This window comes from Manis pentadactyla, chromosome 8 (genome assembly GCF_030020395.1).
Source record: "Manis pentadactyla isolate mManPen7 chromosome 8, mManPen7.hap1, whole genome shotgun sequence".
Lineage (NCBI taxonomy): Eukaryota > Metazoa > Chordata > Mammalia > Pholidota > Manidae > Manis > Manis pentadactyla.
In genome coordinates this window covers 5593074-6148569 of record NC_080026.1, presented here as the reverse complement: position 1 = coordinate 6148569, position 555496 = coordinate 5593074, and the positions used below count along the sequence as shown (strand labels likewise).

The following is a 555496-nucleotide window of genomic DNA, read 5'->3' as shown; positions in this document are numbered from 1 at the left end:
AGCATGAACTCCAACCAAGAACAGGGAAGAGTGTGAGGGGTTCTGCCATGGGCCTGAGCCATTTAGCTTTTGCCTGGACTTTCCTAAAGATGCTGTTTAGGATCCAGATATTCGGCAGAGTCATGAATGAACTTAAAATCATAAAATTTATTTAAATAAGAGTAATTGCTAAGTGAGCATTCCTATTAGAGGCAGCATGTTAAATCAGTATTGGAGAAAACCATGTCAACAGGCAGAAACTCTAAAAACTATTCTTTGTCCCAACTCAGGATTTGCAGAATCCCTGAGAGACTACGTACGGCTTCTTTCCCCCGTACCTAACAGTTAGGCTTTCATCTAAAATCAGTAGGCCTTGAGATGTTTAAAATGGTTGGAATGAATTTATTGCCAGGACTGTACACTGGTAAGCTCCAGAAAGATGCCTAGAGTTCCTGGAAACTCAGTCATTATAAGCCGTCTCCACCCTCCGTCATTCACTATGGGATGTAGGATGCTGAGATGACTTGTTCGGGGAGTCTGAAGAAAATACTGTACTATTTAGTAGACATTCATTGCTGACGCTGTTACGGAAGCTTCCTTCTTTGAGTCAGGCTTGGTATGCTCTTTGGGTCAATGTTTCACGGTGTTATGTGAGCCCAATGTACCCCCTGCATCTCTTCTGTTTGCCAGGTCTCTGAAAGATCTCACACATTCTGTGAAATACCTTCGCATTATTTAGAAATATCCATCATGTCCATCCTGAATAGACCCAAACTAAAAGTAAAATGTGACAGGTATTGTTTTCTTAACTAACCTCCAATCAGTCAAATTTACTATAGTTTCGGAGATTAGGATTACAAAATATTGGCATAGTGGTCACTTTTTAATCAGGATTTTAGTGGGTGTAATTATTATTTTCAATCACCTCAACGCTACAATTATTTATGGCATCTCTTTTAATGAAAGGCAGTTTGTTTTACTTTTATACCGAGTTGTTTTGATCCGCAGTGTTTAACCAGTACATAAGGGAATTCTGTGTTTTCTGTTGTTTTCAATTTTCTGATTAACAAAAAAATGCAAGTAATATCTTTTGCCCTTTTCTTCTATGCATTCATGTGCTTAGGTCGCTTGCTATGCTTTCACTGCAGGACATTAGAGGGTTTCACGTGTGTGTTTATGAAAGTTATTGTATTTCACATTAAGAAGCCAGGTTCAATAAATAAAAATTGTGTTTCAGTGGATCAACATAGTATTTGAGTTGAAAAATAAATGAAGGGACAGCCTGTGAGAGATGAATAACTGAAGTTCAAAAGATTAGAAAAAATATGTTCTATGTTTAAATAGTTATGGAGATTATTCTATTATTCTAATTATCTTTATTGGTTTCTTTTGACCCCCAGAATCTTACAGATTTCAGGGACATAAACATCTCTTGCCAATGTGCAGTGCTATAGAGATGGAAAATACAGTTACATTTTTAGGTTTTTGTTGTTTCTCCACTTATTCATAAATAAGTTCCCAGTATCTTTTGCCTAAAGTGAACATTCTAAAAATCTGTGTCACAGTGACAAGGCTTGACACTGCTTGATTTTTTTCTTCCAATAAAATGATAGTATCAGTGTGTTTACTTGTTATTTAGCCCTTTTTCAAAAAAAAGAAAAGAAACAAGATACAGATAACTATCTGCTGTCTGAGTCTTTCGATTGCTTGAATTTTGGATGTGTAGAAGTTTAATTTGTGTTATATTAAAAAAAGCCTGCTATATTTCCCTTATTTCCTTTTTAAAGTATGCTTTTTATAGATTGAAGGTGTCCCTCAGGGACTCAAACATATTGAAAGCAAAGAAAAACACTCAGTGTCAATTGATTGCTGTAATATTTTGTGGATCATATGTCCTTACTCATCCTTAAGAAATATCAGTTATGTAGCTGGTACCTAGAATTATCATGTATATAAATGTTGAATCACTGTGTTGTACACCCGAAACTAATGTAATACTGTGTGTCAACTACCCTTCAATAAAAAATAATTATCTACAAAAAAAAAAAAAAGAAATATCAGTTATGTTCTCATTTCTTAAAGAAGTAATTATCATCTCTTCTAAAATGGCCTCCCCTTTGTTTTTCTGTTGGCATAACAAAGTACTTCAAATGTTGTGGTTTAAAACAAAAACCATTTTATTTAACCTCATGGTTTGGTGGGCGGGCAGGATTGGGTTGGGCGACTCTTCTGTCCGCACAGCGCCAGTGAAGGGCGCTCAGCGGTCTGGAGAGCCCGGGGCTGGGCTCTAACCTGGCTTCTCTAACCTGGCTGGGCAGCTGGAGGGCCGGGCTGCCCTGGGACTGTGCTCGAGCACCTGCAGCTGACCTCGCCAGTGTGACGGGCTCCGGGAAGGAGGGCTTTCTGAAAGCTAGTGTCCCACGGATCAGGAGGGAAGCTCGGGTATTCTCATGACCCAGCCTCGGAAGTCTCGCAGCCCCGCGCCTGCCTCGCCTATTGTTTCAAGCAGTAACAATTCACTCCAATTCAAGTAGAAGGAACATAGAACCCATCACCCTACATCATTCCACGGGAAGGGTGTGCAAGAATTTGATGTCAGGTTTTGAAGTTATCAGACCTTACCTTAGGAGGCTTTTCCCTATCCATTATTCTAACTTCTAAAATATTCTCACTCTTCCCTTAACCTAGAAATGGTGCAGTTCTGTGAAATATTTGGCTTTAAATTCACTGATGGTAGAGTTTACAACTTTGCGATTTGTACATTTCCCCTTAGTGTTTTTTGCCTAAAATAAGGAGGCTGATACCTCTGTTTACTATATGTAAAGCTGGTAATAACACTTAGAGCTTTCTTCAGTGGGAAGTGATTCATTTAATGACAGACTTTATATTTCCACGATAAAATGCAGATTATCTTTAGAAACCAAAAGTATAATTTCAGCTTATAAATGTAATATCCTTTATATTTCAGTGGAAATATAAAAGTGGAATATTCTCCAAGTTCTGGTTTTCAATTTTATTCCAAATATAAATATATTTTTCTACTTGTAAACCTTTCCTCTAGCATTTTTCTGCAAATAATCAAGTGAGCATTGAGGAACAGCTTAGGCTTACTAACATTACCTTCCCCTTTCCGAAAAGAGCTAGTCTACTTACATTTTTGACAGTTGAAATGACTGCTTGCCACCAATGTCAATGATTTGTTGAGTAAGAAATTATGTTCTACATTGTTTGCCAATAACCCATTTTTCCTACGTTTTCTTTTCCTTTTCTCTTCATAGTCATTCTTATTGAGGTGAAACAATTAAAAATGAGTAGGAATTACCTGTCTTCTGTCTATCAAGTGCATTCAGGCTTTGCTTGGTTTTGTAAGTTCAATTCTTACAAAACAGAGTGAAAGATGCTACTACTCTGCTTGCTAGTCCTCAAAACAATGACATTGTCTTATCACACTGGCTTTGCCGCCGGTACCCACTCGACAGGGCCTGAGTCCCGCCACCCTGACTCTGTTTGGAAGAAGGGCCATAGGAAGGACATCTTCATTACATTCTGGCAGCAGAGGACCACATGGCCCTCTGGGATACTGTGCATTGTCCCAAGGGCTCAAGTATAATATTGTGGCATAATGAATGCTGGACTAGAATCTGGGATGCTTGGCTTAGCAAACTGTAGTGGACGTGTGTGTCCTGAGAAAGTACGTGGGGGGACCACTACTCCTTTCTCTGTGTGGCCATGTGAAGCAGGAGTCATCTCCTAGATCTGGAAACAGACACTTGGCCATAGCCTGGTTAAGCAGCATAACTCATGTTCCTGGCCACAGTTCAGGAAGAACTGATAGATACAATAAGAATCTGACTTAGTACCTTTGTTACAATTACATAGAAAGAAAGAAGTATTCTCTTTTCACTGAGATTGTTAAATAGAATGTAGTACTTGAGCTTCTAATAGCCATGTTTGCCACCACTTAAAGAAAATTGGCTGTGAAAGAAGTCCATTATAGCCAAGAAAAATATTAATTCCTGTTTAAGTTATTTGAGCACTGCCTGAATTCAGAACTGCTCCCTTGACTTTTCAGTTATAAAGTCATATACTTTGATTCCTTTTGTAAGTAGAATTGGTCTTTGACCAGTTCAGGGATGGACTCCCTCAAAACGTAACTACTAATAGGCTACGGTTGACTGGAAGTCTTACTGATAACATAAACAGTTGCTGAACACATATTTTGTATGTTGTATGTGTTACACACTGTATTCATACAATAAAGTAAGCTAGAGAAAAGAAATTTTTTTCAAATTCTCTCAAATCTCCAAAGTACTTCCCAATATATTTACTGAAAAAAAATCCTCATGTAAGTGGACCCATGCAGTTCAAAGCTATGTTGTTCAAGGGTCAACTGTAGTTTTAAAACAGACAAATCTCATTCATAGTGATAGAAATCAGATCAGTGCTTGCCAGAGCAGTTAGAGGTCACTGATGGGGACGGTACACAATGCAAACTTGTCCAAAATCAATTAGTTGGCTGTATATGTGTGGGTCTTATTCTGGGTTCTCTGTTCTATCCAAATGATATATATATATGTCTGTTCTTACCCCAGTACCATGCTATCTTGATTACCATAGCTTTGTAAGTCTTGAAATCAGGTACTTTGAGTCCTTTGTCAGTTCTTCTTGAAAATTATGTTAGCTATTGTAGGTGCTTTGACTTTCGATATAAATTTTAGAATCAACTTGTTAATTTGGAAAGAATTGACATATTAACAACACTGAGTCTTCCAATCCATAAACACAATGAAAGTCTCTTTTGTTTAGTCTTCTTTAATTTGTCTTGCCAATATTTTAGTTTTCAGTGCACAGATACGGCACATATTTCTTTCAAGTGTACCCCAAGTATCTCAGGTTTTTTATCTTGTTTTTGTTTTAATTTCAGTTGCTTGTTGCTATTATATAGAAACATAGTTGATTTTTACATATTGATCTTTGTTCTGTACCAACGTTAAGCTCACTTATTATCTCTAGTAGTTCACTGGCAGAATATTTAGGATTTTCTGTATACACAATCATATTGTCTGTGGTAAAGACAGTCTCCTTTTTAATCTACATATCCTCTTCCTCTTGCCTCTAGTACACTGTTGAATAGAAATGGTGAGGGCAGTTATCTTTGCCTAGATCTTTATCCTAAGGGGAAAGTATTTTGTATTTCACCCTTAAATATGATGTTAACTATAGAGTGTTCATAGATAGATACTATTTATTATCAGATTGAAGAAGTTTCCTTTTATCCTGGTTTGCCAAGAATTTTGGGGTTTTGTTATTGTTTTATTGTGTTTTGATCACAGATGGATGCAGAATTTTATCGAGTACTTTTCCTGCATATATTGATATAAACAAGAATTTTTTTCCTTTATTCTGTTAATATGGTGACCTATATTAATTGGCTTTTTAAATCCTCTAAATACTGACATATGTACTTCTTTAAAAGAAGGACATTCCTTATATAACTATAGTACAGTTACCAAAATTAGGAAATTTATATTGATACAATGATACCTAATTTACAGACATTTTTCAAATTATCTAATTGTCCCACTAAAGCTCTTATTTGGGTCCAGGATTCCAGGTATGATCACATTTTCAGTAACTGTCATATCTCCTCTTTTCATTTTTAACAATTCTCTAGTCTTTGACACTTTTGAGGAGTATTGGTGAGTAATTTTATTTTATTTTTTAAATTTTATTTTGGTATCATTAATCTACAATTACATGAAGGACATTATGTTTACTAGGTTCCCCCCTTCACCAAGTAAGTACCTGTTCACAGTCACTGTCCATCTGCATAGTAAGATGCTGTAGAATCACTACTTGTCTTCTCTGTGTTGCACAGTCCTCCCCGTGCCCCCCACGCACTATACATGCTAATCGTAAGGCCCCCTTTTCCCCCACCTTATCCCTCCCTTCCCACCCATCCTCCCCAGTCCCTTTCCTCTTTGGTAACTGTTAGTCCATTCTTGAGTTCTGTGCTTCTGCTGCTGTTTTGCTCCTTCAGTTTTCTTTTGTTCTTATGCTCCACATATGAGTGAAATCATTTGGTACTTGTCTTTCTCTGTGGTGAGTTATTTTTTAATGTCCTTTTGAGTTTAGGATATAATCAGGTTATGCATTTTGGGCAGAATGCTAAAGAAGAAATATTACGCCACCTCGGTTAGCATTTCTGGAGGAACATGTTAATTTGTCCTATTACTGGTGGTGTTAACTAATGACTACTAGGTTTCTCCATTATAAAGTTACTGTGTTCTCCTTTGTAATTAATATATATCCTCTAGGGGACATACTTTGAGACTTTGTAAACAACCTGTTCCTCACCACAATAATGTGCTCACTAATTTTATCATCCATTGATGATTCTTGTCTAAAACAATTATTGCCATTATGGTTGCCAAAGAAGAGTTTTTTGATTCCATTATTCCATCTACATGTACAACATGTAGTTCTGGAACTCTGCCATAAGAAAGAGGGTTCCTTTGTTACCCATTTACTTATTTATTCATATACATAAATGTATATGTACATATATATATATATACACATATTTGTATATAAGTTTGCATTGTATATGATACAGGATATTAGTACATAGTCATATATTCTTATTTTAGTTTGTGGATTTTAGTCCATTACTTTCATTTATTTATTTTGCCCAAATTGATCAAGAGGAGTAGAGGGAGCAGCTTGTTCAAGATGGCTGGTCTGTCCATCCAACATGATTTTTCGGGTACTTCCTTACTCTTTGGCACGTGTTTTTGCTAGGCAGAGTTCTAAGAGAGTCCCTGAGATTTCTGCCCCCTGGTGTACAAACTTGGTATTTTCCTCTCTTCTTGGAAGGGAGAAGGACTTGCCTTGTGATGGGACAGTCACTCCCGTAATTGTGTTACATTATATGAAACTCTGCTGTAGCTCTATGCAGAGACTGTCTATGCTGGCTTTGAGGAAGAAAGCTACCAAGTGGTAAGAGGGCCATGAAGGGCCAGAGAGTGGCTTCTAGGAGCTGAGAGCAACCCCCCTGAGAGCCAGAAAGAAAATGGGAGTGTCAGTCCTCAGTCACGAGGAGCTGAGTTCTGCCAACAACCCGCATGAGCCTGAAGAGGACTCTGAACTCCAGACGAAAATGTAGCCCTGCCGGCCTCTTGATTTCAGCCTAGTGAGATGCTGAGCAGAGATTCATTTGAGTTGTGCCTGGACTTCTGACCTACAGAAATGTTGAGATAATAAACGGGTGTTATTTTAAGCTGCTAAATTTGTGATGATTTGTTATGAAGCAATAGCAAACGAATGCAATGTCTAGGCTACCCTTGTGTTTTTCCTGCCCAAGCCCTGGAAGCAGTAATTTTTTTCAAGGAGTCCTCCAACAATGAGAAACCTGGCTATGATTATATATAAATAATAATAAGCCTGGCTACATCCCCTCATCCACACACACACACATATACTTTCCATATATTAGAACAAAACTATCAACCCATCTTTTTCCTCTTTCTCTATTTATCGACATGACTTTAATCCTCCTTTTCTCATTTTAATTTGAATTCTTTTGTCAGTTTTTAATTGTATACTTTCATTCATTTCTATTGCTTCTACAATTGATAAGATTATTCAACTTTCCTCTTTCCCTTTTCAAGAACTATCTTTTAATTTAATTGATTTTCTCTATTGTTTGCCCTGTTTCTATTTAACAGATTCCTCCTTTGTTATTTATTTCCTCTATTTTTGGCTTAATTTGCTCTTATTTAATAACTTCTTGATTTAGAATCTTGGATATCAAATAAAAGACCTTTCTCTTTCTCTATATAAGTATTTAAAACTGTAACTTCCTTCTAGTCATTACTAATCCCACAAACTTTGATATGTTGTGTTTTCATTATCATTTAGTTCAAATATTTTCCAATTTCCATATGATTTTTTTCTGATGATTATTTATAATACTTTTTAAATTTCCAACTATTTGGGAAACTTTTGATATTTTTCATTAGTAATTAATTTCCAACTCTACTGTAACTGAACAACTGAAAACATTATAACTGAAATCACTGGGTATGGTTTTAATCCTTTTACATTTATTAAAATGAGTTCTATGTCCCAACATATGACTTATCTTGACACATTTCTTTAATATCTTCTGAAAATATTTTGTAGTTTTCAGAGTGCAAATCTTACACTTCCTCAGTTAAAAATCTTTGTAAGTATATTTATTCTATTTGATACTATTATAAATAGAATTGTTTTCTTAATATCATTTTTGGATTGTTTAGTGCTAGTGTATTAAAAAAACCCAATAGAAATAGACTAAGTATATTGATTTTGCACCCTCTAATGTTGCTGAATTTATTAGTTCTAATAGTGTTTTCATAGATTGCTTAGGTTTTCTATGTAGAAGACCATGTCTTCCATTTACAAATGTAGTTTTATTTCCTTCTTTTCAATTTGGATCTTTTATTTCCTTTCTTGACTAATTGTCCTGCCTTGAATTTTCAGAACAATGTTGAGTAGAATCTTTTACTTATAACTTATATTTAGACTTAAACTTAGAGTGTGTTTCATGTAAATAGCATCACAGTTAAGCATTATGTTATGTTGATATGCCATTTCTTGCCATTTAATTAGTGTTTATTCCTTTTACCTTTCATGCAATTTTTCAAATCATTGCAGTCAGTGGTGTGATGGTAAACAGGCTTTCCAAATTAAAAAGCTCTAACTTCAGGCATCTGCCGATTCCCATTATATAAATAGTCCGACCAATGCTGGTTTCAAACCACCAGTGTGTCATCACTAGATGGAGAGTTGGGGAAGGCATACCTCATTCACTTTATGAAATGGCATCAATTAGCACCAGGACACCACTGGTTTAATACTACCATCTTTCTGTTTGTTTTGTCTCTCTCCCATTTTCCTGTTTCTTTTTCACCCTTATTCTAGGCCTTACTATAGGTTGAGATGTCTCAGCATTCCGTTTACTCTTCTTTATTGGATTATTATCTATATACCTCCCCATTCTATTTTTTTTTTCAACAATTGCACCTAGGGTTTACAGTATACATATTTAACTTATCACAGCCTATCTTCACATAATATTATACCATTTCATGCCTAAGAACCCAATTTACAGCAGCATACTTCCCATTTCCCCTATCCTTTTTCTTCCAAAGTAATTCCCTTTAATCTTATTGCTAAAAAAGTGATTAATCTCACATAAATTGTTATCAATTATTTTTTATAAAATTTTAAAATGGTAAAACACATTTTATATTGCCCCACATATTTACCATTTATGGCATTCTTTTTTTATTTTGTGTATATTTGAGTTTTTATTTAGTATTATTTTCCTTTAGCCTGGAGAACTTTTTTAAACTACTTTTTGTAGTTTGGTGACAAGAAATTCTTTCAGGTTTGTTTGTCTGAAGATACCTTTTACTTTCATTTTGACTGTTTTTGTTGGGTACAGATTTCTAGCTTGACAGATTTAACTTTCTTTTGCCACTTAAAAAAAATGGCTTTCCATTGTCTTCTAGATCACAGTGTTTCTTATGGAAGTCTTTTATATTTTAACTTCATACCCCGGTATGTCTTTTTTTTTTCTAGCTAATTTTAAGAATTTTTCTTAATAATAACTTTTTATAACAATCTGTTCATGATGTGTCTTTCTCTTTGTTTTCCTGCTTGGAATATGTTGAGCTCTTTAGATCTGTGGGTCAACATTTTTAATTAAAATCTAGGAAATTTCAGTCATTAAAATTTTTTTTCTCTTGGAAATAATAGATATATTTGTGGCATAGATTATAGTGATGGTTTCATGGATGTAGATTATCTCTAAACTCATTCAGTTGTATACATTAGATACGTTCAGTGTTTTGTAAGCTAATCATACCTCAATAAGGTGTTAAATATTTTTTTCCGACTCCTCCCTTTTCTGAGACTCTAACACAGTATATACTGGATGACTTGACATAGTTCCTTAGGCAATATATGCTTGCTTTGTTGCTGATTTTTAAAAAATAGAGGGTGTTTAAGTTTTCATACCAAAAAGCCCACTCATTTTAAGTATATAATTTAATCACAGGATTTTGTAGATTTACAGAGATGAGTAGCATCATCACCAGTTTAGAACACCTCCAGAATTCCAAAAAGGAATCTTGAGCCTATTTACAGTCCCTCACCTTTCCTACCCTAGTCCTAAGTAGCCAATAATTTACTTTCTATCTTGATGATCCATCTCCTTTTCTTGACATTTCATATAAATGAGATGACACTGTATGTTTTCTTTTCTGTCTGACTTCTTTCACTGAATCTAATGTATTTGTGGTTTGTCTGTTTTTTAAAAAATTTTTTTTCCCTCTTTTTCATTTTACTGTCTTCAAGTTTACTTATTCTTTTTCTTGCAGTATCTAATATATTGAGTCCAGTGAATGTTTCATTTTAGTTATTTTAGTTTTCAGTTCTAGAAGTTTAACTTGGATATTTTTGATAATGTCCATTTCTTTCCTCACTGTATACCTGCTTTCCTTAATCATTAATTATATTCATAATAGCTGAATTACAGTCCTTCTTTGTTAATTTTATCATCTCTGCCATTTCTGGGTCTGCTTCTATTGACTGATTTTTCTCCTGGTTACAGATCACATTTTCTTGTTTTCTTACAGTCCTGGTAAATTTTTACTGTATGCTTTCTATTGTGAATGTTATCTTATTGAGTATATGAATTTTGTCTTTCTTTGAAGAAGGTTGGGTTTTATTCTTGTGAGCAATTAATCTATTGCAGTTCCCCTTAATCTTTCTGTGGTTTGTTTTAAAGCTTTGGTGGGGTTATATGCAGTGTAACCAATACTGTAGTGGTGATTCAGTCCTAGTCTTCAAGCAGAGCTTTTCTAGAGACTCCACTGAATGCCCGGTTGTTAAGGATGTCTTTCCACTTTGGCTCATGTACGGAACTTGAATATCTCTGGTTCTGTGGAAGCTCTAGTGGTTTTTCAATTTATAATTCCCCTGTAGTTGTCTTTGCCTGGCCTCGTTAAGAGTTACCCTATGCACGTACAGATTAATATTTAGCCAAAGACTCAAAGGAACCCCTATGAAGGTTTCTAGAGCTCTTACCCTGTACGGTTCCCATTCTCTTGTTTTCTGTGCCACAAAGTCTAGCTGCCTCAGCCTCTCTCATCTCTGACCTCTGTCTTAGCTCAGTGAGACGCCGGAGCTTTGCTCGGGCTTTCTCTGCTCCATGGCCTGGAAGATGCTTCTCTGCAGTCAGTCTGACTAACTGCAGGGTTTGCCTTGCTTGCTTTCCTTCACTCAGGGATAACAGTCCTGTGCAGCCTGTAGTCCAATATCTGAAGAAATTGGTTTCAAATATTTTACCCAGCTTTCTAGTGTTTTACCAATGGGGAGCTAGTCCAGTGTCAATATTCCATCATGGCAAAAACCTTATGTTCCAAGACTAAAAATTGTTAAACCAGAAAATTTTTTTTCAAGAGATATCTTAATCTTTAAAAGTATTTTTAAATGATTTTTAAATTATGAAGGGATAAAGTAAAATCTTTAAATGTGAGAAATACCCAAGGTATTTAACTCTGGCTACCTTTATGTAAGTCAATAAAAGATAAAACTTTAATACCCAAGCAGTAATTTTGAGCTTATGTCAAGAGTTTTCAGTGTACATCTTTCCTATTTTTATCTCTACCTTCATCCTCCTAAGATAAGCTGTTCACTTGGAAAATATTTTTCTTCTAAAAAGAAATTGTTTCCAGAAGGGGTATATATTTGACTTAAGATAGTTATTTGGAAAATGTACATAAAATATGTCTTACAATATTCTGTAAGTGGCAGTTGTATTAGCTAGACAATTACATGGGTTTAGAATAAATGTAAAGTCTTCCCAGCTTTCATTAATCTAATAATAATAATAATAATAGCTATTATAGTAAATTATAGCTAATAATAATAAAGTAATTATTATAATTATTATATAATTATTATAATAATTATTATAGCTAATAATTTAATAGATTTTATTATGTGCCTGATAATCTAAGTGCTTTATGCATGTTAACTTGTTTAATAAGCCTATAAGATAAATGTCAAAATTTACCCACTCTACTGATGAAGACACAGAACTAGCTCCACAGAGCTTCAGTAACTTTTCTAAGGTCACACAGCTAGAATGATTTAAATGTATTCTGCAGAAATTTTGCAGAAGTTGCCTCTGTCCTAGCCAAAAAGAAGACTTCATTAGATGATGTAATGATCTAAATTTATAACCCTTTCTTATTGCTGGCTCAAGGCCCAAACTCATACTCATACCTAAGAAAGATCTTGCCAGATTAAGTCAACTGAAGTGTTGGCTACATTCATTGAGTAAGACTCGAATCATCATAAATATCCTGTAACTGAGGCCAGAATCCAGGAGAAAAACAGTTGTTCACATCAACGGTGTTACTTGGATTAAAAAAGCTGGGGTTTTTTACTAGCATCACAATAGTTTTATTTGAGACACTGTTCATGTTTACTTAAAGGAAAAAACATTCTGGGCTGGTTCACTAAAAGAAACTATCTTTTCTTACTTGATTGGAGGTTGGGAGACCTGGGAAGCCGCTGAACTGTTGGTGGGAGACAAAGCTTTCTTTTAGTACTTAAGACCTCGGCGACTGTGTGTGGCAAAAGTCCCCAGGAGAAAACTGCTTATATTATTTGGCAGATAATCTACTGATAGGGGCACAAACTAGGGGCTAAAAGAAGGGAGAAAAGGTGCCCCTGGTAAAGGTAGGGATTCAGGTTGGGAAAGGAGTTGGCCTGGTGGTGTTCACACCTTCTTTGAGAAAGAAGGAAGCAGTTCCTGGGGGCCTGGCTCTCAGAGTACATGCTGGCTTTTGCTCACAACCAAACCAGAAAGAAGTAGCACTTTCATGAGTCAAATCCCCCAAGAGCCAAGTTTGGGTTGGTTATAAATATCTATGAATTCTTTTAGTGACAACAGAAGACCCTATAGACCTGGATTTGTCAGACATACCTGCACCATCTCTATGGGGGCCTGAAACCCCAGGGGCTATTTCTAGGGTGGTCAGCCCTCCTTCCTCAGGGGTTTCCTCCCATCTGCGTCCCAGGCCGGCACAGCTGAGGAATGTATTGCTTGTATTTGAAATCCACCCTTGCCTGACCAACACGGCCTGACTTGTCGGTGCGAACACATCTCCTCTGGATGCTGTGATGCCTACCAAAGTCGTCCCCTTTAGAGCCTCTAGGCAATGAAAACTAAACTAAACTAGACTAAGTTAAACTAAACTGGTGTCCCCTTTACAACATACACGGCAAAAAAAAATCAAAACAAAATTAAGCCAAAATATGCACAATTTACATTTAAGAGAAATTACAATGATTATTTTCCTGCATTTTCATATTGCATTATTCTGGATAAATCCATCGAGGCTGGACTTAAATCTTTTTTCTCTTTCTCACTTACTGTTTTGATGCCCAGGCATATGTAGTCTGCCTGCTCAGTAATTCAGCATAGCTCTCTGGCCAGCTTGAAGTGAAAGGTTTTCTTCTTTCATATCCTATCTGTATTTCAGTTTTTAACTTATTTGCCTGTCATTCTTAACATACAACGTTGAATTGTTGTGTGAATATATAGCTATAGCTAAGACAAAAATGCTTAATTTTGTAAACTTTTAGGAAAAAGTTCAAAGAGAATTACGACAGCTCTTTTGTCTCTTATCATCATAAAAACCTTCTAACTGAAACCTTCTGTTTCAGTTTAGAAGTGTGAGCATCACACTTTGGGGATAGGCTGGGGTTGAATGAAGCTTAGCAAACCCGATCTGAAGACAATTTGACAAGCATTTCTTCTGGGAAACAAGGGATTGAACAATGAAAAACTTTCATATGGTATGGGACAGGGAAATGTCTAATGGCTACAGGTAATAAATAGGCTAAAGAGACTGAGAAAACAGTGGAAACAAGTGAGAAAGCATTCAGCCATGGAGCATATTAACGTCAACCTGATGACTTTGTAAACTTGAGACATTAATAATCTAGGTAAGAAAAAGAATGAAATTTTATAATTGCAAAATAAAGTAGTTAAATTTCTAAGCATGCAAATTGAAATGAATCTAATTTTTCAGATAACTATCATTTAAAAAGCCATTTTATGACATGGCTTTTTCATGGAAATACTTTAAGTTAACAGAACTATCTTCCAAAATCTAAGTCAATTAAAAAAAATCCCCACTGCAATTTTGAAGATGGGTTAACTCATCTGAAAATAGGGCAATTTTGCCATGAATTTTAACACACATACAAAGTCTGTTACATATAGAACCATGTATAGAAACCAGTTATTTGCAATGCAGGTCAGACCTGCCTAAATGAACTGAAAAACTTCATTTATAACTGAGTACACAGAAGTCAGTATTTGTAAATATACTATTTGTTGAGATATTATGGTATTTTAAAATTGTTAATAAAAAGTATGACTTAACTAAAATTTGAATATAACTTCAAAATTTTTATTATTTACTCAAAAAGTATTTTATAATTAACTTGACTGTTTTAAACCTGAATTAAGTTTTCTCAGTAGGTAGGCATGCCCCATCTGCTAACCTACCACTTATTTGGCCCTCTGGCCAGCTGGAGTATTTCTAAACATCGGGTATTTGTACAAACCACCCAGAGGTGAGCTGTCAGCCTATAGCTGCCCATGTCTTCGTGAAATAAGTATCAGCTGCCCCACCACACTGAGGGCTTAAGCAACATCAAGTTCATGTCCTTTTTCTCATGCTAAATAAGAATTAAAAAGGAAATCCTGCAGGACACTCCTGGGGCTCCCCAAATCCCTTTGCTCATCCACCAATTGTGGTGGCTTTTCATTCCAAAAAAGAGGTCCATCCACTTTCAATTCTACCTAGAAAAGAACTTTGTGTTTTAAGATCTGCTTTTGCCTTGTGTCCTTTGTTCCTTGCTGTCACACACCGTCCTTTTGAGTGTCCACTTGACCGTCCAGAGCTGCAGGGAAGTCACCCTCGGCCGGCTAACTCTGCCACAGGTCATCGTAAACTTTCAAAGGAGGCCGCATCTGTGGGAGGCTCCAGTTGACCCAGGAGGCCTTCTCTGGGTTCCCTGGACGTCCCCTTAGGACCCACGCAGCTAAGTTCTTCTGCTCAGAGGTTGTATCTTGAGCTGACGAGAGGGTTAACCCATCGCAGAGCACGCAGATACTGTCCCTCTTTCCAGTCTCAGAAATTCAGGGAGCCGGGGGAGGGGCTGGCCAGCCTCCTCCTTCCCCGCTCCTGATACACAGAGCGCTCATTCCAGAGCCTTCATCAGAAAACAGAGTTCGCTCTCCTTTGAGAAGGGCCCAGATTATTTTTAATGGGAAATACTTTCTCAGCGGGAATATCTGTGGCATCTTTCTTGAAAAAGCAACAAACCAATAACCATCTCTATGGTGAACAACAACACAATTCAAACCAGGTGTTCAATCTTCAGTGGGTCATCCACCACTTTCATATCCACCACTTTCGTACCATTATGTTGCATGAGAATTTCCAGGCACCTCTCTATTTTTTAAGACCTCTACTGTTTCCAAGGAACTACCTGTATCTTCTCTAAGGTACTGAACTTAGGTAACAATTTTAGATGGGACCCACGTTGCTCTTCTCCCGGGAGGATAAAGAGCAAGGCTGTCCAGTAGACCCCTCTGTGATGATGGAGATGTTTAACATGATAGTCACCAGCCGCATGCAGCCACTGAACACCTGAAATGTGGCACATGCAACTGAGGAACTGAAATTTTAGTTTTATTGAATTTTAAATAATTTAAATTAAAACAGCACGTGGCTAAAACGAATGCATTGGACAGATAGACTATTTGCCTTAATTACTTGATTACTCTTTATGAAAAGAACTTAATCAAAATCCCACAGGGAATGTTTTTCTTAAACTCTGAGTTTAAACAGACTCCTCTTTAAACAAAACAGTCTGATATTTTTAAAAGACACCCACACTGAAAATATGTATTTTTGTTCTTTTATCAAAACAAAAGCTTATTATAAACTTAGGAACCAGATATTTTTGCTGGATAAGGCTTACCCAGACGACTTTTCCTCTTCCACAGCATGGCTTTTATAAGTTAAACATCTGCAGTGGTAACATAAATAATCTCTCTCCAAAATTAACACACACTGAATTTCCAGAGCTGAGAGACATTCCTTGCCCCCCTCAGCCCATCTTTCTGTCAACATGACCTGTCACACAGACCTGTTCTATGAACTGACTCATTTATGAAATGCACTTTTTTGACTCTTCAGAATAAGACCCTACTGTGTAGAGAAATTGAAAATTAAAAATAAATATGAGCTGATGTTATTTCTTTGGACCTACTATGTCTTTGACAACCTGCCTTCAACTAAAACAGGATCTGGAGTTCCGTTAATAGTCTCAGCCGAAAGACTCAGGTTTATGTCCCATCCAAAGAGCTAAATACATATGAAGCGTGATTGTCTTCAGTAGGAGGTATTTTAATTTACCACAAGTCCACAGTTTTGCCCATGGCTATTTTTAGAAGCATGTCCACATTGGACAACTGCACCCCTTGCCACAGGGGCTAAAGTTAGTTGCCAAAGATTCATTTATTTTCTCTCACACTCACTAGCTCTCCAAAGTCTAAAATTATTTTAAAAATGACTACTCAGGGATGATTCCAATGTTCAAACAGTATATCTTGGGGTAGCTGAAAAGTGAATCTGCAAACAAAAATGACCACTTTGGCTTCTGTGACAGAAAGCTAAGGAATTCTACTTGGAAAAGAGATCTATATTTAAGAAGTCTACCTTATGCAACTTACAGTCAACAGGTCTTTTAAGAAACTGTGCAAACCTGAGCCTTCAGTAAGCATGCTGAAAAGCTGGCTGTGGGAGAACCTGTTTGGACAGAACAACAATTCAAATTTAGTTCCTGGTTTGCACAACAAATTATTTCTACTGTACTAGAATGAAAAATTACAGCTGATGTAATGAATATATTTTCCCCTCAACTGTATACTATTGTGGGTGGAGAAATGCGCCATGCTTATAATAATTTATGAACAATTGGAAGCCACTGTACAGTCTATACAAGTTATCATGTAAAATCATGCTTAATTTAAAATGCCTGCTACTAAGGAAGGAGAGTCATACATCAGAATGTGCATCAGAAATGTACCAACGGGGATATGCAAGTAAACAAATGCCAGGAAATTCAGGCTGATGCCTTAGAGGTCTTCTCCTGTGGGCCTGAGCATTGCAAAGAATTACATCCTGGAGGAAGTATACTTGTAGCAAAAGGTAATAACACTGTATCACTGAGTTGGTCTCTGGGCCCAGATTGGGATTGATTAAATCTCTCATCCACACAATATGGATAGGGACAAGCACAAGGGAAACACATAAATATACATTATTTATTTCTTTGTACTTAGCACAGTGGGATCTGTGCCCTTAAAAATTGACTACTTAGATGCTGAGCGGGGTAATTTGGAGTCAGTGAAGGGTTTGTTTTACCAACTGTGTTCCCCGCTTTCACCAAAGAAATAACAGGAATAACAGGACTCAAATGATAGAACTTTGCCGAAGGGAGGAAATCAATTTCCTAAATGAAGTAAGGAAATGTGAAAACAGCTCTGAGAGAATTAGTACAAAATCTGTCCTAAAATATTTCAAAAAATAGGGTACTTCCCCTGTGTCTGGCAAGGGTGCCTTAAATGCAGCTTCTTTGGGAATAGGGACTGTTCTGCACCTACGGCTGGGAGTTGTCCGGGGGTGGCCGTCGGGCAGCGATGTGGCCATTTCCTTCTGTCCATGAATGGCTTGTACTGTGTGCCTGCCCCAGATTGCTTTGCAATGGAGCCAGCAGAGCTGGATGATCATTTCTTGGATCAAATGAATACACACAGGAAGAAGTCAGGAAGTTAGTTGTGTATGACTACATAACAAAAGTACCCTGTATTTAGCAGCTTAAAACATAAACGTTTATTATCTCACAGTTTGTGTGGATCAGGAATTCAGAAGTGGCTTAGCTGGGTGGTTCTAACTCAAGGCCTCTCAAGAGATCGGCCAGGCTGTGGATCAGAGACTAGGGTCTCTCTAAAGCAGGAGCTCAGGAGCCAGAGGGGCTCTTGGGACAGGAGCCCGTGCAGCAGAACGGTGCATGGAGATCCCAGATTAAGGCCAGAGGACACGGAACCAGGTAGAAGTGCAAGGAAGAGGCAGAAGGTAAAGTGGAAGGTGGAAGAGCAGGAGGGAAGCCAAGAAGCAAGCAGACAGTGTGTGACTCGGAACCGAGGGGGCAGGAGGGCAGATCAGGTGGTGAGAACAGAAACCAGGCTGGGAGGTGCCCCGGAGCATCCTGCTCTGGGCCCTCTGCTGCCCCAAGCCTGTGCTCGGGCCACCCAGGTAGCAGGTGGAGACGGAGCTTTAGGAGCTTTAGGAAGCCTCGCTCTGTAGGCAGCTCCCCACTTACCCTGGAGTCCTCTTCCCTGTTTCTCCCTTGCGTTTCCTCGGCCTTGCTTCTTACCTTGCCGGAGGCTTAATGTGACACGCTGCTACTCAGGCACCGTGGGGTTCTGAAAATACTGATTTGCAACCCCCAGGGATGGAACATCATATCAATAAATATTAGGTTCCAGCATTGTCTTTGAAAATATGCCACCCTAAAAAAATGTGTAGAGAGTTTCCCTTGTATTATTTTAAAAAGAGTTGGAAAAATTAGAAAACAGACTGGGTACTATATAATATCAAACCATCATCCTTCTTTTTAAATGTATGATAATGGTGGTGTGGTTGCCTAGCAAATGTCATTGGTATTTAGAGGGCAGAGCCCTACACTAGTATCTGGATGCAATCTCAATAGTTGACTCTTATTTTTAAATGATTTTCATCTGCAAATTCATTCCCAAGTTGCTGAGACCATGTGCTTGGCAACCTCACACTGGGCACAGCCTTCATTCCTGTCCGTTCTCCTTGCCCTGCCTCACCCTCCGAATCTGGAGCTGTGGCCAATCTCGTAACTTCTCACACAGGCACTGAATGACGGCCTTGCCTCACTTCTGAGCCCCGACACTGGGAACTCTAGTCTGGCTTCTATTATTTCACTTCCTTCCTCTATTATAATGCAAGCTCTCCTTTGGGGTATATGACATGAGTTTTTAAAAATATATATTTGGACTTAGTTCAGAGTGTGTGTCTGCTTGTGTTGTGTCCTTTGTCAGGAATGAGAGAAGAGATCTCTATACGAATAATCATGGCACGTCCTCTGAAGCTGGTCTGACACATAGTGGCTCTTCTCTCTATATTTCCAAGTCCATGTCTCTCTTTGGTTTCCTATCTGAAGGATGTTTTTTTTTTAATTAAAGTATGGTTGATATACAATCTTATGTTGGTTTCAAATATACAACACAGTGGTTCAACAGTACCCATATTACCAAATCCTCACCCCCTCTAGTGCAGTCACTGTCCATCAATGTAGGAAGATGCTACAGAATCAGTAACTGTATTTTCCATGCTGTACTACCGTCCCTGTGACTGACTTATATTGTGACTGTGAATTATTGTGCCCCTTTGTCCCCTTCGCCCTCCCTCACAACCCAACCAAACCCCTCTCCCTTGGCAACCTCTCGTCCCTATTTGATGTCTATGAGCTGCTATTTTGTTCCTTCTTTTTTGCTTTGTTTTTATACTCTACAAATATGTGAAATCATATGGTATTTGTTTTACTCCACCTAGCTTATTTCACTGAGCATAATACCCTCTAGATACATCCATGTTGTTTCTTTTATTTTTATGGCTGAATAGTATTCCATTGTGTATATGTACCACATCTTTATCCATTCATCTATTGGTGGGCACCTAAGTTGCTTCTTTATCTTGGCTATTGCAAATAGTGCAGCAATAAACATAGGGGTGCATATGTCTTTTCAAATCAGGGATCTTGTTTTCTTGGGGTAAAATCCTAGGAGTGGGATTACAGGGTCAAGTGGCATTTCTATTTTTAGTGTTTTGAGGAACCTCCATATTGCTTTGCACAATGGTTGAACTAATCTACATTCCCACCAACAGTGCAGGAGGGTTCCCCTTTCTCAGCATCCTCACCAGCATTTGTTACTTCTTGTCTTTTGGATAGTGGCCATCCTAGCTGGTGTGAGGTGATATCTCATTGTGGTTTTAATTTGCATTTTCCTGGTTAGTGATGTGGAGCATCTTTTCATGTGCCGGTTGGCTTTTTGCATTTTGAAGGATGCTTCTTACACTGAACTCCTGGGTTGAGTGAAAATGACTGACACACACTGAATACAATGGATGCCCAGACTTATTCTAGCCTTGATCAGCCCACTCATTTCTGTTCAACAACTTATCAGTCAACTTACTCGTCATGTTACTGCAGGCTCCCATTTTCTATTCTTTCCTTGTATATTATCAAATTATGCCATAACTTCTACTAAATGTTTGCCAGTAGTTTACTGACTTATAAAGAGTGCATCATAGAATACCTGGCTTGGGAAACTTTTGGTTCTCACAGATTCAAAGCTTCAACTTCCAAGTTGCACCATAAAAATTCATAGTTGATCTAAATCAGTGACACTGAGAGTAGCTGATTCTTCACCGAGCTATTAAATAGTAAATACTGGAACACTTGAGAGCATTTTAGAATAAGCAGTGACATCTTTAGGAACTGCTATAATCCATATTGCAAATTTCATTTGTTCCTCATTGGGCCTGAGAGAATTTGAAGCAGCCCCAGGGGTTTGCTCATTTCCAGGCTCACCCTTACACTGTATTCTGGGACCCCCAACTCTGGTGAATACTGCTGCTTGGGGCATTGACCACTGAGACCCAAGCAAAGAGGAAACATCTCATCCATTTTTAGGAACCCAGAAATGGTTTATATTTATTTGGCCATAATTGAATTCAATTACAAATGTTTACAAAGTTGATGTGGTCTATAATTCATCCTACTAGATGCTGAAATGTTGGAAGAATTTGTTTTAAAAAAAAGGTAGCCTCTATCTTAAGGTTCTTCCAACTAATAAAAATTTACACAGGTAATTATTGCATAACAGAGAAAAGTAAGAGCTCTGAGAGAGTCCGACTAGCTCTTAAGGAGGTTTGAAGAAAGGGAACATTTGGGCAGTTGGCAGAAAGGGGGTGGTGTAAGGCTGCATTTAGCAGAGGCCTGCTGGTGATAGATGTGATTTTAATGGCAGTGATAAGAGAGGGAAGGGTGTTCTCTAGGCCAGGGGTTGGCAAACTTTTTCTGTAAGGGGCCAGATAATAAATACTTGAAGGTTGGCAGGTCACATTCTGTCTCTGTTGCACGTTCTTTGCCTCTTCCTTTTCTTTCTATTAAACATGTAAAAACTATGCTTAGCTAATGGGTTGTACAAAAACAGGCTACAGACCAAATTCCCAGGGCATAGTTTGCCAACCCCTGTTGTAGGCAACATGAGCCAAGACGTGGGTATGGGAAGCTACAGTGTGTTTCCTTTGACTGGACGTGTTGGAAGTTTTGTGGGCAAGAGTGAGAGACAGGATTGGAAACGCTGGTTTTTAAAGTTCTGGAATACGGAAGCCTGGATGCCAATCTAAGTTCACCAGGCAACATGGAAAAGCCAAAGGTTTCCAAGCAAGGAAAATGATATGACGGAGCTTGAATTTGGGAAGATTAATTTGATGAGAGCGTGTAGGAGGGAATGGTGTGGGGAGGTGGGGGCAGTACAGAGGGGAAAACCGAAGAGCTCTGTGTTAGGCTGATTGTTATAGTGCTTGTAAGGTGGAGACAGACAAGGAAAGACCAGGTGCCTTTTTCTGAGGGAAAGAAATAAGCATGTTGCTATGGTATGCACATTTGCATAAATAAAGCATGGCATTATAAATGCAAGGGTTGGTGGGACCAAATGAGTCACAAATATAAGAATTCAAAACATCAGTTAAGTTTTACCCCACAGGCTGAAATTTTGACTCCAGGCTGCTAAATGCAGAGAAGTAATTTCGCACCAAACTGACAGCTGGCCTGGTGAGATTCTTGTGAAGATCTCCTATCTGATGGCTGCCCAAGGATTCATTAAAAGCTATTTGTCATTGGAGCTCACCACATCTCAAGAGAAAAGCGGACAACAGCCATGTATGAAAAAACGTTGGGGACAGAAAGAAATTCAAACCTATTCTTAAGAATGAAGAAGAAAACAACTTAAGTTACATTATTGGAATTAATTCACAAAGCTAACAAATATGAGTTCTCTTTCATAAAACTGGGCAGAAAGAATGAATAAAAATTCAAGTCTCACAAGATCTGGTAACTCCAAAGGACGATCTAGCAATCCCAAACTTCCTCAGAGTCATCAAAGAGTTTTCCCCTTTAAAAGAAATAGGAACTATGTGCCACCACTGTCTCTCATTGCCTACGATGAATGCCCATGGACATGCCTTTGCATAACTCCAAGTCATGCAACTCCTGGTCCCTTAAGTAGAATGCTTTCCATGAAGAGCAGAAAGAACTTCAAGGGAATACTGAAGGGGATGAAGGGAGAGCCCTACAGCTTTACATGTAATGGTGAAAGGAGTTATATTGAAAAAAAGATAAACAGAAACTAGTAAGTGCTCCAAACATTCTATCTTCATGTGTATTTGTATTTCTAGGACCTAGAAATTATTGAGTCTTTAGAGACATAAATTAGAGCAATTTCCCATAAGGTCCTAAATGGTTACTGGTTGTTGTGATCACAATCTATAAATATTAGGGAGGTTATTCCCTTCATGGGCATAGGATTTTAAAAAATGTTCTTAGACTACACAACTTCCTGCCCCCCATATGCACGGAGTAGTTTTTGGATTTCTTTTAGTGAAAACCGCTTCTTTTCATGTATCAAGGAACTGTTGCATAATTTTAAATAAGATTCTTTTTTCATGTAGCATATATAGCTAAAAATGGCCAACTTAAAAAAACAAATATGCTCTTCCTGTCACTATATGCAGCTTGTGAATTTAAAGCAACAGTACAACTTCATTCCAAATGCAGAACTCTCAAAGAATGATACCTTTTTAAAGAAATAACACCACTTACAATAATTAAAATATCGAAAATTACTGGTAATGACTGATGGGGGAGAATTTGTGCTAAAATTCTCCAGAATCTTCCCAATTCTAATTTTTCCTTTCAAAGAAGTCCGTCGCAAACTAGTACATTCATTATTCTCTTTGAGTACACTCAGCCGCAGATTACATGAAAATGTATTATAAAAATAATTGGTTTTCACCCTCATTAGCCAACTATTAGGAAGAAAAATGAGGGAAAAATCAACACTTTATTAATTCTACAATAGTCCTTCTATTATAAAATTCTACAATGAATCTACATGAATCCTTCTAATGAATCCTTTTATCAAGTTATGCGTGGAAAAGCATTTCCCTGCCCATTTTCTAGTGAATTAGGCAGCGCTTGAACGAAAAGATAGATGCTCCTGGTACGAACACATTACAGCGTTCCCCAGGGACGGGGAGGACGCGTCAGCATCTGGGGGAAATGAAATCTCGCCTTCCCACTGTTCCTTCTCACAGGCTTTGCCCAAGATTTGATTGAACCTGGCACACGCTCCTGGATTTTCGACCCCAAATTCCCTATTTGTTCCTTTGTAATTGCAGGGAGGCTAACTCGTCCTTCGGCGTCGGCGTGCAAAGCGTGAATGAAAGGCAAGCGCTCCCGCCGGCCCCGCGGCCCTGCGGGAACAAAGGCCGCACCTGCGCCGGCCTCCTGCCCGTCCCGCGGGCCGCCGCGCTGAGTCCCGGCCCCGCCCGCCCGCGGCTGCAGCTGAGCCCCGCTCCCTCCCCGAGAGGAACGGTCGTCGGCGCCGGCTGGTTGGCGCTGGGGCCGGTCACACTACCCACCCTCGGGTGGGGGCCGGGGAGCCACGGCTGCGCGTCTGCCGGGAGCGTCTGGTTATCCTCGTCAGTAACGTGGGGCCAACCCCAGGGGGCGCCGGAGGGGCCGGGGCTATAGTCCGAGAAGTTCCTCAGCTGCCTTTGAAATTCTCTAGAGGCGAAGCAAAAATACAATTCAGTCAGTACCTGCCACGTGCGAGACCCAGAGGACGCGGCCCGCACAGGCGGAGCTGCCCCGCGGCTCGGAGCAGAGGGCCCATCCCAGCGCAGAGACGCGGAGGCATTTCCCGCAGGGCAGTCCGGGAGGCTGCGTGGACAGGGCAGCAAAGGGCTGGGGGCCTGGAGGCCGCACAGGACTGGATCGGGCCCGAAGAGACAGTGACCTCAGGCGGGGCCGCAGGAAGCGCATGCACAGCCTGCACTGCGCGCACTTTGGGAAGACCGCGCTTGCCAGAGGGCAGGCTGCTGGGTCCCACCCCACCCTTCCCGAGGGGACGGGTCCGAAGCAGACCGGGGGGTGACACTGCTACCAGGCCCCTGGGCGGTGCTGGTGCTGGTGGTCCGGGCATCGTCCTCGGAGAAGCCCCAGACGAGAACTTCGCACTTCCAGGGGGTGAAGGCCTTGACGGATAAATGGTGCCCAGCTGTGAATGGCTCCAAAGCCAGGCTAGGGAGCTTGGATCTTGATTGTTCAGGTCTGGGAAACTGTTGCCAGCTTTTGGAAGAAGTTGGGATGGATTTGGGCAATGAGAGAGGTGCTTCAGGACCCACATGCTGAGAAGGACTTGGAAAAGAAAAGAACCCACGACAGGAGATTCTTGTAATAGGTGAAGCTTAAGGTTTTAGGACTTTAACATGGATGCAGAAGAGGGGAGAGTAAAACAAAAGAAATGGCACAAAAGCCCACTCAGTCATTCTCCTTTAAACTAAATTTCAAGACACATTTGTATCAGATTTGACAAAACAATCAGCTAGGAAAGCCTCTAAGCTAGTGGCTATCAAAACATACAGCAAGAGGCTCACCTGAGAAGTTCATTAAAAGTGCAAATACCTTCTCAGTACATCCTCAAAAGAGCTAAAAAGGACTTTAACAGATATGTGCACATCATGTTCACAGCAGCATTATCCAAACAGCCAGAAGATGCAAATAAGCTAAATGTCCGCTGACAGATGAATGGATAAACAAAATGCCGTCTATACATATAATGGAATATTATTCAGCCTTGTGGATAAAGTGAAGGTTCCTGTGGCCAGGATTCTCACCTGGCCCTGGTTGGCTCGCTCACTGCACATGTGTGGGCAATGCATCATTATTGACTATATTGCCCAGTGCTCTGGGTGACATGGTGGCAGGGCTGCAAGGCTACAGGAGAGCAGAGCAGAGGCTGGAGTGGTGGCAGCGCTGAGGACAGAGACTGGGATGGCTGTGCAGACAGAGAGGCCCAGAGGCAGAGACCGGCCTGCTGCCTGCAGACTTGCTCTGAGTGGACAGGATTCTAGTGATTGACCTGACACTGTGGAAATAAAGTTGGGTATAACCCTTACACCCCAAGAACGTTCTACTGTCATTTCTTTGGTCACATTGAATCCATAGTGAACTTGCCCAGGGCTGAAACCTATTGGCAAGAGACAACTTTCCTGCAATTCTTGCATTTGCATGTTTTCTGTAATAACTCCTAGAAGCAGAAATAGAACAACATCAACACAAATGATGCACTTTGTGGGCAGTACAATGACTGAATTTTATGGCTTGAACTTTGTGCAATTATTGACTGGCTGAGAGCTCTCTGCAGTGAGTATTAATTAATGTGAGACAGGAAACAGTCCAGCAGGAAGCAGAAAGTCATACAGAAGAGGATAATGGGGGTTAGAGACAAGGAAGCAGGATAAGAAATGTGAACTGGGATCTGCTTAGGACCAAAATGGAGGTAACGCCTCACCTGCTTTCTGGTGATTTAAACCTGGAGACCACAGAGGTTATTTCTCCCCAGCCTGAACTTGTGCAGTACACAATTCTAGTATGATGCAGACTAATGTCTGTGAATCTCTTTAGGAACTGAGAATGTTAGCGTCAAACACAGGTGACTCTCCAGTCATCCAAAGAGTAAATGAGGGAGAATGACTCTCAGCTCTGATGAAACCAGAAAGGCAGAAAACAGAAGAGAGACACTTAGGATGCAATTACCTGGCAATCAAACAAAAGGAATTTTGAAGTATTTTTAAAAATTGAGAATGTGGTATAGGGGTGAAGTGATGGTTGATTTTATGTGTCAACTTGGTTGAGCCACAGGGTGCCCAGATGTTTGGTCAGACATAATTCTGGGTGTTTCTGTGAATGTGTTTTAAAGAAGATTAGACCAGTGGACTTTGACTAGCCCTCTGTCATCATCCAATCAAGTGAAGGCCTGAATAGAACAAAGAAGACGGGCCTCCCTTGAGCCAGAGAGAATTCTTCTGCAGACTGCATTTGACCATCCTCTACATCAGCTCTTCCAGGAGTCTGCCAGCCTCTGGACTAGAACTGCAGTACTGACTCTCCTGAACCTCCAGCCTGCTGGCCTATCGTACAGAGTTTGGACTTGTCAGCCTCCATAATTGTGTGAGCCAATTTCTCTGGAGAACCCTAATACAGGTGGGAGAGAGATCCATGTTTCTAATGAGTTCGAAGAGGCAAAATGCATAATGGGGTGGTTTTTAGGCAGTCACAAATTCTTCTACATTCTTCCCACCAAGAGGTGAGGGATACATCCCCAGCCCTTGAAGGTAGGTGGGCTTGTGACCTTTTTGACCAGGAAATAGAGCAGAAGTGCGCCCTGCAACATCTGCGGCTGTATCATAAAAGCTATGCCGCTGTCTTCTTGGCCACTGCACACATGCTCCCGGAGCCTGGAGGGCCCACGTGAGACTCCTGAGCATCCTGAGGCTGCCGTGCAATGAGCAAGCCCCCGGCCATGACAAGGGGCCCTGGGCAGGTTCTCTTGCGACAGCCTCTGCGCCTGGTCTTCCAGTCACCCAGGCCCAGTGCCAGACATGAGACAGAAAAGCTTCCAGAAAGTCTTAGCTCCCACCTCTTAAAGTCTTCCCAGTTGAGGCCCGAGACACTGTGATGAAGATCAATGATCCCAGCTGAGCTGTCTCTGATTTCTGATCTGCAGAATCCATGAACGGTTTACGCCACTGAGTTTTGTGCGGGCTTGTTACGTAGCATGAGATCACTGGAACAATGACACCTGCTATTTTAAGATGTATAAATGTCACTGATTTCTCCTTAGCTGCAGAATCTGTTGTGAATATTAAATAGTGAATATTAAAAAGTTTATAAAGACCTCCTAACCTTGGTCCCCTAATAAAATTCTTTTTAAAATTCTTTTCACTGATATTTTCTACCTTAGGAATCTTTAAGGAAGTTGTGAAGAGAGAAACTTAATACATAGTTGTCAGTTGTTTGCAAACTGTAAATAATTAAATCCAAGGACTATTTTCTTTTTTTTTACTTTTCAAACTTCTCACGCACAAACTTCTTCTCGCTTTCAACTTCTTTTTGGTATTTATAAAACAGGGAATTCAAAAAATTCAAGCAATTTCTTCCAAGGATAACTAGTTGATCTGGTGTGGACCTTATTTGCATTTGAAAGTACCATCTTATGGCTTATTTATTTGATTGAGTGGAAGAGGTGAATGTAGATTTTTAATGGGGTTTATAAACTCCAATGATCTTAACACTTTCTGCTACAAAGATAGATCATTAATATTAATCAATGCAAGAAATATTAAGCCCTGTAATATGCGAATTTGGGGCTCAAACCAATTAAGAGAAAAATTACTCTTTAAAAGCACATATTAACTACTATGATAAGGTAAATATTTTATTATCTTAAAAGTGTAGTAATCACCAGTAGTTTGTAAGAGTTCCTTGAAATTAAGTTAATTCAACCATATTCATAAAATTTTTATATTGTGTGTCTCTACTGGGTCATGTGTCAAACATTAAAAAATTTAGTAGATAGAACCTGACTGGGAATCTTCAAGTCTAGTGAATGCAGCAAGCGGTGCTCACTTGAAGCAACTAGGCAGTAGAGCTCAGTGTTAAGAGGTGCATTCATGTGAGAATCTGGGACAACTACCTCTGAGTCTACAGAGCTTGTATGTTGGATGTAAAGGAAATAATTCCCTAAGTGATGGCAAATGCATGCTTTCGCTTTTCTAAGGCATTCTAACAGTTTAAATTTGGCAAGCTTCTTTGTGTATTTTCAGCTCAGTCAGTCAGTCACAAAACAAGGAAAAGCAATACAAAACAATCAACTCCCCACAGAACTGGCATAGAATGGATTGGGAATCTTCAGTTGGATAATTTTCTATTATTTTAAATGTTATTGAACTTGTCCCTTGATGTAATTAAAACATTTCTGTGAAAATGACTGCAGTAGATGGGTCAACAAAATAACACAAGCTACACAAAAACTTCTTTGGTTTCTTTTCCTTAATTCTGTTCAATACTGTGAACTAAACCAGCCTTACGTTAGTCCTGGGAATGCCACCTCCCTTGGGGTCTTAGTAGTCTGCAGTTCCCTGTTTCACGTCTCACTCCTAGGATTTCCAGAAGCACAGGGGCTCTCAAAGGAGGCAAAAAAGAAAGTTCGATTTTGATAACAAAATCACACTGACCCTGTAACATATGCACTCTACGTGGTGAAGGAAATTTTAAAAAGAAGTAAAAAGGTGACAGCAGAAACAGTCATTGCCATTGATAAACTTGTCATTTAAAAGAATAAGTAGTGGTAGTAATATATTAATACTCCAAGTCTTCTAAAGATGAATAATTTATTTTAATAAACTTATTGGAACTCATAAACCTACTGGAATTCACAACGCTTGCGTCATTTCACGGTGCCTTCACGCTGTACCATCCCCAGGCTCCCCCCTCTCCCTCTCCCGCCTCCTGGCATCCTGATGGGTCCTGCTGTCAGTTCAGTTTCTGGCAGTGTCTCAGCCAGTCCCCAGCGTGGCCAGGAAGTGTGGCGACTGGTCTAGTGCCCCCTTCCGGTGGGCTTCATTACTGGGTGGTGTCTTGGAACATGCTGGGTGCCAGAAAACCTTGAGCCATGTCCCTGGCCTTCTCCTCCTCATGACTCAGCCCATGAGTCACCTAACAGCCAAGTCTCCCGTCAGAACGGCAGCGCTTCCCAGAACCTCGCCTGCCCCGATGGGACTTGGAGACCCTGCCTGTCTCTTGCTGCAGGTGCCTTTTTAGTTACCATTGCTGCAGAGCCAACCTCCTCAAAATGTGGTGGTTTCAAATACCCATGGTTTGTTCATGGCCAGGCACCTCAGGGCCCCTTAATCTCTCTCTCCTGCCACCTTCAGGGCCGCTTGGCGCTTGGGCTTCTGGTGCACAAAGGTTTCAGAGTGGATGGGATTTTTACTTGGCCTCTGGCTTCTTCAGAGAGTATTCTAAGAGGCAGGATCTGGAAGCTGCTAGTCTCCTAAGGCCTGGGCCCAACACCACTTCTGGCAAATTCTGTGGGCCAGGCAGTCACAGAATCTGGCCAGATTCAAGGGGAGAAGACACAGACGCCACCTTTCAGTGGCAGGATTTGTCAAAGAGTTTGAGACCCTCTCTAACCGGATATGATTTCCTTTCCCCGAAGTCCCTGTGGCTTCGACTGCCTGTAAGAGCCCAGCTGTGGCTGACTGGGACATTAAGAGCAACTTGACAGAGCTGTGTTGAACTCCATTTGTGTCTTTGCTGCAGCCGACGGGTTGGGCACCGGTACTGATGACAGGCTAAACCCTGCCCACGAGCTTGCTGCACACTTGCTGGGGGCAGCCACACGGACAACTCAGCTTCCCCAGTTGTGCACAGTCTCAACCCCATGCCCTTGCTTCACCCTGTGCCACAAAGCCTGTCCCATCGTAACAAGCGACTCTGTGTCTAAGCTTTAAGAGAGCCATTTCCTTAAAATGTACCATTTCTTCTACTTAGGGGCCGTTGCTGTTTCGCCTGTGATCTGTTTATGAGGACAATTACTTAATAGCCAAGCCAGGTATGTGTCAGGATACAGAAGCATGGTTGTCTCTGTGTACATATGCATTTGATGGCTGTGCAGGGGGTTGTGAGCTGTTTGCAGGACAAAAGAACTAAGGGGCATCAATGATCCCAAATGCTCATCTTCATCGAGGGCTTTACAACTTACCTGCAACCTTTATATACCTCACGTCATGCAGTTCCTGTGATCCTGATAGTTGGTGTTATTACTACAAAAGCTGCTTCAGAGAAGGTAATATTATTATTAACAACAACTCAGTGGTAAGTGATGGGCATGCATGGTCTCCTTTATCTTCACAATTATTATTCATTCATTTATATTCATTCATTTATTCCACAAATATTTTTTGAGTGTGGGGAACTGGAGATAAAACAGCAAAAGAAAACAGACGTATCTGTTCTCAGAGAGCATACAGTTTATTATAGGAGACTGATGTTAATTACATTATCTCACAAGTCGATATAAATCTATGACTGTGATCAATGCCCTGAAGGTGAGGTACATGGTGGTATAAGAGGGACATCTGGCCTAGTCCCTGAGGACATGACCACTGAAGGCATTTACCAGGGTAAAGGTGAGGAGGGAAACCGTGTTCCAGAGGGAGAGAATAGCTTTTGCAAAAGCCCTGCGGTAGGAAGGGGCCAGAGTTCTTTGCAAGAACTGAAAGCAAGCCAGTGAGCCTGGAACACAAGCCCTTTTATGAGAGACCAGTGTATGAGTTCCTTTGTCTGGTGACCCAGCCAGGAAGCAGCGAAGCAGGACCTTGAACAGAGTTGTTCTCCTTCCTCAGTTTCTCCTCCTTCCTATATGGCTTGTTGTTCAGGACAGGTCAATTTTAGCAGTGTTTCCAAGGAGGAGAAAACCGTAGCATGGCCAGGGTGGGGAACCTACATCCCAGGCAGGGGGAGTGGCTGGTGAAGAAAGCCTGAACAAGTTGCAGAAAACATGAGCTGAGAATGTTAAGTAAGGGAGCTGAGCATCTGTGGGGAGCTTGGAGAAGAAGTAACCAAGATCAAAGCAGCTTAAAAAAAAAAACCGGTTGGGGGCTTGTTCTGTGATTAAGATTCTGGATGTGAAACAATTAGGTCGATCAATCAATCCAATCACAACAGAAGATAATTCTAGGGTTTGAGCAAGCTAATCTGTCACTCTTTTCCTCCCTCTGTCTTGAGAAATAAGATCAATGTTCCTCTGAATAAAGCAGTGTCACTTTTATCCTCTCTGAAAGGTCGGGCTGAAAGGACTCAAGACTTCTTGAATTCGAGTGATTCAAGGTCTTCTAAGGGTGTGGTGAAATACATAGTTGGGTAAAGAGAAACTTGTGAGATCTTCAGAGAGACTGACCTCTGTTTTCTAGGTAATGAGAAATTTAGGAAATGGGAAGAACTAACAAGAGAAATAAAGCTCATACAACAGTCTGGTTAAAAATGCAAATCTTGTTAGTCTCGTCCAGTCCTTTGAATCAGAATCCCTGGAAACAAGGCACGGGAAACTGAGTTCTTAACATTTTTCCTAGTGGCTAGTAAAGGGTCTGGGCAATGAATGAGTTCAGAGTTAAAAGCAAAATGCCCCACCCATCTGACTTCAACCCTCCAAGACCCTCCAAGTGAGAACCACCCAACTGAGCCCAATCCATCCACAAAACTGAGAGAGATTATAATAAAGTGTTGTTTTCACTAAATGTTGGAGTGGTTTGTCATGCAGCAATGGATACCTGAGACACAACCTCAAAGTCCAAAAAAAAGGTGCTTCTGATTGGCAAGCAGTTCTCTTACATCTCTGGGGACCCAGACGCCTTCCGTATGCGGCTCCACTATTTTCAACACATGGCTTCCAAGATCACTGTGCAGAAGTGAAGAGCAGGAAGGAAAATGCAGGGGGGCTGTTCAAGGACTGGGCCTGGAAACAGAGTCTGTCATTTCCACCCACGGTTTTTTGTTCAGAGCTCATTCACATGGCTACACCCAGCTGCAAGGAAGGCTAGAAAACATAGTCCATGAGGAAGGGAAATGGGTTTAGCTAGTCCGTCTCTGCTCATGATTTCTCCTCAGTCCCTTTCCCCCTGGCTAGAAATAACTATACCAGACGCCTTATATTAGTCTCTTCTGGATCAACAGCCCTTTCGCATTGTTTCTCCTCCCTTCTGCTCTTCACCCCAACATGGCACCTGTGTGGTGGGCCCCGGGGAGCAGACGACCTGCAGCCTGGGGACAGGGAGGCCTCAGGTCAGCACTTTCGGGGGCTCGTGGGGACTCCTGCGCTGCATCGGGAACCTGATCCCCTGCATAGAGACTGGTCCTGTTTGGCATCTGCACAGGTTATGCTGTCAAGCTCAGAACTGAAGTTGCTGGTTGAACCTGTCTCTGCCTTTGGCAGCCTTTTTGATAGAACCTGTGGGTGCCCTCAGGCAATGCAACATCGTCTTGGACTTCCATGCCCCTCAGCGGGGGCACAGTGCGACTTCTACCTGCCAGCCCCCCAGCACCCTCGTGCTTCTTACAGGGACTCGGGAATACGGAGTCCTTCGGCTTGGATTCATTAGCCTGGACACCATCAACACAGAAGCCCAGCACGGCCTAGGAGGAAACTGGAAAGAAACAGAAAGATACCCCACGGGACCTCAGTGTTTCTCCTTTCAGCTGCCTCCGTGGTTAAGTCACAGAGGACAATACCTCCTTCTCTACGGATCCTATCGTCCTATTGGCACTACAGGGTATATAATATTCACATAACCAGAATACATTTTTTGGGGGATAGGGCTTTCCATTTTTTGAAATCTCTAACAAAGCACAGAAGACATATGTATAGAAAATAACTTAAAAATACTACTATAGCTACTGATGAAAAGAGGGAGGCAAAGAGAGCAAAAGTATGTTAAACTTCTTGGCTGTCCTTGAGGCAAGACAACAGTATGTTCTAGACAGAAAAGCGGAGGCCTCCTAGTACTGGTATTTACTTTAATTATAGCCTTAAGTACCAGCAAAACCGGCAGGACCAAAACAGACCTCCGGGGAGTGGGCGCTGGAACGGAGGGCAAGAGAAAAAGAATTCCTCTGCATGGTTTAAATTTGAAAACTCACATGGGGATGATACTTCAACAAGAAATTGTTAATATTAAATTTTGAAATAAAACAGGCACCCTCATCAATAAGGAAATACTTAAATTAGATAAAAACACATTCATTGAACTGAATATACATATTAGAGCTAAAAATGAAGTACTTGTACACACTCTGACAAGGAAGGAGATCCGTGATACAATGTCTGGTGGCAGAGGTGAGGTCGAGACAGGATATCTGGAGGGCCTAGTTATGTAAAAATTATACATGTTCACAAACACAGTTATATGTCATGGGTGTAAACACACATTTGTGTAGAAACAAGGAAAAAAGTCTATAGGGATATACCCCAAACAATTTGGAATGTAGAGAAGGGAAAACTTTTACTTTTTATATTTCACACTATTTTTTTTCTTACCTTTTTAAAAAAGCAACACATATGTCTTAGTTATAATTGTAAAATGCGAGTTTGCATTATGGCGTAGTCTCTTCCAGACTGGAACACGGAGATGGCAAGCAGCCTCTGTGTATTAGGTTTTCCCAGCTTCATAAAACTCCACCTCTTCCCAGTGGCATGTGCAAATGAAAGGCAGGAGGGTATCCTTGCAGCTTGTAGGGATTCGGTACACATTGCTGCTTTCCTTTTTCTCCTTTACAAGTGAGAAATGGCAACCTGTGTGACTCAGGAAGAGGGGTGAGCTGGAGGGCGGGAAGTGGAGCGGGGAGGCATGATTCAGACAGACGGTGTTTAAAAACAGCTCTCAGATGTGCATGTATGCAGTCAACTCCAGCAATGAGATAACAACCCTCCCCTTTCCTACAATTTTCTTCCCACTCCCACCCCCAACCTTTCTCTCCCAGACTCCTCTTAATATTTATTTTAACCCAATATCATCTGCATAAAATATCTGGAGGTTACTTAAATGTTCCAAGATAGAAATAGCCTCTTTTTTTTTATGCTCCCTAAGTCAGCATTTTAGTTAAGGGTGGGTGCTTCACCCATTGTGCTTCCGAAGAGTACAGACCTTATTCTGTAATTTTTCCTGTAGTGCCTGACACCATGCCTGACACAGGGCAATTACTCAATCACGCACACTGAGTGACTCCCAGGAAAATCTTTCTTGGTCCTTCCCATACTCTTGCCATTGCTGTCTTGCCAGGATCACAGCCAATTAGGACAAAAAAAATTTTCAAGGAAGTAATACATCTTAAACACCTGAGCTGTATTTGCTTATTAACACAAATGCACCTCCAACAGGTCAAAGTTCAGACTTGGGTATCGGATTAGCCAAGTGCAGAAGGAGGAAGATGGAATATGTCCAAGTCATTGGACTTTTCTCTGTGTAAGTACTGGCTTCTTTAAGCCCAAACAGTCCCAGGAATCTAGGATTCTGGCTTTTGGTAATTGTTCTGAGTGATTCTTGTTAGAATGGGAGGATGGTATTTGCTTGGGACCCAGCACTCTCAACAGGCAAAATCCAGTCCACCTCAACCACACGTCACACTCTCTACCCCAGCTACCCAAGGAAGGTACCGCTCTGCACCAAGAGCAAAGCCAGACAGCCTCACACTTCCCATCCCTGGACCGCGTGATGATGCCCTGTGCCAACGGCAGACACGGACTGAGGAAGAGCAGCCCATGGGAAGCAGGCTATAGCTTCTTCCTAAGGCCGGCTTGAAAGACTCCGTTCTTGGGCTCCCACCACTACAATGCCGAGGAAGGAGAGAGTCCCAAGTCGAAGCAGCCCTTCCCACACAACCCGCAGGTCTCAGCATCTCCTCTTTGGAGATGCCGTGCAGGAAGAGGCAGGCAGGGAGAGGAGCGGGGTGCTCCTGGGGGCTCGCACGCCCGTCTGCAAGGACCTTGGACCTCCCAGAGTAGCCACGCTAGAGAAGTACGGGCAAGGCAAGACTTGACCTCCTGGTTTTTAAATCCAGGTTGTTCAGAGGGCCTGCAGAACAACTTCCTGCTGTCTCTAAACTGTCTTCCCTGCAGCTGACTCTGGAATCACTTGGTTTGGCTTTGTTGACATGACAATAATTACAGTCATTTTCATTAATTGCTCCCTGTTTGAGCCTAATTGCTATGGAGTACAATATAAATTATGTACAACATTCAATGTGCCATGTCAACTTCAGATTTTCATTATAACACTAGATTTCATTCACGTTCACATATTGTTCATATGACTTGGTTGTATGAATATGTTTTTAAATAGAGAAAAAGTCCTATTTCAATACGCCAAATCAATGACACCAGCAGGGGAGCCTCTGAGGGATTAGGACCGGGCACAGGAAAGGCGGCCTCTTTGCTCCTCTCTGTGCGGCCCTTCTATGCTTTTCCTTTTCTCCGATCATCTTTTTCTGCTTCTCAGGGCACATGGTGGAAGATGCTCTTCCACACCAGCTCCTGAGTTTGTATGACATGACCTCCATTTATTTAAGTAACCAGCCTGGACTGATGGCCGCTCTGAAGTCCGATTCCAAATTCCCAGGAGAAAGAATCTGGGTAACCCTGCTTGGTTGGCAATTTCTGGTCCCATCAACTGTGGTCAACTGATGGGGTGAAGAAGTTCAAGAAGAGCCCCAGGGGCTCCCAAACTGTGGCTGGGAGCTGGGGAGGCAGTATTGAGAGTGTGGGAGGGGCTCTCACTTCTGTAAGCCTTTCTGTAACCTGGGGATGTAGGGTGATAATACACAGAACCTGCCACTAGGGTGCTTGGAGGCGGTGTTCACGGGGTTCTCTGTGCATCCCTGGCCCAGAGAAAGCACTGACTGTAACATTTGCCATTGTTGGGACCTCTCTGGGTTCTTAACATCATTTTTCAGGTGTTTGGGCAGATGTGATTTGAAAATCCATAAACGTTACCAAAAGATTTATACAAGTAATCCAGGAAATTTAAGGAAATCATCTAAAAAACCTGCATTTGTTTTTTTCCCCCCAAAACTCATAACAGCAGTGTTATCTTCACAAATTAGATCCCATTTTGGAGAACTCTGAAAATGTGGCATGTAACATTTCATTCATCCAGAAGGGGGCAGGCTTCCCAAGCATAAATGCTCTGGGTTCCCAGGGTATGGCTCCACGAAAAACAAGGTGATTTCAGTAAGAGCTGACTGACGGCTCTCAGAAACGCAGTATTACTGTTACCTTCAAGAAATGTAAGAAAAAGAAAGCACCCAAATATTTTTAAGAGCCAGAAGAACTCGTGGGCTCAGAATTCACAGTGGCTCCTTGTCGCCTGCCAGACCTGTTGAGCTACAAATTTGGAAATGAAAGGCATTACCAGGGTCCCCAGCCACCCTTATCTTGGTTTTTGTTTCTGGTGCTCTGATCCCTTTCTCCCTGTGTTTTCCTGCTTCTTCCGTGTTACTCTCACCTATGAAAACATCTTCAGGAAAAGTAACTGATTACATTTTAAAGGAATGAAAATCCTAGGAATTTTAGTTCACTGCAAACGCAATCAAGAGTATGACAGTTACTAACTCATAACAGCAGTTTGGGGGCATAATGGCATTTGGGGTTTCAGAAGCCCTACGAGGGCTCGTATTAAGGGAGGTGGAGTATCAGTGGTTTAAAGAAAGGGCACTGAAGGCAGACGGGTCTGGGTTATATACTGGCTGTGGTTCTACAGTAGTGCCCTCCTACCCGTGATCTTCCTTTCCACTGTTTCACTTACTCCTAATCAGCCACGGCTGGGAAGCAGACGATCCTCCTTCTGACGTATGGTCAAAAGGTCAATAGTAGCCTAATGCTACGTCACAGTGCCTGCATCATTCCCCTCACTCCATCTCATCACACAGGCATTTTACCATCTCCTGTCTTCACGTGAAGGCTGAGTACAGTACAGTAAGATATTCAGTCACCTAACTTTTACTACAGTGTAGTGTTATAGTTGTTCTATTTTATTATTAGTTATTATTGTTAATCTCTTGCTGTGCCTAATTTATAAATTAAACTTTATCAGAGGTATGTATGTAGGAAAAAACATAGTAAACATAGGATTCGGTATGCTCTTTGGGTTCAGGCATCCACGGGGGTCTTGGACTGTGTCCACCACAGAGAAGGGGGAACTATTGTATACCCATTACTGTCTCTATGGCCAGTGAGGAGCTCTGTAACCCTGAGCAAGTTACTAAGCTTCTTTCTCCTCGTCTATAAAATGGGGATAATAATAGAACCTATGTAGAGACTTATGAGGATTAAAAAGAATAATGCATGTTTGGCACATAAAATACATTAAATAGTAGTTCTACTATAATAAAAATTTTATTACAGTGACATCACATTAGCAAATTATTATAGTGATATGCTGCTATATTGCTTTATTATTATATTTTTATAATGGGTCTCATTTTATCCCAAACATGTTAGATAACTTCTATAGTGTTGCCTTCTGGAGGAAGAGGGCACATTTTAAATGGAGCAGTGACGTATCAGGGAGAACACAGAAAAAATTGGATGGTGACAATCTGGAAATTATCTTACGAAAATTAAAGAATTGGAGCTATTGAGACTTGAGAGTAGAAGTCTTCTGGGGACATAGTAACTATCTTGAAATGCTTGCACGGCTGGAGGAACTCCTGCGAGGCCTGGGGGAGAGCCCAGTCTTCCAGAGCAGAGGGCGCTGCATTTGCTGCTGTCGGCTGCCCAGCAGGAAGCACGGCCCCTCCTCGCTTATGTTTACTTCTCAGCTTGGGCGTCCTTGCAACCGGTGTAATGATGACTCGTGGTTACAAATGCTCAAGGGAAGCTTTTTTCCCTGGAGCCCAGACCAAGTCAGAAAAGCATCCCTATTGTCTGCCTCAGCCCATGGGTGTGTTTTTCCTGATTTACCCTTTCCTGTCAATATAGTCTTTTCTTCAAACTCTGATTACAATGCTTATGATAGCCTTTCTTTCTAACCCAGTCATATTTGATAGTTTAAAGAATTTTGGTTCCACAGACATTTTCTTTGATCATCACAAGAACCCTGTGAAATAGACGGAGATTATTGTCTTCATATTAATTTGCCTAAGGACACACAGGGAGACAGGACAGGACCTGAATTAGTTTCTTAGACCAGATCATGGGATGATACTTCTTCCCTGTGAATTGCACTCATTCTCAAGGCTCTGACACACCACTTCCAATGTCAGCAAGCTGACCTGTCTGGCTGTCCCTTCTGGAGGCCGTCAGTCACTAATGCATCTTCGAGAAGAACGTTGGTGGGTAAGAGTCTGGTGACTCTTCATCCCACTTCACGGCTCAAACACTACGCCACTGGTCCTCTGATGAGAGATTATGGCCACAGTCGGTTCCATCTGAATCACTGGACTAACTCAGAACAAGCCAGCATATTGCCAAAATGGTAGTTAGGAGAGAGACAAATTGGGGCTTGGGCCCCTTCCTTCAGATCTTGCCTTCAAGGTAATTTTAATGGCTACCAATTAGATTAGAGGAGCAATAATCTCAGCAGGTTAAGAGTCTCAGGTCCTTTAAATGCAAATTTGTGAAGTAGTATTTAATGAGAGTACCAAATTCCTTTCTACCCTCTTTTCTATCTCCAATCTCAGGTAACTGCTAGCTCATCATAGAGGTGGAAATGCTATGTGAGGACATAATCCTCTGCCCCATTCACCTATCCCAGTCTGTTTGCCGAGGCTACCTCTCTCTACAGGATAAAAAGTGTTGGCCCAGCACCGCAATACGATGTCTTGGATTCATTTCTTCCCTGTTGACTTCACATAAAGACTGGGCCATGGGGTCACTAACCTTAAGCTCAGCCTGGCTGACGGAAACATTCATTGATGACGCTCTATCAGTCTGGTAAAGGTTACTTTACCAGCTAACCACATTTATTCTTGTCATAGACACCATTACCTATCCCCTGCTAGAATTCACAGGAAAACATAATACTAGCCAGAAATAGTTAGAGGCTGCACAGAATAAGCCCATTCTGGCTAACAGCAGCCAACAAATCACACCGAGAGCCATTTGTCTCCCTGGGCTTCACCATGTAGATCTGACGGTGTTACGAAGTTCTAATGATATTATCAAAGCCAATGCAAGACAGGATATACTCATTGCAGGAACAGAGAGGTTTGTTTAAAACATCATAACTTCCAAAACAGTCACATGATAATGTGAATTCCAAGATCTCAGTCGTTTACTTTCTGGGGAAAGGTAGCAGATACAAAAAGAATACTGAGGAAAGGTTTCGGTCTCGTGCAGTATAAATGTGTAAAGACTGCGGAAATGACTTCCACAAGGATGATAAGCAGAACCCGGTGACATTTAACTCAGTTGGAAAATCCAGCTAAAGCATTAAAACGCCAGTTACCCCCGCTGATGGCCAGATGTTTTATAGGGAGGGAGCATGACTTCAAAGAAAGTAGCTGGATTTACAGGGCGGCAGCTCAGGCAGCCCCTGAGCACATCCCCGCAACCTGGAGCTGGGGCCTCAGGCTCCCAGAAGCCTGGCTCCTCACGGCCCTGAGCTGGAGGGGAACGAGGACGTTTGCCTACAGGGCTCCCACCTTCCCAGTTTCATTTCATTGTCAATGAAACCCTGTGGGCCCACTCAGACCTTCCTCAGCTCTCAGCAAAATGAATTTCTCCTAAAGTGTGATATTAGCAATAGATTAAATATCACCTCTTTATGTCTCTTAGGGGAGTTGCAATTTAACAGAAATCAAAATTCTAAGCTAAACATGTGTGCATGAGCAGAACAGTGTGTCTTGTGTAAGGAAGTATATGATGGTATCTGCTTGCATTTTCAAAAATAAACACTGAAAGGATGAGACAAAATCTGATAAAAATGGTTACCCAACAGTAAGGGACGGAACTGGGTAGAAAGAGTAGGTGATCCTTTTCTGAATGCTTTGTTGTGCAGTTTTGACTTTGGAGCAAAGCTGTGGTAGAGCCAGCTCACACCAGATACCAAGAGCCCAATGTTAAATTCTCAAGAATTGTGTGAGCCAGATATTTAATAGACATTATTAAAAATTAAGTGGCATAAACCTATTAACACATTATATTAAAAATAAAGTTGATAAATGCTAAAAACTCACCAATTTCTATTTTTTTAACTACATTTTACTATTAGCTATGCTATAAAGATTATTATAACTGTATGGTACCAGTACTGTGTCATGATGTGTTACTGTGCATCTTGCAAACTCTGCAGTCAGGAATGTAATGTTGGTAGCTTGAAATCTGTCATGGTGGTAATATTTACACCATAGAAATTGGCAGAATCAGGACTTTTAGTCTCAGAGAGTCATTTGATAAATACTTGCCTGTGCACTGCTGTTTTGTGAAATGCCCTGATTACCTTTAGAGGATGCTAGGGAAGCAACTAATTATTCTGATAACTCAAAAACAGAGGAAGAGAGCATTTATTCTTTTTCCTTATGGACTGTACTATCTGGTAACAAACTAAATTATACAGGAAGGAGCTTTTTAAAAATAATTCCAGTCAATAAATGCATAAATGATGAGAATTACATTATCATCATTTTTTATAATCCCTAGTAGGATAATGACTCTAGGACTTGAACACCAATGATTGCTAAAATGATTAAGTGAAAGGCTGGTGGATTCAGACACTGCACCTCAGACAAGAAAGGACAGTGTTTCCTAAAACATGGCAAATGAACAAGGTGAGCACCACACTTGCCACAGCTTTTGGATGACCTTCAGAGAGTTTCCAGGCCACAGTGCAGGGAGGGCCAAGCCAAGTGAACCCTGGGAGAGGACAGAGAGTGCCCAAGGAGTATTATCTCAGTAGTAGAACATAATTAGCCCTAAACATGGCTCTTGTCCCACCTAACAAATCCCAAAAAAGATCAAACTGTTTCTCAAAAACATTACTGTGTTCCAGGACATATTTATGAGAATAAAAATGTACAGCACCCGAAAACGCAAAATTCACAATGTCTGGCACCTAATCAAGCAGGTACTCAAAGAAGCAGGAAACTGTAACCTACAACAAGGAGAAAAATCAATTAATGAAAGCGGACTCAGAACTGAAACAAGTTAGAACTGGCAGACAAGTGCATTAAAACAGTTTTTATAACTGTAGTCCATATAGTTGTAAACTACAGGCACAGAAGATAATGTTTTAGAAGACCCCAGTCACACTTTAACTCATGAAAACTACAATGTGTGAGATTAAAAAACAAGCAACACTGGAAGAGATTAAATACAGACGAGACATTGCAAAAGAAAAGATAACTGAACCTGAAGGGATAACAATAGAAACTATGTAAAATAAAACACAAAGAGAAAAAGGAATTTAAAAAAATGAACATCAGTGAGCTGTGGACAATTTCAGGTGCCCTAATATTGGTGTATTTGCAGTCTTCAGAGGAGAGAAGAGAGAGGGCTGGGAGAGAAGAAATATTGAAGAACTCATGGACAAAAATTTCCCAATTTGATGAAAACTATAAACTATAGTTCAAAAAAGTTCAATGAACCCCAAGCAAAAGAAAAAAACTAAGGCATATCATAATCAAATTGCTCAAAACCAATGATAAAAGATTTTAAAGCAGCCAGATGGGAGGAAAAAAGGCACGTTATATACTAAGGGGAAAAAATCCTTCATATACCCCATTCATCAATTTTCTCACTAGAAACAAAGCAAGCAAAACAATAGCAGAGTAACATATTTCAAGTACTGAAAGAAAAACCTATCAACCTAAAATTCTTTTTTGTAGCAAAAATATAGTGAATTTCAAGGAAATTTGGGAAGGCTGAGCCCATTAGCCGGCTCACATCAATTCATCATTCACGTTAGGATATGAAGGATATGAGAACTTCTGCAGTAACAAAATCCATTTGTGTTTGTTTAATCAAGAATTTTCCAACCATTTTTAAACATAGTTTTTCCACCCACAAGTTGGAATAACTAGCGCTTTAAGCTTTTAAAGGATGTTATAAACTTAATAACAAAAGAAATGTATGAGAGTTGGAATAAACAAAATTTAAGTTAGGACTTGCAAGTCCGTGTGACAATACAGTTTCTTTTTACTTGGCCCAACAGGTATGATGAAAGAAACAAGTCCTGAAGAAATAAAACTCTCGCCCTGAAGCATCAAAGTGGTTTCTGTAGAGACTGCCTAGATATTGAATAAAATAATTTTATTCTTATACTGAATCAAATCCATTGGGGCCTTTTAATTTCAAGCTGAGTTATCCTTTGACATTTTAAACTTCTCTAAGAGAAAGAAAATCTTTACCCTAAGCCACTTCAGAGTTGATGAACAAACTGGTCAAATCGTAAGGACATCTTCTCTTGGGTCCTGTAAATTATGAGGCCTCATGCAATTAAGTGGGAAGAGTTAAGAACAATTTTTGACCTCAACAGCCTTTGTCTGCGGCAGCCAAATTCTACTGAGACTGTGTTCCATACCGTATTTATGCTTTAGGAACAAGGCACCAAATTTGGAGTCAGACGTCTAGGTTGTCTCCTGAAATGGCCATTGTCCTTGTTCTGACTGTGGTGGTTCCTTCAATACAAAGTCCGCCCCAAATCAAAATGGAAAGCATTGCAAAGTCCAGGAAGAATTAGCGTATTTATCCATTCTTTCTGTACACCCACGCTGCCAATGGCTTTGCAGAGGGGCAAACGCTGGGCGGCAGGATGGCCGGAGGCTGTGTAGAAACTCTCTGTGCAGCGTTTCTCCATCTGCGCTGCCAGGGGCATCCTCTGCCTCCCCCATCCAGCTCTGGGCCAGGGGAGCTGACCTCCAGGGACTTCACCCCTCTTGCTCCCTTTCCTTCTGGCTCCTGATAGGGATTGGCCAATGGGAGTCACAAACAAGGTACTCATTCCTGGGCGCCTCCTGCCACCCCATGTGCCCGCCTCACCCGGCTGTGTGGGGGGCTGCCTCCTCCCCGCTCCCCTCAGCTGAGCTCCTGTCGGTGACCAGCCTTGCGCAGCTGCGGGGCTCCCCTCAGGGGCTGGTTCATCCCCCTCCTGGTCAGGGTTAGGATTAGTAGTGGCTTCCTAGTGTTGCTAATATTACAGTGCCTCCTCATCCCTTTTTTTCCCCTTGACCCTGATCCCACCTCTGTCGATATTCTCTTTATTAAACTTTCATCAATTACCCCTTTGTGCAGCTGTTTCCTACTGGTGTTCTGGCATGTACTCCTGTCCCCATGTTAAAACTCCTACCAAATTCTTAATATCACATTGTGGTTAAAGGTTGTGATATGGAAGTCTTTCAAATGAGATGTCCTGCTTGGAAAGGGAAATTTTTAAAAATGTGCTAGTTTAACGTGGGCGAAGATGTTAAAACAGTGACTCAGCTGTTTTCTCAGTGGGTTTTGGGAGAGCAGTCGATCCCCTTGGCCTGGCTGTCAGAAGCACGTCCTGTCTCCTGCCCTTCACAGGACACCCCCAAGACGTTCTGGGAAGAGGGGCCCTGAGCCGGTCAGCCTGGCCAAGGCCTTCCCAGGCGTGCGGCTCCTCTGGGCAGAGGGGGACGCCAAGGTGCTCCCTCGCTTCCGAGGCGCACCTGCCAAGTTGGGGCCAGTCAGAGGAGGCGGCGCTCCACCTCCCTACACCTCCTCCCAATTTCCTCTGTCCCGTTTCTCCCCCTGTTCTCCTTCCCACCCCTTCCCAATTCCTTTAAAAGTGGCCCGTTTCCCTTTTCCCTTCCCCTGCCCTCCCCATCGTCATTCAGTGACCTAAGTCCCAAGATGAGAAGTTTCAAGCATGGGTGAGGTGTGCCACGGTGAAGCATAACTGACCGGAGCTAAAATTCTCAAGTTTGCAAATATTTCACTTCAAAAAATATATTTTAGTGGATTCAGGTTTAATCCCCAAATAAAATCCATAACGCTTCCTTGGTGGGAGAAAAAGATGTAGAGTCACCATGAATGAATCGGGAGTTAAGAATGACTGGCAGCCTTGTCTACCCATTACTGACCTACGTGTATAGGTGATTATATATTATATATATATATTATATCACAGATGATTATATATTATAAATAATTGTGTAACTTCTGCACACACACATGTTTTTCCTTCACTAAAATCTGGGCATGCCTGTGGAAGCGTCACACAGCTCATGCCACCCATCAGGGAAGGTGCAGAACCAAATGGCTGAGCACAGCCAGGCCGCATCCCGGCACGGTGGGCACCCCCAGGGGAAGCCCTGGTATGATTTGAGAGAAACTCTCCTTTGTAATAATTACATATTATATCCGTGGGTTTTGAATAGGTCCTATCCTATCAACTGGAGATCATTTCCCCCTTGAACATCTGATTTTTAAAGCCATTTTTCCCTGTAGCATCTTAAAAAAAAAAAAATCCGAACTGGCTAAAGGCCATCAACCAGTCTGATTTTGCTTAATTTCTTCCTTTCTCTCGCAGGGAACGAAGTGTATTACCCTATCTTCGGTCATCTAAACTCATTAGTTAGGACTTTCTGATGTTTGCTACATTAGAAGTGCTTCAATATTGTGTGTATGTCTACATTCATTTTTTTCAAGCAAAAAGGAAAATGCCGCTTCACGGGACCCAGTAGTTGGGACGCCGTGCCGTGCCTGCCCCCGCCGTGCAAAGGGGAGCAGCGATGAGGGTGAGGGACCCCTGGGTGCCGGTGTGTGCAGCCTCGCTGGGGTTTCTGTCTCCGCCGCTGGTGTTCATGGCTTTGGCATCTCAGAAAAGCAGGCGGAGGTGAGGGGATGGGTGACGGAGAAAGAAGTTACAGAGAGGCCCCCGGGGAGCGTCTCTGGCTTTATTTCATAGATTCCCAACTCACTACCCAGAATTGATTTGTTTTTAATGACACACTTAGAGAATATTAAACCTTTCATAGCCACTGCCTGAGCTGTTCTCCTCCTCAGTATTAGGGGAAGAACCTTGACACTTAGGGGAAACCTTCAGGTCCTAAGTCGAAAAGCAATCATGCACATGGTTTCCCAACTGCAGGGTGTGGTTCTGTTTTTTTTTCCCACAAAATGACATCAGCACTGCAGGTCTGAGAAAAGACTTGCCAGGGCCTGTCTTGGGTGGCTGCTGCAGAGGCCTGGGGGGCGCCCCCTCCGTGAGCAAGGCCCTGGGGGCGCAGGACGGGAACAGCCAGCGAGCTGAGCTCCCTGAGCAGCAGGCTCTGGGAAGGGCGGCAGGGAGAACACTGGGCCCAGCGGGTCGCTGCACAGATGGGAGGTGGCTGTTGAGAGCAGCAGCTCCTATCAGGCAGAGCCAGGCAAACACTCCTACAAGAGCTGTGGGAAGTCAGGGAGGGGCAGGTCCCACGTGGCTGCGCAGCAGGCTGGCAGGTGGGGGCAGTGACCTCCCCAGCGAGGCCCTGGAGCATCTGGTAAGAAAAAGGCAGGGCCAGTTGTAAAGGTACGTCAACCAGGCACAAGAACCAGAAGAGACCTATTGGCAGAACTGGGTGAAAAATGGGAACCAGGGCTCAGAAACGGATCCTGTCATCAAGTGGGACATGAGGGCAGAGGCGAGGAGCAGCCCAGGCAGCCACTCAGGACCCACGTTTCAGAACAGAGCTCATTCACACCTTCTATGCAAAGTCTGAATGGTTCCTGAAAGTGAAGGCTGTGTCTTCAGACCTACAGAAACTTCTCTCTCAGGGCTTAAAAAATAAAAAATTCAGTTCCCTGAACTTGTCTAAGACATAGTATTAGTCAGGATTCTTGGAAGCAAGTGACAAACTAAAATTAGCCCAAAGCTCCCACAGTGGAAGGAATTACTGGTTCACGTGCCTGGGGGTAGACCTGGCATTTATAAAAACCCCCCAGGGTCCAGGGGCACCACCACTGCCCCTCCAGCCCTTTGCTCTCTTTCTCTCCTGGTCCCTGCCTAGTGGCAGGCTGGTTGGTTTTAACAACCAGGTCGATGGAGAAAAAAAAAGAAAGCTACTGTAAAGTTTACTAATATAAAGGATGGACAGCACAATTCACACATAAAAATATGTAATACTCTTTGCATAAAGTTGATAGAGATGATTTATTCTCATAGCATGTTTTTGTTGACTTTTGCCAAACTCCTGTATTTATAGCTACATGTGGCTCTTATTAAGAATGAGTACAGTTCTGACGTGAATGCTGGTTGATATTTTCATTTACAAGAAAGACAGTGCTGTGGACTGACATGTGTCCCCACCAGGTTCAAAAGTTGAAGTGAAGATATCCCCCGAATGGCTGAAGTCCTACTCCTCCATGTGACGACGGTGTGAGGAGATGGAACCTTTGAAAGGTGGTCAGGCTGAGATGAGGCCATAAAGGTGGGGTTCTCAGGATGGAATTAATGTGCTTTTAAGGAAAGCAAGAGACCAGAGTGGGCACGCTCTCTGCCTACCCTCTTCACTCCCGCTGCCAGCACGTCAGGGCGCAGTGAGAAGGCAGCCATCTGTAAGCCAGGAGGGGGGTCCTCATCAGGCCTGCACTCTGATTGCAGACTTCAGCTTCCAGAACTCTGAGAAAAACATGTCTGCTGTTTAAGCCACCAGTCTGTGGTATTTCGTTACTGCACCCTGAGCAGACAAAGACAAAGCCCTTTTCTTCCATGTGACTGTGTTTGGAGACAGGGACTACAAGGAGGTAAGTAATGTTAAATGAGGTCAAAAGGCTGGGGCCTGAACCTTATAGGACTGGTGGCCTTATAAGGAAAGTAGGAGAAAGATCTCTTTCTTTCTTTGTTCAACAGAGATCATGTGAGTGTATAGCAAGACAGAGGCTGCCTACAAACCAGGGAAAGAGGACTCAGAATGAAACCAGCTAGTTGATCTTGGACTTCCCGGCATCCAGACCTTGAGAAATAATTTTCTGTTGTTAAAACCACCCAGTCTATGACATTTTGTTTGGCAGCCTTAGATGACTAATACAGACAGGAAAGATCAAAGTCAAACAATTCATAGCTATATGGGAACTTCCCTCTTTCTGCAAAGACTGACTTTGCTGAATCAAAGTTGTTGAACACTAGAATGATTTTCCTCATTCCTGTGCTACTTATCATGTAACATCTTTAGACATGACACATTTTTATGTTTAATCTGCATAACATTTTCTCTGTGAATTTATTAAATCTAGAGACGGGATTAGCAAACTTTGCCCTGTGGCCCTAATCTAGCTTGTGATTTGTTTTTATAAATTAAGTTTTATTGAAGCACAGCCACATTCATTTGTTTACATGTTGCCTATAATTCTTTTTGCACTGCAATAATTTAGGTGAGTAATTCTGACAGTTGATATAGCTGGCAAAACCTGAAATATTTACTATTTGTTTCTTTACAAAAAAAAATGTGCTGATCTCTAGTCTAGAAAATCAACAAAATAATAAATTAAGCCTTGATGTAGTGTTTATCAATTTCTATAGTGTAAATACGTGCATCATGCTTGATTTCAACCTATGGATGTAAATGTCACTGAATACGGAATTGGGATGAGATGTGCGGTAACACACCATAGGTAGTACTTCCATCATTAGGACACAATTGCCAGAAATAATCCCAAGAGCATAGATAATAAAATGTAGTAAAATAATAGGAAATGATGAGTTTTGAGTACATATTAACTTTGTATATGATACTATATATTACCTTTACTTAATGGTAAGTTCATATAATTTACTTTTTAACAATGGCTGTCTTTAGTGACTGGCTTGCAAAATTTTATAAAAGTTTAACAGCTGGTTTTCACACAGCAGTCTGAGCTAGCTTCAGCAACATGATTATCTCTGCTTCTCTTGGCACAGTGGCCTCACTCTCTTCTGCTGGCAGCAGGACCCTTATGGCCAGAAAGTTGGTGGCTGGTTGCCCCAAGCCTACACCTTTTCACCTTTCATAAGAAAGATGTAAAACTCTTGACCCTCAAATACATAAATCACATCAGTCCCCAGACCAATCACTCTGGACAGAACACTAGGGAGGTACAGTGGCAGATACGCTCCCCAGGAACACATGGTATCAGGGAAGGATTATTGCTTTCTTGTAAAGATTGGTTCTGAGCATATAAAAATTAATGAAATGAATTCCTTGCAGTCTTAGTTGTGTTATTCCAAATACTTGTCAATGTTGAAATGAGGTACCAGCAATTAAATACAACACCAGAATGAGTTACGTTCAGGGCAAAGCACAATTGTGACATATCCTGCACTAGAACACTTTGTGTTCATCATCTTAGTGCACACCCTTTCCCAAATACAATTTATTAACCTGTTTAATCTGGTTCATGTTGACACTCTAGTCAATGTAAGCACCCAATGTTTCTCTTGAGACCTGCTCTGGATTTGACCATGTTCTGGATTTGAAAAAAAACTGGCTTTTTAAGCCCTAATATGGTGATTTACATTTCTTTTTTTCAGTTATTATTTATTTCAGCCCACTTTACCAGCCAACTGATACATTTTCATATTTTGATTCTGCTATCTGGTATATTATCTATCTGCACCAGTTTAATTTTTGCTTGTATGGTATAATTACTTTTGCTTTTCATATCTTTACCCTAATCATTGTTAAACAATTTTTTAATAGGAGATATCCCTTCGAGGTGCTACTACAAGCTTCTTTCCACATTTCCATCCATCCATTCAGTAATTCTCTCTGACAATGAATATTTTAACAAATCAACTTGATGTACTATGGTGCGTAAACTCTGTCTTGTGCATAAAGATATCAGGAGAGACCGACGGCATATGCCAATTATACTTAGTACTTTGAACAACAGTCTAGAAGATCTATTGGGCAATTGAAATGATCAAGATTTTGTTTCCTGTGAGATAAAAATAAGACTAGCAATTTATGGTGTTGACTATGGTTGTCAAGTTGGTCACGGTAAGAACTGTAACCCCTTTTTCTGGACAATAAAAATCTGCATGTTGCACAAATAGAAGAGACTACATAATAATTGACAAATTTTTATGAGACATTATTTTGCCTCTAATTAATAAATAGACTAATAAAATTAATCTAATTGAGTTTAATACAGCACAGTGAGGGACCTGCCCATTGCAACTGCCTAAGATGAGTTGACAGTAGGTAGTGATGTCTCCATCATTCATTATTTCTGCCTTAGGGCTCTTAATGAAAAGGGTCAGAAACCTCCCTTCCTGTGGCAGTCACCTGACCCTGCCTGTGGAGTCCCTGTGTATCTGTGTGTGGTTAGGGTTATTGTGGGAAAGGGTAGGGAGTGGTCTCCCGGACTACATGCACATTCTAATGAAAAATTTCACCTTTAGTAAAATGTCTTAAAATACTATCTGCTGTTGTTAACATTGTTTAGAGAAAAAAAAGAGGATAGAAGAAAAATTACTTATTTAAGGAAAAAAGGCAACCTTCACATTTCAGAAATTACCTCATTTATTTAAAAAGAATCAAAGTTGACATACCTCTGGGGCAGGGTAGGCTGGAGTGGGGTTTGGGGGCTCTCTCTCATTCTACCAATCTCTGCAACAGAGCAGGCCCCAGGGCTGGCATAGATGTTCCCCTGGCTGTGAGCTGTGACCATCCTCCTGTGAGGTAACAGGTGTCTGTGCCTATGATGAAGGAGGGTCGCAAGATAACACTGCCTCTCTCGGGAAAAGGCCACAGTTAAAGGTCAAAGAATGTCATGCCCCGTCAGGCTGTGGAGGCTGATTCTTGCAAGTCACTCAAGATTGTCACCTTCTCAGGTGCCCTTCACTTTGTGTCCCAGCTTGCATCTTTTTCATATAGCCTTTCAGTATCTGAATTCCTCAGAAGACCTGTGCACCTACATTGGTCTCTGGGGCTGTCTCCCCATTTTCTTTTTACTTGGGATCATTTCTGATGTCCGGGTCGGCCTTTGGCTTTTTATTTTTTTTTTTATTTTTATTTTTTTAGATAATTATTTTTTATTGAAGGGTAGTTGACACACAGTATTACATTACATTAGTTTCAGGTGTACAACACAGTGATTCAACATTTATATACATGATAATTCTAGGTACCAGCTATCACCATACCAAGTTGTTACAATATTTTGACTATATTCCTTATGCTATACATTACATCCCGGTTACTTATTTATTTTACAATTGGAAGTGTGTACTTTTTTTTGGTTGTTGTTGTTAGGGCATCTCTCATATTTATTGATCAAATGGTTGTTAACAACAATAAAATTCTGTATAGGGGAGTCAATGCTCAATGCACAATCATTAATCCACCCCAAGCCTAATTTTCGTCAGTCTCCAATCTTCTGAAGCATAACGAACAAGTTCTTACATGGAGAACAAATTCTTACATAGTGAATAAGTTACATGGTGAACAGTACAAGGGCAGTCATCACAGAAACTTTTGGTTTTGCTCATGCATTATGAACTATAAACAGTCAGTTCAAATATGAATACACATTTGATTTTTATACTTGATTTATATGTGGATAGCTTTGGCTTTTTAAAAGTGCCCATCTCTCTTTAGCTATATTCTTGGTGATGGATCTTGTGCACATTCCCTCTGAACACTCTACAAGCTGCTTTCTCAAAGTCCAAGGAAATGCTCAGCCACTCACAACTTCTCCCCATCCCTCAAGTCTCTCTTTACATCCATTCCCCCAACCAGTCTTCCAGGGTGGCTAGAAGTACAGTGTAGCTGCTTTCCTCATTGTTTTTTCTACCTTAACAGAGGAAAAACTGTCATCAAGCTAAGCCAAGCATCTGTTAGATGTTCCTATTTGGGCAGAATGGCATGTCTAGAAGTAGGATACTTTCCAGACTTCCATTATAAAACATAGGCTGGCCATGCATCCTTCTGGATTTCATACAGGGTTTTATACCTTCTAGACATATTTCCTTCATTAGATGCTTTTCTGAACTAGAAAAAAAAATCCCTTTCAGTGCCCTATTCCAGTTGACAGTTCTATTCCTTTGCAACTTTGAAACACCAGTGGTGTCATATTTACTTTTCTCTGTGAAAAGGTCATGTTCATTTTATCTATTACTTATGTTCTATGAAAATTAATTATCTTCATATTACCAGCATTAATCAGAGTGCTTGACACATGACAATCAATAAATACAAGTTGAATAGAAATAAGTAGGTACAGACATATAGGAAGCCTTAAGTAATTTAGGACTCTTGCCCCTAGTTGTAGTTTCTTGATAAAAATTGGGCCCTTTTTCTGCTATTATTCTTTTCTCTACATGTCATGGATTATATTTTATGAGTTTATAGATTTTGGAGCCTGAGTTTGCATCTCTAATATGTGCCTAGGGGCTAATGAGGATTCAGAATTACCTCCTTGCTTTCCCTCAAAGTACTTATGGCATTGAGATTCCCAGAGTGCTTAAAAGAAAGCCAGTGGTGAACTTTCATTATGCACAGCCAAAGAACTAGAGCCCCACTATTCCTTTAAGGTAAACGATTAGTTTTGAATGATTTGAGGCTTCACCTGAGAGATCTGCCTGCTTTCAGAAGGCTCATTTACAAGGTCTGAAGGGAACAGGAGGGAGGAGGGGTAAGAGAAGTGTGACGATGCCGAGGTTTTATTTTAAGGTATAAATAAGTCACTGGGACAGTGTTCCTAAGAGAAAGCTACAGCTTTTATAGAAAAATCAACAAAATTGAATTGAAGATTTAGGAAGAGTTGATTGCTCCCCCCTAGAGAGAGGAACGTGACATTGAAATGCAGAGGATAGAACAACTATTGTTTTAGGTTTAGAAAAAGAGTAGGTAAGTCAGAAAGGAAACATGCTATTATAAAATAAACTGAAGAAAGGTAGGGCTGAATGGAGTGGTGGAAATATGGCAGGTATCTGGTCAAAGGAAATTGTTAAGAATACTGTTTATGGCCGAGACACTCTTTTTGTTCATCACCAGCAAACAGTATCTTTTAGAGTGACATTTAAAAACACGAATTTTCCAGGAAAGTATTTGGTTGGTCTCAGAGCAAATAAATTACTGGAAGTGCTGCAAAGTATTTCTTACAGGATTCAGAGTGAACGTCCAAGTTCTTACGTGAAGAAAGGTCACCACTGTGCCTGTGAATAAATTTCCTCTGTTAATGATGCTGCTGTCATACTTCTGCCTCTTCAACAACGCCCCTTTCCTGCCACGACGTGGGCAGGCGTCGGCAGAGCCCAGTCCTTGGCTTGCTGTCTGTCCCCCTTGACGTGCTTTCTTTGAAGTCTCACTGCTGCCCACAGACGCGAGCACCCCCCTCTCCACAGGCAACACCCAAGTCTTTACCTATGGTGCAGACTTTCCCCACCCTTCAGTCCCCACAACTGTGATCATTATTCGAGAGCTCCGAATTTCACATCACACTGTGACCTCACACTTCCTCAGTGAAGCTCATATCACCTTTCATCCTGCCACGTGGGTGTTCTCTCTCGCATGTAGGGGAGACACCCAGAAGTTAAGTGGTACACAGGGACAGATAGCAGGTGCAGGTAAGGCCTTACACGACACATGCAAGAATGTTCCTTTCTGCTTGGGGACCGCCTGTTCTGGCCCGTGACCCTGAGTCTTGGTGCTGCTTCGCCCTCCTGACTCTGACCTGGTGGGTCTCCCTTTTTACTTTGAGGTTTTAAGTCTCCCCAGAACCAGCTCACTAGACTGACCCTGACTGCTAATTCCTCACTTTGCTCATAAGTTGGCACGCTGCCATTAAATGGAGAGAACGAGAGAATATGTTATATATATTTGTATATTCATAAAATACTTCTGAAAGGACACACAAGAAACTAGTAGAAGTTGTTGTATCTAAGTTGAGAAATTAGGTGTTGGGAGCAAGGGGAGAGAGACTTACTTGTCTATTCAACCTTATTATATATATTTTAAGTTTTTTCTTTTTTCACCATTTGCATGTATTATGCACTTTAAAAATTAAATAGAAGTATGTGCCCTCCGGTTAAATGGTCACTTTGTGTGTTCAAAAGATAATCAAGGGCCCACTTTATGCCAGATTGTTGCGTAAGTGAAAATAGAATTACCATACAATCCAGCAACTCCATTTTTGGGTATTGAAAAGAGGAGCTTGAAGGGATGGTTACACACTCATGTTCACAGCAGGATTATTCACAAGAGCCAAAAGGTAGAAGCCCCTCACGTGTCAATCATGGATGAATGGGCAAACAAAACATGGTCTGTATATACAATGGAATATTATTTGGCCTTAAAAAGGAAGGAAATTCATGCTACATACAACATGTATGACACTTTAAGACATTATGCTAAGTGACATACGCCAGTCACAAAAAGACTAACACTGCTATGATTCCTCTTACATGAGGTATCTAGAGTAGCCACATTTATGAAGACAGAAAGAAGAAATGCGGTTGCTAGTGGTTGGGGATGAGGAGAACTGGGAATTATTCTTTCATGGGTCGATAGTTGCAGTTTTTCAAGATGAAAAGACCTGTGGATCTGGACTATTGTACAATAGGACTGTACCCTTAAAAATGTTTAAGGCAGTAAATATCATGTGTGTATTTTACCACAATTTTTAAAAAGTAATAAGCTTATTTCAGAGAGTGTAAGTAGTATGAGGAAAATAAATAAGCTGACAGGACAGAGAGCATGGGGTGGGCTTTACAGAGTGGTCAGGAGAGGCCTCCCGGGGGAGATGGTGTCTGAATGAGATGGGAATGGTGGGAACGTTAGCCCGGAGAAGGTCTGCGGCTGGACACCAGCAGAGGGGAGCAGCGGTGTGAAGGCCCTCAGGTGAGAAAGCTCTGTGTGCACGAGGGGCGGAAGGAAGGCCAGAAGGAGGCAGGGCAGGCCTCACACAGGGGCAGAGTGGCAGCGTCACCACGATCCCAGCCAGCAGGTGGATGGTGCGAACTGTCAGGCTGTCTTCGTGTTTCTTAGACCACGGTTCTCATCACTCTCATGATTCCACCCCTTCCCCCAGGAAATTCAGATGAAAACAACTTTCTAATGAGTTTTCTCAAGAGTCTAAAAGCAAGAAAATGTGCAGGCCTGAAGCCAGGAATCATCCCAAATGTCCAGAAATGCAGGCAGACAGTGGGTACTAATTAGGCTCAGTTGCGGTCCCAGAAGACCAGCTTTTGGGCTTACGCTCAGGTACCCCCCGTGTGACCTCTCGTCACTTCACATCTCTGATGCTCATTATCTGTTAGAGGGGATTCATCACAACACTTGCCTTACAGCATCATTGTGAAAACCAAATAAATTATGAATGAATAGTTGTAAACTAGTGCCATTTATACAATTAGTTATTATTATGCTATTGATTTTCTGGCCCTTCCTGAGCTTACTTTAGACGGGTTCTAGCTGTCTTAGAGGTTATCAACATAAAGTTAAAAAACAGTTTTAAAAGGAAGAAAGTGACATGCAGCAGGCTGGAGGGCACATAGAGGAGGAATGACATGAGGTAAGACCCTGGCTCTGGTGACCTGAGAAAGCTTAGGCATCGGGCGGAGGGAGGAAGACCCCAGAAACCACAGGGCCTCCCCTGGCCCAACTTCCTGACATCACAGAGAATGGAAACCTGGGTTTCTGCTTTTCATTATTTGCTGGTGGCAGAGAGGAGAAAGGCATAAAAGAAATGAGCTATTGATATTTTGTGAGTTTGTTCAAAGACTGAATTTTAAATGTCTCGAAGAACTTCATAGGTGGAGGGACCTGAGAAACATTAAGATGGGTGAATGGGAAAAATCTCCTTCCCATCTCGCATATTTTGAGATATATGTCTGTAGAAAAATGTCTTCTGGGGTTGGGTAGTGGCTTGGAAATCTTTCAACATATCATAAATGATATTCTCAGTTGCTTTATTAGCCTCACCTAGATTATCTTTCAAATTTTATACAGCATGAACAGACTGGCACAAGACCTATCTAAGATTATTACCTATGGAAACATATGCTTTGAGCAAAGTGCAGTTAGATGCAAGGAAACCATCTTGGGCAAATGATTTGCTCAGAGAATGCATGTGGCAGCAAACCGCTGACTCTTAAATCAGAACGTAAGTTCCATGAGGCACAGACCATGTCTGCACTGGCCACTCCTGCCACAGGGTCCGGCACATACGAGGCTGCCAGTAATATTTGATGAGAAAAATGAATTAAGTGATGAAGTGGGGGTATCAGCAATTTCCTCAAGTTTACCAACTTTAAAGAATAGTGATTTTTCTTTCCCAAATGGTGGTTCCAATTATGAACCTACTGAATAAATGTCCCTAATCAAGGATGTTGATTATTCAAACAGCCTTTAATCAGAGGCTGCCTCAAGGATTGCTGAGGGGACAAAGGACGGGCCAGGCACTGAGGCAAGTGCAGTCCTCAGGTACCCCATCCCTCCTCAATCAGAAGAGTTCTTTTCATTTGGGTCACACCCTGGGAATCTGTATAACTTTATTCATAGACATGATTTTGGCCACTAAAATTAAAATATGAAAAACTGCTGCTTTTCATAACTGGCATCAAATGATTTAATTGGACCTTAAGCAACTAGACACTTAATAAGAACCATATTAAGTAATAATGAATAAATATATCTTTGTGAAAAACGGCTCAACATTCCCTAAAACTTTCCTACTTCTCCTTTCCTTTAGTGGACTTTGAACCACCAGACATTTGCTTTCACTGTGCCCTCCGGTCATTTTCTGGACTTTTCTCTACCACTTCTTCCAATTTGTCCTTTCAATCAAAAAATAACTTGCTCTGAGTTCGCAATCCTTAGTGTCTATTTTCTATTAGGTAACTATGGTGGTAGTGGGTCTCACTAGTCCCGATAGATGAGCTACTAATCCTAACAAAATCTTCACCCGAAGACCCTTAAGGAGTGGTTCGTCTGAACCTGGGTCAGAGAAATATTTGGGGCCAAGTAGCCTTTCAGAGCCCTGAAATCATTCCAGCTGGTCAGTCGGCCAGTGTGTCGGGATAGCCTAAACTATGAAGCAGAGATCTTAGTGAAATTATACTTCCATACATACCAGACCTTCAACCACTGCACCATTGGGAGAAAATTATGTTCTAATTAGAGAATTTTTGCACATTACATTCTTTCTGATGAATCACACTATTCCTTACATTTTTCCAACCATAACAGACCCACCTATTAACATTATGATTACTTCTGCCAAGATTATACAGTTCAAAAGAACACATCTTCATCAAGTTTCCTAAGAAACTAGAGTGTAGGTAAGATATCACTGGGACCGACATGAAAACGGTGGGCGGTGGGAGGAAGTGAAGAGAGATTTTCAGCGCAGTCAAAAACCATACGCACTCCGCAGCTGAGCGTCTGTGAAGGCTGGAGTATGAGTTATGCCAGAGAAATGGTCACAAACAGAAGGCGGAGGCAGATGCAGAACACTGCCAAGCGAAGGGGGCCACCCGAGCCGGAAAAAGCAGCAACACATAAAGACTGAGACATGAACTGGTGGAGCTAAACAGTAATTAGTGACTGGATATTGCACAGAGTCTTAATTAATATTCCCATGTTACAGAAGAGCACCTGCAAGGCTTTGTGCCCTCAGCCCACTAATGAGCATGGATTCATGTCAGGCTAGTCAAAGAATAAGAGAAATTGCTCCTGTCATTTGCTTTTATGGTGGGTTGAAAAACAGAAGCTATGTTGTCTCTTTTTTTCTGGCTGGTTATTTCCCAGGCCTGTTAATCACGCTCATCCATGGAAAGAGCATCGCTGACTGCATAGGTCATCGTCACTGGGTATTTTCCCATCATGTACTCTGTAAATCAGGAGATGGAGACCTGACACTATTTGATATAACAACAAAAAAAACTGAGGATCCTTTTACAATGGAAGAAATATTTCTTTCCTGACCATTCACATTCACAGGTAAACAAAAATATATTGATCATGAATTTCTGTTTCTAAGCACAGGGCACATTCAAACTATAAATTATTCTAATATTAGGTACCATTTGGACCAAGTCTTAAAGGCATCAAAAGCCATGTATCTTTAATTCAATATGAAAATTTGATGAATTATCATTTAAAAATTAACACCATTGTTATTTATTTCATTTTCAATGGTCTTTGTTGGTATATATTCATTGACACTTAGCTAAGTATCTGTCTTTAAAAAGTGAGAAAATGGATTCAATTTAACCATAACTGTATCGAATAATTCCTTCAAGATATTTTATCAAGTAAAAAATGTAACTATGATTTAAAAAAAGCTGGGGGGATTGAAAAGAAAGGAAATATGGGGAGTTGTAATTTCACTAATTCCTAGAATTACCTTCCATTTGAAATGAACATCATTTTTGTAAAAATGGTAATAGAAACAAAACCTAATCATATAATCTATTTGGCTTAAATATTGCATTCTAATTGAGGCTCTGTAAGAATTTTACAGTTATACTATAAGAAAAGTGTTAAATTATTGAGAATAAGTGCTTCTGGGAAACAATAAATTCTTAATAATATTAAATTGTTTTTAGAAAGTATGTTCATGTGCCAAAGATGTTCATGTCCTGGTCTCCGGAGCCTATGAATATGTTACCTTTCATGGCAAACCTGACTTTGAAGATATGATTAAGTTGAGGGTCATGAGACGGGGAGGCTGTCCTGCATTCTCCAGGGGCACTCAGTGTGATCACAAGGGTCCTTGACAGAGGGGGGCAAGAGGACCGAGGTCAGAAAAGAAGACGTCGTGAGGGAACGGGAGGCTAGAGAGATGCAGTCTGAAGATGGAGGAGAAGGCCATGACGCAAGAATGACAGGTGCTTACCCAGGAGATGGAAGAGGTGAGGACGCACTTTCCCCGACAGCTTCTGGAAGGAACACGGCCCTGTAGTTCTAGCCCAGTAAGACTTATTTCAGATTTCTGACCTCCAGGACTATAAAGTAATGAATTTCTGTTGCCACTAAATTTGTGGTGATCTGTTACGGCAGCAGTAGGACACTGATACATGAAGCTTCTCTCTTTAATCCTACCTCCCACTGAGAACCATCATAAAGGTCTGCTGTGTTTATATTTACATGTATATCACAAACACGCATCTTTCAAAAATGGGGCTATACTTGAGACTGCTGTTCTATCTAGCTTGACTTTTTTTTTCTTAAAATTTTGTCACAGACATTTTTCTAAAGCTTGCATATTAATTTAACTTCGGCAGAAGCCAGGGATGGCATGGGCAGTCAGGGAGGGCAGGTGCTATAGTACAGGTTGTCTTAATGTGGCCAATTCAGTGGGTGGATATTTAAAGTGACTTTTTTCCCCATTTTTTTTTATTATAGGCAACAATTAATGAACACTCTTATACATCAACAAAGCCTTGAACGAAAAAGTTCAAATGAAAGGCAGTGGAAAAACTTTACCTATAAAACCAAAGAAGAGCTCTATGAATATTCAAACGGCTACTGTGATATGTTTCTACCTGCTTTTTGTGTTGATCTTTGAGTATTGTTTGGTCTCCTCTATTTCTTCTTTAATACATCTATGTTTTAGGGGCCCTTTGAGATGCTTGGTTAAAGTTCTACATAAACTCCAGGTGTATCATTCAGGTTTCCTGATAGCAAAGATGAAACTTACTGATTATACAGAAAATAAATTAAAGGACATCAGGTAGCTCAAAAAATGGTCAGCAGAGCTAAAAAACCAGCCTGGACACTTCTCAGCCAACAGCCCAGCCACACCCATGGTAATGAAGTGGCCCCACAGTGGCCGCACTGCTGAGCGCCCACCAGGACACTTTGTGCCCTGACGCTGAACTCGGACCCCAACACCACAGCTGCTGTCTCTGCCCGTCCTCGCCCACTGATCCCTTCCCTCGCCACCCCCACCATGCACCGGGCTGCCGGGACCACGGCCTCACAGCAGGCCCTCTGTGTCTCTGCTTCTTTGGGTCACCCACTCCCCTTTCAAACTGCTGGGCAAATGTTTCTCCTGGCGAAGTCTCAAAACTATGTCCATGACCCTAGATACAAGGTTGCTGGGAAAGCAAATCTTCCACATTTTCATCTCTTATCCATGGGACATAGTCTCTGTCTTCCATGAAACTTCAAGGTGCAGAAGTCTCTAAAGACAGAAAAGGGTATCAGATGGTAGGCACACAAGAATAATTGTGCATGTCTGCCACATACGGCAATAGATTTTCAATTCAGCTCTTGACTTTTTCTCCAATAGACTGACTTATCTTTCTTGGGCTGAAGTTAGAAGCTCCAGTGAACCAAGGGACCTAGAAGCACATTGAAACATGGGAGAGGCTTCCACCACTTTTTTTTGATTTATTGCATGCTTCAGATTACAGCTCTTTAAATTTAAGAAGAAGTTGTATATTTACTGACGAAATGATATGCTCTTTTAAATATGCTGCTTCAATGTTGTATGGAAGGGTGTTAAAGAGAATGAAATACAGATGTAACGATATTGGCCACATGTTGGTAGTGGTTCGATCTGCTGGTGGGCACTGAGGGTTCATTAAGATATTCTAATTTTGTATCTACTTGAAATTTTCTATGAAAGAATTAAGAAGAAATTGTGTAAAGACATTTATTCAGGAACATTTTAATTTCAATAGTTTTAGGAAAGCAAGGAACCTTGAATGGCTTTCCAATGAAGAGTTCAGTCAGATCATTTCCTTAGGCATCATCTTACCTGTCATGACCTAAGAAGCATTTGGCTGCCACTTGGAATTTGATAAGATGTGCTCAGTTACTCTGTATGCCTAGTTTTCCCATATGATTAAAAAGGGAAAAGTACCATTAGGATTTTAAGGAAGCAATTACCACAGATTGACTTTCTGCCATTCAAAGTTATGCCATCAATTCCAAAAAATTCGGTCAACATTCTTAAGTCTTTCCATTATTTAAAAAACTAAAACTTTCTTTAAAAACAGTATTAATAAAACTCGACATCTCCTCTACCCATATGTATTTCAATGCCCATTCCAAGATATCAACATCTAGGTTTACTACTCTTTTCTCCATTTCAGTACTTGAATTAATGCAAAAAGATCAATTTCTTTCTTGTCATGACCGTTGTCTTTCAAGCTCAGAGATTTTGTAACCTAATCAGGAAATGAACATTCTGTCTTTCTGATTCTGGTGTGAAATCTGGCACACACTTTTCCCAGGAGAAAATATTTCTTATTGAAGAAGGGAAAGAAGTAGTTCAGTTCTCCTGCATTTTATTTGAAGAGAGAATGAAATGAGTTTTTGGACAGGGACTGAGGCTTGTAGGAATTCTGATGAAAAACAGAATGGACAGAGAAGTGAACAGACTTTTAAATTTCAGTACTATTTCCTGGCTTTATTATTAATATACTTTGCATCTGATTGAGAAGATGGGGGGTAGGCAGGGTTGAGAATTTAGGAACTCTTAAAGTTATATTGTCAAAGGCTGAAGGAAATATTCAAAACTGTATGCTAAAAAAAAAAAAAAGGAGGAAGGTAAAAGGACACACCAAAATGACAAAATAGTGTCATCACGTAGGAGTGTCCACAGTCCTATATTCACAAAGGAAAAAGTATTTCAAAGAGGCTCCACCACACATCAGTTGAGCTCTGGGGGAAGAGGGCCCAGAAGGATATGGTTGTCCTCTGGTAGCAGATTTCCCCTTGAGGCTGAATGCAAAGGCAGAACTCTACAATTATCGAAGATCAGAATGGGAAAGAAGAGGAGAGAATTCAGAAAAGTCATAAGGTGTCAAAGGGGCCAAAGACAACCCCTGTTAGCATTTTAAACTCTGGATTTGAGTTCAAATGCATCTAAGGGACAAATTAACCAGTAAAAGAGGTCACAACTAGACAACACAACGTTTTAGACAGGTGGAGAACACAGCAGATCTTGTCTGACCTTGACCTCCAAGACACAGACCTAGAGGCAAAGATATGCAGTGGCCAGGAGTGTGATCACTGGTGTCAGGTGTGTCTGACTGATGTCAAACAGAGGTGCTGGTTGTGGAATCTTGTGCAAGATATGCAATCTTTTAAAAATCTCAGTTTACTTACCTATCAAATAGAGAGAATAACTGCCTACATTGTATGATTGCTAAGGATGAGAGGTAATAATTCTTAGAAGAATGCTTGGAGAATAGTAAAGGCTCAGCAGAAGTTGGCTATTTTACTCCTATCATCATTATTTGTGGCCTCTCCACTGGCTGCATTATTTTTCCTTGCTCAAGCCAGACACACTTCTGCACGGGGACATTTGCACAGTGTGTTCCCTCTGCTTGTAAGTTTTCCTCCACACGTCCCTTGGTCCACTCTCCAGAGCCTTCACAGTTTTGTTCAAATATCATCTGACTCTCCTATTTAAAAATGCCAACCACATTCCATCTTCTCTCATTCTGATTCTTATTTCTTATCCTACTCTATTTTTTTCTTTATAGCAGTTATCCCCTTAGAATGCTGTAAAATCTACCACCTGTCTGTCCACCTATCCATCCATCTTATATATCTGCATGCGTATTTTCTCCCTCTAGAATGTAAGTCCACGACGCCAGGATTTTTTTCTGATTATTTTTATTGATGTATGGTCAGTATCTGAAAGAAAGCCTGGAATGTAGAAGGTGTTGGCAGATCACTACCATGGGAAGGAGTGGCCGATGGTGTCAAATAATGCTGCCATCAGAGGGAAACCCTACTCCACTCTCCTTCCCCATCCCATTGGCTTTTGAGGACTTGATTTTCCTTCAGTTTCACTCTTGAGGTTTATTTTAGCTTTGTTGTATCTATGTCGCAAAAACGGTTGCTGCTTTTTATAGCAAGACAAGTCAAGCCAGCAGGAACCCATCTGTCCATTGCCACCCTTCTTTCACTGCCCAGAGAACCCCAACTTTCTAACCCTAGAATCCAAAACATAAGGAGAACAGAGACAGCACATCCATTTAAGGGGTCTGGATCAGTTTGAGAAAGGGAGATGGAAGGGGATAAAATGCATAACAACTGTCAACCATTTTTAGGTTGTTTATGATGTCCCAGGAACTGCAGTCAACACTTAAAGCACATTATTTTATTTAAAAATCTTCACAACAGCCCTATGATGAAGTACAATGTTGTCCCAATTTTGTAAATGAAGAGGCGAAGCCTTGAGAACTTCAGTAATTCCTTTAAGGTTACGCGGCTTCAAGCTCTCTGCCCTGAACCTGTGCCCAACCCGTATCATGCCTACGGAGGATGGAAAGAGAGAGGCAGACACCTCAGGTGGACAGCCAGAAAAGGTGTTGCTCCACCTCAGGCAATTTCATTGTAATAACAATAAAAATGCTGGTAGTTTTATTATCTCTAATTAATTAATTCATTAACCATTAATTAGTCATTTTTACTGAGACTCTTACAAAGTACAGGGCTGTGAGAAGGGCTTTGAATGGGCATGAAACCGTATTAGACATGATTCCTGTCCTCAAGTTGTAGAAACAAAACATAGACTTAGTAAAGGTAATGATGCAAAGTAAATATTAACAGCTTAATTCACATGACGACCAGAGTTGGAGAAATTTTTATGTAAAGGGCCAGATAGTAAATATTGAAGGCTCTGTGGCTCCTATGGTCTGCATAGCCACTACTTGGCTCTGTCACTGGAGTCCAAAAGGAGCCACAGACAAAGCATACATGAACGACTGTGGCTGTGTTCCAATAAAACTTTATTTATAAAAACAGCTGATTTGGCTGGAGGCCATGGTTTACCAACATTTTTGTTAGTGAAAATCCTGGGATGGTGTACGGTACATTTCTGAATGAACTTCTGGGATATTAGGTGCTCTAGGAAGTTCAGAGATGGGAGAAAAAGGCAGGTCAAGGAAGACGTAAAGAGGAGGAGAAAGAGAAGGAAGAAGAGAATCCGGAGACAGCAGCGTCACGAGAGCCAAGGAAAGGGATGGTGTGATCTTTAAGGCTCCAAGCATTGCGAAGACTTCAGGGGGGCCTCAAAGGATGGGTAGGATTATTGGAAAATGGGAACGTAATAGGGAAGACATTAGATGGGTATAATTGCCCATTGAGCCATTTTTGGATGAATCAGGAAAATAAAGACTTAGGGGGAAGAATATGGGTTTGTATGAAAGCAAAGCTGGCCTGGAGAGCCTGGTGGAAGCCTTTCCTGTCTCCTGTCACGTGTGCCGAACCCTCTCTTTGCCACTGCACCTGACGTCCTATGGAGATTTCTTTTCCTTGCTGCCTTGGATTAAGTGACAAATATTCCTTTTTATTTATGTTTGTATCCCAGGGCAGCATATTTCATCCACCTAGGCTGTATCAGACTATCTATATTTCTTCCTATTCATCAGTGGGTTTTGTTGCCCCAACGGTTGTTTTTTTCCTGCATTTCCCAATTTCTGTAAAGTAAAACACGGCCAAAATAAAGAATACTCATAGGATTTTCTCTTTTTGTAATTATTTCACTCACAAGCAGTTATTTTGTACAAATACAGGATGTTAGCACCAAAAAGGCTTCCAAGATCATTTAGTCTAACTCTTTCATTCTATATTAAACATTTTCAAATGGGGCCAAAACAGGGAAAGGCACTTTCCAAGGCTTTGTCATTCTTACCACTGGGGGTAATTTTATGTTTGTTTTTACTTTTTCAATTAATCTTTTTGTTGGGGAATAGAACACAACTATATGCCAAAATGTAAAGCGAAGCTCAGTATAATAGTCACTGCACGGACATGTGGTCACTGGAGCAAAAACAGAGCAATGCCAGGCCCCTCCCAAATACACTCCCATGCCCCCTTCAGGTGACCACTGGTCTGACAAAAAAAAGAAAAATTGTGGTAAATTTACATAACATTGAATTTACCACTTAGACCATTTTTAAGTGTACAACTAAGTGGATGAAGTATATTCACATTGCTGTGCAACCGTCATCATTATCCATTGCCTTTATCCAGTGCTTTTTTATCATCCCAAACTGAAACTTTGTACCTATTAAACAATCACTCTTAGAATAAACTTGATTAAGAATTTCTCAGGTTTTCTGGAATTCTGGTCTTTCCAAGGATAAAAAGGTTTTTAAAGCCATGTAGCAATTGGTGCACAGATCAGCTGAAGAGATACAAGTGGGAGTAGAAAATCGGATGCTGTTTGAGGATGTTTTCCTATTTAGAGATTTTAATTATCTGTGGTGGACTTGAAAGGAAATTAAGGCTGAAACTGATGCTGCTTTTATGTTGGAAAAAAAAAAGGGAAAGAATCTGAATGTCTAGCACTGGGAGATACCAATAAAGGCCCTTTTCGGGGGTTCTCTAGAATCAGAGCATGTGCTGTACAACACACTGTGCTGGCAATTAGGCTTCCCCTTCGGGCCTTAAAGTTGGAGCCACAGTCCATAGTAACTGACTCCAAACAAATTGCAGAAGAAGATGCTTTACAATTTAAAAACATAGCTCTTAGCCCCAGATTCTCAAGCTTTTATTCCTCTGAGTGAAGTAATAGAATATACACAGCTCCCCCATCTGAGTAGCTTTTCATCATAGATAATAATTGCTATTTTTCTCTTACCAACTACATAAATAATGGGATCCTCTCTCCTACTTATGCAGCTGAGGAGGAGAGAAAGTTCCAGACAGGGAAGAGGTTAATGAGAATTCCAGGAGTGCAAGAGAAAAGATCCCACAAACTGGGGTGGGAGGCAGAAGAGGGGATGGACGGCGGTAGGTGGAGCCTGGCAGCAAATAGCATTCTCCTTTCACACCATTTCCTCCTGGACCATGTGCTGTTATTGGAAACCCAGTTACAGTGAATACCAAGGGCAGCCTGAACTCTGAATAGCAAGAATATCCAAGTGCATTATCATATTCTTATAATACTTTGTTTTAGATATGACTACATATATGTTCACACGAATGCAAAAAATCAAGATAGCAATCATATCATTATCATGACAACTCCATTCTGAAATATTTTCCCTTTGCACTAATTAAACCAAGACTACAAGGCTACATACTTAACAAAAAATGGAAGAGCAAAGGCAATTAAAAGCCACATCCATTCTGGCTTGAGAGGCCCAGTCCATATGCTGTGCTATTTTGAAAAATAAAGCATTGTTTTCTCAGGTGTCTGAGATTTGGATGGTGTCTAGGCTAAAGCACTTTGATTACATTTGAATGCCTGAAGAGGATAGAAATCCTATTTCTATATTGTACTATTATATTTTAAAGGGAGTTTCAATTCTTCTGTTTATCTATAGGAAAGGCCTGCAGTTCATTCTATTAGTATTGTTAACTTTCAATTTTTAAAAAATAAATAATATCTCTAGTCATCCTCTGGGACCCTCAATTTCAACCTTATTATCATTATGGAGTCACTGCCTCTCCAGCACTACTTGTGCTCTATCAGACTCCAACTTCTGTTGCCTTTAATTCTTAAAAGATTCTCACATCTGCTCTCTTTTATGTTCCCACTGGCATGCTTTCATTCATCAGACTCATTATAATAAACTCCTGTCTTTCATCTCCTTATTTTTCAGTATTTACCAGACTTTTTCATTATTAGAGTTTTCTTTCTTTAAGAAAAACAACCAATGCAAACCCATAAATATATTTTCTTTAAGTTTTTCCATTTTAAAAATTTGCTCTTAAGGCAGTCTTCTCTTACATCCCCCATATTCCATCATTATTATCACCATCAACATTATCATCTCCTCTGTTATTGCTTTTCTCTTTATGTAACTTCAATTTTGGTCATTTAAACTAGCAAAACATCAGTTTGAAAATATGCTCTTCAAATGTGATATGGATGAATTACATTCTAAAGCCCCCTTCCCGGAAAAAAATAAAAACATATAACAAAAACTGGGAGTGCAACAGAGGTGGTAGAAGGCATCTGCACTGTTAGAACAAGATGCTTTTGCAGGCAAAATTATCAACATGTAGCTAACTCAAGATCTAATGGAAAAAGGGGCATTACGACTAGCACACATAATGTAAGGGAGGGTACATGGGGAAGGCAGTATAGCACAGAGAAGACAAGTAGTGATTCTATAGCATCTTACTACGCTGATGGACAGTGACTGTAATGGGGTATGTGGGGGGGACTTGATAATGGAGGGAATCTAGTAACCACAATGTTGCTTATATAATTATATATGAATGACATAAAAAAAAAAGAATTTTTAACAGAAAAAAAAGATCTAATGGAGACAGTGATATTTAATAAGACCTCTGTGTCAGAATAAGGCCTGCACATTTTTAAACTCAGGATCAAATAATCATTTCTTTTTAACTCATTGCTGCAGTCATGATCTTGACATTGCAAAGTCTTCCTTACTTCAAAGTCTCGAAGACTTAGCTAACATGTGTGAAGGCAAAGGTATTTATGATTCAACAATACAATTCATCAAGAATAGCAATTAGGCTTCCCTCCATGTATTTTATGGTTAGGCTTTGAGTACACTGGAGCCAGCTCTTTATTTTCCTGCCTACTGAGTTTTTGACAGGTAATTTTTATTCAAGAGGCAGCTAAGTGCTTAATTTTTAATTCAATTATAGAAAATGCTTCATTCTCAACAATCAGCTGATCATTTTCAAATATATAATTGCTTCCTTTACATAGCAGCCAGAGTAATCTTTTAGAAATAGAAATCTGCTCCTGTTGTATCCCCTTTGAGTGAAGCTTCAAGATCTTGAGCTGGAAATCAGGGCCTTGATGGCCTGGCCCCTGCCTCCCTCTGTTCAAGCTACTCTGGTCTTTCAGTTCCTACAATGCTGCAGACCCCAGAGCTCTTGCACACAGCTATCCCTCTTGTCCAACTCACTGGTTCAGCAGTTCCCCATATTATTAAATCCTCACCCCCACTAGTGCAGTTACTGTCTGTCAGCACAGGAAGGGCTTACAGAATCACTGACTGTGTTCTCCACGTCGTACTTCTTGTTTAACTCTTGACCTGACTAATGTCTACTTGAACTCCAGGATTTTGCTAAACTATTACTTCTCCAAAGACAGCTTCCCTGACACCCTCTCCTCCCATCTAAATTAAGGCACTGTGTATATATATTGCTTCACTGTAGCTTGTACTCGGCCATCAAATCCCTTAACACAAATGGTGGTTGTAGAGTACACTGTTCGACTTTTGAGCAATGTCCATCTCCTTGCATCCATCAGATGTGATCAGAGAAATAGAACCACCTGAGTAATACACCAAATGAGACTTCTTATAGGGATTAGACCGTACGCTGTTGTGGGTGCTGGTGAAGAAGTCTACGGGAGACTGTGGGCTTGCTTCTGGTGGTGGGCCTCAAGTCTCCATGGCAGGGGCAGAATGAGGGTCAAGAAGAAATTCTAGGCATGAAATGGGGAGAGCAAAGGCAAAGGGAACCCCTGAAGACAACTGGACCTACGTTCGTCTCATGCCGCCTCTGTCTCAGTCTGTTCAAGCTTCTACAGCAAAATACCAAAGACTGGGTGGCTTGTAGGCAACAAAAATATATTTCTCACAGTTTGGGAAGGTGGGAAGTCCAGGATCCAGGTGCCAACACGTTCAGTGTCTGGTGAGAGCCCACTTCCAGGTTCAGAGAAAACCATCTTCTCCCTGTAACCACCCTGGGGGAAGGAATGCGGGAACTGTCTGGGGTCTCTTTTATGCCAATTATCTCTGAAAGGCTTTACCTCCAAAAGCCATCATATTGGGGGTTAGGTTTCAGCATAGGAATTTTGAGGGGACACATTCAGTCTCTAGCAACCTCCAACCTTGATGAGGTGGGAAATGCAGCTGCATGGTGGAAATGGGGCCCAGGACTCAGAGAAGCTGAAGGAGGGGATCAGGCAGGCCTGCAGGCCCGCGGCATTCAGCCAACAGGATGAGCCAAGGATCAGCGACAAGGCGGCTGAGTGCACAGGGCGGAGCCTTACACCACCCTTCAGAGCCACTACCTTCTCCCCTCCCAAAGGGCAAGAGGGTGTTTCTTGTGGGCAACACTAAGGCGCATCCATACACAAAAAGGGATCCTGAAAATGTGTCTGCTTAGCTTAGTGGACACAGTACTGAACTACCCTTTGCCTTTCTAGTCTCTAAGTTCTATGATAGCAAGAAACATATTCCCATCGTGCCCAGTGCCTGGGACAGTTTTCAACGCTAAATAAGTTGTAGATCAAAGGATGAATTTTTTAATGAAGAAATTATATTTTTGTCTATGAATAAAACTAAATTTGTTCATTATAAAAATCCTTTGTACTGCAACTTATTCAGATTTAATTGTAAAGTGTAAAATTGTAAAATTGGCAAACCCTAAATATACTATTTTAGCAGTGCATTTAATTTAATTTAACCACTTGGTAGCCTAATAATTGGTGCAAATTTGCAATGACCTCTAATTATTTTTGGCTATAAATATAGTAAAGTAAAATTAATTTTTTAAAACAGCCTAATTTCTTTTTCCCCTTCACCTACCTCACCCATCCCCCTGGCAATCACCGTTTGTTCTCTGGGTTTAAGAGTCCATTTCTGTTTTGTTTGTTCATTGTCTTGTTTTTAAGATTCCACATATAAGTGAAATCATATGGTACTTGTCTTTCTCTGACTTATTTCACTGAGCATAATATCCTCTAGGTCCATCCATGTTGTTACAAATGGTAGGATTTCACTCTTCTTATTGCTGAGTAATATTCCATTGTGTACATGTACCACATCTTCTTTATCCATTCTTCTGTCAATGGACACTTAAGTTGCTTCCATATTTTGGCTGTTGTAATAATACTGTGATAATAACAGTAGTGCATGTATTTTTTTCAAATTAGTGATTTTATTTTCTTCAGGTGAATTCCAGGAAGTGGAATTACTGGGTCATATTGTATTTCTATTTTCAGTTTTCTGAGAAAACTCTGTGCTGCTTCCCACAGTGGCTGCACCAGTTCAAATTCCCCCCAACACTGCGTAAGGGGCCACTTTCCTTCATGTCTTCACCAGCACTTGTTATTTCTCATCTTGTTGATGCTAGCCACTCTCACTGGTGTGAGGTGATTTTTTATTTGCATTTCCCTGATGATTAGTGACGTGGAGCATCTTTTCATGTGTCTGTTGGCCATCTGTATGTCTTCTCGGGAAAAATGTCTCTTCAGGTCCTCTGCCCATTTTTTAGTCAAATTATTTGCTTTTTGGTGTTGAACTGTATGAGGTTTTTTTTTTTTTTTTTTTCCCCATGGAGGGGTGCACCGTTCCCGGAAGTACTGCAATACCAGGTCGATGCGTAGAGTGGACAGAGCAAACTCCTATTTCATCTCCCTGCTCCAAAAATCCATTTAATATATTGTCCTCAGATAGAGGACATATCAGATATTAAACTGATAAGAACAGATACTACACTTGATCTTAGCCAAAAGGCCGAGAAGCGATGAACTGTATGACTTTTTAAAGTATATTTTGGATATTAGCCCTTAATCAGATATATCACTTGCAAATACATTCTCCCATTCAGTAGGTTGCATTTTCATTTTGTTGATAGTTTCCCTTTGCTCTGTAGCAGTTTTTAGTTTGATATAGTTCCACTTGTTTATTTTTACTTTTGTTTCCTTTTCATTAGGAGACATGTCCAGAAAAAACTACTAATGCTGATGCTCAAGAGTTTACTGCCTATGTTTTCTTCTAGGAGTTTTATGGTTTCAGGTCTTATATTTAGGTCTTTAATCCATTTTGAGTTTATTTTTTGCATATGGAGTAAAACAGTGATCTAGTTTCAGTCTTTTGCATGTAGCTGTCCAGTTTTCCCAATGTCATTTATTGAAGAAGCTATATATATTTTTTGGCTTAAAACAACACAAATTTATTATCTTATAGTCCTGGAAGTCAGGTGTTCAAAATGACTGAAGAGACTGTCTTTTCAGCATTGCATATTCTTGCTTCCTCTGTCATAGATTAATTAACCTTATAAGTGTGGGTTTATTTCTGGGCTCTCTAATCTGTTCCATTGATCTCTGTATCTATTTTTCTGCCAGTACCATACTATTTTGAAGTACTATGGCTTTGTAGTATAGTTTGAAATTAGGCAGCATGATAAACCCAGTTTTGTTCTTCTTTCCCAAAATTGCTTTAGCTATTTGGGGTCTTTTTTGCTTCCAAACAAATTTTAGGATTATTCACATTAGCTCTGTGAAAGATGCCACTGGTATTTTGATAGTGATTGCACTGGATCTGTAGATTGCTTTGGGTAATATGGACATTTAATAATATTAATTATTTCTAACCATAAGCAGGGAATATCTTTCCATTTATTTGTGTCAAGTTCAAGTTCTTTAATCACTGTTTCATAGTTTTCAGAGTGCAAGTCCTTCACCTCCTTGGTTAGATTTATTCCTAAGTATTTTTTTCTTTTTGATACAATTGTAAATAGGACTGTTTCCTTATTTTCTCTTTCTGCCAATTCATTATCTGTATATAGAAATGCAACAGATTTCTGTATATTAATTTTGTCAAAATTATTTAAAAATGTTACTACAAGCAAAAGGTGGTTATTCCTTTTCTCATTATGATGTGTATACTGTTAAGATATCAGGAAAAAAATGCTTTGACAATTCCCTAGAACCTTCTCAAGATGTAATTGGTGGCAGGTAATAAGGGTATCCTTAGTCAACATTTAAACACTGTTTGGAATTAGCCTAAACTTCAACAATTGTGTTAAAAGGGGGTCAGGAAAACAGAAACTCTGACTCCTGTTTTCAGAATTCCTAGGACCTTCCAAGGAGGTGGGATGTGAAAGTCTGACTTCCTCTCTCCATTTGACTATTGCTCCCTAAGAATCTGGAGGTCCCCACCCAGAACTGGCCTTTGGTACACCTTATTTTTGGTCTTGAAAAGTCAGTGTTTGACAACTCTCAGGTAACAGTCTTAGCTTAATTTTGTTTTGGTTTGTAGGACATGTTGAAGCCTGTGAATATACAACTTCCCATGGATGAAAACTGAGGAAAAGCCCTACTAGGTTGTGTGTTTATTTTAGCAACATTTAATTTCTAATTTTAAAAAACTCCCCTAATTTTTTATGATGTGTCAGTGTGCTGAATGAAGAGGAAGGGGAATCACATGGGATTTATCCAGTCAAACACTGCAAAGAGATACTGTGGCATGTAACTTCCAGCAGGTGAAGATATTTTAGTAAAAGCAGCCTATTAAACATTGAACATGAGTTGTTATACCCACATTAGGGAAGTTTTACTTTGGAGTATCATCAGATTTCAAACTGCTATTCATTTAATCATTCATTCATTCATTCCACAAATAATTTTTAAGTGATTAGTATAATCACAGATTAGACTCTAAAATCACAGCAGTGACTTAAACAGATAAAATCCCCTGCCCTTGTGAAACTTAAAGCATAGTCAATAAACAACTTCACAGATAACTACTGTGTCATTGTAATACAGGGAATGATCAGAGGGCCAATAAAGGGATCTAATTTAGACTAGAGTTCAGAGAACGTATCCTTGAAAAAACAATAGTTTATTTACTTTCTCAGATACTTAATAAACCAAAGGCAAAATTAAATAGAAATGTTTAGGTGGACAGTTTGGCCATACATATATATATTTATGTATATACACACACACACACACACAAAATAGATAAACAGATGCAAACATTCTAAATAAATTATAGGAAACTGAATGTACAGTTTGTTAATAATGTTAAAGTAGTACATATTCCAGAAATAAAATAGTGAATCAGTAGCAGAAATCTATGTGCTATCAATGTCATTCATCACATTAATGTTTTCTTAAATGATAACTTCAATGGCTACAGAAAAAGTATTCTATAAAAAGAAAAATGCTTTGTAAATTAGGAAAATAAGGAAATTCCTTAGCCTAACAAGAGAAGGATATTTTTAAAGATCTCCCAGCAAATACAGCCAATGACAAAACTTTAAAAATATTTCCATTAATGTCAGGAGATCACAACTATTTGACACTATCCTAGAAGGCCTGGGTAATGCAATACCAAAAGAAATACCCAGGATAAGGATAGAAAATGTATCAGCTGGGCTAAAGATGACTCAACCTGTTGCTGTTTGGAAATTTTTAAGTTAACCACACTGTCCACTTCTGAAAGGAAGAGACCAATTTGTCATTTGCAAATGATATGATAATCTTTTCAAATCCAAGGTGAGGAATGGACAAACTATTTGAATGAATAAAATAATTCAGCAGAATTTTTTCAGTAAAATAAAAAGCAAATATGAAAGAATTCAATAGTATTTCTTTATACCAATTTTTATACCAAGTCATTTGCAAGAGCAACAAAAGTTATACAGTGTTAAGAAATTAATTTTTCAAAGCAGATTTTTATAGAAAATTATAAAACTCTTGAAGGGCATAATAAGAAAACTTGAATAAATAAATAAAACTTTCAAGGATGAAAGGACACACTTTTATAAAATGTCTCCACAAATTAAGCTATAAATTTAATGTTCCAATAATTTACAAAATGAGTTTTTCAGCAAACTTGACAACTTGAATTCAAAATTCATATAAAGAAGTCAAAGTACATGAATAATTAAGGCAATTTTTCAATAGGAAATACAGCAGTTAGACATTTCTTAAAGCAAAAAGCAGAAGCCAAAAGGGAAAAAAAAAACGTGGTAAATTTGACTACATTAAAACTAAAATGCCTATATCATCAAAGACACAAAATTAAAAGAGAAGCAATTGACTGGGAAAAGTCTTGTCAGTAATAATATCTAGCAAAGGATTAATATTTAAGTGATATATAGAACTCCTACAAAATAATTTTAAAAGACAAATGATAGAAAAAAACAAAGGATGTGAACAAGCAATTCACAAGAGATAATCTGCATGTCCAATACATTCATGAAATAAGACTCAACATCAATATTAAAAAACAAAAGAACACTGCGATATGATTTGAACCTGTCATAGCAGCAAAATTTTGGAGTCTGAAAATGTCATTATTGTTCAGGATTTGGAGACAAAAGACACCACTTTGGGCTCTTTGGAAAATATGGCAGCATCTAGTAAAGTTGAAAATACACATAAGCTATAATCCACTAATTCTATGTCTCAGGTTACACTCTAGAAAAGCACACATGTGAACAAAAAGGAGAAACATCAAGGATGTTCATGAAAGCACCATTAATAATAGTAAATAAGAGGAAAAACTAAATGGCTATCAATAAGGGAATGGATAAATGAAATGTAGTATATCCATGCAATTCGATAATTAGTGGCAGTTAAAAGGATCTTTGAATCTATAAATATCAGCACAAATAGATAGCAAAAGACATGCTGAGGAAGAAAAGCAAGATGGAGACTGTATGATGCTATTTATGTATAATAGCCATATACAAAGAAAACAGTCCTCCATGGATTTTTATGCTTTTCTTTTATATATGCCCAGCATTTAATAGCACAGGCACATTATATGTGGACAAAAATATATGTACGCATGCTTCTATATGCAGACATATTTAAAATTAGGTGCAAATCTTTTTGAGAACAGACTAGAATAGACAGCACTTCAAACACATGGGAAGAGATGTGGGGGGCATGGAGAGGGAATAACTAAGGAGATGGGGTTTACAGGAGGCTGACTTATATCTATATTATTGCTTAACTAACAAACAAAAGACTGAGAGTCAAGGAGACAAAATATTAACACTAATTCAGAATGACTGAATATGATGCTTTTTTTTAGTAACATTTAGTTTCTAATTTTGGAAAACCTTTTAAATGCTACTTAGAACTTCCCTCTCACGCAATGTAAACACGCAGGTCAAATGCATCCAGTGTCTTCCATCTCCCGAGCTTTCTTTCCTAAAGGTATCCAATTAGACTAATTGGGTCATCTTTTTGCTAGGTATGGTCTAAAAGCCAAGTTCCTTGTGGGAATTCCCAGAGTTCTCTTAGGCCTGATTCCCACGGCGGGAGGCGTAGGACAGACATAGGAGAAAGAGTATTACACCCGGAGGCTTTTCCTTACCCTGCCGCTGACACTCCATCTGGCAGAACACAGGCATGATGACTTCGCCTAGAAAATAAATAAATGAAGCAGGAAGTGTCAGTTTCCTTGAGACTTAGGCAAGATGTCACTGATAAGGAATATTACAATCTTTTTGTGTAAGCTGCCAAAGAGGTAAACGGGTCTGCTAAGGCATAATACTAGAAGAGGGAAAGACAGAAGTCAGCCCTTCCAGAAAGTCTTCTTGGGCCACGCCAGTCTGTGTTAACTTCAAACTCTGAACAATAGTAGATTGCTCAACGCAGCATTTATCATATATCATTACAGGTTTATGGGGCCTCTCAGAGGCCAAGAGAAGTCTGGGCCGCTTCTCCTTCAGTGTATTAAAAAATGATGAGCTACCAAAATTGAGTTACAATAATCGTATTCTATATTGTTTACAATAAACAATAATGTTTTTAATACATATTATAAAACATAAGGATGCTAGTCATTACAACTATAAATCTTGAAAAAATATCAATTCACGATGCACTACGGAAGTCTGTTCCAATCATGGGACAAAAATGTACAGTTCTGTATCCAATGTCTTTGTCTTCTAATCCTGTTAGTATCTCTGTGGTTGTAGGTAACGCCTCAATAGATGATAATGCTCAACATCTCCGTTTGAGTCCTCTGTGAATTAGAGATCAGGCCCACGTGGCCTTCCTTTGGCATCCCTCACCTCTCCCCCTAAGTTCTGCTCACGGAGGCCCTCTTGAGAGGAATGGCAGTGTTTTATAAGTAGAGGGGATGAGAGGAACAGCACTGGGACTTTGGTTAGAGCAGTGGAAGGATATACATAGACCAGAAGTCAACTGGGTGGAAAGGTCAGATTCAGAAAAGATGACATAAAGCAGGGAGGCAAAGGATGCTGTTACTCCAGGCAGATAAGACGCTGAGAGCAGAGCTTGCGTGCCTGGTTTAAATGCCTCTGCACGGAGCCTGGCAGCTGGCAGAATGATGGGGTGCAAAGTGATGGGTGGGCCGAAATTTAAACCACATTTTTTATGCAACACACAATCTAGTCATCGTGTTCGAAATCATATTTCACTTCTTCAAGAGCTTTACTTCTAAGTCTTACGACAGTCACGTTCACATTTAATTTGAGAAATTATTGAAAATGTGCCACTTTGGGGGAATGTGCTCAAGACATTGGTGCTTTCTACCCCTGAAAACACGTACACTTCCATCAAATTAAGCTTCTGGCTCAAAGTCTGGAGAAGGCAGAGACAAGGATCAGGCATTTAGAGTAATAGAGAAGGGCTTCGAAAGAGGGAAGAGTGAAGGAACTGGGAGTTCTGGACAAATAGAGACAAAATCCGCACCCAGTCTGTGAACTATGCGCTCAGGATCCAGGCGTAGTGAAGTGTGCTGTAGCCGAGGATGGAGTGTGACTCTCAGCAAAAGCAAGGTTTCCCTGTTCCCCTCTAGGGCGAGTGCAGAGTGGCCTGAATGTGCGGGCCTCGTGTGCAGGTGGACAGGTCATACAATTCCCCGTAATGCACACGTCTCTTAGGAACGAACTCATCCAAAGGAGAAAATATATCATCAGGCCTATTAGAAGCACTCCATTACAAAAAGTGTTATTAAAAGTATAATAAAACTAAAATGTCAGAGCCTAGAGGGACTGTGTATGAGCAGACTGTTAGATGACCTGTTCGGGCCAAAGGGTCTTCATGGACCTTTGCCATGTGACAATATTTTCTCCATCTGGAAATGCAGAATGGTACAGTGTTACGAAGAAAAAATGGAAGAGAAAGGCCGATGGCATTCCATTCCCAAGAGATAATTTATCTAAGCTGTAACATAGAGAAAGAGAACGAAAGGATAAGATATACTTCAGTCCTGGTCTTTTGCACATGGAGAGAACTGTTGCATGCTTGCTACTTTGTTATTTGAAAGCAGGGAGCACTCTCCTCCCAGGGCCTCCAAAGGAGACGGAAGTTGCAACGGGTCGCCATCCCTGTGTCTGGAAGCCTTTAGCATCAAAGAGAGGAGACCGCCCAAGTTATGGTGCCATCTCTTCAATTCAATGAACCTTTTTGTTGGACCCCTCTAACTTGGGGAGATGGGACAGAGAGGTAAAAGTGGGAGAGCGAACAAGGGGAAGACCCCAGGGACCTACAAGAAAGTTCACCTGCAAGAGGGGAAGCCAATGTGAATTGAATTGGATTATGATTTAATACAATCTCCAAAAGAAAATAAGGTCTCTTTGATCAAAACAAAGCAAAGCAAAACATAAATGAAAACTACATTAATTAATTTGGACTCTGGTAAGAAGATGGTCTCTCTTTGGCTAAAAAGTTCTTTACAAAAAATGGACGCCACAAAGAAGAAGGGCTGTTTCTGCTGGGGAAGTCCAGTCCCAGAAGAGTTAGCTGCTGGTCAGAGTGTGACAGAAAAATCCCCTGAAAGACTTAAGTTTCTCCCTCTCTGTCATTTTTGGTTGCTGTTGTCTGTCCTCAATCCCATTCAGACTAATCAGTGTGACAAGATTTGGGGCTATTTCTGTACATTAATATACTCACTTTGAATTTTTAAAACTTCTCATAAACAAAAATTAAAGTAAAACCCAATGACAGTAAAAAGGTTTAAGATTTTTTTCTAAGATGATTTTTTTAATAGGAAAAATGTCTCAAAGATCTTTGTTTAAAACAATTCATGAGACCATCTTTTATCAAGTCACACATTTGTATTTATGAAGCCATTGAGACCATGCATTATTTTGAAATCAGTAAATTCCAAAAATTCTTGTGAAAGCTCTTTTCTACTCTCCCTCCAAAGCGACTGTGGGCAAAAAGGAAAAGAGTGTGATAAAATATAAATGCATTTCTGGAATTTAACTTCAAGGAGTCCAGCTAGAAGGGAATGAAGAAACCAGTGAGACTGTGGCTCCTGAATTTGGTTGCACAACAGACTGTTTCATCCAGTCTTCTATTTCAACTCACCTTTCTCCCAATACATCTTTGATTATTTCTTCTACTTCAAATCTCATCTATTCCTCCCATCCTACCACCATTACCAAATTCAGCCATGCCAATACCTATATTAGGATTATTTTTCATTTTGTGTTCTTTTTTGGATCAACATTCCTCTCATCTCTTTATCTTTTCATATGAACTGCTATACAATTTTTCAAGACTCTCCTCTACTTCATGGATTTTAATGCTATACTATTTATTAATACTAATGCAGAACATACTTAATAACAATCTGTATTTGTTTCATTATATTTGTTTTCTTTTTAAAGCAAATTATTTATTATAAAATAATTTAAACATTAAAACTTGATAAATATAAAAAGGCATGACAGATAATACACAGACGGGGACACCTATAAGAAACTGTTCAAAGTAATTCAGAATTATTTAAATACTATTTTCTTGTATATCAAAGTAGCAAAGACTCTTAAATGTGTAAATGTAATGCCTAATGAAATGAAATGGGACTTTTGTGTAGGGCTATAGGCTATTACCACACTTTGAAGTACAGTTTGACAATATATGTCGAAAGCCTTAAGTACATTTACTTACAAAACTTAGCATTCATTGCCAAAAAAAAAAAAAAAAGAGAAAGAAAAAGTTATCCATCTCAGTTTGCACCTCTGTCCTTCCTTTATGAATTTCTGCTCCTCTGTTGTAAGAGCCATTACTTTGGGCATCCTACTAGGATTCCAATGAATGTTTTGTTTTATTCAGTTCTATATTACATCACTTTGGGAGGTATACATATATTCCCAGTCTTCACCAAGGAGGAGTTCCTATTTTCATAGGCTGCAAAGTGAGGATCATAATAGTACCTACTTTACAATAGTATGTAAATTAAGTGAATTTTTATCTGGAAGACTGAGATTGACTAGCTAGTTGGTTGGATGATTTCTATCAGTTCCCTCCATAGTTGAAGCCCGGGCTCCCGACTGTCTGTAAGGCTGTATGATGCAGCACGGGGTCTGTCTCCCACATTTCCCCACAATGCAGTGCGAAGTTATCACGGCCGCGGTGTATTCTGGGCATGCTCTGTGCTGGGAGCATGGCGGCAACCTTTCGCAAAAGAGAAACCGGAGGAAGCTGAAGGCATAAAGGCTGTGGCTTTAAGGGGAGACATTTCCATCTTTGCGAGGGGACACTAGTACCAAAAGAGAGTGGCAGCCGGTGAGAGCAGAGCAGTTACCCTTCCAGCTGCGGGCTGGTGTTGCGTACATCATCCCAGACCAGAAGGAACTGAAGGTCTGTGAATTGACTCTCTTCCACAGACCCGCACCCTTGAGGCCTTCTTCGCCCTGCCCCACGGGCTCTGTGCAGCATTCTGCACGGGAGCAGATTGGTGCCATCACTAGGCGTCAATAAAGGTATGTTGTTTCTTTTCCTCTATCCCAAGCCATCCCCTTTTAACTTGGTTCAGTTAGCATAGAGTGGGAATTTTTCCAAAGAAACTTGAATTTGCAATTGGGAGGAGGAAAAGAAAAAAACCTAACAAAATAAAAGCACACAGAATGGGCTGGCTTATAGTTTCTTTTAAGATTTTTACTTCTCGTTCTACCTTCATTCCTCCTTTCCTTCCCTGTTTTTTCCTTTTTATTATTTTTTTCCTTTAATAAACTGGGTGAGTACTACTGGGCTGGTCAGTGGGAAACGCAGGGTAAATAAGAGGCCACCGCTTGACTGCTGCGGCTCATAGCACACCAGACTCCAGAGCTATTTACTCGCATGCTACGCATGCCAAGACTCCCTGCGGCGCATTTCAGCCTAAGTCCCGCTTTGAGGTGCTCAGCATCGGCTCCACCGAACCTGTTTGGGAAGCAGCTCGGCAAAGCACTTGCATTACTCCTAACTGCCACCAGGTGGTGTCTAATGCTGCATCCCATAGTTCACTATTCATTGTAAATAAGTTTACAGTGAAGTCAATTTGCTTTTGCTGTAAAAATGTACCCTTAAAATAAAATGTAAAGTGCTTAACCACTAACTAAGCTAAATCTTGCATAATCACAACAAACATTTGTATCCTGCTTTCTAACTCACAAAGTGTGTTGCCATTTTCTTTTGATGTTTCCCATAGTTCTTTGAGGTCAGTATGGCAGGTGTTTTTATTTGCCACATTTTACAGATGATAAAAAGATTAGGTTATATAGCCAAGTTCACACAGCTGCCAAGCAGTAGAACAGGGAAGTGAGGACTGGTTTTATATCCAAGTAACTTATTTAACACCATGCTATAACAACACTAATAAAGAAGAAACACCAGGTACAGGGCCTGTAAACACTGAACTAAAGCCCCAGTATTATACATCTCTAGGCAATTATCATCTCCTTATTGCTTTTGGGAAAGTGTTAAAGTTAGGTTCTGGGTGTAGCAACTCCATTTTCCGTGTATTTCATGGCGGAGACCCACACAGCACTCACCTGGGTACTTCTGTAGTTTTTGATGAAGTGTTAACTGCTATTGTAATCTCTGAGTTCAATACTCTTTCTTGTCTTATTTTGTATAAGGAGAGACTGCCCCCCTTACTTTATTTCCTTGAACAATAAGGATCCCTCGACATGACACAAATCTCAAATGATATGTTAACACATGATTGTTGTCCTCAGGAAGAAAAAAGAATTTCCCTAGTAACCAAGTTGCTATGTTCTCTTGGGAAGCTCGGCTATTGCCACTCAATAGCTAAATACTCAGATCTTTCTTTTCTTCTAAAAGCATTCAAACCAATATTTTTCCTTATGATGATTTTAAAGTAATTTTAAAAAGCACTTAAAATATGATTTCCTTAAGGCTCTTCACTCATAGACTAACTCATGGCAAGCCAGTGAGTTATAACTGTTAGGAAAGAATAATAGTCACAGCAATTTATATTTATTGAGCATGCCCTGGTTAACAGACACTCTGCTAATCACTCAACATTTCTTACAGTTCATTTCATCTTCCCAAGAACTTTACCCATAGACGCATTTATTATTATTATTATTATTTTGTGATGAAAAATTTTACATTTAGAATTAGCAATATGAACTCTGCTTAGACGATCCCAATTTTGTTGGCAACATCCAAAGCCTCCCAGTTAGGAGTCAGTCGGACACACGCCACGCCGCCTTCTCTCCATCAGGCCTGATGAGGCTGTTGACCTTGGCCCAGTCCATGTCATGGAGCTCTTCACAGCCGGTTTGACCTCATTGATTGTGACACCCACACTAAACACGACTGGGCTGTCTTCTGTCTTCCTCAGGGCTGACAAGGAGGACAGGGAAACTGATGGTGGCGCAGTGGTCGAGACTGTTTCTCCTGGGGCACTTCAGAGGGGGTCTGGGCTTCCTTCGGGAGCCACAGTGACTCAGGCTGCCGGGAGATGCGCGCTATGCAGGCCTTCTGTGGCTGTGGACAGCTTTCCGCTTGGGCTGTGGCTTTGGGAGGGGCCGGCGCATCCTTCCTTGCTTTCCGTGCCGTCCTCGGGGAACACAGTGCAGACCCTGTCATCTGCATTTTCCAGTGAAAGAAGCTGAGACTTAGAGACGTTAAGGAGCCTAGGGCAGAGTAAGCATGGAGCTGGAATTTAAACCTGGATTCCAGATCATGGATCTAAGACCTGACTTGACATGTGCTCATCTTCAGGCTTCCTGGGCTTGAGCCTAAGCCAACCAGATTCGTTCATCTTCTAAACAATCAATGAGCTTCCCGTCACACTCCTTTTGTTTTTACAACCATCACCATTCCGCCTCTGAATCTACCTTATTGCAAGGAATGTCTGTGCGAGGCGACTCAGGGAAAGTGGATTCTAATAGATCCACGCTAATGACTTTGCTCTATAATGCTAGACTGAGAGAATTTCAATGCTAGGAATTTACTGTCCGTATTCCAATGACCTTAGGAGGTGGGTGAGGAAAGATGCTTCATGAGAGAAAGAAACCCTGTGCCCATGAGCTGCCATTCCCTGTTGCCCCTCACCAATGTAAGAAAGACAAGGGGAGCTATCAGGACGCAGTCCAGCCCACGGAGTCTCCTGAACAGCTGCACTGCCAGGCTCAGGAAGGGCAGGAAATACAGGAGCCCTGGGAGTGCAAGCCAAAGAAACAATGGGCTTTTTCTTCACGGTGATGGCAACCGATGGCTCAACACTCACATCTTATTGCCTGTGTGTCTGCTCAGGTGTCCAACTCCAAAGGAAGAAATTTCAGTTGGTCCAGACTGGCATCTGTGTATTTCCCCTCTGACTGTGACCCCCAAGGGGCCTCTGATCAAGGATGCTATTTGGAAAAAACAAACAATGAGAAAACTTCAGATGTCTAACACTTTGTTGGTGAGGGGGAAGCAGTTTTAGGGAAGACACCGTATCACGCTGAGAGTGGAAGTCCAGAGAGGACACAAAGCCTTACCCTTCCACCAAGTCTGTGCAGAGGTAACAAGAAGCACCTGACAGTATGCGGACAGAGGCGGGCCGGTCGGCCTGTGGGTTTGTCTTTAAGATGTGGTGCCCTTAGACATGTTTGTGGGCTGAGAGATGTACCAAAAATAAAGGTGATTAATGGAGTGAGTTACAGAGAAGACAGGCAGAATTGGTGTTAGCACAGGACACTTAGCTTTGAGGAGGAGGAGGTCCACTTTTCTAAACAGAAGGAGGTTTGCAGGGTGAGGGGAGAAGAGTGATTTTCAAACTGATGACCTCTCTTTTTCTAGTAGTGAAATATGAGACAAAGTGATCTGTGGATTGAGTGGTGTAGGGAGTGAGGGCTTCATGCGGGTGCTGAGTGCCTGTGACATCTACGACAGGCCCAGTCACTAAGGACAGCATGGCAGGGTGGAAGTCTGGCCAAGCTTGGAACCACAGATTGCTTCGTTTTCCCTTTTTCTCCCATTGCCTGATTGTCTTTTCTTTGTTCTGTTCTGCTCAACATTTTAATGCTTGTTGATCTCTCCCAGAGGGTGAAGAAAGAAAGAAAACAGAAATGGGAACCAAATGTTGCCAGTCCCACTGGATGGCCACACCTTAACATTTCTGCACAAGCTTTGGTGGGGTGGAGGATGGGGTGGGGACAGAATAGGTTGTTAGGTTATCACTGCGTTTTCATCATCCACACTTTTCCACCACTCTCTAGCCCGTGGATGTTGGTTTGTCTTCCCACTCTCTAGGAATGGGAGCCCCGGGTTCAGAAGATGAGACAGGAGTGTGGTGCATTCCCCCACTTGTAACGTTATCACACAAAGGTGCACCAGGTTGGCAGTACTTAAGTGCTTGGCACAGCCACGGAAGTACAAAGGAAGGCAATTTATGTCACTTCAAAGCAGACTTGTCAGGGTAGCCAAACAAAAATGGCATAAAGACCATATTTATCTGTCCTACCTGCAAAGGGCATCCTCAGCAAGGCAAGAGGTCTGTTGATTTAAAGCGTGGTGATCTTGGATGAAGTGTCAAAAAAAATCTGCCCCCTTCGAGTCCTTTAAAACTGAGTCGCTATTCTTGGCTTTAGAATGTCTAGAACCAAAACATCATGGACCTTCTAGACAGCACAGCCGAAAGAAAAAGCATAATTTCAGGTCATACTCTGATGGCTGAAACCACTAGATGATGTAGGAATTAGATTAGACAGACCTGAATTAGAACCCCTGTCCCATCATGTCCCAGCTGGGTGCCATTGCGATAATTACTTATTCTCTTCAATTCTATTTCTTCATAAATAAAAGAGTAAATTAAACATTAAATTAAATATGTGGATAAAAGCATTAAATAAGTGTGCAACAAGTGTTGGAAAATGTATTATGATACCTAGTTTGATTAAATTTGTAGGTGGGGTCATTCTTAGAACCATCTAACAGATACTTGTGAAATTCCTCTTGGGATACAATGTACCACAGATGCAAAAAGTAACATGAAAGTAAAGAGCCTCTTTGTCAGAAATAAAGTACCAGCACCAATAACAAAACAAACAGAACACCTACAGGCTCCCAGAAATTTATGAAAACATGTGTGTTCTAGAGACTGAGATTCACATTGACAAGGACATTAGTTTTTGATAAAGCATTGTAAGTAAATAAAAAATATGTGAATTCCCCATCAAATACCACTTTGATGATATCAAACCATCGTTAAGAAAGCCCCAGAACTCCTCAGTGCCATTCCTGTGCTTCCACTGTGCTCTCACTTAGGACACTCAGCTCCAGTGGACGTGGATTCATTCCTCCCCCAGTATTTGTCTCATCACTTCTGCATTCCTGCTTATGATATTTCGTCTCTCTAGAATGCCTCCTTCCATCCCTATGCACAGCCCTATCAATCTCCTCATTGCTCAGGCCTTGATGGGATCTCACCCACAGCATCAAGCCTGTCCTGTCCAGGCCTCCTCGGCGCGATGGCTCTCTGACCCCAAGCCCTGTCCTGCTTCTCTCCTGCAGAACTGTCTGGCCAGACAGGGTGGGCATTTGGCTTTCTCAGGCTCCTTGGCCTCTGAGCCCTTTCCCTTTCTTTGGAGAAATCAGAGCCTGCCTCTTCTTATAGAAACTGAAGATGCTCAGACTCTTCAAGGCTCCCTTTCAGTTAAGGAAATGTGCCAGAGGCAGAGCTCATCAGACGCACACACTGCACGTGGAAGTGGAAGCCAGCGGCCTGCAGGAGCGGTTACCAGGCAGTCCCCACGCAGAGGAGGGCGCCGCCTCTGCAAATGGCTACATTCTGCTTCCCAGCCCAGGGATGGCAGCAAGCCCAGCATGGCTGGCAGCTGCACGGGGCGCTGGTTTTCTGGGCCTTGTGGTGACGGGGTCTTTACCTAATTCCATAGCATGAGTGAGGGCAGGGCTCACGGTCAATCACCTCCACACCTGATTCTCCAGCTTTGCTGGAAGTTTGGGCCAAAGAACAGGAGATTTCAGCAAAGAATAAAGTAGGAAACACTTTAAAATGGAATGCAAGGGCTCCCAGAATTGCTCGATGCTTTTCATTCTCCTTAGAATCTTGCCACCAGTCACGTTTATAGGCCTCCTTTCTTCTTAGGTCCCTGTCTGCAGGGAGATTTGTGGCAACATTTTTGGGTGTTGCAATGTTTAGGGGGTACTGCTGACATTTGGGAGGGAGGCAGACATGCTAACTAGCCTTATACAAGGAACTGTCTGGCATCTCAAGCTACTTTCAGATGTCCCCCGGACATTCATGCGTGTAATAGTAAATACTGTTTATGATTTTCTGAACCTAGAATCTGATTCCGTGTTATAGATAAGAACAAGACACTCGGGGCTTTTTGTGGGAAGGTTGATCTGGCTTAGCAGTTCCCCAGGAGTATTTAGGAGCACCACATCAGAGACGGCAATGCTCTCAAGGCCACATACGAAGATCCGGAGCGCAACTGTCCCCGCTGCCCTTTCTGGACGCTATGATGACAGTGAGCACCCGACTTCGTCATTAGGCATCCGCCTGTGTCCTCCTGGCCAAGCATTTGCACACTGAACACGTATTTCTATGTACTTAACAAGTTACTTATTTTTATTTCTTCTTTTTACTATATTAGGGAAGTATATCGGATTTTTAGAAATGACTATATGAATTTCATTTCAGGAGAGTGAAGATGACAGTCTAAATGACTTATAATAAAGATGAGCTGTATGATAGGGTCACAAACCATGGTTCGAAAGCCCTTTCTTATTCTCCCACAATCTTCTAGGCTACTTCCTCTCCCACCCTTCTGTGACTAAACACCCATTGGTGTAGAAGTCAGAATGTTATTCAATTTTTTTTAGATAACCTATTTTTCTTCCTGTTACATACATACAAACACTTTCAGAAAATCGCTCTATAGATCCTTGCTAAGCTACAACCATAACATCTTGGACTGATACTGACCGCAAGTCTGATGGCCCAGTCAAATAATGATACGGGGGTGGGATAGGCTTTAAAACTGGCAGACTGCGGGAAGCTCAATTCTGGGGGAACTTCACTGGGTGTAGAGGGCACTTGGAGACCCTCCCGGGCACTGCTCTTAAGGACCACACCAGGGAACAAACCTTTGCTTCAACCCTGGATGCCTAAAAGAAGCTGAGTATAAATTAGCGTTGCATTATATCCTAGTTGTTTGTTAACAACCATGAAATCCAGCTGCTGAATTTCTGAGCAGAACGAGACACTCGGCGGTTGCCAGCAGCGCCCAGAGGCTTTCTTACCTGTTTCAGACCTCCTCTGGGATAATAGCTATGAAGAATGACACTCCAGGGAAAACGTTTCTCAACGTTAAAATAACCCCAGACATCTGGGTCTCATCCGACTTTATCAGTGACCTTTCAGCTGGTCAGGATCTTAGTCCTACATGTTTTTGCTGGAAACTAAAGGTCATCAGCAAAATGCCTTTTCAAACCTTATCATCTTGGCATGAGGATTTTCTGCATTCAGTTGACCTGTAGGCCCCACAACACTGGTATGTACTTTAAAAGGGTGCTATAGTTTTAAAGAAGGGTGAGTTTTCATGACTTGGAAACTGTATGAATTAACATGGTTTCCAAAACAGCTTAGGACTCTGATTTTATCACTCAAGAAATTCTCGACAGAGAGTCTATGGGCATGACACAAAATATTCTGGAAATTTTAATCATGTAAAAAGTGAACTGTAGAGCCCTACATCAATGACATGCCACTGTCATAGTCAGGCAGGAAATATTTAGTACAGATTCATGAACAATGCAGTGAGTATACTGTGAAGCTATATTTTCATATTGTAACAGCTATCCCTCCAAAGAGAAAAAAATGGAAAAAAAACCTGGCAATTTCTTAGGATATTAATAACTGTTTTTCAAATGGATTCTACCTGTTTGGCCTTGAGGTAATCAGTTATAATCTGAGTAGCCAAAAGCAGTTATTTTTTATGCTACCTTATATGTAGGATTATTTGCTCACATGTGTTTCACGTGTGTGAGAGCCCCGCTGGTGCACTGAAAGGATCCTTTCACACTGTGTCAGTCACGCTGCTGTGTTTGGGTCTGACTCACTGGGCACCCTCTCCTCGTCATCTGGTTATCTCATTTTCTTTTGTCCAATGCTAACCAGAATGGGGGCTGGAGCCCTGATTCCGTCTTGTTTTCATAGTCCCCACAGCAATCTTTCTTTCTTCTTCTTCCTTGTCAGTTTTATAACTTTGACTTCAAACCTGTTTTTCAGCTTTCTGAGCACCTGTCAGCTCCTGAAGACCATGCTGTGCAAAGATGACCTTCCCCCTGTGGGGGTGACCTATGCCTTGATGTGGTGTGATACTTCTCTCCGCGGAACCCAAGAAGGCACGATGGCTTGTTTTCTTGACTCACACACCGACTCAGACATTTACTATGCACGATATTCTGGGGATGCTGGGAAATACAGTGATTAGTCTACCTCCTTTCCAACTTCAAGAAACTTATATTACACTCCACAGGAAGGAAATGAGTGCTAAGTGCCATAAAACTGCAGAGTCCAAAAGAACAGCCCTCGTTACGGATTATTGGGGGTTTCAAATGTGGCTAGTTTGAATTGAGATGCCCTGTGAGAATAAAATACCCAGTGGATTTTGAAGAGTCAGTACAAAAAAAATCCAAGCATCTCATTGATATTTTTTATGTTGATTACATGGTAACATGATAATATTTTGGTTCTATTGGGTTAAATAAGTATGTGATTAATTTCACCTATTTCTTTTTTACCTTTTTATGGGCCTACTAGAAAATGTTAAATGACCTATGTGGCTCCCATTATTTCTTACTGGCCAGCACTGTTGTAGCTTAGAGAAGAATGGGGGAGAACTGTGTGCGTGTGTGTCGGGTGGGGGCAGGTATGGCGGATGGGGGAGAGATGGTGAGCAGAAAGCAACCCAAGAGGCGGCAGCCCCTGAGCTGAGTCTTGAAGTACCTTTGCACATGCGGAGTGGAGAAGGGACCTCAGCCAACTGCAGGGGAAACACCACGTAATGGGCAGGGAAGGACCTTTGGATCACAGCTCCTTTTCTTAGAAGCTGGTTAACCTTTCTAACTCTCAATTCCATATGGAAAAATTGGGGTTATGCCTATCTCATAAGATTGATTGTAATGAGGATTATAATGAGGTAATGCATGCAAATGAGTACAGTGCTGAGAACAAGAAAAAGCACTCAATAAATGATATTTAAATTTACATCAGCAGGGCTAGGGGGTGAGTTAAGTTCTGTTAAAATGACATTTAGCCTAGAAGCCATTTCCTCAGCTACTATGCCATAGATACCACTATTAAAGTCCTGACTCTCTTCTTAAATTATTGCTTATAAAATAATTGCTTGTAATCTGAGTGAAACCCAAATTCCACACAACATATATTCAGAAACAGAAGGAAAAATACATACATTTTCCCAGTTGATTTTCACTGTTTTTATTCCATTACTGAATTTATACTTTATAACCTTTTTTTTTTTTCCCTAGGGAAACAAAAGGCTAGGAATATAAACAGGCCTTTCCTTTTCCAGTTGATATCATTGGTCACTGGAAATGCTGGGGAAATGTTCAATGGCCGACATCTATCTTCATCAAAATCATGGGTGGAAACTGAGCAAAATCTCAGGATGATGGAGTTGCAATTACCTTAGTAATACAAGAGACACTTGGCGTATCCCCAAGTTCCCAATAAAGTGGTACTTACAGAGGGCTTTATGAGAGTCTGATAAGTCCCTGAACTATTCCAACAAACTAGTATTAGACCAGTAGGTGATAGGTCCTTTGGAGAGTGGCTGGAGAAATCTTTATAGCTACATACAGAAGCTAGCTTAGACACTGGCGCTTACCATAGGATGGTGGGCCAACGATTGTGACAGCCCCGGATAGGACAGTGGTCCTGACAAATCGACTCACTCCCCATCCTGAGGTTCTGGCTTCATGAGTTTTAAAAGGACCTCTTTAAGAGGAATAAAAACACAAGTCTACACATGATTTGATTCAACTCAAACCCCACAGAACCTCTAAACTAGGTTCTTCATACATTTCAACTTCTTCTTCCCTGGCTGTCGATTAAGAGAGTAAGAAAAGGGTGTCTGTTGAGGGCTCTCAGTCACCTCAAAGTTTAAAAGCTTAGGAATTGCCTTTTTTGTTGTACTAAAATAGCTAACATTAGTGAGTGCTCACTGCCGCTAAGCATTGTATTATTTCTTTCACTCCTCACACCACCACCATGGATTACATACGATTACCACTTATTTTAGTCATCTACTGCTGCATAAAAAATTACCATAAAATTTAGGGGCTTACAGCAACAGTAATCATTCATTATCTCTTAAGGTCTTTGTGGGTGAGGTTTTCAGACAAAGCACGGTGAGTCTGATGTACGTCTGCCCCACAAGGCCTGGGTTCTCAGCTGTGGGGCTTGAAGACCCAGCCGTGGAATCGTCTGCAGGCTCCTTCACTCACATGCCCGGCAGTTAATGCTGGCTGCCAGCTGGGGGCCTAGGTGGGGATGCTGCCTGGGACACCCACGTGTGGCCTGGGCTTCCTCACACCATGGTGACTGGGTTGCAAAGGCAAGTGTCCCATGGGAGAGAGGGAGAGGGGGAGGGAGAGAGAGAGAGAGAGAGAGAGAGAGAGAGAGAGAGAGAGAGAGAGAGAGAGAGAGAGAGAGGGAGAATGTGAGCATGCCAGGTAGTAGCCTATTACCTATTATGGCTTAGTTGGAAGTCGCATCACTCTGCCACATTATTATTTGTTTGAGGCAATTTCAAAGTTCAGCCCAGATTCAAGACAAGGGAATAGACGTCCCATTTCTTGGTGAGGAAACATCAGTGTTACTTCATGAGAACAGCCTGTGGGGTGGACTGTACATGGGTGCAGCCATCTTTGGATGGCTTTTGGAAAATACAGTTTGCCACACACCTATATTTTAAAGATGAAAAGAACAGTCTTTAAGAGGGTAAATAAATTGCTTGTGGTCCCACAACAAAAAAGCCAAGACAGGAATCTGCTGGTTTCTGGAATCCATTCGCTTTAAAAATCACTATGCTATTCTATCTCCCACCCCCAATTATTTTCAGCTTTAATTCAATAAAAATCTATTTCAGATACATATATATCTATTTATTTAGATAGTGTGCCACGGGTTTGATAAACTTGGAGCAGCAGACTGTGTATGAGGCCACCATAATTTTAAAGTCCAAGTTACAAGCCCTCAAACATCTAATAATTCAAGTTCTTGCCCCCACTCTTTCCCCAGAAATGTTTCCCTTCCTTTCCCACTACTTTTACAGTTCCTGAAGATTCCCAGCAGGCCGCCTGTCCTCCAGGCCACTGCAGAGCAGCTACTGCATTTTCTGTTTCCTCTGCCCACAGTGGGACTTCTAAGAACATCAGTGACCAGGCAGCTGGGTCTTCTCGCTCTGGCAGCTGCTGGGGAAGCCACCGGGGGCTGGTTTTGCACCGAGGTGGGGGCAGTGACCCTGCCCTACTGTGGGTCATACTCTGTCTTATCACCTGGGAGGAGGGGCAGCACTGCCTTTCTCCACGGGTGGCGGGCTTCCATGAAAGCCATCCCTTCCACTCAGCCCCCATTTCATTCTCATTTTTTGTCACTGATGTTAATAAACAACTCCCCTCACCTCACTCCCAACCCCAAGATCATCTAGGACAAGCAATAATTCAGCTTGGATCTCCACACTCACTCCTAAAAAGAAATATTTATCTTTTTTCCTTTCCACGAAAAAACTGCCACAAAGTCTACCAGAAGAAGCTATATTCAATAATATAAGAACTTACATACCAAACATAAACTGACTTTGAGGCTAACTATGGGTCTTCTAACTATTGGTGACCTCGTGGTTTCTGGCAAAACAATGGGTCTACCACCACTTATTTTTCACTTGTATATTGAGATAGGTTTTCTAAAACAAAAGAAGACTTAACCCCAAGACAAATTTCCGGCTCCAAGCTGTGCAAAAAGTTGTCTCAAGCTTCTCTCTATTCCGTCAAGATATCAAGGCCATGTTTTGGTCACAGCTACAGTTCTCTTTGCAAGAAGAGAAATTCTTCCTAAGACATTGCCCAGAGATGGGACCCCAGTTTTGGGAGAGGTAACAGATGGCCTTACCTTCCATAGCTTGCTCCATTTTTTCAGATGAGGAATCTCAGGTTTAAAGATATAGTGAGGTGTCCACGGCCATACAACTTATAAGAGGTGAAGCTTGGGACTTAAACCCAAGCATTTTTACTCCTGAATTCTTACACTGTTCTTACCAACCGTCTCCCACCCCAGATAAGTTATTAGCTGCTGTTGTCCTAAGAAATCCAACTGGACCAAACCTGGTTAAACACTATGTGCACCAATCCGTGCTAGGCCCTGGAATGACAGAGGTGAAGTAGGAACTTAGTGCCAGAGCTGAGGGAACGAGTGGTTGCATTAACAAGGCAGCATGCTTGGCACGCTCACGATCCTACAGTAACACCAAGCAGACGGGGATTTATCGTAACTGACAGATGTAGGAAAAATTCTACAAGGTCATTTTTTGAGACAGGAAGTAGCTGATAAATACAATTCTGAGAGGTACAGAAGAAAGGGAAAGGTATTTCAAATAAGGGAAATACTAGGAAGAAGAAAATTAAAAAGAAATAGGCCTGTTGAGAAGAAGGTCGAGTCATCAGGGGGTGGGTGCAAACGTAGATGGTTTGGGTGAAGCCCAAAGATGGATCAGGAAAGAGATGGCAAGCCAGCTGGGTCAGGACCTGTCACCTGTGAAGCAGTCTGCATTTGTCCTACAGACGAGGAAAGTCAGGGAGAGCCCTTTGTACAGAGGAGGGGCAGAATGATGGGGTGTTTCAGAGACCAGGCAGCTCCGGCTGCTCCCGTGATGGGCGAGTCTTCTGGTCCACCTTGCTCACGGCCCAGCTGGCTGGGAGAGCCCAAACGGAAGGCCCGGTGCCTGGGGCAGAAGTCCGTGGAAACCTCGTCCTTTATCTCCAGGTCTCTTTCCTGTTTCCTTGGTTCGGATTATTGCAGCTTTGTCATTTGGAGGGCTTTCACGTTACTTAGGTATTTTCCAGTGGTGTGGGAAAAGAAAGTCTCACATTTATGCTTAAATTCTGAACCAGAGGCTGAAACGTGGACTGCTGGCAGTCCTTCCTGGAGGAGGCAAAGGGAGAAGAATGTGTGTGGGGGAGGAGAGCAAATCTGCCCTTTGCTTGAAAGTGACCTGGGGAAAGACGAAGGGTCACATCACCATTATGGCCTTTTCCTTGGGTCTTTTCAATAGCATTTGTTCATGTACTTATTTTCAGCCTTAAGGAATTGAAATGAATTACCATCATTTGAAGCCTAAGACACGACATTTTTCTAAATGATCTGTTATCCCATTCTGATACTAAGAAGAGGTCTTCTTTACTGAGATGTATGAAGAGTTGGGTCCAGGTTAACTAGCATTTCTGAGAATGGTCTGGGGTCCAGAAAAACGATGTCTGCGATGGCCATATTATCTCCTCACCTTGGCTAACCTTGGAAAGCCTGAGCAACAGTCTGTCTTTGCTTCATGCTGGGTTAGAACAGATGAAATCAGATATCTTACAAGGAGATAGAGCAGGCTTTTTGCCTCCATGAAAAATTTCTCTTTTAAAACTGACTACAATTTACAAATGGCCTAATTCCACATGAACTGCAATGTCTCCCTTGGAGTAATGCTGGGGTGTAGCCTGAAAGTTAGTCCATTAGTCAAAAGACTTTTGGTTGGACACTGATTTAGAGTGGTATAGAAGGCATAGAAAACTGTATCTGTATGTTTAAGTAAGACCAGATTAACTGAAGAACCAATATGTAAGCATACTCCTATGCAGACTGTTCACCAAGCCGGCAGGACAAACTCCTTGGTTCACTGGTCCAAGCAAAGTGAAGAGGAGAGAAGCAGAAGCACAGGAGTGCCTCAGGACACAGGCGGGCCGGGTGCACAGGCGTAGGGGCCGCTCGGGCATCAGCCCAAAGTACCTCGAAAGTAGACATTTAACCTTATCAAATATAGGTCAAAATGGGGTTAGATCTAGTCTTTCAGAGTTTTGCTGACAATTCTGGAGGGAGGAAAAATTCTCAGACTCTAGTGTATGTACCAGACTATATCACTCTTTGTGCTCTATGAATTCATGTTTATAAATGATTTTATAACTATTTTATGATGGCACAATTCTATTGCACAGTGTTTGTGTACATGAATAACGTTATGTGAAAAGTTTCTAAAATGCCAATTTTACTATTCTGCAGGGCTATCTTATCATTCTGATTTATTTTAATAAATAGGGAGCCTCAAAGAATTGGAGTGAGCAGAGCTTCCACTGACCTGCCTGAGTCCTGGGTATGGAGGAGTTAAAGAGGTTCCTCAGCTTGTTTCCTTGGTCCCAGCCATACAGGAATACATCTGCAGGGCTTGGCAGACTGGCACATGATAACAGGAGTTATGTATTAGGACTCACCCTGCCTATTTTAGGTCCTGTTGTCACCACTGAGCTGCCTGTCTTCCCTGAAGCACCTGTAGCATTTCCTTGTTCCCAAAGTATTTAAGGGTTGGTCTGGGAACATGGTTACATCTACCCAAATGAGAAACTAGGTAATAGAGACAGCACAGATGAAGGCTGATCTGAGAACATCCTAGACAGGAGAATGAGTAGCCCTTCAAGTCCTGTCAAGGGCTCATCTTGAACTAAGTTTTGTCTGGTTTTGCTCAAAGTCGCCCAAGAAGACAGCTTCAGTAAGAAGCTTTGTGTGAGCAGGTGACTGTGGGTCCATGTGCAATTATCCTGACTGAATACATGGATCTCAGGTTGCCTACACAGGATATCCAGCCCCCTTCCTAGCTCAGGCGCCAGAATAAATCTTTTTATTTTATTGTTAAAGAGAAGTCTGACATTAAAAAAAAAATAAGATATGCACACCACTCCTTCAACAGTGATTTACTTAACAGGCCTCATGTGCCAAGTGCTGCTCAGGACATGGGGTAGAAGAGTCACTGAGACGGCCAGGGCCCTCCTCTCGTGGAGCCCACATGCTCACGGCGGAAAGACCATAACAAACTAGTGGATGAGTAAACCACAGCATTTCAGAGGGCCCTGCATGATGTGAAGACAATAAAATTCGGGCGGGGAGTGGGGTGTGATAGAGTGCTAGGGCAGCAACTTTGTACTGCATGGTTATATGGTCAGAGTTGGCTCCAAAGGAGGTGATATTTGAGCTCAACATATGTACCTTCTACCTACATTTAGAGCTTTGTATTATGTCCATATTTACAAGGACCTACCTGATTCAAGAAGAATTCCAAGAAAACAGTAGTTACCTGGAGTCTATTGCTTAAGATAAAGAGTCTTATTTATCATTAGTTATCTCTCAGTTCAATCAATGTTCTCTGAGAACATCTGACTTAAACTTTCTGGAAAGCGCAGGCTGCTAATGGGGGAATGCGTCAGAGTTGGCTGACTGCTCCTGGTGGTCTGAGCTTAGTTATAATTACCTGGTGTTAATTATAACCCATTCCCTCCCTTCCTTTTTATTGCTATAATAATTTTTTTTCTGGAACATTCTTTTTTATGTGAGGGATGATGACATCAATGAAATTTATTTCACAAACCACCTGTGAAAATGTCTCCCTGTTTTATTGTGACATCTAAAATCTTCCTCTTTTTGCCCACTGCTGTAGCCTACAAGTAGAAATATCTTCAGAATGGATGTTGACTCAGTACAATGAGTGGTCCACTGCTATTTTAAAGATGCAGGGCAATTCTGAGCATTCCAGAAGGAAATAATTAAACCACTGCAGGTAACAAAGAATTAATTTTGAGGGATATTAAGCTCCCTTAATTAGCACATTTGAGTCTCATTTCTCCTCAGGGAAAATATTCTCCTGGCAACTTGCCATGTCAGAGCTTCTAAGACTTCTCCCTAAACTTAGAGCTGAAGTCTGTTTTACAGTTTAAATGAGGACTGGAAGAATCTTTGAGCCAAATAATTTATAAGCATACAGGACCCAGAGCCTTAGGATTTTGTTAATAATTCTGTGGCAATCACAGGGTAAGACTTGTGAAAGACCCATAGCTGGTAAATTCAGAGCCCCTAAATCTTCTAATAACCTATGTCTGTGCAGATTTGTGAAAGCTTGTTTTTTTCTAAATCTTGACTATGCTGTATTTTGATTGCATTTTAAAGTTTAAGTGAATTCAAAGATCATAAAGTGCAGGACAAACAGAAACACCTCAGCCCACACACATCCATCATAGGGAGTTGATTGCTTACAATTACAACATCACATGCATTTATGGCAGCAGAAGGTATTACAGTCCGTTGGTCTCAAATTCAATTAAATGAGATTAATTAATTCTTGGGGATATTTACTCAATGTTTCTCCTATCTAGGCACATATGTTGCCTGAATTTAATTTGACAATGAAAGGGCTGATCTGCTTGATTATTTATATATATTTTTAATTTTAGGGGAAAGGCTTTTAAAACTATGTGTACTTTCCAAATATAAGCATGTAGTTTAATTTAATATAAGCTAATGATTGCCAGATAATTATTATTTTAGACCTGGACGTGAACATTTGCCTTAGATGCACTTCTGAAGGCAAAAGTAAATGGTGAACAATTATTGCAAGGGAAGATTACCTTTGAAACTCTACCCTCCTTCTTCAATCCACACAGGAGAATGAACTTAAACTCTAACAACTAAACAAAGGAAAGGAAGAACACAATCATTTGAGGCAGTATTGGTACTCAAATACTATGTAAACAGTGACTTCTGATGTATAATTTCCTATTATTAAAAACAGCACAGAAAAATGTTCAAAGTGCTAGGGAGAAAAGCTAGAAACAGACCCTGTCCGTATAACCATGTGGCCTAACTCCTTTGATTTTGTTTTCTAATGGGATCCTGCAGACGGCTAGCAACATATTCCAACGTGGCCCTTTGAACATTTCAGGATTTGTTACAGGTGAAGCAAGAAGGGATTTATTTCTTTGGACTTCTGAATTTCCCTTTCTACCTTTCTAATGTGCTTCTGTCTGACAGTGCTTACCTTTGACGTTTTCCTTTCCTTCTCCATTTCTTCTCTTATTCATTCTGCCCACTAGCCTCTAAGAGAGTAGACGTTTAGGACTGAACAGGTCCTAACCTGTTAGCGCATTGCCTAGTGTCTTTTGCACTTGGAGAAGCTTCTCAGGGTGAGGCCGATTCTGTTCCTCTCTCCATAGTGCTTTATGTTAACCCCAAGATATTAACACAAACTTAAGGATGTGAATTTCTGTCAGCTTCAGATAGGAATATTCTTTCCAATATTTCTAACAGGTAGGCTTCTGCCTGAACACTTCCCACGACAGTAGGTTCACTGCGTGATGAGGCTGCTCATTCTTTTTGAGCCAGCTTTGCATAGTTCTTCTATGTAGATAAAATTAGCCTTACAAGTTTTTCGGCCAGTTGCCCCAAGTGCCCCTCTGGACCACAAAGATCAAGTTAGAATGCTCCCACCTGGTACCCCCTCCAATATTGGGACATGCATATCAGGCCTCCCAACGACCTTTTTTACCCTAGTGTCTGCGTGGTTCCCAGTGTGACTGGAATACAGCTGTCCTTATGGACTATACCTGCTCCTTACACTTGACTCAAATTTTGGTTTCTTAACCTCCTGAGATTTAAAACCCATCTCCACAATTTCTCAAATTCTCTGTTTCTCTTTGGTTATAAAAACCTTTGCATAGTGGGTAGTAGAACTCAGGCTTCCCAGCTAATAAATCAGATGCACTGACCCCAAATTTTATTCATCCATACGTACACACAGAAAACACCATCATGGCTGCTGTACTCGGTGGAACATCTCATGATGTTACGGATGCGTAACTGAGGTGAATGTAATCCCTAGCTGGACAGTCCACAGTCAGATAACCTGGTTGTTTCTCTCTCTTGTTGGTTTCACAGCACGTTTGTCATGCTTAAAATTTTAGTGGGATGCTGACATGCCCTTAGTAAGTTAAAGAAATTTGCAGGGGGGACATTAACATTTAAATAGATTTTGATTATTAGACAGAAGACAGGAAATCCAGCCAGTGATTTAGTTTAGCTAGGAATACAAGTGTAATTGATGGTTGTCAGAGTCAGAAAAGCTTTTCTAGAGATAGGAACTGTCAAGGTAAAAGGCAGGAGAAAGACCATCAGACCTCCAATCAGTAACATGGTGGTAAGAAAGACTGTGAACATGGGAGGGAGCAGTCCTGCTAGAGAACTGCTAACAACTACTGTATATTCAGTACATGTCCGGGTTGCACATCTTAACCTAACTCCAAGGCAGTGAGTTATACACTCTTATCATTTCTTTAAGATAGCAGGAGATGCTGAGTTTTCTTCACTGCTAGGGTTATTTGCACACTATGGGGATGAACCCTGCCTACTTCTTATCCAATTCTCTCCTCAAATGGTGTATAAAAGAAAACCCAAGAGACTGTTACCTGGATAGTGAAAAACAGGTGTATATGTAAGGTAGTTTTGCCAACCATGGCAAGAAGGTTATATATTCAAGAGAAATGATTGCAGAAATAAAATTTGGCAATATTTCCATATTATTCCCAGCAAAAACCAGATTTCTTTAAAATCAGTGAGTTGAGTGTTTGAATTGAATGCTTACTTTTAGCACTGTCCTGCTTTATAAGCAATAAATAATTGTATTGGTGTATTATTGAAAACCTACAGTAACTGAAATGTATTGTATACCAGGCTTCATAATATAGAATTACTATTATAGATGAAATACTATTCTCACTAAAATAAGTGTAACATTCCTTTGCCTCACACTGAAGGCCATTTACAATCTGGCTTCTTAGCTACATTTTGTTTATCGTCATTCAGCAAATCTTCCTTTTCCCCTTTGCTCATGCATGTTTGAGTCTACTCATTCCTCAAAGTCTGATGCCATTTCTGCCTCTTCCTTGAAGCTTTCCTTGGTTTCTTCAACACAGAATGTCTCCCTCCTTTGAGCAGGAAACCCTTTGTTATCTGCAATACTGGGGCGCTTATTATCTACTGTCCAGTGCCATCATGAGTGGGGCTGGGGTGCACTGCTATCTGGCTTTTCATGTGAGCACATCTTGCTCCCCAAAGAGATTTTGTGTTCTTTTTGTAGAACAAGAAGTATAGTTTTGCGCTATGCCACTCACGGTGGAAATTCAGCTACATTTCTGGTTGTTCTCCTGCATCTAAGAAGTGGACTCAAATGCATGTAGGGTTAGGTGTATGTCTAAGAAAGATTACAGTAATGCTTAACTTTATTGATATTTCTCAGCTGTGTGGAAAAAAAGGGAAAGTGAGTCCCTAGGTACCATGTGGATAGACGTCTCTTACCTTTACTTAATTCTACAGGTCTGACTCATTCTTTTCTCGTGCTGCAGACCGTATGAAGCATGGGACTAATAGCTTCTGAGTCTGAAATCCTAGAGTCCAAGCAAAGAAAGAAAGACTGACTTGATACCTGCCCCAATACTGAGCAAGGACTTTAATTGCTATCTTGGCCCAAGCATCCACCCATGAACCAGAGAAATGTAGTCAGACATGCAATAATATTTTACTCCATTGTATTTCTGGGGCAATCATTTGGATGGAGAGTGGTAGGAAGGGGTCTGTGGCTTGCAGGAGACATGCTGGCCCCCAAAATAAAGTAGAGGTTTGTTAAACTGTGCATGTGTACAAAGGTGAGGAATTTGCCAGCCCCCTTCCCGTGTTATCTCATGTGAGCTCCATGACAGTTGAGTAACATAGGCAAGATAACTTACACAGGAGGGCATTAACATGCTCTTCGAAACGAAGTGACTTGTGCAAGATGCACAGATAAGTAGTAAATTCTCCTTCCACTGTCCAACAAAACCTATCTTTCAAAATGTTCTTGAAATTCTGCTACATTCTCAAAGTTGATGAATAGGAGAGAAATAATATTTTAGTTTGCCTTCTCTGGAAAACCAGGGCAGTATATTTTCAAAGAAGCAGGAATAAGTGAAAAGGAGAGAGAGAGAGGAAAAAACATACGGGAGTAAGTTACTGAGCTGGCTGCAACTTTGAAATAACCTGATTGCTTTGTATCACAGGATATTTCCAGAGAGGTTGTATGAAGCTACTGTGTTTGTCCCATGGGTAGGGGAGGGAAAGGATTTAACATTTATCTACTGCCTTCCATTGCCCTTGATCAAACTTCAGGCCCCAGGCATTAACTCACCAATACTTCTTGTTGCACATGCTTGGGGACACAGCAGGACCTGCTGGACAGCAGATAAGTCCTGGAATAGAAGGCAAAATAATACCAGTCATGCATGGGAGTGACATGAGTGATCAGAGGCAGCCATGCAGGGAGTCTGGCTGGCGTGGAAGGTAGACTCCATAACGAACATGACCGTCTGCCATGAAGGCGGCAAGAGATAAACCTCCCATCTGCGGTCTCCAAGAACGCAAGTGATACCAAGGCATCTGGCTGGAAGGCCATCGGTGCCACCGAGCAGCTGGCTGCATGGTCTCAGGGCCCAATGCCTCAAAGGCTTCAGATGCAAAAGACAGAAGTAATGAATCTGTCAAATATCAGGGTGGAGGTTCTCTTCCGATCTCAGAAGCCAAAATGTGGTCTGGTGGCATTTTCTGAGAGGTTCGTTTAGAGGGCAGTCTTACGGAATGCTGTCGTCGTGATCGTCACCATTACTGTCATTATCAAATAGCAATTAAGTGCCTCAATTAAAATAGAGGGCCTTGTTCCCTGGGTGAGGGGGTGGTGGTGACCCGCGGTAAAATAACGGGGCAGGAAGGCTAGAGTTGGGGGAGAGAGGGGTGTGGGGTGGAGGCAGGCGGCTGTCGCCGGACCACCCTGCCCCGGTTCCCGCTCTTCACCCCGCCTGGCGAGGGGCCGGGGCGGATGACTCCTTCCCTAACATTTCTTTCTCCTTTGTGCTTTGCGCCCCTACTTCTCCTTTTGCTATGGTCTCTCAGGGCGGGGGTGGCTCTGAAGACGGGCCCCGGCCGCTGCCGGCCTCCCCACCGCCTGCGGGCACTCATGAAGCGGGCTGCGACCCCCCGACACTCCGGGGGGCAGGGGCCGGCGTTCTGAGCATGTGCGAGCAGGAAGGGGGCTGGGGCGGAATTGGGGCGCGGGGCGAGCGCGCGGCAGGCGCGGGTCCAGGCGGCGCTCGCGGGCGCGGGGCCCCGTGCCCTGCGCCCCGGGGCTGCCCTCCGGCCGTGGGCGAGCGGCCGCGTGTGCCGGCGGCCGCCGCGGGGCCGAGCCAATCAGGCGGGCGGGCCGGGCCGCCACGTGACGGGCGAGGCGGCCCCGGGCCCGGCGCGGGCGGAGGCGGGAGGAGCGCGGCTCGCCGCCAGCCTGCGCTCGGGCGGCCCGGGCGGAGGCACAGGCTCGGGCGGCCGCGCGCATACCGGGCGCCCTGCGCGGCTCAGAGCTCGGCGGGCCGCGGGGCCGGGACCGGAGCGCACGGCAAGATGGCAGGGATCCTCGCCTGGTTCTGGAACGAGCGGTTCTGGCTCCCGCACAATGTCACCTGGGCGGACCTGAAGAACACGGAGGAGGCCACCTTCCCGCAGGCGGAGGACCTCTACCTCGCCCTCCCCCTGGCCTTCTGCGTCCTGATGGTGCGGCTCGTCTTCGAGAGGTAAGAGGGCCGGCGCGCGCCTCCCCCGCCCCCGCGCACACGCGCGCACACGCACACTCGCGGGCCCCGAGGCGCACGCGGCCGCGCCCCCCGCGCTCCCGCCTCCCAGCCCTGCTGCTCGCCGAGGGGCAGCCAACCCCGCAGCCCTGCCGCCGCTCTGCGAGCCGGAGAGGGTCCGGCTGCCTACGGATTTCCCTCGGGGCTCCTGGGTCCCCCGTCCCCTCGCCTCCAGGCAGGCGAACAAAGGTGAGCGCCGGTCGGCCCCGGGCCGCGGCGCACTCCCCCCGCTCGCCCCTCTCCGGCCCGCGGACGCCCCGCGCCGCCCGCAGCGCTTCCCGGACGGAGCGCCCCGCCACCCACCTGACAGCCAGGGACGTTCCGGACGCGCGGCCTGAGGGCGGAGGAAGCGCGCACACCCCCAGTCCTTCCACCCCGGCGCACGGATCGTTGGCGCTGTGGTTCAGACGGCTGCGCCAGGAACCCCCGGGCTTGTGCCGCGGCTGGATTTCCACCAGTGACACTGAATGTCAGGGCCACAGTCCTGGGGGATAGCTGACAATAGTTTCCAGCCATTAGCAGTTTCCTTAAAACAGGATATGACAGGACGGGTGCACAGCCTTCCAGACGATGCTGTTGAATTGATAGATTTTTCCTATGAATAACCATAAACTTTTATTTTGATACCACAACCACTTAAAAATTCTTAAAGAATTGTCGTATTACAGGTTGGATAGAATTGTCGGATTTGGTGGGTGGCTCCATTGTGTCTTGAATAAACTTGTTTTCCTTTCATTGAATCGGTCTTAGTCCCTAAACTAGATTTTGCCTGCCGCGCACTCGCAAAGTGCTGTTGAAACCCAACCCGGACAGCAGAACACACTTCTTTTTTTTTTTTTTTTTCAACTAAAAATCTCACCTCCCATTCCTCTCCCTCCCAGACCCCCATTCATCAGTAAAGGCTGAATTTCTTAGATCATAAATGAGAATTCAAAATGCATTTCTCTCTTCGCCTGTGCCCAATTCACCTTGGTTTTTTGTAGGCTTTTGCCGTTCTTTTGTTTGCCGCTTCTGTTTGTCTGAAATCACTATTGAGGATGGCAGAATTTGTCTTTTGCGTCATTTGTTGCTGGAAATGGCAACATCTTGGGAACAAAAAGTATCTTTGGTTCAAGGAAAGTGTACTTTTCAAAAGGCAGTTTGATGCTCTTTAAGTAAGCGTTCACATGCAGAGATTGACCTGCACAAAGGAACGGATTTAAAGACCTATTTTAAAGTGATTGGAATTCAGCACAGATACCTGCATCATTGATCTTATCCAGTACGAACTTGGTGTGAAAAAGTGGGTGTGTTTGCAGGTTGACAGTTGCTTCTAGAGCAAATGTTTCCTTATGGAAAATGGGAACTCATTTCTAACTTTGCAGTCTCTCTAAAAACAAGCCTTTCAGGAACGCAGGTTGCTCTGTATTGGCACATAGTTGCTGAATGATAGCTGACCAGTTCTGGCTGGACTCACTTTTCTGGTTAGCTAACGCTTTTGAGAGCTGTGTAGTCATGTTTGGTATAACAAAAGCATGTCAGCTAATGACCTTAGGCAGAAAGCAGATTCCAGGCTGGGCATGAGATTGGAAAAAATAAAATAAAATTATTGGCGAATGGAGATAGCTTTGTACTTAGACTTTGTGTTAAAAAACTACGAACTGATACATGATAGTTGAAAACTGGAAGTTCATTTTTCCTCTTCCTGAACATTTCTTTTTTCTTCTTTGGCACAGTCCCGGTGACTTGACAGAGTTTACGCAGAGGGGTCAGCTGCTTTCAGCTGTCAGTCACAGCCAGGGTCCTCATTGCTGTGTAGACAGTTCATCAGTTTCTTTCAGGCCATTGATCCAAGTGGAAGTGATGTAATGGCCTGTATGGAAAGTGAAAGTTTATGAAGAATGTTCAGAATAATAAACCAGTATGGCCATATGCCCCAGGATGCTACTGACTTTTGGAAGGGTGTCTGTTTCTTCCTATAGTACTAACAGCTCTGTCTTTAACCACTGAGACTCTCAATTCTTTGAAAATACAGTTGCATAGTTGTATCCACAGTTATAAGTTCTGCACATTTCTCCTCATCTCAAACCGAGTGACACATTCTGGCTTCCAGCCTGTGGCCTTCACTGCAGCATCTGTCAAGGGTCTGAATCAATGGGACTGATCCAGCCAATACTGTTGTCACTGGCGCAAGTCACTTTCAGCACCCTGCTACCCTGTGCATAAACCTTTTTCTTTTTCAGTATTCTGTAATGTGTGCCATGATTTAAAGAAGCCCCTTGGGAATCCCTGTTTAAAATGAAATGCTTTTGTAATGGGAATAATTCCCTGATTCGGTTCCTTTTATGCTTCTGTTGTCATTTATTTCAAAGCTGAGACCATATCTATGAAATACCTGAGTATCCAAGATCTTTATTTCCCTTGAATGGGGTCTGTGATGCCCTTTTGAGGCTAAAACTGTGAATTTTGAGTATCTTCTCTTGAGCCTTCTGTATTACTCTCTATGAAGAGAAACACCGAAGAACTGGCTGACATGGGCTTTGCCCTATTGACCAGTGCTGTCTTTTGTTTATATCCCTAGCTCTTGGGATGTTCACAGTGGAAGCCTTCTTGGCCAGAACATGTCATGTTATAGTACCATATGGGCAACAATACGGATGCCCAGCATGGTTGGTTAAAAATGGAGCAGCCTAAATGCAGTCACTCTTGACTGAGTCTGAATAGCTCAAAGCTTGGTGGTTTTAACCTTTATACTACGTTTAGCTCTGGATAGGGACCTAAAGGGTCACTGTAGATACTACTTGACTGACAGGGTAAAATAATCTGGTAACAATAAAACAAAACAAAACTGGATGATTTCTCTAGATGAGAATTGTAGTGTATGCCATTATATTATGTGGCTGGCTTGAAGACAAGGAGTAAAATATTATTTAATAATGTGGCATTATCATCCATTTGATGAATTTTCTTGATTTAATGCTTGTTTAGGCTTAGTAAGCCATTCTCTGGAATTATAATAAATGCTTCTTCCAAATTCATTTTTTTAAAATGTGTGTTGCTATGGTGTTTATAAATTTGGGATCAAACTTCTGAATTTCTGTTTGGCAATACACATTCTTTGAGTTATTGTTATAAAAGGTAGAGTTAGTGCATTTTCTCCCTACTGGGTTTAGGGGAGAGATGCAGAAAGTATTGATTGAGAATCAGAGCATCAGGTTTTACTCAAAGTTACGTCAGACTGGGGCAGCCACCTAATTTCTCTCTGCCTTGTTTTCTCATCTCTGTGAAGCACACTGCCTTTGTATCTGAAGTTGCTTTATCCTTCCAATTATCTGGTTCATGTAGGTACCCTCTGTATTTGAAACTTACTAATTATTGTCCCATGAAACTTTGAAACAGGCTAAACATCTTTTTGCAGACAGAAATAGGTCATCTAAGAATAAAGATTTTTTTCATGCACATATTCTAGCCAATGGTTTTCTTGAATTTTTAAATTATGATTTGACTTAAAAGAATCATTTGGGCCACTACCATTTGTGCTCCAAAAAACTACAGTATTTCAGAATAACCAAAAAAGAAGATTCTGCAGAGAATGATGGTTTTCTTTCCTCAGACCTATTTTAGATGGTCCCCAGAGTAGACCTGGCACCTCTTGTGATGGCTGGATAAAAAAATGAGAAGCTCATTCCTGTCAGGCTGGCTTGCAGTGTGCCAAGCTTGGTGAGAACTGTCATTCTTCGGGAGGCTGACACCAGTCTTGCCAGACTCATCCAGCTAAATAATGCCCTGCTGCCCCCAACCTTTATGGAAGAGTCATGTCCCAATCGTATCACAGGGAATGTTTGGCCATTGGGCTTTTTCTTATGGGTTTACTTAATATCTTTGCCTTGCTAAAGCCTTGGGTGATGCCCTCTAAGAGAGCAGAGAGACAGAGAGAAAGAGGAAAGGGGAGAGACAGACAAGACAGAAAGAGGAAGAGAGAGAATGAATGAAAATGTATTCCTGATGCTTAAAGAGAAACATAAATGACTGCCAGAAAGAAGTGGAGTGTCAGGTGAGTTTCATTACCAAAGGGTGTTCCTATAATGCACTTGTAATGAAGAGACTGATAACATCAGGTGTATTTTAAGAGGGTGCGATGAACTGAATGTTTATGCTCTTTCCAAATTTACATGTTGCAACCCTAACTGCCAGAGGCACTGGTATTAGGAGGTGGGGACTTGGGGAGGTGATTAGGTCATGAGGGCAGAGCCCCAGGGAGCACCTTCACGCCTTTCACCCTGTGAGGACACAGTAAAAGGTGGTCATTTATGAACCAGGAAGATCTCACCAGATGCCACATCTGTCTTGATTTTGGACTTCCCAGTTTCCAGAACTGTGAGAAATAGATTTCTGTTACTTGTAAATCACCTGTGGAATTTCATTATAGAAGCCTGAATGGACTAAGACAGGGTGTTTAGGAATGACTGGGGTACGAACGTGGTTTTCCTCATGCAGCCAGTCCTGGACGTTTGACTCTGTACACACACCTGTTTGCATACGATGGCATGGTCCATATTAGGACTATGGATCCCTGCTTTGCCAGCCAGGTTTCAGAGGCAAGAAGTGGGGTGAGGCTGACTAGGTTGCCTCCTACGGTTTCTGACGGGATAGGAAAATTAGATTATGATGGATGTTTTGTTGCAAAACAACCTCAAGTCAAAGAGATGGCATTCTTTGCAGAACTTGAGTACAGCTTTTCCATCTTGCAAAATAAAAGGTTTGCATTTACGTGGTTTAGTCACGTAGCTATTGGTAATAGGTTGACTTATGGATAAAAGGCATAATGTTACTCTTAATAGCCAGTGCCTTAGAATGGAGGGGACATCAGGTGAAATGACTTTAAATGATCACAGATTATTTAAATAATGAAATTAACACCCTGAATTCACTTACGACTTTTCTGTTGAAAGTATCTGAATTCTCTAAGGATGGGGTTAGAATTTTTTTCTTCTGGATTCCCTTTTGTAAGGTTTCAGAAATTTGTTTCTTTTCTGTGTTGGGGAAGGGGAGGTGGCCGTGGAAAGAAAATGGGGTTCAGGTTCGCTTCTTCCAAAAGCAAACGAGTCCTGTGGCTTTATAAGAGAGCACTGCACCTTCCTCAGGCGTTCGGCACATGTATTACACACCTGTAACACTTTGTGGATGAACACTAGAATCTAGGTCCATGTTGTACATGGAAAATTCTAAATGTTTATTACATGCACTTATATTACATCTTTTATCATCAGGCAAAAAGCAGATTTCCTAAAGCCATGGGTCATCTGTTTCTTCCAAAGTCATGACTCATCATTTCATTGTTTTTTTTTTCCCCCGTCCAGTCTTCATTTGATCAGTTCCTTTCTTAAACACTTTGGGTCAGCATACTGGGTTCCAGATTCTTTGTGCTAGTAACTAGTTTTTTTACTTACTGTTTTTAGGAAGCCATTTTTTTCTTTTTTCTTTGTAAAAATAAGAGGCAAACCAGATCCTTCTGTATTAGTGTTACTCTGAGAATCTCTATTCCTAAGATTTTTATCCTTTGGTCTCTTCCCCTCACATTAAAAAATGATTTCATAAACTCTTTTGTGACTGTCACATTTTCCTGCCACCATGATCTTCATTGACTTCTGCGTACACCTGTGCTGTGGCATGATTGAACCCAAAATGGGGTTTCTCACAACATTGATTTGGGGTGGCTCCTCACTATTGCTATGGACAGTTGAGTGCCCAGGGCACATGGTCTGTAGCTGACTTGGTGCCTACCATTTGTTCTTTTTATGTTTGACTATTTGAGTGACTGCAGTTTTTAATGAGTAACTTTTAATTTTAACTTCGTAAGTAATAGTAACAACTAGTACTTATTTCCTAATATGAGTTTATTAGTTTACATGTCTACTTCATTTAATCCTCTTCCAAGCCCTGTGAGGTAGAATTAATTTTCCCACTATTTTTTACAGGTGACACTAAGGATTGGGAGTTTAGGAAATGTGCCTAATTATACACAGCTTAAAATAGCAAGATAGGCATTTGGAGCCATGTTTCTTGATCTTCTAATCATTTTGGTGATCCCTTACTTTAAAGCAAATATCATGAGATCATACTGTTTACCTATGGTTTTGTATGCAGGCTTTTGCTATTTAATTATATAAACTAAACATTTTCTGTGTACCTAAACTTAATTCAAAAAATATTTTCAATGACTGTATACTTTTTTCCACTATGGATATAACATTATTCCTGTAACTAGTCCCCATATCGTTGTTGGACATTTAGGCTGTTTCCAATTTGTGTATATAAATCTTTCAGTTCCTGATGACTTCCTTGGGAATGTTTCTTAGACGTAGCATTTTGAAGCCCCTCAAAATATTTTAGTGTTCGTGGTAGATAAACCTGTCCAGAAAGGGTATATCCATTTTTGCTTCCTTATTAGCATGCAGATTGTCATCCTTTGAGGAGATTTTTGCTTTGAAAAAAATGTTACTGTTGTAATGTGTGTTTTTATATTATGATGGACATATTTCAAATATTTATTAGCCATTTGTATTTCACTTCCTATGAATTTATTTCTATTTTCCTATCGGGATGAGCCTTCCAGTTTTTTTGGAAGGAAAGTGGTGGCCTTGGAATTTTTCTTCTCTTGTTTAATGCAGAATGGTCTTGTCTCAGTCTGTTTTTCTGGTGCGCTCTTCTTTCTGTCTGCTTCCTGTCTGTCCCCTACAACCTAAGCCGTCACCAGGGAGGGAGCTTCTCAGATTCTACCGGATAGAAGGGATCCGTTCAAGAGATTGAAGTAGGAGAATAGCCTGACTTTATTGTGGAGAATGAGGCAGGGAGAAAGGGCTGGGAGGAAGTTTGAGGGTTTAAGAATGAATGGGTTTTTATGAAGGAAAACTTAGAGATAAAGCCTAAATTTCTTTATATTGTCTCTCTGAGCATTTGGTTAGAAGTAACTTATTAGATTAATCACTAGGGAAATGAAAATCAAAACCACCACAGATAACCACCTCCCACCCATTTAGATGACTGCTATTTAATAAAAAAGAAGGAAAGAAAAGAACATGTGTTGGTGAGGATTTGGAGAATTGGAACCCACTGTTCATGGGAATGTAAAATGGTTCAACCACTGTGGAAATAGTATTGAGGTTCCTCAAAAAATAAAAAATAGAATTGCCATATGATCCAGCAATTCCACTTTAGTATATGCCCAAAAGAACTGAAAGCAAGGTCTCAAAGAGGTATTTGTATACTTAGGTTCACAGCAGCATTATCCGCAATAGCCAAACAGTGGAAGCAGTCAGTCCATCTATGCATTGACAGATGAATGGATAAGCAAAATGCGGTCTGTATACATTCAATGGAATATTACTCAGCTTTACAATGGAAGCAAGTATGACACATGTTACAACATGGATGAGCATTGAGGACATTAAGCTCAGTGAAACAAGCCAGTCATCAAAAGGCAAACACTGTAAGACTGCGCTTCTGGGAGGTCTCTGCAGTAGTCAAACGCCCAGAGACAGAAAGTAGAGTGCTGCCCAGGGCGGAAGAGAAGAGGAAACGGGGCAGAGGGTTTCAGTTTCGCAAGATGCTAAGAGTTCTGGAGATGGATGGTGGTGGCAGTTGCACAGTGGGAATGTACTGAATGCCACCGTACACTTAAAAATGTTTAAGGTGGTACATTTTATGTGTCTTTTATCACAAGTAAAAATAATTCAAAAAATGTTTCACTGACTGAAAAAAAAAAAGCCATCTACTAGAAATCACGGTTTCATTTTGTAGGCTGGACAATTTTCCAGTGAGGAACAAACATTTCAGTTCCATCAAGCACAGTTTTTTTTTTTTTTTTTAATGCATAATCCTCCTGGGATCTAGTGAGCCTCTCTTCTCCCCAGAATCATCTGGTGTGGGTGGGTGGGAGGTGAGGGGCGATGGAAGGAAGGTTGAAGTCCAAGGAGCACTTCAGGACCTGGGACCTTTGTGGGAGGCACTTCAGCCAAACACCTTCCTTCAGTCCATTTGTGAGTAGGACCATATAATAACCAGTAAATTGGCATGTACAGAAAAGGAGAGTTAAGTGTCTTTAGAGAAGCACGTTGCATGGTTTCAGAGCAGCCCTAGGATTAAAGTAAAGACATCCTAGTGAGTTCCAAATCCATTTAAAACCAGTCAGGATGATCGGATGAAACTCTAGTAAGGCAAACAGCTAGACCGCAGATAGATACTGCCTGTGGGAGCTTCTGTTGTGGTAGATAAGATCTGACCCTTCCCCCTGTTTTAATTGAATTTTACATCCGTTTTGCAAGCAAATGATTTAAATACTTGAAAATTTGAACATGATTTCACTCAAATGCTACATACAATAAGGTAATCAGTTGCAAGCATTGGCAGTACCTATTACTGAAAAACAATAGTTTCCCAAGTTCATGCTAATGTTTGGTCATTGTAAAAACACTGCTTTCCTGAGTTCATTCCTCTGTGGAATATTTTGGGCAGTTTTCTTTTTTAAGGAGATCTTTCTTTTCCTACTACTAGCCTCGACATATACTTCTCTTGGACAGCTCCTGCTTTCCGATTCCGATTTTTGCTTTTATTCCCTCAGAATTGGATGGTGGGGTTGTTTTTTGGCAGGGGTGGGCTTGGAGATACACAAACGGTTTCTCATTGCCGGGAGGATGCATTCCTTCACTAGGTAAGCTTTTTCACACAATGACCTAGGAATAACATTTGTTTGTGACCTGTCAGTGTCTACATAAATGTTATATCTTATCTGGGAGGTTTGCAGGTTACAGAGCTATTATTGCTGTCCTGAGACTGATTTGACTCTCTCTCTCTCTCTCCTTTTCTCTCCTTCTTTCTGTTTTTCTCTTTCTCTTCCTTCCTTCTTATTATCGATGGTACAGATCCTTTAAAAACACAAGAAGTCTTGAGAGCAGAGGAGGAGCACAGAGTTGAGTAGGGAGAGAAGACAGGGAGAATCTTCTAAAATCTGGTACAGGGACAGTCTGGCAGCTCTTGGAGTAAGAGCTGCCGGCTAGTCTGAGTGGCTCTGTAGCTCTGATCTTAGTAGATCACCATTTCAAAAGCAGAATAAAGTGTGTTGGTACTTTAAGCAGAGTGGCAGTATTGAGTCCAATAGCTTGAGTGAAGGAAAATTGAGAACCAAGCAATCAGTCGCTTGGGCACTGTAGAAATTAAGTTAATATAAGGGCTTCGTGCGTCAGTAGTGGGTGTATCTTTGAGTGTGTGGGTAGGCTTACAGGTGACGATACATCTAAATTAGGTTACTGGTTTGTACATTGATTGCAGTCAATTGGTAAAATGCATTCCTAACTAGAATTAAAAGGAAAGTAAATGGGTATTTAAAAGACTATGGAACTTGTCTTGCCAATGGGTTTCAGCTCCGGCCAAGTTCGCTATGGATTAAGTGTGCCCAAAGAAATGACAGCAAAACCTTCTTTGGGGTAAAAGGGTTTATTACTCGGCTTGTTCTCCGGCAGTAGGTGGAGCACTAGCGTCTCTGCCCCCGCCCAGAGCACTGGGCCGAGCTCTCCGTATAGCGCAGTAAGAGCTCATTGCCTACAGGCGTGGAAGCGGTAGCCCAGCAACAGGCCAGTTCCATCATCAGGTGGTTTAAGTTCAGTGAGGATCCTGGCCATAGGAACCCCAACTTCCCCACACTTGTGTTTGAAATTAAATACTGCCCTTTAGCAGCTGTGTAATGGTGGACAGCATGCTCTCTGGAATTTGGTGTCCTTACTTTTAAAATGGAGACTATGTATAAAGTATGTCTACTTTATAATACTGAGGGAGTATCTGCAAAAATATATTTAAAGGGAACTCAATAAAACCTGTCCTCAACAATACAAATTGTGTAAGAAAAGAATTGATTCCATAGCACCTATTTGAGAATAATGTTCTATAATGTGCTTTAAGGGATTGGGGGTGCCTGAGGTGGGATTGGAGGGGTGGGGAGAGGGTGCAGCTTGTGGAGACAGCAGGACCTGCTTATATATTTGATCCTGGAACTGTAGATTTACTTGTATTGTTGAAGAGTAAATATTTAGAATTTTAGACAGGCATTGCAGCCCCGACCCCTTCAGCACTGTGCCTGTTTAGGGAGGAGAATGCTTCATAGCCTTTTCTTCTCAACTGTTAATAGAGATTATAGGCCAGAGGCTTGCTTGCATTTGGTGGCAGAAAACTGTTTTTAATGGTGGAATATTGGAAAAGTGATGGGCAGCTGTGTACAGGTTAGCACCCGCGGCTTTCTCATTTGGATGTGGCTTCGGAGAAAGTCCGGGAAGGTGGTCTTCCACTGTGTGGATGTTTCTTAGAAAGCTGCCTTTTAGTGGAGGGATGCCTTCTGCAGGTACCCCGATCCGTCTCTCACTGCCCCCTCTGGCCCTGATGGTCCTTTCTTATTGAACACAGTCCCAAGGGAAGATCGATTGGGTATTCAACCACTAGTAATGGCAAGCATCAGATTCACCATTTATATTGATTTAAAACCTAGCCTGAATTCTGGCCATGCCACTTACTAGCTACACAGATCTAGGCACAAATTACTTAATCTGTGCACAATTTCCAGCGGAGACTCAGAGGATCGCTGTGAGGATTAAAGGACAATGCATGCGTTGTGCATAGGGCAGAGTCTAGTTTATGGGAGTAGTGCTTCCTCCCTCTTCAGATTTATTCGAGACACACATACACACTCACCCCTTCTTTGTTTAAACCCTCGTTTCTAGAAATGAGACTTTACCATTAGCTTTCTGAGAACCTTTACTGGCATTACCTTTATGTCATGAACGTGTATGTTAAGCCCCATTCCTACTCTTCACTGGTTAGCATGGCCTGTGTAGTTATTTGAGTGTTACTTTCCCTGTGATCTTTCTCCTCCTCTGTATGTCTTTCTGAGTCTGTCTTTCTGTCTCTTCTTTTCCTCCTCCAAGGAAACATTCGGATTCTTCCATTGTAGTCTGCAGAAAACAACCCTAGCAGCTTAGCAAAGAACTGGCCCTGTCCACCTCACTCGGGCAGTACACGTTGGTGAGATTTGTCTTCCAGTGTGTTTCAGCCCCCGGCAAGTTCGCTATGGATTCAGTGTGGCCAAAGAAATGACAGTAAAATGTTTCTCTGAGGTGGAAGGGTTCAGTGAGGATCCTGGCCGTAGGAGCCCCAACTTACCCACAGATTGTATGTTAATATTTAGACAGCTCAGAAAGTTTTTTTTCTGATAAGAGCTTCCCAGAAAAAGGAAGGCCCTTTGATATTTATTGATTTCTTTCAGATAATCCTAGTTAGTTATCTTAATTTGACCCTTAAGAAAAAAAAATTCAGTCTAGTGTCCTTGGGATCATATTTATGAAGTTGGAAACAATAAGAACTAGTTGAAGTGAACTTTTTTTTCCTTAAGAGAAACAAATCACCGCCAAATCTGAGTTTCAGTAGGTGTGACTATGGCTAACCTAACTTGACCAAATTAGTTCAGAAGGGATTTGCACCTGCTTTCTACTAGAGTCAATTTTCCAATTCTTCACAGCTTAAATATATAATTTTCAAGAGTTGGCCATGTAAATAATTTTAAAGCCTGTTTTTTTAGGCCTGGATAGAGGGTGTCTTAGGATGATCAAATATGATATTTGTGGTGGGTTATCTTTTCAGTGAGGAAGTAGGGCAGAGATGGACCCACAGTGCTGTCGAATGACCAATTACCGAAGACTGCTTCTATTTTAGTTCAGTTTAATAGACTCATAGCTTTCTCCTTAGAAGGAAAATTGAAAGCTCATTTATTCAAAATAGGAGTCTGTCATGTGTCAGACACCAGTAGCGTATGTGGGGCCTGGTATGGTGGGAGAATCTCCCAGGTATGGGCAATAAGGGGGTGTATCACCTCTAGATTAAAAACTGCTTTTTATTCACATCACGTGAAACTAATTCTAAACATATTATTGAGAGAGTGAGAAACGACCCTTCCTCACCAGGGCACATTGCTCCTACCACCCGCCCTCTTCCCCCACCTTCTGAAACACCACAGCCAGGTTCTGTTTTTAGGCACAGATGTTTGAAAACGACACATTGAGAAATACTGACAGAGCTAAAAGTCTCCATGTGGATAAAATGAGAGTTCCTGTGGCCAGTATTCTCACCTGGCCCTGGTTGACTAGCTCACTGCACACCTGTGGGCAATACACAGCTGTTGACTCTGTAAAAATAGTTCCGCCTGGTGCTCTGGGCATGACAGGGTGGCAGGGCTGCAGGGCTACAAGGCTGCAGGAGAGCAGAGCAGAGGCTGGAGTGGTGGCAGTGCCAAGGACAGAGGCCCAGAGGATGGCTGTGCAGGATGACTGTGCAGAGTTTACCTGGGACTGTCCCAGGAGACACTTCAGTGCTGGCAAACCAGTGCGGGATGACTGTGCAGAGAGGTCCGGAGGATGGCTGGGTGGGACGGCTGTGTGGACAGAGGGGCCCAGAGGATGGCTGTGCAGACAGAGGGGCCCAGAGGCCAAGACTGGCTTGCTCCATGCAGACTTGCTCTGAGTGGATGGGATTTTAGTGACTGACCTGCCACCTGGAAATAAAGTTGGGTATAACCCTTTCACCCGAAGAACATTTTGCTGTCCTTTTCTTTGGTCACACTGAATCCATAGCGAATTTGTCCGGGGCTGAAACCCATTGGCAAGATACTCCACCTCCCATTTTATGTTAGGGCTCTGAAGCCTGTAGAGAACTGCCTTGTCCTGTGTGACCTATCCAGGTCCTGGCGGAGCCCGGCTGCTCTGGGCCTCCTGCAGTGCCGCTGACTTGCTACCAACCAGCTGGGTTTACCTGGGACTGTCCCAGGAGACACTTCAGTGCAGGAAAACCAGAACAGTTGGTCACCTCCCTCTTTGTTTACCCCAGTTAAAGCCACAGTGGTCTGGTCCCCAGACAGGGGTGCTTTCACTATAAAAATGGCCACATGTCTCTCCCTAAGGGTGACTGATGGTAATTGTGGAAAGAGGCTTCTCTGGTAATTGAGATGTGTTGCCTGCCCCACGGTCAGTGTAGTGTTTCATGGCCTTCTTTAAAAGGTGAGAAGGTCCCCCCACGAAGTGTGGGCTGCTGCTCCTGAGGGCAGAGGCCATTCTGGAAGCACCCAGAGCCATCCTTCCGTGGTGACTTTCGTGTCCAGAGGGCATTTATCCTGTGTCGCTCAGACCACACACACAGTTTTGTTTTCCTCTAGCTTTCACCCCAGCGTGTGTTAAGCACCCACACTTAAGTGGCTGCCTGCAGAATCGTAAAGGGACTGGGAAAGATAACAAACATAGATATACAGGTGGTGCTTGTTAACCACCAGTTGTGTCTCAGGAGTGTTGAGCATTGCAGTGATTTTCTGTGTACTTACTTTATGTTCGTGGTTTTGTTTTCTTTTACAATCTGTAAAATTTATTTTGCTAGTAGTAGGTACCTGTGGTTTATGTGAAAGAATTGGGCCCCTGAATTAACACTGAACATTGCAGCGAACGCTCTCTCAGAGCTGAACAAGGGAAGTGCTAGGAAATTCCAGTGCTTGGATGTTGCTGCCCTTAGTAAGGGCAGGCTTTAGCCACAGGGCTCTAAGTGGGCAGACAGGCTTATGGTGCCGGGACCTGGCCGTACCCTCTTCCCCCTGCACCCAGTCTGTCCACACCTGGGTGCTGAGTCAAGCCATGTGAGATTGGGCAGAGGGCAACTGTCACCAACTAAAGACCAATGCTTATCACTCCTTTGAACTCCTGCTTCCTTTTTGCTTCGGGCTTCCATATCTTAAATTCACCTAGTCTTCCTCAGCCCTACTCTATCTTCAAATCAAAGGTAGTGGAGGTTTGGGATAAACTGAATCTCCTGAATGGTTGACCTCCTTACCTTTTTGGCTTTGAGCCCTGGTTACCAGCTGTTCCGTTACTCCTGTCATTTCCCAGGGCCAACTCCCAGTGAGTTTGGGCCAAATGCACTTAGAAGGTGGGTTACTAAGAGCTAACACCTAACTTCAATATTTTAATATCTGAAAAAATATGAAATAATTTGGAATAAATGTTTCTTTTGTTTTCAAAAATAACTTCATGGTTTTAGACTTTTTTCTGATTCAAAAATGGAATTGGTTATTAAGTTCCGCAATTGTAAAACAATGGTTTATTGTCTGGCACATAGTTTTCTTTTTCAGAGTCAAAGATGAGATAAAAATGTTGCATTAAAGCAGAGCCAAACCGGGTTACCCTTTCTCTCCATCAGTCTCCATTCCGTTTTCCGGCCAGTGTCTGAGTCTTCACTTGGGGGTCAAGGCTAAGGAATTTCAGTTCTTTCCAAGTGTTTAAAGCTTTTCTGAATTGGATTCACTTAGCCACTGGAAACTTCTTATTTTAAAAACCAACCTGAGAGGGTCAGGAAGCTGCTCTGAATAGGAACTGTGAAAGTGGAGAGTGTATGATAATACGTTTTGAGAGTCAACACAAAATATTTATCTTGGCAGGTGAAACCAATCCCAAGCTTTTTGGTCCTGAGGCTTAGGGTTTAGATTTGTGGAGAGAGCAGGCTTGAAAGAGAGAGACTCTGCCATTTGCCTGCAACAGGAGGAGGTATGGAATCCTGACTTTGGCTTAAATGCCATCTTGGTGGAACCCTAGTTCAGCTAATACCCTACTGGGTATTTGCTGTAAACCCAACACTGAAATGTGCGTTTATCACTTGCTTAACAAATATTCATATGGCATTGTTAGAAAAGTGCTTTATTTTTCCTGAAGTAAACTTTTTATTCTGTAACATGCCCAAAAGTACACCTAAATTTACAGATCTTTGGATTATCACAACAAAATGAATACACCCATGTATTCCCTAGTCAGAACCCAGATCAAGAAACAGAACATAACTAGCACCCCAGAAATCTCCTCCTTAGTAGTTTTTATCTATTTTTATGAATTAAGGAAACATTTGTAGTGAAAAAATAAAAGGCAACTGTAACTCCTAATTAGCCAAACCCATTATTCCACAAAGGTCATTGGTTCCTTATGGAGGAAAACAAGCTCTGGTACTTGCTGTCATGTATCAGACCATCTTTCTTCTCTTTCTGTTAAGATTGCACAGTGCTTGGATAAATGTATATGTGTTTATGTAAATTATGAATAAGATTTAGCTATTAAAAAAAAGAAATTACTTATGAAGGAATGAGAAGATGTGAGAAACTGAGAGGAAGAACTGTGGTCAAAACACCCATTTTCTTTTCCACCTTATATAATTAGTATGTTTTGTGATGATAGGCATTAATAAAGGTACAAAAATACAGTGTCTTTACATATTTTTCAAAAGATTAAGGATATAAAGTGGAGAAAAGGTCTATAAGTTTGTTGAAATGCTTCTTTATCCTGTTCTTTGAATGTAGTAGGTCTGAGAAGATATGTAGTTTGAGACAAGGGAGTCAAAGCTATCATATACTTTGGATTTGAAAAAGCCATGTATTTTGAATACTGAGTATTTGCTTGTGATATAGAAATATTGTATATTGTGAAAATAATTATCTTTAAGACTTGCTGTGCTTTTTATTTTAAAAATTATCATCACTTTAAAAACATTTTTTAATTTAAGTTTTCATAATTTAAGAAGTTTTCTTCTAATCCATCTTTGGGTATATTTTCTATTGCATTTGTTCTCGTCTTTGAGAATACCAATTATACATATGTTAGATTTCTTTACTCTGCTTTTCATATCTATCATATACTGTATAATAATTCACTATTTTTTTCCATGTAATTTTATTAATTTTCCTCAATCCTACCTATCAGGTGTCTCTTTCACTCATGTTTATTGTTTACTCTGTTGCTTTTAATGTTGCTTTAATCTTTTAAAAATCTTTCTCTTCTGCTATTTCTGTTTGCAATTTTTTCTTGCATTTCTGTAATCATTTTTCTGAACCTTGGTATCTCTTTGTTGACTTTTTTTTGAAAAGTGATCTGCAATTTCTTTAAAATTTTGTTTGAATACTTTCTGTGTTCCTGTAATTCTTTTTCATTTGCTTTCTGCTTACTGTTTTGTTATTTTTATGCAGAGGTAATTTTTATGCTAGTTCCTTCCTATACCTTTTAGTCTAAAACCAGAAAATATTGGATCTTTACTGTTTATTTCTGTAAAGAGGGTGTCTTAACACCAGCTTCTTAAAATGTCCTGTTTTGGGAGTAATAGCATAATAGAATGGTCTTCTTTAAAAATGATGTTTCATTGATAAATTGTCCAGTATATGAATACCATTTCATATGAGTCTTAAATGTTCAAATGGCTATGACTTTTTACAGAGCTTTCCTGAACTCTGTAGTATAACAATATTCTTCTAAATTATGCATGCTAGAATTAATGGGGTTTTCACACTAGTTTTAAATTGAACTTCTGAACTTTTTCCTCCAGTTTTCTTGGTAACATAATAACATAATAAACAATGAATCTCCTGGTGCAGTATTATCTCACCAAGAACCATTTATTTCTAACATATTAATTTTATTTTGTGGATTTTCAAAAGTTTTAGTATCTACCATGATTCATTATATTACAGAACAACCAGTATTTGAAGCATTTTGAACATTTAAAATTATTAAACCTCTTCTTTCATTTTTAAAATAATTAAAAAAGATTACCGAGTATCATATGTCTACAGTCTCACAGGAAAACTTCCACTGCAAAAAAAAGCAACAATTTTCCATTTCTACTGTTTCCTCAATCTCACTATCTTTCCTAGATGTGACCAGTATGAACAGTTGATATGTTTATTCTTGCAGAATTTTTCAATTCATTTACCTACACACACACACACACACACACACACACACTCACACACACACACACACACAGAAATATAAAGTTTGTTTAAAACATGAATGATGTACTTTTAAGTCCTTTTATGGAACTTTTTTTCCCACTTAACGTTATGTCTTAGACATTTCCCAATGTTGGTGAATATAGAGCCACTTTACTATTTTTAATATGATGGTATAATACTCCATTTGGATGTTTTATAGTTCATTTAACTGTTCTCTATGAATGTTGTTTGAAACAACAATGTAACATCATCCTTGTATGACTTCCTTGTACTCTGGTGTATTTTGCTAAATTAACATACAGAAGTAGAATTGCTGGGTCTGAGGATGTGCAAAGTTAAAATTTTAATAAACATTGCCAAAGCCTTTTGAGAAAATGTATACCATACTACACCCTTCCCTGCAACACTATGAGAAAACCACTCTGCCCTAACTTAACCTGCTACAAATTTGATGTGATTTTGAAAATTTGTCCTAATCAATAAAGAAAATCAATATGATGGAATGTCAAAGAATAACAGGTTGGAGAAATTTAACAATATCTGACATGGACAGACATCTGCATAAAAAAGTTATTATTTTTAACCTGAGAAATAGGAATAAACTCATAAAAGGAATGAGAAGTTCATTCAAGTTTATAATTTTGAACTTTGTGACATCTGCTGCATCATTTATTTAACAAACATGTATCTCATATATTTACAGCCTTCCCAACTCATTGCCTTAGGCTTACCTAGCTAACAGGAATGGTGAGCATTTTTTGTTACATTCTGTTGCAACAAATCAGAGTCAGTTACAGGTACATTAAATGTTATTGCTTTTAATAACATTTAAGAATTGTGAAGGAGGGAAATCTCACCTTGTATGAGGTTTCCTAATAAGTTATTATCTGAGTAGTTACCTTATGATTCAGCTATTCTGACAGTAGAAACATTTCCAATTAACAAGTAACAAGTGACCAGGATTCAACAAGTAATGAAGAATCTAGAACTCAAGAGAGGATTTTAAATGTTAGAGCCAGGTTGTATTCTCCAGCACTGCTGCCTGTCCACTCCATGCTGCCTCCCAGTCACCACATTAGTTCATTGTGCCATGTTGTTTAGACAAAGGTTATGTTATTATATGTGTTGAATGACAGCCTTTAAGTTTTTTTAAATTCATTTTATTATCATTAATCTACAATTACATGAAGAACATTATGGTTACTAGACTCCCCCCTTCACCAAGTCCCCCCCGACAAACCCCATTACAGTCACTGTCCATCAGCATAGTAAGATGCTGTAGAATCACTACTTGTCTTCTCTGTGTTGCACAGCCCTCCCTGTGCCCCCCCCACATTATACATGCTAATTGTAAGGCCCCCTTTCTTTTTCCATGCCTTTATCCCTCCCTTCCCACCCATCCTATCCAGTCCCTTTATCTTTGGTAAGTGTTGATCCATTCAAGGGTTCTGTGATTCTGCTTCTGTTTTGTTCCTTCAGTTTTTCTTTGTTCTTATACTCTACATATGAGTGAAATTATTTGGTACTTGTCTTTCTCTGCCTGGTTTATTTCAATGAGCATAATATCCTCTAGCTCCATCCATGTTGTTGCGAATGGTAGAATCTGTTTTTTTCTTATGGCTGAATAGTACTCCATTGTGTACATGTACCACATCTTTATCCATTCATCTACTGATGGACACTTAGGTTGCTTTCATTTCTTGGCTATTGTAAATAGTGCTGCAATAAACATAGGGGTGCACCTGTCGTTTTCAAACTGGAGTGCTGCATTCTTAGGGTAAGTTCCTAGAAATGGAATTCCTGGGTCAAATGGTATTTCTATTTTGAGCTTTTTGAGGAACCTCCATACTACTTTTCACAATGGTTGAACTAATTTGCATTCCCACCAGCAGTGTAGGAGGATTCCCCTTTCTCTGCAACCTCGCCAACATTTGTTGTTTGTCTTTTGGATGGTGGCGATCCTTACTGGTGTGAGGTGATATCTCATTGTGGTTTTAATTTGCATTTCTCTGATGACAAGTGATGTGGAGCATCTTTTCATGTGTCTGTTGGCCATCTGAATTTCTTCTTTGGAGAACTGTCTGTTCAGCTCCTCTGCCCATTTTTTAATTGGATTATTTGCTTTTTGTTTGTTGAGGCGTGTGAGCTCTTTATATATTTTGGATGTCAAGCCTTTATCGGATCTGTCATTTATGAATGTATTCAGCCATTAAGTTTTTTTTTGACTGTTATGAAAATGTCCAAATATACAGAAAAGCTAAAAAAATACCATGAGCATTCTTGTTCTCACCGCCTGATTCTTAATGATTGTTAATGTTTTATAATATTTATAATATTTCTTCCTTTTCTCTTCTGTTCCATGCAGATATTATGACACATCACCCTTAGTTACATGAACATGCATATATTATTGAAGAATAAAGACATTCTAGGGTGATCTTTTTAAAAGTAACTTTGAAAATGAATTTTACATAGTGCAATTTATGTATTTTTTGTTGAAATATATAGCTTCAAAGCTGTAGAACACATTGTTTATAGATTTGCTAAAATTATAAGTAAAGGAAGACAATCACTTTAGATTTAATTACTACATGTAATTCATGTATAAAAATAAGGCTGAAAGAAATGTGTTAATGAAAGATGTGCGGGCGATCATATGCAATATTTTTCTTGGTGTTTCATGGATGTCCAAGGGTTTGAACTGGGAAAAATAAGGTTACAAGAGGTAGCTGAGCAGTTGTTCGCTGATAATATTTCTTGGCTTTAGAAAATCAGGGTAAAGCACACTGGCTTATTAATCAAGTTGTTTCAGGCATTTCTGTTAGGCAAACATCTCAAGATTACTGGCTCCTGCCCCTGTGGGTCCTGTTCGGCTTTGTAGCATGGGGGCTTCATGCTCCAAGGCAGATGTTTGGAGCACAGTTACCCTGTCAGAATGCAAGTCCCGTCTACCATTCCTGTTGACCAAGTGAGTCTAAGGCAATGAGGTGGAAAGGATTTGAATTCACAAGTTTGTTAAATACATGGTCATATAAACAGTAGATGTTGTTAAAATTACAAACTAAAATAAACTTGTATTATTATTTTTCCTGTTTCTCAGGTACAGAAAGACTAGTGAAAGGAGTTAGCTTATCTCCCCCAAACCAATTTTTGGACAGAAAAAGAAATCTTAGCCTTCAGCCACTGCATTAACTGTCCTCCTGTCTATAATCTTCTTTTTTCTTATCTTATTATCATCACCTTGCTTGGAAAGGAAAATGATAAAGAAAAAAAATCAATATATACTTATTGTGGAAAAGTCAAACAGTAAAATACAGTATTCAATGAAAACTAAAACTGCCTCCTCAGTGATGACCATTTGCAATTTATTTTCTGGAGCTTTTCCCATGCATATTCAAACATATACATCTTTCTATAAATGTTTTTTAATACAGATTATGTGTGCTTTTTTGTACTTTCTCACTTACATGGTTGTGTAGAATTTTAACATATATAATATATATGACGTATATAATACAGTTATCATAATTTACTTAACCAGTCCCCTATCAGTGTATCTTTAGGTCATTTTCTATCATATGCTATTAAAACCAATACCACAGTGGCTATTTTTGTACATTATCTTTGTTTACACATGAATTACTTTAGCATAAACTCCTATTAGTGTGAAGTTGCTGGGTTATTTTGAATTTTGATAGATCGTGTTAAGTTCTCTGAGGCAATTACATCTGTTTAATATTCCCTCTAACTGAGGAAGGTTTCTAATGTGACATGTAACTGAACTTTCAAATGTTTGCCAATTGGCTGCATGAAAAATGATAGTATTTTAGTTTGCCTTTATTTTTAAGTGAAATTCAACACATTTTCCTATGTTTTGGAGCCATTTGTTTTTAATTTTCTGTGAATTAGTTGATGTTTTGTCTTTCTGGGGAGTGTTTGTTATTTATAAAGGCTCTCTTTGCAAAATTATGTTAGCTATTTTGTGTATACTTTAAATATTTCTTAGTTTTTAATTTTTCTTTAATATGATTTGGTGATTTTAATTATGACTTTAATTATTACTTTTTCTAGGCTGAAGATTTTACAGTTGATCCTTGAACATATCGGGGTTTAGGGCTACCAAACCCCCATTCAGTTGAAAATCTGCATATAGCTTTTGACTCCCCCAAAACTTAACTAAGAGGCTACTGTTGACTGGAAGCCTCACCGATAACATAAACAGTTGATTAACCCTTATTTTGTATTTTATATATATTATATACTGTATTCTTACACTAAAGATAGAGAAAAAATATTTTTTCAAATTGTTGCAAATTTCTAAAAAATATTTCAATATATTTATTGAAAAAAAATCCACATGTAAGTGGAGCTGTCTAGTTTCAACCCGTATTATTGAAGGATCCACTATGTTTTTTATGTCTCTGAGTAATTACTGTTTTCCCTTTAGGGTGTTTTTTTTCTTGAGCTGGTCAGTTTCCCAGGAGAACAACCCTTGTCCTCCCTGCCCAAAGGGGGTGAGTCTATGGCCCACATTCTGAGAGCTGAGCAATGAAGTGAAGCTAAAGACCCTTTTGGTCTGCAGATTTTCACTTAGTCCCCTATTTTGTTCATTATGCCTCGTGTCCCAAAGGTCAGATGCTCTGTGACTCAACCACTCCTAGAGTAAGCCACCCACCCTCTGCTGGGGAAAGCAGCCACCTTCTTTGAGATCCCGATTTGGAGGTCGACCTGTTCTTCCCTCCAGACTTTGGGCCAGTCCTGCTCCCTGACCTTCAGAGGTGTCCTGTGCCAACAGTTTCTGAACATTTCTGGCATTTTCTGTTCTAAAGCCTTGCTACTCAGAGTATGGACTCCAGATCAGCAGCCCCCATCCATGTCAACAGGGAGCTTGTTAGAGATGGTAACATGTCACGCCTCACCCCAGACCTACTGAATCAGAATCTGGGTGCTCAGGATGGCCAGGTGCATCTCGGGCACGTTCAAGAGCAGGTTGTCCTTTTCCTTCCACCACTGGCAGGCACTCAGGCTTCAGCTGTCTCCACTTGGCTGGATCAGGAGGCACTCAGTCTTTGCTTTGTTTCTCAAAATTTCAGGTGGTATCTCTTATGTATTATCCTCTTTTGTTCCTTTAGATGTTTTCCTTGTTCTTTATAGTGATTTTATTGGTGTTTCAAAAGGGCTTAGAGATAAGAAAACATTTACTTTATTTACTCTATTTACTGAAAATTCCTTCTCCTAGTCTGTTTTTTCTTTTTAAACATGTAAACCTTTGCTCCATCTTGAATTAATTTTGGAGTCACAAATGAGAACTCTGGATTTAGTTTTCCCCCCAGTTGGCTAGCCAACTGTCTGAACACGATTTATTAAATAACCCATATTTCCTCTCTGATTTGAAATGTAACCTCTGTAATATGCCAAATTTCCATTGCATTTTGGCCATTTTAATTATTGTAATTTGATGATCTCTCTTTGCTATCCAGTAGTACTAATTCCCCTCCAGTTTTAGAAAGCAGTTTTAAAATTGAGTTAAACAATTTTTATATTTTCCATTTATTTTAATCTTTATGTTTATTAATTCTGTTTTTATATTTACTTATTCAAAATGATAGGGTCATCAACATGTTTTTATTTCTAAGTAGGTTTTTAAATATACAAATAGTTATGCTTTTTCATATATGTGTGTGTGTGTGTATATATATATATAATTATTCTATGATAGGCTCTCCTTTTCTTTTCTCACATATGACAAATTTGACATCATTCCTTGGAGAATCTGTTTTTTCCTGACTTCTGAGAAGGGTACGGTGTGTAAACACTGTTAAATGCAGTCGGAGGTTTTACCGCATGAATATGACGTGACAGACTGCTAGTGTGTTGTGATCACCTCTGCCCAGTGCTCAGATGTTATATTGCTCACATTTTCACCAGTGGGCCAGCCCACAGCAGAGCTCTTGTGTTTGAGTTCTACCATCACCACTTACTGGAGCTGTGACCCTAGGTAACTATTAAAGAATCTCTCTGATCCTGTGAGATGGAGATCATATTAACCTTTCAGATAGAGAGCATTGGGGTTAATTCCAGTACGGTGCTTAACTAAAATCCCTGGCCTATAGTAGGTACTCAGCCGATGGGTTCTGTTCCCTTAAACTTGTGAGAGTTGATCTGGACGAGCCCTTCAGAGTCCTTTAATCAGTGGAGTCATTGAATTACTCAGACATGTTAGTAAGAATGAGAGTTTGCATGGGGATCTTTCCCACATGTCTTTGCTTTAAGAGTGCAGTTTTTCCTACTAATAGAAGAGAGAATGACATGAGTAAATAACAGTAAATAATATCTTAGGCTTTTAAACATGGCTGAGAATTCATTTGACAACAACTTTTGCAGAAACTGATAATAGAATTTCATTAACTGGAGAAGTTTGAGATGACAAAACCTTTTAATCTTACAGATGATAAAACATATTTAGGGGGATAATGACTCACCCAAGATCACACAGTGGTGAGACCAGAAAATAGATATGTTAATACACAGTTCTGTTTTTTGTTTACCTTTTAAGATTATATTTGCTTAGGTACATACCCAAAGGCACCGATGTGCCCGAGGTCTGATTTCTGGGACTTCAGCCAAGCATGAGATAAAGGATGTATGAGCTTGTGGAACAGAAACACATTTGAGCTCTTGCTTTTTCTCTGAGTTTTTACAGAGCCAGATAATCTCCTCTGACTCACAAGCACAGCTTCAACTGTGTGCTATTGGGGTGTGAGTCAGTAAATTTGGGGTGAGAGCTGGGATTGGGGAAAGTCATTTTTAGTAGGAGCACATCTAATCAGAATGAAAGGGAAAGTGGGAACCATCAGATCAGCCCGAGCTGTTTGGGGACATAGGTACCTGTATAGAAGTCTGGGTAGGGTGTGGATTCCATGGACAGGCAAGAATAAGGACCACACCCATGTTAGGGGCGAAAGCAAGTGATGAGAAGACCAGGCTCACCAGTGGTGTGTAGCAGAAAGCATATAGGAATGAACATCACTTCAACAGAAGCTGAGCACCAGCCTGAGCCCCCTTCTAAGAAGTGGTGACTGTTGTAGGGATCCCGTTCTGGTGAGCTTGTGGTTTGAAAGAGAAGCCAGACTCCATCAACAAGAAGCCCAAGGAACAACTATTCTGCCTTTGCTCAGAAGGTTTCTGATATGCTAGTCAGGTGGGATCACTGGTAGTTGGTTGGGGTTTTTAGGGGTCAACACTGAGTGGAGTGAATCAAGTCCATTAGCCCTAGGTCTGCGACTGGCCTGTAGACTATTACACAGCTCTCCAGCTCCCGTAGATTTGCTTCGTCATCCTACAAACGAGTTTTTCTTTTGACTTCAATGTTGAGAAATAAATGCTTAATCTGTTATGTAAGTTAAGTATGAGTAGCATTGAAATCATGGCCAAGCAGAGAGAATGGTTGTTTCTTCTGAATATGGATTTACTTACTGAGCTAACAAGCCATTCATATGTAAATACGAACATTTATTTTCCTTGGGGCTTGATGAATTTGAAATAGTACCAGCATGAATACATTTGATTTAGAAGTAGTATTAGTTTAGAAGTTATTTCCCTTTAGAAAACAACAATTTAAGCTTAGGTCAAATTTTTGAATCAGCTTAGAGGAATTATTAAAAATATCTTTCAGAGATGCTCAGAAATTCTGTCATGGAGGTCTTAGAAATCCAATAAATATGAACAATTTTGATTTGTAATTTCATAGCTGGAACATACAAGTGCTGAACTAAATTATAGTGTTCAAACTGGAATCATAGTGTTTTAGGGAAAATTTAATGAGGTGTTAAGTTTGGACTTCATCTTTTGTTAGGTGTATGTTGACTTAATTTAAATGAATTAAATGAATGTTAATTCCCCATTTGTTTGCTGGATTTGCATAAATCACAATTCATTAGATCAACGGACTTGGAAGTCCCTGGGACAAAGCACCAAACGACAAATGAGTGAGTCTGTGCAGTTGTTAGAGTTGTTAGCTCAGTGGGCCTTGCTGCTGTACCCCCTGACCCTGAGGTAACCCCCCCCATATGCCCCTCACCTAGCTGGGGAATGTGGGCTTCCCAGAAGATTCACAGTTCAAAGTCCGGCCTTTAGCTTCCCTTGTGTAATGAGCATATTCTGAGTGGTCTTCCTTCTCTGCCACTGTAGAGCACCATTCATGTAAAAATCCTGACTTCAGCAATGTCAGCCTCAAAGGGTTGCAATCAGGTGTCTAGCTGGAAGAATTGGCTCTCAGAAGAGTTTCTGTTTTTCATTTATACAACTGGAGACTCTATCTGTGATCAGTTTAGTGCCAAAGAGCCGAAGCCAGCTTTTCAATTTGCTGCCATGCTTATTTTAACCCTTTTGTTTTCCTTGAATCTCAAGAAACTCGCTGGGTTGAAGGCTGTGTACTTTTGACATAATTATCTGGTTATCTTTGTAAGAAGTAATCTTTAAATTGAAATAAAAGTAAAAATATCTGATGATTAGAATCGCTGCTAACACAATAGTCCTTTATTATAAAGTTTTTGATGGTTTGATCTATTATAAACTCCCCCATAGCCCAAAAGATGTTGGGGGTCATGTTTGTTGCATAAATGCATAAATACTGAACATGTGATGGTCTGGACTGTGTAAGAACTCTGAAGGCAGGAGTTTTTTCTTAAAGGAAAAGAGTAACAGGGTAAAAATGCCCAGGTCCCTGGAGCGGTAGGAGCGGCTGCAGGGTAATCGCTGGGGTGGTTGTGGTGTCAGGATCCCTAGCCACCACTGACGTTTGCTGCAGACGTGCTGTGTGCCAGGCCCTGTTCGTACAGCCTTCTATGGACTATTTTATATAATCTTCACATAAACTCAGGGACATAGGCGCTTCTGCTCTGTCACGGATGTGGAAATGAGGCGTAGGAAGGTTCAATAATTCATCCAAGTTCTCATAACTCATGTTCCCTTTATGAAGGCCACTTGGAGCATCATGCTTGGCCTGACAGTGGAGGCTCTGCATTTACTGATTGGCTGGTCCTGACCTGGTTGCTGGTCACTCAGAGTTCTCTGAGCTTCGGCTTGCTCCAGCTCAGAGTGTTACGGGGAATGGAGAGTCGGCCCCGCAGGTTTACTGCAGCCGCTGAACTGTGTAATGTACCTGGAAGTGCTTTGTAGACTGGAAATTGTCATCTGATGTAAGACAGAAGCATTGTGATTATCAAGAAGGGGCTCGTCCTTTAGAGAGAGAGACATTCATTTTTTTTTTTTTTTTCATTGAGAAAAGAGACTCTACATGCTGATTCAGAGTGGGTAATTGATGAGAGTCTTCCTCCTACCTTAGGGGAGCATGTGAAGGACTTACCCTTGAATGGCAGAGCGGTGAGGATCAAAAGATAAGATTTTTAACCAGCCATTCTAGTATTATGAGTGTGAAGAGTCAGGCTTCACTAAACAGTTGGTGCCAGCAGAGGAAGGAAGGTAAGACTTGCTTCTGTGTTTATGGCCTTCTGAGACCACGGCCTTCAAGCTTTGCTGGGCATCAGAGTCGCCTGGAGGGCCTGAGCCCAGAGCGCTGGGTCCTGCCCTGCCAGAGTGTCTGATTCACATGATCTGGATGAGAATTACATTTTTAACAAGTTCCCTGGCAGTGCTGAGGCTGCTGATCCAGAGCCCCACTTTGAGAACCGTGGGTCCAGAATATCTCTGTGCATTTAAGATGTTATCTTGTACCACTGTGTTCAGAGTTAAAGTCATGCCCTGCTTATTAAAAGCACAGTCAAGAGAAACTTGTACATGTCATTTTGCACAACAGAAGCTCTCTTGTTTTTGGTACTAGGCTTTTTATAAGTCTTAAGCAGAGCAGAAAATAACTCTCCACTTTAACCATGCCACTGAGGTGCTAGGTTTCTTTGCAGGCACGTAATTGTAAATCTTCTTGAACTGATCACTTCTCCTTAACAGCCAGAATGCTTAGCTGCTTATTGATAGTTTTGGAAGAGGATTTATACTGACCTGTTTTTCAAGGTAAGTTTGTGTGGAGTGATTTTTTTCTTCAGATAAGACCATGGGCTTTAGTGTTTTTTCACCCAAAATTTCTCTCTTTTGAGCCATTTATTATTTACGGTCTCATATGTTTTTATTTCTAGCTGTGTGGAGAGTCATCAGAAGCTGCCCTGCTCTGGCTTTAAGGGGATGAAAGAGAGGGCTGTTTGCCATCGATACATCCTTGGGGACTGAAATAATGCTTTGTGATTCATGATGGCTCACAGTAGAATAGAATGAATTTTCCTTATGAAAATACACAAATGAAAAAATAGGCATATTGGCAATTAGAAAAGAAGGCACAGAAAATGATAGGCAGGTTCTCATTAGGTGGTTTTCTATTTCTGCTGTTTGCCTCAAATACAGTTCTGGCTTAGGAAATTCAACTATTCTTTGGTATCATTTTAAAGTCTTAACCCATCAGCATGAAAAAAAGGAAACCATGAGGAACGAAATGCTGACTCACTTAAAAAAAATGAGTAGATTTTTGAATAGTTTTACATTGACAGAAAAATGAATGGCAAGTCCAGGGAGTTCTCTTATAGCCCCTCATCTCCGACTCCTACCCCTTGCGGTTTTCGTTATTATTGTTATTATTTATTATTATTTTTTTCTCTAATAACAACCTAGAGTAGTGTGGTACTTCAGTTACAATTGATAAGCCAATAGCAATACATTGTTGCTAACTCAATCCATCATCTTATAATAGCACTCATTCTGTTTAGTATATCCTATGTATTTTGACAAGTATATAATGATGTGTATTCATTAGTATAGTATTGTGTAGAATTGTTTCGCTGCCCTGAAGTTCCCCATGCTCCAGTATTCATCCCTTTCCCACCAAATCCCTGGAAACACTGGTCTTTCTTCTGTCTTCAGAATGTACCGTATCTGGAATCATACAGTGTGCAGCCATCTTTTACTTAGGATATTCATTTAAGGTTCATCCATGCCTTTTTTTAAAAAATAAACTTTAGAAAACTTCTTACTTGGAAATAGGACAAGGAAAGTTCTGAGAACAGCACAAAGAATATCCATATGTTCCTTATCCAGGTTCACCTATACTTTGTTCCATTTGCTTCATTTCTTGCTCTTTTTCTCCTCAAATACATATCATTCATAATTTTTAACCCAGTCACCTCCTACGCATAAGAACACTCTCCTACACAGAGTACAGTTATCAAATAAAAAAATCGCCTCATCTCTATCCAATCTATTCTCTGTCTCCCAATCTATGAATGGACTCCACAGCATCCTTAAAGTCCATAGCCCTCTTTTTCTCTCTGTCAGCATCCAGTGTAGGATGATGTACTGCTTTTATTTTTCAGCTTTCTTGAGATACAACTGATATATCAGTTATGTGAGTTTCAGGTGTACAAAGTGATTACTTTGTATACATGTAGATTGTGAGATGATTACCACAGTAATGCTAGTTACACTCATCTCCATGCTTGTGTGACTTGACAGTTCATTTCTTTTTATCTTTGAATGATATTCTGCTGTCTGGATATACCACAATTTGTTTATCTGTTCATCTATTGAAGGACGTCTTGGTTGCTTCCAAATTTCGGCAATTACAAATAAAGTTGCTATAAACTTTCATGTATAGATGTTTGTGTAGACGTTAAGTTTTTAACTCCTCAGGGTGAATGCCAAGGGGCACCATTGCTAGATTATATGCTAAAGGGTGTACTTATTTTTATAAGTAGCTGCCAGGCTGTCTTCCCTACTGGCTTACCATTTTGTGTTCCCACTAGCAATCAAGGGAAGTTTCTGTTCCACATCCTCACTAGAATTTTGTGGTGTTCATGTTTTAGAGTGTGGTCATATCTCATTGTTTCAATTTGCAATTCCTTAATGACATATGATATTGAGCATCTTCTAACATGCTTACTTGACATCTGCACATCTTTTCCTTTAAACAGTTTATCTGTTAAATCTTTCACCCATTCCTTAATTGTTTCTCATTGTTGACTTCTAAGAGATCATTCTGTATCTTGGATACCAGTCCTTTATCAGATATGTGTTTTGCCAAGATTTTTTTTTCTGTCTCTGTGGCTTGTCATCTCACTCTCTTAACTGTGTCTTTTGTAGAGCAGAGGGTTTGAATTTTAATGAAGCCCAGCTTAATCAGTTTTTTCTGTCATGCATTGTGCTTTTGATCCTGTATCTAAAAAATCACCGCTAAAACGAACTGTCACCTACATTTTCTCGCATGTCATCCCCTGTAAGTTCAGTGTTTGTGCTTTACATTTAAGCCTGTGACCCATTTGGAGTTCATTTTGGTTAAAATTGTTAAGTTCCTTATCTAGATTCACCTTTTTCCTTGCGTGTGGATGTGTGGCTGTCTCAGTACTGTTTGCTGAAGAAATGATCCTCCTTATATTATATTGCTTTTGCTCTGGTGTCAAATGTCAGTTGACTCTATTTGTCCAGGTTTATTTCTGGGCTCTTTACGGCCTTGCTTTTTACCCGCAAATTCGTCGTAGTTGTTTGGTCTCTCCTGCTGACCCTCCTCATGCACAGGGCAGTACTTACAGCCACGGCTGCGCTCAGTCCTCGCTCATTTGTGCGGTCGGCGCTTCACTCCTCCAGACCGCGAGAGGAACAGCCGCTGCCTCACTTCGCCTTGTCTTTATCCACTTATTTCTCACTAGCTCTCATGGCTAAAGTCAGACCTAGTCTTGTAAATGGATTTAATAAATCCTACGTGGTCTACATAGTGTTTTTTTTCAGTGCGGTTTCCAGGAATGAACTGCATAATAAAAGTGAGGGATACCTGTATTGATAAAATACTTTTCGTCTGTCTGTTGCCTCGTTTGTAAAATAGACATAGTGGCTTTAAAAAATAATAAAAAAATGAAATACATGTGAGAACACGTGAGGTGGGGGAGGACAATGATGGTCCATATGTACTATGAAATTTACTTCTTCACTTTTCTCTGTCTTCATTTTATACTTTCTCCTAACCAGTCTATTTCCGTAGTTTTAATTATAACTGAAAACTTTTCATTGAAGACCCTGATGAATTGGCATTGCACAAATTCCTGCTCCCTCCCTAATGATCTCCTGCTTCTTTTTCTTCTTCCTCTTTCCCTCGCTCCCTGCTCCCTTCTCTTCCTAAGACATTGGAAAAATGACGTGTGGAGAGTAGGTGGGGTGCCTGTAAGGCTGTACTTTCATAGTGAGAATGTTTGGGGACAGAATATTAACTGGAAGGACATCTGTCAGGTATAAGCCACAAAGCATTATTTTGTCATTATAATGTAAGACAATTATTGGCATGATCTGCTTAATACTCTTGTTGATCTTTGTAAATCTATAAAATTTTAAGAAGTTTATCTGTATACTGTTTAGCCTTATGCTTATTTTAGGCATGCTTACTCAAAATCTACATTTCTGCTTCTGAGAAAGCATACAGTTTTCTGACTTCTTTTATAAATTATCTCTCTGCAGCATTATTAGTCTCTAAACCTCCTAAACTGTGACTTCAGTGAGAATCTCATACCATTTCTAAAGCCTGTGAAATCATCTGTGTATTCAGGGACTCAACACCTTTTCCAAACATATACTTTAGATCTATTTGATATGTGTATCAAATATGTATTTAATAAACTGCTGCATTAATGCTGTCTGTCTTCTTAGGCTGTAAGTTCATAAGGGGCAGAGGTATGCTGACATGTTTTGTTAATCATTGACAAACACAGCTAATACTCTGGAAATGGTTTTATGAGTAATGAGGGAACAGCCTCTGTAAGTAAATATGTTAATATAGAGGGATTAGAGGTTAGGAGAGACGAGAATAGGGGATTTGCTGAAATTAATATAGCCATGCTGGCTTTGTTTATTGTATACGTGATATACCTTTTTTCATCTTTTAATCAATCTAGGCCCTTATATTTAAAATGGTTTTCCTGTAGACAGCATATAGTTCTTGTTATTTTGAAAAATTCTGCTAATCTGTCTTTACATGGGAGTTTTAGATCATTTACATTTAATATAATTATTGCCATGATTGGATTTATTAATTTTTATTAATAAAACCATTTTATTAATGTGTTTTCTGTGTGTCACCTCTGCTGATTGTTCCTCTTTCCTTCCTTTCCTGTTTCTCTTTGATAATTTGAACCTGTTTTTTTAGTATTCCATTTTTATTTATGTATTGGCCTCTTTGGCTCTATCTCATTAGAAAAGTATTTTTAAGTGGATACTTGAGTTTTACAATATACATTTTCTCGGTCTACTTAAAGTTAATATTATGTACTTATTAAAGCAAAATGCAGGAAACTTTCCGCCATATAGGCTCCTATATCCTCTCCCTTCACCTTTATGTTATAGTCATGTTACGTATTACATATACATATATTGAAAACCCTGTCAAACAGTGCTATAATGTGTGCTTCCAACAATCAACAGCTTTAAAGACGTTGGGGAAAATAGCCTTTTGTATTTATCCTGATATTCACTATTTCTGTTGTTCTTAATTGGTGAAAATCCAGGTTTCTTTCTGGTGTCATTTCCCTTCAGCCTGAAGCACTTCCCTTGGCAGTTCTACCAAAAATGAATTCTTAGTTTTGCTGTGTCTGAAAGTGTCATTACAGAGCTTTCTTTCCTGAAAGATATTATCAGTAGATATAGAATTCTAGTTTGGCAGGTTTTTTTTCTTTCATTACTTGAAAGATTTTGTTTCACATATCTTCATTCATATCAAATCATGGTTCCCTTGTATATAAGGTGTCATTTTTTTCTAGTTGTTGTGCCTACTTTATCTTTGCTTTCAAGCAGTTAATTATGATGTGGCTAAGGGTGGTTATCTTTGAGCTTATTCTGTTCAGAGTTTATGAGCTTCTTGCATTTGTGAATTCTTCATGTCTTTTATTAATTGGGAAGCTCATTATTTCTTCAGGTAGTTTCTCCACCAATCCTTTCCTCCTTTTTTTCCAGAACTCTGGTGAATTGAATACTAGAAGTTTGAATATTCTTATACAGGCCTCTGAGTGCTTATTTTTCTGAAATTTTTTTCTCTTTGTTCTTCAGATAGTGTAATTTCACTGACTATTCATAGTCACTTTTTTTCTGTCACTTCTGTTATGTTGAGCTATCCAATGAATTTTTTTATTTCTGATACACTTTTTGTTTCTATAATTTCTATTTGGTTCTTTTTCTAGTTTCTGTTTCTTAGCTGAGAATTTTTTATCTTCCCTTGATTCTATATCTGTCCTCTGGGTTATCTCAGGGTTAGAATCTCATTTTTTTCCCTTGAGAACTGGTCATATTTCCCTAGTTCTTTGTATGTGGAGTGATACATGGATTGTATCCTGGACATTGTATGTTAAGATGTATAGATTCTGGGTCCTATTATAATCTTCTGAGTGGTGTTCGTTTTTGTTTGTTTTTGTACGCATTGAATCCCATTACATACAGACTGCATTTCTGTCTCACCTTCTGTGGGTGGTGGTTCTACTCTTTCAAGTCAGTTTTCAAGCCTTTTCTGTGCTACCTGGGGCCTATCCCATGAGTACACAGCTCAAGGGAGGCCGGGAATTGTGCCAAGTTTGTGTAGATTCTCTTTCTATCATTTGTCTCTCCATGATTCCCTCTATATTCTGGCCTTCAAGGGTCCTTTTTCGAGGCTCCTCTGGCCAGAAAGATAGGGTTTCACTCAGAGTTTTAGCTGTTCATGCTTCTTTACTACAGCTCTGTTGCTTTGCTGTAGGGCTGTGACAGGGTCCTGCTCTGGGGCAAAGCTGTCAGAATAAGACAACTAAAAAGGACCTGGGAAATTAACCTCCTTTTAGGTCACTTCTCTAAGTTTTGACTCTTCTCCACAGTTCATCTTTTTTGTTCACTTTTCAGAGTCCTTCGGTGGATCCTTTTCGTGTTGTGTCCAGAGCTTTTAGTTGTCAAAAGCAAGAGAGAGAGGCTGCAGTATGTATATCCCACCATAGAGGAACTGGACTCTTGCTTTTTGCTTCACAAAGGACCTCTGCACCCAAAGAAGAGAATGTATGATGATGGTGCACATGATGCAAGAATATTTTCCAAGAAAGTCTGCAAAGCAGACCCATGTTTTGCTAATAAGTGATAGTTTGGCATCAGGGTTAAAGCGCTAGTTTCCTTCCTTTCACTGTTTTGTAAGATGTAGATTTTATTAATACTATGTAGAGGCAGGTAGTCTTTTCTGAGAGAAAAAAACCAAACCAGAGTCCAAGAGGAATCGACAGGTATAGAAGCAAACAGTGCTGGAGAGGTGAGGGTAGTTGCTAGTCACAGTGACACTGGAGCCTGTGACCTGACTCCAGGTAAGGCTACTATCAACTTCTTTTCTCAAATGACTGTTTTAAGTCATTTAAATAACTTTAAAGGAAGCAAGGTTAACACATGTAGCAAAGAAGATTATATGGAAGAAAAGAAAATTAGGTCAAAAGTATTTAAAATAAAGGTGTGATTCTACCTTCCTTGAAATAGGACACTAAGCCCACATTTGGCTATATTTCAGCAAGAAGATAGTCTTTTAGTGTTTACTTTGAACTTATTTATTTTAGAGTGACAATCTTGACTTCCTTCTATTTGACTTGAGAATGTGGCAAAAGCAAGTCCTATAAACATTTCACTTGTATTAGCTTATTTCTGATATCCTGCTATAGTCTGATATTATATTATTAGTATTTCCAATATTTGTTCCTATTTAACCAATGTTTTTTTTTAATCATGCAAGTGATAAATGCTTATCATAAATATTTCAAACAATAAGAAAAATGAAAACAGACCCCATTTGGGTAAATATTAATAGTGTTTCAGGAATTTTCTGGTTTCTCTTATTGGGAGGGGGATATAGTTGAAACTGTTTTATTAAAATAACTTCTTTTCCTGTCACTTAAGATAGCTTTATAAAAATATGACCACAACAAGCAGCTGTTTTACCTTTTAGTCAGAGACAATAAATGTGTGAAGAATGGATAAGACAAAACGGTTTGGGCTTGTAGTAAAATAGTGAAGAAGTGACAAGATTTGCTCATAGGCACTTCTTGGCCTGAAATTCTGTCTCTGGTGATAGGATGCCTCTCTTCCTCCTGGTACAAAGAGGGTACTTTTCTTATGGGAGATTTGTTTCCTGCTTTCTGGGGGACAAAGGAAGTCAGTGTCCTTCCTATACTGGCTATTTCTTAAATAACTTTAATTCAGAATATTCCATATGCCAAAGGGGCGTATTTTGAGGTAGCATATTCTGTTCTCCTTTTGATTCCCAGTACTTAGCTTTGTGCCATTTGTAGTTTTCAGGGGCTAAGAGCCTGAACTCTGGACCCAGACTGCCTCAGCTCCCAAATTTATAAGCTTTTTGACCCTCATCTGGTTACTTAATTTCTTCATGCTTCCATTTCCTCATCTGCAAAATGAAGACAAAAATGATATCTATTTATTTGGGTTATTATGAGTATCAAATACTTTAATATTTAAATTAAAACGTGTCTTGTCATGCTGTAAATGCACGCAAGCATGTGTTAAACAAAATAAATAAAAACAAATGCTCAGTATCTGTTAAGCAAGAGGATGGATGGGCCTTTATCAGCCATTCTGGTACGCTGGGCGGAAGATGCATTTGCAGTCTCTGTTCCCCTGGAATATTGTCACATGCAGTGTGGTGCACGGGGTGACTGACCTCTCATGAATAAAAAGTTCTCATTTGGAACACACCATTGGCCTTAAAAGTAAAACAGCCAGTGATTTTAAACCAGCAAAAAAGGTTTATTTGGCAATAGCAGAGGAGTTGCTATTTGGGACATGTAAGCTGTGGCAAGCTGTAGGCCAGTCTGCAGATCCGAGGAATGAATGTTACTTCACAGTGAAAAGGAGGAATTTGGGAGGGGCTGTACCAAACAAGTCCGCTGGAAGAAAGCCAGAGTGCAGGCTGGTGATGGTTTCTCACTGGCTGAGTTGTGGTGTTTTCTTACTTGCTGAGCTTGTTGCTGGGTGGGGAGGAATTCTTCCTTCCTCCTGCTGGGGTAGGATTCTTCCTGTTGGGGGGTCTGCAGTTGACAACGAGTGGTAGGGTGGGAGCATTCCCTCTTCTGGCCTCCGGACTCTATTTTATTTTATTTTATTTTATTTTTAAATAATTATTTTTTATTGAAGGGTAGTTGACACACAGTATTACATTACATGAGTTTCAAGTGTACAACACAGTGGTAGAACATTTATATACATAATTCTAGGTTCCAGCTATCACCCTACCAGGCTGTTACAATATCTTGACTATATTCCTTATGCTATACATTACATCCCGGTTACTAATTTATTTTACCATTGGAAGTCTGTCCTTTTTTTTTTTTTTTTTTTTTTTTTTTGTGAGGGCACCTCTCATATTTATTGATCAAATGGTTGTTAACGACAATAAAATTCTGTATAGGGGAGTCAGTGCTCAATGCACAACCATTAATCCACCCCAAGCCTAATTTTTGTCAGTCTCCAATCTTCTGAGGCATAAAAAACAAGTTTTTACATGTAGAACAAATTCTTACATAATGAATAAGTTACATAGTGAACAGTACAAGGGCAGTCATCACAGAAACTTTCGGTTTTGCTCATGCATTATGAACTATAAACAGTCAGTTCAAATATGAATACTCATTTGGTTTTTATACTTGATTTATATGTGGATACCACATTTCTCTCTTTATTATTATTATTTTTAATAAAATGCTGAAGTGGTAGGTAGATACAAGATAAAGGTAGAAAACATAGTTTAGTGTTGTAAGAGAGCAAATGTAGATGATCAGGTGTGTGCCTGTAGACTATGTGTTAATCCAAGCTAGACCAGGGCAATAAAACATCCACGTATGCAGAAGATTTCTCTCAGAACAGGGGGGGTGAGGTTCTAAGCCTCACCTCTGTTGATCCCCAATTTCTCACCTGATGACCCCCCTGCGACTGTGCCTGTCTTAGGTTGTTCCTCCCTTGAGGAATCTTACCCGTCTCTGGCTAACCAGTCATCTTCCGGGGCCATACAGGGAAATGTGAAGTTGGTAAGTGAGAGGGAAGCCTTATTGTTTGAAAAGGTTAGCTTTTTACTTCTTTGCATATTTATGCCCTGTGGCTTCTATGCCCAGCATTTGTCTTGAGGTATCTTTACCACTTGGAGGAGTTATGATACTCGGTAAATTTGATATGAGGCATGAATTCTATTTAAGGGTTGTAATTAGGAAGGAAGAAGAAAAGCTATAGAAGTAGCAGACAGAAGAAAACATGGGAAGATTGATTATTTCTTTGACATATCTTCTTGTAGAGTAACTTCAGCATATATAGGTTTTAAGCTACTACTTAAATTGCACACACACATTAACATAATAGGAGTATAGTTACATAACCAAAGCATATCTGTAATTACCAGCCATCTCCAGTGAAACCAAGAAAACCATTAAGGCACCTTAGGCATTTGTGAAAACTTATCTATGATATGGTGGATATTGTACAACTGAACTTGAACAGTCTTAGAGAAATCAGACAAATTAAAACAACCCATTCCTGGGGACTGTTCACATGCCATATGTTCTTTTAACAGTAAATAGTCTGTAGTTGTAAGAGTTTGGAGTGCTACAATTTGCACTTCTCCAAATTCTTGGTTGAGTTCCAACAGTATAGATCAAGTCAAATTTGTTGTTTTACTGTATGCACAGCCAGCTTAGATATCTCCTTCATTCCCATGGCAAGTCCAGGAACTGGTGGGATGAGTGCATCTACAGCTGTAGCAGTGCGTGGATCTTTGTTGGGGTTTTTTGATGATCATCTTCTGGCATGAGTCTTCCAGAGAGTGCAGATGTTGGAAGTTCTTTTTCATATCATATCTTAGTTCATTTTCGGGGTAGCCCAATTAGGCTTTGATCCTCTGTATAAACACAAACAGACCCTTTGCCTACACTTTTATATGCCCTTTATACCCTTGTGTAGAACTCGTTGGAGGTTACCACACAGGAACTGCCCTTTTTTTTTTTTTTTGCTTTGTTTTTGGTATCACTAATCTACACTTACATGATGAATATTATGTTTACTAGGCTCTCCCCTATACCAGGTCTCCCCTATAAACCCCTTTACAGTCACTGTCCATCAGCATAGCAAAATGTTGTAGAATCACTACTTGCCTTCTCTGTGTTGTACAGCCCTCCCTTTTCTCCTACCCCCCCATGTATGTTAATCTTAATACCCCCCTACTTCTCCCCCCCTTATCCCTCCCTACCCACCCATCCTCCCCAGTCCCTTTCCCCTTGGTACCTGTTAGTCCATTCTTGAGTTCTGTGATTCTGCTGCTGTTTTGTTCCTTCAGTTTTTCCTTTGTTCTTATATTCCACAGATAAGTGAAATCATTTGGTATTTCTCTTTCTCTGCTTGGCTTATTTCACTGAGCATAATACCCTCCAGCTCCATCCATGTTGCTGCAAATGGTAGGATTTGCCCTCTTCTTATGGCTGAGTAGTATTCCATTGTGTATATGTACCACATCTTCTTTATCCATTCATCTATTGATGGACATTTAGGTTGCTTCCAATTCTTGGCTATTGTAAATAGTGCTGCAATAAACATAGGGGTGCATCTGTCTTTCTCAAACTTGATTGCTGCATTCTTAGGGTAAATTCCTAGGAGTGCAATTCCTGGGTCAAATGGTAAGTCTGTTTTGAGCATTTTGATATACCTCCATACTGCTTTCCACAATGGTTGAACTAGTTTACATTCCCACCAGCAGTGTAGGAGGGTTCCCCTTTCTCCACAGCCTCGCCAACATTTGTTGTTGTTTGTCTTTTGGATGGCAGCCATCCTTACTGGTGTGAGGTGATACCTCATTGTAGTTTTAATTTGCATTTCTCTGATAATTAGCGATGTGGAGCATCTTTTCATGTGTCTGTTGGCCATCTGTATTTCTTTTTTGGAGAACTGTCTGTTCAGTTCCTCTGCCCATTTTTTAATTGGGTTATTTGTTTTTTGTTTGTTGAGGCGTGTGAGCTCCTTATATATTCTGGACATCAAGCCTTTATCGGATGTGTCATTTTCAAATATATTCTCCCATACTGTAGGGATCCTTCTTGTTCTATTGATGGTGTCTTTTGCTGTACAGAAGCTTTTCAGCTTAATATAGTCCCACTTACTCATTTTTGCTGTTGTTTTCCTTGCCCGGGGAGATATGTTCAAGAAGAGGTCACTCATGTTTATGTCTAAGAGGTTTTCGCCTATGTTTTCTTCCAAGAGTTTAATGGTTTCATGGCTTACATTCAGGTCTTTGATCCATTTTGAGTTTACTTTTGTATATGGGGTTAGACAATGGTCCAGTTTCATTCTCCTACATGTAGCTGTCCAGTTTTGCCAGCACCACCTGTTGAAGAGACTGTCATTTCGCCATTGTATGTCCATGGCTCCTTTATCAAATATTAATTGACCATATATGTCTGGGTTAATGTCTGGATTCTCTAGTCTGTTCCATTGGTCTGTGGCTCTGCTCTTGTGCCAGTACCAAATTGTCTTGATTACTATGGCTTTATAGTAGAGCTTGAAGTTGGGGAGTGAGATCCCCCCTACTTTATTCTTCTTTCTCAGGATTGCTTTGGCTATTCGGGGTCTTTGGTGTTTCCATATGAATTTTTGAATTATTTGTTCCAGTTCATTGAAGAATGTTGCTGGTAGTTTCATAGGGATTGCATCAGATCTGTATATTGCTTTGGGCAGGATGGCCATTTTAACGATATTAATTCTTCCTAGCCACGAGCATGGGATGAGTTTCCATCTGTTAGTGTCCCCTTTAATTTCTCTTAAGAGTGACTTGTAGTTTTCAGAGTATAAGTCTTTCACTTCTTTGGTTAGGTTTATTCCTAGGTATTTTATTTTTTTTGATGCAATTGTGAATGGAGTTGTTTTCCTGATTTCTCTCTCTGTTGGTTCATTGTTAGTATATAGGAAAGCCACAGATTTCTGTGTGTTGATTTTGTATCCTGCAACTTTGCTGTATTCCGATATCAGTTCTAGTAGTTTTGGGGTGGAGTCTTTAGGGTTTTTTATGTACAGTATCATGTCATCTGCAAATAGTGACAGTTTAACTTCTTCTTTACCAATCTGGATTCCTTGTATTTCTTTGTTTTGTCTGATTGCCGTGGCTAGGACCTCCAGTACTATGTTAAATAACAGTGGAGAGTGTGGGCATCCCTGTCTAGTTCCAGATCTCAGAGGAAATGCTCTTAGCTTCTCGCTGTTCAATATAATGTTGGCTGTGGGTTTATCATAGATGGCCTTTATTATGTTGAGGTACTTGCCCTCTATTCCCATTTTGCTGAGAGTTTTTATCATGAATGGATGTTGAACTTTGTCAAATGCTTTTTCAGCTTCTATGGAGATGATCATGTGGTTTTTGTCTTTCTTTTTGTTGATGTGGTGGATGATGTTGATGGACTTTCGAATGTTGTACCATCCTTGCATCCCTGGGATGAATCCCACTTGGCCATGGTGTATGATCCTTTTGAGGTATTTTTGAATTCGGTTTGCTAATATTTTGTTGAGTATTTTTGCATCTACGTTCATCAGGGATATTGGTCTGTAGTTTTCTTTTTTGGTGGGGTCTTTGCCTGGTTTTGGTATTAGGGTGATGTTAGCTTCATAGAATGAGTTTGGGAGTATCCCCTCCTCCTCTATTTTTTGGAAAACTTTAAGGAGAATCGGTATTATGTCTTCCCTGTATGTCTGATAAAATTCCGAGGTAAATCCATCTGGCCCGGGGGTTTTGTTCTTTGGTAGTTTTTTGATTACCACTTCAATTTCATTGCTGTTAATTGGTCTGTTTAGATTTTCTGTTTCTTCCTGGGTCAATCTTGGAAGGTTATATTTTTCTAGGAAGTTGTCCATTTCTCCTAGGTTTCCCAGCTTGTTAGCATATAGGTTTTCATAGTAGTCTCCAATAATTCTTTGCATTTCCGTGGGGTCCGTCGTGATTTTTCCTTTCTCGTTTCTGATACTGTTGATTTGTGTTGACTCTCTTTTCTTCTTAATAAGTCTGGCTAGAGGCTTATCTATTTTGTTTATTTTCTCGAAGAACCAGCTCTTGGTTTCATTGATTTTTGCTATTGTTTTATTCTTCTCAATTTTATTTATTTCTTCTCTGATCTTTATTATGTCCCTCCTTCTGCTGACCTTAGGCCTCATTTGTTCTTCTTTTTCCAATTTCGATAATTGTGACATTAGACCCTTCATTTGGGATTGCTCTTCCTTTTTTAAATATGCTTGGATTGCTATATACTTTCCTCTTAAGACTGCTTTTGCTGCATCCCACCGAAGTTGGGGCTCAGTGTTGTTGTTGTCATTTGTTTCCATATATTGCTGGATCTCCATTTTGATTTGGTCATTGATCCATTGATTATTTAGGAGCGTGTTGTTAAGCCTCCATGAGTTTGTGAGCCTCTTTGCTTTCTTTGTATAGTTTATTTCTAGTTTTATGCCTTTGTGGTCTGAAAAGTTGGTTGGTAGGATTTCAATCTTTTGGAATTTTCTGAGGCTCTTTTTGTGCCCTAGTATGTGGTCTATTCTGGAGAATGTTCCATGTGCACTTGAGAAGAATGTATATCCCGCTGCTTTTGGATGTAGAGTTCTGTAGATGTCTATTAGGTCCATCTGCTCTACTGTGTTGTTCAGTGCTTCCGTGTCCTTACTTATTTTCTGCCCAGTGGATCTATCCTTTGGGGTGAGTGGTGTGTTGAAGTCTCCTAGAATGAATGCATTGCAGTCTATGTCCCCCTTTAGTTCTGTTAGTATTTGTTTCACATATGCTGGTGCTCCTGTGTTGGGTGCATATATATTTAGAATGGTTATATCCTCTTGTTTGACTGAGCCCTTTATCATTATGTAGTGTCCTTCTTTATCTCTTGTTACTTTCTTTGTTTTGAAGTCTATTTTGTCTGATATTAGTACTGCAACCCCTGCTTTCTTCTCACTGTTGTTTGCCTGAAAGATGTTTTTCCATCCCTTGACTTTTAGTCTGTACATGTCTTTGGGTTTGAGGTGAGTTTCTTGTAAGCAGCATATAGATGGGTCTTGCTTTTTTATCCATTCTGTTACTCTGTGTCTTTTGATTGGTGCATTCAACCCATTAACATTTAGGGTGACTATTGAAAGATATGTACTTATTGCCATTGCAGGCTTTAAATTCGTGGTTACCAAAGGTTCAAGGTTAGCCTCTTTAGTATCTTACTGCCTAACTTAGCTCGCTTATTGAGCTGTTATATACACTGTCTGGAGATTCTTTTCTTCTCTCCCTTCTTGTTCCTCCTCCTCGATTCTTCATATGTTGGGTGTTTTGTGCTGTGCTCCTTCTAGGAGTGCTCCCATCTAGAGCAGTCCCTGTAAGATGTTCTGTAGAGGTGGTTTGTGGAAAGCAAATTCCCTCAGCTTTTGTTTGTCTGGGAATTGTTTAATCCCACCATCATATTTGAATGATAGTCGTGCTGGATACAGTATCCTTGGTTCAAGGCCCTTCTGTTTCATTGTATTAAATATATCATGCCATTCTCTTCTGGCCTGTAGGGTTTCTGTTGAGAAATCTGACGTTAGCCTGATGGGTTTCCCTTTATAGGTGACCTTTTTCTCTCTAGCTGCCTTTAACACTCTTTCCTTGTCCTTGATCTTTGCCATTTTAATTATTATGTGTCTTGGTGTTGCCCTTCTTGGATCCTTTCTGTTGGGGGTTCTGTGTATTTCCGTGGTCTGTTTGATTACTTCCTCCCCCAGTGTGGGGAAGTTTTCAGCAGTTATTTCTTCTAAGATACTTTCCATCTCTTTTCCTCTCTCTTCTTCTTCTGGGACCCCTATAATACGGATATTTTTCCTTTTGGATTGGTCACACAGTTCTCTTAATGTTGTTTCATTCCTGGAGATCCTTTTGTCTCTCTCTATGTCAGCTTCTATGCGTTGCTGTTCTCTGATTTCAATTCCATCAATGGCCTCTTGCATTCTATCCATTCTGCTTATAAACCCTTCCAGAGTTTGTTTCATTTCTGCGATCTCCTTTCTGGCATCTGTGATCTCCTTCTGGACTTCATCCCATCTCTCTTGCGTATTTCTCTGCATCTCTGTCAGCATGTTTATGATTCTTATTTTGAATTCTTTGTCAGGAAGACTGGTTAGGTCTGTCTCCTTCTCTGGTGTTGTCTCTGTGATCTTTGTCTGCCTGTAGCTTTGCCTTTTCATGGTGATAGGAATAGTTTGCAGAGCTGGGACGAGTGACGGCTGGAAGGACTTCCCTTCTTGTTGGTTTGTGGCCCTCCTCTCCTGGGAGAACAGCGACCTCTAGTGGCTTGTGCTGCGCAGCTGCGCGCAGACAGGGCTTCTGCTTCCTGCCCGGCTGCTATGGAGTTAATCTCCGCTGTTGCTGTGGGCGTGGCCTAGCTCGGGCAGCTACTCCAAAATGGTGGAGTCGCGTTGGAGCAGGAGCTGCTGGGAGGCTATTTATCTCCGTAAGGGGCCTCCCTGCTCCCTGCAGCCCAGGGGTTAGGGTGCCCAGAGATCCCCGGATTCCCTACCTCTGGATTAAGTGACCCATCCTGCCCCTTTAAGACTTCCAAAAAGCACCCGCCAAAACAAAAGAACGACCACAAAAAAAAACAAGAAAAAAAATTTTTTTAATTAAAAAAAAAAAAAAATTTTTAATAAAAAAAAAAAAATGGTGGTCGTTCGTTTTTCTTTATTCTCCGGTGCCAGCCTCAGGCCTCTGCTCACCGGTCTTTCTGCCCTGTTTCCCTAGTATTGGGGTCCCTGTCCCTTTAAGACTTCCAAAAATCGCTCGCCAAAACAAAGCAGCAAAAAAGCAAAAAAAAAAAAAATGGTCGCGCGCTTTTCTTTATCCTCTGTCGCCCAGCCTCCAGTGCCTGCTCAGTGTTCTTGCTGCCCTGTTTTCCCAGTATCGAGCGCCCTGCACTCTGGCCCGGATGGCTGGGGCTGGGTGCTCGGCAGTCCTGGGCTCCGTCTCCCTCCCGCTCTGCCTGCTCTTCTCCCGCCGGGAGCTGGGGGGAGGGGCGCTCGGCTCCCGCGGGGCCGAGGCTTGTATCTTACCCCCTTTGCGAGGCGCTGGGTTCTCTCAGGTGCGGATGTGGTCTGGATATTGTCCTGTGTCCTCTGGTCTTTATTCTAGGAAGGGTTGTCTTTGTTATATTTTCATAGATATATGTGGTTTTGGGAGGAGATTTCCGCTGCTCTTCTCACGCCGCCATCTTCCGCCCCTCTCCCGGACTCTATTTTAAATGAGATGTTTATCGAGTCTCACAAAACTAACCAAAAAATAAAGCTTTATATTTGTTACAGTTTGATGTTTAGACTCCTGAGTTATATTTAGTCAAAGCCAGTTCTAGTCTTTTATTGATAGAAGAGTAAAAAGTATCCCCTTCTACTCTAACCCTCTCTCCTTTTAGTTCAAGTATTTTACTTCAAGATAAAACAATAGCAAGTCACCTGGGTTTTCAATGTTCAAATTCTTAACACAAAAGAAGTCAGAAAAGCTAACCAGAGCCACAAAAACGCAGTCCCCTTTCAGACTGTGCCTCCCCCTTGCGTCCACAGTGTCCTCTTTGTTCGGGGTGTCTGTGAGGAAGCAAAAGCATAGCCATTAAAACTAACAGCAAAGACAGCAGAACAAACCAAACACACAGAAACTCCCAGAAGGGCCACAGGGCCAGTCCTTGTAGGTCTTGAATCTAGTTGCAGCATCTAAAGATATTTTTGTGTTTCGAGCATATCAGGAGTACTGAAATTTGAAGTTGAGAAAATTAGAAGTGGTTCTTTCCCTGAAGTAATCATGACCAATATGTCCTTGCTGCTTTGTCATTTCCAGTGTGTTTTCGCATATAGTATCTTAATCTGTCTTGCAGTCCTTTGAGGGAAACATTATTGTTCCCATTTTTGACTTTATAGTGGTTATTTGATTATATTCACCTTCTTCAAAATTCAATAGGTACAAAAGGGTATTTGGCAAAACATAAATCTCCATTTATGCCCCGTTTCCCAACCACGCAGTTTGTCTCCCATCTTTTATGTGCGTCCTTACACTGGAATTGTTCACATTTACTATTACTAGGCTTTGAGCAGTTGTGTTGAGCAGCATGAACCCGCTGGCCGGCTGCTGTAATGGCGCTGAGACGCAGGGAAAGCAGGACAGTCACGTCCTGTCCAGAGCAGAGGCGATGGCTTCGAGATACCAGAATCTCTCTTTGCTTGGCTGAGTGGAGGCGAGCAGTTAGGGAGGCCCTGAACAAAAATGGCAGAAAACTCCTAATGGATCTTCAGGGGGAGGCTCCCGGAGCCGCGGCTGCACGCTTCCTGCCCCGGGCCTGCCTGAGCACCTCCGACGGGCTCTTTGTTTAGCTAGTATCTTCATTTCCCCGATTCTTCCCTGGCAGAGGACACCCCAAAATAAAGACAAATTTCATTTGTGGGCTTTAGTTTTACAAACATCACAATTCTGAAAAATAGTCATATTGCTAGGAGGTCTGCCAGCATTTGAAGCCCTTTTCTACGGTCATCAGTGACCTCCTTGTCACACTAAGTGGCATTTCTCCCTTCCAGTCCCCATCCACCTCTCCTCCTCGGAACTCCTCGGGCTTCTGTGATTCTGCAGCTTTTCATGTCACCCTAATGCTGTTTCTTTTCTTTCTTTTTTCCCTGACCCTTGATGTGTGTCCAGCAAAGTCATGCCCCCCATGCTTTGCTGTTCTCTGTTCTAAGCCTTCTCTCGGTGACTTCATCCTTTCTTTGGTTCAGCCTCCTTTGGCAGGGGTCGCAGATCCCTACCTCCAGCTCTGACCCGTCAGCTCTGTGTTGGCCTGTAATGTATTACAACTGGCTTTCTGGCCCCATTTCTCTTTTACTGCTTCCATTCTGCTTGTCTCAAAATAAAGCCCATCCTGATACATTTCTCTGCTGCGTTTCTTTTCCAGTCTGTTTTCAAACCTTACAGATCCTGTTTTTGGAGTGTCTTTCAGATTCGTACTTTCTTCTCTCATGATAGACACTCCGCAGCCCCTGGCTGGCAGTCTTCCTCTCGGAGTCCAGCCGCAGCCCGTGAGCAGCTAACGGCTTCCAGCCCGCCTAGTTCTAGTCCTCCTGGCAAAATAGCGGAACTTCACACAAGTGCTTGCAGGCTGCTGAGCGTACGATGCCAGGCGCTGGGGATGTAAAACAGGCGATATTGGTAAGGAAGCGTAAGGAAGCTTACGTTCTAGCATGAGGAGCCGTGAGCTAACTATGTAGAGAAATATATGTATTTGATGGCGCTGGAGGCTGAGAAAGGCAGGGGAGAGGGGCTGGCATGGGGAGTGTCAGATGGGGAAGGGGTTGGAAGTTAAAAATGTGGTCAGAAAGGGCTCACAGAGAAGGTGACTTTTTCAAAAAATATGTAAGCCCTTCCCCCTCCATAACAGGATAAGCAGGGGTGGCTACTTAGCACTTGTATAATAAACGTTGTGGATAGATTGATTCTGTACTGGCTGGTGAGCACATTACAGTAGTTTATATAGGTGATAAATTGCTGAGGTGCCAATCACGCCTTTTTCACTAGAGTGTCTAAATTAGCATTTCAAAGCTGAAATCTCAAGGGCTGTTTTCCTATTTGCTGTACTATTTTTAAAAATTAGCCCTCCATCATGGAAACAGAAACATGCCAATTAAGCACTTACCCAATTATTAGAGCTTCAGAGAAAAGCAGTGGACTAGGAATTCTTCGTTTTAATTTCATGAGTTACTTAAAAAAATTAACAGCTTGCAAAGTTTTACAGCATTTAAGGCTACTACATTTATTTAACGTCTCTGATCAAACTGCAGGAACTGAATACTACTCGGTGTGAGTTTTCTGCCAGCTCATGTCAATTCCAGCCTTCTAACTGGACAGTCAGGACTCACTTTAGATCCCAGGTGCCATTATTTTGTGTTGCATTATATGGTTTGAAAATGATTCGGTGGGTTGTTTTCACGAGCAAGCCCTTCTGTGTCAGTGTAAATATGTAATGGGCCTCTTGCAGACACCACCAAGAATAAACAAATTTGCCACTTGAGGTCCTCTGTTTTCATAAAGGAAATAGAACATCACAGATAAAATTCCCTTGGTCCTTCATCTCCCTTCTCATTCCCTGCTCCCATCCTACAGTCAACTATTGTCTTGAATTTAGTGCCTCTCTTTGTCTGTTTCTAATACTTTTGCATATTTAGGTGTGTATTCATTGATTAAATAAGTATTATTGTATTAGTATTTTAGAAGTTTACCTAAATGTTCTATAAATCTATGTAAATGTATATATATATATATATACAAATGTATGTAAATGTATGTATATATAAAGAGATTTATTATAAAAAATTGGTTCATGTAATAATGGAGGCTGAGAAGGCAGCTTAAAGATGAAGAGGAGGAAAATTTACATACGTGATATAGTGATCATTGTGAAACCTGCCTTTCTGAGGCATCCTTTGATATGGATCTAAGTTGCTTTAACTGCTATATAATAATTCTGTTTTATAAATGTAGTGTTTTGTTTATCCATTTATTTATTGACGAATGAATGCTTTTATACATCTCTTTGAACATGTAGTAAGGACTCTCTATAAGGAATAGTCCCCCTTTGATAATTGGCTGTTATTTCCAGAGTACCACACAATTAAGTGATACACATCAGGATATAACAGATAGGGAGCAACTGTCCCACTCATTGAGAGAGGCGACAGGAACCCCCAAGTCGCTGAGAGGGGCGGTAGGAACCCAAGGTCCAGGTGCTGCCTTTGGAAAGCTCTGAATTCAGCGAATGAATCAGAACAGCCAGACTCACGGAATAGACTTCATCGCGTCTCCAGGACAGTTCGCTCCCACCTCTGCTGCTTCTGCTGCTAGTAACTCACTGACTCTTTTGTCTTAGTTCCAACTCCTTAAAAAAAGTCCGACTGGTAGGCCCAAAGTAACTTTCACAAGGAATACAGCACTTTTCCATTTAAAGCAGATTTGAGTCCATTGGAATGCTAACTTTCCCTATCGTAAAGTTTTAGTGGGTAAAAAATTAGGCTTATTTTCATTATTGACATGCTTCTCACCAATTAAATGCATTGCTAGGTTGTTCACATTGGATTAATTTTTAAGTAATTAATTTTGAAATGATTTCAAGCTTATAGAAGTTCCAAATGGACAAAGAACTCCTTTACTCTCAGATCCTACGATTGTTAATATTTTACTGTATTGCCTCCATGTGTGTGTTCTGTGTGTGTGCATATGAGTGTGTGTGTGTCTGTGTGATCATTAGTTTTTTTTTTTTTTTTTAGCCTTATGAGAATAGGCTGTTGACATGATGTTCCAGCCCCTTTAAACACTTCAGTCTGTATTTCCTCCAAAGAGGGGTGTTCTTCTCCATAGCCAGTAAACAACAGTCCAAATGGGGATGCAAGCTTTGATCCCCCACTACTGTTCAGTTCACAGTGTCAACATCATAAACTCAGCAATGGCCCTTTTTCCTTTCTGGTCCAAGATAATCTCCAGGAATATTGCATTTAATTTTTATGTCTCTTTAGACTCCCGTAGTCTGGAAAATCTCATCTTTCCCTATCATTTGTATCCTTGACAGTTTTAATGAGTGCAAGGCTTTAATAATGTAAGATATAGGGGCTTCCTGATATTTCCTCTTGACTCAGCTCAGTTCATGCATTCTGGGTGGAATGCCACAAAAAGGATGCTGTGCTCCAGGTCATCACATCAGAGGCACACGATGCTGCCCCGTCCTACCACTGGTGATGTTAACCGTAATCACCTGGTCACGTTGGTGTGTGCCAGGTTTATTCATATTAAATTTACCATTTTCCTCTTTGTAATTGATCGGTATTTTATTGGAGATTTTCCCAAAATTTTGCTAACATCTTGTTGGTTATCAAATCTCCACCTGCCAACAGCGAATGACAACTCCCGCCTGAATCAACCACTTCTATAACTGTTGTCAAATGCTGCCTCCTATTTCCATCATTCTTTCTACATTTATTAGCTGGCATTCTGCTCTAAGAAAGACCTTTATTTTCTCCTTCCCTCTCTTCTTTCTTTCTTCTCTCCCTTCTGTCCATCCTTCCTTCCTTCCTTAGGAGAGTCCTTTCAGATTCATAACCATTAACTATTTCAAACTTGATATTCTTGATATTGTGCATTAAGCACTCTAGAGAATATAGGAACTAAGGACATTTAACAAGTATGTAACAAATGACTGACAGAGAGGTAGACAGTTGTCTATTTAAAATTTATCACTAAGCCTGAAGGTGCTTAATTCTTGGTTTTCTTGTTCTCATCCATCTTCTATGACCCTGCTGTACTGTTCCAAGTGTACAGTAGAAAAGAAAGATGCTTCTATGCCTGGAAAAGCACAAGAGCTGATAAATCCTTTCTTAATAACTGATGGCCATCATTTGGAAAACATTGATTTACAATAGGAGTGCGACGTCAGTGTTATAATTAATTCATAACTTTGGGCCCCTAGTAAGACATCTATAGGAAAATCAGCAAAATCTGGGGAAAATAGCACACTCTCCTGAGTTGAAACAGTTGGGTTGTGCTAAGTTAAAATTGACAAATGATATATAAGAGGTCAACTTTCCTATATCCTTAGGCCAGCACATTCTCTCAAGTCAAATTCACTTTCTCCCTGAACTAGGATTCAATGGACACTTCCAGCTTTGCCTCCGAGCTACCTGCCATATTTTTAAGCTTCTGTCCTAATTTGAGCACCACCATTCATGAACCCTTTTTTAGATGCCTTAGTGTCTCAAATCAGGTTGCTGTGAAGTGGTTTTATATTTAGGGGCCATTTTGTTCCTTGAGGTGACTTTATATGTCTCTCATCTATGTTAGGTTGATTTTGGAAGTTATGCTTCAGATGGTAATTTAAATGGTAATACCACTTTATTTATAGCAATTATTTCTGTGCAGACATACTGGCTACAAAAGAGGTCAGACTAACTCACTCTTTGTAGAGTCTTTCTTCTTTAAGGACTGATTATAGACCCTCAGTTGGCTTCTGAAAGCCCCTGACTCAACCAGATGTTCTCTTTACTTGAGCACAAATTCAACCATTTTAAAAGTTTCACACGAATGATATTTCTTAAATTACTTTTTATAAACAACCATGGAGAGCAATAACCATTCTCTTTTGTTTATTGTAAAGTTACCTAAGCTAAAACTCACTTTTAATTCCATCCCATTAAGACAACTAGTTTTATTTTTTAACACATTGATATATTTACAGCACTTACATGTTCACACATTTATTCCAGTTCCTTATTGGAAAATAATGGGTCTCTGAACCAAGTTACATTTAGAGAACCTTCTGCTGGAAGAAGATACCATCCATGACTTTCATAGCTAGAGAGGAGAAATCAATAACTGGCTTTAAAGCTGCAAAGGACAGGCTGACTCTTGTCAGGGGCTAATGCAGCTGGTGACTTTAAGTTGAAGCCAGTGCTCATGGACCATTCTGAAAACCCTAGGGCCCTTAAGAATTATGTGAAATCTACTCTGCCTGTGTTCTATAAATGGAACACAAGCCCTGGATGACAGCACCTCTGCTTACAACACGGTCCCAACAGACAGTCCGGCAATTATGTCTTACATGCCATCCTGAGCTAAGGAGAAGCGGGTCACCATCTGGGACTTCAGAGGGGCGGAAGAGAGTTCATAGGAAGATAGGAAGGGCAAATATTGGGTAAACAATTGTTTGCCATGCCAGGCAGAGAAGTCTTTCTGATGTAAAAAGTTACCCCTGGCAATATCTGTCTTCCTGATATGGGCCCCCTGTCTAAATTCTTTGAGGAAGCTAAGGGGAAGGTGAAAAGCTCTTTATAATCTTTTGGGTCTTGATAGTCTTCAGCTTGAAATAATCCACATGCCAAAGTGGCTCATTCTGGCAGGGGCCTGCCCTGAACCTCATCAGCAGCAATGCAAATAGATTTACTCGAGGGCACTACACATCGATAAGTATCACAAAAACATAGTTTTCCTAGTTTTCTCATGGTGCCTTCAAGGCTCAGTAGGCAGTTTAAGACATGGTGCATCCTGTGGTTTCAGATGCCACAGCTGTTGAAGCCTAAAGAGTCAGCCCAGCAGTAGGGCTTCTGAAATGCCTAGCTGCCCTTTGTGGTGAGGGTGCCAATCTTTTGGCCAGACCACTATGCTCACGACTAGCCCAGAAAAAAAAAAGACCGGTCCATAGGGACCATGGCTGGGCCATCCAAGGGGTGAACACCAGCAACCTGTTTACCCAACTGCCGAGAGCCAGGGTTAGAGGTCTGTGGGTAAGTCCCAGGGATGGGGCAGAGCTGGACCAGGAGGGTGCTAGAGCCAACTGCTGGGGCCCATGTGTGTGTGAATGCCCAAGTCTGGCTGTGTTTACAGAAAGTAAATTCTGTTGCTAAAGGGATTCCCAAACTGCCAAAGAGTTAGCGGAGAGGGGCTGCCAGACGGGGAGGCCCTGGAATACCGAGTCAACATGGTGCATCCTGGCGGTGCCCGCTCTGGCTCACTGTCTGGACGGGTTTGGGTTCTGGCGGCTGCTCCTGCTCCTACTGTTGAGCAGAAGACTTCCCTGGAGGTACTTTCACGCCTGCTCTTTACACTTGAGATACACGCTCACCTTCTCTCTTTCCTGGGTGACTGAGTACTTGGTCTTCTCAAACCGTCCCTACAACATCTGTTGTTATTTCCCCCTGTAGATGGTGGTTTTCTGATCCTCTTCTTTCTTTTGGGAACAAGTGACTGCAGGACACCACTGGGGAGCAGTGGCACTTGAACACGTGTATGCGTCCTGGCTTTGTGTCTCCCTATTATAAACTTTTAAATGGATGATTTCTGAAATGTTGAGTAAAAACTGGAATCCATCCATCTTCTTTCTATAATCTCTAAGTGTAGGTTTCAGTTTTAGATGGTGCTTCACTGGAACTCAGTTAGTAGTTGGTCCTGAAACTTCTTTACGTTAGAACAGGTAGGAATTTGTTTGCAGCCTTGCTAGTGAGATGATGTATTCTTTCTTTCACATTTCTTTATGAATTTATTTTCTGGCTCAGTAATCAGGAGCACCCGTTGCTTGGAAATGTGTCAGGTGGAGACATTTTCTTGGAATGTGGGCCCCATGAGTCGCTGATCAGACCACCCTTATTTAAACGGCCTGTTGACCCACGGATTCTTATAACAGTGGAGTCCTGATAGGCCTCTGTGCAGAAATCACTTTGTGTGATTCTGTCTCTGAGTTGGGCCGGTGGCTCCTGGGGAAGCATGGCTGCTGCTGACAGGACCCCCCCCTCCCCCCCGCCCCCAGCAAGAGAAGGGTGGGGCAGAGGCGGCACTTCTGTGCCTGTCCTGTGTAGGCAGAAGCTTTCCACACTGTGATTTTGTGATCTTTCCCTGAAGAAACGCAGCATGAAACCCCCTTGGGAGCTGCAATGCTCTGGGCTTATTCAGCCCTGCCACCGTCGAGATGCTACCACCTGCAGCCAATGAGCCTCGCGGGGCCCACCTTTTCCTAGTGGGAAAACGAGGTCAGTTGTACTGTTTCTTGCCCCAGGGCAGCTGTGAAGGTGGTCTCTGCGAGGAGGCACACGTGCTGTCTGCCTCCCGGCAGCGGCCCCATGTGCGTGGCGCCTGCTTCCCCCGCCCTCCGCGGAGGCTGAGCTCGGCCTTCAGAGCCCCTGCCTGGGGGGGTGTCGGGGTGAGACGCCGCCTGAGCGCCCCCCGCTGCGCGCCTTGGACGGGGTCACGGCTTTAGCCCCGAGGCGCCGTCGTCCAGTCCGTGGAGCGGAGATGGACCCTCGCAGCCTGTTCAGCGCCGTCGGGAGGCCCCCGGGTGCCGGGGCCGAGGACGCCCCAGCCTCTTCCCCCCTCGTCTTGACCCACCTTTGCCCCGGGGCTCCCCGCCTCTCCCCCTTCCCTCCTCGCTCTCGGGGCCTCGGGTGTGAGGTGCGGCCTGGGCTCGGGAGGGACGGGAGCTCCCCCGCAGGTCATGCTGCCGCCAGCGCCCCGTTGGGCCCCTCTCCCCGCCGCCCCGCCGCCCCCACGAAGCGGAGACGGTCTGCGCGCGGCTCTGCGCCGTGATCCTCAGGGGCGATGTCCGAAAAACAAGGGGAAAGGGAAAGGATAGCAGGTGACCGTGTTGTCATTTGCCTTTCAGTTTGACCATGTCCTTGGAAGAGTCTGGAAAAAATGTAAATGTGTTTCTAAAAGTCTTTTGGCGTTTTCGTTACTACCAGTTATAGTCTATCATGCTAATCTTTAAACCAGCTTTTGCTCCCTTTAGCCTTAGAAGTTTCCCCAAGAAATAGAGCCATCCACAGACTCCTGGGAAGACAGACGTGTTCCCTCTTTCCGCCTGCCTTCCCAGAGTGCCTCCTGCCCTTCTCCTATTATTGTCAACTATTATGAGGCGCTCTTCATGTCTGATGTGGTTTGTTTTTCCTAGGTTTTACTGGATCAAAACACTTATAATAGCTCTCTCCTTTATTGAATATATGAGATTCAGGATTGGGCAAAGAAAAAAGGTGGAGGTGAGATGCATGCCCCTCATTCAGCCCTGGGGGACCCCCCCTCACGCACACACTTTATAGTCTTTTTTTTTTAAACATGAGAATGTGAGATACAATTAGAAATTGGAGTGGCTTTGGGGAGACTTTTTTATTTATTCGGCCGGAGTTGAGTGCTTCCTAATGTACTCGTCGAAGCCACTGAAACAAATTTAATAGAACAGAAGAGAACAATCTGTCTGTTGGGTTAGTCATACTTTATTCTTTTTAGGAAATAATTCCTCAGTTAAAGAGGAACAATAGGTAGTGGACAGTGAAAATAAGTCTATTTTTAGTAGAAATTAATGAGAAGAATGAGAACCTTCTAGAAGGGCTGTAGAACTAGAAAGGACCTGTGAGATAAGACAAATACCTTAGTATCACAGTTGAAGAAAGTGAGTCATAGGGAGATGGGTTGGCCAATATATCAATACTGACTTCATAGCACCATCACATCCAGGCCAAAGAGCACCTGAATTCCAGTTCTGACACCATCTACCACCATGACTCCAGTAATGAATGTGTGGTGAAAAAATAATTTAAACTTCTTTGTAATTGATTTTTTTCTAATTTTGGTATTATTAATGTACAATTACATGAGCAACATTGTGGTTACTAGACTCCCCCCATTATCAAGTCCCCACCACATACCCCATTACAGTCACTGTCCATCAGCGTAGTAAGATGCTATAGAGTCACTGTTTGTCTTCTCTGTGTTGTACTGCCTTCCCCATGCCCCACTCCGCATTATATGGGCTAATCATAATGCCCCTTTTCCCCCTTAACCCTCTCTTCCCACCCATCATCCCTAGTTCCTTTCCCTTTGGTAACTGTTAGTCCATTCTGGGTTCTGTGAGTCTGCTGCTGTTTTGTTCCTTCAGTTTTTTCTTTGTTCTTACACTCCGCAGATGAGTGAAATCATTTGGTACTTGTCTTTCTTGCCTGGCTTATTTCACCGATCATAAGACCGTCTAGCTCCATCCATGTTGTTGTGAATGGTAGGATTTGTTTTCTTCTTGTGGCTGAATAGTATTCCATTGTGTATATGTACCACATCTTCTTTATCCATTTATCTACTGATGGACACCTAGGTTGCTTCCATATCTCGGCTATTATAAATAGTGCTGTAATAGACATAGGGGTTGTAATTGATTTCTTACATTAGAAGTTAGACATAGGAACACAATGAAAATTTAGTATTTTAGACATTTTCCTTGAACAGCCTTTAAAATTACTATTGCCCAATGAACGTGAATGTCTATATTGAAGCATTGTAGGAAAGTCTGAGTCCACCATGTAATAACTGAGAAATGGCAATTGTATATTTTTGACATTTATGTTTTTAATACAGGAAAAACAATTTTATTGCTTAAATTAACAATCTTCAAGCCCAGGATATAAGTCAATAAAATAATTTTTTTATTTTCTCCTTAAGTGTAATTTTTGGTAGCTGAACCATGTCATCACTGTAGGGAAAACTTTATAATATGAATGTTCTTTTAAATTTAAAGATGGTCCTACGCCAACATCTTTCAAAGCATTAGAATTCTGGTCACCCAGGGGAAGGGAGCTGATGTGGAAAGTGGGGACCATGCTAAGTTCATTGTCAAACATGTCAGTAAAATAATGATTCTCTCATTCCCCAGGGCTTCAGGTTCTTACACTTCTGTGTCAGGAGGAAAGTAATTGGCCTTGTTAAAAGGACAGCTTGACAAGTAATTTTAAGAGACATACTTTGAGCATTACTAGCAACAGAAGGAATGCAGTATTTTAGAAGTCAGGATCAGTAGGTTCCAACTTACTTGTGAAATTGGGCTACTATTTTTAAGAGTACAAGTTGTGCCAAGAAGAGACTCTGTAAGGAGGCAGTTTTGTTGGAGACATTGTACCACAGCGGACGTTGCTCTCCAGCTCTCGGAGATCCCATCCCTGGTGACTTTTTTGGAGAAGCACCAGCTCCCAGAGATGTCTGCCTCTTGCAGTATATGTTAACCGAAAAGAAGTACACAATTTTTGCTGACCAGTCTCCAAACGGATCTGGAACTTCAGAATTTGGCAGATGTTTGTATTGACTACTCAAGGTGCCTCTTGAAATTTTAAACAGTGGTCCAGGTCTTCCATTTAAATAGCTTGGTCACCTTCTTGCAGGTGTAGTTTCCAGAATGTTCAAAGCCACCTACATTTACTTTGGCTATAGGTTTGCCAGGGTAATGGGGTGTGGGGACTGGCCCATGGGAAGAATGTAGATCTGAGATCATAACATTTTCCTCTGAACTTCAAAGAACCAGACTGACCCACCATGCAATAAAGTCATAGAATGGAAAAGAGTTCTAGAGGCACTAACCAGCTTCTGCTTGAACATGTCAACATCTGACAGCTTAATAATAAGAATATTATACATACTATATGATATAATATATAATAATATCACTTTATGTCAATAATAATAAACTGCAATAGCAGCTACCTTTTTTGAGTGATTATGTGTCAGTCTGTGTGTTATGTCCATCATGTCATTTAATCAACTAAGGGCCTCAGGAGATAGCAACTGTGTGGCAGTTAAAGGTACAGATTATGGACCACGAGCATTTGAATGAATCTCAGCTCCAAAGCATTTGCCATGGGACCATAGGCACGTTATTTAATCTCTCTGTGCCTCAGTTTCCTCATTGGTAAAATGAGGAATGTAATGGTACTTACCTTTTAGGGCTGTTTTGAGGATTAAATGAATTGGTTTGTATAAGGAGCTTAGAAGAGTGCCTGGCTCAGAGCTGTTACAACTGTTCCCATTTTAGAAATGAAGAAAGTGAGATTTATGTTATTTGATATGTGACTTTGGTCTGGAAGGAGCTGGGACTCTAAGACAAGTCGCCCACCTGTAAAGCCCACACGTGTTCTTCACCTTTAAACATGCTGATTCTCCCACATCATGACAGCCCATTTCATTTCTGGGAAATTCTTGTGTAAGTTCCATTTTCGGTTCAGTTGAATCTGGCTTGTATTAGCTTTGCTCAGTTGATCTCAGGGAAAGAAAAAGTGCCTTCTGGGGAGCTTAATGTCTCTGAAAGTCTTATGATTTGGAGAGAAGGGAGAAGTGGCCAGTTTGGAAGTTCCTCACATAAGGCCCAGTGAACCAGGACTGGGTCTCTGTTTAATCACTTTCTTTTCCTAGTAAAGGTCAAGTCAGGAGGCTGCTTGCCAAGGTTAGGAGCAGGCTTATAAATGCAGGGGATAGAAGTGGTGGTGATGGACCCACAGCTCTGGCTGCAGTTTTAAGGAGGCTGATGAAGCCTTTAATTACCTCCTGTTTTGGTTGTCCGGGGGAAAAAAAAATAAGTAACCTCAGCTTCAATGGAAAGGAAGGTTTTTTTTGTTTGATTTTGCTGTTGAAGGTACCCTGAAAAATTTTCCTTGGAATTGGGATTAATTTTAAAAAATCCATATTAATAAACCACAGAGATCATGGGAGTATGAGAAATTATTCCCTTCTTGGTTATTCGTTGGAACATAACCTGTAAAATTTGGGGGGGAAAGTCTTCTTTGCACTTTTCCACTTTTTATTTGGCAGGTGTATGCCAAATAATTAGCATCGCCATAAATTCCTTTCAGAGGACAGGAAAATTAAGATGCACGTCCTTAGTGCATTCAAGTGGCACATTAGGTATGACGGCAGTATAGCAGAGGGATTGTTCTTGGGAATAAATCTGCAGTGAGTGACATTTTTGTGCTTTGTGAACATATAACCACTGTAAAGGACATTAGAGGATGTGTTGTAATTCAGCCGCTGTTTTCATGTTGTCATCTTTCGTTTGTTCTCCACCTGGAATCTGGTTTCGGGCCCGGATTTGGAAATCCAGCTTTATTTTTCCTGCTGTGTGCTGTGAAGAAGAGCTGCCTTTACTGCATCATCTGGTTTCTCATCTTGGGTGGTGTGGCCCTGAGATACAGTGCCTTCCTGGAGGATGGGGGACACCTGTGTGGCTCCCCTTCCGAGCAGTAATAGAAGGCTTGGTCTCTTTGGAAATGGTGGTTGAATTAATTATGTAGTAAGGTCATAATTAAAACACTTCCTCCAAGAATATAAAAATAACTTTGCCTCCATGTGGGGAATGAGAGGATTTCTGAACATTCCACAGTGAATACTAACTGCCTTACTACATATTTTGTGGGAAACCTCTATGTTTGTGTCTCTTTTTCTTCCCACTGCTTCTCGCCTTCCTCTCCTCCCGCTCTCTCTACTTTCCTGCCCTTTGGCACCTCCCAGGGCTCCAGTCTGGATACCCCACAGCAAAGCTCTCCAAGCTGTGTGATGTAACCCCTAGGTTTCCGCCAGTACCCCTCAGGCTCATGTTCCCACAGTCCCAGCTGCCACTAAGCACTGACATGTTGAAAAGTGATCGATGTTCCTCCCTGCAGAACGGATGCCTTTTTAAGTCTTTCATTTTTTTTTGGTCAACAGAAGGGAACATCTTCTGAGACTGACCACTGGTGTCCTCTTCTGAGACTGACTTCTCTCCCACTTGCTCTTGTTCCCCTTCCCCCAGCCCACACACTATGTACATACAGCCCTTCCCAGTTCTGGCTGCACACGGGAATTCCCTGGGGAGCTCTTGAGAGGGCTGATGCCCGAGTCCCTCGGCAGCTGAGTCATCGGTGTGTTTCTAAACGCTCCAGAAGATTCTAGTGGGAGGCAGTGTTGGGACCAGTGCAGTAGATGTTCAATAAATATCTGTTGATTTGTTAACGGATTAAATAGTCACTTTATGTCTATCATAAATACAAGTTAATGGTTTGGTGCTGGCCTATATTCACTAGAATGCTGGTCTTGGAAGATTTTTCAAATAGTCTCAGTGACCATACATTCTAAATCAGGGTCTTGGCATATAGAGAAGAATATATTGGAAGGTGGGGAGAAGATTTCTTTTCTTTTTACAGAATTGTCTTAACATTTTAAAAAATAAGAAATAGACACTTATGATGTGCTTTCAATTATATACCATAGATACATTTTGGAAAGACTTACAAAATCTTCTCCCTGTGACATGAATACAGTGTGTTTGCCCATGTTTGTGGAAGCATTAAGATACTATTTTCTGTCTCCTATAATGTTTAGAAATTTTCTGTCGATTATTAAATGAAGCGTGACAGAATTAGTTCAAGCTTAAGTCCTCAGGGAAGTAAGTCTGATCTGGTGGACAAGAGTTGAGAATGGCAAGGCTGTACGGTCACAGCGCTGGGGAGCAGCAGAGGGGACCCAGAGTCCAAAGCTGGGGTCAGGGGCAGCCTAGATGCCAGCGCAGCAGGACAGAGGGCTCATTATGTGTGAAATGCTCCGGTCTAACAGTCAGTGTCAGGGAGTGGGAAACTGAAGCCCTTATTCTTTCCCCGTTGATTTGTTTCAAAACCGGGTCCTGTTTCTCGCTCCTCTAGCAGAGATAATATCTCCTCCATAGGCTCCATAGATGTGTCACAAGGACCCCACGAGGTGAGGAGGGGAATAGTGGCTTTGGAGAACCAGCAAGCACAGGGTGGTGGGGGGAGGAAGAAGAAGGGCAGGGGGACTGGCAGAGGGAGGGGAGGAGGGGGAGATGATGATAGTAACAGACCTTCAAGGGACGTTTCCAGAAAATTCCTAATGAGACTTCCCGGGTGCACTTGAAAGGAGGCACTCCCAGACAGCTTGCCTTGGGCTTTTCTGAGTCAGAGGTGAAAGATGAGATGGTGTCAAGTTAAACTAATCAACAGCATCAGGAAGGCCGGGAGTGGGAAAGCATCGTGCCTGCAGCTGGGGTGCCCCCCCACCCAAGGCTTCCAGGCTCTGGGGCTAAGAGATCACTCCTCTCTGACAGGAACAAAGGAAAGACCTCAATTAGAAATGGAATGGCCTTCAGAAACCTTCAGGCCCTAAGGGGCTTCACTGAGCATAATTTTCTTTGAACGGAAATAAAAATTTGTAACTTGTTAGGAGCAATTTTTCAGAAGTAAAAAGTGAGGCATAGGGAAGTTGTTCCTGCCTTCCCCGCCCCTTCCACAAAAGCCACTTCTAGTAAGCATGTTATCTCTCAGGGTTTTGTGCTGGGCAGTGATTAATTTAAGAACACGGAGAATTTATTGTGAGAATGATTTTTGGGGGGACTTTTCTGGCTTGGAGTCTTGTGGTCAAAGTCACAATTTTGCAACTGCATGGTCTGACACAGGTGCATAGCCCTGGACTCAAGTACTGAAAAGGTGCCACACTCCTATGGCAATTTTGACCCCGGATTTTGAGTTCTGTGTAATGGGTGCAGGTAGCAGAGTGCCGGATGCTTGAGCAGGTTTGCGTGGGGTTTCTAGTACAGCCTACCCACTTCAGTTATAGTAAAGTATTGGCTATTTTGAAATTTATAAAGCATCTCTTAAAGAAGGTGTCTTCTAGAACTGCACATTTAAAAAAATGTTGCCTCTTTGTTACTGTGAATCTTATCTGAGTTAACATTTCCATTATTTTTCCTTAATGAAAAAATATTCTATTCGTTAGCAATAGACATGCAGACACAGAGGAGGGACTAGTGGTTACCAAAGGGGAGGGACTAGGGAGGGTGGGTGGGAAGGGAGAAGGGGATTAAGGGGCACTATAATTCCCCATCACAATAGGTAGGTCACGGGGAAGGCAGTATAGCATGGAGAAGACAAGTAATGATTCTATAGCATCTTACTATGCTGATAGACAGTGACTGCAATAAATGGGGTGAGGACTTGATAATATGGGTGAATGTTGAAACCGCTGTGTTGTTTATGTGAATCATAAGATTGTGTACCAGTGATACTTTAATAAAAAATAATAATTCTGTTAGTGTGCTGAAAGTATTAGCATTCAGTGGCAATTAGGAAGTGGTTTTCCCTTTTAATGTAGGTAAAATTTTGAATAAATTGGGAGAAAATGGTAACAGTGAGATACTAAGAGCTTTTGTGTTTTTAACTTCTTGAATGAATGAATTAAACTCAGTTAAATACATTTCAATAAATATTCAAGTGTTTATTTTATTCCAAGAATAGTACTAGCTGTGTTAATAATGCTTTTGGCTGTAATAGTACGTGACTGACACTGGCTAAATGAAAAAGCCATTTGATTATCTTCCAAGAAGCACATAGGTCAATGGTTCTAGTTTGGATGCAGTAGTTTTGAAAAGCCAGGGGAGACCCAGTCTCTTTATGTAGAAACTGCCGTTTTCCTCTGCCATTTTCACTGTTTGTTTTTTGTGCTTAAGCTTGTCACCTCTTGACCCCATCATGGCTGCCACTGCTCCAAACACTACCATTTATAACAAAGAAGGAAGAGGAAGAAAGAAGCTGAGTGGAAAAATAAACAGTTCTTTCAGCAGAGAGGAAGATTTTTCTCCGTCCCTTCCATACCCCCTGTAGCTGCTAGGGAAACAAAAAGCATATATTTGGAGAACAAGGGTCTGATTTTTCTGGTTGTCTAAGATCAACCATAATTCACAATTAGCCTCTCTATATAAAAGAGGTGTTTTGTTTGCAAGAAAGGAAGGGTGGTCGTTGAGCAATAGACCAATCCTGAGTACTGTGGTATGTGTGCCAGTTTAGAGCCGAGGGTGAGCGAGCCCTGGCCATCGAGGGTCTCACTACCTGATGGTGGGGAGATGGCAAATGACCAAATGACCATAGTGATCTGGGGAACAGAACAGAGTCAGGGAGGTGCAAACACAATACTGTTTCAGGAAGATTTGGAGAGAGGTGGAGAGGTTCAATAAAATCTTAGGGAAGATAGCATTTTAGACGGACCCTGAAGTCTTCATTGGTGTAGAGGAGCAGCCCATGGCCTTTGGACACCTGCAAAGTCAAAAGCCTTTGCTCCGTGTAGCAGGTGCACCAGGAGAGTCATCAGTGATGATAATGGAAAGCGTGTGAAGCCCAAATGAGCCATGGTGGTCGTCGTATCACTGCCCCAGACAAGCTGCCGATAACTGAAAGAGTAACTCAGTGCTTTCTAAGTGCCTGCCTTTTCTGTGCCAGGAAGGTATTTATCCAAACAGACCACCTTCCTTGGTGGGTGTCCTTATGTCCCTCCCTCTGTTTTCCACTCACTCAAGGGCTGCCCCGGGCTGCATTTATAGTGAAGCTTTGAACTAGTGTGTATTTCTGTGGTCTGCTTGTGGTCTGTAGGTGCAGGTAGTAGTTTTTAAGTAAAAGAAAGTCCCAAGAACCTCAAGTCACAGCTCCAACTTTCTTAATGTGATGTGATAACATCATGCAGTCTAGTGAACTGTTGTAGGCTTATAATGCTGGTAATTTATATTAGGTTCATTTTGAATGATGTTTTATAAACCATACCAAGTTATTTTTGGTGCAGTGAGAGCTGTCAGTGAACTAATTTTTGCTGTTGGAAAAATGAATGAAAAGAAATGGTGACTGGAAAAGAAATGGACCTAAGTCTTTGTCTTCTCTAATGTCTCCATCCAAATTGCCCAACACTGCTCTATGCTGTGGTCCAGTTGAAGCATGGCTGGAGTCTCAGGTGGAGAAGGAATTGAGAGACCCAAGTGACCTTTCAAAAATGGTATTTACAGAAGGAAAAAAAAACTCACATAATAAGATAAAAAATACCATTATTATTGATACAGCTGTCAGGGGATTTGATTTACCCATAAGCCCAGTGAGTGAGGGGGTTGCCAAAAACCTTAGTGTTAACGTACTTCCTGATCATTGACGTTGGATTCTAGAATAAGAAAAATGATAGTTTGCTCTTCACTGAGTTAATGAGATTTTATGTGTGTAATATAAATATATAAATGTATATATATTTTATGCATTTCTCTGTAGAAAGGATTCAACATTATAATAGCATTATAACACCATAGAATTGTTTTTGTATAATATTAACATATTTTACTATATTATTTATAAGTATATATCTAAACTATACCTATGTCTAGGCCTCTACCTGTGTAGATGTTTTACCTTTAGAAAAGAAGATTCAGAACTTCAGAGTTATTTTTGAATGCTGTACAATTGTCATGTGGAAGAAAGTCTGAGATTTGTTGTTTTTCTTCCTCTTGGTTGGAAAGGGCCAGTCGGTGAAGTTGTGGGGCCACATTAAGCTCATTTCTAAGGAAGATTGTTCTGTGAGGGCTGCCCTAGGTGACACGGGATACTTGAGGGGCAAGAGAATTCCTTGACTCCCTGGGGAGTGAAGACCCGTCGGTGGGGTCTAGGCCGATGTGGTGGTTGTCCAGCTTCGGAGTGCTCCGAGCACCTGGAGGGCTTGCTAGGCCCCAGCCGCTGGGCTTCACCCCTAAGCTCTTGCTTCAACAAGGCTGGGGTGGGGCTCCAGAATAGGCATTTCTAGCAGCTTCTCGGCTGACAGTAATGCTGCTCATCTGGGGACCATAATTTGAGAAGCACCAGGCTGAATCATGCACAGGAATCATGTGGGGATTTTTGTTAAAACACAGCCTCTGATGTAGTTGGTCTGGGATTGGGCCTGAGAGTCTGCATTTTTAACATCTCCCAGGTGATGCTTTTGCTCCTGGTTGATGGTGTATGGGACCCCGTCAGGGATGAGGAGCCCTGGGAAATTTAAATATCCAGTGGGCAGTTAAACCATAGGATAAAACTCTCAACTTCTGTGAAATAATTTTATTTTGTAGCTCCCTTACGGGCACAAAGAGAAACTTGACTTCTGCTTAATTTTTTTTTTCATGGTCAAATACCCTTTTCTTACAATTTTCATGCCATAATTACTAACATTTTATGTCCCTTCTCTGCAGGTCTTTAAAGAAGAACTCATTTAACTCATTTTATAAGCTTTTGCGCCTCAGGAAAATGCCTCATTGATTGACTCCACTACTGAGCTTTAAGTGGAAATGACCTTCATGCTCTTTTATTTTATTGATTTAATTGAGCTCTGATGTTTACTTGCAGATTTGCTTATTTCTCATAAATGCTCCCATAGAAGAGTTTTGAGGGTTTAATACCATTATGTCCGTTTACTGTGCTTTCTAAAGATGTAATTGTGGTTCTGGCCATGGAAGGATTACAATAAATCAAGAGATTACTAATCCTTAAAAAAAAATCAGACAAACGTGGATCTGTATCCATTGCTTAGATAACACAAGGTTGCATTAAGAAAATGAAATGGCTGCATGGGGAAAATGCCTGTCTCCTCATCGAGAGCCCAGTGCACATTTCATTTTTTTTCCCATTTACTCCTTATGAGTAAGCTGTATTTCGCCTTTGCGGCCTTCAAAATTGTCTCTCCGCCTCCTGTCTGAGCTGTCTCTGCTGCTGACCCGGTGAGCTTGCATTTCGGGTTTAGGTTATCTGCACTGAGGGAATATTCTCATAGAATCACCGGCAGTTCGTTCTTAGACCAACTGAATGTACAAGATGAGAATCGCAAACAAGAAAAGCTGTTGAGTGGTAGCTCTTTAACCTTTTGACATGTTTTTTTTCTCATACAAAGGCTAGGAAACCAGCACTTGCCTGCCTATGTGCCAGGCACTTTGCCTCACTGTTTTAAGTCTTACAGAAATCATAGGGTCCAGGTGGGACAGTCGTATCCACCTCATGTCTCACAGTGAACAAGCGGTCAGCCAGGATGTGAACCCAGGATGGCCTCTCTCCAAAGCCACTTAGCCTCTTTCTGTGTGGGAGGCTTCCTAAAACAGGCAAGTTCTGTGAAATGCAGATGTCCCTGCCTCCTGCACCAGGGGTGAGACAGCAGAGGGGTTTGAATGGATGAGGGCGAAAACAACGTCCTGGTCGATCAGCAGCCCTTCAGTCTCTCAGCCAGCAGCTCCCGGTGCGTCAGCCGTGCTGACGACTCCAGTGAGGATGGTGGCCAGTCGGCAGGAGCGTCCCCAGACTGAGGAGTCTGATCATGTGAAGAGCACTGTGGGCTGATGATTGAGCCGTTGTCTCTCAGCCACCAGCCCTCCCTTCTCATTCTGTTTGTGGTGTTGGGATTGAAGCTATAAAAACGACGTTTCTCCTTTGCCAGCTCTCTGCCTCTCGTTTCTGCCAATACACCAGAGGGAAGCGTGGGAGGGAGACCAGACAGGCTCACCCTGTTCACCTCCTTTCCTGGAAGGGTCACCTCAGCAGCTATTCTTCACCCAGGAGAGGTGCTTTGTTTTCGGCAGTAGATTCTGCTTTCTGACTTGCCCCCAGCGTTGCCAGCAGCCTCCTCATGCCCCGCCCGCCATGGGGGCTGCCCCCCCTCCTTAGGGGTCTGGATCTGGTTTTGGAGGCCCTCCCCCTGCTCCTTGACCCCTACGCTGGCAGCCACTGTCTCTTCCTCTGTGACATCTCCGGGCTGCCTTTGTGTCTTTCAGGATTCCTGCACCAACTGAACTAGCTCCTTGTATTAGAGACCCTCTGTTGAAACACCTTGTGCTCTCTGTGTTCTTGGCAAGATCCTCAGGGATGCACGGTGCTCACTCTCTTAAAGAAAACTTGTAAGCTGTGCTGAAGGGTTGCATGGTCACACACTGCCCGAAGCACCCTCTCTGCTTTGCTGGCATAAGCAGTCGTAGTAGGACTGGCGGGATATGTAGATAGATTTGTTAGCTTCACACTTTCCCAGCACAGTTCAGTCCTGGGACAGCATGTTTAGACAGAGGAAAGAGTAGGAAGTGGCAGCCAGCTGCAGAAGCTGTGTTCTTGCACTGCTTTGCCTCTGGGTTTGGGAATGACGCCCTCTCTGGGCCCCTTCCCCCCAGCTAATACTGATTACAAGGTCACGTGAAGTTAAGAGAATTAAGAGTACTTGTAAAAGATATAAGACCTTGAATTAAACTATTGTAATTATGATCAAATAAATATTGTAATACTGTCATTAGACTCCATCTCTGTGCATGTGAGTTTGCTGAAACCACAGGAGTCCTGAAGTGATTATGGGGTGGGGGCTCTGGGAGGGGACAGAGACCAGTCACTGAGTCCCTGGCCTGTGCCTGCCCTGTGTTCAGTGAATCCCATATGCTGTCATTCAGCTTTCGCCATTTTGTAGTAGGCTGGCTTTGCTCATGTCAGGAGTCAACTTTCTTAATTATTCTCTTATTACCAGTGTGTGATGACCGCACCTTTATTCTGTCTCATTCTGTCTGCTTCCCAGTCATCTCTGCTTGTGAAAGAGGCACATGAGGAGTAACTGGTGTTAAAATTTGTGTTGGGCTGTCAAATTCTTCTAGGGGAGGGGCAGTTTCAGCATAGTGGTAGATCATGCCCCTAAATGAAAGCTGTATGAGACCTTTATGAATTGCTGACTCTGTTTTGAAATTCTGTACAGTCATTGTGTTACTGATAATCCACCGTCAAACTGAAGGGTGCTCTCTTGGTTCACCTCTGCACACGCCCAGACACCTTCAGTGGTAGACCAGGAAAGCAGGCAGTGTTCATTGAGGATTACATTTTGCAGTTCTGAGGCACCAGTGGACAGTCCCGTGGTACTGATACCTAGGCCAGAAGGAATGTTCACAGACCCGTCAGCGTGTGTAACTAGCTAAAACCAGTCAGAAATATTGGGAGACAGCAGTTCTGGGAGTAGAGTAAGAGGGGCTACTGGCAGGTACCTCTAACCCCTGAGTTCTGAGTTCACGTCGCTGATACAGGGAACTCTTTCCTTCTTTTGTAAAACAATGATAATAAAATCTGTTTGCTTGTCTCTTGGGGACGTTTTTGGAGATTGAGATCAAGTGTGAAAGTGCTCGGTGAATTGTGAGACACCTGGCAAAGGGAATAGAATTAAAGGATTAACACATTAAAGGAAGGCTTGGAACTCTCCCAACCTACTGTGTAGTTTTAGGGCCAGTTTTGAGATGGAGCTTCCAGGAATAAGGTCTTGTGAGACAGTCTGTCCACAGCCTTGAGGGCTTGCTTCTTGCAGCTCTGCTCCCCTCAGCTGCTCATCTGAGGAAGATGAATGATAGATAAGGGGTGTTCAGACCCCATCACAGAGCCAGCGTGAGCACCGTGACAGGGTGTGTGTGAGCGTGTGGAGGGAGGGTACAGCTGAAGGGAATTCTGAGGCACTCTGGCAGAACTCCTGATTTGTATGACGTGTCAAAAGCTGACAGGCTGTGCTGGAAGCAGCAGTTGGAGATGGAATTGCTGAAATTGCAGTCAATGAGGTAAAGAGCCGTAGCCGACAGTGACAGATTCCGTGAGGGTGCAGTTCTGTCCCTCAGTGAGAGGTCCAGATAGTATCATTCTCAGTGTGCAAAGAACAGCAGTTTAAAAATAAAGCCTTACGCATACACGTGCAGTATTCTCAAAAGACTCTTTGACAGTTCTGGTAATTTTATAAGCAGCATAATGAAAATATCAGCTTACTCCTGGTGGTAATGCCTTAAAGACTTTCCTGACTACTAGGGTGTTCTCATGTATAAATGTACACTATGCAGTTTTTCTTCTTATAAATCTCTCTCATGCCTTTTATATTTTGTGCAAAATAAAATGGTGAAATATCTGATATCTGGAGTTTATTTTTGTTCATTTCTTTCCAGAATTCTAGAAATTCATAGCAAGGAGATACAGTTTGGACATTTCTCAGGTCAATTTGGGCTTTCCAAGGATCCCAGCTCCAAGTTCATGGCAACTGAGGGCCTTCTGGTATCTGATCTGTACCTCTGACAAGGTTGAAGTGGATTAGATTGACAGGTCCTTTTACTACGGCCATTCATGATTTAGCTGTAATTTTTAGAAAGCTTCTTGTGAATTTATTAAACTCAATAAAATATCTCTGCCAATGATTATTTATTAATAAAAGTAGCCATTTCCAAGGGTCTCTTCCACCCTCTTAAAGAATCGAATAAAGTTAGATTCAGAAAAGAATCCTTCAATTACTAAAAATAAAAATTTTAAATTAGAAAAGAAAAAAATGGGTGAGGAAAGGTTTATAGGGTCTAGGTTGTTTATTTTGAAGAGAGAAGAATGCAGGATGACCCACTCAGTGTTTTCAAATATCTGAGGAGGTTATTGATAGGACTCTGTCTCCAGAGGGCTCAGAAAAGAGGAAGTAAGTTTGCATTTGAGCAGGAAAAAATTGTTGCAGGAAGAACACTTTGAGTCAAGCATGGTGAATAACTAAAATTGGACACCACGGGAAGTATGTTTTAACTGTTTATTTTGAAATAATTACAGTTACATGGAAAATTGCAAAGAAATGTACAGAGAAGTTTCATGCCTGAAGGAAGATTTGGAATGATCTTTCTAAACAAAAAATGTGACTTAAGGGCAGAGGCTGGGCCAGGTGACTTAGTAAGCGCCTGAGTTCTCTGGCCCTTTCATCAAGTTGTGCCCTTCTTACATTCTTCCCATAGCATGATTCCACGGCAGGTTACCGACCAACACGGACTAGGTGTCCCTCTGATGTGTGAAGTGCATGTTTCTTATAATGAAAACTTCAGAGTAGCCAGCACTTGTTGAATACTTTCCAAATTGTTGAACACTCCTACCACGGTAGGAGGCTAATATTCATTCTGTCAATGCTGACGCAAAATTTGCAAAGTAGGTTATTGTCTCTATTTTATAAATGTGATAACTAGGGTTTGGTGGTATTAAACAACATTCCAACACTCCAAGCTCAGAGCAGATTCACTTGGGATATGGGCTTTTTCTAAAGGAAGTTTCCTTTCTCCTTTATGATGCTATCTAGAAAATAATCCATATTTTTTCCTAAGAAGGAAATTGTCCCCTGCCTGCACACCGCTCCGCATGCCATCTTCCCTGTCTCTGTCCCTTTCCAATTAGTCTCAAGATGCCAGTGATTTAGAAGTATTTCCCAGCATGATACAAAGTGTAATTATGGTTTTCCTTATATGGATGAGGAAATAAGAGATGCTCTATGGAACCTCCACGCATAGGCAAAAGTGATTGTTGTATCTTTTGCCCATTTTTCTACTGATCATCAAAAATCTTAAAAAATGTGGAAATTCCAGTGTAGAAGAAGAGTCTAGAGATTTCCCTTTCAAAACTTAATGGCTCATTTCTTTGAGGCCTTGGAAATGTTCGCAAGCAAGGGTGACCCAAAATTCAAGTGGCAGAGATCAAGCACATGGAAGAATGAGTTAGCCTGTGATGACAGAGTTATTTCAGCAGTCAGTCTGAAGAATTTAATCCTTCACATTCACCTTTGCTTTGATCTATCACGGTGACATTTGGGGTTTTTGACCCAAGTTTTGTACTCTCAGAAATAGTTCAATACCTGTTTCCTGAGAAGCTCCGAAACAGTAAAAAATAAGAACTTAAATTTACGTAACCATTGCGTACCATGTTTGCAAAGATTTAATTTCTTGGGAGAAATACTCAAAATAGGAAAATAAAGCAGATTACTAAATACATATAGTGTGGTGATACAATAATGTTGTTCAAATAATTGTACATTAACGATACCAAAATTAAAAAAAAGTGAAAAGAAATAAACAAAATATAAAACTCATGTGATAGAGTGTAGGGGGATGGCAGCAGAAAAATGCTCAAATATTTTCGTGTTTATTTTTGGGTAATGGCATTCCTGGTGATTTTTAATATTAATAGAGGTGCCTTCTATCACCTTTACACTTTTTCTACTGTATGCCACTTTTAAAATCCACAGAAGTTACAGAAATGAAGGCTCAGTAGAATTTGATGGTTTTAGTAAGCATTTCTTGAGCTCTTAGAGAACATGGGCTGTTGTACAATCTGTAATTGTGCTGGCCTTGTTCATCATTCTGTTTTACTGCTAGGATATTATATTTTTATGAACTGTACCACCTTTTTCCTTCTGGGTTTTGTTGCCCCAGAACAAAGGGAACACATGCACACAAAGTATGATGCTAAATTCCTCTCATAAAACATACCAACTGCTATTTTTCAGATTTTATCCTATCACATGCTTTACTTTATATAGTTATCATTTTAGTATAGATAGCCTACTTTTAAAAAATTACCATGTATTATAAATTTTCATGGTCCACATAGTTTATGTAAGTATCCTTTTTTATAGTGATAGAATATTTCTTGGGGATTTGTACCCTAATTTATTTAAGCATCAAACATTGCAGTCACCCTAAGGTTTATTTCTTGAATCTCCTCGTGTTCAGTTTAGTGATTACACTCACTTCCCACGTGATTCAGTCAGTCCAAGGCTTTAAATGCCATCTGAAGGTGGATGACACCAAACATGTGCCTTGAGCCCAAGTCTCTCCTGATCTCCAAACACTGTATCCAACTGCCTACTTGGTGTCTCCACTTAGCAGCCTGAGGCCTGATAAGCCAAAACTCACACTCGCCACCCAAACCTAGCTGTCCTCCCAGGTGCTCCAGCCAAAGCAAGCCTGTTATCATCCCTTCTCACCCCATGTCCGGTGCAGCAAGCCCTGTGGGGAACAGTCTGAGGGTCTGGTCACTTCCTGCCTCCTTGCCACCACTCTCTTCGAACCTGGATGACTGGAGTGACCTCCCAGTTGGCCTCCCTGCACCCATCCTTTCTCCCTTTTGACCTCTCAACAGAGGAGCCAGTGGTTCTGTTAAAGTATAAATCAATCATTTTGGTTTTCTGCTCAGAGTCGGGCCGTGGCTTCCTGCTGCCCTCAGTAAAAATCAGTGTCCGCCCAGTAGCCCCCAAGCACGGATGATGCGGCTGCTGGTCTCTCTCCCTTCTCCTCTCTCTCTGGCTCTTACTAGCTCTGCTGCAGCCTCCTGGGCCTTCTGCATGTGCCTTCACCACCACAGTCATACTTCTGTGCGGCTTTGCCCTGGCTGCTATTCCTTCCAGAAAGTTCTTTCCTCACTGATCTTCCTAATTTATTTCCTTACCTCCTTCGAAAATCCGCTCACTCTTTCGGTGGCTTCTCTGGCCACTCTATTAAAAATTATCACCCCACCCCATCCTTCTTAGCAGCGTTTATTTTTCTCTGTAGCACCTTTTCCTACCCGCCATAACACACACTGGTTTATGGGTTTATTTTTCTTTCACCTGCTAGAATGTAAGCACACTCCATGAAAACAGAAGTTTGTTCACTACTGCATCCCCAATGCTCACAGCAGGGCTGGCACCCCAGAGGTGCTCAGTGAGTTGTCCGTTAGTGAATCATGAAGCTATTTACCACTTCTTCCTGTTATAAATAACAGTGCGTGACAATCCTTACATTTATGGCTTTTTCCCTGTTTGAGAGATTTCCTTACATAAGTACCTGAAGGGCAATTATTGAGTAAAAATGTGTGAGCATATCTCTGATAGTTTAGCAATGCCTCTTTAATCAACATACCTTTATTTATTTTAGGGAAAGAGAAAAATAATTGGTTTTATTTATTTATTTATTATTTTGGTATCATTAATATACAATTACATGAGCAACATTGTGGTTACTAGATTCCCCCCATTATCAAGTCCCCACCACATACCCCATTACAGTCACTGTCCATCAGCGTAGTAAGGTGCTATAGGGTCACTACTTATCTTCTCTGTGTTATACTGCCTTCCCTGTGCCCCCCGCCCCTACATTATGTGTGCTGGTCATAATGCCCCTTATTCCCCTTCTTCCTCCTTTCCCACCCACCCTCCCCAACCCCTTTCCCTTTGGTAACTGTTAGTCCATTCTTAGATTCTGTGAGTCTGCTGCTGTTTTGTTCCTTCAGTTTTTGCTTTGTTCTTATGCTCCACAGGTAAGTGAAATCATTTGGTACTTGTCTTTCTCCGCCTGGCTTATTTCACTGAGCATATTACCTGCTAGCCATCCATGTTGTTGCAAATAATTGGTTTTATTGAAAGATTATGTTAGGATTGATTGGGATTTAATCTTGTCTAAATTATTTACTTAAGCTTTAAGACCTTGGGCAGATCCTTCAACTTCTTTAAGATTAAGTTTATATTTCTGTAAAATGGGACTAATATTTACTTCAAAGAGTTATTGTTGGGCTAAAAAAAGAATAAGACATTGCAAAGCACGTGGCCCATAATAACTGTCAATAAACATGGGTCTCCTTTCTCCATTCTGGCTTCTCTCTGCCAGGTATTTGTATTCTTGGAACACTTTTATGTTAGGTAGATTATAGAATAACCATTCACATACATAATGTCTACTCCCTCAGGCATGTGCATACAGGTATGTCTAAATATGCACCTGCATATTAGCTTTCAAAATCCAATCTACACAGTCTGGGGTGGGACATATATTATTTCTGATCATTGGTTTTAAGTTTTTCATCTATTATTAATTGGTTGTGATGAATTTCAGGTATCTTCCAAGTACTTTTGTCTTTCCCAATACATTGGCCACTTGAGACATTCTCCCTTCATTCCCAAAGATTTAACTTTCCTCTGATTTTTTTCCTTTCAGCCTACAGACTCCCTGAAGTATTCTTGAAGGGGGTTCTGGTGACAGACCCATTCCTTTGTTTTCCTATCACCTTCATTCTTTGAAGGATAGTTTCGCTGGACATAGAATTTGGGGGTGAAAGTTTTTTGGTTTTGGTTTTGTTCCTAACTCTTCAAAGATGTTGTTTCCCTGGCATTGAACTTCCATAATGTCTGATGAGAAGTTAATTCATTGTCTTTCAAATTATTGTTCCCTGTATATAAGGTGCCATTTGTGTCTGATGATTTTCAATATTTTCTTTGTTTTTGGTTTTCATCAGTTTAGCTATGATTTGCCCAGATTTTTCTTCATTTCAAGCTTATCTCTTGGGTTCTTGAGCTTCTTGAATCTGTATATCTTTTATCAGATTTGGGAAATGTATATTTTTTCTATTATTATTTTTTTCTTCCCCGCTCTGCCTCCTTTTTTCCAGAAACTCAAATCATCCTACATTAGCCTCTTTGAAATTGTTCCACAGGTCCTCAAGGTTTATTTGTCCATTTTTCCTTTCTCCTCTTTGGATCGCAGACATTTCCTATTGACTTTCCTGTAAATCCACTGAATGTCTTTTCCCTCAAGGGCCAGTCAGATTCTCCTCGCTCTTTGTCAACATGTTAGATTGTATCCTGGATTTTGAAAGTTATGGAGATTCTGGATTTTTTTATTTTGTTCTGAAAAGTGTTAGTGTTTTATATTGACAATTTACTCAGATTCAAAGTGTAGCCTCTCGTGCCTGCAGTTTACAGTGGCTTGTCTCAGGCCTCTCATTAAACCTCAGCACCGGGCTGCTTCCAGTTTACTGTGCTTGTCCGTGGTCCAGAGCTCAGCCAGAATCATGCTTTGTTTGCACGCTGATTTAGGGGTTGGTTGTCTTCTCTAGATTTTTCCCTTCTGTGGCTCTCCAGTCACGCTCTGATTCCTTCAGGCTCCTTTCCCTGGTTTCCACAGCTAGAAAGAGTTGTGTTTTTCTATCAGAGTTTTATCTGCTGCTGTGACTGTATCTGATCTCACGGTAAAGCTGCAAAATAAGTATATAAATAAATAACCAGGCAGAAGCTTTCTCTCTGCTGGTTGCTTACTTCAACTTTTGATTCCTCTCGAAAGTCTTCTTGCTTTTATTCATTCTCCAGAGCCCTCAGATTCTCTTGTTGAGGGGGTTGGTATGTTTTACAGTGTTTTTTAAAGATGAAAAAATAATGTATCAGGACCTGGTTCCTCCACATCAAAAACAGAATGTGCCTTCCAATTATTTTGTCATTGAAATCTTTATTGAGATAGTTGCAGATTCATATGCAGTTGTAAAAAATAGCACACTGAGAGTTCATGCACCTTTCACCCACTTGCCTCCACATTTTGCAAAACTGCAGTATAATATCACAACCAGGACATTGACCCTGAAACAATCTATTGAACTTACTCAAATTTCTCCAGTTGTACCTTAGTGGGTGTGTATGTGTGTGATTTAATCCTGTACAGTTTTATCACATGTATATCTACCACCATAGCCTTCTATTTTGAAAACTAGGAAATGCTAGAGTTAGGAAGGAATGGAAGTCTTTGGCCATGATCCCCACTGAAGATGATTATATAGTATTAAAGAATTAGAAATGACATAGAACTGGAAAACAGTTACTTATTTATTTTTATTAACCCCCTTTCCTATATGGGAAACGTGTTTGAGCACAAAGGTCATTTCATGTTTTTGGGGTACCTTTAGCCACAGCACAGCTACCTTTGTGCTCTATGCAGAGATGTTCAATGCATGCATAAAATGCAAATACATGTTGTTCAAATAGAATTAAAAAGTAGTAATATCTTAGGTGTTTGCTTTTGAATCAAGACTAGTATTTTTCAAAGCTTACATCCTTATATTTATGTGCAAATATGTTACATTACACGAAAGTACTTTGTAGATGTTTGATCTTTTGAAGGTGGTGTCACTGCCTTTGATAAAAAAAGTAATTATGTGAGCATTTCCTGGTAGAGGTGATCCTCAAAGCTTGAAAGTACCTATTTCCTTTCAATTATTATGTTTGTAGGTACTCTCTTACACCCCCCCCAACTCTCTTTGTCCCTGTTTTTTAAGACAAACTTTGTGAAAGGCAGCTTTTGTGAACTTATGTTAGAGGCAGCATTGAAAAAAAAATCCAGCTTTTCTCTAACGGACCATGACAGTAGGTGATACAATTATAGTAATTGTATTATGGGTTTTATTTGGTGTCTAATATGCTCTCTGAAAGAAAAAAAAATGCTGTGATTCACAAATTTTTTGGAGAATAAACACAAATGAAATCTCGTTTTCATATAATGAGATACAATTAAGAAGATAAAAAGTGTATTTTTTTTCTCTCATTTCAGATTTGAAATTAATGTTTTCTGCCTATCTTGTGAAATTTCTAAAATCTTGGACATTACGTGTTTGGCTATCTGTACCAGATAATTTGAAAAGAGCATATATAGTGAGTGGAGGCGGAGCCTACAAGAGTCCTTTTGGGGGCACCCTGACTTCATAGGGACAATAGGAATTATAGCAATGGCTTCCTGTGCTGGAGGGGTCAGTCTCCTACCATCTGAATCCCAAGTGAGGACCCTGAGTAGATGCAGGTATTCAAGAGTTAAAATATGCCATCTCTAGGGAAAAGATAGTAAGGACACCCACCGTTACCTCTTAATTGATTTGTTCATTCATCCATCTAGTAAATGTTCTTTGAGTGTCCACAGTATGCCATGCTGGGCATAGAAATATTCTATGACATAGGAACTTCTTTCAAAGGATTCAGGTGGTTCGATTTAGTGTGCATACCCACCATAGACCATTTAAACTGTAAAGAACTTCAACCTTTAAATTGAGTTAAGTTCTGCTAAATTTGTCTCTCATGCCCCACACCCCCATTCTTCCCCCCAAAATCCTCAGAATTTGTGACTTAACCTGGCCAATAAATCAAGATGGGGAGCTGATGAAAACATTGACCTTCCTGGGATGGACGTATGCCATCTTCTGCTTCCCTTTCCCTGGAGGCAGAAGCTACTGACTTCTCTGACCCCTTCTGCAAGGTGGGGTGACGATAATCCCACCTCAAGCGGCTGAGGGAGGATTAGAAGAGCTCTTGTGCTAGGCTCCGGAGATGTGGGCTTTCACTAAGGCCATTCCTGCCTTCACAGTGCCCCCCCCAACACAGAAGGGGGACCTGCTCATGGCAGCTAGCACAGAACCTGAGAAGGCCATGGGGATGGACTGGGGAGCCGGACAGGTTTGGGCCCTGAGAGAAGGCCAGGTGTGGATGAGCTTGGACCCTGATGGCATTGCTGGTGTGGACTCAGGACCCACCCCAGGCCTGGGACTTGATGATGAGGGTCACTACAATTTATTGTCCAAATGGGGAAGCTTTAGGAAAAATTACTGTGGCAAAATATCAAGCCGGGATGCTTTTGTTTGTAAGGACGATACGTTAATAGCAGTGCTGCAACAAGCAGGCTGTGAGGGCAAATGGGGGCGAGTGGTCCCTGTCCTGAAGGCCCTGGGTTTTCCAGTTGCCTGTCTTGGTCTCTGGTCTCCTCTCTTGCACTTGGTACTTAGAACTTTGTAGGTACACATGGCTTGGCACGACACAGCTGCAGCCGAGTGGGTTGCTGGTCATGGTGCGTGAATACTATGATATGAAACCATACGTGTGGCTCAAGTCAAAGATTTTAGACAAATAGAAAGTGTGACAGTATCAATATATACATGTGTTTGTATACACATGCCATTTATATACCTGTGTGATGATTATTATAATTTTTTACATGTGAGGAAACTGAAGCCCAGAGAAATTTTTGGCAGCTAGGTCTCCACAACTGGATAGCAGCAGAGATTGATTCCCATCCCTTCCTTTGGAGATTGTTTTAAAATATGTTTATAGATCATGATATTTATTTGATTATTTCAATTCTCAAAATCTGATGTTTGGTGATCAAGAGATATTCCTTCGTCAAGGTGCTGTTTTGCATTATGTTCTTGAAACCTAGACAAGAGTTTTAAAAAGTGGTTTGAAGCTTAAAAAATGGGGGAGAGAGGTGTAAAACATGGAATTGTGCAACAGATACTAAAAAACCTTTGTGAATGCTTTTGTAAAGTTAATGGAGGATGACAGCAAAGGTGAGGATGTTGCTTTTGATGAGGTTCTGTTGAAAGAATTCCCTGACTGTCCTACTGCCTGCCCCCCACATTGTTGTGGGGCACACAGAGAAGGTCTGTTAACTTGTCAGAAGCACTCAAAACATTGGAGGCAACAGTGAAAACATATGCCCTGAAGATAGCCGGTTGATGAGATTCCTTAACCCCTCCTGCGTATGCCTCACCGTTGCCACGGTGTGTTCAGAGCTCTGCCTGTAGGCTCTTCACTCTTTAAAAGTGAAACGACTCTGTACTAGACCAGGAGGATGTTACAGAGACGATGAAGACAAATTCTGGAATGGAATTTGAACACAGTATTTCAGAAATTATGCATATTTCTGGGGGAAGAGGAGGGTGGGCTGAGGAGCAATCCAACGGGGAAGAGTAGAGGCAACCACTGAAAGCATTGATTTTGACTTTTACACCAAATTAATTTTGCTGTTTTACTTTTTTTTCTTTCACTTTTGCTGGACCTCATGACTTTTCACACCCCTCTTTATACCTCGTACGAAGAGGCAAATCACTGCAAAGTGGAATTTTTCTCCAGGAAACAAGTTCTGGACTCTCTTCTGTGGTCGTTACCTATCACACTTCAGTCCTTTCCACCAGCCTTGGCCATGGCCCCATGATTATGTTTCATAGTGAAGATCCACGGGTATTAGAAAAAGAAATAGATTCTCTTTAAGAAGGTATGGGAATAGATAATATGTCTTAGAAAATATTACATTAAAAAGAATGGAAAGTGTGAAAGTTTTGGGAAAACTCTAGTTCCTAGAACATTTATGCACCAGGATAAGAAGGTTGGTTTTCTTTCATCCTAACTTTGTCCCAGAGAGTCTAGGGAGACAGGAACTATATCACATTTTCTGTATATATCTTTCCTGTTCTAGGCTTACAAGTACAGTATTCCATTTTCCTGTTTGAATCCCATCGACTGTTATTAAAGAAACTTCATCTGAGATTTATTCATGATCCGTCTTGTACATTATCAGTTTTTGTCATTGGCTGACATTAAATTAATTGTAGTAATACTTTCATCTGATATTGTTTTGTATTAGTATAAAATGTTAAATGCCATTACCCAAAAGGAACATATACAGAACCTTATTTCTTGAACATTTAGTCTAAATCAGCTCCTAGAGTTGTAAATGCTTTTTCTTTTAAAAAAGTTTGAGAGGCATGACCATACCTTTGGGGCCCCATACCCTCTGCCTGCACTCCTTCAAAGCCTCATTTGCTCATCAAACAAGACCAGAAATGAAGCCAAGTCTTCCCATTCTTTTTGACCTGGTCATTTGCTTAGGATCAAAACCAGGCAGCCAATCCTCCCTCACAATCATTTCAGACTTTGCAGCTTGTCTGGGGCCTCAGGCTGTTTGGCATCCCGTATTACTCTTTATGAGAAAGAAGCAAATAACCACAAAGAAAGGATTTTAAGAAGCCGTAAGAAATTGGGGCTGAATAGAAGACATTTTGAATATAGAGACAAAAATTGTTAATTTTATGACTCGGGGTGATCAGAAGCACACCCCTCTGCATGTGTAACCAGAGGGTTAGTACATACGTTCTCATGGTGAAAACATGACTACTGCTAGCCCGTGTGTTAAAGAGTATACATTCCATCATTTTAAAATCATGATTTATTTTGTTTATATATCCTGTTTTGTTTATTGTGTAAACACATACTTGTATTTGTTATTTGAGTCTTTCTGTGTTCAGTTTCATTAGAACTTGAGGATCGGGCAGTGTCAATGTTTAAAAGAATTTCTTTCTCACAGTTACTGCTGGGGGACCAAAGGAGAGACAAAGAGTGAAATCTGCTTTATAGCCACCGACGTAGGAGTGTTGACAATGTCCATCCATAAAATCCCATTAGCTCTTTCTGGGGACAATTGAGGGAAGTGTAATTGGTGACATTAAGAAGAGCTCTAGAAAGAATAACTGCTGACTTTTTTTTTTTTTTATAGATTTATAGCCAAACCATGTGCAATAGCCCTCAACATTCAGGCCAGTGGACCACAAATTGCCAAGCCCAATGCCATTCTGGAAAAGGTCTTCACTGCAATCACAAAGGTATGGCTGTCCTTTTGTGGGATATGAATTGACATGCCCCTGTCCTCAATCTGAAGTCACTGTATCTCTTCTCTGCGGGGCGGGAGGACTGACTTTTGCCCGGCTTCATGCTGGAAAGCATACAGGCATTGTGACAAGACCAAACAGGTAGGAACCGAACAAATGCGGGCATGTTTGAGAGCTGCTGTCGACTCCAGGTGATTTTAGGAGCTGGTCTGCAAAGGACAGTCTAGATTAGATGAGGATCACTCTCATTCTTTGCCACTTTGAATTTCACGGGACATGAAGCAAGTACTTGCACTGACTGGATGTGACTTTGTGGAGGGGACTGGATAGAGCTCAGGAAGGTAATTAATGTGTATGTGAAAAAAGCACTCATGTACTTAGAGCATTGTCTGTATCTTCTCACAGTTGTGGTTCAGAGGCACATGTGAACAAAACCGGGGAGAACCGACAGAGAGGAGTTGCAGCATAAAGGAATGAGGAACAGGGTCAGGAGGGTCAGAAGTTACAGGTTCACTGAAGAGGAAATAGGAGAGGAGATGATTATTCTGGTGAGAGTTCAAGTCCAAACCAGGGGTGAGAAGAAGAGAAAGAGGAGGGGAAAGACTGCCCCCCAGCCCCTGCTGACGTCTCCCTAAGGACAAAGAGGGGAGGAGGAGGGCAGCAGTCAGAAACCCTCCATCTAAGGCCAGGGGAGCAGAAAGCAAATCATAGCCTCCAAATAGCTCATTCTTACCCTTATATCTCTCTTATCTTGGACAAGAAAGGGCAAGAAAGAAGAGCAAAACAGAAGTGTGACGTTCTATGAGAAGTATTATGTGTTTGTACATTAAATGGTTCATTTTCCTCTCATTTTTCTGGAAGAATTACTCAGGCTTCTAAGATGTGATTTGACCATGTTTAGCAAATTTTATTCATTTTATGGTGTTTATATTGCTAATCATTTGTATGACTTGTCTCATCTTAAAGTTATTATCACATATTCAAACATTTTTGTTTATTTTATGGTTCTCATTTCTGCCAACACTCTTTAGGGTTTTTTCTTTTATTTCTTTAAGGAAAATGGTATTTTTTTCCTGGGAAACTGGAATAAAGCACTAGGTATTTTACATCTCTGCTAGGATTATAGATTGCGACGTTCTAACCTGAAGGGGTACATATCCTGTGGTATGTAAAGGAAGAAATTATTAACAAAAATTTGCATTTTCATTTAGCATATCATTTACTGCAGCCAAACACATTTTCCCTCTAAAAAAGCAGATGCGTAGGCAGTTACCAGGTTAATTTTTAAAAATGTGATTACAGCATATTTGTATTTATCTTGTGAACCACTCTAAATATATAATAAAATGAGTTTTTTCTACCCAAATGTTACGCCTCCCTTTAGAAGCCCTGCAGTGGGTGTTTTGTTCCCCTTGCCTTATGTTTCTTATGGCTGCTGGAGAAAAGTCCTCTAATAAAAGGTAATAAAAGGATTTTGCAGCCAGGATGATTGCTCTGGAGAATATTTGCTTCTAGCTAATTCTAATGATCATATTGTCTTAGTTTCCAAGGTGATCTTTTGGAAGTGCTTACATGATTAAAGTAGAAGGAAATGTATGCAGCAAAAGTTGGAACTGTCTTTCCTGAATTCCTTGCAGTTCTCCAGTGTTATTTGTGAGATGGAAAAGTAATAGGCATGCTCCCCTGCCCCGTTGGCCGGGACAGAAGTAGCAGGACTAGAGAGTTTGAACAGTGGCTGTGTGCCGGAGTGCTCTTCCTGCATCCTGGCCTTGGCCACAGGTTCCAGGCCACCACCGTGGTTATCACCTTTCAGGTGCATAGGGATGTATCTTCAATCCTCCAGTCTATTATGTACAGTACTGGCTACATAGCTCCTGGGGCCAGTGGAAACTGAAAATGTGACCACCCGTTCAAAAAGCACACACAAAACATGCCACTAAAGGCTTAGACATACAGAGCTTTTTCCTTTCTTCCGCAGTCTCTCTTGGCCTGTCGAGGTGTGTTTCATTTGCTACCTAATGTCTGGCTCCCTTGGGCAGCAGGGTGCTCGTGAGGAGTGCAGACCTCACAGGTGCCTGGGGAGCCCACTCTGTGACTTGGTGCACACATGGCCCAATGGCTGCTGGGTTCTGTCTCCTGCCAGCTACCAGGCTGACATGCCTGCCCTTCTGTGGCCAGAAGTGGAGAAGTTGACATGGGCCTGTCCCCTTTCCATGGACCCATTGGCCCAACCCACAGTGGGACAAGTGCCCTCCAAGTATGTTGCAGTCTCTGCACCAGGATGCATGGGGTACCTGGACTGGGACGGGCAAGAGGCTGTCCCCACCAGATCACCCACCAGGTGCACCAGGGTGCAGGTGGCTGTCCCTGTGGCCTGCCCTGAGTCACCTTGGGGTGTGGACACACAGTCCCCGCCCTTTCCATGCTTACACTTAAGGGAATAACGGTCTCTAGGCAAGACTGGAAAGGGAATACTGGAGAGGGTGTCTGGGAGCCAGGGGACCCGGAACTCATCTGGGGAAGTGAGGGGACTGTGTGTGAGCCAAGACCGAGCCCCAGCACATGCTCCCCTGCCCTATTGGAGCTCATCACCAAACAACAATCCCATAACAAAATTATTATGAATTTCAAGATAGTGACCATAGAAATGTAAACCCAAGTGTGGAACCCTTCTGAATATGGATTCCTGTGACTACATGGTCACATGCCCTGCCTGTATTGTTCTCCTCAGTGAAATTACCTAATAAGCTTGAACCCCTTTATATTCTTCAGCAGTCTTTCCTTTTGAGGTCGATTTGCATGTCTGTCTCTCCACTTTCTTTTTTTCTTCTCTGTAAATCTGAAGATTTATACACATTCAGAGAACCTATCTCTACTGTTAGCTACCAGAAGCCCTGGCTGTGGAGTCAGACCTGAGCTGTGTATTGCACATCGGCTCTGCTGCTTCCTGGCATTGTGGCCTTAGGCTGTAAGCTGGCTGGTAAATGAGGGGGTATGTTTGGGCCAGGGGGTCTATGCTTTAATTTGCATTAGGATCACCTGAAGAGTTAAATGCATATCACTCCGACCTCTTTCTGGAGATTCTGACTTAGTAAATGTGTGATGTGGCCCAGGAACTGGCAATTAAGGGTTATGAGGCTTGTTCAAATGAATGGAATAGTTATTTTCCTTCAGTGAATATTTCTGAGTTCATGCTTTTTAACTGACTATATACTATTTATTTTCTTTTGGGGATTTTCCTGCCACATTATTGGCACATGTTTATAATCTCAGCAACCTCACTTTTCTAATCAAATCAATCCTGGAGCTGTTGAGGGAAGAATATATATATATGCTATGAAACCAGGTTTTATGACCCAGAGAAGTTGTATCAGAGTGCACTACTTTTGGTATGTTAACACTATATTTTAAAAATTATAGGCAGATTTCCTATAATCTGTTCCCCCTCATTCAACTTTTATGCCTATTCCCTTTCTTTCCTAATTTGTACTTTTCTTTTCCCTGCCAGTACTGGGTATGATTATTAAAATTATCCTAGGTATTTATGGTATAAAAAATGTCTATGTAAGTGAGTGTTATTCATTTAAAAGAAAAAAAAAAACCATGGAGAACAATTGAAAAAACACAGTGATATAAAATATACATACAAAAAAAGAAGGAAAATCTCAAATTTTATTTTTGGAAGACTGGGGAGATACCTGTCTTTAGATTTCAACATATATGTAAAAGCTAACAAAAAACAGTTGGGGTTGGACAGAAGCCAAAACAGTGGGAAGTGAAAAGCATGAAGTACAGATAGAGGGCCCAATGATGGATTTCAGCAAAGCCAGCAAAAAAAGACTGCTCCTGCAGGTGAGGGGGAGAAAAGCTCTATCCAGGGTTTTCAGCACCAGGTACAGGACTGATGAGCAAGTCTGGCAGGAGTCCTCCTAGACTCAGTTCAAGGCACAGAAGTGGAAGGGGTACACAGAAAACCAAATGAATGGCACATTTTCAGGAGGCAGTCTGAGTCACAGTGAAGCTGTGAGAGTACCCTCCCTGCTCCCCACATACCAGGAGCTGGTCAAGAAAATCCAACTCAACTCTATGATGAGTAACAAAGAAGAAACACACACAGCATCAAATAAAGGAAAAAGGATGTATAGCACGCTCATTCACAAAAGTTGTCACTAGAAAGATGACGTCACAGGGCAAATGAAAATTGTGATCAAATGTTTTTACCATAAATTAAAAACAAAACAAAACAATAACTCTATGAAGAAAGACCATAAAAAAAGAAATATAAGAGCTAAAGAAAAGAAATTGTTGGTCAATAGAGAGATGCAGTGTGAGTTGGTAGGTTCAGGAAGAAAGTACTAGAACTATCACAGAAATGAATACAAAATCAGAAAGAACACAGGAAAACACCAGAGACTGCAGACAACTCAGCAGAGAACATGGGAGGTGGAAATATTGAAACTGAGTTAAATGAAACAAAAAAGAGCTAAAAATAATTAGGTATAGAGACCAAGCAGATCCAGTGTCTGCATAATTGGAATCCTTTAAGGAAAAGCAAAATAGAAAAAATATTGAAAGATAAAATACAAGAAAATTTTCCTAAAATAAATGGAGATCTATTTTAATGTGTTAATAAAAATGTAGTAAAAATTGACATGAATACTTACATTATTAAAATTGCTAGAATTGAATAATAAAAGAAATAAGTCTTTGAGCAGCCAAGCAAAAAAATCAAATCACTTATTTAGGGAAAAATATCAACATCACTTTAGTCTTCTCTGTAGCAGCATTCAGAGAACCTCATTTCTAATATTTTCAAGGAAAATGAGAGCTCAGAATTTTATATTTAGGCAAATCGTTTTTACCGTGTAGAGGATAAGGACAAACAGGTTTGAACATGCCAAAATTCGGGGGAATTGTTCCCATGAGTCCTTTTTGAAGAAACTATAGTAATTCTAGGTGACAAAGAGATTACTGGGAATGTTGGTGAGTTTTGAATACATTCAGTTCTGGAGCTAAGATAGAAAGAAATGTGAGAATTAGGATAACAGAACAGAATGTGAATATTTTATGCCCTCACAGTGTAGAAGTGACACAACTAACAATAATTCGGGGTTGGGGGGAGAGGGGAAGGAAGGGGGGAGGTAGTATAAATTCACGAAGTGCGTAATAACCTCTACTACCTGGGAATCAAAGAATATCAGTTTAAGCAGCCAAATCTAGTAATGGAAGTACAAGCTTGTTTAACAATACAAGAATAAACTGTAAGAGAAATAAAATTACTAGCTAATATTGGGTGGGAAAGGCGGAGGAAATATGCAAGTTTTAAATATGGATCATAATGGAATTATTATTAACTGAGAATGAATAGAGTATTATGATTATATGGCTAACCACTAGAACAAAAATTACCCACAAAAAGGGAAAATAAAACAGACCATATTTGTTATATTAAAATTAAAAAAAACCAACCAGACAGAAAGCATAACATAATTAATGTGAGGGAACTATAAACAAACATCGATTATATGAACACATGTACATGGGTTTGACTCATCTAAAAATAAATAATTTGGGTTTGGGTCACATAGCTTGTAAGAGACACCTTCAGATAAAGTAATTACAAATTTTGAAAATAAGAATATGAGTAAATAAGAATATAAATTTCAAATATATTATTTCAAAATAAGAATATATTGTTTCAAAATGAGTAGGGTTTCTATTTTTATATATAATTGGAATTGAAGCCAGAAAAGATTATGTGAAATGAATAATTGGCTTTTTAGTGCCAAGGATGCAATTCACAATGAAGATAAAATAGTTCTGAATAGATAATTATTGACTATCAATGTATCCATATACCCATAAAAAGGAGTGAAAGAAGAAATAATTTAATCGTAAGAAATTTCAATATAACTCAGCATCATGACAGATCAAATGAACAAAATATAAAACAAGATAGAAATTCTAAGAATCATAATTAATTAGGAAGATCAGAAGGGTACATTGAGAACTCTGTATTCTGAATGTAGAGTCTATATTTTCTTTTTGTGTTTGCCTGTTAAAATATTTATAAAAGTGACATTTATTATATACAAATCTGTAATCAATTTCAAAGATAGGCACAATTTAATAATACCAGAAATCAGAAAACAGCCTCTTGCTTTCTTAATCAACTTGAGTAAAAAACAAAATATCAGAATATTTAGGAATTGTGATACGAAAGCTTTGTATGTAGTACATGCCAAAGCAATGCTCAGGTGAGAACTCATATGCATATAAAAGAACAGTTAACCACTTACTTAAACATTAGAAAAAGAACAACAAAATAAATGAAGGGAAGCACAAGGAAGGAATTAATAAAGATGAATGAAGAAATTGAATCAGCAAAACTACAGAATTGAAAATTAGTCTGAAAGTGCGTCATCTGTTTAATTTTTTATTACTGAAAGTCAGCTAACTCACTCAAGAAAAAGAAGCACACAAATTTACAACATAATAATCATCACAAAAATGAGGAAAATTAAAAGGACATTTATATTAATATGGCAAATATATTAAAAAATTGGATATAATGGAAATTATTGTGGAAAAATATAATTTACCAGTTATGTATGTATATATATAAAGCTCAAAATCAAAGGGCTAATCAGCAAAGTACCAGGCTCAGTCTCTCTCATGAGAAAATCCTAGCACTCTTAAAGAGCAGATAATTCCGGCACTATTTTGAAGTATACAAAAGCATAGAAAGCTAAGAAAATCATGCAGATTATCTTTTTATGTAGCAATGAAATATAAATATTAAAATCAGATAAAGATTTCACCAAAAAATATAACTAGAGACCAGTTGAACTTACTAATATTGATAAAAAATCCTGAATAAAAAGTTAGCAAACAGAACTTAGCAGCACATTAAAAGAATTACTCATCATGACTGAACAGGATTTATTCTAGGAATGCAAGGCCATCCCAGTGTGTAGTGGTTTAAAAACATCTACTTATGTAATCCATCATATTAACTGATCTGAGTACATGATCATCTCCATGGATGCTGAACTCTAACATCATTTTAATTAAAATAAAATTAACTAGGTAAAGGTGGTTTCCTTGACATGGTAAAATACATTTGCATATTAGCCCCAAATCTGGCCTCTTGCTTCATAAGAAACATAGCAGTATTCCCACTGAAGTCTGGAACAGATAGGAATGCTTATAAGCACTGGTCTACATTGTGGTAAGTTTTATATTGAATTAGCAAATAGATAGGAGAGAGAAAATGAAGGCATAAAAATTAAAAAGGAGGTACAGCTAGTACTTTATTAAGATTTATTCATTCATTCAGAAGTACTTACTGTGTTCCTGCTGTATTCTAGGTACTGGTGAAAAAAAGAAACTAAAATTTTTCTGTTTATAGAGCTTACAATCCAGTAATATGCTTTTATATGACTGTGTATCTGGAAAATTAAAGAAATCAAGTAAAAAACTACACTAAACAATATGAAGTGTTAGTACTAAATAGTAACCATATATATGCAAACAGTAAGCAGTTAGAAGATATAAGAAAATTCCTTATTTACAAGAGAAACCAAAAAAGATAATATCCCTAGGAATAAATGTAACAAGGATGTGCAAGGTATGGAAGGAAAATTTTCAAATGCTGTTGAAGGACAGAAGACAAAGACAAGAAAGATGTAAATTCGACATTAACGTAGGAATTTGGTATGTCATTAAAAGTACAAATAGGTTTACTTGTTTGACCCTTTGTTTATTTTGAAACTAGACAAGTTAATTCTAAAGTTCATGTAGAAATACAAGTAAGGGTTTCTGAGTAACTTAACTGTACATACTGGCACATAAGTAATAGAATAGTGGAAGAGTAGCTTCAATTTCTCATGGGGAAAAGTGAATGATGGCATTGGGCTATCTGGACCACCACTTGGAAAGAAAGCAAATTAGATTCATACTTCCACTGTATACCAAGATATAGTCCCAATGCACTAAAGATTGAGTGTGAAAATCAAAAAGGTTAAGTGTATTAGAATTAAAACTGCAAATGTAAAAGAATTTCCTAACCATTTAGAGTAGACAAGGCATTTCTAATTAGGACCCCAAATTCAGAAGCTGTAACAGAAAAGATTGATAAATTCAAATATGTTCTAAAAAATCTTCTGTAAGTAAAAAACACCATAAACTAATTCTAAACCACAAACGACACTTTAGTACAAAGTATACACCCTGTGATACTGACACAGGTTTAATCACCCTAATAAGTGAAGGAATTCTGCAAATAAATAAATAAAATACCTACAAATCAAGAAAAAGGTGGGATATAAAGTAGATGTGAAATGACTTCAAGAAAAGGAAATACAGATGTTTTTTAAAGCACATGAAAAGATACTTTCCTTATAAAAATAAAGTTAAAAATAGGCTATACTATACTACAAAAATAGAGATACTGTTTTTATGATTAAGACTGAAAAAAAATGGAAAGGTCTGATAACATACTCTGTTGACAAGCTTTGGGAAACAAAGATGCTTGCATGTAAGAATATAAATTGGGAAAAACATTAGTGAGGGTAATTTTTCAATATCTAAATAAGTGCATAGACCCTTTGATCTCCAACATTCATTTCCAGGAATTTGTCCCTGTATATGTGCCTGTGTAAAATGAGCATGACAGGTTAGTGCAGCATTGTTCATAGTAGTAGAAGCTTGAAAGCTGCCTGAATGTCCATTAATAGGAGAATGGATCAATAAATTATGACATATCCTGACAGTTTTACAAAAAGAGGCCATTCTTTATATTTTGATAGGGAAATATTCCAAGATGTAGTGAAGCGTGAAGAACCTTCAAGTCCACAATGACATGTGTAGTACGCAGCCATTCGTTTGCCAAGGCGGATAGAAGAATCCATATTCAAGTTTGCTTATACTTGTGTAAATTGACTCTGGAAAGAAGCAGATTGATAACTGGGTACCTGATAGGATGGGGAGCGTCCTTATTGGCAACTGAGAGAGTGGGAGCAACGTGGGGAGGTGAGGCTGGGGTAGTTTTTAATTTGTGAACCATGTGAATGTTTTACTAATTCCATAATCTTAGACAATAAATTGAAATTAAAATTTAAAATGGTATAGCCAGGGCATACTGTAGGCTGGGAAGTTTCTCTCTCCTTTATTTTTCAATTAAGAAAGACACAGGAGGAGAATGTAGATGGTATCACGACTGCAAGAAAAAACCACGTTAACGTACACGGCTCAATGAAAGTTGGCAAATGACTTCACAGATACAAGCTCAGCACATTTTATAACTCAGGCCTGACTCTAAAGCCTTCTGTTGTGTTTCCTTTGTGCCCGACACCCTGGGTTGCTCCATGCTTTGTAAAGGTTCCGTGTGAACATGCCACTCTTACAGCTTGCAAGCTGGCTGGCCTGCCTCCCTCCAGCCCGTTTTTGGTTGTTTCTTCTGATTGTTTACATCTTGTTAATATTAAGGCAAAGGCACGATGAATGAAAGTGGAGGACTGGCTCGGCTTGGTGGTATTGTGGGGCGGCTGCCCTGACGCACTTGGGAGGACGCTCTGTGGGACATGGAAGAGGGGAGGGGAGAAAAGGGGAGAATGAACTCTGTGGAGTTTGACATGCATTTTTCCATTTGGTCCTCAGCACGGTTGCATCTAGGTGGATAAATAACCCTTTTCTTTAACAGCAGGTGAGGAAACTGAGGCTCACAGAGGAATTGAGGTGAGGATATGAACTTCTCTGTCATCTCCTAAAGTTACAGAAATGAGTGAGACAGAATAATATCATCATATGGCAAACATAAATAGGACCTCTTTTCTCCACGCACTGCCACAGGTGTAGATGCACTCATCCCACCAGTTCCTGGACTTGCCATGGGAATGAGGAAGGAGATATCTAAGCTGGCCTGTGCATACAGTAAAACAACAAATTTGACTGGATCTATACTGTCGGAACTCAACCAAGAATTAGGAGAAGTGCAAATTGTAGCACTCCAAAATCTTACAACCATAGACTATTTACTGTTAAAAGAACATAAGGGATGTGAACATTCCCCAGGAATGGGTTGTTTTAATTTATCTGAATTCTCTCAGACTGTTCAAGTTCAGTTGGACAATATCCACCATATCATAGATAAGTTTTCACAAATGCCTAAGGTGCCTAACTGGTTTCTTGGTTTCACTGGAGATGGCTGGTAATTACAGGTATGCTTTGGTTATGTAACTATACTCCTATTATGTTAATGTGTGTGCGCAATTTAATTAGTAGTTTAAAACCTATACATGCTGAAGTTACTCTACAAGAAGATATGTCAAAGAAATAATCAATCTTCCCAGGTTTTCTTCCGCCTGCTACTTCTATAGCTTTTCTTCTTCCTACTTAATTACAACCCTTAAATAGAATTCATGCCACATGTCGAATTTACCGAGTATCATAATTCTTCCAAGTGGTAAAGATACCTCAAGACAAATGCTGGGCATAGAAGCCACAGGGCATAAATATGCAAAGAAGTAAAAAGCTAACCTTTTCAAACAATAAGGCTTCTCTCTCACTTACCAACTTCACATTTCCCTGTATGGCCCCGGAAGATGACTGGTTAGCCAGAGACGGGTAAGATTCCTCAAGGGAGGAACAACCTAAGACAGGCACAGTCGCAGGGGGGTCATCAGGTGAGAAATTGGGGATCAACAGAGGTGAGGCTTAGAACCTCACCCCCCATGTTCTGAGAGAAATCTTCTGCATACGTGGATGTTTTATTGCCCTTGTCTAGCTTGGATTAACACATAGTCTACAGGCACACACCTGATCATCTACATTTGCTCTCTTACAACACTAAACTCTGTTTTCTACCTTTATCTCGTATCTACCTACCACTTCAGCATTTTATTAAAAATAATAATAATAGAGAAATGTGGTATCCACATATAAATCAAGTATAAAAATCAAATGAATATTCATATTTAAACTGACTGTTTATAGTTCATAATGCATGAACAAAACCGAAAGCTTCTGTGATGACTGCCCTTGTAATGTTCACCATGTAACTTATTCACTATGTAAGAATTTGTACTCCATGTAAGAACTTGTTCGTTATGCATCAGAAGATTGGAGAGTGATGAAAATTAGGCTTGGGGTGGATTAATGATTGTGCATTGAGTATTGACCCCCCTATACAGAATTTTACTGTTGTTAACAACCATTTGATCAATAAATATGAGAGATGCCCTCACAAAAAAAAAAAAATTTATATATATATATATATATATATAAACACACTTCCAATTGTAAAATAAATAAGTAACCGGGATGTAATGTATAGCATGAGGAATATAGTCAAAATATTGTAACAACTTGGTATGGTGATAGCTGGTACCTAGAATTATCATGTATATAAATGTTGAATCACTGTGTTGTACACCTGAAACTAATGTAATACTGTGTGTCAACTACCCTTCAATAAAAAATAATTATCGAGGAAAAAAAAAATAGGACCTCTTTTCATTTCGCCAAGTTTGGGTCCTCAGGTAGTGCATAACTGTAAAAGGTTTGCTGGGGTCTGGTCGAAAGGAGTGGCCAAGAGAAGGACTAGAGAGGAATCATGTGAAGAACAGCGGAGAGGTCTGCAAGAAGGGGGAAAAAAGAGAAAATGCACCTGGTAGTGGAAGGGGTATCTTAGGCTAAAGTGAGGTATTTTCTGATTACTTCATGCTTTTTGTCTGCCCTACATTATGCTGATACGTGATCACTGGGTGGAGCATTTTTCTTGAGAAAGTGAAATATTGAATGATGCTTCTTTGCAAATTCACCTTCCCTAACTCCTTTCCCTGAAGGTCAATGGAGCTGACTCAGCCAGGTATCTTTGACGGAATCAGTCGAATCTTTGTTGCAGACCAGAAGTGCAAGATTCATATTTTTCAGTATTTCGTAATGAATAACTTTTCTTGTCCTAAGTGGTTATTTATGGTCAGGATGCTAATGGAAGCCCTCAGTCCTCCATGGCAAACATCAAAACCTCAGTAGCAGATAGTAAATATAGGAAAAAAAAATCAGGTATAGACAGGAACATGTCTGCTTATGGTGAAGATGAAAATGATTTTTCTGGCACCTTGTTTCATAGCATCCTGATGAAAAAAGATTGGAAGGCCTCTCCAAGCAGCTGGACTGGAACGTTCGCAGCATTCAACGCTGGTTTCGGCAGAGACGTAACCAGGAGAAGCCGAGCACCCTAACACGGTTTTGTGAGAGCATGTGAGTTTTTGTTTTTCTTTTTGAAAGAAAAACCTGCTTTACTATTCATACATCCATGAAGTGAAAAAATAAAGGCATGGTGCAGGCTCCAGCAGCCCCTAAAAAAGCATGCCCTTTGGCAGAAAAATAGTCCATGAAAAATTGGGGGATAGCAGTTTGTAAGAATTTGTGTTTTCCACTTGGGGGTGCTGTAAATGAAGTTCGCTTCCTGATGCAGTCCCTTCAAAGTGGGCAGATTCTGTCTACAATGGTATTTTCAATCAGCCACGTTTGAAATAATATCACTCAAAGTTATTACTTTCAGAGTTTGAATTTTAATAGAGGTTCTTTCCACTGATAAAAGCTGAGATACTAGGACATATTATCAGAAGGTCATGATGATGTCCTCTATTTTTGGAGATTTAAGAAATGGCTGTATTATATTTCTGTGTGAGTTGAATAAATTGCTTGAAGGTGGTGGAATGGAGTAAAAGTCTCTTCCATTTCAGAAATGTGTGCACTTCTATGGTGTGTAAACTGTTTACCAGTAAAGCTGTTAAAGAGTAATAAAAGACACAGCAAGAACTCTTCTAACACAATAATATTTTGGAGGAATGAGACTCAATACAGTTGCCTACAGGGAAGTTAGAGAAATACTGAAGCATCAAACACATCCCCCCAAAGAGAAAGGTTTCGGCTGGACACTCCTCATTCTGTTAGGGCTCCATCCTCTGGGCTGTGACTATACTTTGCCCAACAGTTCTTTGGGGGCTTCTCCATGACACCTGGGCATGTAAACAGTGGTGCTGTCAGTGTGGTTGCTTTTGGGTCAGGCTCTTTCTATTTGGGGCTAAAGTTGCTTTTTCAGGTTTAGCTTCCAATTATTCCAAAAAAAAGTATTTTAGCAATTAATTGCAATCTAAAGTTTAGAGGAAAACCTAATGTTATAGGAGCAATGAATAAGAGGCAGTATGATAACATAAATTCCTAGGGCTGGATAAATAGGGGAGTATAAACAGTACTTTAGGAGGTCAGAACATTTGTAAAACCTGGGAAAGCAGCCTAGTAGATAGACTTTGCAAAGCCCTTCCTTGGAGTGAACCTAGTGGCAGTTTATGGAAGAAGGATTTATGCCTCTGGGCTCCTGATCGAAAGCAGGAATTGCTTCCTGGCCTGGCCTTGCCACATCCGCAGAGGCCCTGGGCTCCTTCCCTGAGCCGTGGGTCTGGGTGGGGGTGAAGCTGGGTCTCACGCATGGCCCCCATGCTGAAACTCGTGCCATCCTCACCTCTTCCAACTAACTTCTTTGGAAACTCAGTTCTACTCCTTCTTGTATTAGACCACATTTCTATATTTTCCACCAGTTTCTATTCCAGTAGGCATAGGAATCAGTCACCTGAATCTTAGTAAAATGAGCATTCTGGTTCATTTGGTCTGGCATGGCAGTCGAGTTTGCATTTTTAACAAGTTCCGAGGTGATGCCCCTTGTCCGTGGCTGTATTTTGAATAGCAAGGCTCCACACAGTACCGGTATCTGTGTCTTCTCCCTAAATTCAGCTAGGCTTCATTTGCATAGTCATAATCAGTTAAAAATATTTCTAAATGATTGCTAGAGGCATGGCAACATGAAGGCACAATTCAGGGGAAAACACAGTATCAGTTATGATCTCTTCCCTCAGGAAGCTTCTTACAATAGTGTCAAGGAGAGAGGAGTATATGTAGGTCAGTGATAGATAATAAAAAATAAACAAATAGGTGTGTTAACCAGTTGGTACAGACCGTCAGTAATTAAAGAGTAAAGGAGAAAGATTAGCTGTGAGTTAAGGCACACAGTGGGTGGCTGGGACCAGCAGAGTCCATCCTGGTGGCCTTTGACCTCTCTGGTGCAGAAGATTGAGTTGGTGAACTCTGTTTTGAAGCTGTTCCTGCTTGGCTTCTGGATCGCCATCACAATCTCCTGTCTTCCTAAGGGCTTTTGTTTGCATTACTTATTCTGCATTTTCCCATTTACCTTAATGGGCTTCTTCTCCATATTCAGGCTTTAACCTCTTATCTTCTTCATTCCACCTTCCACCCTCTGTAGAATTTATTTCCTCTCACCAACTTCCTCTGAAGCCAGTGTCCCACGCAGAGGTTTTCTGAAGCATCATTCTGTTATCTCCAACTGGCAACTCTGATTAGCTCCTACCGCTAACTTCCTTTTTTTCTAGTTGTTTATATGCCTGTGTTCTTTTAACGGCTGGAAACTCAGACCAATCCATCCCTGAATTCCATTAGTTCTTTGCAAAGCCCTTGTTATGGCCCAGATCCTAATTGCTCTCATACTCAAAGTTATTTTGTTTTCTACAAAAATCAAAACATTTCTTAAAGTCCCACTGTCTCCATATTTGTTGTTTTAAAACCTTGATGATGTTTCTGCAACTACAGGATAAGTATCAGGCTCCATAGCCTGTTAGCTGGTCCAGCCTTCACCTGTGCGGTGTCAGTCACCCAAGTGACTCCTTCCTCCCAGAGGGCTGCGCTTACACGCTCCATACCTTGTTCACCCCTGCCTTGGTTCCTGCTGTGTTCCAGGCATGGAACACCTGTATTCTTCTGCCCTGCCCATTTATCCCTTACCCGTTCTTCAAATCCCAGGCCCCTTTGGAAATGTGGGATGATTGTTGGATCTGGAGTAAGGACTACTTTTTCAGAATTCTTGGCGCTCTCGTTATAAGTACTAGTAATTTAATCCTGAATCACATGCTTTCCATATGTGGTTATTTAACTTTTCTTAACTGGTCTGTATATTTTCACCCAAAATTTTTATATGTGCTCCTTGAGGACGCAAAGACCACATCTTGGTTTTCTTACATTCGTCTCAGCCTTTACCACAATATATAGACTGTTGCATAAATATTTGTTAAGTGGCTATTTGTTAAAATGGCATTGTTTGGGTAGGATTTGCTGGTCTAAGTTCAAACTGTGCCTCCTGAAATGATAAGTACTTAATATAGATTTATTTAACCTAAATTTTTCTAGGAAAATTACCAAACTATGGAAAATCCCAAAGACAGTTTTAAAGAAAGAAATTCAGAGGGAAGAAAGGGATACCAAAGGAGAACATATTAATACCATAGGGAATAAAGCAGAATTATCTTGGTCTGTGTATGTACATGCAAATGTCATGATGTGCTCATCAATATAAAAAATGATCTGGAATAATTGCTCTTAACCAGGGATGCACTCTTCAAAATATACGTACCCAGACCAGCATATTTGATTCAGTGCGGTGACCCAGGTAGGGTGTGATGTGCACACCTTGAAAGAAATGCCCTGAGACTTATTGCACACATCCCTGGGTAAGTTGCACTAATCTCTGAAAAGAGGTGATTGTGGTTCAGAAATACTAAAAATCAAATTAGAAAGCAAGAGACCATAAATTGGGCACTAGGACTCCTTAAATAAAGATTCTATAGTTTTCTGTAATATAAATTTCTGTTTTAGAAAATACAGAATCCCTGCAGGGGAATTGCATCTCATCTTTCAGCAGTGTAGAATAGCACCAATGTGTGTGCCAACAGTGCTTGTGGCCATCTGTGGGCATGTCCGTATTTTGGCACAGCCGTTTAATGCAGACGGACTGAGAGGAAGAGGTTCAACAAGTAATGTGTTGAAACATTGCTGTGATGTATAGCTTTTTCTTCATGCTTGCTACCAGTCATTCACAGCTGTGTTGGTTTTGATGACTATTTCTTCCAGGAGCATTTAAATCCTTATTGGCAACTGAAATAGACATTTTTCAAGAGGGAGTGGAGAATTTATAAAAGTGAGATACCATTTGAGATATTTTAGAAGGGACTGGTTCCTACTGGGAGCCGTTTCGTTGGGACATCATGCTTGGAGGCTGTCAAAGGCTTCGCCTCCTCCACCAACAGTTACATCAGGATAGTATAAAAAGCAGTATTATCTGCAAAAAAAAAAAAATCTGCAGGATGAAACATGAGGGGACAGAAATGTTTTCAGAGTAAATGGCTTCCCTCGCATTTGTGCTTTATATACGCTCGCTATTTTTAGAATATTGTACAGTATGTTTAATAGCACACATTTGGGAGCAAATATGATACATGGCTTTCATTTAAGCAGTCCGCAGTCAACTGCACAGATAAATCTTCCATGTGATAACCTGAAAACATAGGGAAAGGAATTTGCACACTTGGCAGATTTTTTTGGATTGCAGTTTGCTCCCTCTGGGGCCTTGTCGTAAGATGAGGGCCCAGTTTGTCCCTTCTGTAGGAATTCCGTTTTAGAGTTGATGCTGATTAAAACTACCCCCAAATGCTGCCATTATTAGGATGCTTCTTTCAGTGACAGCAGACTGACCAAAATCTGGGAATTTTTTGAAATTGTAACCACATTTCTGCAAAAAAGTCCTGTGATTTTTTAAATTTGTGATTCCAGTGAAATAAGGATAACTCAGCAGTTAGAAATGAGTGGCCTAACCAGTTGCTCTCATGCCATCATCTCAGTCACTGATTTTATTTGGAACTGTAAAAATAGCTCAGTGAAGCAGCCCCAGAGACACTGAGAAGCGACTGGCAGTTACCATGGGGGGGTGGGGTAGGGAGAGGGGAATGGGGTAAAGGGGCACAGAAATTCTTAATCATAGTTTAAGTTGGTCTCAGTATAATGTAATATACTATCCCATATCATAATAAGGGATAGTAGTATAGCATGGAGACTATAACCATCAATTCTGTAACATCTTCCTATGTTGATAGATAGTAACTGTACTAGTGGGGGTAAGGATTTAATAATATGGGTAACTGTCAATCCACTGGGTTGTATACTTGAAACCAGTGTAAGATTGTGTATCAATGATACTTCAGTTAAAAAAAAAGAAAAAAAAAGAAAATAGCTCTGTGAAAATGTGGAACCTAATCATAAGAGGTAAAAGGAAACAGGGTTGTACAGGAAACAAGTTGAGTCTCATATCCCCTTATTTTAGGTCAGTCTTTGATCTAAGGAAATTGTGTGGTGCATATATTCAAGTTTTCATGCTCCATCTACCTGTTTGCAGAAAACCAACTGCATACTGGTTTTTCTAAACTGTTTTAGAATCTTCTATACCTTCCACACTTTGGGGGAGGACAAAATTTTGCCAAAGAGAAGACTGAGTTTTGATTATTTTTGTTATCCAATCATGACATGAGCATCGTTTACAAAGCTTACTACAAAGCTCTCCTGAAGATTAATGCAGTGTTTGAAGGGGAGAATAAGAAAGTATTATTGTCTAGAAAAACTGCATCTTCAGTGTTTCCGTACCAGAGTACATGATCGGCAATGTGTCTGTGCGATCATGAGTCTGGAAAAGAAAACTAAAGTTGGAGGACAGCCTCTTAGTTTGTGGGAAGTGCTGGGGTGAGTTGTCTTGTTGTTGTTGTGATGTGGTGGTTGTTTCTCATATTGCAAAACAGTCCCTGGATTGATGAACAGCTCCTGTCATCCAAAGCACATGGTTCCAGGCCTAGTTTTGGTTCAAATTTGGTTGAGTCAGTGAGTATCTTGGTGTTCAAGACTGTTCTTGACTATTTTGTGGTTTGATTAAAAACTATTGTAAAAAATGTCAGTTTTACATTTGAAGCAGGGGCAGCAAATTTTTCCTGCCAATGGCCAGACAGTAAATATTTTAGAGCCACATGAACCTCGTCACAATGACGATCCCTGGTTGTAGCTCAACACAGCCACAGAAAGCAGATGCACATGGCTAGGTTCCAGTAAACCTGTGCTTATGCGTAGTAGAATTTGAATTGATCATTCTGATGTGTCATGAAGCATTATCCTTAAAAAATTGTTTTCAACCATTTAAAAATTTAAAAACTATTCTTAATTCATGGACTACAAAAAACAAAGACAGAAACAAAACAGATGGCAAGCCAGACTTGGTCATCCCGCCATGCTGGGCTAAATTTCATCACCATCCAACCCCATGATGAATAAACTGGAAAAATTATCTACAGAGGCTTAAGAAATTTAGGATTTTAAGGAAGTTAGGATTCTGGTAGTATTAGCAGTTGCTTTAAGTTTAAAAAAGGGAATACAGCACTGAGGGCGGTCTTCCATTGCCCAGTGTTGCCATTAGAGCAGAAGCATTAGCACAGAACAGTTGTGTGATCAGAGCGCCCGTCTGTAATATTCCTGGGACTCTGTGCCTTGACGCGGGCAGTTTCATCAGGCGCAGTCAGGTGCTCTTTGAGGCCGTTAGTTTTCTCTCGCAGTATCAGTTTCCCTACAGAAGTTCTGACGATTGATGACTTGGCCATAGACAGTCTACTCATGTGCCTTGATTAAGTTTTGAAGCCTTCCCTCCTCTTCTCACTCCACACCTGCCATCTGTGGTTAGCGACCTCAGGTTTTCCATTCAGATGAAGCCTCTCACATTCCTTGATGGCGTGTGGTGAGGCGTCTCTTTTCTGTGTACTGTCTGATGAAAGGAAGCAGGTTTTTGCTGAAAACATCAGAGAGGCCGTACTTTGGTCAAGCTGGCTGCATTGTAGGTACTGTGGTCTGTTTTCTTAAAATCCTAAATTTCTTAAGCCTCTGTAGATAATTATTCCAATAATTTTATTCAACATGGGGTTGGATGGTGATGAAATGGACAGAGTGTATAAGGGAATAGCTGAATTTATTAAGGCTTAATGTTCTGGAGTATTTCTTGTCTGTATTTTTTGAATCTATATCCCGTGTTTCTTTGTTGTTTAATCTATTTTAAAAGTTTTTTATTTCTGACTTAGAATCATGAAAATCATTACAGTCAACTTGGATTGTAGAGGATGTAAAGATGCATACATAATGTTCATAAAATTTGGAGAAAAAAAGCACTCCAAAGCTTACCACCCAGAAATAAACATGTTACCTTTCAGTACTTATGCAGGGTTGTATTCTGTACACCTACCCACACAAATTCACATGGGTGCTGAACATCTAACCTTGGAGCCTGCCCCTCTTGAGATGTTCTGTAGAACTTGTATCATCCAAGTGCCTGAAGAAGGCTCTGAAAACATTATGTTTTATGCTTTACTGTCAGAAACTGTAAGTCATTATTCCCTGAGTGGAAGTACAGTCAGTTGGGCTATAATGTGACATATGCAGTCCTAAAAATTGCCACTCTGTGCATAATTTCACAGTACAACCGAACAACACAGGGCTTTTGAGAAAAATGACCAGGGGCCCACACTCAAAAACTTCATCTGTGGCATTAAAAAATACAGGAATCTAGTAAGTACAGTAGCACAGTTTTATACACATTAAATGGTTAAGAAATACATCAATACCATAATAAATACGGTACTTGACCTTGAAAAGATGTGAAGTTTGCTTGTCAGTTGGTGTTGGTAGATTAGTCCTTTAGGGCTGCCGTAACAGAATGCCGCAGACTGGGTGGCTTAACAACAGGAACTTACTGTCTCTCGGTTCCGGAGGCTGGACGTCCAAGATGAAGGTCTCGGGCTGTTCTGCTTTGACGCCCTGTTCCTTGGCCTGTGCGTGGCAGCTCTCTCCCTGTGTCCTCTCATGGTCTCCGCTCTGTGCGTGCTTAGCCTGGTGCCCCTTCCTCCTCTTACGGGGACACCAGTCCTATTGGAATGGGGCCCCACTCTCGTAACCTCATTTAGCCTGAATTACCTCCTTAAAGATCCTGTTTTCACACACAGTCACACTGGGGGTTCGGGCTTCAATGTAAGAACTCTGGGAGGACACGGTTCAGTCCATAGCAGTGGTAGAAGGGTTACAGCTCCTAAGTTACCATGAAGTGGGGGAAGGAGGGTGATCTGAAGTTGGAGAGAACGCAGCGGCACCAGGTGGGTGTGTCTCATAACTGAGGGAACTCGGCGGTGTTTGGGAGGCGAGGGTGGGTATATGTATGTTTGGTGTGTTCCTGTGCTGTCCCGTCCAGCTCAGCGTCATTTTCTCTGTTCACCTGGTGTTTCTGGCAGATGAAGTCACAGATAAGCAAACAGGAAATTGATGTAACATCGCCATGATGTTCGAGAACATTCACAGTTTCACAGTTAGCCTTGTGGTAGGACTGATGGTGTGGGCGGTGGTGTGGGGCGTGAGCCTTACAGCCAGGCAGTTTGAGTTTGAGCCTTCTCTCCAGTAAAATCTGTGAGATATTGGGGACAGTGGTTTGGCCACCCTATACTTCAGTTTCCTTGTTTGTAAAAAGGGCCTAGTGATTGTTGTGAAGACTAGATGAGTGAGTGGATATACAGTGTTTAGAAGGGTGTCTTGCACACAAGTTAGGAAGTGTCATGTCAATACCATGACACTGTCGGTTATTCATCAAGTTGGTGTCACAAGAGCAGCAGCCGAGAGCTACGAGTCCCCCATAGCCACGCACTGGCTGTGTGGCCCCCACGGAGCTGTAGGCACATGGCCAGCGGAGGCAGCACTGGTGTTTGTGGTTTGGGGAGGAGAGACCCAAGGAGATGCAAGGTCAGCAGGTTCCCAATTTAGAGTGAAGCTCTTTTATTCCAGGGAACCCCCAGGGAGGCAGAATCCAGGTGGATCCATGGGGCTGTGAGCTTGGGCTTTGCAGACACACAAGAAAAAGATGCAAAACCCGTCTGAGTTCAGAGCGTCAGAGCCTCTGGCTTGCTGCTGCGTCGCGCCCTGACAGAAGGGGATGAGAAAAGGTGTCCAACTGCAGGGAGCAGTGCCTGCTGGGCCTCCAGAAGCCAAGGCTTTTGAAGCACCGCATGAGAAATGTCAGAACACACAGTGAATGTCTTTGAGCCACAGAGACTTAAAATTCATGCAGGTGGTTCTGAGGAGGACACAGCGTGCCTCTGCCAGGAGGGAGAAAGGAACAAAGTGAGCCGCCTCTCCCGGGGCCAGGACAGCCTGATCAGACCTAGGAGGCCAGCACTGCACATGGGTAGGGAAGTTTGCTGTTAAATGTAGTACTTACTGGTTCCCTCCTATGTGCAGGTGAAGGGGCTACAGAGGCAGCTGACCTTGAACTGAGGTGAGCGTGGGAATCAAATGTACCTTGTTCCTGGCCCAAGCCGTGTAATCCTTAGTGAGTCATTTAACTTTGCCAGGTCCTAGGTGCCTCTCCTGTAAAGGATAAATAATCCGTATTCACAGGGTCATCCTGGGGACTAAAGGCATGTATATGTACTATACATCTCTCAGTGCCTGGTGCCCTTTCTGCTGGGGTTGCAAAATTGAGGAAGCAACTATTTCTGACCTTGTGGGACTCACAGGGACAGTTGACTCTGCGTCTGAGTAGAGTTGTTTGATACCTTAGATAGGGAGCCAGAACTGTAGTAAGCGTAAGGGATGTGACTCCCTTCTAGGGCCTCTTCCTTATTGCCCCACGTGTGGAGTTTTCTGGGTCTTGTATCTTAATATGCCACATTTTAGATTATTGAAAAGGGTGTCCTTTGTTGCCTCCTCTTGGGAATGCAGTCCAGTTTGCCCTCTCCTCCTGTCTTTCTCTGTCTTTCTCCCTGCCTCCCGCCCTCCCACCTCCCGCTGCTAGGGGCAGGTGCCTTCTGCCTCTTCCTCGCTATTCGCCCTTCTTCGGTTACCTCCTGGTGGCCACATTCCTGGCAATGGGCAGTAGGAGACTTAAAAGAATCCTCAACCGTTACTAATTTGACTGTAATAGTCTTGAAAGTTTTGGCACATTATACGTGGCTCCTGCTGTTTGACTAGGGCACCTACAATATCGGGGTGACTGTGTAAGACGGGGGTGGTGGGATGGTAGGCACTTAGACAAAGCAACAGGAGGCCCAGCCATGTCCCCTTTGGGAAGCTTTGAGCAGATTCCAAGTGACTTTTGGGGAAGCAGGCCTTTGAGGTTTATCTGTAGGCCTTCCCAAATCTAAATTCATAACAAGACCTCGGTGAGATTGGAAACAACTAAATGCAAGTAAGCCCGCTTACTTTCATTTTAAATGCAAGTTGAGCTGCTAGCAGTGCCTATAGGGCTGTCATGATTTGAGAGAATTCAAGTAAATTAGAAAAATCACTTTAAATTTGGCCTGTGTTTTTTATTCTGCTTATATACTGTTTCATAGCAGTAGCCAGACGACAGGGGGCTGTATACTCTCCTTAGGGCCCCGCTGTGTGCATACTGTCCTGAGGAGGATGTATTGTGAGTGAGGTGATTGGTACAGCATCTCACACGTGGCACATCATGATACAAAGGTCAGGTCAGCGGCAGACCTGGCATTCAGGGTTAGTTAGCGTGAGCCTTGTCCACACCACTTAATTCTGCAGGGTTCCAATAACTCCCATACTCCCTGGGTTTAGCCACAGATGCAACAAATTTGCATATTTTCATCTTGCTTCTGGTGGTTATATAACAACAGGTCGTCTTACAGATGCAATGGGCACCTAATGCTGGTAGGAGGGGAGAGATGTTTACTGAAGTTTCTTCAGATCCTGCGATGGGGCCTTAAAGTCAGTCCTCACAGCTGCCCTCTGTAGTATGTTAAGTATAAAAGGCCTTCTTCCTCCTGAAGAAACTGAAGCAAAGGCAAGTGAAGTAACTGACCCAGTGCCCCTCAGCTCTGAGAGAGAGAGCTGGGGGTGGCACTCGGGTTTGCCTAAATCTGGGGGTTGTGTTATTTCAACTGCACAGCGTTACAGAAAGCTCTGGAACCTTATACATCGCCACACTCAGAGCGAGTCCGGAGAGGGAACCCCTCTCTTACCTTCCTCTCTCCAGCTGTGAAAGACGTGGATGAAACGGTGCTTTCTCCCTGGTGCCTGATGGCACTTCTGGTCACTCCCACAAGCCTCCTGGAGATCTGTGACTGCCACTGCTCGCGTCGCCCTGCTGTCCACCTGTCCATCACCTCGACGGCGTGGACCGTCCTACTCACCTTTTCATCCCCACAGCTCAGCAGGATGTGTGCTGCTCTGTAAGGCCCCAATAAATGTCTACGGAATGAGTCAACTCTCTGGATTAGGGACTGGATCGAACTTCTAGGGATCAGAGGACTGAACTTAATTGGAAGAAACCAAGTTTACTGTCTTTCAGATAGTCCGAGGGAAGACTGATAAGGATGGGAGGAGGTGGGGAAAGCTTTCTGGGGGAGGTGGCGCTGCTGACGTCTTAGGGGCGATCACCTCGGCCAGGGGAGAGAGGAGGAGGGGAAGCTGAGAAGCGGCTGCGGTCCCGTTGTCAGGCCAAGGCTCTGGGCGTTTCTCCCCACCCGCTTCTCTCTGCATGTCCAGGGCCTTCTGACCTTGTGCTCTGAAATGGCCTCGCTTTACCTACTTTCACAAAAATCCCACATTTACCAAGTGCTTGGCTCACTGAAGAATGGAACTAGCTTTTATTATCAGTACCTCACACCAAGGTATGACTAAGTTTGAACTCCTTTATTTTTTTTTGTCGGGAAAAAGACCCCTAGTTCATTGAACATAAATCTCTGGTAGATTTAGACTAGAGCTGATTTTGGGCAGGCATCTTCCTGTGTTCCTTGTCTACCTTCCACATCTTTCTCTTGTCTTCTGAAGAATAAAATACAGTGCATAGAATTGGCATGATGACCTCTCCCCTTTTCTTCCTCTCCTTCCCCAGAAACATGCAAAAATTAAACAGCCAAAGTAAAAAGAAAGAAAACCAAGTTAAATGATCACCTCACTTTTGGCTATAATCACTGTGTCATATTTAACAGAAACAGTCAGGATATGGGACCCTCAATAACTGGCAGTATGCCAGTGACTCAGCACTCTGCCATTAAGGCCCAACATTAAAAAAACAAAACAAACTAGGGCATGAAGTCCGGATAGCATGAGCATGTCTGTGTGCTCGAGGGGACAAGTGCCTATTTGAAATCAAGAGTGTCCCTAAATCATGCACCCACAGGATTTATTTCACTTTAGTTTTCCCACCAGTTACAGAGGGTGTATGTGTGGCAGGGACTAGGTGCTGGGGTATTTAAAGGAAGAAAGGACAAAATTGCTATTCTCTGGTGCTCAGAGTTTAGGAGGGAAAAAAGGCACAAGAACTTAGAAAAGAGCTACCGGCATATCTAGTTCTCCCAGGAACGGGTCTGAGTCATCGAACTGTAATCTTATTATGGGCTAGCAAACCAGATTTGGAATAGACAAATTTAAGAACTGGTCCATGTAGAGAGAGCTTCTTGTGAATGCATTTTATGATGGATTTAGGGGACAGAATTAGTATTGAAGTATATCATATATTGTGTTTTATTATGGAATTTTTATCTTTCAAAGGAACATTATTTGGTAATGTCCATGGAATAACAAGTCACCGTCTTGTAATGACAGTCTGCCGGACATTCTACAGTAAAGCATATAGCATTGAGCCCCACTGTGTTAATTATTTTTCTGGTGCTAGGAGAGTCAGTGAGCATGCAGAGTCCTTACTTAAGCTGGACCTTATTTGGTTCTCCTTGCCTGCAGAAAACAGCCTTCATCCAGAACCATCACTGATCTCTTTTTTAGGTCTCCCTTTCTTCTCTGCGCATGGGGCACTTGGCGGGTGGTGGTGGTGGTGCAGCAACAGGAGAAGGGTGCAGGGGGTTGAAATAGTAGAAGTGCTTTCCAGTTTCTATCAAGTCCAAGTCAATAATTTGATGATTGGGACACTGTTCGAAGGAAAATGGAAGTCAAGTAAGACATTTTCAGTGTATGGGGAATGTAGTACATGCTGTGTTTGGTGAGATAAGGTAGGAAGGATTTAAATCTGCACCTTTAGCAGTAGTTGATAGGCCCACACAGATCTCAAGAAATTGCCAAGTACACAGTTTCCTCCCAAGTTGTTCTTTATCTGTACTTTTCACAGAATACTCTTTGTTTTTCTGCAATTATTCATTGAGATGGTAGATCTCATCTACTATTTTCTCTCCCATTATTAATTTTAGTTGTGGAGATGTGTCCAACTTCAACTGATTTCACTTCTTACTGATTCTAATTCTGAAATAGGATGGGAACCTATGTGCATCATTTCAGTTTGATTGATTCAGAAGTAAATACTAGTTTATCTTGAATTATGAAGGGTTTACATGAATCCTCACTAAACCTCTGGTGCACTAAAATCTGAAAGCTTCTTTTCTTCATGGGTGTAAGTGTTCTTATTTCTGAACGTCTGTGGGTTCCACTACTCATGTGGTTCAGTAAACATTTTTGAGCATTTGCTATATGCTGGGCTCTGTATCAGATGCTACATGGCAAATTAGGACCTCTTTCCTTAATGGATAAATGACAGTATTTCTTTACCTCACCTTCTAAACCCTAGTTTCCATATCTGCAAAACAGGGCTAATAATCTTAAAAGCCTGGCAGAGTTGTGATAATAATTAAATAAAATAATTCCTATAGAGCACTCAGGATATGCCTAACACAGAGGAAGAACTCAAGAAATGTACTCACTTTTAATCAACTTGAATTTCTGTGTATTAGCGGCTGGCAAAATGAATTGAATTTCCCAACCTAGTCAAGTAATAACATTTTGCGTTTGCTTAATACCCTAGGGTACCCAAGTACCAACATGCATTTTGTCAGTGCTTTATTTCTGTTAAATCCCCAAATTCCTGAAGAGGTAATTATTTTGCAGGTTTGATGTGATGGTTTTTATTGGAGGAAATAAAACAATTTAAATTTCTTCTTCTTTTCTTTAAGGAAAAGCTTCTTGGAAATCAGAGTAAGAACACGGTTCTCTGGCTTGCTGACCTTTAAAATGGCATGCAATTTGAAGCCACAGCCTTTGCTTGTTTAGAACTGCAGGGCAAGGGCCTCGCGGCAGAACTAGCAGGTTTATACCTTAGGCACCGTAGCAGGGCCTGCGTGGCCCCCCTGTGCCGCTCTGCCCACCTGTCCTTCTGCTTACTAACTTGCTCAGACTCAGCCTTTTGACCTTCCCATGGGTCAGAAGAGCACCGCACATGTAAAATGGGGCTATCGAGCTGTTCTCAACACAGAAAGCTCATACTTGGCAGATGCTTTAAGAAAGGTTAGCTGTTGTCATACTAATGATCATTAGTAGGAGCGCTGTAATTATCACTCCTCTGCGTGGAGTCATTTCTTGAACAAGTTTTTGCTTTTCCTAAGAATTTCAGGAGGTTTTATAAAACTCCATTCCTCTTGAGCTTGTGCTGCCTGGTGGAGGTGCCATGCTTGTTTGTGTCCCCGGCCTTTGCTCATGTTGTCACCCCCCCTTTCCCTGGATGCCACCCTGCCTAGGATGCTCTTTCTCCTGCCTAATCTGCTTGACAACTATCTGCTCATCTGTCAAGACTCGGTTCACTGTCATCCAGCAAACACTGGATGTTTCTTGAGTGATGAATTTCTGCCAGGCACTGTGCTTAGTGTCTAGTGGACAGTGGAAGTGGAAATAGGTCATTATAACTTGTGTGGCCTTGCTTATGCCATGAAGGAGGCATCAGGCCCCCATTCTCTTTTTCCCCAATTGAACTGACAATTTCCTCTTTTGGAAATTGTACCCCTTCAATAATAGCAATAGGCGTTCATTGTACTTTTTCATTCTTCTTTTTCTCTTAACTCATTTTAGGGCAAAGAGCCCATCATGTGCCTGTTTGCATAGCCAGCATCTCAGACTGTGCCCAGTAAATGTTTCTAGAATGAATGGACACATATTTTAGGGCTAATCACCTTTTAGAGATTGTCTGACAAGTCTTTGTTCCATGTATTGCTCACATTCATTTTGAGTGCCTACTGTATGCCAGGCAGTCCTCTAAGTGCTTGGGACATGGTTTACATTTCATGGGGAGAGGAGACAACAGATAAATAAGTAAAATATATATGATACCAGTTGTCTTGAAGTACTACGGAGGAGAATTAAGCTGATAGAAAGATCAGGAGGGTGCATGGTTATGAGCGTTTCAGGCTTGTCGGGGACCTCGTTCCTGAGAAGGCGCATTCGGGCCAAGGCCTGAGGGGTGAGGAAGCCCCGTTCAGCAGAGGCGGAGCAGTCACAGCACCCTGGGGGGCGTGCAGCTGGCCGGGGTGCCATCAGGGGGCCTGCGGCAAGGGTGAGGTAAGGGGGTGACTGGGGGTGCCGGGCCCTGGGCACCCTGGAAAGACGGCGTTTCGCTCTGAGAAGGGAGCTCCTGGGAACGCTCTGACCCGAGGAGTGGCGCGTCCCGGCCGGCGTCCGGGGGGTGCGCCCCGGCTGATGTGTGCAGAACGGATGGCGGGAGGAGGAGCCGGCGGGGACGGCCAGGCGGAATATAGTGCAGCGATCGGGGGAGCGCGTGGCGGCCGGAGCTGAGGGGTCGTAGTGGGAGCACCGAGAAGAGTCCAGGGTCAGGATTTCTAAAGAACTTATAATTTTGAAGAATATCAACTGTAAAAATAGGAAAAAAGCTTAGTGAACAACCGTATGTTCATCAGCATTTTGACACATTTGCTTTATCCATACTGTTTTTTGCTGAACTGTTTCAAAGTCAGTCACAGACGTCACGAGACCGTGCTTGGCGAGGGCCCCCGGGCAGTGAGGACGCCCTCCTGCCCGAGCAGAGGGCCGCCGTCGTGCTGAACCCACACACCGCTCGTCCTCAGATTTCTCGTCTGCCCCGTGGTGTCTTTTATATCTGTATTTCTTTACAGATAGAATCTAATCAAGATTCATTACTTATATTTATTTGTTATGTCTCCTAAATCTTTCTCTTTCGTTGTAACATTTTTTTTGGAAATCCTTTTAAACTTAGAGAAAAATTTCAAGGATAGTATAAAGAAATCCTGTATGAACTGCACCCAGATTCACCAGTTGTTTGCATTATGCTGTTATTTGCTTTAACCTTCTTCCTGTGTAAGTTTCAGATCAGGATGTATTTTGAAGAGAGAATAAATAGAATTTGCCGAGAGACGGGTTGTGTTGTGTGAGAAGAGGTGAGGACTCAGGATGACCCTCAGGTCCCCGGCCTGAGCAGGTAGAAGGAAGGTGTTGACCTTTATTCCTCAGCCTGAGCCGAGGAGGGTGAGGGACGGGCAGGTCTGGGGACAGGCTTGGGGTTCCAGTTTTGGTCATCCTTAGCTTGAGGTATCTAGAGGTCTGTGCTGGAGAGGGGGTGCAGGAGCTGGAGGGAGATACATGCATGGAGTTCAGGAGCAAGGTCGCAGAGAGAGAGGTGGCGGTTGTCAGTGAAGAGGTGCTGCTTAAAGCCCTGAGGTGAGTAGGGAGACAGCCCGAGGACTGAGCCTTGGGATGTGCCCCTGTTCCAGGCCTTGGAGTTGAGAGGGAACTGATAAAGGGGAAGGAGCGAATAGGAACAAGCCAGGAGAGGGAGGTGCTGACGATCAGCGGTGTCCGCCGCTGCTGACGGGTCATGGGAGTGGAGGACTGAGAAGTGGCCACTGGATGTAGTTATTGGTGTCACAGAAGTCACTGGTGTCTTTGATGAGCACTTTGGATGGAGTGGCGAGGGGGTGACCCCTAGATCTAAGAGGGCTCAGGAGCATGTGAGAGGAGAGACATCGGAATATGGGAACTCTCCAGGAGTCTGCTTTAGAAAGGTGGTTCGGAGAAAGGGTGATGATTGGAGAGGGAAATCGTGCTTAAGAATTGTTTTTAAGAATGGAGAAAGCTTGGCACGTTCGTTTGCTGATGGGAATGGCCTAGCAGAGAAGGAGAAAAGGATGTTGTGGGAGAAGGGAGAGAGGTGAGAGCTGTGTCCTTGCCTAGCTGGGAGGAGCTGGGACATTGTGCATGTGTACCAGCTGCCTGACACAGGAGCAGGGCTGGTCCGTTTGTGGCAGCAGGGGGGACGCCAGGGCCCCTGGGCCAGGACACAGGAGAGCAGAGTTGTGCTGGGAACTCATGGCAGGTAGAGAGACTCCTTCTGTGAAGTAATTGCCTGGAAGTGTACTGACCAATTTCTGTGGCTGGAGTGTGTTTATCTGTGTGTGGGGGGCGGCAGGCTGTGAGGGTGTGTGGCGTCAGGAGACTGCCTTTGCCGGGAGTGTCAGCACAGTGAGGTCACCCGCGGGCACCCTCGCCAGTCCACAAAGCCGCGGGGCTGGACGAGCCCTCATGGGGCATTTACAAGGCAAACTAGGGGGAAGGCAGAGTCAGGACGTTTAGATCCCTGGGTCAGGTATTTGGATGCAAATTGAGGGCAGACTTTTATCAGACCAGACTGTGGAGTTGGTATTAACCAGTGTCGTGGACTGAGTATTTGTGTCTCTCCAGAATGTATATGTTGAAGTCCTGACCCCCAGTGTGTTGGTATTTGGAGACAATTAGGGTTAGACGCAGCCAGGGGCTGGCACCCACAGAGGGTCAGTACTCCCTGAAGAGGAAGAGACACCCGGCTGACCCGCCGGCCCACTCTCTATGCTCACACAGAGGCTGCGTGGGTACGCGGCTAGATGGTGGCAGCCTGCAGCCAGAAAGGATGCCCTGCGCAAAGACAGTTTCCTGGCACTTGCATCTCGGACTTCCCAGCCTCCAGAACCGCGAGAAATAAATGTTTGCTGTTGAAGCCACCCCGTTTATGGTATTTTATTAATGCAGCTGGAGCTAAGACAACCAATGAACCTTTACTCATTCTGTACCATTTCCACGCTCATTGCCTACAGGAAGTATTTCCTATGGGAGGGAGGACAAGTCACGTAGGTTCTTCAGTCAGTCTGTGATTCTGGAGATCCCGAGGGGACAAAACTGACCTACGAAGACTGCTTTGCATATGGTTACCTTTAGGGGAAATGTCCCTGTCTTCATAAAGCAGTACCGGATCTTTTAGTTCAGCATCCTGTAAGCTGCTGAGGCAGTAAATTCTTGTTAAATTGGATCATGTTCCATTCCAAACTCCCTCTGCTCCTAAGAAATTCTGTACCACATGCTGAAGATTCTTAAGCTGCCACATGGATTTCTCTTGAGCTTTGGATGATTTGATGCATTAGATATTTTTATTTAATTTATGCTTTTAATTTTAAGAAACACATCCAGAGATGCCTATAGCCAGCCAACCAGTTTTTTAAATCTGCATATAAATGAGAGAAGAGAAAAAAGGAAAAAAGTGTGTCTTCTTTTTCTCTCAGTTCTTCCTCATACTTTACCCTTTATGTCCTCATTGCATTTTAGATCCAAGTTTCTCTCTTTAAAAATAAGGAGTTCATTAGGAGGACAATCAAATAAGCAAATAAAAAGCTGTAGGGATGCATTTTCATAAAATTCCATGAGCATAATTTTTTTGATACTTGAAAAGTAATTCTGTGCTTCTGATAACTATCTCAGATAAAAATCCTCTTTTCCCCGAAATGATTGAATGCTTAAATGTCTGCAAGATATGATTTAATGGCTCAACTCAAATAAAAAATGTATATGTAAATATGATTAAGCTTTCATCTTAAGAGCCAAAAAAGTCAGTTAATTGTAACTTTTACTATAGAAATGTTCACATATGCACAAAAGGAGAGAGAAGAGTAATGAATTTCTGTGTATCATACAGCTTCAGCTATGATATACATTCTGTCTCCTTATGATTTCTTTTTTTTTTTTATGCAGTAGTTAGGCTCTTTAATGGCAATCCCCCCCCCCCACCTGATTTCTAATTTTTGTATTATTATTAGAGAACATAGCTTATACAATTTTTTTCAACAAAAGAAAAAAATATATTCTCAATGTTTAAGGACTGAAGTTCTACACGTGTTCAGTGAAATTTGTTGATATTTATTCAAATCCTCTGTGTTGTTAATATTTTTTTTTTTTGTAGATAATTATTTTTTATTGAAGGGTAGTTGACACACAGTATTACATTAGTTTCAGGTGTACAACACAGTGATTCAACATTTATATACATGATAATTCTAGGTACCAGCTATCACCATACCAAGTTGTTACAATATTTTGACTATATTCCTTATGCTATACATTACATCCCGGTTGCTTATTTATTTTACAATTGGAAGTGTGTACTTTTTTATTTTTATTTTTTTTTGGTGAGGGCATCTCTCATATTTATTGATCAAATGGTTGTTAACAATAAAATTCTGTATAGGGGAGTCAATGCTCAATGCACAATCATCAATCCACCCCAAGCCTAATTTTCGTCAGTCTCCAATCTTCTGAAGCATAACGAGCAAGTTCTTACATGGAGAACAAATTCTTACATAGTGAATAAGTTACATGGTGAACAGTACAAGGGCAGCCATCACAGCAACTTTCGGTTTTGTTCATGCATTATGAACTATAAACAGTTCAAATATGAATACTCATTTGATTTTTATACTTGATTTATATGTGGATACCACATTTCTCTCTTTATTATTATTATTTTTAATAAAATGCTGAAGTGGTAGGTAGATACAAGATAAAGGTAGAAAACATAGTTTAGGATTGTAAGACAGCAAATGTAGATGATCAGGTGTGTGCCTGTAGCCTATGTGTTAATCCAAGCTAGACAAGGGCAATAAAACATCCACGTACGCAGAAGATTTCTCTCAGAACAGGGGGGGTGAGGTTTTAAGCCTCACCTCTGTTGATCCCCAATTTCTCACCTGATGGCCCCCCTGCGACTGTGCCTGTCTTAGGTTGTTCCTCCCTTGAGGAATCTTACCCGTCTCTGGCTAACCAGTCATCTTCCGGAGCCATACAGGGAAATGTAAAGTTGGTAAGTGAGAGAGAAGCCTTATTGTTTGGAAAGGTTAGCTTTTTACTTCTTTGCATATTTATGCCCTGTGGCTTCTATGCCCAGCATTTGTCTTGAGGTATCTTTACCACTTGGAAGAATTATGATACTCGGTAAATTTGATATGAGGCACGAATTCTATTTAAGGGTTGTAATTAGGAGGGAAGAAGAAAAGCTATAGAAGTAGCAGGCGGAAGAAAACATGGGAAGATTGATTATTTTTTTGACATATCTTCTTGTAGAGTAACTTCAGCATGTATAGGTTTTAAACTACTAATTAAATTGCGCACACACATTAACATAATAGGAGTATAGTTACCTAACCAAAGCATACCTGTAATTACCAGCCATCTCCAGTGAAATCAAGAAAACCAGTTAGGCACCTTAGGCATTTGTGAAAACTTATCTATGATATGGTGGATATAGTCCAACTGAACCTGAACAGTGAGAGAAATCAGACAAATTAAAACAACCCATTCCTGGGGACTGTTCACATGCCATATGTTCTTTTAACAGTAAATAGTCTGTAGTTGTAAGAGTTTGGAGCGCTACAATTTGCACTTCTCCTAATTCTTGGTTGAGTTCCAACAGTATAGATCCAGTCAAATTTGTTGTTTTACTGTATGCACAGGCCAGCTTAGATATCTCCTTCCTCATTCCCATGTCAAGTCCAGGAACTGGTGGTATGAGTGCATCTACACCTGTAGCAGTGAGTGGATCTATTTTGGTGTTTTTTGATGATCATCTTCTGGCATGAGTCTTCCCAAGAGTGCTGATGTTGGAAGTTCTTTTTCATATCGTATCTTAGTTGATTTTTGGGGTAGCCAAATTAGGCTTTGATCCTCTGTAGAAACACAAACAGGCCCTTTGCCTACACTTTTATATGCCCTTTATACCCTTGTGTAGAACTTACTGGAGGTCACCACACAGGAACTGCCTTTTTTTTTTTTGGTATCATTAATCTACACTTAGATGATGAATATTATGTTTACTAGGCTCTCCCCTATACCAGGTCCCCCCTATAAACCCCTTTACAGTCACTGTCCATCAGCATAGCAAAATGTTGTAGAATCACTACTTGCCTTCTCTGTGTTGTACAGCCCTCCCTTTTCTCCTACCCCCCCTTGCATGCTAATCTTAATACCCCCCTACTTCTCCCCCACCGCTTATCCCTCCCTACCCACCCATCCTCCCCAGTCCCTTTCACTTTGGTACCTGTTAGTCCATTCTTGAGTTCTGTGATTCTGCTGCTGTTTTGTTCCTTCAGTTTTTCCTTTGTTCTTATATTCCACAGATAAGTGAAATCATTTGGTAGTTCTCTTTCTCTGCTTGGTTTGTTTCACTGAGCATAATACCCTCCAGCTCCATCCATGTTGCTGCAAATGGTAGGATTTGCCCTTTTCTTATGGCTGAGTAGTAGTCCATTGTGTATATGTACCACATCTTCTTTATCCATTCATCTATCGATGGACATTTAGGTTGCTTCCAATTCTTGGCTATTGTAAATAGTGCTGCGATAAACATAGGGGTGCACTGATCTTTCTCATACTTGATTGCTGCATTCTTAGGGTAAATTCCTAGGAGTGCAATTCCTGGGTCAAATGGTATGTCTGTTTTGAGCATTTTGATGTACCTACATACTGCTTTCCACAATGGTTGAACTAATTTACATTCCCACCAGCAGTGTAGGAGGGTTCCCCTTTCTCCACAGCCTCGCCAACATTTGTTGTTGTTTGTCTTTTGGATGGCAGCCATCCTTACTGGTGTGAGGTGATACCTCATTGTAGTTTTAATTTGCATTTCTCTGATAATTAGCGATGTGGAGCATCTTTTCATGTGTCTGTTGGCCATCTGTATTTCGTTTTTGGAGAACTGCCTGTTCAGTTCCTCTGCCCATTTTTTAATTGGGTTATTTGTTTTTTATTTGTTGAGGCATGTGAGCTCTTTATATATTCTGGACGTCAAGCCTTTATCGGATGTGTCATTTTCAAATATATTCTCCCATACTGTAGGGTTCCTTTTTGTTCTATTGATGGTGTCTTTTGCTGTACAGAAGCTTTTCAGCTTAATATAGTCCCACTTGTTCATTTTTGCTGTTGTTTTCCTTGCCCGGGGAGATATGTTCAAGAAGAGGTCACTCATGTTTATGTCTAAGAGGTTTTTGCCTATGTTTCCTTCCAAGAGTTTAATGGTTTCATGACTTACATTCAGGTCTTTGATCCATTTTGAGTTTACTTTTGTATATGGGGTTAGACAATGGTCCAGTTTCATTCTCCTACATGTAGCTGTCCAGTTTTGCCAGCACCATCTGTTGAAGAGACTGTCATTTCACCATTGTATGTCCATGGCTCCTTTATCAAATATTAATTGGCCATATATGTCTGGGTTAATGTCTGGATTCTCTAGTCTGTTCCATTGGTCTGTGGCTCTGTTCTTGTGCCAGTACCAAATTGTCTTGATTACTATGGCTTTATAGTAGAGCTTGAAGTTGGGGAGTGAGATCCCCCCTACTTTATTCTTCTTTCTCAGGATTGCTTTGGCTATTCGGGGTCTTTGGTGTTTCCATATGAATTTTTGAATTATTTGTTCCAGTTCATTGAAGAATGTTGCTGGTAGTTTCATAGGGATTGCATCAAATCTGTATATTGCTTTGGGCAGGATGGCCATTTTGACGATATTAATTCTTCCTAGCCATGAGCATGGGATGCGTTTCCATCTGTTAGTGTCCCCTTTAATTTCTCTTAAGAGTGACTTGTAGTTTTCAGAGTATAAGTCTTTCACTTCCTTGGTTAGGTTTATTCCTAGGTATTTTATTTTTTTTGATGTAATTGTGAATGGAGTTGTTTTCCTGATTTCTCTTTCTGTTGGTTCATTATTAGTGTATAGGAAAGCCACAGATTTCTGTGTGTTGATTTTGTATCCTGCAACTTTGCTGTATTCCGATATCAGTTCTAGTAGTTCTGGGGTGGAGTCTTTAGGGTTTTTTATGTACAGTATCATGTCATCTGCAAGTAGTGACAGTTTAACTTCTTCTTTACCAATCTGGATTCCTTGTATTTTTTTGTTTTGTCTGATTGCCATGGCTAGGACCTCCAGTACTATGTTAAATAACAGTGGAGAGAGTGGGCATCCCTGTCTAGTTCCGATGTCAGAGGAAATGCTTTCAGCTTCTCGCTGTTCAATATAATGTTGGCTGTGGGTTTATCATAGATGGCCTTTATTATGTTGAGGTACTTGCCCTCTATTCCCATTTTGCTGAGAGGTTTTATCATGAATGGATGTTGAACTTTGTCAAATGCTTTTTCAGCATCTATGGAGATGATCATGTGGTTTTTGTCTTTCTTTTTGTTGATGTGGTGGATGATGTTGATGGACTTTCGAATATTGTACCATCCTTGCATCCCTGGGATGAATCCCACTTGGTCATGGTGTATGATCCTTTTGATGTATTTTTGAATTCGGTTTGCTAATATTTTGTTGAGTATTTTTGCATCTACGTTCATCAGGGATATTGGTCTGTAGTTTTCTTTTTTGGTGGTGTCTTTGCGTGGTTTTGGTATTAGGGTGATGTTAGCTTCATAGAATGAGTTTGGGAGTATCCCCTCCTCCTCTATTTTTTGGAAAACTTTAAGGAGAATGGGTACTATGTCTTCCCTGTATGTCTGATAAAATTCCGAGGTAAATCCATCTGGCCCGGGGGTTTTGTTCTTTGGTAGTTTTTTGATTACCGCTTCAATTTCGTTGCTGGTAATTGGTCTGTTTAGATTTTCTGTTTCTTCCTGGGTCAATCTTGGAAGGTTATATTTTTCTAGGAAGTTGTCCATTTCTCCTAGGTTTCCCAGCTTGTTAGCATATAGGTTTTCATAGTATTCTCCAGTAATTCTTTGCATTTCCGTGGGGTCCGTCGTGATTTTTCCTTTCTCGTTTCTGATACTGTTGATTTGTGTTGATTCTCTTTTCTTCTTAATAAGTCTGGCTAGAGGCTTATCTATTTTGTTTATTTTCTCGAAGAACCAGCTCTTGGTTTCATTGATTTTTGCTATTGTTTTATTCTTCTCAATTTTATTTATTTCTTCTCTGATCTTTATTATGTCCCTCCTTCTGCTGACCTTAGGCCTCATTTGTTCTTCTTTTTCCAGTTTCTATAATTGTGACATTAGACCATTCATTTGGGATTGTTCTTCCTTTTTTAAATATGCTTAGATTGCTATATACTTTCCTCTTAAGACTGCTTTTGCTGTGTCCCACAGAAGTTGGGGCTTAGTGTTGTTGTTGTCATTTGTTTCCATATATTGCTGGATCTCCATTTTGATTTGGTCATTGATCCATTGATTATTTAGGAGCGTGTTGTTAAGCCTCCATGTGTTTGTGAGCCTCTTTGCTTTCTTTGTACAGTTAATTTCTAGTTTTATGCCTTTGTGGTCTGAGAAGTTGGTTGGTAGGATTTCAATCTTTTGGTATTTACTGAGGCTCTTTTTGTGGCCTAGTATGTGGTGTATTCTGGAGAATGTTCCATGTGCACTTGAGAAGAATGTGTATCCTGTTGCTTTTGGATGTGGAGTTCTGTAGATGTCTATTAGGTCCATCTGCTCTACTGTGTTGTTCAGTGCTTCCGTGTCCTTACTTATTTTCTGCCCAGTGGATCTATCCTTTGGGGTGAGTGGTGTGTTGAAGTCTCCTAGAATGAATGCATTGCAGTCTATATCCCCCTTTAGTTCTGTTAGTATTTGTTTCACATATGCTGGTGCTCCTGTGTTGGGTGCATATATATTTAGAATGGTTATATCCTCTTGTTGGACTGAGCCCTTTATCATTATGTAGTGTCCTTCTTTATCTCTTGTTACTGTCTTTGTTTTGAAGTCTATTTTGTCTGATATTAGTACTGCAACCCCTGCTTTCTTCTCACTGTTGTTTGCCTGAAATATGTTTTTCCATCCCTTGACTTTTAGTCTGTACATGTCTTTGGGTTTGAGGTGAGTTTCTTGTAAGCAGCATATAGATGGGTCTTGCTTTTTTATCCATTCTATTACTCTGTGTCTTTTGATTGGTGCATTCAGTCCATTAACATTTGGGGTGACTATTGAAAGATATGTACTTATTGACATTGCAGGCTTTAAATTCGTGGTTACCAAAGTTTCAAGGTTAGCCTCTTTAGTATCTTCCTGCCTAACTTAGCTCGCTTATTGAGCTGTTATATACACTGTCTGCAGATTCTTTTCTTCTCTCCCTTCTTATTCCTCCTCCTCGATTCTTCATATGTTGGGTGTTTTGTGCTGTGCTCTTTCTAGGAGTGCTCCCATCTAGAGCAGTCCCTGTAAGATGTCCTGTAGAGGTGGTTTGTGGAAAGCAAATTCCCTCAGCTTTTGTTTGGGGGGAATTGTTTAATTCCACCATCATATTTAAATGATAGTTGTGCTGGATACAGTATCCTTGGTTCAAGGCCCTTCTGTTTCATTGCATTAAATATATCATGCCATTCTCTTCTGGCCTGTAGGGTTTCTGTCGAGAAGTCTGATGTTAGCCTGATGGGTTTTCCTTTATAGGTGATCTTTTTCTCTCTAGCTGCCTTTAACACTCTCTCTTTGTCCTTGATCTTTGCCATTTTAATTATTATGTGTCTTGGTGTTGTCCTCCTTGGATCCTTTCTGTTGGGGGTTCTGTGTATTTCTGTGGTCTGTTCGATTATTTCCTCCCCCAGTTTGGGGCAGTTTTCAGCAATTACTTCTTCCCAGATACTTTCCATCTCTTTTCCTCTCTCTTCTTCTTCTGGAACCCCTATAGTATGGATATTGTTCCTTTTGGATTGGTCACACAGTTCTTTTAATATTGTTTCATTCCTGGAGATCCTTTTGTCTCTCTCTATGTCAGCTTCTATGCGTTCCTGTTCTCTGGTTTCAATTCCATCAATGGCCTATTGCATTCTATCCATTCTGCTTATAAACCCTTCCAGAGTTTGTTTCATTTCTGTAATCTCCTTTCTGGCATCTGTGATCTCCCTCCGGACTTCATCCCATTTCTCTTGCGTATTTCTCTGCATCTCTGTCAGCATGTTTATGATTCTTATTTTGAATTCTTTGTCAGGAAGACTGGTTAGGTCTGTCTCCTTCTCTGGTGTTGTCTCTGTGATCTTTGTCTGCCTGTAGCTTTGCCTTTTCATGGTGATAGGAATAGTCTGCAGAGCTGGGACGAGTGACGGCTGGAAGGATTTCCTTTCTTGTTGGTTTGTGGCCCTCCTCTCCTGGGAGAACAGCGGCCTCTAGTGGCTTGTGCTGCGCAGCTGCGCGCAGACAGGGCTTCTGCTTCCTGCCCGGCTGCTATGGAGTTAATCTCCGCTGTTGCTGTGGGCGTGGCCTGGCTCGGGCAGCTACTCCAAAGTGGTGGAGTCGCGTTGGAGCAGGAGCTGCTGGGAGGCTATTTATCTCCGTAAGGGGCCTCCCTGCTCCCTGCAGCCCAGGGGTTAGGGTGCCCAGAGATCCCCGGATTCCCTACCTCTGGATTAAGTTTCCCGCCCTGCCCCTTTAAGACTTCCAAAAAGCACCCTCCAAAACAAAACAACGACCACACACACACACACAAAAAAAAAATAAAAAAATAAAAAAAATAAAAAAAAAGTAATAAATAATGGCCTCTCGTTTTTCTTTATTCTCCGGCGCCATCCTCAGGCATCTGCTCACCGGTCATGCTGCCCTGTTTCCCTAGTATTGGGGTCCCTGTCCCTTTAAGACTTCCAAAAAGTGCTGCCAAAACAAAACAGGAAAAAAAAAAATGGCCGCTCGCTTTTCTTCTGTCCTCCGGCGCCCAGCCTCCAGTGCCTGCTCACTGTTCTTGCTGCCCTGTTTTCCCAGTATCGAGGGCCCTGCACTCTGGCCCGGATGGCTGGGGCTGGGTGCTCGGCAGCCCTGGGCTCCGTCTCCCTCCCGCTCTGCCTGCTCTTCTCCCGCCGGGAGCTGGGGGGATGGGCGCTCGGCTCCCGCGGGGCCGGGGCTTGTATCTTACCCCCTTCGCGAGGCGCTGGGTTCTCTCAGGTGCGGATGTGGTCTGGATATTGTCCTGTGTCCTCTGGTCTTTATTCTAGGAAGGGTTGTCTTTGTTATATTTTCATAGATATATGTGGTTTTGGGAGGAGATTTCCGCTGCTCTACTCACACCGCCATCTTGGCTCCACCTGCTTATGATTTCTTAAAGTGAAATGTGTCAAAATGATTTAAAACTTTTAGCATACCATAGATTAATAGAGGATGTGGGTACAAGATGATATGCTTCACATGCTTGTGGGTGAAGGCTCCCCATTGGAGGCCTCGGGCCTGTCCCTGCCTTCGTTCCCACGGCCCCTGGTTCGCAGGGCCCACCAGCGTCCCCTGTTCAGTCCCCTCCTTGCCTGGTCTGCCTAGTAGAAAGTTCTCGCTCAGAGTTCACTGATGTCGTGTCCCGGCATCCACCCTGGCTCCGCTTTTGCCGCTCCTGCTTCTTCCGAGTCCAGCTCAGGTGCCTGCTGCTCCGAAGGTCACTCTCCTCATGCCACCCCTCATCTGGCACAGGTGTGCCCACCTAGCGCTCCCCCAGGAGCACTGCCTCTCTCTCTGTCTCTGCCCTGGAGTAAAACCTCAACAGGTCTCTCCGGCCCTGAGGCCTGTGCCATTTTCGGACCTTGGATGTCTGCCTCTCTGACTTAACCCCTCTCACTGGGCTCCAGTGACGTTGATAAGGCACTATGTGCCACGCCTGGTCCTGCCCGCAGGCCCTTAGATTTGCCGCCCTCTCTTCTGGGATGTTCTGCCCATGTCTTCAGTTGCTGCACCCTAAGGACCCCCAAGAAACCCTTCCAGATCACAACACCGCCTTTTTTCCCAAGAAGTAAATACTGTATCACTTTGGCGCTAATCATTTTCTTACTTTTATTTTCAGCTTTACCGTTTATGCATGTATTCCAAACAACATAGCTTAGTTTTGCCTGGGTTTGAACGTAGTATGAGTAGAACAATACTGCATGTTTTCTTCTGTCTTTTGCCTCTTTTGCTGCACGGTGTGCTTCTAAGGTACACCTGTCCTGATCCGTGCAGGTGTAATTGGCAGTAGTTCATCCATTTTCACCAGCGTATGGTATTTTCGTGTATGAACCTGCCACAATATATTTATCTCTTCGACCATTGTTAAATATTTGGGTCATTTCCAGTTGGGGGCTGTTAAAAGAAATGATGTTATGAATATTTTTGCATATATATCTGGGCCTGCTGTCATGATTTCTCTACTGTGTAAGTAGGTGGAGAATTCAAGCATTGATAGGCAGCCATAAATTACTGTTGCAACTGAGACATTTCTGGGTACCATCAATGCTCAACTTGGCTGAACACCAGGGAAAAAGGTGTAAACTTGGATTATCCCAGGCAAACTAAGATCTGTGGTCCTGTATTAAAAGTGTTTGCATATGTTTAAGCTTATGGATAATGTTAATCTGTTTCTAAAGGGTTTGTACAATTATATACCCCCACTAGAAGTGTACAAGAGTTTCTCTTGCTCCACATTCTCACCAACACAGTACTTTGAAATTGTCTATTATTTACCAGTCTTGTTGTGCTTTTAATTTACATTTCTCTCTTCGATAATGATACTGAATTGTGAAGTGTCTTGTTTAAATCTTCTTTTCTGATAACCATATTTAAGGATATAAACTTAATTTTTATCTTGGCTTTAGCTACATCACACTGTTTTTCGTATTTCTATTTTATTGCTGTTTTATAAAATATTTTCTATTTTCTAGTTTTTTTTTCTTTGACTCAGTAATTATTTAGAAATGCATTTTCAGTTTCCAGATATGTGGACATTTGCAAGTTATTTTTAAATGATTTCTAATCATGCTAAATAGTCATCTTCTGTTTGATTTTTATGCTTAGAAATTTGCTGAGACTGCTTTAAAGTCCAGTATATGGTCAATGTTTATGAAGGTTGTTTGTATGCTTTAAAGTAATGTGAATTCTGCAATTGTTGGTTATAGTGTTGTATATATTTCTGTTTGGTGAAGATTTTAATCATGATCCTCAAATCTCTCATATTCTTACAGATTTTGTTTTGTCTGCTAGTCCATCAGTTACTGAGGAAAATGTTTAAAATATCCCACTGTGACCATGTGTTTTTCTGTTTTTCCTTGGAATTCTGCTAGTTATTGCAGGAAAATATCTTAGGCTATGCTGTTAGGTATAGACACATTTAAAATTATAGTGACTTGCTGGTAAACTGAGTTATTGTATTAGTATGAAGTGATTTTTGCTCTATTTAATAATGCTTTTAGCATTAAAGTCAATTTTGTCTAATATTGATATAGCTCACCAGTTTTATTTTAATGGTTATTTGCATAGTACATCCAGTTCCACATCTGGGAGTTTATCTGAAGGAAACAAAATCACTAATCCAAAAAGATATGTGCATTCCTGTGTTTTTTGCAGCATTATTTACAATAACCCAAATAAGGAAACAACTTAAATGTCCATTGATAAGTGAATGGGTAAAAAAGATGCAGTACATATATACAATGGAGTGTTACTTAGTCATAAAAAGAATGAAATATTGGCATTTACCACAGACATGGATGAACCTAGGGGATAATAGGCTAAATGAAATAAATAAAAGAGAAATATCATATTATTTCACTTACATATAGAATCTAAAAAATAAAACACATAAACAAACAAAACTGAAATAGACTAATAAACAAAGAGAATAGAATGGTGGTTCCTGTAGGGAAGGGGGTGGGAGAGGTGGATGAAATAGATGAATGGGGAGCAAGTCAGTGAGAATATTTGATATCTTGATCTGGATGATGGTTACATGAGTATATGAACGTGTCAGAATTCATCAAGCCATGCATTGAGATTTGTGCATTTTATTGTACGTACAACATAAAAAAAAGTTTTTAAAATCTCAAAAAAATACAGCTCCATCAGTTTTATTTTAATGGTGATTTGTATGATACATCTTTTCCCAAATTTTTATTTAGCCCTTTCGTATTCTTGTGTTTTAGATGTGTTTCTTATAGATAATATATAGTAGGGTTTTATTTTAGTTTGGTCTGAAAATATTTGTTGCCTTTCCCTCCACTGAAGCTTAGCTCATATACTCTTAATATCATCACTTTTCAATGCTTTTCAATCTCCATCTTAGTTTGGACTTTCTATTGTTTTGTCCACATGATGTTTCTTTTCTCTCTTTTCTCAACTTCTGGATTTATTATTATTTTTATAATTTCATTTTCCCTCCTGATTTTGAAATTATAAGCTCAATTTTTAATTATTTGGTAGTCACCCTAGAAATTACAGTGGGTACGCCTAAGTTATCAAAATGAGTATTAACCCATTGGTTACACTCCTGTCAGAAAATCTGAGGTGTTTACCATACTTGATCTCCATATACTCACTCCTGACTTAATGTTATTTTCTTCATTCGTTTTATTCTGTTTTTTAGGTTTAAAACATTATTAACCTCAGAGAACATACAATTTTCTTTTCGATTTGCAGACATATTTACTGCTTTCTTTGTTCTTTATTCTTTTTTTGTACTTAGGCCTTCCATCTAGAGTCACTTAATTCTTGTCTGAAGATCCCTGGGGCTTCCTAGAGATGAAATCTCAGTTTTGTCATCTGAAAAATGAATGTATTTTTCCCTTATTTTTGAATGTTTTCCTCTGAATAGAGAATACTAGATAGGCAGTGATTTTCTTTTAGTACATCAGTGATGTCACTACAGTCTTCTTCCTTATCTTGTTGCTGTAGAGAAGTTGATGGTAAGTCTGTCATTACTTTGAAAATAATACATTTTTTCCCTTGTCATGGTTTAAGATTCTTCTCTTAGTCTTTTCTTTCTGAATTTTCAGCTCTGTATATGTAAGTATACTTTTTTGTTTTTTTTTTTAATCTATTCTTCTCAAGAGTCTCTGGGCTTCTTAAATCTGTAAATTGCTATCTTTTATCCATTCTGGGAAATTTTAACCACTATCTTTTCAAATATTGCCTCTTCCTTGACCTATTATCTTCTGTAACTACGATTAAATGTATTTTAGGCTGTTTACTCTATCTTCAATGTGTCTTACCTTCTCTTCCATATTTTCCATTTGCTTGTTTCTCTGGCTGTGTGCTAGATATCATCTGACCTATTTTCTGAATCACTAATTCTCTTACTAACCATTATTTATTATTTCCTTTTCATCCTACTTTTTAACTTGGTTGTATTTTAATTTGTATAAGTGGTCCTTTTCAAACCTGGTTGGTCACTTTTTATAGTTTCCTGTTTTTGGCAGATAGGTTTTGCCTGGTCTTTCATTTCTTTTTTTTTTTTTTTTTTTTTTTTTTTGTGAGGGCATCTCTCATATTTATTGATCAAATGGTTGTTAACGACAATAAAATTCTGTATAGGGGAGTCAATGCTCAATGCACAATCATTATTCCACCCCAAGCCTAATTTTTGTCAGTCTCCAATCTTCTGAGGCATAACAAACAAGTTTTTACATGTAGAACAAATTCTTACATAATGAATAAGTTACATAGTGAACAGTACAAGGGCAGTCATCACAGAAACTTTTGGTTTTGCTCATGCATTATGAACTATAAACAGTTCAAATATGAATACTGATTTGGTTTTTATACTTGATTTCTATGTGGATACCACATTTCTCTCTTTATTATTATTATTTTTAATAAAATGCTGAAGTGGTAGGTAGATACAAGATAAAGGTAGAAAACATAGTTTAGTGTTGTAAGAGAGCACATGTAGATGATCAGGTGTGTGCCTGTAGACTATGTGTTAATCCAAGCTAGACCAGGGCAATAAAACATCCACGTATGCAGAAGATTTCTCTCAGAACGGGGGGGTGAGGTTCTAAGCCTCACCTCTGTTGATCCCCAATTTCTCACCTGATGGCCCCCCTGCGACTGTGCCTGTCTTAGGTTGTTCCTCCCTTGAGGAATCTTACCCGTCTCTGGCTAACCAGTCATCTTCCGGGGCCATACAGGGAAATGTGAAGTTGGTAAGTGAGAGAGAAGCCTTATTGTTTGAAAAAGTTAGCTTTTTACTTCTTTGCATATTTATGCCCTGTGGCTTCTATGCCCAGCATTTGTCTTGAGGTATCTTTACCACTTGGAAGAATTATGATACTCGGTAAATTTGATATGAGGCACGAATTCTATTTAAGGGTTGTAATTAGGAAGGAAGAAGAAAAGCTATAGAAGTAGCAGGCGGAAGAAAACATGGGAAGATTGATTATTTCTTTGATATATCTTCTTGTAGAGTAACTTCAGCATGTATAGGTTTTAAGCTACTACTTAAATTGCACACACACATTAACATAATAGGAGTATAGTTACATAACCAAAGCATATCTGTAATTACCAGCCATCTGCAGTGAAACCAAGAAAACCAGTTAGGCACCTTAGGCATTTGTGAAAACTTATCTATGATATGGTGGATATTGTCCAAATGAACTTGAACAGTCTGAGAGAAATCAGACAAATTAAAACAACCCATTCCTGGGGACTGTTCACATGCCATATGTTCTTTTAACAATAAATAGTTTGTAGTTGTAAGACTTTGGAGCGCTACAATTTGCACTTCTCCAAATTCATGGTTGAGTTCCAACAGTATAGATCCAGTCCAATTTTGTTGTTTTACTGTATGTACAGGCCAGCTTAGATATCTCCTTCCTCATTCCCATGGCAAGTCCAGGAACTGGTGGGATGAGTGCATCTACAGCTGTAGCAGTGCGTGGATCTTTGTTGGGGTTTTTTGATGATCATCTTCTGGCATGAGTCTTCCAGAGAGTGCAGATGTTGGAAGTTCTTTTTCATATCGTATCTTAGTTCATTTTCGGGGTAGCCCAATTAGGCTTTGATCCTCTGTATAAACACAAACAGACCCTTTGCCTACACTTTTATATGCCCTTTATACCCTTGTGTAGAACTCGTTGGAGGTTACCACACAGGAACTGCCCTTTTTTTTTTTTTTGCTATCACTAATCTACACTTACTTGACGAATATTATGTTTACTAGGCTCTCCCCTATACCAGGTCTCCCCTATAAACCCCTTTACAGTCACTGTCCATCAGCATAGCAAAATGTTGTAGAATCACTACTTGCCTTCTCTGTGTTGTACAGCCCTCCCTTTTCTCCTACCCCCCCATGCATGTTAATCTTAATACCCCCCTACTTCTCCCCCCCTTCTCCCTCCCTACCCACCCATCCTCCCCAGTCCCTTTCCCTTTGGTACCTGTTAGTCCATTCTTGAGTTCTGTGATTCTGCTGCTGTTTTGTTCCTTCAGTTTTTCCTTTGTTCTTATATTCCACAGATAAGTGAAATCATTTGGTATTTCTCTTTCTCCGCTTGGCTTGTTTCACTGAGTATAATACCCTCCAGCTCCATCCATGTTGCTGCAAATGATTGGATTTGCCCTTTTCTTGTAGCTGAGTAGTATTCCATTGTGTATATGTACCACATCTTCTTTATCCATTCATCTATTGATGGACATTTAGGTTGCTTCCAATTCTTGGCTATTGTAAATAGTGCTGCAATAAACATAGGGGTGCATCTGTCTTTCTCAAACTTGATTGCTGCATTCTTAGGGTAAATTCCTAGGAGTGGAATTCCTGGGTCAAATGGTAAGTCTGTTTTGAGCATTTTGATGTACCTCCATACTGCTTTCCACAATGGTTGAACTAACTTACATTCCCACCAGCAGTGTAGGAGGGTTCCCCTTTCTCCACAGCCTCGCCAACATTTGTTGTTGTTTGTCTTTTGGATGGCAGCCATCCTTACTGGTGTGAGGTGATACCTCATTGTAGTTTTAATTTGCATTTCTCTGATAATTAGTGATGTGGAGCATCTTTTCATGTGTCTGTTGGCCATCTGTATTTCTTTTTTGGAGAACTGTCTGTTCAGTTCCTCTGCCCATTTTTTAATTGGGTTATTTGTTTTTTGTTTGTTGAGGCGTGAGAGCTCCTTATATATTCTGGACGTCAAGCCTTTATCGGATGTGTCATTTTCAAATATATTCTCCCATACTGTAGGGATCCTTCTTGTTCTATTGATGGCGTCTTTTGCTGTACAGAAGCTTTTCAGCTTAATATAGTCCCACTTACTCACTTTTGCTGTTGTTTTCCTTGCCCGGGGAGATATGTTCAAGAAGAGGTCACTCATGTTTATGTCTAAGAGGTTTTTGCCTATGTTTTCTTCCAAGAGTTTAATGGTTTCATGGCTTACATTCAGGTCTTTGATCCATTTTGAGTTTACTTTTGTATATGGGGTTAGACAATGGTCCAGTTTCATTCTCCTACATGTAGCTGTCCAGTTTTGCCAGCACCACCTGTTGAAGAGACTGTCATTTCGCCATTGTATGTCCATGGCTCCTTTATCAAATATTAATTGGCCATATATGTCTGGGTTAATGTCTGGATTCTCTAGTCTGTTCCATTGGTCTGTGGCTCTGCTCTTGTGCCAGTACCAAATTGTCTTGATTACTATGGCTTTATAGTAGAGCTTGAAGTTGGGGAGTGAGATCCCCCCTACTTTATTCTTCTTTCTCAGGATTGCTTTGGCTATTCGGGGTCTTTGGTGTTTCCATATGAATTTTTGAATTATTTGTTCCAGTTCATTGAAGAATGTTGCTGGTAGTTTCATAGGGATTGCATCAGATCTGTATATTGCTTTGGGCAGGATGGCCATTTTAACGATATTAATTCTTCCTAGCCACGAGCATGGGATGAGTTTCCATCTGTTAGTGTCCCCTTTAATTTCTCTTAAGAGTGACTTGTAGTTTTCAGAGTATAAGTCTTTCACTTCTTTGGTTAGGTTTATTCCTAGGTATTTTATTTTTTTTGATGCAATTGTGAATGGAGTTGTTTTCCTGATTTCTCTCTCTGTTGGTTCATTGTTAGTATATAGGAAAGCCACAGATTTCTGTGTGTTGATTTTGTATCCTGCAACTTTGCTGTATTCCGATATCAGTTCTAGTAGTTTTGGGGTGGAGTCTTTAGGGTTTTTTATGTACAGTATCATGTCATCTGCAAATAGTGACAGTTTAACTTCTTCTTTACCAATCTGGATTCCTTGTATTTCTTTATTTTGTCTGATGCCGTGGCTAGGACCTCCAGTACTATGTTAAATAACAGTGGAGAGAGTGGGCATCCCTGTCTAGTTCCCGATCTCAGAGGAAATGCTTTCAGCTTCTCGCTGTTCAATATAATGTTGGCTGTGGGTTTATCATAGATGGCCTTTATTATGTTGAGGTACTTGCCCTCTATTCCCATTTTGCTGAGAGTTTTTATCATGAATGGATGTTGAACTTTGTCAAATGCTTTTTCAGCTTCTATGGAGATGATCATGTGGTTTTTGTCTTTCTTTTTGTTGATGTGGTGGATGATGTTGATGGACTTTCGAATGTTGTACCATCCTTGCATCCCTGGGATGAATCCCACTTGGCCATGGTGTATGATCTTTTTGAGGTATTTTTGAATTCGGTTTGCTAATATTTTGTTGAGTATTTTTGCATCTACGTTCATCAGGGATATTGGTCTGTAGTTTTCTTTTTTGGTGGTGTCTTTGCCTGGTTTTGGTATTAGGGTGATGTTAGCTTCATAGAATGAGTTTGGGAGTATCCCCTCCTCCTCTATTTTTTGGAAAACTTTAAGGAGAATGGGTATTATGTCTTCCCTGTATGTCTGATAAAATTCCGAGGTAAATCCATCTGGCCCGGGGGTTTTGTTCTTTGGTAGTTTTTTGATTACCACTTCAATTTCATTGCTGTTAATTGGTCTGTTTAGATTTTCTGTTTCTTCCTGGGTCAGTCTTGGAAGGTTGTATTTTTCTAGGAAGTTGTCCATTTCTCCTAGGTTTCCCAGCTTGTTAGCATATAGGTTTTCATAGTATTCTCTAATAATTCTTTGTATTTCTGTGGGGTCCGTTGTGATTTTTCCTTTCTCGTTTCTGATACTGTTGATTTGTGTTGACTCTCTTTTCTTCTTAATAAGTCTGGCTAGAGGCTTATCTATTTTGTTTATTTTCTCGAAGAACCAGCTCTTGGTTTCATTGATTTTTGCTATTGTTTTATTCTTCTCAATTTTATTTATTTCTTCTCTGATCTTTATTATGTCCCTCCTTCTGCTGACCTTAGGCCTCATCTGTTCTTCTTTTTCCAATTTCGATAATTGTGACATTAGACCATTCATTTGGGATTGCTCTTCCTTTTTTAAATATGCTTGGATTGCTATATACTTTCCTCTTAAGACTGCTTTTGCTGTGTCCCACAGAAGTTGGGGCTTAGTGTTGTTGTTGTCATTTGTTTCCATATATTGCTGGATCTCCATTTTGATTTGGTCATTGATCCATTGATTATTTAGGAGCGTGTTGTTAAGCCTCCATGTGTTTGTGAGCCTCTTTGCTTTCTTTCTACAGTTTATTTCTAGTTTTATGCCTTTGTGGTCTGAAAAGTTGGTTGGTAGGATTTCAATCTTTTGGAATTTTCTGAGGCTCTTTTTGTGTCCTAGTATGTGGTCTATTCTGGAGAATGTTCCATGTGCACTTGAGAAGAATGTATATCCCGCTGCTTTTGGATGTAGAGTTCTATAGATGTCTATTAGGTCCATCTGCTCTACTGTGTTGTTCAGTGCTTCCGTGTCCTTACTTATTTTCTGCCCAGTGGATCTATCCTTTGGGGTGAGTGGTGTGTTGAAGTCTCCTAGAATGAATGCATTGCAGTCTATATCCCCCTTTAGTTCTGTTAGTATTTGTTTCACATATGCTGGTGCTCCTGTGTTGGGTGCATATATATTTAGAATGGTTATATCCTCTTGTTTGACTGAGCCCTTTATCATTATGTAGTGTCCTTCTTTATCTCTTGTTACTTTCTTTGTTTTGAAGTCTATTTTGTCTGATATTAGTACTGCAACCCCTGCTTTCTTCTCACTGTTGTTTGCTTGAAATATGTTTTTCCATCCCTTGACTTTTAGTCTGTACATGTCTTTGGGTTTGAGGTGAGTTTCTTGTAAGCAGCATATAGATGGGTCTTGCTTTTTTATCCATTCTGTTACTCTGTGTCTTTTGATTGGTGCATTCAACCCATTAACATTTAGGGTGACTATTGAAAGATATGTACTTATTGCCAATGCAGGCTTTAAATTCGTGGTTACCAAAGGTTCAAGGTTAGCCTCTTTAGTATCTTCCTGCCTAACTTAGCTCGCTTATTGAGCTGTTATATACACTGTCTGGAGATTCTTTTCTTCTCTCCCTTCTTGTTCCTCCTCCTCGATTCTTCATATGTTGGGTGTTTTGTGCTGTGCTCTTTCTAGGAGTGCTCCCATCTAGAGCAGTCCCTGTAAGATGTCCTGTAGAGGTGGTTTGTGGAAAGCAAATTCCCTCAGCTTTTGTTTGTCTGGGAATTGTTTAATCCCACCGTCATATTTGAATGATAGTCGTGCTGGATACAGTATCCTTGGTTCAAGGCCCTTCTATTTCATTGTATTAAATATATCATGCCATTCTCTTCTGGCCTGTAGGGTTTCTGTTGAGAAATCTGATGTTAGCCTGATGGGTTTCCCTTTATAGGTGACCTTTTTCTCTCTAGCTGCCTTTAACACTCTTTCCTTGTCCTTGATCTTTGCCATTTTAATTATTATGTGTCTTGGTGTTGCCCTTCTTGGATCCTTTCTGTTGGGGGTTCTGTGTATTTCCGTGGTCTGTTTGATTACTTCCTCCCCCAGTGTGGGGAAGTTTTCAGCAATTATTTCTTCTAAGATACTTTCCATCTCTTTGCCTCTCTCTTCTTCTTCTGGGACCCCTATAATACGGATATTGCTCCTTTTAGATTGGTCACACATTTCTCTTAATATTGTTTCATTCCTGGAGATCCTTTTGTCTCTCTCTATGTCAGCTTCTATGCGTTCCTGTTCTCTGATTTCAATTCCATCAATGGCCTCTTGCATTCTATCCATTCTGCTTATAAACCCTTCCAGAGTTTGTTTCATTTCTGCGATCTCCTTTCTGGCATCTGTGATCTCTTTCCGGACTTCATCCCATTTTTCTTGCGTATTTCTCTGCATCTCTGTCAGCATGTTTATGATTCTTATTTTGAATTCTTTGTCAGGAAGACTGGTTAGGTCTGTCTCCTTCTCTGGTGTTGTCTCTGTGATCTTTGTCTGCCTGTAGCTTTGCCTTTTCATGGTGATAGGAATAGTCTGCAGAGCTGGGACGAGTGACGGCTGGAAGGACTTCCTTTCTTGTTGGTTTGTGGCCCTCCTCTCCTGGGAGAACAGCGGCCTCTAGTGGCTTGTGCTGCGCAGCTGCGCGCAGACAGGGTTTCTGCTTCCTGCCCGGCTGCTATGGAGATAATCTCCGCTGTTGCTGTGGGCGTGGCCTGGCTCGGGCAGCTACTCCAAAGTGGTGGAGTCGCGTTGGAGCAGGAGCTGCTGGGAGGCTATTTATCTCCGTAAGGGGCCTCCCTGCTCCCTGCAGCCCAGGGGTTAGGGTGCCCAGAGATCCCGGATTCCCTACCTCTGGATTAAGTGACCCGCCCTGCCCCTTTAAGACTTCCAAAAAGCACCCGCCAAAACAAAACAATGACCACAAAAAAAAAACAAGAAAAAAAATTTTTTTAATTAAAAAAAAAAAAATTTTTATTTAAAAAAAAAAAAAGGTGGTCGTTCGTTTTTCTTTATTCTCCGGTGCCAGCCTCAGGCCTCTGCTCACCGGTCTTTCTGCCCTGTTTCCCTAGTATTGGGGTCCCTATCCCTTTAAGACTTCCAAAAAGCGCTCGCCAAAACAAAGCAGCAAAAAAGCAAAAAAAAAAAATGGTCGCGCGCTTTTCTTATGTCCTCTGTCGCCCAGCCTCCAGTGCCTGCTCACTGTTCTTGCTGCCCTGTTTTCCCAGTATCGAGGGCCCTGCACTCTGGCCCGGATGGCTGGGGCTGGGTGCTCGGCAGTCCTGGGCTCCGTCTCCCTCCCGCTCTGCCTGCTCTTCTCCCGCTCGGAGCTGGGGGGAGGGGCGCTCGGCTCCCGCCGGGCCGGGGCTTGTATCTTACCCCCTTCGCGAGGCGCTGGGTTCTCTCAGGTGAGGATGTGGTCTGGATATTGTCCTGTGTCCTCTGGTCTTTATTCTAGGAAGGGTTGTCTTTGTTATATTTTCATAGATATATGTGGTTTTGGGAGGAGATTTCCGCTGCTCTACTCACGCCGCCATCTTCCGCCCCCTCCCTTTCATTTCTTTATGCAGAGTAAATCTAGTTGTTCTATGGCCTGCATTGGACATTTACAGTATTTGTGGGTCTGTTACTGATTCTGATTCATGGTACCCTTTTTTTCCCTTATGTGCTTTTATTTTGTGCTGCTCTTTGTTCTTAAATATATTGGGGTGATTCTTAAGGCCGAAGAAGAAGATGCCTTTCTCCAGGGCATTTATGCTTACGCTTTGGTCACACATTCCAGATGCCACCAGTCCAGGATCTCCTTAAACAAGCCCACCGGTAGAGATTGCTGGGACCAATAGTAAACTTACGTGTAGTCACAGTTGTGGATATTTGACCAACTTCTTTTTTTTTTTTTTTTTTTTTTTTTTTTTTTTTTTTTATTATAATTATTTTTTATTGAAGGGTAGTTGACACACAGTATTACATTACATGAGTTTCAAGTGTACAACACAGTGGTAGAACATTTATATACATAATTCTAGGTTCCAGCTATCACCCTACCAAGCTGTTACAATATCTTGACTATATTCCTTATGCTATACATTACATCCCGGTTACTAATTTATTTTACCATTGGAAGTCTGTCCTTTTTTTTTTTTTTTTTTTGTGAGGGTATCTCTCATATTTATTGGTCAAATGGTTGTTAACGACAATAAAATTCTGTATAGGGGAGTCAATGCTCAATGCACAATCATTATTCCACCCCAAGCCTAATTTTTGTCAGTCTCCAATCTTCTGAGGCATAACAAACAAGTTTTTACATGTAGAACAAGTTCTTACATAATGAATAAGTTACATAGTGAACAGTACAAGGGCAGTCATCACAGAAACTTTCGGTTTTGCTCATGCATTATGAACTATAAACAGTCAGTTCCAATATGAATACTCATTTGGTTTTTATACTTGATTTATATGTGGATACCACATTTCTCTCTTTATTGTTATTATTTTTAATAAAATGCTGAAGTGGTAGGTAGATACAAGATAAAGGTAGAAAACATAGTTTAGTGTTGTAAGAGAGCACATGTAGATGATCAGGTGTGTGCCTGTAGACTATGTGTTAATCCAAGCTAGACCAGGGCAATAAAACATCCACGTATGCAGAAGATTTCTCTCAGAACGGGGGGGTGAGGTTCTAAGCCTCACCTCTGTTGATCCCCAATTTCTCACCTGATGGCCCCCCTGCGACTGTGCCTGTCTTAGGTTGTTCCTCCCTTGAGGAATCTTACCCGTCTCTGGCTAACCAGTCATCTTCCGGGGCCATACAGGGAAATGTGAAGTTGGTAAGTGAGAGAGAAGCCTTATTGTTTGAAAAAGTTAGCTTTTTACTTCTTTGCATATTTATGCCCTGTGGCTTCTGTGCCCAGCATTTGTCTTGAGGTATCTTTACCACTTGGAAGAATTATGATACTCGGTAAATTTGATATGAGGCACGAATTCTATTTAAGGGTTGTAATTAGGAAGGAAGAAGAAAAGCTATAGAAGTAGCAGGCGGAAGAAAACATGGGAAGATTGATTATTTCTTTGATATATCTTCTTGTAGAGTAACTTCAGCATGTATAGGTTTTAAGCTACTACTTAAATTGCACACACACATTAACATAATAGGAGTATAGTTACATAACCAAAGCATATCTGTAATTACCAGCCATCTGCAGTGAAACCAAGAAAACCAGTTAGGCACCTTAGGCATTTGTGAAAACTTATCTATGATATGGTGGATATTGTCCAAATGAACTTGAACAGTCTGAGAGAAATCAGACAAATTAAAACAACCCATTCCTGGGGACTGTTCACATGCCATATGTTCTTTTAACAATAAATAGTTTGTAGTTGTAAGACTTTGGAGCGCTACAATTTGCACTTCTCCAAATTCATGGTTGAGTTCCAACAGTATAGATCCAGTCCAATTTTGTTGTTTTACTGTATGCACAGGCCAGCTTAGATATCTCCTTCCTCATTCCCATGGCAGGTCCAGGAACTGGTGGGATGAGTGCATCTACAGCTGTAGCAGTGCGTGGATCTTTGTTGGGGTTTTTTGATGATCATCTTCTGGCATGAGTCTTCCAGACGGTGCAGATGTTGGAAGTTCTTTTTCATATCATATCTTAGTTCATTTTCGGGGTAGCCCAATTAGGCTTTGATCCTCTGTATAAACACAAACAGACCCTTTGCCTACACTTTTATATGCCCTTTATACCCTTGTGTAGAACTCGTTGGAGGTTACCACACAGGAACTGCCCTTTTTTTTTTTTGCTATCACTAATCTACACTTACATGACGAATATTATGTTTACTAGGCTCTCCCCTATACCAGGTCTCCCCTATAAACACCTTTACAGTCACTGTCCATCAGCATAGCAAAATGTTGTAGAATCACTACTTGCCTTCTCTGTGTTGTACAGCCCTCCCTTTTCTCCTACCCCCCCATGCATGTTAATCTTAATACCCCCCTACTTCTCCCCCCCTTATCCCTCCCTACCCACCCATCCTCCCCAGTCCCTTTCCCTTTGGTACCTGTTAGTCCATTCTTGAGTTCTGTGATTCTGCTGCTGTTTTGTTCCTTCAGTTTTTCCTTTGTTCTTATATTCCACAGATAAGTGAAATCATTTGGTATTTCTCTTTCTCCGCTTGGCTTGTTTCACTGAGCATAATACCCTCCAGCTCCATCCATGTTGCTGCAAATGATTGGATTTGCCCTTTTCTTATAGCTGAGTAGTATTCCATTGTGTATATGTACCACATCTTCTTTATCCATTCATCTATTGATGGACATTTAGGTTGCTTCCAATTCTTGGCTATTGTAAATAGTGCTGCAATAAACATAGGGGTGCATCTGTCTTTCTCAAACTTGATTGCTGCATTCTTAGGGTAAATTCCTAGGAGTGGAATTCCTGGGTCAAATGGTAAGTCTGTTTTGAGCATTTTGATGTACCTCCATACTGCTTTCCACAATGGTTGAACTAACTTAAATTCCCACCAGCAGTGTAGGAGGGTTCCCCTTTCTCCACAGCCTCGCCAACATTTGTTGTTGTTTGTCTTTTGGATGGCAGCCATCCTTACTGGTGTGAGGTGATACCTCATTGTAGTTTTAATTTGCATTTCTCTGATAATTAGCGATGTGGAGCATCTTTTCATGTGTCTGTTGGCCATCTGTATTTCTTTTTTGGAGAACTGCCTGTTCAGTTCCTCTGCCCATTTTTTAATTGGGTTATTTGTTTTTTGTTTGTTGAGGCGTGAGAGCTCCTTATATATTCTGGACGTCAAGCCTTTATCGGATGTGTCATTTTCAAATATATTCTCCCATACTGTAGGGATCCTTCTTGTTCTATTGATGGTGTCTTTTGCTGTACAGAAGCTTTTCAGCTTAATATAGTCCCACTTACTCATTTTTGCTGTTGTTTTCCTTGCCCGGGGAGATATGTTCAAGAAGAGGTCACTCATGTTTATGTCTAAGAGGTTTTCGCCTATGTTTTCTTCCAGGTGACCAACTTCTTATGGAATTGTTTTCCCTTTACTTTTTTTTCTTGTATCCTTCTCAGTGCCAAGGAACCAGCCCTGTAGCTCTCCACAGCTAGAGGTAGGAATGGGGTTTCAGTGTGGCTTACAGTCATCCTATGGATGGAATCCTTTCGGGTCCCAGCTTAATATGGGCACATGCCCTATAACCTCCCCTACTTGGGTGGGCTCTCTGCCTTGATTCTTTTCCTGTTCCTCCAGGAGGCTGCCAAAACAGAAACCCTGATTTGCTAGCTCTGGCCAATCCCATAGGGTGAGAGGATCTATGGTGTTCTACTTAGGGTTCTGTGACCCCCGTCCCCTTTAGGCTTTTGTCCTAATTGCTTCTTACTGTTTGTCACCTCTGCTGCATTTAAGGGTTTTTTTTAATTGAGAAGTTTAATTGTGATAAATAGGTCAGAGTAGCAAGGTCTGAATAGCCAAACCTGCTCTTTCTGGAAAAGGAAGTAATAATAAGGCCCAAACTCTAGTAAGTATCATCTCCTGGAAAAAAGATGAGATGCACTGTGCATACAAAGTTTTTGAATGTGGTAGATAAAGGATTTTGAAAACTAGAATTTTCATAATTTTTATTTTATGTGACGTATCATTTTAATATTGATGTGAAGTTAAGCAGGGTCAATTTGACGTTGTATCCAATGTGACTCCAAATTTTAACTGCAGCAATTTCCTCTCAAACTGCATGCAAAAACATTCCTACTGAGCCAGTGCAAGCCATCTTTGCTGAGCACTCCACAGTCTTCAGTCATGGTGTTAGAGAGGTTGTGAAGGACATGGCCTTTCAGAGATGTGGGAGAAAGATATCTACCTATATTGTTGCCTGGTCGTAGTAGGCAACACCTGATAAAAAGATTTCTGCCTAATATGCACTGGAAAACAATGTAGACAAGGCTTGCTCTTACAAAGTAATGCACTGGCAAATCAAATGTAATCAAATTTAGCTGGTTTGGGGAATGCTGGTTCTATGTGGCACAGATTCATCAAGTTGATTGTGTTAAGCAGAAAACCTCTCTTAGAGGCTGGGAATCTTGAGTGAAATGCTGAATCTTAGTAATACACATTAGTGACAGTGTGCATGGGGAGAGCAGGGGAGAGTAGAGACAGAAACAAGCAAGCAGCGCATGGGGACTGACAGGCGTGTCCTTTTGGAAAATGGATGTGCCTCCACCAGTCACCACTGGTTGGGAAGTGAACCAGCCAAGGAAGGTGTGAGAAGAAAACACGTTAGTCCTGACATTCAAGAAGCATTCCCAGCCCCGTCCGGGTCGGGGCAGAGCCCAGCTGCAGCTAGTTTTCCAGCGAAGCCCAGGGTCTGTTGAGCTTTCCTTGCTTCCTTCTGGATTACTTTCTCTTTTGGCTCTGAGGAAAGAGCTGCACTTTAACCAGGTCCGCTGAACCAAGACCTCTGGGGAGGTCTTAGCAGACCAGTCATTAGGCCTCCAGAGAAGTTCAGAAATACCAGCGCTTCATATCTCAGGGTTGTCGGAACTTTGGAAAGAGGGTAAATCAGCCTGAAACCGGATGCTCAGAGGACTGGCTTGCCTAGAATTTGTAGTTAGTTTCCAGGCGGCAAGATCATCGATGTATTTGTATAATTTTATTTGCTCTCCCAGTCTGATGTGTCATTATTTGTCATCCATTGATATGGAGTACATTCCTTCACTGACTGCTGACTCTGTGGTGAGGGGCTTTCCTAGTGTCTTGCCAATGGGTTTCAGCCCCCAGCAAGTTCACTATGGATTCAGTGTGACCAAAGAAATGATAGTAGAACGTTCCTGGGGTGAAAGGGTTATACCCAGTTTTATTCCCAAGGTGGCAGGTCAGTCACTAAAATCCCGTCCACTCAGAGCGAGTCTGCATGCAGCAAGCCGGTTCTGCCTCTGGGCCTCTCTATCCACACAGCCATCCTCTGGGCCCCTCTGCATGGTCAGGGGCATGGTTTTTTTTTTTTTTTATTACAATGCTTTTTTATTACAATAGATATCTTAGACAATACTGTAATTGTTAGAGGTAGAGGTGTTCCACATTATTACATCAACAGTGTGAACTTCTGAAAGAGGCAAAACTGAGCACCATAGTATAAAAATAGAAAGACCATGCTCGATGGAGGACAAAAGTTCACTAAGGATACGTGATTTATTTGCGAAGTTCTTAGGCCTCTTCCTTGACCTCCTCTTCCTTGAACACCCCCTGTTCGTTGGCCGTGGCGTCCTGGTACTGCTGGTGCTCGGACACCTGGTCGTTCACGTTGCTCTCAGCCTCGGTGAACTCCATCTCATCCATGCCCTCGCCCGTGCACCAGTGCAGGATGGCCTTGCGCCGGAACATGGCCGTGAACTGCTCCGAGGTGGATGGAAGAGTGGAGCCTATCCTTTAATTGGAAGAGTGTGGCTTAGTTTCATCTTTTGGCCATTTCTAAGTACAATAACTAATTTAAACGAGCTGACATATAAATACTGTTTTCAGAGAAAGACAACACATAAATAAAAATGATATTGGATTCAATTACCAAATTTATGATATCTGTACACACATGTGTATATGTGTACATATACATATTAATGCAAGTCTCTTGGAGATGAAGTTTTAACATTAAAAAAATCAACCCCCATTATGTAAGAATGTATAAAAATGATGATAGCCTTTTGGAAATTATGAAAATATGAATGGGAATGTTGTTGTATAACTGAAGCATTCTTCCATGTATAATTTTATGTTTTTAAACACATGTGTGGGATATTATTGCATAACAATGTTATCTACCACTTCTTAAAGCACTAGACTTGAAAGTATGCTGTTATTTAATCACCAACACAGAGCTAAGCATCCTATACTCATTAATGTGCTTCATCTTTACAATCCTCATCTGTGGATTTCTCAATTTACAGTCAAGGGGGTTGAGATGTAGAGGATCCGAGTCACTTGCCTAAAGTCCATAGCCAGGAAGGTCTAGTACGGAGAATGAATTGAAATCACTTGTCTGTGTTTTCCCCCTATAAAGGGACAGGTGGGACTTGCATGGTGCTTCCTCCCATGGCTAACGTCCCAGGGAGGATGAGATGAGAAGAAAATAAATGCCCCAAATGACAGGAATGCATCATGCCATGCATTGGTCCAGGCACTTTATTTACAAAAGGCTGTGGGTTTCAAATGGAGTGAGAGAGCTATATTTTTAAGGATGTGATGGCTTGATGGTGGGTGGTTCAGATAGGCCAGGAAAAATGGATTGAATTTTACATGCAACAAGTAGAGAATGGGTAGAAAGAGCATTCTAGCCAAGGAAGGAGCATAAGCCGAGGCCCAGCTCACGGAAGCCCTGGAGAGCCTGCGTCTGCCTTCTGGCCGGAGCTCAGGCTGGAAGGGAGGCGAGGCTGCAGAGGCAGAGGGCGCCTTGTGGGAGGGCCTGGAAGCCAGCAGGCGTAGCCAGAGTCTGGCCAGAGGGGCAGCGGCCGTGGTAGGAAGTTCTGAGCAGGAAGGGGATTCGGCGGGAGAGAGCAGCGGGGTGAAGCGGGTAGCAGCTCGCAGCTGGGCCAGAGGCAGGCAGGCTTTGCAGGGGTTCCCTGGGGAATTACTGAGCGAATGGGAGGCTGGGGCAGGGGCAGGAGAGCTCCCAGGGGTGCGGGGAGCTCAGCGTTCATGACCCGCCGCTGCTGGGATGCACAGCTGGTTTTTGCCCCTCCCCAGCGGGGTGGGGGAGGAGATTTTCCTCGTCGGTGGTGCTGTTCTGTACTGGAGGAAGGGAGACCCTTGGTGTTACGACAAAAATATCCATTCCCTGAAAACCCCTCTTATACAAATAACTAGCACTACCTGTTTTAGCCTTTAACCACTATTTAGAATTTTCCCCTACTTGTTCACTATATCTTGTTTGTTTTCTCTTCAGCTGCGCGTATGTTTCTAGGATATGCTTAGTGAATATATGGTGGTTTGTTGATTGACTCAGGGTGGGCCTAAGGAGAATGTTTCCTTCCACTGGGATTTAGAGTGTTGCCTAGTGCTGTTTTGGGGCTCTAAGGATGTGGGGCTACCATGCATCTGACTCTCCAGTGCAGCAAGGCATCACTAATGAAGTGACCATTGTCCTCTGTTGGACTTTAACCATCAGTCTTACAAAGACGGGAGCTCCCCAAGGTGGCCTTGGGCTGTCTGGTTGATACTTTCTGGCTGGCAGAGGGCGTCTCTGCCTTGCTAAGGAGTATCCTGCTAAGTAAACATTTCACATGAGGCTTCTGGGTCAGGAACCAAAATGACGAATCGATGCGGCCCCTGCCCTCTGGGGTGTGTTTGTGGGGATCAGAGGGCGCCAGGAGTCCAGAAGCCGAGGGGAGGGCAGGCTGCCCGCGCTTGAGCACCATTACTTTTAGGTCATTTCATGGTTGCTTTTAGGAAGGGTTGCTGCATCCAGTTTCTTTGGCTGTCGCCAGGGGAGTCATTGTGCAAGAGGACATGGAACAGATGTATTTACAGGCAGTGCTCCAGAATAATTCTGCTCTGACTCCTGTCTGTCAGGCGGTGTGGCGTTTTGGAGAGCATTTTCAGTCTGAAGAGAGGAGTTATTGTTTAGTCCGAGATTTTAGCTTGCATTTTCCTTCCATGTGATTTCTGCTCGAGAGTTCTTAGACCAAGGTTAAATTAAGTATTGAGGTACTGTGGGGACTCAAAAAAAATCAATGGATGGAAGACAAAGGTATAAATGCCATAACTGCATTCATTTATCTCCCACTTTACTCTTTTTTTTTTTTTAAATACTTTATCTCCTGACACTGGATTATATATAATACCAATTTTGACTTATTTGAGTGATACAGCATTAAAACATCCACTTAAATTTAATGTAAGGCTGATGGTACTTATGAAGAGCATCTCTAATTTAACATTATTATTATTCATTCAGCTATATTACAGCAAATGAATTTTAATGGTTTTGAATTGATATCATCTTCACTTTTTCTTTATGCAGACCTTAAATAACATCTCCTAGTGTTTGGTGCATATGAATATTGCCTTACAATTGGCAAAACAGTTACACTACTGTTCACATAATTATTAAGATTCCTGGGGAATATTAAAGAGAATTTTATCTTTTTTCTCTTTGGTGGACCTTATTGTTCAATGTAAGTAGACTTAAGCGTGCTTTATATTTTCTTTCTGATGTAAGGGGATGGTGCCCCAAATAGAAAGGTTTTTAAAATTATTATTATGAGAACTTCCAAAACTGAGTGTTTGTTAAGTTTTATGCATCTGGCTAATACACTTGGATTCTATTTATGAGTCACAAAGGGAAGAAACTCAGTTTGTTGTAAAATGAGTGGGTTTGGTTTTAGAGCTTTTTGCGGACATTTGGGTCATTGTTGATCACAGGTCTTGTGAAATGAGATCCTAATAGGCTGGATACTACCTTACATGGGGGGAGTCTGGACCCTTGGGCTGGTGTATATCTGTCTTCCCAGCCTCCCACCAGAATGCTTTGTTCAGGGAAGTGTGGATGGATGGCCTTGGCAGAACACAATGGGAATGGAAAAATGTGAGGTTAAAATAAAAACTCAACATTTGGCTTAATGGCTTCTTTTCTTGCCTTGATTCATTGCAGGGCCCTGGTCTGGTTAGTACACAAAAGTTGGAGTTAACAGCAAATGCTTTGGAGTTAATACAACTTTTTGTTGTTTACTTATTTGTTGTTCTGATAGAAAATTTGAGTGTGAGAATTCTTTCATCACAGCAAAAATAATAAGTAATTTACCTGGTCTCTCTACAATATGTTGCTCTGTTCCCATCTTTGCTATTTCTTGAACTCTAGTAGCTGAGTGTTGAATTCAATAGTCTAACTTAATTACTGAAAGTAACTACTTTCAAACTACTGGAAAATTAGCTACTATTTCTTTCAATTGCCAGATACCATATATCGTTAAAGCTAGGGCACCTTTACAGTTAAGACAGATCCCCCAGTTCTCAGTAATAAGATAAACATTACTTGGGGGCCAACTTGAATATATAAAATTTTGGAGGTGGAATAATATCACTCATGTATTAATAACACAGTAATTAATAATATGTGTATTGAGAAATATTGTTTCCTATTCACTTTTATGAAAATTTATTCAAATCCTGTATTTTCAGTTTTTGCATCATGTCATTAAAATCACTGGAACTACCTTGAAGTCATCCAGTACGGCACGCCAGAGTCCTATCTCTTCACTCCCATCTAGACTGTATATGCACTTCATGTTTTTGTTTTCTGGTATCCATGTGTGACATTATTTCTAAATTTTAACCCAAGCCCTAGTACACCTTTCACATTTTTTTTTGCCCTCTATAGGTGTACATTTGGAAATAATAAAAATGTAACCATTTTATGTACTATTTTAAAAGATCTTTAAAAGACTTATTTACAATGGCATCTAATATAAATAACTGTTAAGGTCATAACCCTATAGATAATGACTAAGTTTTTATTACATTTCTTTCCATCCTTAAAATAGATGATTCCATCAACTGACCTTTTTAAAATATTTTAAATTATCAGTGATAGAGATTGTTTCAGATTTGTCTTCATTCAAAGAATGCTTCTTTGTTCAAAAACTTGAGAGAGTATTCTGTAAATAAGAGACTGTGTAAGGACCTGAATATGTGGCAACATCTTCTGAAGGGAGAGAAAAGAAATCCTCAGTATATGTGGAACAGTAATTAACCAGAGGGTTTTCTTTTTTACATATCTATTGGCAAAATTATTTTCCTGTTATATACTTATATATTTTTATAAAGGTAAAAAAAAATAGTTGCAAAGATGTGGTTTGCTGGCAGAGTAGGGAATTTAAATAGGCTAATGGTTATCATATGGCACTTGTATAATATGTAGCAATCCAAGAATACTTTGCCATGATAGAAAATAAAATTACAGAATTTAATGGAAAAGTAGGTCTCAATTCCCCAAATAGTACAGTCAGAAAATGTAATGACTTTACTTGGTTTTCAGTCATCTTTACTTCTCTAATATAGATCTCTCTCTCTTGATTGTTTGTGGCTTAATTTCCATTTAAAGTGGTGGCAATTATTACAGTGATATTACATAGGGAAATAATACAAAATCTGAACATTTTCTTGGGCTAATCTGATAAATTTGGGAAGAAGAGGTTTATGCAGAAGAAGTAGAAATAATCACAGCTAGTTCTGTTCTCTTGAGTCTCTTTTCTGCCTCTCTAGCAAGAGAAACATGGGTCACAGGAGGCCGAGGAGAATATAGTGGGCAGCTTGTAAATAACAGTCACTTGACATTTGTGAAGCTCTGTAATCTTCAAGGAAGTTTTGTGAAGATATTTAATTCTACCATCACAACATTCCTGAAGCATAGACTAAAGAGTTAGAAGGATTCTGATCACCTTCTCCTACTTCTCCTTTTCTTCCTCCTCCTGTTTTCTTTTAAACATTTAAGGAAACTGAGGCTCTGAGAGGTTAAGCAAATTGACCAGGTCACATTGCAGAAGATGGGGAACCAGGAACCAGGCTGCTTCTCTGGTAGAGGAAAAGTACTGGTACAGTTGCCCTGTGTGGGTGGTGGTGTTTTTTTTTCCCTATGCCCTCAAATCCTATTTCTCATTTCCATTCCTTCTAGGGACATGTAAAACGTAGTTCTGAATGTGTTTGAGAGGTGATTATCCTAGAAGTGCTTCCCATGAGTCATTAGTTTTTGAAGTAGGGCAGTAAATTCTTATCCTTTCATTATTTTCCTCTCTACATGTTTACCCTTGCCAATAATGAGAATGAAGATATTCTTAAGAAAAAAGGAGACAAATTAAGAACATTGTCTCAACCTTCACCTATACAACCTGGTTGACAGTCTTGGGTAAGTTAAAATGTCACAAATCTTTGTTGAATTTAGAATATAAACAGGAAATGTAGCTGGTGACACAGAGACGAGCTCTTTCTTTAAAGGGGATTAACACACTGGTAGTAGGTATAAGACAAGAATAAAAATGACTCCATGGCAAAGGAGAATGAATAAATGCAAAAGGAGAAATATAAAGTAAGACCTTCAAGGATTAAGAGGGGGTGTGCATGTGAAGTTGGGAATATCAGGACAAGCCTCACAGTTTCAGATGAGCTCTGGGGGAAGCATGGAATTTGAGTGATAAACAGAGGTTTCCACTGGACGAAATAGTGGGAGCAGTGGCGCAGAAGCAGGGAGGCATAGGGCGTATTTTAGGAATGAGGACTGAGTTCAGAATGCGAGGAAGACAATAGAGTAGGTGATGGTGGACGTGGCACGTGCCAAAGAATAATGAATGTATTTGTGGACCATTGGGAGAATTTTCATTTTCTTCTGGCATTAGGGAGAAAATTCCTTTCCCTTAAAGGATTCTTGAAGGAAAGAAGGAAGAAACATAGGTGTGTTTTGAACTTAGAAGTATTTTAGCTATGTTGGCTGCAGGTACTTTGCTTCTACACATCAAACTTGATTTGATGGAGATGAATTTTTATTGTATCTTGACCTCTGTCTTTTTCTTCAGAACCTTTTTGCTGCCAAGGGCTCAGCATGCAGGAGAGACACAGAAATTTCTGTCTGGTTCTTGACCTGTTTCCCTCTAGCCAATCTCTATTATTCTTCAAAGATATACTTCTAACTTCCTTACAAATTAATTTTTAATAATTGATAATGCTGTAAGGTATGATTTGACCCAGGGATATTTGCACTTTATAGCCAGTCAACTGGGAAGATGATGATTATTTTGTCTCTAGTAGAAAATTCTAGTAGAATTTTGGCGTCAGATTCACCTGGGTTGAAGTCTGGTTTCCCCTTATACGAGCCTTTCTGAGACCCACTTGACCTTACCTGATAAGGCTGTTAAAGTATTTGTGACTTGCACTTGGAAGTCTTTCCCTTCCTCCTTTCCATTCTTGGCATAAACATTGTAAGTGACAGTGGTGTCCACTTAGTCATGGGTAAGCTTATCCAACTTCTCACCCTGCAACTAGGAAACAATCATACTTCTCTTCAAGGAGGAAATCTGCAAAGTCCGCGTTGTTCTAGGCCCTTTGCATATGTCCTCTCAGCCTTGAAGTGTTTCTACTGCCCAGCAACTGGGCATCTGAAACCTGAAGGCACACTGGTGGGATTTATTTCATGTTTCTCCCTGAGTTGTGGTTATTTGTACATTTATTCCATCCAGCTTCTTAACTGGAGGCTCTAAACTATACATCCCTTTACGGCGTCTTTCTCTTTCTTCCTATGGTATCTAATACAGTGCCCTGCAGTCATCAAATTTTGGGATTGAAATAAATTGATATGATGCATGTATAATGTTCACTCTAAATAGTAACCAAGTCCACTTCCTACTGTTCTATGGCAAAGTTCACTGCGGAAAGTTCACCATCACCCCCTCTATTTACCAGTATACTACAAAGTATCTTCAATGGTCTAGAAACATCACATACAAACACACCTCATGGATTTACTCTCCAGAGCAAATGTGGAATTATTACCATGGAATTCAAGGCTTTTCTATCAGTTCTTCACACTGCCTACCACCCGGTACTCATTACACTTTTGCCTACGCCCTATGATTCAACCAGGCAGATTGGCTAGAAGTACTCCCCTTTGCAAAGGTTGATAAAAATACCCATTGTCAGTTGACATAACAGGTGGCTTTCTCTTACCATCTAGAATTCCATAAAAGATGTTGTCACAGTATCCCACATAAGGTCAAGGCCTAATTTGGGAAACAATTTTGAACCAGCCCCTGGTACAATTGTGGTTCTCAATATAGAATCTTTATTTCTCAACAAATCTCTATTTATTTCCTTGATGTTAGCTCACTATTTAAATAAAGTTAATTTGTGTTTATTGGCAATATTGCATGCTCATTTGCTGGTTGCTTGTTGACTTCTGCTTTCTGAAGGCAAAGATGAGTGGTGAATTTCTATTAAATGGTTTCCTAGCATAGAGTTCACACAGTCCAGCCATCTCATTTTAGAGGGGGAAAAATTTAAATTTCTCAGGTAGACACCATTTTCTTGGCCCTATCTTTATACCTTTTAAAAACAAATTTAATTCACAGGGCTTGTATTTGTGTGCAAGCTTGAAGTTGACAATACAGAAATAGAATATTTTTAATGACTTTCAGAAAAGGAAGCATAGAAGTAAAATATACTGCCATTCTAAACCACAAAGTCATAAATACCCTAAATGAAATGCCATCCCAGTGCAGTTGATTTAGACAGCGTTCTGGGAGGCAGTCAGTACGCTAGGCACATATTTTGATAATCATACTGAGACTAAAGAAGGTGGTGGTTACAGATACCAAGGGGAATTGCATTTGTTGATTGTTTTTTCATTCATTTTAAAAGTATAAGGAAATTGATTTTCACAACCTTTTTCAGTTCAAGTGACATTAAAAATCAGCCTAGCAAAAATTAAAGAACATAGAAGTATTTAATCTCTAAGTGTAACTAGAGAGAAGATATATGAGTTAACTGCCTGCTACTGTACTTTATTCTCTATAATTTGAGTATCTTCCCTAAAAGTGTAATTGCTAAAGTGATATTGGCCCATATCTAGAAGAAATAGCTTTAGTTTAATCCAAGCTTTTATAGCTTTAATAAATAAAAACTACCCGGGTCAATATACCTATGTGTACAGACTTTGTTACAGAGGAACATGTTGCTCTGTAACATTTTTGAGCACCCAGGTATATACAGTGCTAGTATTCAGAGAGTTTAAATTAAAATTCAGATGTGTCGCTTGCTTCCAGGGAACAAAGAATAAGTATCCACACGTACAGTGCAGTCCGTGGATATAAATCAACCTGAATTCATTAATGTCATGATTTAGCTTCAAGGACAGGGAAAAGTCTGATCTAGTGAAGTTCAGGGCTGTGGTTGTTTGTATATCAAGGAGTTTGGGGGTTAACCTGGTAGTCACTCTTGGGACTTAAACAGTATTTGACTCCCAGCCCCAGAACGTCAGACCTGAATGGATCACCATTCAAGAAAAAGGTTTCCTGGATGCTGCAATTTCAGAGAGGCTCTTCTGGTCACGGAACAATCTCCAAGTCAGCATGAAACACATTACAGCTAATTTATTCCATGAATTTACATTTTGTGAAATGTATCGATCATCTGCTTCGGTGTAGCTCACAGGGACTGGGAAGATCATCCCATCCCTCCACTTTGATATTTTTGATATCTTTCATTCTGTTGAAGGAGAAACAGAAGCTCAGAGCTCCTGACTCATTCATTACTCAGCTGCTGCATGCTGAATTCCCCTTTGAATATCCAGGAGATGTTTGTGTCATTGTGAGGATTTTGCTGGGTATCTCATCATTTTTAGAAAAGAGAAGTAAAATGAGGCCAAAGGCTCATTGTGGGTGGGGAGAGTATGGACCGCCCCCACTCCATATTTGAACATTTTCCTTTCCATCAGCTCTACCAAGTCACCCTGAGTGACTTAGATGGCTATTTGGGTTCCCTGGGTAGTAAGGGCTTTGAAAGAGCTAGTGGTACCCCAGTGAATATCTGTGGACAATGAGTACAAGGAATGCTTATCAATAGGCATGTAGATAGATCAGCATCTGGGCATTGATACTTAATGATTGAAAATCAAAGAATGATTTAGCTAAGTAGTACCTTGATTTCACAAGAAACGTGAATGTTTGTGGGTGTGGCAGATTTCCCTGAGGCCGGTTCCTGCACACACTGGCAGCAGCCCTCCCCATAGCCACTCAGGACCCTCTAGCATCTTTCGCTTGTGACCTGGACCACAGGTCCAGCTCAGCGTCTGAGGGCCCCATTCTCTCATAGATGTCAGTGAGAGACCTGATTATATTTATAGCTCTTATGATGTGACATCTTTAGAAGCGAAGCGAAGCCACAGCTGTTGGCCTAATTGCCCAACAACCATGGTCATTAGAAGACTAAGGCAGGAGGCCCAGAATGAGGAGCCTCCTCAAAAAGCCCTTGATCCTAACGCCAAGTAAGTCTAAGAAATGGAGTTGAGGCAGGTGTGCTTTGTGGGCTGATGATGTCTCCAGTAGGTCCATAGTCTATATCCAAGTCTGTCTCTAGGCCTTAATTTCAGCATTTTATATGACCTAGGGCCTGATAGTGAAATAGTACGACTTTTCGGTTTATTTGTACAGTGGAATCATAGAGAACTGTTATTAGATATGGTTTGAAATGAAAATGAAAAAACAGACTCGATAGAAAGAAATCAAATGTGTTTAAGAGAGTCAGTCTCAGTCTCCTGGAGAAGACAGAACAAAGATTTAAATAATTTCACATTCTCGGAGCCATTCTTAATTAAGGTACCTTTGGTTTTAGTCCTGTTCTTTAACCCTACTTCCCGTCCAACGTGTAAGTAATAAGCAACTTATGCTTATATTAGGTTTTGGCTACTTAAAAGGTTATGGCTTTCATACCTAAACTTCACTAAGGTCTAATTCTACATTGCCAGTTTATTTGAAAAGATTGGTGCATGTGTGGTTAGAGTGTGTCTGGGGCAGAGGTTGGCAACGATGGCCAGTCAAAGCTAGTTTTTGTATGACTTACAAGAATGGTTTTCCAATAGAAATGCCTCATGTATTTTTGTGTTTTTTCAGGGATCAATGAAGGGAGCACAAAGGATTTGGTGTAACATGTTAAAAAAATCAACCAGCAGTCCTCACAGTATATTGGAAGCATACAAGGGGAAAAGAATGCAGAATGCCTTCCGTATGAAGGAGTTGGCACTGCTGATCGCACTGCATTGAACCTTCCCTAAGTGTTTGCTTCCCTCATGAAATACTTGGGGCACCAGTTCTCTCTTCTTCAAAGATCTGTACTTCTGAAGAGAGAACCTCAGGTGTGGGCTGCTTCTCCTGTGGATCAGACAAAATAACGACAGATGGTTAGGTAGACAATCCTGTACTCAGCAGGAGCTGTTGGAGCAGAACCATGGGGCAGAGACATTGCTGTTGTTTTAGCAGCTTTATTGGAGTATAATTTAGTAATGTAAAATTCATCCAATTTAAGAGTACCACTCACTGATTTTTAGTTAATTTACAGAGGCGTACAAGTATCACCATCCAATTTTGGAACATGTCTATCACCCCAGAAAGAACACTTGTGCTCATCGGCTATTATTCCCGTAAACACTTTTACCCCCAGCCCCAGGCAGCCACTAAATCTATTTGCTTTCTCAATAGGTTTGCCTCTTTTTTTTTTTTTTTGGACATTTCATATAAATGGAATTACCCTGTGTGTGTTCTTTTGCATCTGACTTCTTTCACATGGGTCCGTGGTTTTGAGTTTCATATCTCCTGTAGCATGCATCGGTGTTTCATGTAAATGGACATACCTTATTTTGCTTATCCACTCACCAGTTGGGCAGACATTTGGATTTTTTATGTTTTTTTTTGGCCATGATGAATAAAACTGTTATGAACCATAAGCATACAATCTTTGTGCAGACATATGTTGTCATTTCTCTTGGGTAGATACCTAAAAGAGGAATTTTGGGGCTATATGATCCATTTTTATTTTACTTTCTAACACCATCAAATTGTTTTCCTGCATATTTTATATTCTCATCAGAGAGGTATTAGAGTTGCAGTTTCTCTCGTTCTGGATAACACTTGGTATTGTCTTTCTAATTATAGCCCTTCTTAGTGGGTATGAAGAGGTATCTCATTGTGGTTTTGATTTTTATTTCCCTTATGAATAATGATGTTGAGTGTCTTTCATATGATTATTGGTCATTCATCTATTTTCTTTAGTGAAATCTGTGCAGATCTTTTGCCCATTTTTAAATCAGCTTTATCTTCTTCCTGAGTTTTAAGAGCTCTTTTTTGGATACAAATTCTTTAGCAGATATATATGACTTTCAAACATTTTGTCCTGGTCTATAGCTTGTATCTGTTCTTAATGGTGTCTTTTGAAGAGCAATGCATCTTGCAATATGCATTGTTAATTCATGACCTGGAAGTGGTTTCCGATATTTTTTCCCCATTTTAATTATTTTACTGAAGCTGAGGTTTTTAGGGGCTTGTGGAGCTCCTGCAATGGGTCAGTGGTAGCGTTGGTGATAGTGTAACACCTTTAGGAGGTTTTAACTATTTTGGGTACCCACACAGAACTAGAGATTAGCCAGCCTGGGTTTACCTGATGTCTGTGTCTGTTAACTTCATAGTTTCCATTTCAGGTGTGACTGTCAAAGGTGACTTCAAGGATGTCAGTAAAGGAGAAAAAGTTATCTTGGATGGTTGGTTTCATCCTGAGGATAGTCATAGGGTGTTATCCTTCCAGGCCAAGGAACGGCCTGTTCCTTTTCTATTTCTTTCCTTTCCTCTTTCAACTTTCACCCAGCACCCACGCTCTTAAAAAGTTATTTCCTCTCAAGACTTCACTTTCTGATATAAAAAGAGTGATAGGGAACAGAGGAGGAAACCTGAACAGAAGAGGTAGCTATCGAAGTCTCTGGAAGCAGTTAGGTGGCCCTGTTGGCCAGTAGACGGGGTGGTGTTGCGTGTGGGGTCGGCACGGACTCTGCCCTCACGAGACGCTTAAGCTGAGGCAAGTCACCTGACCTTCCCTTATCTCCTCCCACAGCCCTGAGGGGGAATAATAGTAGCATCTACTTGTTGCGAGGATTAGTGAATGAGGACCTGTAATGTGCTTAGAAGTTGGTTTGTTGGTGATCAGTGTTAGCTATCATTTTTTATTATTGTTGTTGGTACTGTTCAGTGATAGGTAGGGTGCTGTTGTACAAAAAGCCCACACATCTTAAATTTGGTTCTGGCTCTTACATTTACTAGCTGTGTGGCCCCAGACAAGCCATGTTTGCTCTGTGCCACAGTCTCATTTGTTTAAGGGGAAAATACCAACTGCCTGGAAGAGTTGCTGTGATAGATAAAATGGAATTATCTATGTGAATGTGCTTAATAGTGGCTGAAAAATAGTAGAAGGTCAATAGACATTTGTGTTGTTGTTTGCTAGTTTTTGATGTTAAGGAGGCAATGATTAATAGAGCAAAAGAATCCTGTCATCTTCTGCAGAACAGGCGAGCACAACATGAGTTGGGAAAAGAGGGAAGGTCTTGCAGGGAAGTGGTAAGTCGGTCTTGGCAGGGAAGGTTGGTTTTGGGCAGATGATGAAGGGTGGTCGAAGGCAGGCCCTGATCTGATGTTTCAGGAGACGCTAGTTTCATTGAGCTAGAGGGGACCCAGAGCAGGAATCTAAAGGTGGGATTTGATTATTTGAAAGCCTTGAAGACCAGTCTCAATTCATAATAGGTCTTCAGAGTTGAGCTCTTAGGAACCTCAATTTAATATAAAATGGGCAGACTCCTGGAGGGGGATCCCATTTCTAGGAGCATTGCAGGCTTTAATTATTTACCCCTTCAAGAGAAGTCCTACTTTCTGGCTTGGTTCTGAGAAAATCTGCCTGCCATTCTTTCCCGAAAGACATGCTTGTGTCTCTATTGTTTTCTAGGTGGTGCTACTCCACTTAACCTGGGGTTCTACAGGAAAGAGCTTTTACAACTCCAGGAAATAATGTTACTCTAAGGCATGCAATGGAGCAGGGAAAGAATGTATATTTATTACATTAGCTATTATCTCCACATATGTACAAACAGTGACAAGGAACCACTTGAGAATTGATTTGCTGTGTGATTGTATATCTCTGTCTTGGATTACATGGTATAGCTGTTCCAGGAAAACTGTAAAATCATCCTGTTTTTGTAATTTGTTTTTCCATTAACATACGCCATCATTTGTGAGATGCTTTGAATGACTGATTTGCTCCAATAACTAGTTGTCCGTTTCTCACCAATGGGTTCCCCGTATTCTCCCTCCACCTGCTCATTCCTTGTGCCCTTCCTTTTTCTGTTAAATACATTTTCTGACTCAAAGTCTGATTAAAACTTTGACAGTGCCATAAATATTTTAAATAATTATTCCTTCTTACTCTTTCTTAAAGTGTGACTACTGATAGCTTTACTAATCTTTTCATTTGAGGAAGAGAGAAATGTAAGAATATAGTGATAAATGCTTATGTCAGGAACCCTTTAGTCCCAAGTCCTTTGCAGGTTCAGAAAGGTACCAAAACAGGCCCTGCCACCCTCAGCTCCCGTCCGCATGAGCTCTTCCTGCACTTTGCCACTGGCATGGTGCCGTCACCTCCAGACTCTCAGGGACAGCTCCCTTCCCCCTTGGGTTGGATGCCGTGCCCATTTCTCCCCCTTTGTTACTGCAAACAGTCTTCAGAAGATTTGACCCTGGGGGAATTGCTGGGCCCAGTGGAACTTTCCCAGAGGTCTGTGTTCTGCCTGCTCCAGCACTACATCACCCCACCATTCCTTCCATCCAGCTCACCAATAAAAGGGGCAGAATGTGATACCATCTCCATTTTAACAAGGCTTCAAGATCTGATGTGGAAAGATTGAGTGGTCCAGCGCTTGTCCCCAGTGACCCTTGGGCATGGTGACCTTGAGAGAGAGGTTACTGTGCGATATGGTCACAAACGGAGCACGCAGACTGAGGAGATTAGTGATTTTTTAGAACAGGAAAGGCTTCCTTAGGTTTGCAGTTGGGGCCCGTCAAGAAACAACTTTGTAGATGGTCAGCTCTTGAGGGAGGGACCGTGACTTACTCCTATTTACATTCCAAGCATTTAGTGATCTGTCTCAGCATTTAGTAAATCCCTGAATGAATGGCTATCTGTTTGTTAGCATAACTACAAATAGAATTTTGTTGATTTGACTTCCTGTTTTTGTTGGGTGAGCATTTTCTAAGAACCAAGCAAGAGGTCACTAGGTCATTAGAAAATGAGGGTGAAATTTTACCCATGAGAATTCCCTCAGGAAAGCAGAGAATTGCACCCTGGCTGAGTCGCATAGTTTACAAAGTAAGAATTAGAAAGAAAATATCCCACCCATCTGTACCACATACAAAAGTAAAAAGCTTGGATGAGAAGCTATGAACTGGTGAACTCAAGCTGAATCCAGCCTGCAAGATGTATTTTGTTTGACCTGTATGGAGTTTTATTTTTAATCAAATTAACTGCCAGCATTTATAAAAAATCAGATTTCATAAAAATATCTAAAATATTGCCAGCTTTCTGTGTAAAATGGGACAAACCTGGCAATACTTGAGTTTGCCTTCTCTTTTTCTGACATTGGACTGGCCCTTATCTCAATGGAGTATCGAAACCACCATGGCTTCCTGCCCCGCCCTTAACACTGGCAACACAGAGACTGAGCGCCGGTAGTCATTCACTGTGGTGCTCAGCCAAGCCTCACCGTCAGCTGGTTTGCCCAACCTGCTTGGACCCTGCTGGATTTAGGTTTGCAGCTCCTTGTTTAGAGGCTTTGGGTTTAAGGGTTTCAAATGATGACCTTGATATCTAGATATTTACTTTGGTGGCTATAAAATATCTGAATGCAAAGGAGCCAAAAAAAAGACCATGAATAAACAAACTCATTTTGTGCGTCCATACATCTTCACTAGTTGATTGTTCTACATTATCATATCTTATTTATAACACCCCGTTGCCATGGAAATTCACTGTTGTACTTTCACTCTCCGGCTCCACTAAATTTTACTCTTAACATTTTCAGAGCTACCTGTACAACGTGCAAATTGAGTGTAGTAGCAAAATCTCAAGTGGTTTTGTAACATTAAATATTAAATAACTTTAAAACTGCAAACAAGGGAAAATTGAGAAGTCTGCCGAGCCTTAACACATAAATTTAATAAAGAAGCAACGAAGAGTCTGTCATTTACATGACCTACTGCTTAACCACTTTAGTAGCACGAAGGCTTCCTCTACTTGTATCTTCTTCAGATCTAATGTGAAATACCTGTCCTAGTCATATTGCAGTTTAGTAGTCCATCCAGCCATGGACATTGCCCTATAGAGTTAATCATAAATCTGAGAAATTATTGATTGTATACTGTCTTATAGCTGCTTATATGCACATAGTAAGGCTAGGTTAAAAGTTACTGAACACTTGCCACATGTTTAAATGCTATTCTATGTACTTTACAGGTATCATCTCATTTAATCCTCATTCTAACCCTTTGAAGTAGGTGTTAATTATCTTCATTTATTAGGTGAGGGTCTAGAGGCCTAGGGAGTGTCTAAGATCTCAGAGACCTTGTGAAATTGTAATGCAGTGTTCCAGCCCAGGCTGGGTGAACACAGTCTTCCAAGTGCTGGGCCTGGGTAGATCTAAGATACAGATCTTTCATTCATAGCTGAAAATCCATGTGGCTAACCAATAACTGTAACACATATTATCTTAATATTAATGCAATATAAATTATGGGGACAAACACTTCTACCTCAGGATGTGGAGACCAGAGAAAACCTCAGAAAGATCATGATAAATTGAGTTGGATAAAGAGGAAAAGAAGTCCCAGGAGAAGAGAAAGCTGTCGGCAGAAGTACTGAGGCATGCATGTGAACTGACTATTTCGGAGATGGAAGGCAGCCCAATATTAGGTAATGTTGGCAGGCAATATATGGAGACAACTAGTGTTCATTATTTCTGAACTTAGGGTTAAGTTAAGGCTATAAAAAAAGCATAGAATCAACGTATGATGGGTCAGGAATGAGATTAACCAAGTCAAAGAGGTGATTTCAGGGTTGGCTAGGACATTCTAAGGTATAAGTCGACTGAGTATCTTAAAGCACTGAGGAAAGGGAATGTCGGTTTCTGGAAAGACTTGCTCTTTGGTGAAAGTGCCTTAGGCCATCTTAAGATCACCAACTCTTTTCTGTTTCTATATTGTGCAGTTAGTTTCCTGATAATGCTTCTGTATAGATGTATGTCTAGGAAAAGGAACTCTCATTCATGCCAAAGCAGACATTTTGGACTGTGTGACTGTTCTCTTTTTCATGATTAAACTACTCAGTTGCCATCCTGGCTTCCATGTCTGTCAGGACTTCTGCAAAGTCTAGCCCATCTCTGAGAGAAGGCTCAAAACCAAGTATGCAGGACTAGGGCAGAGACTGGGGGGACAGAGCAAAGGGAACACATGAAAGGAGTATTTGCAAGTTCAGATTTCGAGATTTGATGACTGATGGGATGAAGAGGTTGAAGGGTGGTCTGTACAAGAGGCAAGAGAGGCAGGCAGTTGGTGTAAAGGAAGGAAGTGCAACCAACGTAGCAGTGATTCAAGCAAAACAGGATGGACAGTTTCGTGAAATATCGCAGATCAAAGTATAAGACTTAGACTCAAAGTAGAGGAGTTCAAAGAGACCTTGAAGGTCTGATTGCTCCCCCTGAAGAGAGCCTTGAGCTTGTCTCAGATCACCCTGAGAGGACAGGATGATTGTGGTGCTTCCTGACAGTCTGATGCATATCCCATTGTTGAATGCTGCTGCTTATTTTCTAAGTGTGGCCTTTACTAGGTAACCCCGTGTAACACTAGAGGGTACGAGAGATCATGATGCTGTTATAAAGCGGGTGGCTCAGTCTCAGTGTCCCCACGCTCATCGTGAAAAGAAGGTCCTAGTTATTTAAATCATGAAGTGCTACAGGGTAAATAAAGATGGTGTGTGGCCAGCGCATTGCTCTTTCAATCAGCATGCAACTCACATGGTGTCAACCAGTCAGCCAAGAATCTCACTGTGCATTGTTCTTAACCCACCCAGCTTTGTGGAGTGGCTTTTTATTGTCTTATGCAGAAATGGGGTTGACTGACTTCTTTGGGAGAAAACCCTCAGTGATAACAGACAGTTAGTCTGTTAGTTAGTATGTCCCTTTCTCTAAATGAGGAAGGAGCAAGAACATCAACCTCCCAAGTAGAAGGTAGGTCAGAACCCTGCATATTTGTGTTGGTTTCCAATTGGAAGATCCTTGACATTATGGGTTTAACTTTTATACATAAATACATATACACATACACATACAGGTGTTTACATAATATATATCTATGCATACACATACATAAACATCAACATCTATACATAGGAATATATAGTCTTCATTGACAACTTCAAAGTTCAGGAGGAGTGTGTGGTGGTGGACAGGCTGAAGGAGCTGTGCGGTGAGACACAGGGTGGGCGTGGGCAGAAAAAAAGATTTTAAAAAAAGCCCAGGAAGGTGAGGCATGCTTTTAAATGTTTGCATGGTAAGACTGGTATGTCAGGGCAAGTAAATTAAGAACAAGCCTATGAGCAACCAGGATCCATCCCTATCTACCTCTCTTTCTGTTTTTGATCTTTCTTTCCTCTGTCACTGAATTCTAACAACCCTGAAGCGCAGGTATTCCAGTCCCTATTCTCAAGTCACTTTATACTGGAGTCGTTGGCAGGATTTAGGGGTAAGTGAAGGTCTCCACCCATGTCCCTGTGAAAGGCTGCTGCTCAGTGTCACGTCCAGTTACAAGACGCGCAGCAGAGTCATGGCGGAAAACTGCCACCAAACAAGGCAGCAGAGGGGGGCGAATTCATTTCCGTATTAGACTAAGAAGTCCAGACATTTGGAAAACTTACGTACCATCAGTTCCTGCTTACTTTCTTCCTGTGCCCTCGCAGGGTAGCTGCTGAACAGAGGGCTCTCTGTCCGCAGTCTGCTTTCAGATATGAACAAGCATCACATAGACACTGAAAGCACTTGATGTTCAAGAGACGCACCATTACTTTGACTCTAGATGGGAATGAGTATTTGGCCGCTCTTGCCTCAACCACACACCTAAGGACTGTGACATTTGCAAGTATGTGCTCCAAGTTGTATTGACTAAGTTTATTTTTGACAATGAGGAGCCATCTCAGTTTTAATTATTTTTTCTGTCCTTCCCCTGGAGCAGGAAATATGTTGGAAAATGCATATTGACCTTTTTACCAGTTTCCACAAATCGTAGCCATTCAAACTTGAGCATAAATAGACTTTGGCTCATAATTGTAAGTTTAGTCTATGTTCAGGGGAACTTGAGGAGTAATGAGAGATATTCATAGGCAGAATGACCTAACAGGAGTGTAATTCATCGACGCTGATTTTTGGCAGATGTATTTCGAGTAGGTCATAGGGGACTGAGGCTGGTGTTGGAAAGACTGGTGAGAAGGAACAAATACCAGGGGAGCGAAATCCTACGTTGGCTGGGTGCTTGTCAAGGGAGGTCGTCCTGGAGAGGAAAGGATGGATCCCAGTTAACGGCTGAAGAAAGGCTCAATATAATTTAACTGCTAGTAAAACCTAGCAGTTAACCTAGCATTCTTTTATGCACAAAGCATTAAAATTATTCAAGTCATGGGAGTTAAATATGAGAGATTGAGCACGGTAGAGTTAGAACTAAGTATAAAATACATATGGTATCTGAAACCCTTCCAATGGGCAGGGTAGCCCTAAAAGCATGATTATGATGGCAGGAAAAGAATAGAATGATTTCTAATCCTTGAAAAGGGGTGCTTGGGGTAGGGGCATAAATAACAAGTCATTTAGTCTATAGGTGTGAGAGGAGGAAAAGAGAGTCATTTAACATTTTTAGTGAGCATAATTCTTATTCACATTATCTTTTTTATAATGAAATACCTTAAAATACAGGGAATAATATAACAAAGAACCACTCAGCTCTATGTACTCCTCTTTTAAAGGACTAAAATATTACAAATGCAGCTGATGTTCCCTGAATACCCCTTCTCTGCTCTCCTCTACCGTCCAGAGGTAATCTGTGTCCTGAATTTGGTGTTTATAATTCCTTCATTTGTATGCTACCTATATATGTGTATGTGTGTATATGTATATGAATATGTATACTCATGAACTATATAGCATTGCTTTTTGTGTTGCCCAACTTGACATAAGTGCTTAATCTCTTTTTTGAATCAATCAATGGATTAGTGAAGACTGTTCTGGTTAAACTAATCAAGTTAACATTTGGCCTGAGAATGGAAAGTGAATAGGTTTGACTTCCCTCAGGAACTTTGCATTGATAAGTGTGTCGCTTCTAAGACAGAAATAGCTGAGCCTCCAGCAAATGAGGAAAACTATTTGGAATCACACAGTTAATTCTTGGTTGAGGTAGAAATAGTTCTAGGAGATGTTTGCATTTTGTCTAAAACCAAAGTCTGCATCATGGGTCCTTCGTTGAGTCACATCTTTCCCCCTAGCTGGAGTGTTTCTTTGGACTCCTGAACTAAAGAAAGCTTGAAAGCTCTCCTGGGAATTCAGATTGTATATTCCAAAAGAGGAATTTTTCACCTTACCTTCATTTCATTCTTTGTAATAAAGTTAGTGTCCCAGTAACAGCTTGAAATAGAGAACACTGACCTGAAAGTGATGTTACATCTTTTAAAATTTTTTCTCAGCTGAAATCCATCAGTTAACTAAAGCTTCAGATCTGTGCCTCACTTCAAAATACTGCATCCTAAATGTCAAGAAAACTAATCTTTGGAAGGAGGCATTTTGGCTAAGAGCCTGCAAAACAAGGAAGAAATATATTTTTTCATCATTAACATGATTCAATGATGTCTGATGGCATTGTTAGACTTACTAAAAATTAAATAATCACAGGGTCTTATTTTGTTCTACAAACTAAAAATTCAGCCAGTTGACCAACCAATCACCCAAAGGAAGAGAAGCCTGAAACCTGTGGCTTTGTAAAAAAAAAGTAGGCGTTGCTTAAACTTGTGGGATTCCACGTCTCCACTAACGAACACTGCACTGCCTCCTCAGAAAATAGGCAGTATATCAGGTATCTGCTGAGCATTTCCTGAAACTTAGAGTATAGTTACCCATTTCCAGTCTTGATTTTAAGATCACAAGGCCACAATATGTCAAAGGAGGCCTGGTGTGAAAAATGGGGGGGCCTGTGCTCTTTCACCACATTACCTAAGAATGCAGGGAAGTTGCACAAGTCTCTGGATCCAATGTTCTCGTCCATAGATTGAGGGTGTGGGCAGACTCCCAGGGATCCCTACTGCGCTGTTAAGAACAACCTCCGGTTTGAGGAAGTGGAGAGTGGGGGATGGATACCTCTGATCATGTGTACAGAAACATACTGATGGTAAGATGAAATACCCCTAGGAGCTGAGACTCACGTGGTGGCTCTACGAGTAATTCCACTGATGGGTAATGTGATGACAGAAAGAGCTGTGAAGTAATACTATTCCCAAGAAAAATATATTACTTTAATTTTTTGTGTTAAAATAAAGAGGCAATGTTTAGCGATGAAAAGTGTGGTCTCTAGACTCAGTGCATCTGGATTTGAATCCCCAAATCATCACTTGCTCACTGTGTTTTTAGTCATAGAATTTACTAAAATTCTCTCACCTTATCTGGAAGTTGGGAATGATGAAAGCATCCGCCCCATGTCATTCTCATAAGATGTAAAAGAGTTCATTCATACAAAGCTCTTACGGTGGTACCAGGCATAAAGTAAGTGCTCCAGAAATGCCAGCTGCTACAGTTTTATAAAAATAAATAGGTGACCCTCAAAGAACACCTGGTTAGTAGAAGTACTGTTCATGTCATAGAGATGACTCTTGCTGTCAAGCATGAAATGACAGTTGCTTCACTTCAAAACTTTGTGGAAGGGAATGTGTCAGATACAGAACAGAACCTTTAAAGGGTTTTTACAGGTCCAGTGGTACTTGATTGGGGACATGGTAAAGTGTGAGTGTCATATGTTTGTTTATACTGTAACTTCGTTCATATCTTACAAAAGCTCTGAGCTTTTAGTAGAAAAAGAAGAATTTAATCTGTGTGCTTAGAGGTAAAAGGATGGGTTTATATATTTTAAAGTATCAGTGTATAGGGGCCTATATTTATTTCAAAGTATATTCTCATTTATCCAACTACATGGCTTTACTTTATTTCTAATAATTGGCAAGACATAGTGGCATGATTTAAACTAAATCTTAAATTTTATGGAAGAAAAGATAGAAGCCCTCCTTTACTTTTTGTCATGTATTAGAAAGACAAGAGTTAATCTTTTCTGTTTATTTGTTTAGATGTTGGAACAGATAAAATTAGAAGTATCTCAAAATTAGTAAATTCCATTTCATAGTCAAAGGAACTATGGACTAATGTTTTGTGATCCAACAATTTATCCTAATTTGCACTCGGCAGCAGAGTTTTCCATCATCTGCACCCCTCCAGAGCTGACTTTTTGATTCCAAATTCCTACTGTGTCGATCATTTAAAAAAAACTGCATCAGCAGTATTTGGCATGTCTTTCCCCTTTCTTATTCATATTTTGCACAGTTCCTGCAAATAGTTGCTAATATTATTTGATTAAGGAACTATTTTAAACAAAAGGTCAAAATAAACTTAAAAATAAGTACATAGAGTACTGAGACATTTAATAAAAATTCAGGTGTCATTTTTCGAAGTTACTCTATTGCAAAATGCTGTGTTTGTTGTCAGAAATACAAAGATAAATAAAATTCAGTCTTACTGGTTTGGAACTCACAAGCAAGTCAGGTGTGCGGCTGAAATCAGAGCTGGGCGAGGAGGTGAGGACACACCCCCAGAGAATTTCAGCGCTTTCAAAGATGCAACGTTCAGAAAGGGTGAGAACAGGGACTTGCTAGCATTTGACAAAAATCCTGTCCCGGGGGTAGTGTTTCAGAAGGGAAGGAGGATGAGGGGTAAGATGGGTCCTCTGCATAATTACTGTGACTTTATTTGACAAGTTCAGTATTCTCTTAGCTGCCCGGTGTCGAAAGAAAGCACCAATGTAGTTCTTTCCCATCTCCGGGTTACAGCCAACCAATTTCTGTTCATGGGGATAGAGACTATTCTTAGAAACTCCATTTTAGCTGAATACATTGTGTTCAGTTTTCAGGGTGGATGCAAGTGGGAAGAGGTAGCCTGGCCTGAAGGCTAAGAGCCGGGCCACTGGAACCGAACTACTTCGTCTCCCAGCCGGCACCTCTCCTCCACTAGCTGTGTGGCATTCGGCAAGTTAGTAGACCACTCTGTGCGTGCTTCCTCATCTGAGAAAAAAGCAGGGACTGTGATCATAGTGCCCACCTTGTCGTGTGGAGTACTTCCACTAAGTGACTTCCTATTTGTAAAGTACTTAGAACAGCTCCAGCATAAAGGAAGCAGTCCTCAAGTGTAAATAAAATGGCCCCATAGCCTGCCCTGCGCTTTCTAGAATGGTGTGCTGAGTTGAGTTCAACGGGCTGCTCCAGACGTTTTTCCCTGCCTTTGCCCCCTCTATAGATTAAGATGCTGGTGCCATTTGGGTGACAATTGGCAGCAAGACACAAGCCCTCGCTGCTCTGATTCCCTGCATTTATGGCACATTTATTAGTCTTGATTTCAACAAAGGGCCCTTTCAGCCTAGTTATATAAGGACAATAAACCAGATTCAGTGGGTGGTAGTTTTTGCTAGCTTTCCATTCTGATTTTCAGGTTTGGTGGATAAAAAGGCTTCCGCGTCCAAACAAATGCAGTGGAATACCCTGCCGTGCGTGGGTGAGGGAGTGCGCCCTGATCCTGCCGACTCGGAGACGGGCTCTGGAGTGAGCTCCGCGCTAGGTCCGCGTCCTGGCTTTGCCCCGTAGCAACGGGGATCGGGCAGGCTGATCCCTAAGCTTCCATGTCCAGTAGAGCCGCTTCCCTTTCTGTCGTTTCCTTTCTGGAGTCTTTTTTTGGGATTCTGTGGTGCTTCTGCTCACCCTCCGCCCATGGCTCAGGCTCCAGCGCCTGGTCTGCGAACCAGGCTGATGCTCACCTTCTGCCTCCGAGGCCCCAGCGTGGGCTGGTGGCCCTCACTCCTGTTTTCTGCCTCCTTGTCTATATGTTTTCCTTAATAAAATCACCCTTCTGCCTGTTCGGTGCTGCATTCATAAAGGCACACAGGCAAATTCATGCATTCAGTTTTCCATCTTGAACCAGGAGTCGTCTTTAAGTTTTTAAAGAAACCTTCTTTACCTATATTCTCTCATTATCATAATAACAGTGTCTTTAGAAATTTCTCTGTTAGAATAAAGTTAATGGTGCCTTATCCATTCCCTGCTTTCATGAACATAATCTGAGGGTTTATCCTTTGATTATTATTGTTAAGTCTTTCATATTCATTTGTCCCTCAACAACAATAGTATTTAATTTGGCTATGAAATAAATTTAAGGCAGTGAATTTATGTTGCTAAACACAGGCCTTTTATTCTAAATTATGCTTTTGAATTCTTTATTTTTATTTGTATCTTGGTGAGTTGGAATTGACCTGTAATTTTTTGGTAGAAGTCAATGAGTAATGTATTTTCAGAGCATTTGAATATGAGACTGGTTTTCATACTCCTTCACAAATGACCGGCAGTTTGTCTGACAGTAGCTTTCTTTGACTGAGTCCTCTCTTTCGTAGTTTAGTAATACAGAGGAGAAATTTAACACCAACTGAACATTTGTTCCTTTGATGGTGACTTCTTTTCACTTGATACATGTGTTGTTTTTGCTTTTGTGCCTGTATACTGATTTTTTTTAAATTGTAAACTCTAAGATTCACATGTTTTGTCATCATGTGTCTTTGAGTGGGTATTGTTTGGAATACAGTTTAGTCCTCTCTTTTTACGGATTTTTTTTTTCTTCAACTGTGTCTTTGATTATCATTTCTATGTTAGCCTCTGCTTGTATTTTCTCAGAAACAACTATAGACTTAGTTTTTCTGGTCCTCCAGGTCTTATGATCTGCTTTCTATTGGTTCTTTTCTCTGGCCTTATGTGGGGTTTGGGGTTTACCTTCTTTATCAGCGACTTAATTTTACATAGTATGTGTCTACATTTTTCTCCCTCCCTCCATGTGGGCAATAGTCTGTTACTTGACTTTTAGAATCCTTTTAGTGCTAATGCTTCATTATTTCTTTTTATCTTATAATCTCTTTTTATCTTACCTAGTAGTCTTTTATTGACTTACAGTTTTCTATTTCTGTTTTTAATGGATATATCTTCTTATATTAACAATGCCAAATAACTTTTCTAAAAGTTACATCTAATTCCTTCCTCTAAAGAGTCATTTTTAGGCAAAAGTTCTTCTTTTCAATCTTTAGCATGCTCTTTTCCTTCCATATTTATGTGATGTTTCTTAGTAGACTATTGTTGACATTTAGCTGTTATTTTCATTCCTGAATTTGGAAATATCCATCTGGACCTGCTCACAGAGAGGGCGTGTGGATTGCCCTTGGACCCACTCTCTATCTTCTTGGTTGCTTGTAAAAGTTCTCTGTTAGATCTCAGACCTTATAGAAGATTGATGTTTATAGGCCCTTTTTAGCTGACTAGGAAAGTTTCATATAAAGCAGCTATCTCCAATACCTTGTTCTCTGTCACTCCATGTATATGGGTTACATAAGAACTCCAACCCCCAGAAGGCAAACTACCATAGATCATCTTGTCCCTGTATCTGCTTTTCTGCAGCTGAAACTCCCAGGAGAGTTGAACTTTGAAAAGTTGGATTTGAACTGCTCCAGTTCACTTACATGTGAATTTTTTTCAATAAATCATTGGAAAATATTTTGGAGATTTACAACAATTTGTAAAAACATTTTCTTGTCTCTCGTTTATTTTATTGTGAGAATACAGCATATAATACATATGCAAAATATGTGTTCATTGACAGTTTGTGTTATCAGAAAGACTTCTGGTCAACAGTAGACTCTTAGTGGTTAGGTTCTGGGGGAGTCAGAAGTTCTCAGATTTTCAGCTTTGCAGGAGGTCAGTGCCCCTGACAATCACACTGTTCAAGGGTCAACTGTACTTACCTTCCTTTCTACTCATCTTTTGAAAGTAGCAGTCACTAACTGATGGGGCAGGGGGATGTTTCTGGGGTCTCCAGAAAACATCATTCATGACAGAGAGCTCTCTAGGTTTGGGCTGGTATCTGGCTGAAACGGATTTTGTATTTCTGTACAAGATGGCAAAAAGTGGGGAAAAGGAGATAAGGTTTCCCACTTCCTTCAAGACCTGTAGCTCGTTTTTTAAAACGGATTTTCTCTTCCTTCTGCTATAAAATTCTCTGATTCTTGCAATAGGTTGAGGCCATTTCTTCCTCCTTGTGGTTGCAAGCACCTCAGTTTCTTTTTATGGATATTTTAGTGGGAGGGTGGGAGAGACTGTGTCGGGCTGGTAGCTAGACACCATTTAAAACCATAACTTATATGAAACTACACAAATAAAAAAAGAACTTTCTGAATGTGACAAAATTCTTGAAACTTTTGCTTCCTGTATGTTTTTGGTGGAAATAAACTCTGCCTCTTACATATTCATTACAAGTTGTTACTCAAATGATGGAGACATTGGTGTTCCTGTTATAGAACCTCTATCTTATGAAAATGGGTCATTTTAGTGATGAAATAAAATGTAGATACATAAGTAGATTGTAGGAATTCCAGTGACTTTCATAAAATTTTTAATGTACGTAAAAGCTTCCCGATCACTGTCTATTAGCAGAAGAGTTTAACAGCTGAGACAGCTATTATAAATCATTCAGTTTCTAGAAATTACAAATTTAATTCCCTTCAGGGGCCAGAAAAGTGACCTGCAAATGCATGAAGTAGGTTACTTTAATAAAGTAGGGAGTGGGAGGGACTAGACAGAAGTGGAGATGACTTGTGCTACCAAATCCTTGAGCCAGCAGTGTAATATCAAAACAGTATAGTATTAAAAGCAGTATAATATAAATCCACTCTCCCATTATAGAGACGGAACTGAGGTCAAAGGCTATTAATAGATTTGCCCATAATTAGGAGAATCTATATATTTTTTAATTGAAGTTATCATTGATATACAATCTTATATTGGTTTCAAATATATACAGCAGAGTGGTTCAATAGTTCCCCATATTATTAAACCCTTAGCCCCACTAGTGCAGTTACTATCTGTCAACACAGGAAGATGTTGCAGAATCACTGGCTATAGAATCTATGTGTTTTAACCAGAACCAGCTGTATAATTCATAGGACCCTGTGCAAAATAAAATAAGGATCCTCTTGTTCAACAATAAAGAATTTCAAGATATTGACAGCAAAGCATTAAACCAACTGTGGTACCCTATGTGACTGCTCAAGTTACATGCTTTGGTCTTAACTTCTGATTTAGAATTTATACATCCAAACAGAAAGAAACATGGAGACACTTTTACCCACAACCACCAAAAAATTGATAATGGTCAAGGGTGTTAACATTATGTCCTTGACTTTGATACTGCAGTAAGTGAACCATCTTTACATGCAAGAGGGCTTTTGTATGAGGTTTTAAGAATTGTTATTTTTCTACATTGTGTGGAAGTTTTTGTTGAAGCCTTTCTTACTGCTTCCATTGTTTTTTATTGTTCCTTCCTGAATCCAAGTTTTATGAATTACTGGTTGAAGATTTTCAACCCTGAAGTTCAAAGATCGTCTCCAAATGTTAGTTCTGAATCGAATGCCGGAGTGTTTGAAGAATCAGTCAGCCCAGGAATGAAACTCAGAGGGACACTTTTGTCTGTTTGGGGGCTTATCTCTCAGGGGCCCCTACCATTATCCTTTCCTCTCACCTGGAGATCGCTATCATTTCTTTTAGAAAATCTTGCCTTTTATTTGAACCATCTCCTAAAATAACTTTTTTTAAAAACTTTATTTGAAATTTTTACATGGTTTGCAAACTCAAAAAGCGATTCATCTCCTGACAGATTGAAGTTGACTAGTTCACCCTGCCCTTTGTGTTCACCGATGACTTGTAACCCATGATACCACTAACAATATAACTTTAGGAATGCTATTTAGTGAAATCTGACCAGCTTTTAAAGGCATAGTTCCACACACTCAGAAAATATAAGAAATAAAATTGAGAATTGAGCAGTAGGGTAAGAGTTTTTCTTGTAGTAATATATACATATATATATGTATGCCTTTATGTTTATATGAAGTCTCATATACTTTTTTCAAAATTGCAGATGCTTCATCCCTAAATATTTCAGTATAAAATCCCATAAGAACAAGGACATTCTCCTACATAGACCATAATACAATCTCCTCAGTCAATAAATTTAACATTTATGTAACATTAAAGTCTAATTTAGGGTTCATATTCAATATGAACTTGTCCCAATAATTTTTGACATCGTAAAAAATACCTCCTAATCTATCATCTATTTATTAACATAATCTATGAAGACCATTTAACAAAATCTTTAGTTTTGATGTCATCATCATATCAGTTGAGATCATGTATTACTTTTTCTCCCTAAAGAGAGAGGTTTTGAAGGCCTTATTTATGGAGATCTTTATTTGGCTATCCCTACATTGCAGAGGTATCTTTCGACAGTTTTTCCCGTTAGCTTTATAGTTACACCTTTCAAATTTAGGTCTTACATCTAGGTGAGGATCTAAGTGATGTTCACCTTTGTGTAGGGTAAGAAGTAGGTCTTTAACGTTTTTGTTTTCATAACAATCACTACTATAGAAAGTCTTATATTTTAAAAGACTTAAACATTGAATTATTTAAAATAGAAAGAACTAAATTTTTTTCCTCATTATAAAGTGAGCGTGTTACAGCTGAACATACAACTTGGAGTGATAAAGGTTGTCAGTAGCAGTTGTACGTCAGATGGATGATTTAGATTCCAAATGGATTCCATTAGCAATATCCATAAAGATGTTGATACATATCTGTTAAAAGAAAGAAAAAGTCTTACCTGATTTAAAAATATCAAGGCTTTTATTTTTAAAGCAAATATGAACTTCAGGTAAGTCAAATTGTTTACTTGGTATCTGAGTCAAAGAATTGAAAACTGCATTATATACCTTCATATTGTGGAAATATATCCCTTCATGAGTGATGAATAAGAGGAAATTCCCATGTTGTAAAAAGAGAAGATGAGCAAATGGATAAATACAGTAACTGAATGAAATAAAATTTGTTACGAATATTTAAAATATTTGCCGTCAGCCATGCCCCTGAGTACGTGTCTAGTCAGCCAGCACTGAAATTGCTCATCAATCCTTGGTTGGGGCACAGGTGTGGGGGGCAAATTTAATGACTTTTTTTTTGCTCTTCAGGATATGCTGTGAAATATAAGCCGAATGTCTTAGAATATTTTTTAACCTTTTACAGGTGGAGATTTTCATTTTCCCTCTATATATTTACCTATGGAGTCCGGTTCCTGAAAAAGGTAGGATCTTTCAAGTTCTTGGATGTGATTCTTATGTAACTGTAAGCCTAGACCTTTTTTTATGTGTGACACCAGTAATAACCTGAAGTCATAACAGACTTCCTAAGAATTATTTGTTTATTTTTCTTTGACTTACAATAATATTTGCAGTTTATAGCAAATAATTTTAAGCATATACCGAAAATACCTCTGGCAATAATTTGTTTTTCTAGTGAAGGATATTGCTAAGCCCTCTGACCACTATTGTTGATTATTACTTAAGGGCATTAGAAGCTTATAAAGTCCATAAGACACTTGGAAAGAAGTTTGAGTTTCCATATCACACAACTTGAGAGAAGCCAGTTCCCACGTGTGTTCTCACTGGAGTCTCCATAGTATCTTGCATAGTTATTAACAGGCTCGTACCAACTGCTGGTGGAAAATTCTGTTTCTCTTATAGATTGTTTCTCCTGCTGTTGTTTGGTTATTCCTGCATGAATAGAGGCACCTTCTTCTTTGAAAGCAATTCTTCGAGACTGCCATAGTGGTTTTCGTGGTTCTTTCAGTGCTTAATGGCACACCTAACAAATTAGGCTGCTTCTATTCAACTGTTATGAAGACTTACCTTCTCCCAGTCTGCACATACTAACAATAGTGATTTGGGAAAAGCTGGGAGTTATTTTTTTTTTATTTTATACTATGAACATTTAAATTGATATCAAAGTTATCTTTATTTAGTACAAAAATTTTTCAAAAAAGGGCATTGTGCCAGCATGCCTAACTAGTATGTTTTCATGTAAATATTGATGTGAAAACTGCAGAGACGTTTTTAGTTTTGAAGTCTGAGTTATGTCTTCCTGTGGAAAATTCTATTACAAATAGAAATGTTTCCCCATTTTGTATTTTCCTAGAGGAAATACTCTTTTTACTTCTTGTCTTTTCCTTTAGTAGCTACAATTATTTTTCACTTAATAAGACTTACATGATCTAGAAGACATTTGAAGAGATTTAAAAAGAATGGAATTCATTCTGTAGGCTAAATATGAAAAAATTCTCAATGGAGGCAAATAAATCTGGTAGAGACTGCTTATTTTGAACCCTGCTTTTCTAGTTTTCAAATGGAAAAAATCGAAAGAGCAGCTGTAGAGCCCTTGTGCTTCCAGCTTTACCGCCTTGGGAGAGGAAATAGCTCTGGGTGGAATCTCAGCCGACCTAGGAGAACTGAACTTCTCAGAATGTCAAGTTGGTGACTGGGGTCAAGGTTTGGAATTCATGTCAGGTTCTGTAGGTGAAGGGCTCTGATGGCGAGCGGGGAAACATGGTGAGAGCCAGGAGCCCTCTTTTGTCCCTTCCCTGAGATCTGCACGGCACCGGCTTTCTAAGCCGTCACGTAGCACGCCTGGCCATCTGTCCTCAGAACAGGAAACACTGGCACTTAGCTCATGTCGCTCTGTCCCTAAACAAATTGAATGGGGCAAGAATAGTTTTTATCCCCCAGTCCTCAGTGGCTCTATAGGAGCCAGGAAGAGGGCCTGCCAATAGAATGTTCACTTGGAAATTGCTTTGTCTTAAACTCTACCAGTTCCCGTTCAGAATGCCCAGTTACAACAAATGCTTTAAGAAAGGAAAAAAGGACTAGATGTTGTTCTTGTGGAATTGTGTTTGGGGTTTCTTCCTTTAAAACTGTCTAAGAAGCACTCTGTGTTAGATGAACTGTATAGTCCAGTGTTAGTCATAACGCAGGATAGAAACATCCCTGTGACTGAATGAGCTCCGGAGGGCTTCATAAGCTGTCTTGTCCAACACTCTTAATTCACAGCTGAGGTGGCAGGAAGCCTGAGATGGTAGCTGGCATTCCAGAGGTCCCCCAGCGGGTTTATGAGAGGCCAAGTCTGCAGTGAAACACTGCCGCCCTTACACCACTTCCTCCCCTTCACCAGCCTGCCCCGACCTCAGCATAACTGCCAGATGACTTCCTTCCGTGCAGCATTAGCACGCTTGACCTGATGTGGTCATTGTTTCTATTTGTAGAGCCTTAAATATGTACTTTAATGGATGATATATTTGCCATCTAACCCAAAAGGGAAAAAAATTATTATGGAGGGCAGCATCAGAAATAATCACAAGTTTAACCCAAATTTTTCACCATGCCCTAAATGTTTTAAAATAAAATCCCAGGGTAGTGGGCCAATTTTAAGAGGTGAGAGGCCACAGCTGTTTCTTACTCCCAGCATCAAAAATGTGGATTATTGGATGGACTGTAAAAAAAAAAATTCTGAAATGAACCTGATACGTCTTATTTCTAGAGTGGATTAAGTAACTTTTCAGAACCCTTTCTATCATGAAGTTCAGTGATTCAGGTAAAGAGATACTTACCAAATGCAAAGCACCATATAATAAACGGACAGAGAATTTTAGATGTAAGAGTTATTGTGTGTATCATTTAAATACCTCATTTTATAGATGGCAGATATGAGGTATCAGTTGCTAGTACAGGGAATACCTTTGGTTTTTTCTGCCCTGTTGAAATATGTCTGGGCTGATTACTGAAGTTTTAGCAAATGCTATTATCTTTTCCAGTTTGAACCGGCTTAATCCTACCGGGAGAATATACCTATTTTTTGGGTATACCAAGTCACAGTAGAGTTTCAGTGTGTAAATATGACTGATTTAAGTGCTCTCAGTTTTAAAATATTCTTTTAATTTAGAAATAATGCAGTTAAGAGTCTTTACATATTTTAAACTATGTCAAGAAACACTTGTGCTGTCTTAGTCTGGGTCCTCTGAGGAGACACCAACAAGGGATTAAATGCATAAGAAGCAGATGAGGGGACGTGGCTCTGAGAGATGGTGGGAGGGGGTCAGGGGGCTGCAAGGGCTGTCAGAGCCCAGGGCTGAGTCTGTTGAGTGCGGGAGAGGTAAGGACAGACAGAAGGCTGGGTGATGCTCTAAGACGTGCTGTGTAGGGAAAGCTCGGTGTGGCTGCGGGGAGTCCTTCGGCCACCACTGACCTTCGGGGAGACCTGTGTTTCCCAGAACTGGCCTTACCTTAGTATTCCTGCTGTGCTCTGCCAGTGCCTGGCAGCAGCCTGTGGGCAGTGTGGCCTTCCCGCAGGAGCAGCTGTGGGTTTTAGGGCACAGTGGCTGGGCCCTTGGTCAGTGTACACACTCAGCAGTCCAGCTGCAAAGAGGCACGTTTCCATGGTTACCATGTGTGCTTCATTTTTAAAAATATTCCAGCTATTCTGAGCGAAATCAAAGGATATGTCATGGAATAAGACCCTATGTAACATAGAAATTACGTTTTCATATGAAGTGTAAAGAACTATTTATCTATCTTACTATTTTTCCCCCATTTCACCTAATATGCATTGACTTAAACCCCATTATGTCAGAGTTTTTGTAGTTGCTGTGTAAGTGTATCTTTGGAGCTACGCACACGCTGACTTCCCTCATGACTGGGTGACCCTGCCAGCGATCTTAGGCTCCCAGGCAGTTACCTCCCCCTTGGATTCAAAATGACCCAGTTTGGGCAATAAGTTATAAGGTCGTCCTCTGAATGGTTCTGTGACATACGAGGAAATAATTGGTCCTACACTTTGAAAATTTTCAGACACCCTATAAAGTATGTGTGTGTTCATTTATGTGAAATCAAAATATTTTCTGTAGTTTCATGATGACAAATAAAAAAATCAGCCTCACTCATGTAGGATTTATATAGGATACATTTACATAGAATAATGCTCAGGTGTGTATATGTTATATGTTGTTTTTGCTTAGTAGAGTCTATTTCCATAATGAAAGTCAGTGCTGAAACTATGCATTAGTGAACTCTTAAGAAAAGTTATTTCTCGGTTAGTAGGGAATACCTAAGTAATTGAAAGAAAAGCCTCTAGCAGTACTCTGCTCCAGTGATTGCTGGACACAGGTGACTCTTTGCCCATAAACAGTACTGGCAGAGACAAGGACTTTTGTCAGAGGAGGCCCAGAACTGCATCAGGTGCTCTGAAGTCCTGCCACTCACTGTCCTCAAAATGAATCCATTTTCCTAGGTCCTAAAAAGAAACCACATATCAAACCTTAAAAAATAGAGTAAGATATCTCTCATCTACTGTTACCTTTTTTTCTCATGTGTAGATGGAGGTTTATACTGGGTGGAGTTCTTTGAATATCTTTTCTTAGAGTTTCTTTACTTTTTAAAAATACAGTATTGCAGGAAGACAATGTAGATATATGTGCAACTAGGTCAATATTTTTGTCATATAACCTACATGTTAGGTTAATGTTTTTCCAACTTTTTGACTATGTGGTGCATTTTATATCACAGTCCCTTTCATACACGAATGTGTGTTTCATTTAAGTAGAAGTTACTGAAAATAAACCTGTACCTAACTTCTGTGTCATCGAGGTTCCATTAGGAGACAGAAACCACAGGAGTTCTTTTAGGAGTGACTATAGTGTAAAGACTAATGAACCCAGGGGAACCGCTAAGACTGTGTTAGGCAAAGTAGTGGGTCTGTTGTTTGCTGCCAACCTGCCGAGGAGAGGAGGAGCTTGACCTGAATGTACATCAAAACCCATCGCTGCTTTTCTGAAAAAGTCAACTGAAGAAGAAAAGTCAGCCGAGCCAAACGGTGTTTCTACTGATGTCGTTAATTCATAAACGGCTGAAACAGTGACAGGCTTTTCAGAGGCCAGCTCTTGCTATACAGGACGCTGTGACTGGCCCTGCATGAGGCACCACAGAGGCAGTCCTGGGGCCTGGGGGCTCATAGGGAGGGGCTGGAGTGGTCAGAGCCCAGGTGCCTGAGGCAGGAGCCATGCAGCACCAAGGAGACCCTGAGGAGTGTGGAGGTGGATGGGCCTCCAAGAGGCTAGCCCTGCCACTGGTATGAAGGGCGTGCGCTGCTGGGCGAGGAGTGGAGCCGAGTGATGGTAAGAATGGGAAGCCAGATGTGAAGGAGCATGGCCCTCCTTTCTTTTGGGGCCTCCCAGCCTCCCTCAGTGCTTCCCAGAGCCGGTACCGGCTCCATAGAGCTGCCCCTGATGCGTAATGGAACTCTTGCTCCGAAACCTCATTTTTCTCATCTATAAAACGGAAAAACGTGGCTCGCCCTGGCTTCCTCAGCCTGTGTGTGGGAGTGCCGTGGGAGTTGGAAGTCTGTTGAACATGTAAGACATGACAGTGATCACTACTGATTGAGAGGGGGCTGTGTTGGGAGTTGTGAATGCCTAAGCCTCCCGTAATCCCTTGATACGAAACTTAAATACAAAGCTGTTGCTGGCCCGGTCAAGTAGGATCTCTCGATATGACCTTTGATGTTTACAGATAGGTAAATGTGCTTTCTGGAATGGCAGTGATCTGAAAGGCCTTGGAAAATTGTCCTTCCATGCTTGCTTCTCCTAACTGTGTCTCCCTTTCTCCCTTCTACTCACATCTACCTCCTGAATAGTTTCTGATTTCCCCTCTTACCTGTCATTTGCCCTTCTCTGTCGGCTGTGGTCGGCATTCCATCTGAGAACATCCGGAGGCCGGTGAGAACTGAGGATAATGTGACACAGGGAGGGCCCTGCAAAAGGACCTTGTTTGGAGATTGAGTGCTGCTATTGATCAGTTTTATACCCTTAAGCAAGTTACTTAATTTCTGTAGGATTTAATTGCTACATTTCTAAAATTAGTAATGGAGACTAACATAACATTTTAAAAACTCATATGCCATAATTGGGTGAAGAATTTGAAATAGCTATAATTAGAGCAAGCTGGAACAACCTGTTGAGAAAACAGCATGGTGATGTGTAAGATTAACTGTGGTGCGTTCACACAGTGACTCAGCAATTCAGCTCCTATGAGTTTATCCCGAGGAAAGAATTATACAGAAGCAGAAAACATACATGTGTAAAGTTACTTACTACAGCTTAAAAGATACATACACATGCATACAAATTATAGCAAATCCAAAGCAGAATTTAAAACAATCTTAATGTCTAATCTTAGCAAAATTGTTTATTGTTATCAAAATGACAAAACAGCATGCAGTCATTTAAGCATAATAACTGTGAAGTAACTCTAACTCTGTTGTTTATAGCCCTAATAAAATGTTGAATAGAACTTTTCATGAAAATACATAAACCCATTTGTACATTCTGCTATGATAATCATATATATAGATGAGTGAAAGGTAACGGGTAAAAATGAAAAGATTCCTTTTAGAGGGGTAGAATGGTGGAAGTTAATTTTTTCAAAATGTCTTTGCAACTCTTTTTTCTATTAAAAAAACCCCTAAGATGTAGGAATCTGAATGGAAATGACTGTGCATAAAGTTAGGTGTGCTCGGCTCATGAAAGAGCTTACCATTGTAACTTTTAGAAAGGAGAAAATAAAACCAGTTGAATTCTGTTTCAATGACAAAGAGATACAGAAGTTTTGTCAGAAATAATCCAGCTGTTCATGTTTGCCCTAGTACCTGAGTATCCTCTCAGGGCTCCCTTTACACGGCTGTATTGCACAAAATGCCCTGGGGGAATGGCCCAAGCGTAGACTTTTGAAGCAGATTTTTAGTTTCTGATGGAATCTCTGGAGAGACTCAGGCTCTGCTTTCATAGCAGATTAACATGGTTTAGATTAGATGGTAACTTGAAGTTCTTCATCCCATTAGCCCTTTAAGAAACTTGTCTCATGACAGAAGTCCCACCTCTTTTGGAGTGGGATAATGGCTTGGAAACACTCTGGACTGAGTGCATAGGAAATTTTGAATCACTGGTTATAATCATAGTCATAATCATGATAGCTACTCTGTGCTGAACATTAAATATGGGCGTAGATTATACTGATCACTTAGCTTTCATTTCTAATGTGTTGTACAGTGTAAATTCTCATCCTTTATAGATGAAAAGACCGAGGCTAACAAAAGATCAGTGATTTTCCCAGGGTCACATAGCAGGTCAGTGGGAGGGCTGAGATTTAAATCCAGGTATTGTTAGCGTCACGGCCTACTTGTGTCCAAGTCTCGTCACTGACTCAATAGCTGTAGTAGGCTGATCAGGGTTGACCAGTTAACAGGAAAAAGCCCAGGCCCATCACTGTATTTACATTGAGACTACAGAGTTAAAATCAGCCTTATATTCAAAAGGCCCAAATTAAGCACCATACTTGCCTTATTTATCTCTTCCAAATGAAGTCACACGGGCAAAGCCGAGAATCTGTGGCTTGCTGCATTCTTAGTATTTGGGCATCTCATCAGAAATTGTCTGCTGTAAAAAGGGTATAGATGTCCCTTTCTACACAAACCGATATAATTATGCAATAAATACAATTTTTTCCCCTCCTGTGATACATATTGGCTTCCTGCAATGTGACTAGGAGGCCACTGATAGGCTGTTCACAGTAGGAAGCTGGGGACAACTCATTATTGTTCAGTTTGGGGAACGTGCTTTAGGTGAAATTGTCCATTGCTGAGGATAAATTGACACTTGTTCAGATGAGAAAACCATTTCAGCAGCTCAAAGGTTATATAGCCTATAGCTTTTTATTTAATGAGTCGCAGTGCTTTAGTTCTGGTCGTATGAAAAGAGCATGCAGAAGCCTCTTACCCAGACTGCCTCCGCTTGGCATTCAGCCTTTGTCTTGAGATCTTTCACACCATCAGCTTCCTCCAGGCTGTGAGGTGGAAAGATTTGAGGACTTGCAGGAGTTTGTGAAGCAGAAACGGATTTTTGTGGGAGGACGAGAAGGTTCTGTGTCATCACCAGGCACAGGTGGCGACCACAGTCTCAGTGAATGCTGCTGCTCTCATGTAATACTTAACGAGGCTTTGTGGATTTGATGCTTGATCGAACTATGAATCCTATCTTTTCAGCTCACTTAAGAAAGTATCAACTTGGTAGGAACTCTAGAAAGAAAGAAAAAATTCTTCTATTTCACAGGCTACTAAAGTAGCACTGCTTTAAACATGACAGTCATTCTTAGGCAGCCCCCAAAAGGCATAGGCTTATGCTTCTCAAATGTTTAGAGCTGAACTTGATTATGAAATGCATGCATCCTCATTTTTATGCTAGGAGAAAGCTAGCACTACAGGCTTCTTTTGGCTGAGGGCAGTGCCTGGGACCTGGATTGTATTAGTATTCCTCTCCTGTTTCGTGAGGAATAGAGAACCAGTTCCTCTCAGAAGAGTTCAGGTAATTTGATATGAAATATCGATCCATGTGTCAAAACTGTACCTGCACATTCGCTCTGCATCAGCCAAATCATCACCCTGCACTCAAAGAAAGTCCTTTGCTGAATTCAACAAGGAAAGCATTATTCTCACTAAGGTTTGTTTTAATAAAATCTGAGAGCTAATGGCTTTTATATATAATAGCCATGATAAATAAACATTTTCCTCATCAACAATAAGGAAAACAAGTGTTCTTTGCTTAAAAATAACAGCTTTCCAGGAGAAATAACGAGGTGTTGTGCTTTGGCTTGTGAAACGGATGCTCTGTCTCCAGGGAAGACCCCAGCTTCTCTGAGCATGTTTGGGGCAGGAGGGCAGGTGACTTGGGATGAGCATTTGATGTGGAGCAGGGCAGTGGGCGTTGTGATCTGGTCGGCTCTTGCTCTGATTACGCTTCACGAATGGCTCTGAGAAACTGGTTCTGAGAACATCTGGGTACTGGGCCAGCTACAGTCTGCCGAAAAAAATTAATGTTTTGTTTTAGTTTTGCCCCCTTTTCCTTTATTAATGCACATGAGAATTGGCCTTCTTTCAGGGCAATTGCTTCACTGTGTAAAGTATCTTGAGAAGAAGCCTGGTGATACAAGTCACCTTGGAATGACTATTCCAGAGGACAGGCAAGATGGCCGTTTTGTCTAAGGGAATTTAGGCTTCCGTAAGGCAGTGAAATGAAAAGGATAAAATAATTTCATTCAAGCAAAATTAATCTATAGTAATAGAAGTAGTTTTATAGCGGGAAAGGGTGGTCAGGAGAGTGCTGGAGCTCTGAAAATCTAGATTTTTTGATCTGGGTGGTGGTGACACATAGGTGAATACATATGTTGGCATGCAGTGTATGTGTACATATATGTAAACATGCATTAAATATCTACGCACTTAGCAATCTATATATTCAATGCAATCTTTTTCAAAACACCAACGGCATTTTTCACAGGCCTAGAGAAAATTACCCTAAAATTGTATGGAACCACAAAAGACCTTGAATAGACCAAGCAATCTTGAGAAAGGAGAACAAAACTGGACTTATTATACTCACTGATTTCAAATTATATTACAAAGCTATAGTAGCCAAAACAGTATGGTGTGATCCCAAGGACCGATAGATAGGTCAATAGAACAGAACAGAGAGCCCAGAAATAAACCCATGCTTATATGGTCAATTAATATATGGCAAAGGGAGCAAGAATATACAATGGGGAAAAGACAGTCTCTTCATAAATGGTTCAGGGAAAATTGGACAACTACATGCAAAAGAATGAAATTGTATCACTGTCTTATACCATATACAAAAATAAGCTCAAAATGGATTAAAGACTTTAATATAAGACATGAAGCCATAAAACTCCTAGAAGAAAACATAGGCAGTAAACTCTTGAACATCAGCATTTGTAATTTTTTTTCTGGGTATGTTCCTTTAGGCAAGGGGAACCAAAAGCAAAAATAAATAAGTGGAACTACAGTACCAAACTAAAAAGCTTTTGCACAGCAAAGGAAATAATCAATAAAATAAAAAACCAATCTACTGAATGGAGGAAGATACTTGCAAATGATATGATTCAAAAGGCATTAACATCCAAAATATATAAAGAACTCATACAGTTCAACCCCCCAAAAACAATATCCCCCAAATAATCCAATTAAAAAATGCTCAGAGGACCCAAACAGACATTTCTCCAAAGAAGACATAAAGGTGTCCCAAAGGCACATGAAAAGATGCCCAGAGTTACTAATCATCAGGGAAATGCAAATCAAAATCACGATGAGATATCACCTCATACCAGTCAGAAAGGCTAATAGCAAAAAAAAAACAAGAAATAACAAGTATTGGTGAGGATGTAGAGAACAGAGAACCCTTATGTACTGTTAGTGGGAATGTAAGTTGGTGCAGCCACTATGGAAAGCAGTATGGAGCTTCTGCACAAAGCTAATAATAGAAATGCCATACAACCTACTAATTCTACTTCTGGGAATTTATCTGAAGAAAACAAAATCACTAATTTAAAAAGATACATGCACCCTGTGTTTATTGCAGCATTATTGGCAATAGCCAAGACATGAAAGCAACCTGTGTCCATTCATAGATGAATGGATAAAGATGATGTAGTACACACACACACACACACACACACACACACCACACAAAGGAATATTACTCAGCTATGAAAAAGAATGGCATCTTGGCATTTGAAGCAAAATGGATGAACCTACAGGAAAATAAGTGAAGCTAAGTGAAATAAGTGGACCTAAATGAAATGTCATACAGAGAAGATAAGTACCATTTGATTTCACTTACATGTGGAATCCAAAAAACAAAATAAATGAACAAACAAATGAAATAGAAATAAACTCATAAACACAGAAAACTCTGGTTGCCAAAGAGGAGGAGGGTAAGATGATGGAAAAAATAGGTGAAGGGGATAAAGAAGTACAAACTTCCAGTTATAAAATAAACTAGTCACAGGGATGAAAGTACAGCACAGGGAATATAGTCAATAATATTGTAATATCTTTTTGTGATGACAGATAGTAAGTATACTTATGGTGAGCATTTCATAATGTATATAATTGTTGAATCACAATGTTGTTCACCTGTTATACTATATTGTACACCAATATAATATTGTATATCAACTACATTTCAATAAAAAAGAAATTTGCAGGCACTTGGATTTGTGCACTTTACTGTATATAAGTTATACTTCAAATAAAAAAGTAAAACTTAACAATGGTTTCTGATAGTCCTATTGCTACTCTGTGAAGCAGTCGCTGAATGTCACTGAGTAGAATTGTGGGCACAACATTTGAGAACCAAAAATTGTTATTTTAAGGGCATTCCACTCATGGCTTTTCCAAGAGTTTCTGTCTGTTACTGATGGGAGACAACTGATTTCTGTTCATTGGTTCATTCTTTCATTCAGTAACTGTTGAGCACCTACCTAGGACAGGGACTATTTTAAACACCATGGATTAAACAGCAAGACAGTCTAAGTCCCTGAGCTAATCAGGTTATAAAATCAGGTTATTTTTATCTTCCCACCCCAGGGATCAGCAGTAGCATAGCAATTTAATTCAATTTAGCTAATATTTATGAAACATCCACCATGCCAAAACAGCAGCAGGTACAGCAGAGGGAAGGCATGTTTCTGGCCTTCAAGGATCTTATAATACGGCAGAGGAGTTAAGATTTTTCTATAAATACTTAACTGAAACTATGTTAGGGAAGGTCTTGACTCTTACATGAAAGTGATTGGACTTTACAGCTAAAGAGTGCTTAGTTCTCCTGCATATCCTCCTCGTAAAGACACCTTGTGTTTGTGTGAAACAGGCATCGTTCCTCCTGTAGACAGTAGACTTCAGTCTGCAGTGTCTCATTACTCAGGGTTCTGCCTCTCCCCCATGTCTTCTCTGTCTTCTCCTTTCTTCTTCCGTATACCCAAAGTGGTGAATGAGGGGGGGGTTGGCAGCTAAGGATAACAGTGCACAGTCACTTCAGTTACCTCCACATACCCTGCCTCATCCACCTATGGATCGCTGTGGAATTACATCCTTAATGCTCACCAGCAGAAGCTAACCAGCAAACACCGACACTGCTATTCCTCCATTTCTGTTGTAACCCTCTGTGAGCAACATGATTGCTCAGACCACGGATCCTTCCCCAGTAATCCCACCTCGCCCTTCTCTGCCCAGACTTCCTGGCTTTCAAATGCCAACTAGGTATCATGCCTATCAGAGTGTCATCTCCTTTAAACATTTCTTTCAATTAAACTGGTTTCAGACAGTTTAACTGATTTCTTCTTATTTATTTTCATATAATTATTTTTCATTGAGGTATGATTGACATACAAAACACCGTATGTATTTAATGTATACATCTTGATGAGTTTAAAGAGAAGCATATACCCATGAAACTGTTATCACATACAATGCCCTAAAGTTACCCATCACTTCTAGAAGTTTCTCCTTCCCTCTGTTTTTTTTAAAAACCATTTAACATGAGATTTACCATCTTAAAACTTTAAGTATACAATATAGTATTGTTAACTATGTGCACTATGCTGTGCAGTGCATCTCTCATCAGACTTACTCACTGAAGTAAAACTCGAGCACCTCTCCAGTTTCCTCCTTCCCCAAGCGCATTGGTAACCATGACTCCCTACTCTTTGCTTTTATGAATTTGCCTATCTTAGATTCTTAATGTAAGTGGGATCATGTAGTATTTGTTCTTCTGTGTCTGGCTTATTTCATTTGTCATAATACCTTTTAAGTTCATCCATATTGTAGCAAATGGCAGGATTTCCTTTTTTAAAGGTGAATAATACTCCATTATATGTATATATCACATTTTCTTTATCCATTCATCTATTGATAGACATTTAAATCATTTCCCACTTACTATTTCTTTTGCTATTGTGAAAAGTGTTGCAGTGAGCATGGATGACAAGGTGTCTCTTGAGATCCTGATTTCAATTCTTTTAGGTATATACCCAGAAGTGGGATTGCTGGATCATATAATTTTTTGAAAAACTTCCATACTTTCGTCCATAGTGGCTGTAGCAATTTAGACCCCAACTGGTGGTGCACAAGGGTTCCTTTTCTGCACATCTTTGCCAACACTTACCTTTTTATTTTTATATAGTAACAGAAGTGAAATGATATCTTACTGTGGTTTTGATTTGCACTTCCCTGATGATTAGTGATGTGGAGCATCTTTGCATGTACCTGTTAGTCGTCTGCATGTCTTCTTTGGAGAAATGTCTATTCAGGTGTTTTGCCCACTTGTAAGTCAGGTTATTTGTTCTTCGGCTATTGAATTGTAAGACTTCCTTTTATACATTGGATATTAATTCTTTATCAGATGTATGATTTACAAATATTTTCTCCCATCCTGTAGGTTGCCTATTCACTTTACTGATTGTTCCTTTGCAATGCAGAAACTTTTTAGTTTTTGGTAGTCTCGTTTGTCTATTTTTGCTTTTGTTGCCTGCTTTTGGTGTCATAACTTATGAAATCCTTGCCAAGGCTAATATCAAAAAGCTTCTCCCCTAGATTTTCTTCTAGGAATTTTACAATTTTAGGTCTTACATTAAAGCTTTAATCCATTTTGAGTTGATTTTTGTGTGTGGTGTAAGGTAAGGGTCCAGTTTCATTGTTTAGCATGTGGATATTTGGTTTTCCCAGCACAATTTATTGAAAAGACTGTTCTCTCCTCACTGTGTATTTTTGCCCCCCCATCCCGATTTATTCTTGAGGCTTCTGTACTATCTTCCCGTAGAAACTGCATTGAACAAATTCCCAAGCTTCTCCTCTGGTCATCAGCACCTTTGACAAAGACAAAAATAGGAAAAAACTATCCTCCAGCCTTTATGCTTTTCCCTGGCTCCAAACACTCTTGTCCTACACAGTTGGGAACATTGCAGCCACTGGGCTTACTTACGTAGCATCAGTTACTTAGAATGACCTTCTTCATCCTTATCCAAAACCTGCCAGCCTTGATTCTTCACAGCTCAGCCCCACCATGGGAAATCTATAACTTAAAGCCCTTAAGTCTCTATTTCAGTGCATGTATTACAAGGTTGTGTTGCATATATGTAAAGCACCTAGTTTGGGAAGATGCTCTGTAAGTAGGAGTTATCAATACGGTTATCATACAGCATCATTCAGCACTTAGTAGGAAGTGTCTGATCTGTGTGTGTTCATCTCAGATGTATTTCCATCCTGTTCTGTAAGCTGCTCAAGACAGGCTTGTATTCCAGGTGTATCATCTCCCCATCGTGCTTGATATCCTGCTAAGAATATAATTAGGTCGCAAGAAATTGAGCAAATTAAAAATATACGCCTTTGCTATTTTGTAATAATTTTGTTTAAAAGTTTTGGGGAAAAGACCTTAAAAATTAATGATGGAAATCAAGCAGAGAGATTAGCTGAGCATTCTCATTATTTGTGATTACCCTATTTCCCGTTAGTATTGCACACAGGTTTGTAGTAAAATTAAATAAAATTATCTTTCTATGAACTGGTCGAATAGTTTGAATTCTGGTCAAACTCTTCCTCTGATACGATTAGTACATCCAAATAGATCTACCCTTAGAATATTAGTTATGAGTAGTTGGTTGGGGATTTCCAGTATTTTTGTCTTCTGTCTAAAAGAGTGTGTGCATTTGTGTGCATGCGTGCACACAATCTGGTTAGTAAAGCTGTGGTCATTGGTACTCAGCATCTCACTGCTAGGAGGTGACTGAAGGATGCTTCAGGATGTCCGAAGGATTCCATTACTACAGTGTTAATAGTGTATCAGTGAGCATCAAATTGATTCTCAGGTCCCCAAATGGAAAGATCAGGTATTTCTTCCCTGTCCTTTATGGTGCAGAGTGTCCCTGTGGTATGACAAAAGTTGCAGAGTGAGGTGTTTTGCTTCCTGTCCAGAACAGTCAAGCCCTTTATTGCTCAAGGCCATTAATTGATAATATTTTGAGAACTGTTTCTGTAGTAACTTGGGTACTAGGGGGCGTTTAGTAACTACAGCATAAGTAAACATAGTCAGTTCTCCTAGGCTATAGTCCTGTTGTGAGTTTGGAGTTTCTCCTTTGTGGACATGTGTTCCTCTCCATAGCAGATCCTTGACTAGGGGGTTAAAATTAAATGATAAAATATCATAACACAGACTTCCTTAATAGGGTGCATGGTGTCCAGAATGAGAAGAAAAATTCTATTTGGCCAGCTCTTCAGTACACATGGGCGAGGGTAACCGCTAGACTGAACGGCTCTGCGTGTGCACACGTTGTTGGCACCCGAAGCCCGAGTCAAGAAGCAGCTCCTTTCACTTGTCTCCAGTCGTGGATCTCCTCACCCTCACCTCTCAGCTCGCAGCCGAAGCTGTACGGAAATTGATAAAACGGTGCTTTGCTAATTGTCTTGATTTCATGTGAATTATGACGAAAGAGCCATGTAAAAACGACATTATTCAGTGCTGTAGGTACAGTTTGATTTCATTCCTATTGACCTGATTTACCAGGTCCTAGACGGGGAAATGACCTTTACTTGCTTTTCTTTGTTAACAAGTCCTTTAACCCCAGAGAGTGGCCTCTACAGGATTTCTGGGTAGGGCAAGAAGCATTCATAGGCATGGCCTGTGGTCAGCAGAGACTGCCAAAACTCTGATTACCAAACTCTGCTACAGAGAAAAGCATAGTCCTGTAGATTATTTATGTAACTTGTGTGGCCCTTTAAATAAGTGTGTAGAAATTTAAAATAGTTTAGATTTTGATGATTATGGTCATCACTTATCAAGATGTGACATTCATTCATTCAATAAATAGATCTTTATAGTATGAAATCTGGCTTTCTAAAAGATTAGTCGTGCCTAATGGCCAATTTTAGGTATCATGTTGAAAATGCTCTTCCTTTCCTTTTATAAGTTTCTTCTAACATAAATTTGAAATTTAAAAAAATCACATTTAATGTAACATTGATGGTTTAATCCTTATTTGCTCAGTGTGGCAATTCTAGGCCAGGAAATTGATAGAAGAACTAAATGGACTTCCTCTGCATGATAGAGAAATTGGCATTATTTGTGTTCTAACTTGTGGTTCTAATTGGTGGTTCTACTACCTTCAGATCTATTTTACCTGCTAAGATAAAGCCTTTTACTTAGCAGCTAACTCCATGGATATGTTCACACCTGACTGTTGCTGGTCCAGACCTTCAGCACAGAGGGGCTTGTGGATGGGTAATAGCTTTTCCTGTTGTTATTTTCAGCCTTGTCTGTGATTTGTGCTTCAGTGTATTTGGGCTGTCCTTGCTGTTTTTCACATTGTGTTCTCATAGCATTTGTTCCCAAGAAATGATATGCTATTAAATTATTTCACCCTACTAAAATGCAACACATCCTGTAAATGACCAAATTCCAAGAGAAAATGTTCCAGGAGTGGTTCTCCTACTCGAACATGCCTCTGAATCACCTGGAGGGCCTGTAAATCACATGTGGCTGGGCCTTGCCCTGGCTTCTGATTCGGTAGGCCCGGGTGGGGCCTGAGAACTTGCATTTCCATCCAGCGCCCAGGTAGCCGTGCTGGCGATGCCAGCCCAGGGACCTCACTTTGAGAGCTCCTGTGTTACAGCGAGGTGCCCAGAGAAACTCAGTGCTCACATACCGTGTGTATTAGTTTTCTATGGCTGCTATAATAAAGTACCACAAACTTAGTGGCCTAAAACAGCACAGATTTATTCACCTACACTTCTGGAAGCTAGAAATCCAAAATCACTTCCACTGGGCTAAAGCCAAGGTGCAGGCAGGGCTGGCTTCTTGAGGAGGCTCTAGAGGAGAATTCGTTTCCTTGTCTTTTCAGCCTCCAGGGGCTGCCCCTAGTCCTTGGCTCATGGCCCCTTCCTCCGTCCTCAGAGCTCCTCAGTCCCGTCTCTGCCTCTGTCATTATACTGCCTCCTCCTTTTCTGTAGTCAAATCTCCCACTACTTCTCTTACTAGGACAGGTGTGATTACAGTCAGGGCCCCTCCAGGTAAACCAGGATAATTTCCTCATCTCAAGATCTTTATCTTAATCACATGTACAGGTTGCTTTCCCCACATAAGATAACATTAAAAAATTTCAGGGATTAGGGCTGGATATCTTGCAAGGCCATTATTCAGCCTACTGTACTGTGAAAATCTGCCCATCTTCTCTGACTCAGAAGCCATTCACTGGTATATCCAGAGAGAAATGTCACTTGGCACATTGAAAGTTGGAGTCATTTTGTGTCGCCTATCATAGGAAACTAGAGTTGATTTGCAAGAGGTAGTAATACATCTGCTGCTGCAAGAAATATTCTTGTTATTCTGTTGTCTTAAAAAATCACGGAGAAAGAGTTGGATTAAACTTTAGAACAAAGTTTGATTGTGTCAAGAACTGCGGTAGCACAAAATCTGACGTTTTTCTGTGAAAGGGTCACATATTCTTCATCCTTAAGATGCTTTCAGGCTAACAGAAGATGCAACTTGCCCACAGACCTCAGGCAGCACAGGATACAAGTACTTCAGTGGTGGCACCAGCAGACCTCTCTGATTAGAGAAGGCGGAGGGCAGATTTTGGACAGGGTGCCCAGGGGCGACCGAACTAGGGGTGTGGCATTGCGGATGGAAGGTGAAGGTGAGCCAGGGGGTGAAGGGGGAGGAGCAGTGCTGGGCAAGAAATAAAAAGTGATAAGGTCAGAACGTGTCTATGTGTGTGTGCATGTGTCTGTGGGTGTTGGGGAACAGAGGGAAAGAGGGGAGACAGCAGGCAGGCTGATGAGAGGCAGATGGGGCAGACAGGCGAAAGCCATGGTTGTCGGGCCAAGAACTTGGCTTTTGTTCAGTGAAGAAAGAAGAAAGAGGCACTGCAGCTGGACCAGGGCTGGAGGAGGGCCAGCCGGTGGCAGGGTGAGGAATGAACGATGAAGCAGCCCCAGCGGGTGGCAAGGGCCTGTGCGGGCCACGGCCGCAGCCATGAGAGCCGCTGGGCCATGTGCGGGTGAGAACTGGCGCCGGTGTGCCAGCGATAGGATTTTGTGCCGGGTATGGCCCCCGAAGGTGGCAGAGGTGAGCTGCAGAAAGGAGAAGCGTTTCCTGCATGTTAGGAAGGTGGAGTCAGTACCCAAGAGGTAGTGCTGGTTGTTTTAAAAAAGAGGAAAGGGACAGGCAGAATGTTCTCCATAAAAGAAAAAATGGAAGTTTTAGAGAGATTCTTCCTGTTTCTTTCCCAGAAGAATGACTGCTTATTACTTGGCAAAAAAAAAAAAAAAGAGTAGTTATTTCTGGTGTAGTGTTTTCCCCATGGGATAGAAAGCACTTGTTTTGTTTCATTTCATTCAGAGTCACTGACTTGGTCACGGCGGGGGCCGGGGGGGCAGGGAATCGAGGGCTATCCACATTTCAAGGAAGATAGCAAATACTTTTTTTGGGAGACATAAATTCATTTAAAAATGTTCTGATCGGTTCATAATAAAAATAACTTTAAGGTATACTTAGTTCTGTGGCAGTTAGAGAACAAAAGGCCACTGACTTTTAGGGAATGAGAAAGAGTGGCATTCCGCCGTGGCGGCCACGGGCATCCTCCGCCTGCCGCTGTGTGCCCTCCTGCGCTCAGTCCTGTATTCGTGCTGTTGAATCGCTCCCCCTACCCTCTGAGGTCTGTGTTATTGCCCCGTAGAAAAGACAAGGGAAACCGTCTCAAAGAGGTTAAGTGACTTTAAGAGGCAGAGCTGACATTCAGCCCCAGGTCCCGTGATTCTTTTCTCACATTTGTCACCGTTGAATGGCCTCTCTCAGTAAAAAAATACTGCATCTCCACGTTCAGACAGATCCTGAAAAGCAAACCTGATCACTAATATTATATCATGTCTTACTGTGGGTTTTATGGCAGGAAACATAGGAAAGACATGACGAAATGCAAGAAAAGTTTTTAAGTGTTTAATTTCTACTAAAATTATATAAGCATATGGTTTCCAGAAATTCTATTTTTATATTTTTCAGCAGAGAAAAGCTCTTAACTGTACTAGAAAGCAGAACATCTCACTCTGTGATGGGAAAGATGCGCCCCCCTACCCCCCCAACAACTCAGTTTGCTTGCCAGCTGTGGGCATAAACGGGATGGTGCCTTCCTGGCCTGGCCGCCTCCTCCCGATTACATTAAATCTTGGTTCCAGTTTCCTTTCCCTTCCTGTCCCCATCCTCTCCTCCCTCTGGACTGTCTGCCTCCCCACCACAGCCCCTGGGGCCCCTGTGGGCTCTGAGGAGCTCAGTCGCTGTACTTGTTACATGGTTACCCATGTGCCTCCCCAGCTTTACTGTAAGGGCCTCAAGGTCAGTTCCTGAAATACTCAATAAATAGTTCCTGAAATAGTCAATAAATAGTTGTTGAGGCCGACCTGCTGTTGGCCCTGAGGTAGATGGCTGTGCCCTGTTAAAGAAGATATATTGAGAAACGAGACAAATTTCAAAAATAGAGCAGGGACAAAAAGAAATAGAAAGTGAACATTCTTTAAGTCTTAAAAGGAGCTGCACTTCCACGTACATTTTATCTGGAGTTTTATCTGTTTCCTTGCTAGGGTTTAATCCTGGCATTAGGGGAATAAATGGTAAAAGCCAAAGAAACATGTGTCCTTTTTGGGAGCATAAGGGATATCCCAATTTTCTGTTTTCTTTCCTGCTGATATTGGAGTTGGTGTCCCTTGAGAGGAGGGGAGGGCCGAGCGGTGCCTGTGAAGAGCCGGGGGGAAAGATGCCCTCCACGACGCGCTCGCACCCGTCTGTTCGCTGCCAGGCCTGCGCAGAGCTGGTCGGTTTATTCCAGCAGCTTTGCCTCCCGCCTGAACACTGAGAATGGCTCCTCAACTGTTAATCCCTTTGCATTTCTTTGACGCTACGACAAATATCAAAGCCCAACTCCTGAAGCACTTAAATCACCACCAGATTAATTCTTAGAGAGATCCTGTGGCAATTTAAGGTATCTCTTCCCCCTTTATCTATGTTTCACCTTCCAGCAGCAGCATCTGGTGGCACACGTCTACCCCATCCGACTTCCAGGGCTGTTGGAAGGCACATTTGGTAGAAGTCTGTACTCGGTCTCTTGGGAGGGTGGCTACACGGGGCCTGCACGGGGTCCTTCAGTCGTGGCCAAGCTCTCTTTCCCCGGATTTCTGTACAGCGCTGACTGTGCATCTCTGTTTCTCCTGTTGCTAAATAAAGGCGTCTTTGTAAAAGCATCGATGATTGTTCATTGCCTCCTATACCATTTTTATCAGTACCACTCTCCTGAACACAATAGGGTAAACATTTTTCCTTTTGCTTGGGGATTGTGGAAATCCAGTGGATCGGGCTGAGGCGGGGGTGGGTGGGCAGGAGTGAGGAGTAGCTTGGGGGGATTGGCGGGAAGAGAAAGGAAAGTGGGGATACTGAGGGGAGAAAGTTTCTGTTTGAAAGAATGAAGAAGTCTTTTGGGAGGCAGATTTTTAATCCATGGTGTAATTTTTCTTCAGTGACGATAGTCAGGCTTGCTAACTGCCTTATATGTAGCAGTCCTCAGCTGACTAAAGAGAGGATTGCTTTGTTGTATTTTGCAGGGATCCAGGTTACCATGGTGGGGTTTTGTGCAGCATTTCCAGCTCTGTTTTTACCTAGGTTTTCATGTTTTAGGAAAGTAACACTTTATCTTCCTCTTCTTAAGGATAATTTGCTTACGTTTGTCTGCCACGGTGCTCACTCATACTCATGTTGACTGTCTCCTCCATAGCCTTTGGGACAATAGCAAATCAGTTCTGTGAATTCAAGGGAAAAAGAAGGAAATGACTTACTCGGGGATTTAAAGTGACTTTGATCTGAGTCAGGTCTAATGTATCTCAGCTATGGTCCTGTTTCCAAATATGTGTCTTTTGGAAGAATAGCTAATATCCCAGTGTTACTGGGCAATTCATAAAACAAGATGCTGCTGCTCTAGCACTCGGTAATTTATTGGCTGGTAAAGCATTTCTGTGTGGCATCTTGTTCACAAGTTTCCTTTTCATATATTCTCTGTTTCTCTGCAGCTTCATAACAACTTTCATATAATTAGACCTTGCATAAGACCTCTAAAAAGAGTGGTTGCAAGTGACTGGAAATGGTAATTGCATCTGCCGATAGCCAGTGATAGTACTAATCAAATAAAATAACTTGGTTCAAGGAAACCAGTTATTAGGGTCACCAGCAGATCTGTGGCCAGAAGCTTCATTAATTTGAAAATTTGTGTTTTCTGCTGCTAATTGACCTCTAGATTTTTGTTTCCAATCAGGGTGATAAGCAAAACATTTCCTCTCAAAATGGAACAGCCGCTAATAATGATAGGAGTAAGTTTATGAATACCTCTAAAAAACTTAATTTCAAGAGCTAAATGTTAGCTCAGTTACTAATTTATTGCTTGATCAGAGTGATTAGGTCATGTATCTGTGATCTGAGCTCAGGTCCTTTATTTTCAAAGGAAACTCAAGCATATATAATAAACTGCATAATTTGTTAGTTAAGCCCTAAATCCTTACCTGCTACCTAAACAGATTGGGGTATTAAAAGGAAAAAAGTAATGAATTGCTGATTATTTTTTAACCATCTTTATATTAGTTGTATTTCAAGTTTAAATGGACCTGAATATTTACAAATAGGTAAAATGATGGCTGAGGCTACCAAAATAATAAACAAATGAAATAAAGTAGACCAATTTATTGATGCATAAGCAACAACAAAAATATCCTGGGAAATCTGGTTCTTCCTTCTCCCCCTCATGTTGAGCATATAAGGAGTCTCTTGTGTCTGTCTGTCTTAAGGGAGGCACACACTCCATCTTGTTCTGTCTCACAGGCACCGACACAACCCTCTTTCACACTCATTCAGTTTTGTTCCTATAAGAGAAAATGAAAAGTCATATTGGGAAGATAACAAGGACACCTTGTTTTAATTTTGTGGCCAGGTGACTGTGTTCTCTTTTTCTCCTTGGTATGGACAGTATCCATAGACGTGTTTGCGTGACAGGTTCATGGGTTGTATGTGCACATACATGAATGAACACCATGGGCATGAGGTCTTGGCTTCTCCAAACATAAGTGGGCAGTAGCATCATCCATTTGTTGGAATTAAGGGAAATATGAGAGATTGTTGTTTTTAACAGTATTGTCATTAGGATAAGAGAAAATCATTTACACGTTTGCAAGTCACTTGGAAGAATAATGGAATGTACTGTTAGTAAATGACTGTTTTTCAAATGAAACCCTGAAGGGGAAAGAAGAGATTAAAACCCCAGAATGCACCCCAGTGGGCTCACCACAGCTGCCATTACCAGGGCTGCCCCACTTTTATTGATGGGATACAGTTTTCATCTAGAGGGATCTGACACAGAGAGTGGCCATCTTGATTGCATCCGGGAGCTATTCCTAAAACAAGGACATGCATGTGCAGATGGACTTTTTTTTTTCACAATTCAAAGAAGGATTATAGTTCTCCTTTGAAAGAGAATATTTAAAAACCTTATCTTAAAATTATGTGTCCTGAAGACCTTTTGTAGTGTGCTACACTTGTTTAGTTATCTTAAACATACGTGATTTACTGTTGTCAATTCTCTCTTATGTCCTTCGGTTTATCAGCTACACACGACTGGTTTAAAATCTTAATCAGTTATTTGGCTCCTGATTTTTGTCAGTAATCTCGGGTGTCTCTTCTGTGGGCAGCTGCAGCAAAGAGATGGTATCTGATGCCAGCCAGGCTAACTGTGACCATGAAATTCTGCCAAAACCAGCCAACAAATTGGAACGTACAAGTCTCTGTCTTAGCTGTGTGCCCTGGGACACAGAAAATGCTTCTCGTTAATAAATAGTTAGAAAATCATCTGCTTGCAAGTGGGTGTCATACGGCCCCTTTGACACCAGGTTAATGTTGAAAAGAAAGGATACTGTGATGCGATGATTCTCATTATCAGCCATTCTCTAAGATGTCTCTCTCAATATATCTTCCTAATGAGTTTTACGAGTTCAATTTTAAATTACTAAACACTTAAACTCATAAATTCAGATTCTGCATGCATCTCAGGAATCAAAAGGCATCAGAGCCTAGGGAAATAAATTACAAGTTGATATGGTAATGTCACATAAAATGTGGTATAAAATGATTGAATTGGCTTTTGTTTAAGTCATTGGAATAAGGTGTTGCTAATGGTGCTTCCTGTCTGAAGGTCTGTGAGCTGCCTATGTTTTAAAAATGTGAGCTGTCACTCACAAGGCAAGACAGACAGAAGCATGTGGATGGATCCTGGTGGCCAGACTAGTGCAAGACCTGCTCTAAGCGTGCTCTGGCCATCAGTTGGTGGTGGAATTTTGTGTGAAAATATATTTTACGTCATGACATTTCAAGTCCTGTGACTTGAAGAAAAGCAATGATCTAGTGCTTAGCTCATGCTTTTTATGGAAGGAGCATAATTTACTTTTACAGAGCACGGACAACACGTTCTTAATGATCAGCTCAAGAACCCTGTGGCAGATGAAGTATCTGAAGGCTCTGTGACCATGGTGCCTTCCTTACACATCCCGGGCACACCAGGATTTTCTTAAACACAGGTTGAGCGTGACCTGCTGCTAGACCGCAGTCGTGCACCAAATCCTTCATTAAGGCAGTGTGCATTCTGGCCTCCAAGGAAAAAGTATCATCTTTGCTGGCTGACTTTTCTTTACTGAGTTTTAGTCTTCTCAAGGTTGATAAAACTTTCCACCTAAATAGATCCCATAAGATTAAGAAGAGATGTTCTGCCTTGAGGGTGGTGGCCCTTATTCCAAAGCAGTCACTGATTCAGAGATGATGATAGCATTCATCCTGAATTGGCTTGTGTGCAAAGTGAGAAATATTTGAGAGTTTTTAAATGATAAATGCTCATGTAGGGGTTTCCAACAAAGCATATCCTCATGGGGTGTTTGGGATGGAGTTTGGGCTTCTGGGTAGGTGTCCTGCCTGCAGAGGGGGTGTTCATCATAGATCCTTAACTCCTCTGGCTTTAGATTTCTCCTGCTTTTGTGGTGGGTGAAAGACCTACACCCGTGATTATATATACATTGAAAAAATAACCTGTTTCAACTCAGACAAACAGTAAGTTTTCAGAATGGACAGAATTTGGAACCAAAAGAAAGATAAAAAATCCACAGAGTCAGAGCTCAGAAAATAGGACTGAAGAGGCAAAATCCAAGAGAAATTTAGAGTTCCTTCTAGCTATATATGGCCAATTATATCACCTGTTCACCTGTCTTACCTGTTGCTGGACTGGTGACAGTGCTTATTTGTATATACTTGTATAGCTTGTCACAGTATTGTGAACTTTTAGAAAAATATGTGTACTATTTATATTTCAGACATTAAGATAATTGACAGAGAGTTTAGAATTATTTTCTTTATGCACTTTCCAAATAGAAAAGTCAGGTTATTAGCAAAAGCATGGAAATTTGCTAATTTCCCTAGAGAAGCTATTCTGAACTTAACCATGGTGGGCAGTCTATCATAAGCCAGTGTTTATGCTAATGGATAGGGAAATTTTGTGAGTAAATACCTTCTTATTTCTTCACTTCAGTAACTCATATTAAAGTACCAAAAGGCTATGGTTTGTCTGATGTGTTCAAAAAAAGTAAATTGGTGCATATGAAATAGAGCACAAAGGGAAAACAATGGAGAAGAAGGGGATTGCCTTAGGAATTTCATGAATGGTTAGCAGGGCTGACTGGACAAAAATAATTAAATAAGCAGTTGACGTTTAGAATCATCAGACCATCTTTTTCTGCACTCTTGGCTTTTCCCCTAGGTACTGGCCCATGCGTATTGTCTCGGGAATGATGAAAACATTTTTGGTTTTCCAACCAGAAATAGGGCACATGAATTGAAAAAAAAAAATTACGCTCTTTCTATGAGCAAAAGTCATTCTGTGAGCTATAATTTGGACATCAGTATGTTGGAGTTTTGAAGACATTTTGCTACTTTGTAAAATAGTGGGGCAGAATTTTTTATCACCTGACACTTATTAAGAAAACCCTAGGTTATAATCGCTGCAGCTAGACACTGTTTCTTCCCTAATTCTTCTATTAAAACTTGTTCTTAGTTCTTGAAGGGCCTTGCCTCCAGCTGTCATTAAGGGAGGCTCCGTCGCTGGTGTGTTGACGGCTGATAATAGCTTACTATGACTCCTAGGGCAACAGGCCTTTTTTCTTTTTTTCTAAGTAGATAGTATTATCCTTAAGGAATGGATCCTTAATAGTGGGGTTTTCCAACCTGATCATTGAGCATATGAGAGATACTGTGTGTGTGGTTGGCCACCGTGTCTTCAAAGGTAGCTGTGTGGGGACTTGTCAGGCAGCAGCCTCGTATGGCTGACGTCTTTGGGAGGGCCTTCCGTCAGAGGAGGTGTTCAAGGTTTGGCCAAAAAAAGTGCATGCTGCCATAGCTATTTCCCCTACTGGGAGTTTCTCATATGCTATAAAAAGCCCATAACATAAACTTTCACAATTAAAACCACTCATCATTGGTGTTCATCCTACTTTTTTTTTTTAATCTCAGAGAATTTCAAGTAGTATTTTTTAAATTTTTGTTGGAGAAGGAGAACTAGCCAAGGAATGTATGTGGAACTTGCCTCTGTTGTAGATTATATTTTAAAATAACAGTGCCTTTTCAGTCTTAAAAATTACTTTTGCAGCCACCTTTATATTTACAAGGAAAGTGAAGATACTCCTCTTTCAGTGGGAACATTGGGCGTATGCAGGAGCTATGATTTCTCCATTTCTACTCCCCAGTCTAGGGAAACATCAGGATGCCTCCAATCCATTCAGCTTAATAAACAGCTATTGAAGGCTAACTATGTGCCAAAACCTGTTCCATATGCCAGGTATGCAGAGATAAAAAGGAAACCATCTCTGTCCCCAAGGAATTTACTTGAAGTCTAATAGGGTAGCTCAGCACATCCGGCCTGGCATGTTATTTGTAAGAGCATCTTAATTCATTTCTGCTCCCTTCAAATTGTAGACTGTTTTCCTGTTAGCATATTGTACACTTCATCCAAGTGTTAACACCATCTGCCTGCCTGACAGACTGCAAGCATGGATTACTAAGACCAAGCCACAGGAAGTGTCACCGGACATTGATACTATGTACCCCAGGCAATCCATCTTGAGGAAGTCGGGCGGAAGTGCTTGTAGGGAGATGGAACAAGGGGATCTGTGTGTGAGCACAACATAGACCATGTCGTTTGCTCTTACAGAGACCTTCCACCATAGCATGTCATAAGAGGCAGGGGGGATAGAGATGGTCTTCCTTGGGAGCAATTAAACATCTCAGGTGGGCATTTTCTGATTCTCTTGTCTGTCTTGGCATGATGTGGTTGGTAACTGGGCATAAGCCTCCTCCCTGCCACCATTGACCCCAGACCTGTACCCCAATATATGGAGCAAGCATTCCTTTACATAATATTAATGTTTTATTATCTAGAAGGGACCTAACTCTTGCAAGAAAGCAAAGCTATTCTATAATAAGCCACTACAGTTTTGTAGTGGGTGTTTTGTAAATTTGAACAGCTCCATGTAGCATGTGCTATACAATGCCGCAGTTAAGAGAGTGGGCCCAGCCAGTCTGTGGGACTGGGGCTCGGTTCTCCAATTTAGTAGGTGTGTGACATGTTACAAGTTACTTAACTTCTCTGTGCCTAAGTTTCATTATCTGTAAAATTGGGTGATAATTGGGCCTACCTAAGAGCTTTATTGTAACAATTGTGCAATGCCTTTTAGGGTCCTAGAGGGGATCCCAGGAAAGTAGCTTTGAATTGCCCCATGTAGTAGGACTTTGGGGCCTCTATTGTCTTGTGAGGGAACAAATTCATCGTATTTTCTAAGTATTAACCTCGTATTGTGTCTGATTACTCCCTTACTCATGTCAGGCTGAAGGCCATTCTCTTCAGTCTCTGCTCCATGCCAGGATCCTGACCCCCCCTGCAGAAAAGGGAACTCTTTGCTGAAACGTAAGAGTTTACGCTGCTGGCAAGGACCACAGTCCCCAGTAGTGGGTGCTGAACTGGCTAATTAGCTTATTACCTTGGCTAATAAAGACGTAGGTAAGAGGAAATTCAAGGGTGATTGTGTAAATAGCTGCATGCATTGGCTGTTTGCCTCTTTGTCTGGCACTGTGCTAAAATTTATGTTTGCATTCACTGATTTCTCACAAAAGCCTCTGGGGCAGACAAGGAAACTGAAGGCACAGAAAAGCCAAGTGATCTGACCAAGCGCCTACAGTGACTCACGTGGCAGGGCCGTCACTTGGGCTGAGGCCATCTGGTGCCAGAGCCACGCTATCATCTAGGGAGGACCAGGTCTTTCAGTTGAACTGGAGCCCTTCAGAAACGCTTTTGTGGATTAGATTCGGCCTGTCGCCATCAGCTCCTCTTGGGAGTCACTGTGAGAAGTCTTGTGAAGCCTCTTGTTGTGGATATTATGAGAATAATGTCAGAGTGTTGTGGGTCACACAGTGTCTTCTTTGTGAGGACTCCTAGGAAGACCCTCTCTCAGTGCTTCCTGTTGGGAGTAGGTAAGTTCCCTGAGCAAATTAGTCCACTGACTTCCTGGGTGTTGCAAACATTCCCTGAGTTGATCACTAGAAACTTAATCATCATATTTGTTGCCCACCCTTGGTTTGCCCATAGGGTTTTGTCAGCTTTGCCTTCAATTTGTCATCACCTTTGCTTTTCTTTTTACTTTATTCCACATTTAAAAAGTCATTTTAAAATTCAAATTATACATGCGCACAGAAGAATGTTCAAATGGTATCTATAGAAGAGCACAAAAATGAAAAATCTCCTTTCCTGTTGCCCACACTGATCCCTCCCCCTAGTTTTCAAAGTATACCTTATGTGGAAGATATTTTACACATAACCAGCACCTATGTGCACTATTTTAAATAATGGAATCATCATTAACCACATTCGTTCACTAATATACATCATTCACCACATTATTTTAAAATTCCTATTTTAACTAGAGAAATTATCATAAGATATGTAAATGAAAGAAAGGTGAATACGAACCCCCAGCCACCAGGGTACCTTACCTTAATTGTAATACTAACTTACCATTTTGCCTGTTTTTTTTTTAAACATCACCTGAGCTGTGAACCCTTTGCAAACCCTTCCCTTATGTGGGTTGGTCATCCTAATGTGCCTGGTGCCTGGCCCAGTGACTGGCACGGAATGAGCAGCTGACGTAGGACTGAGGCAGTCCCCCGAATGGCAGAACATAGAAATGAAGACAGGAGTGCCGTTTCGTGGGTGTAGAATGCTCTGTAAAGCCAAATGGAGCCTGAGCATTGCATTATGACACAAAGTAAAATAATCATAATCATAATTTTCTACTTAATAGGGGAGATAATTCAGGTGGAATTGAGGATATGGAAATGGTCTGTTTGTAGTGAGCGTATGCTTTCTGTTACCAGTATAACAGCAAGGGCACCTGGGTCCTTAAATTAAATGACTGTGGAGTAGAAATGAAGATTCTGTGTGTCCTGCGAGCCAGGACATTCACCCAGCAGAACAGTAAACACACGTCTCTTGAGCAGCCTCTGTGAATGGGCCACTGGTGACACTGAAGTTACAGTGTGTGCCCATAAGGCATCTACAGACAGAAGAATCTAGAACCTACCCCCCTTCCAGTGCTCCTCCCCTCCAGCCCAAGTAAGGGGATTTGAGAGAGCCTTCTCCTCGTCACCACACCACGCCCTGCCAATGGCCATCTAATGAGGTTTTCCTACTTTCTAGCAGTCTCTGCTTTTTATAAGGGCCCTAGTAATGTTTTCACCCATAACTAATAATATCTGTCACAGTGAAGTTTTTCTTTTCTTGCTCTCTAAGGAGTGGGATTTGAACACAGTCTCAGTGTTTTTAGTCTGTGGTCCAACATCTGTAAGAAATATAAAACAAACATGGTAAGAAAAATGTGTTCTTAATATATTTTGACCACTGTCTGTGATTCCTCAAATATGTTTATAGGAATTGGAAATCTTTGAATAGCATGTCTCCCCTGTGAGAAAAACACTAGCAATTCCACGGTTACCTTTGGGGGATCTGTTTTTTCTAAAGATTTTACATAGTCTGTAACTGTCATGTAGTCCATATTATCTTTTTTTTTCATTATTTTCTTTTTGCATCAGTTTGGTTCTGAATCCTTTTGAAAGAAAAAATTAACTGTGCCTTTCTTTTTAAATAAGTAAGTCTGGTGTACTACAGAGTGAAAACATTTGGCCCAGAGCATTTTCAGAGTTGAGCACTTCTCTCCTAGAGTACATGCTTTGGATCCGTTGAAATTTGATGTTTAAACACAGAGGCATGATGAGTAGGAACGTCTCCTGAGTCTAACGTGACAGAGCAAAGCAGGGTGTGTCTGAAGCCCAGATGATGAGGCTCGAGGGGACTGCGTGTGACTCTCGGTGTCATCTCAGCACGAGCGGTTCTGGGGTGTCAGTGTCCTGGGAGAATGCAGATGCGACTCAAGGAAAGAAAGGAAAAGGAGAAGCCAGATTCAATCCAAATACCGTTGTATAACAATGGATATGCATGAAAAGTGTTTATGTAAATTTGCTCTCATTGTCTCATTTTTTAAATGAAACAGATTAAGAAATTTCAATTAAGCATTTAAGATTACCTGCTAGACTATCAGATGGAGAATTACATCTATTAATTGTAAATAATCTCTCGGGTACCAAATGTATCATTTGTAGACAAGCTATAATTTATGAGTTATGGCCATGAATGGAAAGGAACACAGTGATCCACACTGTTCATCTCTGACAAAACCTTTCTCCCCATGTAAGGATTGGGGAAGACACTTTATAGGTCTTATCTTCCTCCTGTAGTTCAGAGGGTTATTGTTTCCTTAGAGCAAATTTAATCCTGACATTTTTCACTCCTCAGATTTAGAACTAGATTTTGTCTCTCCTGGATGCATTCAGAGCAGGCAGTGTAAAGTCATCAGGGGAATTTAGCTAAGAATCACCAGCACCTTTGAAAATCAGAATCCCTGCAGAGGGCCAAAGACACAAAATAATAAGACAGAGAAGCATTAACTGCAGGCTTCCCACTGGGATGCAGTGCGAATGTGTGTCTGCATTGAAAGTTCGATGCCCTGTACTTGATGGAGAACATTACACTGGGGGGGCATTCGGGCTCCCTTTTTCCTCGTATGACAAGGATCAAAGGCTAGTTTTTAGACTGCTTCCAACAAGAGATTTATGCACATTGATTGGCTTACAGATACATTGCTGTTTCTTTTAAATAAGTGTTTTGTTCTCTAACAGAATAGTTGGACAAACTATGACAATAACTGAATTCCTGGTAATAATTGTTTTCAGCTGAGATCCTTGAGTCCTGGTGTACCATTTACCATTCAGTGCTATTCTCTTTTTAAAAATTGTATACAGTTTCTCACATTCCTATAAACTTGGGTTTTGTTTTTATTTTTGCTAGTTAGAATATACTTTTTCTTAGCAACTTTAAAAAGTCTTATTGGAACCAATACATGGCACATACTTTGTTATGTTTTATATTGAATCATTTCTGGGTTTTTTGCACAGTGATTTTTTTTGACCAGAACAATTGTACAAGTAAGTGAGAAATAAGACAGTGGGAGGAGGGGTGCTGTACAAGAAGGAACAGTGCTGGGGTGAGGCTGCCTCAAGGCAGTGTCAGGGGAGCAGCCCGACTCGCACAAACCCTGGCCAGAAGGCCAGATTCAGAGCAGCCGCCAGCCCAGGTGCCCACAGGCCAGGGAACATGGCAAGTCCTTGGAGCCTCCTGCCAAACTTAGTAAGTACTTAATAACTACTGAAATGAATATTGAAATATGCCGTATGTGGTGGTCAGGCAGAGCCATGAGCAACAAAAAGGGCTGGGGATTAAAAAAAAAAATTATCCCAGTGATAAATGAAAGCCTGAAACTGGATGAGGATGGCATATATTGTTAGGACTTTAGTTTCTTGGTAAAGATAGGACTTGCTTGAGTTCAAATCTTTATGAAGTCTGTAATGTCTCACATTCATGTCGCACTGTTTGGTCTTCTTTGTAAATCTGATGCTTCCACACTGTCAGCCTTTGTCAAACACTTGCAGAGTATTTTTTTATTTTCCCCAAAGTTAAAAGCAACAGTACCTTTTAAAATGCATTGTTTGATCAGTTGGTGATTCATAGCTTTTGGACTTGGGGAATTCTATACAATGAAGGATTATAGTTTTAAAATACAAAAGATCATGATATAGAGAGGCAGTCTAACAGTTCACAACTGCAGAGTGCAGAATTTTCAAAACAATTATAATTGTAAATTTCAGCATGTTTTCTATGAAGAGATTTTGGAAACTATAAAATCAATTTATGTTGAATTTTTTACTCTTACGCATATTCGTATGTTGCATAGTTCACATTATATTGTACCTTGCCTTCTCACATATTACATGGCAAGTACTTTTTTATGTCTTTAAATAATATTTGGAAAATAGTTTTTCCACAGTTGGATAGTAAATGGCTTTGTGGATCCACCATAAATTACGAAAGTGTTCTTGTAGCTTTATATGCTGTAATGCAAACTTCTTTAACAATTTTTCTAAATCTTGTCTCCAGTCTTAAAATTTGTTGCAATTGCTTTGTCTTTGTTAGAGTTCGGGTCAGTTTACAGAACCCACACAAAAAGAAGGCTGCTTTTCCATAATAGGTAACTACCACCAAATTCCCTTCTCCCCCAGCACCCCTACACATCTTCAGAGAGGAGGACCTTTCTCAGACAGCTGGAGAAGTGGAAAGGCCACTGTCTTCACCGCTCTGAAAAGCAGCTGTTCTTAGCTTTTTCCCCCTGCTTCTTAGCTGGACACAATTACGCCAGCAAAACAAGCCAGGCCCCCTGGCAACCAGGAGCCAGGACAATGCTTTGGTTAATAGCCAAACCAGCATCAGAGATGCTGTGGAAAGTGCCCCCTGGGAGTTTCTTCGAAGGAACATGTCAGGCCCTCCTTCTCTCTTCCTGCTGCCTGCCCCACAGGTCTGGTGGCTCTGCCTGCTTTCTTGGACCTTAGGGACTAGGTGCACCTCCTGGGGGCGGCAGAGCAGCGAGCAGGAGGGGCCCAGGTCCCCGAGGCCTTTGGGGCACTAACAATACCAGTCCCGAATCGCATCTTCAGACAGTTTGTGTAACAAACAGATGCCTCCCTCTGCTTAGGTCCCTGTTGCCGTGAGATTTTCTGTCCGATGCAGCCAAACCTAACCTACAGCAATACAGTTGCCAATATCTTTTCTAGGATCTGCCCATGTGATTATATAAGCGATTTCTTGGCGAGGGCAAATAGAAAGGTTAATGAAAAAATCGTTTTGACCAGTAAGCAAGCATAAATTCTACAAGTGCCTAAATCTCCTGAAGTGTCTGAGTCTCTTATTTAAGATATTTAAATTTTGGACTTCCCACAATAATTACCTCTACTCCAGCCATTCAAAAATCAGGAATTAAAATATGATGGACATGACATGTTTTTCTAAAACTCACTGCCCTTTATCTGAGTGAGTTCTTGCTTTGCAATAATTGTAATAAGGCCACCTCTCCTGAGCACTTTTGTGTATGCCAGCCATTATTCTCACAGAACCCACAGACGACAGGAATTATACCCCTTTAACAAATGAGGAAATTACTCTGCGGCCCCCACGCCGTGACCCTGGTCTCCCTTATCTGTTCTTTTATCTGTAGCACTCATCACCTCTCACTCGCTGTGTATAATTCACATTCTCTGTCAGTTTATTATTTTACTGTCTGTCTCTGCACAGGAGAGTATAAGCTCCATGAGGCCGGGTACGGTCTTTATGCCAGCACTGACCACAGTGACTGGCACGTGGGGGTCACTCAGCGCATTCTCACAGAAATAAGATGGACGTTGTATCACTTGTTCACAAAGTTACACTTTGATGTATTACACTATCTTCCAAGTTGCCTACTTTTTCTAATTGGGCAGAATGCTGTTTGGTTAATTATTAAATGACTTGAAGGTTTTAAGGTAATATTCTCTTCTTACAAAAATTAATAGACTGTGTTTTTTGGAGCAGTTTTAGGTTTAGAGAAAAAATGAGCAGGAAGTACAGAGTTCCCACGTACACCCATCCCCCTGTCCAGTGCCCACTCTGATTAACATTGTGCATTAGGGCCGTACTTCTGTTCCAGTAGCTAAGCCATCGTTGACATTTGGGCCCCCTCCTGGTGGTGTGTCTTCTGCAGGTTTACGCGTATGTGTGATGACCTGGGTCCACCGGTGTAGGACCACACAGAGTGGTTTCTCTGCCTGAAAAATCCTCCGCTCTCTGCCAGTGATCTGTCTAGTCTTCACAGCTTTGCCTTTTCCAGAATGTGATCTAGTTGGAAATTACAGTATGTAGCCTCCTCAAATTGGCTTCTTTCACTTAGCAGTATGCATTTACAGTTCCTCCCAGATCTTTTTGTGGCTTGATAGTTCAATTTCTTTTTATCACTGAATATTATTGATGGGTGGACCACATCATTTATCTGTTTACCTGTTGATATCTCGGGTGCTATGACCTTTTGGCGGTTATGAATAAAGCTGCTATCAACATTTTGTGGGCAGGTTTTTGTGTGAACATCAGTTTTCAGCAGACCTGAGTAGATACCCAGGAGGATGATCATGTAGTGTTTATTAGGGGTGTCTGTAATGAGCCTGCTTTGAGAATCATGTTCTGTTTATTTTGTGTCTCTGTAGTGAGCCTGCTTTGAGAACCAACACTGAGAAGCAGTTTAATTAAGTGAGGAATGAGTGGAGTTGCAAGTTTCCTTTTTGACTCTCTGCTCGTGAAGGGCCTCCCAAAACCATAGCCCACAGCTGTGTATAAAAGGCCAGAAAGATATACATAAAATATGAGCACTCTATTTCACAAGGGCTCAAATCGATTCTCATGTTGTCAATACTCCATAATACTAATAATTATGGTTGTATATTGTACCATACCACGCTAATTAAAAAGTAACTTATACATGTTCAATAATCTTTCCTTGTTCTCAGCAAAAATAAGAGTATGTGTCACAGAAAGCTGGCAAAAATTTTCACATATGACGTGGATACAATGCTTCTGTTTACTATACTGTGACACACCTTTATTTTATTTCTTTTATTACAAATCAGAGAAGCTGAGAAATGTATTTCTGGATTGGACTTTGCTGTGCATAACAAATGGTCATTAGACCCTGCTGTCCCAGTGGCATTTAGGAGACCTCTAATTAGGGTAATCCCGGACCTTATCTAATACTGCCCTTTGGCCGGGTCCCCGCAGAGGATGAACCAGTAACACAACACATTCTGGTACTGCAGACGGGGCTGTTCTGTGAGTAAAGTGGGTGTTGTGTTCTGGTGGGTGAAGAGGTCTCCTGTCATGCTTTTCTTTATCCAGCCTAGCCCTGCCTCCTGAGCACCCCGGGCCTTTCTTCCTCATCATATTCCTGCCTTCTTTTACTAGGTAAGAGCTATTGATTCAGCACTGTTAATGTATTTTACTGCATGAAATAAAAGTTCTCAGAGACTTGAGTGTATTTCTTTCCTCTTTGTGTAATACTCCCCTTCTTTTGCTAGCTATTTGGCAATTTTTTTCTATCCTTTTCTGATCTGGTCCCTCCAGATAAAAGCCACCACCCTGTTATTCGCCCAGTCCTGACAGCTCGGGGTTGTCACTGATTCCTTTCTGTGTTCCAGAAAAGACGAACAAAGTAAGCAAAAGCACCGTGGCTTGGTGTGTGAGCCTCTGTTAATTAAACAAGTACTGGAGCACTTATCTACCTTGATGTGCTGTGTCCAAGATAAAAGGCTAGGTCCCCAAATTGTTCTGACTAGCGTGGGAGACAGACTTGAGCCTAAGGTGTGTGTTTGTGTTCAGTGAGGCCATGTGAACAAAGAGGCAGAGGCATTAAAAGACAGATCTAAAAAGATAGGTTGAAACCAGGTTGTGAACTGCCTTGAAATCGTGATGAGGAGCCTGGGATTTCTTGAGTAATTCGTGCAGACTTACCAAATGTTTTTTAAAAGCGCAAGAGCAAGTGAGCCTGGATTCCCCTCCCGTTTCCTGACTGTCTCCTGGACTCTGCACTTACATCCCTATCATAGGCTTCTCCTCCTCGAGGTCAAAGCCAGGCTCCTTATGTTCCCGTTCCCTCTGTCCTTCCCGGCGTGCTCCCCGTCCCGTCTATGGACATCACCACTGTAGCCCCCCGGCAAGCCAGGGGCCTCGGAGTCGCCTTCATTTCCTTGTCCCCCCCCCACGGTCACAGGGCGGCTTCTGCCATGGCTCTTCCTGTGACGCGGCGCTCGCGCTCCAGTTCATCTCCTGCTCTCCGCTTTCAACTCCAGTATGAGATTTAGTGCCACTAAACTACATTAATTATTCTTCATTATACAGGGATTAGGTAAGTTACTTTATTTTATTGCTTTAGCGCTTGAGGCTAAAATGCTATTAAATCTTCTTACAGGCTTAGAGTTGTACATAGGCAACAATGTATTAGAAATTCATAGGATGGGCACTATACACCGTTGAAGTCTATCCCTGACTTCATATGTCCCTTGGTGCTCCTCTGTATGAAATTAGTTAGGATTAGGTTTGGAGCATATAGCAAATAATAGTAATAATAATAATAATGGTGGTTTAAATAAGAAAAATGTTTATTTCTCATGTAAAATAAGTCTGAAGGGAGGGAGTTGGAATCTGATATGATGACTCCATTATGTTGTTAAGGATCAAGGGTATTCCCTCTTTCTGTTCCACAACACTAGTGCACAGTCTCTATCTTCAAGATTATTACCTGGTACAAAATGGCTGCTAGAACTCCAGCCATCACATCAATGAAACAACCCCCCCAAAAGAAGGAAAAGTGACAGATCAAAAGTTCCTTGCCCCCTGAGTCATCTCCTGTTCTGCAGCCTTTCTGGGCATCCCACACACCATGTCCATGTCATAGGCCAGAATGAATCACAGCTCTGGTAGGTGCAAGAAAGCTGAGAAGGTTGAGAAATGTCTTCTTTATTTTTTCTGGAGACAATGCAATCCACTTAAAATTGGGTTCAATCATGAAAGAAGAAAAGGGAGCATGATGTTGATATAGGCAACTGGCCGAGGAGGGCAAGTGTTTCTGCTCAGGATAAATAAAGCTCTCTATGTAGTGGGCAGAAGAAGTTTACTGTTACTGGTACTATTGGATGTGTTTTTGAAGGCTCAGATACCATATGCTGTGTGGTCACCATCCTAGAAGGCATTTTTATTGAAGTAAAGAGTAACTTCTTATGGTAACTACACTTACCATGGTGAGCAGTGCAATTGGTAACATATGAATGTTGAATCACTATGTTGTATGCCTGAAACTGATACAATACTGTATGGCAGCTACACTTAAATTAAAAAATAAAAACAACAGTCAAATCACCTTCCAAATTCCACTGTCTGCTTCCCTATGTGCCAAGTCGCATGAAACGGCAGATACGAATAACCTGAGCACCGTTCTTCACAGAATGTTGGGGACATACAGAGCAGCTGCACGAGGTGGTGACAAACTGCCTTATATTGAATGCCTCCCATGTCCCCTTATGTGTTGGAGGCATTGTAGGTTGCAAAGCACACCTCAGTGCAAGGGTTCTCAGCCTCACAGCAGGTCAGAATCACCTGGGGGAGCCCATTAACAATAAAATACCTGGCCACTAATCCCTCAAGGTTCTGTTCTAATAAGTCTGGAGGTGATCCCAGGAATCTGTAAGATAAAAAATAAAAGCAATTCTGATCATTGCCCTCATGAATTGGCAGCATTTGATTAACAAAGATTGTCCCCCTTACATATTTCCCAGGAATAACAGTCATTGATGGAGCTGTGTACTCCTGGGTTATTCTGGGACATCAACTTGGATAGTGTCTTAAGGCGTCTGGATCAACTTATGCGATTATATGGGAAGAAGGAGTAATAGTCAACAGCAGATTCTTTTAAAGACTGGAATGCTCAGGTACACTGGTCAGGCATATTGAAGAATGAAATATTCATCATATGGCACCTTCAGTGTAAAAGCACAGCTTCAGAACCCTGATTATATTACCTGTATAATGTCTCCAGTGGACTCATTTCTGTTGCACTCACTGTGTGGTTGCCTTTTGTTACCACAATATGTTGCAGTGGGGGTAACCTACAGAATGAAATCGGTGACTTCCATTCCTATGATGGTTTCACTTTTAAAATTCTTGCTTCTATATAGCTTCAGTTTCATAAAGCCTGGTACAGTGAACATCATTGCTATTTTATAGAGCAGAAAATTGAAGCAGAAAATCACAATATTTTTTCAGCTGACAACCTGTCAATTTAGATGGGGAAGCGAGTCCATGCAGAAAAACAGCAAACTTAGCTGCAATATTTTTTTTCCCTTTCATTCGCCAACTTGAGGGGAATACCTGCCTTGTGAAAGATCTGGGTCCCAGCGGCCACCATCCCTGTTCCGCCAACCAGGCTCCAGTCTCGTCACACCTTATCTCAGTGCTTTTTCCAGAAGAGTCATAAATGGTATTAGCAAGGGTGCTGGTTCCCTAAGGATGCAACTTAATACTCACAAATGATACACCAACTGATACATTTAGAAAGCAGTGAAGTTACTGCCAGTTGAAAGCGAAATGTCTGTCTCCTCCCTTTATTAAAGTCCTTTCCCCTTCTATGTGGTTGACTTACTTGGTTTACATATAAATAAAGGCAGAAACTAGAAGATACTGTAGTCAAGACAGAAAAGTGAAAGTTGCAGTGACAGAATGATTTCCTTCAGGTTTTTACTCAAAAGTCACCACTCAAGCAACACCTTCCCTGGCCACTCCATCAGTGTCACCTCCCTGTAACACTGTCTGACATTTTGTATCTCTTTTCCTGCTGGATTTTCTCTCCTTAGCTTTCATCATATATGACATACTGTGTACTTTGCTTATTTATCTTGTTGATTGGCAGTCTCGTCCACTAGAAAATAAGTTCTGCAAGAGCAGTGATTGTATATTTGTTTTGTTCACTCCTGTAGGCCCAGTGCTTAAAACATGGCCTGGCACCAAGCAGTTGCTGGACAAATGAATTTTATTGCAGGCTTAATAGTAAGAATTTATTTGGAACTTAATTGTGTCAGCATTCAGTATGTTTGTTTTTATACCACTGTTAAAGTGGTATCATTTAAATAAACATAATCTTAAGCTCAGGGAATTCCTGATACATTTGGCCTTCTAGTTCTGTCTTTTTACTCTTAGAGCTTGTTACAGATGCCAATTTTCCCTATATTTAGACAGCTTTTGATGACTTCCTGTTTGAACTATCGTTTTCCTCTCCTTGGGCGTCCTCTTAGCTGTTCATGGGACAAAATGACCATCCGTTCCATTGTAAAGCAGTTTGATGTTACAGTTTATATCTTGGATTAGATTTTGTCCACTGGAACAGTAACTACATATGATACCATCTTGTTACACTACTGTTAGGTACACAATGTGTTGCTTCTCTTTGAAATCAGTGGTATCTGAGAACAGGGAGCAACACTCTCAGGATGTGTGTTGTAGAATCAGAAGGTAAATGGATAGATTCTCGCTCAGTTTACATGATAAAGCATGTTTATAGAATTGGGCCCTGGTAATGGTTAAGCACTCCAAACTGAGATATTCCTATGGAATCGAAAATACATTTATAGTGCCAAAGCCTCTTCAACTAGAGTATCTTAGAAACTCTAACTGAACACCTAAAATGCTATTGTTATTTAACTCAATGATGCATCTATAAAGGGTAATTACACCTTAGCTTGATATGAATCTTCTAGATAATACTTCCTAATGATAGCAGACTAGTGTGTCTTCTCAGCTCAGTTACTAAAGTTGCTTGTATTGGAGCAAGCAAAATGTCACTGTCTGTGGCTCTTTCCCATTGAAAGATTACCTCATGCATGTTTTCTGAGTCGTGGCCTCTGGAACTGTAGACTGAAGTCATGAAATCACTTTTATAATCTTAGCCTGAAGACCGATGGCCCCAGCGTGGTACAACTTAATGGCCTTTTTCAGCGCTGCCAATATCTAGTATTATAAATAACCTTGTTTTCACTTGTTTGCACAGGCAAGTTCTGTGATTGATAGTATATGTGCCTGAAGAACCGGGTATTTGGCAAGTAATAAGTACAACCCCATGAGAGCATTTACCGAACTACAAGGAAGGTAAACATTGATGAGTTAATATTATGGACATCAGTGAACTCAGAAATTCATTAGCTGTTGAGGTAAACAAAACAAAGAAGCATTTAAAAAAATACAGCAGAAGATTAAAGGGAACCTGGTTTATTTGCATAGAAAGGTTGGTCAGTGAAATACTCTGACTACTTGGCTGTCCTGGTTTTGCTTCTAGGCAAAAAGAGAAATAATTTAGGAACAGATTTTCCATATCCTGTCAATTTCATTTATCACCCAGCCTTTCTGTCTCATCGATTTTAAGAGCGCTCTTTATTCATAGAGAGGAAAGCTTTATCTTTATATTCAGAAAGCCTCTTCTGTATTGCCGGTTCAGTCCCTTGATATAATTCAGTTGTACCAGTTTATCCTTACACCTTGCAGCCCCTCCACCCCCTCAAAAAATGAGTACGCGTTTTTGGAAGATCAGAACCTGGGAAGACAGGAAGACAGGCTTGATTAACATCAGAAGCTGATAGTCAAACCTCAACTGCATAAAGATCTATTCTTTCTTTGTAATTAGCTCAGCAAGTCAAAGGATAATTTCTGTATCCTAATTAGAAGATAAATAATATATAAGGATGTACCACTCATTTAAAGAGTATAGTTCGATCACTTGTCCTATTAGGATTGAGTAATGGTAAATTGAATTGTGAGGTCCCTTCTGAAATTTAATATATGACAGTTGCTATAGGGAAAGGAGGATAATTATTTTCCTAAATTAAACCATCTTCATCAAATTTTCATCAGTGTTTAATTTAGAAATTTTTAATCTTCAATACCAAACACAATATAAAACTTTGAGCCTCACAGACAGAGGATACATTGGAAAGCAATTACTCACTTTATGACTTTTACTCAAACATCATAAAATTAGGCAAAATGAGCTTTTTATTATACTGATTACTAATAATGCTCTGATTGTATTTAATAAGAGTGACTTAATTTTGTCAGCGATTTAAAAAATCTAAATTGCAGTGGATACATAACTGGAGTCCTTTCAAAGAGGAGAAAGAGGGGCTCTCCCCGCAACATGCATTTTCGTTGTGGGATGTCAGAGTCTGCAACATGATCAGAGCCTGGAAAACTAGGGTTTTGTCTTTGCCAACAGAAAAAAAATTGGCAAAGAGGACGGCGACATCTAGGGCTTGAAGGGATCATAGAAATTTTGCAGTCCAACTCCTGATTTCACATATAGCAGAACCAGATGGGTCAGTGGAATTACCCGGTGTCTTCAGCTGGTTAATGGCAGACTCAGGCCCGACAGTGGGGCCCCTGTGTCCTTTCTGATGCCCTCTTCCATCTCATGTGTTTTTTTGGTAATTGTAGGGATTGGAAAATCAGAGAACTTTTATTTTTCTTCTTCTAGAAGGCCCTGCCTTTCATAAAAGTGGTGCTGTTTCTCCATTAATATAATTGAATATTACAGGTACTTGGCTGCCTTTCAAGTGTCTGAACTTTGTATTTTCCTGTGACATTCTCAAATAATAGCACAATACAATTCTTTTCTTCTAACGTATTCATTCATGTAAAATACTTGTCTGCCATGGCCATATATGGCCATCTCTAGATAGAAGATTCCTGGCAGCTTAGGAGTTTAGGGAATATAGACCTCTTCATCTTAATCTGTTTGGATTCGAGATGCATGTAATGTGTCCTATTACTCGTAGGTTTCCAGATATAATACACAGGATGGTAGCAAGGTAAGATGAAAAAGCAAATCAAATTTCATACATAAGGAAAATCAAGCCTGAAGTACCCACTATTTTTTAAAGAGAGATAACAAGCTGTGGTTTTTCACTCTTTTTCTTAAAGAATTCCTTTAAAGTGTTCTCAGGAAAATGATTTTTGAGTAGATACACCCTAGCTCAAGGCAAATTCATTTCCAAAGAATCGACAACTCGTGGAAATCCTGAAGGTCTCTTTGGCTATATTGTCTCAAAGGACAACCCTTATTAGCTTCCCTCTGCTGTGGATTATCTGATTAAACGTCATATCACCACCTTGACAAAGCAAGTCTTCCCCCACTCAACATGATTCAACCTCTGGCTTTTATATTCCTGGGGCTGATTTTGGTGTGTGTTGAAGACTGGTGGAGGAAGGGATGCATCAAACTGAGTGTCAGATTGAGTTGAATACTCAGTCCAACTGTACATGCTGAATGTTGTTTATTCAGTGGATAGATTCTAAGGGATTCATTTCCTGAGAACTGGGGCTCTTCCCAGCGGGTATGTCTGTTGCCATATGTGCCTTGACTTGGTCAGGATGAAGACGACACAGCCATGATGTAGCAGACACCTAGCACCACGGTGGCTTAAAGAATAAAGTTTGCTTTTCTTCATGGAACCACCGGCCTAGTCTGCTGTGCTCCACATGGTCATCAGAGACATTTCTATTCATTTCCTTGATTTGGTCCATGGTGCAGTGGTTCTCAAACTTTTTGGTTTCAGACCCCTTGACCTTTGTAACAATTGTACAGGATTTTAGAGCGCTCTCAGGTTTTTTTTAGTCATATCTGTCAATAGTGTATAAGAAATTGAATGTATTCCTTTATTTACAAATAGCAAGACTAAATCATGACATGGTGACAACATGTTAAGAAAAATAACTTTGTGTTCTAACAAAACAAAAATTAGAGAGGTTTGCAACCCTCTCTATATTATACGGGCTCTTAGAGGAGAGCGGGAGTGGCTCCCAGCCCTGCTGCTGCATTCAATCTGTTGTGATATGTTTTCTGTTTTCTCTTTTTTGGATGAAGTATATGAAGAAAATCTGGGTTGGAAAAGGCAGAAGCATCTTAACTGTGTTTTCCAGAAAACTGTACTTACTCTTCTGAAATATTACACCAAAACTGGACAAGTTGTTTCTTTAATGTCAACCATGAGTCCAAATATACTGAGTATAGCTGGTTCTGTTTCCTAACGTCCTAAGCTGCCAGGCGTTTATACTTAGTTACATTAACATCCATTTATCTCTTTTTCCCTTTTACTCATGTATGAAATTTTAACATCGTGTATAGGAAGTTAGAAATTATTAATTCATTGAGTTATACAGATCTTATGAATATTGACATGTAATTATAAAAATACATATTTTAATGTTTTCATTGATCTCAGGAAAGTTTTAACTAACAGGAAACTGTTAGGTATATAGTAATCTATGTGTACTTTCCAAAATTTAACATTTCTGTGAAAGCTTGAATTTTATCATTAGCCATACATACTATCACTTGATTTTCTTGGAGTAACAGGCTCACTTTGTTCATTTTAGAGAAAATGCCTATAAATATCCAGTTCAGAATAACAAACCTTTGTGAGAAAAATAAATAGCCAAGTTTTCACTTACATTCCATTAAATTCATTCTTTTATTTTTTTCATGTTTTCTTCACCTTCATACTATTATTTCTTTTTGTCTGGAATAAATGTTAAAAATAAGAATGAGAAGACCTTTCTATACATGGCAATGACACTTTTATACCCAGCCCTCTTTCCCTGTGGGGTCTGGTAGCCTCTAGGAAGTTGTATGGTGCCAGCAGGCCACGTGGATCCCCGTGAAGCACATACAGAAATCTTTAGATAGACCTTTCATGTTGTTAATAGGAACAACAGTACACAGCCCAACTCCTTTGTGTTTTCATCGGATTAAAAATGAAGACTCTCTGTGTATCCAGACATGTCCATCAGGGGATCTTAAAAGAGAATCCTCCCTTTTCTCTCTCTCATCTGGCTCAGGTTTCCTCATTTGCTCTATTTCTATTTTGCAAAACCATATCTTATTCATGAAAACCAGCTGTGTGATTTGAAACTACCATGCAGGAAGGTTAAGGACTCACACACAGCTGGGACATGGTTGAGAGAAGCTTGAATTTCAGTCCTTTGCCGCCATGGTCTGTTCTCTTTATGGTGTTGGTGAGGTTTACAATGATCATTTCACACAGCAGTGAACGAAATAACAGGTGGATCTGGCATTGTGCCAACATGAAGAGGAGTCCAGTCAACATGAGTCTACTGGCTCATCACTTGCCTGTCCCTACTGATTTATTTATGAGCATACCCTGCCCTCTCTGGGGCATGCTGCTGCCCTCCTTGGGCTTAAAATTCTCCTTAGAAGTTGACAGTTGGTAAGGAAAATCAATACCAAAGAATGTAAAACCACAGAGACACTAGACACTTCTTAAACATTGAGAACTAATATATGGACCACATACTTCTTAAGCTGGAATGCAGCAGAGATGAAGACCCACAGAGGGCTGCCCCAAATGATTTCTGGGGGCAGGAAGTGAACCAAGGTTGATCAGGAAGCAGCAAGGCAGAGGGTGGAGATGGTATGCCAGGCACGGTGCCTCGGTAGTTAAGGCAGGGAGCTGGGAGTCGAGGGAACATGCCCAAGGCCCTTGGCATGGATAGCAGGGGATGCTTATTGGGAAGAACGGACTTAATCTTGCACAGCAGCCAGCCAGTCTAGCAGAGGGACCTGGACAGCCAGGTAGAGGGACCGTACCTTCTCAGCTGGAAATGAGGAGGAGGCTTTTAAGCTTTTTTTTTTTATCCTCTGGAGAATAATGCAAGGAAAGAGATGTTTGGGGAAAATTATGTTGTTGGAAGTCTGATATGGTATCTGAAAGATAAGGAAGTCCATGTTCTTCCTTCCATGTGGCAACTCCTCTCCTCCATCTACTGGCCCTTCTGCTTGTCCTGTGGCTTCAGCTACTGCGGCACCTCCAGTTGGAGCCATGCCCTCCGTCTCACACTCCAGGATGGGGCTAGGTGTCTTTCTATGTTTTCATGTACTGTTACTCCTCTACATCCATGTCTACCCTGCCATAGCCTGTCATGCAGCTGGTTTACCAGGAGATGGCCAGTTCCCTGGAGTAGAGAATCTGTCTGTGTGTCTGCATGTCTTGCAGAGTGCTTGATTCACGGCGGCCACTCAGGCATTACTTGAAAGAGTGAGTATGTGAGGAAAGTGCGATAGTATGAGCATAAAGGTATCAGGGAGCAGGGGAATTGATTTAGAATTGGACAGGAAGAGGTTGATGGGGATCTTCAAAGTGAGCGTGGGTGGGGTGGGTGGCAAAATGATGCTCACCACTGGAATGAACGCAGGGCTAGTATTCTCTGCTCTTTGCTCATCTTATTATTTCCCCCACTTACTTTCTCTTAATTGGGAAGTTAGAATAAAATTAATGATTTGTTTATACTTGAAATATCACTGTCAACATGTAAATACTCTGGAAGGCAGCTATTTCATATACTAGCTCTTAGTTTGAAGTTAATTAGAATTGAACAATTTGACTATGGTGATGTATTGTTTATACTGCTATAGTTATTTGTAAGAGCAAATTTGGTTATTTTTTTAAATTAGATCTATTAAAAATACATATAGTTGGCTTCTTTTTATTATTCAAGTAAGACCTGTCCATTGCAGAAAAATATTGCTGCAATCACATGGGTAACTTAATACTGACATACAAACATTAAGAAAAAAGTGAAAACCATCTGAGATACTCATTACTCAGAGATAATCGCTAAGTAATTTTGGTAAATATCCTGCCAGGCATAGTTCATGTGTATGTGTATATGTATGTGTGTTCGTGTGTCCAAATATATATCTACTTTAAACATAAAGTACACTGTATATTCTGCTTATGATCTGATTTTAACTTAAAATATGAATATGTCTCTTACATCACCTGAGCCCGTCTGATTTCAGCACAGATTAGTGGATAATTCTGTGTACCTTCGACAGCATCCAACATCAGATGCAAGCTGTGCCATATCTGCTCTTTCTCCAGAGCTGCAAAGGTCACGTAGAGAGAGGCAGGGACAACCTAGAAATATGGGGAATTAATACTAAACTGGAAACCAGTGAGGGATGGGAGTTGGTGGGTAAGTGCCCCAGACCCCTGTTCTGTGTTGGGAGTTACGAGCTACCTGCTGCATCGCTCTGCAGGTCCTCAGCAGAACTGAGGTGCAGTTGTCTGCAGCACAACAGGCCTGTCGTTCCTGAAAATCATATTGGATTTTTCCCTCATCTACTCAACTTCTCCACTTTTGTAGTTCTGTTTCCTGGGGTCACCTCTCAGATAAATACCCTGCACCCACATCCTCATCTCAGCATCTGCTTCCACAGAATCCCAATTAAAAACACGCCAATCTCATATTATTGAACAGTTAGATTTATTTCAGTTTCTCATTACTAGAAAAAGAATTGTAATGGAAATCCATGTACAAATACCTTTATGTGTGGGTCTAATTAATTATTTTTACAATAAATGGTGCATCACAGGGTATGCAGATTTTAAAGACTTTTAAAAAGGTATTCCAATTTATAGGTATCTTTAGAAAGGTATTCCAATTTATAGTGTTGGTTTCCCTGTATATTGCTGACACCTGGGCAGTAACCTCTTTAAATATTTTTCAGACTTGGATTAAAAAAAAATCTGTCTAGTTCTAACCTGTAATTTTTCCATGTCTTTGTCATAACATATTTTTGTTTAATGTATTGCCTATTTGTATCTTCTCCCCATTTTTCCCATTGGCTATAAAATACTTGACATTTTTGTGGGCTCTTCACATATTAGAGATAATAATCCTTTTTCATGTTATCTTATTTCCCTACATTATCTTTTGACTACTATAACCCATTGACATTATACTGACTAATATAAATTGTTGCCCAACACCATCCTTTGACTAAGTTTATGCATCTTAACAGCCACGCCCATTGCATTCAGGCACACCTCTCTCCCCGTGTGGACATTCTCACCATCTCCCCTTCCCTCAGGTCTTTTCACCTGGTTGCCTTTCATCTTCTCTTTCCTTCCCCCGGCTCCTGTATCCCTGATCCTGTTTTAAACATGGGGTTGGTCTGTCCCTTCTGCTCTGCACTGATTGTCACTGGGTGTAGAGGAGAGCCCACATCTGAATCCACGGGAGGAGAGTGGCTTTGCAAGCTTCCTTGAGATTCACAGCCACAGCTATTGTGAGGTGTGTGTGGAGTCCCTCAGCTGAGCAGAGGCCCAAGTAGAATCACTGGCGGGAGGGTTTTAGAAGGCTTGGAGATGCCATTCACATTTCTCTTCGCTTTGTTTCTGTGATCAAACTCTCATAGAGACCCTGGGACCTCAGGGCCCACCTCCAAGGACATCCTTCTATTTATGTATGCTTGGCGGATCTGCAAATTACTTTCTGAATTGATTACTGAATGTGCTGAAGGCACAGGCTTGACCAGATCTGGAAGACCAGCATCTTTTTTTAAAGCCTAATCAATATGAAAGGCTGCTTGCTATCTTTATGTAATGACATGGGGTCAAGTCCAAATTACATTTGCACATCGAGAGAGCTTTCAAAGCTGAGGCACATGCTGGGGGCCTCTAGGGAGGGGTCTGCTTTGCAAATTTATAGTTCTCTATCTGCTGACCCAGGAAAGGTGGAAAGGGTCCTCTTGTCTGCGGGGAATACGCTAGAGTGCTTACTACCAACCAGAAGCATCTTTAAGCCCAGACTAATGGCTTCATCCTCTTCATCCCAAACACAACTTGTTATCAATTTCTAAACTCACAAAGCATGGAATATTTCTTTGCATTTTGAGTCATTTTACAATGTGTATTAAAACTGTAGCATGCCATTTTGAATGGATTTGATTTATATTAATCATTTAAATCATACAGTTGAATCTTTCTAAAAAGGATTCACAGTGTTTATATAGCAATATTAATATGTGTGTTAACATCAGAAAATGGCACATAAAAGGAAAAATAAGCAAAGATGTGAAGGGACATCACAGTTGCTATGATCAGACTTTACACTTAGATCTCAGTTTCTCCAAACCAGGGTAAAATGATAACACGGGGTAATCAAATTTTCACTTGGTAAGCAGAAATATGCTAAGCACTCACAGAACAGAAGTATTTTTCTTCCCAGTCACTTAGGGTAACCTTGTGGTAACCTTTCCAGGATAAATTCATTGGAAGCATTTTTCTCATGCTTATTTCTTGCAACAACTCCTCAATATAAACCAAAGGTATAAGGAAGGTTTCAGTATAACTCAATTAGAGTGTTTTCAGGACCCTGCTTTTCAGAGAAACTAGTTTCAGGGTAGTTTAGGGATCTAGCTTTCTGGCATTTTAAAACATAATCTTAGGCTCTACATATTTTGCACATAAACTATGCAGAGGCCAGCCTGTGTCTTAGACTAAATTGCTTGACTGTTAGTTGTCTCAGCTGGGCTTTTTGAAAGTCATGTAGGAGTTTGGATAGAAATGGCAAAAGATGGAAGATTTCTCCTGGAAGATGCTGACGCTGCTCAAAGACCCACGTACCTCACATCTTCGATGAGGCAGCAAAATGTCTTTAATACTTGATGTGATTCATGTTCTTTTGTGAAATCCAAACTGTTATTAACTCAAAGAAACTATTCATTCAGCTGCAGGTATCTATTGATTCTTGAAAAAATGAAAATATATGTGTGTACATTTATATTTCTATATAATCATTTAATACTCACCTGGTCAACCAGATATCCTTTCCTCTGGTCTTTTGCTTCAAATGCTGTTGTTCCTTTGGGCTTACAGTGACATGAGAAGTATCCATGATCTGAGGTGAATGAGTTGCCTTGACTATTTTTTAAATACTTTATTTTTTCAGGCAGTTTTATATTCATAGAAAAACTGAGGAGCTGTTACAAAGGTTTCCTGTACGTCTTGGCCCCCCCGCACTTACATAACCTTTCTCATGATCAGATCTCCTACTCTTACTGTACATTTGTTACAGTTGATAAGCCTACATGTGTTGATACATTGTAATCACCCAAGGTCCATAGTTTACATTAGGGTTCACTCTTAATGTTATAAATTTTATGGGCTTGCGTAAAGAAAAGCCTTCTTGATTTTTGATAATTGCTCTATCATGACAGGTGGCATGGATTGGAAAGGTAGATTTGTGGGGGATTTTTAAACTATATTTTTAAGAAGTATGTCAAATGGAACTTTAAATAACTAAAAAATAAGACCAAAGCTATCTTATTGTAGTTGGCAAAGTGAAATGATCAGACCTGATCTATTTGTGTGTTAGTTCCGTTCACAATGAAAGCTCTACAGAACAATTGAAAAAAAAAGAAACCTGATAAAAGAGCAGATTTACTGACACCTAAAATGGCTTCCTTGCTTTTCTCTTTTATAAAAATCACAAAATAACTAGCACTCAGCTCTCATGCACATGGTCAAAATGCAGATGAGGACTACAGGATGACAGCAGCGGAGCTGACCTAGACCACCCTGGTGCTGGGGCTGGGTTTGCTCCGGGGAGGTGCAGCCACAGGAGCCTTGCGTGGGGCACCGTGTGATTGGTGGGGTGCTTGCTGCTGAGCTGTGTCTCAGCTGATGTGTCTGGGGGCAGATGTGCATGTTCTGATGAAAAATCCCATTACACGCTGCTGTTTAGATTGAGAGTGCTGGAAGTCATGTCTCATCCACCGTGTCACGCTCTGTCTTAGACTTCACATTGTTTTATATGTCTTCTTAAATCAAAATTAGTTGATGTGTATTTAATAGCTATCAGCACCACTTACGAAGAGTGGGCTTAAGATGCTGTGTTAGCTCAGGCTGCCGTAACAAAATACAAAGACTAGGTAGCTTAAATAGCAGCTCCCTATCTCTCACACCTCCAGAGGCTGGGAGTCCCAGCCACGGGCCCGCAGGGTTCATTTCTGGTTTGAGCTCTCTTCTGGCCTTCCTGTCTGCCTGCGGTCACCCCGCTGCGTTCCCAACATGGCCTTCCTTGCGAGCCTTTGAGGAAAGAGAGAGAGAGATTGCCCTTCCTGCCTCTTCCTTTCAGCTTGGGGCCCCACCGTTATGACCCCATTTAACCTTTATTACCTCCAAAAGGCCTAAATAGTCACATTGGGTATTAATGGCTTCAATCTATGAACTGGGGTAGGGCGGACACAATTCAGTCCATAACAGATATCAAAACAACCAGAAAAACTATTAATACAATTTCTGTTCACCAAGAAAAACAAACAGGATGTAAACCTGAGGGATCTTGTTGGTGGCTGGTAACCATGAGCTCTTTAATAATCGGAGGCATACTTACCCATCTAGACATGTGGCTCCTTTTGTAGATTAAACAGGATTCGGAGGTCCTTTCTAACCCTAAAAGTCAATTTTTAAATGTAACTCCTTTTGGATAACCAACTCCAAATGCCCACTATTGGTGGGAAATAATAATGTAAATCTTATGTTATTGGAACGACAGATTTGAGAATCCTTGGGTTAGATTTTCTAACCTTGGTAACATTGACTGATATTGTAAAGCCATGTGAAAAAGGTGTGTCTGTTTCTGGAAAGTGTGCTTTGAACTGGGGTTTGCTATCCTCGGTACAGAACTTTTTTTCTAGGAAGATGCCTGGCCCATCCCTCTAAACGGGATTTTCAGCATTTCTTTTTTTTATCCCCAGTATTCTTTTTGTCACCTTAATGTTTCAGCTTTTTATGTTCTTACATTATGCTTATATGTTATTATCCCTTAATTGGTATGCTGGAATATATAGATCTTGACATCAAATAAATGTGGAACTAATTCAGAAAAAGATACCTAGACAAAAAGAAAATGGAAAAAATTGATAAAATGGATTTAAAAAAAAGATAATCTCATGGTATCAATTCAAATGAAAGAAGTTACACCTAATGTGTTAAATGACAAGCAGCTAATCCAGAGTCACCCACCAGTGTTGAGCTATATAAAAAATTAGGAGAGTCACCTTCTCATAGATTTAAATTTTCTAATCTGTAAATTGAGAAAAATCATATTTATTCAACCTGTTTGACAGGGTTTGGGGGTATGCATAACATGAAATCTTAGAAAAATGCAGTGTGCATAAAGAAGGTGGTATTGATATCTGGTGTTGTCAAAGTGGGAGGTATGTGTGAACCTGCATCGTATGTGAAAGGGCTTATTGTTAAAAAGTTTGGCAAATAAGCTTGCAGGCTGAGCTTGGGAACTCCATCAATTTCACCATGTCTAGACCCTTGGGTCCTGCTTCAGGGGTGAGGGCCCACTGAGAGCAGACATTCATCCAGTATTGTTGCAGGTCAGCCAGGTCCCATCGTATAAGAAGAGGCAGGTCTTGGTGATGCACATGGAATGCACACAGGGAAAGGCCTGCCTGTTAGAAGAAAACCAGGGAGCCAAGAAACCCACCGAGGAAGGAAAGCTGTAAATGATGGATTTTTCTGGGTCACTGGGAGTCACACAGGAGCTCTCTGGCCTGCGGCTGGAAGGGATGGCCACAGTGGAAGGGATTCCCACCGCCTCTTTGAAGACAAGCACACACATGCCCTGTGGGCTTGGAGCTGATAAATTCAGAAAAATACTATGATGCTTGTTTTAGGCCTGGCATTTAGTTCTGTGTTCCTTTTCATTAACATTCAGTAAATGAATACGGAACTGTCAGTTCTGTGTAGATGCCGGGGGATAAACAAATGCAGATGACATAACTTTCCCTCGGGGACTTTCAGCTAATTTTGGAGATCATAAACAACTTTATCAGAGAGAAAGGTAGTAACTGACATTTGTTCTGTACTTTAAAATAGTGTCTGGTGTGTTGTGCCCACATTTAAAAATTATGCATATATGTGTGTGCTTAAAAACAAATCAATTTATATCTATATTACATAGAAAAAGGCCAAAGATGAGATGTGCATGAAAATGTTAATAGTGATCAGAATTCAATTTTTTATTATTTTCTATATTTTCTCTATCTTCTTCAAGAGACATGTATTGTTTATGTAACTGTAAGATGACAACATATCAAACTTTTGAAGCCTCTGAAGTATTTTCATACATGCTTTCTCACTTGAGCCTCACGACCACCCTGTGAGGCCAGTTGGTAATGCACATCAGTGTTTGGAGGGGAAACGTGGAGGAGACAGGGAGGCACCCAGGACATTACGTGCAGTGAGACTACGTAATATGTACAGTGTTGAACAGGTAGCAAAAGGCTAAGCCAGGCAAAAAGAAGGCAGGTGAGTAGTGCTTGAATGAAAGGAGAATATAAAGATCCCTGGACATTTTCAGGTTTAGGGCATAGAGTGATTTTTTACTGTAGTTCAGGCTTCCTCAACAGAGGCCTGCCTCAGTTTCCATCAGACTCAGAGGCAGGGTGCACAGTGGCGACATTTGGGTTTAGGACCAGACGGTTAGTTTGATTTCCAGCTCTGGCACTGCCTGGCTACTTAACCTGAGCAGTTATTTATAGACATAAAAAACTGGGAAAGTGAGTTCTTAACTATGATCCTTTAAAAGTGTATGAGATAGTCTAAAGGTAAACAACTTTTTAATTGGGTCAGTGAGTAACAGATCATGGAGAAAAAACCCTTGAGGAAAAGGTGTATGGACATGGGGAGAACTCAAATGTTAGCTAATACCACACCCTCATCCTCTTTGGCTCAGGCCTGATGAAGATGATAATGGGGTGCCAGGGTGTCCATGTGACTCTCAGGGGGACAACTGCAGTGTTCTGTCAGCAGAGGCTGGCAGTTTGTGATCTTATAAGGTCTGCAACAAGATAAGGAAGTTAGGTCAATACAAACATACCTAACATGAATCTTTCAATGACAATATTCTTCTTTTTTGAGATACACAAACACATACATGGAAGGGATCAATGATAGAGTGAGTGTTTCTTAATAATAAGAAACATACTGATGTATATCAAATGTATGTAGATGTATATACCACAAAGCGCTGATGGCTGTAGATATGGGATGCAAAAGAATTACAGAGTTAATACAAAAATAGGAGAATGTTTGTGTTGCTATTACTCGATTGTCCAGCAGTCTGTTTCAATATATACCAGACCCTCCCTGCTTATTGCAAATGTTTGGAATCTGCATGGATACTTAGATGTCCTCTCTGATTTTACAGTGTTTTAAGGCAAATTATTGCCATCAAATTCGGAATGATAGTTTTGTCTTTAGAAGAACTTGACCATAAACCAGAGGATGGAGTGTGCTGTGAGGGTTGATTCCCTCAGGGCTGGAATTAGTCTGAGCTGTCCTGCTGAAATAAGAAGTTTACCTGGCCAAGACATGAAGCAACTGATTAATAACATTGCTTTGGAAACATTGGACTGGAGGAGTGTCAGGGTGGTTTGCACCAACGGTTGGCATTGTTTACTGATGATACTGAGACTGATGGTTTGCATCTGGCTGTGGCGAGACCCCTGAAGGGCTCTGCTGTTAGGCTGATTACAGCAAAATATAAAAAACAGAAGCCAGGACTCCATCCTAGAGGGAGCCTGAAATACTGCCAGTTGGATCTAGAAGATCACCCAGAGAGAATGAATGGAATACGAATGGCCTTCCCATCCTATTTCTGATGTTTTTAAGTCTTTCTGTTCTCACACAGGTAGATTGTTGAAATTCCAAAATATCGGGGAATGAGAACCTGTCATGAGCATCTCTTAGCCTGCTTCCTTTCCAATGCATGTAAAATGTGTCTCTTTGTAATTTTTTTCAGACGCCCTGGCTGTGGAACACAAGGAACTGCTGGTACAACTACCCCTATCAGGTAAGGACGCACGGCTGCCTGGCTTTTCACACACGTAGAGGATCTTCCTTACATCAGTGTCATGGTTTCAGGCAGGTCCCCGCAGGCCCCTGGTCCCTGCCTGTCCCCTCCCCGCCCCTGCTGCTTGATGCCGGATGCAGCCTAGGTGGGGAAGTGGTTTGTCCCCAGGGACGTTCAGAATCGAAGCTCGGTGGCTTTAGCAGATGAAGGGTGACAGGTGCCTTTGCTGGAGAGATGCAGCCAGTCCCAGAGGTGGTGACTCCTGTCCCTAACAGCCAGCCAGCTGGTCATTATGGAGGAAAAGCCTGAGGGCCTGGCGGCAGCGCAGCCCTACCCAGACGGCAGGTGAAGCCCCAGGGTGGGGCTGGTACGGGCGTGCTGCGTGTGTTCTCTTTGTGGCTGAAAGAGCAGTGTTTAAAGCGTAATTTTCTTGAGCACAGAAGAATGGGCTTGTCCCATTACTCACAGACGACAGAAAGCCTGAAAAATGAGATTAAAGTCATACCCCAGAAAGGGAGCAATTTAGTCCTTCTCCACTTACACACCACTGGCCCTTCCATGAATTCAGTAATATGAGCATTTGTGGTGCTCCCCAGACCAGTTACTATTTGAGTATCAAAACTGGGTCTTTTCTAGTAATTTTTTGCTGAAAATTGTTCAAATTTCTACTTCAATAGGGATATTTTATGTAGGAGAATCAAGTGCAACGAGGTATTTTAGTGATAAAGTGAAGAGACATACATCTGATCAGCACCGTGGACTGCTGAGTCTGACTTGGGTTCTGTTGGGTTGTCTGTTTAGAGGCCTTTGGGCCGTTCGGTGCACAAGGGGTTAATGGGAAGTGGCTAGCTCCACATATTCCCTGTGTTGCTGCAGGAGGTAGGCACTGCACTGGAAATTCCTTGGGCAAGTTCAAGGCTAGGGACACGTTGAAATGGAATTCCAGTTTGCGTTTCCATCTCCCACGTGTGGAGGAATGTAAACAAGCAACATGACGTGGTTAGAGAGAGCTGGTCGTGCCAGGGCTGTCCACTAGAGGCCAAGACACCATGGTGACCACTCACTACACACAGTTGTGATTCTTGGGCCCAGCTGCCATGTCACTATCTTAAATACTTGGGATATTGTCATTCACAGTTCTGTTGGTGTCCTGTAACGATATACTGCATGGAAAAACCTACATATATCTAGGATTCTGTTTGTAAAAGCACATCAAAGCCTTCTAGAAACCTTAACTCAAAGGTTGGAGTGGCAGCTGCTCAAGTGCACTGCAGTGATGAGGTAAATTGTGTCACATGAGCAATATTGAGACAAATGCCACCTGAAATGTGATACTCTTCTGGGTGACTGTGACGTCATTTGGAATAGCATTCACATTTATGGCTGGAGCGAAGGAACTGCTGATTTCTGAGAAAGCTAGTTGCTAGGGCAATGGCCTAGAACGCGCTTGCAGACTATTTCAGAGACAACTACACAAAACATGGACACTTATGGGAGAGGCAGTTATGGTTGAAAACAGGAAACACTAGTGTAGGAGGAAAGATACTGTGTGTGGGGATTCAGATCAAGACGGTCTTTTCCTAACAAGATACATTGCTTGCTAATGAGTAATTTGGCATATAGCTCCCCAAATCTAGGACCAACTCATGATCTCTTGTGAAAAAGACAGTCCCCTTTGACAAAATCCATAGTCTAATAAATAACAATTAGCTGCTTTCTTTTTGTGAGTAACAAAAATAAAACAGCATATAATGATTATGCCTGTAATTATAGCACTTTGTGGGTAACTCTACATAAATAGATTGTACTTCATTGTCAGTCCCAAACCTTAAGAGCACTTTTAAAGATAGGGCCTGCTCACGAAACATATTTACAGTATGTATTTAGCATATATGTGAGATAAACAACTGAACAAATTTTTAGATGAAAGAGTAATGATCTAGGGAAATTTATTAAAGATACACTGTTCCTCATATAGGAGTACGTGTATTATTTTTATTACAGTGTTTTTTATATACGTATGTATATTTTAAGTTTAAAATGCTGTAAGTTTGCCTTCCATTGGGCCTTGGACAGCTTGTCTTAAAAAGCGCAAGGCGGGACTGAGAAGCCCTAGTGTGGCGATTACAGGGCCTCCGCGGCTGCGAGACCTGGGGTCAGCTCTCATCCTGAATGAACTGGCAGCCATTTCCTGCAGACTGCACGATCTCAAAAACGATAGCACGAACTTAGTGGGATTTGTGTGAGAGCCCGAGAAGCTACCGTGTTGGGTGAGCTTGTGCAGTTATGACAGCAGGATGTGCCCTTCCGACCTCCACAGCCCCCTGACGTGCTCTCCCTTGTCCTCCTAGCGTGCGGTCACATTTTCCCAGGGGGTGAAGTGGGCAGTAAGAACCTCATTAAAACTGAAATTCACCCTTGGCTCCAAGGATACTGACACAAGTGCTATGTTTTTTAGACTTCATGGCTGCCGCACATCTGCCCTGAATACCCATCCCTCCTCACTAATGCCTTCAAATGTTAAAAGGACAATTCAATGGGAAATAATTCCCTCCAAGGTGGTACTGGGCTTGAGAAACACAGTGATGCTCACTGGTGCTCAGAGCCTAGGATTGCTGGTGCGGGAGTATCCTGTGCCCTCCTGTATTTGTTGCCAAAGCTCACTGAGGCGGGCATCTGGTTTCCTTGAGGCCCAGGGGCGGAGGTGACAGAGGTGGTGGTTGAGTGAGTGCCGGCTGCCTGTCAAAGCCATATGTTAAACGCTGCTGCGGGTTGCAGAGCGTGTATGTTTCGCTGGAGTCCCCGAGATGCTGTAACCTTGTGTGTAGCCCTCTGATGGGTACATGTGGTGAGTTCCGAAGGTCTTTCATTCATTCTGGTAATGCAAGACATTTCATTACAGCTCAATGAAATGACGACTCATTGACAATGGTTTTTTAAAGCTCTCTTTTGTTTTTATGGACTTATATGCGAAATAACTATTCTGATTTCTGCTGCCTTTCTGAAGCCCTGTCCATTCCTGTCCCTCTGAGGCACAAAGGAAGAGTGTGTCCATTTTATAATAAGTTAACTAGGGCCTAAGTTGGATACCTACTAAGGTATGGCACTGGGGCTTGGTCTCTGACTTCCTGGCTGGGTGCTTATAGCCTGGTATCTCTTGGTGGCTTCCTTGTCCCTCTGATATTTTAATAAGTATTTTTGAATCATCCTTTTTGGTATTTACAAAGGATGGAACATTTCCTAATAAGAAGAAATATCTGATTAAATGTGGAACTGAAGCTATGCCTCGGTGACCCATGGGCGTACCATGCTCCCTGTTGCCTGCCTCCCTCGTCCCTGTCCTGGGGAATCTCCCAGCAGCTGTCCATGGTCATTTTTTCTGCTGAATGTGTTAGAATTTTTTTTTCCAGGTTGCCTAAGGAATCTTGCAGATGCTCATGTCAAAGAACCATAAATGCCATTGTTAAAATGGAGAGTGAATTGGGTACCAAATGCTGATTCTGACTGACAGTTTTTTGGTTGGAGATGAAAGAAAACCAAGGCTGTCAAGCTGGAGGTCAGAGCATCCTTCAAAGCCCTCCTGTCCGCAAGGAGAATGGGGCCAGGATTTGTGGGGGCAGAAGACCATAGCATGTTTCAGCACTGAGCTTGAGGTGTTTGGGGGACAGATTGGGTTTCCTATTTACTATTCATGTTTTCTTTTTTTCTTTGACCCTCAGCCACTCACACCTGACCTTCACTACTATTACATGCTGGAGCTGTCATTATACTGGTCTTTAATGTTTTCCCAATTCACCGATATCAAAAGAAAGGTAAGAGGGGTTCTGTTGCGAAGTGCTTGCAGACGTGTGTCTTTAACGGTTCTTGGCGGTGGGCGCCGGCTCTCACGGCCGCTCAGCTCTGGCTTCCAGCAGGGCGGGCTTAGGCCTACTTGCTGCGTTATTACAGAAACTTCTCCGGTTTTATTTGTGCGGTTTTGTATTTTATTCTCATTGTCTCCTCCCTCTCCCCCCCGGGACCTAGTCTTCTTTTCTCCATGAGACAATGTACTCATGAATCCTGACAGCAGTAATTTTCTCTCAGCCTGACTCATAAGTCCCTCTGTTCTCCAAGTTCAATAAAGTAGAAAAATTGTATGTATAGCTCCTGAGAGTAAAATCTCAGTGTACCATCCTTACAGAATGGATTTTTCCCCAATTAAAGAATTATCCAACATCAAAATATGTCATGAAACTACAACATTCTTAAATGAACTCTGATGTGCTTCCCCCTTCTCCTCCCCTGGATAGCTTTTGCTGAGGGTGCGCTTGATCTCCTAAGTGTTAAACCCACTCATTCTAGCAGCTTCCGGCCAGAAGAGGCACTTTTGGCTATTCACTACTTCTTTTCTCCCATGATGCCATTTTCTCCAGATTTCCGTATTTGGATCATTCCTTCAGTCACCTTTGCTGGCCTCCCTCCCAGGGCCCCATGCTGTACATAGTGCTGTGCACCGGGGTCCGGTCCTGGATTACAGGACGCCCCTCCCCGGATGAGTGAGCTTATAACCCCAGCATTTCCAACCAGACTCTATGTCCCAGGAGTTCCTAGCGATTCCTTCTGGGCCCATACATCCACAAATCTAGACATAATAATAGGATTATGTTCTTTTTATTTGTTTTATCATATAATTCTCATAACTCCAAGATTCAGTTTGGTCATTTATTGTTTATCTTCACTTTAGGAAGGAGGATACTGATCTTCCTACACAAAGTGTCCCCCGACTGAGACCTGATCTTCTCCTAGTCCTCTTCTTCTAACGGTCCTTGTAATCACAGCCATGTACGCTGGAAGTCTGCCTTTGCACTCCCCTCTGCCATTCCTATACCCCCTCCTTAACATGGCTCACACATTTAGTTTGAGTCCTTTACACTTTTGCTTAATTTATTGTAATAGCCTCAGAAGTGGTCCTCCTTTCTAGTCATTCTTTCTACCTGCCACCTACGAGTTAGGGTTCTAAAACCTAAGAGACAAAGCCAGACTGTGGTGATATTCAGGGTCAGTCAAGCCCATACCTCTCTAGTCTTACTGTCCACCCCCTTGCTTCCCCTTCTGACACACCAATATGTCCTACCTACAAATACCTTCTCACCATTGTTCAAATACATTTTTTCCCCATGCATCTGTGGGTTTTTTTCAAGACTTTACCTGTAGCTAAAATATACTCCATTTCCACCTCCTCCCAGACCCAGTCTAGCCCAAAAGTAACCTTTCCTTTGAAGACGTATTCAGTTTCCCCAAGGTTTGTTTTTTTTTACCCACTGCTTCTTTGTTCAGTTTACACATGCTCAATACTTAAGCATACTGCATTTTTTAAAAGTTCGGTGACCTGCCTCTTTCCCTTCACTAGCCTTGGAGGGTGAAGAGCAGGATATGTTTGTTCATCTTTATGCCTCTCATGACTATCAGTGCCCCTGCCTGTGGTCGGGATCAGGAGGTTTAGGGTGCAGGAATAAATGGACTCATCAGAATATTTTCTGACTTAATAATGGCAACTTACAAGCTCTTTTACAAATAGGACTGTGCTTTATGATAGTGCCCGACACTATAAGATACCATTTCTTGGTTAGATCAATAATCTGCTGAATTGCAAAGTGGTATCCAAGAAGCAGTGAAACAGCATTTAGGAGTCTATGGTCCTAATACCTGCATCCCCTTTCTGCAGTTATACTCCTTTCATTAGCCTACAGCAGTGATTGAGTTGACTGAAAAGAAGCTATCTTTCCTGACCTGTACGTCTGCACAGGCTTTATCTGGTATATGTTGTCTAATTCTCAGAAGAATGGGTGGTACCGTGAGGGTCAACCAGGCCTTAGGCATTAGCAGATAATCACTGACACCCATCACTTGTGATTCTCTTACTCATTGCACCAAACGCTCTGTGTCAGTTTCTGGAAATGTTTGAAGATCCTTCGGTGCCAGTTAGACCTCGTCTGCCTCACATGAGGGGCCTTCTCCATTCATGTGCTCATACTTTGGGCTGATTTAGCTCCTGGGTGCCAGGCACTGTACTAGACTCATTGTGCATTTTACTTACTTAGTTTTTAATCTCTAACTGTGGTAAACATGCAAACCATAAAACTTATCATCTTAACCATTTGTAAGTATCCAGTTCAGTAGTGTTACGCACATTCACATTGTTGAGCGACCAGTTTCCAGAACTCCCCATCTTGCAGAACTAATATTCTGTACCCATTAAACAATTCTCCATTCCCCCATCCCTCCCGGCCCCAGCGACCACTGCTCTGCTTTCCTCTCTGAATTACTCTAGGTACCTCATAGAAATGGAATCATGATGTATTTGTCCTCCTATAATTTGGCTCATTTCACTTAGCATAACTCATTTCATCCATGCTATAACATCTGTCAGAGTTTTCTTCCCTTTTAAGGCTAAATAAGATGCATTTTATTTTCTTTGGAGGAGCATTCTTTCCAGGCTGTCACAGAAGAAGCTACGTAACAAAGAAGGCAGTGTCCCATTTTGTAGTTGGGAAAGTTGATGCGCAGTGAGTTTATGGAAGTTTTTCAAGGTTGTGCAGTGTGGGAGTGAAGTAGAGCCCAAGTTTATCAAGCAAAGTCCTGTGATTCATTCTTAGCTGAGACACATACGTAACTCTCACGTTGTCTTGCCCTGTCATGCTCCTGACGTTAGAGGTAGTAAGCCTTTTGCAGCTCTGCCCTTTTATCGGTTCTTCTTCTGCTTAGTGGGAAGCAGGGGTGCTGCTAGAATCAAAGAGACTGATAAAAGCCAGACAACCTTGGCCCCTGGGAGCCTAGTCCTAGGGAGACAGTGATACATCGAGACTCACCAAGTGCCCTCTGCTTGCCTGAGCTTTCTCATCTGCCATTTAATGTGTCTTTTCAGTGAGCTAAGAGGACTCAGTCTTCATTATTTTAAGTCAAAGGACCATTATCTCAAGTTATCCTAAGTGGATTTTTTTTTGGAGGGTTGAAGTATATCATTTATATGGTTTTAATACATCTTACATCCTTGTAGGAAATGTCTGTAAAAAGGGTAATTTTTCAGTAAGTTCATGACGTTGATCTCAGGCCTGAACATATTGTCAATGTTTAAAAATTAATTGTACATTTTATCTTAATACCAACAGCTTGGTTGCGATACCTGGCACCCCTCCCTCTTCAGTCGGTCAAGTACCTTTGTGAGATCTAGCGTACCTGGCTAATTCTCCTCTTGCACAAACTGAGAATTCGGCCACTCCCAGAGCTGTGTGTCACTCAGCACAGGCTGTAGTGAGGAAGGCCTTGTGCCCGTTACCGTCTCTCATGAGTGAGTGGTGGCCCTTGCTTCCCTCCACCGCCTCTTGCTGACTGTAACAGCAGGTTCCTGATGTCCCCTTCTCATTGCTCTGTTGTTCTTTGGCTTGGCTGTTCAGCCAGCCATCAGTGAGGATTTATGGGATGTTCTGGCTGTCAGATACACTCCCCATCTTCCATATTGTAACTATTCACTAAACCCTCTAAAAGCAGCCTGCTTCCTAGTTATAGAACAGAGGTGTTTGAAGGCACCCCTGACAACATGACATCAGAGTTTGCAAAGCAAATCTCAAGGCTATTCTGAGGGTCATTAACAGAAAGGTTATAAAAATGTTTGTTTAGTTCTCCTGTTAAATGGCAGTGAGCTTGAACAGCCATTTAAAAATAGGGGCCAGGATTTATAAATATTGGATTCAAATGCCTACCTCAGACTGTGAGAATCAGTACCTAAAGTGAGCTTAGAAACCATTTTTGTGATTTAATGGGTGCATGAGTCTTCCTAAAATGGCTTTTATATTCACAGACTCTTCTCCTCTAGAAATATCCTGGTATTGCCAATTTTTTGTTAATTGCTCTGTTTCCAAATAGAATCTGGAGCTTAAAAATGAGAGAGAGGAGAACCTTTCATCCCCACGGTGCCAGAGCACACTGCCTCTCTTTCGATCATTTCCAGGGCTGGTACTCACTTGGTCAGTGATGAGATATGCTGTTAATCTTCCCGGAGGCAAGGGACAGCCTGGATGTAGTCGTTTGGTGCAGTGGGCTTACAATGTACATATTCTGTTAGGTGCTACCAAGATCTTTCAAGGATCCTCCCTTCGTCCTTTCCTTCCTTTTTCATCTTCCTTCCCTTCCTCTCCCCTTCCTTCCTTCTTTTGTAAAAATAAATCATTCAGGTATCTGATTAAAACAGCAGGTATTTTCTTGATATTCAACATTATTTGAAACATCTTTTATTTCCCAAGGCTTAATTTTTGTTAAAATTCTGTCCCTTTAGCACCTGTTCACAATGAGTATTTCTCTTGCACATCTAATTTTCCAAGAAAAGGTAATAAATATTATTGTGCTGGAGCTCAGAGCAGCTGGCTTGTGTCAAAGCTCTATGTCCCACTTAACTAAGCTGCTGTTTGGCTTGACGTCTGAGCCCTTGGCCACAGAGCCCTGCTCGTGTTTGGAGTCTTTTGCAGGAAATCATCCATGGTTAAGTTCAGGGCCCAGCTGGTGAAATCAGCTTGTTGCTCTTTTGGTCTTTAACCTGAAAGGAAAACTACGTCTTGTAAAAGATTGCTAACAGAGAGAGGTATGATTATTAAGTTTAGCAAGAAACTTACAGATGGGCCTGCGTTTGCTCTCTAGGAACTTTTGGAAAGAATAGCTAACCCCCTGTGTGTGTTGTGTGTGTGCTGTAGCTGCCTTTGGGGGGCCTGCCATGCTCCAGCTCTTTCCTGCTTCCATTAGTTTTAAGATAAAAGAAAATACATGCCTTAGTCTTCTTATAAGGGTGCAGTACGGCATAGGATTAAATGAAACAATGTGCGTGGGTATTTCCCCCCAAATGGAGAAGGAACTCTGTTAACTTGTGCACCCTTAAGACTGTTATGTGGCATATATTTTAAACGTCTCAGAAGTGACCCTTCTAGGCTTAAAAACTGTACAAATTAGTGTGCTCGAGCCGAGCGTAATTTAAACCGAACCCAGACAGTGTACTTAACAGCCTCCAAGCACCAGGAATGTGGCAAAACTTTTAGCGATGGAGATTTCTACCCAAAGTTCAATGAGAAAAAAAGCTAAGCTATACGTATATAATTAAGAAAAACTTGTACCTCGTTTGAAAGCACAGGACATTTGGAGAGTATGCTTTTGATGGGGGAGAAGAAAGGAAAGCACGAAGGCGGGCTCCAGGGAGTAGGGAAACGTGTTCCGTGCACTGGCCAGCCACACCGGAAGAACTGGTGGCACTGTCTTACTGTTTTCTATTGTCCAAGTAAAATGTTACTGTGTCCTTTTTTTTTTCCACAGTAATAAAATAAATTAAAGATTAACTAAATAATTCATAGTAGGTGAGATTATGAGTTCTTGATCTTGAAATGGTGCCATATTTGTTCATATGAGAAAGATTGGGTAAACACTGCTTACACAGTGGTTCTTTATTTCATTTATCTATGTTCCCAGAAGCTATAAAGTATTGTACATCTCGCAGTAGAGAAAGTAATATAGCATCCAGACAGGCAGCTCTTGTTTTAAAGGCTGAGGAAGAAATGCCTTGATTTTCAAATTGTCTTGAATGTGTGTAGTTACAATTTCTCAAGAAAATTCTGATGGAGAGACCTGCCAAAACTCTTTTTTTGTAGTTTATCTGAATTTTAAGAACATCACTTAATGGGTTACTTAAGAATAGCTATGAAAATTTAATCTCTTGCACATTCTTTATATCTGAAGAAAAATGGCCATGAGACTATGCAGTTCCCACATCTAAGATAAGATAAATAATTTTCCTTTAATATATTCTTTGATTTGGCTGTAAGGCAGGGGTCATCAAACTTTAAAAGGCCAGATGGTAAATATTTCAAACTTGTGGGTCATACAGTCTCTGTTGCAAGTACTCAACTCTGCCACTGTAAGAGGAATGCTGCCATAGGCAATAATTAAACAAATAGACTTGGCAGTGTTTCAATAAAACTTTATTTACAAAGACAAATGGAGAGCCAGATTTGTCCCGGGAGCCATAGTCTGCCTTTTTCTGCCTTGAAGTAGAGCAGCCTGGATGTGCATACTTGGTGATGACGAGGATATTAGATTTGAGAATTGTTAGTAGAGATACTTGAATCACATCAATATATATATTTAAAACATTTTAATAGTAACAGTTTTAACCACTAGTAAATTTTAACCAACTAATTTCTTGTCACTTACTGTTTTTAGAATGATGTGTGTGACTGTTATCTCCCTCAAGGACCTAAATCTGTACATATTTAGTCTGAAGAGGGAAATATCTAGTATGTTGGGGAAAAAAAATGTTGAAATAAATTTGACTAAATGTAGTGTGAATAAGGTTTGGATTGAATTTTAGAGAAGGTATAATTGAATCATTCCTGCTACTCTACTTTATAACTGAGCAAACGCTTCCCAAATAAATCACACCTTTTCATCCCTTTCCAAATTTTCCGGTAAATGTTTACCCTGGAGTGCATGAGTTCTCGAGTGCAGACATGAGAGTGAAAGTGAATTCTAGTCACAGTTTTTGAATAGTCTCGTTAATTGAAATACCTTTCTTTAAATGACACATTCAACTAATTCTCTTTATAGTGAGCCAAAATTTAAGGCCAGCTAGAAAATATAATGACCAAGTCAACTGCAGGCCATTGCAGCTACCCAAAGGTCAACATCGACATACATTTTGTGAACTTTTCACATGTCCTGGTAAGAAAAAGATACCATTTTCCTCAAATTTCCTAATATAGGGCAAATCAGAATCAATTGAATTCTGTAAATTACCCTGAATATACTTTCATTTGAGTCATTATCTCAAGACCTCGATAATTTTTTACTTGTTTCTTTGCTTTCTAAGAGGTTTTATATATGTATATTCATGCTGTTAATCAGGATTTGAACTATAGCCAAAGGTTGAGAATCTATTAAATTTTCATATTCCCTCAGTGGAAAAAGTATTGAACTATGATTATTCTTGGTACATGTAGGTTTTGTCTGAAATCCTCCTTATTTCCATCTGTGTATATGTCCTGGGGTGGAGATGGGGCCTGAGTGGCCAGTCTGCCCTGCACATCCCTGCACATTGCCAAGTTACATGCCTGAAGTCCTGTGCTCCCATATCCATGCTCCCCAACAAAATCCCCAGCGAACAGATGTTAAGGCAGTTTGTCATTGATCTCTAGGAAAAGGCACACGCCACTCTGTCAAAAATCATGCAAATTTATCTGAAGCTTGAAGGTTCAGGTAAGAAAACTTAAAAAAAAAAAAAAAGAATAAAGATAGATTTTTATTATTGCCACAGTTGCTGTAAAATGAAATCAGCATTAAATTATGGTGCTGCCCTTTTGTTTTCTTAGAGAATTTGAAAATCTGTTATATGGGTAACCTGGTGCTAATTATCTGATTTGTATTCATCAGAGTTAGACTGTAAGTTTATTATATTAATTTTATTAAATTAAATTCAGGTCTTTTCTTTGCCTTGCACCTTAGAAGTATTTCGTGTTCTTCACCATCCATGCACATCTAAATCAGCCATCACTTCAAGTCTTGGTCTTTCTTTTGTGGGAAGGCTCAACAATGTTTTTCTTCATTTGTTGCAAAGGTTATGCCCAAAAGAAGCTGCATAAAATGATTACTTTATCCAGAAAATGGGAATGTAAAGAACAAGTTGCTTATTCTTTGTGGTGTTTCTTTTTTTTTTTTTAGTGAGAAATGAGTCAATTTTGCCTTCATAAACATGTGTGTTAAGATGAATTTCTGGGGCATCCCAAAGATAGAGTATTTTTTCAAAGACTCTGCATTATCATTACAAGGAGAGTTCCATTGCATAGGACATACGACTTACATCTTAATGAGAGGCTCATCTCTCTGGTGTTTCTGGGCTAATATTTTATTGTGCATAAAATTCCCCTGGATAATTGAACTAAGGATGCCGATTATCATTCTAACAATTGGGGACAGAGCCCAGGTAGCTGGAATTTTACTTACACCCAGGAGTTTCTGATGTGGAAGCGGCACAGAACAGACTAAGAGACTATTTTGGGTTCTCTAAATGCCACTTGGAATTGTAATTAGGTAAAACACAGCATTATTTTACCAGCTCCTGGCATTAAAGTGGATGGCTCTTCCTTGAAGTCTTTCATTCAAGACACATTGTAAATGCATTTGAGTCAAGACCACATCTGATTGTGTTTTTTTCTGTGTCTGATAATTAACATAGGAGAAGCCACTGGAGTAAGGGTGGGGTTAGGGTGAATATTAGGCAGGAGACAGAGAAGAAGCCCTTGATGGTGGCTGTGAATGTGTCCAGAATCCAGCATAGCTGGGCGGCAGGAGGTTGGCGACACCAGTGAAGCCGGTGGCCAGGCCAGTTGGTTATGAGTAAGGGCTTTAGGATCAGTCTTCAGACTGAAGGCCAACGAGAAATCACCATCTCTCTCCCTAACTGCTGCTACCTAAAACGCAGGGAAACATTTGCATCCTAAAATGCTCAGGTTCCTGCAGCCGTGCTTGTGTCTACATGCACAGCAATCCCTTCCAACCGAAACAAACATGAGGATGGGAGTTTCCCACCCTGCATCGATAACACCCAAATCGACAGTTTATTTAAAAACTGTTATTTGGACCAGGTTCAGTGTCTACCTTAAAGATGTGTCAGGGTGAGGAGATGTGAGGGACATATAAAATAGTGATGGCGTGGCTTTTATTAAAGGTGTTTCACTGTGTGTAATGTTTTCTAAAGCAGAAATATAAAAGGCAAAATTCATTATTCATGCTTTTTCATATGCATACAGATATGACTGTATAATGAAAATTGGTCTTCTGCCATGGGCTTAAGTCTGAGTCCCTCAGTAAAAAGTGTTTTCCAGGACCAGGGGGTTTACATACAGAAATCATCTTCACAAAGTAAACTTGCCTGGCAAAATAAGCTGCTTGTTTTTAGGGGAGTCTTGCTATCTTGCCAACTGCTTTGTGTTGTTTATTGACATTTATATCAGATAAATTAGGATAAATTGTATCAGATACAAAGTAGGAAACTTAATTATAAAATGGTACTAATCATCTGTAAGTGTTTTATTCAATTTATATTTATTCATTTTGAAACTAAATAGAGAAAACTCGTTTTCTCTTTCAGTGAATCGAGAGCAGTCATTCAGGGATGAACAAAAGGAAATGTGGGAGGTATTGTTCTAGTTAGATAGCTGGTTAGGCTTTAAGAACTGGGTATCAAGCATGGGAGAATGTAAACTCCCTCCTCTGTTGAATTGAGTGCTGTATGTTTTCATTTAATTGTACTTAGGAAACAGTTTACAATATCAGTTGATAGATTAGTTTCATGTTAGTTGATCCACTGTTTTGAAGTAGTTATTGTCTGATAGAATACTGTACTCCAGTTAACTGAACCTAGTAAATTTCTGGTAACAGCCTGGACTAGACTAGATTTCATCTTCCAATGGGAAGCTATCAGAGGCAACTTTATTTATTTTTTTGTTATTAAGGTATCACTGACATGCACTCTTATGAAGGTTTCACATGAAAAACATTGTGGTTCCTACATTCACCCGTATTATCAAGTCCCCTCCATACCCCATTGAAGTTGATGTTCATCAGCATAGTAAGATGTCAGAGGCGATTTTTATTTTATGCTTAAGGCACTTAGATTTTGTCCAACTTTAATGATTTGGAAAAATTACAGACACTACAAAAACATCAGAGAACATCAGAAGTAGGCAAAACTGGGAAGTTAGTGTGTACATAATCACTGAGCAAACTCAGAGCACGGGCATCACTTGCCTCCGCCAGTGAGCTGAGAACTAGCTGCCAGCGCTGTTCTGGAGGAAGAAGCCTGGTGCTCCGTCATCGGCAGCAGAAGTTTGCAGGACTCGGTTCTGCAGCTCCGCCCTGGGCAGCCAGAACGAACTGATGCAAGACAGATGAGGCCCCCGACAGTGGTACTCACCATCAGGGCAGCACAGCTAATTTGGAGGCCTGGTTAATCGAAAATAGCAGAAATAGTTGCTTCATTTTAAAAATCATCTGAGCTTCTTTAGGAAACGAATATATTGTTTATCGTGGCCATAAGTCAACATGTATGGTTATCAATAAGTGTTTGGAACTTTCCAAGGCAAAAAAATAACCTCAGGACATGTGCACCAAAGTGTATACAGAACCGTTTGAACATCTTGTTTTTTTCTTGTAAACATACACAGTTAACTTTATTTCATCATTGTCATTTAAAACTTGATTTTATAAAACATAAAGAGACATTTTTAGGAGTTCTGTATCAGAGGAATTTAAATAGTAGAAATATTCGTAGGTAGATTCAAGTAATATAAATTAAAATCAAATAATTGGGAACTTTTTCAATATAGGAATTATGCAGTGAAATAATAGGAGCAGTATTTCATTACTTATGGACTATCATTACTTACTTCCAAGATCTAAACAAAGACCATTATTTAAATGTTTTAAAACCGCTGAAGTTGAACTCTCAAGCCCCAAACCATATGATGCCAACAGCCACTGAAGAAAGAGAGGTGTGTATGCATGCACCTGCTTGCTTGCTTCTCTGTCTCATAGTGTGCTTGCCATCCGGGCTGCCTTGTCGGTCTCTACACGAACGGTCTGTACGAGAGCAGTCCTTTCCCTCCACAATTCATGGGGATCACCATTAAGGCCAGTCCTGGCATTTAAGAGAATTTCAGGGAAGTTTAAATTTATTCTGGGAGAAATATAGGTTAATAAGAGTAACAATATCAGTGAAAAAGAGACTATATTTCTGAGCAGTGGAAATCCCATGTCACAGCAAACACGTCCAGACTGTCAGGAGGTAAATCAGCATCAGAGAAAGATGATCTTTTCACGTGGCTCAAGAAGTTGACCAAAATGAGGGTGAGCAATTTACCATTACTTTTGCCAAAACCTTTTTTCTAATGACCACAGACCAGGAAATGGCTAAAATTCAGAGCTTAGTACAAGTGGTGACTCTACAGCATCTTACTGCGCTGATGGACAGTGACTGTAATGGGGTATGTGGTGGGGACTTGATAATGGGGGGAATCTGGTAACCACAATGTTGCTCATGTGATTGTATATTAATGATACCATAATAAAATAAAAATTCAGGGCTTGTTTGTATAGGACCCATCAGAAGAGCTGACATCCTAGGATTCTTACCTTAACATCCCAATGGGCTTGTTACAGAAGGATACAGAAGCCCCAGCCACAAGTAATCAGGAAAGTGGTCCAGCTGGACCTGCACTGCTGCCCGAAAGATTTTCCTCAAGTACAAGTGCAGGGAATGCCTTTCTTTGCTTGAAATCCTGCAGCCATTTCAGTCCTAGCTGCAAATTCCTCGAGGTGGTACAAAACACCCTTTATGATCGAACTGTGGTCCTGGCATTTCTCACCTCCACAGGCCCTGGTCTTTTGGTGTCTCAGCCACTATATGGTGAAGGAGTCGTTCTGTCAGACTCACTGTAGGGTCCCCAGGGTGAGGCCCAGGGAGAGCTCTGTAAGGACTGGTGGGGCGGGTGAACAGCTGAATGGGAATGTGATACTGCTGAGCCCTAACATGCTGTGTTTTCCTTTTCCAAGGACTTCGGCGCTATGTTCCTGCATCACCTTCTGTCTATTTTCTTGCTTAGCTTTTCATATGTCAACAATATGGCCCGAGTAGGGACCCTGATCCTCTGTCTTCATGATTCAGCTGATGCTTTTCTAGAGGTAAAAGTTCTCTTTCATCTTTAACAGTACAAAATCCAGAATTCAGGACATCCCCCGAATCATCAGTTCTGTTAGGCTGGGTGGCCTGGGGGGAGACAGTATATGGTTGCAGTGTTTCTTTGCAGGTTAGCTTGCTACTTGCTTAAAGTTAGATTTTAATATATAAGTTTTTATACAGAAAATGTTCATCATATTAGCACTTTTTATTAATAGCATAATGAAAACTATCACTATTGCATACTTAAGAAATGAATGCTTTACAATAGGAAAATCATTACTTGGATAGGTTTTGTTTCTGGTGTTTTTATCTGGCAAGTATATATAACTCAGTTTAGTTATTAAAAGTAGTTGAACATCTTGATAAAATTAATTAGTAGTCATAGTTTTTATTGCTGATATGCATGGTATCCTTGTATTTTTACAGTGAAAAGTGTATATGAATTGCAGATTATATATAAAAACTATGTTTTCTATGCATATAAGTACAAAGAGTATCTGAGGAAATACTGGTTGCCCTTTGATTTACTTTCTAAACCATTATAACTTATTAAATTGTTAAAGTAGAAAAAAAGAAAAAGAAAAATGCTTCTACCGTATTTCAAAAGATAAAATCCCCAGGAAAATTTTGATCTGACATTTTCTTTTAATTATGGTCCCTATAAAATAATGTTATCTAAATAAGATTTTCCACTTTGTATATAAGAGAAATGTATGCAACTGACCAAAAATGAACTTACTAGAATACAAATTCCATGTAGAAATAGGTCTTAGAATCTGTATTCTGGTTGTTTTGTCTCTTGCCCCATAGTTCTGTCTCTTTGAAGCACTGGCTAGTACTGAAAGTAGATAGAGGGGCCCTCAGATAGTGACCTGTTACTGCAATATAAGCAGAAATCCCAAGGCGTAAGATTGACTCTACCATAAAGGCAATTAGTTATGGTTTGAAGCATATGCAGCATCATATTAAAAACTCTGGTTTCTATAAGGTTATGAAACATACAAAGAATCCTAATGGGCTAGATATGTCATATAATAGGTTGGTGCTATTATTTTTAAGTGATTCAAGGTAGACACTATTCAGCATATTTTTGAAGGAGAAATATAAGTAGTGCAAAGGTAATCCCCTGAAAATCAGATACATTTGGTTAAATCCTAAGTATGCTTGAAAGTGGAAATTTATACAACAATTTACAGTTTTGAAATCAATCCTTGGTAATCTGTGAGCCTTAACGTCTGTGGAAAGAGCTGACATGTTGCTTGGCAGAGCCACGGTTCAGAAAATGTTGGTTGAATCGTCATCTGCCTCTTTTACCCAGAAAAGAAAAATAATCCAAAATCCCGGTCATCTGGCTTGAAAGAGAATGTTCTTCATCACCTGGAGTCTCTTTGACATTAGAAAATAATGCCTGGGAATATCCAAATAATGAGATATGTCAACTGTCAACTCTTTGAAGTGGGATCTCTGGCCTAGACATTTCAGAAAAATTGGTGTTTAATGCTTTTTTATCCAATACTGCTGAGCCCTAACATGGCCATGTTTTGAACATAAAAGAAAAACCACATGGTTTGCCTAACCAGGAGGAGGCAGAAGATACTTCTTTTTCTTTCTTGATATAATTTGTGGTCTGACACTCTCAGTCGTCACGAAATTAAAAGTCCATGATCCTGGCTTCCACTCAATTAATAGATATTTCCCTTTAGGAATACATTTTTCTCACAGCTTTGTGTTTACTTAAAGATACTAAATTATTGCTTCTGTGGATGCTGCCGACAATCCTTTCAAGTTTAACGTGGCTAATTTATGTTCCAAGAAGTAGAAAAACAATGTTATGAATTGAGAGGACGTCTTCAGTTTATAACCCTGTGGGTGGGTACTTGTGAATTCTATGTGAAATTGTAAAAAGAAGTGGTCAAGCAAAATTATGTTTTCACCTATTCTTAGAGTCCTCCGTACAAAGTAGATGGTAGAGAAAGGATGTGAGTTCTTCCCTAGACTAATTTATAATATAAAAAGTGGTCACTTAAATCACTATCATAAATTTTTAGAGAACTTCTCTCAGATACTTTGAACATTAGTGACTGTCATCTAGAAAATGGCCCATTAATGTAACTTTGAATATTATACCTAAATGGATTCGTTGAAATAACATGATCTTGACACATTCTTCAATTCTAAACTTATGAGAATAAGCCAAGAAACTCTCTTCCCAGAATTTTCCCCATGCCTGTTTAAGGAAAACCTATAATTCTAGGAAAGGAGAAGACATACAGAAAGGCTCCATATATTCTGTAAATTTGTAGCCTTAGTGTTGGGACTCATTAAAGGCTTAAAGAATTATCTAGCACTTTCTCTTTTGACCTGTTAAGCCAAATTCCTGTTTTGGTGTCTTCAGCTTGCTAATATCATCTACAATGTAAGAATATTCTTATTTTTCTGTTTTCCTGCAATCAGCCATACAATTGAATTTTTCAGGTTCTTGAATATTTTATTAAATCTGTGACAGTCAGTAGTTCTACTTATGGCTAATGCAGCATTTCATTCAGCTTACGGGTAATTTATAGATACTGAAGCATGATGCATGACATTTCAAAGTAGCAGGCAGTTTTATGCATTTGGTAAGTTATATCTTATAGGAGACTCATGCATATTGAAAGAAGCTTTTCATTTATCAGTTTAACTAAATTCACATGTTACATTCCTTCCTTTCATAGGCTGCCAAAATGGCAAATTATGCCAAGTTTCAGAAAATTTGTGATCTCCTGTTTATTATGTTTGGCATGGTTTTTATCACCACACGACTGTGCATATTTCCTCTCTGGTGAGTACGTCAGTCTTCTTTTCAGTAGAGCCTCCTTTTCCAGATAGGCTTTCGAGCCATTTCCTTTTGAATTTCACTCCAAATTCTGAGCAAGAGGTTTGAAGAAAGCAGGGGATGGATTCTAGAAACAGCTTGGAAAAGTATGTGGCTCTGAAGCCACAGGAAGTGTCTGCCATTTGGGGTCCAGTCTAGAGTAGGATTCAAACACCCTAGCCAGGAAAGCTCGAACTGATAAAGGAAATAGGACATGGAAACCAGTTACATACCTCCTCTACCAGGGGTTCACAGAGGTTGTCTCTGGACTGTCAGCAGGACAATCACCGGGGAACTTTCTGGAAATACAGCTTCTTGGGCCCCACCCTAGGCCTACTGGGTCATAGACTGTGGAGGTGGGGCCTGACAGTCTGTGTTTTGATAAGCCTTCCTAATGATTCTGCTCCACAGTAGAGTTTGAGAACCACTATTCTATACAATTCTCCTCACCAGCTGTATTTACTGCTAAACCAGATGGAAGGTATAACCTAAAAATAACCCCTAAAATTCTCTATGGCCCCTTAATGTCTGGATGTTCTTTCGTTTTGTTGAGAGCTAAGAAAACAGATATGACAGATGTTGATGGAATTCGACAATCCCTTCTCTAGAAAATAGGTCTAATGCCATTCATCTTTTTTGGAAAGGCTATTACTTGAACTAGAAGAAAATGAGCCCTCTGTATGACTCAAAGTCAACCATTGATGGCAGGTTTTATTTTTCCATTTTGAGATATTGATTTGAATGGGAAATGAAAGCAATGGAAATTGGAGAAAGCCAGGAAATGAAGGGATGCAATAGTGCCTTGCTTTTCAGCCCCAAGAGAAAAATGACAATACAGTGGGGGCTTCTAAGTGAGTAAACTTAGAACTGGGACTCCACAAACAAATTAATAAAACACACACATACACACACACACACACACACACACACACACACAGCTTCTCCTTGAGGCTCACAGCCTTTCTGGACACTTCTTTATGAAAATCGTTTGCAAGCAGCAGCACTGTGTGTTAGCAACAGGCATGTATAAAAACTCATTATAGTTTTATATGATTGTAGGTAGGAAACATTGAAGTTAAGTTTAATATAATGTTTCTAGAATTATTTCAGGATTGGGGCCCTTTCACGATTATTAGCAGAACTAGTGGTAAGAATTTAAGTAGTAGAAATTTGAGCAAAATCCAGGAAATATTTCTTAAAATAATAATAGAAAGCTTTTCCTACTTAGGATTTCTGGGAACCTAACTTTTAAAGAAATAAGCATCACTCTCGAGTACTCTGATTTACTTACTTCCCTTTAAAGGTAGAATTAAATTTAAGATGCACCTCCTCCCTGCCCTCTAGCTAATGTGTAAAAAAGCTCTTCGGGTTTCAACAACCATGAGTTACCCAGAACATAGGCCCCAGGCTATAAAAATCATGTGATGCTGCTGAAAAGATGATTCATAGGTATGTCCTGTGATGATGGTGTAAAGTAGCCCCGTAGAAAAATCCTTGTATCCAAATATGAGTTTATGTCACAAATGTGGGCCTTGTGCTGCCTTGGCCCCTGGCGCAGCCAAGGTGCTCGAAAGGCAGCTTGTGGGGAGAAGTATTGTTTGCAACACAAAACATAATTTATATACCTGCTGCCGTTGTAGATGTGCATCTAGTGAATAAAATCCTTTTGAGATATGTCAAGTGTGTGTTTTGACTGTTTCAGGTACTATAGGGTAATGGTTATTGTTAGTATTTAAAATTGTAACATGAATGACAATCACAAGTAGTGTTTTAAATGTTTTCCTTAATACTGTGAAATTACTCAAACATTCCTTGTAGCCTAGGGAATCCTAGAATTGGGAGGAACTCTGCATGTTACGGACTGCAGACTCCTCTCCCGCACCCTCTGCCCAGGAGAGGAATTCTTCTATCAATCTCCTTCATTAGGAGTATTGCTTTAGAAGTGGAGGGAGAGAGAGTTCCTTACGTGAAACAGAAACCTGGGTCTTTACAACTCTTAATCTGATTTAGAACCTCTTGAAGCTGTATGAAAACATGCACGTGTGTATGATTTTTTTTCTTGGGTGTTGGGGTCGGCCCATGGCTTTATCACATTCTCAGAGGGATCCTCCTCATAAAAGTACCACCTGGAAAACAAACTGAGTGTACCCTACCACTTCTAATTGAAAATATAAGAAGGTGAAGTTTTCTGTAGGCTTTCTCTCCTTCAGAAAGTATCTTTAATCCCCTCATATTCCATTGTTCCTCAGAATTCCCGTTATCATGATGTTCCAAATGTGGACTTGCTGGTACAAAAGTATAAGAGAACTAAAAACAAGATTTACTTAAAACTGCATTTCTTCCAGTGCAGCCTGCCTTTGCCTGCCTTGTAAACAGCTTCCACGTGGTATTGGTGTGATCTGATAAACATCTGAGTTCTTCCCAGAGTCCCTCTCCCTTACCCTAAATGTATTTCATTTTTATTTGTTTCTATTTCTAATTATGACTTATTTGTGAACCTAGTACATAAAGCACATTTATTCCCATTAGATTTCATCATGCTGTTTTCAGCCCAATGATGAGGGTCTTCTGAACTGCATGCAGTGCAACACTTTTCCCTCCCACCCCCGTACTGCTTGCACATCGCCTTTCACACTTCCCTCGACTCCTTGAAGAAAAACGTTGACCAGGAGGAGCTCCTGGGACAGTACAGACGAATTTCTTTAGGCTGACCTGTCTCTCAACCACCAGCCTTTCTTTATGATTTTCCTCTTTGTTATTGTCTTACAACTGCTCTGTCATTCATGTCTGCTATTTTTCCACATTTAAAAAGCCCAATGAAAGACTCTCTCAAAGATTTCCTCTGTTGTTTAAGACACCCTCTGCATACGCAGGCAGGCTGAAAAAAGAATTTGAGGGCTTTCTAGCATGACTCGATTTGGGGAGGTCTTCGTGGGCTCCAGGCTCTTCATTTCTAGTCACCTACCCCCACCTGCTAGATGATCCATCTGCAACAAGTGATTTTAACCAGTCTAAAATTTCCAGCCATTGACTTTTCCATATTGTTTAGGTGTGGCCTTTTTACTTTCTAAAGTACTACACTTTTAAAATGTATTCAGTGAATATTTATTGGGTTGCTTATGTGTAATCAGTACTGGGCTGGGTGCTGAATTCAGTTAGACATAGGGCCTCCCCTGGGGCACGTGCAGGTGAATCCCTGCAGGTTCCTACAGTATTCTTGTTTATAATTGGGGTGGTGGTGGGGTTGCTGGAGATTATCAGTTATTTTCAGAACATTTGCTGGAGATAAATAATATGAATGGATTGTCCATATTAAATAGTTTGGTTGAGGGTACTAACGAGCTTTGTCAGCCAAGTAAACCATTACACTAGATAGAGTGTGAGTGTGAAATAGTCACTGGCTCCTGGGAGGAAGTGCAAAAGATGGACTGGACGTCAATTCTAACAGGCATTTCATCGACTTACTTCTCTTTCAAATACTTGTGCTTCACCTGGAAGAAGAAACAGAATTATCCCCCAGGCCCTCGACTTCTTTTAGTTTTCAGTCCATTTGTTTTAGATTCACCAATGATACATACCTCCAGGTCCCTGCTGACGGTATTTGTGTTCCCATGTGAACCATCAGAATTTTTGTGATTTGTGGGTTTGACACTTGGCTCGTGTGCTGTTGGGTGTCAGTCCTTGCTTCACAGAGATGGCATATACCATGACCAGCCTTCTCAGAAGTATGGATTGCCCAAACTCCTCTTTTGGCCACAATCTGTCCTCCTAAAACTGCACTGCCAATATAAATATAATTCAGTCTTCCTAGTAATTCTAAATTCTCTAGAACCCACATTAAAAAAGCAAAAATGAACAGGTGACATCATTTAATTAACATGTCCTATTTAACTCAGTATATCCAAAATATCATTGTAATATGTACCAGTTTTAAAAATTACTGAGATTTGTCTTCTTTTACTGCATAGTGAATCTCCAAAGTAGGGTTTGGGTTTCACATCACCACCATCTACTCAAAGGTCTGTGCATTTTAGCCTTTACATTGTAGTTGGATAGTCAGTGATTGCTCATCCTTGAGAGTAAGCTTGTCCGTCATAGGAAGCGGTTACCATTTTCACTGATCTGTATCTGTCTTTCCTCAGCTCCGTTTGTGTGTAATCCCTGACAGCCTTAACAATTTCCCATATTTTATAAAGCTGTGGTTTTGGTTGGAAGAGTGGGCTGTGCTCGGTCTCGTTACAGCATCTATCACAATGCCTTGCTTAGAATGGCTGCTCAGTAAATACTTGTTGGGTGGAGTAGGTACTCTTTCATGTTAACTGGGCTCACGTGTGTTTTCTCAGTTAAACTCCTTAAATCATTATGGAGTAGGTAGCTGCAATATTTCCCATATTACACAGAGAAGACTGATTCACTTAGTCTATGATTTACCTGCTCTCTCTGGACTCTAGATGCCTGACATCATCACTTCAATTCAGCAACTACTTAATAAGTTCCAGTTGTTCTTTGTACAATAGAAACCATCTTCTTAAAGGAGCAGGCTGTAAAGCTATTGATGAGATACATTTCTGGTAGCTGTTACATACAAAGGAGTCATTTTAAAATGATTGTCCCTATAGTTGTGTCCCAGCCAAGATGCCATATTGTAAGCATCAATATTTCTAGGCCATATATTAGAATCTGGTAGCAAAAAAGGCAATTCTACAAAGATCCCAGATGGGAAATAGCATGGTACAATCAGTAGAAAGACTGCTTGTTTTGAGTCCTGGTTCTCCCCCTCATTTGTATGGTCTGAGCACTAGATGTATAACTTCTCTTCATGTATGTCCTCATTGGAAAATGAAACTAATAGGATCCAGTCCATCTACCTTGTGAGGAAATGTTAAGGATTAAGTGAAATGCTGTTTGTAGCAGTTTCTATAACTGTAAAGTACTTTATTAAATAGTAAACATTTAAAAAGTATGTTATATTACTAGTAAAGCTGGAAATTCCCATTATGATCTAGTGGTCAGAAATTCCTATTACATTTTGTAACGTACAACCAGTCTAGATTAAGGGCCCATAACCTTAGATGCTTTTGAAGTAAAATGTTAAAATGTTTTCTTCAATTATGAGACTCATAAAATCGTCAGCTCTCAGTATCCAGTGAGCATGTAATGTTGGACACGTACCAGTTGCCTTATTCCCTCAAATCCTAACAGGCCATGCCTATCCGGAGCCACCAGAGGTAATCATTACTGTTCACAGAATCTCACAGAATTTCATAAAATGCAAGTATATGTCAGGCTAGTTCTTTCCTACAAATCACAGATTCACAAGTCATTATCCAGCCAGGAATGGGCATGCCATGATTGCCAGGACCTCTTCCTGTGGCCTAATGGTGACTTTCCCTGTCCATATCCCACCAAATACCAACACCTTGGCTACCAGAAAGTTATAGTCAGATATGCACCATCGGTGGTTTGCTGCTGTTCAAATAGAAGCATGTGACATCTCAGAATGTTACCTTCTGTTAATATCTGTCCTGCAAAGTAGGGGAATTATTTGCTGCTTTTTCTCTGAGGGCCTCTGCACTTAGAAAAGGAAAAAATGTTACTGAAGAGCCTAGGTCATTCTTTTACCATTTTCCTTAATAAAATTTGAAATTCATCCAGAGACATATAGGAATATCATCTTCTTAGATTTATTCCTTAAAACATAATTTATCAAAGTAGTGTGGCTTATATGCTTTTCTGAATAGCTGATAATATTGGTCTTAGAGTTCACAAATTTGAAGAGGTGTTTTTTTTTTTTTCTAGGTTTTCTCTGAAATTTTTATGGGTGCTGATCTGTGTTAAATATATTTGAAAAATAAAGGATGAAACTTGAAGTCTTTTGGATGTTAGCTATTTTGACATGTTTTTAATAATACATGCATTAGTATCAGTTAATACCTGCTTAGGTGGGGTAAAGATGGATGGAAATAATGTGTGTTGAGATGTTTTTATCTTTATTCATGTGAGCATAATAATTTTAATATAGTTTAAGATTGAAGGGCTAGACCAGGAGTCAACAAACTATATGGCCTATAGACAGAAAAACCCATTGCCTGTTTTTATAAATAAAGTTTTATTGGAACACCACCTGGCCCATCTGTTACATACTATCTTCGGCCGTTTTCTGCTACCATGGCTTGAGTAGTTGAGAAAAGAGTGCACTTTAGGAGTACTGCTAATCCTAAAGTATTTACCAGCTCTACTTCTTTACAAAAATGTTTGCTAACTCCTGGGCCAGGCCATTAAGAATTAGTCTGATGGGTAAATATAGAGCAGTGGGGTGGAGAGTGATAAATGTGTTCAGCGTTTAGGATGTTCTTTAGAAGCATTGTCTCCCTTAGGAAAAAACAGGCAGGTCTTCTTCATATTATGTGGGGGTGCAGTATAAGCTCTCAGTTAAGAAAGCTTTTTTCCTTTTGTGACTTGAGTCAACAAAATATGCTGTATCCTAGGAACCCTCTCTACACAGAGTTAATGACTTAAGTGTTCCTCCCTCTTAATCGCTGAAAAAAATCCTTCACTGGGGGAACGATTTATATAAAAAGATTTTCTCAAAGTATTATAAAATATGTTTATATACAACTTAAGGAAAAAATTCAGTATGGCCATTTCATGTGTTTTAAAAATATCTGAATATTATAAAAAAAAATCTAATGCCATGGCCAGAGATTTAAAACTTGTACGTGTGATTAAGGATCTCACTTATTTCAGAGTGATGCTTTATGGGAGATACCATCCAGCTGAAGAGCCCACATCAGCTCTCTTTCCATTTGCTTACGTGCACCAGGCTGGTCTTCTTCTCCAGCACTTACCTCACCTCCCTGACCGTGGCCCCTGGGTCTATCCTGCCAACTGGCTGCTCTGTCATCCTAAGCCTCCTTCCAAGAGTCCTGAGCTGAGCCTTGAGTTAGCTTGTGCCTGCCCATTGCCAACTTCCCAGTCTGTACCAGTGTCTGAGCTAGCCCAGCAGCCTTCCCTGCAGAATCCCAGTGTTCAGGGCTCTCTGGCAGTGTTGGTGGGCACCCTGGCTGCGTCCTTTCATTCTCAGAGCTTCATCCCTGCCTCGGACATCCCATGGGTGTCACCTGTGGGATGGCAGTGTAGGCAAGGAGACAGAACCCAGCACCTCCAGCATCCCTGGGCTCATCCCTGTGTCTGTGGGGCTGTATGTTGTCTTGCATTACTGTTCAACCTGTGATGTCTTTAGGAAAAGGGAACAGATACTTTGCCGCATGCAAATACCCCTCATAGACAAGGCACCATTAGTCCTCCGTATTTAGTGCACTTCACTGTGAGCCCATGTGTCAGGCGCAGGGCGGGTGTCAGGGACATAGAGGCTGGTGAGGTCATGGGCCCGGGAACATAAAACACCACCAAATCACCATTAAATATTTGTTAAATGAATAAATGTAACTGTAGAATTTCCCTTGCAGTTTGGTGCAATCATGACTATGACTTTGCAGCCCGTGTGCATCTCTCCTTATAATAAAAAGCAGGCCAGTCAAAGGAGCCCAAGGTGCAAGCGACTCCGTGGCTTTCAACATGAGGGACGGTCCAACAACCACAGGACCATTTGCTGAGACGGCACCAACAGAAATAGCACTTGTTATATAAATGCTGCCTTTTCCACAGCAGATGATGAAATAAAACAGAAATGTTCATAAGAATGTCAAATGTCAAAGAATTAGAAATAAACTTACGTGAGGAAAATCATAAAAGGAGGAGAGATGCAGGTAGAAAATGCCAGGGAGCCTCCCCAGGGGTGTGACCACACGTGGCTCCTGATAGGTAAGGCACAAAGAGAAGAAGTCAGGAGGTGCCAGGGCAGCAAAGGAAGGCAGCAGCTGTCCACGAGAAGAAGAAGTAGCCAAAGAAGAGAGCATGTGTCCTTCATCCCGTGGACTTCCATCCCAGAACCCAAGGAAGTGAGCTTGAGCACATAAAACATCATCCCAATGGAGTAATTCCGTCCTGGGATGCTGGACAGTCGTTCCCAGCCTCCCATCAGGACTTGTCATCCTCGATGTCAGTGTCAGGGTAGGGCCAGCCCCAGCTCACAGCAAGCTCCACACACCCAGAGTAACTGGCACCAACCCAGCTTAGCTGCCTCAACTCCTTTTTCTAAATGGACAGCATGGAACCCCACAGCTAGTTTTCATAGACACTGGTGTCTTAGACTTAAGTATCTCCCATGGTCCCAACCCAAGCCTTAAATAGAGTTGTCAGAAAGTAAATACTTGATTTGTTGGCTAATAGTACATTGTAGTGTGTCCTTTGAGTTTTATATTCAGGAGTTATGATGAGATGTACTATGAAGTATTCATTGAAATATTTATTAAAACTTGAAGACATGATTCAGAATATATCCCATTGTTTGGGGGCAGGGAAGAATGACCTGAAACAATTCTGAATGTTTTTAAGTCTGAGAGACAAGAAAGTATTATTTTAATTACTTAGGTTATTTATATTTATATTTATGTTTATATTTAATTACTAACATTTTTAGATTATCTTTTTAATTGAAATATAAATATAGTAAAATGTATTTAATGAGATGGAATGGTGTATTGACTGTAATTTTACTGCCCAGTACTATATGCTAATCAAGTAAGGAACTATTTGGGATTTTTTCCCAAAATAGCCTCCATGGACTCCCCTGGGTCACCTGCTTCTCACCTTCTGTGCCCCCAAATCATAGTTGGTATAAGATGTTAAGTTGAAGGGGTATAAGATTATGAACCGTCAAATAATAGTAAAAGATTTTTCAGTGAATTTCATTATACTTTTTGACCAATAATAAGTGAGCAAAACAAAATAAGGAAAATTTTCTGGTTAAAATTAACTAGAATATTTTATTAATCAAGACTTTAGTCCACCCATTTTTCTTTGTTCTTAACTCATGGGTCTGGAAGGGTCTTTTATCTCTTGTTTGCTCCTGAAGAAGCACCTGGATAAAGCAGTGAATGTTTGAAGTTCATGTGGAAGTGCCTTCAGTCAATTCAGGAGCTGACGCAAAGCACCGAAGGCATTTTTCATTGTGTGTATGTTTCTTAAATTACCTCCTCTTCCCAGAAGACTGCATTATGCCAGGAGCACAATTTGCAACGTCAGCACTTTATTTAAAAGGGTCAAAACCCTTTCCTATACATTAAGTCTACAATACCTTCCAGAAATAAGTCAGGGGTTTCACGAAATAAGCGAAAGCCGATGTGACAAAGTACAGAAGACACAGAGCTTGAAAGTCTCTCTCGGTGTCAGTTATTCACGAAGCTTGACCCCCTTTTCTCTTCCCAACCATATGATTGCATTTATTCCAAATGCGTCGCCCTTATCCCATTCAAAAGTATAATTAGATGTTTGAGTTCCCTCCTGTCAGGAGCCTTCACATGGCATTTTCCTAAAGCACTGGTCTGCTGCTGTTGTTCGATAATGATTCATTTCCACGCCACTTTTCTCCACTCAACAGTGAGTTGCAACAGGGCTGACACTTCTTCTCCCTTTGCGTGCCCTGGACCATGCGCAGTACCTGCTGTGCCCTAAGTTTGCTGATTGATCTTACAGTAGATCTCTATACTTAATTCGAGGTCTTAATTTGAAATTCACTTTGATAAAGGTGTTCCTCCCAGGCAGGTAATCTATTATTTATTTCAATTTAATAGTCTCATCCTTTTTATTTTCTTCCTTCCAAAGTGAGGGAGAAATATTCTGAATGGCAGAGTAATGCCTGCTTGAAGGCCCTCTTCTCTTGAGCCCACGTATCTTGACTGAATCCCCTCCCATAATTCAGTTCCGACACACTGTCCCTCACAGTTCGTGTTTGGGCCAAGCTCTCTGTCAGGCACACAGTGCAGTGGACTGGAGCTTGGATGGTCCACACTGGATGTCACTTGTGACTCTTCTCTCTTTTTAACTTGATTTCTCCCCAACCTGCAAAGATTTGGGGAGGGTGAGGAAGGGCTGCCTTATTCTGAAAACAACTGCATGTACAACTAGGATCATTTTTTATTTCTATCCTCTAAAGAGGTGAAATACCATGATGCTCCCTTGTATGCATGTGAGAGTAGATAGGTTTTATAGATATTTTATATATGTGCTTTATGTATATTATCATAGATCTTATTTATATGTATCTAAACTATATATATAAATATACCTTGTCAAATTAAGTATATTTATAGCTGTGAATATATATTTATGTTAAGTAAATATAGATATTTTTATGTGATATACATATATATCATGAGGCGAATCTTTTGCTTACTCTTATAGCATCAAGTAAATATTCCACCAGCTGCTTCCATGAATTTATGGGGTTTCTCTTTTTAGTAATTAAAAAGTGATGAGACTATTGATTGGTGCCTGCTACAAAAGGAATGAAAGGACTAAACTTGACTAATACATTTTCCACCTAAATTGACCTTAAATGGCTTTGATTTCAGATAAGGCAATTCCATTTCATTTACATGAAAACCAAACAGTTTCATTAAAACTGTATTATGGTGGCACTTTTTGTACCTGGAAAGTCTTGATGCTACAAATAAGTCTAAAATGTGCACACCATCATTCCTATAACCATACTCAAGATATGCTTCCCTCGGCCAAAATCTTGAGAACCTTGAAAAACAGGCCAGTAGATTTGCAAACCACCTGGGAGCAGCTCCGGACTCTTTGCCCCTAAGCAAAGAGGGAAGACAGGTTAGACTGTCCTCTTCAGATTAATACTCTCCCTGTTCCTGGTGGGCAGTGACCACTTACTGTTTCTACATCTGAGAACCTGTTGGCAGTAAAAATTATACACTTTCCTTTTGGAGAAGGGAGAAAAATGCTTGACAGTAAGGTATGCTAGTTACTAGAGTCACCATCTAACCGAATGAGTATCTTGGAATAGAAGAGCAATATATATTTTTTCCTAAGATACAAGCAGTTCAACTCTAGCACAGGAGGAAGACTAGGTACCTTTATATTGAATTCTTCCAGCAATAACAAAAGCCTCCAAAGGTTATGAAGACAGCTTGAAAGTGAGCTGGAGCATGGAGACCAGAAAGGGGTGGGTAGTGGGTGGGAGGAATGTCATGACGGAATCTGGATCGAAACATTGTATCTCATACCTTACATATGGGACTCCCTGGGATTTCATTAACTGGCTTCCAGAAGTTAGGGGGTTCTAAAAGGAAGAGAAGTTCATCATTCCAAGAAAGTATTTGGTAACAAATTAAAGAATTCAAAGTTCAGCACCATCTCAGATATGCCTCCTGTTTATCCTCAGGAAGGTTTTTCAACCCTTCTCTTTGAATGAATCATTAAAAAAAATCAGATCAACAGAATTTTGTAAATTGTGACCTATGTTGTTCAGCGAAAGGAAGGGTTCCACTGTATCAAATACCACAAGGCAGATCAAGGCAGAGGAGACCACTGGTCATGTGAAATTGTGCACATGCTTCTTCACCTAGAAAATGAGAGAATTACAATCAATATCAAAGATATCTTCTAGCCCTAAAATTTCCTGATTCTGTGATTTCCACAAATACAGGTGGGTTGGTGAGCTTCCAATGAGAAATTTTTGTAGTGACCCCTACAAGGGATTCTGAGGAGGGGACAGGGAGGTGGTGGGCAAGAAGAGAGAGTGGACACTGACAGCTTGTTTAAAAAATATACAGTGTATAAAGGAAAGAAATAAGATGATCATTAGAGTGACTCCAGTATCAAGTAAAGATCCGTGTGGAATAGTGGACGCACTCAGAGGTGTCAGTGTGGGACGCGTGAATAGAAGAGGCTCCCACTTTTCAGGGAGGTGAAGGAAGCAAGACAAATCCCTTGTGCTGATTCCAGTTAGATGACTTCTCAGGTGCCCGTGGTCCCTTGAGTCAGGAGGAGATTGTTGATACTGGTGCTGGTGAGAGAACAGGAGAAGGCTGAGCACGCAGGGTCCCAGAGGACTGACAGCCAGGACCTGGTAAAGGAGGACACATGTCCTAAGGCATGAGGCAAGGGAAAGGGAATGACAGGCCGGAACGGAGGGGGTGTGCCTGCGACGGAAAAGCATGTCTGATGATCTGTGGTTTTTTCTTAACAAGAAAACCACGGCCATACCTGATGCAAGCTGTGGGAATTGCACTGGGTTTGAGGAGGACGTCCCAGGGAATGAGAACAGAGCAGTGATGGGACCTCATTGCCCTTTGAGCCAGGGGTCAGTGAGGTGCTGTCACTTGACCTTGACCCTCTATTACCAATGATTCGATTCATGCATTGTGCTGTGACTACTACTCACATCCGTCTGTCTGCTGTTTGCATGGGTAGTAGCAGAATTCTCCTGGCGTCCTTGGGACCCCAAACCAGTAACCGTAACTGTCTCCGGTTGTACAGGACCTCAGAGAAAACTGAAAACCAGAAGAGTTAAGTGACTTACCCAGGGTCATGGTGAGTTTGCATCATGGTCAAGAATAGAAATATGTTTTCTTTTTTCTTTCCTGGTGGTCTCTGCTTTAATTCATTCCACACAGGAGACCAGCAAGGCGGTGAAGCTTGCCCTGGCCTCTGCCCCTGACCTTGGCATGACTCAGTGTCTCTAGGTCTCAGATTAGCAGTAAAAATTTTCAGTTTAACATGGGTCTCAAAGAATGTATAGCCAATTCAAGGGCCAATCCAAGCGAAGTACCAGAGGTCCTGACTCCCTGGGATTTCATTAAACTGGCTTCCAGAAGTTAGGGGGTTCCAAAAGGAAGAGAAGTTCATCATTCCAAGAAAGTATTTGGTAGCAAATTAAAGACTTAAAAGTTCAGCACCATCTCAGATATGCCTCTCTCTTGCCCTGAGGGCTCTTCCCACCAGTCTAGTAGCTGAAAGAGGAGCGCCAAGCAGTGCAGATCATTTGCAAAGTGAAATCATACATGATGCACAATATACAAGGTTTCATCAGGTCAGTGTAAGTGATGTTAAGCGCAGAGCACACCGACGCCACTGGCCAAGGGCTTGGCCCACCGCTTGACAGCTGGAAAAGGGAAAGTCAGCAGGGATGGTGACATGATAGGTGCTTCAAAAGAAAAGGTAGGAATTTCAAAGGATTGTGAGGGACTCCTGGGAAAATTCTGAAGCCCTCAAATATCCTTTAGGAAATAAGGATGTAAGGAAATAAGCCCTTGTATCTTCTTTAAATTGTCATCTACCACTACCACTCAATTTTGAAGAAAATTATATAATCCTCCATCAAAGCTTCATTCATTTTTAATTTGTTCTGAGAATTAGAACATAGTTGCAATTTCAACCTAAATTTGCTTCTGTGGAAGATAAATTCATTTTCATGAATTCTATTTCATTTCTCAAAGTCTTCATTGACCTTTTTATTCATTGTTTCCTGTGAAATGGTACGCTCCCATCTAGAGCAGGGTCACTTTAAATGCCTTTTCTTGGTGGCAGTGTTCCTCGGAATAGGAGGATCCTCTGTCCTCAGAATTTTAGTGTTTCTGTGACTTTCTAATTCTAGTCTGTGTAACCTGGGAATAGAACAAAGAAAGCAAATGAGAGGCGGCTGATGCAGGGACTGGGGTGGAGTAGGACCCCTCCCGTCACTGACCAGCCTCGAGGCCGCGGTCAGGAGCCCATCTGCTGGGAGGTACTCCACTGGCGTGCTCGGCCGTGGGGCTCCGCCAGCGGAGGAAGTTCAGAGACAGCCAGGATGGATCAGGGAAAAGGAAGGAATCCAGCACTTGGGGATTTTATGTTTTCTTCATGGTGTTACTGTGTGTTTTCCTTCCTGAGTTTGCTGTGTGTCCTCACATTCTTTATCACGAACAAATCGGGGTCCTTGCCTCTTCCTTCTTTTGGGAAGGGTGAAATAGATTCTGTTCTTCCCTCAGCAGGCAGAGAATGCTTGAAATGGGGAGATACTTCGAAGTTGAGCATTTTACCCAGATGCAAGAGATGCATGCTATGCCTGTGCACAGAGCCAGAACAACTGAAAAACATCATTTGAAAAGAACCAATTGCTTCAAATTAGCGAGTTCACATTGATTCACTTTCCAGTGCGGTTCCTTTAATTAGCCTAATCCCCCCTGTCTCACGGGGAAGTGGCAGTTAATATCTTTCATGGCAGCTCATCCTGCTGTTAAGATGGAAGTCTTTTTCTAACCAATTTCTCTCTTGCCTGAGAGAGAATAAAACTAATACTCTTTGGGTTTCTCACTAGCCATGTACTGCATTAACCCTAAGGGTGCCCGAAGATGGTCAGGGCTGCAGGTTACTGGGGGACATTTTGCCCATTCAGAGCAGATATACCCACTTGGGCGATCCCAGCACAACTCATGACCTGAGTTATTAGTGGTGGTCAGGGGCCCCAGGAAGAGCTTGCGGCTCACTTGGCCATTGGCTCAAAGTGCAGCATAGAATTTTTTACTCTTCCCATTTTGGTAACAACATCCAAATGATACGTATCATTTGGGTCCCCTGAGAAGCAGGTGCCAAGATGGAGTCAGGAGTGCCAGAGGTTTATTAGTTCGTTATGCCAGTCAAGGATAAAGGGCAGGAAGCAGGAGTGGGGCAGGTGGAGTGTCAAACAGTGATGTTGATCGGACAGTCTCGGCCATCCCAACGAAGAGCTCCAGAGCAGTGACTGCCCGTCAGAGGAATCCTGGGTTGGGCAGGAATGCGCAGCCCCTGACACCATGCACGTTCAGTCATTGGCTGTGAGCTGCCTAGACCTCAGCTTAAGCCCCATGGCAGATTCTGAAGGCCCTGACCCAGAGGCCGCCAGCTTCCCGCACCGCTCAAGCTAATTGGTGAGTTCTTGAAGGGAGATCTGAGCAGCACACCTCCTTGGTATGACTTACGCCACTACAAATTGGAAGCTAATATTGAGCCATTCAAATGAAAAATCCCTCAGGAACTACATGCACACACGTCAAAGCGGCAGCGTTTGGCATTTATGAGTCTTGTCATTTACGAGTTTTAGTCATTATCAAGGTTCATCAGATTGTATTTTGGGAACATACGTTGCTTTGCTTTTTTATGAAGTTAATTTTATTCTGAAGAAGAGCAATGCTAAAGAACTCAGCCTATATCAAACAGTTTAGTTTAAAAAGTTGCTTAGCAGTGGTACAAAACAAAAGAAAGAAGCAATTAGGTTTATATTTAGTGATCCATCTATATGCATCTGGAACACATTTGTGGAATAATTCAAAAGGGCCAATCCATTTCATACCTCCTGCTGCTAAATGAATGTGGGTGTCAGGCTGCTATTTTCACAGTGCAAGACATTTATTGTTGATAAAAAAAAATTCTCCCACTTCCATGTAATCAGTATCCTGGCAAATGACGCTGTAGCCAAGTATAAAGTGGAAAAATTCTTTAAAAGAAAATAGGCCTCATGACTTAAAAGTGAAAAAACAGCCGACCGCAGATCAAAGCCTTCACACGCACGCACTGTGCTCAAACAGACCCATTATTTGCGGAATGTGTGGTCCTTAGGTTGGAGAGACCGGTCCTCACAACTCGCCCCTCCTCAGCTGAGCAGTGCGGTGCTTTGATAATTCGGTCAACACAGACCGTTTAGCTCTGGGCCTGGCTCACACAGCTGTTGGTGTGAGTGCAAGCTGATGTCGTCTAGTGCTTCTAACAACCGTCTCCCCCTTTCCCTACCCCTTCCCCCCACAAGCAATATAAAATCAGCAGCTCACTGAATTGAGGGTATGGGAGAGTTAGGCCTATAAGTGATGTACTAGACTTAATCATTTCTTCTTCTTAAAAGTTTATACAAGAGCAGCTTACTCCTGAGGTGGTTGGGAGAAGAGAGGAGGCGACGCCTTAAACTGTTTCTTTTATTTAGATTGCCTGGGAAAACATAATCAGACTGCTTCCAGCCTCTACGAGAGTGAGCCTTGGGCCAAAGGGATGTCTGAGTCCAGAGTAGGGAATGCTCGTGAGAGCTCATCACCAACACCATTTAAGAAATATTTTTCTTAGGCTGGCAGAGTTCAGAAGGAAAGTAAGAGAGGTATAGGAAGGCTGACTAAGTTGATTTCCTGCTGAGAGCATCCATCACCAGTATATCATAGAACATGGTGAGGATGTGTTCTATGTGTAAGTCCGTTGGGAATACAGACCAGGGTGGCAGGCCTGGCCCCGCACCACCCACGCAGTCAGATAGGGAAAACTTTCTTCCTGAACAGGGAGCCTGTTTGCCATGAAAAGAGGAACATTTGGAACACCTAAGCTGATGACTTGAGCAGACCTGGAAACTGAAGATAGGATGGAACAATGATAAATTAGGTCCTTTTTCACCTGCTTATTCTCAAAAATTGAATGTAAAAGGAATTTCTTTAAATGGAGAGGTGGATGTAAAAATTCTGTGAGACCGTTTTTTTTTTTCCCTATTGCTTTCTGAAAATAAGTCTGGATGTAGGTATTTAAGACTTCATCAGAATCCTTTTAGACATTCACTTGTGGGTGGGGAGGTCAGGGTACCGGTAAGTCACCCGCCAGCAAAACTCTGAAGAAGGGTTTCTCAGCTTTGTGGTATTGACATTGAAGCCAGACCAACTTATTGTGGAACAATATCTCTTCATTATGGGGCATTTAGCAGCATCCTTGGCCTCTGTCCTCTAGATGCCAGTAACACACACACAGACAGACAGACAGACACACACACACACAGTTATGACAACCAAAAATGTCTCTAGAATTGCCACATTTCTCCTTCAGGCGAAATTGGCCCCAGTTGACAGCCAGTGTTCTAAGCCAGTGGTTCTCAAAATTGTTGAGAGAATGAAGGCCTAGAAACAGTGATACTCTATGTAGGACACCATGAGGGATAATCATCTTTAAAATGCCATCATTCCAATTCTGAATGATTTTCCTAGCAGAAAATGGCTTTATAATGTATAGACTACAAAAAATTATAACATCTACTACACATGCCAAAGATGATAACAAACTGTCAGATTCAGCATGATTAGCAATTTCCTTGTATATCCCATTAATTTTAAATTGAATAACTGACAAGGTTTACAGAAAAATTAACTGAGAATTTTTCTCCTTACAACTTAAGAAAGGCAAACTTTAGTTTAGCTATAGAATTTCCAGGCTGTTAGCTAGTTATGTTTTCTAAACTTTGACCATTAACAAACTATGACTTGTGCCAGAACCACATATTACTATTACTTGCTTGATCAGTTTCTTTAAGAGACTCACTTCTTTTTGAAATTTATTTTAAAAGAAATCATGTCACTACTGAAAATAAAAAAGATCAGTTGTATTTTGTAAAATACATACATACATAAATATATAACTAATAAATACTTTTTTCATACCTGAAATCATCATCATACCACACTTTGGAACCATAGAACTAGTTACACACCTATATTCTATTAAAATCTTCGGTGGAGCCACAGGAAGGCTCATGTAACTCCATAACACTTTAATTCTAAGCTGCTGCTAAACGATTCTTCAAGTCAGCGTAAGTGCTAAACAAAGAGGAGAAAAAGAAATATTATCCTTATGCACATGGAATTTGTCATCCAGGATTGTACAATTTAGGAAGGAAAGGAAAATTAGCATTTACAGTGTCCCCATTAGTTACCTGTATTGTGCTAAGCACTTTAATTCTCATGACAACAATTCCATTTACTTGGTAGACATGTACTGAGTGCACACTTTGTGCCAAGTATTATGTTAGGGTTTAAGAAATAAGATACACTTCTTAGCCTTAAGTTGTAATTTAATTATAAACCTAACTAACCCTTGCATTATAATTGTAATACAGCAGATGATTTATACCCATGAAGTAAATAATAAGACAGAGGGTGAACAAAGAGTTATTGGAAGCTACATAAGGGTCATCTAACTGGCTGGGGTGGAGGGTAATCAAGGGATAGTGATTAGAAACAGGAAATACCTTAGCTAGGTCTCAAAGGAGTTTTCCTGCTTTCCTGAGGCTCGCAGAATTTACCAACTTACTGGAAGTCACAAGAGCAAAATGCAAACCCAAAGGCTTTGCCCTTTTTGCTACACAGGGATCATGATTATCTAGCTCCCAGAAGATGTGTGCATGTTCTGTCACTTCCCCTTCTCTATGCAGAGCAGACATCGTCAGTCAGTCAAGGCATGACTTTCCACTGGACCAAGCGCAGACCCAAGAATCCTTATTCCCAGTGCTCTACCTAAGTCCATTCTCTTAATTTCCTAATGAGAAAACTGAGTCCCGGGTAATGTTGAACAACTGCCCAAAGTCTCTCAGAGTCAGAGCCAGAGCTCTGACAGTCTTCTTCTTATTAAATATTCCTTCTACCAGGAAAAGATAAAACAGAAGCCCTTAGCCATGTTCTGCTGACCTGCGCCTCTGCCCTAGGGGAGCAGACCCCTGGCACTGAGACCGGTCATCACGTGCCCACTGCTCTGGGTCGCCCAAGGACTGCCCCCACTGGTAGAGTCGCAAGAGACAAATTGTTGTCTGCCGACCTCTTTGAGCCAGTTGCATGTGTGATTTTATCACTCGATAAAATTATTTTTAAAAGTTAAATAAATGCTTTATAAAAACTAAAAATCAAGTATCTAAAAATTGCTGTTGAATTAAATGTAGCTGAGACAACTGTAAAAGATTGGGAGGAAAATCATCAAAATCCAGGAGGCTTCTGCCATCAGATTGTTCCAAGTGGCTTTAAGTTTTCACTCCTAATTTAAAGAAGCCTAAAGTGGAAATTGTGGACTTTGCAGTCTAGAATGGTATATGCTAGAAAAGTCAGCTAGTGAACCCATATTCAAAAGGAAAACTCTTCATCCAACATCAAAAAAGTTGATGAAGGTGCACATCTGCACCTTTAGGTATCATTTTGATTATTGTCCTCTTTAACCTACTTTTTCAATGATGAAAACTATTACTCCCAGTTGAATCAGATAATGCAAAGCCATGTACATGAACATACGAATGTGTGTATAGATTGAATGTGTCACTCAGCTGACGTCAGCCAAGAATATCGGAAAGCTATTACGCAATAGTCTGGAGGCTGATTGTTTTTTTAAGATAGCCTTTTAAATGAGATAATGTGGAAATAATATTGGACAAGGAATTAAGAATCGTGTTCAAGTTTTAATTTTAATACTAATTTACTTTTGGTGACCTTGATCAGCTCACCACTCTTGTCCCTGCTTTTGCTGCCTCCACTGCAAGCAAGCGTAATAAAGCTTCCCTCAGCAAAGAGTTCCTGTGTGTATCAGGTGAGAATGCATGTAAAAATGCATTCAGAGCTTTCAAGCACTGCTTCTAGTTCACTTGAAAATGATGGCTCCTATATGTAGATGAGAATATTATCAGACACAAGCAGGCTTTAGACGAGGGTACAGAAGCAGAGGATTCTTACAGGGAATAAAGCTTAAGTCAAGGAAAAGTTTTCTTATTCAAAATAGAACAGGGAAAACTATGAGTAATTCAGCTGTAGCATTTAGTCAAGAACTGTCTCCTGATACCTAGCATTTTCCTTCCAGGTTTTCGTAGTGAGATGGTGCATGTGTAAAGACAACGTTGGCGTGCAGGTGACATCAGGCGACACCATTAGTGCCTGAACCACCCCCTAAGCTCTGTCACTCTTACCTTGCCTTGCCCTCTGAAGCCAGCACAGAATTCTGTTATTCTCTCTTGCTGCTGGTCCTTGTCAAGTTAAAGTGTGGATGGGACTCGATGCCTGGGTGAATTAGTCTAGAATTTATTTGTGTTAAGGGGATTAGTTGGTGGCTGTACCATTGCTTTGTCTCCACCAGTATTTTTCTATTCCCTGTGAGGAATTACTGCTTCCTGGGTCTGTTTACCTTGACCTCTTCTTGACCTGACAGCGTGCCAGCCTCTTACGAGGCATGAGCAGTTGTAATGAAGACCAGACTGAGTAATGGGATGACAGCATCTTCCATTAGAGCTGTACTCACTATGAATATGTCTAGGATCCATAAGAGGGTTTCAAGAAAAACACAATGAAAACCTTTCAAGACTGATTCAATTAAGAGCCTCTCCCAGGAGAGACTGACACCAACAATGGAAAATTCAATACTGGGCTCACAGAAAGACACTCCAGCTCATAAATGTCTTTTTCTCTAGTGTGTAAGAAAAAATTCTGCAGCAACCTTTTGAAAATGATGGCATTTGGTTTTTGAAATTCTTTAAGTTTCAGCCTCTTTAATACCAATATTCATAGGAAATTCACTGGGGGAAATGTGAGATTCTTAAATGAAATCTTGCCATATATAAAACCAATTGTTCAGATTTACAGTTGAAATCCAGCATGAAATTATCTGTGTTTGTGACTATTGGTAAGGTTGAAAAAGAAGAGAGACTGTCATACTTGATAGGGTATTTGTGGGCACCACTGACTTTGTTCTTTACCTTATATGTGAGTAAAGGAATATGATGTGCAGCCTCTTTCCAAAAACTGAATTCAGTATTTAGCAACATTCGGGCATGAGCTGTTTTTCTTTGCCCTAGAAGTAGATTGTAATAGTAAATCAGCATCTGTGTGGTTGATGAAGGACTTTGAGCTGTTTGTAGGAAATATTAAATGAAATCCATTTCTTTAGCAGGATCGAAATGGGCTTAACAGATGAATATTACTGTTAATGTCTTTAGGTGTGATAATGACATTGTGGTTAGGTTTTTTTCTTTAAAGCATCTTAAATAACATTAAATAATAGAGCATCAGGGATTAGTTTCAAAATGATCTAAGGTAGATGGGGAAAGACATATGGATGATTGACCAAGAACTGATCACAGCTGAAGCCGCTGATGAGGGTTTATGGAGGTGGCGGGGTTATACTGTTCTATTTCTCCTCATGTATGTATTTGAAATTTTTTAATAACAGAAGTTAAAAACCAAAATACAAAATGTAGTTCTGTTTATACGTAGGATGAGAGATAGACTCATACTATGAATGGTTCAACTTAAGATAGGATTCCCTCCCTGACAAATGAAGTTGGATATGGGAGTCAAGAGTTCATTTCTGCTAACAGTTCCTCGGAGCTCCTTAGGTCTGACCAACAAGAAGAGGTGTGAATCAGCTCTGCGCCATGATGCAGTGCTCACGGATGGTTGAAAAATTTAAGTGACAGATGGTGGTGGTTACTAAACAATAAACAATGGCAATTTATCAGGAACCAAATAGGAAATAGCTAATTTTCGTTGGTGGCAATGTATCTAAATTGACCTTTGTTCTATAATTGGTCTTGTAACATTGTGATGGGTATGCCCTCCTTAGACTATGGAAATTTAGAACTTCAGAAAGTTCTCAACTCTAGATGAATGTTAACTATCGTTCTTCAGAATAGAACTGGAATATATTAAATTAAACAGATAGTTTATTGAGGCATGAACTTTGAAGTAAGCATAGAACAGAGCATTGTAACTTAAAATTTGCATCACAGACATTTTAATAGATTATGGGTCAAAGAAAATTTCATGAGGTTCTTCTTTTTACTGAGCATAAATTATCAAAAGCTTATTCAGGTTCAAGGATACCCTCCAGGGATACAAAAATGCAAATTGTGCCCTGGCCCAAGGAGTTTCCCATTAGTTTTGACCTTGGGCAACTAGCTCTGACCCTCACTGGGTGGCCAGTAGTCAACAGAGGTATGAACTTCTGCACTGGGGGGGCACAGTAGAGGTTTGATTAATTCTGATCAAGGACACAAGGATGGTTTCACTGAGGAAGTGATACTTGAGCTGAGCCTTGAGGAATGGATAGGTGGTCAACAGGAAGGACAGGCTACCCTGGGTAACACCATGAGCAAAAGCAGACAGTAAAGCACAGCATGAAATGGAATTAGACTGTTACTCAGAGACTAGGTTCCAAGGTTAGGTCACACGGCAAAAATCAGGTATATATTCCTAAATTTACCCTGCATGCAACAAGACAGTCTTAACTATGAAAGGCAAGTAAAGTGTAAGAACTGAGAATGTCCAACGGTACAGAAGATTCATGTCCCTTACCTCAAGCTTAAGAAAATGACAGATGAATTCCCCCAAATTGTTTGAATTATTTTTTCTTTGATGTTCATTATTTTTATGCTGTTACTTTTTTAAGTCATTTTTGCTAAGGGCAAATAGTTGCGTCCTCAACTTTATAGTATATAATGCAAGTGATTCTACTGTCTAGCAAAGTATGAAGAGGAGGGGAGAAGAGATGAGGCTGGAAGAGCCATCAGAGGGTGTACCTTCAGCTCCTCAGGTCAGATTAGGACCTGATTTTGAGAAGTTCAACAATGGCAAAAGAAAGAGTGAGGGAAAGATTAGCATAGTGTCCTTTTCCAGCAGTTATGCGTATTTGGTGCCTAATAAGGGTGCATCCAGTGGAGTTTCAGCCACATACACATTCTTTCAACAGCACTTCACACAAAGTTGGCTTACGACAGATGAAGGCAAATGATGATAGGAAAATAAATACTGATAAAAATAGATGTTGATCAAGCACAATGTGAAGAAAAAATGGAAAGGAATTTACTTTCTTTACTTTTTCTAGATACTTTCAAAATTCTACATGATACAGATTACCTTCAGAATTAGAACATATTGAGGTCATTGTAATCATGGAAAAAGCCCATAAATCCTACGAATATTTGAAAACTTACGATTTGCCAAACACTCTAGTAGGTAACTGAGACCAGCATGTAAAGGCGGATGTTTCAGTCCCTGCCCTTTTGGAGTGTTCAGTCTAGAGAGGTACGTCCTGGCATCAACCCCATCTACAGGTCAGAGGGGTCCCTGAAGGATGACTTGGAAGCTACCATCTGAAGAGTGAGTCAGGGTCTGCTTGGCCACTAGGGGCTCATGCATCTACTCGGGAATTGGTAAAGTGTTTTGAAATTGTTAACAGTGAAAGTCTAAATTTTTTAAGAATGTATATTCTGGATTATCTGGGTGAGCACTTCCTGACCAAGTACTGGCGCACGATTTCATGGCTCACACTGTCTTTTTGTTTATGGTCGCCTTGCTGTGGGGTCTAACTGGGGGACTGGTCAGATGCCCAGTAACCATAACTACCTCAGTAGGAACTGATGGTTTACAGAAAAGGGGCAGTAGCAGGGGCAGCCGGAAGTCGATTCCAGAGGGACGTAGGAGCTTGATAGGCCACATAGTGACAGCCACGTTGGTTATGAGGGCATAGCGTTGGTCAGGAGATAGGGTATAAATAAAGGGTGACACCTCAGTCTTAACTTTGGTAACTCACTGAGGGCTCAACCAGTCCCTGGAGTAAGGGGAGGGTGGCTCACAGGCTTTGAGTGAACCCTGAATATGTTCCCCTCCTGGCTCTTGCGTTTTGTCTGTGTGACTCTGAATGAATTACCTGCTTGCTCTAACCTCTTCTGCACAGCTGCAGAATGAAAACGGTAGTCTGTCTCTGAAGTCATGCTGGCTAATAATAGAAGTGGCAGCAGTGGTGATAGTAGTAGGTAGTATTTGCAATAGGAGTAGGTTTGGGGGAAAATGTGAATTTGGTTTTGGAGGTGTCTCATCAATACCCAACAGGAGGGGCCAAGGACTCAGTTCTCTAAAATACAGATAGATCTAGAGATAGATATGAAGAGCATTTCAGAACAAAAGAGAACAAGACACCCTTAGCTGGAAATTCAGACCAGAGATCCTAGGTGTGGTTTTGCCCGTCCTCCTTTGTTTCATTAGAGCAAAGTGATAATGAGGCCAAAGTTCCTATAGAAATAAGGGATGAGCATTCTTGACAGTTCTGCAGTTGTGTTAAGGGCCTAACTCCAGCCAGACCTTTAAGGGAAAAATTTGAGCTTTGACTTGACTGTCATTTGTCTTCCTCTGCAGTGGAGAAAACAAATCACAGTGGCTAATAGTGAAAATGCTCCGCATTAGCATTTGTTGGTATTGCAGTTGCTCCAGCGCGGTCTGTGCTATTTGCCTGAAATGACTCGTAGTCACTTAGGATCAGCCTCCAAAATGTTCTAATAATTTTATTTTCAGGTCCTAATGTTCTCATTTTCTTTTCTGTTGAGTGTCTAATGCTTTTGCTAAAACTGAAGTCTTGGCAGTAAACAGGCCAAAAACAATTATCCTGGCCCAAAACACTGAGAACGTATGCCTGTGGGTATGAATAATGCCAAGCACGTTGGGGGGCAGCCCTGCTCCGTCTGAGCGTGTAGTCGGTTACTGGGCAGGGGTGCTCTGTGGGTGCCTAGGGGGGGGCCACGCCGGCTGCTGGCGCTCCTGGAAGTGGACTTAACCAGGTGTCTGCATGATCACCACTTGGTTTCCTGTTATAGGTGCCTTGGCTGGTCCAAAGCAGGTCAAATTCATACGGCCATTGCACTCTAAGAGCTTGTGCTTTATGGCGGGAGCAATGAAAGCTGGGGAAATATCCAAAATGAAATGGACGTGCATTAAAGGACAAGTATAGGAAGAGGCCAGGTGCGGAACCCGGTAGAGGCAGCACCCTGAGGGGGGGACAGCATGGCCTGTTCCTTGAGCTGAAGGAAGCTTGATGAACGAAGAAGAGGGAGAAAGTTGGAGCTGAGGCAGGAGAGGTCCAGGTGAGGGACTTCTGTCGGCCCTGGGAGGTGAGGGGTTCAGGATATTCCTCTACTTGCAGTGGGCGGCGATCTGAAGGTCTGAAGCAGGAGAGTGTGTCTAGCAGTTCGGGGACTGCCCCACGCCTGAACGCCTCCCTGCCGCCCTGCACGCCCATCTCCTCCGGGTGGCTGCTATTCGGGACTGGTTTCCCCCCGTTTCAGTATGTTCGGTGAGGAAGGGGCAGTTGCCCCAGAGCCTCACCCTGCGCAGCGGCGGCCCCAGTGCCCCTGACCGAGAAGCAGAGTGGCCGGGGTGGCAGCTCCGTGCGCAGACTTGTGTTTGTCCTCCCGCAGAAGAGGCCGCTCGGGGCGAGGCGGGGAGACCGGGCGTTACTAGCTGGAGCCTTGGAAGGGCTGCTTCTCAGAGTTCAACATGGGAAGCTCCCCGTATACGGTCTCCACTGGTGTATCTTAAGAAACTTTACAATATGAATTGAAGCTAAAGGGGAAATATTTTCATTAAGAGAAAACCTGTAATGAATAGTACTGTCCCTTTAGCAACATGGATGTCAAGTGACCCACGTCCCTGGAACTGGGTGACGAATCACAAACACTCTTGCTGGGTATCTAACACCTGATGCAGTGTGTCCTTAGGACACATGCAAAGCGGGGCCGTAAACATTTTAAAAAATATTTTTATGTTTCAACAGTAATTGACTGATTCTCTACACCAGAAAATAAACAGGTTTTGGGGATTTTCTCCTACTGCTTTGTGTTTGGGGTTATTTTTGATATGAATTGCATAGGACAGCAGTAAAGGGAGCCGTCATCTCTTCCGACTTCAGGCTTCTGCTGCTGTGGACACCCTCCCTCCCCCGTGTCAGGCTTTACTTACTATCTGAATGAGTTTACAGACCCACACTTCAGACTCTCTCTTCAAAAGAAAATTTTTGCAAAATCCTGGAGGTTAAACGAAAACTTTCAGTGCCTCAAGACGGGTAAGCAAGGAGCTGATGGCAAGATGAGGTTCTCGAGCGTCTGAGGTGGCCCGTTTGAGGCCGCAGGCTCTGGGGCTTCAGACGCTCCAGGCTCTGGTCCTCGTTACAGAGGCAGAGGAGGGCGAAATTAGAAACAGTTCACGCATAACCTGGTAAATATCATTCAGCCACATACACTCATAAATGACCCAAAACTATCACGTCTGCTGAGAACAGAAATGGATCCATAAAAAGCTCTTCAGAATTGTTTGTAGATGTTTGTTTTTTAAATGAGTACAAAAGGGAAATGGAGAAAAAAAAGCCCACCAAAGCAGTTCCCCCACTTGTCTGCACACTGAGATCATCCAGGGACCTTTCAGAGGCTCCACCACAGACCATTTAAGTTACAGGCTGTGGAGGCCAGTCACGGGCGGCCCGCGTAAGGCTCCCCACGGAATTCCGGTGGGCAGCCGGGCTGGGACCTGCTGGCCTGCACAACAGGCTCTTTGACGCACACGACACAGGGCGGGAAGTGGAGAAACCAGGTTTCTGAATCCCACAGATTAAAGGGAATTCATTTTACATGGAAAAGCACCACTACAATTAAAAACTAATTTTGAACATTCTCAATGGACATGTTATATATGTTATATGCAAACTCCAGAAACCACATGCAGGTTTATCCATTAACCAAAATATTTGTTTAAAAAAAAAAAAGGTATTTGTAGAGTACCTGCTCTGTTCTTTACCCCTTATTAAGTTCACCTTAACTTTTGGGGCTGTAGGACAAGAGTGTAAAACCACCTCTGCCGTCATGTTCTGAGTGTCATTTACTGAAGGAAGAGTTGGGCAGAATAATCTGAGAGGTCCTTCTGGGCTCCTGGAATTTTTCTTCTGGCTTTTCTTTCAGTACCATCTGAGTGCCATGCTAAGGGCCTTTGCTCATAGGAGTGTGATCCCTAAAACAGGCAACTGTGGCTCAGGTCCGAGCTGTGTGCACACCTGGGACATAGCGAACCGTGTCCAGCCTGGGAAATGAGCATTTAGGTTCACCTCTTCCCCCTCTGAGAGTGGAACACAAATAGGTACTTTTAACTAACCTGAAAAAGTAGTTTTCCTTACATAATCACCCTTGAAAAAAGTTTCCAAGTATTTTCCCTAATTACAAGAATAATACATTTAGAAAGTATAGAAATTATTTTGTTTTAATCAATCAGAAGTAACCAATGTGAATATTTTGAAATATGTATGTAAAATATTTGAATATATATGCAAATAAGGGGTAATCCTGTTTATCATCTTAATTGGGTTTTTTTGCTTTTCCTTAATTGTGAGGATTTTCTCATGTCATTAGATACCTGGTTTTATGTATGAATACATCCCACCATGTAGATAAGCACTTTTAACCATTTATTTGTTTCTCTCTTTTTTGCCATTAATAAGCAGTATTGCAAGAACATTCTTGAACTTAAATTTGTTAGCATTTCTTTAAAGATAGATAACTACATAAGTGAATTTAGGAGGTTAGTCATTTAAAAATGTTCTTTATATGTGTAACCAAAATTCTTACAGAGATTTCCCCAATTTACACTCTAATCAACCACGTATGACAGTGTGGCTTCCACTTTATTTTTTATATACATTTGATGATTTGTTTAAATGTTATCTCTTTTAGTTAATTTGTTGTAAAGAAAATTTGAAAAAATACAATGAATTCTCCTACGCTCCTTACCTCATTCACCACTGCTAGCCCTTTCAATACCCCTTACATTTCTTTTACACACACATTGCCTTTCACATTTGCCCAATCACCAGAAAGCAGGTTGCAGATGTTATGATGCATCAGTTCAAACACTTTGGGGTGCATTTCTCTTGTTTTGATTTTTTATTTGTGGGATTATAATCACAGTGGAACACTTTCTCCATGTTTTCATAAGCCATTTGGATTTATATTTCTGCTGTGAACTGGCTGCTCACATCCTTTGCCTGCTTCTCCTTTGAGGATGTAGTGTCCCGTGATGTGTAGGAAGTTTTCTCTGAGATTTATGGTCTCAGCTATTACTATTTCTGTCAGTGGGAGTAGAAATCTTATGTTCAGCTTGTTGGCTGTCGGCATTCTCTTCATAATCAGGGGCTATGGAAAAAGTAATGGAGGTGGCCTGGATAAGTGTGTTAGGTGCAGACTGTGTTAGGTAACAAACACACTGTGTTAGGTGCAGAGAGGGTGTCTTGTCCTGTCAGTTACGTTTTTTTTTTGCTTTTTAGATAAAACCACCTCACATACTCTGTATACTGTCTTTTAAGTATTCAAAGATGTGTTACATCAAATAAAACCATGTCTCCACGGCCACTGCCTTGAGTGTTTGCATTAAGGATTTCTGCAAAAGAACACTTTGCTGTCTAACTTCTGAGTCTGCACACCTCACTGAGCAGCTGGCCTGGGACCACTGGGCTCACATCCAGGGCTCTGCATGTGCTGCCCTGTCCAAGGCCAAGTGCGCATTTCCTTCTTCCTCAGTAAACTCAGTGTGCACCTGTCCTAAGTTTACCAGCAAGTAGATCACACAGGCAGATTCCCAGCCTGAGTTACAGGAGAAAGCAGCTTTCAAGATTCAGGCCCTGAGCTTTGCACAGATGCTTAAATTCTAAGGCACAACTATTTGTCTTCGGGCTCTCTTTTCATTAGTGTAACATTTAATCCCTGAAATGGGGTGGTATTAAATGTCACAGTGCATCTGTTCACGGCCTGGCCTTGATTGAGTGCGGGCTTGCGCGCGCGCGCGCACACGCAGAGGGCCTTGCAGCACTTTAGGGAAGCAGGTCTCCGCCTTCTCCTCCCTGCCTGCTCTCTCCAGCCCTGCTTCTTCCCCCAGCACTCCCCTGTCTCGCTTCCCCTTCCTCCGTCCTCCTTTGCACTTCTCCCTGCTGCTCAAGGTAAGATTGTATAGGCATTGTACCCATAGTGTACCCGTACTTTCCAGAAGCTTTCTCATATCTTGCAAAATACATTTCCTTCACCAAACCATGAAATAGGAAAGCAAGGGAAAGTAAGGACAGAGGCCAGGCAGGTTTCATAGCCTCTTGGCCAGTTGTTCTGATGTTCCACTCCGAATAGTGGCAACTCTGCCAAAATCAGCGCCAAACCTGCCACCAAACCCACATTCCAGGGACGAGAGTGATCAGTGTGCTTGTGACGGGTTTGGGTTGACCCCCTGCCCTCCCGTAATCCCCTCACCCATACCCACAGTGGAATCTAGGGGGCTGCCACCTTTGTGCAGATGTGATAAAGGCATATGCCTTTGGTGTAAGCAGTGTGGACACACCCGCCCCAGAGAGGCAGGTGCTGGGCCACCCCGGGGCCACCCTGTCTGTCCCTGGGCTTGCTGCTCCTCAGTACTGCCTTCTCCCCCTCACGTCCGCTGTGCCAGCCTGTGGACAGAGGGACAGGGCAGCCGCTGGGGTGACTACAGTATCCTCATCCCAAGCAGGAAGCTGGGACTTTGAGGAGAACCATGCCTGGCCAAACGAGGCTGCCCGCCTGTGGCTGAGACCCCGTGGAGGCGGCTTTTGGGAAACGTGGTTCCGTGGCAATCTGCTGCACTCTTTGTCCCAGTGAAGACCTTTGCCGGCTTTTGTTAGCACTCGCCTATTATCATTTTCCTATGGTTTCTTCACATTTTAACTTAAATTTATTTATGTGCTTATACATGTTATCAGTATTCATTTTAGAAATTTCATGGTATATGGAAAACCACAAAGATGGAAAAAAATACCCCAGTTCAGTAGTTCAGAAATAAGCACTGTTCATAATTTGATATCTTTGTTTCTAACATTTTCTATGCTCAAAATTACATCTTTTTCTTTGCCAAAATGGGCACATTTTGCACACACTGTTTTATAGCTTTGCTTTTTCTCATTTAACAGTGTACTGTAAGCATTTTTCCATTTCATTAAATAGTCTTCTATGGCATAATCATATCAGCTATAGAGTATTTCAGCTTATGAAAAGGTCATTGTTTATTTATCACTGCCCTATTTTTGGATTTTTTTTAGGCTGTTGCAGGTGTTGTGCTATTATAGTAAATAATATTAAAACGAACATCTTTATGGCTAAATCTTTTCACGAATCCCCAATTACTTTCTTAGGACAAATGTTCAGAATCACAGGTTGAGTAGATGTGCACGTTTTGATATGTATTGTATCAAACCCATGTATTGTAACATTACCCACCAAATACAATATACTGATTTATATCCCAACCCCAGCTCTCCAGCTAGATGAGGAGTTCTTTCAGGCCCACTAACAAGCATTCCCACAGTGGAGGCACTGAAGTACAAATTTAATAAACATAAGACAAAGGCCACTTAACTTTCTTGGTTACCAAATAACTAACCAAGCTCCCCTTGCTACCTTTGCTTGCTTCTCTGTTATATATGGAAAAGACAGATGTATGTTCCCTGGGCTCAATAGCAGGATAGCGGTGACCCTGTGCAGAAGCCTTATTACCTGAAAAATACTGATGGCCCAGGCTAGTGTGAGGTTATAACAATAAGTGTCAGGTTAAAAGAATCAGGGGCTAGAATACAGACTGGGAATTTGGTATTTACTCTGATACTAACAACCTGTGGCACAACTGAGTTGATCACCTTTTCTACAGAGAAAAGGATTGTGGACATGGTTCAGGACACAGGCTGCCACCAGCCAGGGACCAGGCTGAAATACGGAGCCCCCCTGAGTGATGGGGTGTGGGCTCTCCTCTCAGAGCCAGTGCCTTCTCAGTAAATAAACTGGGGTGTCCTCCTCACACGAAGACTCTCATGCTTCCAGTCATCCTTCTTTCCCACTGCTGCACCCCAGTCTGGAGTGCCTGTTTGCATGAACTGTAATAACTGGGTGCTGTTTTCAAAGAGCAGCTGTATTTCTCAAAGACGCTGTTGTCTCCGTCGCTCTTGTCTCTGAGACCCTTATGTCCTCTTCCGATATCTCTGCAGTGGCCTCCTACCCAAGTCCCCACCTCCCCTCTCCCTCCTAAACCTCCCAAATGCAGTTTCCGTAAGAGTCCTTCTAAATCAAGGCCTTAATCCAGTCCCCCCACTATCTCCACGTCACCCGGGATTTGCCTTATTTTCCACTGTGAGTTCAAACTTCTCTTCCCAGTAAGAAAGACCTTCCACAAAGTGATGCCAACTAACCCTCCCCCACGACCGGCCTCCAGGTGCCCAGTGTCACTGTTCCTGATTCCTGTGTACACTCCTTGCTTTTGCTGCCCATACAACCTTTGCTCAAGATGTTCCCTTTACCTGGATCACCTATTATATTTAAGATATTTACCTTAACATTCAGTGTGTTTATCTGTTCCCCTGTGCTTATTTGTAAATGCTTTTAGTTTAGATATTAATCTTATCCATCCTAAAATCCCTCTCAAGGGTTCTGCTCCATTGACTGGTGTAGGGCCCACAATGCCTTGTTCGTTCTAGGAGATGTCATGGTCTGTGTTCAACACAAGGTGGAGGTGTGTCCTGGTCAGAGGGGGAAAGAATCTTAAGAACCCTGATTGTTTCTGGCACTTGTGAGTGTCCATGGCATCGAGTGGTATAGTCTGGGCCTCAAGCCTTCCCACAGATTGATCATCAAAGAGAGCAACATTGTGAAACTCACTGCTAGCAGCTTCCAGCTTGGCTGGGACAGGAATGTGGGTCCAGAGCTGTGCATGCCCACCTCCACTGACAAGTCATGCCCAAGCCATGTGTGTTCCTGTCTGCCCAGTTAGGTGTGCAAGCTACTGATGGGTGTGAGCAACAAACTTAGTACATAGCTGGCAGGTGCAAGCAACCTAAGCTGAGGGCTTCCCAAGGATCCCCGTACCACTGTGTTCAGATGGCTGAATGCTAAGGCCCTGCCCACTGTTTCATCATGTAGGGCCAGGGTTATGCAGAACTTGGCTCTCGTAAACATTACAGTTTCTCAGGACCTTAGACCCTTCATGAGTTCCTTCCTAGAGATGGGATTTTATACTTGGTTGCCTTGTTTCCTACGTTTTTACAAAACCTTTCCTCTTGTTTTCTCGGCCCTAGTTGTCTAGTTATTAACCTCAGAGAAACGAGCATGACTCACTGGAGAAGCACGCATCTCTGCATATGGAGTCTCTCCTACATGGAGAAAGGAGTCAGAAAATAAAATCTTAGGTTAATCTGAAAATGTAAGAATTCTTAAAGCTATTTATGTTAGAGTTTCAAGAACCTTTAGTCATCATCTTGTCTTAGGCTTTTGTTTGGTAGATGAGGAAACAGGTTTGGAACGTGGAAAAAGGCTGACGGCGTGATGGCACGAGCGACAGAGAACTGAGCCATGGAGTCCCAGTGTTCTGACTTCCAGTTCGAACAGAAAACCCAGTGCCATTAGTTATTTTTCGATAAGCTCACTGTCCACCCACACCCCCAAGCGTGGCCATTATATTCTACAGAAATTATGCCAATTGTTAATATTATTTCACTTCTTTGTGAACAGAATGCTATGCTGATGAATGTTCTTGTTGATCAGTTGCCTTGTTACTATTCAGTACCTCAAGTTTCCTGTTTGTTATTTTTCTTTCAAACATTCGAAGCCTGCAGGAGCAAATTTTTCTTGTCTAAATCTGCAGAGATTCACTCCCCTAGAGGTTTTTTTCCTTTAAAAAATTGTTTTTTTCCCTTGATTTTTAGCATCTTGCAACTTGGCTTTATCAGCTCTGACTTGCTGTAGGAAGGCAATTCTTTGTGAAAGACAGAAAGCTAATTCTATCTCCTTTGTCAACCAGAAGCTAATAAAGATAACAGGGTACAGTGTCCCTCAAGACTGTGGGCCTATGATGCATCTTCATTGTGCAACACTTCCAAAATTCTCAGAGACATTTTCTCTACGATACAGTAAAAGATCAAATCCTAGAAATATTTAAATAAAAAGCCAAAAGAGATGAGGAATGAGGAAGTACTGGTAACACTTTCCAGAGAGAAGGTCACTAGAATCCAGTCTAATCCAATTTTGACACGTTTAGAAATGCCACACACCACATCGTATCCCTACACGCAGAGCTAATGAGAGGAGAGATGGACTACAACCTAGGTAGGAGAAAGAGACCATCCTCTTCTTTCCCCTCACCCCTCACCCCTGACCCCTGCTTCTATCCTCCCTCCCCGAGGCATGGCTTGGTGTGGGGAGGAGTGGGGGACAGAGGGTGGACAGGGGTCATGAGGCAAATCAGAGCTTCCCACAGGGGTAGGAAGCTGGCATCAAACACTGGGGAGACCATATGAAAATATGGGATCCAATAAGCCAGAAGGAAGTCTGGGTCAGAGCCTCAGAGCACAGACGGCATGAGTGTGGGAGTAAGGCAGCCAGCCAGGAAGGACGCGGAAGCAGGGCCTGTTTTCCAGGAAGAGGGTAGCCTTCAACTTGCTTTTTGGACCTACGTCTCAGCGGGTGACATACAGTTCGGGAGTAGGCCGGTTTTTCCCCGAGGGCTGGAGGACATATGTACACTAGTTAGGGTGTTTATTTCCCTGGAAAACACAGAGTCAGTATTTGTTCCAGTTTTCAGAATTCTTTCAGTGATTTCAGACTGACCTATTACTCTAGGAAAACTTGACAAGACAGAGAAATCTTACAGCTAGGCTTCCCGGCAGACGAAGGCCCGGCCTGCTAACTGTAGTACACACACGGTTTCTAAGATGACACTGACTCCCTGCGAGCTTCTTAGCAGAATGTGTGGAGTTTGCCCCCTGGATAGTGAAATACTGAGATTCCCCCGGAGCCAACACTCTGCTGGAACCTTCTTCTCAAGGGCTGTTTAGTTCGTAGAGGGATAGCGTTCTTCCTGTCTTGCCAGTCTGCAAGCCTAAGGCTTCTGAACCTCCCTTTGAGCTCTTTTTTGCTAAAAGTTTTATCAGAAGTACACATCCTCTGTTTTGACGTCATTTTTTTAAAAGAAGGAGAGAAGGAGACCAGAAAATAATATGTTTAGATTAAAAACAACAAAACTGCGATAGTGTGGCCTTGGATAATTATTTTTTGAGATCTTAGTCTCCTGACCAAAAAGTTGGTGTTAAATCTGCCCTGCCCACTTTACAAGCTAATAACAAGACTCAGTCTAATAAATATGAAAGTTCTTTGAACATCTTGCAAATGGAAAGAAGTATTACTATCGCTCTAGCTCTCTTAAAACCTTCAGTGGACTGGATAGTGACGTATTTCACTAATGCTTTCTTACCTTTCATCTCTAGAGATGCTCATTTTAGACCCCCACATAGAAATCCCAGTGCATGAAGACGGACGCTGTGAGCTTGTTTCCTTCTCTAGGGAATATGCAGACCTCATGACTCCTACTGGCTGCTATCAAAGGAATAACCACGTCCCCACTCTACTGCACGTTCTTCTGACCCTAGAGCCTTTCTCACGCAAAAGTTACTATTTAAATAGCTAATGAGAAAATACAAATGGCCACAGCCCCCAACACCTGCCTGCATGGGAAGCCAAAATAGAAGATACTCACCCCCAAGAAGCAAATAGATGAGCCTCACATCCGGAACACAGAACAGCAGACAGGGCAGTGGAGGGGTTGTGAATGCAGGCAGGCAGCCAGCAACACTAAGGACAACAACTAATTTTGAGAAAAACATCTGCTCCAGCCAGGAAGTTGCTAGTTATAGACTTCCTGTGATAGAAGGGACCAGTTCCTAAGTCTGCCCAGGCTGTGACCTAAAAGTAAAAATAAATGAGTCAACCCCACCATGGTGTATGTGGATAGGAACATGGCAGAACTGATGCATCCATTGCTAAGTGGAAGACAGATGGTTCATCCATGTTCAAGTTTAGCTACGTCTGCTATAGGCTTCATGAATGTATTATTCAGAATAATTAGGCACCCATGGTACAAGCTATCCAGAAACTCTCCTCCAAACAGAGACCTTTCGACAAGCAACAGTGTTGTGGAGGAATCCGGGCTACAGGCAGGCCTGTCTTGGGAAAAGAAAATTGCAAGTGTGCTTTTCAGCCCCAGAGAAGCCTTGAGCCCTCCCCCACCACAACGCTTGAGCAGGTTGCTGTTTAGGCCAGGAGCAAATACTACTCTAGAAAAACCAGGACAGAGGGGATTCCTTAACAACAGTGAATTAATCACCTGATTCTTATTCAGGTACTAAGTACCCAGTGTTTCTGTTCAGAGTACATTTTAAATTCTTTTCTATCATCTACTTTAAAATGAGCAAAACATGCCAGCAGATTAGCGACAATCTTTCGGTAGAATCTACTTTTATGATTCAAGTAGGTCAAAGGCAAACACATGCCAGAGAAACACACATGGTGAATACACTGCAGTCTGTCTGGGAAGGCAACGGCAAGACGCTCTGGCAGCTCTGAAGTAAAGAACATCGTACTTTTCCCTGTAAAGGAGACTCTGCCCTTCAGTCTACCCTCTCTGGCGTTGTGCGGCTCGCTGCAAAGCGAGGCCCTGCCCCCAGCTCTCCTCGGGAAGCAGTCCTGGCTCTCCTTGGATATTTGGCAAGGGTCTGATTGTTGCTGTGTTTCTCAGATAGGCCACTCCAGAAACCCCAGCCCGAGGCTCGTGGGGCTCTTTGGTGGGAGAAGAGAGGAGAAGGGGCACAGGGGAAGCTTCTGGTCACCTTGTGCAGGGGCTGCAGGCTCCTTGTAAGCATCCACCTGTAACTCACACTCGGAGACACCTGGGCCTTGATCGTCTTCAGCGTCTGAGCCACTATTGTGCGGCCCTACCTCTAAAGCACTGGAGTATTTTAAACCTAAGACACATGGAACTGAAAGTGAGGGTGTCCATCTAACCATACCTATTACAGATAACAAACTTCTACTTTGAGTTGAGAGTCATGGTAAGAGGAAGAAATCAAGCATTCATTATAGCTTTTCTAAACGAGATGCCAGTAGAGATCTTTCACACTGTGCTGTATGATATGAGACTTCCAGAAGTCTGTGGCTTAAGGGGAAGCAGACGTCATATCGATGCTTAGAATCTGAGTAAGTTCTTAAATATCATATGCAAATGAGACTCCTGTTTTCTTTGCTTAAGAAAAGGTTGTAAACTTCTGCATGAATGTGTACATCCCCTATGCCCACCTAGCCTGTATAATAGTTCTGTGATAATCAAATTTAAAATGAAAATCAGAAGGTAAGCATGAGCGAATGTAGCTATAGGGCAGAGTCAAATTAAATTCTTATGATTCATTAAACATCCATTAAAATAACCCATCAAGGCTAAGCTGCTGGGGTGGGAGGCCACACAGGCACCTCACCGGTGGACCACAGGAGCTTAGCTTTGCCCTGCAAGCATCCATGTTTATCAAGAATCACACAGGAAGAAGAAGCACAGGCTGGAGCCTCCACATTTTATTGTTGGGCGTGATTCTTAGAAAGGAGGGTTTAACCTGCAGGCCAGGTGGTTTCTGTGGCAGAAGGTTTGGGCAGATCAAACCCGTTTGAGCCTGCTCAGCACACGCGTGATGTGCCACCTAGTGGTTAAGTGAGCGTAACATTTATGAAAAGGAAAGTGGTCCTTCCTGGTCAATTTGAGCAGCAGAAGGAGGTTTGGGTGCTATAGGGTGTTACTTGGGAAAGAAAAAAGTCTACTTTCTTAGAAGCCATCTGATGGACCCAAATAATTATGGGGAGAAAAACACTGACATTACAGTAATATGCAAGCCAAAATTTGCAGGCCAGCAGTGTCTGACCCAGAGCATTTCTCTTCCATTCTGTTTTAGTGAGGGGTAATTCACATACACAGTACGGTGCACAGTTCTTCCCTGTACAGCTTGGTGCATTTGTAAGTTGTCACGTGTAACTGCATATTTACCACCTGGATCAGCCAGAGAACATTTCCAGCACCCTAGCACCTCCCTCACATCTCCCGTCTGTCCTCCCTCAGGGATAACCACCTCTCAGAGCTCTGTCACCAAAGACTGGCAACAGCATCATTAAAGCACATACACTTAACATGAACCTCCAAGAAAGGATTACAGTCCTGTGCTCACCATTTTAATAGTTTGTCCAAAAAGGGCTGGTTTCCCCATCAGACATTCTGTGGCTAAATTATCTGGGTTCACTGTTCTTCAGAGTCCAGGTAGCATAATGATAGCTTTCCCCTCAGGCTGAATTCCTAATTCACTGTTTTTCTTAACCAAGCTTCTCACTAAGATATATATCCACTTGGTGCACTGATTGTATTGTCCCAAGTGTCTCTGCAGGCAGGCAAGTCAGTTTTCAAAGAAATCCCATTACTTGTGAGCAGCATCTCAGAGGTGTCAGTGATCGTCATGGCAAAGCCTATGAATTCTCGTGCAGAACTGCAGAAAGTCATGTGCATGCCATGTCACCTGTACTGCATGACACCTTGTTCTGCAGAAATTCATGTGCATGCCATGTCACCTGTACTGCATGACACCTTGTTCAAATTAAGTGAAGCAAATCGTAATGGTGAGCAATGATGTCAACCTATCATCCCACAAAAGCTAATTTATAATGAGTGACCTAAGACAATTCCTGTTACTATGTCTACAGGACCTCTTTCTGTTCAAATAAAACTATCCCTCTGAACGTCAAAACAAACAGTAGTTCAAGAAGCAGAGCTAGTTCTGAAATAACGTTAGTGTTACCATTTCACACTGTCTTGTGCATACCCACTTACCTGATCACTGAACACACGCACACAGTCAGTCCACCAGCATGTCTGGCAAACACATTACTTTCAGGCATTTTGCAAGGTGATGAAGATAGAATAGTGTAACGTGTGTTTGTCCTCTCTTGCTGCCACAGAGTTGAACCTTGTTTAGACCTGCTGTCTCTGCCTGCAAACTGGTGTTTAAAGAGATAGCTGCCTCTTGGGATAATAAACAAGGCAGGAATGTAGGCATTATCCTAATGAATTCCTTTTTACAAATAACTTGAAATATTTTCCCTAATTTGTCATGGGTTTGGGAAAAAAGAAGAATAAAGAAAATATAAAATTCCCTAATCCACCAAAGAAAGTCTATAATGGTTTTTGATTGAGTCCTTTCAAGGAAGTATAATTCCCCCTTTTTTTCTTTTTTTCTATGTGTGGGTATATGTGTGTGTGTGTATATATACTTTTATGGAGTTGAGTACATATATTTTTATGGAGTTGAGATTATATTGTATATTTCTATCATAAGAAACTCTTAAAACATGTTTAATTCTTTGAGTGACTTTGTAATTTCTAGAAAACTAATTTTTCAACCATCCCCTGTTACTAGAAATTTTGGTTGGTTGTTGTTTTAAAGGAGTTTTGGAGATTTAATGTCTATGTATTTGAGATGCAGTCTTTGACTTTCTACCATTCTCAACAGCCACAACCTCCAGAATAGTGTTAAATCTGAATGGTGATCCTGTCTGATCAGTTTGTTCTTCATTTTAAAGGCATTAAATATGATGACAACTGCTGCTCTAAGTTGGTTCAAAATCATATTAAGTATGTCCTTTGAGTTATAATTTTTATGCATCAGCAATGGGGAATTGAACATTATAAATGTATTTCAATGCTATTGAAATAATTTAGTTTGTACCAATTTGGCCTTTGGCTGCCTGATACATTATATTAATAGATTTCCTAATATTGGTCCTCCATCAGGATGAAAACTACTACATCATAGAGTAATGGACATTCAGTGAATTGCCACATTCAAATCAATACTGTTGTTTTTAGGATTTTAACACCCATGTTTATGTGGCATTGTTCTTGAGAGAACAACTAGCATGGCAGGATCAGAGACACACTATCTCATTTTGATCTGTAAATGTGGGTTGCTGAATTTGGGGATAGAGAGCTTGTTTATGTCTATTATTTATTCTCTTTCTTTCCTTTACCTCTTATTCCAACTGCAAATAAGTGGGATTTTTTTCCTTTTTGTCAATTCACAAAGTACTTTTCTTAACTTCTCTCAAAACCCTCATCACACTCTCACATTAACTGTTTGCTGCGGATCTGGCGTCTGTTCTTGTGTGAGGGTCTGTGTCTCAGGCTCAGACTTTCCCCTCCTTCCCCCGTAGCCACCGTTGGCCACATACCCCAGGGTCCCTGCAAAGCACTGCAGTGGCAGAGGGTGGACATACACTTAGGTGAGTTCTCATCTTTAGATCTCCAGACCAGCCCTGTAGTAAGCTGAGGAGGAGAGTAAGGAAGTTAGAGTGGCCCCAAAATTCTGTGGGTACCCTGCTTTTCTGTGACAGCAATGTGAGTCCTGAACACTTGAGTCAACTTCCAAAGGCCTAGGAGCGGACAGAGCAGGGACGAGAGTGAAGGCCTGGCGCTGGCCCACTTGTATTCTCCCCCAGGGGCTATCCCTTCCTGGTCCTGCCGGACAACTGCGGAGAGAAGCAGGTACATCAGACACGTCTGCCTGCTCCAAGTACACGCTCTTAAAAGCACATCCACTATATTCTAATAATTTTTTTAAAAACCTTTCCAGTACTCCTCTCAAAGCATCATTTCAAAATGGTATCTTTCAATTGTCAAGTCTTTCCCAGGGGAAGGCTTACAAAATGAAGGACCCTCTAGGGGCCCTGGTGGACGATAAACCACTTGAGGGCAGGCATTCGGTCTTACCTGTATTCTGACTCTGACTGTGCTGGGCGTATAGTTTAAACTTAATGTTTCTGGAATTAATTATCTGTTTAACCTTATAATGTAATGTTGTTAAGTGGTATTCCTCATACTTAATTAAAGACTATAAAGATTTCAAGGACAATACACGCCTTTTAACAAGAGATAGGACAAGTCAGAGAGAGAATCACAACCGAAATGTAATGGAAATTAGTAGAAGAAATGACAACACACAAGGAAAGGGGAGCATAAGTATATTATTCAACCTAGAATCGAAACGAGTGTTACGCCATCAGGGGAATAATGCAGGGCACGAGTCTCCTAAGTCAGGCTGTGGGCCATCCTTGCAGGGAGGGATTGGTTAGTGGGTACCATTGGCTTCGTGCTTCTGCATAGTAATTCAAGTTCTACCAAAGGCAAAGTTGTGTTCAATGATTCTTTTCTCCTTTTCCTTAGGGTGTTAAATACCACTTTATTTGAAAGTTGGGAGATCGTTGGACCTTACCCTTCCTGGTGGCTTTTTAACCTACTGCTGTTGCTAGTACAAGGCTTGAACTGCTTCTGGTCCTACTTGATCATAAAAATAGCTTGCAAAGCTATTTCAAGAGGCAAGGTAAGATTAAACTTAGTCGTTCTAACATGTCCCACAAAGTTACTAATTTTGGTTCTTCTGCATCAACAAGAACATTATTATTTCAAATTTCATCAAAACTTGTGCTTTTTTCTTCAGAATTTAGCATAAGCTCCTGGAACCATAAACCAGAGTTTTGTCATCTTCTAGTTAATTCTTTTAAATTGTACCATTGCTTGGCTGCTGATGATTCCCAATGATCTGTTTTTGTGACTTTAAATTTAATGATGGTAAATTATTTGTTGTGTTCTTTCTCTCCCTCTTTCTGTCTCCCTTGCTCTTTCTCTGATTATTCTTATACTGAAAGAACAATTTAATAATTTCTTTCCTTTAATGAGAAGGGTTTCTTGAAGCAGTATGCCCATTTATGACTTTCCCATAAAAATTTAGTTGAATCTCTTTGGTTAAAAATGTAATCATGAGGCTGATTCAAATAAAACTTCTTGAGCCCCAACCCCTTTGTGTAGATCACTGACTTTTCCAGAAAGTTCTCTGTGCCGTTTTCTTACTTCTGATGTTTCTCTTCCTTCTGCCGCCCCTGAAGGCTGGGAAATGGAACCCTTTACATGTAAGTTCCTCACACTCTCCCTGTCCTTGTCCTTGAGCCTGTGGAGGGCCACTCCAATGCTTTTGATCCCACGCGTAAAGTCCTGTCTAATCTGTTGGCACTGGCTAGAGGCTTTAACGAGGAGTGGCTCCCACCAGCTGCAAGAGAGGCTAAGAGCAGCTCTGTTAGTGCCTTTTTTTGTGAGCTTGTATTCTGCTAGATTTTGCATGATCCAACAGAGGAAAGGAATTTTTTTCCGTGGGTGTGTAACATGTTGGCTGAAAACCAGACCTAGACCAAAGTGAAATAGGAGGAACAGAACTGAGCCGGGGAGAGCACCTAGGCGATCCGGCGCGGAGGCCTGAGCACCCACCAGCGCTCTGCCTCGCCTGCCCTGCGCAGCAGGGCTGCCTCCGACCACCTTGTCCTTGGCGAGGTGAACGGAGCCTTCCACAGGGACTCGGAACATCTGGTCACAAGCAGGTAGCCAGTTCTCAGCATCAGCTCTTACATAAATCTAAAATATTTCCATCAATTAACTGTTTAGAAGCAAAAGTTCATTTTTTCCCTGTGACCTCTTATGCTTTAAAATGAGCACATATTTCTGCAAAAAAGCACTCCAGTCTTCATTTGGATAGAAAAGAAGTCAACATGCACAATACTGTCGTTGTGGTAACAGTCACTGAAGATGCAAGGATGCCCTGGATGGGATTCCTTTATCCTCACCGCACTGCTGTTTCCCCCAGACTTACCATCTTCTCTCCGACTTACTCCTTCAGCATTATGACGGGACTGTCGTCAGTTCCCCTCCAGATCTCAGGCTTCGGAATATGTTAACTGCCATTGCTGCTCACCTAGGATAGTAAGATTGATCTTGGCCGTGGATTAGGGACGCTTATTTTCCTGTGGGTTATTTTGAGACATTCTAAATTGTTCTTTTCTTTGAAGATAACACAAGCATAGATTTTTTTTCCCAAATGCAATTAAAAATAATCTTACAAAGCACACAAATATAAATTAATCACTCTCTGAAACTGGAGTTTTCTTTCCTATTAGTTGTTTAATTTATGACTGATGGATTTCTGCATGTAGTGGAGCCTTACTGTAATGCTATCTTTGTGATCCATGTTTTCTTTCAACTTTTTGGTGTTCCAGAATCTAAATCTTCTTGGAGACAGTCCTTGTGAGGCATTGGAATGAGGTTCCATTTTTACAATTTATACTCAGTCATCTCTGGTTAGACAGGAACACTATTTCTCAACTCTTACTTTCTCTAGTCTCTACCCACCTGACAGAGATGCTCTCCTGCAGCAAGAGCGGCCTCTCGAATGAGGAGGGCAGTGGATTCCAGAGTTCCCCATCTGGGGATCAGTGGTGGTACAGAGAGAATGTGATGGGAAGAAGCCCCAGGTTCATTTTGATATACCTCCCAGGGGACTCAGCCAACCCCCTAACCCACCTTTTAGAGGATCACAGGTGACTAGATTGGGAAACTTTGTATGAAGCCAGGCCACCCGATCCCTATTGGCACCCCACTTAGAAAATAAGTGAACAATGCTCAGTTACTCCAAGATCGTAAGGCCTGTTAGGTCAAAGTGCCTACCGTAATTTAGATTTACAGAGAAGGTTCAAACTACTTTAATTTTAAAAGCAATAGAATATGGGCATATCTTGTTTAATTTGGTTCAGTTCTAGACTGCTGCAATAGAGCAGATATTGCAATAAAGCAAGTCATGAATTTTTTTGTTTCCCAATACATCTGAAAATTAGCCTGCACTATACTGTAGTCTATTAAGTATGCAATAGCATTATATTTAGAAAAACAATGTACCTACCTTAATTAAAAAATACTTTATGGCTGAAAAATGTTAACCGTAAGCATAGCTTTCAGCAAGTTGTAATCTTTTTGCTGGTGAAGGTCCTGCCTCAGTGGCTGCTGACTCATCAGTGGCTGCCTCAGGCTGGCTTGGCTGTGACAATTTCTTAAAATAAGACAGCAGTGAGGTTTGGCACTGTTCATGGACGATTTTACTGTATCATATAGTACTATTTGATAGCATTTTACCCACAGTAGAACTTCTTTCAAAATTAGAATCAGTCCTCTCAAAACTTTCTGCCACTTTATCAACTCGGTTTATGGAATATTCTGAATCCTGAGTTGTCATTTCAGTGATCTTCACAGCAACTTCACCAGGAGTAGCTTCTCTCTCAAGGAAGTTTCTCTGTTCATCCATAGGAGTAACTCCTCATTCATTCATGTCTGATCCTGAGATGCAGCAATTCAGTGGCATCTTTAGGCTCTACCTAATTCTTGTTTTCTTGCTGTTTACACCACATCTGTAGGGATTTCCTCCACTGAAGTCTCAAACCCTTCAAGTTTGTCCATGGGTGTTGAAATCAACTTCTTCCAGACTCCTGTTAGTGCTGATATTTTGACTTCTTCCAAAAGAATCACGAACATTCTTAATAGTGTCTACAATGGTGGTTTCTTTCCAGAATGTTACCAATTTCCTCTGCCAGGATCCATCGGAATCATAATGACAGCTATAGCCTTACAAAATGCATTTCTTCAATAATAAGACTTGAAAGATGAAATCACTCTGATCCATGGGTTGCAGAATGAATGCAGGGTTAACAGGCAGGAAAACAACATTAATCTCATTGTCCATCTCCATCAGAGCTCTCAGGTGGCCAGGTGCATTGTCCATGAGCAGTCATATTTTGAAAGGAATCTTGTTTTTCTGAGCAGTAGTTCTCAACACTGTGCTTAAAATACTCAAGAAATCATGCTATAGCATGATATGCTGTCATCCAAGCTTGGTTGTTCCATTGATAGAGCACAGGCAGAATACATTTAGCATAATTCTTAAGGACTCTAGGATTTTCACAATGGTCAATGAGCACTGGCTTCAACTTAAAGTTACCAGTTGCATTAGCCCTTAAAGAGAGTCAGCCTGTTGTTTGAAGCCTTGAAGCGGGGCATTGACTTTTCCTCTCCAGCTATGGAAGTCCTAGATGGCATCGTCTTCCAGTGGAAGGCTGTTTAGTCTACATTAACAATCTGTTGTTTAGTGTCGTCACCTCCATTAATGATCTCAGCTGGATCCTCTGGGTGACTCGCTGCAGCTTCTCCATCAGCACCTGCTGCCTCACCTGCACTTTTATATTATGGAGACGCTTCTTTCCTTAAACCTCAGGAACCAACCCCCGCTCGCTTCCAGCATTTCTCCTGTAGCTTTCTTTCCTCTCTCAGCCTTCATAGAATTGAAGAGAGTTGGGGCCTCACTCTGGATTAGACTTGGCTTAAGGAGATGTTATAGCTGCTGTGATCTTCTCTCCAGACCGCTCAGACTTTCTCCATATCAGCAGTTTGCTTTCTTGTCATTAATGCGCTCACTTGAACGGCACGTCTGATCTCCTTCAAGGGCTTCTCCTTTGTGTTCACGACTTGGCTGATTGTATGATGGCCTAGCTTTCAGTCCATCTCGGCTTTCAACACGCCTTCCTCACTAAGCTTAATCATATCTATCTTTTGATTTAAAGTGAGGGATATCTGACTCTTTCTTTCACTTGAATGCTTAGAATCATAGTATGTTTATTACTTGTCCTGATCTCAATATTGTTGTGTCTGTGGGAATAGGGAAGCTTGAGGGGAGGGAGGGAGATGGGGGGACGGCCAGTCCGTGGAGCAGTCAGAACACACATAATATTGATCACTTAAGTTCACTGTCTTACATGGGTGTGGGTTGTGGCACCCCCAAAGCAATAACAGTAGTAACATCAGAGATCACGGATCATAGATCACCATAACAAATACGATAATGATAGACTTTGAAATATTGGGAGAATCACCAAAATACGACAGAGAGACACAGTGTAAGCAAATGCTGTTGGAAAAACGGCAGTTAGACTTGTTCAACATCAAATAGCCACAAGCCTTCAATGTGTAAAAAAAAAAAAAACACAGTATTTCCAAAATGCAATAAAGCAAAAGCACAATAAGGTGAGGTATGCTTGTAATTCCGTAATTTCTCCCTAAATTGCATCCTTACTACACAGTATGATTTTTTTTGTCCTTTAGGGTAATGTGTAGACCTATATCCTGGGGCCTTTGTCTTGCCAGCCTCACTATTGAGTGAGACAGAATGGAGAATTAAAGAATCCTGGGATGAAGGGGCCCATCTGTGATGATCTAGTCAGTTGGTTCCCTGGGGAAATGTTTTAAACTAGACCTCACCTAGCAGGTTCCCAGAACGCCTCCCGCTGCCACTAATTGTTATATAATATGTAAAACAAAATTTCTACTTAGTTCTAGCAGACAGAAAAGAAAATCACAAAATAATGCATTGCAAAGCCAATTAAGAGTGATGTTTTACATGCTCAGAGCTGGTGAATATCTCCATGAGTGTGGTTAGCTGAGAACTGACTTTAAGAGATTCTCAAGGAGAATGTGATCATCAGAGAATTAACCGATCCATTTGTACTAAGCCACTTTAATGTCTTTGCACCGGTACCATGTGCCACTTTGCCAGTAAGAGGGGGGCTCATGGTCTACTCCCTTCTCAATATGCAAAGGTACCTTAAAGAGGTCAGCAAGTCTAGCTCCCATGATGCCTCAATCCACCTGCATTCCTTGATAACTGGCTTTGTCACCCAAACTGTAGGAGTCAGTGGAGGGGAATTGTCACTATTGCAATCTTCCTGTCTTTGATTTTTTAACCTTTGGATCTGTTTCCCTTCCTGTCTGACTGCATGTAGCTCTAAGCACGCCTTAATGACTCCCTAGGAGCCGGCTGCCCTCACCTTCTGTATTCCCCAGGTGTCCAAGGATGACCGCAGTGATATTGAGTCCAGCTCAGATGAGGAGGATGCGGAACCTCCAGGGAAGACCCCCCACACCACCACCACCACCAATGGGACCAGTGGTACCAACGGGTATCTCCTGACCGGCCCTTGCTCTGTGGATGATTAATTACGTAAAACTACAAGTCCCAAACAAAGTGAACTGTTTGTTCCTGGAAGTATTTACTCAGTTGCAAATGCATTTTCTTTCATTATATCTCAGCCCCAGAAACAAAAATTAGGATTTTATCAAAGCATTTTGAATAGTGCACTGCCCTGTGTCCTGTACAGGAACGAAGAAGAATCACCCTTCACTCTGTGTAGGCATGCTGAATGTAATTGACACCAGGGAACAGTATTTACATTTGTACTGTCTTGGAATATTATTTATTTTTTTGTATATGTTTGTAAATCTGTGGACAAAAGAGGATTTCCTCACTCCTTTTCCTCTCCCAGTTCAGGACAGTGAGGGAGGTGCTCCACCTGCTTCCGCCCCTTTCTCTTGCTGCCGTCCAGCCTGCGAGGAGCCTTGGCTTACTTTGCCACTTAGAACAAGCAAAACCCAGTACAAGAGCTTGTGCAGCTCCAGATAGGCTTGCTTTCTTTGTGTTACAGCAGCCACTTTGAAATCGCCTATGCCATCTCTGTGGCCGTTCTTCCAAAATCAAGTTTAAGCAGGAGGAGCTAGATTTTTTAATTGTCACTCTTCATCATCAGTTAGCCATTCAAATCAAAGAGTCTGGTTATTGGAGGACTTTTTAAAAATTGCTTGTGTTAAACTGGCATGTCTGGCATAGATGTCATTTCGTGTGCACACAGCCAAGTTTTCTTCATTAAGTATGATAGCTAGTTGCGGATTAACTCTGTAGGTTACAGAGATTCTTTTTTTTTTTTTTTCATTCTCTTTTATGAGGTCAGTGCTCTGGCTCTAAAGGAAACCATTTGCTGAAGGTCATAGTTACAAACAAAGAAATCACTCCTACTGTTGGGAGTCTGTCTTGTGATCTGAGAATAACATAAAGAGAGAGCAACTGATTTCAGTCAGATTTCACCACTTCCACTGTAATTAGCACAATCTTCTGTCATGTCACGAAAAAAAGACACTAAGTCTATCTTGGGACAGGGAAAGGAGACTTTCAGGAGTTGGCAAAGGTCACCTCTAGCGCAAAGACCTTTCCTGCAACCAACTTTAAAGAAAGTACCCTATCTAGTATTCGCTTTTGACGATTTTTATTTCTCTGAGCAAAATAAAGCCAATGAGAGAAAGACTGTTTTTACCCTCTGTCTTTCCTCCTCAAACATAACGCAGAGTGACTGGCAGTGACTCGAAACTGAGCAGTGTTGTACTCTAAGTCCTTTTGTGCTCTTTGAAGACTTTTTTCAGTTTCCAAGAATTTTATTCAAACAGAACTATTCCCGGAAAACCAATAAAAATTCTGCAGGACAACGGCAGTACCAGCAATGAGAAAGATTACTGAGAAGATAAGGTTCCACAGTCTCCTACACGGTGTTATTTATATTTAGATAGGAAAACCCTACACATAAGCCAAAGATTTTGTCTCGTCTCTTCCAACTTTAGTAGGAATAAAAAGGTATTCCGCCCACTTATTTCATCAGTGAAAAAGACCATCCTTAAACAGGAGTCCATGAACTACAGTGCAGTGAAATCAATGTGTGAGTCGGGGCAAAGTGAAGACAGGGGCAAAATGCTAAGTCATGTTTGTCCTGCCAGAGATACTCGTGTTCGATTCCATCTTTCCTAAAAAGTTGAAATAAAGCTTTGTGCGCACAATTGGCAGCCTGTGTGCTAATCCTGAAAAGAATACTCCCAAACAAAAACTGCACACTGTAATAGTAAATCTTTCCCTGTCTATTTGTAGCATAGTGTGTTTCTGGCATGATCCATAATAATAACTGAAGAGGCTTAGAAATACATCTGCCTGTGGATTGAGAAAACCATGCAACTCATTCTTGCAATGCCTTATGATTTTATTTCACAAAACAGAGATATGTCTAGGAGGATAATTTGTAAATAGTTTGAGCTTGTAAGACCAATCATAAAGCATCAGAAGTACTTGTTAGTCATCTGAATATCCACTAAAATGAAGATATATAAAAAGTAGCAGCAAGAATATTGTAACTGAAAAATCTCAAGGTGAAAGTTCCTATTCTTATCAACTAAAATAGGGAACTGAAGGGCGAATTGTACCTCGTTTTAGTGTCTGGAGAAGTCCTCTCCACTGGCGAAATAAACCAGAGAACTGCAGTGTGTTCAGATTTGGATATCTGACCCTCTTTAGCACAGAAGAATAATTTCAAAAGCCAGCTTATAAATTAAAGGCTTAGAAAAGTTGCTGAAATGAAGGAAATTGAGTCTCCCCTTAGGAAAGACAAATCTGAACAATCTTTTGTTTTTCCCAGAAGTCACATATATGGAGAACTGAGAATACTCAAGAGTCTCTGACCATTGACGCTCCCTTAGCACAGCTTTCTATGTATCTGCATAGAGTTTTATTTGATTTTATACCTTAGGGTTCTTTTCGACTAAACAAAATGGTGTTTGTTTGTAGACCTTTTAAGATGAAGAATAACATAACTCTGTCTACCATTACCCCATGTTGGCCTGATAAGGCTGAGAGAGAAAAATATGTGAAATACCTTACCTTCTGCCTGGGCTATGCTACAGCTTTGGAAGCATATTTTGTAAATTTGACTGTAGGTTAGTAAGAGTGTTATTTCCTATTAATTGATTTAGCCCGTGTTGCTATCTCCTTCCTCCTGGTCACATTTAAACCTTCCTAGGGAACAAAGGGGTGTGTAGGAAGGAGTCTAGAAAAAGTAACATTTTTTTATTCTCTAATACTATAGCTTTTTCTAGATCCCTTAGTGGGGAAAAAGTAGAAAATAGAGTAGAATTTGACCTTGGATCAATACATGATGTAAGAACGTGTGATGTATGTATGTACATGTGTGTTTCTCCAAAAACATGATGAAACCAAAATATCACTCACCCTTGCCCATCTTATTTTCATAAGAACCATCCACCATGTACAACAGAAACTTCGCACCTCCCTCTCAACTTCCTGCTCACGCTCCCCACAGAGCCGAGCGATGGAATCCTTTCAGCCTCTTAGCCTCAGAGCTAAGGTCATAGAGGGCCTCAGGTCAGCACACAAGCCGAAGGCAGCTCACATTTCTAAGTTTAGTGACACCAGTGTTGAGAATAGGGGAGCAACTGTCAGTATTTTGGATTTCTAAACTAAATATTGGAAAAATGCAGGTGACTGCTGCTTCACCACAGGATTTTAACACCCAACTCCTGCTAGGTGTCCTGCACAACCACCAGATAATCCAACAGGCATCTGACAAAGATGAGCTGGGAAGAAAGGCGGGTTCTCCAAAGAAAGCAAGCCACTGGGTGAGAGAAATGACTCTGTCGTAGTATATGATCAGGCCACCTTTAGCCAAAGTGGTGGTGAACCGCAAAATGTCCAGTTCCGTTGCCAAAGTTTCCATTCTGAGTATTTGATGGAGTTTGAGCAAACTGAATGCTTTCACCTTAGGTAGAAAGGGTCTGAATCTTCCACTTTGTGTATTTCGATCTTATTTTTATTTGAAATTTTTTTTTTAATGAGATTTCACTCCAGCTTACCTAAGTCTTTGTAAGAGAGCTCTTTGGACAGACCTTTATGGGCACCCGTGATTATTCCCAATCTGTTCATGACTTTGCCATGAGAGTTATTTTTGTCCCTTTCTTAAAAACGTTGCCAAAGTTGCCTGAATATTTGAGTATTTTTTTCATAATTTGCAATGTACAGAATAATTCCAAAGGTGTTAAAAGGTTCTATTAATCAGTATGTGTGATGATGTCATTATGTCCAGAGGGGCTTCAAGAAATCCTTTGGAAGTAAAAGGTTAAATGTTTACATTTCATGTGACATTTCAGGTCTTGAGAGTCTAATTAACTTTTCCTTTCTTTGTCTTGGGCTGATTCCTGCTTTGTAGACAAATATTAGTAGCCCTAAAATGTTGCTAACATTCCAGTAAGCAAAAAAAACCAATTCAGATCAACGTCAGCCCGATAAGAATATGATCACAAGGCACTTTGAGTTTCTAAGTCACTTCTGTGGAAAGAGAAAATGCAGTCAGCTCAGGTTACTGCCCTTGCTGTCTGGAGTGTCGTCCGTGGAAGGAGTGCTCCTGATGATCATAAGCAGCGCTTCAAGTCATACAGAATATGCGGTAAGCTGTGCTGCTCTCAGAGTCCGTGTAAGCTTCTCTTGATAAAACAAAATTGTGCCAGAGACTACTTAGCACTGGTTCGTGTGGCCCCATCTTAGTTCTTCATGGTAACGGGCCAGCAAAGGGCCCTCTGGCTGCTTGCCCTTGTGTCCACCCACTCCCCAGGGGACACTCAGTAGGTGCTGGGGAAGCCTGCCCACTTGTCCACTCTGGGCTGTTCGGACTCCTCTAAGACACTCAAAGCATGCCTGATGCTGGTTTTCATGGAGAAAATTGTACCAGAGAACATAACACGTAGTAACTCTTAGTAAGATCTGCAGACACCCAAAGGAGAACCTTCATCTCTTCCAGGGATTTCCAACTTGAGTTTAACCTGAAGCCTTTGAAAGGAATGTGTGACCAAACGGCCACAAGCTAAGACCCCATCGGATCAAAGAAATAAAAGTTCCCGTAGCCCAATGGCATTTCAGATGGTGTCTCCACAAGAGGCATTCTCAGGATTGCCCGGAAAGTCATGGGAGGGCATCATTAGCCTAAGATCTAGCTTCTTTATCTCATTCCTCATAGTCCTTCAGCTTTCCAGAACTCTTGATAAAAGGAAGCCAGAATATCGTCATTTCTCCACTATTGATTTCCCAGTAGCTTTTGGACCAGTTGTGTTACCACACTTACTTCTCTGCCTGATTCCATTTTTCTTAAAAACTTTTGCGCCCTTGTGAGCCTGTTTTCCTTAACACTGGTACATAAAAGCGTGGCTTCCTATTTTCGTGTATGTTGCATGGCCTGAAAACCAGGTAATAAAAGCTGTTGGTATGATTTCTATGTTAAATGAAAAATTAGATTTTAAGGAGACGGTGTGTTTCTTTTGGATCTGTAGTGATTTTTAAAACTGTCATTGTAAAACTGCCCTTTAAAAATCAGGGGTTTTTAGGGATTAGCTGCCAAAGAGAAATTAGATCTGTAATAGGAACAGTTATATGGTAATTCTGGAACTTTAGCTTAGAGCCTCATTAGTGTAAATGTGGAGGACACCCTCCAAGTTTGATTTCCAAAAGTTTGGCCAAGCCTCTAAGCTCCTGATTTCATCGGTCCTTTGTTTCCCACATAATCAGTTACCTCCATAGCCATTTGTTTTTGTTGGGAGGGGGAGGTGGTTAGTTTTTGGATTTGATTTCTTGCAGTAAGAAATAGAATAGGTGACAAAATCTCACTTGTTTTCTTAAGACAATTCAATGCTTGAGCATCTCTGTTAGAAATGGAATGATGTATTGTTCGTTAATTAGAATTATTTATGTATTCTTACTGTGTTTTGCTGATTTTTATATGAAAATATAATGATTCATTCTTGATCTCGGAAAGCAATCATTACCTTGAGGATCATTTTACTTTGGAAACACTTTCATAATAAAGATAAGTAGGAAGAGTCCCGTGTAAATGCCCTTTTCTGTAAGCACGACCTAGGTTCTGTAGGTAATACATTACATCTTCCTGGACAAGATTTATTTCAGGGCTCACATCATCCTAGTAGTTTCTTGCAAGCCTCCTCTAATCCCAGCAATCAATCGCTATGCTTATTGAAAAAGCAAAGTCTGTATGTATGTTACGCACGTGTAATTTTGTCAAGAGTCTAGCTAAGCTGCCCTGTGGTATTGCTGCCTCAAGGTCCATTTTGTTTCCCAAGCAACCTGTAGGGACCTTAAACCTGTAGGCCCTTCATGCAGGTGCACATGTGGATAGGGGCTCACAGAGTCACAAACAAATAGAGGTCCCTGATATGATTTCCCAATAGCCTTTGTGATCAATGCAATCCTCTGCCTCCCAGTGCCCGTGTGCCTTAGGTCCCTTAGACAAAACCCCAATGGAATTTACCAAAACCCCACTCCTTTAGTTTGAATTGACAATTTGGCCTTAACCAGGGAACCCCAAAGCACTCCACTTAAGGTCCCTAATAAAGACATGTGCCCATGTGCCATCTCTCTGTCTTCACCCTGCCTTGACTTAACTGTGTGTCCTGAGACATGCTGTGTACGCTCCCCAGGACCTGTGAGTTAAAAAACGCTCTATTTCGATTTCTCCTGGTCCGTCATGGGACCTGTTTATCATCCCACACCCTGGGCTTTACTTAATTTAACAGAGTAAATACCATTTACATGTTATACATGGTATAATACCTCTTTGAAAATTAAGATATGAAAACTTCAATGTTGAACTTCCTATAGTACTTCATTCTGGAAAAGATATGATTTATAGAGATATCAGTTCAAATAGATGGTACTGCATTTTCCAAATGTTAGTGTATATGCTCCTCACAGGAGCCTGGCTGACATCATCTTCTCTGGCCAGCCACCCACCTTTCAGACCTCTCCCTCCCCTCTGTCTTTCCCACTGCTCTAAGCTTAGGTCATCTGCTCTCTCCAGCGGCATAAAAATAGCATTGACGTTTAGACAGACACCCCCTCCACCACCAGCATTATGAAAAATAAAGCAGACACCTTATTAAACATCTCACAAATATCATAATCACCCCCAACACTAATCTGATTCTACATGTTAATTATTCTAATAAACTACAAAAATTTCTCCAAGCCAAAAAAAACAAGGTGGCAGCAAATGCAGCACTTTGGAAAGCCGTGAATTCTCCGCGTTCTGCAAACACGGTAGAGTTCTGCAAGCATCTCCCCCACAGCTGCAGTGCTGCTGGGCTTGTCTCTACGCCCCCTCCCTTCCTGCAGGGGCTGCTGCAGCCGCCCTAGGCCCGGGTTATTTCTGCCCCCTCATTCTTCCCACCAACCCCGTATACTTGCTTTACCAGGAGCAGTGGTAACACCGCCAACAACAGCGAACAGTGGCAGGATGACCAAGCGGAGGGGTCATCCAAGCACTAGGATGGACTGGGATGCAAGCCGGTCCCTCAGAACCAATCACCACGGAGACTACAGCCTGAGAACCACACCCTAATTCTCCCTAAAGCATGAGGAAATGAAGTTAAAAAATACTGAAGTTAGGAACTTACATGAAGCCTGTATCAGTCAGAGTCCAGGCAGGCAACAGAAGTCATTGTCAGATGATTCAGTTGAAGAAATGTCCACGCAAGGACCACGGTCAGAGGCGAGGGTAGGATAAGAGGGTCAAACATGGAAAGGAAAGGTGAGGCACCACAGGCCAGCAGGCATGGCAGGCGGTTACTGCCCTGGGCATCCCCAGAGGCCAGTGGGAGGGCTTAGCGTGAGGAAGAGGCCATCCTTCAGGGGCTGTAAATGCAGATGAGGAGCAATACCCTGACATCTCTCTCCTGCTGCTTTCTTGAGCCCCTTATTAGCTGACTTCAGCCAGAAAGCTGCCAGTGAGGCCCCGGGGAGCTGCAGGCGGTAGGTGGGGGTCAGCCCCCAGTGTGTCGAGCAGAGATCTGGGGGAGCCAACGATCACCAGCATAATTATGGCTAGTATTCCTAGAGCCTCACCTAGGGCCTGGCATGCCACGGGGCACAGTGAGTATTTGATGAAGAAACAGCAAACCCACTTAGGAGAGGGCTGGTGAGATCTGAGCGATCAGCCACGAACATTCCACCTGTCAGGGAGCAAGATGGGTGTGCAAAAGCGCTCTGCCTTCAGCTCTCTGTGTGGATGGCAGAGGCTGAAGGGGCTCGTGGGAGGGCTCGGGCAGCCACCTGGGATGCCGGCACCCAGACCCAGAGATGGACGTGGGGTGGAGCACATCAAGGGAGGAAGATGAAAGACCGAGGCTAGGGGATTGTCTAGAAACAAGCAGAGAGGAACTGAGGAGGGAGGTCATCCAGAAACTGGAGAATCAATGAATGAAACAGAATTGCGAAAACATGGGGTGGCACCCAGGACTAAGTTTTGAAGTAATTCTTTCAGTGAGAAGTTCGTTTACTTTTTGACTTAATGAATAATGAAAATATTTGCATGGCCAAAGACAACTGGAACAGCGAAGGCTCAGGTCCCTGACTGCATCTTTCAGTCATTTAAAAATATTTCTAGAGAGCCCACTAGGTGCCAGGAACTGTTAGAGGCACTAAAAATGGAAGGGTGGACAAGGCATGTATGGTTCCTGCTGCCGTAGAACTTACTATCTCTAAGAGAAGGAAAAAATAAACAAACGAGTATCAGTCTGCTAGAGCTGCCATAACAAAATATCACAGACTCGGTGCCTTCAACAGCAGAAGTTTGTTTTCCCTGGTTCTGGAGGCTGGAAGTCTGTGAACCAGGTGCGGGGAGGGCTGATTGCCGCTGAGGCCTGTCCCCTTCGCTTGCCTTCTCACTGAGCCTTCACATGGTCTTTGTGTGTCTGTCTGTGTCCTAATCTCTTCTTTTAAGGGCAACGGTCATATGGGATTAGGGCTCTCCCTGAAGGTTCCATTTTACCTTCATCACCTTTATTTTTATTTTTAACCATTGAAGATATATAATTATATTAATCTCTTTTTTTCTAACAAAAGGGACAAAATGAAGTTTTTGGCAAAAAGTCAGCATCTGCCATCTTCTGCAGTAAACACTGATTCACAGGTGCAGCCTATTTCTGGGGCTTGTAGGGATGTGTATGCAGACTGCATCAGCAGCAAAGATACCTTCATCACCTCATCAATGGCCCCATCTCCAAATACAGTCACCTCCTGAGGTTCTGGTGGCTGGGGCCTCAACATGACTTTGGGGGGACACAATTTAGGCCATAATGTGAGGGAATTTCACTTAAGGGCAAAGGCCAAAAATGAAGAAGAAACAAAGAAATTTTAAGGTGACTGCCAGGGCTCTCCGACCCAAGGGGTTAAGATGCCTCTGGGGCTAAGACCTGAATGGCCAGAGTGGCAGGGGGTACCTGGGGTGGGTGCAGACCAGACATCAGGGGCCTGAGGCATGGAGGCTCCGAGAAGAGACAGGCTTGTAAATTCAAGGAGCAGAGAGAAGGGCAGTGTGACACGCGAACCAGGGGGAGAGTGAGGGTGACATTCCAGATGTAGGGAGGGACAGATCATACAGGGCCTGCACCCCGCAGTAAGGAGGACAAGTTTTCGGGTAAGTGTAATGGGATTTAAGTAGCATAATCTGATCTGTTGTCATCTTTTATGAGAGAAAGAAAGTGGGCTAAATAATGGCCATCCTAACCATGACCGTAATAAATAACTGCTCCAACTTCAAGTGAGTTAGGGGTGTCTGCAAGGTGTGGTTGGCATCCTGGGACAGGGCAGGGTGATGCCGCACGGCCATCGGAAGAAATAAGGACAAAGAATTACTGAGGATTCAATCCATAGCAACAAAGTAAGTCTGGACAGAGAATGAGAGGTGGAAGGTGTTGCTCTAAGGATGCTGAGACCCAAGGCAGGAAGGAAAAGCCTCCAGGTTCCTTCAAGGAAAGCAGCTTGAACAAATGGACTCTGAGCCAGTGAGTAAACCCCTTAGCATTGCCACCTGGTTGTTGGCAGCCTGACCTCTGTCACCTCTCGCCCCTCCTCACCCCCTGCCCCAGCCTCTCTCCACCCAGACCTCGAGTCCGTGGTCTCAGAATGTGCTGCGCTGTTTAATCCCAGCACTGTGGCCATGCTGCCCACTCTGCGTCAAAGGCTTTTCCCTCTCTGTCTAGCTAACTCTTTTCTGGCCCTAAAGACTAACTTATGGACAACCTCCTTGCAGAAAGGCCAAGTGTCTTGGGATGTAGTGCTCTTCCTAGAGAAGAAAAGATACAACCATTTAGCTCCATCAGACTGCTTAGCGCACTGCCTCCCCACTGGACTGTAAGCGTCTTGGGGGCAAAGACCTTGCTTTTCATGTCTGGATCCTTAGCCGCCATGTTTGCTGCATAGTAAACGCTATAAACACTTGTGAAATTAGTGTATGTATGCTCAGAAATAGGAGCTTCAGGAAGATGAGTAAGTTGGTAAAAGAAAAATGAGCTGATTTTTACATCTTGGATTTGAACTTAGGAGAGCTCGTTCATTTGGAAATGTATACCAAAAATTGAAAAGATGGGACTGTAACAAGGTACCATTATTATTTCCACTTCTTCAGGTCAAGAAGCAGATGAACAGAGGGTAGGAGCCTTGCCAAGGTCTCAGGGCCAGGAAGCCGCGATGCAGACAGTCCGGGCTCCGGATCACTTCTCCGTGGCCCCCCGAGGCCGACCGTGGGAAAAGCCCCCACCAGCGGGACACGGGGACGCAGGTGAGCTGGCAAAGAGCTCAGGGAGAGCGAAGACGGCAGAAGCACAAGGGTATTCATCATTACTTTCCCTTCTGCTTCTTCCTTCCTTCCTCTCCCTGCTCTTCCCAAACCGTTCGGCCCCAAAGCCTTGGATGGGACAGAGCGGGGTGGATGTCATGCCGGGGAGGGAGTTGTGTGGCCCAGAGTGGGGTGCTGGAGGCTGCACCCGGCTACCGAGGTGTCTGCAGAGGAGGACAGCGCAGCGTGGGTGATCAGGGTGGGGTGCGGAGGGTGTCCCTAGCAGGGCTTACCCAGCGTGCGGTATAGAGCCTAAGCGGATGACAAGGGCACCCGTGTGCAGGAGCAGCCCAGCGCCGGGCATCCGGGCAGGGAGGGTCAGCATGGCCGCAGAGCAAGAGGAGTCACCCACAGGGGGACTGATCAATGTGTAATATACTTAGAGGAGGAGTTACAAATATGGAGGGGAAAAAACAGGACGAACTTAGTAGGACTAGATTAAAATTATACGTATTCATGTAAACTCGTGGTTTTCAGTATGCAGATAGATGTCAAAATAAGAGGTAAGTGTATACGTGTGTACATGTTGGCATATTTCTAAACATTCCCTAGCTGTCCACCTCTGGGCCCGGAGTCACGGACACCCTGCTGAGCCCAACTAATGTCCCAGGTCTTGGTTCCTAAGTCCACTTGATTCCACGTTCCGCTGCGTGGGGCCAGGCCTCCTTGGAGAAGTGGCTGCATCCAGGGTTGGGACAGGAAAGCACAGGCTGGGATGGAGCAACCCTATTGGGCCAGAAAGCAAGGAAATGCTCAAAGGATGAGGGAGAAATGGCATAAGAGCCCAGAGCCAACTCGAAGGGACTCTCACGGGCCAAATCTGGGACATTTTGGGCATCAGAATTAATAATAGTAACTGATTATAACACATTGAATAAAATGAGAAACTGAGTTCATAGAAATTAATAACAAAAACTCAGTTTGATAAGGAATGAGGTGTTTACATAGATTTAAGTTACGTCCCCACAGAATATTTATTAACTGCCAAGGTGAAAGTAGTAATTTTACAGCAAAGAGGCCTGGCAGCCACCATCATAGCTGGGTAAATGCCCTCAGTAACTGGACGAATGAAATTGTGACTTACTTGGTTAGATGGAATAAGAAAGCACATTATTTCTGTGATATTCCTGCCAGAGATGCATAACCTGAATCTAATCCTGAGCAGATAATCAGATAAATGCAAATGGAGGGGCCTTCCACAAAACAATTAACTGGTAATCTTGAAATGAGTCAATGGCACGAAAGTCAAGCAAAGTCTAAAGAACTGTTCTGGAGTGAGAGACAAGAGGGCCATGACTGAATGCCCTGCATGGGACTGAAGGGGTTCTCTTGCTTTGGAGAAAATAATTAGGACAATTGGTAGAACTGGGGAGTAGATGGTAGCAATGAATCAGTGTTAATTTCCTACTTTTGTTGGTTATATTGTGGTTTTGTTGAAGAATCTCCATGTTTGTAGGAAATGCACACTAAAATATGAAGGTGTGGAAAAAGAAAAAACTCTATGTACTGAACTTATATCTGTAACTTTAAGATAAGTTTTTTAATTGATACACTGTATTTGTTTTCAAAACCCTAATAATGTATCAAGTGAAATTTGCAGATGTTTAGATGCAATAAGGTCTCTGTTTAAAAGTGAAGATGCCATTTTTGAGTTCCAAGAGCCATAAAGTGATACAAAGTGCCTCAGCTAATAAAGAGAAAGTGAAAGGAGAAAATATATTAGCTAGAAGTTCTTGAGAATTCTGAATTGTTTGGTGAGTAGAGTCATGTCAGTTTTTGCAACTTTTTGGATTATAATAGTAGCATCTGCTGTTTTATGTGTGTGATATACAATCATCTTTAATAATGCCTGAATTCGTTATGCAAAAATAAGTGAAAATGATAATGATACCAGTAATAAAGAGCTAGTGTTTAGTGAACATTTATTATATACAGTCTGCTATGAGATATGTGACATTATTACCTCCATTTTCATATCAGGAATCTGAAGCCTAAAAGGGTTCAGAAATTTCCCCCAAATTAGCATACTGATGTATAGTGTAGCCAAGTTTTGAACCCACATTTTTCACACTCCAAGCCTACTATTCCTGCCCATGGAGGCCACAGAGAAGGGAATCGTAGGGAGGATTCTGGAAGCCTGGGCTTCCCTCCGGATCCCACCACTCCTGTGCTGTTTACTCTCAATCTAAAAGTGTTAAAGTCAAAACATAGCACCCAACACTTCCCATGTCTAGTCTTTGAATGGCTCTTCAGCTTTGTCATTTCCAAGGTCACACACAAGCTGTATGTTCAAGGCACTCTTGAGGGATTTATAATCCTCTGAATACACCATCGCACAGTCTTATGCCCAGACAATCAATACATGCCCTTCAAGCATCAGCAGGGGTGACCATCTCTTACCAGCGTCCCTGGAATTCTCCCCTTCTCCAGCCAAGCTAATGGGTGCCTCTTTGGAAATCCTATTACATTTCTGTAAAATCTCTTTTATAAAATCTATTACAATGTTATACAACCTTCCTTCTCATACTGACCTCCTTGAAAAAAGGGATTGGTGTTTGTATTTATCTCTCATAATTCCTGGATCAAAGGAGGTGCTACGTAAAACCTCATTATATGAGCAACTGAATGAATGGATGAACAGCCATCAGTGAATTATTAATTGTTCAAAATGCGACAGAGAGACTAAAGAAACAGTGACTTTCCAGAGAACAATTTCAGAAGAGTTGTAGGAGAAGTTAAGGGATTAAATAATTCAAATGAGAAGACAATAGGGGAAGATTTTTAACAAGTATACAGAGGGATGGTTGGCTGAACCTGAGCTCTGAGCTAACAGGCTTTATACGCTGGGTACCCTCAGTCCCACGGGTGTGCAGTGGCCTTAAAAAATAAATGAGCTTATACTTTTGAGTAGGAAACGCAAGCACACCGTATAAAATCCCGATGTGAGGAAGGAAATAGGACGGAGTAAAGCTGCCGTGCCTCCCGGTGCCCATCCCCGGCTTCTCAGCTCCTGCTGCGGAAGGAGCCACAGTAAATGACCATTTGGAGTGCTTTTGTTTTCTAAGATTCTATCTCCATAGCCTGGCAATGATTTATAGGAAATAACTACAAATCGATGCTCTTGTACTTGTGGAAGTACAGCCGAGGTGGAAGAGGCAAATAAATCCCGTGGATGGCACTTTATTTACATATGCAAAAATGCCAGCCTCACACCTAGCCCTGGAGACTGAAGGAGCCCACGCAGACACTCTGGTGCATTTTAATTGAAATCCGTAAAACTGGTCCTAGATGAGCTCAGACAAATGTAAGTAATAGCACATGAATATGATCATAGGTGATCAAATGAAGATACAATGTAGCTTGAACTCATTCACATTTGTAAAATATCCTTCCTATGCTTTTTTTTTTGGAAGTTCAAACCATAAATCACTGCTGTAGGGACGTGGTTGGTTATTAGTTGTCCTTAGTCTTCATTTCCCAGGGCTTATTGGGGAAAAATAAATTTATGCTAACTTGTTTTATGCAAATTAATCTGTTTGCATTCATCTTTATTCTCCATTAACATCTGGAGATTTTAAATTAGTACATATGAAACTTGAACATGCACAATGAAAATTCAACCCTCGCACAGTGAATAGAGGGCTGGTTTGTATTTATAAAGTCAGTTGATTATGACCATTTGGATATGGACTTAAAAAATTAATTTTTATGAAATGGAAAGTGGTAAAAAGCTTATTTTGTGCAATTTAAAAAACCACAATGTAATTAGTACAGTCTGAGATTAAAGTTATCTCAGATGCTACAAATTAGGCAGGCTATTAATACTAAAAATATCTGTGTGTACCCACCCTGCTCCTGCTAAAGTTTGAAACATTCATTCGTGCTTCTGAATGAGACAGATTTTCTTTCCATGCTGAGGCTTTGGGCAAAGGTGCATTTTTTTTTTTTTTATGTATGCATTAAAGTAAGGCTTTAGAAATGTATCTTCCAGCTTTGGAGAGATATGGAAGTTAAGGAACCTAATCACTGCACCAACTAGAGACTAAAAGGAAAAGTCATTTCAGTCAGAATGAAATTGTTTCTCACTTGCATCTGAGGGTGGCTGGCGGAGGGGATGTCACGTCTTGCAAACACGGTCCATGGCTCTCGCTGGAAATGGCAGCACTGGTGCTTTCTTGGCTCAAGCAGGCCAAGGACTGGGCTTCTGGGCACAGCACCCCTGGACCCCAGCATCCTGGCTGAGCGCTCCACTCCCTCTGTCATTGGGAAGGCCGGCCAGCTGCCTTGAGCTTGGGGGCTGTGGATACAGTGAGAATTCTCTTAGATGTTCTTGGCAAACTTTGCAAAACTTGGATCATTTTGGACTCCACCCTTCTCAAATATATTCTTAGCGTGAGGGCAGTTTTTTAGTTGATCCCGAGACTCTTCTTATCTCATCTGTTTATAACTTTTTAACCAACACATTTTGAAGAAAGTCCTGTAAGTGGCCCCTTGGGATTCTTCTGATCCCTTCTTGGTTTCCTGCTTGTCAAGGACGTTTTTAATCAGTGCCAGAGACTCCCAACTGCATTTGGGCCACTTCCCGTTGGAGAGTTCCTGCCCAGAAGGCCCCACTTATCTTTGCTCCTGGTGCTCTGACCTCTGCTTCTTGAGAGCTGAGGACATAGGCCTACCCACGGCGGCATTCGCCATCTTGTCAGTGAAGACCAACTAGCTAATGGGGCCACTTCCTCAGTACTGAATTGAATGAAATGCAAACATTTATTGGACATTTGCTTTGCTCCAGGTACTTGTCTAAAAGGAGCTCACTCAGGAGTGTGGACTGCAGACCATTAAATTAGTAATTTCAACACAGTGGGATAAATGAATCAAAAGAGGTATGTGCGATGGCTAGGAGGGGGACAAACGCAAGAGTGTACTGTTCCCGGGAAAACGACACAAGCTGGACTTAGGGGATGAAGCAAAGTCAGCAAGGCCCACATAAGGGAGAAGGGCTCCCAGGCAGAAGGAACCAGCGTTGCATAAGGTCCTGGAGATAGGAACTGATGAGGCCTTCACTTACCAGCTCTTCCTTTTCAAAAATTAGCATAATTTTTACCCTTTTTAAAAATGTTATTTGCCCTATTTGGTTTCTACAGTAATACATGTTTATTTCAAATATTAAAAGTCTACAAAAATGCATGGCCTAATAAGAGCCCTCCTTATGGCCAGCCTTCAGAGGTAGGCTGTTGTCTCTAGTAGGCATGTGTCCAGATAAGATCTTTTCATGTATACCCAATATTTACTCTTTTGCAACCTGTTTCTAAGTCCGCACATATAACTGGATACTCAATCCTAAATTTTTGTACTCTATCCTCATTTTTTGGAGGTTTCATAGCCTAATGTATGGATTGAGTGGCAGTGGAGTGTGGTAAGTAAAAAGGGATGCACTGAAGTCAGATGATGCCCAGCTGTACCACTAACTGTGTGACCTTGGCGAAATTGTTTAACCATCATGTGCCTCAGTTTCCCTATGTGTATTATTAGGATGACAATAATACAGATCTATCTCAAATGATTGCTGTAATGATTAAATAAGGTAATATTTGTAAAGCACTTAGAAGAGAGCCTGTCAAGTCCTCTAAACGTGAGCTGGTTTCACCACAAGGCATTTAACCAGGTTCCTGTTGATACTTGTCTGTGCTGTTTCTCATTCTTTGCATGTCTTGGCTACTAAACAAACTTCAAGTCAAGTTTTGTGTTGCCCTTAACCGCTGCTTACATGTGGGGTCCTGTTTCTTACTAACTTAGTGACACCCACCAACTGTTTGTAAGCATCTAACAAATGTGGGCTCCTGTCGTTAACGCCTGTTGGAGGCAGCACAAATGGGGTGGGTGGTGTGCAGGGGCCTGGCTTCCAGGCCAGATCTGAGGAAGTCCATCGCAGGTTTTCTTTCTGCAGAGATGTCGCGCCAGGAAGGCGCATGCTAAGCATAGACTGGGAAATGAAGCCGGAAGATTAGGATCTGAAAGGTCAAAGAGAAGTCAAGCTGGAGCCAGGGCTGGGAAAGAGGCCGAGAGTGAGAGCAAGCCAGCAACAGGGCCAGAGACAAAGCTGAGGACAGAGAATGCAAAGGATGCCTTGGGCACCACAGTTTTTAGAAAACAGACTTTAAAGAATATACTTTATTTTTATTTTTAGAGAATATACTTCACTGTATGTAGTTCTCATCGACCTGTAGCTACAAAGAGATTGTTCATATCAATTCCAAAACTACAAGGCTCCTCCGCCTCTGCTCACACAGGAGCTTGGCTCCCTCCTGCCACTCTCCCCTGGGCCATTTCTGGGGTTCTGGGAGCTGAGAGGTTCTCATGAGCACAAGGACAAATTTCCCCGAGTCGGCCTGCTCTGGCCTCCTTGCCAAGGTGCCCCCCAGCCACAGCCTCGTGCTGGAAACACCCGAGCGGCCCTGTCCTGCCACCGCCCCCTCCCTCCCCTGCGCTCTGCCAGGGGGTGTGCTTCACTGGGTCTCTGCCTGAGTTTGTGTAGAATGGGGTGTGGGGTCCCAGGGGACAGCAACCCGGTCTCCACGTTGTGTCTAGAGTCCCTCATCAAGTTAAGGCTTCTTATTTCTCTTTCCAACCCCAGTCTCTGCTGAAGTTCCAAACATGTCCCCAGAGGCTGGACTGGGGAAAGGGAGAGGACTATGTGTGTCAGCCACTCCCTGCAGTGTCCTTTCTGTTTCACCTCTCTAGTCACTGGAGAACAAATATTGACCGACCATTGTCATGGATTGAATGTGAAGCTCCGCCCCTTTCTGCAACTATGCCCTTTGCAACGGGGCATTCAGCAGCTCCCATGAGGGGGTGGAATCTCCTCCACCCCTTGAATCCGGGCTGGCCTGGGACTGGCATTGCTCAGCTGAACGTGGCTGAAGTGAGGGTGTGTCTGCTCCAAGCCTGCACCTCAGGAGGCCTTGAGCACCCCTGTTTTTTCTCCTGGCTCTTTGCCTTGAGACTAACTCAGGTGGGCTACTGGCTGATGCAACGTCACCTCAGCTCACAGCCAGCCGCCCTCCCAGCAGAGCCCAGGAGAGCCGCCCTGCCAAGCTCAGCGAGCAGCAGCAGAGCTGTGTAGACGGCTGGCTTTCTCCTCACTGAGGCCGCGGGCACCCATGGAACCACCCACACCGCAGACGTGTCACCCATGTCAAGTCCCTGTCATTTGAAACCACTAGGTTTTCTATTTATTACACAGCATTGTTTTGACAAGAGGAACTGATACATCCCCCTTTCTGACCTCCAAAATCAGTATTTTTTGCAATTTTGAGCACTCTGAGAAGCTCAACAAATAGCCAAACTAATTCTCTGGCTAGATGCAGCCAGGACCCCTGCCGTCCTCACAAATCTGTGAGAGGGACCCTGTACGAGATGGAGCTCTTATGACTTAGCAGGTGTCCTGTAGCACCTAAGACAGAGCCAGTCAGCCCGCGGGAGAGACAACACATGAGGCGCATGGGTGTAGGCATGCCGACCGACCTTCAGGGGGGTCACCAAGGTCACAACAAGCTTGGGGTGGTGGCATTTCTTGTGGGAACTAGCAAAGGAGGTCAGTTCCACATTTTGAACTGAGGTGGAGCCGAATTGAGACCCAGAGCCAGAATCGGGGCAAGGGCGCCAAGCAGCCCCCAGTCTCTGGCTGTTTGTCTACAACGTCTGATGGCAGGGAAGCCCTCCAGCAGGCATCTGAGTGACGTATGATTAACCTCCCTTTATACCCTGTCTCTAGTCTTCTTTCAGTATGCCACATTGCTCTGTCTAATTCCAGCCCCTGGATAGCCACTGTTTAACCTGCAGTGATCAAGTTCCTTCGGAGAAGCTAAGGGGGGAACGTTGTTAAGTGTGTAAATGGCAATCCCTACCTAAGGACGCCTCCTCTCCACACTGGGTGCAGGGCAAGTTCTCATTGTCCCCCCACCTCTTCATTCATCATTTCTAGGGACTCTGAATGGAGCTGGGACACCAAGGGCACGTGAATGGAGCTTGCTCATCGGGGCAACTGTGAAGTGTTCTGCTGCTCCTTCGGGCCAGGGGCTGTCAGTCAGAGCAAAGCTGCCCACCACCCAGGAAATGGCTGTCATGTCCTATCTCTAGAAATTAGCTGAAAATCTAAGAATTGACAACTGGGACCACAGGTACAGAGAAAGCAACAAAAATATAAGATGCTGATGACTGATTAGTTCCGTTTATCCTTTTGAGCAACTGAAGAAAAAAAAACTGAGTCCAAATATAGAAAAGTCCTTAGCCGGATAGTTTAGCCTCCTACTCCTGGGCTGGGTTGAGTTAGGCCCTGAGAGGTGGCGAATGTGTGAGCTGCTTCCCATTGGCCTTTTCTAGACGTTTTCTACCATAGTCACAGTTATACAGGTGTGTCCCGATTGTTTGGGGCCCAGCTCTGGGGTGATTTTGGGCAGGGGCAATATCCACGGAGGGTGGGAGAGATAGATTAAGGGGGTCTGGGCTCAGGATTGGTTGTGTTGCATGTCAGAGTCTGCTAACAGCCAAGTTGCTTGCTGTCTCTAGGAATGAGCTGACCCCAGAGAGGGCAGTCCATCCCAAGTCCGAAAACCCCAACATGTCAAAGCATCATAAAATATAGAAAATAAAGAATGTGAGTAGTATGGCACCCGGAGGGAATATGCATCCCCCCATATCAGCCCTGAGCACCGAATTGGGATACTGTATGTATTTCTCTCTAGGCCACACAGTTCAGGACTCAGTTTTCTGCCCGCGAAGTATTTGCAGAAGCCATTCTCACTCTCAGTCCAGCTCTCCTGACCCAGAGCAGTTCTTTGCTTTTTCAGGAAACAAATGGGATGAAAGTCAAGGGCTGGGACTTCCTCCTTGGAGTGTTTGACAAGGTCTGACGCATGCGAGGCCTTTTGAATCTGGGAAGCCCAGGACACACCCAACTTCCCGAGTGCTGAATGCTGGGGCGTAGGTAAAAGGACAGAAGCAAAAAGCGTTTCAACATGAGGGACCCATGGACAGATTGCTCGGTGAGTAGCCCAATGTGCTTGCATGTCTGTGTGTGAGAGGGCTGCTAAGCAGTTTATATATTAGTGGATTTTAACTTAAGAAATTTGAGACACTCAGAAGCCAAACATATTTAGATGTTGGCTGTGGTACAAAAGTCTTGTGGCTTTTTTTTTTTTTTACTCAGTTTAAAACAGAGTCCTTCCTAGAAAATGATAAGGCAGGTTAATTGTCATCTTTTATTCTCATATATTTGGAAAAACTTTGAGTGGGTACAGCATTCCACTTGTATGCAGATGGTGGCTGCTTGGAAAACATTCTTAAAATATACACCGATGTTGCCAACATCATGCATAGGGTGGATATACAAACATGCAGAATCTGCAGCCAAGTTTGGGTTCTGAAAGTGAGGTGAGGGTGGAAGATTTTTGCATATTTTTCCACATCATTCAGAGTGAAGAATTGCAAGACCAGCAGGAGGGGTCACTGCCCACTCTGTCCGGTCTTTGGAGGGTGCCAACATGTTTGTTTCAATCCTGGGAGTGTTACCAAAAATAGAAGATTGATCAAAAGCCCAAAGACATTGTCAGGCTGTTAGACGCCATAGCCGAGAAGTAATTTAGGAAATGAGGAGCAATTAAAGTGGGGCTAGGAAAGTATCTATACTTTGGAAATAAAGAAGTATTGTCAATGTGTCACCCCAGTAAATGGTGCCAGAAAGCTAAAATTGGTGACATCAGAAGCAAGAGGTTGCATTCATCCTTCAAGTAATTTATTTTAAAAAAAAAAAAGAACCATGGAGAAGCAGATAAGTGGGGACTGAAATAAAGCCATAAAGAAAAAGATCAAGAGAGATGTATTGGTTTCATTTTTGCTTATACATGTATGAGGATAACAGGTTTAGAGAAGATGGAGCCGAAAACTGCTATCCCACCAGATGAGCTAAATCAGATGAAGTCACAAAGGCTACTAATTTTTATGATGGTGTAATAGCAGGCCCTACCTACTTTTACTTTTTAAAATATAGAAGTAATATGTGCCTAATATGAAAATTAATTTGAACAATATGGGTGCGGAGAGATTTTAAGAAAGAAATTTTCCCTCTTTAATTTCTTCCCTCTGATCTTCTCTCCATTGGTAAGCACAGATAACTTTTTAAGAAGACTTTTATCATCTACGTGTTTGCTGTTTGTTTATTTTTCACTCCTTGCAGTTGCTCCCTTGCTAAAATGTTAACTCCACTCCTGCCTCACCTCTGACACTTGGGTGATATTTTTGCATAGTCTTGGTTGCGTGGGGACAGGGACAAGATAAGAGGAAGCCAAAACTTGGCACCAGCCGTCAGCAAAGAAGAAAGTCAAGACCCAGGGAAGAATGAGGTAGAAGAGAGGGAAACTAAGGCCAGGCTAAGTTTAAAAGCAAAACAAAACTGACCTGACAGCATAGCATCCTTTTCCAAGGCCGCTGTCTGATGATGATGATCTGGGAGAAGCGTTCCCTCTTGATCAGCCTCGGTCACATCTCTGGGTCTGCTTCATGCTCCCTCCCGATGCTCTGGAAAGTTCTTGATCCCGTGCTCAGTCATCATCCCCAAGGGCTCCTATCCCTGCCTACAGCCTTGAAGTTCATCTCCGTGGGCACAGTGCCACTAAAGGAGCCTGGGAGTCAAGAGGCGATGACTACCTCCTCAGCCAGTTTTTAACTCCTCTACAGTCATGTAATCTTCATTTATTTGCAACTGTTTCATCTTCATCAGCCTTTGAGCTGATTTCCTGGTAGGTGAAGCTGCAGTTTGGGAACCAAATAAAAGAAGGGAAAGGACTGCAAATGGATGCTTCAGGAAACAGTCGTTTCATGAGGAGACCATCGCTTCAGCCACCCGCAGGGTGTCCCATTCCCTGAGTCCCTCGGGTTACAGAGAACACAATTAATTCACAAACCTGTAGCTTAACTACAGTTCTTAGCCTGGTCTATGCAAGTGGACCCAAGTATGGAAATCAGGGTTGCATGAGCTTCAGTGGGAAAAATTTGACCTTTTATTTATAGTCATTTCTAACTGAAATTTAGAATTTCCTTAAATTCTGAATATGAATAACAAATCCCAGTACTACTGGAGTGTCTGTAACTTTGTAACCAATAAAAATCACATATTTTTATATAACATTGCAGTTGTTTGCTGAAATGTATTTGCTATAATGATACTTCTGGATATCAATAAATGTTGTTTACACTCTGTGGGACTTAGAAATTTGAAGAATTCTTAAGACTTGTTACTTAGTATATTAATTAGAAGCACACATAATATGATTTCTAAAAATGTTTTTACAAATATTTATCAATATAGTTTCCTTTGAAATCCTGTTTTATTTTATTTCTTGCATTTAGAAATATTACTCTGAGTAAAATAGTTTTTACCAGACTGCCAACAGGTCCCATGATACAAAACATATTTTTTAATCTCTTGTTTTAGATTAATGCTCCATCGGTACAAAAAAGCTGATAGCTGGGCTGTTGAACCTCAAAGAGCCGGGTCAATGTCTGTGCTCAAATTCTTAGTCATCAGGGTAACAAAGATTGTCTAAATGCTCTGTAGGGCTTTTAACTAATCTTAAGAGTGTCAGAACTTATTTGAAGAAGATTTTTTAAAGTTCTGTTTTTGAAAAAGAAAAGAATTGGCTCTGGGCCTTGATGCTTTAACATCTAAGAGTGTAGATTCTAAACCTAAAAATAAGCCAAACGAAATCATTTTCAAATCCATGTACAAGGAAACAGGCAGGATCAAATTATCTCCAAATGAAATAATCCCATCATTTTTTTTAAAGTGCCTTCCTGTGAAACAATGCGCAGACAGCATGGGCAAACAAGCGTAAAAGTGTTTGCTTTTATCACTGCTACGGTATCCAGGGGTAGCATCCTATCCCGGAGGACATTTTTTGAGCTCCACGCAGTCAGCCCCTTCCCTTAACATCATAGCTATTGAAATAGTACCAGGCTGTGGGGCTGCTCCTTCAACTCGGCTCAGATGCTGTCTGAGCTTCTCATTTCTGTGGCTCTGCCTGGGTCTGAGATGTTGCCTGGCACGAAGAAGATACCAGTACAATGGTCCATGGCTCCTGAGGGATTCTTGTTCACTGAAGAGATAAGGAGGCAGGTTGGGTCTGGCATAGACATCCGTGGACCACAGCATTCCCAGCGTGCACCCTTGACGTATGTGACATGCCGTTCCACACTTCATGGGCCTCTGTTTTCTCATCTGAATAGGAAGAAGAGAAGAGGGTGTAGTAGATTATGTTCTCAAATGTTCTATGACCCATAATCTATGACAACTTGCCATGGGGATTCCAAATATTTCACAGATACCCCCATAGTTAGAGGGGCAGTTCTTTGAAATATTACCCCTATGAATCAGAAATCACATGAAATCAGTAGCACAGGGCCTCTCATGTGAAAGGCACTTAACAAAAGCTTATTTAATTAAATACAAGTGGAATATCAGGGTTTATTTAATACCATGAGGATCATCATTATCTAAAAAATGTCCATAGTACCATCCAGAATAAAAATGGATTTTTCTAGAGTAACTGAATTTAAGCTTCTTAATCTTTCAAATCATGGAAAGTCAGAAAGAGAAGCTAGGCCAAGATTGATATGGTTTTATATTGTTTAGAAGTCATCTGTCTAACCATTTGATGTACAAATTGCTCTGATTACTAGATTTTTTTTATTGCAATGACAATATCCAACAGAATCTGCTTACAAATGTGGAGCAGAAATGTTTTCCTAATGGCTGGATGGGAAATGTCTGTGTAAGCCAGTTGTCTGTGTGGAGGGGTTTTTTTTTTTTAGGAGCTCAGAAATGTCCCAGATATTCCATTGCCAGCCTGAAATTCCTTTATCAGTGAAAAAAATCACATATTTCCTTTTAGTAATCAATGACCCTAGGGAGAAGTAGCATGTTAATACAAATTCATATGGAGATGTAAGATCAATAGAAAGTGCTTTCCTGGAATGAATATTTGGGAGGGAACCTGGTATTGGAAAGCTCAACTGAGGTGGGGCAGGGACATGGGACAAGCATCATGGTTAACTTCTCCTGCCTTTGATTAAAAATGCTGAGATATCAACAGTACAGTAAGAACAGGAGGGACTCCATCTTAAGGCTAAGATTCCATTTTAAAAACCAGGGAGTTAGCAGGTTAAGATACCTGACATTTTTTATGATAATCAGCCAACAACTGACACTCTTAAGACAGGACAAGCTATCCTAAATGATATGCCCCCATTGCTTGAGGGAAACCACTGTCTTGGAGAAGAACCAGATCAAGAGAGTCCTTGTAGTAAGTTTATCTTACAGAAGATCTGGGGACAGACTGTGAATGTGGCATAATGTCTCTCACTGGAGACAGACATCATGAGACCACATGTCAAGCCTACCACTGCACCCCCGCCCTACTTTGCCCCATTCTTGAAAGCCTTAAAGGACAGAGTCCTGAGCCCTTAAGTGCACCTCCTCTCTGAGGTTGCCTGCACTCCCCTTTCTTTGAATGTGTACTTTTTGCCTTGAGTAAAGACTTCTCTCTGCTCAGCTTACTGCATTATGTATCTGCACTCTTCCAGTGGAAAGTGTCTTTGTTACTTGCTATTTCAATTTTCTAAACTAAGCACTAATCTTCTCTCTCTCTTCTACTTCAGACAAGTAGAGAAGGGCTACTGAGATCTCTGATTTGGGCTGCAAGTTCCCGTCACCTGGGTGACCCCGACAGGACTGCAGCTATACAATCTTGCTCTTTAGTAGCCTGCCTGAAAAATCTCCTTTCTTCGTCTTTGGGAAGTTCTGAGACCATCTCTCACTCCATCCAGGGCTCTGTGGCTCCCCCACATCCTGGGGTGGTGGGGGCTTAGTTCCCACACCGTGCAGATTCAAGCGGACACTGGACGTCAGGTGGCGTTAGGAGTTGGCAGGGGATGTGCCCTGTGCCGAGCAGGAGTTCAGTGAGCGTCCCCTTCCTCCTGCTGCTGCCTGCACTGCAGCTGCCAGTCACTGCTGCTCTCACCTCAGTGAATTCCTTCCTTACCTACACTTGTCTGACCTGTTCCAGAATTCTTTCTCATTCAGAGTCAAGAGCCCTCCCCCGTGCAGGCTGAGGTTTCTCCTAGTGCTTCCCCTAGTGTGCAGGGAGAGACCCCCCCAGACGCAGCTGCCCGACAACACAATGAGTGGGAAAAACACACCAAAAATTCACTTTCCACGCGACTTTGACTAGGCAAACCCTTTTTGTGCTGGTTGTTGACATTAGGAAGCCGTCTGTGCTGCTCATAACACTTAAGGGCAACTATCACTCTGAGTGAACAGTGTGATTATGCTGATGAGCAACTTAGGAATATATTTATATCTGATGGAGTCTCCAATTGATTTCTCCACCTAACATTCCTAATCACAGTTCTGTTCCTAGCTAGTGAGTTTATCTTCAGCTGTTTGGGCCTGAACAATAAACTAAGGGGGCTGGACTTGAGTGGTTTCCAAACTGTGCTCCATGGAAACCCTTCAGAGGCCTGGCCCGCGGGTGGGAGTGAGGTGGGAAGGCGCGGTGGGACGGCAGAGGCAGCGTCAACACCCAGGTCAAAGATTTCATCCCCTCAAAGCAGATACATTCTAAGATTTTCTGATTACACACACGTACACACACACACTGGACAAGATAAACTCTGGGTTCTGCTTTAATATTTACGCAAGTCTGCTTTTCACAGGTTTTGTCTTCTAATCTTAGGTAGATGGTACACAACGAAAGGTAGAGAATCATCGTTTCTGAAGCAGAGAATATGCTGAAATGATGCACTTATTCTCCGCAGTTCTTTTATTTACCGTCACCTTGACCTCAGTGTGGATCAGGGCTTGTCGGGAGCGTCCAGTAAATTGTATATATGGTCAAAGATAAAGATTCTCTCCACTGCTGTCCTAAGAGAAATACCCCGCTCCTGTGTGATCACTAAGTCAGCAACAGCATAACGGGTTGTAGAGTGTCCTGCCTTGCGTACTGGGCTTGCTGGAGTTTGGCGAATGGGTTACAGGTGCACCTGACACACAGATGCCCTCGGCCCCCCAATGGGCAGGCTGAGGCTGGGGGCAGAGCCCATGGGCCAGTTGCCTCTGGCTAAAACAACTTTATCCATTTACTGCGCTGTCCCAGTACAAACATCATTTTCCAGGTGTGCTGTGATGTGATAAAACTTGGGAAGAACCAATCCATTAAATGACAGGAAATGGTCTCCCCAGATCTACAACTGGCAGCCACAAGGCCAACTGAAGCTGAAGACGTGCTTTGTTTGAGCAGCAGCCTCTTGCTTTAAAAAGCTGAATTTGAACTCCTCTGGGAGACAGGCACTCTCCATCGTGCCACAGGCTCCCCCACGTCCCGCCAAAGCGATGGAGCTCGGAATCGCCCCCTGGCTTACAGATGCTCGTAGCTGTCTCTGAAGATGGTAATTTAAAAGTGTGTTTGGGAGAGATTTGGTGGCTTGGATAAGTTTGGGACATGCAGCAGCTCCTGCAGCCCAGCTGATAGGAAGACCCTCAGCTGGTTCTGCTCATTGCCACCCTGGTTAGGGGCAAGGCTTCCGCTGCCCACCCACGTCCTCACACCCGGTGCCTGAGGCCCCCAGTTCTCTCCCCAGGACTGTGGGAGGCAGATCGCCCTCAGGAGCGGGAGGGCTGGTGGGGGCCCAGCCCTTAGGACAGCTCCTCTCAGCCCCTCCCTCCACCTCTGCTTTTTCCAGCAGAAGGTTCTTCTCCTCACTCCTGCTCTGAAGGCCCCAAACCCCTGCAGTCCACCTCTCGGCCTTGTCTTCACCCCACCCCGGCCCCAGCCGTTAGCATCTGAGCGGAGAGAAACACACTCTGCAGGCGTGCGTCCAGATCTTTCTCTCTTGCACATGCGCCCTGGGGTTTCTGTTGGGTCTTTCTGCTTTGCTGTGGGCTAGAAAGACAAGCAAATAGGACATTACATTTTAAAAAACACAGCTTAATTCTGTGAGATATTTCTAAATAAATCAACTAAAAAAGCTACAGGATCTATAAAAGAAATTACAAAATTTGATTGAACATAAAAGAAGACTTGAATAAATGAGGACTTACTATGTCCTTGGATAGGAAGGTTAAATACCATAAAAAAGTCAGTTTCTCCAAATTGATGTATATATGTAGGGTGCAATTCTAATTAGGATCCGAACAGGGACTTAAAAAAAAACTGTTATTGGAGAAATGTTCCTATGAAAGAATAAATGCCCAAGTGGAACCAAAGAAATTATAAGAAGGAGAAAATATGTTTAAAGAGAAATCAGGAAAACAAAAAAGCAGAAGCAAAGCATTAATCTCTCTGTAACTTAGGTAGTGAGTACACAATGTGTGTCATTATTATTTTCTGTATCATTATTATTTCATAAAACATACAAGTGTTTCATAATATAAAATAAACGTTAAAAGACTGTGTTTGAGTTAGGACTATGTTCAGCTGAATATTTTTAAAACCCAAAATGAGTGGCTCCAAAAAAAAGCCTGTCATTGTATTTCTCTCACACTTAAGTACAAAAGTAGAGAGCTGAGGGCTTGTGTGCAGGCCCACGGCCATCGGGGACGGGGGCTCTTTTTCTCTGGCTGCTTTGTGACACACAGGCGTCCATCCTCAAGGCCATGCCCTGGCGTCAGCCATGATGTCTAAGTCCGGGGCCAGGACAGAGCAGGGTGGGACCTTCACTGAAACCCCACACAAAGCCCCCACGTGTGCCTCCTTGGGGGGCTTTTCGTCAGGTGGTTATGCCTACGTGTGCTGTGTGGGGTGTTGTTTAGTCGTATGGGAAGAATTGAAAGGCTTAGGGGGAAAATCAGTGAAAATGTTTAGGGAATAGAAAAGTGCACAAAAAACTAAATAGTTTTAAAATGCTCACTAAAACTTTCCCATCGTACCTGGAAGGAGAGGAAGGAGGCCTTATAGTGCATCATTCACAGATGGCAAGTTATTTTTGTGGAAATAAACATGAGACAGTCCGGCTGTCGAACAGTGATGTCACTCTCGTGACGCTGAGACTCATCCTTCGTGGCCGAGGCCACACCAGGACAACAGGACAGGTGTGCTTTGCTTGCTTTGTGGAGAGTTTTAAAATGTGTGAAATGTTTGCTATAATTTTTTTTAAATCGTATTTCCGATGTCAATCTTTATTTGTGCTTTTTTGAACAAACTGGAGGTCTGGCCACCCCAGGCCACACTCTCACGTCCAGAGCAGGTGGCAGCTGCCTCCCGGCCCGTGGTTCCCACCTCACTCCTCACTCCTCACTCACGCGAGTGTCTGACGGGCGCCTGCAGGCACATAATTTTCCAGACTTTGCTTAGGAGTTAACAGTGTCCTTGCAAAGGGCTTTGCTCTTCGGCCACGGCCCTCGTGTCCCAGGCAGGTTCAGAGAAGCTGTTTGCTACTATGTTGTCTGCCAAGTCCTGCGGTGGCTCTCCGTGTTAAAGTCAGAGGAAAGATAAACTACTGTGAAAGATAAAAGGGGCTGGTATCTGTGGGGTGGTGTCTCTCCATCCCAGTTTGTGTCATTCCGCCCCGGAAGTCAAGGACCCGGATCACGTCGTTTCTTTAGGTCTTTCCTTCTCTGTGGCCCGGTGACCTCTTTCTGCTCCTCTGCTGGGGCCACACCCACATGCCCCTGGGCTAACCGCAAGGCTGCCTCAGCCCTGAAGAGTCACATCTGTGAAGTGCCTGCTCAGTAGACGCCCACTGCTGCGAGCTCTCAATTCAGCGCCCGACCGAACTCCGCTCACGGGCAGAGCCGCAGCATGACGCTCGTTTCATACATAATTTGCATATCCTCCTGTGTAAAACCTCATTTTGAGAAATGCAACTGGCCCTTGCACCTCGCAGATGGCAACTGTGAGTGTGCTTAGGACTGTTGCACCACCTAACGTCCCTTACTACGTGTCAGGTAAGCTGCAGAATCCATGGACATGGACTCTCCCCATTTGGACACTGAAAATCTATTCTCATAAATGTCTGCTTTTACAAATGTAACATCAGAATGACAATGTAGAGTTCTAAATCAAATGGCAAAAATCCTTCCCTTGGAAATCTTGTGTGTGCAGGCTAAATTCATATATAAAAGAATGTATAAAGGTTTACTTATAAATTTATAAATATTTGGTACAATAAAAATATTCAACTCAATATATAACATTCTTGTTACTAGACTTAAATGGGATATAGAAGGGACTAGGGAAAATTTTACTAACAAGTCATTCACTAACACATTCACATTGCAAACAAGAAACACTCACTTGAACGAGTCCAGGGTTTGAGGCCCGGGTATATTATTCTGGATTTTGGCAGACACAAAATGATTACTCAGTGTATTTCAGAATGTAGTTTTAACCATCCTGGGAGCAATAGGGGCGACAGAAAACCAGACTCCAGGTACACTCCACTGCTGAACTGTTTGTATTTGGCCCAGGAAGAAACAGACCAACTTTATTTTTGAAAAGTTCTCCAGGATCTTTTACGTCCAAGCAGAAGACGCTTCATCTTCATTTTAAGAGCTCATCCGAAAGGTGTGCGTCCCTGTAGCTGCACAATCATTTCCTGTGACAGCCATCATTACAGAAGTATTCTGAATTTATAGTTCTATCTTCGGAAGCGCTCGTAATCCTTCTGTGTATCTTTTCTTTTTCAGTATACTAAAGTGTACAAGAACCTAAAGGAGCTTTCTCAAAATGGGGAGAATTTCTGCAAGCAGGTCACATCCATTCTTCAGCAAAGGTAAAAAATGCATGTTTACAATAAGCACTTCTTTCTCTTTACTGGCAACCGGTGATATGACTGGAGGAGTGACTACAAACTGAGCTACTTTGCAGAACTCAGTGTTTTATCTTGGTACTTGAGAGATTGGTATGAAGAGTGATTCTCCTCTACTGTACACTTATCACCTGGGTACCATAAAAACCAGGAAACGACAGGAAGAAATGCTGTTTGGGAAGCCTTAGTCAAATCTCTTTGGATTCCTCAGACTGAGTTTATCACCCCCTCCTTTGGCCTGATATATATGCCATTATTGTACTAATGGCAATATTAGTTTACATTTCTGTCTCTTCTGTGAGGGCAAGGCTGTGTCTTATTCATCTTTGTATGCTGAACTCTTAGAGCCTGGCCTTCTGATCTTTTCAGCAAATGTTGATGCATGAGTGGATGGATGAATGAAAAAATTCACCATTTTCAGTATCATCTTCTCTTAATCCTACATGTGATCATGTGTAAAGCCTGCTTAATTCAGTCAAGAAAGTTACACAAATTACTGCTTAAAATTAGAGAACCAAAGACTAAGCTGGGCCATAAATGATTTTTAAGCCCTGTCGTTACATCTGGATAACCCTGTAATAAACAACTTTAAAGAGACCTTCAGAAGAGATTATTTTTTTAAGGTAACCCATTTCAAACTTAAAATATTGCTCGTGTGCCATAAGAACAAAGCCACATGGGCCAATTGCATCCCATGTTAGCAGGTCAAGAGCAAAGGAGAATATTAGCTTTATCAGAACCAGCAAGTGAGGACCGAGGAGCTAAGCAGGAGAGCTCCAGCAAGCTTTTCAAAAGAAAATAACCTGATTTATCAAATGGAGTCAAAAAGAAAAGAAATTTTAAATAGAATTTACTTCTACCTCAATAGCCAAATTGCTCTGATTCTCTGAGAGGAACAAGGAGGACCAATCTGGGAGGGATGATGTTCCATAAGCAAATATTTTTGTCTTTGAAAAGGAAATTATTTAAAATAAGACCAGTTCACTAGTACCTAATTTCAACCCATTACTTAGATTAGAAAGCATCTCCCTACTGCTGGTCAGGAAGATCCTGTCCACATATTAGCCACGTGCTTACCCTGGGTTGCAGTCATCCCAGACTTGATTATTGGATGTTGCCATGTTCACAATTAGTCCCTGGGACAGAGCTGTGCAGACCGAAGGCCGACGATGCCTAGAGCCCGGTGACAGGCAGGCTTGGCTATGCACTGAAGGCCGGGCGGGCATCCCTGCTCCAGAGCTGCCTCGGTGTTTTCCTTCACCCAGGTCACTCCGCAGCTCCGCCCTGCCTCGGATGTATGTACTTTGCACATGATCAGGAACTTCAGCTCTTTCCTGTGTCTCTCGTGAAGCTGTTTCCTAGGGATACCATCTGGCCTGGCCCTGTTCATGTGCCCAAAAACCCTCTACCCACCCTTTCTCGAGTGGCCAACAAGCTCCAGTGAAGGACAGACGCTTGGGGAGCTGCAGACACCTTCCCTTATAGTTGTATCTCCCTTTAGAGCAGAATTTAGATTTTGAAAATCTGAAGAATATTACTGGTTGGCAAAATAACATGCACACTTGTAGGATTAAAAACTGCATAGAGCAAATACCAAAACAAAAGAGTCTAATATTTCACCCAGACCAAAAAAATGTTCTGCTGGATATTAAGACGTTTATGCAATAGATGCTTTCCTGAGCATTTTGTAAAGATAAGCTGGTGTAATTAAATTATCTCTCCTTAGACAAGAAGACCTTTTGAGTTGCTTTATGTTCTCTCCTGATAAATGTGCACTTTGTATTGTCTTCTCACACTTGAGCTTTAGGCTTTCCTCCTTTTATGCAGCTGTTTGATCTTGTAGGTAACATGAAGACTGTTTGTCCACCATAGAAGAGTCAGTATTTGGGGAGAACTTTTTCTAATGGACACACAATCTCTTACTAGTCTATAGAAATATGGCACATATTGTTTTTTTCTTCTGTGTTCCTACATGACAGCTGGCCAAGACAGAGGCCATTACGTTGCCATGACTGGGTCATTTCTTTCCCATGGGGAGGGACTCTGAAGTCACTACTTCTGCCTACAAGGCGTTTGAATGGAGTTGACAAAATAACATGTCCCAGGATGAACGGTCACCACCCAGCTAGAGTTAGACTTGCCTTGACTCCCGTTCTGCGAGAGAAATAATTCTTTCCCTAGAGAGACAAAAGCTAAGACGCTGTTTCCCAACAGTACCTTTCCCTTGAATTAGAAAAATACTTGGAAAGCCGGTCCTCTTTAAAAAACCATCCTGCTACTTAGAGGAGAGCCAAGTAATGGGGACCCCCATCAGATGAGTGAAATGGGACTCTTAGGAAAATACAGTTGGCATTTCCACTGAGAATCATGAAGGCAAATCCAGTGACCAGCATCACGAAAGAGAAAGTGAGGGAGCTTAGGCGTCGTCTTTGAATTAAAGATGCCCTCCACATAAAATGCATTCAGTGAATACTTGTAAATGGGATGAATAAATAAAGGAAAGACAATTAAGGGTTTGTTTTCTCTTTATTGCATCTACGTTACTAGAACAAAAATCTTTACCGTCCTTGGATATTAACAACTGCAGACACCTTGCTCAAGAATCCATTGCAATGAGGCTCTACCCGACAGTTCTGATTAGCGCGGAGCTACCAGAGAAAACACCACCATCAGGCTGTGCTTCTGGATAATGCTTCATTTCCCGGCTCAGCTGCCTGCCAATTTGTTCTAATTGGTGGGGAGAGAAAAGTGCAGTTGTTACGGAAACCTCATTTTGCCTGGAGGTTCTCCAATCTTGGTCACGCTCAGGTTCTTGTATCCAGTTCATTGCTTCGAGTTCCTGTTTTGCAGTGGCGACTCAGATTTAGCCGGAAACACAGCCAGCAGCTCCTTCGATGCCTAATGCCAAAGTCGTCGGGTTCAGCTGAACACAATTACAGGGTTAAAAAGACAAAGGCTCACTCCCAGAAACTATTTATGAGCGTTTATGTCCCTGCGCCCTCACAGCTCACGTTTAAACAGGCTTTGGTGGGACAAACAATTGTTTCTCTGTAGGGAAGCTTAAGATCAGGTCTTCAAATGGCAGGTTCCACCGGCTCTGGACATTAGGAAGAACAAAAGAAAAAAGAAAAGAGAGAAAACAAAGGAGACAGTATAGGTGGTCTTGTTCTATCCGTGATTCATTACAGATGCTATCAACAGAGGAATAAAGCCCTGAAATGAAACCTGTGATAAATCCTCTCCTCTTCTTCTCAACCCGTAGCCTGGGTAGTCTGAACTCCACACACTGAGCTCATTTTTGCACAGTGATGACTCACGTGTATATTACTAGGCAATGCGTCTTATCTGTGCTTCAAACCATATATCCAGCCGTCTGTTGGACATTTCCCCCGGGTATGGAACCACTGAGTCAGTATATCCCACACAGAGTTGATCAGCTTTCCACTGAAGCTGCTACTCCTGGATTTTTTCACCATGGTTACTGGGACCTCTGCCCACCCAGTCAAACCCAGCTCCTGTGACCCTTTCACCTACCTCAACTCATGGCCAAGTTGAGTTCATAATTCTCTCTTCTAAACACCTCTTATACTTACAGCTTTCTTTTCATTTCATGGCCTCTGCCATTGTTCTGGCAAAAATCTCTTCCCCTGTCCTTTTGTCGAGGGGTCCTTGCAGCAGCTGTGCAGTTTGCATGCTGCCAAAGGCACCTGGCTGAGGGCTGAGTGAAGGCAGAAATCGAATCCACTCTCAACCCTCAAGTCTGACACCCTGGCCCCTGTGTCTCTGCAGAGGATCTCCTTTTTCCAATCTAAGCAAAGTTCCCTCAGCTAGATTGCTGGCTAAGGCCTTGTCTCTGTCTCTAATGCGTCTTCCACTCTGCCCGTGACATTTAAAACCCTTCAAAGACTCTGTGACCTTTAGTATAAAATTCAGCCATCGTAGTATGTTATAAAAGGATCTTTGAGACCTGGGCCCTGCCTTCCTATCCAGCATGACCCTCTCCATCTCCCTATGACCCCTGTCCCAGTTAGAGTGGCCACTGTTCAAAGGACAAGAAACAACAAGTGTTGGCGAGGATTTGGAGAAACGAGAACTCTTCTACACTATTGGTGGGAATGTAAATTGGTACGGCTGTAGTGGAACGCAGCACAGAGGGAGGCTCCTCCGAAAACTAAAACTAGAAATGCCATTTGACCCAGTAATTCCACTTCTAGGAATTTACCCAAAGAAAACAAAATCCCTGATTCAAAAAGATATATGCACCCTATGTTTATTGCTGCATTATTTACAGTAGCCAAGATATGGAAGCAACCTAAGTGGCCATCAATAGATGAATGAATAAAGAAGATGTGGCACATATACACAATGGAACATTATTCAGCCATAAAAAAATCCTACCATTTGCAACAACATGGATGGAGCTAGAGGGTCTTATGCTCAGTGAGATAAGCCAGGTGGAGAAAGACAAATACCATATGATTTCGCTTATTTGTGGAATATAAAAACAAAGAAATACAGAATGAACAAAACAGCAGTCGACTCACAGACACTGAGAAGTGACTGGTGGTTATCATGGGGGAGGGGTTGGCATGGCAGATGGGGAGGTTGAGGGGAATAAAGGGGCACGAAAATTCTCAGTCATAATGTAAGTTGGTCACAGGGATAGTAGTACAGCATGGAGAATATAGTCAATGATTCTGTACAAAAAAAGAGAGAGATTCAGCTATCTCACTCTGATGGGACTTTAGTCCTCAGGCTCAAAAAAGTGGTCCTCAGAGGCACGTAGAACTAGTTCCTTGCTCCACTTTAGCTCTTACTGCCCTTCAGTGATGTTCTCTGTAGACTTATCCACCTCCTCCGTGGAGGCTGAACCCCTTGCAGGTGTTTGTACCCCACGTGGCTGGCGCAGAGCCTGGCACAGAGCAGTAGATGTTCACTGAGTGAATGAATGTGTTAGGGTAGGAGTGACTTGGGACCTTAAGGCACTCATAACTTTTAAGAAGTTCAAGTTAGGCTATTTCTGGGGAGCAATAAATGCATGTGTCAAAATAAATTTATTTGCATAGTATATAGATTATTATCTTGAATAAAAGCTAGAAAATAATGATAAAATCACAGAGGGGACCATTTATCTAGCGCAATCTACAGATAAGGCACTGTGGTCGACGTGGCTCATACTTGGGCTCCTTTACTTTAATTCTCATGATCCAGTGCAGTGCAAATGTACTTCCATCCATTGCTACTTCATGGGGGGAGGGGCTATAAGGAAAAGGTGGTCCACCTTGGTTTCTGCCCAGCCTGACCCAGGTTTGGGGTAAGAGGGTCTTCCAAGTGGGCAGGCCGTGTAGGGCAGTGCGGCGGGAATCCCAGTGTGCTCAGGGGGCTCTGGTCCACCTCCCTTCACAGGCTGGGGTCCTCCGTGGGAAGGGTTTGACTTTCAAGCCGGGTAGCAGGGGGTTGGAGGAGGTGAGGTGGGCCCGGCCAGCTCTCTCATCAACCTGCTCCCGCTTCATCTGAACGTAGCATTTATATGACAAGGGGGGATTCTGTATAGAGTTTTGATTTCAGCTGAAAAGTCTTTGAAACTATCCCCTCTTGTCCATCTTGAATTCCCCCACAACACTCTCCCCACCCCACCCCAAGCCACATAAACTCACTCAATTTAGGAATTACTAGACACGGAGGATCTGAAGAGCTAGGGCTGCCATTCCCGGGCATTCCCTGGGCCCAGGGTGCCTCAGTGGGACTCTCAGACTGGACCCCCGGAAGGGTGTCTTCCAGACTGTATCCTCGGACCTCACCTGCTTTTATACTGTGCTCAGGGGCCAGAATTAAGGCAATCAGTAACAATAAAGTAGGTGTTGTGGGCTAGCCGGAGACCCCAGCTGCTCCAGTAAGAGAGCTTCTGTGTAAAAGTGTCTTTCCAGTTGCTAATAACTAACTTTTAAATGTAGCCTGTTTGTAAGATGAATTTGTGACTATCTTTCAAAAGGCAAACTGATCAAGCTTAGGTGGAAAATGTCAGCATCTCAGATCCCAAGCCAGAGGCTGTTGCTGGTGGAAAAAGTCAGAAGCCAGGAATGGGCGTGATGTCACCAACAGGGCTTTTTCACATCACTTAATTCCTACCTGATTCATGATGAGGGGCGGGCTCTGTCAACCTTCTATTATCAAGCTTGAGACAGCTTTAGTTCAATTTAAATTAATTCCTCATAGACACAGGGGCCAACTACTATTTTTGTTTTTTTACCACTTTTTTATCATCTTATTTTATTTTATTAGAGCAGGACACTAAAATTGATTACTCTGTTACTTATATTCTTATAGTTTAATTTGTGTTCTATCTAAAATATTGAATCAGATACTACATATTTTCCAACTCTCTTTTCTTTCAAAAGCATAATTTATTTTAAAATCTAAGACAAATGTTGGTCTTTGACTTACTGGTTAGCCTTCATTATTACTAATGAAAATGTATCGATCTGCCTCCACATGCTGAGACGAAATTTGAATATAAAGGGATGAAAAGTCAATGCATGCCATTTCCCTGGTCCAGGATCTTTAAGACACACTGGAATAGTCTAATATTCATTTATCCATTAAAAAAATATACACATCATCAGTTTCGTTTGTGCCAAGATAACTGCTTGGAGAAGGAACTTAGCTTTTATTGGCTGTGGTAACTACAGGGCTAGAACATTAAGAACAATGTTCTTACAAGCTTGTCTCCGATTATTTTAATGAGGGATGAAAATTCCATGTCTCATTTTGAGGCTTGACTCCCTTTATGTGCAGCAGCCATGATAACACAGCTCCCTTCAAAGGACTGAGAAAAACAACTGTGCGTGAAGGTGAGCGGTGCCACCTCTGCCTTGGGAAAACACTAAGGCCAGTTCGTTTCTGTTTAGCAGGAGTTCTGAGATAGATAGAAATATACATACTCCTTCATTAGACCATAAGCACAGATGAGCCACACTGCAGTATTGGTTCCAGTTTACAAACATTCCAGCTTATAAAAGCGACCGCTCTCTCTGTGCTTGCCAGTTAGAACGTGGCTTCGTAGAGTGCTTTTCTCGGGGGAGGAATTTGCCCATTAACCTCTTAAGATAAAGGCCATTCGGGGCCAGAGGCCTGAGAACTTTTCATTCAGAGACAAACTCACTAGAAAGGGAGCAGAGTGACATATCCCCACACCCGTCCTTCCCACTCTATTTCATTTCATTTCCCTCTGATTTGCAGGGTAATCTGCTGAGGATTCTGAAACGGTCATTAGAGTTTAAAATGCAAGCGTTGATTATTGCTGCCTGCTTTGGTCAATTTGAGTTGTGGTTCTGAAAGCCTTTAGGGATCATCATGTATTGAAAGCAGAGACAAAAGGATACAATAGTGCTGTTCTAGGCCATGCCCACCAGTCTGGCCTCGGAGGATGTTGGTCACACCCTCTGCTGGTGGCAGTTGATATCACAAGCCCTTCCCTTCCCGCTTTCCAGACCCTCAACACCTCCTCGCCTTCCGAAGGCACCCTGGACATTTTGGGAAGAGGCCCCAGGAAGCTGGTCCTGTCTCTGCTGAGGCTGCGTGGCTCCCTCCCTCGCTGCTGAGCCTCCGCAGGTCGCTGCAATTAAAGGCGGAGTGAGAGGCTGTGTCGATTCTTAAAAGTACTTTCCTTTGACTCCCCCGCGATTCTCCATCTCCAGCTTCTTTCCCACAGTCCCAGTGGCTAAGCAGGCAGGCCCTCCTGCCGGACAGCCGAGGTTGGAATCCCAGCTCTGTCCCTTCTTCATGTGTGACCTCAGCAAGTGACCAGTTAGATTCTGTGCCTTGGTGTTCTCCTCCGTGAAATGGGTAAAGTAAGTGAGGCTGCCTGATGGGAGTTAGCACGGAGTTAATGAGGACACACCCTAAAACATGCAGAATGGTGCCTGGCACGTTGTAAATGCCCAGTAAATGTCAGATGTCCCTACTTGTAGGCAGAACACAGGTCGAGCGTCAGGAACATGTCATCAGAGCTATGGCAGCACATTTGTCAAGAGGGCACTATATGGAATTTTTAAGCTATATGACTTTGTAAAACTACAAATCTGCCCTGCTGCAGATTTCTAAGATACTTGCATGTGATGAGAAGCCTCCCAAAGCAAGAAATGCTCTGTAAGCTGGTTTCCTACCACGTTCAAGCAGAAGCCAGCAGAAATACTGGGGTTTTGGAGAAAAGATGGTCAGGCTTGAAACAGAAGAGCAATAGCCTCAAAGCGGGCAGGACCCTCTCCCTCTCTTGCCACCAAAGCCCAGTGTTTTCCCCAGGTGAGTCTGATCAAGTTAATGATTTCAAGGAGGGCAACACTCCCTCTCGGTAGCGCAAGGACATCCTAAAGCCAAACTGAATTCTGCGGAAGAGACTGTGCGTGACAGCATGACCTTTCCAGTTAGAAGCCATCTGGATTGTTCTGGAGCTGATGGATAAGCAAACGGGGGATTCTTCCTCCCAACACCTCCCCACCTCTGTATATTTGGGGTGTTCTGAATGTTTAGAGATTCTTTTGGATACATCAAAATAGCCGTATTAGAAAATTGTGCACTTATTAAGAAGTTGTGTGGCGCCCAGCTGCTGAGCTGAGCCCTGCTTCGTGGCACTGAGTGCCCTGTAGGCTGCCTCAAGCATGAACGGGGTGCTGGAGGGCGAGTCCTAAAAGCCAGAGGTGCATCACAAGAGGGTTTACGTGTTTCATTATTCCAGGTACTAGAAAGCCATGCATTCTGACATCAGGGCTGAGCACAGAGCAAACTTGTGGAAACACATCAATATGCTGGCAGTTTAAAGTGTCAGAAGCAGGGAGGTGAGAACAGACTTGTAGCAGAGACCAGTTAAAAATTCTAATCAAGACCTGATGGGAAGCCAGTTCATTCATTCATTCATTCAAGACACACACAATAAACACCTATTATGTGGCAAACACTGTTCTAGGCCTAGTTATATAGTAATAAACAACACAGATTCTTGACCCTCATGGGGCTTACATTCTAGGTATGTTCACAGAAGTGCACTAAAAAAAAATGTGATGTAATATAGTGGAAATTTCTAGGACATAAAGCTAGGAGAGGAGAGTGCCGATGATGCTGTTTCAGATATGATAGCCTCTGAGGTGGGGATATTTGAATAAGACTGTTGGTGTTCATGTGAAAGGGAATGCCATGTGGCTTTGTAGCAGAAGCTAGAGCAAGTGCAAAGGCCCTGAGGCAGGATGGCACCCAGCAGGATGCAGTACAGTGAGCAGGGGATCTGGTAGGAGGGCAAATCAGAGAGGGAGCCAGTTGTCACCTCATGCAGGTCAAAAGCAACCAGTCCAGTCTTTGAGCCCCTCCTAAGCCTATCATGACCACATTTTAATCATCCCAAACACCCCTGTGATAGGCCCAATGACTCCTTTCCGTGTTGCCCAAGCCACCCCACTGAATGGTAGTGGCCTCTGGGGTTCCTAGAGGGCCTGAGTCCATTGGAGGTGATGGTCTCTTCAAGTTTGCTGCTGAGCAGTTTTCTCTCTCTCTCTCCGTCAGTCAGGACACATTCCTAGAAAAGAGAAATGTATCTTGAATGCAATGAAATATGTATTTACGAGCTTCATAATTTCAAAATACTTGCCTTAACCTTCTTTTATACTTCAGCAAGATCTGACACCAAATGGGTGTTTTCTGCACCTGGGCCTTAACATGCATCCTACAGTGGTCTTTTTTTCTTTCAAAAAGTGGCAAGAATAACTCAGAGCAAAGTTGTATTAACAGGGAAAAATGAATAGAAATTCAGCAATTGATCAATAGCCCAGGATCTCTGGGCTCCATTCTATGAAAGAAAGCTGTCCTTCCCTCTTCGGTCTACAACACGGAGTCTCATTTGTGTGAAAAATGGCGGGCATTACCTTGTAGTTGTTACGTTCCAGTTAGTAGAACTGGAGAGTTCTGAGGTCATTTCCCAAAGGAAATGAAGGCATAAACGATTCTAAAGATATTTTATAACACAAAGAGAATTAAAACTGAAAATTATGCAACAAAACACACTGGTTCATCTTAAGAAGGAAAACAGTATACATAGAACTTAATTTCCTACATTTTTATTATCTTCAGTGAAAAGTGAGACACTGAATAAGAATGTCTTCGTTTTATCTATAGACGGCCTCCTAAGTAGGACACAGTAAAATCTTTTAAAGTAAGAGTGATTCAGTCTAACCTCTGTCTGCAGGGCACGCCCAGGTTCCCTACTAGTCTTGTCCTGCAAAGAAAGTAGTGAAAACTCATTTTCTAAATATGGTGTTGGCCACCTCCGCAGCTCCCATTAAAAAGCCACCATTTGGTTAAGGCCATCATAATTCATCATTTTACTGCCTGCTATTACTAGAGCTAATCTGGTAGTGCTAATGTCCGAGGATAAGTTGGAAAGTCTTCTGTTCCCTACTAGATGGATCAGTCAGCTAGGACTGCCGTAATGAGGCACCGAAGAGTAGGTGGCTTAAGCCATAGAAATGTGTATGGTCTCACGGTTCTAGAGGCTGGAAGTGAGATCCAGGTGTAGGCCAGCTTGGTTCCTTCTGAGGCTGTGAGGGAGAAGCTGTCCCATGGCTCTTTATAGGTTCTGGTGATTTGCTGGTGATCTTTGTCATTCCTTGGTTTGTAGATGCATCGCCCCAATTTCTGCCTTTATCTTCACATGGCATCCTCCCTGTGGGTGTCTGTCTCTATGTCCAAATTTCCCCTTTCTGTACGAACATGTTGGGTTCAGGCCCACCTGATGACCTCATCTTAACTTGACCACCTGCAAAGGCCCTATTTCCAAATAAGGCCACGTTTGGGGCTCTCGGGGTTAAGACCTCAACATCCCACAGGGGGTGGGACAAGGGGGATGTAATTCAACCCATACCACTAGTGTACAAGAAGGGTAAACAGAAAACCCCCTTTGTAGGACCCTCTTGGATGTGCTTAAGGATTATTCCTAAGGATGGAAGGATACTGATAGTAAACAAATCGTCTCTTCTTTATGTAGACATTGCATTGTCAGCCTGAACCCCTTCATACGTGTGTGCATGCATGTGTGTGTATGTGTGTGTGGTTTAGCTTAATTTCTGGCAAGCACATCCAATCTAACAACCATGCCTTTGCTAACAGGGCAAACTTGGAGATGAACTATGCCAAAGGACTTCACAAATTGGCAATCAAGCTGAGCAAAGCATTGCAGAACACAAAGAAGAAGTAAGTGTATGGAAGGCAAGACAATTCTTAAAGGCAAAATAATACTGAAGATGATAGAAAGTCACATAGATTTAGTTCCAGCTTCTTAGAACTGTGGCAGGTATATAATGTCAAGCAGGTCTTACAGTCTGTGGCACTTACGTGCTCTCATTTAATCCTCACAATAACCCTTGAGAAGCTTTACTGTGGTCTCTATTACAAAGTCTTGAGGCTTGAAGAGTATAAGAAACTTGCCCCAATCACACAGAGGAGTGACAGAACTGGATTCCTCCCACGTCTTTATGACGTGTACGCCCAGGTTCTAACAGCCTTGGTAATGATATTTAAACTGGGATGCAGGGTTGTTGTGTTGGAAAGTCTTAGAGTCATGAAGTGCAAGTCCTGCTTCGTCCCCACTCTGTGACCTTCAGTGAGTAGCCTGGCCTCTCTGTGCCTTGCTTGCTCCACAGTTAGATGGAGTAAGGGTATGTCAGCCGATGTGTGTCTGTGTGTCGGGGAGGGTGTGCATTAAATGACATAATGTATGTAAACAGATTAGCACATTGCATATTGAAAAACTGTTGGTTCATATTTTCCTCCCAATGCATTTCAGAATGAAGTCAATTCTGTGTTTTGGGAGAGAGAAAGAAGAAGTTATTCATATTCTAAAAATGGTCCATCCATGAACATTTATTATGAAGATTCTTGACTAACACTTGCAGATACCACTCTAAACCAGCAGTGCCATTGCAAAAAAGGCTTCTCTTCACGGTTAAAAGGGGAACCTTCTGGAGTTCACATTCCTATTCCTCCTTAGGCATCACCTGTAATAGCAGATGATGACTTTGAAATTGTTCTGACTTTGAGCTTGATTTTTAGGATAGTATTTTCATAGGTATAAAGGTGCCAGTAAAGAAAAATGGTTGAGTATACAGACTTCAATTAGGCTTCCCAGGTTTAAATTCTAGCCCTACCATTTATCAGGGGGGTGAATTAGGCTGATTTATTTTACCTGTCTATTTAAAATGGAAATAAAACCCATCTCATGTAATTGCTGTGAGGATTAAAATAAGATAACACAGGAAGTGAGCTTTGTCCCTGGCATGGAGCCAAAGCTCCATGTTCATTCTGATTTTGTTCCGATTGCCTCTTAGAGAGAGAGAGCTGTGGGGGTGCTGGGTGTGTGTCTTACTGTGTTGCAACCCAGCATCCAGAACGGTGCCCCTGAAAACCAGCATGTCCACAATATTTGGCTAACCAGGGTTAGCACAACAATATTTGATAGTAAACATTCTTTGACCTTTTATCTGTACCAAAATCTGTCTTAGGTACTTGTATAGATAACCTGAGTTATTTCTGTTTCCAAAGACCAAGTAAGTGAGGCTCAGAGAAGTCAGCTGATGCTTCCAGGGTCACCCAGGAAACAAAGCTCAGCATGTGGATTCAGACGCAGACCCTGTGAGGCCAGAGCCCTGGGCTTCCTGCTCCGCTGCTCAGCTCCTCCGAGGGACAGGTGTCAGGGTCTCTTCCCAAAAGTGTGCCTGGATTCCTTTGTAAAAAATCAACTGTATTGGTGTTTAATTTGCATGCAATAATAAGCACTTGTTTTAAATATACGGTTCGGCTGATATCGACATAGGAATGCACCATGTAGCCACCACCAAAATCACAACAGGGACATTTCCATCATCCCAGAAAGATTCCTCGTGTCCGTTTCCCATCCTCCCCCATCCGAGCGATCCCTCACCTGCTTCCCATCAATACAGAAGCCTCTGGGCTTTCCTGGAATCGCCTGCTCCTGGTGGCATAGAGCAGGTGGCCTCTCGTGCCTGGTTTTGGGCCTGGCTTCAGACACACAGGAAGCCCGGTGTCCCCTGGTCCAGTTTTCCATGCCCTGACTGCAGGCACACCTCGGGCATCTGGAGGAAAACCTCGGCAACTTCAGTAGGGGCACAGCTCCGTCCCCCGCCCTGTCAGAGTCGGCACGGGCCTCCGTCCCTGACGTTCACCGATGCAATTGGGCTGATTCTGACCTTGGAAGGCTGACTGTCTGGCCTCCTGTGAACTATGTCCCTTCCATAGGAGAAAAAGCATCACATCCCTGACCCCCCTTCCCTCCCCACCACCCCTGTGCCGCTCAGGACGGGCTGTACTCTACTCTTGTTAAATTGAGACACTGCTTACAAGACCATAAAACATCCAAAAGCTGTTGTCCTAAAAGCTGGCAGGGAAGAGGAGCTAGACCCAAGCCCACCAACAGCACAAAGGAAGGACCCAGGTTCTCGGGTCAAGGGACACTTAGCTTCTCTGAGCCTCAGTTTATTCCTCCTTCTACACCTGGTGCGCTCTCTCCCTCCTGCTCTAAGTGCCGTCTCTCTTCTCCGCTACTTTATTCTCTGATTTTCTACAGACATCAAGTGGAAAATGAGTATCAGAATGAAAAATAACAGAAAGAAAGCAGTCTATGTAATGACTGCAGATAAATACATTGGCAGCATGTAGCCCCCTGGGGAAGCCAACATGTTCGGGAGATGAGTACCTAACTGCTGAGGGCAGCAAATCAGATGTGACATTTCATGTCCCAGAGGCTGGAAAAATGACACCCACCTTTGTGCCCCCCCCCTTTTGCCTCCAGCTGTCTCGTCAGCGCGTGGGCCTGGGTCTCGGAGGGCATGAAGTCTGCAGCGGACCTGCATCAGTGAGTGTTCCCACCCCAGCCCTGCTCCTACCCCAAAGGGCACCATAAATCCGTAAAGTGGGCATCCTGCCAATACTCCTGGCCTGAAGACATGGGCCATAACACACCATGTGATTTCCCTAGAAAGTAATTTGGAAAGTAGATATAAATCCTAATACTGTGCTTGTATGTCTTTTGTGCTCTACTTCCAGGAAACTTGGCAAAGCAATTGAGTTGGAAGCAATAAAACCAGCTCATCAAGTCCTCAGTGTACATGAGAAGAAGAGAAAATCCGTGAGTCAAAATCTTTCTTAAAGCAAGATTTCTGTCTTTGACCCCAAGGAATGAAAGTTGACCTAAAAGTGATACTAGGTTTTAGAAATTTGTCAGAGAAGTCAACACAAACTCAAGATTTATGCACAAGGATGTTTGTTAAAGCATTGCTTATACTAGTGGAAAACTAGAAACTTCTTCATCATTCCAAAATAAATTATGATAAATTCAAGCAATGGAATACAATGCAACCATTAAAAATCTTATTATAGAATTTCATAGCAGGGTTTTCTTTTCTCACAATATAGTGTTAAATTAAAAAGCAAGATGAGAAAACCTAACAATATGATCTCATTTTTGTACAACATGTGCCTATGAGCATAGAAAAAACCCTGGAAGAACTTCCTCAGAATGTTGATATGAATTATCTCTAGATAGTAGAATTAGGGTATTTTTATTTCATTTTTTTGTACTTTCTCACATTGCCATTGTTTTCTAGTGAAGAGATTCCTTTTTTCATTAGAAGCATTATAAACACAATTTTTAAGAAGATAAGCTTTTCCATGCTTCTTGTCTTGGGATTAGGTAAAGACAATAATAATAGGTAGATTCTTCAAATAGCCTTAAAATTGCAGAAAAATAACTAAGCAATTTTTTTAGGGCATCTGCTCATCTTGTATAGCATATCCTCTAGTATTCCTTGCAGAAAAGTTTCATTTATGTTATTTTTGTTTTTATTTATGTGTCCCACAGTCATTAGGCACTTTAAAATATATTTTCAGGCAACATAAAGAGATGTTTAATAAATGCTGCTAGCCTCCGATAGGGGTGGGTCATGGTTGCTTCGTTCCAAGGCCAGGTGTGCGCAAGAAGGTCAGGAGCAGTGATAGGTGGTCCTGGGTAAGGGGTGGGTGGTGACTAAGGGGGGGTTTCAAGTGACCACAGTGAGATAAAGCAGGTCCTAAAAGTAGTCAATAGGATGAGGGGACTTGTAAAGCCCCAAAAGTATTTTATTCAAACTCATTAAACTGAGTCAGGAAATGGAGTTGATGTCTGTATGGACGTATGTGTATTTGTACCAGAAAAGATACTCTACTTAGGGCTAGGGTGATGGGGGAAATTTATAGCAATTACTAGAAAGTAATATAATCTTTTGCCTTTGCAAACCAGCTTGATGAAAACCAACACTACTCTATATTTCTGTAATTACAAGTTATTTCCCATACCACATAATAATATCAGACCCACCAGCATTTCCTTAGTACTTACCACAAATTAGGCGCAGTGATGGGGTCATTACACAGTGCTTTAGATAATTAATGTCATGATCCCCCCAAACTGCTGTTCCAGTTCCTAATCTTCTTTTCAGCATTGTCCCTCCCTGCCGTGCCCCTACCACCTGGGGCCGACTGTCTCACAAAAGATGAAAGATGAGAATTTCTTTTTTTAAGTGAACTTGTCCCACATTTCAGCCACATACAGAGCGTTAAAATTGACATAGCGCATAGAATCATTTTCTTTGTAACAATTGTTACAATAAACCACATATTCCAAAGTTAATCAACTGGGGAAAATAGAATTGCATATTGCTAGATCTCAGAGTGGTGGCCTGACGGATGAATGTGGGTCTGCAAAAAACGACTGCGGTCCAGGACAAACGGTTCTGCCCTAACTGAACTCTGATCTCAGAGGGTCGCCTAGATGCCTTTATCATTATGATTACTGTCCATTTGACTGTTTAAAAGCAGGAAAAGGAGTTAATTATCATTAAGAATTCAATCTCTTTGAAACTAAAGCAATATCCACTTCAGAGGCACTGACACACAGTAAGATTAGCACTTCCAGGGCTGTGGCCCAGGGTGTTATCATTTTGTTCTCATGGTGCTAAATGTTGGTCCACAGGCAATAATGCTGACATCAAACCATGGAAGATCCCTGTCCACATGGATTGTACCAGCAATATTGGTTTTACATAGTTATATATCAGAATTAATTATTTTGCCAAATGCATTCAAGCTAAATCCTGTCAAGAGATGCCTGACATGGGGACAGGGTAATGGCTGTTTTTCTCAGGACGCATATCTACAGTGTTTTGAAACTCCTGTGACCTGAGCTAGTGACTGGGCCAGAACTAAAGGCATTAATCAATGTGACTCAATAAGGAGATAGCAAAACATTTTTTTCTTTTCTTCTGTTCAATAGCTTGATAATGAAGTTGAAAAGGCAGCAAATCTTGTCATTAGCAACTGGAATCAACAAATAAAGGCAAGTATTCATAAATATCATCAGTGTGAACTCAGTTTTGGGGTCCCAGTTTTGTGCTTTTGCACAAATGTGAGAATGTGTTTTTGCATTAGAATCTCTAAGTGCTAACTGAAGAGAAAAATATTTCCTTATTTGAGTTATTATACAGATATATCTTTCAACTAAACCAACAGAAGAGCAGGGTTCTAAATATGGTTATTATTTATAGCTTACCCTTACATAGCATTTATTGGGTGCCAGATGCTATATATTTAATCATCACAACAACCCAACGTGGTTTGCGGCCTTGCACTGTCCCATTTTATAGATTGGTGGGGAATCTGAGACACAGAGAGAGAAATGATTTGCCTGAGGTTACAAAGTTGGTTAATGGTTGAACCAAGAATTGTTACAAGTCACTGTGCTCCAAAGTCATTGCTTTTAACCAGTACACCGACTGACTCTGTTAATCTGTGACTCTGAGCAAGTGACAAATACTGTCTAAGTTTTGGTTTTTTCTTTTGTAGAAAGGTGTTCATGATCCCTGTCTCACTAGAGGGAGGAGTACCACAAGGGGGGGAGGGCAGTAGGTAAAGGGGAAAATATGTATTGATTCCACATGTATGCACAGGCCACTTCCTGTGTCTCACACTGTACTAAGGCATGATTTCTTATTTTCAGGCATTTAAAAATGTAGTTAGATAACATATATGCAGGAAATAGTGAATGAATTCTAAGTAGAAGAATTATGATCTGGTGTGAGAGTTTAAACCATATCATTATAGGTTCTTAAGCAAAGAGAATAGCAGATGGAACCCATGGATATATGCAGAAGATCATTCTAGAACAATCCAGTTTAGGAGGAATTCATTTTGGGTAGAAAGGAATAGAATCCAGGGGAGAAGGCGTCTGCTAAGGAAACCTGATGATCGCCTTTTAGAGAACTTGTGCTCCAAAAGTAGGAATTCTTCTTTTTCATCCCCAAAGTGTCAGTGTCCAAGGAGAACATCCCCCTAGTGGATAGCTACTAGTGTCAAAAAAATAGAGATACCCTCAGAAATGGGGGCCCCCACCTCAGCCCTCAGTGTTGCCTCTGAAGCTTTGGCTGAAACCAAGCACTCCAGGAGACCAAGGACACAAATAAGAAATGTTTAAGATAAATGCATTTCCATATCCATAATAGTAGTATTGATACAAGGATGCTCACAGGAATCAATTTTATAATAAATATTTAAAAGTCCCATAAACAGTGTCCAGTCATCTGCTTTCAATTTGGCTCTTGATTGTATGAGGTTTCTTTAAAGAGAATTTGTTTTGAAAAGTCTGTTCTTTAAACATTCAACTTTCACAGGAAATTCTGTATAACGGACAAAAGGAGAGAGAGAAATCATGCTTAGCAGCTGCAATTGCTTTCAAGAAACAAAAAGCATCTTTTATTATTTCCTAGTTTCCACCAAGTAATTTTTCTAAATAAAGTGATTTTACTTTTTATGAAGAGTGACAGACAAATTAGAGAACATGAAATTCTTGAGCTTTACTAATTTTCTCCCCAGTTAACAATTCGTGATTCAGTGTGTCAGCAGTGAAGCGCAGTCTATTCTGGAGACACAAATGAAAAGCCTTAAAGGACCAGACATCCTTGCCTCTGCTCCCAGTTAGTGGCCAGCATGTGACCAACCGATGGAAGGTGGGGGAAAAGGGTCTGTGAACTTCCTGTTCCTACGGTTCCGTCTTGTAAAGGCTTCTGATGTTTAGAGACATTTAGGAGGCTTTGCCTCTGATTCCTAAGGAAAGAGAGACCTGAGCTTTTCTCTTCATTATCTGGGTTTACAAAGTCCTTGAAACCTCAAGGTGAAAAACCAAAGCCTTTCAGTCAACCCGGTCTGAACAGGCCGAATCCAAACCAACCAAATGCTGTTTGCCTTTTTTATCCTGGAGCATCATCTTCTGCCAGGTTGGAACGGTGTAGAATAGGATTTATGAATCAGAACCCGTCTGAGATTTGAGACAACAGAGTAGAGGGACTTCACTCCGTTAAACGCTTCTTCTTGCCCAGCTCCCCACCCGCCGCTGCAAACACAGGGCATTTCGCAAGATGCCAGGCAAGTGCCCAGCTCTTAAGCCTGGGCATCAGGGAGCAAAATCTCCCCTTCACTCTAAGTTTTAAGGGAGCATCTTAGGACAACCTCACTGTGGCCCAGGTTGGTTTAAAAGAATGGAGCGGGCAGTCTTCTGTGTTTGCTGTGCTATTTTTGTGTGTGTGGGGGAAGCCATTCCCTTCCATTTTATTAGCTAGAACAATGTTTTGGAGGCTGTGGGCCTTTGGCAATTTAGCAAAATGTATAACTCTCTTGAGCATACTCAGTACAAGGAAAACCTGAGTGTTTTTCAGGGGAAAATGTTAGCCACTGTGTCATTTTAGGCAGATTTAGAGGTGAGGGCAGAAATGAAGAACTGAAACTATATAGTCACTCAAACTAACACATGGACATAACTTGTTCCAGAATAGGAGAGTTTTTCTCTTGATATTAGTTTCTGATTCTTTCACACTTTTTTGTCTGTTTTTGACCATAGGCCAAGAAGAAATTAATGGTTAGTACCAAGAAGCATGAAGCACTTTTCCATCTTGTAGAAAGCTCCAAACAAACGGTGACTAAGAAGGAGAAGCAGAAGGTAACCTGGCATGGCTGCTGGGGGCGTGTGGCTGGAGACGGATTGGTTGCCTTTGCTTAGCTGTGAACATAAGAGAAATCACTGATTATCCACATTGTGTGGGGTCTCAGAGCTGTAGTGTGGTGAGGTATAAGAAGGGATTCTAAATCATTCGTGGTCCAACGTAGATTTTTAAAAGATTATTGACAGATGATAAATTAAACCAATGGTGTTCCATTACTTTAAAGTATATAATGTACTTTACCTTTGGTGCATATTATGTATAGTACTTTATATTTTATATGAATATGGTAGGAACATGATAAAATATAAAAAAGTAGAAGTGTTTGAAGGATGAGATGAAGATGAAACAATAATAAATGATGAAATAATGAATAACAAAATAATTTTGAATGATTAACTAATCCTGATATCTTCATATGATCATTAAGTGACATTTCCAGACCAAATATATGCTTGGAGCAAGCTTCAGCCTTAACTGTAGGAAATATAAACTCATATTTCTAATAGACCTCGTGATCATTTTTAACTTCTTGTCAGATCTCAATAGATTAGCCCCCCTTTTGCCTTTGCATGGGGGCTGATGCTCTCAAAACCAGGAGCAGGAAGAAGCATCAGTTCCAACACCAGTTTCCTGTGGCTTTCTCACACTTACATTGTTAGTGCTAATGTTGATCCAGAGCCTTTTAGCAGAAATATTTTTAAGGCTTTTGTTAATTTTGAGTATTAGCCTAATAAAGCTGGGCTGTACATCTGCAAACCTGCATGATCCAGGTACGTGCAGATGGCCACGTGTGCCAGGATGCTAAGGCAAAGACATCTGTGCGTGCGTGCCCCCGTGAGCTCCTCTGTTGTAAAAGTCCCAGCCTTCCTCCAGGACACTTCAGAGTCCACGACTGTCCTGTGTGGGCGCCAGCGCCAATTCGTGTATTAAATAAGAGGAAGCTTGGTAGCACCAGCTTGACCTCAATGAACCCAAGTCATAAACACATATAATATTGAAAGGCAAGCAGAAAAGCAAATATTTCTGCCTGCACCCTAATAGATTGTCTTGTACACTTCATGCAATATGTGCCCCAGATCGGAAACCTTTGAAATAGTCCATGGAAACACAAACACCACCACTGCAACCCAAAACATTCTTGAAGAAAGAGAAAGTTGTCATTGCCAGTCATGCCATCATTTTGTTGGAAAAACTTTTTGTTGAATAACTTACATTTGTTGTTTGAAAGATTTTACAAGGCTCTCATTTCTTCACGTGTCCATCTCACAGTTTGGGATGATCAGAATAAGCACTGAGTAATGAGCTAGCTTCCGAGACGGTAAACCCACAGTACATTAAAATGCTCGGCACCAGGACATGTCGAGGCGGCAGGAGCCCGATTCTCTGTTGATGTCCAGCAATAACAAAGGAAAATCCTGGGCAGCTAGGCAGTGAAGTTCCTTTTCCTTCTCTCCTTAGGAGCTTCGCTGGGAGGTAAAGCCCACGGTCCTCCCATGTCCTCCTCCAGCTGGTCCTTGTATCACAGACCCCTACCATCTCCATCACTTTATCTGGTGGCTACTTTTCTGTTTTGGCCCTAAAGCTAGACGCCTCAGGTGGCATTCATTTTTGCATTTCACGTAGAAGTACCCACGGTCTCTAGCCTGAGCTTGAGTGGGTTCTGGGCTGCTCAGCGGTCCTTGTTCTCACAAGAAGCTGATCTAAATCTCCATTCTTCTCGCACCCCCATCCTCACCACCCACCCTCAGCAGACTCCTTACCTCTTACCTTACAGAACAAATAGAAGTCGGCACAGCCACCTGCCTGCTAAAGTCCTGCGTGCAGTGGGACAGACCAATTCATCATTGCTCTGATTTCCATCCCGTCCTGCTTCTCAGAAATGCTTTCCTTGATTCGTCCCTTCTCCCCTGTATCTCGGACCCAAACCTCCACGAGAGTGGCTTCCCATCAGCCCACTTCGCTCCCAGTCCTGGGAGAGTAGGGTGACTCTGGACACCCGGTTGCACGGCCCTATTCCTGTCCCTCTCCAGATGCTACCACCTCTCCTTTTTACAGTAAGATTTGTACACGGGGTTGTCTGTGTCTGTCTCCACCTCCTCATCTCCTGTTTACTGCTCAAACCACCCAGCCAAGCTTTCCCCAGCATTCTACCACGAGTGTCCTTGCCATCAAAGGCAGTGGAGTGCTTGTGGCTAAAGCCAGTGGGTACTTCCCGGATCTTACCTCATTTAACTTCTTGGAAGCATCAAGCATCACTGGCTTCCCTTTCTAGAACCATTCTCTTCTTTCCGCTTCAGCAACATCTTTCTTTTAGTTTTCCTTTCTGGCAGTTTTTTCTTAAACTCCTTCATGGACGTCCCTTTTTCCGCCTGTCCTTTATAAATTGCTTTTTCTGTTGATCTCTCTCCTGGGCGTCATTCTGTTTTATTCGGCATTGTACCTCATGCCCAACACAGTATTCTCAGTCCCAGGTACTCAGTAAATACTGCCAAGTCTTTAGCAACATAGCTATGCTGACAGTCTCCAGAATTAGGGCTCCAGCCCCACTGCCTTCTGGTCCCTCAAAATTAATATCCAAAATCAGAACTATCACTCCACTTTACCAAAAGTATTCGCTATCCTTGTGTTTTCTAATCTTTGAATACTACCATCTACCACATCCTCCCGATTCTAACTCCTAAACCAAATACTTACTTGATTTACTTATAAATACCCACTGCCATCACCCCACCCACCCCCAGTCTCTGCAGGCCACCGTCATTGCTGCTTAGGTTCCTCTCCCGGAGATCTGGTCTCGTGGCCTTCAGTGTCGCCTCTTGTTATCTATTCCACTTGCAAAAGCCAGCCTGACTTTTCTGAAACTCAAATCTGAGGATATTAGTCTCCTTTTAAAAGCCTCCCACAGCTCCCCGGTGACCACAGAATAAAGTACAAACTCTCTTATGTGGCCCTGAAGACCTTCCTCTACTTGACCTTGCCTGTCTCTTCAGCATCACCTCTTGCTGTTCTCTCCCACAGTGTGTGCTCCAGCTTCACCAAAAATTGTCCAGTAGCACATCACGCTATTTTGCTGCACCGATTCCTACTTTCATCTTAGGTTTATTCACATAGGATCATTCCTGTGGGGACTATGTGCTAAGTCTTAGCATAAATGTCATTTTAGTTCACTTTAATGTTTAGATCATTTTAAACAGGGCTAGGGCTTCTCTCAATGCCCAGTGACATCTAAATACATCATCCTGGCATCTATCACACAGGATAGGGATGGGTCCCTGCCTAGAGAGTCCCTTTGTCTATTCCCAGAGCACAGTACATCACACACTGTGACACTCAGTAAGTGTTTGATGAATGAATGAAGGAATGTTTGAGATGTTTGTTCAAAGAGAAACAAGGGGGGAAAAAGTATTCGCTCTTTGACAAATTTAAGTAAAGGTGTCTGAGACGTTCCTTAAATAAGAATATAAGAGTCTACATTCTTCTTTTGTACCTATTTGAGGTTATTTGCTATAAATTTCACGAGCAGAAACATGTACTCAATTGCTGTAGTGTAGGCTAATGAATGTGAGTGGTCAACTCAAAAGTGACTCCATACTCATTGCTGAGGGTCTAAGGATTCTCAGTAAGAATCTAAGGACAATGATTTAGCGAAATAACGCTATGGCACACTGTCAGCCCTTTCGCTATATTGTTATCGAGTTAGAATTCACAAGCTCATGTTTCTGGACATAAATGTGGTTCATTATACTTGATACACAAAAGCAACTGTGTCCTGTGTAAGTCATACATCAGAGCCCAGGGACATTTGAATAGCTAGTATATCAACTGAAATGATAAAATGAGTGGTGTTAATGTTCAGCATTTTGAATGAATGTTCTTCATTATTGAAACATTAGTCAAAGTGTCCTTAAACATAAAGAGGGCCATTCTTAAAAGCCTTTGTCTCTGTCCTTGAAACTCCTAACTACTTAAGTCAGAGGGATCCTTGGTGCTCCTTAAACTGTGGTTTGAGGACCATTTGCATCAGAACCACCTGAGCAGGTAGTGACAGTGCAGATTTCCTGATAACCCCATGAACGGCTGAATCAGTATTGCAACTTGTGGGACCCTGAAAATCTGCATGCAGCTTTACAAGCACCCCATGTTATCCCCAGGCATATTGAAGTTTGAGACTCATTCATGTAACACCACTTCCTCCTTTCCCAAAGACATGAAATCACTTGTCTGAGCATTTTGAGAATCAATCTCAGCTACCCCGGTCCAGAGAGTTTTGTATTCCTGTGATTTTCCAGATGATTTCACAATCAGAGTGGCCAATTTTGGTGACTGGCAAGAGGGGCTCCTTACGAAGGAGGTGCTCCCTGGGGGCAGGATGGAAGGGAAGCATGTGTCGTGCTGTCCATAACTTACAGTCAACCCCTGCACGGTCTCAGGCTTTTCATTAGTGATCAAGTTCTAAAAATTATATGATTGCACAGATCTCTACCTGTCCTGGTAAGAACTTCCAGGGCCTAATGGATTTAGCAAATAAGAGCATGGGACTCACTGAGACATTACAGCCTTGAGTGGGAGACTCCTGATCTGCCCTGGGCTCCCCACACCTCTTGTTTGGCCTCCTTTCTGACTGGGTGAATGTGGGCACATGGCATCATGTTTGAGGACTTGGATTTACTCCTGTGAAAAACGGAAGGAATCATCCTGAAAGGCCCCTGGGTTTCCTTTCCGCTCTGACATCCCTTTATTCTGAGAAAGATGTTTGATTTTTGTCATCTGTAGTTACTGCTTATGACTTTAGCTGGGGGATGAGAAACATGTCATTGGGATGCATATACCTGTCTTTACGGAATTACAAAGGACTTTCATGGATGTGCTGATGAATGTGTGACACTGACGTTTTATTTCAGCTCCTCAATAAACTGAAAAAATCAGCTGAGAAGTTGGCAAAAGAAGATGAAAATTACTACCAGAAAAACATGGCTGGCTGTTCCACAAGAGTGAAATGGGAAAAGATGCTAGAAAACTGCTACCAGGTAAGTTAGGCATTTGCACTGTTTCCTTCTTCCGTGGAGCTTTGCGTGGTCTTGGAAATAAAGGTCAGATCTACAGGTACATGATCGGATGACCTCTGTCCTTAGCTATGACCCTCACTCCCATTATGACTTTAGACAAACAACATTACTTCTCAATTGTTTTCATTTCTTCAGGGAAATCAAAGGGCTGTATTTACCGCTTTCAAGGTAGGGTAGATGCAGAATTAGGGAAGAAGGGGTAATTAAAGGTGAGATGAGAACTTGGGCCACTGAGGGGAAGAAATTAGAATAACCCCTTCTTTTTTTATTTATTATTTTTATTTTGGTATCATTGTGGTTACTAGGTTCCCTCCGTCATCAAGTCCCCCCACATACCCCATTGCAGTCACTGTCCAGCAGTGTAGTAAGATGCTGTAGAGTCACTACTTGTCTCCCCTGTGCTATACTGCCTTCCCCATGCCCCCACCTGCTACATTATGCGTGCTAATCGTAATGCCCCTTATTCCCCTTCTCCCTCCCTTCCCACCCACCCTCCAGGTCCCTTTCCCTTTGGTAACTGTTCATCCAGAGAATAAACCCTTCTTTAACTGACAGCTTCATACCTAAGTTTCTGGAACTCCCCTTGCCTGTGCTGACTAGGTGTTAGGTGACGAGAGACCAAGTGTTGAATTTCCAACTTTCTCCCACTGGAACTCGGCTCTCCAGCCTGCCCTCTGACGTTGCCCTGCCCCCTAGCGCCTCTCGGTGTGGCCTTCCTAGAGGCCAGCCTCCTTGGACAGCCCTGTTAGAAGGGGGGGGAGAAATGGCTGCTCCCCCTGCATTTTCCAGGCACCCGTCAGGGGCTGTGAGAAAAACGCTTAGCCTCGGTGTCTCCACCCTTCTCACTCCTCAGTCTACACCGTGTAGGTGGTGGTAGTTACGGTTCTTACCTGTGTGACTGCAAGATTTCTGGTGTAGCTGACACCTCCCTGGCGTTCAATACCTGTTAGATTTTGCTGTTACTCACCACCCTTCTCTGAGGCTCTTACTAGGCTCCCCTTCCTTTAAGATTCCTTCTCTTACTAGGGCCTTCCTGCATCTTCTCCTCCCACCCCCACCGCCCTTCCATTAGTCCTGACTTCTGTATCGCAGCATCATGGAAATTATCTTTTTTGCTTATCAAGTCCTCCTTATGGTGACAAGAGACGTATTTGTCTACATTTCCAAAGACCTCCTTTCAACACAACTTTTAAAATATTTAAGCCTTAGGGTTTTTATTAGAATCCGTGTCACATGGAGAATCTACTCAGTTCATGAGTCAGCATCCAGTTGCAAAAAGTAGGTTTCCTTTCACCCTTCTTGTGTCCGGGCTCATTGCTCCCAGCCTGCTGGGGGCCCCCGGTGCTCCCCTCCTTCCCTTTTAGCCCTCACTTCCTCTTCCCCTCCGCCCTCATTGCTGCCCTCTGCCCCCTGCGTGCCCACCGAGCCCACTAGTCCCCCAAGGCTGCTTCCCTCGAGTGGTCCTTGCCTCGCCCTAACCGAGATGACTGTGCTCTGCAGTTCCCCGGCTTGCTTACATTCAGTCAGTACCCACAGGGCGCTGGCTTGCGTGTTAGGCTGTGTGTTCTATACGTCCCGGTGCTGCAAACTCAGGAATAAAATGATAGATTCAGGAAGACACTTGCCAAAGGTGGGCTGAATTGAATTAAAGGGGAATTTATTATAACCGTTGGAGGTGGAAATGAGACAACTAGATTGTTTTGCTTTTTTTCCTCTATTCTCTCACCAGTCTGGAAAAAATGGAATGTATGAATTCGTTTAAATGCCTAATGACATGCCTCCTTACCCCTTCTTACTCTCCAAGTTAGATTTACAAATTCTTTCAGAGAATATTCATTGAACTATGTTCAAGGCAGTATATCAGATACTGTGAGAAATATTACAGCCTTAAGCAATGAAACCAAGTCCATAAACCACAAGACAAAATGAGTCTTATTACCTCATAATTATACTATGTTCAAGCCACATTTCCTCCTTTCCTAGAAGAAACAATTCAGTTGGTAGAAACCCTCTATAATATATTTTGAAAAATAATAGTCACTCTACTGAGAACTACCAAGAATCAAACGCTTGGTACTAACAATACTTACTCAAGGAATTATTTTAGAAGGCCATTCTCAGTAAGCGTCAAGAGCCTTAAAAATGTTCACATTTCAACCGTGTTCCTCATCTCAACCACAGAACACAGAAAATCGTTTGAGCGGTGATTTCCTCTGCTCTCCCAAGCACAGCGGTGACAGACGGGCACCACTCTGTGAGGCAGAGGAGAGATGGTAACTCATTCATACAATGGATGCCTTTGGGCAGTAGGGCTTAATTTTCTCCTAGAATCCCTGTTGAAAAATATAATTTCCTTTCTGGAAAACTATCTTGAGGAAGTACCTAAAACGAAAACACAGATTTCTCTTCAAAATACAATGAAAGAAAAAGAGAGGAAACCATTCAAATGGTTAACTTTAAGGGGATGACTGAATGAGTCAATACACTGTATGCAGTCCTACACGGTGGACTCTATTAAATGGTGTTTGGGAGACTAACAGGTTGGGAAACAGCTTATGTACAATGAATGTTAAGTGAAAATGAGGATACACACTTAAATGATCTGATAGATAAGGAAAAAGATAAAGTCGTGGATATACACATACTTACATAGACGGAAATACACAAAAGATAGTAACAGGGGTCAACTCTGGGTGGAAGGATTACAAATGATTTTTTAAAACTTTTGGTGGCCCTTTATAGGGTCAGGACAATGTCTCAAAGCAGCCAGGGCACTTGTTAAAATTTAGATTCCTGACCGCCTCCTTAAACTAGATGAATCAGAACTTCTGAAAGATTTTAGGAACAGGTCTAGGTGATGGCTACGTACACTAAAGTTCGAGGGTCCGTGCTTTAGAAAGTGCATGATGATTCTGTGCTCAGTTCTGTGAAAACAATCTAGATGAAAATGAAGCCCCTCCTTCAAGCTCCTCCCTCGGGGAGCACCGACGAAGGCCAGGAGAGCCGTCCCTGGGAAGAATGGGTGGAGAGTGTGAAGCGTCCTGCTGCCTGCCCGGGTCCCAGCCAGGCTCTGAATCTGCCTCTCCTTGATGACTCTTTGACCGCACTTCCCTTGTATGTGCTATTGTCAAGCACGGGAGGACAGCTGGAGGTCTTCCAGAGCAACCTAATTCTCTACCACCTATTTTGTATAAAAAGAACAAGATAATAGAAAGCAGCAATTCGTTACATGAGATAATGGATTTCCCCTTTGCACAGTGGAATTTATCCCAGCCTCCTTTCATGAGCGACCATAGATCATTTTAATGATTTCTCTGAAACATAATTAAAATCTGATAAACAGTAGCATCTCCACCAAAGGACACTGCTTATTCTGGTCTCAGATTGATGCGAGTGGCTCAGCTCTTGCCAAAGTAAAGAAACAGCTGCCTGCTAGGATGCAATGTACCCCTAAAAGCTGGCTTTGGTATTTCCTGTCCTCGGCTCATGGTGCTAAACGAGAATAGCCACTATCTCTCTCCTTCTCTATGGTGCAAAGCCTCTTTTTGAAGACTGTTCCACTTGAGTTCTAAGCAGCCAAGCAGAGTTGTTTTCCATAGTTGTTAGGATGAATATGATTGTGTCCTTTGAAGAGAAGCCATATGTTTGATAGGCTGCTCTTCTGTGTGTTTAATCCTGTGTCTGGCAGCAGAATGCACACAGCCACATTCAAACGGCTGGTGCCTGTGATTTTGGAGAAAGACTCAGGAGACCAAAAGCAAAGACAAAGGCATTTGGCTCCCCCTGACTTACAAAAATTGTGCAGCTTCTGAACCAACAAAGAAGGTGGCCACAAGGGAGCAGAACCCCAGGCTTCCTGACCCAGATGTCGGGATATTCGGCACAGAGTCGAAAGTTGCCTGTGATTGACATAAGTGTTCCTAGTTACTGCCTGAGACTTTTACTACTTGCATTTAATAGCAGTGTTAAAATGAATACATACCAATAAAAAATATGATATACACATACAATAGAATACCATTCAGCCTTAAAAGGGAAAAAAAGTCTGACACGTAGTACAATGAAGATGATCCTTAAAGACTTAATGCTGAGGGAAGTAGGCCAGACGCGAAGGGACAAATATTGCAGGCTTGCCCTTCATGAGACCCCTGGAGTGGTCAAACTCATAGCAGACAGAAAGTGAGTGGTGGTGGCCAGGGGGACTAGGGGGCGGGGAGTGGAGAATTCATATTTAATGGTCTCCGAGTTTCAATTTGGCAAGATGAGAAAAGTCCGGCTATGGATGATAAGTGATGGTTGCAGAACAATGTGAATGTACCTAATGACGCCAAACTGTTCACTTACAAATGGTGAAAATACTAAATTTTATGTTATGTAAATGTTACCACAATTAAAAAATGTGAATAAATTTTTAAGTGGTTAAAGTGACTGTGCAACATGAAATAGTCATAACTACACAGTTATAACTATAAAATATGAAATAACCACGGAATGTGAGTGTAGTCTATGCACAGAGACACAAAGGAAATCGTGCTGGATCAGGCCAGTGGGCCTTGCACAAGTGCCAGAGAGGCAGGACAGGCCCGGGGCACCCAGGGGTCTTTGGGGCTCTCTCCCCGCCCCACCCTGACCCCACCAAAGGCTGTGAGGTGTAGTCCACCCTTCCTGCTTCTGGGATAATGTTAACTACAATCCCAAAGCCTTCCTCCCCAAACACTGCTGCTCGGTGCTTTTCCCGGTGTGGGACAGAGTGGGGTGGCATGCGGGTATGGGCACAGCCAGCCTGACCTCTGGGCAAAGGAGGACAGCCCAGACCCAGTCCTTCCAGAAACAGGGAGAGGAGCATGTTGCCTGGGACACCTGCCACCTCTGTCAAAGCCTGAGGTCCCATGGGTGCATACCTAGCTGCCTCCTGGGGCCCCACTTGGCCTAGGACCTGCCTCCTCCACCTGACCCAGCCTGCTTGCACAACTGCTGATGAACTGCTCGGCACCCCTTCAAATTAGCTCAGCTAGCAGCGAGTGGCAAAAATCTAATAACTAACTCTTTCTAAAGTGTTAATGACTGACAAGGCAAATGTGACATCCCTCACTTTCTTATTGACCCTCCCTAGATAAAAGTGATGAAACTCTGAAAGTGGAATTTTTGTCATTCCACATAAAATGGGGAGCCTGTGTTCCCACCTTCAGGCACTGATCACTGACCACTGCCCCCCCAGGCCTAATTTTATGCCACATTTATGAATTGATCAGACTTTGAGGTTCTGCTCTTGTCAGATGGTTTCCGTAGCAGAGAATTGTGCCTCCTCATCTTTGCCCTGCAGAGATTAGCAGAGTGCCTTGTATGTCCTCTAAACAATTCTAAAAATATTTAGTGTCTGAATGCATTTCCAGGTTATAAGCATGGGTTCCACTGGACCGCACTCTCCTCTAGAGCTCAAAGATGCTTTTCAAAGGATTCTTTTTCTCCCCCTTCTTTGTCAATGTCAGGTAACTCACGACATCTGCCAGTATGTGTCTGGGGGCCAAAAGAGCCTGGGGAAGGCATGTGAATTAAATCTATCCTAAAGGAGAATAAATAGGACAGGGGCCACCTCACATTCCCGTCCCGAGAATCTGCTTCCAGTGCAGTTGCGATACGACGTCATCACGAGGCACAGACTCTCCTGTAGACTTTTTTCTAGTGTGTCCGTGCTTGACGGGCAACTTCAGTTTTGCACAACAACTGGCTGAGCTTACCTCACTTTCCATCGTTTTCAGAGCATCCTGGAGCTGGAGAAGGAAAGAATTCAACTTCTGTACAACAACTTAAACCAGTACACCCAACATATTTCTGTTTTTGGCCAAACCCTGACCACAGTGAGTAGAAAAGCATTCTCCCTTTCTGGCGTGTTGGTGGGAACTGGCAAGAGCCACATCCGCATCAGCCTTGTTCTGCTTTCCTTGGCACTGCAGTGCCACACGCAGATTCACGGTGCCGTTGGCAACTTAGATGTCGAAAGAGATGTCCAGGCGCTCATGAAAGACACTGTGGTTTCACCTGCAGAAAATAAATCCGACTTCCTGTTAACAGATTACTTTGTAAGTATGGAATGGAAGGAAGTTCCACTAATGGGGAACCTTAGTCAAATGATGAGGGATTCATTTTGAAGAAAACAATTGAGAGCAATTGTAAAGGAAACATCTCATTTTCTAAATAAAAATACTTAAATTTTTCATAGTCCATGTAAATAAAAAACTATGTGGTTTAAATGGCAGCAATGGAAACATGTCTTTGCTATTCTTTGAAGGAAGGAAAGTCAAACAGGGTTTCAGACTAAATGTTCATACTCGGTTTTTTATAAGAGCAATGCCAGGCAGACATATTCTGTGACCTGTAAATAATCCGTGTGTATCATATCCGTCGTCTATTGCTGCATTACAAGTTCCCCCCAAACTAGTGGCTTCAAACAAATGTTTGTTACCTTATAGTTTCTGTGGGTCAGAAATCCAAGCATGGCTTAGCTGGGTGCCTTACTAGGGTGCAGCCCAGGTATCAGCTCAAGACTTTGCTGGAGTATGACCCAATTCTGAGCTTATCATGTGGCTGCCGGTGGTCTCTGGTCCTCGCTGACTGTTGGCTGGAGAAATCAGTTCCTTGCCATGTGGGTCTGTCCACCGATGGAGAGCTCACATGTCAGCCTGCTTACCCCAGACTAGTGACCCAAGCAGGAGCCAGAGCGTGCAGGACGGAAGCAGAGTCTTTACCATCTAATCTCAGAAGTGGCATCTCATCATAGTCTATTTGTGAGAAGGGCAAGTCAGTAAGTACAGCCCGCGCACAAGGGGATGGGATTGCACAAAGGCATGAATCTTACTGTCCTTACGTGCCTTTGAAAAACTTGCACCAAATTACAGGGGCTCAGTTTGAGGGCATTTAGGCAATTCTACTAGCCCATGCACTTACTAAAAACTGATCAACACCCCTGGTCAGGGCCCAGGTATCTTGCCTCTTTGCTGTTTTGGGGTAAATCCTTTGTCTTCTTGGGCCATGCATCAAAAGATTTTATCCTCTGCTCCAATGTAATCTGGAAAGACCATGAATCATGACTCAGTAGTGAATTCCCCTTCCTCACCCTTCTGCCTTCAGACAGCACTGAGTGACCAGCTGTTTGTCTAGCTGAGTCACTTGTCCTCCCCTGGCAGAGGTGAGGAAAATTAGCAATAGCAACGTCTGTTCAAAGCAGAAGCAAAGGTAGAGACAGGAATGGAAAGGAGTATTTGATGACACAGGGACAGTACTTTTTTTCTCCCAAATAGTGTAGGTGGTTCCTGAGGTGGGAAAATGTAAAATAAAATGTCTATTACTTTCCTATACAAATGTCCCTGTTGACTAACCTGTCAATGAAATAAGGATCATCCTCTTTGAAAAATTGATTAGGCTTCTATTGAAGTGTAAGGAGACAGCCACAATGGTTTGTTTTTAACACGCTCATGGGACGTTTTGATTTCTATGAAACTTCAGTGCACCAGAACTAATCACTATATATCTTTGTCTAAGAGAATCAACTATATCTCCAAATGGGTGGATGGGATTTTCTTGATATCCTTCAAGGAAAACATCCCCAAGTCTGATTTTATAGTCATCGGCAATAAAGCATGAACTAGTTTTTATTTAGTGCTATAAAATTTACATGGGCTAAGGTAAGATGGAGAACAGGTGGAGTGTAAATATGGGAGAGCTGGTGACTGGCGTGAAGATGTGTGTAAGGTTTCCACGTTTGAAAGATTCCATCTGCAGTGTTACATGCCTCCTCCAGGGCTGACCTTTCCAATGAATCTTTGGACAAGAAGGACAAATTTAAGAAAATTAAAGGATGGCAGTATATTCCATCCTCAAGTTGGTTCAGCCGCGATCCGTCTTTGGAAATATGTTTGTAAATAATAGGTGTCCCCAAACAAACTAAATGAAGTCCTGGACTAGCACAGGCACCAGATGATGATGTTGTTTCTCCAGCGAGGAGGCACTGAAGGTCCGGTTAGGCGTCCTTGTAGTCTGTGCTCACGCTGGGGTGGGACGTCAGTGGGGCCTTGACCCTGGCAGATGTGGGGCGGCGTGGAGTCTGGGAGAGCCCCGGGGCTCCCAGGAGTGCGTCAGGAGTGGTCACTTACTAGCCGCTTCATCCGGGGCCTGTGTTTCTCTCGCTGAGTGTCACAGTAACATGGGGGAAATAAAAACCACTCTCAAAGAGTTGTTGTAAGAACCATATGTAATAAAGAATGGAAAGAAACATTTTTTACTATATAATAGACAAAAGGGAAATACCATAGTTGCCTTTACATTGTAGTTTTATGAAGGCCATTGCTTCGCTCTGTGTCCCCCACACCTTCCTTTCCCCATGACAATCTATCTAAAGCTAATTTCTCCAGCAACATTCAAGGTCCCAGGCTTTTCCTTCCTTTCCAGGTAAGTCCTGACCCCTCCATGTCCCTCCTCAGTCATTAGTGTCCCTTCTTTCTCCAGGGGCTTCTGTCCCGCTGTCACACTCACGGTCAGCCACCTCCCCACCCGACCCTAACAACCTCATTTTGTTTTCATTCAACCCCTGAACTAACGTATGCGAATGCTCATTTATCATCAATGGTTTCTCACAGGCCCTGTGATAAAACCCCTGCATTAGCCGGAAAATCTGGCCTAAACTACTCAGACAACTTTTCTTCCACTAGGTTTGCTTTCACAACTTGTCTAATTATTGCTCCTGGTCCATTTCACACAGACCTCCCTCTCTCCTTTCCTTGTACCATTTTTCCAGCTGAGAGTACCTGTTGCCCTCCTTCCCCGTGACCAAAAAGGCTGGTTAAGTCTTCTGGCCTCCTTGCAGCTCTCCTGGCCCTGCTTTGGTGGAGTCATGAATGAACGTGGCCTTGAAGTGCTAGGTCTCATGATGCTATGCTTCAAGGCCTAACTAAATTTTAAACCCATTCTGGGAAGGGTATGTATGTTTTAGCCCACATGTTCCCCAGAGCAGCCAACACAGAACACAATAAACATGTGTTCCACTCCTGAGCCGATCGAGGCGCACGCAGGAGTCTACACTCAGCTCGTCAAAGCGCTCTGAATTGAATAAATAGGGAGCATAAGTACCTAACAAATAGATTTAAATGTCAAGAAACAATGAAATAACTACAGGAAGGCTCATCCGCCAAGAATACTTTGTTCTATTAAAGAAAGTGCCCAGCTGTGTACTTACAAGTTGTGAACAAGATGTTTTCTTAGTAACCTGGTCTAGAACAGGCAGAACTATAGAAAACAAAAGGGTATCCTGCTTTTATTGAATTCTTTTCCTTTTTTTTGTTCCATCAGTTTAAAATGAAATACAGTCAGTGAAAGTCTTAGGGCAACTAGAGTAGCAGCTCTCACCTTCTTTCCTTTCAATTGTTCAGCATCCTTTTGTTTTCTAAAGGAGGAAGATCCCAGCAATGCAATGACTAAAGAGCGGCAGGAGTCATCCATAAAGTCAAAACTGGTGAGGCTGCAAGGAGATATTGAAAAAGCCTCCAGAGACCAGGAAGGTGTGTAATTACCTCTGTGGATGGCCTAATTAAAGGGAAAGTGTTCTACGTGAAGGTTTTCACTCAGAGGGCGATTCTGCTTTAGCTGGGTAGGTTAGGGAACATCTTGTTCAAACACTCATATGTCAAACCTAATTTGTGTGAATAAAGGAAAATAGGAAAGAAGAAAAGAAAGCAAAAAAAAAAATTGAAAATAACATTTTGGCCTATTTGGGAGCTATATATAAGCATTCTACCACCCTTTCCAGAAAGGTAGCATTTCACTGCGTTTCTGAAATTGACTGGGATTCGTTTGATTTAAAACTTGGCCAGCGTCCTGCACACAGGGCTTTCGGGTTTCTCATTTGTTTCTTTTTAAGCCATCTTTCTGAACCATGAAGCGACTGTGTTAGAATGTGAAACAGCTCCAAAGCGGTACAGATAATAAAGCAACTCCCCACGGGGACTCTGATGTGTGTAGCTTGTTTTATGTGGGCCGGAACAACACATGGCAGTGCGATGCTTGATAGGGAAGCCAGCAGAGCGAGATGTTTAGAAATGTAAACACTACAGAAAGAGAGAGAGAGAGAGACTAACGCTGTAAGTCTAACACCGTAAATGTTAGGAGTCAACCATGGAGTGGGTACACAAGGAGGATTCAGAGCTCATCTTGTGAAATAATTAGGACTCCTTAAGCGCCAGCATTTCTTAAAATGCATGAAGATCCAGGTCACCCATCAGTAAAATGTGAAACCAACACCCTACAGCAGCACCTCTGCCCTCTGGGAAATCCTCCCGGGTGGTGTCGCTTCTGGGCATAGGCCCCTCTGAGTGTCACCTGCTGTCAGCTGTGCCCGCTAGGACCGGGTGCGTGCGCACTGAGCATGATCACCTCTGCAGGCCTGGAACGCATGCTGAAAGCGTACTGCAGCGATGCCTCCTGCCCGGACGCAGAGAGCCAAAAAATCACAGCGGCCTTAATGGACGAGGTAAATATTTGCTGAGCGCGCTTCGTGGATTTCATGATGAAAGAGTTATTTTTGGTATGTGCTTGTTTTCTGGCCCATTTCACCTCTGTTTACCTTTCCTTTCTCATGACTTAGAACAATCGAGTCAGAGAACTAGTGTGGTTTGCTCGCCCCTTGACGAGTAGTTTGAGGGATCTGGAAAAATCCAACTACATAGACGTGTTTGCTTTGGTATCCTGCCAGGAGAAGATTATGTCTGAAATAGAATTCCTCAAACTAGTGTAATTCATTCAGGGTCTGGACACTACATGTACTTCAACCCAGTTAAGGAAAGTGACTGAAAACACAGAGTCTACCCTCAGAAAGGCCTGTATCTGGATCAAGCTCTGCCATTTACAGGGACCTGGGACATTACAGAGACTGGGAAGGTGTTTAATTACCCCTGGTCTAGCTTTCTCATCTGTAAAATGGGGCTATCAGCACCCACCTGAAAGGTTCTTTGTGAGGATGGAGTATTATTTAGAAAGTGCTGGCGCTGTGCAGGGGAGAGCTGAAAACATGCTGATTATTAGTAAGACGCTGCATTCCGTTCACCCCTCGGCGAGCATCAGGGTCTCCTGAGAATGACAGGAAAGGAAAGACGTGGCCCCACAGGAGGAGGGCAGTCTGGGTTGTGAGGTGAAAGCTTCCATGGACACAAGGAAGAGGCCTTAGAGGCCGAGGCTGTTTTGAGGGGAGGGGAGGGACTGTCGGGGGGGGCAGGGAGAGCCTGGACTCCAGCAGCCCCCCAGACCCTTTGTGGGGTTGGTGGACAATGTGGCCCCTGCAGAGGAACTCACGTTAAAAAGGAAGTTAGCAGAGGCCCCTGATTTCTGTATAGGAAGAAAACGAACAGATGCTGTGATTTATGTGCACACAATACAGGTTTTCTGCTGTGATTAGAGTGAGAGGAAGTTAATCTGAGACAAATTCAGGAAGAGTGAAAATTTTTAGTGACTTTTAGAAGGATACAGGAAACGGGGCCACCTTTCCTTACCTCTCTTGTGAAAGTAGGTGCCTAATAATTCTATCCAAACAGGCCATTTCAAAGTTTCTTTAGTGAAAAAAGACAGGTGCGGCCAAGGACGGTTGACCTGCATTTTAGCAGAGGCCTCCGCCAGTGGGCACGCTGCTGCAGGAACAGACATGACACATCTGGTGGGAAGGAAGGCCTGGATTCTGTTCCCCGGGGAACAAAGGTCTAACATGCTTGCAATGACACATGGCTGGTTTTTATGCAATTGTAGGACAAACTGTAGGATGTTTTCTGTGACAGCACAAAATGTTTAATAGCTAATTCCATGCAAACAATATTTACCAAAACAAACTCACACAGAGCATTTCATGATGCCATTATCAGTTTATTTCTTTGGTTGTTCTGGCCTAGAATGTGGTTGTCATCACCAGCATAGGACAGGCGTTGGGATCATCTGGGTCCACAGCTAACTGGCCCCAGTTCATACCGTGGAGGATGCAAGGTGGGAGAGGAATGGACCCCTGAATCCACGGTGCTTATGATGTAGTGATGGAGTGAGTGCAGACCTTCAAACAGTGGATGCCAAATAGCCATGTGCCTTGGTGACCCACCTCCGCGTCTGGTGGAGGAAAACCCGTGATACTGGTAGATCTCATCACTCAGGGAAGGTTTCTTGCTGGAAGAAAGTTTGTGCATTTAAATGCTTCCTAATTCATTGTCTCTTGGTTCTTGAAGTGCCATATTCGGAGCAAGGCGCGTTCTGTGAGAAACTGTCGCAGACCCTGGGGTATGTAGAGTAGATACTGTCTTCAGATACAGGAAGGAGCTCCGGCAGGAGGGAAGAGGCTTGCTTCTCTTGATGCTCTCAAATGCAGATGAGGCCAAATGGTAGCAAGTGTGGGTGGGAAGGGGGCTTGATTTCAACTTCGGTAGGTCTGCCCCACAACGTGGTGGATTGTTCCAAGGATTAGAGCCTATCCCCATTGGTTGGAGGTATTCTCCCATGGCTGTGACCCCCTGGCAGGGATGTTAGCATTAGAATCCCCACTGGCTGTGTGGTAAAGGGAGAGATTGCCACCGTGAGGAGGGGATTGGATAAACACGCCCCTTCCAAGGTTTAGATTCTGTTACTTAATTTACCCTGACTGGGGTAGGGCCTGGCAGAGAAGTCATTACAGAGGTCCTAGTTCAAGGTCAAATGTGGACAGGAACTGGGTATACATCTTTAGCTTCACTCCTTTTTTTTTTTATACTCAAATACTCCAATATATTGTTTCCAGTTTCCAGAAGCATGGCTGTGAACTTTCTGGGCAATGCAAGACCTCACATCTTCAAGAAAAGCAATCATAACATCAGCAACAATAACAAAGCCCTGCCTCACATCATTTTAGTTTGATTCTGATGATGGGAGTTACTTCTGTTCACCGCGCTGAGCACGTACGGCCCACTGCCTTCCTTCATGGCCCTATGGAAGTCCGCCTTCAACAATCAACACTTACCCCCCTTCTCATTCTTCAGCAGAAAATCGAGTAAAGCTGTTCACTGCCACAAAATCCTGAGTCACGTATCTCTCAGGGTTTCTGCTTTACCTTGTTTACAAGAGTCCAGAATAAGACACGCTCAACAACTAAGGCTTTCCTCTAGACTCATTAAAGGCTCCATTTTTTCTCTTGCAGCATTTTCTGTGCATATCTGCATATGAGTTGAATGTGTCCTTTTCCAGACCTCTGCCATTTTGGAAGTTATCCTGGTATCTCTTGACCCACCCAGTTGTGCCTCCTTTTCTAGAAATTTACTCACATGGCCAAATGCTGTATCCACAGACTAATCTGAAAATAGACCTTTTGCAAGCAAACTCCTATAAACTGTCATCAGTGTTAGCGGAACTTGAGAAAAGACCTCAACCCAGCCATCCCTGTAGTAACTCCATCTTCAAGTGGAAAGACAAGGTAAAAATTTAAGAGACTGGTTGTAATTCCTTGACTGGGCTCGCTGGATGAAGTGGCTTAAAGCCACATCAGGGCAAAAAAAAGGTTATGAATTAATTCTATGTGCCATATGTCCCAAATCCCAACTGCAGAATTTTAAGATAAGCTTATTTTTATTTCTTTTGAGCACAGTAACAAGAGCTAAACCCAAATGAATATATTCTTTGTAGACTAAGTTAATAGGAGGAGATAACACTTTAGATTCCTTCTTTTTTTCTCCTCATGCCTTAACTTTAATCCTTTGATTGTGCTTTTGTAGTAAATGTTTATTGAATCAACATTTTAGTATTCATACACACCTAAATTGTAATATTATGTGGTATGCATTATTCTCATCCATTTAGCATAGGATATGATGTAGATAATGTGTGAGCACAGTTTTTCAAATTCACCCACATTTATTCTCCTTTACGCTCCCAAGCATGGATGATGGGCACGTGGACTTGGACGTGGGAAGCTGTAGTTTGAAACTGTTTTCCTTTTCCTGTCAGAAGGGGGCGCTGCAACCATTCTGTGATGACGGGAGTTTTCAAGGAGACTCGAGATACAAAATGGTCTGGAGCTTTTAGAAAAGAGTCGTGATAATTCACTTGCCTTAAAGCCAATTAAGGTTGAATTTGCAGACATAATGATGTGAACGGTTTTATTTCACCTAGCAGTGCAGGTCGGCGTTGCAGACACTGACTATAAAGTACAGTCATTGTCTAATTCTGAAAATGTTAAGGCTTCACAAACAAGCTCTACAGCAGTGTTTAGGAATGCATTAAATAATTTATTTATATCCTTCCCCCAAATTAAAAACAAATTCCTGAGGGAGGCAGCTGCAGAAGTGCTCCTTTGCATAAATACTTTTGATGACAGTGTTGTTTAAAATAATTTTTTTATTTGACTATTCGAACAGCAGCAGACACACAGTTACGTGAAAATATCTCGGCCTTTTCTGATGAAGAGATCAGAGAATGTGGTGAGCAGAGCGTCTTCCGGTGGGCAGAGAATTCCAAGGTCTTCCTCTGCAGGTACTCCCATGGCCAGAACAATTTGCATTTTATTTTGAGAGCCACATTGACATATATCAGTTCAAATAAATCTGTATTTGAATTAGGATTAATTTGTTAGAATTTGTAGCTTTCTGTACAAATGAAACCCAAAAATGTAACCCGAGAGGAGTCAAGAAAAGTAGAGGGTTGGGAAAATTTTTTATGATATGGAAAGGTACCTCAGATGATTGGCATCCTCGTCTTTCACACAGCCTGCAACTGGCTGCCCATGACCTTACCCCTAAGCCACTGTGAGGCGCTGTGGAGCTCTGTCTCTACAGCCTCCTAACTTCCCTGGAAACCCTGGCCTCCTCCCTGCGAGCAGCATGGTGATCGCAGGGCCTGGCCACCCTCTTTATTCAGCTACCTGACTTTATTCGTTTGCCTGTCCACACCCCCACTGCCTTTTGCCTTTCAACACACACACACACACACATGCCATTGTCTCTTGTTGTTCAGCTATGGTTACCATAGCCATGACATTCTAGTTTCTCAGTGAGAAATTGGCAAAGTGAGTTCCAGGAACACTCAGGACATTGTGATCCCTGTGGTACATTGAAGGCTCACCATTGCATTTTTGGGAACCAGTCCCATGCACACCTCGGGGTGATGGTAGGAAGCACCTGCCCCAAGGGTCCCCTGCCTGTACCTGGACGGCAAAACTTGTCTGTGTTTTCCAAAATAGGCATGCAACTACCTGATGTCGATCAAATTCATGTGGGAAACAAATCTTCATAAATTGTCATCTCTACTATTATTATTACCATTATTACTATGGTAACTTTTTCTCCAGACTTTTTATTTTCTATATTATGATACAGTTTTCCATTATATAATCTACACAGATCTTACACATGTCATAAATGGACATAATATATGTCATAAATGGTTACTAAATCAAAAAATGAATATTTTGTAAAATTATAAACTTTCCTTTTGAGGAGACTTCAATACATTTCAGCTCTGCACCACATTTCTAAATAACTAAAGAGCTTCCCAGCGAATTCATCTTGCCTACTGACAGAGCATTAGTAATTACTCTTTATTCAACTTTCAGCCTCTGGTGTGGCCCAGCTCAGCCATGGTCTTTGTAAGGCCTTATATTCTTTTCAAGCCAGGCAGGATGACGAATTGAACTTGGAAAAAGGTAAGAATCATTCTCAAATAGTTTAATCGGTTTCTGATGTTGAGACCCTTGGCTTGAATAAAACTCCTGTCTTAGTAGACCGACCTTAACAGTTTCTACCATGTTGAATCAGTTCAGATTTATAATCACCCTTCTTAGAAGATAAAGATAACGCACATCAGCAATAAAGCTCACCTTTATTCAGTGTTTACTCTGTGCCAGACGTTGTAAACACACTATTCAGTTTAATATTCATAAAAACTCTCTGATGTAGGTAATGTTACTTATTTCCATTTTATGGCTGAAGAGACAGTCATTATTTAGAACAGTTAAGTAGCTAAAGTCACAGAAGATGGTGGCTCAGGATTTGAACTCAGAAACTCAGAGTCATGCTTTTAATCACAGTGCTACACCAGGGGAGAATGTCAGTAATGAGAATAATGGGAATTATTAGAGAGGCAGCCCCTCCATTCTCTGTTTCAGAAAGCTTAACATACAAGAATGTGAAATGAGTTCCTCTCTGGGTTTATGTAAGCCAAGTTCTCGAATCCAGGTCAAAGGACTGTCAGCTTAATGTTTCTCCGACTTATCTCTCAGGAAAATGTTTTATGACCAATTTAAGGAATCAGACCCCCTTCTTTAGGCCACAGATTTTTGTTTAACATGGAAAAATATTATGTAATGATTAAACATGATTAAATAAGAAAAAATCACCGGCCTCAACTTTTGTTGTGTGTCCAGTTAGCAGCCACATTTGGATGTGAAAGCTAAGGCAGTGATCTGGAAGTGAAAAGGTTAGCGTGTGGGAGCTGAGTACCCACGAGGAGGGCGTGGTGCCCAGAGCCCACGGAAAGTCAAGTGGGTTTTGCCACCAACAGTAGGGACACCCCATATTTGCTACTGCTTGACAGGTGCTTCTTTCCAGTGGCCACTCAGAGTTCTCCAGGCAGCCACTCTTCCTTCTGGCTCAGACGAAAGTAAAGACAAGAAAAAAGGAAATACACTGCAGACCCTCTCCTCCATTTATCTCAAATCAAAGTTGCCCTTATTTAAAAGTTTTAAGTGTCACGGAAGTCACTTTGTTACCCATCATGTCATCCTTAGGTACCTACAGCAGTAACTGAATAAATGAAATGCTGTATCCCCACTTTTATATGAATAAAAATCACACTTGTCAGATGCCACCTAGAACTCAAAGTGTCCCGAGTCTGAGTAACATAATCACACAGTCACTTGACGGTCTTGTCTGCCTTCAGCTCTCTGGTGGTTGCAAATCCTACTTATCCTTTATAGCCTAAGAAAGAAGACATGGGAGGTTCAGGGAAGCTGGCAATAGATGTTAAATTATGTGTTTGAATTCCTGTTCATAGGTTGTGTCACTCTCCTGACATGAGAAAATTCCTTAGAGAGAGAACATAGCCTGAGAATAATTTGCAAGAATAAAGGGTGATTTTATAAATGGAGAATAGAAGAAGGTTTAACAGTTTCGTTTGCCTTGGAAAGAAAATCACCGGTGAAAAGAATGAAAGAAATACTGAAAAAAAAACTACCTCACAAATGATGCTCAGGATAAAGTAGCTCTTCTATCCTGACAGAAGAGGGTATTTCTATTTTGATGCACAGGAAGCAGACAGGAAGAGGGGACATTCTCTCATCAGAGAAGCACTGAGCCAGTGGGTTGGGGCAGGTTAAGCTTCAGAGTTATTACTAGCAAAACGGTATTTTTAAAAAAACAGAGAATTAGAGAAAAGCTATGTATTTCTTAGGAATTATGTTTATTTGAATCATTGTTTTAAAACAGTATTGCCTTCAAATTGACAGTTTATTAAAGTTATCTAAATTGTTGGAAGGGGGGTTCTTTTTCTGTGCAAAGCTGGGAGTTTGGAACTTTGGACTATGAAGCTGGTACATATAATGGAGAGAAGTGGTCTTGATTTTTAAAAATTTCTGATAGCTGAGACATCCTTACAGTCATCAGCATACCAAACTCTCCTGGCCACCAACATGAGAAACTCCTAGAGCACAGACACCAAGCGTCTGGTGGTGACCCGGCAGCTCTCTCCAAGGTGAGCCGGTCGGCACGAGAAAGACAGATGATCCAAGCGGTTCCGTTTCTCATGAAGGATTCCGAGGCACCACATGGCTGCCCCTATTACTCTTTTTAATATTCTCTGCATTATGCCTGCTTCATACAGAGGTGCTCAATAAATTTTGCTTCATCTGAAGCACATGCAGAAATGATGCTACCCATTAACTACTTGGAGGCAAAATCTTCTTAAGACTGTCCCACTAGTGGGCTCAGACACATGCTCACATGACGGAGACCCATTTGTCTAACTAAATGTGCATTTTCATAGGTGACATTGTGACTATACACCAGAAAAAAGAAGAAGGATGGTGGTTTGGCTCTTTAAAGGGAAAGAAGGGCCATTTTCCAGCCGCTTATGTGGAGGAGCTCCCTTCAAAGGCTGGGAACACAGCCACACAGGCATAAAACAAGATTCTGAGCACAGCGCCTTCCACACTCGGTAAACTGTACAGTGCACTGCAAATAAAGATACATGCTGTTATCTTTGCAAGTTTATCTTTCTAAGTGGGTTATGGAGACAGCACTTTGCACTTTTGGTTATTTGCTTGAAACGGAGTCAGAAGATGGAGAGTGAAGGGAGAGAGGAAAAAGATCCCACAGCTCCTAGGTGACTCCTGAGAGAAACTAGAGGTGACCCAGTACAGTCCCTGATGTGGAAGAGAGAGAGAAACAGACTGAGTGCGTGCAGGCTCACTGCCTCCCTGAAGTCACATCATTCTCTGGTAGCACAACAGAAATTAAGGCCCAGATATCCTTTTGGTCTGGGCTTGGCTGGCAGAGGCCGAGGCCAAGATCCACATGATCGAAAGAGGGGGTGGGAGGCAAAAGTCCAAATACTAGGTAGAGGGTAGAGTGGAGATCCATTCTGAGCCAGTGGCCTTCTGTGTCAGTGGCTCCTTGTATACCCTCTGCCCCGAGCTGGAGCTGCTCTCAGAGTGAGTCAGAGACGGTTAGGGACCCGAGAGTGAGAACACGGTGGACAGGAAAGGGTTAGGATGGGGGGAGTGGCTGAAACCTCGCACCTCCTTGCCTATTTGGAATCTTCATATAGCAACTCAAAAACAAGGAATTCTGCACTTCCCAGCAAGGCCATACAAAAGGAACACCCTAAACAGCTTCCTGGTGAAAGGAACTTTAAATGCTAATGTGTCTTTAATTTGGGTAGAAAGTTCTAGAACCCGATATTTGCTGTCAAAATAGAATATTTAGAAAGATGAAGATGTATGCCATTCCCTCAAACGTCCTATAAAGTTAAAAGGTTTAGAATGAGAGACTGGTGCTGCCAAACTCTTCCCGAGGGGTATCATTCCAGAATGATGAGAAGTGGTACAGTGGCTTCTTTCACATGCTTCTTCGAATGAAGTCCATAATGTTGACAGAAACAACTGGGCATGTTTACTTTTGTGTCGAATAGCAAATCTGGCATTAAAGGAGTAATTAAAATCATTCTATTACCCTCGTGTCGTGTCCCCTACCTCTTTTTCTTTAATTTGTCAGATTTTGTAATTTCCAAAAGGGATTTTTCAAACCAAGATACACATATTTTTCTGTGCTCTGCACCATTATATCCCTATAGCAGATATAACAAACACAGAGAGATTTATAAATACAGATATCAGACGTGAAGCAGATCGAGGAAAATTTGTTATGTGAGATGTAACTTAAAGCCTTTAAGTTGTAACTTAAAGGAACAAATCAGAAGTTTTAATGTCATCCTTAATGGTATATTAATGAAGGCTTTCTGCATGTGGAAAGTTGGCTGAATAATAGGCCATTAGGCCAGGAATAGAGATTTTGAATTTATATTTCCTTTTCATCTTACTTCTTTCCATTAAGCCTAGATGGATAAAAAAATTGTGTAGCAATTGAAAGCAGCCTGCACTGGGTCATTTGTATAGAGAAAGTGATGATAATGGTGGTTAGGCCCTGAAACTCTTTGGAAGTAATTTTCAAAGAAAGACACCCCTTTTTATTCATAAATCAGTTTTACTTTGTAAAAACAAAAATGGTTTTCCAGTTTTGGAATACTGCTAAAAATTATTTTTACATCTGTGATATACAGTTTTTAAAATTCAAAGAAATACTACAGTCTTTAAATAAAACAGCAATATAGTTGGGCATAACAAACATCATATAATGTTTTAGTAGGGCAAGAATTTTTTGGTTGGTCAGATGGAGATGGTACCTCTTAGATTTAGTTAAATATGGGGTGCATATTGTGAAGAGTAATGATGCGCCCAAGTCTTCCTACAGAACAAAGTTATTTTTAATATTAATACTTAAAAATGCTTGATTGTGCTTTTATAATTTTATTCCACTAAGCAATTTTGTATGTCAGAAAGTTTCTAGCAACATTAACAACCTAATATATAGGCAATAGAGGTCTGAGCCAGATTTTCACTGAAAAGATCAGAAGTTTGTTATTCTACTTTACCTCCTTTTTGGTAGAGTAAAAGCTGATATATCCATCATGCAATCAAACAGAAAAATCTATTTTATTCTTTGTGTTTTCAATTACCCATACCGATTAACATTCATAATGACAAAAGCACCTTAATCATTTTAAAGTGCCTTCTGATCCATGAAAAAGTAACATCATATTCAGTTGTGGGCAACATAAACTTCATTGTATGGTATTAAAAGGCTTAAACTGACTAGTGATATGAACATAGTTTCACTTTACTCCCCCTCCAAGAGAAGAGCCCTCTCCCCAAAGCCTTGATGGCCTTGAGGAGTAATCAGCCTGACTCGGCACACAAGTACATCAGAATCAAACTAACATGTCCCGTTATCCTTCCTGTTACTCCAGAAGAAGGTATGACCTGGGGGAGATGGGGTGGGAATGAGGGACATAGAAAGTGGGACTTGGACTTGGATCTGGCTGTGGGGACACTGCCGGGGAGGCCAGGAAGCTTTGGCAGAGAGAATTCAGCCAGCTGGCTAGAGTGTCAGGGATTCCAGTGGGCCGTGGCCCAGAGCGGAGGGCCGGGGTCCCCAGCCTCCCGCGGAGCAGCCGCAGGGCCAGGAGTGAGAGACCAGCAAGCTGCGGAGACCAGGCGCTCAGCTCAGGGAAACCAAGTGAATGGGCGAGTGCCTGCAGCTAGGAACATCTGCCCAGTGGATGCTGACCTAGGAGGTCCACAGAAACGGGAAGGAATAGGCTGGCACAGAATTAGAGCAAAAACCTGTCTCAAAGGAACTGTGGGATAAGAGAAGCTGACTGAGGAGGGGCAGCAAACTGAGCAGGCTGGAGAAAGACCTTAATTCTAAAACTCAGGACTAAGAATGATAGAGACAGGGGCAACACAGGGACTGGGGCCAGGCTAGCCAGTATGTGACATGGCAAATGTGTGGGATCTTAGCTCCCGCTGGCTGGTAAATTGAGTTTCCCCCACTCTGGCAGCCCTTCTCCAAGGCCAGCCACACTGACATAACCTTAGACTTTGTCAGAAATGAAAATTATCAGCCACCACTTTACACTCACTCAGGGACCCAGACGACTGTGACTCAACAAGCTCTCCATCCAGATGATTCGAATGTGCATTGAAGCTTGAGAACCGCCAGCTTAGGTGGATGAATCCTGAGAATATTGTCACAACTACAGCAAACGTATGAGGAAGGAGACACTGATGGAGAAAGTGGAGAAACGCCATGCACGCCGGGAGTCGGCTCTAAAGAAGGACTATCCCCTCCTTCTGATCTGATCAGGTTTTCAAGATGCGTGGCATTGGGGACGTTGCTGGGAAGTGTGTCTTCATTGTGGGGCTGCTCATGTAGGGGCCCCTTGCCTCTTTGTTCTCATGCTCTTCCTTGGCCCCAGGAAGAAGGCATAGTTTGGCCTACGTGACACTCTCTCGGAAAAGAATCATCTTCCTCTTTCTCAGCCACTTACTGGGTAATCTCATCAGCAAAAGAAAGCATGGTGTAGGGCAGAGTGTGATGCCAGAGAGCGAGAAGCGAGCAGCCGTGCCCGCTCAGTCGGTTCCTCGCGGCCCCGCTCTGCCCCGCGGCCCCCCACCTCCTGGCCTCTCCCTCCTCTGCGCCTCTGCTCCGGGGCCCCCTGACTAGGCCTGCTCAGTTGGGCCAGCTGGGTCTCCATCTCCGATCCAGCCTCTCAGCCTGCAACTGGACACGTGAAGACACATTTTACAACTTAGGAAAGAAGAAGAAAGGCCTGTGTTTATCCGGAATCTGATAACCATTTCTGATTTACCCTTAATGCTGCCAATGCTACTAACCCCTTTGCTTCCCTGAGTCTCGTCTTTCCGGCAGGGGATGTAACCGCAACACCCTCAGAAGCCGAGGAGGGAAAATGAATAAATTATATAGGTTGACTGTCACACTTCATGAAAAATGGTGGCGATGGGTTGACCTAGGGAAAATATGTCCCACCTAAAGACATTTAAAAAGTAATGCAGTACTCAGTCTTGGGTAGGGGAAATATTTGTGTACAGTATAGTAAGTCCGGAAATACCGGCACACCAAAATGTTACAATCTCCATTCTCTTACATGTTAACTGGTATTCTTCCACCTCTGTAATGCTTCATGGGGCCCTAGTATACTTAACAGAATATTTGATTAATCAGAACATTTTAAACTATACTAGATAAGCTGAATTGGCCAAAATAAACCAAAGCACTTTTTTAAGTTGCTTCTTTCATAAGAGAGTATTGAGTGAGGCTCCTGACTGAATTTTATTCCATGTGAAAAATGCCTCAAAATTTAAATTTGCTCCCATTTTTTCCTAAGATCACACCAAATTTTTCTTTTAAAATGATTAATGAGCAGCCACCACGTGTGAAGGTTTGACTCCTAGAATCCCAGAGGTAGGAAGCTGTTTCAGAGACCACAGAGCCCAGCTCACTGGCTCACTGACTCACTCTTTCATTCATGCTTTCACATGGCCACTTACTCTTTGAATATTTTAGCGTGGAGTGCCACATACTGGGCTAAATGATAAGGAGTCAAAAAATAAGTAAACCTGGCTCTACACTTGAAGTGTTCACAATCTAGAGGAAAAGACAAAAGTGGAAACAAAATACTACAGTGCAATGTAGAGTAATTTACAGGTACCAAGTCATGATTGAATTGGGTGATTTTCCAGTTTTTAAAAACTTTTCCAAGGAGGACTATACAGACACTAAAATTTCCCTTTTAAGTGTGGCTTATTGAATTAGATAAATGTGGAGTCTAGCAACAGGCACCACATTCAAGTGTTGAAACACCTTCAGCACCCCCAGGTTTTCTCTCTGCAGTCAATCCCTGCCCCCCCACCCCCGGCCCCCAAGCTGCTGCTCGTGTGCATTCTAAAGTGTACTTTTGTCTTTCTAGGATGTTGAATGGATGAAATCATACAGTCACCTTTTTATAATTGTTTATTTTGCTTACCGTGATGTTTTTGAGTTTCATCCACATTTTTGTATGTGTCAAGAGTTCTTGCCTTTATATTGTAATTCCATCGTGTATACATAGTCCTACTTCAGCTGACGAACATTTGCGTTGTTTCCACACTAGTCCCCTTAGCTGGGGTTTGCTTTCCAGTTTCATTTACCTAAGGGGAAACTGTAGTCCCGAAGATGATCCTCCTTCTGGCGTATTGTCAGAAGGTCAGTAGTAGCCTGACCCACCTCACAGTGCCTACCTACATCATTCACTCCACTTCATCTCACCTCTTAAAATGTAGGCATTTTACCATCTCACATCATCACAAGAAGGGTGAGTACAATAATTTGAGAGAGAGAGAGAGACCACATTTACGTAACTTTTACTAGAATATATTGTTATAATTGTTCTACTTATTATTGTTAATCTCCTACTATTCCTGATTTATAAATTAAACTTTATCACAGGTATTGTAGGAAAAACATGATTGGGTACTGTCTGCTATTTCAGGCACCCACTGGGGGTCTTGGAAAGTATCCCCTGTAGATACGAGGGGGACTACTCTATTTTGTTGGTCATAATGAACAATGTTGTTACAAACATTCATGATCAAATTTGGGGAGGACATGTTTTCACTTCTCCTGGGGAGGTACATAGACTTAGAATTGTGAAGTTTATATTTAACTTTTTAAAAAACCCTACAAATTGTTTTCCAAAGTAGCCATATCATTTTGCATTTCCACCAGCAGGGCATGAGAGTCCTGGATTTGGCCTATGCTTGTCTGTACTTGATATTACCAGTCTTTTAAATTTAGCCATTCTAGTGGGTGTGTTTTAGTTCCACTGTGGTTCTAATTTGTATTTGTCTAGTGACTAAGGATGCTGAGCATCTTTCCATGTGCTCGCTGGCTATGAATTTACTGTTCTCATCCAATACGTAGCAGGTTTTCATGAGTAAACACTTCCTCAAGGTGGTGCTTGCATTTGAAAGGGTTGCTGCATACTCTGAAATGGTTGTTTTAATCATTTGTCTGGTTTTTTATTTGTTTCTGTGGGAACATAATAACCCACCCCCTTATCAGGAGTAGGGCCTTTGAACTGGATTTTGAAGGATAAATAGAAGTTATTGTATAAAGTGGTTGGGGCACTATAGACCTGTCAATAAATACTAGATCTTTAAAGACAATGAGTCCTTTTCCTCAATGAGCCTTTGGTCTCTTTTATAAGAGAAACAGACCAGGAAACAAACCCAGTACTGAGATGAATGCTGTGCAATAAGGGCCTGTCAACAAGGTCGTGAGAACATTGAGGAGGGATATCAATTGGTATCAAGGAAGTCGGGGGAAATCCAAGCAGTAGTTAGGCAAGCGGGGCAGGTGGGGTGAAGAAGGGATGGGCGGAGGAGAAAGAAGGCACTGTACCCAACCGCTTGAAAATACACGCCGATAAAAACCGATCATATACTATGCCACAAAGCAAGTTTCTAGAAATTTTCTGACCACAAAGAAGTCAAAAATCATTAAGGAAAAGAACTGAAAAAACCCTGTACATTAGGATAACATTACATATGTGTGCCTGCATGCATACAAGCATACTTGTGCATACACACACACACCCTTCTAAATAACCCATGGTCAGAGAAGAAATCTTAACAGAAATCAGAAAATGTTAGAAATAAAAAATAAGAATGCTACTACAGTAAGTAAGCTATAGCAAGTAAGTAACTATAATAAGCACAAAACACATCAAGTAAAAATGTCAGGTCGGGGGTAGCTTATGGGATGGAAAGAAATGGGATACATTGTCTGTTCAAGAACATCAAACTTACACAGAGTCTTTATGAAATAAAAAACTAAAAGAGGATTTAGTAGTTTAAGAATAGAGCCTTCACTGAATTAGGCCATGAAGCATGCACACACCACTGTCAACCTCCTCAAATACAGAAACTCCTGTGTAATCTGTGAACAGGTACTAAACATGAAAGAGGAGACAAGCCCTTAACAAGATAAGCCTACTGGGAAGTGCTTGGACAGGCCAAAGGGCAGCTTAAAGAAAGCACATAGTTTATACCTAGGAAATTTCATATTAAGTGACCTTTTTGAACTAACACTAGCCCCCAAAACAGCCAAGCTCAAGTAACACAAACAAAATACTTACTCAAACTTAAAAGTATAGGAGATAGAAGTTTTTATAGACACTATGGAATACCCTAAGGGGCTGGTGAAAGAAATACTGAAAGAACTAATAGAATAGTTTACTCCTGTCACCTTTTGCATAATGAGTTAACTAGAACTTTTAAGAAAGAGAACTTAAATTAAATATCCCCAAAAGAACAGTTGATAAAATGAACTCATTTATGAGGCAAAGCAGAAGATCACTAGGCAGACATGAAAAGCCTAAGCAGCCTGGTGATAGTTGGCTGTAGAGAGGAAAATTTTAGTTCAACTTTAAATCTATCTAAAAAACCCCAGTAATTCAAATGTAAACTTAAATTATATGTTGTATCATTGTATATATGTTTTGGATCATATATAGGTAAGGTACAGCTTTTGAGACCCAGGGCAAAGCCTTCCTTAGAGATTATAAACAAGACCTGGTTGGCGAAGAGCAGCCTCCAATTAAGAGCTCGAGCTCAATGGAACATTCATCTTACTTCCAAAATAAAACTAACTCTTATTATAGCACTGGACTAATCTACTAAAGAATAGAAGCAATTCTGTTAATATGAGTAACGATAGTTCTCCTTGCATAAGCTTATGTCAGAATGGATGTCCACGAATGATTACAAACAAGATAAACCTAACAATTAATAATTTAACAAGTCAACTGTTAACCCAGCATAGCTGGGATATGCAATTAGGGAGAGAGTAAAGTAAAAGGACCTCAGCAAACACAAACCCTGTGAGGTTGTACACTGTAATTGACTATATCCCCTCTGCTGTCCTTTTCATCCTTGTGACTTATTTATTTTATAATTGAAAGTCTGTATCTCTTTATCCCCTCAACTATCTCTCCGTCCCACCTCCCCGCTCCACTGTGGCAACCATCACTCTGTTCTCTGTGTTTATGATTTTATTGTTGTATTTGTTTTGTTTTTTGATTCCACACATAAGTGAAATCACATGGATTTTGACAAATGACAGTTACTATTAATCAAAGAAATAGTGCACAGAAATACCACAGGAAAAGGACCAAACTGAATCCCACCATTCCAACATCCAGTAATACACGTAAGTGACGTGAAAGAGTTGGGAGCCGGCTGTCTGGAGACAGGGCGTTACTGAGCTTCGTGGAATTTATGTGCATTCTGTGCACTACTAGCCCACCATCCAGAGCAGCGTCCAGCACACAAGGATGCAGCCATGCGACTGCCTGACTCTTGGTGACCTCTGGAAAAGAGACTGCCTTTGCCCAAAGGGGGGTGGTCAGGATTCCTCATCTTGTCCATACTTCTGAAGACTATTTTAAATTTAAGAATAGAGAGAAAAAGCTTGGGCTGTTTGCAGTTTCACGGGCATTTGTCTTGTTGTCTCAACTTAGATTGTCAGCTCCTTGAGACAGAGACCAAAATCTCCTTCCAGAAGTCAGCAAACTTCCTATAGAGCCACACAGTAAATGTTCTAAGCCTTAGAGGCCAAGAGGCAACATCGATGATATTAAGTATATCCTATGTAACAACTTTCACTGCATAATACACACAATGCTTTGCCATCTAGTCAGATTACAAAAATAATCCATGCTTCAATGGGCCTTAAAAAGTCCACTTCCCTCTTTGTTTTGACATGATGGGCATAAACACATTTTAATCAATGAACAAAAACATGTCATTTTTTTTTTCACTGTTCCAGTTACTAGGGCTGCATAACAAATTATCACAAAATTTATTGGCATGAAATAGCCTTTTATTACGCTCACAGAGTTTGGACAGGACCCAGCAGAATGGCTCACACCGTCTGTGCCTGGCAGGGGGCTGGGCCCACCTGGAGGCCGGTCATTCCTCTCTGGTGAGAGGTGCTGGCACAGGCCTTGGCTGCTCTGAGGCCATCTGTCTGGCCCAGCTGGACGTCACCTTCCCTGTCCTGCAGGAGGGAAGGCTGAGGCCCAGCAGGTGCAGGGGGATGACGGGGTGAGGGGAGCCCTGCATGTGACCCACACAGGATCACCGTGTTCTGCCCTCAGTGGTTGGCCATTGAAAGAATATAGAAGAAAAAGAATTCCAACCTCTTCTGCCTGTATACTTTTATCTCTTTAAAGGTCTCATTTTGTTTGAATGACTAAAACTATTTTAGTGACAATGAGCTCAAAGGGTTTTCTCTCATTGGTTTGTTTTGGTTTTGAGACCGCAAGGACAAGTCCACAACTTGGCCGGCGTCTCCGGCTTGTCATCAGCGGCTCCGCCATGCAGCTCAGGCTCGAGCCTTGAAAATATGGACCCTCCCTGGCTCGAGGTTAACCGGAGCCCTCTTTTCAGGTCAGAGCCAAAAGCTGGGGTGCTGGGGGCACACAGCTCACCATGGTTGTGGGGGGGGGGATTCAGAATTTAACGAAAGGCTTGGAAAGGGGACTGCAGCAAAGTGCCAATCCCACAGATTCTCAGCATGTGCCTCCAGCTTCCCTCCCAAGGGTGGCGGGGGTTCTGTCCTTCCCCCTTCAACTTGGGCGCGGGCTGGTGAGCGTTCCAACTAACAGAGAGGCAGGAAGGATGCCGGGTGATGGGTAGGAAACTGCCTGGCTGGCTGTTTGGAGACGTTGCTCTTTGAGAAGCTCCGATTAGCCCCAACAGAGAGATTCCCCTCACATGAAATATCTAAAATTTGTAAGTTCATAGAGACAAAAAGTAGATTAGAGGTTACCTGGGGCTGAGTAGGCAGGCAATGGGGAGTTATTGTTCAATGGGTACAGAGTTTCTTTTGGCAATGGAAATGTTTTGAATTGGTGGTGATGGCAGAACAACATTGTGAATGTAACTAATACCACTGAATTGTACACTTAAATGTGGTAAAATGGCACATTTCACTATGAACTGAATTGCGTCCCCCAGATTCAATGTTGAAGGTTAAATTCCTATGTAACTCCCAATGGGATGATATTTTGGTGATGGGGTTTTGGGGGAGTTTAGATCAGGTAATGAGGGTGGGGTCCTCAAGATGGGATTCGTGCCTTTATCAGAAGACCAGAGAGCTTGCTCCTGGCCCCTCTTTCTGCTGGGTGTAGGACACAGTGAGAAGGCAGCAGTGTGCAGAGCACGAAGACAGACATTATCAGGTGTGGCACCTCGGTCTTGGACTTTCCAGCCTCCAGAACTGTAAGAAATAAATGTGTGTTGTTTAAGCCATTCAGTGTGGTATTTTGAGCTAAGACATTTTGTGTGTCTATATTTTATCACAAAATAAAGACAGTTGTATTCCTAAACACAAGCAGCAGAGAGAAGAATTAAATAATAAAAAGAATACCATTTACAGCGAAATACAAATATATAAATCACCTAGGATTAATCTAAAAAAAAAAAAAGACACAGCAGCAGGTGGCAATTTCCTCTGCGCCGGAGGTCTTCCGTTCCTGCTCACGCACCCTGCAGGCTTCTTCTGTAACATCTGTCCGATTCAAGTCTTCCAAAGATGGACTTCAGTTGTAAGCCTCAGCTGCCTTACTTTTTGAGTGGAGATAATAATAGATGTGGATAAGAAAGCTAATAGTATTTCAGGGCAGTGCCAATGGGAGTGATTTTTAGGTTCTCTTTCATGTTTTTCTGCACTTCCCAAACTAACACTGGAACGTGTTACATTTTTCATAATCAGAGAAGAACACTGGTTGGTAAATATGTGCTGAGGACGTGCTCTTTTCTCTTACTGCCCACTTGATCCCGAACTAGCGCAGCAGGACTTCCTGGAAGGGCGGGCCTCCGCCTCCCCTCCTGGGGCTGTCTCTGCTCCGGCTCCTCTCACATCGCAGGCCCTGGCCCGCACCTTCTTCTGCCCTTCCGTCCCTAGAGACCTCTGTGGTCCTTGCTGGCATTCCGGCAAGAGTTCCCCCCCTCCAACAGTGAGCACCCCCAGCGCTGCCATCCCCCGGAGCCACGCAGAACAGGGGCAGAGCTACAGTCTTCGCTGCACACTGCCATCGCCTGGGCAGGTTAAAACCGTGGCGCTGGGCTCCGCCTGCCCAGGGATACTGAGCAAAGGGCTTGAGTGTGGTTTCAGCACGGTTTTGGAGCTTCCCAGCGAGCAGCACAAGCCAGTTTTAAAGTCACTCTCAGAGAATTCCTTCACACCTAATTTGCTGCAGAGCATTTTCTTCTGTCTTGTTTGATGTCCTGAGGAAACAGGGCGGGGGGCGAGGGGTGCTGCACTCCAATCCTGGGACGGGGGGCGTCCAGATTCCCACACTTTGCAGCTCAAAAGGAGTCAGGAGTTCCACTGGAGGTCTGATGTGCAAGTTGGCTCCAGTCTTATCTGTTTACAACTGATAAGAAGAAAGCGGACCTTCCCGGGAGCAGGGGGTCCGCCTGCTCACCCCCCCACCCCCGCCTCCAGCGGCTCCCAGGCAACCCCTTCCAGCTGGGCCTTGTTAGCCAAGCAAACCTGGGCTCCTCTGTGGTGAAATGCAAAACTCTTTTTCTAAGACCATTAAGTAAAGGAGAACAAGTGACAGGATGCTGAAAAATAGGTCTCAGCAGCTTTATCACCCCAAGGCCCTCAGCCCTTGCCCCGCTAGCTCTGACTTTAGAGCTTGAGCAAACAGCCAGAGATGGGACATTCCTTCGCTATTTCTAGCCTCTCAATCTGGTCTTGCTGGCAACACATTTCTCCTCTTTCTGTTTCCATTTATAAAAATGTGTATTTTCAAAACCTTATTTGACACAGGAAATATGAAGTCTGAGACTTGCTTTAAAAAACTCCCCAAGAAAAAAGTATGGGGGAAATGAGATAAGACTAGCAGAGTTTGATACCTAATTGTTGAACTTGACTTGACTGGATCACTATCCTAGTGTTTTGCATATGTTTGAAAATGTCCACAATACAAAAATGAGATGAAAAAAACTGTGGGCGAAATCAGGTTTTGATACTACTTTTAAAACGTTGATGTTATCAGAAAGGTTTGGATTCAATATCATCCTGTAAACTGGATGGTTTTAAAACTTCTTACTCAAAGAAATACCTTCCTTGGCTTTGTGTACAACCCATTTTATTTACATAGAAGTTTCTATTGATTTAAAGTCACAAAATGTACTTTTATATATAAGTAAATTATGCAGTTAACAAGCAATAACCATTAAGTTTAAAAGTGTATTTGTCATGACTCCCATTACAGAGGTTTCATGAAGGCGGGAAGCGTCATTCTCTACATATTCTTCTGGTCGGGACCTGGTCCTGGCAGCCCACAGAGCCAGTCTTTGGGGAGCCTCACAGCCGCCACACTCATCAGCTCCCTGTTCCTTTATTTAACAGCCTCTTTAATAAACCTCACATTTAAAGGTTTAAAAAATTAGATCAGTATCAAAGACTAATTCATCTTTGGAAGAAGCATGCTACTTTTAGAAAGCAGGTTTTAAATTAAAATCACAGACTAATTTGCACCAGAGCTGCAAGGTGTAGTCCTCCTTAGTGCTGATAAAAGGGCCCCAGTCCCCATTTTGGCAAATAGAAAAATTGAGACTTGAAAGGCCCCAAGTCATTCCTTTCTTGGATGCAGAGCAGGCTCAGGCAATGGTGGGCGGCAGTTACCCTGTGCTCCATGGTCTTCAGATACGAGCACCCTGCAGGCTTCAGCTCATAGAGTCTGTGCATCTCAGTGTTTGTCAGAGATCTAGCTGCCACAAGGGATTTCGATTCTAAGCCTCGGCTGCCTCATCTTTACATGGTGGAGAAGGGTGCTGTATTAAGTGGGTAATATATATGACACATTCACCAACATGCTGGACCCAGAGAAAAAGTTCAGCCCGTGGAAATACCAATACATCTTCAGAAAGAAGAAAGGGGGTGTTGAAATGTCTCCTTTTATATTCATGATCCCCTCTGGTTCCATCCCACACAGAGGCTCCCTTCTCTAGCTCACCATCTCCCAGTACAAGGAATACAAAATATAAAACCTCCATGTTCCTAGGAAAACTTTTTGTTCCTGTTGGGGTTTTAATTTTTTGGTGTTTGTTTTGTTTTTTTCAGTGAGGGAAAGGCTTGTTGCCATGGTCACCAACGTGTCACGTCAGGGGTTGACCACTCTGCTGCTGTCAGCACTGTAAACACCATCCGGGAGAGAGTCAGAGCAGGTCTCCACCCTCTCCTCCACCCCCTCCAGCTGGGCTCATTGAGGGACAGTCCCTGAAGCTCTGCATGGGGCCTGCCTGTCACGGCAGGCCATCCCCTAACCAGCTTCCACAGCAGAACTCAGAGGTCCCCTTGAGGTCTGGTGGCTAGGCAGAGGGTAGGAAACATCGACACCTTCCTTGCTAACCCACCCAATGTCCTGATGCAGGTGTTCCAGGACCTGGACTGAGGATACCTTCAAATACAAAAGCTGTTCAGACTCAACTTCTTGCAAACTGATCTTCAGTGTACTGATGAAAGGAGATTCTCATTCCAGACGTGTCAGTGGGAGAATGACCTGGAGACACCCTGTTAGGTAAGGACAGAGATTATCCAGATTTCAGAGCCAGGAGGGGTGTTTAAAAGCCTCCAGAATAAATTGCAGTGCATGCAGGATTGTTCCCCTTTTTTGGCCCCAAAATCTTTCTAAGGGACTACAACATGTATCAAAATCTACCAGTTACAAAATGATCATCTAATATTTCTTATACAGTAAACACTGTACATACTTATGTATTAATAGACTAGTGCATTACCTTTTATACACATACAAATTCCTACTTATACTTTTTTGCATTTTAAATGTCATTTATTTTCTTTAAATATTCTAGGCTTCTGCTTATGATCAGTTTGGCATTACAGATCATTCATTCTGGAAACAGTAAGAAACATTTTATTTATAGTCTTAGTTTTTATTGCCTATTTGTTTCTTAATCATTATCAGACTCATGTTTTCAATGGTTTTAAAAGGCTATCAAATAGAGAAGCATAAAGGTAATACAGAAGAAATTAACAATGCGACCACCCAGAAACTCCAGCTGAAAACGCTCAACTGGACCTTGAATAATTTCAAGGAGGTGAATGCCAGCGCAGAGGGCTGGAGTCCGGATTCACCACCCTACTCCTGGTCTCTGGAAGAGCGTAAGTCCCGAAGCCACCACAGGGCCTTAGCGGGCATCCCAGTCAGTGGACAGGAGTTTAAGAACTGAAAAAAAAACTAGAATTGATTAAAGATAAAACGGGAAACCCAATAAGAGAGTATTTCATCATCCTCAAATGATGACGTACTATAAAGTGAAAATGTCTCCTAGTGAGGTGTTATTTTACTCTGAAAAAAGTTTTACTATTTCATTGGTGGAACGTTGCGTTTGCTCTCACAAGGGTGTTTTTCTGCAGGTCCAGAGAACTGTGATTTAAATGTATTTAAAACAAATAACCCCACTCAAGGTAATAGCGGACCGTTGCTTGACTTCAGACTCTCAGGCTCCAGATCCCAGGTCCCCAGGGGTCCCCCTGGCGGGGCGGGGAGGGGGGCTGGCGTCACCGCACCCGTGGGTGGTCCCCGACCCGGAGGCCTGTCTTGAATCACTGCCTGGGAAGTCACAGCCTGACTTTAACATGTGAAAGGAAGAAAGTAAGAACCCCCCTAGCAGGGGCTGGGTTTCCCGTCGCGGCCCGGGGCTCGTTTCTGACCGCTCGCACCTCTGCAAGTTTGTTTTTCATCCTACAATTAACAAGCAGGGTTGACTTGGGCAAACACACCTAGCAGGGGGCTGATTTTATTGCCTCCTCGGGGGTGTCTCGTCCGGCCTGAGCCGCGCGGGTCCGACGCATGGCCTCGGGGCGGCGCTGACTCCCGGGCGACCCCCACAGGTGCGCCCCCGCGGCCGCGCTGCTGCAGGAACGGCGGCACCTGCGTGCTGGGCAGCTTCTGCGTGTGCCCCGCCCCCTTCACCGGCCGCCACTGCGAGCACGACCAGAGGCAGAGGTGGGCGCGGGGCGCCGCGAGCGCGGGGCAGTGAGCGGGGCGCGCGGAGGTGGGCGTCGGGCCGGCGGGCGCGGGGCAGTGAGCGGGGCGCGCGGAGGTGGGCGTCGGGCCGGCGGGCGGGGAGCGGGGCCGTGAGCGGCGGGGCCGGCCGGGTGCAGGGCGCGCGCCGCCTGACGCGGGTCTCGGCCTCCCCAGCGAGTGCGGCGCCCTAACGCACGGAGCCTGGACCTTCCGCGGCTGCCGCCTGTGCAGGTGCTTGTTCGCAGCCCTGCACTGCCTCCCGCGCCAGACACCCGGCCGCTGCGGTAAGACGCCCCGCGCCCCGGGCCCACAGTCCGCGCACGCAGGCAGTCGCTCCTGTATACACGCCGACCCACAGAGCTGTGCCTGTGCCAGGCGACGCGGGAATGAGCCTGGGCTGATTCATAGCTAAGGAGCGTCACGTTCGTTGTGAATCACCTAGTGTATTATCATCACTATTTAAAAATTCATCCCGGCTGCTGGGTTTACACATGATTTCCAAAGTGTCCTTTACACTGAGCAGGACTTTGGGGGCACACCAGCTGGTGAGCAGAGGGAACCTCGCGGGCAGGCCCCGACCCATCTTCTCAGCGGTGCAGTGGGGAGGGCGCTGCAGCAGCCCGGACGGCTGGGTGGCCGAGCGCCGCCCCTCAGGGCTCCCCGGGAAGGAAAGGGCCAGGCCGGCCACACGTATTAAAGCAGCGGGGTGCAGAGAGTGCACCACTCATTTGTGGAGATTCTGAGCTGTGACCAACTCAACATCAGTGTTTCCACTATGAAACTCGGTGAGGAACATGAATTTGCTGGGCCAGAAAACAGATGTGACGCTCTGCTGCTGGGCCATCCCCTTGGGCAGGGTCCAGGGACGCACTAAAGAAGGCGCAGCATTTCAGCTCATGTCCTGTGCCCTGCCGCTTCTTCAGCAGCTCTGTCTGGGCCTCCAGTGAGGGGCTCAGTCAAGGAAGGCAGGCCACTCGGCCTCTTTGTCGGCTCTGGTGGGCTTGGCCCTGCAGTGGGAAGTTAGCCGCCAAGCCCACATTCCTGGTCCTCCTCCATGTCACTCAGCCTCGGACAGATCCTGCCGCCCCAGGGCAGTCCTCGTGGAGGCAGAGCCCTTCAGCCCACTTCCCAGCCCTGTCCCTGTCAGAGGGCAGTGGAAGGGCAGCACCGGAGGAGCTGAGACCTTCAAGTCACCTTCCTCCCCCTCCTGTCCTCTTCTGCAACCTGGGCTAGGATGAGCAGTCAGGGGACTCTCTCGGTGCAGGGGCAGCCACTCAACCCTTTCTGCCCTTCCATCTCAGCCAGCTCTGCGTGGTTGTGATTAAACTATAAAGCAGGGTGGTTGTGATTAAACTATAGCAGAATGTTGAACTTCTCCCTCCCTCCTTCTCTCGTGCCTATCACATTTCCCGAAGCCCTCTTTCTCCTGCTGGACTCTCCACTCGCTGAGCCTATGCCCTGGGTGCCCCAGAGAAAGGAGGAGCAAATTCGGGGACAGGTATCAGAGCTGCAGCTGGGGCCTGTGCGGCCCTACTCCAAAGGAGGTCATTTCCCACCTGCCACTGGCCTCCCTGGGCTCCGGCAGTAATGCGGGGAATGGGCCAGCTGAGATCATTTCCGGTCTCCTGTTCCAGGCCAGCTGCGGTTCTGAACGGCAGCACAGGGACTAGGTTCCAGGATATCTGCTCACTGTTTTACATCCTTGCATCCTTGGAAACACCCAAGGCTGGGACTGCTGTCTGCCAGGGACCATGACAGTGGCTCCAAAAATGTGGCTGCTGCTCATTAAAGTCGGAAGAAAGCAGTCGTCTTTCAGAGTAATTTTGTCAGGTTTAGAAAGGGCAGTAACACCTTGCACTCTGTCTTCTCCATCCTGCTTTGGGGCAGGTGGTGGTGGTGGCTGTGCTGACGGTGGTTATGAGGAGGTGAGGATGCTGATCGTGAGAACTGTCTTTGTCAGCGCTCCGTATATTTCAGGCATTCTGTACACTTAATATGCTCAATGCTCACAATGGACGTTATTTATATTTGAGGAAACTGAGGCCTAGTTAACTCCCACAGCTAATAAACTGGGTCTGATTCTTCTTTTTATTGAAGATATAATCATGAGAGGCTAGTTAATGTAGAAACAATATGTTTTGTAATAACATTTAATTATTTAAAATATTGTAAATATCATAGCATTTAGTATAAACATTGACATAATATATAATTAATGTCAATCTACAGATAAAATTGCTACCATTTACAGATAAGCATACTCCTAAACTGTCACATTTTTTTTTGAGCTATATTGACATATAACATTGTATTCGTTTCAGGTGTACAACATGATTTGATATTTGTCTAATGAAATGATAACAGTAAGTCTGGTTAATGTCTATCAGCACATATAGTTACAGATTTTTTTTCTTATGATGAGAGCTTTTAAGATCTCTTAGCAACTTTCAGATATACAATATGGCATAATACTATGTTGTGTATATTTTATACTATATATAAATAATATATTGCATATATAAAAATGATACTATATAATATAAATAATACTGTATTATATGTATACAATATAGTATTAACTATAGCCCCCAGTGCTGTACATTACAATCCCTATGAGTTATTTATAACTGGAAATTTGTACCTTTTGACACCCTTCACCCGTTTCACTCACCCCCCACCCACTGTATCTATGAATTAAGATTCTGCATATAAGTGAGATCATATGACATTTGTCTTTCTCTGTCTCATTTAACATAGCCTAATGCCCTCAAGGTCCATTTAGGTTGTTGCAAATGACAAGATTTCCTTCTTTTTAATGACTGAATAATATTCCTCTGTGTGTGTGTACGGGTGTGACATTTTCTTATTGATTCACCCATAGATGGGTATTTACATTGCTTTCATGTCTTGGCTATTGTAAATAATGCTGCAGTGAACGTGAGGGTGCATATATCTTTTCAAGTTAGCATTTTTTTTCCTTTGGGTAAATACACAGAAGTGGAATTGCTGGATCACATGGTAGTTCTATTTTTAATTTTTTAAGGAAACTCCATCCTGGTTTTCATAGTGGCTGCACCAGTATACATTTCCACTAACAGGGCACGAGGGCTCAGGGTCTGATTCTTAACCAGTGTGCCATTCCTGTACTCTTCTTATAAGAATAATTATTAATACAAAGTAAAAGATATTTTTGATAGTGTTACTTAGAATGTTGAAAATTTGGCTATGTTCTAAATCCAACAGCAGAGTAATAGGTAAATAAATGTTTTAAATCATTTAATGGGATATTATGATGATTTTGCTGATTATATGAAAGAATGGAAAACCATTTCACAGTGTAACTGTAATGGCAGGAAAAGACACATGTGGGTGGGGAATTACAAACCGGCAACAACTGCTACAAAGTCATGGCCCTGAGGCTCCTCCAGGGCTGTGGACTGTCTCCAGGGCCCTCCTTGCTCTGAGGTTCTGTGGGTCCAAGAATGACGAGCTCTCTCAATCCCAAATAGAATGCCTACCCAAGGGCATATTTTTTCATTCTGATTGAGAAGAACACTATTTATTCTCCAATCTCCTCATATAAAATGAGGATAACCTGCTCTCCACCCATACACAGTTGTTGAAAGATAAAATTTAAGCAGAAGAATCTTGTTTGTTGATGTGAGCTAGTTGCAATTTTTCTGTTCCATGACCTAAAATAATACTTTGCTCATAATAATTCTATGCAATTATTAAATGGATGACCTTTGACCCCTTAGTTACAAAAAAACATCGTATAAGCCATTACCTGGTATTATTATATTACAATTAAAAGAACTCATTTTTAGTGTTGTAAAAGCAATATACTTTAGACAGGTAACTATTATTCTACCATTTTCTTCATTTAAAGTTTTAATTATGCCTTTGAAGAGGCAATGTAGTGCAATAGAAAAGCATGGGAAATCTCTCCAATACTTGTTATAACATGTCTTATTTTTATGAAAGGTAAAATATCTTGTTTGTGCTTCATTCTTAGCTGTAAAACTGGAGCTGAATATTTACCCCATTGTTTGTTAAGATGAAAAGGCAGTGTACCTGTTACATATTATGCACAAATAAAACTAGTATTTATCATCATCACCATCAACAGTATTCAGGCAGTGCAATGAGGTTAGAATTATATTATAATCTAACACTTAAAAACAAATTGATTGATGTGTGCATTTGATTGAAATTAATGGGCATTAAATTAATTAGGGTAAAAAAAAAAAAGGAATGGTAAGCTGTGAGCTAGCAGGGGCCTTTGTTCAGTCCTTGAGCCACCCCAAGGGCTCATTACACCAAAGGGTGTTTCTTCCTCACATAGCCCCAAGAACCAGATTAATGTTCTAAATTTAGAATTTAATGATACAACAAAGTAGCAAACTTAAGTGCCTCCAGAGATAAACAGTTAATGTAAATAAATGTCAGATTGGGGTCAGGTTAAGCCTCACCTCATGCTTCAAACTAAATTAAAAAAAAATACATTTCTGGTACCAAGCAACCAACAAGCCAACAGGCTAGAGCCAGCCCATGGGCCTGTGGGGAGGACGGCCTCCCAGGTCCTGGCCCCAGCTGCCCGAGCCGTGGGCACACTGACCAGAGGAACGAGGTCTTTGTCAGGCCCTCCCTGGACGTTCTTCTGTAATAGGTGTCGGTCCATTGAAGCGGCTTCTCTGGGCATCCCAGCAGGAGAGGAAGCCACCTGGCAGATTGGAGAGTGTTGGGAACGCTGGTCTGGACCTCACACTGAAACCTGATGGTATCTTCAGGGTGGTCTCCAAATCTCCCACTCCGTCAGCAGAAACAACCGAGCATGTTCCCCATTCAGTGGTGGTGACACAGCTCCCATGCTGAGCATGGACAGGCTTCGCTTCCGTCTTCCTTTCCATGTATGCATGAGACTAACACACAGGACAAAAACCCAGTGGTTTTCAGACTATGTGAAGTCTTAAAAAGGGCTTTTGAAGGGCATATAAATAAAGTCCCAGGTTACAGAAGGTCAGCCATCTGCAGCAGAGTTGCCTTTCTGGCATGGCGTAAAATCATGGTGGGCCACAGAGCCACTGACAATAAAAATGACTAAAGCTAACTTTTAAATATCCCTATAAATATGTAATGGAAGCTCTAATATTTTCTTTCTAAGCTCAGTGGCCTTGAGCCCCTGCGGCAGAACACCATGTGGGGAAGCCCCAGTTTAGGGGACTTTGCTTGAGGAGCTGATTCGGTCTAACCGAATTCACAAAGCTGCCTAAAACAACAGCCTTTGAGTTTGCGTACAGGAAATGACTGCCAGCGGGGTCTGAATCCTTCCGCCCTGTGGGCAGCCCGTCCCCTGCTACCAGGGCAGTCAGCACCGGACCTCAGTGTGGGCCGGACCCTTTCTCACCTGAACAGCTGCTTCTCATCTGTGAACACCTGCCGTAGTGTCACTTTTCTGCAGCCTTCTCTGGGCCCAGTGTTAGGGTTCCTGTTTTGTGGGGTTCTGGTACCCTGAAACAACCCTCTCCCAAGCTGGGGTGGTGCAGGAGAGTGTTGCCCGGGACTGGAATGGGCCTAAGTCTGGCCTCCTGGATGGCCCACTGCAGCCCACCATGAACAGGTACAGAGGGGTCCCTGCTGTGGTTGCGTGTCTTGGCCAGTACTTGTTAAGTTCCTCCATTTCACGCCCTCCTCAGGTTCTCCCGTTCCGAGGAGCACCTCCTGGAGGTATCGCAGAGGACAAGGCTGGGCAGGCTTATCTAGGGGAGGCCAGGCTGGCCTCTGTGAGAAGCCCTGGGGAGAGGTTCCCTGCAGCTGGGCCCTGCCCTGGCCATGCCTGGAGGGTTTGCCAGTGTCATAGGTTCATCACCACTGGGGACTTTAGCCAAGACCCCTGTTGATCCCACTACCCCAGAGATTCAACAACTACCCCAGAGAAACCCAACAACTGTGGGCTGGGGTCCCAGCCATATAGAAAGCCAGGCGCAGGGGCCCTTAGAGCTCAGAGCCCCACTGGCAGAGAGCCGGGCTGGGACGGCGGGGAAGGGGCTGTGTGTGGCCCCCACTGGGGCACCTTCCTTGTAACTTCCTTTGTGGGAGTATCAGCGTTGCTGGGGTTGGGGGTGGGTGTGGGGCGGTGCTTTCCTCTTGGTTGATAAGGAAGGGGTTCCTAGTCAAAGAAGTAGTGTTGGGACTAATTTGGGGGACAGTTGGACCTTCTTTGCAACAGGACAGCAAGCTGCTGCACTGGATTCGCATCAGATCTGGGCGCCCGGATCGCTGAGTGACGTGGTGTGGAGCTCGCGGACACTCCCGTGGGCAGCTCCTGTGCTAAATGGCAGGCGCTGAAGGGCCTTCTCTTAGCCTTAGAAACAGTGAGCAGATTCTCCCGAAGTCTCCAAGCTCCACAGGAGATCCGCCGCTGCCGGCCGCGTGCAGGACCAGGGCCGCTGGAAGCCGCAGCGGGCGCCCCCTGCGCGTGTGCCCCGCGGCCCCCCGTGGGCGGGGCAGAAAGGGCCTCACCTGAGCAGGTGCAGGCGGTGCGCCGCGGCCTCGCGGGGCCCACGGGCCACACAGCGCCCCGTTCACTCTCCGGATTTCTTTTCAGACCTGAAAGACTTGCTTGCCTCCCGCCCCAACGGACAGTGCAAGCAGCGCACGCCGGGTTTGCTCCTCCTCCTGCCCGGCTTCCTCCTGCGGTGCCTCCTGGGTGACGCGGGCGCCTGCTGACCCGACGCTCGGGGCCCACCCGCACTTCTGCACCCCAGGCCCAGGGCGTCCCCAGCACAGCAGGAGCAAATGGCCCATGGGAAAGTCAGGCGTGGTGCATCCTCTTTAATTTTCTGTTGTAAGGAATTTGTTTTGTTTCCTATAAACTGAAGTATTAGATGAATATTTTTGTTTAATAAACGTTTTTGTGAACTAGCCTTCCTTGCTTCCCTAAGCCTTATTTCAAGGTATACGACTCAGAGGCAGGAGTGACCCTGGAGGCTGGGGCTGGCTGACCCTGAAGGGGCTCTGACCGCCTGAGAGCAGAGGGCACCCTCGCCCGCCCAGGTGGCAGCCCCTCTAAGAGCCTGTTGACCTCACATAGGTGGGCAGCATGGCATTCGTTAAGTCACTGTCTCCCTCAGAATCCCTAAGTCCTTGGGAGGCAGGGACAGCCCCACGTGTGTCTCTAGCACCTCTGGGTCTGACAAAGAGCAGCTGCCCAAAAAATGCTCCTGAGATGGAGAAGGGAAGGCAGGAAGGGAGGGGTTAGGGGGACTGGGGACTAGGGGCAGCCAGGCCCGCCTATACCTCCTTTTCTCCAGCTTCCTCAGGGCAACGAGCACCTCGTGGGATTATCCCCAACATCTCCGTAAAAGGGGAAGATTCTACACAGCCACCCACTGTAAAGGCAAGATGAGGAGAGAACTCACCCAAGAGGTCAGAGCCGCAGGCCCCAGGCCGGCCATGCTCCCCGTAGGGCCCAGTCTCCGGGGAGCCAGCCAGGCGACCTGCAGCCACAACCCTCAAATCTGAGCCCCAGTCTAAATGGAGTATGTGTGAAGAATTGGGGAAAAGCAAGGGGGACTGAGGGGCCTCCCTTCCCACCAGTCACACAGGACTCAGGAGTCCAGCTTTTCTGCTGTGGGTTTGTTGGCTGTGAGCTCTCTGCTGGTTAATCACAGCCCTGTTTGGACAGATGCCACAGCTAGAAATCGGAGGAGTGGAAACAAGGAGAATGTTGCAACTTCCTCGGGTAAACAAATCAGAATAAAAAGGAAAGAGACTCTGAAATAGTAGCCTGAACGAATTGATCAAAATATTGATATTTTATTGATCTTATAGAATTTCATTTAAAATATCTAAAGCTGAATTCAATGGAAATTCCATCACAGGATTTATTGCCCAGGTGATGCAAAGCTACACGTCCTGGAGGCTTTGGTGGACAGAAAAGTGTCTTTCCGTCAGCACCTGCCCCAAGACCGCTGTGCAGTGCTCGACTGTGCAAATGCTGCCCCGCGGTGGTTCTGACGCCCTGGGTGCTTGAACGCTGCACGGTGGGCCTGAGCTCTCGGTGTGAGCGCTGAGATGGGAAGGCGCGCTGAGTTAAGTGAACTGCCACTTCAGTGATGCACAGAGCGTGGGTATGTGCACCCCCGCTCACTCCACATACACACACGCTTCAACACGTTTCCTTTTTAATAACTCTCCTCCCTCTCAACACATTTCTCTACCCTGGGCTCGCTGGCACTTCAAGTGGGAGAGAGAAAAGCAATGCGAAGGTCGTGGGTGGCTACAGAAGTCCGTCAGGATGGGGGGGGGGGTGTGCTGGAGTCGCCCCAACAGCGGGAAGGCCTGCGTGCAGAGCTGTGCGGTCCGCCATGTCCACTTTGACAGCACACACTTCAAATAGGTGATATTGCCATTGAGTTCTTCAGCTTTTCAAACCAACTTTAGTTCATAAGCCTGTGTAATACAATTATTTACAAAAATCTCTATTGTAAATTAGTTGATTAGCCTTTTTCAACCATTGGCTATGAAAATATGAATTCAATGTAATATTTAAATGGGTGTTAAATAAAAAGATAGAATTCAATAAAGGATTGACTTGGACTATGGTTCATGAAAGAATAATTATTCGAGTTATGAGACAGATATTTCTAGGCAATAATGATTTTTGCTAGCAATGTTTTTAAGTAATTTCAGTCACATTCTGAGCAGTACCTTCTATTGCAGCTTAATTATTACAGAAACAAACATGTGACAAACAACAAATTTATCCTAAGAACTTGATGGATATGTTTATATTATGTGTAGAATGTTTACAAAATGCCTCTCTCCTACACTTCCAACATGGAGTGTGCTGGAAAACACAAGCAGACAATAAGACACATTGGCACTTATTTTCAGTAGCTGCCCTTAGGAAATTGAAGCAAGAGGACCAATCCACATTTGAGAGGCTATGATTGTGGCAAAAAGGAAGAGCAAGGCCTGCCTTATTAGTGTGAATATTTACACTTTAATTTGAAAATTAGAGCCAGGATTATGGATCCTCCTAATAGAATAATTCCTGATTATAAGCAAGAAAAACCAGATTAACCACTCTGTCTATATCTACTATCTATAATCTATCTCTATCTATCTATCATCTATCTATCTATCTATGTATCTATCTATCTATCTATCTATCTATCTATCTATCATCTATCTACCTATCATCTATATCTATCATCCATCTATCATCCATCTATCTATCTATCTATCTATCTGTCATCTATCTATATCATGTTTGTAATCTATCTGTCCATCCAACTACCTACCTTCCTTAACTAATTAAGGAATCTTTACCTACTTATTTCTGTAAAGGACATAAAATCTTATGCGAGGAGCTGTGAAAAGCTAGCCAGCTAGCTTTCTCTGTAATTCTTGGAGAATTTGAGGATAAAAATATTTTCCTTGTCAGTGGCACCCTGGGTGTCCAGAGAGATGTTAACAAGTAGAAACTTCTCAGGAGACAAAAGGGGATCCTGGGCTGGTTGGACCTTCACACAAATGTGCCGTATCTTATCTGCATCCTGCTGTTGAGAGCAGATGGAGACAGCCTTCCTAGGCCACTATCTCGGATCCACCCCCATCCCAGGGATGGCCTCTTCACACCCTGGTTTCGCTCCCCCTGACAGAGTGAGAGAACCTCCGTTTAGAGAAAGCAAAGACAAGCTCCCTCTGTTCTGCATTGATTATAGAAGCCACTCTTTCCTCGTCGGCCTTGTTCTCACCTAGGCTACCCTGACACAGCCCCGCAAAGTAGGATCTGCTAGCACACATCCATGAACACTCTCACTAAGGGAACCACTCAGGGACACCGAGATAAGGAACAGGGATGCCACCAGGATGCATACCAGTCACATGGCTTCGTTTCAACTCTTCAGACGTTTCAGCCTATTCCCATGTTTGTTTACTTCAAGGCGGAGCAAATGCCTACTGGGTGAGGGGTCCTCCTTTTTTTAAAAAAGTTACTTAATTTTGAAAATTGAAGTATAGTTATAGTTGATATAAAATATTAGTGTAAGATGTACGAGTTAGTGATTTAACAATTATATTCCTTACTCTGTGTTTATCTTGATAAGTGTCGTGACCATCTGTCGCCAAATGAAGTTGTTACAATATTACTGACCTGTTAACATTCCCCATGCTGTACCTTTCATCCCCATGATTTATTTGTTTTATAATTAAAGTTTGTCCCTCTTTACCCCCTTCACCTATTTCACCAATCCCCATCTCCCCTCCTATGACAGCCAGCAGTCTGTTTTCTGTGTTTATGAGTCTATTTCTGATTTGTTTGTTCCTTCATTTGTTTTATTTAATAGATTCCACATATAAGTGAAATTATATAGTATTTATCCTTCTCTTACTTCACTTAACATAATAGCCTCTAGGTCCATCCATGTTGTTTCAAATGGAAGGATTTATTTCTTTTTTATGGCTGAGTAATATTCCATTGTGTATATGTACCACTTCTTTTTTGCCCACTCATCTCTTCTTGGACACTTGGGTTGCTTCTATATCTTGGCTGTTGTAAACAATGTTGCAATGAACATAGGTGTGCATATATCTTTTTGAATTAATGATTTACTTTTCTTTGGACAAATACCCAGCAGTGGAATTACTGAGTTGTATGGTAGTCCTATTTTTAATTTTTTGAGGAATCTCCATACTGCTTTCCATAGTGGCTCCACCAATTTACATTCCCACCCACAGTGCACAAGGGTTCTCTTTTGTCTACATCCTTGCCAAAACCTAACATTTCTTGTCTTTTTGATAAGAGCCATCCTGACTGGTGTAAGGTGATAGATACCTCATTGTGGTTTTGATTTGCATTTCCCTGTTGAGTTGTGAACATCTTTTCATGTGTCTGTCGGTCAACTATATGTCTTCTTTGGAAAAATGTCTACTCAGTTCTTCTGCCCACTTTTTAATCAGATTTTTTTAGTTTTTTTTTTTTGGTGTTGAGTTGTATGAGCTCTTTATATATTTGATATATCTGATATATTCCTATCAGACATGTCATTTGCAAATATATGCTCCCATTGAGTAAGTTGTCTTTTCATTTTGTTGATAGTTTCCTATGCTCTGCAGAAGCTTTGTAGTTTGATGTAGTCCTACTTGTGTATTTTTGCTTTTGTTTCTCTTGCGTGGGGAGATATACCCAGAAAAACATTGCTAAAGCCAATGTCCAAGAGTTTACTGCCTATGTTTTCTTTTGAGAGTTTTATGGTTTCAGTTCTTACATTGGTTTTTAATCCATTTCAAGTTGATTTTTGTGTATGGTGTAAGACAGTGATCCAATTTCATTCTTTTGCATGTGGCTGTCCAGTTTTCCCAATACCATCTCTTGAAAAGACTGTCTTTTCCCTACCATATATGTTTGCCTCCTTTATCATATATTAATGGACCATATAAGGGTGGGTTTATTTCTAGGCTTTCTATTCTATTACATTTATCTATGTGTTTTTGTGTCAGTACTATACTGTTTTGATCACTATAGCTTTGTAGTATAGTTTTAAATCTAGGATTGTGATACCTTCAGCTTTGTTCTTCTTTCTCAGGATTGCTTTGGCTATTCAGGGTCTTTTATTTTCAGATTATCTGTTTTAATTCTGTGAAAAATGCCATTGGTATTTTGATAGTGATGATGTTGAATCTGTATATTGCTTTGGGTAGTATGGACATTTTAACAATATTAATTCTTCCATGAGCATGGTATATCTTTCCATTATTTGTGTGTTCTTCAGTTTCATTGTTTCGAGGTCTTTTACATCCTTGGTTAAATTTATTCCTAGGTATTTTATTTTTTCTAATATAATTGTAAATGGGATTATTTACCTAATTTCTCTTTCTGCTACTTCATTATTAATGAATAGAAACAACAGATTTTTATATAGATTTTATATCCCAACTCTTTACTGAATTCATTTATTAAATCTGACAGTTTTTTGGTGGTGTGTTAGGGTTTTCTATATATAATCTCAAATGCTTTTTCTATATTCTATTGGATGATCATATGATTTTTGTCCTTCCTTTTGTTAATGTGGTATATCACATTGATTAGTTTGTGGATATTGAACCATCCTTGCATTCCCAGAATAAATCCCACTTGATTGTGGTGAGTGATCTTTTTACTTTTTGTTGAATTTAGTTTACCAATATTTTTCTGAGGATTTTTCCATCTATGTTCATCAAAGATCTTGATCTATAATTTTCTTTTTTTGCCACATCTTTGTCTGGTTTTGGTATCAGGACTGGCCTGATAGAATGAATTGGGAAGCATTCCTTCCATTTCTATATTTTGGATAGTTTGAAAAGGGTAGATATTAGCTTGTATTTAAACATGTGTTAGAATTCACCTGTAAATTACATTACTAGTAATTGGTCTGTTCAGACTTTTTGTTTTTCCAGATTTAATCTTGTAAGATCATGTTTCTAGAAGTGTATCCATTTAGGTTGTCCAATTTTTGGCTTGTTATTTTTCATAGTAATCTCTTATAATTCTTTGTATTTATGTGGTGTCAGTTGTAACTTCTCTTTCATTTCTGGTTTTATTTATTTCAGTTCTCTCTCTCTCTCTTTTTTGTCTTGATGAGTCTGGCTAAAGGTCTCTTTTAAAAAAGCTCTTAGTTTCATTTATCTTTTCTATTGTTTTTGTAATTTCTATTTCATTTATTTCCATTCTGATCTTTATTATTTCCTTCTGTTTTTAGGAAACAGAAGTTTGCTTCTGCCTGTGTTTGCTTGTTCTTCTATTTCTAGGCCCTTTAAGTGTACAGTTAGATTGCTTATTTTAAATTTTTCTTATTTCTAGTGTTAGGCCTGTATCACTATAAACTTCCATCTTAGAACTGCTTTTCCTATGGTCCAAAGATTTTGAACTGTTGTGCTTCTGTTTTCATTTGTCTCCATGTATTTTTTAAATTTCCTCTTTGATTTGTTCATTGATCCATTGCTCATTTAGTAGTATTTGTTTAGCCTCTATGTGTTTGTGTTTTTTCCAGTTTTTTTCTTGTAATTGACTTCTAGTTTCATTCATACTGTTATGGTTAAAAAGATGCTTGATATGATTTCAATCTCAAACTTATTAAGACTTGTTTTGTGGCCCTAACATGTGGTCTGTCCTGGAGAATGTTCCATGTGCCAATTACTGAGCAAGTTCAAAACATATGCCTAAGCTAAAAATACTGTGGCTCAAAACACGAAAATGTTGGTATCCTACAAATGAATTGGTTCATGTTCCAGTATTTCAGAAAGCACTCCCAGGCTTCCCTTGCTCAGTGATGCTCTGCCACTCACTGCCAGGGGACACTCAGTCCTGGAGGTTATTACACCAGGGTCACAGCTGCATCTGAAACACCTTCTCGTGTCATCTCTCTTCACCAGATGATAAGAGCTACATCATATTAGCACCTTCAAGACCTCCCTGCAGCCCCACCCCAAAATTGTCCACTAAAGGTTGGCTTGATTCACGGATGACACAGTGTGTGACATGGTAGATGAGCACGGTGTCACACAGGCGGCTGTAAGCATATTCTTCCCTCTGGAGTTCTCTAGTTAAAATCCTTGGTTTAAATCACTCACAGACTGAGGAGAGTTAACATTTTTAAGCTGTGGGCTTGTCCTGCACTTGCTTTTTTTACACAGTAATTTTTATCTTTGGGCTTGTGTTTGTGACAGAGCATGTGCATGAGGACAGGAGAGGAGATGATGGTCCAGGTGGGCAGGTGTGCCTGGGGGCTCAGGCATGGGGCAAAGCAGGAGGTAGGAAATGTGCACTGGAGCAGTTGGCCTCATCCGTTTAGATTCAGGCTCCCTTGTGGGATGGTTTTTTAAGTCAATGTTTGAAATTTATTCTGACCTGCAGAGTGCTCTTCGTAGCTGTTTCCTTCCCCGATTCTCTCTAGTAAACCAGAGTTTACCTGCAGTTTAGCTTTTATCTCTAATGAACCTACCAGTCTCCTCTTGATTGCTTATTACCACAGCTCCATTATTTTTGAAAGAGCTCTTCAGCTTGAACTTTTCCACATTCTGTTGCAAATAAACTCAGTGCCTTTGGGAAGAGCTTCAGACCTCTTTGTTGTATGACCTGTTTCTTTCCCTGGGCAAAATCTCTGAGTCAGAACTCCACAGCTAAGGCTGGGGGCAGGCTCCCTTCCCTGTCACCCTGCTAGGAGCTGGACACTCCATGATGTGGCGGAGGAAGCATGGCAGCTTCAGCTCATCTTGGCTTGCCAGTCTGGGCATAGACACTTTGGTTTACAAGCCAGGTTAAGGAAAGTTGGGGCTCCAGTATTTCCAGTGCACCATACCCAAGGTAGAGCCTTCTTCCAGAGTAGGCGCTAGATGGAAGGGAGCCCCAATCTCTTGGCTACGCTTGCCCAGAACGTCGCCTCTGTAACAAGCAGCTGGGGGCAGGGTGAAGAATGCTAGCATCCTGCCTCTCTCAAGAGGAGGCCGTAACCCTTCGACTGGCAGCTGGACGGATGTGGAGCCTGGAGCCCTGTGTCCTCAGGCGAAGCCACCTGGAGTGGACATCGTCTCATGCTGAGCTGGGAGTGAGAGGGAGGAGGCAGGTTGTGGCTCAAATACCACAAACTCTTGCTGTTAGTACTAAGTTTTTGTAGGTATTCTTGAGTACATTTTTCTTAATTTGCTAGATGCCCATAAGACCATTTCTGGAGGCTTTAATTTTTTAAAAACAATCTTTACCAATTTCATTAGGGAGTTGGTCCAAAGAGCCACACTGGAAGTGGCGTGCCTAGCGGGTAGTTTTGAGGTCGTTTGTTATTCAGTAAAAGCTAACAAATACAAGGTAGTAAGTAGAGATATTTTATAACCTTTGGCAATTAACAAAGTCTGAAACCTTTGTCCATTTCTGCTTTCTCTTTCTATCTTCTGGTTCTTATTAAGGGAGTTCCTCTTGTGGTCATTTATGTGTGACCACATGCTGATTATTGTTGTTGCAGATACTATTTCCTTACACCAGGAACACATGTACCACCTTCTAGAGCAGCTCTGCCTTTGTTTCTGCCAGGATCCTGGAGCCCTGTGAGTCACAGATTACTGCAAACCACATTCACAGCGTGATGTCCCCAGATGGATTCATGGCTAGTCAAACTGCAGGTGCAAATCTATTCCTTTACCTTCTCCTTCTGTCTCAGTGCCAGTGCAGCCTCCCCTGCAGGCCCTTGGGCTTGAGGGTAAATACTGTGTCTTATCCTGTTTGGCAATTTGGGATCGCAGTGTAATGTAGGGAGTGTTTCCCATAAGGTTCCTGAGATGGTTAATTTTATGTAACAGCTTGCCTGGGTCATAGTGTCCAGATACTTAGTTAAACATTATTCTGGACTTTTCTGTAAGAGTACTTTTTGGATGACATAAGCAGTTAAATCGGTGGTCAGTAAAGGAAACTATCAGCAAACAAAAAGGTAACTTACTGTATGGGAGAACATATTTGCAAATATGTATCTGGTAAGGGGCTAATATCCAAAATACATAAAGAACTCATATAACACCAAAAAAGAAAAAAGAAAAAGATCTGATAAAAAAATGGGCAGAGGACCTGAAGAGACATTTTTCCAAAGAAGACATACAGATGGCCAACGGCACATGAAAAGATGCTCCACATCAGTAGCATCAGGGAATTGCAAATTCAAAGCCATAATGAGGTATCACCTCACACCAGTCAGAATGGCCACTATCCAAAAGACAAGAAATAACAAGTGTTGGTGAGGATGTGGAGGAAAGGGGACCCTCGTGCACTGTTGGTGGAGATGTAAACTGGTGCAGCCACTGTGGAGAGCAGTAGGGAGGTTCCTCAAAAAACTAAAACTACAAATACCCTATGACCCAGCAATTCCACTTCCTGTAATTTATATGAAGAAAACAAAATCACTAATTCTAAAAGATATATGCACCCCTATGTTTATTGTAACATTATTTACAATGGCCAAGATATGGAACTACGCCAGGTGCCCACTGACAGATGAATGGATAAAGATGTGGTACATATAGTGGAATTCTGCTCAGCCATAGAAAAGAAGGAAATCCTGCCGTCTGCGACATGTGGATGGACCTAGAGGGTATCATGCTAAGCAAGTAAGTCAGATAAAGGCAAATACCATATGATTTCACGTATACATGGAATCTAAAAAACAAAACAAACAAATCACTGGGCTTTGAGTGAAGCAGATTGCCCTCCATAACGTGGGTGGGTCTCAGTTGAAGGCCTGAATAGAGTAAAAGACTGACTGTCTCTGAGCAGGAAGGTATTTTGCCAGCAGGCCACCTTCAAACTTGAACTGTCTTTTCATGGGTCTCCGGCCTGACTGTCTTAGGACTTTGTATTAATTGTATCTGTGGAATTTGAACTTACAGAGGTTAAATGATGACATGGAGAGGCTAATGCCTTTGAGGGAAAATCTTCATTACTTACATGGCCCCAGAGGAGGGGCCATGCCACACCACGCAGCCCCACCTGAAGAGGCTGGTCAGGAGACTGAAGCAGGAATGAGGAGAAAGCAGAGCCCAGAGGCTTTACTGTGGTTTCTGTGGATAAAGCGAGGCCGGGCAGGGCGACAGCTTCCAACTGGCTGGTCTGAATGAGGTAAGCAGGCCCTAGGCGGTCAGGGTGGTCTCCGCGGTGGTTGGGGCAGAGGAAGTACTGGCTTAGAGGTGAGTGAGATAAAGGACGTGGTTGGGGGTGCGGACTTGGGGCTGGATGGTTTGCATATGAAAGATAGGTTCACAGTTGATTATCTCTAAGAATGGGCAGCCTGTTGCTGGCCAGCAAGACCCCCCACCCCAAGATGTCCAATCATCATGAAATATAGAAAATAAGAAGTGTGGTTAATACAGACTTAAACTGCAGCATCAGCTCTTCCTGGGGTCCCAGGCTGCCAGCCCACCCTGCAGATTTGGGGTTGCTGATAATTTGGATTGCTCCATGATCATATTAGCCAATTCCTTAGAATAAATAAATAAATGTATAGATATGAATACATGTGTTTGTATACATTCTATGCTATAGATGTCTCTCTCTGCATATATGCTATAGATGCAGCTCTCATATATGTGCTATAGAGCTATAGATATCCAGCCGGTTCTCTGAAGGATGCTGACTAACACAGTTCCTTCCTGCTGCCTTTGCAGATGTCCGCCGACGGCCAGTTATGCGCTCTAAGAACACCCTTGCGTCAGGAATGACTCTGGGTCTCAGATATTCTGATCCTACTCTGGTTGCAGGCTCTCCCCAAGAATTTGGCCTGGCAGACCCCATCTCTCTTTTCACCTCTTCAATGCCTTTCTGAATAACTTTTTTAAATGAAATAATCAAAAAAATTTTCATTTCTTTTTATTTTCTTAGCAGAAGTGTTTATGCAGATAAGCCAGACCACCTGTGACAGTCGTCTCCGGTTTGCCCCCAGTGTGTGGGGGGTGGGTGTGGGCTCTGGGAAGGCATGACAGGCTCCTGTGGCCCATGCAGAGCCCCAGCTGAAGATCTGGAGGAGGGAATAAAGAGGTCAGGGTATTTATTTCCATGAAAATGCCTTTTGTGAGGTTTCCTCTCCAGCTGTGCCCCCAGCTGCAGGTCCCTGCTGCCCTCAAGTAGCCTCAAGCAGCGTGGTGTCCCTCTCCTGTCCCTAGGGTCTTGGGGTGGCAAATCTCTGTTTCTGTTGCTTGTGTGGGTCTCCTGCCCTGCGCCTTGTCCCTTCCTCACAGCCCGGCCATCCCTTGGTGGTTAAACAAGATCGTTTGTAAATAGACACTCTACAATTATCCTACCTCATGTGTGGCAGCTCTGAGGCGGGGCTCAGTAACGTCCACACAAAGAAATGACACAAAGAAATGTGTATCACGGGCCCAGTTGCTCTGCTCTTTGGTTCAACTGTTACAGTTTCCATATTTAATATTTTGGCTTGTTTTTTTCCTGTGGTCTTGGGTCTTATTGCTAATTATACTTCCGTATATCCATAAGGGGACTTATCAGAGTTTTTTGGTCTATCTCTTCTTCCAATAGCTTTATCTCAAATAGTGTATGACGTCCGGTCTGTTGTACCCCTCGTGCGGCGATCCCTCCGCAGGTGTGTATCTGCTCCTGCTCCCCGTGGCTTAGCAGCTGTGCATGGCTCTGTTGCATCCTGTGCACCAGTAAAGGGTGAAGCTCTGAAAAGTTCAAGGAGAAGGGAGGGTGACCCCAGGGCAGAGGGCCCCAGGCACCACAGAGCCACTCATAACCTTCCTTCCATACTGCCACCCGCTGGGCAGCTCCTGAGCCAGGGCTTCCGTACAGGGGAAGGATCAAGTGTCCCCAGCCAGCCACTTGCCCTTGGTTGTAGAATTAGGGGCCTGAGAGGCATGTGCTCCAAGGTGGCTGGTGGGACCTTTACAGCCGTTGACAGGCCACCCTGCAACATGCCTGAGGAGGGTTAGGCAGGCCTTGTTCCAGAGATGTACAGGAGGTGCCTGTCAAAGGCTTCCCCTGAGCCCAGCCTCTCAGTGCCCGGCCCTCTTCCCCAGCTGCAGTCTGCTTCAGCATTACCGCACTTTCTCTAGGCTTTCTCATTAATTTTGGTTTCTGAAACCCACATTTTCTTTTCACCTCCCCAGCTCATCCAGGCTTGGTTTTGGGGCGGGGGCCAGCGCTCCCTGCGAGCTCCTGCAGGTGGGTCCGGTGAAGCCCGTGGCGGCGCCATGCTCGCTTGCCCCCCAGTCCCAGGTTCACTGGGCGTGCCCGTCAGCCTGCACCCTGACCTCAGTCTTGTCCCTTGGCACAGTTCCTTGCCACTGATCAGAGGGAATTCCAGCCACATCTGGGGCAGGTCAGCCCAAGCCTCTCAAGGGGAGCCTGGAGAGATTGTCACGCAGCACCCAGAGCCCCTAGGGGGCCACACCAGGGAGCAAAGGCCTCGGGGCTTCCTCAGGAGATTGGGGTTGAATTCCTGCTCTGCTATTTACTGCCCATGTGACCTCGGACAAGGCGCTTAGCCGTGCCGGCCTCAGTCCCAGTCTGTAGAGAGAACAAACCCGGGTGACCGAGCAGAGGCTGGCTGCAGGGGCTGGGAAGGGCTGCTCTGACGGGGCCATCAGAGGGCCTCTCTGAGCCAGGGCCAGCAGGATGAGCAGGCCTGACTCTGGGAGGTCCAGGCAGAGATGGCCAACACCCTGGGCATGGGTGGGGCCCCAGCCCCCATCAGCCATGGTGGGTCGGGAGTGAAGACAATTCTGGAGGGCACTCGGCAGGGAAGGGATGTGACCTCACACAGACTCTGCAGTGATGGCAGGCAGGCCCTGGGTCTGGGTGGAGCACAGCCAGGGGCAGGCACCGACCTGCTCGGGGAAGCCAGTGAGGACACGACCTTGGCAGGAGAGGTGACACAGGCAAGAAACACCTGCCCCTTTCTGTCCACTGATGCAAAAATGGAGGAAGGCAAGCAGAGCAGTGTGAGGGTTGAGGGCGAGTCTTTAGTGTGTGGTCAGAAAAAGGAGGAAGAGGACAGGAGGCAGAGGAGGGGTCTGCAGAGCCTGACAGGCGGTGCCTGCTGTGGGGCACCAAGCAGGAGGAGGGGTGAGGTCCGCGCAGGGCAGAGGGCTCTGGGCCATTCACCTTGTCACAAATGGCAAGATTTCACTCTTTTTTATGACTGAGTAATATTCCATCATGTATATATATATCACATCGTCTATCCATTCATCAATCAAGGGACGCTTAGATTGTTTCTGTATCTTGACTATTGTAAATAATGCTATAATCAATACAGGAGTGTATTTATCTTTTCAAATTAGTGATTTTCTTTTCTTCAGGAAAATGCCTAGGAGGGAATTTTGCTGGGTTGAATGGTATTTCTGTTAGCTTGTTGAGGACCCTCCATACTGCTTTCCATAGTGGCCACACAGATTTGCAACCCCACCAGCAGGGCACCAAGGTTCCTGTTTCTCCACATCCTTGCCAACACTTGCTATTTCTTATCTTGTTGATGCTAGACATTCTGATGACGTGACGTCTCATTTCCATTTCCCTGGTGGCTAGGGATGTGGAGCATCTTGTCATGTATCTGTTGGCCACCTGTATGTCTTCTTTGGAAAGTTCTATTCAGGTCCTCTGCCCATATTTTAATTGGGTTACTTAGTTTATTTGGTTTAATTTAGTTATTTGGTTTTTAAGTTGTATGAATCCTTTATGTATTTTGGATATTTGCCCCTTATCCAATATATCATTTGCAAGTATTTTCTCCCCTTCAGTAGGTTGCATTCTCATTTTGCAGATATTTCCTTTGCTGTGCAGCTTTTTAGTGTGATAAGAAGTGGGACGGCGGCCCCAGGCCGGGCTCTGCTGGGGAGGCAGGCTGAGAATCAGGGCAGCGGGAGGGCTCGGAGGGGGGAAGGTGCATGTCAGGGCTTTAGGCTGGGAGGCATGGTGGAATACTTCTGTGCTACAGGAGTTGGCCAAAGAGGGAGGGAGGGAGAAGGCTGGGGAAAAGGGGCAGGAGGGGGAGAAGGGGCTGTATGAGGAGGGGGCACAGCTCTGGGGTGGGACATGGCTGCCCCAAGCGTGACTGTGCTTACACTCCATTATCCTGGGCCACCCACTCCCTCCTCTGGGCCTCAGTTTCCCCACCAAAAAATAAAAGGTTTACACAAAGTGGGAGAGGACGTCCATCATTCATATATCCAGTAATCTACGCCTTTCCTACAATTCAGTATGAAAGACAGACAGTGCCACAGAAATGACAAAAAACTTGAATAGACACTTTATAAAGAAGGCAATACACAGATGAAAAAGTGCTTTTCTTCATTATTCAGAAAAATGAAAATTAAAAATCACATGCAGTGGTTACAATGGAAACCATGGACAACGTGAAGGGCTAGAGGCCAGGAGCAGCAAGCGGCCCCCTCACCCGCTGCTGGTGGGGACGCACGGGGCGCGGGCGGGCTGGAAGGCTGCTCTCCCGCTCCAGGCCCAGGGCTGGGCCCCACCCGCACGGGCCGTGTGCACTGAAACCCGCGCCCTCACGCCTTCACAGCAGGGCTTTGCAACGGTCTCCAGTGGGAACTACCCAAACGTCGCCGGAGCCAGAGTGGATGAGGAGGATCACAGGATGTTCACGCCGCGGGGCGCTCCACAGCGACGTGGCCAGCAGTGCCAGCTGCGCGCAGGACGCGCCATCTCACGAACGCAGTGGTGACTGGAAGAGGCCAGGGACAGAGTGCCTCACTGTGTGAGCCCTGCGACCGTGAGGCCGCACCAGCCTGTGTGCTTTCCAAGCCGGGGTGGGGGGCCCGGAGTCCGGGGCAGGAGGGGAGGAGCAGGACCCTGTGTGTGGGGGTCGCATGAGTGTGTCCGTTTCCTAAGAGGCACAAGTTGTGCACTGTGTCTTTTCTATGGGTGCCATACTTCAACAAAATGTTTTAAAGACGGGCAGAAAACGGATGGAATGGACTAGTACTCTTTGGGGGCTTCTGAGCTGTAGCTCTGACACTTCAGACTGGTGGGCTTAGGAAAAGAAGGGCAGGGACAGGGTAGGGTCCACAGAAGGAAAGGGGACAGACGGCCCAGGAGGAGAGAGAGCGCACGTCCCGGCGGGAGGAGCGGAGCCGGGCTCACCCACTCGGCAGGCGGACTTTCCCATCAAGAGGTTCCCGGCGCACAGCATACTGGCTGCTGGTGGAGTCTGGTGGTCGGAAATACATGCTGCAGATGTTGGGGTCCATGATGCCAACCTTTCCCTCCTGCAGCTGTAAGGGTGCAGGCAGGAATTCTGCAGGGGACAGGGAGTCAGAGGTGGGGGCACCTCGGGGTGTCACTGCTGACCCTAGCTGACTGGCAGGGGAGCCTCTCAGAGGGCACCCAGTGAAGAGGGGAAGACATCAGGGCAGACCAGAGGGCAATGGCGGGGGGCCCAATGGGGGGAGGGCCGGGAGGGGTCAGCAGGCACGAGGCGGGGAGACAGGTGGAAAAGGTGTTGCAAATTCAGAGCAGGTCCAGAGTGGGAGGCTCCTCACTGCGCTGTGGGTTTGGGTTTCATTCTAAGCACGCTGGGAAACCACCACAGGGTCTACTGAGGTTTTCAGGACAATTAATCTGGCTGTGATGTGGATACAGAAGTAGAGGCATAAAGAGTGGAAGGCGGGCATCCTGGCTTGGCCAGGGCATAGCAGTGCTGTGCCTAACGGATTCCAGCTGGTGTTAGGTGAGGACAGCTAAGCGGTGGCCCTGCATCAAGGAACACCTGCTGTGGACCCTTTCCATGTGGATTCTATTTGCAGATGTTGCTCACAGGTCTGAGTGGTGTCCTCACGTGGCAGCACAGGGATGGGCATGGTGCACTGTGCATGCAGGCCTCATGCCATCAGGGGCAGCTCAGGGCCAGCACTACGAGTGCAGGGGCCACGGGTGGGCCAGAAGGATGCGGGTGGACCCAGCCTCCCGCTGGTTCCTGCTGCTCCCTGTCCTGGTGGCCGCTCCGTGCCCCAACTCCCCGCCTCTGAGCTGTCCGGAGAACCCTCCTTGCTCTGCTAGTGGTCTTAATGAGGGGCCATCTGTCCCAGGATGGTATTTTGGGAAATGATGGAGGGCTGGCTGTTCTTGCGACTAGTCAGCGTGGCTGACATGGAGCGGCCAGGAGCAGGGATGCTGGCACTGGCCTGCACAGCAAAGACGGTCCAGCCCCCAGGGCCTCCACCAAGATGCTCTGCCAGATCATGACCCTGTAAGTCACGCCAAATTTACACTCTCTTCACTCGGTGTTCTATTTTCCTAAATGAAAAAGCAGTCAATCTTGTGCAAAAATATTTGCCCAACACTTTCTTCTCTTAATCTAAAAATATGCAAGTGCAGCAAGCTGGCAGAATGGGGGAAGTGAGGTCCACAGAGGTAAATATTAAGCCCCAAATGCCCCAACTTCACCTCCCAGGCCAGAAAGCAGGCCTGCCTTCATTTCCTTACTGTTACCTCACATACCTTTCTGGGAAGCCCAAGAGGTGTTTGGTGAAGCCCGGGGGTGGGGGTTGGGGGGCCTGGCCCACGCAGGACCCGGAAGTCAGGGTGGAATCCTGAATGGCTCGAGGCAAAGAGCCCCAGTTCCTGATTCCAAAAGTTGGAGATGCTCAGAACTTTTGAATCACGGACTGAAGGAACTTGAGTTTTAGAAGGACATGCTATAAGGGCTGCAAGGGCTCCACAACGGCCCCCACCCCTCCCTCCTTGGTGGCCCTCAGCCCTGCTCACCCGTCTCAGTGCGCATCCCCCAACCGGTGGTCCAGCAGGTGGTATGAATGGGTATGTGCGAGCTAGGCCCTGGGAGGCAGGCAGGGAGCATGTAGGAAGTAAACTTCACAGCCAGGTGCAGTTGCAACAGGGCAATGTCCCTCACCATGAAGTAGGGCTTGTTAAACTCCGTGTGGACGATCAGGTTATTCACTGCAGCCTGCAGGCTGTGCTCGGTGGGATTTCACAGCCGATGGTACCCAAGCAGGATCCGGTGGTCTGATGCATCGTGGGACCTGTCGTGGGGAGGCTGCGTCACTGCCCGTCTCCTTCATGTGCTGGGCCAGTGCCGGGGTCCTGCCTGCCAAACCCTGGCCATCCGCCAGGTAAGCAACAGACCCCATCATGATTGCAGAGGTCTCTCTCCACCCTTCCTAATACCCTCTGGAGGGGGGCATGAGAGCCGCCCATGGCCTCAGGGCATCTGTCCTTTGAAAGTTTCTGGTGGCTTTCCCAGCACACCCCAGTGCTAGGAAGAGGCAGTGGGGGGCACACCAAACCACACCCCTTTATGTAGTGCGAGCCCAGCCCATTTCCAGCTCTAACTAGAACCCTTGGAAGGTCCCGTGGCCTGGAGTGATTCCCAAAGACCTCATCTCCCAGCCCAGAGTGGCCCGTGCCCCCCCTTCCCCGTCCTCACACACCGACTTCTCAGAAGGCTGGTCCCCACCTGGGCACAGGCACCCATCCAGTCTTTGCGGGGCAAACCAAGGAGGAGCACATGGACCGGACCTCCTCTGTTTCGCGGACATAGCAGCTTTCCAGCCTGCTTGTGCCGTCCATCAACACACACTCCCCAGCCCGGCCCCTCTCCCCAGGGCCCCCCAGATGCCAGCCCCTCCTCTGCGGGACCCAGGGTATCCCCTCACACACATTTCTGCCTCTCCATCCTGCATCCCGGAGCTTGGGCTTGTGTCTCACTTTCCTGACAGGACGAGAAGCTTCCAGGTGGGACATGCACCTGTGCGTCCTCCACGTTGGGCCTCCCGTGGCGCCTGGCACCCACGGGTACCGAATAAATGAACAGAATGCACGTGGGGTCTAAGCCAGCTTATGCCAGCAGTCCCGCCCTTCTGGCTCAGAGCGACATGTGTGCCCCACTCCCTCTGGGCAGGCTCAGCCCAGGATAACCCTGAGCAGCCCACTCCTCTGACTGCCTGCATCCCGTCTCCCAGGACAGAGGCCATTACTTCATGTCTCACTCTGGCCGGTGGGGACAGTGATGACCCAGCTTCTCTTAGGCACGTAGTTCTTCAGAAGTGACAGGAAGAAGCAGGTGCCGGTTAGACGGGCAGAGTCCCAGGACAGCTCCCGAGAGGACTGCACTGGGGTGTGCAAGGCATCAGGACCCAGGGAAGCCTCTGGCAGCTGTGCTGAGATAGCCTTTGGACACCCTGGCTGGAAGGGGACAGAATGCTCCTCCGTAGGGGGTCCTGGCCGGTGCCCCCCCAGCCTGGGAAGCGGGGGCCCTGGGACAGTGGATCTGACTGACCGCCTGGAATCAGAGCCAAGTGCAGCCAGGACACTGTGCAGCCACCGCCTCGTGCACTGAGGAGGGAGGTGCACTGAAACCTGTGGGACTGGAGAGCTGGCCAGACACAGAACCCAGGGTCCACTCTGAGGGGGGACAGGAGTTGTTCTTAAAGTCCAGGGAAAATGAAGAGTGGACTGAAGGCAATTTGGAACTCAAGTTCATTTTCCAGCATTTACTGATAAGCACAATCAGAGTTCATTTCCATTTAGCTATTTACAAGTGCCGTACATGCGGCCGAGACAGCCACACGTCCTGGTAAGTATCACCAAAGTGTGCGGAGGGTCTGGAGGGCCACCCCAGGGGTGGGGGGTGTAAGGGAACCTGCCTCTGTGTGGGGGGAGGAGACACAGGCAGCAGGCTGGAGCAGGTGGTAAGCAGGGTGGCCTTCTAGGAAGAGGGGACTGCAGGGTCAAGGGTGGGGGGCAACAGCACACAGAGAGAGCCCCTGGTGGTGGCGCCCTAGCCCCAAACAAAGCCTATGAACAAAGGACAGCCCCCACCCCTCTGCCCTGCCCGCCCTGTGTGCTTCCCCCTTGGGCCCCAGCAGCCGGCCCGTGGGGGGAGACGCACTTTTGGAAGCCGTGGGCCGCTGAGACCACCCAGAAGGCGTCGAGGAGGGTGGCTCCGCAGATGTGCCTGCCGTGGTAGAGGGGGCTGGCCTGCCACGGCCATCGCCAGTCAGGTGCGTTCTGTCCACCAAAGATCCTCCTGGCCACTGCTGGCTTCCCACACGCTGTGGAGACAACCCAGCATCTGCGTTCCGAATGCCGTATCTGGTGTCTCCAAAGGTCAGCCCCTCCGAGCGGCTCCTGGCACTCCGCAGCTGGGGGGCCCAAGGCCCAGGGTGAAGTGACCAGGCCCAGGTGACAGAGGGCCAGCTGGCGTGGCTGGTGGTGGCGGTGCTGAGGCAGCCTGTGGGGCTGGGGGAGAGGAGGAGGCAGGCGCTGCGGAGGACTGTCCCCCAGGCGCTTCCCCAGACCCGATTCCACCGGACTGGCACCCACACACACTGAGAGCTACAGAGGGGAGCTATTTGCTCAGGGCGCCGATGGTCCGGTGCTCGCACCCCTCCCACCGCAGCCCAGCAGGCTGGGGAGACTGAGGCCAAGTGGCGCACACCCTGTTGACGACGCCCCTCCGAGGCGGTGCTCTTCCATTACCAAGATGAAGAGGGTGCCGGCTGATGCTGATGGACAGGCCAGCGCAGCCCCTGGGCCCTCGGACTGAGGAGGCTGGAGCTCTAGGGAGAAGGCCTTGGCAGGGAAGAGCGGGTGCCCCGGTGTCCTCGGCCTCCCTGTCCCCCTGCAGTGCCCGCCAGAGACCCGGGGTGGGGGTTGCCGGTCCACACGAGGGTGGCCGCCTGCCCCACCCCTCACCTTTGGTGCTGGCAGTGGGCGCGATCTGAGGGTGCAGCAGCAGGGGGCGCAGCCAGAGCAGACCCCCCGCCAGCCGGGGCCTGAGCCCGGGGCCCCCGCCCTCGCCATCGGCCGGGCTGCGTCCTGGTCCGGGAGGGCAGAGCCGCACGCGGCCGGGAAACCGCCTCCTTCCGCAGGGAGACCCTGCTCCGACCGCGGCCCGTGTGGTTAGCCGGAGGGCAGTTGGCCGCGGGGGCGCCCGGCCCGGGGCAGGGCAGAGGGCTCACTGCGCCCTCCGTCCAGGGACTCCGGCTCGATGGCGCAGACATCAGGGTCCTTACGGCGTATGCCCAGGGGTGTGCATAAGAGTCAGGGGCGGGTGCTTCCAGGAATGCCAGCCTTCAGCGTTCAGTCGTTCAGTCGTGCCCCTTTCCTCCACTCACACGATTAGGTCAGGCACATGGTGGGTGGCATCTTTCTTTAAGTACTCGCGCAGCGCAGACTGACATGATCACGGGGGTCTTATACTCACAGGTCTCCCCCACCCTCAGCAGGAGGGGGTGATGCAAGGATAAGGTCGTGGGGGAGGCAGTCCAACCTCTAGCCTCTAATGACCCCACGACATGACCTACGCAAACGGCAAACCCATTCACTACACCTCCGGCCTCCGAAGAGACTCATCCCGTCACAGCATCAACTCAAAATTCAAGTCTCGTCGGTGAGAGAAGGTCATCAAGAGGACGCGGCCGCCGACCGACCAGAGTGCTGGCCCCTGGCCGTCGGAGGCTCCTTGTCCTCTCCCCTGTCCTCAGCGTGTGCGCCCTGCCCGCCTTTCCCACGGTAGGAGCTACCCCAAGGTCATAGCCGTTAGAGAGCAGGCGGTGTCCCGACCCTCTGGGTGGCGTAGGTGACCAGACCCAGTTCAGGCCTCTGTACAGACTTTAAGATTCTGGCAGGTGGGTGTGGAGATGTACCCGAGACGAGCCTCCTGGGCAAGTCCCCTGTGCATTAACCTTGCCACCCACCCGTCCGGAGGGGCCTGCCTCTTTCTTCGGTCTGCCTGCCCGCTGTGTATGGGGCCCAGTCTGTGAACCAGCATCATTACCTGAATCCAAGTTCCGTCTCATCAGCTGCAAGTCCGAATCGCATCACCTGCGTCCTGTGAGTCAGGTGGGGAGGAATTCCTCGCTGTTCCCCAGTAAACCCAGCTCTTTGGCACAACTCTTCGCCAAGTGTGGACCTGTGTAAAGAAACGTCCTCCCCACCCTGGTGAACACACGCTGTGGGCCGGGCACAGGGTAACTGTTCAAAGGGGGGAAGATACGGCAAGGAAAGGGGAGGAAGCCGTCCGGAAGGTCTTACAGCCAGTGAGCGGACTGTCGGCTTCGAGGCCTGGGACCAAGCTCTGTGCCTCTGCCTTTGGACTCTGAGCCATCCTTCCTTCCTTCCTCTTCTGCTTTGTTTTTTTTTTTTTTAATTACTTGATCCTTTTATCCCCTCTGAACATTTTTGCTTATTTTTCTTTCCTTCTTGTGGATAAAATGAGAGTTCCTGTGGCCAAGATTCTCACCTGGCCATGGTTGACTAGCTCACTGCACACCCGTGGGCAATACATGGCTGTTGACTCTATATAAAGAGCTCCGCCCAGTACTCTGGGCACGACACGGTGGCAGGGCTGCAAGGCTGCAGGAGAGCAGAGCAGAGGCTGGAGTGGTGGCAGCGCCGGGGACAGAGGCCCAGAGGACAGCTGTGTGGGATGACTGTGCGGACAGAGGGGCCCAGAGGATGGCTGTGCACGACGACTGTGCAGAGTTTACCTGGGACTGTCCCAGGAGACACTTCAGTGCTGGCGAACCAGTGCGGGACGACTGTGCAGAGAGGTCCGGAGGAAGGCTGGGTGGGACGGCTGTGCGGACAGAGGGGCCCAGAGGCAGAGACCGGCTTGCTGCCTGCAGACTCACTCTGAGAGAATGGGATTCTAGTGACTGACCTGCCACCTGGAAATAAAGTTGGGTACAACCCTTTCACCCCAAGAACATTTTACTGTCATTTTCTTTGGTCACATTGAATCCGTAGCGAACTTGCCCAGGGCTGAAACCCATTGGCAAGACACTTCTTCTGTACTTTTCCTTGTTCTTTCATGTTTCTTAACCTTAACAGAAATTCTTCAAAAATCTTTAAGAGAATGTTTCTAGTGCTTCAGAGATTTATATGAGTGAAGTTCTAAATTTTCCTGTATTGGTCATTTTATTATGAATTACAGCTGCAATCACAATTATTCTATTTTAAAGAAGAACTTGAAAATACTGTTCTAAGTTCATTTGAAATAATGGAGACTTACTGTGAGAATCATGAAGAAAATAGTAATTGTGGACACTTATCATGTCCTTTTTAATGGAAAATAGCACAAAGTTTTTGTATCTGAAGAGCAGCTTCCTGCTGGGAGAAACCTGGGGTAATTTTATATTTTCTCTGTCCCTGAAGTACAAGATCACAGTGTTTCTGCTGACACAACCTCTCAAGGACTTTGTGGCCCTCATGAGGATTTTACTAGATTTCAGTGAAATAATTTTATTCAGTGAAATAATTCAGAGATAATTTCTTCTCTAACTTGACCTTCTGGTGAGATGTTATGTATGTATCACCACCATAAAAAGCTGAAAAAAAGGTCATTTCCTCTCTCTCATAGTCAGAGATATCAAGGAAAAGATTGAGAATTTTGAAAGGAAGCAAGAGGCAGTGGACAGGTGGGGAGGGCAGGGCAAACAGTGACTCTGCTCGAGGGAAGGGCCCTGGGTGTGGGGCAGCGGGGCGAGGTGGAAGCCGGAGGGGCCGCCAGGCGGATGGGCTGGGGCCAGAGGCAGTGCCCACTGAGAGGCAGGGGGAATGTGTTTCTAGGGGTCAGAAGGCCTTGGGAGAAGGTGAGGTGCAGGAGGTTGGCTGCTCACTGTCTGGGCTGCTTCTGAGAGTGTGCGGGGTGTGCTGGGAGGGTGGGGGGCATGTCTAGTGCTAGACAGATGCCTCCCGTGCCTCCTGCATGTCGTCTTCACAACCCTCAGCCTCCCCAGTTTGAAGGTGACTGAATTGAATCCACCAAAAACTGAGCCTGACAGAGGGAACGCAGGGCCCAGAGGCACGCCAAGGACTCGTGTCCTGGCCCTGGGCAGAGCCCTCGCCCACCCACCTTCCCCATCCCCAGCTCCCCAAGGGAGCACGGAGGTAGGCCGTCCAGCCTGGGGCGGGGCAGGTCTGCAGCACCAGGGGCCGGGCCCGGGGAGGAGGAGGGTGCTGTGAGCAGAGGAGGGTGCTGTGAGCAGGCACCTGTGCAGGCTGGGGCGTGAGGGGACTGGGCTGTCCAGATTTCTGCCTCACCAGTGAGAAACCAGAATCACCTAGAGGCAGTGACGTGCAGGCAGAGGCAGGGGCAGGATGGGGCCCCGCTGGCGGGCTCCAGAGCCTGTGTCAGTGACCACTGACCCGCACCAGACCCGTGGTGGCCGCTGCAGGTGCGGAAACAGGACAGCACCTTGCCTTCCTGCATTTCCCTGCCCAGGGCAATTTTTCTCCTTTTTCCCCCCAGGAACAAGCTGCTCTGAGCCTCGCCACTAGGTGGCAGCATTTGACCGCTGATACTGCCTTAACCCGCTCGCGGCTCCAGACCTGGGCTGCCATCGCGGTGTCAACACTGCGGGGTACCTGATTCCCTGGCACCTGCTCTTTTCACCAGCCTTAGCCTCATTTTACCCATGGCTCCCTTCCCCCTCCCCTATGGGTACCACTCCCGGACCCCAAAAGCTCCTCCTTTATGTTCCCCATCAGGTGGAAACTCACCTCTCTGGGAATCCCCGTGGCACCTTGTGGGGCTTCTGAGTGACACTGTCTTCCTCCGCTGCCCTGTCCTCACTCCTGCTGCACCGTGAGCCTCCCTGAGGCAGAGGCTGCATTCGTTTGTGCTGCACAGCTCACGGGTGGTGGAGGGGGGTGCCTTGCCCCCGGAAAACAGAGCCCAGGCCTCTGTGCAGCCTCGCCCCCCTCCAGTACCTGTCCATCACCTCTGGGTGCCTTCAATCCATACACAGGTGTTCAGGCGTCAGATATGACCAGTGTTACTTTCCACTTCCAGAAGGAAGGCGCCCCACCCTGCCCGCTTGTTGTCTGGAGGAGGAACCTGTCAGCCTCACAGTGGTGCCGGGCTTGGCTGCAGGAACAGCACGCTTGAGCCCAGAGACTCGCTCTAGCGGCTTCATCGTTACTCCGCTTACAATACTGGAAATAACAGCTAAAGGATGAAAAGTGGCCGTGTGGGCAGAGAACAGAATGCTGCAGGGCATTTTCAGAGAGCAGATGGGATCTGTGTGGGAACAGCGCTGGCCTACAAGGTACAACACCGAGTGAGAAATGCAACAGCAGAAGGAGGTGACTGCACAGACCAAGTGTGGGAATTAGCACTATCTGCATCGTGTGGTGGGGGGCCGTCTGCTTGGAGTGAAAGTTCAATGCCATGGGCAGGAGGGGTAGGGAACAACCTCAGGGTGGACATGGCCTCCAGGGAGGTAGGCCGGAGGTGGCTGTAATTGTGTGAAATGTTGTGTTATACGAAAAAATATATATTTATGGATAATGTATATATGTAATGAATATACATATTTTATATAAAGCATACAGTATTTTGTATTAATGTGTGTATATATGTAATATTAAAATGTTATATAAAATGATTAGAAGCAAATATGACAAAATACGAACATTTGCTAATTCAGGATATTGGGTCCATGTGCATTGGGTGATTCCTCTCTGCAATTTTCAATGTATTTAAAACAGTTCACAGTGACAGTGAAAGAACAAAATGTTGCATGTAGTCTTTAAAGTTAAATCAATGAGCAAACTAAATTCTGAGTGTGAGCTGGGTGATAAAGGGAGTCGCAGGGTGTCGTGCCAGAGAGGCCAGGGCCCCGCAGGAGAGGGCGGGCATGTGCGCAGCGGGCACAGCTGTGGGCACACTCTGCCAGAGCCATGGGACTCCGTGCTGGGCCAGAGCCAGTGCCCAGGACAGGGCGCCGGGCCACTGACGTGCAGAGAGGAGCAGTTGAAGGCTCCTCGGGCTGGGACAGGAGCCGGGACGGCTTTCCAGGCTTTGTGAAGACTTTTGGGGGCTCCAGGAGGGGGTGGGCACAGTGGTCAGAGGAGGGCTCCAGGCACAGATTAGAGAGGCTTTTCAAGGGGTCACCTATGTGCTGCAATCCAATAAAATCCAGTACCTGCTACCCCAGTGAGTGAAGGAAGGGCGGGTTCCTCACCGCCCTGTGGAGCCGGCTGCCCCGCGTGCTTGTGTGCCTGCTGGGAGGCTCTGAGGGGCAGGAAGTGCTTGGGTCGCTTGTGGGCCAAGAGGACCAAACCACAGGGCCAACCTATGGACCCAGCCAGGCTCCAGGTGCCACCGTCCATTCCGGCGTTCAGCCCGGGACTTGCTGGGCATGTGTGCTGGGGAGCAACCGCCATCTGAACGGGGACAACAGCCCCAGCCCGGAGTGCGGGGCTCAGTGTGGTAGAGTCAGGCCCACAACTGCACACAGGAGATGCATAGTCAGGGGCCATGGAGCCTTCCGAATTTTAGTTTATATTTCATTAATACATATTTTTCAATTACTAAAAAATCTGAGTTTAACCAGGCGATGCAGACAACATTCCAATATTCCTTGATATGGATTGAAATCTGCTAATGCTGAGGATGTCAGTATGCTCGCGATGCCTGGGATCGCAGGGACAGCTCTCGAAGATCTCCGTGTCTGCCGACGGGAAGAGCAGTTTGGGACCTGTCTCCGGAGGAGCATCCCCCTTCTGCACGGGGTGACCTCCGCCGCCTCCCGGCCCCGCCAGCGGCATGTCTGCTCTGTCCTTGCCAATGATGTTTCTTCTGTCTCTCTGCGCGGTTGTCTCCCCATCCCTTCTGCCACCACGATGGGGGCCCACTTGCTGGGCCTTATCCCCAGCCCTGCTCAAACAGAATCTCTCAGCTGGAATTTCCTCCCCATCTTTCCCCTTGGCTAGACGCACTGGCCCAAGGATGAGCCATGTAATCACCAGTCTGCCTTGCACGGCCCCTCTGTTGACAGGCACGAAGGGTGTGCCATGGGCAGGCCAGACTCGGCTCTTGCCTCCGTGGGGCTGATCTGATGGCAGAGTTAGACACCACCCACACAAGGAAACACCGAGGCAAATTGTGGCAAATGGCATAAAAGAAATAAAGGGCAGTATGTGAGTATAAGGCAGAGAGCTGTGGTCCATTCTAAGAGTCAGGAACACTTGCCAGAAAAGTCTTTAGAACTGACATCTGGTTGGTATGCAAAGGGGGTACCAGTGTTCCTAGGAGGCAAGGGTCACGCATCCCTTGGGGAGCGGGGAGGAAGCCAGTGGGCTGAGGCACAGAGACCGAGGAGGCAGGTGAGCAGGGTCCCGACTGCACTTGGTCTCACGCGTTAGACAAAGACCCTGGTCTTTATCTTCAGGCCAGTGAGAGCCGGCGGAGAGTTCAATCTAATATAGAAGCAACGTGCTGAAGAAGTGATGGCAGTGCAGTGACGGTGAGGATGGTGGTGGCGGGGGTGACATTGAGGGGATGGCGTCTGTGGGGGTGACTGGTGGTGATCAAGGTGATGACGAGGATGTGTTCACCGAGATGCTGGTGACGAAGAGTCCAGGGCCAGTGCCTGCCCGGGAGGCCGAGGCAGGACCATCCGGGAAACTGACGCAGTGAGGTGGACAGAAGAGATCGCTGGGGGTAAGTCTGGCCTCCTCTCTGCTACTTATTTGCTGGGTGATCTTGAGAGAACACACACAGCTCAGCTGTGCCCCAGCCGCCTCTTCGTCAGCAGGACTCCTGAGGAGAGGAGGCAGAGAAACTGCCTGGCATCTGGCAGCGGCTGCAGCAGTTCCCTCTGTGGCCCGGCGACTCACAGGCATGCAGACATGTGACCGTGAGCCCCGGGGGTGGAGACTCCTCCACGGCCACAGTTCTGCAGCCTGTTCAGGTGACACGGCCAGTTGCTGAGAGACACTGTGTTACTGCCATGAGACCGAGAGCCCCCGTCCAGGTCACCCGTCCAACCTGGCAGTCCTGGCTGCCAGCTGCCTACGGAGTAGCCGTGCAAGGTGGGGGCTCTGCTGGGAGGCTTCAGGGCTGCCTCTGCCCCTGCCCGCTGCCACACTGGGAAGTCCCTGTGCTGCACTGATGCCACAGTGAGTAACTCCTGCCCCACTGCCAACCCTGGGGGCTCAGCAGTGGGGACTCTGCATGTCTCGGGAAGGATAGCTTCTTACTCTTCCTGGGCTCCCCCCAGTGTGACCGTAGCAAGCATTCAACCTCCAGGGGCCTCCGTTTCCCACCTGGAACCAGCCCTGCTGACTCCTGGACAGCATGGTGTTCCTGTGAGATCACGTGTCCAGTGCGTGCACGCACTAGATGCCACCCGCCTCCCCATGAAGATACGTGCAGCCTCCGTCCGTTCACCTGTCCCCCGGGGCAGGCCGTGGGGGCCCTGTCTGTGTGGAGGTCTGAACATGTTTGCATGTGGAGCCCTGCCACAGTTTCCACTTACCTCGAGCCCCTGGAGGGTGCCTCCTGGCTGCGCCTCGGACAGGAACAGCCCCAGCATCCCGAGGCTTTGGAAATGCCCCAAGCGGTGAAGATGTTATTTCCAGTGATGGCCTGTGTCGATGCATGCAGGCTGTTCTGGCCCGTGATGACTGCCAGGGAGAGAGGGGATGGGGCAGTTCAAGGCTACGGGGTCACTAGCCAGGAAGAGGCAGTGCTGGGTCAACCCCACAGTGGCCAGTAAGGCAGATCCCGGAGACCCATGTCTGCTCTAGTCTGCGCTTTCCCAAGAAGGGCAGCCTGGGTGGGGGCACCCGGCAGGTGAGACGGAGCAGCGTGAGGAGGCTGCTTCATGTACTCTGAAGGTCATAAAATGCTTCTCAGCAGCGAGGCAGACGCTTCAGTCCCCCTCTCTGCTCGTTCCTCACGGAGTGACTCCCTTCCCGTCTCCCCGGAGCTGTCACCTGTTACCGCCCGAGGGCTGAGCTCTCAGCCACGTCTTACTGGAGGCCTGTCATTTAGCAGGCTTCCCCTTCCCAGGGATCCGGGCTCTAGGACAAGCACCTGCAGAGGACAAGCCCCAGCCCCAGGGGCTGGGAGGGGCGTCCTGCTGGGCAGAGGGCACAGATCCTCTAGCTGCAGCCTGACCCTTTAGGGTACATGTGCAGGCGGGGCGAGGTTCCCCCTCGGGGCCTGGGTCAGTGGAAGCGGGAGGGGACACCTGGGGGACGTGGGCCTTGGCGCAGGGGGGCAAGGCGGCGGGGTCAGCCCTGTGGCACTGGGGTTTCTCCGGAGCAGGGGGCACGCTGTCCAGGACAGCCCTTAGCGTCCTCACCATATCCTGTCATCAGGACGCAGGCCCTGAGGTTCCTCCCTCAAGGAGACCTTGTGACAGCCCTTCGTGGGGGACGTGGCCCCTGCTGGGGAGGTGAGGGGGCTCCCTGGGGGTGGGCCTGCGGCCAGCTCTGAGGGAGGAAGGTCACTCATGCCCCAGAAAGGGCCTCCTAGGTGGGAAGGAGTCTGGGGCCCAGCTGCCTGGGTTGCCGCCGGCTGTCCTGGCTCTGCCAGGGCGGCAGCCCTGGGGCTGAGCCTCTCTGTGTCTCACCGCTTCCCCTGCACCCCAGGTGCATGCAGGCAGCATGGCTGTCTGTGGGGCACACGGAGGAAAGAGGCTGCCGGGCACCTGCGTAGCTGCTGCAGGCCTCCAGGTCAGGACGCCATCCTCACGGGCCCCAGGGTAGCCGCAGAGGCTGGCAAAGTGGTCAGCAGAAGCCACAGTTAGTGGCAGGAGGCGGAGCCAGTGTTCCCTGCAGCCGGTGTGACACTGCTGGGCACGGGAAGGGGGGCAGCAGGCAGCACCCTCTCACCGGCTGAGGGATGGGGCAGGGCTCCAGTACGTGCCCGCTGGCTCTGGGCAGGGGCATTCCTGACATGAGGCCGGGCCTCTCATGGCTCAGTGTGTGAGATTCCTGCCTGCCTCTGATTCTAAGACACTCTGCTTGTGCTCAGGGAAGCACCAGCCTCAGGGCAGCGTCCCCGCCCCACCCCCGCCACCCGCTAACATGCAGTGAAGGCTGGAGCAGGGTGCACGGAGAGGGGAGGAGGGGTGGTGCGGGCAGCCGGGGTCAGGAGTCCCAGGGGTCCAGAGCAGCCAGGGCAGCTCCTGAGGTGAGGCCGAGGGGGGCTGCGCAGTGGGGAGGACGAGTGCGGAAGGGAGGGGCTGAGAGTGGTGGCGGCAAAGGGACAGCTCATACCGATGCGCACTGCACCGAGCACATTGACTCAGGCTTTTTGTAACATTTCCATGAGGTCTGCATGGGCGACATGCATGTCGCCCAGATGAGGAAAGAAATGTAGGGAGGTGAGCACAGCTTCTCAGGACCTCAAAACCAGAAGCTTGCTCACCAGAGCTGCCCTCTCCATCTCCCTACCATGGGCCTGGCTCAGTGCACACGACTGTCCACATCCCTGGGCATCCCGAGGTGTCTCAGCTGCCCACGAGCCCCCCATGCTCTTGTCTCCCCACTTTCTGCTTCTCCCCCAGCTTTTATGTGGCCTTTGTCTCCCAGACCTCAGCAGGGAATGTGCCACCACACAGGGTGGCTGGGTGCTGTCCAGGTGGAGTCCTGTGCACAGGGGTGTGCAGCACGTGCGCACACACGCACACACACACACACACACACAGGGCCACCCCTCCCCTGAGGGCTACACCGCAGGGCTCTCTGAGGAAGGGTGTGAGCAAGCAGACCCAGGCCCCTCCAGCCTGGCCCATCTCCTGAGCCCCTGTCACGTGCAGCCCCACGTCCACAGCGCAGCAATCCTAGCTCCCAGACAGTTGCTCCTTCCCTTCTGGCAGGACAGCCCAGCTTCAGCCCCTGAGTTCAATCAGTGTGTGAATATTCACCCAGCTGTATACTCCCTGCTAGCCAACCACACAGGTCTGGGGGACACTGAGATAGGGGAGAGCTTTCAAGAGGTCACACAGGTCTGGGGGACACTGAGATAGGGGAGAGCTCTCAATGAATCACGGCAACGGGCAGATCCGTTTAGGCATAGCCCCCACACACAGCCAGCCAGCCCGCAGAGACCTTCATGGGCGCAGGGAGCTACGTGTGAGCAGAATCTTGCACTGCTGTTTTATTTTTGTCGCACAGTCACTCCCAAGGCTTGCCCGAGCCCGGCATCTCTGCACGCAGCGCCAGTAAGGACGCCTGCACGCGAGTGCTGCACCCTGAGCAAGTACCGAAGCAACTGCCTGTACCACAGCCTGCCACTCCTGCCAAGGGGCATGGAGGTTCAGCTGGCACCTTGCCCCCAGGGCACCACAGCCTGGCCAGCCTCTGACCGGCTCATCAGCCAGCCCCCCTGCCTGCCCCAGGCAGCCAGCAACACCTCCCTGCATCCTGGAGACCTCAGGGTGCCCACCTCTGAGCTGCGCTGGCTCTTCCTTCCCTTCGGCCTCCTGGCTGCAGCCACGCTGGCTCTGAGCCCCCTGCTGCTGGTGACCATCCTACGGAGCCGGAGGCTGCGGCGGGAGCCCCACTACCTGCTGCTGGCGAACATCTTGCTCTCGGATCTGGCCTACCTGGTCTTCCACTTGATTATCTCCTCCAGCAACCTGGGCAGCTGGGCCCTGGGCCGCATCGCCTGTGGCATCCTCTCAGATGCCATATTTGTTGCCTACAACAGCACCATCCTGTCCTTTGTGGCCACTGTGCTGCACACCTACCTGGCAGTGGCCTGTCCTCTGCGCTACCCCTCCTTCATGTCCTGTGAGGCCGCGCGGAAGGCAGTGGCCCTCATCTGGCTGGTGGCCTCCTTCTTCCCCACATTTTTCATGTGGCTCAGCAAGCGGCAGGATGCCAGGCTGGAGGAGCAGGAGCCCTCATGCATGCTGAGGCTGAGCCTGGCCATGGAGCCTGGCGGCGCCCCCCTGACCACTGCCACCCACACCTGCATCTTGTGCGTCCTCTTTGTATGCACAGCTCTCATCACCTACTGCTTTTGGAGGATCTATGCAGAGGCTAGGACTTCAGGTACCTGCACGCAGGGCTATTCCCGGGCCAGGGGCACCCTGCTTATCCACACAGTGCTAATCGCACTGTATGTCAGCCCAGTGGTGGTGTTTTCCCTGGACATTGTGCTGACCAAGTACCACCACATCAGTGCCAGGACACACATGTGGCTCATGGCCGCCAACAGTGAGGTACTCACCATGCTGCCCCGTGCGATGCTCCCCTACCTGTACACACTCCGCTACCAGCAGCTTCTGGGGATGGTCCGGGGCCACTTCTCTTCCAGGAGGCACAGTGACATCTTTGCTATTTCTCAGAACAACAGACTTCACAGTCTGGCAGGATGAAGTAAAAAATTTTATGTTGGATGCATCCGCATCTAGCTATGGCCATCTCCTCAGAACTGTGACACATCGTCATGGGACAGGACCTTTAAGATGACCTCGGTTGATGGTATTCAGCCTGTCCACACTTTTTACAAAGAGAAAGCTCTCTTCTAGTGACACCAAAACTCTACTTGAAAATGGAAGTGCATACAGGTGACTCAGCAGCATTCTGGTCAAAGTGGGCATGAGGTCTCGCCTGTGCCCATCCAGGCGGTTCCCCCACACCCTCCACAGCCACTGACCAACACTGTGGACAAACAGTGCGGACAAACACACTGAAGCCAAAGCATTCCTGACAGCCGGAGCGTGTGAAGTCAGCCAAAGATCTCTGAATCAGGGAACCATGGAACTCCATTCGGGCAGCACCTCAGGGTATGGGAGGGAGGACAGCAAACCTGGGACCCACCTCTAGTGAGGAGTGTCATGGAGGCATCTATAAAGCTGGCACCCTGCAGATTACGGTCTCAGGACAAGGACAATTGACAGATAAGAGCAAGGGACTCACCTGCCCTGATCCGGGTGCCTTCAGAAGAGGTAGAAAATTCCTTGAGAATTTTTGAGTTGAAGCCACCTGTTGGACAGGGACTATAACTAGGTTTCAAATTATCTCAGTGGCCAAAATCTTCAGTCTGTGGTGGTGTGGTGGGTGTGATTCTTCTGGAGGGTGTGAGCTGTAAACTCAGATCTCAAAGAATTTCCACAGTAAAAGAATCCCAAAGAAAAGGAGTTGTACTTAGTCAAAACCCACAAAACTACACAGGTGATTAAGGCGCTGTGACTGAGAGTGAGAGAAACAAGAAGATGGCCACACTGGACTCCAGCTCCTTGAATTATCAGACACTTGGGTAATAGAAAATGTTCCATATGTTTTAACACATGAAAATATGGGTGAAAAACAACACATTTTTTAAATAACCAAGCAGATTGGGAAAAGAATTACATAGAACTTCTAGAACTTCTAGAAATAAAGAAATACAATCATCAGTATTTCAAAACATGGGTACTATTTAAAATGGGTTAAATCATATACTTAAATGGACACAACTGGAGAGAGATTCTGCAAACTGGAAGATAGGTTCAAATAAATTATTTGAATTCATGATGAACAATATAAAAGAGAGAGTAAGAGACACTGAGGCAGAATAGAAAAGACCAACTTACATCTAATTTTGGACTATAATAGAGAAAATGTGGAAGGACTATTTGAAATGACAACAGCTGATAATTTTTCAGAACTGCTGAAAGACATCAAACCTCAAGTCCAAAAACTCCAGCCAGTTACAAATAAGATAAATGACAAATAATTGACCTGAAACACATCTTGTGAAACTGTAGGAGTTCAAATATAAAAACAAGACATTTAAAGCAGGCAGAGATAAAAGAACAGCATTTAGACTGACAGCTGACTTCTAAAAGAAAAAAAAAAAGCAGTGAAACCCTACAGGAGCTGAAATAATATTGTCAATGTAATGAAAGAAAATAACTATTGAAATTCTATATGCAGGACAACAGTCTTTCCAGAGAGCAAAATAAAGACCATCATAGAACCCAAAACCCAAAAACAATATTCCTACAAATGCACATTAAAGAAATTTTAATGGATGTATTTCTGGAAGAAGAAAAATTATTCCAGATTTAATATTTGTGATGCATGAAGAAATGGTGAGAAATAAACATGAAAAAAATGTGTGTAAATATGAACAATCATGGTCTGGTTGACTACTTAAGAGCAATAAAAGTTTCTAATTTGGGGGCCTAGAGAAAAAAGAAGAAAGTACAGTACAAAAATAGCATATGAGCTGGGGGGAGCATAAATGCACTTGAATCATTCTAAAGTTCTAGCAGTCTTTAGAAGGAGGGTAGAAATATTAAACTAAGACTTTGTTAAGTGAACATGTTAAAAGTTTGACAGAGGGAATCGCTAAAAGATCAGATAAAAAGAGGATAAGTTTCTGAATATTTCATTAGAAACAAATGAAAAGAGAAAAAACAAATCACCCCCAAAAAGACAAGAAAAGAAAAAGTATATAGAAAACTCAGGACAAAAAACATAAAATAATATGATAGAATCCAAACAGAAAATTTAGATGTAATAAAACAATAAATTAAAATATACTAAAATTGGATAATAGGAAGACAAATACTGTCATTTTCTTTTAAATCAAACACATGTCATTTATTATAGATAACCCTAAACAGAGAATGGTTGGAAGTAAAAAGATACAGAAAGCAAATACTCACTGAATGTAAGCTAATAGGAGAGAGAAAGTAGACTTTAAAGCAAAAAAGAGGGTCACTACATAATAATGCCCAGTTTATCAGAAGAATAGAAAACTAACACATGATAACAGAAGCTGGAAATTTATATGGCAAAAGTTGACAAAATTGTGAAGAACTAACAAATCAATCCTCACAGAGAAAAATTTTAAGACCTTTCTCTCTGAAAGATCAAGCAGACATAGTAAATAAGGACATAGAATTTTAAACAACACAATTGACAAGCTTGAGCTGATGGACAAATTTAGAATATGGCATTCAACAACTGGAGGATACATAGTATATTCAAGTATGCCGGGGATTATTAAGAAAATTAATTGCATGCTACCCTGCAGAGCAAGTCTAGGTAACTTTAAAAGAATTGATCCCTATGCAGAGCACATTATTGATTTCAGTGCAATTAAGTTGGAAATAAATAATTAAATAATTAAATAAAACATGCTTTGAAATTTCAAAACCACACAACACATAGACCAAAGACCAATTAATTAATAATGGAAAATTTTAGATGTTTAGAACTGAATGATAATAGAAACATTGCATACCAAAATTTTTGACATGTCGGTGGAATTTAGAGGAAATGTAATCACATATGCTCTATCAAAAAGGAAAATAGGCTCAAAATTAATGAGAAAGGATTCAAAGTAAGAAACTTAAAAAAGAATAGCAGGTTTGTATCAGATAGGCTGAGTCTCATAGGGATTTTACAGAGATTATTAGGTCAGAGATCCTGAAAATGGAGGATTGACCTGATTGTCTGGCTGGGCCCAATACAATCACAACGGTTCCTAAAAGGAAGTAAGACGGCAGGAGAGAGAGAAAGAGAAGGTGAGATGTCAGAGCACAGGTCAGAGAGGGCGAGATGGGAAGCGGCTGCACTGCTGGCTTGGAAGATTGAGGGGCTCTGGGCCAAGGAATGGGGGCGCCTCGGGACGGTGGAAAAGGCCAGGAATGGGTTTTCCCCAGGGGCCTCCAGAAGGGACACAGGAAGACCCATTATTGACTTCTGAACTTCAAAACTATAATAAATTTCTATTGTCCTTACCCACTGAGTTTTTGGAATTCTCTTACAGCAGCAGTAAGAAGCTAATAGAGTGGGCTTGGTCTGGATGGCTCTTCTCTGTTCCCTACAGTGTCACATCTACCCACAGGTTAGCCTGGGCAGTTCACATGAGTGGAAGAGATGAGCTCAGAGGCTCGGAACTGGCACACCATCCCTTCCACTGCATTCTACTAGGTAAAGAACAGCGCACCACCACATTCAAGGGATGAAGCAGTAGACTCTACCTGTTCAATGGAGGAACTGCAAATCACATTGCAAGGGACAAGGACAGAGTGGAGAAAATGTCAGGGTTATTGCAGCAACCTGCAACCACCTTGGGAAACAGCAAGGTTGAAGATGCCCTTACTCTATGATGGAACAATTACATCTCGAGATACAGTCCCTAGAGAAACATTTGTTTAGACACTCCATGTTTATAGCAGCACTGTTACTACTGGCTAAAAATGGCAAACAATACAAATGATCGGCACTAAGAGAAAAGTACATTCATTATGGAATACTCACACAATGGAATACAGGCAGACCTCCGAAATACAGGGGGTTCTATCCCAGGCCACCACAGTAAAGTAAAATATCACAATAAAGTCAAACAAATGTTTTGGTTTCCCAGTGCATATCAAAATTATGTTTACACTGTACTGTAGTCTATTAAATGTGCAATGGCATTATATCCAAAATGCAATGTACATACCTTACTAAAAAAATATTTTATTGCTAAAAAATGGTAACCATCACCCGAGCTTCAGCAAGTTGTAATCTTTTTGCTGGTGGATGGTCCTCCCTTGGTGTTGATGGCTGCTGACTGATCACAGTGATGGAGAGGGTGGGTTGTAGCAATTTTTTAAAATAGGACAACAAGGGAATTTTTTTCATTGATTGACCCTTCCTTTCATGAATGATTTCTCTGTAGCGGGTGTTGCTGTTTGACAGCATTTTACCCCCAATAGAACTTCTTTCAAAATTAGAGTCAGTCCTCTCAACCCCTGCTGCTGCTCTGTCAACTAAATTCATGTCATATTCTAAATCCTTTGCTGTCATTTCAACAAGCTTCACAGCATCTTCACCAGGAGCAGATTCCATCTCAAGAAACCACTTTCTTTTCTCGTTCATTAGAAGCAACTCCTCATCCGTTTCTATCACATCTGCAGGGACTTCCTCCATGGAGGTCTTGAACCCCTCAAAGCCATGCATGAGGGTTGGAATCAACTTCTTCCAAACTCCTGTTAATGTTGACCTCGTCCCATGAATCACAAATGTTCTAATGGCTTCTAGAATGGTGAGTCCTTTCCAGAAGTTTCCATTTATTTTGCCAAGATCCATCAGAGGAATCACTATCTTATGGCAGCTAGAGCCTTAATAAATGTATTTTTAAAGAATAAGACTTTAAAGTCAAAATGACACTTTGATGGAGGGGCTGCTGAATGGATATTGTGTGTTATCAGGCATGAAAACAACATTAATCTCATGCATCTCCATCAGAGCTCTTGGGTGAGCAGGTGCATTATCAATGAGCAGGAATATTTTGGAAGGGATCTTTTTTTCTGAGCAGTAGGACTCAACAGTGGGCTTAAAATATTTAGTTAAGCATATTGTAAGCAGATGTGCTGTTATCCAGGCTTTGTTCCATTTACAGAGCACAGGCAGAGTTTATTTAGCATAATTCTTAAGGGCCCTAGGATTTTTGAAAGGGTAAACAAGCACTGGCTTCAACTTAAAGTCAGCAGTTGCATTAGCCCCTAACAGAAGAGTCAGCTTGACCTTTGAAGCAAGGAAGCCAGGCATTGACTTCTCCTCTCCAGCTATGGAAGTGCCAGGTGGCATCTTCCTCCAATTGAAGGCTGTTTCATTCACACTGATCTGTTGTTTAGTTAGTCACCTTCACTGATTATCTCAGCTGGATCTTCTAGATAACTTGCTATAGCTTCTACATCAGCACTTGCTGTTTGACCTTGATTTTTTTGCTGTAGGGATTGCTTCCTTCCTTAAACCTCATGAAACAACCTCTGCTAGTTTCAAACTTTTCTTCTGCATCTTCCTCACCTCCCTCAGCCTTCAAACAGTTGCAGAGCTAGGGTTTTGTTCTGATTAGGCTTTGTCTTGAGGGCATGTGGTGGGTGGTTTGATTTTCTATCTAGGCCACTTAAACTTTCTCCATATAAGCAATAAGACTGTTTCATTTATCATTTGTGTGTTCACTGGAGTGGCGCTTTTCATTCCCTCCAAGAGCTTTTCCTTTGCATTCTCAACTTGCCTGTTTGGTGCAAGAGGCCTGGCTTTTGGGCTCTCTTGGCTTTTGACATGCCTTGCTCACTAAGTTTCATCATTTCTAGCTTTTGACTGAAAGCTCAGGTGAGGTTCTTCCAGTGAGTTGTAAGCCGACTTCCTACTGAAGTCCTGAGCACAGTCAGCAGGATCCTTGTGCCCTTAATGCCCCTTGGTGTCCTTACCTGTCTCTTTCCCAGTCTTCTCCTCATGGTCACGGAGGTCCTGCCTCAGTGCCGAGTGCTGCTGGAGAGAATGGGTTTCCACGCAGCTTGGGAAGCAGAGCACGTGTTCAGGGCTCTCCCTCCCCTGAACAAGAGGCCGTCATGAGCTGGTTCAGCCCTGTGCTGTGCCACCTGGGGGAGGGGCAGCACCGGCAAAGCTCCTCTTACCCTCTTCAATGTACCCAAACTCATTTTTGTTCTTCTCCAGTGCAATGCTGGAATTTCCCCTTGGGAAGGTTGAGCTTCTACAAAGTCTCTCTTTGGTGGGTGTCTTCCCCGGTCCACAATGTCCAGGTTTCCCCACACACAGCTGAGAGCCCGGGGAAGGTGTGCCGGCTCCTGTGGGTCCTGTGGCCCACACCAAGGTCTGTCGCCTGTCACCCAGTGCGCAGGTGGACGAGAGTCCTCCCAGGTTCATAGGTATATGGTGCTGGATCTCAAACCCCCACTGAGGTATTTTTGTTCATGGATGGATGACAATATTTAGTTGTTAAAAATGAGGGATGTATTACACCGCCATGATGCTGATGTCACTCCTGTACATGAATATATTAAATGCACTCAAGGATATTCAGAATAATGGCAAATAACTTCCCCATAGAAGAGAAATACTAGCCAATTATACTACATCCATAATGTAATATAATACAGGCATTAAATAATTGAGGGATCTATATATGCACTTATATGAAAGAATCACCAAGGAAAATTGTTGCGTGTAGAAAGTCAGGTGTGGAGGACATTTTGTTCTGGGGGTGATGGATCAGCTTATATAGGTCTGCCCCTCACATGATGAAATTGACAAAAGGTGGCCGAATTACAGCAACAACAATGTACTGGGAAGAGAACCAGAGCAGGAAGAATTTAAGGGGCTACAAACCCTTGGAAAAATAACATGTGTTCCACATTCAGTCCAGCTTTTCCCCTGAGTCTTTTCCAAGGCCCACAGGGAGCAGAGCCCAGATGCCATAAGTGGGTTGAGTACTGAGGGGCCAGAAGCACAGACAGGAGGAAACTGCAGAGACCTGAGCCCCCAAACCTGCACACACATTCCCCTCAAAGTGTCGTCTAAACCCTGAACTGTGCATGGGTAGGGCTAGACTCCAAGGAACCAGGCAGAGAAGAAACCCGGCTGCGAGGAAAGCGCTGACGTGCAGTCGCTGCAGCCACACAGGGCTGGGGAATCGGAAGCCGGAGCTCATGCGCACTGGCGAGGAGCCTCCTGACCACCCGCTGCCTCCAGTGGAGGCTACAGGAGGGACACAGCCTGGGAGCAAGGGCACATTCGGAGATCAGGGGTGAGATAAGTGGCCTGCCTGTGATGACTAACTTCAGGTACTGACTTGACTGGATCATGGGATGCCCCAGATATCATTATTTCTGTATGTCTTGGAGGGTATTTGCAGAAGAGATGAGCATTTGAATGATCAACTGCATAGAGCAGATGGCCTTCCTAAGTGGGTGGGCATTATTCAGCCTGTTGAGAGACTGAATAGAACCAAAGGCACAGGAAGGGTGAATTCACCCTCTGCCTGACTGTGAGCTGAGACCCTTGTCTTTGTGTGTCCTCAGTGTGCCCAGTTCCCAGCCTTTCAGACCCAGGCTGGAATCTATACCATTGGTTCCCTGGCTCTCAGGCCTTCAAACTACACCACTGGCTTTCCTGAACTTCTGCCTGCAGATGGCAGACCATGGGACTTCTCTCTCAGCCTCCATAGTCATAGGAGCCAATATCTTATAACAAATATCTTTCTACAAATATATCTAACCATGTCCCTCTGTCCCTCTGTCCCTCCGTCCCTCCCTTCCTCTCTCTCTCTCTCTCTCTCTCTCTCTCTCTCTCTCTCTCTGTCTCTCTCTGTCTCTCTATACCCTATTGGTTGTGTTTCTCTGGAGAAATGTAACGAATACACTTCCCCAGTGAACTGCAGGACATACTCAGATTGAAGCACAGTAAGAAAAAGAAGATGGAAAATGTAGAAATATTATGGGAGATATGTGGGATACAGTGAAAAAATCAAATATATCTATAAAAACATATCTAAAAGAAGAAGCAAGAGAGAGATTGAGAGGGAGGGAATCAAAGAAAGACTAATCTTGAATTTTCAAAATTGATGAAAGGCATCAAATCACAGATTATAAAAATTGCCAATACTAGAGGGGATACACGTAAAGAAAACCACACATTTTACTAAAACTGCTGAAAAGGATAGAACAAATATTCAAAGTAACCAGAGAAACAAAACACATACTGCCTTAAAAGGAGGAAAAATAAGACTGATCTTCCTGAGATATAAGGGAAACCAAAAGAAGAGGAAATGACATAAAAAATCTTGGGGAAAAAATCCACAATCCTAGAACTTTATACCTAGTGAAAATATCCTTCAAAAATAAATGTGAAATAAAGCTGATTTTTTAAAAATTTAGAGTTGTTCGCACAATAAACATGCACAAGTAATGTACATAAAAAGTACTCTTCAACAAAGGCATGAATAAGGTGCAGACAAAAAAAGCAGAAAGGACAAGTTTGGGGTAAATATAAATAAACATTGACTGCCCAAAACAGGAGAAATAACTTTTGGGTTTAAAATTTATGTAGAAATGGAATGATAGTCATTACAGTAAATGAAAATGACCTAGATGCTCCAGTTATTGACAAATATTATCAGACTGGAATAAAAAATTAATGAAGTCCATAAAAGACACACATTAAATATGGGGACCAGACTGCTGGAGCAACCAGGGTCCAGCCGAGAACAAAGGCAGCAAGGTCTCTGATCCCTCAGAGATGAAGATCGGGGCCAGTCCCCACCCGGAACACCAGCAGGCCGGCTAAGTGCTGCTGAGGGTGTAGGAAATCTGGACTGGGCGGAGGGGAGGATCCCCACCATCTCCCAGTTCAGGACTGGCTTCAACAGTAGCGACTGTAGTTTCTGTTGTTTCATTTCTTAATTAACACTCTTGCTTTAATTCTCCTCATAGACCAAGGCTTCTCGCTGCCTTGAAGGGATTTGTGGATTGCTGGGTTTGTATCTTCACGTTGTGTTTGCACACAATGCAAAAAGGAAACTGCAGGATAAAACTGGACAGGGGGTGGGCCAACCTGAGAGGCATCGGGGCCAAATGCGATGTGTCACAGCGCCGTCTCATTGCCCATTCTCCAAAGCCCTTTGCCACCTGTTGCCCTTGGCCATGGTGCCAACCTATGTCAGCAGTTTTATGAGAGACTGTGGGGTCCCCCCAGGCAAATGTAGCCTGGGGATATAGTTGTGTCCGTGTTCTGTAGGGTGAATGAATCTCGTCAACAGATCACTTCTCCCTTGCGATTCATCTGTGCACAGATTTCTCAGAACATGTAAACATGACCTTCAGTGACCACGATCCCTCTGTACCAGGTAGTGGTTGGCTTCCTCCTTTCAGCCTCATTCTCATTCCCCTCACTCCTTCTTTCTTCAAAAACAGAGCATACTATTTTTTTCATGGGCTCTGTTTTCTGAGGAACTCCAGGATTCACTACAGATAAAAGAGGAAAAATCCAGACCATTTTCCGGAGAGTTCCAAATGTGCAAATATCTACCTCATGAATAAAAGCATCTGAGGGGGGACTGCACTCCACCCCTGAAAATCTGATCTCATGTGCTGATGAGAACCATTGGCTCTGACGGACAACCTTCCAGAAGCTGACACCCCAGGAGAGGCCACTCTCGCACCCCCAGCTGAACGCCAGGTTTCCCCACCCGTGTGCCTTTGCTCATGCCACGTGCCTGCCCACGGGGCTCCTCTCACTCGACCTGGCCTCCTCAGGCCTTCGCACACCTCCTCTAGGAAGTTCCCTACCCCTGCAGCCAGCCCCCAGTCCTCCCGGCGCCCACAAGGTAGGCAGTGAATGGAGCCTGCATGGAATAAAGTCCAGAAGCTGTCCTGGTAGCAAGGTCCAGATCTGGCAAGCAGGAGGCAAAGGTGGATGGCAAACAGGAGACTGGGCCGCAGCAAGCGAGGCCACACGTAGGACAAGCTGCACATGGCACCGCCTGCTGACAGGATGAGGCACATGGTGGGCGGGGACCCACATGGTCAGCAGGGACCCAGGGCTGCTTCCCTGGAGAGGGCTGTCTTTGGAAGCCACAGAGATGGGAGAAAGGAAGCCTTCCATGGCTGGCTCCAGGGGCTGTGTCCTCAGAGGGCTCCTTGCTCCTTCCTGACAACAGACCTGGGACTGTGCCTGTTGCCAGGGGCCTGTGGGGCAGCAGATGGAGCACGACCTTGGTCAAACAAAGGCGGAGAGATAAGAGGGCCTCTGGGACTGTCCCACAGGTTCCAAAGCTGGACAGGGGCAGAGGACACTTGAAAACAGTTATTGGCTCTTGCAGAATCTATTGACCACAGTTAATGAAATGGGCTTTTTTCATTCTCAAGGCCAGAATGGAGATGGGAGTTAACAGAGCACTGACTTCGGGCGTCTTATCATGCTCTGTGTCCTCACTGTGCTCGTTCTCATGCCCATTCACGGAACACTGGCACTGGCAGGGGCCTCTGAGCTTGGGCGTCCAATGATACATTACAGAGACTGGAACAGAAGTCTAGGGACGGCGGGTGGTACAGAGCCGAGGTGTAGTGTGACTGAGCCTCCTGCCTGCCCTCCAGGAGGAGACAGAGGTGCTCTCTGGCTAGACAAGGAGCCCTGGGGCCCACTCCCCTGGGGGCAAGGGAGGGTCACACGGGGCTCAGCAGGCGCTCCCGCAGGGGCCACAGGACACCCCCCAATCCCTTGGCCTCTGCTCTTGGGGCACTCCAGGCGCTCCAGGCAGCAGGAGGTGCCCCTGGGCCTCTGTTTCAGCCAGTCTAGGGCAGGAGCACATAGTGGGTCCAGCCATAGGGCACCTCAGTGCTCGTAAGGGGAACAGAGACAAGGAAGATGAAAGCTCTCCAAGGGGAAAACTGAGATACTCTCTTAAGAAAAATAGTAGATTGAACAATCATGTTTACCTCTGTGTTCTTCAAAAACCGCACAAAAAATGCAGTAGTGGACCTGAAAAGTATGAGGCCACCAGGAAGAAGCCCAAGAGCAAGGACACTCCAGCCTGGCCATGCCTGGGCAATACCGGACAAATGGGGGGGCGGCAGCAGGCGGCGTCAGCCCTAAGACGGGCTGTGGGGGCAGGTCCCAGCCTGCTCGGGAAGGGGGTGAAGTGGGGGAAGCCAGGAGGCTCCAGACCTGCCCCAGGGGGGACAGGAAAGCCCGAGCTGGGGCCCAGGCAGGCTGGGCAAGCAGCTGACACCCTGACTGCCCCTTCCCCAAGAGGCTCTGGATTCCAGAGGCTTAGCTCCAGGCAGGGGTGAGGCCCCAGGGTGAACAGAGGGCTACTCAGAATGTTTGTGGAGTCGGACCTGTCCCCTCACCAGCCTGACACTGAACTCAACAGAAGGACTAGAAATGACTGTTTTCCTGAGAAGCTGAGTGACCCCAGGCACTGTGGGGCAGGGTAGGGCTGGGCCTCCAGTTGACGAGAACCCCCAGCACGTGGCCAACACCCCCAACACCCACTTCAGTGCCTCACCCTTAAATAAAACAAAAGCCCAAGGAACACCAAACATCTCGGGAATGCCTGCAAAGTAAAATACATACTGTGGAGAAAATAGGAACCCAATTAAAATAGACAATGCAGAGACATAAGGAAACCAATTTATATAATTTATACAATAGAAATAATAGAAAATACAGAATCCACGACTCAAGAAGAGGGGCTCTAAGAAGAGGAACAGTGTCAGGAGGCGCTTCTTAGAAATAAAAAATAAAAATAAAAAAGATTGATAAGAGAAATTAAAAGTTCAACAGAGTGGGAACATACACTTGAGAAAATCTATTAAGAAGTAGAAAAATAATAAAACTATAAGAAGTAGAAAAATAATAAAAAAAAATAAAAGTTCACAAAGTCCAACTTGTGAATCCTAGGAGTTCCAGAAAGAGAGAAAAGAAAAGGAGCTACTTTTTTAATTCAAGAAACTTTCCTAAAATTTAGTTTTCAGATTTAAAGAGTGTTCAGTACAATAGATGAAAACAAAACACTATTTTATATTATCAAGGCATCTCAGAACCACAGGAATAATGCTAAGAGCTTCCAGAGAGAAACAAAATAAACAGGGCACAAAGGTTTGAAAATGGAAGAAATAGGCACAACGCCTTTATTTTTTGGGAAAACGACTCCCAAGCTAGAATTTTGTACTTATACCTGCAGTCAAATCTAACAGTGGAATAGAATTATTTTAGACATTCAAGAGTTAAAAATTTACCTACAGAAACTACTAGAACATAGATTCCAGCAAAGCCAGTGAATTAACCAATAAAGATGAAAGTAAGTGAACACAGGAGAGAAGCCCTGGGAATTCTCAGACAAGGGCTGAGCAGCACGCCTACGGCAAAGCGAGGTCCCGTAGGAACAGGAGAAGAGGGTGTGAGAGGAGACACACAGAAAGGAAAGAAGGAAGGAAACTGATAGACTAGGAATGCATTTGACCAGGTGGAAAATATATGGAGAGGTTGTTTACACACTCACTGAAGAATCTGGGGGTAGCAACAGAAAAAAGGATCTCTCCCGACAATGTATCATGAGGATATTTCCAAACCAGATGTACAGATTTGCCTCATTCTTTTGTATGGGATCTATGGTAGTCTACCAATGTAGATTACTAATAGCCATGTAATCAGTATCGATATTCAGGTAGTAGATTCCAATATTTTGATATTATGGATAATGTATATGCATGTGTATTTTCACATCCTGTTGCAAAAATATCAATACAGATAAATTTTCGACAGCACAGTTGCTGGGTCGAAACTCATGTGTTTTCTATCACACAGATATAGCAAAATTGCTCTTCAAAAAGTTAGCAGAAATAGATAGTAGACATTTATCTCTCACATATTTCCTCATATCATTGTCAAATTTGAGTATTATCAGGCTCATTTTTTCCGAAAGACATTATAAATTGGTTCATTACTTTAATGTGCATAGTTTTAATTATGAGAGAGCCTTACTTAGCATATTTTCCTGTGAAATGACAGCAAATCTTCTGCCTTTTTTACTAATACATAAGAGCTCCTTATATACTAAAGAAAATGGACTTTATATATCCTAAAGAAAAAGAACACAGAAAAAGAAGCAACGATTAACTTCAGGAAAATGAAAAGTCATATACAGGAAGTAAACATAATCACAGCATACCACGGGGTCATCGGTGAGTAATGTGCGCATAATGGTAATGTGAATGTAGTATCGACTTAACAAAAGAAAAGTGATAGAAAAGGTCTCATTCTTCATATTAAAAAATATCTGGAGATGTCTTTGTTGGAGCAGGGATAGATTTTTGCTGTCCTCCTTCTATGGACTAATGCAGTGTGGGAAAAAAATCTCTCACTCAGGGTGGGTGGCTCAGTCCGGCTATATGAAAAAAGGATTTCCCCTAACGTCTGCAATCTGGTCCCAAACCTGACCAAGGACCCAGGCCTAAGTGGCCAGAATCTAAGTACGAAGCCACAACTAAGTTCAACTGCACATTCTGGCAAACAGCCTACTAATCCTCGGGGAGCGGTGCAGTGGGACACATAGGTTTGGGTGGCGGGGTTGAAGATTTGGGCTCTCGGTTTTGCTCTGCTAAGAATAAGCTGCATTACTCTAGGCAAGTCGTTCAACTCCAGGCCTCAGTTTCTTCATCTCTCTAATGAAGACAATGGCCACACTCACAAGGATGCTGTGAAGCAACTACTGTCACACTGGTGACATTTACTGAGAGCTTACAATAAGCCCAGTTCTGTACACATCTGACTTCTCACAACAACCCTGTCAGTCTAGTATGATTGCAGCCATCCTGCAAATGAGACAATGAAAGCAAACAGAATCAGTTTTCCCTTTGACCTATCCTCTAAACTTCAGCTAGACAGCCTTCTAGCGGTCATTTTTCACACCAAACCCTTTGTAAAACCTCATATTCTGTATGTTAGCATGTTCCCTACTTCTCCTCTAAGAAAGCACCCAAAAGCAACCAGGAAAAAGAGGTACAGAGACACAGATGCTATCTTTGATAACTAAAAGGGACATCTCAAATTCTGAACCACAAAACACACCTGAGCCGGGACTCTCAAGTGGGGCTGGAGGGAGACCTGGCAAGCAGCCTCCCCATCCCACAGCTGACACACAGCCAGCAGAACACACCCATCTAGGATGAGGGCTCATCCTGAATGGCAGAACCCATGAAAACTAAAGGCACCCATGCAAACTGGAAGCAGGAAATGGTGGAGGGGCTTCCTGGGATTGGTTTGGTTAGAAGACAAGGTGGTGGGCTGAGCACAGAATCCTGCAGATAAGCCATACTGGAGTAGATGGAGGGAGCCCTACGCTGTGAGCTGCCTGTGAGGGCAGATCTGGTGAGCTGAGCACAGGAAAGCTTAAGGAAGCAGCCCGCTCCACTCACAGAACCAGCTCAGACTTCCCGTGAGCCTGGAGGACAGCGCCAGACCTCTCCCCACAGGGGCTTCCTACTTACAGCTGGTCCTGGAGAAATGCATTCCACAAGAGGCTAGCACAGGAGTTATGCAGACATTTTGCTACAAAGGGGTGTGCAAAAAGAGAACAAACAGGTAGCAGACAAGAACTTGTAGCAGAAAAATGTTGCCCCAAATCAGATGCAAACTGTGATCAGACATTTCGATCTTGATTTACAACATGCAAAAACAAAAACAACCAAAAAATGTTAAGTAAAGCAATCATCTTTACAAAACAACAGCAAAACCAGGGAAATGAACTTGTGGAAATTGTAGCAAAATAATGAAAGGAGAAGGAATATCAACTTGCAAAACTGAAGAAACTAGAAGAACTAAACAATCATGGAAACCAAAATAAATAGGAAGCTGCACAACAGGGAGCAGACTGCCGTTCTCAGCAAAGGTGGAAGCCAGCGGGCAGGGTGGGTGGGTGACTAGGAGGACGCCAGGTGTCCCGACCACACACAACCATCAAGATGAATCATATTTTAATGAAATATTCTTTAAAATCAGTATTAGTGCAAAAATCCAAATTCTTGATGAGCAAAATCTCAACATTTAAAATAAGGATAGAATCAGTATTGCTGATTTTTCTTTTTACTTCGGCCTCAGTCTCCAATATAACTCAGCACAGCACTAGAGAAAAGCATTAGAAGAGAAATGAAAAAAAAAAAACAGTGGAAATAAAGAAAGGTTTTATAAGGATTAAAGAGAAAGCTATGGAAACTGAAGGTAGATAGTTATTGTATCTCAAAGGCAAAGAAAGACTGCCTTGAGCAACCAGGCCAAACAACAAAAAATTCAGTCTTCTACAGAGGTGTGTAGAGGCATCTTGTGTGTGGTTTTCTTAACACTAATAAAAACACTAATAAAATTATTTTTCCTTTTAAATAGATTTTATTTTGTAGAGTTAATAGTAATTTTACAGTCACAACCAAACTGAGAAAAAAAGTACAGAGTTCCTTTATTTCTCTGCCCTTCTCATGTGTTGTCAATGTGCATTTCCCTAATGACATGTGACAGTGGGTACCTTTCTATCTGTTGATTTGCCATCTATGTATCTTCTTTGGTGAAATGCCTATTCAAAACTTTGCCCATTTTTCATTGGGGTGTTTGACTTCTGACTGTTGAATTTTGAGAGTTCTTTATATATTCTGAATACTAATCCTTTATGAAATTTATGACTTACAATTTCCTCTCAGTCTATGGATTGTCTTCTCATTTTCTTAACAGTGTCTTTCAAAGAGCAGAAGTACTTGATATTTTTCCTTTTCTTTAATCTTGCTTTTTTAATTGAAGTATAGTTGATCTACAATACTGTATTGGCTTCAGGTATACAACATAGTAATTTGACAATTATACATTACAAAATGCTTACCACAATAAGTGTAGTTATCCTCTGTCATCATACAAAGTTATTAGCAGAAAGGTTAAATAAAAGTATTAAAATTTTTTAAATAACTGTAATAACTGTAGCTACAATAATTAATTAATGGTACACAATATAAAAATATGTAAACTGTGACATCAAAAACAAAATCTTGGGGGGTGTGAAAGGGTAGAGTTTTTGTATGTGATCAAAGCTAAGCACAAAACTGTTATATCAGTCAGATGTTTTATGTAAGCCTCACAGTAACTACAAAACAAAAACTTATAGAAATATATAAAATTTAAAGAGAAGGGAATCATAGCATACCACTACAGAAAACCATCAATTCACAAAGAAAGACAGCAAGAAGAAAAGACAAGGGAAATTCCAAACAGCCAGAAAAAATTAATAATATGACATTAATAAATATTTATATATTAATAATTACTTTAAATATAAATGGTTTAAATTCTCCAATGGAAAGGCATAGAATGGCTGGATGAATTAAAAACCAAGAGCAAAGTATATGTTGCCATCAAGAAACCTTCAGCTTTAAGAATATACATAGGCTCAAAGTGAAGGGATGGAAAATGTATTCCATACAAATGCAAATCAAAAGAGAGCAGGGTTAATAACACTTGTAACAGGGAAAATAGACAATAAGTCAAAAAATGTAATGAGAAACAAAGGCTATTATATAATCATAAAGGGGTCAATGCATTGAAAGGATATAACAGTTGTAAATATATACACACTCAACACTGGAGCACTTAAACATATAAAGCAAATACCAGCAGATCTGAAGGGAAAAATATAAAAATATAATAATAATAGGGAACTTCAACATCCCACTTTAAACAATGGATATTTTTTCCAGACAGAAAATCAAAAAGGAAACATTGAACTTGAACCATACTTTAGACCAAATGGACCTAACAGACATATTCAGAACATTTCATCCAATAGCAGCAGAATATATGGCTTCTCAAGTGAGCATGGTCCATTCTCCAGAACTGATCATATGCTAGGTAACAAAACAAGTCTTGGTAAATAAAAAAGATTGACATTATACCAAGTATCTTTCCCAACCACAATGGTATGAAACTCAAAATCAGTTAATGGGGGAAAGCTGGAAAGTTCACAAATTATGTAAATTAAACAGCATACTTTTGAACAACCAATGGGTTAAAGCTGGAATCAAAAGAGAAATTTTAAAAATCTTAAAACAAAAATGGAAACACAATATATAAAAACTTATGGGATGACCCATATACAGTTCTAAGAGGGAAGTTTTTAGTGATAAATGCCTGCATGCAATAAAAAGAAAGGTTTCAAATAAGCAACCTAATTTTACCTCAAGGAAGTAGAAAAAAAAATAAGTCCAAAGTTAGCAAAGGAAGGAAATAACAAAGAACAGAGAAGAAATAAATGAAAGAGACACCCCCACAAAATAGAAAATATTAACAAAACTAAGGGTTTTTTTAAACATCAACAAAATTGACCAACTTTTAGCTAGACTAAGAAAAAAAGAGAAGACTCACATAAATGAAACCAGAAATGAAAGAGGAGACATTAACAACCATCACTACAGAAATATAAAGGATCATAAGAGACTACTATGAGCAACTATATGCCAATCAACTGAATAACTTAGGAAAAAGTGAACAAATTCATTTTAGAAACATACCACCTACCAAAGCTGAATCAGTAAGAAATAGAAAATTCGGACAGACCAATAATGAGAAAGGAGATTGAATCAGTAATCAAAAATCTCCCAACAAACAAAAGTCCAGGACCACATAGCTTCACTGATGAATTCTAGCAAGCATTCAAATTAGATTTAACTTATCCTTCTCAAACTATTCCCAAAAAACTGAAGAGGTGGAAACATTCCCAAACTCATTTTACAAGGCTGGCATTACCCAGATACAAAAGCCAGATAAGGACACCATAGGAAAAGGAAACTACAGACCAATAATCTTGATGAATATGGACATAAAAATTCTCAACAAAATATTAGCAAACCTAATTCAACAGCATAGTAAGAGAATTACATAACATGATCAAGTGAGATTTATGCCTTAGGTTTGAGGATGGTTCAACATATGCAAATCAATAAATGTGATACAACACAGAATGAAAGATAAGAATCATATGATCTCAATAGATGCAGAAAAAGCATCTGAGAAAATTTAACATTCTTTCATGAGCAACATCCTCAACAAATGAATATAGAAGAATGTATCTCAATAAAATAAAAGCCACATAAGGCAACCATACAGCTAACATCATATTCAACAGTGAAAGGCTGAAAACTTTTCCACTAAGATCAGGAACAACATTAGAAGGGTGCCCACCATCTTTACTTTTATTCAACACAGTACTAGAAATCCTAACTAGAGAAGTTAGGTGAGAAGAAATAAAAGGCATCCAAATTGGAAAGGAAGAAGTAAAATTGTTTCCAGATTATGTCATCTTTTAAGTAGAATGTCCTACGATTCCACTAAAAAACTGTTAGAACTAATAAACAGATTTAGTAAAGCTGAAGGATACAAAATCAACATATAAACATCAGTTGCATTTCTATACATTAACAACAAACTATCTGAAAAAGAATAAAATAAAATAATTCTACTTACAACAATAGCAAAAACAGTAAAATTCTTAGGAATAAATTTAGCCAAGGGGGTGAAAGATCTACATGCTGAAAACTACAAGACACTGATGAAAGAAACTGAAGATGAAACAAATAAATGGAAAAATATCCCATGTTCATGGAGGAAGAATTGATATTGTTTAAATGTACATACTACCCAGAGCCATTAAAATGCAATGCAATCCCTATCAAACTTACATCATTTTCCAACAGAATTAGAAAAAAAACCCCTAAAATTCCAAAGGCTCATGAAAGACTCTGAACTGCAAAAATACTGAGAAAGAAGAACAAAGCAGGAGACCTCACACCTGCTGATTTTAAATTTTATTACAAAGTTATAATAATTGAAACATTGGTATTGGCATAAAAACAGACACGTAGACTAATGGAATAGAATCAGAGCTCAGAAATAAATCCTATATGGTCAGCTAATATTTGACAAGGGAGCCAAGAACACTCTGGAGAATAATAGTCTCTTCCATAAATGGTGTTAGGAAAACTGGATATTCATCTGCAGAAAAAAGAAATTGGAACCCTCTTTTAGACCACTCACAAAATTAACTCTAAATGAATTAAAGACTTGAATGTAAGACCTAAAATTGTGATTTCCCTGAAAGCAAACATAGGGGAAAAGCTCCTTGACATTGGGCTTGACAGTCATTTTTTAAAACAGAACATTAAAAGCATGAGCTACAACAGAAAAAATCACCAAGTACAACTCTATCAAATTACAAAGCTGCACAGCAAAAGAATAATCAACAAAATATAAAGGCCACCTCTGGAATATTCACAAAAGCCTCTATCTCATATGAGGCTAATATCCAAAATATATAAGGAACTCATGCAACTAAATTACAAAAAAAAAAAACAATCTGATTAAAACTGGACAGAAGAACTGAAATCAATGTAAATACTCCAATTTAAAAATCAATAAAGGACTTTATTGAATAGACATTCCTCTAAAGATGACATACAGATGGTCAGTAATCATATGAAAAAACATCACTAATCATTAGGGAAATGCAAATCAAAACCACAATGAGATACCATTTCACACCCTTTAGGATGGTTATTATTAAAACACAGAAAATAACAAGTGTTGGTGAGGATGTGGAGAAATTGGAGCCCTTGTGCACTGCTGGTGGGAATGTAAACTGGTGCAGTCACTGCCAGGAAGTACAATAGTTCCTCAAAGAATGAAAGAGAGAATTACCATATGATCCAGAAATTCCACTTCTAGGTATACACTCAGAAAAAATGAAAAATGAAACTCCAACAGGAATTTGTACACCAGCGTTCATAGCAGCATTATTTACAATAGACAAATGGTAAAAAACAACCCAAATGCCATCAACGGCTTAACAAATGAAATGCGGTAAATACATATAATGGAATATGTTTCAGCCTTAAGAAGGAATGAAATTTTGATACATACTACATCATGGATGAGTCTTGAAAACTATGCTAAGTGAAAAAACAGACACAAAGGGACAAAGAGGTGGCCTAGAATAGCTCTAATTTGCCGAAGGGTGACAAGTTGAAGGTGAAAAGAGCAATTATCACTTCTTGGAAGAAGTTAAGCCCATAACTATTTTCAAAAAGGAAAAAGCTTAAGAAATATAGAAAGTCCTTGTAATGCAGAAGATGGGAGACCATGTCAGAGAGGCCAACGCTCATTAACTTTACTAGGGAGGACTGTGGGATCTGTGGGAGTCCTATGCTTGATTCCGGGCAGGTAGCGCCGGTGTGGCAGTGAGACACAGATCCACCTGCGCTTCTTTCTACCTGATAAGGGAAGAGTTGATACAGGGGATCTGTGGCCACAAACTGGCAGGAAAGGTCAGGACTACATCCTGATTACACTGGCAGAAGAGGACTACTAGGGGGTCATGCTGGGTCTCTAACCGGTCAGAAAGACCGCTCAGCTGCGAGAAATGCAGGGACGGGGCTCCTCCAGGGCCGGGGGATGCCCCTGTGGGAGGGGAGCCTGCAGCGGGGCCGCCTCTGGGCTCCAGGGTGGGGCCGTCCCAAGGGGACTAATTACAGAGAAGGCTGATGGGTAATAACAAAGCCCAGCCAACCCAACTGGGATACCTGTGTCCAGGGTCTTTTTGGACATGGGGTCAGGGAGGCAGCCCCTCCAACTGAAAGGCGTGGCCTTTGTCATTTGCCTGAGCCCTGACCTCCTTCTGCCGGAAGCCCAAGCCTGGACTAGTCAACCCCCTCCCCCTTCCCCCGTGGCTCACCGCCCGCCTCCCCTGTGCCGCGTGGGACCAGCCCCCCTCAACACTCCCATTAGCACCCTCCCCCTGGGACCCGCCCCACAGCCCAGCTGTGCACCGGCCCTTCTCGGCTGCCCCTCGGCCACGCTCCCGGCACTGCCCCCGCAGCCATCCTGCAGTTACTTGATCCGTACTTCGCGCCTGCCCACCTGGTGCAGATGCCCTGATCTCAGCTCGTGGGGGAGGGTCTCCACACAACTGCCCCTCCCTCCAAGACACGAGCAGGGAAGGGAAAGCACCTTGTTGGCTCCCATTAATCATATAATCGGGTCCGAGAAAGGCACTCCGTGAAGGTTCTGGAAGGCTCTACCTTGCATCCCGAGATCGGCCTGCCCCTTCTCCCAAGCCCGCGTGAGTCCCGGGGAGGCCTCGTGACTAGGCCTGTGTGGCCAAGCCCTTCCGCGAGGGTTGGGGTTCCCTCCGCCCGGCTGCTGCGGGCTGCAGGGTGGGGGCGCCCACACCTGTGCGCTCTGCGCAGCTCGGTCTGCGGCGGGGGGACAGGGGAGACCGCCGGGCGGCCGTCCGTTCCGGGGGCCCGAGCTGCGGCGCCTGAGGGCCGCACCCCACAGCCTGAGGGAGGCAGAGACCCGCGGGGGAGCCCGGGGGAGCCCCGAACAAAGCCAGGCCGGGCGAGACCCGGCGGCCGCCCTCCGCGGGCAGCCCCCACCTGCGCGGCGCGCGCCACCGCGCCCAGTCCCGCGCCCGGCGGCTTCCCGGCCCCCGGCTCCCGGCCGCCCCTCCGCCCGCCCCTCCCGCTCCCCGGCCCCGCCCCTCGCTCCCCGGCCCTCGCCCGCGGGGGCGCGCGGCGCCCGGAGCTGGCCGTGGTGCTGAGCGCGCGGCGCGGTCGGGCGCGGCTGCCGGCCCTGCCGAGGCTGCGTCCTGCGACACTCCCAGCCCCAGCGGTAAGTCGCCAAGCCCCGAAGATCGTCTGTAGGCTTGCGGGGAAAGGGGGTGATTTGGGAATTTGTGTGCATTCTTTTGAGCGATGGGCGAGCGGAGCGGAGGAGCCAGGCTCTTGCAATCTCTGCACCCCGCGGTGCCCCGCGTGGATGGTGAGGGGTCTGGGGGTGATGACCCTCTTAGGTTTGGGCTAAGGAAGGAGAGAAACCATCTGTCCACGGCTGTGGGGGCTGGGAAAGCACGAATAAGGCTGGAGACCCGTCTTTTCTTGGCCGGGCAGGCCAGGAGCACCCATAAACTCCCTTAGAGGAGATGGGGCAGAACCGTCACTCCCCAGAGGGCCTCTTGTCCCCCCGACGTGGGGGCTGGGTGAATGGGTGCTGTTCTCACCGCAGATTCTATTTCTGCATCATTCCCCACCCCACGCCCGCCCCGGAACACGGAAGCTTTCCCTCCTCACAATGGCCCTCATACCTCCATCCGAAAGGCTTTGGCTTAGGCAGTTGCTACAGAAATTAACTATTGCCCCCTACATAGGCCTCTACTGCCACCCCAACGCCGAGGAAGTCCCCTGCGGGGGCTCCCTCAGGGGGCTCTGCTTTCTTATCACCATTCACCCCTTTGTATTTCACTGCTTGTGATTTTCCTGAATATTGGGGGTGGGGTGGGGAAGGCATGGCAAATGCCAAAACTATTAGTCAAAACGTTTACATCTCCACACCACTTCTGTTGCATATGTGTACCTCCAAGGTTTTTATTTTGCTGCATGGAATACCTTTCACGTTAAAAATGAGAAAAAAAGCACAGAATTACCTTCCCAAAGGGAAAAGAAAATCCTCTAGGCAGATGAGCTGAAGTTAGTCATCCTACAGAAAAGCAGCCAGTAGAATTACTTCATTTGCTCACTTTGCGTAAATCCATATACATGTGCATCTCTCTGCCGCCACTTTCTGCACGGGACCCCGCTCTGGCTCCTAACTTATCTTCTTGCCTCCACTCTTGCCCCTACTTTGCATTCTCACGGGCACCTGGAGTGATTTGTTAGAACTGAAAACTGGCCCCTGGTACTCACCCTTGATGGTTGGCTCTCCACGGTGCATAGGATAAAGGCCACGACCCTCCCTGGGACCTCAGGCCAGGTGTGGGCTGCCCTGCCCATCTCCTGGCCTCCTCCCACTGATCTGCTGCTCTGGCCACCTGAGCCTGCTTTCAGATCTTTAAATACTCTCCCTCGCTTGTTTCTGGAGGCCTCTCGGCAAGATGTTCCCTCTGCCTGGAATATGCTGCCCACGTCTTTTGCCCAGTTGTCGTCAGCTGTCTTTTAAGTCTTGGTTTAACTACCACATCCCTGAATCAGAATTGATTCAATAAATACATGGTGTTTTCTCATGGAATTTGCAAGTTCATTTAGAAATGAAAGAGTCCAGGATCTTAGTGTCACTAAGACCATCAGAGAAAATTATATGCATAAACTGTAGAATTAAAAATTCCAGACCTTGCATCCTATTTAGGAAATTTAGATGGAAATATATGGATAAGATGTCCCCAAAATTCATTTAAATAAGTAGTCGCTCACAGTCTACTACAATTGAAGTCCTGAGTCTTGGAGAAGTTTTCAGTCTCATTGGGGAGCAAGAAGACCAAGCAAGCTACAGTGTGAGCAGCCAGTGACCACGGATGCTCCAGACAAGAAGGCATGGAGCAAGTGGAGGGCTGGGTGGGCTTTGTCCTTTGGGGAAGGATGTGGCACATGGTGTCAGAGTCTCACTCAGGTTTCCTGCTGGGGTCTACTAAGGGGGTCTTTAGCCACAGGGTTACAAAGCAGAGTGGGCATTCATGCAGCTGAGAACCTGGAGTATTTGGCCTCTGCCCTCAAGCAATATCAGTGCCAGCATCTGGCTGTCCAGATAAATCCCACTCTGCCCCTGAGAACTGTCATGGAAGGTGACTGCTCAGCCTGTCTCCAGCTGGGTAGTGGGCCCTCTGCCCCTTGGGGGGTTCCCATGCATATCACCTATGAGCCCCACATTTCCAAAGAGTCAGGCTCTAAAATACATTAATATGGAAACTGACTGGACTGAACACATGGATCTTACGTGATTGCTCCAGTATTTTGCAAGTCTCTGGTTCGTCGTTCTGGACCTTAGTGCTTTTTGTCTTATTGATGTGCAGAGTGCTAAATGAACTCAGGAAACAGGGTTGGCAATATTAGTGACACTGAGTCCAGCCACCTATAGCAATGACAGCTATTTTGAGGGATCATTTTTCAAGTTCAGGGTGTGGTAAAATTTCCAACTCTTCATGATTTTAAATCAGTTAGCTGTTCCAAGAATTATAAAACCAATAGTTTTATTTATAGAGATCATCTTAGTTTTTGTAGTTGTAGAATTCCTCACACAGTGAAATAATTTTTATCATGTCTGGCTAAGTTATTCCAAGAGTATGGTAATAAAAAGATTTTTCTAAAACATAGAAAAGAATAAATGCAATAGAGATTTCATATGAATTCATAAAATTTCTTGCCATAGAAATTTTATTGCTTTCAGTTACAATTTTTCTAAATTTGAGTGAGCTACACTTTTGCTTTTAATCTTCATTTTCACTATGTTTTCCAAAATTCATCACAAAAACACATTTATTATCAATTTCTAGATTTCCTGTGAAGGGAAGCATGAGCTATTGCTCTGTTGAATGTCCATCATGGGTAAGAACACAAGTTCAGGATCAGACAAGCTTGGGTTCTAATCCTAGCTCTGTCACTTACCACCTGAGTGACCTGGGCTGATCCTTAGGCTTTTCTGGACCTTAACTTCTCCTTTGTAAAATGGAGGTTACAGTGTCTCTTACAAGGTGACGGACCAAGCACTGCTCCTGGTTAGGTCGATGTAAACAAGACTCAAATCTGGGTCCTCTGACTCCAAAGTGCCGGTACCAGCCACTGCGCTGCATGTAACACCATCCCTCAGAGTGGGAAGACCATATTCAGGCCTCAAAGTATTGTGGGCAGTGGAAAGGGGGTCTGCAGGTGCACAGTGGGAAAGGCTTGGGCCGTGCCATCTGGCAGGAGGCACAAAAGCAGCTTCGAGCATTGTCATACTGTCCAGGATATTGCCACCAAAAGCTGAGTGGCAGCAAAGCCGAGCCTGGGTCCTGTGGCTTTCCCTGGCACAGGGCTTGCTCCCCCTCCCATCCTCCAGTCAGAAGTCCCAGCTGTCCCTCTGCGGGGAGGAAGCACTGTCCACGGGTGGGAGTGGAATGGAGGCCGGTCAGCTTGACCCTGTGGGCCTCTGCAATGCCAGCTTTGCCAGCCCTCCTCAGCCTCTTTGGCTTTAACACTGCCAGCTGGACTGTGAGGCAATCTGCCACCATGGGGTCCTGGTGTTGGAGCATGCCGGGAGAGGGGCCATGCAGAATGGGCAAAGGCAGGGAAGCGGAGAGCAGAGCACGGTGAGGATGGTCCTATGCCCAGGGCTCTTTGCAAGAGGTGCAAAGGTCCAGTTTTAAACAGGTTGCCTCTGGACTGAAACTGGAGCTCCCCATCACCATTCAGAAAGAAGGCCCTGCCCAAGGACACCACCCGAGATCTGCCCTGAGCCCCCTTGAGGTGGCCACAGGCACCCAGCTTACAGGCCCTGGCTGCCCCAGTGTCTCCTCCTGCCATTGGCCTGAGGGATCAGCGGGTCCTCCTCTGTCAGTCTGGCTAGGGAGACGTAGGGAGGAGGGTTTGGGGCTGGTTTCTTTGGCTCTCCTCTGGTTTCTCAGCCCACCTTCTGTGAGGGGCAGTGGAGCAGGTGGGAAAGCAAGTGGCCCTGTCCGCCAGCACGCCTTTCTCAGCCAATGCCGATGGAGGCTCCAGGTACCTTCAGAGAGCTGCGTGGCAGCTACAGGCAGCAGAGTCGGCCCGACCTCCCCAATGCTTCGGCATGAGGACTTCTGCCTGCCTCTCTCTCTATTCAGTTGCTGCATCCTGGAGTTTCTTCCTTTGAAAGTCCCTGTAACTTGACTCCTCTTCTCATGCCTGTGACTGCAGCCTCCACCTGCGCCTTATCCCCACACTCAGCTCGTTTTAGCTGCCTCTTGTGAGTCCTTCCTGCTAGAGTCTCTCTCCTGTTATGCTGTCCTCCACTCATGTCAGATGAATGGCCTTAGACCCCCAACGCCCCCATGTCACTGTTTCCACCCACGCACTCAGAAGAAGCCCACAGCTGTTCAGTGAGCCTGGACTAAGGCCGCGCTCCCAGCTGTGCAAGGATGAGCAAGTTGTTAACCCTCTACCACCTTCCCACCCCCAGAGCCAGGACAGACACCAGTAAGCAATTCTAGCCGCTCTCCACTGAACTCAGACTGGCCACCAGAAACTTCTGGATGACACTCCAGACACAGCCCCTGTCAGTACCTGTGTGTGGAAGGCCACAGCGGCCTGCTCTTCCAGCCCTTACTGTGCTGTGTCCGTCCCATCTGCCTGGTCCTGGCCTCATGCTTGCCCGGTCTCTTGCCTGCCACCATGATGCTCTCTCTCTCTCCCGAATGCTCAGGCTCTCATGCAGCATGGGATGCTCAGCTGTGCCTTGTGGGGTGGCCTCTGGGTCGACTGAGTCTCGCCTCTCGAACAGGAGCAGGAGTCCTGGCGGGCAGTGCCTGTGTCTGTCCCTCTGATAGGCGGCCACGTGGGGTTCGGGAGGCGGGCTTGGGCCGCCTTGAAGCTTCATCTCTCAGGCGGAGGAGGAGGCCGCTTACGATTGAATCCTCTGAGACACCGCAGGTGGCCGTGGTCCTTCCCCGCAGGGATAGAGTGCCTGGGCCCGGGCATGGGATTTGCTGGATTTGGCCAGAGAAGCTCTGGGAGGATGCTTGGGTGAGCTGAGAGACTGCAGATGCAGGGGCTCATTTTGGCTCCTACTGTGTGTCTTTAGGCATGTGACTTGACATCCCTGGGCATCACTGTCTATAAAGGCTGGAGCAGCGAGCATGGGTGGGGCTGTTCCCCTCTCCCTCCCCCACCTCCACGGAGTCCCTGAGTTCAGATGTCCGAGCTCTGTTCCAACAGCACTGTGGGGGGGGGCGGGCAGAGGGCCTCGGGAGCCCAGGCCCCCACCGTGGACACTAAGTGCCCCCTGCTTCCCTCCACAGCAGCTGCAGGCAGCATGGAGCTCAAGAGGGGGAAGACCTTCATCAAATCGAGCCTGCACGTTTCCCGCGAGAAGCCCCCGGACACGGCAGCTACTGCCCGGGGCAGGGAGGAGGCGGGCCTCTGGTCGGTCTCACCGGGAGGGCAGCAGCAGCCCCACGGCGGGAGGAGCCCCCTGGTCAGTCCCAGCAAGCAAGGATTCGACAGACGCCCCAACAAAGGGGCCCAGCCAGCCCCCGAGGGGGATGCCACAGCCTCCTGTGGGGCCTCCTTCAAACTGGTACGGAAGAGCAAGACTCACGACAGCGTGCCCGGGGCTGGCAGGGCGGCTGCAGCTGCTGGGCACCTGGTGGGCAGTGCCAGCTTCCCAGGGCCTCCCAGCAGCCAGCGCATGATTGACTATCGCAACTTCGTGCCCCAGATGCCCTTCGTGCCAGCTGTGGCCAAGAGCATCCCAAGGAAGAGGATTTCCCTGAAACGCCCCAAGAAGTGCTTTCGGAACCTATTCCACATTCGCAGAAATAAGACTGAGAGCTTGGCCTCACTGGCGACCAAGGGGAAGAGCCTGTCCTCCCCCGGGGGCCCTTCGGAGGCTGGAGGGCAGTGGGGCAAAGCCTTCCTCCCCTTGGGCGAGGGGCTGGGACTGGACAGCCTGTGCCAGGACCTGTCTGATAGTGAGCTCCTGCCCGACTCTTCCTTCGACCTCTGCAGGGCCCTGTGTGAGGACGTGGCCTCACTCAAGAGCTTCGACTCACTCACAGGCTGCGGGGAGATCTTTGCGGATGAGAGCTCAGTGCCATCCCTGGAGCTGAGTGACGGCGCAGAGAGCCCGGCCCAGGCATCTCCCCGGGGTCCCTTCCAGGGCAGCGTGGAGCAGCTGGCGTCTCCTGCCCAGAACGAGACATCTGACTTGGCCAAGTTCTGGGACAGCGTGAATCTCACCGTGAGGCAGCACCACACCCTCCTAGGCCCGTGGCCGGGGGCTCCGCAGGGGACAGACACAGAGCCGCCCAGGCTGGATGCAGCGGAGCTCGCCGAGCTGCCCCTGGGCCCCTGCAGGGACCCCCACAGTGGCTCCAAAGCCAGCTCCGTAGACACAGGCACCCCCAAGAGCGAGCAGCCGGAGTCTGTGTCCACGAGCGACGAGGGCTACTACGACTCCTTCTCACCCGGCCTTGAGGAGGACAAGAGGGAGGCCCTGAGCCCAGGCACGCGTGCGGCTGCCTTGCCTCGGGACAGCTACAGCGGAGACGCCCTCTACGAGCTCTTCTACGACCCCAGCGAGGGGCCTGTCCGGCCAAGCCTGGACGATGACCTGTGCGTGTCGGAGAGCCTGTCGGGACCGGCCCTCGGAACGCCACTGTCCATGTGCAGCTTCCGCGTCGGGGCGGAGGAGAACCTGGCCCCAGCACCCGGCCCAGACCTGCTCAGCCAGGGCTTCCTGCAGAGCTCCTGGAAGGGCAAGGAGTGCCTGCTGAAGCTCTGTGACACGGAGCTTGCCATCACCATGGGCATTATCAACTGGCTGCGCCGGGGCCCTGAGCTTCGCGCCCGGCCTGCCTCAGCCCCTGGGGAGCCCTCCACCCAGTCCAGGGGACCAGTGGAGAAGCAGGCAGTGGGCTCTGAGAACAGGGGCCCAGGCCCAGAGAGACTGGAGGGCAGGAAGGCCCAGGCCTCAGGTACAGGTAGGACCCCGATGGGCTCAGCTCCCAGCAGGCAGGAGCCGTGGGCACATGTGGGGAGCAAGGGCCTGTTTGCTGGAGACAGTGAGGTCCTGGCAGGGGCCGACCAGGGGACCAGCTCTCTGTGCACAGACCCGTCTCTGGAGTGCGTGCAGGTCTCTGGGGAGGAGGGGGCCCGGAGCTGCCATGAAGGCTCATTCTCCTCCATGGAGTCTTCAGCCTCTGTGACAACAGACCCGTCCCGGGAAGACAAGGTCCCAGACCCCTCTGCCTGGCCCAGCTCCCGGGAGCCCAGGCCACCTGGGAGCCTGGGGTGTTTCCGAGGTCCCTGGAGGCCAGGTCTTGAGGGCAGCTCTCTGGAGGCAGAACCTGCCCTGACAGGCTGTGTGGCCCAAATAGCAGCCCTGCAGATCCACCCAGACCACTGGCTCCCCACTGTGCAGCCCCCAAGGCAGGATGCGGGCCATGGGGCCTGTGGGCAGCCTCACGCCAGGGGCCCTGACAATCTGCAGTGGAAACAGCCTATTGGCTTTCCTAGTGTGGCCGCTGCCTGCGGCCTACCCTCTCTGGCCAGCCCGCAGGACCAGAGGTGCCCAGCCCAGGACCTGGACCTGAGCCGACTCAGGGTGGAGCCCACCAGGCTGGATGCCCAGGCCCAGGTCTCTGTGGATGGCCAGCCCCTGCAGCTCAGCTCAAGGGCACACAGGGGCCCGCTGGACTCATAGTCCCCCCGGACTGCTGCCCTGCTGAGCCCCTGGGCCACCTGCCAGGACTCTTGGGCCTCACTCCTGGCCAGCACAAGGGGGCCCCATCTGCAAGTGTCCCAGAAAGGCACTGCAGCTTCCCGGACTATGAGGGCCCCCTCTGAAACCAGCCCGAAGTGGGGGCCCTCAGGCCAGCCGTGGCCAAGCCCCTCCCATATGACGGGCTCCCACTCACCAGGAGCTGCGTCTCTGTGGTCGATCAGGAGAACCTAAGTCCCGAATCTCCTTCCTTTGTTCCTGATGTGAGGACTGTCGTGGGGAGGGCACGGCAGGCGTCAGGCCAGCCGGGCAGGGCATTTCAATGTGGCAGCATCCAGGCTTGAACCTCGCAGCTGGGGCCGCCCAGGAGGGCTGCAGGGCTGCCGGTGCTCCCAGTGCCCTGCCTCGCTGGCGCCCACGGGGAACGAAGAGCGAATGCGGGGCGGGCGGGGGCCTGGCTGCTCCTCCTCAGCGCATCAGGAAGACGAGCCCGGGCTTGGAGATGCTGGGAGGAAACGGCCTGTGGTAAATGGGAAGTAGCCGGTATCTGCCCAGGAGTCGAGAAGAATAAATGTGTGGGCTCAGGGGTGGGACACAGAGTGGGAGACAGGCAGGCTGGGCAGCTGCCGCTGAGCTCAGGAGTGCCGCCAGCCCTACCCAGCCTGCTCTGCACCACAGGACAAGCAGCCACAATGTCCTGGGGCCCCGAGGCTTCTCCCTGGGAAAAGAAGCAGGACCAGCGCCATCTCAGCAAGAGCCTTGAGCCAGCAGACGCCATGTGCATCCCTGCCAGGGCTGGCCGGACCCTGTGGACAGGTGGCGAATTGTCTGTCACAAGTCTCCCCAAACAATAATTTCTCCAACCATGGATGGCAGAATGTTCTTTGGGAAAACACTGCTGGGTGCTCCACAGCTCTGCCGTTCTCCATCCACGCTGTCAGCGCCCCCTCCCCACCCCCAACCCTGCAGGAAAACTCGCCTTTCATCGCATCCCTCCGAAAGCGCAGCAGATGCAAGGACCGAACATTCAAGGTTGTGGAGGGGAAGGGTGGCTGCCTCTGCAGGCAGGACATGTGTCCACCCTGGCCAGTGTCAGCACATCAGGTGCCCTGCAAGGTCTCTGTGACTAGATCCTACATCAGCCACACACTGCAGGGAGATGTGAAGGGTGGGATGGGCAGTGGCATAGAAGGGGCAGGTCTGGGGATTATGGGTGGGTGGGGGGCGAAGGATTTCCAGATGGGGGGATGCAGCCTGACTGCTGAGTGCAGCCTGGTGTCTCCCCTGATGTCTGAGGCTTCGTTAGCGACTGCTCGCTGGGGCCTACAGAGTGCGGGGTGCGGGCACACCGTGGGCTCAGAAGTTCATGGTGAGACTCCTGCCCTGGCCTGTGTAGCCCTGGGACGCTGAGGCAGGTCAGGGCAGCCTTCCTGGGAAGCCACGCCTGACCCCTCCTCCCAGACCCCCACAGATGGCCATTTACCGAGCCTTGCTTTGAGCAGAGGACACAGAATAGTCCAGCGCGCCCCTGCATCTGCCTGAGTGCAGACGTGGAGGCTGGGACGCAGAAGGCCGATGTGACTTGTCCATGGACACAGCTAGTTGGTGGGCTTTACAGAGTTTGAGTCCCACGGCAACTCCAAGGCCCAGCTCTTCAGCAGCCCCAGCTCTTCTCCCTCGGAGCCCCTGCGCCGAGTGCCTCTCTCAAAGCCTCCGTTCTTCCCTCCTTTTGGGGCACGGGCATCTGAGCACCGCCTGGGCAGCAGCACGTGCCCCTGGAAGGAGGCTGAGGGCCCTGGCAGGGGCACCCCCGGCTCAGCCATGGCCCCGTCACTCTGTACTTCACCTGAGCAGGGCATGTGCTCCGTAAATACTTGTTGAAAGAATGAAATATCAAAAGGTTGCGCATTGCCTTCTGATTTCTCACTGACTGGGCCTTGCGTCTGGAGCATAGTAGGAGGCAGGGTTTGACCTCGGCGGAAGTACTCCGATGGAGCGTCTGTCTCCTTGCTGGGAGGGACACGGCGGCTGAGGGTGATGGGGGGTGGGGGGGTAGCCCTGGGAAGGGCAGGAGCCAAGGAGGCCCAGGCATGGGCAGCAGGGACCTGGGGTCAGGAGGGCAGGACCCGGAGGCCATGGCAAGCCACAGTCTGTGGGGACCCAGCAGCAGGGCAACAGAAACAAGGAGGGGGGCCAGGCCTGCCTGGGAGGACCTGCCGGCCCCAGGGCTCCCGATCCTGGGAGCATGTTGAGCAATGCTGGCACCCCAGAGATTCTCATCCCAGCACCCTGGGGGGCGGCCCCAGGCTGACCTGCCAGGCTTCTTTCTGTGAGAGTGGAGGAGCGCAGGGCGACCTTTGAGTGGTGGGTCAGAGGCTCCCTCGCCCTGTCTCTACACACCCCACCCCAAGACTGGCTGCCCTGCACGAGGGCCCGAGAAGTGCCAGCCTGATGGGGCTTTGCAGGCCTCCAGGACATCCTCAGGGTGAGCCGCCAGAAGGAAGCGGGCCAGCCCCTGGGACAGGCATCTCGCCTAGGGCCTGACTTGGGCACTTGCAGGACTCAGGTCCTTTCTAACCGTCATGCTCACACATAGCTTAGAGGTTATGGGAGGTTTTCCTATATAAAGTGAAATCCCAAGAAGCAGGTCCGGTTGTCCGCAGCATGTAGCTGCCCCACAGATCCTGGGTGCCTCACTCAGGTCACACAGTGGTAAGTAGGGCCTGGGGCCTGTGCCCTGTGCCTCCAACCTTCCACTGTTCCGAGGTTGTGGGGGTGAAGGGTGGGCGAGCAGGCAGCGTCCCCATCTCCCCAACAGGGCGGAGGGCCTGACTTTGCAGCAGGGGGCCAGGCAGACCAGGGGGCAGGGGAAGAGCAGAGGGGAGGCACTGAGTGAGGCTGAAGGCAGGCAGGCGCAGGCTGTGAACTACCCTGCGGGTGTTTCTTACCTTTCCTAGTTGTTTATTTTCTTTCTATGGAATGGGGATAAATACATAGGATACAAAACTCAAAGATACAGAAGGGAAACAATGGACAGGGAGCTTCTTCCTTTGCCCCTCTTGTTTCAATTAAGAAATTAGTTCACTTAAGAAATTAGTTTCAATTAGGAAAATACTGCACTTACTGCAACCATGCAAACACCAGGAAATGCTGAGCAGCTCCCCTCTCCTGTTTTTCGGGAGCTTGGGGTGTGTGCTCAGACCCCTTCCACCCCTTTGAAAATGCACACATTAATGTCAGTCTGTTTTTACCACCCAGTGAATGACAGACAGCTGCTGGGGGTGGTCTCCCCACTGCTGGAGCGGCGGCACAGCCTCCCACAGGTCACGGTTAATTCACACACGCTCCTGTGGGTGGATATTCAAGTTATTGCCCATTTTTGCTGTTAGAAACAATGATGCACTCACTCCTTTATTCTCCTATTGAAGTCCTCTTCAAACTATAAAAATGAAACATGCCTCAACAATGAAAGGAAGCACTTTTTACATGAACAACACAGCCTGCTTCCATGTCCACATCTCACAGCCCTGCTGTGACGAGGCTCTGGGCTCCATGCTGATGGAAACATGCCACACACACCCATAGAAAAGTGATTTTAGTTATTGCTAAAATTCCATCCCTACAAGAATAAGGTGGACAAACTGAAAATCAGTGATTTTCATGACCCATCAGAGAACTGAGGTCCAGAGCAGACAACTTCCCTGAACCCTGAAAAAACAGATGTATCCAGGGAAATACAGCAAACAAGACATAGAGCGGAAGCTGCAAGATCCCCAAAATTGGTAGGAACAGTCAAAGAGTGATTTTAGGTCATGTGAGAAGTTGGGAGGCTGGACAAAAAGGAGGTGGTCACTTTTACAGGCCTGTCCTCCAGGAACCACACTATGTTGCCAGTGTAATGACAGAAGAGGATCCCCTCACGGGCCTGGCAGAGAGAGAGAGAGAGGCCTTGTGAAACCCGTCAGACCCTTTCCCCTAACAGACCGACCCCAGTGGCGGGACGTCAAGGGCTGTTATGGGACCTTTTCCAAGCCGAAGGAAGGGAACTCCGGCCCTCTGCCGTCCACTCCAGCCCTCCTGACCCACGCGAGGAACATAACTAGTCAGTCAGTCAAGTGAGTGAGTGACAGGCGGGAGAAGACTTCAAGAAAGCAGACTGGGAATTCTCCAGAAGCGCCTAGGGTTCCTAAAGGTTTAACCCCACCCTGAGGCACGGGCCCACAAGACTGAGAGGTCATTAGAAGCTCAGAGGGTAAGGGAACCCCACCCACCGGGAACCCCACCCACCCACCCACACGCCATCACACTAATAAGCCTCCAGTCATAACAGTATATCCCAACGAAAAGAGCTGTAAGACAAACATTTGAAGGGCCAGAATGCAGGGAAGCTGTGAAGGAAAGAAGGGAGTGGAAGGTAAGAGGCCTTTGGGGCTGTGGGTGAGACAGATATTAAAACATTAAAACAGCCCAGTCCTTAGCCAGATGAACATGAATGCTTACACTACAAGGCCTGTTTACCTCAGCACATATTACCCTATACAACATGTATGGTTTTCAACAAAAAATTATAAAGCCTGCCAAAGTCAAGAAGAAACAAAGTCTGAAGGACAAGTTGTCATCACAACTAGATTCACAGATGTTGGAATTATCAGATAAAGATTATAAAATGAGTATGATTAGTATGTTAAGAGCGCTAATAAAAGAAAGTACACAACATGAGATAAAAAACACCAACAGAAATGAAGAATTCCACTGATTGGCTCATCAGAAGACTCCACATGGCTGAATAAATAATCAGGGAGGTTTAGTAAAGAAAAAACCTTGAAACAAATGGAATGAGGCAACATAGCAAACCTTCCAGGATGCAGACGAGTGTAAGAGGGAAATTTACATCTGTGATGCATACCTTAAAGTAGACGAAGGACCTCAAATCAGCAACCTAATGTTATAGCTTAAGGAACTAGAAAAAAGAAGAGAAAACCATAAAGCCAGCAGAAGTAAGGAAATCATAAAGCTTAGAATGGAAATAAATCAAATAGAGAAGGAAAAACGAAAGAAAAAAGTCAATAAACCCAAAAGTTGGTTCTTTGAAAAGAACAACGAAATTGATAAATCTTTAGCTAGATTGAGAAGAAAAGGGCAAAGACTCCAAGTACTAAAAGGAAGTGAAAGTGGGGCTATTACTATAAATTTTACAAAAATAAGGATTGTAAGAGAAGGTTATGAGCATTTATATGTCAACAGATTGAATACCTTAAATGAAGTGGACAAATGCCTAGATACATACATCTACAAAACTGAGTCATAAAAAAAAATAGAAAATCTGAAATAGAACAATAACTAGTAAAGAAACTCAGTCAGTAATCAAATTTTTTCCAAAAAAGATGACTTCACTGGTGAATTCCACCAAACATTTTAAGAGGATTCAGCAGCAGCCCTTCTCAAACGTTCCAAAAAGTTGAAGACCCAGGAGGACACTTCTAAGTCATTCCATGAGGCCAGCCCTGCCCTGATACCCAAGCCAGACAAAGAGACCATAACACCACATACCAACATTCCTTATGAATATGTAGATGCAAACATCCCCAACAAAATACTAGCAAACTCAACTCAGCAGAAGAGTAAAAGGATTCTACACCAAGACCAAGCGAGTTTTGTTCTTGAAGTGCAAGGATGATTCAACGTACAAAACCAGTGTTAATATATCACATTAATAAGATGAAGGGAAAAAGCACATGATCATTTCAACTGATGCAGAAAAAGCATTTAACAAAGTCCTTATTAAAATTAAAAAAAATCCCTTTTATGATAAAAAACTAGGAATACAAGGAGACTTCCTCAACATGATAAAGGAAGTTTTTATTAAAAACTCACAGCTAACATCACTGAAAGCTTTTTCCCTAAGATCAGGAAAAAGACGAGGATGACCATTTTCACCCCTTTGGTTCAACACAGTATTGGAAATTTTAGCCAGAACAACTAGGCAAGAAAAAAGATATAAAGTACATTCAAATTAGAAAAGAAGTAAAATTATTTCTGTTGACAGATGACGTGATTTTATATGTAGGAAATTTTACAGACACATAAGAAAACAGAGCTAATAAATTAATTCAGCAAAGTTGCAGGATACAAAATCAACACATGAATATAAATTGCATTTCTATACACTAACAATGAACAATTCAATAAGGAAATCAATAAAACAATTCCATTTACAGTAACATAAACAAAAATACTTAGGAATAAATTTACCAAGGAGGCAAAAAAATTGCACACTGAAAATTGCAAAACATTGCTGAAAGGAATTTAAAAAGACAAATAAGTAGAAAGACATCTCGTATTTATGGATTGGGAGACTTTAACATTGCTAACATGGCAATACTACCCCAAACAATCTTCAGATTCAGTGTGATCCTGATGAAAATCACAATAGCCTTTTTCTTGTTGTAGAAATAAAAAACCCATCCTGAAATTCATATGGAATCTCAAGAGACCCAGAGTAGCCAAAACATTGAAAAATAACAAAATTGGAGAACTCACACTTTCTGATGAAAACATACTACAAAGCTATAGTAATTAAAATAGGGTGCTAATGGCATAAGGGCAGACAGATAGACCAATGGGATTAGAACAGAGAGCTCAGAAGTAAACGCTCACATCCTTGGCACCCTTTGGCAAGGGTTCCAAAACCTTTCAATGGAGAGAGGACCATCTTTTCAGCAAATGATATTGGGAAAATTGTATATCCACATCCAAAAGTATGATGCTGGGTCCTTACCTTGTGCCACATACAAAAGTTAACTCAGAATGGATCAAACCTAAATGTAAGAACTAAAACATTAGAAGAAAGTATAAGGAAAGTCTTTATGAAATTGGATTGGCTATGGTTTTTTATTATATATGACACCAAAAAGCACAGAAAGCAATAGAAAAAATAACTTGGGTTTCACCAAAATTAAAATAATTTGTGCATCAAAGAACATGCTCCAGAAGGTGAAAAGACAACCTACAGGACAGCAGAAAATATTGTCAAGTCATGTGTGGTAGAGGATTAATATTTAGAATCTATTAAAAAAACTCCTACAACTCAGTAACAACATTTTTAAAAGGGGCAATGGAATTGAACAGACATTTTTCCCAAGAAGAGAGACAACCGACCAATAAGCACATGGAAAGACGCCTAACATCGCTAATCATGAGGGAACTGCAAATCAAAACCACGAGATACTACTTCACTCCCATTAGGGTAGATATTATATATATTAAAAAAGAAAATAATAGTGTTGGCAAGGATATGGAAGAACTGGAACCCTTGTCCATTGCTGGAATGTAAATTGTCTTAGCTACTGTGAAAACAGTTCAGCAACTCCTCAGAAAATAAAACATAGAGTTACCATATAACCCACCAACCCCACTCCTAGGTATAAACCTGAAGGAAGTGAAAGCAGGGACTCAAACAGCTATTTTTGATCACTACCATAGAAGCCTTATTCACAATAATCAAAAGGTAGAAACAACCCAAGTGATTATTAACATGTGACTGGATTAGCACAATGTGGTATCGACATACAGTGGAATATTATTCAGACTTAAAAAGGAGTGAATTCTGATACATGTTATAACATGGATGAACTGTGAAAACATTATGTTAAATGAAACAAGTCAGTCACAAAAGGTCCAATATTGTATGATTTCACTTTTATGAAGTACCTAGAAAAGGCAACTGCATAAATACAGAAAGTAGAATAGAGGTTATGAGAGACTGGGAACGGGAAGGGCAGAATGGTGAGTTATTTTTTAATGGATACAGTTTCTGTTTGGAATGATGAAAACGTTGTGGAAATGTATAGTGTTTGACAACATTGTGAATGTACTTAATGTCACTCACTTGTATATAAAAAATGGCAAAATGGTAAATATGTTATGTATATTTTACAATAAAAAAAAGCAAAAAAAGAAATCGGCGAGTTTGAAGATAAGCAAATGAAACTTCCCAATTTGAAACACAGAGAAAAATAGCTGGGAAAAAAAAAAAGAATAGAACACCTAGAACTGTGAGACACCAAAAGGTGTGGCATACATGAAGTTGGAATACCAGGAGAAGCAGGAGAGAATGGGGTGTAAAGTATATTGGAGGAATAACGGCTGAAAACTTTCCAAAATCAATGACAGATAGCACAGATTGACGAGAAGTTCACAGAATACCCAACAGAATGAATGCCACACACACACACACACACACACACACACACACACACACACACACACACACACACACGGATATATATTCAAATTGGTGGAAACCAAAGACAAAGAGAAAAATTTGAAGAAACAGAGGTGATGGAGGTGAATACCTTAGCTTACAGAGGAGCAAGAATAAGAATTACAGTGAAATTCTCATTAGAAACTATGAAAAATATTAGAATAAGTTCTTTAAACAGAGGACATTAATACAGGTCAGAGTTAGATCTAAATAAAGAAAGGCAGTGCATCAGAAAAAGAATAAATGAAGGTAAAATATGTTATTTTTCTTAATTGATCTGCAAGATAACTGCTTAAAGTTACTATTATATACTATAATAGTAACAATGTACTGACGTTTATCTCATATGGCTAAGTGACATGAATGATATCAAAGTCACAGGCATGAGGGAAAGATGGAGCAAATTCTTTTGTGAGGTTGCTGCGATTCACATGCAGCTGTGTAACATGATTTGAAGGTGGACTCAGATTGTTTTTAAATGCATGTTGTAAATACCAGGGCACCCACTTGAAAAGGAGCTTAAAATGAGTGTAAAATATATAAAATGGAAACATCAGATATTTAAAACCAGAAAAGACAGAAAAGGAGAAGGGAAGCTAAAAAGAACAAATGCAATGAATAGACACACTCACCAAAAATAGTAGATTTCATACCAACAATCTCTTTAAATGTGAACACCAACACCAGATAAAAGAATGAGACTGGATTTAAAAAAAAAGGACCCGCCTATATGCTGTCTATAAGAAACTCACTTTAAATATAATGGCATGCATGGGTTACAAGTGACATGTGGAGAGAGGTATACCAGGCCTACACTAAACAAAAGACAGTGAACATAGCTTATTAATTTCAGACAAAGCCAATTTTAGAGCATGGAAGATTATCATAGATAAAAAGTACCATTATGTAATTATAAATGGAGTTAATTCTCCATGAAGATACAAGGATCCTAATAATATGACTTAACAGTAGAGCACGAAATACACAAGAAATAGACAAGCCCACCATTACAGTTGGAGACTTCAGCAGTCCTTTGTCAGTAATTGGTAGATATAGGTAGAAAATCACTAAGAATATAGGTAATGTAAACAGCACTATTGAGCAACTTGATCTAACTGACATTTATAGAACATTCTATTCAATAACAACAGAATGCACATTTTCCTCAAGCATATATAGAACATTCGCAAAAATAAACCACACCTGGGCCATGAAATACACTTTAACAAATTGAAAAGGATAGTAATCACACAAACATCGGTATGTTCCCATGGGGGCACAGGCTAATTAGAACCCACTGTACATGTACTCTGGGATGGGACAAATACAGCCACACCTTCTTCTATTGCACTTCACTTTATTGCGCTTTGCAGATATTGCACTTTTTACAAATTGAAGGTTTGTGGCAACACTGCCTCAAGAAAGTCTGATGGCACCATTTTTCTAGCATTTGCTCACTTTCTGTCTCTATGTCATACTTTGGCAATTCCCCCGACATCTCAAACTTTTTCATTCTTATTCTTGTTATGGTGATCTGTGACCAGGGATCTTTGATGTTACTATTGTAAGTGTTTTGAGATGCCACAAACCATGCCTGTATAAACGAGTGAACCTAACTGGTACATGTTGTGTGTGTTCTGACTACATTGACCAGCTTTTCCCCATCTCTCTCCCCCTCCTCTGGGGCTCCCTATTTCCTGAGACACAATAACACTGAAATTAGGCCAAGTCATAATCCTACAATGGCCTCTAAGTGTCCAAGTGAAAGGAAGAGTCACACATCTGTCACTTTAAATCAATAGCTAAAAATGATTAAGCTTTGCAAGGAAGGCATGTTGAAAGCCGAGAGAGGCCAAAAGCTAGGCCTCTTATACCAAACAGCCAAGTTGTGAATGCAAAGGGAAAGTTCTTGAAGGAAGTGAGGAAGTGAAGAGTACCACTCCAGTGAACACACAAATGATATGAAAGGAAAAAGGCCTATTGCTGGTATAGAGAAAGTTTTAGTGGTCTGGATAAAAGATCAAAACAGCCACAACATTCCCTCAAGACAAAGCCTAATCAGAGCAAGGGCCTAACTCTTCAACTCTGTGAAGGCTGAGAGAGGGGAGGAAGTTGCAGAAGAAAAGTCTGAAGCTGGCAGAGGTTGGTTCCTGAGGTTTAAGGAAAGAAAGCGCCTCCATAACAGAAAGTGCAGGTGAGGCAGCAGGTGCTGGTGTAGAAGCTGCAGAAAGTTATCCCGAAGACCCAGCTGAGGTCATCAATGAAGGTGACGACACCAAACAACAGATTTGCAATGCAAATGAAACAAAATTCAATTGGAAGAAGATGCCACCTGGCACTTCCATAGCTGGAGAGGAGAAGTCAATACCTGGCTTCCATGCTTCAAAGGTCAGGCCGACTCTTCTGTTAAGGGCTAATGCAACTGCCGACTTTAAGTTGAAGTCAAGGTTCCCTGACTATTCTAAAAATCCTTAAGAATCACGTACATCTACTTTGCCTGTGCTCTATAAATAAACCACAGAGCCTGGATGACAGCATATCTGTTTACAACATGCTTTACTGAATATTTTAAACCCACTGTTGAGTCTTACTGCTCAGAAAAAAGGATTCCTTTCAAAATATACCTGCTCACTGATAATGTACCTGGCCACCCAAGAGCTCTGATGGGGATGCACGAGATTAATATTTTCATGCCTGCTGACACAGCATCCATTCAGCAGCCCCTGGATCAAAGTGTCATTTTGACTTCAAAGTCTTATTCTTTAAGAAATGCATTTATTAAGACTATAGCTGCCCTAGATAGTGGTCCATCTGGTAGATCTTGGCAAAATAAATGGAAACTCTTCTGGGAAGGACTCACCATTCTAGATGCCATTAGAACATTTGTGGTTCATGGGAAGAAGTCAACATTAACAGGAGTTTGGAAGAAGTTGATTCCAACCCTCATGGATGATCTTGAGGGGCTCAAGACCTCAGTGGACGAAGTCCCTGCAGATGTGGCGGAAACAGCAAGAGAGCTAGAATTAGAAGTGGAGCCCAAGGATGGGACTGAACTGCTGCATCTCAGGATGAACCGTCAATGGAGGAGGGTGGCTTCTAATGGATGAGAGAAGAAAGTGGTTTCCTGAGATGGAATCTGCTCCTGGTGAAGATGCTGTGAAGCTTGTTGAAATGACAGCAAAGGATTTAGAATATGACGTGAATTTAGTTGACAGAGCAGCAGCAGGGGTTGAGAGGACTGACTCTAATTTTGAAAGAAGTTCTATTGGGGGTAAAATGCTGTCAAGCAGCGGCACCTGCTATGGAGAAATCCTTCGTGAAAGGGAGAGCCCATCAGTGCTGTTGTGAACTTCACTGTTGCCACAGCCAAGCCGCCTTCTGCAGCCACCACCCGCATCAGTCGGCAGCCATCAGCACCAAGGCGTGACATTCCACCAGCAAGAAGATTACAGCTCATAGAAAGCTCAGGTGATGGTTAGCATTTTTTAGCAATAAAGTATTTTTACATTAAGGTATGTATAGTGTATTTTTAGACATACTGCTGTTGCACACTTAATAGACTACAGTATAGTGTAAATATAACTTATGTGTGCTGGGAAACCAAAACATTCATTTGACTCATTTTAGGATGATATTTCTTTATTCATGCGATCTGGAGCTGAACCCTCAATATGTCTGAGTATACACGCCTGCAAGAAGTGGGTGGTAACTGGCAGGTGCTGGGAGTCAGGCTTTCCCTGTTAGAGGCAGAGCTACAGAGAAGCAGGAAGAGGTGGCTTAAATGAAACCTGGTAACGGGCTAGAGTCAGAGATGTCAGTACGAGCTAATGTTCAGCCTAATGTAGGTGCTGGTGGGTAAATATAAAGGCAGTCAAGGATAGTGTGTATACATGGGTCAGTGTGCATCCGTGTATTTCCTTGCTCTGTCTACTGAGAGGGCCTAGAAGTAATGACACCAAGGAGCAAGGAGCCCTCCAGTCTCCAGATCTCAGTTTCTAATACTATTCTTCTCTTTGAGAAATGACTGATTCAAGGACAGGGAAGAGAATGTGCAAGATGAGCCTGGAGCATCAGGAAATCAGAAAGTATTTACACACACACACAAAATGAAGGAAGGGATACAGAGGGCGACAGAAACAGCTCTCAGTGGCCAGAGGTGAGACAATTTGAGCAGCAACAGAAAAAATGTCGTCCTGTGTTAGAGCCCAAGGAACGCGTGGGCTGTGCTTAGGGACTTGCGGGTGGAGCAGTGCAGAAAGCAGACACAGTGTAGCTTTATGGGGATAGACCTGGCAGATGCCACCCGAGCCACCTGTTCACAGATAAATCCTACTGAGAGGCCCTCCTGGATGTGATGTAGTGAGAAGAGCACTTTGCTGCTGTGCCTTCTGCCCCAAGTCCCCCAGCCCCAGGCTAACTACAGGAACGCCAGAGCAGCCCAGACTGAGAGCCATTCCACAAAATACCCGACGAGTTCTTCCCAGCATTGTCAAGAGCATCGAAACAGGCAAGTCTGAGAAACTGTCCGCCATCAAAGAAACCACGGAGACGTGACACCTGATGTGATGCGGTCTCTTGGATGAGATCCTGGGATAGAAAAAGGATATTAGGAAAAAACTAAAGAGATCTGAATAAATAAATAAATCTGCAGTGTATTTATTCATGATGTTTCAATATTGGATACTCAGTTGTGACAAACATATCATAGTAATGCAAGATGTTATCATTAGGGAAACTGTGAACATATATGGAAACTGTACTATTTTTGAAAACTTTTTTCTTGCAACTCTTCTGTAAATCTGAAACTTCTGAAATAAAAAGTTATTTAAAAAAATATATATATATTTAAAAACCAGCACCAATGCCCATAGCTGACAACAAAGAGCAAATCTACTGACAATCGTCTCCACTTTTCATAAATCAGCAAGTCCTATTGCGGCAAAGGGCATATTAAATGGGACACCACGTGCTGGGACGGACAGACTGCTAGATAAACATGGACAGTCTCTCGGTGGCACTTGTTAGCATGCCAGCGTAGAGACAGGCCACTCTACCTCCTTATAAATCGCCCATGTGGGCCAGTTTAGGGCAGTAAAAACTGTTTTTTTCTACAAATGGTAACAGTCAGCTCAAGGTTTGACACGCACACTTATTGGCCAAGAGTTTCTCCCCTTCCTTCCTCCTTCCTTGCTTCTTTCTTTCTTTCTCTTGATTATGCTTGTCTTCTGAAATAGCAGTTCACCTCCTGTGGCTTCAGCGCGCTTCTTGGACAAACTCTGGTGGCTGGCTCAGTCACCTGCCATGACGCAGCATCACAGATGGAGTGGCTTCAGCAACAGAATTGTATTTCTCACAGTCTGGTGGCTGCGAGTTCAAGACCGAGGTGCCAGCAGGGCGGCTTCTCCTGAGGCCCGTCCCCTGGGTGTGTAGACAGCCGTCTCCTCCGCGCCGGCACAGGGTGGTCGCTCTGCACGTGTGTGCGTCCTGACCTCCTCTTCTCAGAAGGACACCACCGCATGACTGGGACCCACCGTAGTGATCTCGTTTTACCTTAGTCACCATTATAAGGACCCTATCTCCAAATACAGTCATTCTGAGGTCCTGGGGGCAGGACTTCGACATATGAATTTGGCGGGGAGACACAATGCAGCCCTTAGCGGTGTCATTGGCAGTTGCTCGGTGTGTGTTGAGCTGCTGGCTCTTGCACTCCCGTGCGCCTGCAGCAGGCAGGGCAGGAGACGGGCTCCTCGCCCCAGCTGAGCAGCGAGCCCGGGAAGGAAGTGGGCCCAGCGCGCCCTCTACAGCCTGGAGCGCGCACTACAGCCTATCCCAGAGTCCGGGGGGGACGCTCGGGGCTCCTGGGACTGAAAGCCATCGCGAAGGGAGCCGTCCTTCCCGGGGGAATGAGCCGGGGACCCCGGCAAGGCAGCCCCTGGGCCCCTGGGCGCACCCCTCACAGGCGCGGACTGTTGTGACCGAGAGGGTCCCGGCTGACGGCACAGCCCGGGACTGAGGGTCGCGCCTCAGGGGGACAATCCACCTTCAAACTGGGCCCGAGACTTTTTCTGAAAACCCACGTACCCCTCCTTGAACACTTTTAAGTAGAGACTTTAAATTCCTTTTATATCATGGATATTTAAATACCTGTAAAGGACAAAATTCCCAGTGTACCCTAAAAATTGACATTTTAAAATAAAAAGTGTATATATCATGTCTTAAATGCATTCAGTGGCATCTAAGCACCATAACATTTTGGTGACTATGATCCTATTTTGTTTAAATGAGCAAGATCTTTAATTTACATCGTTTTCTCCTCATCCAACTTACTTTCCATTTCACTTCCTTGACAGAATTTTACTCCACTGTCCTGTCTGTTGATCTCCCTGCCACATGCATTCTCTGCCGGGTTAGGAGACACATGTGCATGTTAAGAATCTGGGCCCACCAGGACTCGGGGTGCCTCACACTGACCCGTACAGGTCGGCCCCCCTCAGAGGGTGGAACGTCCCGGTAACAGAGGAGGCAGGTGGGGGGGTCCCTGGGCAGAAACCAGTAAGGCAGACGGGGCAGAAGCAAAGCCAGGCGGGGCTCATTTTAGGCAGAAATAACCCTGGGGAGGAAGGCAGAGAAGGGGCCAGGATGAAGATGAGGAAAGGCAGGAGCAGGGGCTTGGGGCCGTGGGCAGAGCCCAAGGACATGTGGTGCCGCGTCGGGGAGAAGACACAGGTGGCAGGAGAGGCTGAGAAGAGCCTGGGGGCCTGGGACCCTGGCGCGAAACCAGAAGGAGGAGGCTCGGTGCCCAAGCAGCCAGTTCCCACGTGCATTTGCGAGGGGGTGGCATGTGTGTTTCTGGGCATGATGGGAATGAGGTGAATGATGCATTTTCAGAATGAATCTGCTACACATGCTTATTGAGTCTTACTTAAAGCAGACAGGGGAGAAAAGCTACAGGGACTTGTCCTAGCAAGTGTAGGGGCCAATGGCAGGCACCCCAAAATGTGCTGCTCTGACATGCTGGTGATGCAATGCTGCAACTCTCACCAGTCCCCTCAAAACCGTGAATGAATCTTCCCTGGGAAAAGCATCCTCGTACCTGGACAGTGGAAGGCATTTTTATTACCAGACAGGGACTGCAGAGCTGAGAAGGCTGCATAAAGAAATCTTGGTACTTTTTTTTTACTACTTTACTACTGCAGCTCAAATGCTGTTTACAATTCCTTGCTAATTGAAGCTCCCAAACATCAGTTGTCTTTGTCTTGACAGATTTATGGTCTCTTAGTCTAAAATGTGTAAAAGCCACCTGCCTTGGTCGTATCTTTAGGTCTTAATTTGATTATTGGGCCTCTGTGTGCACATAATTAAACCTTGGTGTTTTCTCCTGTCAATTTGATGCTTATACCACTAAAAAAAAAAAAAACCTTAAAAAAATAGAGGAAATTCTTCCTTCCCAACACAAACAAGAGTATTTACATATCTACACAACTTATATTCAAGGAAGGAAATTACCACAAAAACAGTGAAGTGATAGTGGGTTTATTATAAAGTTGGTGAGCAAATTCAATTTCCTGAGACAAACATACTTTATAACCAGGAGTGAGTTGGTACAATTTTCTATAGCAAATATTCTGAGAAATGCAGCTTCCTGTCACAATCATATAGGGTCTCAAGGATACAAGTCACAGGTTGTTAGACATGATTATAGATCTAATAACCATTATTATTACCAGGGACTCCTTTGTCCTTAAGTATATCAATTTGATAATGACAGGATTGGAAAAAAAATACTAAAATTGACCTTAAATAAGTCCTTTACTCTTTGAATTAATATTTATAAATATCTTGAAAGAGTGCCTGATTTATATGATAAATATTGTATAAGAATTTGTTAAATAACATAAAATAATAAAATACTTAAAGGGTAAGCTCTTTATCCATTGTGCCTTTGTAGTAAGTATTTCCCAACCTTCTTAGTCTATTTCAAAGGATTGGTGTCATGGACTGAATTGTGTACCCCCATAGGAATTCATATTTTCAAACTCTAACCCCAATCATGACTGTATTTGGGGAAAAAGACCTTAAAGAGGTAAGGCAAAATGAGGCCGCAAGGGGTCTCTAATCCAGCCTGACTGGTGTCATTATAAAAAGAGGAAGAGACAACTTTTCTGGGTAGTATATTCTTGGGTTGGCAGTTTCTTTCTTTCTGCTCTTAGAATATATCATCCCATTATCTTCTGATATGCAAGGTGTCTGCTGAGAAATCCACTAATGGCCTTAAGGGGTTCCTTTGGGTAAGAGAATTTTTTTTCCCTTGCTGCTTTAAAAATTCTGTCTGTCTTTAATTTCAAGCAGTTTATTATAATGTGTCTTGGAGAAGATTCTCTTGGATTGGAATTTTGACATGACCTCCTATCTTCACGAACTTAGATGTCCAAATCTCTCCTCAGGCTTGGGAAGATCTCAGGCTTTATTTCTTTAAATAAGCTCGCTTTTCTTCTTCTCTTCTCTTTCTGGGACTCAAGTGATGAGTAGTTGTTTCTTTTTATGGGGTCCTACTAGTCCCATAGGCTTTTTTCATTCCTTTTCATTCTTTTTTTCTTTTTTCTCCTTTTATTGGATATTTTCAGTTGATCTGTCTTCCAGCTCTCTGATTCTTTCTTCCACTTGGTCTAGCAGCTGTTGAAGCTCTGTTAAACTCTTCATTCAATCTTTGTATTCTTCACCTCTAAAGTTTCATTTGGTTCTCTTTGTTTTCTGTCTCTTTGTTTAACTGCTCATTTTCACTCTTAGATTGTTTTCCTGATATCATTGTTTATCTGTGTTCTTTTATAGCTCTCTGAGCATCTTTGGAACAGTTATTTTGATTCTTTTCTGGTCAATTCCTGAATACAATCACTGAAGGTTTACTGTGTTCCTTTGACAGAGTCAGGTTTCCCAGATTCTTTGTTAACTCTGTGGATTTGCATAGTACATTTGAACAGTTACCTCTCCCAGACTTTATGGACTGGCTTCAGTAAGGAGATATTCATGTGTGGGTTGGGGTGTGCTAGTCTAGCGGTGCAGGACGCTAAGTGTGGGGATATGTGATGGCACAGGTTCAGGGATGCGCAATGTCTCTTAGGCTGAGGTCACTGCAGTCCACAGCATCAACAATGTGGTCCTTGGCAAGCACTGCACGAGGTCTGTGGTGGTTACAAGGGCTTTTGGGGTCCTCAGTGGAGCCTCCAGTTCTGGTGGACAGGCAGCAATGGTGGCTGGAGCTGGTGGTGTACACACACTCAGCTGCAGGTGCCTATGTAGTGCAGGGGCTGGATGCACACACACACATAGTGCTGGGGCCTGGGAAGGCAGAAAGGGCTCCTGGCTCTCAGTGTGTTCTCCTGTGGCTGCACAGGGCACCTTGACATGTGTAGACCAGTGGAGGCTGGTGATGGGAGTTGAGCTGGGGATATGCAGGTGCGTGGCTGGAGAGGTTAACCCTGAGCACATGCACAGTGGTGGGAGCCAGTTGCAGGAGTCTAAGCTGGTGTCTTGCACACTAATGCAGTCACAGAGGCCTGGGCTGCCTGCCTTTGCAGTTCCCAGGCTCCAGGATGGACTTATGCCTGATGCCTTGGGGGTCAGTGTCACTTGGCTTCGGTGAAACTCACAGATCGTTGCCTCCACATTTTGCACATACAGCTTCCCCTGTGCCCAGCACTGCCAACCACAATGCTTCTTCGCACTCTTCCTGGCATCTCCAGGGACTGCTGTCCATCTCTCTCAGGGAGGCCGTGTGTCTGCTCACTAGCAGCAGGAATGGGCTGTGGGTGCAGGAGCTCAGCAGGCCTCCCCCCAGTCCTGGGAGCTTGTCTCCCCCTGACAGTGCCCCCTCTAGGGTTGGTTGGGGGACAGGCCTGCTGGTGGGCATACGGGTGGGTGTCAGGAGACCAGGGAGTGTGTGTCTAGCTCAGGTAAAGTCCTGCCCCACATTGTTGTACCATTTTGAAGATATGGCATGCTCTCCTCCTGTGGGGGCAGTCCCTGTCCTGGAACTGGCACCTTTGAGATTCTGAAAGCCCAGAGCTGCACGGTGGCCGAGGCCTGGCACTCCCCACCCAGGGCACGGGGGATCGGAAGCTGCGAAGGACCGGGCATCTGGTGCTGCCCCCACACCAGGAGTGGCCTCAGAGGCTCTAGGCCTCATCCCTGAAGCCCCTGCACCGTGTACAGCAGCTCTGGGCCCCGTCCCTCTCCCGGCCAGGCTGAAGGAGCAGCTTCCATGCAGGGGCCTGTCCCACAAAAGGGTGACGAGCCTCAGGTACAGTGACCAGGGACTCGGGACGTGCAGGCCCAGAGCGGCTCCTGCTGCTCCCGTGCTTGGGTACTGCACATGCCTGGGCAGTGGGGCCACAGGCCACTCTCCTCCTCTGGGGGCGGCCTTCCACTGTCCCCAACCACGGTGCCCCAGGGAGCAATGCACCTGCAGGGCTGTCCCAGGCTGCAGCGTCGTGGCTTCCTGCCCTGGCGTGGCTGCCTGTGGAACTGGAGACACACACCCACCCCCTCGGACCTGGGCCACTGCTGCTGTGCTAGGCCCTCACCTCATGGTGCTGGACTTGGGGGACCCCGGGGCAGTGGGCATTGTAGAAAGGGACCCAAGGCCACTAGACAGAGCCAGGATAGGAATGGGGACCTCCCACAGCCCACGCCACCTAGGAAGTCGCCAGTGGCTCCCACACCTGCAGGTTGAGGCTTAGATGTGGTTGAAGGGAAGGATTTCCCCAGGCACTCTTGGCTGCACCCCTCCTCCACACTGCGCTGGAGGCAGCGAAGGCATAAACTGCTGCTCAGCAGGTCAGCAGTGGCTGGAGCACCTGTGTCTCTCCCAGGCTCCCAGTCCAGCAGAGCCTCTGACAGCCGTGCTCTCATGTTGCTCGCCGAGAGCTTGCAGGGGCCCCACACGGACCGCCACCACATGCAGGGCTGCCACCACAGCCAGTAGATCCCAGCCATGCTTCCCAAAGGGCCTTCCTCACACTGTGCCCCCGCTCCGGAGCGCGTTGGGCCTGCTGGGCTCTCGGCCGAGCCCTGGCACTGCTGAGGTGGTTCATAGAGGGAGAGGGAGGCAGACATCATCTCCACCAGACCCTTTTCTCAAATAAGTGCAGTGCCCCCCACAATTCCAGAAGGAAGGGGTTCTGATCCTGGTTTTACAGAAAGGAAACTGAAGCTCCAAGCTCACCACGCTAGTAATTGGCAGAGCAACATTTATGCTGCCGTGTGCCATCCCCAGCAGCCCCTTCCAGCTGCCCCCGATGCCTGCCCCGTGTCCCTGAAGGCTGTGCACTGTCCTCTGAACGGGGAGTCGTGGTGGGGAAGGGGTCTCTGGCCCCGGAGGGCCCCAGGGCTGCTGGACCTTAGTTCACTAAGCTGTCTGCTGGGGACCCAGGGTGACTTGATTCAGTACTCCACGTCACAGACCTGCTCCCTTTGAAGGCTCCTCCTGGGAGGAGGGGAACCGGGCAGGGCAGATGGGAAGTGGGCCCCTTGCTGGCACGGGGCTGGGCCAGGAGCTGGGCTGGGGTCAGGGAGCCCACATGCTCACGGGAAGGATGCCTCTGTCCTTGGGAGGGTGGACAGTGGACGGTGGTGGACGGTGTGGAGCCCCAGAGACTCTTGGTGCCTTGGAGATGAGCTCTACACTCACATTCCAGGAACTGCCACCTCCCCTGCTCTGTGCAAACGGAAGGGCATATCTTCTATCAGAGATACACGGTGCCCTTGATAAGGGTCAAGAGGCATGCGCTGAAGAGGCCCCAGTGGGGTCGTGGAACAGAGTTTGGTCATTTCTCTTGACTGAATACAATAAGCTTCAGACTTTTGAAACTAGTTTTTAATAGGCTTTCCTTAAAACTAACAGCAGCCACATTTACTGATCACATGAATGACGAGGGGACCCCTTGATTTCCCCTATTTTAAAGATGAAACCCCTGCAGGGAGAGATTGCTTGGCTGGTCCAGTCCACTGAGAGAGGCCTCCACCCCAGACCCTGGACTCTGAGCCTCTCATGCCACCAGCATGGCACCCCGCACGTGCCATCTCCAAGAAGAAGGCTGGCCTCATCGTACAAATGGCTCATGACATTCTTAGCATGACTGGGCTCAGCAATCACCCGCCTGCCAGAGGAGCACAGGCGGCTTCCTTTACGGGCTTTTTCATCTCACTGAGAACTGGAATCTGCTTCCCAGGGACCATGAGGAAGGTCGGGGCCCAGGTCCAGACAGACACACCTGCAGGCCTGAATCCTGCAGGGCTGGGTGGCCTGCGCTCCCGGGCGGGCCTGCTCCATAACTCACTGCTGGCAGCACGAGATCCTTCCAAGGTGGCCTGAGCGCCTGCATGCTGGCAAACGGTGAGCGCTGACTGTGAGCCCACGTGTGTGTGTGTGTGGCCTCCCCACACAGTCTGCCCTCTGGGGTTCTCCCTGGGGGCCCATCAGAAAACAGCCAAGGCCTCCTTTGACAGTGTGCTATTCCTTCTGGGGCCCCAAGAGGGAGGCGTGGTCCAGCAGAAGGGAAAAGAGATCCGGTCACCAACCCTGGATGGAGCCACCAGGGGTGCCAGGTGGGGTGGAGGCCCTCCGAGATCCTCCCTCACCGTCCCTGGTGATTCTGCCTCCCTGCCCATTCTGGCCTTCAGGATGCCGACGGCCTTGCTGGATGGACCAGGCTTTTGCGAGCTCTATTGCTTTCTGGGAGCAGGTCAGGCTGATGGTTCACCTCCCAGAATGCAGGGGTTCTAGAATCCGTGTCTGAGAACCGCACTCCCCCCAACCTTGTGTGCATGGCCATGAGACTGCGCGGGCTGACGCAGGAGGGGCTTCTGGTCGGGGCGCCAGGGAGGGGCAGCGCCGTCCGCAGGGCCTGACTGATGGCGCGGCACTGGGCTCAGAGCAGGACAACGGCAATGGTAGCCCACACTGTTAATTTTTAAAACATGGCCACACAGCGACAGACAGAAAAAAGGGAAGGCTGCCCTCCGTCTGCCCCAGCTGAGACGGCCACAGGTCCAAGGGTCCCTGGAAGGAAGCGTCGAGGCCAAAGACACCACGGCCACTGGCTCCAGCATCCTCAGCCCGGAAGTGTTACCCCTGCTTCCTCCTTAGGGAAGTCACTTGGAACAGAGTTCATGCCACTGTCCCCTCAGCGACACTGCCTCTGTGATGGGGGCACAGACATGGGACCCTCAAGGCGACCACTCTTTCACTCCCAAGGACTGCACACCTCTCACTTTAAAAAAGGACGTTCTGAGACCCACTGTCATATCTTCAAAATGGCACAACAATGTGGGGCAGGACTTTACCTGAGCTAGACACACACTCCCTGGTCTCCTGACACCCACCCGTATGCCCACCAGCAGGCCTGTTCCCCAACCAACCCTAGAGGGGGCACTGTCAGGGGGAGACAAGCTCCCAGGACTGGGGGAAGGCCTGCCGAGCTCCTGCACCCACAGCCCATTCCTGCTGCTAGTGAGCAGACACACGGCCTCCCTGAGAGAGATGGGCAGCAGTCTCTGGAGATGCCAGGAAGAGTGCGAAGAAGCATTGTGGTTGGCAGTGCTGGGCACAGGCGAAGCTGTATGTGCAAAATGCAGAGAGGCAACAATCTGTGAGTTTCACCGAAGCCAAGTGACACTGACCCCCAAGGCATCAGGCGTAAGTCATCCTCAAAGGACCCCGCCTAAGAAGGCGGCCTGCCAGGTGAGGTGTCCCTGGAGGTACAGCAGGGCTAAGAGCTGAGGAGAGAAAGAAGTCGTTCCAGAAAATGGGGGTCTGGTTTAGGGCGGGTGCAGAGAAGCAGTCCCTGTACACCCTGGCGGGAGACGGCAGGTACCCCTCCCTCTACCCCCCGCATCCCATCTCGTGGCACGGTCACCCACCCCCGCTTTCTGCCATAGAAATCTTGTTGGCAGAGCCTCCGGCATCATCGCCGGCCATACCTGGGATGTGCTGAGACCGGGTCTTGGAGCCGCATCCAAATGAGGCTGGAGCAGGGTGCTCTGTGAGGAGGCTGGCTTACCTATCTCGACTTTATCTACCTGTTAATAATGCAGACCTTCTCATTCTCCCTTCCTTCCCTACCAACTTGTCCCCCAGGCTCAAAACAGCTTAGGCGTTGGTATGTGTCAGAGAGGCAGGGGAACGTGGTGGATGTGGCTGGGGGCCTCTCTAATCAACCCTGAGAGTCGGTAGGTATTTCAGTACGTGACCAGCTAGGCAGCCAGGATGGTGTGCGTGAGGACAGGAGGGGAGAGGGCTGTGCCCTGCAGCCAGGCCTGGCAGACCTGCGCAGCACAGGGGCTGAGGCAGGACTGCCCCACACAGGCACTGCCACAGCCTTTGTGTTACAGGCCAGAGCCCTGTGCCTCGGCGGCCTGTGGGGAAGTGGCTGGGTGAGGATGGTCCCAGAGAGCGCGACCGCCAGGAGACCTGTCCACATGGCCTGCAAGGGCCAGAAACTGCAGGGCACAGCACGCTCTCCCAGTAGGGCCTGAGGCAGCCTGGGGACAGTACAGCCTGGGGACAGCGGGAGGCCAGGGGAAGGAGGCCCTGGGCCCCCGCAGCTCTGCTGAGCAGGCACGCAGACTGCCTCTCCTGGGCAGACTTTCTCCCACCTGCGTTTCCCAGAGCTGCTCCCACCTGTTACAGCTGCCAGGGCCCGGGAACAGAATTTACAGGGTGAGGAAGCCAGCTTACCACTTGTTAAAAGAAAATTTGTAGCCCATCAAATTCTTAGTCATGCACACTGAAGCATGATGAAGGGCATGTCTTCTGACCTCAGAAGTGCCACCATCACCATGCACACCCGGCATTTACAGAGCAGTTGCGGAGAAGCAGCCGCTGGGCTTTCACTTTGCAGGCTCGATCTCATTTGATGTAATGGCCGTCCTTACAGGGTATCGTGTTAACCCCATTTTACAGCTGGAGAGACAAGGTCACGCAGCTGTTGACCTGCCTAGCATCACAGGTCCATTGAAAGTTGATTTTGAACTAGTGTCTCTCGGACTCCAAAAACACGAGTGTGTGAATTTCAGGTCTAAACTACTTTAGAAAATTACCTATTCTCCCTGAGCCTGTTTCTAAACTTGTGTTTTTTGATTTAGTAATTCCAACCCCAGAAATCCACACTCAGGAAGTAACCCAAATGATAGATAAAGCTTTGTGCAGGGAGATATACGTTCTAGGGGCATTTATGTGACGGGAAAAACTATCTGTTACCCGAAATTTCTCTTCTCACTTCTACCCTAAGAAGGCC

The 555496-nt window shown here is 42.8% G+C and overlaps 5 protein-coding genes, 1 long non-coding RNA gene and 1 other non-coding gene across 9 annotated transcripts; 6 read left to right on the top strand and 1 right to left on the bottom strand.

Moving 5' to 3' along the window:
* The first annotated feature begins 45933 nt into the window (after positions 1 to 45933).
* On the top strand, positions 45934 to 47022 carry LOC130684529 (uncharacterized). The gene is made up of 3 exons (XR_008998806.1): positions 45934 to 46241; positions 46443 to 46585; positions 46692 to 47022. It is a non-coding gene; the product is annotated as an uncharacterized LOC130684529 (long non-coding RNA).
* A 21990-nt stretch (positions 47023 to 69012) lies between these two features.
* On the bottom strand, positions 69013 to 69203 carry LOC118911852 (U2 spliceosomal RNA). Its single transcript, XR_005024629.1, has one exon. It is a non-coding gene; the product is annotated as a U2 spliceosomal RNA (small nuclear RNA).
* A 29890-nt stretch (positions 69204 to 99093) lies between these two features.
* Positions 99094 to 397073, top strand: CERS6 (ceramide synthase 6). Of its 2 annotated transcripts, XM_036884024.2 has the most exons (12): positions 99094 to 99394; positions 176351 to 176456; positions 188596 to 188726; positions 262069 to 262126; positions 314619 to 314669; positions 318389 to 318481; positions 330291 to 330419; positions 333132 to 333238; positions 372859 to 373015; positions 373578 to 373601; positions 378400 to 388841; positions 393685 to 397073. In XM_036884024.2, the coding sequence occupies exons 1-11, from the start codon at positions 99225 to 99227 to the stop codon at positions 378550 to 378552; spliced, it is 1179 nt and encodes a 392-aa protein (XP_036739919.1). In that variant the 5' UTR covers positions 99094 to 99224; the 3' UTR covers positions 378553 to 388841; positions 393685 to 397073. The 2 variants fall into 2 exon arrangements, with proteins under 2 accessions (XP_036739919.1, XP_036739920.1); XM_036884025.2 differs by lacking the exons at positions 373578 to 373601; positions 393685 to 397073 and having other exon boundaries at positions 99095 to 99394; positions 378400 to 384087.
* Positions 396938 to 451117, top strand: NOSTRIN (nitric oxide synthase trafficking). Of its 2 annotated transcripts, none has more exons than XM_036884018.2 (17): positions 396938 to 397072; positions 397742 to 397936; positions 407632 to 407717; positions 418905 to 418988; positions 421603 to 421665; positions 421857 to 421938; positions 424120 to 424182; positions 426736 to 426834; positions 431740 to 431865; positions 437664 to 437762; positions 437859 to 437984; positions 441347 to 441455; positions 442335 to 442423; positions 445241 to 445366; positions 446307 to 446421; positions 447500 to 447589; positions 449926 to 451117. In XM_036884018.2, the coding sequence occupies exons 2-17, from the start codon at positions 397910 to 397912 to the stop codon at positions 450060 to 450062; spliced, it is 1521 nt and encodes a 506-aa protein (XP_036739913.2). In that variant the 5' UTR covers positions 396938 to 397072; positions 397742 to 397909; the 3' UTR covers positions 450063 to 451117. The 2 variants fall into 2 exon arrangements, with proteins under 2 accessions (XP_036739913.2, XP_057361437.1); XM_057505454.1 differs by having other exon boundaries at positions 445094 to 445366.
* A 10110-nt stretch (positions 451118 to 461227) lies between these two features.
* Positions 461228 to 472058, top strand: LOC118911824 (cryptic family protein 1B-like). Its single transcript, XM_036884356.2, has 6 exons — positions 461228 to 463659; positions 463955 to 464004; positions 464094 to 464264; positions 464997 to 465111; positions 465307 to 465416; positions 471740 to 472058. The coding sequence occupies exons 1-6, from the start codon at positions 463598 to 463600 to the stop codon at positions 471859 to 471861; spliced, it is 630 nt and encodes a 209-aa protein (XP_036740251.2). The 5' UTR covers positions 461228 to 463597; the 3' UTR covers positions 471862 to 472058.
* Positions 472059 to 497319: 25261 nt separating this feature from the next.
* GPR148 (G protein-coupled receptor 148) lies at positions 497320 to 503764 on the top strand. Its single transcript, XM_036884327.2, has 2 exons — positions 497320 to 498559; positions 501569 to 503764. The coding sequence occupies exon 2, from the start codon at positions 501703 to 501705 to the stop codon at positions 502774 to 502776; it is 1074 nt and encodes a 357-aa protein (XP_036740222.2). The 5' UTR covers positions 497320 to 498559; positions 501569 to 501702; the 3' UTR covers positions 502777 to 503764.
* Positions 503765 to 524273: 20509 nt separating this feature from the next.
* AMER3 (APC membrane recruitment protein 3) lies at positions 524274 to 532207 on the top strand. Its single transcript, XM_036884297.2, has 2 exons — positions 524274 to 524389; positions 529518 to 532207. The coding sequence occupies exon 2, from the start codon at positions 529532 to 529534 to the stop codon at positions 531920 to 531922; it is 2391 nt and encodes a 796-aa protein (XP_036740192.2). The 5' UTR covers positions 524274 to 524389; positions 529518 to 529531; the 3' UTR covers positions 531923 to 532207.
* The last annotated feature ends 23289 nt before the right edge of the window (positions 532208 to 555496 follow it).

Bases quoted from the DNA above. Each gene is read 5' to 3' on its own strand.
- CERS6 (XM_036884024.2), top strand. From the start codon at position 99,225: ATGGCAGGGATCCTCGCCTGGTTCTGGAACGAGCGGTTCTGGCTCCCG. The intron at 99,395-176,350 runs GTAAGAGGGCCG...TTTTTTTTATAG, and splicing joins GTGCGGCTCGTCTTCGAGAG to ATTTATAGCCAAACCATGTG. The intron at 314,670-318,388 runs GTAAGGACGCAC...TTTGACCCTCAG, and splicing joins GGTACAACTACCCCTATCAG to CCACTCACACCTGACCTTCA.
- AMER3 (XM_036884297.2), top strand. From the start codon at position 529,532: ATGGAGCTCAAGAGGGGGAAGACCTTCATCAAATCGAGCCTGCACGTT.
- NOSTRIN (XM_057505454.1), top strand. From the start codon at position 397,910: ATGAGGGACCCATGGACAGATTGCTCG. The intron at 445,367-446,306 runs GTAAAAATTTAA...CTATTCGAACAG, and splicing joins TCTTCAAGTGGAAAGACAAG to CAGCAGACACACAGTTACGT. The intron at 447,590-449,925 runs GTAAGAATCATT...GCATTTTCATAG, and splicing joins CGAATTGAACTTGGAAAAAG to GTGACATTGTGACTATACAC.
- LOC118911824 (XM_036884356.2), top strand. From the start codon at position 463,598: ATGAAAGGAGATTCTCATTCCAGACGTGTCAGTGGGAGAATGACCTGG. The intron at 464,005-464,093 runs GTAAGAAACATT...TGGTTTTAAAAG, and splicing joins GATCATTCATTCTGGAAACA to GCTATCAAATAGAGAAGCAT. The intron at 464,265-464,996 runs GTAAGTCCCGAA...CGACCCCCACAG, and splicing joins CTCCTGGTCTCTGGAAGAGC to GTGCGCCCCCGCGGCCGCGC.
- GPR148 (XM_036884327.2), top strand. From the start codon at position 501,703: ATGGAGGTTCAGCTGGCACCTTGCCCCCAGGGCACCACAGCCTGGCCA.